Genomic DNA, 574,944 nt, shown 5'->3' with positions numbered 1-574,944 from the left:
AACCCTACATGCACCACAAAGGGTCTCCATGCCAACCCAGAAGGCCACAATGAAGGAAGGAAGGAAGGAGGAGTGGATCCATACACAGTCACAGATCAATTGGTGAATTTAATCGGTATTGTAACAAACCCGTGGTCATACAAGCCTGCCAAGCTGTTGCCGTACTACAACGAAGGACAATTGGAAACCTTATGGAGAGAGCAGGGATCGAGCTCACATTGTCCTGTTCAAAAGTACCGGTTCCTAATCTTTTAATCGAAAGGAAAATGATTGAGGAGTCTAAACACTCTTTGATAATGAGTGAAGAACTTCAGCTTCTATACAGTAGAGGGCATCGGTCCATGCTCACTAGCCACTTCATTATAACGTATGGAGAATACAACTGTATATCGCTAACAACTGTCTCCTTAGATCATGCAGCCAGATGTGCTCAACTAAAATGTTAGTTCAAGAAACCTGCCACTCTAGCTACCCCTAAAAATATACTCTGTATATGTCGGGAGGGGGAGGTAGAACCGGCCCCTTGAGGAAGACCTTATACCAGCACTGTTGCAAAGCTGAACAAAGAACAGGAGTTACAACTAGATCATTACAGCCTCTACAAAACATTGACAAGTTCTTTTTCCCACCCCCACTTTCTATCCTCTAGGCAGTGCCTCACTCAGGGAAAAAGATCAAGAAAAAAAACATAACAGGCAACATACAACTTTGCTCCACTGAGGAAGTCTTTTTAAGCATTTCATTCTTTTTTTTCAAATCAGGAAAAAAATGTAAAGTGAAAACAAAGATTTTCTGTTTTATTCAAACCTCCTGGGTAGTGACAGGAGAAATCATCTTTGCTCTTGCTCTTAATAAATCTCTGTAAAGGCAGCAGCTCCAGAAGCTTCCAATCTACCCAAAATCTTTCATCTGGAATTAGGGAATCCAGGCAAAATGCCTCAACTGTGCGCCGCCTCCAAACTACCAGGCTGGAGAGATGAAATGGGAAAACTTTGTCCTTTCACTGGGCTAGATTCTCAGTCAGCTGGGCAGGACCTGGTTTTGGGGGATACTGTACTGGAGCCTACGGTGACTGGCTCATTCTGGGGCCCATTTTGGTAGGCCCTCGCCGTATTCAGTGCAGCCTTTGATCTGCTCCAAATTACACTGGCTGGCTAAGAGCCCCAGAGGCCATTGTATGAACTGAGAAGACCTAGATGGCAGTAGTGTTCCAGGCATGCCCACTACAGCAAATGAGCCTGTTTGGAGTATCAGGGGTGCTGGTTATCCTGGCACCATGCTTACTAGGGAATCTGCCACACCAGATTATCCCTAGTGATGCAGATCTAGTACCTCCCCTGGACCTTTGAACAGACAGCTCAGCACAAAAGGGCTCGACCAGAAGGAAGAGGTCAAGAAGTTCTCAACTCTTGTGGCCACATCAGAGTATAGCCAACTAGGGGTATCCCTATTGAGCCTGCAAGCGCAAGCCTGCCACCCTGGGTCAATGGACTCAAGTCAGAATAGGGCTCTGAAGCCCACCGCTCCCTGCCCCTTCCATCAAACGGACTGGCAAAGAGGTTTGGGCTTCTACAGTCCACCAGCAGCACCATCTCCCCTTATGAATGGCTTTTCTGATTTCCTCATGTTCTCCCAAGGCCTGCACATCAGGGCACCTGGGCTCTGGAATTGGAAAAGGATAATTAAAGGCTTTCAAAGCTCAGGAAAGCCTGCTTCCAACTACCCTCATTTGCAAACAGCTTCCATTACACTTCTCTCATACCTTTTTCTTTCGTCCTGTAGGAATCTGGGGCAAAGTCCTGACAGTGCAGGCAAAAGACAGGCAGAAGAATGAGCAGCTGCTGTATATACATGTCACACAGAAGTTCACTAACTCACCCCAGGCTTGTCCTGCAGTGTTGAGAGAAACCCATGCCCCAGCTTTCTAGTGCCTCTGCCTCCACATATAATTTTACTAATCCCGTGCCTACCAGTCATACACCTCATCCTGGGCAAAGCACTTCACTTATGGCCAACATACAACCTGCTCTTCCACTCTTGGGTTGCACCGGGCTCTTCTGTATTCTACCTCCTTCCCAAAGAGAAGGAACTCCCTGCCAATGGGTGTCACTCCTGATCGGTGAAACCCACCTCTGCTATTTCATCTTAGGCCTTCTCCCACACAGCTCTGCTAATTTTAGCACCTCAATCCTGGTGTGCAGCCTCCCATGAATGGAAACAGCCAGCTGTAGCTATAACAACACCGAGTGACTGTGCACCATTTTGTAGACCTTGAAGATCAAGAGCAAAGCTCATCTTATTTCACAGTGCCTGACCTCCTTGGCCTCTAAGAGCATTTTGCAGGGATTAAGGCAGAAAGAATTCCACCATCAGAATTTCCTTGTCCTTTTACTTTGCAGTTGGAGTGTTATTGAATAGGACATGACTTGGGATGGGTACATGAGCTTTTTCAGAGGACATTAACTGTACCACCACACATTCTGTTTTCCTTGCTCATGTGTGCTCAGGCTTTCCCTTTCACAGTTTGGCCCCTTTCCTCACCGGCAGGATGCCCGTAGCTGGCAAGCCCAGGGATCCCAGCAGATCCATAAATAATTCAACAGCTTGCTGAGCTCAGTGATCAATCATGTTTATGATTCTGAAACATTCCGCAGAAGTAGGCAAAGCTAGGAGCTCTGAGAGTAACAGGAATAAGGCAGGAGAAATCAAAGAGGATACGATAAAGGAAAGCACCGGAGATGCCAATTGCAAGAGGGCCAAACGGTAACAAAGCATTTTCATTTAATTTGCAACTAAATAAAATTTTCCAATTTCCTCCATTTCCAGATGAGAGTATTTTAGAGGCCCTAAACGGCCATCTGAACAATTCCACCAAGAGCAACTCTATTACATACAGCCAGAAGCGTATGCCTTAAAAAACCACATAGGAGAAAAGTGTACATTTTTGGACTATTTACACCTATTTACTTCCCAACTCTAGGAGCAAAGTACACCACAGAGACAAAATCCACCTTCCCCTGTGGCTGCTATTACCTGTCCAATATGCAAATACCAATTTTCACTCAAGCTGTTATTGACGTTTATTGGCCTTCGAGGGTCTGTTTGGTGTATGTCATTATTTCAACAACCACACTTGAAAACCAGAAGTCAGGCTCTTCCTCCCCTTCTCTGGGTGTGTCTGTGCAAAATTAAATCCTATTTGCTTGCACAGATATTGCCAAATCTTTCTGGCAGTAAGAATTTGACAACAGCCTGGGCTCCAGCCAAGTTGCTGAAGTCCTGTTTTCTTTTCAATGTTCCCTTTCCATGCCTCTCATGTTGGATGTACTAGCGAAACAGCTCAAAAAGACCCTAATATTACAAAAGGGCCTTTGACGAAATTCCAGATTTCATCAATCACTGATGTAACAAAGAGGGTTACAATAAGCATTGCTGATCACACTGGATGTACATATCCTTCTCTTCAGGTAGGTAGGCATCCTTCAGTCTGCATAGACTATGGATCGCGCCCTTTAAAGTTTCAATTGAGGACTTCATTTACAGCGTCTATTGTGACTATGAAGACCCACACGAGAATGACAGTCCTTGCTGCATCCCTTGCAGATGTAGTGGGTGTCTGGCAAGTCCTTATTGTGCTTTTTGTGCACTCGCTTCTCCTCTGCTAGCTGTCTGATCCTCATCTCGCCCTTCTGAAGGCCCTTGTGTAACCCCTGCCTCCATCTGCTGTGGTCATCTGCTAGTTCTTCCCAGTTGTCGAGCTCGACGTCTACCTCTCTGAGGTCTCTCTTGCAGACATCTTTGTAGCACAACTGGGGGCGTCCGGGAGGTCTTTTGCCAGAGGCTAGCTCACCATACAGGATATCTTTTGGAATCCTTCCATCATTCATCCTGTGGACGTGGCCAAGCCAACGGAGTCAACACTGCCTGAGGAGGGTGTGCATGGTTGGGATTCCAGCTTGCTCGAGGACGGCGGTGTTGGTCACTCTGTCCTTCCATGATATTCCAAGGATGCGCCTGAGGCAGCGCAAGTGGGAGACATTCAGCCTCTTTTCCTGGCAGGCATACAGGGTTCAAGTCTCGCTGCCATAAAGGAGGGTGCACATTCAGCAGAAATGGGAACAAACCAAATGCCCACCTGGTTCCTCATACCTTGGGAAACCTGGAGATCTGGACAGGAAGCTCATGGACAAACATTCTCTTCACAATGGGCCAAGCCAACGTTTAAGATGCCTTATCTCCAAACACGAGGATGGGAGTCAACAAACCCCAGGATGCATTCCAAGAGTGACATGCAAACTGATTTTCATCGGTACGCAAGGCGGGAGCTTAGCCTGCCCCTCCTCTCTCAAGCAGCTGGAAGTTTGCTCAAACCCAGGCCACCCATGGATTAACAAAAGACCAGCTAATGCTACCAACCACCACCTCAATGGTAAAGCTCTGCATGTATATCGATTTATTAATGAAGCAGTTGTAAGTTGAACTATTAGTGACTTTAAATAGTATCAGTGGCATTTGCACCATACATAGAGCTTGAAAGGTCAAATTTTGGCAGTCTACCTTGGAAAGGTTGCTGACCCCTTGCACTAGTTAATGTCACATCTGGATCAGAACTTGGCAGATCAGTCTCACCTCCACGCCACATGCGACCTTTCTGGACATTGAGTAATGGACTTAAAAGTAGCCATTCTTCCATAAAAGAATTTTACCTCAAGATTACAGAGGGAGACATCTGAACTGGAATTCATTTACTAGTTTAACATATTTGACCTTGGCCTGAATAGAGATCTTCACTGGCTTACGCATTACAAGGGCGATTTCCCCACCTTTGATATTCACAGGAATGGGACACATGCAACTTAATTTGCTTCATTTAACTGGTCCTACTAGGGGCAGGCAACTTCCTCATCCTTCACTTCCTGCTATATAAAACCTGGATTCTGTTTTTCTACTCCATTTTCATCTGAAGTGGGCTTTACCCTCAAATGCTCATGACCTAATAAATTTGCTAGTCTCTAAGGTGCCACAGGACCACTTATTTATGAAGCTACCAACAAACATGGCTACCGTCTGAGACGTACAACCTTTTGTGACATTCCCCACCATGGCAGATTAGGGCATATGTATAAAATGTCTATTAGGACAAAAACCCAAAGTGGTACAGAAACTAGAGAGGAAAGAGACCTCATTTTCTCCAATCTCCCCCCAGGGCAGGAATGTTTACTACATTACAGAATTAAGTGCAGTGCTAAATGACTCCAGTGCTTCCTTTGCAAAGCTGTAGGGCCATCAATGTTTCTGGTGGTGAATGTGGCATCTAATTACCTAACAAAGATTTTAATTGCCTACGTATCCAGAGCAAACCCAAGGTTTGCATTTAACCTCCACTCTGAAGACCTGAGAAAATTATCAGCACTCTTAGTTTGCCCTCATTGTTCCACATGCCAAGCAGGCTACAGTGGGAGATAAGAGAGGTCTGAATGTATTGAGAAGGACTTGGAATGCTTAGAATACCTTATGTAAAATCCCACCCATCTGAAGCAAATAATCCTGTTAAAAAATAAAAACTGCAAGTAAGAATGCAGCTGTTAACTGAGAAGAGGATCTTATTTTATTTTAAACAAAAAGAAAGCTGAGAGGAGCAGAATCAAACAGGGTGGGCTGGGGTGGTGGTGAGTTATTGGCCCAAAAAGAAAGATATTAAAATAGATTTAAAAAGAAACATTTCAAAATACTGAATTACCAGAGCTGTCAGCCAGGCATTTTTGTTTCATTTATCTTGATGAAGCTTAAAACTTTCACATTTAAAAAACATTTAAAGTGATTAGTAGGTGCATTTTGAGAAGGGTCCATAAATACGACACCACAAGAAGAATAGTAACTGAATACCTAAATCTAAAGCACCAGCTATTTAGTCTTGTGTCTCTCCTATGCTTCCAAGGAGCTGATCTGAATGTAAGCAGATGTGGCATTTGTTGCTTAGGTATCCATTGTGAACAGCAAGAAGTCCTGTGGCACCTTATAGACTAACAGAGATTTTGAAGCATAAGCTTTCATGGGCAAAGACCCACTTCATCAGATGCATGAGTGGGGGGGGGTGGCGGTGGTTCCAGGGGGGTGTTTAAAGAGTGGGGTCCCAGAAAAAGGGAGGGCCGGAGCTGACAAGGTCTATTCAGCAAGGTGGAAACAGCCCATTATCAGTAGTATGTATCAAAAAAGGAAAAAACAAGTCAGATCAGACAGGGGGATATGACCCATTGTCAGAGTCTAATGGGAAGGTATTAACAGCCAGGGCAGAGAAGCTGCTTTTGTAAGGGGAGAGCCACTCCAAGTCTCTGTTTAATCCTTGGTTGATGGAGTCAAATTTGCAAATAAGTTGCAGCTCAGAGATTTCTTTCTCCATTTGACTTTTGAAATTTCTTTTTGAAATTTCCCCAGTAGACTCTGATAATGGGTCATATGCCACTGTCTGATCTGACTTGTTTTTTCCTCTTTTGATACATATTACTGATAATGGGCCATTTCCACCTTGCTGAATAGACCTTGTCAGTTCTGGTCCTCCCTTTTACTGGGACCCCACTCTTTAAATAATCCTCTGGAACATGCCCCCACACACACACACTCTCATGCATCTGATGAAGCGGGTCTTTGCCCATAAAAGCTTATGCTCCAACATCTCTGTTATTCTATAAGATGCCACAGGACTTCTTGTTCTTGAAGATACAGGCTAACATGGCAACTTCTCTGATAGGTATACATTGTGCCACTCTTACAAACTCAGGCGTCAGAACTAATGGTCCATTCTAGGGGAGTTCTGGCTTCAGGGACAGCATTACCTGGAATTCTCTCATCTAAGAACAAAGCGTGCTTTGCTTTGCCTAACCCTCACACACACACACACACCAGACTGAAGCTAACCACCATCACACACAATGGACGTTTGACTGCTGATCTCAATGGAAGCAGGAGCAGGCCCCAAATAGTCACCTTCACGCTGGACTGGTGACAATCCAAAAAAAACTAGCAAACACTCTTCATTTCATGGAGATCAACATCATCATCCTCGACAACCATGGGCTCAGCACCCATTGGTGTCTGTTGCCTCCCTCGCTATTTCCTTCCATCTTTCCCTATCCAGCGCAGAATGGCTTAGTTTCAGTAGCGTAGCTCTGCACCAATCTACTATATCACTACCCATGCTCGGTGGGGCTCTGCCTCTCCTATTCAAACCATCCATTATGCCAGCTACCAGGGCTTTGACATTTCACTTGTCATTCATTCAGCAGATATGCCCCCATAGCTGTATCTTCCATTGTATAGCCTTCTGCAGCAGGTTCTCTTTCGGCTGTATCTGCCTATATAATTCCCCATTGGTGACCTTCTGCCTCCAACCTATTCTCAGGATCTTTCTATAACAACTCCTCTCAAATGCCAATATCCTTCTCTTTGAATCGTTCATTAACACCCATGTCTCACATCCACACAACTTGCAGCTGAATACACACGTTTTTCGAGATGCACAGCTTCAATCCTAAATTAATTTGCTTTGCTTTTCCAGATCTTAGCTTCCCAGAAATGATCAAGCCCTACACAGGGCAATGGTGCTCTCTCTCCATTACCTGGTGGACAAGGGACCACATTTCAAGAAAACAGCATCACTGCTGGCACTGGCGGTGACAGTAGAAGACAGTGGCTGAATTCCCATTTTATTCTCAAGATTTGTCTTTCTCACACAGGGGTGAGGCACATTGGCAGAACCAGAGAGTAGAAACCACCTTATTTTACAATGCTAGCCATGGGCCTTTAGGCCAGCCATGGGACTGATCCAAATCAATCCTTTAAGGAGACTTCCCATTAACTTCAATGGGCTTTGGATTGTGTCTATCTGCATAACTCCCAGAGCCCAGTATTTGGAGAAGACCCTTTTGAATGGTCTTCAGTGGTGTTCCCTGAAAGCTGAGTGCTCGGGCGGCCACCCAGAAGAGGTTCAGATGGCACCCAGCTGACGAGCAGAGCACTCAAAGCCATCCACAGTGGGCAGCGTATGTTTCTATTGGAGGTGCACATCTGCACATTCCTGAGCACACGTAACAAAATTTACTCCACCCATGGATGGAAAAATTTAGAGGGAACCCCGGTGTTCAGTAACAAAACTTCAGCCCAATTAATTTACAGCCTCCTGTGTTACTCTACAAAAGCAGCAAAATGAGAACTGCCTTATGCTGCTGCTCTGCAATAAAACAACAACATTTGAATGCCTGGGGGCTGGCAGAACATCTTATTGAAACCTGTATGGATAGTCACTTCCCAAGTCAAAATTCATCCAAGGAAATTCCATTCTGGGGCTGCCATGATGTTATAAAGCAGTGCTCCACCACCGGTGTAAAGCTGTGCTTAGTGTACCTCACAGCAGCATGCTGGGAGTACCATCCATCGCTCTGCACCCACTCTCCACCTCTTCGTGGGAGAAGCGTGGGGTGATGGCAGTTCTGGTGGGTCACCAGCATTGAGTCAGAGTGAAAGGGAAGGACTGGGGGTGCCTGGTTCTGGAGATGGGGAGGGGGGTTGGGTTAGAGTGTGGGGGCTGGGGGGCTGCCTAGCTCTGTGGGAGGAGAGGAGATTGGATTATACATATTGGGTGTGCTGTGAAATTATAACCAGTGTTGTTGTGTGCCATGAGGTGACAGGTTGCTGAGCACTGTTATAGAGAAACACAAGAGCAAAAGTCTACTTACAGGGCTGGAGTCTCAACCTACATGGCTTTATAGGGCATGTTTCGGAGCACTGAATGTTACCACATCCTGTCGGACACGCTTTAAGAAAAGGTTTGCATGCAGGCTCCCTATTGCCTTCTAGGGCTGTAACCCCCAACACCTTCAAATCATCACAGCAGCATCCAATTGGGTGCAAAGCTGAGCTAAGAGGAAAGCTCACCAGGGAATTACAAAACCAAAACTAGCAGGATTTTCCTGACTGTGGAGTAGGTCAAGGTTACCAGCTGTGGGTGTCACAAAAGCCCACAGCTGCAATTTCAAGGCCATCATTTTTCAGCTGATGGGGAAATCTTGATACACTTGGGTAGGGTGGCTTTGCAGGGGCAAAAGAGTTTCTCTCCCATTTTCTATCAGCACCAGGGAAGTCCATCTGGCTGTGGAGCAGCAGAGAGGCTCCATGTAATAAGTTACATATTTTATATATGGATGTTTTGGATTAGAGCTTGACAAACCTGAAAAGTTTCAGAAAGCACAAGGATTTAGGTTGCATGGCTGAAGTGTTGAGACCAACCCTATGCTTGCTCTGCCTGCAGCTATGTGCCTGCAATGAACAGATGACCTGATCCAAAGCCTGGGGAGCTCATGGGAGTCCTTCTACTGATATCAATGGGCTCTGGATCAGGCTTGTAATGCATTGCTGTTCTGTATACTGCTAGTACTGACATGGGGTTGTCAGGCTGCCAGGACTCTCAGCAAACAAAGCAAAGGTTTAAGAAGTGCAAATATAAACCCTCAATCCAAGTTTTTTAATATTAAATAGAAATTTTACAAAGCTGTGTCTACACTTGCATTCCTCTTTTGAAAGAGGCATGCAAATGAAGGAAATTGAAAATGCAAATGAGGCACTGATTTACATATCCGGTGCCTTATTTGCATAATCTCTTTTCGAAAGAGCTTCTTTCGAAAGAAAAAAAGCAGTGTAGACAGGGCTCTTTCAAAAACAAACCCCATCTTTGGAAGAATCCTTCTTCCTGAAACAAAATAGGAAGAAGGGTTCTTCCGAAGATGGGGTTTATTTTTGAAAGAGCCCCATCTTTACTGCTTTTTTTCTTTCTTTTAAAAGAAGCTCGTTTGAAAAGAGATTATGCAAATGAGGCACCAGATATGTAAATCAGTGCCTCATTTGCATTTTTATTTCCTTTATTTGAATGCCTCTTTCAAAAGAGGAATGCAAGTATAGACACAGCTCAAAGGAAAATCAAGGGACAAAATTAAGCCACTCATCTTCCTAACTAGCCTCTATGCCCCTTCCCTTCTCACAAGCTCTCCCTATACCACAGCCTCTAGCCAACTGAGTAATTTGTGTTTTATACCCTTAAGAGGCTTCCCATCATGCCCCAGTCTTAAAGTGGCAGTCCTCCTCCATCTATTTTCCTCTGAAAAGGAGTGGGCAAAACAGAAGCACACTGGCTAATGTTGGGATGTGCAAAGAAAAGAAAATAATAGTTACATCAATACGGTTGGAGAGAGATCATAAAGTGACAGCTCCCCTGTCACACTGCCATTTTACGTGTCAAAGAACTTGACTTTCCCTGCAGAAGCAGCAGCCATATTTTGTCAGCCTTATTTCAACCTGTTCCAGAAGAAAGAAACTGTGTTTGCTCACGCTCTCTTTCTCTGAGACTCTACATTTGTTCTTCTTTGTTTTCCCCTCATCTAATATAAATGCACACTAGATTCTAATTCTTTGCTCTTCGTATACAATCTCAGCTTCTACGTGTGTCACTCCAACCTGTAAATGAACATACAGTTAGAAATCCAGCAATCTTGACCTGTGGGTGTGGCAGGTGCTTTTGCAATCAGGGTTAGCAACGCAAAAGCCATGGGATTTTGCTTGCGCCGTGCAGTCCTAGACAGCTCCCTTATTTCAGCACCCGTACATCTCCCAGATGCCTCAGACCCCCCGCCTAGCTCACTCCTTTACTGTCAGCACTGATGGTAGTTAGGAGCCACAAGTCTATTATTGACGCATAACATGATATATCAAGGAAAGCAACACAGGCCCATACTGGGAGTTGGTGCCAAGCTAATTTGTAATAAAAGGACCTTTCGCTTTCTCATGTGGCTAAAGCCAGCTGCAAGCCTCTGAGCAAGGAGCTGTTTCTACAGTGCATTTTTCCCTGGTCCCTGCTGCAGGATAGATGGGCTTTTAGAGGGGTGTCTCTACCTCAAACATACAGACATTTTGTGCCAAAGTAGAAAAATGGCACTTTTTCCTGTATTTCAAAGTAGAAAAACAATCTGTTAACACTCAGTACTGGGAGCAGAATTCTTCAAAGTGTAGGTATAGAGAGAGCATGTTTATGGAGGAGCTATATTAAGAACTTGGCTGTAGTGAGCTTCCATCCAGAACAAGTATTATTGCTCTTGGGATAGAAAGCTAATAATTAATCCAAAAGAAAAGAAGAAAACTCAATGGAACTGAGTTTTGGAGACAGTGAAATCCAAATTTTACTTGGACACCGGAGAGCACATGCTCCATTTCAGCCCTCATGGCAGGGAATATGCCAGAAATTTGTAGAGCAGGAAGGAGCACCGCATACAGCTTGAGCAGAGTTGGGTCAGTCTGTAAAGGTAATAAGGGTAGGACTGTTCCCCACCTGGAAAAGTAGGTAGCTATGTCAATGCAGGAGGCTGATACTCACCCGGAGTCACCATGGACCCTGCCACTGATGAAGCCATTCAAAATGCACCCACCCAGATGGAGTCATGAATGCAGGAGTCAGCAACATGCAGCTGGTCTGCTGTTCATTTTGCATATCTCACCCATTGCCCCAGTCTTTGAAACACTGACCCTGTAGACCGTGACTCCTCACAAGCCCAAGATTCATTTCTGACTGTTCTCAACCAGTTTTAGAAATACTGTGACTAAAATAATACTCAGTGATCATTGAAGACACACACAAAAAATGTGAAAAATATAGAATGCCTTGGGATTCTGGACACTCCCCGGCTTCCGTCAACAAAACCCTCTAGTACAGCCATAGCTTTACAGGGATCCCACAATGGTGGCAACAGGGCAGTAAGCACGTTTTATGGCTCTCTTACTTTTATGTATAGTTGGTTCCCAGCTTTTCCTTGAATAATCAATCTCTTCTACCCTTTTTTCTCTTTTCACCTCTCTGTTAAGGTTAATACGTCACTGACTCCTTGTAATTAGCAGATAGGCAGAAACAGATAGTTACTCCTCTTTACCCAATTGAAAAAGATCTGCAATATCCTTGTCAGGCACTCAAGTCCTCTGGTCAGAGTTTTTGCAGCTAAAAAAAGGAAATGACTCTAATTTCTGTGATGGTCTTGCCATGAACAGATTCTGCCCACCATGAATGTACTGCTACAGTTAACCAAACTATTAGTATTTTCCGAGTATTCCTCTGAAAAGCTATACAACACTTCCATGTAACTTGACATTTTGTCAGAGTGATTGACAGCATTGATACAAAAGGCGCAACTGAGCCTCAGGAGTTTTTGATACATGTATACATGAAAGAATAAGAAGATCCCAGTGTATCTTCGCAGACACGGGGACAATTCAGAGCTGCCATTCATTCTTGCCCAGGGCTTCTTCCTCCATTAAGCTCAGCCATGTCATATCCTTGCTTATGATGTCCCACCATCCAGTCAGCGGTCCGTCTCTGGGTCAAGCTGCACTACTCGCATTGGCACACTGCTTTGTACTGGCATACCAGGTGTCTGGTTTTTGACTGTACTACCGTGGTGAAGAGGAACCCTGGTGGCTCCCATCAGCTTCAGTCAAGTCCAGTTGGTGGCACATGGGAGCTAGGGCAGGCTCCCTACCTATCCCAGCTCTGCTTGGCTCCCAGAAGCTGCATGTATCCTCTCTGTCTCCTAAGCCTGGGGGTACCAAGGGAGGCTCCATGTGCGCTGGGAGCACACGGAGCCCAAGCAAGAGCCCCGCCTGCATCCCAGATCCCTCATCCCCTGTCCTACACCAGAGCTTGCACCACCATTTGGTGCCCTCCCCTCTCACCTCACCAACCCCTACCCTCTGCCCCATCCCAGAGCCTCCTCCCACACTCCAAACACCTCATTTCTCACCCCCGCCTTTGAACTCACTCCCCCACCACAGCCACAGTCTGTACCCCTACCCTCTGCCCCAGCCTGCAGCTTCCCCCATACTCTGAACCCCTCAGCCCTGCAACTCCTTAAACAGTCTTAATATCCAGGGCGGGAATATGCCGAAAAGTAATGGTGAGTCCATGGTCCTTTGACTTCCACCACTCGGCTTCATTTTCCACCAATTCCTAAAGCAGCACAGGAATCTGCATGCATAACTTTTACACCTGCAATTATCTCATCTGACACTTCGTCTGAAGTTACTACTTTCCGTACAACTTCCCTCCAAACCAAATCCAATATCTTTGAAAAATTGATAAAGACAGCCGACCTCTTTAATCCCCATTCTTGTTCCCCACTCAGCTCCCATCAACTAACAGTGCATGAATAGCCAATCAGTGCCACGCCACTGTGGTCTGAAGCTGCACTGTTCCTTTTAGTGATGGTGCATTACTCTAATAAACTCAGCAATGTGAAGCTGAAACGGGCCTTTTACAACAACACTTTTTCTTCCTCCAGTCTCTCAAAATCATTTCCTGTAACGTTCTATAACAAAGTGCCTGGATTTGTCTCCAGTATGGCAAGGCCTACATGTACAGTAAACCCTTGATTTAACACACCCCAATATAACGGACTTCAGAAATAACAGACGCTGCCTGACAGCCCCGATCCCTTCCCCAGATAAATACCGGAGACTCACCAGAGCCACCACCGGAGCTGGAGGATGCTGGAATGGCTGGGGCTGCCAGGGCTGGAGCGGCCACAGCAGCAGCTGGGGCCACCGGGGCCAAAGGAGCTGGGAGGGCTGCAGCAGGGTGCAGATTCTCTCCTTCCTCAGCCCCATGTACGTGGAGCATGTCAGCACCCAACCGCTGCCTGTAATGGCGCTGAGCAGCAGCCATGGTGTTGGAAGCCACTGCCTGCTGGCAGGCTGGGGGCGGACACGCTTTACTTTCGCTTGGGCAGCTCAGAGCCAGGGGCTGGAGGAACCACAGTGCTGAAAGCTGCAGGAGGTGGAAGAAGCCAGGCCAGCATTCAGCTCCTCTCCTGGAAATTGGTATGGGAGATGGAGGTGTGAGGGGAAGAATGGGGCAGTAGGGGGACAGGAGTGAGTGATGGGCGGGGAAGGTCAGTGCATCATCATACAGTAGAACCATTTGGATATAATGGACTTCTGGCATTGACAGGCACCCCTTCCCCCCAGGAGTCCATTCAGTCGAGGGTTTACTCTAATAGGATGTGGCATTTCAGTGACAAACAAGTACTCCAGGTCAAATTCGCACATTCTGCAAAAGTGATCACTATCGGCCTCAGTTGACAGTGAGTCAGCTACAGAGACCCATAATCTGAGTCAGCCTGGGAAGAAAGACAGGTCCAGGCGAAGTATAGATGTGAAGTTACTCAACCTTTGAGGAATTTCAGGTAAGCATTTCAGACCTACCTGCATTTCTGCTAACACCTGAGTCAAAACCTAAGATCTGGAAGACTAGAACTCTGGTGAGGTTTCAGTCCAGATTGGAATCCAAAATTTTTAGCTTGGGCCCAAGTCTACACCCAAAAGTATTTCCTGGGGACATTTTAGAGACATATTGAAAGCTACTACAGGTTAAATCTCTCTAGCCCAGCACCTTCTGGTCCGGCAACATCCATGGTCCGGCATGATTTTAATTAGCAGGGTGTCCAACCAGCATGGGTGTGGCCAAGTTTCCTGCAGGCCCATAAAGTTGGTTTACAGCTACCAGCCCTGGCTCTCCATGTTCTGTGTTGCTATTTAGTTGTAATTTACGCCTAAATGTCTTCTAGTAGCCCGGTAAGAAGGAGAAGCTTGGTAATGCTGCTAGACAATATTGGCCTCCAGAGGATGCTGGATTAGAGAGGTTCAATCTGTACTGTTATTTGTTACTAATATTATGGTAACACCCAAGGGGCCCAATTACAACCCCTAAATCATGGTTTCCCAAACTGGGAGGCGTGAAGAAACTCCAGGGGGGGGGGGCGCAAGGCAACCCAGTCCCCTCATCATTCACCCAACCCCAAGAAAGAGCCAGCCTTTGCTTCCAGGTCTCTGCCCCTGCCATTTTATGTGGGTGACCCGGCACAGCCGCTATAAAAAGCAGGCAGCCAGCAAAGAGCCATGTGAAGCTGGCTGCCTTCTGGAAAGGTGAGTGAGTGTGGGTTGGGTGAAGAGAAGGAAGGGGTTAGATGGGGGGCTAGGGATGCCTGACTTGGGCGAGGGGGATGGGGATGGGGTAAGAGCAGGGAGCTAGGGGTGCCTGGTTTTGTGAGAGGGGAGGGGTTCAGGTGGGGGGCTTGTGGGGCTCAAGTGACTAGCCCTGACAACTCAAGTGGCTGGCCCCGGCAGCACATAGCTTGGGCATCTTGGGCTGGTGGGTGGGTAGCTGGCCTGGCAGCATGCGGCTCAGGCTGGTGGGTAGGTGGCTGGCCCCAGCAGCATGGGGCTCAGACGGCTTGGGCTGGCAGGCGGGCGGCTGGCCCCAGCAACGTGGGGCCTAGGTGGTTGGCCCCGGCAGTGTGGGACTTGGGCCGCTCAGGATGGTGGGGGGTGGCTGGCCCTGCCAGCATGGGGCTTGGACAGGTGGCTGGGGCATCTGGCCCTCAGCTGGGGTAGGCAGCTGGTGGGCAAGTGGCTGGCCCGAGCAGTGCGGGGCTCAGGTGGGTGGGTCTGGCAGGGCAGGTCTTGGGCTGGCCGGTGGCTGGCATGGGCAGTTCTGGCAGCTGGCACAGGACTTGCAATTGTCCAGCTGAGGCTGTACCAGGCCTCCGCAGGGGGCCAAGAAAAAACTATTTGTGCTTATTTTTAATACTAAATAACATTTTTATATCAAGTTTTAGTGTTTATTTTAAATTATGTATTGAATTTTTTGTTAAAAGTGGGGGTTGGATGATGGCAAAGAAGAGGTGCGGGGGAGGGTGTGAAGGTTTCTCAAAAATCTAAAGGAGGGCGTGATGTCGGAGAGTTTAGGAACCACTGCCCTAAATGGTTCCAGCCCTGAAAACGCTAAGGTCTAAGAAAACATGTGAGACACTAAAGATAGCGAAGAGAGGGAAAATATGACAGAAGATACAATTTTTATGCACATATGAATGCCTCTTGGGCGGTCACAAAGGAGCCTGCCTGCTAGCAAAGCTGCTCAAATGAATGTATCTGTTCACCATAAGGCTTTACCTGCATTAATTCAACTACTGTACTGCATGATCCGCGAGCCCAGAACCTGTCCGCTTATGATAAAAATCTAATCTTAACACACCAAGAAGACTTACTGCATTGCAGATCCTCAGCAGGTAGCCACTCTGCAGACTATTGCGCCCTGAGCCAAGTGTCAGCTTATCAGATATTTGGAGAACAAGCTCCTGACTGTTGACTGAAGAACTCCCCAGAAGAGGAAGAGCAGACCAGGACTGGGACAGCACAGTGGGAACAATAAAAGCTGCCACAAGCCTTGCAGCCTGTTATTTAGCACTTCGGTTCCTCTCGAAGCCAGCAGCGGTGTAAAACCAGAGCCAGAAGTTAAGCACATAAGGAAAAAGTCTGTTTAAATCTCCTAAATGGAATGCTTTCGCGTACCTGCCAAGTATCAATGGAAACTCGTACAAGCAACTGAAAAGCCCTTGAGTAGCGCTTCTGATTGCAGCTGTGTCTAATTTCCTAGCTGTGCCCATTCACACGGATTCAGCACCACTAGCAGCAATCAATGATCAGAGGCACAGACTGTCCCCTGATGAGGACTATTGTAGGAGGGGCTTGGCTTCATCCCCAGCACCTGCTGGTCACATTTTGTTGTTAGATTATGCCTCCGTAGTGCACTTACCAGTATCTGCACTTTAAAACTTGTCCTAGAATATTTATTTACAGGACAACAATTATGAAATGAGACTTTATAGTTAGGGATGCAAATACAGCTTGAAATGCTGTCTGCCTCACTCTTCAGGAAACCCACCCAGTGCATAGGCATTAAATAATACACTAGAAGGATAATTCGAGATGGAAGAAATTGTACAGTGTTCTATCTGTGCACTTCTCCTCTGTAAATTCAACATCCCCTCCCTTTTATCCCCCACCCTTGCATTATGTTAATGCTATGCTAAGCAAGTGACATTTAATTAGGGCAAACAAATGATTGCTCTAGCTATCTGTCAAGTCATTACTGTTGCTCGGTTAGCACAGTGCACTTTTAAACCAAATCATCATAGAGTTGAATCCCACTCCAGCACAAGAGTATGGAAAATGTTACAAACTTCTTGTGTGCGCTCTATGTGATTTGTCAGGAGATGCTATTTCATAATCTGAGAAAAAAAGGAGAGGAGGGGAGTTACCTGGATAAGGATTTCTTACTAAAAACAAAAAGACCTCCAAAAGATATACATTAATTGTGATTATGTCTGTCCTGCAGATCCTTTGTTATACTCTGTACGAAGCCCCAAGCTGTGTTACGTATATCTCCTGAATGCACACTGCTTGCTGCTATCCTGACCTAATTTTAACACACTACAATGTGTGGTACCAGCTCAAACCTCAAACAGAAACTGAATGGTAGGGAACAGAAAGTTACATAGAACAAGCTTTCAAGAACATCAAAAGTATTAATTATCCTCCCCCAAAAAGGTAATATCCCCTACAGATCCTAATCTCTGAGACTTCAGAGTCAAAGGGGTATCTTGTCAAAAACAACCCAGCATACCAGGCAAAAACAACAAGAAGTCCTGTGGCACCTTATAGATGGACAGACTTTTTGGAGCATAAGCATAAGATGCATCTGATGAAGTGCGTCTTTGCCCATGAAAGCTTATGCTCCAACAATCTGTTCATGTGTAAAGTGCCACAGGACTTCTCCTTGTTATTGCAGATACGGACTAACACAGCCACCCCTCTGATACTAAACAAAGAGTTCCATATGCTGAACCTATTTTCCCAGGGGTAGAAAAGTTGAATGGAGGCCTAGGAGAGTGATAAAAAGAAGTCAGTGGGAGCTGTGCCTGAGTAAGGATTTCAGGAGTTGTCCTGCATTGCTGTACTGATTTGAAATATGGGAAGAACAGTTGCTTTTGTGAATGCCTGGCAGTTCCCCTTTAAATCAGATATCTCTGCAAACCAGACACAGCTGAAAGGTATGAGTTTAATCAGAGCTGACAGTCTAATGAGTCAAGTACATATTTCAACACCCAATAAAAAAAAAAAATCTTGGCAAAGTTCTAACAGGCCAAGTGAGAAGAGACAATTTCGGATTGTTTATTTTTCAGTAGTTGCAAATTAGATTAAGCAGAATCAGTCAAAGTGAAAATTAGGGACGAAGGTGTGTTTAGAAAAAAGATCCTGAAGGGCCCACAGACTTACATTATTTTATTCCTGAGGCTTGTTGATAGGGAAGAAATATTCCAGTAATCCTTACAGCATGCTCTATAATTAAATCAGGGAAGTATGGGCACTTGTTTAAAGTGTAATTAAAGCAACATACAAGAACATAATCTTCCTTTTCCTGAACCCTAGGGGCATTAATTAGTGTATTAGAAAACAGCAAACGCTAAAGCGGTAGTTCCCAACCTGGTGTCCTCAGATCCCTGGGAGTCTGAGGGGATATTGCACGGGAAATGTGAAAGAAAAAACAAGATGAGTAAAAATGATCATAGAAAATAAATTGCAAAGTTACAATCAACTATGTTTAAATTAAACATCTTGCAGTAATGTTATTAAGCGCTGCCTCAAAATCTATGTTGTGGTTTCCTTTTTCGTTTAACAAAGTGTACATAGTGGCTAGAATTGGCTTTGATGGGGGTCTGCGAACAGTTTGGGGAGGTGATTGGGAGTCTGCTCTAGTGAAAAGGTTGGGAACCACTGCTCTAAATCGCTGGAGGTATACAAGAAAACTGACAGGAGGAAAACTGCAGGCTCTTTAATCAGTTGTCACGGACAGCCAGAAAGGTTTTACTACCAAACCACAGACAAACAGCAGCAATAACAAATGTTTGCTGTGCACTGCATTTCTAAGGCAACATCTGCTAACAGACCAGAACGAACAAGGTCCTCACGTAATTTTAGAAAGAGCCCTGCCTCAGCAGACGTAGACCTGAGCAATCAGATAGCCACGCTGGCTCAAGTTACATGGGCATTACACTTTTCCAAAGTAGCTGGAAATCCATATTTACAGAATTCTTGTAAGTTCCACAATCTGCTTTCCCATGAGATGACAATCAGCATCAAGGTATGGATGAGTGGTTTCCCAGCTTCTGTGAGCATCTGCCTTCCCAGCACAGCAGGGCTTCTCTGCATGCATATACACTCATTACATCACATGCCATGGCTGTACCTGCTGTGAATTGCTGCCTACGTGACCGTGGGGATGTAAACAGACTTTGAGAGCACAGCTTGGAAACACAGGGAAAAGGGAGCTCTGGGAAAGTTGGTGTGGTCCGTTGGGTGGCATATTTGAGCAGGACCTGGGAAACTTAGTTTAGGGATGTGAAAATGATTAACAGGTTAATCCAGGATGGGCAATAATTTTGGTACTGGTCACAGGCCGCCTCTGGAAGGGGCAGGGCCTTGAGCAGAAGGGGTGGGGCTGGGTGCTGCAGAGAGAGACAAAGGGAGCGTGTGAGTGTGAAAGAGAAACACTTGGAGAGAGACAGACTGTGTGACACGGAGTGTGTGCTGCCATGTGTGACTGTGTGTATATGTGGCACACACTGGGTGTGTGTGACAGAGTGTGCGCACTGGTTGCTGCTGGGTAAGTTTATTAGGGAAGTTGTCTTCTGTCTCTGTAAGGGAAATCCACCCTGCTCTGTTATCTCACCCATGCCCTGCTCTGCACTCCTGAGTGAGTCACTTACCAACCATGCTTCAGACTAGAGCAGTTCCTCTGTGTGTCTCCCTCTCCCTGATCCCTGCTCTGCAAAGATGAGGTGCAGGGGCAGGGGAATATCCCGATTTCAGCACTACCCTCTCCTCCTCTGCACAGCTGGCAGGAGAATCCAGGAACAGCTGGGCTGCAGACGGAACAAGGTGACGGGATAGTCAGCTGAAAACATGCAACTGGCTGTAAGTATGCATGCACCGCTAATCAGCAGGGGCAGGAAGCGGGGCAGAGAGAAATGCTTGGTGGACCCAATCTGGCCCTCTGGGTCTGATTTTCCCCACCCCTGGGTTAAATGCTGGTGCTTAACTGGTTAAATTGGGGTCTGCTGCCCAGCCACAATCATGAGGACCTGCTGGGGCTATGAGGTCCTGCCACTGGTACTGTCCCAGCTGTGAGGTCCACCTATGGCCGTGAGGCCCCGCCACCGGTTCTGACCCAGTTGTGAGGTCTTGCCACAGCCATGGGTCCTGCTGCCTTGTCTGCTGGGACTGCTCTGGTCCAACACAGCTGGCTACCATTGGAGTTAACCGGCAAGGGCCAGTTAACTGATCAGCAATCAAGCCTCAAGCTTACTGGCATGCTTACTGGTGAACCATATAACTCCCTAACCTGGTTCTATTTCCTGCTCCACCACAGGCTTCCTATGTGCCTTTGGGCAAGTCACAGCCAAATTTTTAAAGACAGTTAAGTGCTTATAGTACCAAGAGGTCCCTAATGGGATTTTTCAAGGCACCGAGGAGCCTACCTCCCATTGAAATCAGTTGGTAAGAGACCCTTAGGCTCTTCTGAAAAATGTGGTTTGTATCCTCTGCACACCTCAGTCCCCTGTTGTGCCCCCCCGTGAGAAAAAATATATGGCAGATGCTGAGGCATCAGATACAGTTCCCTCTTTCACCCAGGGTCCGAATTTTTGTGTAGACCAGGGTCAACAACCTTGAGGCAGAGGGCCGAAATCTGGCCTTTTGACCTCTGTGTACAGTCCAAGTGCCGATGATACTTTTAAAAATTCACTAATAGTCCTACTCACAACATTTGCATTCATAAATCAATGAAAAGGCAGAGCTTTACCATTGAGATGGTGGTTGGTAGAAGTAACTGGGCTTTCCTTTATCCACAGGCAGCTTGGCTTTGAGCAAGTTCCCGGCTGCACAGGGGAAGAGGGGTGGGGTTGAGCTCCCACCTCTTGTGCCATTGAAAATCAGCTCACCTGCCACTCTTGGCACCTGTGCCAGGGTTGGCTGATGCGTGGTGTAGGCTGTGGACTCTTCACTATGGGGATTGTCTCCCATTTTGCATACAGGGCACCACTTGACCATAAGCCGGAGAGAGGCATGCTCCAATACTCAGAGCTCCTAATATGAGTACTTGGGAGAGGTCTTCCATTGCCTGGTCAGGGAGACAGAGCTGTCTCCATCCATAGGACAAACTAGGTGGCCACCCTAGGCCCTGTGCTTTTGGGGGCCTTGTGGAAGCTACCCCAATTGTCCTATGGATGGAAGGGTGGGGAGTTACCTGGGGCTGAGGGCTCTCCATTTCCCAGCAGAGAGAAGTGGGACACAGTGCATTTCCAGCTCCTGCCACCTGTGTATTGGAGGGGTGGGGAGCACAGCATGAAGCCCCATAAACTGATGGTAGCATTGCTTGAGAGAGGGGAAGGGTGGGAGCAGAGCAGGGGTGGGGCTGGGCCTGCATTGGGGGCTGTTGTCCTTGGCTCCACACCCAGGGCACTGGGAAAAGAGGGGTTGCCCCAAGTCCGCCCTGCAATGTCTAACAGCACTCTGTTCTAAGGGTGCACACACACCTCATAGACCTGGAAAGGACCTTGGGAGGTCATCAAGTCTAGTCCCCTGCCCTCACAGCAGGCGCTAGCACCATCCCTGAGAGGCCCTTTTTTCAAATCTAACTTGTCCTAGGCAAGCCCCTTCAAGGATTGAGCTCACAATCCTGGGTTGATAAGGCCAATGCTCTCACCACTGAGCTACCCCTCTCCCACCACTGAAGGTGAGGTCTTTGTCCTCACAATTTCTGAGAGACCCACCCCTGCCAAGGTGAGGCCTGATTCCATAGCAGGAGCCTCTGTCAGGTGCCTGCCTGGCCCACCTCAGACCTGTAGGTCTGTTGTCATGGGGCCTCCTTGGCAGCTACTGCAGGGTTATCACAAGGAGAGACAAGTTCTTGCCAGGTGTGAGACATGTAAGATCCCCTGAGGGTTTCCTCACTTCACTGTCTATGGAGTCCAATCACTTTCTAGCTACCCCTCAGTTTGTTTAGCTTCCGACACCAGACTAATCTCATTTAAGATTGAGAGGCATTTGGCTAATGCTGTACAGCACTACAATAGGAGATGACATTTAAGAATCACAGATGAACCCTTCACCATGTCAAGACACCTGCCAGTCGTGAGCAGAGACTGTCTCAGACATATTAGTGCTCACAGCCTGCTGTGATGTAATCACTGCCTTACAATTGTTTGCAGAAACCCCACCACCTAAACAGCTGCCCACAACCAAAAGAAACTGATACTATTTGTGCCTCACAGCATGGCAAAGAACCACAGTCAGCTGCCCCGAGTGGTCATGAGGTTAAAAACAGCAGCAACAGTTTTCTAACAATATTCAAACAATTGTGTGGAGGGGAACGTATGCCTACTATGTGTTATCCCACGGCCAAGATGTTTGGGCAAAAGGTGCTGCAGAAGGGGGAAGCTATGTTATTATTAATCATTTGGAGAGCAGGGAGGAGCCTAGATTTAACTTGCAAGGCAATACCTCCCTGGAAGGAGACAGAAATGCGACACTGCTGCCCAGGTGGCTTGTGTAAATCTGTAGCGAACCCGAAAACAGTCAGCATTTATCCTTTCCAAGAAACATGTGACCTAACATTGGTTTACTTCCTTTTCTACTCATCCTTTGCAAAGTTAAAAGTGAAAAAGCAGGATTCAGCAGACTGGCAATGGACGAGATTCAAACATTCATAGAGCTTCAGGCAGATGGGACCACTAGATCATCCAGATACCACAGGCCTTACAATTTCAGCCAGTTGTCCCTGCATTGAACACAGTAAGGGCAAGAGGAAAGATTGCGCAGTTGCTAGGACACTATCTGACAGCATAGTAGATTCCAGGTTCAATCCCTGCTCTAACTCAGGCTTCCTGTGAGACCTTGGACAAGTCATGTAGCCTTCCTGGGTATATCTATGCTGAGATAAACCCCCCCAGCAGTGAATCACCAAGCCTGGCTCCAGCTCGGACAGCTTAGGTAGGGTGACCACCAGTCTCCCATTGCTCAGTGCAGCCCCAAAAGGCAGACTTCAAGCCCTGGTCCCAGGCTGAAAGATTCAAGGTTACCATTTGTCCCTGGGGCACTGCTCTCTGTCCGCTTCCAGCCTTAACCAGAGGTGTAGGACCCACCCCTTTCTTTAGCAGTTTGTTCCAGTGGTCACTCACCCCGCACAGCTTACAGTGTGCTTAACTTCTAATTTATTTCCCTGACTTCAGTTTCCAGATATTGGTTCTTGTTCTGACTTTCTCCACTAGCTAAAGAACCCTTTAGCATGTGCTATGTTCTCCCCTGGAGGGTCCTTAGATGCTGTAATCAAGTGTGTATGTAATGGGGCACATATAAGGAAGTAAACACTTCTCTGACGACAGAACATCAGGACCTTTGCGCAGGTGCTTCCTGCACTTTAGCTGTACACCTCAGGGTGCTGTAGACAGTGGAAGCAGATGGAAGAAGACCTAAAAGGTTTCCTGGCTCTGGGCTGCATTTCATACAAGTTCACAAAAAGCATTAGGAGAAACACCCTCCAAAAAACAAATGCAGAGTGTTCTTCTGCCTCGAGGCCAAAAGTAAGAGTCATATATTTAAAATGGATCCATGATCACAAATTCCCCTCAGAGAAGTGAAGAACTGGAGAGTTGTTATGTCAATCATCTGAGACAGGTCTGATATACAGTCGTGTTCATTTCCAAGTACTATGGGAGTTTGGCCAACAGGAACATGCTGTCCATAAGCAGTTCTGATGTTTTCCATACCACAGACCAACGTTATAACACACGGTTTTTATATCCTCCTCCCCTTGTTTCTGGGTCCCTGCCCCACCATCTCTTTTCGCCATTTAGAAAAGAAGGATGGTTGTAATCCACGTATTGAGAACCCCTGGGCCATATTATTGACTAAGGCTGTTTTTGAAACCACAATCAACATTGGGCTGCTAACACTGTACAAAAGGCAGACATTGAGAGTTATAGCTTCAGTGCTGGGCCACATTTATGTCACAGGGAATTGGAAAGATTGGCCATGAGTGTTCCTTGTTGCTGTATTCTGTGAAATAACTGATAGCGCTTTTTAGGTATTGTCAGTTGGGTGAAATGAACACTTCCAAGTTGTCTGAGGCTGACATCATCTAGTCTTCAACAACAATATGTGCTTTGCATTTACACCTCTCTGTACTTGTCTTCTTAACATTCTTCTGAGGAAGATAAATGTTATCTTCTAACCGCAGATGGGAAATCTATGTTACCGAGCAGCGAAGTAACCTGACCAGTGCTATACAGACCCCAGATCTGATTCTGAATACTCCCAGCTGCATGACTGTCCTTCCTCTCTTCCAATGAAAGCTGATTAACAGCAAAACTTGCAAACAGAAGAGTTTGGAAGCAGATAGCAGCTTTGGCTTTTTTATGGTATGACTCAATTGCAGCTGGTATCATTCAGAGGCAAGCATGATTGAGGGTTGCTTTATTTATTGCCCGATTCGGGTCTTACCAAATTCATAGTCCCTTTTGGTCAATACCATGGTCATACCATTTTTAAAATGGTATATTTTGTGATTACAGGTATTTAAATCCTTTTAGGGGGTCCTGACCCAAAAACGAGGTGTGTGAGGGCCACAAGGTTATTGGGGGAGGGGTGGATTTGCGGTATTGCGATCCTTCCTTCTGCGCAGCTGCTGCTAGCAGGACTGCTGTCAGAGCCGGGAAGCTGAACAGGGGGTGGTTGCTGACCAGGAATCTAGTTCTGAAGGCAGAGCTGCCTCCAGCAGCAGTGCAGAAGGAAAGATGGTATGGCGTGGTATTGCCAGCCTGAATTCTGCACAGCTGCCTGTAGAATTGGGCCCTCAGTGAGCTGCTCCCATGCTCTACTTCCCCTTGACCCCAGCACACCATGGTATATACAAGTAAGGGCGACAAGGGTACAGTATTACCAACCTGTGACAAGGCTCCTCCTCTGCCTTGGCCAGTTTTGCACTTTCAGGCTGACTGCTCACCTCGTACGCTCACCGCATCCCTCAGTTTAGGCACTTCCCTTGGGAACAAGCTTGCCATACGGTTAGCCACCAGGATAGGGAAAGAAGAGGGGGAACAAACCCCAGAGTCTCTGCTGCCCCTCCAAGTCGTTCAGGGACAGGTCAGATTCCTTCTCCAACCTACTCCTTCCCCTATACGTGTCTCATGGTCCAGTGCAACTCTTTCCCATGGCATAATGGGAATTTGAGGGGGGAACCCAGGCCTGCCCTCCGCTCTGGGTTCCAGCCCACAGACTCTGTAATAGCAGCTGTCTGTAATGTCTCCAGAGGCATTGTGGGGCAGCAACAATTCCTGGGGCCACTTTCCCACAGCCCTCCCCAGAACCTTGCTTACTGAAGGCTCTTCCTCCCGGTACCTGCTATTGCTCATTCCTCCCAGACCTTCCACAGCACCTTCTCTCCCCAGCTCTTTGCATGCAGGGAGCTAACAGAAGGGGAGCCCTTTCTAACCAGTACTATCCAGTTCTTCATTGGCTCCAGATGTCCTGATTAGCCTAATCTCGTTTGATTTTGGAAACCTCCACACTGACTCCAGGTATCTTAATTGGTCTGTCTGCCCTAATTAATTCTGGAAAGTTCCTGGTTTTAGCCCTTGTTAGTTCACCCTGGTGACAACAGGCACCCTTGTCGCACTCCTGAGAGCATGCTGAAGGATTTGGAGTGCAGCAAGGGTGCCTATTGTCACCTTTCCTGTTCTTCATTACAATGGACTGGATTATAAGCAGGACAACAGATGACCATCAACAGGGCATTCAGTGGACACTTTTCAAACAGCTGGAGGACATTGGTTTTGTTGACAATGTCGCCCTCCTTTCACACCAACATGAATGCACGGAAGAAAAGGTTGAAACACTTGACAAAACTACCTCAATGACTGGACTGAGCATCAACACGGGAAAGAGCAAGACAATGAGGATCAACTAGTCCAACAACAACACCATCACAGTGGGAAGAGATGACCTGGAAGATGTGGAGCAGTTCACCTATTTGGGAAGTATTATGGGCAGAGATGGAGGAACAGACAAGGATATCAATGCCAGAATAGAGAAAACAACAGCTGAATTCAAGACTCTTCATCCCCTATGGAGATGACAAATAATATCTGTGAAGATGAAACTGCAGATCTTCAACACAAATGTGATGAGAGTGCTCTTGTATGGATGCAAGACCTGGTGTACTAAAAAGTCTTCAAATCACAAGCTACAGACATTCATAACCAGATGCCTGAGGTACATCCTTCATATCAAATGGTAAGACTTGGTCACAAATGAGGAGCTTTGGAACAGAGCCAGCCAAGAACCACTTGACATTCAAGTCAAGAGAAGAAAGTGGGGAAAACTAGACCACACTCTCAGAAAACCATCATCTAGCGTAGTCTATCAAGCTCTCCAATGGACCCTGCAAGGAAAATGCAAAAGAGAAAGAACTTGGACAACATGGAGAAGGTCTACCGAGACTGAAGGACAACAACTGGGGTACTCCTGGACCCAGCTAGAAATTTTGTCCTGAGACAGAGTGTAACGGAGAAAACTTCTAGATGGTATATGCTCCACCCAAAGTACAAGGGTTTTCAAAGGAGAAGAATGTTACCCTGGGAATAAGAATCTATTTAATCTGGGGCTAATATGCTTCCTTTCTACCACTCTCTTGTAGCCCCTGGCCCAACCCTGTCAGAGCCTGTTACTTCTGCGCTGCTGCTGGCAGGGAACTGCCTTCAGAGCTGGAAACCCAGCCAACATTACATCCACGGCTCTACAGTTGCCCAGCTCTGAAGGCCAAGCAGAAGTAAAGATGGCAACACTGTGACCCTGCTAAAATAACCTTGTGATCCCCCTGCAATTCCCTTTGGGTCAAGACCCTCAGTATGAGAAAAGCTGGTTCCCCCATGAAATCTGTACTGCATAGAGTAAAAGCACTCAAAAGGCCAGATTTCACAGGTCCATAATGAATTCTGCATGGCTGTAAATTTGGTGGGCTGTGTGCATTATTTAAGCAATTCTAAAAGACTACAGGATGGCTAAAGGTTTGGACAGCCATATTTTCATTGTAGAGCTTGAAATAAAAATAACACAAAAAATACTAAACACCACACAAACCCCTAATGCACTTCACCTCCCTCTTTGGCCACCTATTCTTACAGAGCTATAATTATTGTCATTTGGATATTCCACAAACTTTTGCCCAAGCTGAGCCACATATGAGCCAACACGCCTCATAACCTAACTCTGCTGAGCACAGCATTTCAAAGTCAGTCTACAGCTGCACTTATGAAACTTGCATTTATTAAACTTGGTCCTCGCTTATTCCCTGAAGCAACTGCAGACCCATAGGACAAACAGGAACTAGGCTATTTGGTTGTCTTTCTTTTTTTTAAGATCATTTTATAGGTTGGGTTTTGGCCTCAATGCAGAACATGGGATCCGTGGACTCTGTTTATGCTCACAAGTACAGGTGTATTACATTAAGAGAAGGCTAGACCACTTCAAAGGATTTTGGGCTGCAGTCCATTTATGCTTCAGATCAACAATTCTTTTCATTTTTAATAACATTGTCATCTTACCTATGTAAAATATGTATTAAAATTAAAACCCATCAAGTGTGGATCTGTCACTATAGGTTAAGTAAACATTATTTCAATTCACAGCTTTTCATACAGCGAGTGTTCAAACCATTAGCATTCTTCAACCAAACATTTTTTTTTATTTAAAAAAATCTATGGCGGGATAATACAAGTCATGTTTGGAATATGTAACTAGGCCATGCAATCAAAGCTCCCCTGTTCCAAAGGAACCAAATATATTAGACTGCACTTTATATTGCAAGAAAAATATGGAAAGGTAGTTTAGACAAAACATTGAACCTGTTGAAAAAGCTTTTGAAGTTGGAAGACAAAATGCTTCCTAGTTTTGGACATCTGCCGATATGGTGCCAAAAAAGCAAAGCAGCAAAAAGCCAAGAGGTGCTCTTCTGGCCATTTTGTCACCTGGCTTCTTGAAATAAACTGGTCACATTTGGTAACAAGAGACACAACCACCTGTTATGCTCCTACAATTATGCAAGTGCAAAGTAGAGGCTGTTGTTGAAAAGCTGGGCCTTTACATTGCAGGACCCACTGGCAACAGAACAGTGGAGGCCGAGGGGCCAGTGCCCCTCCCTATGTTTTAACGAAGAACTACAAGCACAGAATTCATGTCCCTCTTGGGCTATGTCTACACGTGAACGCTACATCAAAATAGCTTATTTCGATGTAGTGACGGCTATTTCGATGAGTAACGTCTACACATCCTCCAGGGCTGGCAACATCGATGTTCAACTTCGACGTTGCGCAGCACCACATTGAAATAGGAGCTGCGAGGGAACGTCTACACGCCAAAGTAGCACACATCGAAATAAGGGTGCCAGGCACAGCTGCAGACAGGGTCACAGGGCGGACTCAACAGCAAGCCACTCCCTTAAAGGGCCCCTCCCAGACACAGTTGCACTAAACAACACAAGATCCACAGAGCCGACAACTGGTTGCAGACCCTGTGCCTGCAGCATAGATCCCCAGCCGCTGCAGCACCAGCCAGAAGCCCTGGGCTAAGGGCTGCTGCCCACGGTGACCATAGAGCCCCGCAGGGGCTCGAGAGAGAGCATCTCTCAACCCCTCAGCTGATGGCCGCCATGGCGGACCCCGCTATTTCGAAGTTGCGGGACGCGCAATGACTACACGGTCCCTACTTCGATGTTGAACGTCGAAGTAGGGCGCTATTCCTACCCCCTCATGGGGTTAGCGACTTCGACGTCTCGCTGCCTAACGTCGAACTTAACTTCGAAATAGCGCCCGACGCGTGTAGCCGTGACGGGCGCTATTTCGAAGTTAGTGCCACTACTTCGAAGCAGCGTGCACGTGTAGACACGGCTTTGGATATTTTTCCCTGCACTTCAGTAACATCTTTTGCCCACCAGGGGCTGCTGTGTTGCCAGAAGAGAGGGCATCAGGCTCATGGTGGGAGCCGCCAGCCCCAGAGGGGGAGGGAGCACTTTGTCCTTGGCCTGCTCTCTTCTACAAAGATTCTGGTGCCCTCAGCAGGAGCCCAACTTCTCAGTGTTGTATGGGATCTAGGGCCTGATCCAAATCCAATTCAGGTCAATGGAAAGACTCCCATTGGCCAGGTTGGGCGCTAGAGTGGATCCTGTGGATCACTTATCTGCATATTTATGTTGGCTTCAAAAAGGTGTGAAGAAGTGTTCCTATGACGTAGCTGCCTTATGATGTGGTCACCTGTGTTATTTGCACCTTAACTGCCTCTCCTGAGACTTTATGAAATGCCATAAAACTAATTGTCCCTCTTAGATATGTACTGTGACAATGCTATGTGGCAAGGGTGTCAGAAAGATTGTCTGAATAAATACTCTGTGGGAAACACACATTCTCTCAAGAATCTCCCTGCCTATCCAGAGGAGAAACATTTTTTCCTAGTTATCATCTGTGATGGATTTGTGAACTGGTTTCCTGCTGCCAAGACCAGCCATAAATTATCCAACAGAACAAAGTTAGCTTCAGGAAATACTTCACCACTGAAAAGGTCAAATCTATGAACAGGTTAGCAGCAAGGCAGGTGCCAGAGGAAGTCACACATGGGTAAGTGCCCGCACTTATGTCTGTGACCAGGAAATGCGAACACCACAACAATGTACGATGGTCGAGCACACAGGCCTGGTCTCATCTCACATAGTGCTGCTGGTGATTTCTTCTCAAACAATCTCAGCTTTCCTCCACCTAAATGTACATAGCCACCAACATCCCATGACGTAGCAGTGTCTGGTATCTGTCACCATGACGTGTAACTCACACCTGTTTACGTCACCTCTGAATTTGGCACAAGGGAAGTTAAGGAATGGGCAAGACAACAAGAACCACAGACAGACATGCATGTTGGCAAATTCCTTCCAGCCCTGCAGGAGAGGAAAGCTTTGAAATGAAACAAAATACAGCAAACTTCTGCAGAAGGTACTAAAAGCCCCATTCTCTTCCTTGCCATCACTCACCACGTTGTGTTTTCTATAGAAACAAAGGCTGTCTCTCAAAGGGAAGCATTTGCACGCTCACACAAAGAAACCCAGGATTTAGTTTCACATTAATTAGGGTTGCCGCCCAACATGGACTCACCAGGTTTTCACTGCTGTTTGGATAACCACACATTCTAGAGAAGCTGGGGGTAGACTGGAGTGCCTTTTTCAAATGCCTGTTCCCCATGTTGGTGCTTATAAGCTGTGATTGTCACCCCTTCACGTGCTCTTTGGTAAGCTAAACAGATCAGGCTCTTTAAGTCTCTCTGTAAGGCAGGTTTTCTAAACCTTTAACCATCCTGGTGACTCTTCTCCGAGTCCTCTCCAATCAATCAACTCCTTGAGCTGTGACTGCCAAACCTGAATACAAAATTCTAGCAGTGGTTTCACCAGTGCCAAAGGAAGAAGTAAAATAACCTCTCTACTCAAGCATGTCCTGTTCCTGCATCCAAGGACCACATTAGCCCTTTTGACTAATGTTCAGCTGACTATTCACCATGACCTTTCTATTCCCCACTCTGCCACACACGTGCTGTGATGACCTTGGGTAAACTGTTTCTCTAGGTCCCAGCTACCCCCATCTTTAAAATGTAAATTGCAAGGCCATATTTAACTTGGGATAGTGCGGAGTCTATGATATTAAGCTTCTGCCATAATTTTGACAGTGAGAGCCCTGCTATATGTGGGCTTATAATGGGAGCCTCCAATACCTTGGATGTGAGAGTGGGAGCCCCCCTCTGTCAGCCTTTGGCAGATGCTTTCAGTCACCCACCCACATGCCCCAACCCGCTGTCAGCCACAGGTGGCTGGCAGTGGGAGACCAAACTCAGAGCCTCAGGTGGCCGAGTGCAGAAAATTGTAGAAAATTAATAATCAATGTTATTACCACAAATAATAAAGTCCATTATTACTTTTCTATAATTCACCAGGGCTTGTTCTCAACTCATCCACATTTCTTGACAATCATCCCACAATTTAAGTAGGGCCTTAGAGAGTGCTTAATTTGTCACAAAAGAGATGCTGGAGCCCAAACAAACTTTTTCAAACATTCCGCTAGAGAATGGAGAAAAGAGTGCCCAGCACCCCATGGGTGAAAGAATGCCTGGGGGGCAGCTAGCTCTGCCCCACTTCACCTTCAGCCAATGCCAGGCCTGGAAGGGAGAGAAAAGGAAGGAGACTGGCTCAGTTTGGGGTTGACTATCCACGAGGCAGGAGCTTGGTTCAGCTGTGAACATAAACCAGATACTGCCTGCACATCAGCCATGGGAGCAAGAAAGCCCCAACACCATCTGGGTGAAAATGGGGGGAACCTATTGAGAAACCCCAACTAAGGAGAATCAGGACTCCTGTAACCACACCCCAAACTTAAGAACTTGGGACAGGGTGTGACTCAGAACTCCTGGGACAGGGTGTGACTCAGAACTCCCGGGCCAGGACCACAGGGGGAAAAGGAAGCCAACCTACCCACTTTCCACTCACTCAGCAATCTAACCACTAAGTTATGCAGCCTCCAGAGACCCAGCCATACATTCATAACTGAAGCAGCAAGCCCAGAGGTGAGAGGGCTATGAATCATGAAGGCTAGAGGTGCTGGGCCCTGACACAAATTAAGCACTGTCCTTAACAATAAAAGATCTGTTGATGAAAAATATTATATGCATGCAAAATATTATTATTACTAGTCTGCTGAGCTCTAATCTTGGCCAAAGGAAATGCCAGTATTACCCTGTGGAGGATTGCGGGTGGAACTGTATTGTCTATTCGACGTGTATTTTTGTCTGTAACCATAATCCATCATCGTTAATGCTGTACGCCCAGTCCCAGCAACTCCTAAAGTCCGGATGCAGCTGGCTCCTTGACACAGATCCCTTACTCTCCACACAAGGTTTTTGAGAACTTGGCAATCTCCTGGATCAGCTCAGTGCACTAGCTTGCCTGTCTCTTAGAGGAGTTCATTTGTCCAGAAGGGAAGTTGTTCAGATATCAAATTACACAGCATATCAAAGACAAAATCATATTGGCCATCAAGCTTCATTATTGTGATACTAATCAGGGGAAGAATGGAAGTCTCCAAGATGGGTGGTTGCCATGAAATGGCTAAGGAGGGGAAGGTACCCTCTTAGCAAGCAGAAGGAAGTAGCACCACTAGAGTTGGGAGAAGCATTAGGTGCAAGCAATTTATTCCTATCTAACTCTTTTTTTTTTCTTTTTGTGACTTACCCCCATAAACAGGCTTGGATTCTGGCTAATTTATCCATGACTCATGATTTTCCCATACCTTTATGCAAAAAATTCTCAGCCAATAAGTTCTTCACACACAGTTCACTTCAGCTACATCACTATTTTCTATTCAGGGCGCATGATTGGCCACCTCAGACACACACTGTTGTTTTTGTTCTCTGATTAGATGGCAAATGTAAGAAAATTGTGCATGTGTTTCTTTAACATATTGCAAAATCCTGCATTCACATACCAATATCTTAACTGGCATGTACCAGTTCACAAAACTCTTGAAATATATGTGAGCAGAAAGGGGAAAATGTTGGATGAACTGAACAGCTCCTCCAAATTGAAACGACCACCTTCAGCAGCAAGGCTATAGCGTTCCCCAGCCTCTAAACCTCACACACCCGTCAAGCCAATTTTTCCTAGGAAGTGGCTGCATAGCACAACAGGGCAACTTACTTTTTCTTTTCATAAGTGCATCATCATAGGTAGTTTGATTCAAATGGCAGCAGAAACCTCCTGAGAACCTAAAAGAAACAGCACATACAATGAGGTTTGGTTTAACAAACAAGAAGGGCTTAAATATAGAGAAGGGCATGATCCAAATCCCCAGGATCATCCAAAACTCAGGTATATTTGAAGTCTTGGTATGGACCTGAATTTTGCATCTTGGACCTATTTCCAGACAGACATCCCTTGTTATGGCTTTTATTATGGATGGGTGATGGTCAAAGGAATAGGAACGTTTGGGTTGGATAAGTACCCCGAAGTGTGAATACTTCTCCAAACTAGCTATGAATCCAGCTCTGCAAGGTGTTTCCTGTGTGGCTTTAGGTATGCTCCACAACAATGGAGTTTCATAGCATCTGGAAATACCCTGGACCTTGCAGAATTGGGTCTTAAAACATTCTGATGTGCAAAGTTGGGCTGGATCAGGCATAAGAGTTTCCAGTACGCTCTTATGAGAAACTTCAGAATTTCCAGTTCTGGATGAAACTTATAAGTGTGGAAGGACACAGGAAAAGGACAATGGGGGAATAAGTTTTCATTTTGTTTTGCAAAATAAATATCCAGACTTTGATTAAATTTCATCAGGAGCCCATCTGTTCAGTCACAACCATCATCTGTCCCAAAAAGTGCAACAACTTCCTTTCTGTCTTTCTAGGACTTCCTTCTCACTATCTGTGTGCCTCAGATGGAAATTTTTGTTGCATTGTGCTGGGCTTTGTAAGCGTAGGATAAAAATAACGATTTTAAGGAAAGCCAAACACTGCAATCTCCTCTTTCACTAGCTATCTAATTAATTCCCAGTCACTCTAGCCTTTAAAGACAACTCTTTGTGTTCACTGCACTCAGGGAAGAAAGTAGCTCTAAAACAGGCATTTGAGAATGCTATATTTTTTAAAATGTTGTCTTACACAAGCGCACTGAAATTTGGGTCCTGAGGTGAGCAAATGCATGCACAAAAACATATGCCCAGTTGTGGATCCACCTAATAAGAGGAGATAATTAATGAACTGTCATGTGTCCATGGAATTGTCACAAGCATGCAGAACTGGAGAGTGGTTCTAACTGAAGTCACACAAAAATCATTGTGTGAGAGGACTTCTGGTGATTCCACTGAGTTGGGGTAAATGTAAGTTTACCCACTTCTCATTTGGGGAATATGTAGGCTACTTTTCCCATTTCTATTTTTATGATGACACCACTAGTTCCACATGCCCAACATGAACCAAAAATAAAAAGGTTTGCAGTACATCAGGTCATAACATACCAGAGACTTAAATTGTGATACCAACAAACTCTTTGAGGAGGTACAGGGGGCTGATTTCTGGACCCTGGCCACTACTTGTACACACGAGCTTTGACGGAAACTAACACTTGTGTGCACAGATGATGCCACAGTTGGGTACAAAGCCCACTTGTCCAAATGAGGTTTGCGTGTGCGAAATCTACAAGTGATAGTTCACCAAAGTGCACGCACAGAAAAAACACTGGGGGTACATGAGACAAGGCAGGACTGAAGGGTCCCCTTCTCAACTCAGCCCCTTGGCAGAAGCTTGGTGAGAGGCTGGAAGCAAGTAATTGAATCTGCCTAAAAACATCACTGTACAGTACAATACAACTTCAGCATCTTTCTGGGCAAATGTAGCCACACAAGACACGCTGGAAAGCCAGACAATATAGCTACAGTGCTCAGCATGGCCATCTGAGGGACAGAGAAAGTGAGAGGTGCAAAGCGGAGAGAACAGATTGGCTTTTAGCTGGGCTGGGAAGCCACAGAGAGAGCTGAAGAGACAGTGAGATATGGAGGAGCCGTTCCAGATGGCAGGAGCCGCAGACAGATGGTGTGAATAGAAAGAGAGGGCCACAGGGCAAGTGGAGGGGACAGAGGGAGACAACTTAAGTCTAAGGCATTCACAAATGGAGAGGCATTGAATGCTGTAGCAGAGATGGGAAGGGAAACTCGCTGTTTGAGAATGGTGGGGGTGGGACAGCACATTACAACCACAGAGCCAATTTTCTGCAGATAACAAGCAGTCCTGTGACACTTTAGAGACTAACATTGCAGTCAAGGTATAGAGACTTAGACTGGAAACCCCTGAGGACAAGGACTGTGTAAAGTACAGAGCCTTGATCACAGCCTTGGAGTGCTCCTGTGACTCAATAATGAAATTACAGTAATAAATACCAAGCCAGCTGATGCTAAAGGGGAACTGAGATGAACTTGCTGTACACTGCACACCTCCATTCTGACTATGCAGTACTAGAAGACGAGAACTCATCCTCCCTGGTCATCTAGGCTGTGCTTTCACCCAGGGCTCTACATGGCCCATTCTTGCGTGACTGATATTTAGATAACCCCTGTGCCCTGGACCAACTTGCTGAGTGGGTTTAGTTGTGGCCCACCAACTGCCTGGAGAGGCAGATGCACACAGCTTCCTATGTCCCAGTACACAACGCATACACAAATGCCAGCAACAGGCACAATGCGTGCGTTGGCACAAATGCTAACAACATGTCAGCTGCTATACTCTGGGTGTCTCTCTCAACTCATGACTGGGTAGCCCTGAGGCTGAACACGAGTCACTCTCCCCAGGTCGGAGGGTCCAGTGTTCCCTTTAAGGGGAGCATGCGGGCAGCTACCCAGGAGAGGTGCAGGTGCCTCCCAGCTGATTAGCAGAGCATCCACAGCCAGCAGTGTGTGTTTCTACGGGTGGTGCACGTGCCTTGGTACAAATAACAAAATTTATTCCACCCAGAGATGGAAAACAAATAGAGGGCGCACTGGCAGGGAGGGGTCCTACTGGAAAGGCTGTCATTTATCCTCAGTTGAAGCCAACTTGGCAAGAGTCTCTGGCTGCATACTGTCCGTTTCTCCCTCCTGGCCAGGTTATGAACAATAAGCTCAAACACACAAAAGCAAGATACAAACCCGTCTGGGGGGCTCCTGGTCAGCACAAGGCCCCAGCATCTCTTGCAGGCCTACAACTTACCTGCCCTTCTGCAAAGTACTCAGATTAAATAGGCATAGTTACCCCCTCTTAACTTCCCAACTGGGATCACCTCCTCGTGCTCTCTTGCCGCTGGACTGGTAATTAGCCCATAAAATCCCAGGCAATGGCTTGATCCGACAGGCACACCTCCTAAGGGCACAGGGGAGTGGCTACATCATGAGGCACCAAGATGGCCTCTACAGCCCATCTTAATGCAGTAGTTAGGGGTACTAGTCTGTGGCTCGGGAAACCCAAGTTCAGTTCCTGGCTGTGGCACAGAACCATGTGTGACCTTGAGCAAATCACTCAGTTGTCCCGAGCCTCAGTTTCCCCATCTGTAAAACAGGGACAGTAGCACTTTCATACTGATGGTGGGGATACGTGTAAGGTGTTCAGGTACTTCACTGATGGGGTCAGGCAGATAACAGTGCACACTCTGTCAAACATTAAGTGTGATGATTAATAAACTGCCTACTCTTCCTTTATGTTCATATTGTTGCATAGCTGGGACTAACAGCTAAATCTCCTTGATCCGACTTCTGTGTGAGAGCCACGCTATCCAAATGCATCAGAGCAGTGCTTTGTCTTTACTAAATACCACCTCCCATTTGCCCCAGCTGTTAGCAAAATGGAAAATCCAGCCCAAGCACAGACCAACAAGTCCCCCAGACCGCTGTCAATTGTATCTGCTCTCTTTCGAGATGGGTTATATTTAAAAGCCAAGCTGCTTGCTCCATTCTGTTTACTGCAGGGAGATGGAATTACATGTTGTGTCTGGAGCTGCTAGGACTTTTGGACCGCATGCCCAGGGAATGCTCAGAGACAAACTTGCATGATGGATGGCGTTTTAATGAAATGTAAGTTGGACACCGTCTAGTTACAAGGCCATTTACTTGCTATTTTTATTTTCCTCTGATTTCTCAAGCACTGGGTATTCTGATTACCTAACCACACAACAACCTACCAACATCATGAAGCTTTCATTGCACACCTTCTTCCCGGCGCCATGAGAGGATGTCTGAGCCACGAGCTTTCAAGTCCAGCTCTACGTGTAAGGCTGGGATCCATCCGGAAGGAACAGCCGTCGCAAACTAGCCCCATCTGCTCAAAGGGAACTCATTTGAACTCTGCAAAGTACTTTCTCTTGTAAATAAGAAATCACATGGAGTCCCCCAAAAAACCCTTGACACTGACTTAATGTGCAATGAATTGCAAAGTTCAAAGCAGCACATTCCAACCATAGCCAGCTAATGCCTGATCCCATGCCACATAGAGAACCCCGAGGGACCACCTATGGCCCACAGGCTGCAGGTTGCCCACCACTGATCTATATGTACATTAATCACATCAACTTGCTCAACACTCACCTTGATGAGGAAGACAGAAAAACTAAAGACAATTTGCTCCCTCTTCAGAAACAAAAGCAAAAGGACTCAGGATGCTGGAGGATAAACTTGGGTGAATCTGAATCCATCCAGCAGAGGGCACTAGTTCTAAATACTTACTAGTCAAGGCAACCGATCAAGTAAACCAACACCTAAGCAGTAAGCCAAGAAAGAGGGGGAGGGATAGCTCAAAAGTCTGAGCATTGGCTTGCTAAACCCAGGGTTGTGAGCTCAATCCTTGAGGGGGCCATTTAGGGATCTGGGACAAATAAGGGGAAAAAAAGGGTGGGGAGGGTGCTTAGTCCTGCCAAGAGGGTAGGGGACTGAACCTGCTGCCCTCCTGTGGTCCCTTCCAGCTCCATGAGATGCGTATCTCCATATATATATATATATACATATGCACGTTAATCACATCAACTTGCTCAACACTCACCTTGATGAGGAAGACATTAAAACTAAAGACAATTTGCTCCCTCTTCAGAAACAAAAGCAAAAGGACTCAGGATGCTGGAGGATAGACTTGGGTGAGTCTGAATCTATCCAGCAGAAGGTACTAGTTCTAAATACTTACTAGTCAAGGCACTACAAATATTATTGAATCGATATCTGCTTTACCAGCCTGCCTTGTTGTACTGCATAACAGGAGAAATTTTATAAATAGAGGTCAGGTGGCTTTTTCGGAGAGATTCCCACTAGATACTTATGGCACGCCTGGCGCCACACTGTTTTGGTTTCTGAAGGGTTTTTTAATGGCTGTCAGGCTTGACCACACAATCTTTCCACCATCTGCGAAAACAGCAAGATCTCCAAGAAAAAAACAGTGGAATGAAACTCCTGCAAATTAGAATCCCAATAATCAGGCACCTAACCTCTTTTTGACTGGAGAATTTTTTCCAGCAGCATTTCCATGGCCTAGTCCAAGAACAAAAGCAAATGGACAGAGAAATCTATTACATATGGAACTAAATCAATTAATTCACATCTCGTAAACTTTGAGCAAAGGACTACCACTGCATGACAATGGTTATTGAGAGAAGAAACAGAGACATGCTGTAAACAATAACATTGGAGTTCAAACACCCCATTATTAACGTCATGCAACACTAACCAACAAGCAAATGCCAAGAGTTCATTCCATAGGAGGCAGGACTGGAAATGCACTAATCCAGGGAATATTTTTTGTGAAAATACATTTGCAAAAACTAGATTAGTCTGCAGAAAATTGCAATATAAAAGCCCAACAAACAGGAGCTGTATCTAGCATGCAGAATCATGCAAAGGTGAGAGAGCTGTGTGACGCATCACAGATTCCATTAGGTAGCTGGCTTTGGTAATCTAATAGGAGGCAAGACTGCCTTTGACTGACACTAGCACAAAATCCTGAGAGAGGAAGCTGTGTTTGTTGTTATGGGTTGTCCAAACTCTAACCTGAAGAAGAAATTTATTGGTGGTGTTTAATCAAGAGGCGGTGTATTTGTTTCTTCTGAGAAGATCACACAGGAGTGGTTTTTCTATTGTCTATGGTAAAAGCAAAAGGTACGTGCATGCCTCACCAACAACAATGAAAGCTGTTCTAGTCGGAGAACATCAGAATGTTTGCATTCTTTCTCCACAGATCATTAGGTGGGAAACGGGTTCTTTGTATTAATCTGTTCTGACTACTTAGAGGATGTACAGATGTCATAGAATGTGGCACGGCACTGGACCCTGCAGCCCATTCGCAATCAGATGTGGCTCTCATTCAGCAGGGAGAAAAGGAGGTTTATTAGTCATCAGGGACACAGCATAGAACAGATTTACCAGCACAGAAACTAAGCAGTGAGCACAGTCTGTTTTGGGGACGGAGGCCCAGAGGGGGGCCCTGAACTGGGGCCCTGACCCTCCTTCTTCTCTTGAGTCCAGTGCAGGTGATCATGTTTCCTTCTAGTGGTTCCTCCCAACACCCATATTTTCACAGCTGAAAAAATTTACCTCAAGTGAGGAAGCCCACTGGTGTCAGGTAGTGTGGTCGGATGAGGGGTGTCCCAAATAAAAAACAGGAGCAGGTAAAACACAGGGTACATTAAACCCTCGAGTTACACAGGGGTTGTGTTTCTGCAACCCCCACGTTACTCGAATTTTCATGCAAGTCAAGGGGAGACTGGAGCCAGGCTACAGGAGGTCTGTTTCTTGGCTCCTAGAGTGATGGGGAGCCAGGAACCAAGGGGCAGCCTGGTTCCTGTCTCCCTGCCACTTGCGGGACCCAGGAAACAGAGCAGCTGGTCAGTTTCCTGGGTCCCATAAGTGGTGGGGGGCTAGGAATCAGGCAGCAGCCTGGCTCCTGGCCCCCCTCTGCTTGCAGAGAGGGCAAACTGAGCAGCGCAGCAGCCTTGTCCAGTTTACTGTCTCCAGCCAGTGGAGGGGAGCCTGGAACCAGGAGCTTTGCAAGCGGAGGGGAGCCAGGCAGCCACCTGGTTCCCAGCTCCCTGCCACTCTGAGGACCAGGAAACTGCTCCTGTCAGGGGCAGCACTCGTGTTAACCTGAGACACATGCAACTTGGTCATGTGCAACTTAAGGGTTTACTGTACAGTGTCTGTGGGGAGAACCAGGTTTTCAATATAAATGTTTCACAAAGATTCACACCTAGAGTCAGGTTAGTGATGACTGGAGAGTAGGAGTGAAGGGTTTCACCCATGAAAAGTATTGATGAAAACGCAAATAAAAATCCCTGTTTTTTTTTTCAGCTCAAAACCAAAAAATGTGATTCAGAAGTGCGAGGGTGATGCCTCACAGGATGGCAGGCTCTGGGCTCTAGGTGGTCAGACCATAACACATTAACGCAAGGTGAGATGGTAGATACTGATGCAGATACACCCCCTCTCGGGGGTGTCCTCTTGTTTGAAAGTTCAAATATGGTAACCCTAGACCTAGTGGCTGGAGTGCTGGGGACAGCCACAGCAGAGTGACCACGGGGGGTGCTGCCACAGCAGGAAACTGGCCAGCTGGGTCAGGGGCTTGCACTCTATCTGGCCACGAGACTGGGTAAGTGGCCCCACTACCCCACCGCTTCCCCCCACCCCCTGACCCTGGCCACAAATCTAGAATGGGACTGGGGAAGAAGGAGGAATAAAGTCCCATCAGACAAGGGGGATGGAACAAATAACCCTGTCAGACCTGGGGCCTGGGTGTGAGGGGAGGAGAAAAGGCCCCGTTGGATGGGGTAGGGGAAAAAAGACCCCTGCCAGAGGAGAGAGAGAGGAAACGCTCACTGGATCGGGGTAAAGCCAAAGCCCGCACCCCCGAACACCTCCAGGCCACCCAATACACCTGCACCCCAGCTGGCCTGCACAGCTCCCAGATCTGGACTGGGAAGTGCCGGCAGGGCCAGCCTACGCAGCCCCATTCCCCACCTCTGGCCTCCCCGACCCTGACCTGGCGTGGTCCCCCAGGACAAGCCAGCAGGCAAGATGCACAGACAAGCTGGTGGGTAGGGTGTGTGGCCACCTCCAGCCTTTGGAAGGAGGGAGAAGTCAGAGGACGGAGTGCACAGCTCCCCTTTCCCTGCCTGAGAGACAAGCTGGTAGGTGGGATGCGTGGTCCTGCCACCCTGGGGAGAAGCTGACAGCCACCACCATCCTCTGCCCTGAGTTCCCCTTTCTTCCAGTTCCCTGTCATGATTCCTGCACCACCACCCACTGCAATGCCTCTCTCACTATTTCCTTCCATAAGTCTTCTAGTAAACCATAAATATCTGCAGATTTGCAGGGCTGTAGATACAAAATTTGTAGCCCCATCCACATCCACAAACATGAGTCGCAGATTTCCACACCCAGATCCCACAAATATAAATCTGTAGATTTTGAGGACTTCTTAGTATAAATTTTCCCTGAGCTTGCAGGTGGCTCAGATTTAGGACTATACTGAGTTCAGAGACATTAGGATGGAGCTCTGAAGTCCACTTCTGGATCTGAACTTCTTTAAAGTCCAGAGCTTTGAGCCTGGCCTATCTTTAATATTTAATAATCTACCTACCTAAATACCACTTGTGGGGCTGTTATAAGCAGGAGCTAAATTCTGGCTTACATGGATGTCTCTGCATTGCTTTCAATGGATTCCATCTTGATTACCCGGGGGAGATCAAAATTGTGCCAGTGCAGTAGGTGAGTTATGCTGTGTGCTTTTTGCCATGATTTCAGCGGACACAGTAACATCTGCATGCTCCGGACTAGGAAAATCTACCACTGTCCTTCCCATCCATACATTATTCCTGCCAGCAAAGCTTCAACTGCCTATCAAGCTCTTATTTTGTTTCGCGAAGAAATGCACATAGCTGCTCCTTTCCTCTCCCAATAGTCTCTTTTTCTCCTCCTCCCCTCTGGCAGCCATTTGCAGCGCATCTGTGCATGTTGTGTGAAGCATACGAGTGATGTGTTTTTATAGCTGGGAACTGGCAGGCAGTGCCTGGTACCTGCTGTGTGCTGGCTCTCTATTAGTTGTAGCTCTTTATGGGTTTAACCAAAACTTTCAGGACTCTAATCATTTCATGCTCTCAAGAAGGTTTTGCTGTCAATGAGGATATCACAGAAGCTAGGCAACTGGCAAAGGGGTGGGGAGAAACCATAAATCCACAACTAAATACATGTTAATCAGCATTAAAATGAGCCGAGACCGAACAGCTCTCATGAGTTGTGCAGCAGGGATATCTTTCTACGGGTGAGAACATGCATCCTCTGACTGAATAGGTAAGTAAATGACACCAGGGGAAAACTTGTCAGCAGTGTCGCAGGCCTTATCTCCACATACAACACGTCAGTGACAGCAGCCTCAGACAGTTCTTGGCCTCAGTCAACTCTTGTTGACTGTCTACACAGTTTTACTGCACTTTAGTGGAGACACCAGGAAGCCAATGGGAGAGTTTCTCCCATGGGTGTCATTCAGCAGGGCTGGAAAGGAGGCCCAGGCCCCCATCCCCAGAAGAGGCGGGGCCAAGGGTGAAAGGGGCGGGGCTTAGGGCACTCAGCCCTAGGGCCCTCCCACACTCCCTCAGAGCCACGCGTGCAGTGGTGGCCCAGCACTGCTGCAGCATTTCAAACGGGTCCGGTGCTCTGGCCGCCATCACTGCTACTTCAGCAATGGCAGTGGCCAGAATGCCAGGTCCCTTTGAAATGCTGGACCCTGGAGCAATTGCCGCTCCCCCATCAACTCCGCCCCCCCCACTGCACCTGCGGACCTGGTGTCATTAATCGGTCTCCCCACAGAGCCGCAGCTAGGTCAATGAGGGAAGCTCTATGTCCCTCTGGGGTGTGGGTTCTTCACATGCAGGAGCGACACCATTACACCGATATAGAGCTGCACTGCACACCAGGCCTAAGCAGCCTCTGAAAATGGGCCTTAAGCTCTTCAGCACTGAACAATGCAGCCAGGCACGTACTGGGATCTCCCGGTGTCTTGGCACCTAACGCCCAGTGATCTCAATGAGAGTAGGCACCTGGTGGGATTTTGGCTGTTCAATGTATGGAAAAATGTGTCCTAAATGCTGAAGTCGCTGATGAAAATGGAGCCTAAGTGCTTTTGAAAACATCCCCCTTGCCCTTTGAAAAGGGTTGTCTCCGAGAAGTACTGAGTCTTCCTTACACAGATTTCTGCAAACACTACTCAACCCCAGCTGCATGCGCCTTCTGCTGCTTTGTTTTTACCCCTCCTTTTACCAAAGAGAAAAATTAACTGCAAAAGGAATTTAACTTGCAGGGGGCACCCAGTATCATGCAACGCATATAGGTGTCTTTTCGGTGTCTTTCCTGCAGCGGCATCACAAGACCAACACCAAGAGTAAAATCTCTGAAATGTGTTAATAAGATGTAAATAAATAAATTGAATAATATGAAAAATCTTGGGTCTGAGTATCTTTATTCTAAGCAACTCTGAAAGGGAGAGAAAACTACACGGCCTCATGGAAGCTTCCAATACTCCCAGGGCCAGTTTTAAAAACGACTGCAAACTAGACTCGGTTTCTTTTTGCTTTACTCACCCCCTACATCCAGGTAAGGGACAATCCAGAGACTGTGGCTCCTTCCAGGTCTCACTCTGGTCTGCATAAAGGTGACCTTTAGATGTAATAATCCCCTGTCCCCATCTTGCCTAAAGACAACAATGGGTTGCCACCACGGCTGACAGCTCCCAGCCTGCCCTGCTTTCCTACAGCTCAGGGAAAGAGCAACTATACAAGAACTATGAAGAGCCACTCTGATCCCTCACTATTCAAAGGGGAAGCGTAGTTGGTTATCTAGTTTTGTCTCAATAACCCAGGCATGGATTCACTCAGGGCTCTGGATAAGCAGCAGGTCTGGGACTTGCTTTGACTCTGTGGAAACTGGCACAGAATCAGTTGTTCCCTCAGATTTGGGGCTAAAATAATAAGACTCCAATGGCCTGAACAGTCTTTGACAGCCACTGAAATGCACAGTCCTTTTCCCATTCCCTCAGCATCCTGCTTATCAAGGAACTGGCTGCGTGAATTTTTCAGCAGTAGGAAAATACACATAATCTGTTTGTTAGCATAACTGAAGCCACAGTTATGAACAGGCCTGTAGTCCTGCCATATTCAGTGGTAGCAGATGTATTGAAAACAAACTAATAATCCCACAGAACTGTTACATCTAGTTTATCCTTGAAGCATCTGTTATCTTTTAATGAAACCTCTTGGCAAACGCACACAGTGATTACTCCACTTACTTTTCTCTTTTTTGATCATGGAATTAGTAATGCTAATGACCACATTTCAGAGCCAGTGCCAGCTTTTGACTAACAAACACGCTGCAGGCCAAACTTTCCCTCTCAGAAACACTTGGTAGAACCCCAAGGACTTCAAGGGGGGGTTGTATTGGAGTAACTCAGAGGGGAATATTGCCCAGCTAATACATAACCGTTTACAAGCTGCTCACATGCTCCTGCTGAGGAGAATTCGGATGCAAATGCAACCCTAAGACCCGGCTAATGTATATGTGGTTTTTTTCACGGGATTCCTAGACTGAGTTCTCTGGGTTAATAGTCTCCTGTATCTTCTAAAGTGGGGATTGTTGCATAACCAAGGGAAGACGCGTTGTCCCTGCATTGCCGGCTGCAAAGGGATTTCACCGCACTCCCATGCAGCTAGGGAGACTTGCCAATATTTCCCCTCTCTTTGACCCCCAGACAATGGCGTTGACAGACTTGCCAGACCCCTGGGCAAGGTGGCGTGAGGGGCTCAGGCTGAAGGGTCAGAGCTGTGCCTAGCTTTCCCCAGGCAGCCACGGCACTGACTGTACCACAGGGTGTGGGGCTCCAGCAGCAATTTAAAAGGCCTGGAGCTCAGACTGAAATAGCAGCAGCATCAGTGGGGAGTCTCAGGCCCTTTGAATTGCTGGACACCAGGGCAGTTGTCCTTCTTTGTGCCCCCAACCCCACCCCATCAGTGGTCCTGTCTCTAGACTCTTCCAGACCTCATTCCCCTCCTCTGTTCCCCAGCAAGCAAGAGAAGACCTTCATGTCAATGCTGTTGCTCAGCTGGCTGTTGAGTGCCGGGAGGTGTCAGCTTAGAAAGGGCCTGAGCATCTGACCATTGTGGAGTTTGATGCGTGAACCTCCCTAGACAATACCACTCCTCTGGCTGAGGCTCAGCACAATTGCCGAAGAACAGGGCAAATGTCCCCCAACTGCGCCACCCAGTATTTGCTGAAATAAACTGACCTTGACTTCAGGCAGCAGTGCAGGTTACTGGACAGAGTGAGGTGACCTGGAGTCTAGTCCCAGCTGTGCCACTGACCACCTCCCTATGTCCACAGGAGGAGGATAAAAAAAAAAAGGGAGGGCAGCTTTCTCCCTGCCAGGGGGGTGAAGAGTGAGCCCAATTTGCATTCGGCCTATGCAATGGCAACTCAGTTCTCATCCCATTAGGCTGGAGGTTTGTAGCATGAGCCTGCCCAACCCTCCAACTCTCTCCCCAGCTCCTCCTGTACCGTGGTGCTGGGACCAGGGCATGGAGAGCAAGTCCAGACAGCAGCGGGTTGGATCTGACCAGGAGCGCAGGCCTAGCCTGAGTTCCCCACTCCAGGCTCCTGGCTGTCATCACTAGCAGAAGTCTGAAGGAGTCAAATGCAGCATCAAGTGGCACACATCAGGGCTTTGCTGAGCTGGGCATCGGTACCAGGGTGGCTGGCAGCCACTGAGCTGCAAGGTAGATAGATTTGGGGGGCTGAGCTCCAACTGGCCCTCACCACTCACTTTTGTTCCTCTGTTTTTCCTCCCATCCTTTATCTGTCTTGACTATTTAACCCAGGAATTCCTAACCTATGAGTTGTGACCCAAACATGAGTCGCTATTAGATTTTTTTAAGGGTCACTGACTGGGTGGTTCTGAGCCTCATGCGGCTCTTTAAGGTGCCATTTGCAGCTCTCACCACTGCAGCCGCTCACTTCTCCAGCTCCCAGACCCTGCCCTGCCACACTCAAATGGAACTCAATTTAATTGATTTAACAGCTGGCAGGGCAGGGAACTGCCCACACTGCAGGGGGGTGAAGGTAGTAGGAGGGCTGAGGGAGCTGCACAGAGGAGGCAGTGGTGGCCTAGCGAAGGAGCAGTGGGGGGTGGTTTGGAGCTGAGAGGGGGTTAAGTCTGGGGGTGAGGAGTGTTTTTCCCAGGGTCCTCCCCCACTCCCTGGTTTTGAATTACCTTGCATCACAAAGTCTTACTGAATTGTCAAAATGGGGCCCTATCTTGAAACAGCTGGGAGCCACTGATTAACCTACAAGCACTTCAAGGCATGGACTACATCTTTCTATATGCTTGTGTTTTGCCAAACACAACACACAACATCTTTGGTCCCCTAGGCACGACTTAAGATTAAGAACTGTCATATGCCTGTATAGTAGCCAGCACAATGGGGCCCAATGTGTTTGTGGTCATTAAGTGCTATTGCAAGCTATGTATTAGTAATATAGTGCACTGATGCTGACTGTCTGAGAATGAGTTTCCCAGCAGGAATGTTTATGGAAACAATAAATTGTAAAAGAATATTAGATAACAGAGAAAGGAACAAGTTCAAACTCATCAATGTGAATGTTCACACTGAAAACCAAACTAAACAGATATGTTCCAGCCAAAAAACAAGCAGAGGCCGTAGCGGGTGATGTTAGATGTCCCATCAGCACCAACCAATGCCACTCTAATTCTCATTAATCACAACAATGGGCTCACAAGCTATCAACAGACTGATAATTATTCACAATTATCCTAACCACTCACAGGCAATTCATAACCAGAATGAGGCTAAATTCATCATAAAAATGACTTACGGTGGATTAGCTGCTTAGTTCGAATTTGCCTGGGAAGCATGTTAGGAGTTTGCCTTGATTGCACAGAAAATTAATTAACTTACATGAAAATGGTAATAGTATGGGGCAAATGCAAGTAGCATAGCAGTCAGCCAAAATGCTGCTCAAGTTAGGCCCCTCATCGGGCCAGATTACCTGAGTGTAGATAGGGAGATTCTCTTCCTATTCGAACATCACTCAGAATTGTCCCTTGCAAGAAGCAAATAATACTTTTGATCTGGCCTACAGGGCCCAAAGTGGCCACGGCCTGCTTTCAGCCCTTCTAGCCACTGGAGGACCAATTTTCACTCATTCTGCTGGTAGATAATCGTGAAAGGCCTCCCTATACAATCTCTGGAGGTCTGAGCTTTCACAAGGACACCATTATATGTCAGGCTGTACCAAGGCAGCAAGGCCTCTGACAGGGGCCCTGGTATATCCAATCACATAGTCTCTCTACTACAGTTTGACTGGGAAGATTCAAAACTACATGACCTTCAAAGAAGCTGAAAGCTGGAGAATCCAAAATGGATAACAGGACATTTTTTGCACACAGCTTGTAAACAGCCTGTAGAACTTACTATCAAAAGATATCATCAGGGCCAAGGGTGCAGTGAGATTCAAAATGGATTAGAAATGTCTAGGGATAACAACATTATCAAGAGTTATGATAGTAAATACTACCAAAAAGAGCCTGGGATGGGATATAAACTCTCATCCTTCAGGACTCAGGCCAGTCTTTACCAATGCAGTGGTTAGGAACGACTCATCCCTGAGGATAGGTTATCCTGTAAGTACCTACTGCAGAGTTTGTTCCATTGGCTTCCAAAGCACTCTGTACTGCCTGTTACTGGCAACAGATTATTGGACTAAATTGGATGATAGCAAAGGAGTAAGGATCAAGGGCATGAGAGTCATACCCAGAGGTCTCCACTTGGTTGTCCTTGTAGTTCAGGAAGGTTGTGAATTTGAAGTTCCTCAAATACATTTTAACATTAAAAAGAAAGAAAAAAAATTCAAAGTGTAATGGCAATGCCAAGATGGGCGAGAATTTCCACTCATTTGTTTCAATGGAATGACAGCTGCTAAACCCATTTGTACTCACCAGAGAGGTGGTAATGCTATTAAAAAAACAACCCACAAAGCCAAAAATACAGACAACTCAGCTTTCCTCTGATGACCTAGGCAATCTCCCTCGCCTCCCTTAAACCATGTACTCCATTCCAGCTGTCTAATGCCAACCCAAAGGGAGAAGCGCACTGGAACAGCTGTGCCAGAGGCATTAAAGGTAGGCAGAAAGTCAACTGAACATACAGCTGGAATTAAGCCAGGTCACAAGAGTGAGCATCTGGCTTCACTTCATGTTCTCCACTGATGGCATCCAGAAGGATTCTTGTACCAACGCTTTCATCTCAGGACCCTCTTTGCAGATACCTGTTCATATCTGTTGCATTTTATTTGTGTTGCATAGTCTGTGTTAGTCTGCAATTAAACAGGAGTTCTTCTCTTACTACTGTGCCCATTGCTGATTGTATCTTTTTTATATCAGACCCTGGAGTGAGAAAGATGCTGCAATGCTCAACATTTTTGACCAAAAAAAGACAGTTACCTGTTCTTTGACAGGTGTTGCACATGTCGATTCCAAGTTGGGTGTGTGCTGGCACATTGCCCGACCCTGCATTGCCCGACCATTGCATTGCCCGACCCTCCACCCACCCCACTCATTTCTTTCTTGCTGGCTATTCCAACAGTGGGGAAGGAAGGAGGGTTTTGGAATGGACATGAGCAACACATTTCAAAGAACACCAGTAACAGAATACGTAAGTGTCTTTTCTTCTTCAAGTGTCCATTCCAAGTTGGGTGAATACAAGCCAATGCCTAGGAGGTGGGGTCAGAGCCCCGAACAGACTGCAGAACCGCCCTCCCCACTGCAGAGTCTTCCCGTGCGTGCTGCTTCAAAGTGTAATGTGCTGTAAATGTATGAATTGAGGACCAGGTAGCCACCCTACAGATGTCCTGGTTAGGCACCTGCACCAAATACGTCACAGACAATGCCCGCGTATTCATGGAGTATGCTGTCACCGGCAGGAAAGGAACCCCCATGAACTTGTAACACTCCTTGATTCACATCACTATCCAGAAGGAAATCCATTGGGAGGAGACCAGAAGGGCCTTCGTCCTATCAGCAACTGCCACAAAGAGTTGCTGCATTCTTCTAAAGGGCCTAGTCCTAGCCATGTAGAAGGCCACCATCCTTCTAACATCCAAGGTATGTAAACATTGCTCCCTTGTGGAGGCATGGGGCTTTGGGTAAAATACCAGTAGGGAAATGTCTTGGTTAACATGAAATGCAGAGACCACCTTAGGTGAAAACACAGGGTGAGGTCTCAGCCTAACGTTATCCGTGTGAAATACTGTGTACAAGCGGTCCACCGAAAGTGCCCTCAACTCAGATACCCTCCTGGCTGAGATGATTGCCACCAAAAACACTGTTTTGTAACTCAGAAACAGCAGGGAGCAGGTAGCCAGGGTTTGGCCCCTGAGGCTTGGGCCCCTGTTTTGTGGCCTTGAGGTTGCTGGCCTGAATGGTGCCTGCCAGTCCCTGTTCCCCCTTCTACTGCCATCCCTTTGCGGCTGCAGGGGTTAAAATGTCTGCATTGGTTGGCAGGTGTGTGCAGGCCCAAGGAGCAGTGGGCGGCCCTAGAGTCTTTCAGACTATGCAGTCATTATCTGTGTTATCTGAAAATAGGGTAAGGCCATCAAAGGGGAGTCCTGGATCGTTTGCTAATCTATCGTTGAATAGACCTTCCTCCCATAGAGGTTCAAGCATTTAGCTTCTCTATTTTTCGGCCAGGGATCCTGGAACCCTGGTTCCAGTGTCCACTACCAGGGAGTCGGGTGCGGGGTGCATGAACAAATGCTCATTGCCCTGGGATGGGACAAAGCACTGTCTCTCATTCCTACGGGCCATGGGAACGGCGGAAGCAGTGGTCTGCCGAACCGTTCTAGCAGTCGTGGCAATTGTTGTGATTATGGGCAGAGCCACCCTGGTGAGGCCTGCAGAGGACAAAATGTCCGTGACAGGGTCCATTTCATCCCAGACTTCCTCCGCTTGCACCCCCAAGTTTTGGGCCACTCTCCTAAGGAGCTATTGAAATGCCCTGCCATCCTCCAGTACAGGTGAGGCTGATGAGCCCACCATCACCTCATCCAGAGAGGAAAAAGATGATAGCCCTTGTGCCTCCATTGGGAGGGGAAGGGCAGTAGTGACCTTCTCAGGCACTTGGCCCCACCATGGAAATTATGGGCAACCCAGAGGGCACTGTAGAAAGAACAGGCATAGCCACAAGCTGGCCAGAAAACCCTGCAACAGGTGGCACAAACGGCACCATTACCCCTCCCTGCACTTGATTAGATGCCAGTTCCCGGGCTGGTGCCTGTCCCCATCGGCACCGGAGGTACAATTACAGATGGCTCTGGCACCGAAGGGGTCTAGTCCCACTGCAATGGTGCCAATGACGGTGCCAAAGTCGATGCATGTGGCTCCATGATGACCGCCGCTTCCTGTCTTTGTTTTGGTGGCAGGGCACCCAGTGACGCCGACAGTGCTGAGAGTGGGATCAGCAGGACCCCCGGCACCATTACAGGCACTCCAACAGCATGGCCCTGCACCTCCTGAAATGCCCACGGGGTTGAGAAGGGCCACTGTTGAGTCTCCTGTGAAGCCGGCAGCCAACCCATATCATCCGAGCAACGACTATGGTGCCTGCGATGACTATGATGTGCCCTTCTCAAGCTCCTGCTCCGACTGGAGCTCGAGTAGAAGGAGTCCAACTCCGACGCCCATTCAGAGGCAGATGACCACAACGGAGCCATTGGAGTTGATGTCAATGTGTGCACCGGGGGTGGTGCTGGCGCTGGAGCATGAAGCACAAAGCACCTGAAACTGGCCCACAGTCCGCTGGGTTGGCACCAGAGCGTTCAGCACCCGATACGGTGTCAGTGCCGGCGCTGATATGAGCGCAGAGGTTGGTGTCGGTGTCACATCCATGAGCCCCGATCGCTCCATTTCAGCACTACGGTACCTGTCCTCCATAGATGGAGGAGGACCCGGCACTGTCATATGAAGCAGTCCTTGTGCCGCTCGAAACGCCTCCGGCGTTGAGGGCAAGTCCAACACCTGCGGGCTCCCGCTCTGCACCGGCTTCAATGTATGTACCTCCCGTCCTTTGACTGTGCATGCCGGAGTCCTGGACTTGAGGCCAACTCACTTGGACTTCAGCGAGCGATGCCTCTCGTGCCTCCTCTTCTTCGGCACCAGAGATTGACTCCTATGGCTCCAAGAAGGCGACAGTGCCTGCATCTGCTCTCGGTGCCGAAAGTCCTTAGGCGGCATCATGGTGGACGGCACCAGTGCACTTTGCACTGAGGAGGCTCCACTCTGTGCTTCTGCTGGAACTCTTGAGGCTTAAGAGCCACCTCCATTAGAAGGACTTTAAGGCATTGGGCCCTATCTTGCAAAGTTCTGGGCTTAAAGGCCTTACAAACTGAACAGCGATCACATACGTGTCCGTCCCCCAAGCAAATCAAACAGGCTGAATGGGGTCACTTTTGGGTATACGTTTGCTGCATTTTAAGGTCTTGAAGCCTTGGGAGCCAGGGTATTCCCCAGCACCAAGGTGCTGATGAGGATGGAAAGCCTGGCCTCAGCTATTAGTTAAGACACTAGCTATCAAATACTAAAACTACGTTCACTTCTTCAAGAACTATTTACACAACAATAGGCTACTAGCTAATGATTTGAACAGAGAAAGCAAGAGCTCCAACAACTGGCAGTGCGGCGAGAAGAAACTGAGCAGGGGTAGAGGTTGGGCGGTGCATATATTGGTCACCATATCGGCGCCACTCCACAGGAACCGCTACTGGGTAGGGTAAAAAGCTTACAGTGACTGGACGTGTGCCAGTGCACACCCACCTTGGAATGGACATAAGCAATCACTCGAAGAAGAACTGAAAGCTCTCTGCTGATGGGATTCCCACCCACTGCGCTGTGTTGAAATGCTATTTTTAAGGAATTTGGGGCCAGTGCTAGACATCAGGACCGAGACCCCTGGGATCACAGTCCTGCATTTGTTCATTCAACACCTACTATGTGAGGTTAAGGTTGGCTAGTCCAGCTTCCCCGACATGTTGCTTTGCGAGCACTTCTCTGAGAAACAGGAGCCACTGAGATTCTATGGTTAGTTCAGTCCTTGGCCTCTAATCCACAGGTGATAAAGGGAGACAGTGTATCTTCCATAATCTTGGCAAGTGCCTCATTCTTTTGCACAGAGATCCCACTGTATAAATGACTGGACTGAAAGCCTACATCTTCGTGATCACATTATGTTACTCTTTACCCCTTGTGAAGGTATCTGAGTCTCTGCAAAACTTTGACACAGAGCAAATTCAGAGGAAGTCCTTAGGAAAGAGCATCTTCAACATGTGTTATCTGGTTCATAGCACTTTGCCTGCCTCCAAACATTTCTGAACAAAATGGCCAAGCAAAAGTTTTACTAAAGTAAAGGAAACATCATTTTAATGATGGGTGGCTGGGTGGTACAGGCCAATCCTCCAAGAACAATCGCAGGGGAGCGTCTAATCTTCCAAGTACATCATTACAGTGTAAGGACAAATGGAGACAAGTTCTGTCTTGGAAGCTGGAAGACACGAGAAGTTTTGGAGGCTCTGTGTGAGGCTGATGATTTGATCGCACTAATGCTACTTCTTAGACATCATCCCACCAGACCAGAGACATGTACATAAGTTTGCAGGAAGCACACACTGCTCTTCACATTCTGCTATGCTCTTGTGATAGGTCCAGAATTTAGGATCTTCACACATGACTGAATTTGTCTTGCTACCCATTACCGAAGTTTGACCTTCTTTCACTAAACAAGGAGGTAACCTCCCCTGACCATGCACACGTGTATGCGAGTCTCTGTGAACAGTGCAAGCCTCCATTACACATTAGAGCTTTTCCTTTCCCAGGTACGTTTCTAGCATAAAGCTATATGCTAGCACTCACTGCCCCCCCTCGCCCCACACCCATATGTGAACCACTTGTCCAACTCTCCCTTTCGCTGGCATCAGGATGAACGTGTAACTCCCACTCTTTTATTTTCCTTCTTGGGAAACATTCAGCTATCAGTAAGTTTCAATCTAAAGCAATGAAGTCATGTTCATGGAGCTGTCGGGGGACTGACTCAGAGAGTGTTAGTGACTCATCCATGTGAGAGAAACTTGCAGATCTCCAAACAATCATTTCGGGAGGAAGCCATTAGGAAGGGCTGTTTTGCTAGAGAATTTTCACTTTCAAAAATCTGAGACAAAGTAGCCCAGCTAGATTGAGAATCCCGGATAATTTAGTACTACAGAGACAGTGTAGGTGCTGCATATGTTTAACCCACACACCTAGAGGTGTGGTTCACTGTCCCATGTAGGCCACTTACACAGAGAAGAATGGGTCTCCTCTACAGCATTCACTGACAGCCAGCTGACTTTTAGCTCAAACTGTAGAGCAGGGGTCAGCAAACCCCAGCCCGGGTGCCAAGCGTGGCACACGAGCCGATTTTCATCAGGATGCAAGGCGGGAGCTCAGCCCCGCCTCTCCTCCCCTATGTAGCCTGGGGCTTGCTCAAAGCCAGACTGCCTGTGGGTTAACAAAAGGCCAGCTGATGCCACCAACCCCCATCTAAGCAGGTAAAGCTCTGCATCTTCATTTGTTTATTAACGCAGCTGTTGTAAGTAGGACTGTTCGTGACTTGAAAAGTATCACTGAAACTTTGGCCAGGCATAGCGGTCAAAAGGTCAAATTTCAGCAGGCCTCCTGAGAAAGGCTGCTGTACAGGCTCCTGCAGTAAGCTCCAGAAGTCCCAGGTTCAAGTCAGCCTGTCGGTTACATAGATGCGTATATACCTAGTTATATCTCTATCTGTACACACGCACACCACCCTGCCAACATGTCTCTGGAGGCAAAGCTTAAAGATAGATCCATGAAGATGCTAGTTCTGGGACGAATGAAGAGGGGGCTTGTCTCTCTCTCTCTCCCCCATGGATGTGCTTCTGTCATGGGAAGAAGCCGAAGTTATTATAAAGCCCAGCATAAGAGGAAGCTTTCCAAACCATCCCTTTGGCAGCCTTATGCAGGTCAGGCTCCCAGTGCAGGATGGTTTTGGCCAGCAACTTATTTGTGGAAATAAAGTTTTTCTTTAAAAAAACGCTGGCTAATGGGGGACCATCCAGAACTTGGTGAGTCTTTTTGTTAGCCAGGAGCACATCCAAAGTTTAAAAACAAACTATGGATTGCACAAGACTCAGTAGAAAAGTTTTATCTGACACCGAATCTTCTGCGCACATTGCTGTGGCCGCAAATCAGCATCAGGGAGAGAACGCGCTCCTCACAAAAAGCAGTGAATCAGTGACCCATAGGCGCACCACACCTTTAGCAAAACAGGCTAATCTCTCTCCAATCAGTTCCAAAAAACATGTTAATCTGCTCTCATGCTCTGGAACAAATTTGATCCAGTGTAAATCACTGGGCTGACAATACAAATGAGGCAAAAGAGCAACCACATGTTTTGCTATGGAGTCATTCTTGTCTTTTTTTATCTATTTGTTCAATTGTTTGATGCCAGTTCCAGAGCCTGCGAGTTCCAGGCTTTGCCATGAAGCTCCTCGCCAGCTCTGGAATGCTACCCGCTTGCTGATAATTAATGCGATTTTATTTCATACCACCGAAAAACCATCTAACGCAGATTTTTTTTTATGGAACAATAAAACAATTTTCCTTAATCATTCACAAAAACTGTGCCTGTATATCCATTAGACATCATAGATTGGTTAAAAAAAAAAAAAAAAGGCCATTATTTTGCCAACTGTAAAAATGGTGTCACTGCTGCCTATCAGACACATAAAGTAAATAAATCACTCAAGAGGCATTCCATTTGGATTTCAACACCAGTTAAAGGTGTGAAATAGAGAAAAGAAACAGCAGTTTGTGTTTTTGGAGTGACTTTACTGTCACGCTTTTCACAGCCATAGGCCTGAGCTTCAAAATTTATGTTTTGCTCTGAGTTAGAGAGGTTTCAAATAACAGGCTTTGGTGCAAGCCAAGCTATAGCTCTTAGAAAATGACATTGGGCCTGACTCTGCGGCCATACAGAGCGGGGAAAAAAATCCTCCCATTCACATTAGTGGGAACAGGCTCGGTCTGTGCAGGCCTGATTCAACATTAGTTGAAGTCTTGCTGATGTCAATGGTCTTTGGAGGAAACATCACATTTATAAAGGTATTTCAGTGGCTATCTCCCACTGAGTTATATGTTTGGCTGTTTTGGAAAATACCATTGAACACCTGGCTGCTCCTTCAGGTCCCTTTGCAAATCTGGTCCTAGGGGCACATAGGCTATTAGGGCTCTGTCTTGCGGAGAGCTCTGCCTTTTATTCTCATTACTGATGCACAGGCTGCCAGTGAAATCAAAGGGACTCTGTGAAATGGGTAGCCAGGAGCAGGAACATACCATTACCCATCTACTTGCAAACACCAGAGGGGTGAAAAGTCTCAGATTCAGATTCTAAAACTTGAGTTTCCTACAAGCAGCTTGAGTGTTCAATATTGAATCAGAAGGCCCTGTGTAAATTGCACATGAATTATTGATTTTCTGTACACTGTTCAGCAGCTGCCACGTTCCATTCCAGAAGCAGCCACATTTCAGAGGCCAGGGAAACAATATCTATATATTATGAAAGAAAAGAAGGAAGCACTCGCATCCTGATCCAGAAATCACTGAAACCACTGATGTATTTCTCATTTGCACCACTCCTTTGCAGCACATTGACCTTAGAGGTGGAGCTGTTGTAGAAGACAGGGACAAGGCAGCAGAATAATAATACCACCACCTGGCTGTTATACAGGGATTTTCCTCAACCATTTTCAAAACCCTTTGGAAAGCAGGACAGTATCATTGTCCCCATTTTACAGACAGGGCAACTGAGGCACAGGGGGCTGATGTGAGCTGTCCTAGTTCACTCAGCACACCAGTGACAGAGACTGGAATAGAAACCAAATCACTAATCAGGTGCTCTGTTCACTGGACCCCATTGCCACAAGGCACTAAGCACAGCAAAAGAGGATCCAAGAGAGAAAGGAAGAGAATCCAAGAAGATGTTAGATAAAGTCCTATGAAAGGGTAAACATTTCAGACAGACTGCTACGGAGGTCCAAGCAGTCCAGCTGGCTATAGCATAGGACTTAATTATTTGTACTATTCACAAGATGCGATATCTGTTTAGTGGGAAATGAAGTGTCATTGCATTTTGAAGTTCATTTTTCTATGGTAATGCAGTGTGAGTGTGTTGGGATGCAGGGGGGGGTAGTTGTGTTATTTAGGAATTTGTTTGTGGTTAAGGACACTGAACTTGTTAAAGATGCTCCCATCAGAACTACCAGCAGCTACATCAAAAAACTTTTCAATAAAGCTGTTGGCCAGGGAGAACAAACAATCAGCCAGCCCCTTCCCCAGGCTTGCTCCTGAGACTGGGAAAACATTCTAGCAGCGAGCAGTGCCCTCCCTCAGCATGCAGTGCAGAGCACTGTCGACAGGAGATGCTTTTAGGAGGGAGGATTTCCCCGCCCAAGTCATCTAAAAACACCAGGGTTAGATAGCAATTTCCAGCGGCCTTCAAAAGTACTAAAGGGCTAAATCACTGAATCCCATACATGGGAAAGCAGCTGCGAAGGCAATTGGCCTTGCTAGGTGAATGATAGCAAAGAAGATTTAGTCCCAGAATTTGCACCGAGAGTGGGTCAATTTCTCTCATTATTGCCATATGTTTTATTTGTGCTTTAGATATCTATAATTACTTATTGTTATTAATAGGCCAGCTCCAGCTCCCCATAAAGGCCGATGACAGTATGACCCCATTTATGTCAATGGAGGGAGGATCAGAATGATTATTTGCGCTACACCATTCAGCTGACCCCTTCAGATGGATCGTCACCTTGTCATGGTTGGGGGACTTGTGTGTCTCCATGGCCCGGAGAGCTATGCTGGCTGGAGCTTTATGCTCCTAGTAGGGTCTCCCTTGTCAGACAGGTCAATGGGTAGAGACCAGACAAAGAGTGATCCAACCTCTCCTCGAGCATAAGGGGTTGGTGTAGGGCTAACAACCCTGCCCGTAAAAAGAAAACTGTTACAGAAACATCCACAAGGAAAACCTTAACTTGTCATGTTTGGGGAAGAGCAGGAAATCCAGACGGAATGATTATGAAGCGGGGCAGCTAAAGCCGAGAGGAGGCTGCATCGCAGATGACCCTTCTCTCACCCAGAACTACAACTCAGATTGGAACATGGAATGTTAGAACAATGTATGAGGCTGGCAAGACAGCACAAATAGCAGCAGAAATGCGACAATACAAGCTGGCAGTTTTGGGGCTGTGCAAAACAAGATGGATACAATCAGGACAACTGCGTCTAGCAGCTGGCGAAACCCTTATTTATTCAGGGTATGAGGAGGATGATGCGCCACACATGGAAGGAGTAGGTATGCTGTTGTCCAAGAATGCAATTGGATCCCTAATTGAGTGGACAGCAGTGTCAGCATGGATCATTACAGCCAGGTTTTACACCAAGATAAACAAGATTCTGATTATACGGTGCTATGCCCCCACAAATGATCTGATGAAAATATTAGAACACGGTTCTATGAGACTCTCCAAAGCATTATTAACAAGAAAGGTAAGAAAGATATATTGATTTTGATGGGTGACTTCAATACCAGAATTGGAAGTGACAACACAGGAAAGGAGCAGTACATGGGTGCAGAAGGATTAGGAAAAGCCAATGAGAACAGCAACCTCTTCAGTGACTTCTGCGTATTTAACGGATTGGTGATTGGTGGGAGTATCTTTCCACACAAAAGAATCCATAAAGCAACATGGGTTTCACCAGACGGAAAATCAAATTGACCATATCTGTATCAGCAGCACCTTCAGACGTTCTATGCAAGATGTACGCGCAAGAAGAGGGGCAGATGTGGGATCCAACCACCACCTTGTCTTAGCAGAGTTCAGGCTGAAACTGAAAAAGCACCACATGCAAGTAAACAGGCCAGGGCTGAGATATAACACAGAACTCCTGAGAGATCAGATAACAAAATCACAATTCCAGTTAGAGCTGTTAAACAGATATACAGTCCTTAGAGATCTAAGATCAGAAGATGTAGCAGTAGAGCAAGTATGGGAAAGCTCTAAATCAGCATGGAAAGAAGCTTGTGAGAAAATCCTGGGCAAAAGAGCAAGACAACACGAAGAATGGATATCACCAGAGACTCTAAGGAAGATAAAGGATAGAAAAGACAAGAAGGCAGTTGTCAACAGCAGCAAGACCAGAGCTATCAAGGCAGAAGCGCTGCGATTGTATGCAGAAGCGAACAAGGAAGTGAAGAAAAGTGTACAGAGGGATAAAAAGAACTTCGTGGAAGCACTAGCGCAACAAGCCGAGCAAGCCGTAGGCCAGAAGAATCTAAAAGAACTGTATAATATCACAAGGAACTTAGCAGGTGCAAGATGGACAGTATATCATCCCATGAAAGACAAGGATGGGAGAGTCTTGTCAAATGTAGCCAAACAACTTACTCAATGGAAAGAACATTTCAAGGATCTCTTAAACTGTCCAGCACCAGTAGATCCACCAGACTTACCCTCAGCTCCAATACCACTACCAATAAATACAGACAGACCAACTAAGGAGGAGATAAGGAAGGCCATTTCTCTGCTAAAAAGTGGAAAAGCTCCAAGGCCAGACTGCATCCCCTCAGAAGCAGTGAAGGTGGACCCTGAAACCTCCACAGACATGCTGTACGAACTCTTTGGCAGAATATGGGACACCGAGGAAATACCATGAGACTGGAAACATGGACACATAATTAAAATACCCAAGAAAAGAAGTTTGAATGAATGCAGAAACTGGAGAGGTATCACTCTGCTGTCCATTCCTGGGAAAGTCTTTATCAGGAGCCTGTTGGAGAGAAAGAAAGCAGAGACTGACAGGCTGTTGAGGGATGAACAAGCTGGTTTTCGGAGTGAGAGATCATGTGTAGACCAGATAAGGACCTTGAGGATCATCACAGAACAGTCATTGGAATGGAACTCCCTGCTGTGTATAACTTTCATAGACGTTGAACAGGCCTTTGATAGTGTAGACAGAAATATACTGTGGAGACTGTTGCAGTACCATGGCATTCCCCAGAAGATCATTAATCTCATTCGAGCCAATTACGAACCCTCCACTTGCCAGGTTGTACATAATGGCACTCTGACAGAATCTTTCACTGTCGGAACAGGTATGAGACAGGGATGTCTACTCTCACCATTCCTTTTCCTTATAGTTTGGATTGGATTATGCTTAAAACAACAAGCGGACACCAGACAGGTATTCAGTGGACCTTCTCTCGTCAATTAGAGGATATCGATTTTGCTGATGACATTGCTCTCCTGGCACATTGGCATGAGCATATGGACAGCAAAGTTGCAGCACTGGATAGCGCTGCCTCAAAGGCAGGCCTGAAAATCAGTAGATGTAAAACTAGAACTATGAGGGTCAACCACACTAAACAAGACAACATCACTTTAGGGGGAGAGACCCTCGAAGACGTCGAACAATTTACTTATCTACTTAGTGTTGTGAATAAAGCTGGTGGTACTGACCCCAGCACAAAGTTTCGTGGCGACACCCAAGATCGAAACATTGGCACCAGCTTGACCTCATCTTCACCAAACGCAGCTGTTTTGGTAATGTCAGGGTGACACGTAGCTACCACAGCGCAGACTGTGACACTGACCATTTGCTTGTGTGTAGCAAGGTGCACATCCAGCCGCGAAGATTCTTTCGCTGCAAAAAGGAAGGGAGGCCGCGCATTGACACTGGCAAGACTCGTGACCCTTCAAAAGTATGCGAGTTTGTCCAAGCACTTGAAGAGGCCTTGCCCCGCCTGGACGACACTGATATCAGCAAGACATGGGAACAACTACGGGATGCTATCTATAATACTGCGATAGCTACCTTTGGGAAGAAGACAGTCAAGTCTGCTGATTGGTTTGAAGCCCACACTGAAGTGCTGACGCCCCTGATTGAGAAGAAGAGACAGGCACTGGCTGCATACAGGTCCTCTCCCAGTGAGGTGAACCTGCAGGTGCTCCGGTCTGCTCGGAGTCAGGTGCAGCAGGTTGCTCAGTGGTGTACCAACGATTACTGGCTCCAACTCTGCTCCAAGATTCAGCAGGCCGCGGACACTGGTAACATGTGAGGAATATACGATGGGATCAAGCAGGCCATCGGTCCATCACAAAGAAAGACTGCCCCACTTAAGTCAGCCGCAGGCGAGGTCTTGAAGGACAGAACCAAGCAGATGGAACGCTGGGTGGAACAGTACTCACAGTTGTACGCCAGAGAGACCGTAGTTACAGAGAGAGCCCTGAATGCCATCGAGCCTCTGCCCACCATGACTGAACTCGATGCTGAGCACACCTTGGAGGAACTCAGTGACACGCTAAAAGCACTCTCTTCCGGAAAAGCCCCAGGGAAAGATGGTATTCCCTCAGAAATCCTCAAATGCGCCAATGGTACCCTAGTTTCAGAGCTGCATGGAATACTTTGCCAATGCTGGAGAGAAGGCAGCATACCGCAAGATACGAGGGATGCTAACATCGTTACTGTCTACAAGAACAGTGGTGACAAAAGCGATTGTAACAACTATCGCGGCATCTCCCTTCTCAGTACCATGGGGAAGCTATTTGCACATGTTGTTCTGAAGAGGCTCAATGTTCTTGCAGAGAGAGTCTACCCTGAGTCTCAGTGTGGGTTCAGAGCCGAACAGTCCACCATAGACGTGGTTTTCTCTGTTAGGCAACTACAAGAAAAGTGCAGGGAGCAGAACAAACCTCTGTATATTGCCTTCATCGACCTGACCAAGGCATTTGACCTCGTCAGCAGAAAAGGTCTGCTCGTGATTCTGGCTAAGATCAGCTGTCCCCCAACTCTGCTCAGCATTATTAGGGCCTTCCATGAAGGCATGAAGGGGACCGTCGTATACGAGGGATCCACATCCGAACCATTTGAGATACTCAGCAGAGTGAAGCAGGGGTGTGTGCTGGCTCCAACACTGTTCAGCATCTTCTTTGCAGTTTTGCTCAAATATGCCTTCGGAAATGCTACAGAGGGCATCTCTCTTCGCACGAGAACGGACGGCAACCTCTTCAAACTGTTGAGGCTTAGAGCGAAGACCAGGGTGCTTACGAAGTGTCTAAGGGAGTTCCTTTTTGCTGACGATGCAGCTATTGCTGCTCACACTCAGCAGGAACTGCAGTCACTCATAACTCGCTTTGTGGGTGCATGTATGGAATTTGGCCTCAAAATCAGCTTAAAGAAGACCCAGGTGTTGGGCCAAAATGTGGGTAACGAGCCATTTATCAATGTGCTAGACTACGAACTGGAAGTCGTCCATGAGTTCGTGTACCTAGGCTCGACGATCTCGGACAATTTGTCACTTGATAGCGAGACCAACAAGCACATTGGAAAAGCCACCACAACATTCTGCAGGCTGATGAAGAGAGTATGGGCTAACAATAAGCTACTGTACACACCAAGGTGCAGGTCTACACAGCCTGTGTTTTGAGCACACTGCTGTGCGCCAGTGAAACATGGACTTTGTGCTCAGAACAAGAGCAGCAGCTCAACACATTCCACATGCGCTGCCTTAGGCGCATACTCGGTATCTCACGGCAGGACAAGGTCCCCAATAGCGCAGTGCTTGAGAGGGCAGGCACCGCCTCCATGTTCACCCTTCTCAAACAGAGGCATATGTGCTGGCTGGGCCATGTCTCACGCATGACGGATGGCCGAATACCGAAGCACCTCCTCTTCAGCGAACTGGTGTCTGGAAGGAGGCTGAAAGGGCAACCTAAATTGCGCTACAAGGACACGTGCAAGCGTGACCTCAGCGCTCTCTCTACCAGTGCGAACACCTGACATTCGCTCGCCTCAGACAGGCATGCCTGGAAACAGGGAGTGAAGGAAGCTCTTGTTATGTATGAAACTACCTTGGTGAAGGAAGCGGAAGACAGGAGAGCCCTCAGGAAGATCTGTGCCCATGATACCAGAGCGACATCTGCCTAGTGCTGCTCACGGTGCGGAAAGGACTGCCACTCCTGGATTGGATTGCACAGCCACAGAAGATGCTGCTCGAATCAGTCCAACTGGGGCGCAAACCCATGATCCCTCGGGATCGAAGGATGCCCACTACTGACCTAGACATCAAATCTAGGATTGGCAAAGCCACAGCAGCATTTCAAACTCTGTGGCCAGTATGGAGATCACACAACATCTGTGTTGAAACAAAGCTGAGAATCTTCAATTCAAATGTAAAGTCCATCCTGCTGTACGCCTGTGAATCCTGGCGCACCACGAAGTCCTCAACACACAAACTGCAGACGTTTTTGAATAGGTGCCTGAGGTACATATTACAAATAAGATGGCAAGACAAAGTCACGAATGAACAACTGTGGACACAAACAGGCCAAGAGCCAGTGCGGATCCAAATAAAAAGGAGAAAATGGGGATGGCTGGGACATACTTTGAGGAAACCCCCATCCACCATTGTTCGACATGCCCTAAAATGGAATCCTCAGGGGAAACGCAGCCGAGGAAGACCCCGAATAACATGGAGGAGATCTACAGTCACGGAAGCACAAGAACTGGGATATTCATGGGGCCAGACTGAAGCCATTGCCCAAGATAGAACCAGGTGGAGGAGCCTTGTGGATGACCTATGGCCCACTTGGGGTTCACAGATTTAAAAAAAAAATGCAGCTGGTAGAGAAGACATGTTTCTTTCTGCTATGATATTACAGGTCCCGAATACAGATCTACCTGATTGGTCAGATGCAACTTATCACTGCAGTCCCACTCATCTACATGCACTGATTAGGTCTCAACGGGAATACTACGTCCAGTTTTAGACTCCATATTTCAGGAAAGATGTGGAGAAATTGGAGAAGGGGCCAGAGAAGAGCAACAAAAACAATCCAACAATCAAAGCTCTAGGAAACGTGACCTATGAGGGAAGATTGAAAGAGTTGGGTTTGTTTAGTCTAGAAAAGAGAAGGTGGGAAGGGGACATGACAACAGTTTTCAACTACCTAAAAGGTTATAACAAGAAGGAGGGATTAAAAACATTCCCCTTAACTTCTGAGGATAGGACAAGAAGTAATGGTTTTAAACAGCAGCAAGGAAAGTTTAGGTTGGACATTAGGGAAAAATTCCTGACAGGGAAGTGAAGCACTGGAATAAATTGCCTAGGGAGGTTGTGGAATCTCCATCACCGGAGATTTTGAAGAGCAGGTTAGACACATACCTCTCAGGGCTGGTCTAGATGGTGTTTGGCCATGGGTGCAGGGGACTGGTCTGGATGACCTCTCCAGGTTCCTTCCAGTTCTATGATTCTCTGATGCTTGTAATCTCAGAACTCCTTTCTTTTCATCAAGCTCAGGGAGTCAAGGGAGGGTTACATGTTTATAAAAGTGAGTCCAGAGAAGCCTGCCTCAAATGACAACCCAGGAGGTGAACAAAAACCAGTTCACAGAATTATTTGCCCAGGAAAGGGAGAACACCGTTGTGTGTGCTCTCTTCTCTGGAGCTCACTGAATTCCCCAAGCAGTGGGTTTGACCTCAAAGGCTTGTGGATTCTTTGGTGTTGCTCTAGTAAGACTACCCTCTTTTTTCAATGAAGCAATGCGTCGGAGGGAGAATACCAACCAAGGCTTCCGGGAACAGCCACATGTCAGAGTGCCTTATTTTCAAAAGACAAACAAACCTCAATTATTTTCCCAGATTACAAAAATGTAGCTCTCCAGGCCTCAGTGAGCCTGTACCAAAAACCTTCAGAGCCACATGTTTGTACTCATTAGCTGAACCAATATTAATTAATAACAACAAGGAACATGCCATATTCCCCCTCCCTCCAGTAGAAAGCTCCTATAAATAGTGATAGATCTTGCTCTGGGACCAGATCATCAACAAATTCTGGTTCTGCAAAACTAAGCACAAGGCAAGAAGTGAATGGATGTCAGAATCAAATACAGCACCCCATTCTCCAGTTCCCAGATGAATAGCTGTCATCCTTCAGTGGCCTAGCAGATCTTAACTCAATCAGAGTTGTTTTTTAAAGCTGCAAGAGGCACAAAACATGAAGGGATTTATAGAGCAAAACCAGCAGCTTAAACCCAGAGATGAAATGAAAGTCAGGGCTGTCCATGGAGCACGTATACAATACACCCCATAAATAATCCTGTTGAATAAATGGGCAGCTCCATTGTGCACTTGCTGAAATTTCTCAGAGACTTTATTTTCCGGTAAGTGAGGTTGAGGGGGAGGGAATTTCTATTTAGATTCTTTATCGGCAACAACCATTGTGGTATCCAAAAGGTTTCCTGATACCTGAACTGGTGGCCAGATTCTGGTCAGACACAAATAAAGGTCCCAGGTCAACGGGGGAGGGAGACAGAGGCCAGGCCTCTCCATCTCACAGAAAAGATGATTTGTAATTCTGACATTTTTTCTCCTTGGAGGAAATCCTCATTTGCCTCTTAGTCTATCCAGGCCCTACTCTCACCCCCCAAAATGGGTAGAATCAACTGCTGATCTTCCAAGCCTTCTGTGCATAGGAAGACTGGGCCAAGCACAGAACCCCAGCTCAAATCAATGGGAGTTTTGAGTGTCAACAAAAGGTGCCTCAAAAGCCGTGCAGAAATAGGACCATGGAGCACCTTCATGAGTCAAAATGGAATGTACAGCTCTTGGACTCCTTTCCACCAGAACTACCAGGCCACCACAAAAATGGAGAATGACTTAAAAATCAGTAAAAAAAGAAGAGCAAAACAGCCACGCCAGGCTCCCATTCAGTTCATTCATCCAGGCAGGCCAGCCTAGTGGAGTGGGGCAGAGGTGAGCAATTTAAAAGGTCCTGGGGCCCCAGCCGCTGCCATGCTAACTCTGCCTGTTCTGGGGAAAGGTCTCTTGAGTCAAAGACGCTTTTGCTATGCCCCATGTAAGCCCCAGGGTGGGTTTACTGGGCCCCGGAACCTGCATATAGCCTAGCAAAAGTGATTTTGAAACAAGTCACTTCTGCAACTGTTCTCCATCAGGCAGGTTGAGTCCGGGAAAGGGAGGGGAGGTACAGTGCAGCTACCACAGGCCTCCTCCAAGCAGATGGAGGACAAGTCTGGGCTAGCTCAGGGCTTTTACGGCATCGGGGAGGGCAGTGCTTGGGGCTTTGCCAGGTGACGGACGGGGCCAGGGGCCCCTTGATCTGTCCTGGGGCCCAGAATTGCTGTCAGTGGGCCTGTATCCAGGCATGCTCACAGTGGTCAATTAACAACACTTCACCACCAGTGCAGAAGGATATGCTCCCCATTAACTGGCTCATGGGCTGGAAATCAACAAGCCATCCCAAGCTGCTTGCATTACTGAGGCATTACTTAGGCTATATCTACACTAAGCAAAGTCAGTCAACTACAGATATGAAATTCTACCTATGGCAATTGTGTAGCTAGAATCAATGTATCTGCACTCAGTTAGCTTGGCCATCCTTATCTAGAGAAGGTCGATGGAAGAGTTTCTCCCATCAACCACCCTTACTCCTCACATCTCGCCTGAGAGGTTGATTTTTCACGTTTCTACCAAACCCTGGAAGACTGACCCTGAACACTGTTCACTGATCAACATGAGGATGGGAAAAAGTCTCGGAAGCTCAAGTTAAGAAGGGATACTTTCCCATAGTGCTGGAGAGAGAACCATTCTGCCATGCTTCTCCAAAAAAGCTCACAAGGAAGTCTCCAACCTACAGGGAAGTCTAAAGCCCCACTAACAATGTGTCACATTCTTTCCCAAGCAGAGGGCTGCCATCAGCTCAGCTGAACCACAGGCAACTGAAAGAAGAAGAGAATCTGCCATCCAGATGCAAGTGGTGATGGACATTTCTTAAAACACCAGGAGCCAAGCTGAAAAATTAGGGTCCGACCCAAACTTTCCCTGCTTTCGCAAGTGCTCAGAGTTGTGGTTTGAGCTCTGACTCACTGCTACGTCTTACTCACTGCTTTGTTACTTTCTTTGGGTTATATGGCTGCACCTTCCAATGCTGCCTAGGAGGTTTGGGTGCAGCTGAAAAATATCCCATTGCCTTGTGATATGAACCTGAGCCGGTAGGGCTGGCTAGTCACTGGCAGACAGAACAAAATACCACAGGGAAGGGTGTTGCTGGGATCTTCACCACTGGGAGAAAACCACCAGAAAGCTTTGTCATCCTTCTGTCCATTACAAGCATTATGCTGGTTGTTTGCCTAAGTGCCTGGCACTGGACCAGCGTTCTGCAGTGTAATACAGGCACAGAATGTCAGATGCTTCAAAGGTTGTTTCCTCTGAGTTGCACTAATGTGGCTTTCCAACCACGGTGTGCGGGAGGGAATTTTGCAAGAATCCCACATTAAATAATCTGTGTCACATGAAAAAACTGGGCTGCCCAACAGGAATTTTGTGCCTCACTCTGGGCTTTAAAGGCACACTCTTCTCATTGCCAAAGCATCTTTTGCAGGCTTCTTGACAATGGGGATTATGAAAAAAATAAAGCTACCAGGGTATTTCTAAGTAGATTTGCAAGAACAGACTCCCAATGGAAGCTCAGAAGTTACTCTCCATGTACCTGTGTGGTTAATGTCTTTCCTGTACTATCACCAAACTTTCCCATCTTTTTCAGAGAGATGGTCATGCTAGATGTGAAATCCAAATCCAAAGCCATTCCTTAAGTCTATAACAGATACCTTGGTGCACACATTCCAGAAACAGTAGTTTTTTAACATCTAGGCTTGAATACTGCAGTGCTATATCCACTCAGACTAAACACGCAAAGATCTCTAGTGTAAGATGAAGAACAATGCCATTGTTAAGGCACCAGACTGGCATTCAGGAGATCTGGACTCCACTTCAAGCCCTAGTCCAGTCTATATGTGTGACTTCTGTCTCTCTGTGTCTGCCCATTATTTGCACGCACAAACAGCAGGTGCACTCAGACCATTTAAGCTCACACAAAGTCTCAGGTACCCAATGATCCATGCACAATATCTTGGGGTACGTCGACACAGCACAAAGTCATGAGGTACCTTATAGGCTAACAGATATTTTGGAGCATAAACTTTCATGGGCAAAGACCTGCTTCGTCTTTGCCCACGAAAGCTAATGCATCGAAGTATCTGTTAATCTATAAGGTGCCACAGGACTTCTCATTGTTTTTACACAGCACAGTTATTTTGAAATAACAGCAGTTATTTCACAATAACTATCCTAGCATCTCTCTTAGTGGGTGTCTTATTTCGAAATCGTTAAACCTCACTGCATGAGGAATAGCGCCTATTACGAAATAAGCCATAATGCATCCAATGGCTCTGTTTCTAAATAGGCATTATCTGTTTAGATGATGTGTTTCAAAATAGCTAGGTGCTCTTTTGAAATGCATTTTTGTGCATAGCAGTATTATTTCAAAATAAGCTATTATGGAATAGCTCTTCGGGAATAGCTTATTTCGGAATAAGGCTGATGTGTAGACATACCCTTGAAAATACAAATGTAGAGGCCCAACTTGCCAGTTGGTCTCACCTATCACCACTGACCAAACCAGAATTTAGGCTCTCCAAATCCACTTCAAGTTTGCTGACATTCCAATTCTCTGGGCCTGAGCTACGCCTCTCGGGACATTCCATAAATCCCAGACTAAATTTACAGACAAAAGAAAGGGTGACCATTTGAATAAGCGCTGTGCAATCATCCAGACCGACAGGTTGTTGTCCAATTCAAACAATCTCTGAATGCTCACCCATTGCTGCCCTTTATGCCTCTCCTTAGTAATAAGCAAACTGAACAGTATGAAACCATTGGGCTCATAGGGAGTTCATTTTGCTCATCTTGCCAAAGGTTTCAGAAGTTAAGTTGTAAATGGCTGGATTACACCTGCAAAATACATAACGGAATTACTAACAAGCTTGTGCTATTCCATTCCAACATACCACATGTCTGCTTGAGGACTGTTTGATGAGCCTGAGATGACTGTTACAAGGGAGTCATGCTGGCAACATAATATCACCGAAAATCTATTTTGGATATACTTCAGTTTAATTGTCAGCTGGAAAAAGGAAAAGGAGACCATCACAGCATATGTGGTTGTAAAGAGAGACATGCACGTCTACGGTTTGTTTTAGGTTTGGGCGAGACAGAGTAAATAAAGTAAAAATCATCCATTTTGCTCAGCAAAGCAGATGGAAAGATCAAATAGAGGGAAATATTTCAGAGCAAGAAGAAGCCAAATTGTATGTGCAGGGCTAGGACCTCACATCTTTTGCCCTGAGATATTGCCAAAGCACTTCCTGAGCTATGTATACATATATATCCATGTTTGTATCTATATCTATATAGATATATCTATGGAACATATGGCTCACAACCTCTTTGCTCACAGCTGTCAACCACAAGTGTACATTTTGTGCATCAGCTTTGTCTATCATCCTCCTTTCCCGTGTCAAAGACCTTCACTAGCTGTATGCAGATCAACTCGCCATAAGAATGACCAGACTGGATCAGACCAAGGTCCATATAGCCCAGTATCCTGTCTCTGAGAGTGGCCAATGCCAGGTGTCCCAGAGGGAATGAATCGGACAGGTAATCATTAAGTGATCCATCTCCTGTTTTCCCATTCCCAGCCTCTGACAAACCCAAGGCTAGGGACCCCATCCCTGCCCATCCAGACTGATAGCCACCGGTGGACTTACCCTCCATGAACTTAATTTACCTAGATCTTTTCTGAAGCCTGTTATAATCTGGAACTTCACAACATCCTCTGTCAAGGTTGACACACAAGGTTGACTGTGTGTTGTGTGAAGAAGTACTTCCTTTTGTTTGTTTTAAGCTTTCTACCTCTGAATTGCACCTGGTAGCCCCTAGTTCTAATGTTATGGGAAGGGGTAAATAACTCTTCTTTATTCAATTTTCCATAGTGGTCATGATTCTATAGACGTCTATCACATCTGACCTTAGTCATCTCTCTTCCAAGCTGAACAGTCCCAGTCTTATTGAGCTTTCTTCATATGGCAGCTATTCCATATGTCTAACTATTTTTGTTACCATAAAATGCAGCAGCTGCATCCCAACATTCAAAAATACCACTAAAGGGACAGTATGAGTGAAAGGGAATAAGGATATCCCAGACAAACTGAAATTTTGTATATATGGAATGTAATCACTTAATATAACATCTGGTCACTAGGCCACATGTACACCTCAGTTACACCAGGATGAACCCAAGCAACTCCACTGATGTCACAGCTAATCCAAATCAACACCAGCATAACGGAGACCAGAATTTGGCACACTAGCACCAACACTCCTGCTTCATGACTAGTAGCAGGGGACATTTAAGAAGATATAGAGCACCTTGTCTTACATCTCACCCAAAAAAAGGTTGTCCAAAAGAGATGTGCTGACATAATAGTTCATCAATAACAATTAGCACTTTGGAATCCCCTGCTGGTGGCAATCTTCTTAACTCCAGCTGCCAAGCTCCTCCCAGCTTCAGAAATTAGAAAAAAGCTCACCCTGGCGCCTCTCCTCTACAAAAGCCAGACCAAGCTATGAAGCTACAACATTAAAGAGTTTGTGTGATTATTATTATTAAATTTAATTATTTATATTATTAAATGCGAAATTGTCCTTTCTAAAATATAACAAAACTAAAAAGCAGTCCTGTAGCACTTTAAAGATTAACAAAATAATTTAAAGCTTTTTGTGGGGCAAACCCACTTCTTCAGATCTTGAGATAGTTTGCCTGTCTTTAAAGTGCTACAGGACTGCTTTTTTGTTTTGTTAGGATACCGACTATCACGGCCACCTCTCTGTTACTTTCTAAAATATGAAGCTAATATGAAAGGGAGATGGAAAGCAGTTTAGGATCCCAGGGCAACCCCCTCCCAACACTGACAAATGACAGTCCCAGAATTAAGCCACCCAGTTTAGGTAAAATTGGACAAATAACATGAATTTCACAGTGCATTCCACAACTTACATGACACATTTCATTTGCGCTTCCAACACCAGAACATTGTATACAGTAAAACAAAGCAGTTTGCCCTATAATTTGTCCTCTTATGCAAAATATATAACAATAATAATAACAAATCCAGGGATCAAGGAACTTTGCAGGTTTAAGCATTGATCAGGTAGCGCACAGGCCCCTGTGCAGCACCGAGCTGCCCCAATGTCTTTAAAATGAACATTAAGGGCTCAAAGTGCTTCCTAGCAGCTTTCTGTGAAGAGGTAAATTTCACCCCATGGGAATACAGTCATCTTTCATCAGACAGCGAAGGCTACAATTGCTGCAAAGTTTCCCCATCTGAGTCATGCCTCTGCATGTAATAACATTGCACTCATTTGTAAACATTGGGCTTAACCGCGTAGAGGAATGGTGCACCGGGGATAAATGGACAGGAAAAAGGAAGCGCCGTATACCCTTCCTACAGAATTTCAATACTAGGAAATCCAGTGAGAAGGAACCACAGCGAGCTGTGAAATCCAGAAGTAGTTGAAAGAAATTTCAAACCTGTTTGCATTTTGGTGTTCAAAACAGTGATTTTTAAATTTTTATTTATATTTTTCGCAGGGAAGAAGAGATCATTTGTTGTTGAAATTTTCCAGAAATGAGAAAACAAACTTTTTCAGTTGGTCTCAGTTTGTAATTTTTTCCCCTAAGTTTCTCATTGAAAAAATTGGAAACTTTTGAAATATTTCACAAATCCTCCCTCCCCCACTTCCCCAAGCCCGGCCACCCCTTCCTCTGGTAAAGAGGAATCCGCTCACTGGAGAAATGACTGCAGCATTTTCTGCAAGAAATCCACCCAGTGTTGAGATGAGCAGATTCTATCTCTGAAGTAATAATACCTGGCTCTCAGATGGTGGTTTTCATCACGTCTGACTGTCTCCTTAGAAAAGCATATACAGGTTGAACTTCTCTACTCCAGCACTCTCTCATCCATCAACATCAATAATCCAGCATGGTTTTAGTTAGCTGGATGACCGCTTATCATGAGTGTGGCCAAGTTCCCTGTGGTCCCCTAGAAGCCACCAGTCCTGGCTCTCAGTGTTCCGTGGTGTTATTTAGCTGTAATTTGTTCCTAAATGTCTTAGAGCCCCGTAAGCAGTAGAAGTGCTGGTAATGCTGCTAGACAATATTGACCTCCCATGGTCCAGCAAATTCTCTCATTCAGCTCCTCGCAGGTCTCAAGGGCACTGAACTAGAGAGGTTCAGCCTGTAACTGGCTCAGAATGGAAGCTTGCTACTTGTGCTACAAACAGATTTCTAGGAGAGAGGCTTGGCCTACACTAGTGAGTTGCAGATATACAATTCTACCTATGACAATTGCGTAGCTAGAATAAACTTATCTGCAATCGACTTACCTGGCCTTCTACACAGCCGGAGGTCCACATGAGAAACTCTCCCATTGATCTCCCTTACTCCTTGTGATATCCAGCAATTCAGGAGAAAACTGTTGACCCCAGATTGCTCGATTTCATGCGTTTCTACCAGGCCCATGAAATTGACCTAAAGGGCTCTATCTTCCCAGTAGTGTATCACCATCATCAATAACTGCGGGCTCAGCGCCCGTTGGTGTCTGATGCCTCTCTCACTATTTCCTTCCATCTTTCCCTGTCTAGTGTGGAGTGGCTTAGTTTTCGTAAACCAGCTCCGCACCAATCTATTATATCATCTACCCATTCTCTGTGGGGTCTGCCTCTCCTTTTTGAACTGCCCATTATGCCAAACACCAGGGTCTTGATTTTCCCTTTGTTGTTCATTCTGCAAATATGCCCAAATAGTTGTAGCTTCCATTTTATAACCTTCTGCAGCAGGTTCTCTTTCAGCTGTATCTTCCTATATAATGCCTCATTTTTGTGACCTTCTGCACCCATCCTATTCTCAGAATCTTTCTATAACAACTTCTTTCAAATGCCAATTCTTCTTTTTGAATCTTTCATTATCACCCATATCGCACATCCATGCAACATGCTGCTGAATACACACATTTTCAAGACACTCAGCTTCATTCCTGAGCTAATTGCTTTGCTTTTCCAGATCTTATCCAACACTTTCACACTCACCGTGCTTTTGCTATTCTAGTCACTATTTCCTTCTTACAGTCTAAATTATACATTATGTTGCTCCCAAGATACGTGAACTTCTCTACATTTTCTAGTTCAATACCACCTACACAGATCTTCCTTCCTATTTCCTTATCTCCAAATACCATTGTTTTTGTTTTAGCGATGTTCATAATCAGTCCATACCACCTCCCTTCTTCGTTTAGCACCTGCACCGTTTCACTAGCTTCTCCTCATCTTCCTCAAAGATAACTATATCATCCGTGAACCTCAAGTTGTTAATTCTTTTCCCATGCACAGATATCCTTTCTACCTCTTCCGTGATCTTGTCCATCACTTTCTCCAGATGTGCAATGAAGATACTTGATGATATTGGATCTCCTTGTCTTGTACCTCTACTTGTTTTAAACCAACTTCCCAACTCCCCACGTTCTCATCGCTGCCTCGTCATTATCATTGATTTCCTTCAACAATCATATCAGTCTGCTATCCACTCCGTATGACTCCAACACCGCCCAAGTCACTTTCTGGTCTATACTGTCAAATGCCTTTTGAAAATCGACTAAGCAAGTGTATACGTTCTTGTTCTTTCATCGAGCTTTCGCCGCTATCAGTCTTAGTGCCAATATCTGCTGCACGGTACTTCTATCTTTTCTGAACCACGCTTACTCATCTGCTATATGTTCTTCTATCTGCAATCTTAGTCACTCTGTCAGTATCTTCATCAGCACCTTGCCTAGATGATTCTCTAGGGCAATCATTCTGTATTTCTTGCACTCCAATGTACTTCCTTTCTTGTGTATTGTCACTAGCACAGATCTTGTCCATTCCTTAGGTGCCTTCCCTTCTTTCCTTGCCAGACACACCCTAAGTGAGTGACTGTTTACCTGCCCATCCCTGAGATCAAGGCTTATGTGCTTCTGGCAACTGCCATGATAGCACAGGAAGCAACTAAAACAGCACAAGAAGCTGGGTTCCTGCTGCTGTTTAGGTGCTCAGGAAATTGTACTCATTTTGATATCTCTTTGAGGAGGAAAAATGACAACAACATGCTTTACAACAGAGCTGCTAAAACCAAGGAATATCCATCCAGTGGGAAATTCTGAGCTTTCAATATTTGGTTTCATCCCAGCTGTTTTGATCAGAGGGACTGAGTAGTGATTATAGCAGGTTAAAAATACAGGAACTGTCCCGCTGCACGAACGTATTTGAGCCCTGAGCTTGCATTACGATGAATTCAGCATGCTTACGCCTGCACAGCGCTCCAGAGAATTCGGCAGGATTCCACCAGCAGCTTTTGAAGGGGACACTCAACCTTTGACCTTGTACAAAGCTGGGTTGTTTCCCTGGTCCCTTGGCATCTACATGAGTCTTTGTCCAGAATCAGGTAGGCAAGCGTGCGCATATGCATGTGTGTGTGCACTTTCCAACCAAAAGCATGAAATGATCCAAATCTTTCAAACTATAGCCCTGGATTGCCCCATGCAATGTAGCGTAATATTTATTCTGTTAGGTTGAAATTTACACCTGTGCAGAGGGTCAGCCAACAGCATAGATGCTATTTCAGAGCCCTTTAAGCTCATAGCATGGGAATTTAGTGGTGTATATGCCTCAGGCTGGTTCTTTGCACTGCAGTGAATTCCAGTCTTAATGATGTAGGGTCTGATACTCAGCTGATATGTGCACATGCTGCTGCCTCCTGCTGGAGAGAATCATAACTGCTTAACAACGTCATCGAGCCTACACATCTGCACAATAATTTCATCACTTAGAACTAGTACTTGAAATCATAAGAGCAAAGACATCAAAGTGACTCATGTTGAGGCTGGTTTGAGCCAGCTTCTCTGCTTAACTGAGGCAATTTGACCCTGACATTCCAGCCAATGAGTCAAAGCATATTCAAGCTGGGTTTAGTTACCCTGTGGTTACTTTGCATTGCAAAGTTCCATGACTCTAACTTGTACAAAGCAGCAAAACTCAGCAGGGCTCTGGTGCCTGAGTCCAGAGAGTGGGATGGAAACACAAAAGGTTTCCATGACTCAAGCCAGCACAGAGTAGTCTGGGGTTTTGTCCTTCTGTGTGTTTTTATTTTTTTTCATTCCCCCAAACAAATTTTTAAAAATGTACAACTTGCCCAATGACAAAACTATTAACCACCTGACGTTCTGGATTTGCCAGAACATCCTAAAGAGTTTAACAGCTCTGTATAGTTTTCCTTTTTTGGCTAATTATTATTATTCATCTCGAATGAATGCCACTCATATGTGAAGGGCCACTGCATATGCCCTTGAGTGGAACTGAGGTCCCAATGAAACACAGTTTATATAATGTGAGATTCTGAGAAAAACCCCACCAGATGCCTGACCAGGACTTTGGGGTGACAGAAGAAGCACTTGCTGCCCTCTTTCATATTAGGACAGACTTCTGGGAGCTGGAAGTTGTGGGAACGGATGCTCTAGTAGCATAGACGCATCGGGTGTCTTGAACCACAATCAGATGTGTGCATTGTTTCAGGGCTTAGGTGGGACTTAAGTGTTGAACAAGATTGGTGCTGGGTCTCTCTGCACAGGTGAGCAGTACGCTGGATGAATAGTAACTGAATCACAAAAGGAGAAAGTCATTTACTGTAAAGGGGCAAATCCAAGAACCAAGGTGAGAATCAGATTCGCTCTTGGTGGGCCCGATGGAAAGGTGCACAAAGGTGAATTTCACCCTGTACGCTTGTCTAAACATGGACACTCAGCCAAGCTAAAGCAAATCAATTAAGGGAGTCAAGTCAATGCACATACAATAAATTACATTGAAAACCCCATGTTAATTCTCTTTTGCATTAAGTGAACTAACACCGCTTGACACCTGTATGAGACAATCCACATGGGGGCTTATATATCCTGTGTGCATTGACTTCACCTTCCTGATTGTCTCCATGTAGACGTGGCCCTAAAGCACTGATTCTAGAAGCTCTCAGTAACTCCACATACTTTATACAGCAGTGCAGGTTCTCCCTAAATCAGTGGATTGAAAACATTTTCAAGTGCACACAGCTTTCCTGCCAAAGAGGATAGGAATTGTCAGACAGGTGCCCTTCCCAGGTCTTCCAGGAGTTAATAAAGACATAAGTAAGAATACAAGTGCAGATCAAACTTCTTCATCAGCCTTGGCAGCTTCTAGGGATCCTCATTCAGGATGACTCAGCTCACACTCTGGAGCCTCTCTCTTTCCATTCACTCTTCCCTTATATCTACATGGGTGAAGAGTCCTTTCTCTTGGTAGGTCAGGAGTTACCACATATTCATTTCCCAGCAGGCTCATTGGCAACTCAGAGAACAGGTGGCTTCAGGCAAGTGCTGCCAGTCTGTTATAGCAGTTTAAGATAGAAGAGCTCGTCACAAAAAAGGGGAGGGGTTAGAAAAGTTACCGTGACAAATTACCAACATTTTTAGTAAAGGGTTTTCACCAAAATGCTGAAATGTGAAAACTTTTGAACGGTTCTAGTTGGCAGGCACACCTTTCTATTAGGAAGGTAAATATGAACCTAATCCAGGCCAGAGCTTTTCCAAGGCGGGAGAGTCACTGAGAGGTCTTCATGCTTACTCATCACCATACGGTGTTTGTCTGACTCACTGCAAACTCAGCTAAGTTCTTCTGAGCTACCACCAGCAGACAGACAAACTCACTGTGGGAAAAAAACAAATAGTTTTAAAACATGTGACCTTCGCAGTATTGCCAGCCTACAAACTGGCTGAAGTGGACTCTCAGTTTGCTATGTACACCCTCGTCTTCACTAGCGACACTGCATAGGGTACCTGTAACTAAGCACCACAATGGAAAAGAGGCTGCTCAGATACTCTGGGCGTGTGCAGCTGTGGGCTGCTGTGAAAGGAGGAGGTAGCTGAGAAAGTGTAATGGGATCTGCTGCAGGGGATCTAATAAACACGGCAGGGTACAGAAGCATGGGAAGCACACGCAGAGAGCTGGATAGCAGATATGCCCTAGAGGTATGTCTACTCCACTCACCCTACTGCACACACTGCTTTGCGTACCTGCGTTGGGGTAGAGGCACGCCGTACATGCACTCTACATCCTACCACAGGCGTCAGGCCTGCCAAGAGGTGGGGCAATAGGGCAGTTGCCCCAGGGCCCAGTAATTCAAAGGGACCCAGAGCTCCAGCTGTGGCCACTACTATGGTAACAGTGGTGGTGGCTGGATCGCCAGACCCTTTAAAATTGCTGCTGCAGAGCACCTTGCAGGATGGGGGCAGGCGCCAGGCTCTGAGCAGCAGCCCTGCTTCTTCTGCCCTCAGCCGTGCCCCTTCTGGGAGCATACAGCCAGCTCCCACGCCACCTGCCTGCTTGCCCAGGGGCCCCCAGAGGCTGCTGGCTCCGCTGACAGCATATAGGCACAGCCTAAGAGACATTCACCACTTCAGACCAGCATGGTGCTACCTTAATGGGCGTGAGTGCCTGAAAAACTTGGCCTGCCTGAGGTACTTATCTGGGCCGCATCCCCAGAGTATCTGAGCACCTCACAGCCTTGAAGGTATGTGATTCTCCCCACACCTCCCCTCCCGCCCCCTGTGCCTCTGTGAGGTAGAACAGTGCTATTAATCTCACTGTACAGAGGACAAACAGAAAGGCTACAAGTATGTCCACACACCACTGACACACCACGTCTGGCCCAGGCTGGCTGACTTAGCCTCACAGGGCTCTAGCTGCAGGGCTGTTTCAGGGCTGTGTAGAAGTCTTGGCTCAGGTTGGCACCTCAGTTCTAGGACCACGCATGATAGAGTGGTCCCAGAGCTTGGGCTGCATTGAGACAGAGTCAGCTGGCAGGAACCACTCACAGATAGCTTGTTGCACAGAAGATACAGCCCCAGGTCAAGCAGGAAATCTGTGAGGGAACAGGGAAATGAGCCCAAGCCTCCTCCCTGTCCTCTGCATCATCCTTTGAATTCCTGCCTGATCTAACAGTCAGGTGATGCCGAGCCCTGTGTTGCAATGGCTGAAAAATAAACTAAAACAGATTCACATTTTTTTACCAAAGTTTCCCAATTTGCCCACAATTAAGTCCACATTTTGTGGGCCAAGGTACTGCAGAGGTGTACTGGAGGAGGAAATCTTCACTGTCGTTTTTTGCTTGCTACAGTAATATTATCACGTGTTCTAAGGTACCCATTTTTGTACAATCTGGGAAATAGTGTACAGTGTATAGAGCAAGGCATTGGTAGTAATTAATGTATGGGGGGAGGTCCAGTCACCCCACATGAATGCATTAAGACTGCCATTCACAGTAGCAAAATAAGCATGTTGTGAGAGAATTCTGCCTTCTGGTCACATTTTAAATCCCTCTCTTGGCTTTTAAAACTAGTCATCTGCGGTTGCTTCCTGAGATCATTTCTATAAAGGCACAAAATGTCTTTAAAAGCAAGATCGTTCCCACACAACACTCAGAGTCCCAAACCACATATCCCAGGACATTATGCAACGAAAACAATCCCTGGGTGCCATTCTTCTGGGTGAGTAGCGCTGTTCGTGAACCATCATTATAGGGAAGGCCATAACCCTGTTTTCACTATGCAAACCTCTGTATATAAACACGTTGTAAATAGGGGCACTAATTCGAAAACAATTGTCACCAAAGGGCCAGTCCTCAAGAGGAGCCTAACCCTGATGTCTAAATTTAAACCTCTAGTTTTGCTCGCACACTTATTTTTACAAACTACCATGTGCACATTGTTGGCGGTGCGTACATGGTCTCTTCTGCAGGCACAAATGATTCTGCGCTCGGTACTGTGACTGGAACTAAAGTCCTGATTCTGCAAATACTCAGGCATGCAATTAACCTTTTATAAATGCATAATCCCAGGGCATTCAACAAGATTGTGCACGTGTGTAAAGTCTTTTAGGTGAGTAATGGGAAACCTAAATACTTTGCTAGATGAGAACCATTCTCAGCAATTTACCTTCAGATCATAGACTCAGACATCATAGCATCCTAGGTCTGGAAGGGACTGTAGGAGATCATCTAGTCTAGCCCCTGTCTGAAGCAAGTCTACCCTAACCATCTCAAGCGGACAGAAGGCTATTGGCTAGTTTGCAAGATACTGAAAGGACTCGGGTCTCTACTTCAGGAAGTGAATTCAGAGAGGACAGGTTTGACTGAGTTCAGAGAAAAAAGAAATGGGTAACTTTGTGGTTTGATCTGTCTGAGAAACACTGCCAGAAGTTGGCCTTTCTCATTTGACTGAACAATAAAGATACTTATTTAAATGTGACTTTGGAATAAGGAGGGAGCAGATGCAGATTTCTCAAAAATAAGCCTCACTGGTGGCATTTCAAAACTTCAAAACACATGCACGTTTCCATTTCTCAGCAAGGGTGAGGAGAACAAAGGCCCTTTGATTCCTTCCAACAAACAATGACGACACAACCTCTAGGCAAGACTCCAGCTCAAAAGAGAGAAAAAACATTAAGACCCTCCTCCCCCCGACTCCACCACCAAAAATCCAGAAAACTGCCAAAACTTTCCTGCCTCCCTCTTGCTCTCCTTTCCCCTTGGAAAAAGCCTTGCAGATCCTGTTGGCTCAAATGGACAAGGCTTTGACCTGAGCCAGCACCCTCACTCCATGTTCTCAGAGACAGGGGGATGTTCTGTATATGAGGCAAGGGAGAAAAGCTGCAGGTTGCTTGATGTCTCCACCCTGCCCTCCACTGCCCCTACGGAAGACACAGCTCCAGTTGTTTGTTGCGGTGTGCATGCAAGAGTCAGGGCAAAAGTCGCACAGCTGCTGGGAGAGAGGGGGAGAGGACAAGGTACGAGGACATACGCAGGGGCTAAGGAAACCTCTCTATGTCAGAAATACATGGAAGATCATTACCCTCCTCCCCATTGGTCCTTATAGTTCCATGTTCCTTCCCACTGCCTCTGGAAAACGAGACTCACCATGAGCTGGAGTGAGAAGCTGCTCATGTTTTGCTTCCTGAGGCTCCCATCCACAGGTCTCTCCTGACAAGACAGGACTGTGGCTCATGCTCTTAATGTTAAATGTGCATACGGTGCCCAGACCAGAAATTATTCACTACTCTTTATCCCATTGGCTATATTTTTTCAAACTGTAAAGGGCGCTCCTCACTTCTAGGACAAGGCCCGTGCACAGACCAAAAGCAAGATATGGTGCAAAGCTGATGTAGAGTCTAACAAACAGTTGCTGGGGTATGTAAAACCCATCTCTCCTTTTCTCCATGCACACCTTCAACGACAGAGGAGCTTTGCTCTTACGCTTAGTTAAAAATACAGCCTTTAGGATACAATGCAGGAGCAGATTCATTAAGGCTCCTGCAGTGACTTTTGGGTGCATTCCTGGATCTCCTACTAATTAATTGTCACATACTAGATTAGTCAATGAATCCTGATCTTAAATAGTGAGTGGATTGAGTATATTCAGATCGTGTTTAGACTTAGTTCAGTTCTATGATCCCATCAAGTTCTTCATTTACTGTAGGTTCATAGCTTTAAGGCCACAAGGGACTATTAGGACCTTCTAGCGTGACCTCCTGTGTAACACACACCGGTGAAAGCTCACCCAGGAATTTGTGCACCAAGCTCATTCCTGCTATTGAACTATGGCATCTCTGAATCGACCTGCCAGAGTGTTGGACAACAACTTCTCTTTGTTCTGTTTTCCTGCCAACTCTGTGAAGCAGCCTCGTTCCGTTTCTGCTTTGTGGGAGGAGAAAATCCAAACACAGAGATGTTGCTGAAGGGAACCAACGAAATCTGCGGCTCAGCAAATCTCCTGCTGCCCAGTCCTGTGCCTGTGTTAACTGCTCACAGGCAGACTCAAATTTGGGACTTATGGAGCTTAGTACATGAGCCCTTGGCACATGAGCCGATCTTCGTCAGCATGGGAGGCAGGAGCTCAGCCAGCCCCACCTCCCCCATACAGCTGGGAGCTTGCTCAAAGCCAAGCCACCTGTGGGTTAATGAAAGACCAGATAACGCTAGCAACCACCACCTAAGCAATAAAGCTCTGCATCTTTATTTATTCATGCAGCTGTTGTAAGGAGGACTATTAGTGACTTTAAAAAGTATCACTGGCACTCGGACTGTACTTACAGGTCAAAAGGTAGAATTTCAGCACTTTGCCTCAGCAAGGTTGCTGACCCCTGCTGTACAGTATAAGCTAAATGCTGTACAGGAGACTCGTTCTTTCTTTCTGTAACTGGTCTAGGTGCTACTACATGGGACAGTGACCCACGCTTAAGTGTGTGGATTACATGTGCCCTCTGGTGTATCTTTCCAGCAGATATGGAGGGAGGGAAGGAAGGAACAAGGAAGAAGCAGTTGAACAGAGCTTACTGCTCCTCTTCTGAGTCCTAATCCACCCAGGGAGCTCAGAGTGTGACTTTTCTACTATGTTCCAGTGCTCTAGAGGCCTGATCAGAAAAGGTCCTGGCCGAGCATCTTTCAGTCCAGCCATACATAGTAAACTCTTTCATATCTGTCATTCCATCATCTAGAACTTTCAAATAACTGGCATTGTAACCCCAAGTAAATTTTAGTTAGGTTTTCCATAAGCACAGTATAGTGAAAGTAAATACAAATAAATCCTACAAATACAGTAGACGTTTACAGCATACAATACTATTGTTGCTGGTACATAAAGTACTCTGCCTACATTTTTGTTCATTTCTTAATATCTAATCTTATTTTTCTTTAGTGTTATGCATTGTTAGGTGTATCTCTCTCTTATCCAGAATATGTGAATATCCGGTAACCTCACGGTCCCAGGGCTGCTGGATATGAAGAGTTTACTGTACATGCATTTCATTAAAGCCAAACTAAAAGATGCCAAAGCATAAGAAAGTTGCCACCAGCAATGGGTCTTGAGAAAAACAGCTCTACTTCACTTCCTTCTGAAATACCAGAAGCAGTCATTAAAAACAAGAGTTATGCAAGGCAGCAAGAGACTCTAAGTGCTATTCCCATGCCATACGATAGGATACAACACCCAGTTTTCCAAAGTAATTCAGAGTCAGAGGGGTAGCCGTTTTAGTGTGTACCCACAAAACAATGAGAAGTCCTGTGGCACCTTAGAAACTAACAGATTTATTGGAGCATAAGCTTTTGTGAGCAAAGACCCACTTCGTCAGATGCATCAACGTGATCCGGTTTCTCTTCTCTGCACTGACGTCTCGAAGACAGGCAAAGTCGGGAGACAAACTGTGGCAAATGCAGCCTCCATAGGAAAAGTGCAGATTTGAGAAAACAACCAAAAAAGAGAGAGAAGTTGTATGTTTTTATGGGTCAGAAGATTGGAAACCAACAGCAGTTTCAATACAAAGGCATGTGCTTGCTTCATCAGTCATGAAACTAGATGACCCCGTCAGGTTCCATCCCATCCTACATTTCTATGATTAATAGAACACTAAAACTGGAAGGGACCTCAACAGCTCATCAAGTCCAGTCCCCTGCCCTCATGGCAGGATCAAGCTCCATCTGTATCAACCCAGTTAAATATTTATCCAACCCGCTCTTAAAATCTCCAATGATGGAGATTCTACAACCCCCTAAGCAAAGTATTCTAGTACTTAACCACCCTGAAAATAAGGAAATTTTCCTCATATCCAGCTTAAACTTCCCTTTCTGCATTTAAGCCCATTGCTTCTTGTCATTTAATTAGATATTCTGAAGGTCTCTAATGTATTTTTTGATAGTCTGATTGTATCTATTTCTATCTGTGTGTGTGTGAAACTTTTTTCCTTAAGGTGTATGGTGAAATGTGCAGGACTTTGATACAAGTTCTGTAAGAACCAAAGCAACATTCCAGCCTTTACCACAGCCATTGTCATGATAGCTGGCAGACTTACTACCAGCAGAGGCAAGAGGCATTTCACAACATAAGGGAATGGAATAGCCAGCCTTTAAATAGCTCAGTTAGGAATTTCACATGGAGAGCACATTACTGACAGGAAATACTGTTAGAACATAGTCAAGATTCTTTGGGCTCACACCCAGCTTTGCTTCCACCTAACTGAACACTCACCAATGTGTAACTTACACATTCCCTGTGAATCTGGCCCTGCATGGTTATCATTCAGGTATTTTGGAAACAACAGAAATACGTTACCATTTTTCAGCATGCATGCCCTTGTTTATACCTTCGGAAACTCCTGTTTGACAAAGCAAATCAAGTCTGCACTTAGTCCTCATGTGAGCTCTTATTTGATTGGAACAGAGATTTGATGGAACTCATGCCCAGCTTGTGATGGCTTTGGTGTATGCAAAATATAAATAGATATATAGCAATTCCTCCCTCCAAACCTAAATGGGGAACTATTAAAAATTTCTTCAATGCAGTAACCACAGTACAAAAATTGTCATCTGCAAAGACCAAGCGTTCATCCCAGGAAGGAGAGAGGGTGGGTACCACCTTTCTGAAGACTGGGCTCAGGGCAGAAAGAGAAGCTCTGATGGCAGGGTGAAATTAGAACAGGTTAGACAACAGGAAATGTATTTTAAAGAATTTCAAGTGAATTATTTTCTGTTTTTTGCTAAATTTCCAGATCCTATCCAGCTAAAATGGACACAGTCACCTGTAAAAACAAAGACTGTGCAATGTTTCACTACTAATCAATCAGCAACTGAAGGAAAGCTAAGGTTACCCTGCCAAAGGGACCTGCCTCATCTCATATAATAAAGCACAGCGGTTTCAGTGTATGCACATCTGCCCTCCACTGAGATCCTAGTTACACAGCTATTTCATAGGCCCTATACTGCCACCTGCACGCCTCTTAACTTGGGTCCCATGAGGCACAGCAACAGCGAAGAATTCCCATATGACTATTGTTTTATAATGATGAAGCATTTTGGTCTTCAGTAGTATCTTTCATCCAAGCACTTTACAAGTTACTAATCCCAATAATACTCAAGGGAAGTGGACTGAATATTACTCATCTGTTGATCCCCATTTCACACGTGATACAGAGATTAAGCAGCTTGCCCAAGGTCACACAGGAAATCAGTGGCAAAGCAGGAAATAAATTCTGAAGTCTGGCTCTCACTCTTTAGCTCTGTTCACTGTACTTTTCTCCTTCCTTTGTTCTTGAGTCTTCTGCCCACAAATAAAAAAACCACCACCAAATAGCCGGAATATCACCTTGACTTCCTCCGGGTGCTTTGTTATGCTGTTCTCAGCCTATTAACATTCTGTTATTATCAGTGAGACATTTGGAAATACCTGATCTTTTCAATTGCCCATGAGAAGGACTGGACGTTTCTAAAATAACTAGCACACAGATGGTTAAAACAGCTGAACCATCAGCCGGCCTTTTCCCTACCAAATCAGCTCAAGTTTAAGTGATAGCATGATCACAGTAAATAACAGGGCATCAGAAACTGTATTAGGATTCTCTTTGACCCACCAAATCCCTCAGCTGCAGATTCATTGGCCCCGGTGCAGACCAAAGCATTTGAGGAAAGCTTAGTGAAAAGGTTAGCTTTTCTTTCAAATATAGCTGGGTTTCTTTCCAGGCTGTTTTCGTAACTGAGCTTAGCATCTGTCTGCCCCAGCCCAAGAACTTTCAAGTAATGAAATTTATGCAACAGAGAATTCTATTTTTTTTAAGGGCTGTTCATTAAGCGGTGCAACTCCATTAACTTCAGACCCTGATTTAAACCAGCTTAGCATCTGACACGAAAGCAGGCAACAACTGAATTCTCAGGGCACATGCCTATTTGCTCTGAAAAGGTGTGCAGGATGGGAAGATGATTCATGGTGGATGATGCCTTCACACCTAGGTCACTGGCTTAAGTTTAGCCCATGGCAGTAATGAGCAAGCCTTGTACCCAGCATCTCGTGGTTATTCAGTTGAATGACCTGAGCCCTGGCTGAGTCTTAGCAGTCAGCTACCAAGTGCACATCAAAGAAACTACAGTCACATTGGCCTGCTGGTGGGCCAGTTTTGGCATAGCAGCCAAGCTCTGGACCAACCCTAGAGGCTGCACTCTTCTTTCATCCAGCAGATAAGGTCGTTTCCAGTCGAGACAGATGCACAAAGCTGAAGTGGCATAGGGGAAGCCTGTGGTGCTGCATGCAAATATAAAAATATTTCTATCCCTGAGGCTATCATCCGTACTTCACCTCTCACCAGCACTCCTATTCCTTTCACTTTACAGTGATCTTGTTTTTGTTTTGCAAACCAGACACAGCACATACCCCTCTTATTAGACCTTTCCCACCACTAGTGTACCCTGCAACTGTGCACTTGCTCTCAAGAGAGATTCAGAGGCTGCCCAGCTGATTAGTAGAGAGCCCACAGCTAGAATTTTTGTTTCTACTGGCGGGGCACATTCGTACATGCCTCAGTGCACATAAAATATATATTCCACACGTGGATGGAAAAGATTAGAAGGAGCATTGCTCAGTGCCTTAATCAGAGGCATGATGACTTTACCAGGCTCTGTGATATGGGCAGAAAAGTCCAGCAGTGAAAAGTTACAGGACCACACACTGACTTTCAATTCTGAGTCTGACAGCCCGAACAGAGTCACACATAGACGACAAACCCAGGCACTAACTGGCCTTCCACACAAGCACTTTTCACACTCGCTATCTCTAAAGCATTGAGCTGATTTTATAATTACATTTAATACCACATCCCCTTTTAACAGAACTTTTCTTGTATACAAACACTAAGGAGAGGGCTGGCATACACACAAACAACACTTAAAACCCGTTCCCTTGAAGAACACCAGCCAAAGTAAATTTAAATGCATCCCTGGGAGTGACAAATGACCATGATTTAAATTACGTGCCGATTGACAACCTCATATACTGAATACCGAATAAACGACAGTTATCTGACCTGTAACTGGTGTTCTTCGAGATGTGCTGCTCATGTCCATTCCAAGTTGGGTGCACACGGGTGCAGCCCAGTTGCCAGAAGCTTTTTGCCCTAGCCAGTAGCCGTAGGGTCAGTGCAACGCCCTCTAGAGCGGTGCCGATATGGCAACCAATATAGTCACCGCCCGACCCCTCCCCCACTGAGTTCCAGGGGTCACCGCACTGACCCTATGGCTACTGGCTAGGGTAAAAAAGCTTCCAATGACTGGGCTTGTGCCAGCGCACACCCAACTTGGAATGCACATGAGCAATTACTCGAAGAAGAGTAGTGTATTTTTTGTAATGCAAGATTTCTATTAATACTCATAGAGTCAAGTTCATGAGCTCTTATTTTGGTTTCTATGATTTGATATCGATAAAAAGGGACAATTGTTGAAGAAAATATCATCTACCATATGTGTTAGATGCAAGATGATAATGGGACATGTTTAAACATGAAGGAAAGTTTTTTTTAATTCTGATTACCTGCAAAAATTAGCTTCAACATCCATTTGTAACAAGTATGCCCAGAAGTGGAAAAAATAAAGATGCATGAACAACCATAAAGATTTCAAATGACATTTAGGAAGAGGCAACTGTTGGCTTAAGCAGATAACACAACGAAAACAGCAGAGAAATTTGAAAAAATGCTCCTTCTCCCGTAGCTTACTGCATCTTTTACAGAAAAAGCATTGTTTGCCAAGGTAAAAAATTACTAATATCTCAGAAACCACAGGGGATACATTCAAAGTCAAAAGCTTTTTCAGAAGAGTCTACAACTGTCTCCTCAGTTACAAAACAAGCCCAATATTAGCCAGTGGGAACATTAACAAAAATGCACTCTAATTCTATGGTGTGGAAGCAAAGACGTCAAACAGTCAGATGTAAATTTGGCTTACCCTGAGGGTTGCTGCACCCTGAATCATTGCAGTCATTGGCCTCTAGGCCAAATGGGGCAAGGCAGAAAAGATAACCGCCTGAGTTGTATTATCTCTTCTGAGGAATTTCCAGAAGATCAGAGGTGTTCTGCTTCCAGCTTTGTACCTGAACCATCCACATGTGCCCCTCTCCCATCCAGTTTCTGGTCCCTGCCCTACACAGATCCTGGATAAGACTATGAGAAGGTGGAGGGAATTTATCCCAGCCAACAGGAACGATCCAGGGGCGTGTGCACCATTCAAGCTAAAAACATCAGCTACTTTTGTTAACCCACAAATTAATGCATGTGACATGTCCCCATCTGTACAAAATCCACAGAGGATATGAGTCTCTTACAGGCTCCAGCTATGTTATCTGGCTGTTTAGCTCAAGTGGTAACAACTCATGCAGCTTGTTCTGCAAGAGCTCCTGTTCAATCCAGAGCACCAGGTAACATGGCGGCCATGACACTTTCATGGTGCCATTTTGTGTTGGGCTGTGTATTGTGTCCTTTATCAAATAAATCAAGACGAAGTACCCAGCGCTGTCATGCTGAGGATTTTGCCACAGGTGATGATTCTCAAACTTGTTACTGTAATGTGAAATGGCTAAAAGTCATAAAATGTCACATCTTCACCTCAGCTTTTATTGTATTAACACTACTTCTGCGGAAATAAATATGTCTCAGGCATTCCGCAGAAGCAGAGTCGGTCCTGTTCAAACATGTAGATCAAAGGTTTATTGTTCTATATCTAAATTATTCACATCTGGGCTATGCTGTTATTCTTCAGCAATGCTTGGGAATTCAGGGCAAAATATTATTTGGAGGAAAGGGGCAATAGAGAAGCACTCTGCTTGATTCCCTTCAAGAAGCTTTTCTTTTTCTTTAATTGCGTAGAATTACAAATCCTATTCAGAGACAGCTTGTTAAGATGAGCAAGTACTGGCCCCCCACCTTATAAATCTTTATCACCAGCATTTCAACTGATGAGGAGCATTTTTGCGGGTAGAAAAATCATTAACTTTTATACTCGTAAACTTCTGTCTGTCTGAGAGAGTCAGGAAATTAGGCGATACAGTGAAAGAAGCACTCTCTGGATAGCATAATCCAACCTGGAAGGTTTGAGAAACATCAAAGAAAGCCTATGCTCACAAGGTTTGCAAGAGAGGCCAAATCTGCAAAATGTGGATCCAAGCTTTCCTTAGATGCAGGAAAGTTCAGCCTCAGGTTACTTGGTCTTGCCCATTTCTAGTATCTAATATTTATATGCTGAATGTGTCTGGATCAGAGCTGGGAAACCTACAGCACACAGATTATTCACTTTTGTGTGGCCTCCAACTAATTCTTCAGTAGGTCAGTGTCTCCCCAACCCAAAAAAGGTTCCCCACTCCAGTCTAGAGCCCCACTGCTCAAGATGTTTGTACAGAGCAATTAAGAGACTCATTATTAGTGATGGAGACAGGATGTGGGTGTCCAGCCTCCTAGTATGCTGCTCTTATCATTGGGTCATTCTTTTTCTCCACTACTTTTTTATGCTACTCCCTAACTTTTAATTCCCTCCATTCAATTATTATGCTACTACACTTAGGACAGGCAAACAGAGGCAGAGGGACAACTAGATATTTAATATATATATCTATTATATAGAACCTTGTGTTTATATATCATTAACATGAATTTTTCAATGTTCCCCATTCTGGGAAAATAATTGATTTTTTCTCATTACTTTCTCATTAGACGAATATCTGTTTTCCAACTAGCTCTAGTTATCAGTCCTTTTGGAGACACTAATAACTAATTGTGCTGGTAGGTCACAGCAAATAATGTTGTCAATGATGAATCATGCAATTCATTCCACCTTGTAATAATCATGCACTTTAAGTTTTTTAGAGCAAGGTCGTGACTCAAAGAGATATCACAGCAAAGGAGCTATGAGCAAAGGACACAGCTGAGTTAGAAAAAAAAAATAGATGGAAAAGAAAGAAATAATAGAGCCAACTCCTCTGTCACTTACCAATAAGTCTGAACCCTTTGTTCACCCAAACACAGCAATGATTTTACTGGAACAGAAAAAGAAAGGACAAGAGTTACTTATATAAATTAACATGAGAGTCCTCCACTGTAGCTCTCAATTTCCTACTCTTCAGCGGAGGTTGACATGGTGTCATCAAACGTGTGCCACCCCCTTCTAACATCACGCAGGAAAAAGCAAAGATCATAGAATCATAGGACTGGAAGAGACATCAGGAGGTCATTTAGTCTAATCCCCTGCTCAAAGCAGGACCAATCCTAACTAAATCATCCCAGTCAGGGCTTTCTCAAGCTGGGACTTAAAGACCCCTAGGGAAAGAGATTCTACCACCTCCCCAGATCACTCATTCCAGAGCTTCACCACTCTCCTAATAAAATAGGTTTTTCCTCCTAATTTCCAACCAAACCTCCCACACTGCAACTTGAGACCATTGCTCCTTGTTCCGTCACCTGTCACCACTGAGAACTGCCCTTCTCCATCCTCTTTGGAATCCCACTTCAGGTGGCTATCTGCTATCAAACCACTCACCCCACCCCACTCCCCCACCCTCTGCTCTTCCGTAGATTAAATAAAGCCCAAATCCCTCGGCCTCTCCTAAATCATGTGCTCCAGCCCCTTAATCATTTTCATCACTCTCCTCTGGACACTCGCCAGTGCATCAGATGGGACCAAGCTATGAAATTAAAATAATGATTGTAATAACACTGGGAATTGAAATAGCTCTATGTATATTTAGAGCACAGTACAGCCACTGGCTAGTCAATCCTCAGGATAGCCCTGTGAGGTAGCTAAGTAAGCATTGCACCGTTGTCCCATTTTACAGGCAAACTAAAGAGGGGGTGTGAACTGAAGCAACAGAGGGCAGAACTCTGGATTAGAACAAAACCCCCTGCTTCTGAATCCCGTGGCCCATGCCTCTACAGGGAGATCCTGACCACTCCAAACTTTGGAAGGCTTTTGGTTTAGCCCACAATAAAGCTAGCAGAGTGTCCAAGTGTTGTCAAAGCGTTTCTAAGTCTAAGGACGGGTGCCTTGTGCCCAGCATCACAGGAGGAGATGGTGATCCACAAGAAGTAAAAGAAGATAGAACACAGGCAGAAGAGGCAGAATTAGATCTTCCTGCCAGGTCCCCAGCCAGGGATTTTTTCCCCTCAGTCATAAATCTGTAGTCAAAGCGTAACCAAAAGGGTCCTGTACACTCAGCCAGACACACTGTGCCCTGCAACAACCGCACTTATGGGATTCTATACGAAATTGGGACAAAAGGTCATCTGGATCAATCTTGGGAATTACACACAGAGCATTTGGCTGCAGCGATTTGGACCCATAAGAAGCTACTTGTTTTGGGTGGTCAGAGGATGGATTTCTTTTTTCCTCCATCTTCTGGTTAAGCAGTTCTGACCAAGTTAGGAAGCTTGCGCTGGTTACTGCAGCTTTCAAAGGCTACCCTCGTACAGCGTACCTTGCTAGCATTCAATTCTCTGAGGCACATGCCATATATTGTTGGCAACTACCCTGAACATTCTCAAGTTCCCGGGACCACCAAATTTAATTATCATCATGCGATCTGCATGAGATGAATGTAACTACTTAAAAGAAAGTGTTACTGGCCTTTTGATGACACACCTTTTTTTTTCTGAGAAGAATTATGCAATAAAGCTTAACTATTATGAGATCACAGTGGCAGAAATAGAATCCAGAAGACCTCAGTTTGGCCATGCCCTGCTGTAGCCATTACAGATATTTGGCATGTATATTGTACTTCATATCTTTAAAGCACTTTATCAACTATGTGATCCTTGCAACGCTCTGGCACCATGTTACCCTCATTTTACAACTGAAGAACAGCACACAGCAGTATTAAGTGACTTGCTCCAAAGACACAGAGCATGAGTGTAACCACTGGAATTAGAACTTTGATATGGCTTGTCCTAGGCCCCCACCCCCAGCCCACACAGTCTTCCATCTGTGATCTACTGCAGAAAGTATTTGTTTTTCCAGGCTTAGAGAACTGGCAATGGGGTCTGGAGCCAATCACCAGCTCAAATCCAAGCCGAAGTGGTAGGAACCAAAAGCTGTTACCATCAGACTAAAGTCTGGTGGGTTATGTGCTGTGAATTGTGGAGAGGGTCTTCATCAGATTTCCTGTGGATTGGTGCCCACGCTGCTAAAACCAGTGCCATAAGTTGGCACCCTTGCTGGAATTCTCAGCAGAGAGACTGAGGGCTGTCTCTAAGCTAGGGGGTCACGTAGATGCATTGGAAGGTGGGGATAGGCTCCAGAGTGACCTAGACAAATTGGAGGATTGGGCCAAAAGAAATCTGATGAGGTTCAACAAGGACAAGTGCAGAATCCTGCACTTGGGGTGGAAGAATCCCAAGTGCTGTTACAGGCTGGGGATTGACTGGCCAAGTAGCAGTGCAGCAGAAAAGGACCTGGGGATTACAGTGGATGAGAGGCTGGATATGAGTCAACAGTGTGCCCTTGTAACCAAGAAGGTTAATGGCATATTGGAGAAGTATTTCCAGGAGATCTCGAGAAGTTGTTATTCCCTGCTACTCAGCTCTGGTGAGGCCTCATCTGGAGTACTGTGTCCAGTTCTGACCACCCCCCGCCCCAGTATAGAAAGGATGTGGATGCATTGGAGAGGGTTCAGTGGAGGGCAGCGAAAATGGTTAGGGGTCTGGAGCGCATAACCTATAAGACATTTGGACTTACTTAGTTTGCCAAAGAGAAGACTGAGAGGTGATTTGATAGCAGTCTTCAACTTTCTGAAACGGGTCTCTAAAGAGGATGGAGAGAGACTTTTCTCAATGGTGACAGATGACAGAACAAGGAGCAAAGGTCTGAAGTTAGAGAGATGAAGGTGTAGGTTGGATATTAGGAAAAACTAGTTCACCAGGAGGGTGGTGAAGGACTGGAATGTGTTGCCCAGAGAGGTGGTGGTATCTCTATCCCTAGAGGTTTTTAAGTCCCATCTTGACGTAGTCATGGCTGGGATGATTTAGATGGGGTTGATCCTGCTTTAGGCAGGGAGCTGGACTGGATGACCTCCTGAGGTCCCTTCCAGCCCTAGAATTCTATGATTCTATATCCTGCCAGAGGGACTCCAAGACCCTCCAGTTGAATCAGTTTGACAAGAGGCAGCCTGTGTGAGAGACCATGGGCACCAGCCTGGTGGAGGAACACAAGGCTCGAAGCTGTAATGCCAAGGCCTTTTCACTATTGTTACACTCCCTGCAAAAAGTGGATATCAACAAAAAAATAAGCCAGCATTCCAATCTAATTCAGTTGACACTTTAATTTTGGGCACATCTGGAACCAGGACTATGGGGAACAAAACAGCTGACAATGAAAACAGCTGGATGAGGATATTAAGAAAAAAAAGTCTGAATTCCATGCTGCAGCTCTTTGTCCTTTATTCATTAGGTTTGTTAAATACATAGAATGCAATTCGAAACAAAAGTGTTGTCTATTACTGTTCAGAGACCAAACATCTCTAGCCTTATCTAAAGCAGATTGTGCCAAATGAAAATGGATGCTTTTTCCCTGGAGAGCTTTGAGGATATAAGCATAACAGAACCAGAGACAGTTCATCTCCGTGTTGGCTCTTTTCACAATTAAATCCGTGTGCACATTTGTGCTGAAGATCTCGTTTGAAATTCAAGTAAATAGCTGCAAACCTCAAAACAGTAGAAACCACACTGCCTCCCAAAAATATGTGACAGCAATGCACAGGGATCCAATTGACAGGGGATAAGGAGGGAATGCAGTTTGTTTAAGAAACCTCTTCATTTTTCCCATTGATAATCTTGCTCCATTGGGGGGAAGAAAAACTTTCCCCTAGATCCAGGTAGAGGGGAAACACAATGAAGTCGTGATGTGAATGATGAAGGGTCTAAAAACCACACAGTAACAGAGACAGGAAAGTAGTAAGAGACAGCTTTTATTTTCTGCTGACTCTTCTTTCTGTAACCGCCATGATCCAAGGTGGTGTCAATGCTATTAACAAGGCTAACCAGGGAAGATACTTCAATTTCAGGGCTGCATGCAGTCTTTTCCTAACTTCCCACAATGCACAGTTATGATCTGTGGAACTCACTGCCCCAACATGTCACTAAGACCAAGAGTTTAGCACAATTTGCAAAAGAACTAGGCTTGTATAGGGATGGTAATGATACCCAGGGTTGCAATAAAATGGGTTTAAAAACGTGAGTTTTTGAAGAAACTGAAAACATACATCTACTAGGAGAGAAGAAAATTTTAATCATTAGGGTGCTAGCCCTTCTTCCTGCTCCACAGACTCCCTCTGTCTTGGGTAAGACCCTTCATTGTTTTGTGCCTCGGTTTGCCCACCTATAACTGCCCGGCCTTTCAGGTGTGCTCTGAAGTCTAACACATATTGTGAGTTGCTCAGCTCCAGTGAGGAAGGTTGCATATATACTTTAAAGAGATCTCTGCCTAACAAGAGGCCAGGACAAAAATCAAAACTTTCCCAGGGAAGGCTGGTGAGATGGATTCTGCTTAGGCCAGAACTGCTGGCAGTTCAAGGATATTTCTCCATCTCCTGAAGAACCTGGCATGGGACTAATAGTCTGATCCACTCTGAGATATAGGAGTTGCCTTCACATGGGGTGAGCTAACTGCCGGTGGATTTGTGGCCTTGCAATATCCTATACCAAGGGTTTATCTACATTGGGACATTGGAGAAAGTAAACTTATATTAACTAAAGCAAGAAGTTAAAACAGATTATTTCAGCCACGTTCAACACCTGACTGGATGCATGCTCTTATTGAGAACTGAATCAGGTTTCATTTGATTGAGTTTAATTCACTTCCTAATTAAATTAAGAGAAATCAAAGGAAGGCCCCTTTTAATTCTGAATAAATCTTTCCACAAAGGTGTTAAATGAACTTTAACAATCCACATTCAAAGTTAATTCAGGCTAATCTTCTGAGTGTGGCTGTGTAGACAAAGCCCTTCCACATGGTATTTGCAAAAGATGAATTGCAGGTTCCCAACCTCTGAGCTGTTCCTGACACCCCGGAATACTACTCTGTGCATTAAGGACATAATTTAAGATTCTTGATCTGTTTTGCCTTTCTCTCTTTCCCCCAGCTGGGCCACACTATGCCCCTTTCTCTGGATCTTTAACTCAAAAAACAAGCCCCTGCCCTGAATGAACACCAGTGATGGCCAGTTTGCATTTCCTATCGTAATCATCTAGGAAGGATCTTGACATCAGCAGCTCCAATCATGCTGATGTCCAGGAGGCCACACTGAGTTACCCCAGGAGAATTTAGCCCTGCTTATGCCATTCTACCTCACACCAGCAGCTGGACAAGTATCTTTCTGAACCAGTTCAAATCCTCACCTCAAAGCCAGGAGCAGGCCTGATCACAGGGAGTGTGGGGGCAACTGTTTTGTGCCCTGGCAGTTCAAAAGGGCTCAGGGTTCCCAGCCCTTGTTGCCACTACAGCCAGAGCCCAAGGCCCTTTAAATGGCTGCCGGAGCCCTGCTCAGCATGCTGAGGGCAGCACTAAGGAATTTCTGGAGGAGGCACGGCATGTTCTAGGCAGTGCCAAGCACCATTTGGGAGAGGGTAGCCCATGCCATGCCCCTTGACCCCCACCCTTTCTGGGGTCACAGAGCCACTGGCACCAGCCTCCACCCAAGCCGGCTTGGGTGGCAGCCCAGCAAATCTGTCTGCCCCAGTGGCCTGGAGCAATTTATTTCCCTCGTCTCACAAATTAGCTGAACATTTTATAATGATTAAAAGATGTTAATAAATAGTGTCACAATGTAAACTCGTGCTAGGTGCTGTACAAACACACAACAAAAAGCCACTCCCTCAACTTGCTTGTCTGTTGTGCTCCTGGGCTAGAGGGATCGATTAAAAAGAAGCAAAGAATCAGTTTGCTTACAAGAAAGTTGCAGAGAAAGACCGCAAAGAGTCACGACTTCTCGTTTCACTCTCCCGTATGCGGCTCTACCAATGCAACACGCTGGGTTCTAGTCCCGCTTGTGCGCCAGCAGCAAAATTGTCACCACAGGTCCAAGTGCAGGCATGATGTCAGGTCGGATTGCAGGGACTGTCCAAAGCAGGAAGACACAGATGGATTTTCTGATCCCCAAGGGAGATTTTAGTCTTGACAGTTAGAAAAATGTATATTTTTCACTGGCAAATGGAGTGTGTTTAAGTGGGAAATAACTGAGGCCAAAGCTCTGACCACAGTGCATAGCTCCAGCAGTCACAATGTGTGCCGAAAAGTTCCTCGTGGGCTGAAGGGCGGGAAAAAGGAAACCTTCCCCCTCCCATGCTGTTATTCCAGCGTCTAGGCTGGGTTAGCTTCCCAACACTCGCATGCCCTGTACTCGGGGGCGGAATGACTGGTGAAGCTACAAGGGAGAGAACCTACAAGAGTGCAGGGTAGGGCACCTTGCACGGGAGGAACCCCCACCACACAGCTGGGATGTGAAGAAGATACAGAGGCGTGCACCCCACTGTAGGTTCCACGAAGCCTTCCCGAGACTCGCAACTGACCTGCACAAGTTCTGCTAAATGAAGGCCCTTCACAGCCAGGGTATACATAATCCCCTATGGCCCAGGACAAGAGGGCAGGTAATTTGGGGCCAACCCACTCTTGCATTTAATGCACGTAATAATTGTCCCAGTAATGCATGTCCTCAGGACATGACAACTCTGCCATGACAGACAGAAGAGCTGCCTTTCCATCTGGTAAACCGTATTCTGAACAGGGCAGACCCTAAACGCCCTCAGCGAATGAATCTTTTCTTTTGGAGGCTCTCTTTCTAGGAGACAGTATTTCATCATCAAAGGGTTTTCCCATCGTGCTTGGAACATGACTAGAATGAGCAATCTCCTTTGGGAACTTCTCTCCCTCCTGCCCTTCAATCCTTGGCTACAGGTGACTACATAAGCCATGGAAAAAACCCCATGCGAAGTCGTTTTACAGTCACTCACAAAGGAATTATGGCCTTTGGTGTAAGGGGAGCTTTGTGCCATGGGAGAACTACAGCCATACGCGACTACGGATGCCATGGCAGGACTCTGCGAGGGCCTGTATTTCCCATAGGAGAACTATGTCCTTGACCATACAGGACTATATATGCCATGGGAGGAACCCACAAAGCTGTTTTATTGTCACTCACAAAAGAGTTCTGGCCTCTAATGTAAGGGGAGCTTTTACAAAAGTGAAAATATTAGTCAAAAGTCCATGGGAATTGGCTGCTTAATTCCAGTTGGTGCATTTGAAAATCTCCCCTTTTGTCATTAGGTTTTAGTGGAGTTAGCTTGGCAAACATCACCATTTATGTTTCCTGGTGGGCAAGAAACCCCAAGCAGCCCAAATCAAGTATAAATCCAGCCTTACCTCCACACATGCTCTTTGGAAGATGCATGCTTCAGAACCATAACTACTCCTTCAGGGCCCTTCCCCACCCAAACAGCTTCTGCCCAGAAGAAAAATAGCTCCCCAGGCCTTTCAGAAACGAGGAAGTGGGGCAAAGAACTGCGAGGAACAAAATATTTAATATCATTAGTAAACTCACAAAGAAACTTTAGACCCAACTTTGGGTGAACTCACTCTTGCATTTAATAGCAGCAGGGCCAAAGGCCACCATAGGTCAAGTTGTGGGGGTCCCAGCTCCATGACCCCGGAAGGGGTGGAGCCTCATTGGAAGGGGCAGGGCCAAAAGAGCACAGCACTCCTCCCACCCCCAGAAGATGGAACAATGCTCCTGCAGTCTTTCAGAGGGGATCCTGGCCACTGCCATTACTCCTGTGGCACCAGCAGTGGCCAGGAGCTGCAGCCCCTTTGAAAGGCTGTCCCCCTATGCAGTCGCCGCCTTTGCCACCCTTGTTGGCGGGCCTGCTGAACAGCAGTGCACACAACAGTGACGCACTGCAATTCCTCCATGTGGGTGCTGTGGGCATGAAGTGAAATGCTCCTGCTTTGTAGCTGCATAATCCTATTCGTACAGGACTCCATTAATGTGAAGCAGGAGCCTTTCAGTTTTCAGGTGCTGTGGCCACCTGGGCAGCTTCCAGCTCAGCACATGGGTGCACTTTGCTATTCCCACTCCCAAAGTCTGAATCGCAAGGGAGTGCAGATGTAGCATGTGGCTGACTCTGCTCACCAGCAATACTCACTTTGTCTCATAGCCAAGTGAGATAGCCCTGGGCTTGCTGCCTTGTCAGTCCTGCTCTTCATTCTTCTGTCTTGGTTACAGAGCTCAGCAATGTGCAATGAGCGACTTCCTGAGGAGACCCGCATCATACTCCATGTTTGCCCATAGAATCATAAACTACAGAACTGGAAGGGACCTCAAGAGGTCATCAGTCCCAGACCCCTGCACTCACAGAAGGACCAAGCACCATCTGTATCATCCCTCTAAGATATTTGTCTAACCCATTCTTAAATATCTCCAATGATGGAGATTCTACAGCCATTCTAAGCAATGAATTCCACTGCTAAACCACCCTGAGAGTTAAGAAAGTTTTACTGATGTCCAACCTAAACCTCCCTTGCTGCAATTTAAGCCCATTGCTTGTTGTCCTATCATCAGAGGTCAAGGAGAATAATTTTTCTCCCTCCTCCTTGTGACACCCTGTTAGAGGCTTTAAAGTTGCTACCATGGCCCCCTCAGCCTTCTATTTTCCAAACTAAACAAACCCAATTCCTTTAATCTTCTCTCAAGGTCTCTGTCCCATTATCTAAATCATTGATAAACACTGAACAGAATTGGCCCCAAAACTGACCCCTGTGGAACCCCAGTTGTTATTCCCTTCCAGCCTGACTGTGAACTATTGATAACTAATCTCTATGAAAGATTATCCAACCAGTTATGCGCCCCGCTGATAGTAGCCCCATCTAGGTTACATTTTCCTAGTTTACGTTTGCCTCAGAGCCATAACTCCTTTATGAGTGACTGTAAAACAGCTTTGTGTGGGGTTCCCCCCAGCATACATAGTCCTCTGTAGCCAAGGTTGAAGTGGCAGGAGTGAGAATGGTTCCCAAAGCAGACTGCTTATTCTACTCATGTTCACAGCATCATGGGCAGACCACGTGGGCAAAAGAGCTGCTCCCTTGGGGCAGCTCAGTGTGATCAGCCATGGCAGCATGCTGCCACCATACCTGGCAAACCTAGCCGTAGTTTGGGGGCTCTGCTAATTAGTTAAGTCCACTCTAGGGCCTGATCACGCTCGGGCAGACCCAGCAAGACACCCAACAGCTGGTGGCTTTGCCCATGCTCTGAGCGTCCTTGTCATAGTTGTTCGCTGCTCTAGGCAAACTGCTGGGACTGAAAGCATCAAAGGCAGGTCTGATGTGGTCTGATGAAAAAATGCTGGAAATCAATGAGCCCCTTCTGTGGAAATACAGACCTTTATGGGCAAACAGGGTAGCAGCTTATTGCTTTTAATTTACATTCACAGCTTCCTGTACCTTTGCATGCATAAGTGGTCTGAAAATTTCCCTAAGCCATTTATTTACACCACTTTCTATTTCACTTAAAACAGCTGAGCGCCTCGAAGGATATTTATTTTGATGCTTCTCAAGACGGAGACCCCCGTCTGGTGTCAGGAATATTTGGGTCTAGAAATTACAGCTATTAAACAGGCATGATTTGAGACTAGATGTAAAGGAAGAAAGATGAACCCTTCTCTATGGCGGCATCAGTTGTAGGGCACTGAAGCCAAGAGCAAGGAAAGGTAGGCAAGGCCTGTAAACTACAAGAGTTTGTTACAAGATAAACCTCCTTACTCTATTGCTCATTGGCTGTGTGACACTAACCAGTCACATCACCCTCCTGTGCCTCCATTTCTAAACCACATATTAAGAATGACTATACTGGATGAGATTAATGGTCCATCTACCCCAGCATCCTGTCTTCCAACAGCGGCCAGTGCCAGGTGCCTCAGAGAGAATGAAGAGAAAAGGTAACCATCAAGTGATCCAGCCCTATCGCCCATTCCTAGCGCCTGGCGAACAGAGGCTAGGGACACCTGGAGCGTGGGGTTGCATCGCTGAACATCTAGTCTATTTACATTTGAATCTCTTTGGGCAGGGACTCTTGCACTATGTGTGCACAGCACCTAATGCAATGGGTCTTTAATCTCAGTCAAGCCCTGTAGGTGCAACCACAACTAATAATAATAGACAGTAAAAGAGCCTTCAAAGTAAGTTTTTGCGTTGGTACTTTGCAGGAACTTACTCTTCGCTCTGGTATGTACCTTGTGCATCACTGAAATGTTCCCCTTACCGTCGCAGAATGGTTTGCTGTAACTGCTTTGGGATGGATCAAAGACATTTTCCCTCTGAAGCCTCTCACATTCACACACAATGTTCTTTTTGTCTGAAGTATTTAATGCTTCTTTACAAGAGAACTCACCCACATGCAAAGTCTGAAGAAAGCTGGATATGCATTTATAAGAAGCAAGTCAAAACCAAAACCCATTATTCAGATCTCTTCTTCATAACAACTTCTCCTTTCCCTCCACCCCACTCTAGACCCATAGGTAATGAGTCAAATGAAACTCAGAGCTAAGGGTCCCTGGTTTATCCAAACCTACCGCTCATTTCAGCCATCTCCATATTATGTGAGATTCATACGTAAATACCCTGTATTCGCACCCAACAACCCACTGAAATCTTCTTTGTACAAAACAAGCCTCACAAGGTATCATTTGAGAACTAAGAACTCACTGGTGGCAAAACACAAATCGCAACATTATATGCAAAGTTAAGAACATCAGTGAAATTACAACTGAAGTATATTTCCCTGACAAGTCTGGGGAGAGAAGTAAACTTACTTCTCAAAGGCAAACTGTCACCCCTAGCTAGCGTCACCCAAGCTGACTGGCAAGCATTTGTGAAGAGGCCATTCTTTGGATGCAAAGGGAAGCAGGAGCAGCTTGATTTGTACTTTAACGAACAGCTTCTTTCACCATGACACTGCATGCTTCTGTCCTCACTACCAAAAGGAACTTTCTCTGGCAGTTCACAGTCTGAGGATTGGGACCCCAGAGTGGGTGGTAACCCTGTTTTCGTGGGGTTGCTCAAGCTGGAGTTAGACTTGTAGGGTTTGGCGCAGAAGCCAAAAACTGAGCCCCATTACCTGGGGCCAAAGCCCAATGGCTTTACCCCACGTTGGCAGGGCTCGGGGTTTGGCTTCAGCGCTGGGTGGCAGAACTCAGGCAGGATAAGGCTTCAGGTCCCCTCTTTGGGTCCTGTGATAAAATTTATTGTCAGAAAGGGGTTGTGATGCAACAAAGTTTGAGACTCCCTTGTCTAGGGGGACTATAAAAGTGAGGGGGTAAAACACACCTGGCAATCTCTCGCCCTCTTTCACTTAAGACAAAGGATCTAGTGTTTGAATTTTGAGTTGGGTTCTGGCCTGAGAATCTGGTCAGTTTGTTCAGTTTAGTAACTAAAAAGCATTTTATCTATTTCTTTTGTAACCATTTCTAACTTTAATGCCTTGTAGTTGTACTCACGTAAAACTGCTCACTTGGTGGCGAAATAAGCTTATTTTATTCTTTAATCTAAACTAAACCAGTGTTGTATATAAACTGAATTGTTTGGCAACTCAAATTAAAGCAGCAAACTTTTGTATATTGGCCACTTAACAGGGGCAGCAGACCTGTACTTTATTGTCTGACTTGTGGAAAGTCCTGGGAAGCCAGAGAGTAGCTTGTGTTTGCTGACAGGCTGCTAGGCTCAGAATTTCTGGATCAGAGTGGTAGCTAACTGAAGACCCCATGGTGTGATCTACACGCTGTTAGCAAGAGGCCCAGGTTGGGAGCTATGGCAGCAAAGGATGCAGGATAGATGGGAACACAACCTCTCCCTGATCTGGAGTGCACCCTGGAATATGTTAAGCATAATTTCCATTTTCATATTTTAGCTCCTTTTCTACCAAATTAGTCTCATTTTAAGTACCAGTGCCAACTTATTTGCTCTATTTCCTGCAGCATTCCAACAGTATAGCAGCACTTCTGTATTGCAGCACTATTCAGCTAATCTGTCTCTCACAGTGACAAAAGATGGAGATCCATCAACTTTTTTCTGAAGAAGTGGGTCTGTCCCACGAAAGCTCACCACCTAATGAATTATTTTGTTAGTCTTTAAAGTGCTACATGGCTGCTTTTTGTTTTGCCTTTCACAGTGTTCTTAGCCTGAGCTTGGAGTATAGAAGTGTAGGCTCACTTCCCCATCTATTAACTAGTCAGACATTTTTTCCTTCTCCATGATGAGTTCAGCAATCAACTCTCCTTTCTTTTTGATGCTTATTCAAAATGCAAAAACCAAGGCTGTATTTTCCAAGTTGGGCAACCACACATGTAAATTCAAGAATATCTATCAGGGGCACAAACACCCAAAGTACACACACGTCCACACATCAGATATGTATGTGAATATGCCAGCTGGGTGTCAGACTAGATGTACCTCATACACAAAAGCCTGCAACCTGTTCATATATTTCCCTATACAGCCACACCCAACACTGAAAGCGTAACCCTTATGTTTTCTCTACTGGAGGGACGCAGTAATGCATGGAAACTTAACTCTCTTCAAAACATCCTACCATGTTTCTATTTAGTTCTCTTGTGGGCAGCTGTATTAACACCAACCTCTTCCTCATCTCCTTGTCTTAATCTTTAGCTCGCTTTTCTCATTTTAAATTTCTAAATTCTGCATTTAGAAAATCCCCATTGTATGCCAGAGTCCTTTCCCCAGACATCAGTATTTAGTCATGTCCTGCTTCAAATCACAAAACATTATGGACCAGTCGGTAGGGTCAATTACAGGTTGAACCTCTCTGATCTGGCACCCTCTGCCCCGATTGGTGCTGGATGAGAGAATGTGCTGGACCATGGGAGGTCATTGTGTCTAACAGCATTACCAACACTTCCACTGCTTACTGGGCTCTTGGAAGATGTTTAAGGCTAAATTACAGCTAAACAACAGCACAGAACACTGAAAGCCAAGACTAGTGGCTAGAAACAAACTTTTGGGGAGCACAGAAAGCATGGTCACACCCATAATAAGTGGTCATCCAACTAACTAATATCATGCCGGACTACAGATGTGGACAGAGAACAGAGTTCCAGATGAGAGAAGTTCAACTTGTACTTTACATGTCTTCAAAATGCATGGACTCCTTTGGAATTTCCCTTGCTTTCTTTCTTGCAATCTTAAAAAGGAGAGAGAGAGAGAGAGAGAGAGAAAGGAGTGGAAGTCAGGAAGAGGGAGACTGTCTCCAAATTCCTAGCTTCCAGGTGCAGCTGGCCCCTCCCCTACATCCTTCCCAGCTAACTGAGATTCCCCCGGACATCAGTGAAATCCCTAATACAAGCAGAAATAATCAGGTGGTCATGAGACACGGAATTTCTGTCAGGAAATTTCTCCAGTGCGGTTTGAGTTTATGTATTATGACATTATTTTTGTCTTTCACCCATTTATTTTCTTAAAAATAATCTGTTCCCATCAAATTCTTGTGGCAAAAAAAGTTTCCAGTAAAGGTCCAGCATGTAATTCAGGTAATGGGATAGCTTATCTGGTTGCAGTCGGACACCTCACTTAGAAAGGCCTAATAACATAAAAATGATATATTTTAAGTTCTCCTCTCCCAACAATACCTTCTAATGTACTCAACTTATTTTAACAGTATCAATAAAAGAACTGGCAGACACCAAGGTTTCTTTTGGAAGGGGGAGGCATTATGCTCTCCAGCTCCTTAGGCACTCAGAGTTTTGATTGCCAGCCCCTAAAATGGGACTCCAACTTACTTTAATAAGCAAAATATTCCATTTTCCATGTATTGTTGCACTTCAGAAAGGGTCCAGTTCTTGAAAGTGACAATGAAAAGCTGCAGATTTCTCAGAGCAAAATGTGAAACTCATTGAAATTGTATTACATGGGGCCATGGTGATTTGGACAAGAGGCAAGGCCTGTCTGGGTTCCTCCAGGATAGTAGAAATAGCTCCACTTATTCTCCAGGTTTGCGATCCTCTCCACACACACCCCAGTCCTGCTCCTTGGAGACTGGGTTACACCTAATAGAATCATAGAATCCTAGGGCTGAAAGGGACCTTGAGAGCTCTTCTAGTCCAGTCTCCTGCAGGCAAGACGGGACTGGACTAAATATTATCTTACTATAATTTAAGTCTGTTTTCCTACACTCAGAGGTTAATGAGAACATGCCCCCGCCTCCCAAAACAGCCTTTTAAGTACTTGAAAATTTATCATGTCCTTCCTCAGTCTTCTGTTCTCCAAATTAAACCAACCCCATGTCTCCAATCTCCTCTCATTGGTAATCTTTTCCAGCTCTTTGATCATTTTTGTTGCTCTTCTCTGAACGTTCTTCAATTTGTCCATATCTTTCCTGAAGTAGGTCATCTCACTCAGTCCCCTGCACTGAGGAAGGACTACACATTGCCTAGGTCAACCCTGACAGGCATTTATCTAACTTGTTTTTAAAAATCTCCAGCAATGGACATTCTACAACATCCCTAGATAATTTGTTTGGTGCCTAACTTCCCCAGCCATCAGGAAACTTCTCAGAATGTCAGACCTAAGCCTCCATTCCTGTAGATTAAGTTTCTCCATAATAAAAACCAAGAGAGACAAGCCCACACCCCATCCATCTATGCTCGAAACACCCCTGAAACTTTGGAACTCAAAACTTTGTGCCCCAACCTCATCATACTATGAAAGGAAAGGTGAAAATCAGGCTGAAAAAAACCCACCTTCAATAGTGTTTTCCATGTTTCTATGAATATACCTTTCTCCGCTTGTTTATAATCCATGGCTACCTGAAACAAAAGCGTGTTCCTTTACCAAGAAGCTCCCCAGCATTCCTGTGCAGGTTGGTGTGTTACTGTAGGATACCTCATGAGTGCTGGGATGATGGCACAAAGTGTTTCCAAGGAGGAAAAGCAAAAGCAAAGCCTTTGCCAGAATAATAGGAAACACAATGGTTCTAGATACTAGTCTGAGAGTGTTTGGGATATCAGCTGTGAGATCATCCATTTGCCCTCACACATGGCCACTGATGCACCAGAGAAACTTACTATTACCGTCAAATAGTAGAGTAGCAGTTGTTGTCTCCCTAGTAATCTACTAAACTGTTTTGTAGCTTCCAACAACTTCATTGCACATGAGGGCGGCTGATCGGTTTGAGGGGGCTGCTCGAGAGTCGGCTTCCTCCCTGCACTGTTCTGCAATATTTCTCTGGCACAATCCTCTTCCCGCGTGCCATTATTTCCAGTCATGTTTTGGAGCTCACCTCATCCCTTCGTGTGGATCCCCAGGCACCTGCTTCCATATGACAGTGCTTTCCCTTGCCAAGAAACACTGAGCAACATTGACCTCTCCGTTCTGGCATCGCTGTTTCTCATGGAACAAGCTCCCACTTTTATATCCAACTAGGAAAGCTGAAGTTGTTTTTGTTGTAAGTTTGATACAGCTGCATGAGTAAAAGTCATAGATGGAGCAGCTACAGAGTAATCATCATGGTCACTTACTCCCCAGGATGATGATCGTAACCAGACCAGATGAAAAGCGCTTGTAGAGCTGGAGCAACGAAAGTGAGGGTTTCCCCACCCTTTCAGATTTTCCCTTCCCTCGGCCTTAATCTAATAAAAATGCCTGTTTCAATATGAAGCCAGAAAACTGCAGCAGGGATGTCATTTCCCTGCAACAAGCAAGCAATCCTCTTGTCCTTCCTGTGGTTTTATAGATTCCAATCCACAGTTTATTGCAGTCAATGGAAAGACTCCCTTTGGGTTTGAGCTGGGCTCTCAGCACATCAATACTGCTGCAGACAGAACCAACGATGCACAGTGCACCTTACAACTAGGGTAAACTGGTTCATTTTGGCATGTTGGAGGCCCCTAATGCAGCACGGGGCAACCTAGGCTAGTGAGTGGGTTGCAGGAGCGGCCCTCTGTCATCTTAGTGGGCCACAAGACTGTCATAACCAAGACAGTCTCCATAGTCTGGGTGGTTTTGCTCACTGAGCTTGCATACCTAGAATGTGCAGGGTGTGCCTCTAGAACCATAGCAGCGCTTGGATTGGCTGCAAAGGGCATGCCTGGCTCTCACAGTCAATGTTGTGTACAATCAGCATGCACCTCACTTCAAGTGCCCTTGTTCTACTCGCATGTGACTTCAGAGATACTGGAGGAAAAAAAACTATGTGGACAGAAGCCAGCTGAATCTGGCAACTAGAGGCTTGGGCAACAGAAAGCAAAACAACTCATGGGCTACACATAGAACCCTGATGGGCTGTATGTGGTCCATCAGCCACAGGTTGCTCACCATTGGCCTGATACTTAGACTGTAAACTCCTTGGAGCAAGGAAGTATAGCTTCATTAGGTGTGTCTTCACCACCTGGTCTGTCACCAGAGTCCCTTGTTACAAGCACATTACATCCTGCACTGGAATTGAAATCAGGATTGTGGAATGGACACAAGACAATCACCTGGACTTAAGCAGCTGCAAACCCTTGCAGCTTCTCAGAACAAGATGCAGATTAAAGCTGTGCAAAGTTAAAAACTAAAGCTGTGCGGACGGATGTTCTGTCTCACAAGGCATTTCAAGATTTCAAAATCTGGCTTTTCCCCCAAATCAGAATGAAAAGAAAAATCAAAATTCTATGTGAAGGAAAATTCTGAAAAAAAAATTGTATTGGGTCATCGAAAACATTTTGCTTCAATTTATGCAGTTTTATTTCATATTGGCTTATCATGTACAATAGACTACATTCAAATTTTCAACACAGTCATTTCAACACAAAAAGATGAAAACATCTTATTACTCAGGAAATGATGACAACCTGACAAATGAGGATTATGCCTTGAGGTAGGAAAAAGCAGAAATGCCAAAGAAACAAAGACCTTGAGTGAAATTCAGCCCTGATTTATATCCAGTAATTCCCTATTGCCTTCTGTGGGGGCTGTATATTACGCAAGTTAGGGCAAAATAAGACACAATTTGTGAAAATATCCTTTGTAACGAGGCATGAGGAAGAGAATTCCGGAGGACATTATGTGCAGGATTGCACCGAAATGTCTGATATTTTTCCCCAGGAAGCTTCCAGGTGCTTTTTACACCTCTCCTCTGCTTTACAGATCTCATTCAGGGACCTCCCATATAGAGTCACCACGAAATTGTCATTTCTACAGTCAGCAGTACTGGAAAAGCAGCCTTAGCGGTGAATGGGTGCTCTGTCACAGCTGCAGCTTCAACGAGCTGGAACATGGTAGAGTCAGGGCTGGCCATGACGGAATAGGCTTAGCAGTGAATGGGTGCTCTGTCACAGCTGCAGCTTCAACGAGCTGGAACATGGTAGAGTCAGGGCTGGCCATGACGGAATAGGCTCCCAAGGGAGTTTGTGGAATGCCCATCACTGGAGTTTTTTTTAAGAACAGGTTGGACAAATACCTGTCAGGGTGGTCTAGGTTTACAAGGTCCTGCTTCAGGGTGGGAGGCTGGACTTGATGACTTCTGAAGGTCCTCTCCAGCTCCACATTTCCACAAGTCTAGGACTATAAAGTGTAGCGAGGAGGCAAGTTTGCAGGACACTCCCATGCGTCAGCTGCATTGGGAGGCAAAAGGATGAATGTCGCAGACAGAACGAGGGCAGACTCAAAGAGCTACCCTGCTTGAAGTGTGCCTTCGCTTTGGTCAGACCTCATTATGGTTCACTTTGATCACTCCAGACACTTGGGATCATAAACAGAGTTAGGAGGCAACATCTTCCCCGATATCAGGAGAATTCTAAGAATCAGACTCCTCTTGGCCAACTGAAATAGAACTCACTTCAGGCATGAGAGTGGGATGCAGGAAGCGAACCCAAATCTTCTGCCATGGATATCTTGTGTGACCCTGGGCCAGCCAGTCATTTAATCTGTCTGTTCAACGGGAATTATAGCTCCTCCCCCAGCCCTTTGTTTGACTTGTCTATTTAGACTATAAACCCTGTGTCTTGCTACATACACAGTAAAAATATAATGACCATACTGGGTCAGATCATTGGTCCACCTTGCCCTGTATGCAGTCCTCTAACTTTAGCCAATGCCAGGTGCCCTAGAGGGAATAAAAAGAATTGACAATTATTGTCTGATCCATCCCATCATCCATTCCCAGCTTCTGGCTGTCACAGGTTAGGGACACCCAAAGCATAGGGTTGCATCGCCGACTGTTGTTATGTGAAGAAGTACTTCTTTATCCTTATTTTAAACCTGCTGCCTAGCACAACAGAGCCATGATCTTGCTATGAGTCTCTGGCTGCTGTGCTAATGTGAATAATAAGTCAAAACTTATCAGCTAAATCAGATACCTAATATATATAACCCACTTCCCGGTAACAGCAATCAGCTCCCTCGGCTAAGCATCCTGTGATGGTTTTAGTTCTGACCCATCTATCACGGACCTGCAAAATACCAGACACTGAAAAGGAAAAGCAAGCAGGGTCAAGTATACACCCATTAATTCTTCATAATGTTGAACAATAGAATTGCTATGCTTTTATGAAGTTGCTTTCAGTATGAGATTCTCCTATTTGCTCATTCTCAGACAAGCTTAAGCAATAAGCCACTGATGGAAATGACTGGAAATGACAGTGCCAATGTTACTGGGAGGTAAGCCCAGAATAGATGGATGGCTTTTTCAAAGTTAAACCACATGGGCATGCAGCTAGCTATTTGGCCACACGTCTTTTATTATTTATTCACAGGCTGCCTCACAGTTTGTATAACCACCAGTCACATACCAGCACAAAAGCTGTTGTTGAGGGAAAAACTGTGACAGCAGTTGAAGAATCTCATGCACTTTCCTGATATACTATGAAAACCGGGATCAGATGATGGATGGATGGATGGATGGATGGATGGCTATCGAAGACTTGGCTTACATCTATCTTTATCTGTCAGTGATATAGTTTGTCCATGGACCTTGACACCTACCTTTGCATGGACAGGATATTCACGAAGAGATGGAGAAGGTACACAAACAAGTAATTCAACGAAGGGTCCTGTGGCACCTTATAGACTAACAGAAAAGTTTAGAGCATGAGCTTTCGTGAGTTAACTCACTTCTTCAGATGCTGCATCTGAAGAAGTGAGTTAACTCACGAAAGCTCATGCTCTAAACTTTTCTGTTAGTCTATAAGGTGCCACAGGACCCTTCGTTGCTCTACAGATCCAGACTAACACGGCTACCCCTCTGATACTTGAAAACAAGTAATTGTGATTCTGAGACCTATCTGCTTGTGTACCTAGCTCATATGCTCTAAAATATACATGCAGCAGGTGCACGTATGGGTCCACACTGGCTGTAATTCTCCTGAGGTTTAGGAAAAAACATAGTTAATGATACACATGCACACTTTAACATGACTATGGACTACATGAAGATCCAATAAAGTGATCCCACGTTTGTGGAGTACAATGCCTGATATACAGAAAGAGTCCAAACTAGCTGAGTCTGGAAACCCCTCACGAGAGATGCATGACACTGTAGATAGGTGAATTACTTGCATCCTCCCCACCCTACTGAACGTTTGTGTAAAGGCCAGTCTCAATCAGGGCCTTAAAAATCTGCCTCGCTAAATATTTTTCAAGCAGGAACCCTGGCAAAAATCAGAATTATTTGAAGAACACCTTCCTTTCCCTCTCCTCGCTGCCATCTTCCAATAACAAGTGCCAAGGGAATAAAAGCATGTGTATGCTTCAATACAGTCTCTAGCCTGGAAAGGTCTCTTTTGTTCATGTACCATACATACATAGCGGAGACAGTCCAAGGTGGCCAACATCAGAGCTGAGGCAGGCCGAAGCTAAGGCTCAATGTTCTGGGGTTAGAAGTTCAACCCAAGTTCACCCTACATTGCATCCAAATAAGACCTCAAAACCCTGCCCTTTCTGTCTGGGAGGAGAACTGAATGGGCAAGTTCAGATCCAGGGAGCCAAAAATACAGGGATTATGGGACCAAGATGTAGCCCTTCCTCTGATCCTGTTTGTCATGACCAGATGATGTCAGAAGGGCTGTTCCATAGTGCAAAATCCCTTCCTCCTAAGATTTTTAACTCCCAGCTCCAAATCTGCCCTGGCATTTTTGGTTCCAGACCAGGCCCCAAACCAGGAGGGGTTGGTTTTCCAAAACTGACTTAGCTATTGCCCAGTATGGCAGAAATCTTGTGTGATTTCATACCAAACCAAACCAAACTGTAGCACTGGTTCCTAACCTAGATACCAAATTGCAGCCTGACTAACATGCTTGCACTTGAAAGAGACTCGAACCCCAGTTATAAAATGCCTGAATATTAATTTGAAGTAGAAACAGTAGAGTGTTGCAATTCAGAGCATAACAGTGGAAATAAAAATAAATGTTCAATATAACTTTTGTTCCATTATTGGTTACAGAGAGCATTTTGGAGCCTCCTAAATTAGTATCACGCATCTAAAGAGCGCAATGGACAAGATCAAAGAAAAAGCAGAGGGAATATCTGTGCACTGGATGAGAATTAACAACTTGAGGTTTGTGGCTGATACCGTTATCATTGAGGAAGATGAGGAGAAGCTAGCAAAAACAATGCAAGTGCTAAACAAGGAAGGGAAGCGTTATGGACTGATTATGAACATCAATAAAACAAAAACAATGGTATTTGGAGATAAGAAAATAGGAAGGAAGATCAGTGTAGATGGGATTGAACTAGAGAATGTGGAGAAGTTCACATATCTGGGGAGCAACATAACATATGATCTAGACTGTAAGAAGCAAATAGCAACTAGAACAATGAAAACAAGAACGAGTTTGAAGGTGATGAATAAGATCTGGAGAAGCAAAGCGATTAGCTTAAGAATGAAGCCGAGTGTCTTAAAAATATGTGTATTCAGCAGCATCTTGTACAGATGTGAGACATGGGTGATAACGGAAGATTCAAAGAGAAGAATATTGGCATTCTAGGGGAGTTGCTACAGAAAGATCCTGAGAATAGGATGGATGCAGAAAGTCACCAACAGGGAATTATATAGGAAGATACAGCCGTAAGAGAACCTACTGCAGAAGGCTATACAATGGAAGTTACACCTATTCAGGCATATTTGCAGAATGAACAATGAACAAAAAATGAAGACCCTGGTATTCGGCATAATGGATAGTTTGAATAGGAGAGGCAGACCCCACAGAGAATGGGTAGATGATATAGTAGATTGTTGCAGAGCTAGTCTACAGAAACTAAGCCACTCTGCACTGGACAGGAAAAGACAGAAGGAAATAGCGAGGGAGGCATCAGGCAAAAATGGGCGCTGAGTCCATGGTTGTTGATGATGATGACGAAATTAGTATTTCTTTTCTGTAAATTACAAGCAATTAATTACCAATTCAGGGCAATTTGTTCCATGATCTCTGCTTGTCTTTCCCTTAAAATAACAGAGATGCCCAGCTTCTGACATTGTTTCTCCCAAGATTGTCCTGGCCCTGAGTAAGTTTTTATCTTCTTCACTGACAAGTTGGCAAATTGCTGGATTTAAAAAAGAAAAAGAAAACTAGGCTAAAGCCAAGCATTGCAACAAAGATAAAAGGGGGAGAAATAATATTGTTTAAAATTTAAAAGCAGACAACTGATAATTCTCTAGTTTGTGTTGTATGAGATAACAAAGTAGATCATTGTAATGGTTCTTTCTGGGCTTCAAATCTGTGAACAGAGCAATGGTCCATACACTGGTATCATGTTTTGGTGAAAGGGCAGCACACAATCCTTCATCAGAACATGTAACTTTCCCCAGAACTTCCATAGGTCTGTAGTTCTGTATCTCAAGAGGGGCTTTTATCTCTCAGCTCAGCTGAAGCAGTTTATGTGCTGAAGCAGAAGGCAGCTAGTCCTCATAATTAGAGCTAGGTAATGGCAATTCTCATTCACGGAGGATTTTAGGGTTTGGGGCACCAGCTGAGAACAGAAACAAAAACCATCAAAATTCTCTATAAAAGTCAAGTCTCGGAGGGGTAGCAATGTTAGTCTGTACCTACAAAAACAACAAGGAATCCCATGGCAGCTTAAAGACTAACAAGACATAAGCTTTTGTGGGTAAAACCCACTTCATCAGATGCATTGGAGTGGAAATACAGAGGCAGGAATTATGTATATATGTATTAGTATATCAAAAGAACTGAGATGCTTATGCTGTGTAGGACCAATGTTAACAAGGCTAATTCAGTCAGAGTGGATGTGGATCACTCCCAGCAGCTGATGGGGAGGTATGAATACTAAGAGAAGGGAAATTGCCTTTGTAGTGAGATAACCATTCCAAACCCTTAGTCAGTCTTAATTTAATTGGGTAGAATTTGCAAATGAGTCTCAGCTCTGATGTTACTCATCATACTCCAGTTATAAAGGGTTTTTTAGAATTAAATTAAAAATCATTTATTTTACCATTGCAATTAATTTAAAACATTTTTGATCATTATTATTCATCTTTTCTTTATTCACAGACACCAAGGATCTGCAGACCCCAGGTTGGGAACCACTGTGCATTAATTGGTTTTCCTGCTCCTAAGTGAAAGAGTGTTCTGAAAACACATGTGATTATCATACAAACATCACCTTGGTGGAGAGAGCTACCTTCCAAGCTTGATTTTGAAATTCTTGCAAGGGCTACCCATTGAGTTGACCAGCAAAGGTGCTTATGCTGTGACCTCTTGTCTGAACTCTTTCTTATCCCCATGTACATTTATGAAAGCAAACAGCCAGCCACCAGAGCAGCTGCTTCCTGAAGGTGGGCTTTTCCTGTCCTCTCCCCTCCCCACTTGCTGGGAGCTGGAAAGCACCCTGGTGTCTATCACCAAATGGAGTGACATCTTGTGTTGTGGGGTTGGAATCTTCTTGGTGTTAATCATAGAATCCTAGGGTTAGAAGAGACCCTCAGGAGGTCATCAAGTCCAAACCCCTGCTCAAAGCAGGACCAATCCCAACTAAACAGAATATAACAGACAGCAGAAGAAAGGTAATGGTCTGAAGTTACAGAAGGAGAGGAGTAAGTTGGATATTAGGAAAAACTACTTCACCAGGAAGGTGGTGAAGCAGTGGAATGTGTTGCCTAGATAAGGGTGGAATCTCCTCCCCTAGAGGTTTTAAGTCTCAGCTTGACATAGTCATGGCTGGGATGACTCAGTTGGAGTTGATCCTGCTTGGGGCAGGGAGCTGGACTCAATGACCTCTTGAGGTCCCTTCCAGCACTGTGATTCTATGATTCTAAACCATCCCAGCCAGGGCTTTGTCAATCTGGGAATGTCCAACCTAGACTTCACCCACTGCAACTTGAGACCATTGCTCCTCATTCCTCCATCCCACACCACTGAAAATAGCCTCTCTCTATCGTCTTTGTAATCCCCCTTCAGGAAGCTGAAGGCTGCTATCAAATCACCCCTCACTCTTCTCTTCTGCAAACTAAATAAGCGTAAATCCTTCAGCCTCTCCTTCTATGTCAATAAAATAAAGCCAGCCTTGGACAAAGGGGCTTGGACTGAGTGGGCAGCTTAGACTTTATTTCACCTTCATTAGCTGGTATGTCTGCCCACCAGTTCACATTGCTAAAAAACAGTGTGCGTAAGACTCATAGTGCCAAGTAATACCCTTTGGTTTGATCTGTTTTGAGCCCTGTCCCCCTATATTTTGGGGTTAGGGTTTTCAAAGGAGCCAGGCACCCACATTGCACTGGGGCATTTTCTCTCTTCAGCTCCTTTTCTAGGCTTCCTGTTGAGGTCAGGGTTCCCAAATCCTGTAATAAGCTAATCTGGTGCCTCATCTAAATGTCACTGTCTCATGCAGCCACAGGAAAGCTCTCAGAATCCAGACAGTCAACTGATGTGCTACTGAATTAGAAGGCAATGGAACAAAGGGGGAAAGCATGACCACAGGAGATTTAGGAGCCTGATCTCAGGCATCTAGGTTTGAATATTTTGATGTCACAGTACGGGCCAGATTATGGCCTGATCCATAAGCCTGTGTGCTGAGCATAGGGGTAATGGCATATAGGCATGGCCTGAAGCATGGGTAGCAGCAAGGAGGGGAGAGCAGCTTCCCAGAGAGTGCTTTATTCCCCTCACCCCCATAAATGGAGTCTTCCATCCCCCTCCTCCAACACTAGAGGATGGTATAGTGAAAGCACAAAATCTGTCCCCTGCTTCCAGTGGGAGAGAGAACCAGGAGGCAAGCTGTGACTGAGGGTTTCAATCAACTTCCCAGACTGCTTCTGCAATCACGCAGCTGCATGGCCACTAGACAGCATTTGTGGCAAAACTACCACCCACCTCTACGAATCATACTCAAATTGCCATTGGTCGGCTTTTCTCTAAACCCAGGGTAATCATTATAGGGAGGACAGAGGTGTTATTTAAACGTGCAACCTGAATCCCTGTATTCTTCACTATTCAGCTATGCAGTTCTCAGTTCCCAGTTCTTGCAAATTGTCCACATTTGGCCTCTGACTGAAAGTAATTTCTCAAACTGGAATTTAGCCAGGGCATTGCTAACTGCCTTGAGGCAGCAAGGGCAGATGGTGGCAGGCAGCTCCGCTGCCATCCAATGTTGGAAGATAAACTCCAACCAAGAGCTCAGGCCTTGGCAAGCACACGGAGGGAGAAGAACTGATTTTCAGCTCTTCTGAAGTTTTGCATTTCCTCCTCCATTAACCTCTGGAATACGGATTGGGAAGCAGAATGGGGAAAGTTAACTACAAGCAGACAAAATGTGCTGGAGAATAACATGAGAGAAAGAAGTTGTGATAGCTGAGAAATGAGTGTTCGGTAGAGAGCAGCAAAGCAGTGCCACATCCTGCTCCCACTGATCTGCAGGGCCATCATTCACATCAATCAAAAAACCTCTTCCTACATCTGTTTGGTTTTATATTTTTCTTCCCAGAGATACTCCTGCAGGGAAGGACAGCTAGTGGGGTTTGGTATTACCAGACTGGATCAGAGCAGACAGCCATGTACCTCAGCAACCTCTCTCGCATCTGGGACAGTAGCCAGCTGCTTCAGAGGAAAATCCAAGAAATTATCTCTAGTCTAGACAAAACTTATTCCTAACACCCATCAGTTAGAAAAGATGGTCCAGTAATTCCAGCACGAGTCCATGACTTCTGCTGAAGTCCTTGCACCGACTCAGATATACTATGTGATTCCAGGCAAGACATTAAGCTTCTCAGCTTCAGTCCCCAGGCTGTAAAACAGGGGTAATAGTTCACTACCTCACAGGATCATGGATATTCTCATTATTCCTCTAAAGGGCTAATTGATCATTTAGGCTTGCTGAAAGATACCTTGTGGCAATGAGTTCCACAGATTAATTGCACATTGTATGAAAAACCACTGTCCTATATCAATTTTGAATTTGCCAGTTGTCAGCATCATTCAAAGTCCCCTTGTTCTTATATTAGAGAGCTGCTAGTCTCCCTCTCCCATCTTTCCTGTCAAGACCCTTCATTGTTTTCATGCTTTAATAATTCCTCCCCCTCTTCCCCTCCATCTCTTTTCCTGAGTTTTCCTACATCTATAACTACTTTCATCTCCCATTTTACATTATTGTATTCCAGATGAGGTGAACGCAGCTGGACATGATATTCCAGCAGAATATGTACCTTTGACTATATTATAGCATTCTAATGCTGTCCTCATTAGTCTTTGTTCTGTTCCAAATGAATCCTAACATTGCTGTTCACTTCATTTTTCTCCATAACCATTCTTCCGTTGAGCTGAGCTCTTCTCTGAGCAGTCTAGAAAACATATCCAGGTCTTGCTCCTGAGCTGACACAGCAAATTCAGAAGACAGAAAAGTGTAGGAGCACATTCAATTATTTCCTCCAAGGTGGGCTTACTTAGCATTTGTCATTGCTGAATTCCAGCCATTATGAGCTTCTATCTGCTTCTTCCCAAAAGCTGAGCAATACCAATCTCCCCTGTGCGTTCCACTTCTAAGAACATGTCTACAGTGGAAAATGAGACATCTTTGAAATGTGATGCCAATCAAAGCTACCTGCTTCCTTCGTACACGGTAGAGCATAGTCTGGCTTAGTCACTGCTGGAGACAAAACCAACCCATGTTAGACACCTCATGCAGAAAGCAAGTTCTGTTGGGTAAAGAAAAAATGGATGAAGGCAAGTATTGCAGTGACGTGGCATTCAGTGAGTGTATAAAACACAAACAGCAAATGCTATAGGCAGGTGATCTTGCTAGCCATGTGAGTGGGGAACATCCTTTGCAATCAATGGACATTCCACACGTGGAGTCTATGTGAGCAGACTTCTAGATGTACCCCTTGAACCACCATTTTCTTTGATGCACCAGAATTTACACAAGCAATAAATTTCATGGACGAACGTTTTTGTTCTAGGCAAACATGGATTCACATCTCTTTTTAAATTTCCATTCACACATAATCAAGGACATTTACCCATGTCTGAGAGAAAGGGCTGGGCTCCGTCACAGTTTATGGTTTGCTAGCTTACCCGCATGATCTCTTCCACTCTTATTGATATAGGACTCATGGCGAGTCATGATGCCTGAGAACGGAGATCTTAAACTGGTGGTTCATCTTTTGCTGCTGTAGGGGCTGCAGTCTACAGCATCAGTATAGGACCACTGATATGCCAGAGGAATGATGCATCTCAGCAGTCCTGCATTCAAATAAAACTGTATGTCTAAGTGATGCTTAGTGTAAATGTGTCCAACCTACATTAAATCCTTCCTTCCTTGCTTCTTTAAAGGCAGTGAGAGAAAGTGAGAGAGTCGCCATGGACGAAAGCAGTTCTTGGAAGGACATACACATTCCCCGGCAGAAAGTCAATAATTACCTTGGAACACAAGTACTTTGTGTGTCAGGATTTCAGCATGTCATTCACTGCTAATAAACAGACCTCCCAAAGCTCCCACTGAAGGATATGTCAGCTCCAAGCGAGGATATTACTTTCCACCCCTCCACTGGGCAACTCACAAATCAAAGTAGAAATACCGAGTCTCTTGCAGTTGAGAAAGGTGGGTAGCCCAAGATCCTCATGGAGAAACCAACCACCTTCCCTGGCTCAATCTTTGTTTGGTTTGAAATTCAGTCTGCACTTAATGCAGTTTTATCCCAACACCCTTCCCACGCCACGTCTCCACAGACAGCATCTAACTGCAGTTCTTTCTCACAAGCCCACCAGTGCTGGCATAAGAATCATTTTCTACCACCTCACAAGGCTGTCCTCTCTCTCTCTCTCTCTGCCAAATCCAGTGGTTCCCAACGTTTTCACTACTGTGGACCCCCATTTGCCCCTGCAAAACCATTAGCAGACCCCCATCAAAGCCAATTCTATTTCCTATTATTATTTTTATTTATCTTTTTTTTTCCCAATGGACCCCCTGCAATACTCTCACAGAGCAATGCAAATGTAGACATAGCCTGTGTGTATGGATGCACTATTTTGAAATAGCTGGGTGCTACTTCAAAATGCATTCTTGTGTGTAGCTGTGTTGTTTTGAAATAAGCTATTTCAGAATATCCATTCTGGAATGGATTATTTTGAAATAATGCTGCTGCATAGACATAGCCTATGTGATAGTGATCTCAAGGGAGACACTCAAATTAACTAGCATTAGTCAGTAACAGCTGATACTATACCAAGACACACTTTACCCACCAAAAACCTAAAAAGCCTGAAAATAAGAAGTTAAGAGGAAAAACTTTTGCATTTCTTTTCACCTTTATACTGCCTCTGATGCTGTTGACTGCATACTCCAACACACCATGAGGCTTTCAATTCCACCACGAGCAGCTGCTTGAAAGCCATTCCTAAGTGCAGGTTCAGCAAATTCACACTCTAATGTAAAACCTTAACAGCGACCTCAGCCTCGTTAAAGCTGAACCGTTTGCCAAAAACAGACAGTGAGACGCTCAGATTTGTGACTCTGTTGACATGAAAGTATACGAGGTCACTGCTAAGAATTTCAATCCCAGATGGAAACAGCACTAGAATACTTCTGGAAATAGTTGCTGACAGGCAGGTGTTCCTCTCAGATGAGTGTGGAAAGGACTGGCATTCTCTGGCTAAATTGTTTTCATGTTTGGTTAGTATTACAAGCATTCTTGCACTCTGCTGGGAGGAAAATGTTGTATGTCTTTTACCTGTCGAACAGAGAAGAACAAATGCATTGTTCTCTAATAACATACATATCCAGAAAGTGGGGAAAATCCAGGAAGAAACTAACTGAAAAAAACCTTGGAAAAATTATTAATGGAATTTCTGTAATTTCATAACAGCTTCAACATTTACTTGGGCTACCACAAAGCCCAATTATGATGCTATTGAAAAAAGAGACAAATAATTTATTATAAATTGTACACAAACGCTTGTCTTAAGTTCTGGAGCAAAAGCTGAGCTGACTGCGTGCATATGCAATTATGTTTATAAGAAACAGCTCCTCTCCAGCATATGTTTGATGTGGCCAGTGGATCAGAAAGTGTTTGTAACTGTTTGTAATTTTATTTTATTCTTTTCAACATTTTTTTAGGGAATGCAACTAAAATGGAAGCACAAACCTGCTATCTATTTACACTGCACAGTATGTTCAAGATTAGAAGCACCGTATTAAATTAAACTAGTTCTTTCCTCTTAACCAGAGCAGGGCACATAAATATCGCCAATTACACTTTAAGATAAACAGAATAGACTTGAGTGGTTGCAGATCCTCTTCTGAAGCAGACTAAATTCATCCCTGATACAATTCCACTGGCAAATCTTGCCCATTGTTTACCAAGATAACATGTACACTGGGAGGGGCTGCAAGTGCCTTGGAGGATATTATTAACATTCAAAACGATCAAGGCAAAGTAGAAAAATGATCTAAAGTAAATAGGATGAAAATCAATATGGACAAATGTAAAATACCTCACTTAGGAAGGACCAATCAGTTGCACGCTGTAAGTGGGATGACTACCCTACTTTGGAGGATGAGGGGTGAAAAGAAGCGGGAAAGAGCCTGCACAAACCTAGCCAATAAGGGATAGGCTTGTGAGGAGCCAATCAGGAGGCAGTTCGCTGGGACAGCCCAAATATAAGGTGCTGCTCAGCAGAGCACAAAAGGAGAAGCGCCTTGGGCAGAGCAGTGCTGGGCAGGCTCAGGGGAGCAGAGAGAGAAGCTCAGCCTGATACCTGCCAGGCTGTGGATCCTGCAACAAAGGGCTGAGAAAGTGCAAGGGTTACAGGAAGTGGCCCAGGGAATATGAGCAGTCCAGGGGAGTGAAGGACGGTAGAACATGGCTGCCACTAGAGGGTCCCTGACTCAAGACCCAAGTAGTGGGCAGACCTGGGTCGCTCCCTTCGTCCTTGCACTGCACCTTGCCACAACAGAGCAGGGCCGATAGAGATGGTGGCTTGCCCCTGAGGTGAGAGGCTAGACTTTGGGCTGCAGTTGACCACTGAGGCAGGTTTGAACCAAAGCACTGCTGAAACCCCCTCCCCAACCTCCGCCCCAAGGAAGAGGGGAGAACAGAGCAGAGGACACTGCCAGAAAGCAGAGTCCTGAAGAGGATACAGCCCAGAGACCAATGTGGCTTCAGTTACAGACGGGGGAGACAGAGAACAGACAATGGGTGAGACATGGACCAGAAAGTGTCTCATGCAACTGACTGAGCTAATTCCCAGACTAACCAGCAGGAGGCACCGCAGCAGTGAGTTACCCCACCACACAACATGGGAAATGAATGCCTTGGAAGGAGGACTGCCGAAAGGGATCAGCTGGTCAGAATGGACCACAAGCTGAACATGAGCCAACAGTGTAACTCTGAGGGGCAGGGGAAGCAAACATCATTCTTGTTGTATTATCGGGAGTGTTGTAAGCAAGACACAGGAAGTAACTCTTCCTTGCTGATAATGCCTCGGCCGGAGTCATGTGTCCAGTTCTAGGGATCACGTTTCAGGAAAGATGTGGACAACTTGGAGTAGGTCTAGAAAAGTGCAACAAAAAGGATTAAAGGCAGTTAGTCAGGAAACAAGAAGACAAAAGGGGGGACATGATAACAGTTTTCAGATATATAAAAGGTTGTTAATAGGAGGAAGGAGAAAAAAACCTGTTCTTGTTAACCTCTGAGGACAGGACAAAAAGCAATGGCTTTAAATTGCACCAAAGGCAGTTTAAGTTGGACATTAGGAAAAACTTAACGGCCTCTCAGGGTGGGGAAGCACTGGTATAAATTGCCTCAGGAGGTTGTGGAATCTCCTTCACTGGAAATTTTTAAGAACCATTGGGACAAAGATATGCCAGGGATAGTCTAGATAATACATAGTCCTGCCATGAATGCAGCTGACTGGACTAGATGACAGCTCCAGATCCCTAACAGGCCTACAATTCTATGATCCACAGCCTGTAACATTACCCTTGCTGTAAGACGACTGGCATAAGAACGGGTATGAAATCTTATCCGTCAGGGCAGAAACCGATTACTGGCAGTATCAGGGAGGATTATTTTCCTGTCAGGTCCAACACTGACCAGTTAATTAAGTGCACTTTGGAGGAGGAGGAGGTCATTTTCCTCTATAGCCCAAGGTAATGGCAATTGCCAAAAGAAAAATAATGGATTTCTGACCTTGAGCAGACCATCATGACAACTATCTCGGCCAACCTCCCATGTAACCCAGGCCAGATCATTTCTTCCCATAATTCCTGCATCCAGCTCTTGGTCTTGTGGTTGAGGCTGAGTGGTGGAGGGTTGTGCTGCAGTTTAAAAATATCAGTTGTGATTAAATATGCCAAGTGATGGCAACACCACTGCATTGCTTGGTAATGTGTCCCAATGGTTAATTACCCTCCCTGTAGAAAATCCACATTTTAGTAGTAGCCAGAATGTATTTCAGCTTCCATTTCTTGTATTTTATGATGCTTTTGTTTGCTCAATTTTTTTTCTCCACATACATAGATGGTAAAGGCATCTCGATAAGCTGAAAAGACTGAGCTTCCTGTTTCTCGATGGTCTGATCTGTCAAAGCAAATCCTCTGTATTTCCTCAGTAAAAATCAGTGTCCTGGGCCCCAGTTTTATGCCTTTAGGAAGGGATTTGCTGAATCCGGGCCTGAGGGAATGATGTGACGTAAATCACAGAGAATAGGCAAAGCTCTTTAAAATGAGTTAGTGAAGAACTCCAAGAGGGCACAGATCAGTTTCACAGCCTGGCTCTCCTGGGAGGCATTATAGAGAATTACATCCTCCCAGAACTTAAGTAATGAGGCTATCTGGTTATTATTAAGGATTATGGATCACTGTACTATATATTGCATCATCTGAGGCATCCCACTGCCTTGCAAGATCACCACAAAGTATCTATGCTACCAAACCTCCACATCTGAGTCCACTCTTTCTGCACTCTTTTTTGTAAAGGCCATCTCCTTGGACCAATTCATAACTTGGTTCTGTCAGACAGGACCCAGACAGGTTTCACTTATTTATGAAATGCAGGAGGGGGCAGGTTTCACTCCCGACACATCAAAGGTCAAATGAAATTGAACATGTCTGATGTTTTTTAAAAAGAGGAGGAACAAGAAATATAAGATGACAGATTTGGGGAATGAGAATGGAGTGGGAGGGATGGAGGAGAGAGAAAGAGATGAACGTCACTCCTGGCCAGCTAGAACGTGCTGCACACTAGTAGTGAGTCAGCTTGCACAAGGGTGACGTGAAATGCCTCCAGTGGTTTCATTCCAGTTCTTGGCTCGTATGCAGCATCCTTATCACCAAAGCCACCCATTCCACAACAGACTGGGATCGCAGGCTCAAGAGCTAGTTCTGAGTTGTCAGAGCCCAGTGGTTATCCACTAGAATGAACCAAGAAAGGAGGGAGAAAGATATCTGCTCCCAAACAAGAGAGGCACAACTAAGTGTTTGAATTCGAAGAAATTAACCGTGGGGTGGGAGACACCCGAGAAGCTCTATTTTAATCAAGCAGAAGTGCCTGGTTTTGATTTCACAGATGTTAGAAATGTATGTGCACAGTCTGGAATTAAACTGGTCTAATCTAAACCGTACATACAACCCACCATTTGGACTGCCTCTGCAATCCTCTGATTCAATTCACAGCTCATTTTCCCAGTTAAAGTTCAACGAGCTTCAAATAAACCTAAGGGGGGAAAGGATTTTGTTAGGGTCTAATGTAATTTACTATTAAATAAGTCCTCACGTGAACTGCAATAAAATTCAATTTATCATAATTTGTCAAGTGTAATTTTTCTCTTAGTAATTAAAATGGTATTGCAGTGAAGCATCGTTAGCCTGCGTGTGCGCTCATTTGCTAAAATCTGATTATAGTAACATGGCATTGCCTTTACTGCACTTAAGTGTAAAAACTATATCCTACAAATATTAAGTGTCTTCATTTAATCCACAAGACACAGGAAACCCAGGGAAATGAGCACCCATCTAACAGCCACTGCCACACGTGGGCAAAATCAACATTAAAAGGGACAGGCCCAACACGTCTGCTTCACTTTAAATTCACGGCTTATTATAGCCACTGCTTTTCGAGCTCCTCTAGTTAATACATCTTTGCTTTTGTACATGCTTCCGCACCAGATATTCACAGATGCTCAGAAGGGCTAAGTTTTGCACACTAGTTTGTTATGTGGTTAGGATGTTACCCTGAAACACAGGAGAGGGAGAGACTCAATTCCTTGCTCTGTAACAGATTTCTTGCCTAAAGTTGGGCAAGTTACTCTCTCTTTAGCTCACCTTCCCTTTGTACAGTGGGGTTGTTGTGAGGTACTCAGATATATTACTGGACTCAGTACCAGATTCCTTAGTATTTGCCCTATTTTATATTCAGAGGCTTATTGGGTTGTTTTTGCTAAGTGGAGAAATTTTTCATGAGTCTGATACTTCCTTGGTGCAAGCCTGTGTATTTACAAAGAATGAAAACAACCTTGGTCCCCTGAGCACAGTAGGAACGAACAGCAGCAAGCAATTCCCTTGCTCAGAATAGCTAACCAGATTTTCCAACCAGCACTCTGCCCAAAAGAATTTCCTCTCAGGGCCATGCTAGCTGAACTTCTATGGCTTTCACCTCACTTTTCTGGCTGATTTCTGCTTCTGACACACAGGTGCAATCTTATAAATGCCCCAGTCTCTGTATTTGCAAACTGTTCTCGGGAAAATCCATCTTATTCTCCTTGAGTTAGTTCTTCCTCAGCCTTCCATATAGTCAATAATTTGGGTGGTGACTTCCATTGTTTCTGCTATCTTAGTCCATAAAGGAGCTTATCTGCTTCTTTTACTTAGCCAGAATGAAGGGTAGCTATCATGCTATTAGCACTGTGAAATCTGTGACAGTCAATAGATCAAAGACATGCAATAGCAGCTTCCAACACCTTCCACCATAAGCTACAGCAGGAGCCCTGGTTTGTCCCAATACCTCTATTCTGGGTAAAATGGGAATAAATGAAGAGCATGCAGTCACTTGCAGTTGATGGCCCCAGTTCTGCAATGAGATCATTATAGCCAGACCTTTGCTCCCACAGAGTTCCGCTGAGGTTCAGTGGGACTCAGCACAAGTACAGTTTCACCCGTGTGAACCCGAGGTTCACAGTGAAGCTAGATACAATTCCAGTTAATTTACACCTTTCTTTGGCTGAACTTAACACATTCTCTTTGGACATTGATCTCAGCACCTGGAGTAAACTCAAAGGAAACCCAACCCCTTACTGTAATCCCTCATCCAAAGGTGTCACCCTTCCCAAAATATCAGACTGCACCAACCTCTGCAAAATGCCTAAGTCAATGTTTATTTTACTTAACATACATTCTTCCAATGCATAGAAGCTTAAATAAATCCAGCCAGATATACGTGGCCTTAATGCATTCCAAAAAACATTCCAAAAGAATCCTCTCTACGCCTTTCATAGCAGCAGATCTTGGATGGGGTCAGCAAAACAAGACTATTCTTGTGGCAGGTATCTGAGTCCTACTCCTGGAATAATTACTTCCAACTATGTTCACAAAGGAAAGCCCACCCAGTAGACTATATCTTCACAGCATTGCACAACAATCTAACGCTGATGGATAGATGTTGCACTGGGACATAACCCAAGCACACCCAACTCTGACTGTGTTTGCCCAAAATGAATTGATGTGTATGAACTTCCATTACATTACCATCCAAAGTCCACTATGATATTGGTAATCCAGGCGTGTTGGCTGTGACATGTCCCTCGATAACCCACTAGGGGTTTTGCACTCCTTGGTGGATATTTACTGGCTGCCTCAGAAGCTCATGGTGGCCCTTCCACTGATCTGGGTCTTTCCAGAGTCAAGGGTCTCTGTCTGCTAAGCCATTCTTATCATAGGCAAGTCCCAGGAGGGGGATGCAAGACCCCTTCAGAAGGGGAAGGATGGGGAGAGCCCAGGCCATCCCACTAGTCTGGGGTTCAGCCCAGGGACCCTGCATGGGAGGCAGCTGATGGGGCTTTTCCCCTGCCCCAAACACAGCAGCCTTTCCCTGAGCCAATTCTCCAAACTCTTCCCTCTAGCATCTTCCCCACTGTACCTGACTGAGCCTCTTCTCGTTTCCAAAACCTCAGTCCTCCAGCCTCTCTTCCTGATCCACTCCTCTTGCCCCTCCCTCCTTCTGCCTGGTGGGGGGAAACCTTATATAGCAGGCCTTAACTGGCAGAAGGTGTCTGGTTAGTCTTTTTGCTGCAAACTGATTGTTAACGAGGCCCAGCTGCCTGCCTTGGCTGCTGGGCCACACTCTGTGAGCCTACGTGGGGAACAAAAAGGCACTGACCCAGCTGCCAGTATACTTGCCTTCCGCCAGGCTCTTGTAATGTACTATCTGTGGTCTGCAACATGACATTTTTTTAAAAATAAAGATAGATAGCACTTTATTCCAAGCAGAGCTACAAAGCTCAACGTTCCTCCTAGTCTATCTGTTAATTTATAGCCAGTGATGGAGCTACCAAAGCCAAGTTTGGGTCACAAAAGCTTCCAGAAATCTGCTCTTCACTAGTTATACAATCAACAAATGTGTATGGGAGCTGATCTTCACTGGACTCCTGGAATAAGTTATTGCATATCTTCACATACAAGCGTGCTGAAAATGCCACATATCAGAAGCTGATTGGTTACTTTTCCAAAGCTTCTCCTAATTATATTTCTTCAAACCAGCACACAGTGGAATATTTCTGATGTTTCATACTGATTGGGAAGATCATCCAAGTTATTTAGCACAAGATATCAAGAGGAAATGACAGACACATGTGCATAGGTTGTTTGCTTGGGTTATTTTGCTTAAGAAAAATGGCTCAGTCTTTGCTGTGTGAATATAAACTAATGGATCAACAGCCATTTCAGTGCCTGGGAAATCTGAGAAGATATTGGTCTGGTTTGGGTCTGGGTACACAGTAATTGAATGCCTGGGGCTGGCCTGAGCCAACTGACTTGGGCTTCTGGGGTTTTGGCTGAAGGGCAGTTTAGTTGTGGGATAGACATTCAGGCGCAAGCTGGAGCCCAAATTCCAGGGCCCCTCTCCCTTGTGGTGACCCAGAGCCCATGCTCTAGCCTGAGCCCAGTAACCCCTAATCCTGAGCCCTTGTCTACACTAATTCCTCCCCTTGCCCATGATTTACCACACAAAATATCTGCGACATAAATTCATTCATTCCATTTATTAAACCCTTGTACTCCGGGTGGAGCATAGGTTATAAATAAGGTAGCTGAAGTCAACATATTAAGCGTGGTATCTTCCACGCAGTACAGTTAGCAGGGGCTGCTCTCCCATTGATTCCGGCTACTCTTCTTATCCTGGTGGTGTACTGGAGTCGATGGGAGAGTGCTTGGAGATCATTTTGTCATATCGATCAGTGCCATGTTCATCCACTGCATAGAGGAGACCAGGCCTCAGTCAGCTGACTCAGGCCAGCCTGAGGTTTTTAATTGCAGTGGAGACATACCCTTCACTGCAGACCCATTGGTGCAGTACATGAGCAATTTGCAAGTAGAGGCATTCTTCCGTGGATTCTCTTGCTAGGGGAGAAAAGTTATCCCCAATTTACTGAAGGGGACCAGGGGGACAAACAGATTAAATGATTTGTCCAGGGCCGCACAGGGAACCTATGACTAACCTAGGAATTCAACCAAGATCTCCTGATTACCTGACAACTCAAATTCTACCTAACTTCACTGAGATCAGTAGTAACTAGATTTATCCTGGGATAACTGATGCCAATCTTGGCACTGATTACTAATCCAGTGCATTATCACAAGGCCCTCCTTATTCCATGGTATATTTAAACACTGTATTATTTTCTATTGCTGCAAAGCAACCCATGTTTACAAGAAGTCAACAATATAAAATGTACAATATCGTTTCTATTGTGGATCAATAGCCGACGCTAATTTCAGACCACCTCCTCCTTCTGCACCTTTTCTTTCACTGTAAGCAACATGAGATACACCTTCCTAACAGCTTGTTGCCATGGAAACTAGGATGTGCCATTCTGACCCCAACATTAAGTGGCCAGATATAGGAAGAGATGTAAAACTTTTATTAAACGTGGTCTTTGGTGGTCTAAAGATAACACGTCAAACATAGTCAACTAACAACCATCAAAAAGAAAGGAAATTTTTAAAAAAATTCAGCGTTTTTTTCCGCACATTCACTGTATTTGGGCTTCTCTCCACTTGCTATGTTAAAATGTTGATGACGGAGGCAATTTACAGACACTGCCAGCAAACCTGATGCTAATGAAGATGAGTGGCATTATATATATGGATACAGAAATACTGAGATTTCAAATGAGAGAGTCACCAGAAACTGTACATGTGGATAGATGAGACTCCAAAGGGTTAATATAACTTGAGGTAGATAAAAGGGGATTTTCCTAATCAAATTTACTGTTCCTCTAGTCCACTGTTCTGAAAAGTACGTTCATCCTGTCTAAAAGATACCCATTGCTATCCTCACACAAGGCATTTATCCTGAGCCAGGCAGTACAGCTGCCCATGTTTTGCCAGACAGAATCTGTTTACATTTCACCATTGGGCCACAGATTTATTTAGTACGTGAAAGAATCTAAAGTGATTAGGCTTTATTAAACACTGGGGGGAAAAAAGCTTCAGTAAGCATGTGGTTGTAGTAACAGGTCTGACTTATTTACGAAGACAGTTGCTGACTTCCCAAAACCGCTTCTTACTACACGAAGAGGTCTATTATCTCTAATTGTCATCCCTTGTCTGGACAGCAGAGGGCAGTGTGCAGTAGCAGAGGGAATATACACAAATTAACCATGCACTGCAAGGGGGAATTCTTGTGCTCATCCCCAATAACTAGACCTTCTCCGGATAACTAATTGTGTTGCTGTATTAATCAGAGCTTCCAACAAATGCAGCATTTTCATATCTTAAACTATTCTCCACTCCAGTGATCACAATTTCCATTCTGATTTCCATTTGCAAAGTCAGGCCATTTATTGCAACACAATTATCAATATCATCATTTAATATAAGTTTTCATTTTTATAAAATCATTTAAGATTACTGCTTTGCAGCTGACTTGCATGTAGAGAGAACATGAATTCTGCATTACAATCAATTATTTTGCTACAGGAGTCAGCAGTGCAGAAGCCAGTGGTTATACAAGTGGTGCCTAGAATTTCAAAAGGTTCAAAGATTTGATTCTAGCTGGATTAGAAACCTAAAGTTTGAATACCTATTTAGCTCTTACCCAAACTATTCCAAGCCTCTCTGGTCAAATTCTGCAGTGGTACGAATCAGGGATTTTGGAATGATACCTGGGATAAATTTGTAAATTTGTCAGAAAACAAGTGTCAGTAGTACATAGCACACTTTGGCCTCATTTAACATCCAGAGGATGTGAAAAATTGGTGCTGGAGGGGAGGGAGGAGGTTCTGAGAAGCAAAACAATTGATAGCAAAGTGCTACGTAAAGCAGGAGCACGCATGGAGAAAATACATACAAGGCCAGACTATAATTTGAGGCACAGGTTGAACATCTCTAGCCCGGCACCCTTGGGACCTGACCAGTGCCAAACGAGAGAATTTGCTAGACAAGAGATCGATATTGTCTAGCAGCATTGTCGACACTTCCACTGCTGGCTGGGCTCTTAGGAGACACTTAGGGCTAAATTACAGCGAAATAACACAGCACAGAACACTGAGAGCCAGGACTGGTGGCTGGAAACAAACTTTAAGGGACCTTGGGAAACTTGGCCACACCCATGGTAACTGGACATCTAGCTAACTAAAATCATGCCTGACCATAGATGTTGTCAGGCCAGAGAATGCTGTATTAGAAAGGTTCAACTGGTACAACATCTTAAATTCTACTTAACTTCCCTGAGTTCAGTAGTAACTTTTGATTTATGCTGGCATAAATGATGCCAGCTTTGAGTCCCAAAAGGCACATCCCCCTCTGGGCTGCTTTACCTGTAGCATGTGCTTTGCTCCTCACTTTAGCTCATAACGAATCAGAAAGTTTTTCTTTAAGCCTGTGAAGTCCCAATTTCTGGCTCCTGTGGGTCTCTAGCACTAACTGTTGACAGCACCTACCCACCTTACACCGCCCTCGATTTTTGTGGTGGGGAAGCAGAACCATAAAGCAAAGCTGGGATATGTAAGAAAAAGAGAAAACAATTCCCCACTCCTTTACTTTAATGGAAGTTTCCACACAAAAACATACAGCGACCGTGGTTGTTACACACACAAACTAGTGGCTCTGTCCAAGTTATTCATGGCAGCCCATTACTCACCCAAGCTGCCCACTTTCACATCTGTCACTCGTATAGGGTGTGTCTACACGTGCACAGTATTTCGAAAAGATCGGCCCCTCTTTGGAAAGAACGAAGGGAGCGTCTACACGTACCATCCACATTTTGATTTGAAATCAAAGGAACGCAGCTGAGACATCGAAAGCTGGACCCCGATCCCGAATGGGAAGAGCGCCACCCATCGAAAAACAACACCAAAAGAAGGCACGTGTCGACGCGCCAGGGCCCACTCTTTTGAAAGAGGAGTCCTCCACAACAGCGCCCAGCCCGAGTGCGGAGACACTCTGCCCTGCCAAGCGGAACTCTATGACTCGTGCGTCTGGCCGCTCTTAAAGCCTCACGGACCCAGAAACCCCGTGGCAGGAAGCTGAGAGTGGGCAAGCTGCGCAAGCATGAGCTCCAGGCAGCATGACCTCTCAGCTGCCCCCGACAACAACTATAGGTACATGGCCAGCGCCCGGCAGTCTCCCGAGCCCCAGGGCCCCCCCTCAGAGCCCCCACAGGGCTCCCAGGGGTCCGTCTCTGAAAAAAAGGAAAGGGGCCCCTCCTGGATGGACCGTGAACTCAGAGATCTCCTGGGCCTCTGGAGGGAAGAGGAGGTCCTCTGGGAGATGGAGGTAAAGCAGAGGAACACCACTGCCTTTGCCCGCCTCGCCTGGGGGCTGACCAGCCAAGGCGACCTGGAGCAGACCCCGGAGCAAGTCCAGAGCAAAGTTAAGGAGCTCTGGCAGGGCTATGCCCGGGTCCGGGATGAGACCGGGGGCTCAGGGGCAGGCCCCTCCACCTGCCCCTACTATAGGGAGCTCTACAGCATCCTGGGGCCCCAGGACAGATCCCCGCCAAAAGTGGTCCTGGACAGCTCGGCAGACCAGCCCAAGCCGGAGGAGCTGTAGGAGCCGAGACCAGCCAGTCCAAGCCAGGGGGCAGACACCAGCCGGGACTGGTCCAGCGAGGAGGGTGACCTCATAATTGACGTCCCCTTGCGGTTGTCCAGCTGTGCCACAGGGAGCCGGGTGTCCCCAGAGATAGTTGAGGTCCCCCCCCAGTAAGTGCACAGCGGGGCCAGCACCCCAGCAGGCAGGGCGGGGGTGGCACCCATGCCAGTGGACTGGGCACAGGCCTGGAAGCCCAGGGCCATACACCCCAGCTGGCCACAGCCCCGAACACGCCCTCTGCACCTGCCAGCGCCACCCAGCACCCAGACCCATGGACAGCTCCCGGCACCCAGTTGCCCAGTGGGATGCCTGTGGGCCAGCCCACACCCAGGGGGGAAGCCCACGTGCACTTGACACCACAGGGATGCCATGCCCACCACGGCCAGGCCCCGGGGGAGTCGGAGGAGGCGGGGCCTCAGGGGGACAGGATCCCAGGGGAAGGAGGATGAGGTCCTGCTCAGAGACTGACATGCCATCCATCACCCCTTGCAGGTGAGCAAGCGAGGGCCCACATAGCCCATCAGTGTCACTGGTCCCCAAGAGCCCCCCAGAGGCATTGGACAGGGGCTGGACACCTTCAGCAGCAGCGTCACGCTGGGTGCGCAGCAGCAGGTCGCAGCGGCTCACGGTGGATGACCCCCACCAACCTCTGCCAGGCAGAACTTATGGAGCACCGCCTCCAGCTGGAGGAGTTCGACCTGGAGTGGTGGAGGGAGGCCTGGGACTGGCTCATGTCCCGCCTAGACGCCATGCACGGGACTTTGCAGGAGCACATGAGCAATGTGGCCCGGCTCCTGGCCCTCCACACCCCGACTGCTGCCCAACCCCCTGAAGCCCCTGCAGGGCCCCCCCCAGAAAGGGCCCCTCCAAGGCCTCCTGCCCATCCCAACCCCCCACAGAGTCCTCCACCCCACCCCACACCGATGCCCCCTCTGCTGTCCCACCACGCCTGTACCTTCCAGTGTTCCCTGCCCCGTCCCAGCCCCACCAGGGCACCCACTCCCGGGGGGAAGAGGATCTCGAGGCCGGCATGGCTGTCAGCCCACAACCCCCTTGCGCGAGTGACCCTCCCAAGTCTGTCCCCCTCCCCACTTCCCTCCAAGTTCAGGCCCCATGCCCCCCTCTCCCAGTTCTAGCCCCCTCCCAACTCCCCTCCAAGTTCAGGCCCCCCAACCCTGCAACATACAGGGGTGTCCCCCCACGCACATTGTACATAGTTGGACTTTTATACCATGTTTTTTTACAATTTATTGTTGGTAAAGGTTTACATTGTGCACCAATGCCCGTGTCCCATGGTCCCGTGCAGGGGGAGGCATGGGCGCAGTGGTGGTGGCAGTGCATGTGGTGGTGGGGAGGATGTATGGGGGGACAGTAAGGGGTGGGCGTCGAGGTGCTCAGTGTGGCCCCGGGGCGAGACTTACACAGAGGGCCTCCCAGATCCAGACACCGTCGCGGTTTGCCTGGTGGCTGGTGACAGCAGCTGGCTGCTCGAACCTCATGGTGGCCTTAGCTGCCCACCCCTGGATGTAGGCATCTCTCTTGGCCTCCACCATGTTGTGGAGGACGCAGCAGGTGCCCACCACTTGTGGGACATTGCGCATCCTCACCTCGAGGCGGGCAAGAAGGTACCGCCACTGCCCTTTGAGGTGCCCGAAGGCCCACTCGACCACGTGCTGGACCTGGTTGAGGTGGGTGTTGAAGACCTCCCTGCTGGGGTTGAGGTGGCCAGTATCGGGCCACATCAGCCACGGCAGGAGGGGGTATGCCGCATCCGCAACTATGCATAGCGGCATGGTGGTGTCCCCAACTGGCATTTCCCGCTGGGGGATGAAGGTGCCGGCCTCCATACGCCAGCACAGGCTGGAATTGAGGAAGACCCTGGCGTCGTGGTTTCGCCCCGACCAGCCCACATAGATGTCCGTGAACCGGCCTTTGTGGTACACCAGGGCCTGGAGGACCACCGAGTGGTAGCCCTTCCAGCTGACATAGCGGCTGGCGCTGTGTGGTGGGGTGCGGATGGGGATGTGTGTCCCATCCAGAGCACCAAAGCAGTTTGGGAACCCCAACGAGGAGAAACCCTTGACGATGGCGTCCAGGTCCCCTACGCAGATGACCCGGTGCAGGAGCGTGGTGTTCAGGGCACAGACAACCTGCAGGGAGGGAGGTCATGCGCTCTCATGAGGGTGTGGCAGGGTGTTCCCAGCCGGCGACCCTCTCCCGCCCCCCTCAGCCAGCGACCCCCAAGGGGTCCTTGTGTCCATGGACCCCCTTCCCCCTTCCCGTGGTGGGAGCATGCCCCAGGCCAGGCTTACCTCCATGAGCACCACTCCGACAGTGGCCTTGCCCATCCCGAACTGGTGGCCCACTGAGCGGTAGGAGTCCAGGGTGGCCAGTTTCCACACCACAACTGCAACTCGCTTCTCGAGGGGGAGCGCAGGCTGCATGGTGGTGTCCTGATGCCTCAGTGCAGGTGCCAGCCAGTGACATGGCTCCTGGAAGGTGTCCCGGCTCATGCGAAAGTTCTGGAGCCAGGTGACATCATCCCATTGCCCCAGAACTAGTCGCTCGCACCAGTCCGTGCTGCTGGGGTGGCTCCACAGGCGCCAGGGTACAAGGGGATGGGGTGCAGGCTGGTCGCGCTCCGTGTCCTCAGGGGGGCTGTTCCGTCTCCCAAGGAGGAGGGAGGCGGCTGCAGCGACCGTGCAGACAACGTGGGCGACAGTGCCCGGGATGTCTGCATCCAGTGCGAGAAGCAGGGTGCCGTCGGCCATGGTGCTGCTGCACTGGGGTCCTGTGTTGCTCCTGGCACCTCAACAGGCCTCCGCTAGTGCAGGGCTGGGGAGGTGAAGGGGGGCCCTTGAAGGCAGAGGCTGGCTGCTGGCCGTGGAAGGGCTTGGCGGCCATGCGACCCCGTCCGCGGCAACTCCACCGCCCTTCTTTTGAAAGAGCGCTCGTCCTCATGTGGACGCTCTCTTTCGAAATAATGGGCCAGGGTCTTCAAAAGAGTGGGTTGGAACTGCGATCCGCCTTTACCGTGTGGTCGTGTTCTTTCGAAAGACGGCATATCGATTTCTGACTTTCCATTCTGCTCTTTCGATGGTGGGCTCCGGTGTAGACGCAGCCACAGCGATCAAAGTTTGAACAGCTACGAGTCCCACCCCCCCAGTGTTTGCTAGCTGCCTCCAAACGTGTACACTTTCTACAAGTCTGTCTGGTGAGTAATTAGAAGAATATTCCAAAATGACCATAAGAGCACTTTCAATGGAAATCCTCTTGTGAATATTTATTCACACAAGTTTATGGGAAAGCAAAAGCACAGCATATATATTCCTGCCAATGCAATCTCATTCATCTGAATAAGCAAAGAAAAGGGAGTCACAAATACCAGGAAAGTGGATCAACAGTTTCTCTATGGGACAATATTCACAAAGTGTGACATTGACTCCTGCAAATGACTGGCTCAGTGCTTGTGCCCCACATGTGCCCCACATTAACGCGATGGATAGCTCTTATGCTGGCCCTCTGAGAAGGGGCGAATTTTACCCAGGTGGTTTTTTTCTTGTGGCTGTGCTCTTGCAGCTCTACTTATGTTTATGCTAATGGAGTTATAAATAATGTGACATAATAAATAACACCAGGAAGAGACACATGAAAATGATCACATAGATAGGTGAAGTATTTCAGTATGCCTCAATTGTGTAGCCAGAATTTCATATACCTCCCAGGGTGTCTGGGTCACTTGAGAATGTGATACAGCCCTCACTTGAACTCGATGAAAGGGGCCTGAGGACTGAGATGACAAGAACTGACAGCGTTTCAAATACGTTAGCAATGTAGGATTTCTCAAGATATGCATCTTCCACATATTCGATGTATGATAAGAAACATCTGGGAAGCCTGTGGGGCTCTGTACAAGTGCAAGATACTATCCCTGCACAGAAGCTTGCAAGAAGTGGACCAAAATTAGCAGACAGGGACAAAGGGCATTATATGGCCCTATAACAGGACATGCCCCATGGTAATTGCATAGCTAGAATCAACCTATCTGTGCTTGGCTTACCTGGTCATCCCTACGAACAGAGTCCTTGGGAGAGTTTCTCCCATCTCATGAGGAGTACAGGGGTCAACTGTGACCCCTGAAAGGTCGATTTCGTGGGTCCTAGCAGATCCCCTTAGCGGGTCGATCTTCCAGGCTAGTGTAGACGGAGCGTTAGACCACATGCAGATAGAAAGAATGAGCCTCCTCTACAGACGTAGCTAATGGCTTTTGCTTCAAACTGTAGAGGTTCCCGCACTAAGCTCCAGAGTTGCCAGGTTTGAGTTTGCCTGTGTGTGGTTAAATTAGCACAGAACCCCAAGGTTGGGTCTGGGTCCTGCCTCCAAGTACTACAAGAAAGTACTTGCATTTGAGATTTTATTTCTTCCTGCAAAGGCTCAGACAGACAAACCATGAGTGGTTAGTCTCTCAACAACTGAATAACAAAACGACACTGAGCTGATGGCATTGGCCACCCTGCTCCAAGCCTGCAGCCACAATATACAGACAAGGATAGAGAAAGCCTGCAGTATTACTGTTCACTTGGTCCCATTGGGAACAACCCCAGCCAATGACAATGATAAATTGGAACAAACTGTTTAGTAATAAAAAGTTTCTGCCTGACGACCACAAATAGGGTTGGGAGACATGTCTCTTGAGTGCACCAACATAGTTTGCAAAACAACTGAATTCCTGCAATTGGCAGCTAGGAAGGCAGATATATTGGGCACTGTCTTGCAAAGAAAGTATTGGGATAAAACCCAAGTTGCTCCCCGCACTGCTCATGCACACCATAAACACAACCTCCACTGAAGTCAACAGGAACCCTTCCATTGGTGGTTTGGCCACAGGACCAAGTTCGAGGTCAAGAGTATTGTTGCTGAATGTTAATGCAAACACACTGGGTAAGTGAAAGCAGAATCAGAGCTGGTATTTTATCATAAATAAAAGGGAAAAAATAATACCTGGTTCAGGACTCCTGGAAAGGACTTTCTTCTAGATGGAATTGGTGCATAGACTCAATAGGCCACCTAAGACAGGAAAACAAAACATAAGCGTGGGGGGAGAAATAAGCCTGTGTCAATATCTTCCTCCTCTTTAAACCTTCACCTTAGCCTAGAATCATCCTCCTCCTGCTGTTCCTCACACTCTCATAGGAAGACAGGGATTGAGGGGCAGCTCTTGTGTCACCAACAGTGGAGAGGAGCAGGTGTGTCCTGTCTTGGCAGAAGAGCACGTTTTGTGCTGGTTTTATCCTTTTACACATCACCACTCCCCCTCCAGCATTCTCTAATTGAAAGCTCTTGCTTGCTCTATGATGAGCACTCCATCCCAAGCATTAGCAGTGGACTGGCATCCATTTACTTTGCAGACCTTGTTGCGCACATGAGCTCCTTTGAGCTGACACCAGGAAGAAATGGTCTTCTGATATTACCAAGTGATAACAAGGACCCTAAGACACACAGATGTGCTGAAGACAGCAAGCACCTTTGGGTGAGGCAGTGATTCTCACCCACTATTCAAAACACATTGACAGGTTTTCTTAAAAATCAACTAATTGGTTTCATATTGTATAAATCAAAAAACAAAAACTTGTTTTACAACAATGTGAAATACTCAGAGTTCTCCCCCAAAAAGTACATTTTAAAAATGCATTTATTAAAGTAAGCCACCTATTTTGCATAAAATCCAGAATTTTCTAAAAATGTTGTTAAAGTATCGAACTTTTTAATATAAATAAGAGGCTGATTCAGGTGCATATTTATTTACATCTGATGCTCTAGCTATTTATACATATAATAGAGTGCTTCTTCTCAAGCACTTTTCCGCATGCCTCTCCTCCTACGTACTGCCGAGACAAGAAGTGAAAGAAACATTAGCGAGGCTGTTTCCATTTTATTTTTAATCTGGCCAACACCAGAAACAATCCTGACCATTGCAAGAGGAGTTTAAACAAACATCCAGAACTTCAGGGATTTGACTCTCATTTACAGTACGGCCCACTTACGTATTCCAAATGTAGAAGTGGGCGTAACTAATTTTCTGCCTTTTTACCTGTGTAGCCACAGAAGTATAAGAAAGGGTCTTTAGTGGACCTGAGAATGAAAATCTGGATTCTTAACCCAAATGAAAGTCTCGCATTTTACATGTTCTCCCATTACCATTTTTGAATATTGACAGAGAGATAGCCATGTTAGTCTGTATTCTATCAAAACCAAAAAGCAGTCCAGTAACGCTTTATAAAGACTAAAAAAATAATTTATTAGGTGATGAGCTTTCGTGGGACAGACCCACTTCTCCAAAGCTTATCACCTAATAAATTATTTTGTTAATCTTTAAAAGTGTCACTTGACTGCTTTTTCAGTGCTATTGTCGGCAGCTCATTTCTCTCTGATGGTCCTTAATCCCCAAGGAAAGGCCCTGCCTCTGTCATGGTGGCTGCCTGATTTTACCAACGTTTAGCAAGCCCAGTGTGGCCAGGTCATGATTTGATCACAGGTCTCACAATATTCAATCAGTGCCTGGAGGCAAGTGAATAAAGGAAAATCTCAACTTCATGAAAATAAAAAAGGAGGTTTTGCGGCAGGGTCAGTGTCATTCCTGAGCCCCACACCTTGTTCGGTCCCCAGTCCCACAGTACAGGACCCGCTTGCCCTCGCTGGGGTTCAGGCCTTGGTCCCTCGGCCTGAAGAGCAGCAGGTAAGAGGCCCTTGGTCCGACAGGGCTGAGCCTTGGGGTTACCAGGGCAGGGAGATCAAACATTCCCTGTAGGAGCCCCTCACCACCCCTGCTGTCTCTGGTAGTCTTGGTATTCTCCTTTGCCACTCTCTGTCTCCTCACTTCTCTTCAGCCTCCTCTTTCTCTTTCTCCTGCCCCCCACTGCAGGAAGACTTTTTTTAAAAGGCCCATGACAGCCTTAAGTAGAATCAGCTGGCTCTTCATTGATTTACAGACACCTCTGCAGGCAGCTCCCACTCCGCCTGTGATGACACCTGATTAACCAGGGCTGTTTCTGCTTTTTAGAGCTGCCTCTGGCCTGACCCTGTCACAGTTTCCAAACCTCATGGTTACAGAGAAAAGCCTACAAACATGTGCTCAATGCACTTCCACAAGTTCAGAAGCCAGAAGGAAATTTTTTAAAATAACAAGAAAAAAAGCATAACATAATTTTAACAAAATCTCATGATTTTTACAAGGCTAGGTTGGCAACAGTGAAAACTCCTTCGACTCAAATTGCCAAGGGAATCCCAAACTGGTCTGCATGACACCCGCACTCTGGGAGTCCTGCGAAAAATAAGATGTCAGGTTTTGTGAAAAGTCTGGAAGAGGACATGACTTCCCCGCTCATAACAACCATTGGAGAGATTTATTTGTCAGCGTATCTATGGAAAGGAAAGACTATTGCACAATAAACATGAAACCTCCTCTTAATATATGGCAAATGTTTTTGAAATTGTACAAAGAATGCTTAAAGATAAATATTTATGAAGTCTGATGAACTGCAGTACTGTGTTAATGAAATCAAGACTTAAGAAATGTGCTTGAACTGTCCTTTATACAAGATGAGTAAGATGTCATGTACATTTACTATTCAAAGAGGCAATTTATATAAAGTTCTGATGGCAGAGATTGTGCATGGTGGTGAATCACATACAGAAATATAGAGCTTTGAGCAACTCTTTGTTGTGGGGGGAAATGTTAACAAAAATCATGTTGACTATTTCAGTTCTATTTTCCCAGTGCTAAGAGCATCACATGTACTGTAATAGGGAGCATTCTTGTTAACAGTACACATGAGCAGGTGGCACCTGGACTTAAGTGAACAAGGGGTTAACCTGAGCTCAGTTTCCCTTCCCCATCTGCCCAAGGACAGGAATATTCATCAACTGCTGAAGACTCAGATAGGGAGGGGATACAACGGCTATGTCTATACTTGTACTTGAGCCACAAAACTTGTATCATTCATAGAACCATAAAACACTAGAACTGGAAGGGACCTCGAGAGGTCATCAAATCCAGTCCCTGCCCTCATCTCAGGACCCACGTGCCTTCTAGACCATCCCTGATAGATGTCTATGTAACCTGCTCCTAAGTATCTCCAGTGATGGAGATTCCACAACTTTCCTAGGCAATTTATTCCGATGTTTAACCACCCTGACAATTAGGAACTTATTCTTAATGCCCACCTAAAGCTCCCTTGCTGCAGTGTCTTCTCCTCAGAGATCAAAGAGAACAATTTTTCTCCCTCCTGCTTGTAACACTTGTTAACTACTCTCATGTCCTGTCTCAGTCTTCTCTTTGCTAAACTAAACAAGCCCAATTCTTTCAGTCTTTCCTCGCAGCTCATGTTTTCTAGACCTTTAATCTTTCTTGTTGCTCTTCTCTGGACCTTCTCCAATTTCTCCACAACTTTCCTAAAATGTGGCTCTCAGAACTGGACACAATACTCCAACTGAGGCCTAAGAAGCAGGGAGTAGAACAGAAGAATTACTTATGTCTTGCTCACTAAACTCCTGTTAACGTATCCCAGAACCACATTTGCTTTTTTTTTTTTGCAATAGATGGATGCATGGATGCTGAAACACACTCCCTCCAGCCCACCCCAAGGAATGCTGTGTGAATGCTGCTTTGTTCCTGGCAGCATTCTTTTGTCAACAAAGCGAAACCCCCTCAGAAATGGTGGAAGTATTTTGTCCGCAAAAGTGCCGTCAAACAGCGTTCACGTGCATTAACTTTTAGCGACCAACAGCTGGAGAACACTGGGCTGGAGAAGTTCCATTACTCATCCTCTCAAGAACCTCCCTCCTGATTGCCTGTGTTTGGCTTCTTTTGGCTCATCCAACAGCTTGCAATGACAATGACAGTATCCAACTCAAGGATGGAGAGGCCAGAAACACTGGGACACTTAATTCCTTAACGTTCCAAGAAAAGCAGATTCACAGATGGAAGGTGCTGTAAGTGCAAAACAGCATCAAGTCCAATTTCCAAGCAGTCATTCTGGTAGATTTCCGGGCCAGGATTCTTCCCTAGACACCATGAGAGTCCCACCCAGTAAAAGATATTCCAGAAATTCAATATAAACCGGCTTTGCATTAAATTCTACTCCCCAAGTACAAATAAAACAGATAGGAAGCGGCTGTCGAGGACTGTTATGATCTTATTGTAAAACACCTGCACTTCAAAAGAGGCTAAACAGAAAACTGCTCATCCCAAGAAAACACTTGTATTGTGACACATAGACCTGCATCTGCAGTGTCTTTAAGAACTGTCCGATACTCTGGGTCATGTGTACATTACTAGACAGCCCAACCATTCTTAAAATGGCTGATAAGCTCCACATTGTGGACTGCATAATCCCTGGAAATGACCAACGGGTAAGGTAAAAGAGCATATGACAGCAAATTTGAACACAACGGCTTTTGGGGCCGATGGTGGAACCTTGATAGACGGCACATCTTCTACATCTGTTTTGCTAGCAGATAGGACCAGTGTCCCCTGCAAGCTGAGTGCTTGGGCGGCCATCCAGGAGAGATTCAGGCTCCACCCATCTGATTAGCAGAGTGGCCACAGTTGGCAGCATTGGTGGTAAACATCTGCACATGCCTTAGCGCACATAAAATTTATCCCACCCATAGATGTAAACAAAAATTAGACGGAACACTGATTAAGACCTCACTAAAAACCAAGTTCCACCCAAGCAACTTAAGCAAACTGTAGGTCAACAGCCCCTTACAGGAGCAGACATATTTTTCGGTGGTGCTTCCAAAGGAGTTTTTTGCCCAATGTGGTGTTTTATACAGGAACTGGCAGCCGCTGCCCTTTACAACCCAATACTTCTTTGAAAGTGAAAGAGACCCAAAAAAATCATGCTCCAAAAGGTCTTTGAGAGTATGTGAGGGGGGAAATAAAGCTGGCTTCACCCTTAGCTGAAAGAAACATCGGGGTATGCTCCCCATGATAATGGGTGTGAAAGTGCTTTTAAAAGGAGGTAAGCAGCATGACAGCTGTTTTATTTACAGGAGAAAATGAGGCAGAGGGGATTGACATGACTGGCATAAGCTTACAAAAGAGGTCAGTGGCCAGAGCCAAGAACAGCACCCAAATTTCTGTCCTCTCAGAACCATGCTCTCTACCCGCTCAACCACTCTGCTTCTTCAGCCACCCTCCTAAGCTGGAATGATTCAGAGAGCTACAATAAAATACTATTGTTAAAGGGTCAGCAGCGGTAAAGTCCTGTGGTCTAACATTAAAATGGGGCATCCTGTGTGGGACAGGAGGCTGGCTTCTTTTCCCAGACAGCTGACTTTTGCTGTGACTAGAACTGGATACAACTTTGGGGGAAGGGGTATAGGAAATGCAGTTTTGTCCAGGCTCAAAACGTTGGACACAGACTTGTTCTGACCACAGTTTTGGAGGGAAGGTCTCAGGAGTCCTGACCTGGCTTGGCAGCCGTGTCCAGACAGAGACCCACATGAATGTATCTTGTAATGTAGATGAAGCTTATTTTTGACAGACACACACAGAAACAGATTCCTGAAGGAGACTTTCTAGGGACTCCGAAGAAAGCCAGCTGTAGAGGGGATGAATGACGGTCTTCTGGTTAAGTCCCTACTCTGGGACTCAAGAGATTGGGTTCACATTCCATCTCTGATATAGTTTTTCTGTAGTCCCCTGGGCAAGTCACTTCATCACTCCATGTCTCAGTTTCCCCATCTGTAAAAATGGAGATATTCTGACTACATGTCTCGTTTCTATCTTGTCGATTTACACTGTAGGCTGTTTGGAGCAGGCACTGTCAAAGCAATGGGAGAAATGTGCTCCTTGCCACTGTTGTGAACAGTGGGGAGCAGGAGGGTGCTGAGCAGTATTCAGAACTGGCTGGAGAGATGCATACCAAAGAACCTGACTGAGCCCAGGTGTAAATGGGTGGAATTCTGGGGCCCTGAGGAATTGAGCCTCCTTACACCAAGAGACAACTTGTTCCATTAGAGTTTAAAACAAAACAGAATCATCTAGGGAGGAACTGAAATCCAACCTAGTTTTGATCACCCCTACATTTTGCAGAACTTTGGATCCCAGTTGAAACACCGTAGCTTTGAACCACTTCTACTGTCACCTAAAAGAGGAATCCATCCATGTCGTCAACTGCAAGCAAATGCCCAAGCAATTGGCTCCTTCTCCGTAGTATCTCTCCCCCTTCCACCACAGTTTGGACATTTCTCCTGTACAAGTGAATACATTTCAGTATCCTCCGGACAGGCCTCATTGCAGGGGTACCACACAGGTGGAGCTGGGCTCTGGAATGTGACCCTTCTGTGCGCTTTCCCGCATGAACCCATGTCTGCTAAATATCCCACATGAAGCCCATCTGCTCAAATACTCCCTTCACAATGACAGTGATGACAAGCAATTGCCTTTGCCTTGTCTTCTTCCACAGACTACAACGTTGTTCTTCTTGATTTGCATTCCAGTGATGCCAGCAAGCCAAACTGAGGCCGGAGCTCCATCGTACTAGGATGGAGGTGGGCAATAATGTTTAATGAGGGGGCCACTCCAACAGTTTGGTAAGTGGCCAAGGGTTGCACTCTTCCATGAGCTTAATTGAAAAAGTGTGTATTCAGCAGCACGTTGTACGCATGTGAGACATGGGTGATAATGAAAGATTTGAAAACGATAACATTGGCTTTCAAAAGGAGTTGTTACAGAAGGATTCTGAGAATAGGATGGATGCAGAAGGTCACCAGTGAGGAATTATATAGAAAGATACAGCTGAAAGAGAACCTGCTGCAGAAGGTTATAAAAAGGAAACTACAACTATCCGGGCATATTTGCAGAATGAACGACGAATGAAAATCAAGACCTTAGTATTCGGTATAATGGATGGTTCAAACAGGAGAAGCAGACCCACAGAGAATGGATAGATGATATAGCAGATTGGTGAGGAGCTAGTCTATAGAAACTAAGCCACTCTGCACTGGACAGGGAAAGATGGAAAGAAATAGTGAGAGAGGCATCAGACACCAATGGGTGCTGAGCCCATGGTTGATGATGATGATGATGATGATGAGATTAATAGAGGAAATGAAAGGTCTGGGATGGAGGTTGGGTGCAGAAAGTAGCTTGGGGTAAAGGACTGGGGTGCAGGATGGAGTGTGGGATCTGGGAGGGGATTTGGGTGAAGGAGGGGGTTGTGACCTAGAGCAGGAGACTGGGGTGCAGGAGGAGGAACAGGGACTTGGAGGGGGTTGTAGCTTGGAACAGGGTGCAATCAGGGATAGGGAATGGGGTGGCAAGGTGTAGAAGGGGGTTGTAACCTGGATGAGAGGTGCAGGAAGGGTTGCAGGCAGGTTGGATTGCATGGAGCACGGGTACAGGAGGGGAGTGCAGAAGGTTGCAGGAGCGACTGGGGTGCCAGAGGCAGGCTCTGGTCTGGAGGTGCTTACCTGGGCATCTCCCATCCAGCACTCCAGCGGGTACCTTAGTCAGGCTCCTTGCCTTCCACACCCCACATGAGCTCAGAGCAGCTGCAGGGGCAATGTGTGTGCTCTAAAGTGAATGCTGGGAGTCCAGGAAAGGGGTACTCCACACGCTGCCCATCCTGCAAACAAGCTCCTATTGGCCAGAAACCAGCCAATGGGGGCCGATGGGGGAGGCAGCACGAAATGCCTCTTCCTCCATGCTCCTGGACTCTCATTGTTCACAGACACATACACGGCTGTGCAGCTGGCTGAGTGCTGAGCAGGAGTAGGGCAGGTAAGGAGCCAGCAGAGGCTTCCATGGGGCAGATCTGATGACTTGGTGGGCCATAGCTGGCTCACGGGCTATATTTAGCCCAGTCCTGTGTTCCTCAACATTTTGTTCTGGCAACCACCTTTGGACTTAAAAAAACCCTGCAACTCCCCCCCCGCCGCCCCACCAGCCACCCAAGCCCAAGCTCTGCCATCTAGGGGTGAAGCTCATCCCATGACACCTTCCCCAGGTTGTGAAACATTGCATGGTACTGCGTCTGATGTTCTTGGCATGCCAGAATTGTTAACAATAACATGTCAAATGCTGCTGTTTCACACACTCCTCCCTGTCATGGGTTTCTAAGGGCCAAAGATGCAGTTGTACATTAAAAGAGAAAAGTTTTGTTCCAATTTAGGGCAGGGATTTGTTGTCATTTAACTGGATCTCCATAAACCCTTACTGTCAATGGAAAGTCCAGGTTAGGAAGGGAAATCAAGGCCAGGTTTATACAGGAGATCCCACAACACTAGCACTAGACACACCAGGAGAGTTGGTTGGGAATTTTTTGACTAATCCTTTTTCAGTGAATGCCAATGCATCAAAACCAAACCTGTTTGTGAAAGAGAGTCAGGCTCCACTGATTTCCCAACTCAGAAAACTTGGGGGAAAAGTTTTGAAATCATCAAAATGAAGATGTTTGAAGTGAAAAATTCCAATTTTTCCTGTTCAAAAGGAGTTTTGTTCAAAATTTAAGCTATTTAGACTGACACAAAGACTTTAAAAAAAGGTCAGCAGCATAATGAACCCATCGAAATTATCTCAGCAAAATATTTTAATTGACTTGAAATGGAAATAAACTGGTTTTTCAGCGTGCAAAGAGTTTTGAGGTTTTGACATTTCATCCCAATTGGAGACAGGAAAAATGTCAAAACTTGCAAATGTATTTACAAGACAAGAGAACCTTCTCCTTCCTAGTCTGCTGTGCAAGCACTCTTCTCCTTAAAGAAGCGTTAGCAGGGATTAGGGCTCAGACTCGTTCTTTGATGACAGTCCTCAGCTGCAAAGGTCATGGCAGCACAACTTTCCCTTGCCGGTTAGCATCACCTCGACAGAGTAGCCATGTCAAATGGACTGGAGATGTGGCCAGCTGGGGTTTCACTTAAGCACATCCCAGCTGCAGCCTCTGCCAGTGACTCTCTCTCTGAGCCCTTGTAAGAAATAAAAGCTGCTTTCTCCCATGCAAAGCCACAGACATTCCCAGGCAGGTGCATTCCATCTGTGCCTGGTTATCCTCCCAATATTCCAGGAAGCCTGGGGTTGGGTGGGAGGGAAGACCTATTTCTACCAATGGGAATCCAAGAAGCGGTGTCACCCCTTTCTCTAAAAAAGATCCAATTGTCATAGTAGTAGCAGTAGTAGGCATCCTTCAGTCTGCATAGACTATGGATCGCGCCCTTTAAAGTTTCAATTGAGGACTTCATTTACAGCGTCTATTGTGACTATGAAGACCCACATGAGAGTGACAGTCCTTGCTGCATCTCTTGCAGATGTAGTGGGTGTCTGGCAAGTCCTTATTGTGCTTTCTGTGCGCTCGCTTCTCCTCTGCTAGCTGTCTGATCTTCATCTCACCCTTCTGAAGGCCCTTGTGTAACCCCTGCCTCCATCTGCTGCGGTCATCTGCTAGTTCTTCCCAGTTGTCCAGCTCGATGTCTACCTCTCCGAGGTCTCTCTTGCAGACATCTTTGTAGCACAACTGAGGGCGTCCAGGAGGTCTTTTTCCAGAGGCTAGCTCACCATACAGGATGTCTTTTGGAATCCTTCCATCATTCATCCTGTGGACGTGGCCAAGCCAGCGGAGCCGACGCTGCCTGAGGAGGGTGTGCATGGTTGGGATTCCAGCTTGCTCGAGGACGGCAGTGTTGGTCACTCTGTCCTTCCATGATATTCCAAGGATGCGCCTGAGGCAGCGCAAGTGGAAGACGTTCAGCCTCTTTTCCTGGCGGACATACAGGGTCCAAGTCTCGCTGCCATAAAGGAGGGTGCTGAGGATGCAGGCTCTGTAGACTTGCATTTTGGTGTGAGTGTACAGCTTGTTGTTATTCCACACTCTCTTGCTGAGTCTGGACAGAGTTGTGGCTGCTTTTCCAATCCTCCTGTTTAGCTCAGTGTCCAATGACAGGGTGTCAGTGATGGTGGACCCGAGGTAAATGAACTCGTGGACGACCGCTAACGTATAGTTGTCAATGCTGATTCAGCAACATCCTGACCGGGTATGTTTGTCTTCTTTAGGCTGATGGTAAGCCCAAAGTCCTTGCACGCTTTGGAGAACTGATCCAGTAGTTTTTGAATCTGGTCTTCTGTGTGAGACACTACAGCAGCATCGTCTGCGAACAGCATGTCTCTGATGAGGACTTCTCGCACCTTAGACTTAGCTTTCAGCCTTGCAAGGTTAAACAGTTTCCCATCAGATCTTGTGTGCAGCAAGATGCCCTCTGTTGAAGATCCAAAGGCATGCTTCAGGAGGAGTGCGAAGAAGATCCCGAACAATGTCGGAGCAAGCACGCATCCTTGTTTGACGCCACTCCTGATTCTGAAAGCATCCGATAATGCGCCGTCATATTGGATGGTTCTTCTCATGTCTTCGTGGAATGACTGGATCATCTTGAGTAACTGTGGAGGACAGCCTACCTTGTGGAGCAGTTTGAACAGACCATCCCTGCTGACCAAGTCAAAGGCCTTGGTCAGGTCGATGAAGGCTATGTAGAGTGGCTTTCTCTGCTCCCTGCACTTTTCCTGCAGCTGCCTTAGAAAGAAGACCATGTCAACGGTAGACCTCTCTGTGTGGAATCCGCACTGCGATTCGGGGTACACCCTCTCAGCAATCTTCTGGAGTCTGCCAAGGATGACACGAGCAAACAGTTTACCAGTGACACTTAGGAGGGAGATTCCACGGTAGTTGTTGCAGTCGCTTCTGTCTCCTTTGTTCTTATACAACGTTACAATGTTAGCGTCGCGCATATCCTGTGGAACCTCACCCTCTTTCCGGCACAGGCACAGTAGCTCATGTAGGGGTTCCAGGAGTGTGTCTGCGGCACATTTGATTACCCCTGGTGGTATACCATCCTGACCAGGGGCCTTTCCTGCTGCAATGCTGTCGATGGCTCTCTTCAGTTCATCCACAGTCTGTTCTTGATCCAGTTCGTCCATTACTGGTAGGAGCTCGACGGCATCGAGGGCTGCATCAACCACAATGTTCTCGCGTGAGTACAGCTCGGAGTAGTGCTCAACCCAGCGCTCCATCTGTTTGGCTTTGTCAGCAATGACTTCACCAGATTTGGATTTCAGAGGTGTTATCTTGTTCTGGGTGGGTCCTAATGCCTTCTTCATACCCTCGTACATTCCTCTGAGATTACCAAAGTCGGCACAGGTCTGGATGCTGCTGCATAGCTGGAGCCAGTGGTTGTTGGCACAGCACCTGGCTGTCTGCTGTACTGTTCTTCTGGCCTCTCTAAGTGCTTCCTGGGTACTCTGGCTCGGTGAGCGTTTGTACTCCAGGAGTGCAGCGCGCTTCTTTTCAATGACTGGAATCATCTCATCAGAGTTAGCTTCAAACCAGTCATTCGTGTTTCTAGCTCTTCTTCCAAACACCGATAAGGCCATGTTGTAAACTGTATCCCTCAGATGTTGCCATTTGGATGTCGCATCGGCACCCCCACGGCCACTGCGCAGATTTTCCTGGAGGGTCTCTCTGAACTTTTCAGCTTTCTCCGAGTTTGCCGTCTTTCTGGCGTCAATGCGGGGCCTTCCAGCAGGTTTACAGCGGTACAGCTTCTTGGGTCTCAGCTTGAGCTTGGAGCAAACTAGCGGGTGATCTGTATCACAGTTAGCACTGTGATAGCTGCGTGTCAGAAGGACGTTTTTGAGGTTATTACGCCTAGTGATGACCACGTCTAGTTGATGCCAGTGCTTCGAGCATGGGTGTCTCCACGACACTCTGTGCTGTGGCTTCGTTTGGAAGAAGGTGTTTGTGATGCACAGATTGTGGTACGAGCACAGTTCAAGGAGACGCTGTCCATTGTCATTCATTTTTCCCACATCGAAGTGTCCTAAGCAGGAAGGCCATGAGGCCCAATCAGCTCCAACTCTTGCATTGAAGTCACCCAAGATGTACAGTTGTTCACGAGCAGGTATTTGCGCTACAGCAGCACTAAGCACATCATAGAACTTGTCTTTTACTTCTGGTGTGGCGTACAGGGTTGGAGCATAAGCGCTGATCAGGTGGACAGGACCAGCGCAAGTTTGAAGCGTGATCCGAAGAAGTCTTTCTGATCCGCCCATGACTAAATCAACCATTTGTACAAGGGTGTTTCTGACAGCAAAGCCAACACCATGCTCTCTGGGTTCTTCTTGGGCTTTACCCTGCCAGAAAAAGGTGTAGTCCTTTTCCTTTAGAGATCCCGAATCTGCGAGTCGCGTCTCTTGCAGTGCAGCGATATCAACTCTGAGGCTCTTCAGTTCCTCGTTGATGACAGCAGTCTTGCGGGTGTCACTGATAGCCTGAAGATCTTCAGTCAAGCCGGTCAGCATGGTCCGCACATTCCAGCAAGCAAGCTTAAATTGTTGATGTTTCTCATTTCTTGTTGATTTTCTTATTGGTTTGCCTGGTGCCCAAATTTCAGTCACTTGTCAGGTTCAGGAACCTTAAGCCTCACGCACCCAGCGAGGCAGGTGAACTGTGGCGGGACAGTACCCTATTGGCTGGGGGCTGCCCAGCTTGAGGCGGGCGGTGACTGTCCAGTGAGATGCGAGGATCTCTCCCACCATCGAAGGCAACCCCTGGCGCTCGTTCTCTACGCCAATCGAGCAAGAGCTTATAATCGGTATCTGTTGCCTCCCGTGTTGATGCAACGCTGTTCAGCGATGCCGGAGTACCTCTCCGGGCGCGAGCCTGGGCACTTATTATGGAGACTCTGGGCTGCCCAGACACCAGTGTCCCCCTCTCGGCTTTACTGATATAGTCCAAAGGAGAGGATAACCTCCACGTCTGGTACCAGCTCAGCTGCAGGAGTTGCCAGGACAGTGCCAGAAGTTGACACCGAACCGCCTTCGGACTCCACTCCGGATTTTCTGTCAGGGTTTACTCCCTTAGCCTCTCTCCTTCCCAGGATAACCCACAAGGCAGTGGGGTGTGGAGAATGTGATTAAGGATCCAACTACTTCATGCCTCCCTGTTACCATGAGTCACCATAGCTCTCTGCAGAGCAATGGCCTCATATCCCCAGGACCCTCCTCCCCACCTTTAACTGCCCCTCCCCCCAGCTACCATCACCATAGGACCCTCCCCAACCCACTACCCCCATCTGCTCCCATGTCCGCCCTCCTCACCGCACTGGCCCCTCTCCCCTCAGCTGCTCTCAGCGCCCCCAGGTCCACCTTCCCCCATCGCTCTTCAGGCTCTTCTCTTCAGAGACTCCTTTTCCTGGTTGTGCTGCCTTGCAGGGCACAGGTGGAATACCATACCTGAAAAGGACAAACATGGGGCTCCTCCCTCGGCGAACTCCCAGAGGCAAACTCCCTTCCCTGTTAGCTGCTCACCCCTTGTTCACTGGGAGCTCCCTTCTTATAGGGAGAGCTCCCAGCTGGTCAGGCCTGGCTCAAAGCCTTGCCTCCAGTCTAATCAGCCCTCGAAGGCTCACTCGGCAGGGAACTCCCCCAATTCACACCTTGCAAACTGCTCTTCTCTGCACAGCACAAGCTCAGGTACCTAGGCAGCTGATCAAGCTGCAGACAGACAGACATTCACCCACCAGTTCACCACACAGCCCCCCAAATCCCACACTCACCCAAGCTCCTCTAGGACACTTTGCCCAGAGGCAAACTCCCTTCCCTGTTAGCTGCTGCCCCCTGTTTTGCAAAATGTTAGTATGGGAAATATTTTTAAGATGTATGTAAAACACAAAATATTATGCTCCAAAACGACTGGAGATGAAGCAATCTCTTGGCGATGAAGGCAACAAAAGCAGATGGGGTCTCTGATATTTTACTCAAGAGTGAGATCAGTCAAAATCTTTCAACCCAGCCCCGCCCTGGGTTTATGGTCGAGGCCAGGAGCAGACCTGAGCTTTTTCAAAGACAAGAAAATTCTCCAGAAAAGATTCTGAATGGGGGCAGATCTGAAGTCAAACAAACACTTTTGATTATGAAAGCAGCCAAAAAGCTTGAGAGAAAGAAAGGGCACAAGATGTTATCCGTCATGGGGTAGATCCTCAGCTAATGGGACTGTCTCATGAAAAGCAGTGCCCAGTTTCTGGATTGGACAAGCACTGTGTGGCTTTACTATAGGAAAAGTAACTTGTTAATAAACCAAGAAAGTAACTCGTTAAAGGACATAGACCATGGATTGAGTTTTATGTTCACTGACCTGTAATCTTCTTTTCCCCTAACCATTTTACTGGCTTTTTATTTGAATCTTCATCTCAAGCTTCGTTAAACTTCAATTTGTTTTCCCTGTATGTTTGCCCAGCCGCTTTGTGTTGAACTGAAGTGAGGTAGACTCACTGTTTGCAGAGGGGCAGCAGACCAGGGCATGTTATGGGTGTACAGAAGACAAGACAGTGGGTACCCTAACGTAGCAAGATGGGGTGCCCTAACTGCTGATCTACACAAGCAAAGAGCAGAGCACGCAGAGTTGGTGATGGAGAATGTGTGCTGCCTTCTGCTGATGGCTGAGAATCTTTTCCAACAGGCATAGACCAGAGGCCATCAGGCTCCTAGGAGGTGGGAGCAATTCCTTCAAGACACCTCAGTTACACCTGAAAACTGTTACAAGAGGGCTGGTATAGGGAACACCATCTGCCACTCCTAAGAAGTGGACCTCTGAAAGCAGCCCTGTAGTGTCCAAAGCCAAGGTGCCTCTGCCCAGCTGAGTGGCCTTTGAAATCACAGACACAAACAAATCCCAGACATGGATATGTGGAGCTGGATTAACTCTTCTGGGGACCTGGGCAAGTGCATTTTGTGGGGCCCCCTAGGCTCTTGGGTGGGGCCAAAGTATGTTATTCAGTGTGGCAGGGGATTGCTGGGGAATGGGGTGGCAGTGCAGGGTCAGGGCAAGAGGCAGGGTGCAAGAGGGGGCAGGTGACTGCGGCACTTACCTGGCGCAGCCCCAGAGAGGAATACATGGCCCTGCACTGGCAGGCATGGCCTCATGCCACTCCCACTGGCCATAATTTCTAGCCAGTTGGAGTGACGGGCGTGGAGCCTGCAATCAAGCACCACTGATGGTGACACACATGGCTCCAGCTAGGGGATGGGGGCAGAGAGAAGAGGGTAAATTGTTAGGGTTGGTCCTGCTTTGGGCAGGGGCTGCACTCAGTGACCTCCTGAGGTCTCTTCCATCCCTAGGATTCTATGAGAAATGGCCTTGCACAGAGCTGCTCCCCCATCCCCCGGCCAGGCATCTCAGAACCCCAGGGAAAGGGCCTCCCTTTAGCCAGGGGCTGTAGCCCCTAAACCTTTTCATAATCAGCCATGTAGATATGGTGAAATTTTTACCACCACAACAAACCTATAGCCCATCTTAGGGTGCAATCACGGGATTCTCCCATTGTCAGACTGGGCTCTGGGTTGCAGCCCCTTGCAATTAACCGCAATTTCCTCCACAGGTCTGACTTATCTTTGGCACTGGCAGGTCTGTTCTCTCCATGAGCAGTGACAGAGGTAACCAAGCACCTCCTTACAGCAAATGGTATTGATTTAGAACAGAAGAAGTTCTTAAAACCAGCAAATACATCTGGACTCGCCTGGCAGCTCCATCAAACACCCTCTTTTATGTTTTAAAGGCATAAAAGAAGACACTGAATTGACAAAACATTGTTATTTTTCACACACCTGCACCAACTTTGTTTCCTACAGTTTTCCCCTTCCTGGTTCTCTTGGCACCACAGGATGACAACAAAAAGAAATCAACCCAGCAGGACCAACGAGTGCTCACCTATTACAATATATCTGAAGCTCCTAGACAAGAACTCCACGCAAGAGCCCAGCAGAGATCTGTGCCTATTTGAAAGCAGCCCATTAAGCAGTTAAATCCAATTTCCTGTGTTTTGCAGGGACTTTTATTTTTTCCCTTTTGCATCAATTTTATATCCACATTTTTGTTTTTATTGTACATTTCACTCGGCCTCCCCCGCCTCGTGTTATTCCAGAGATCGTAATCTCCCACATTAGCTAATTATCTCAAAAGTCAAATAAAGAGCATTGTTAGGCTTCACTGCTGCATGTGAAGGGTGCATCGCTTCAAATTAATAACATGGAATTCACAAGCTAGTAAAACTTAAAATGACCTGGTCTTACAGCAAACACTAATCCACTTTTCTTTTCTCGTTGCTAGCATGGCAAATGAGTAGTGAACACAGAGACATTAACGTATCAGATGTTCCATTTCAATTCTCATCTCTGACGAAAACACAAAGACTTCTTTCTTTAAAAAAGGTCTTCTTGGAGCTGGGTTTTTACTGAATTGTTAACACGACCTAAACTGTGCACAAATGCTCAATCTTTGTAGAAAGTTCTGTACCTTCTGCAGCAGAAAAACCTTTGCTGCAAGTACCAGAGAAAGGGAGAGGTTTTTTAATTAAAATCCCATTTCAGCAGAATTGTGTCTTCCAGCTGCCAAGTCCATGAAAGTGACATTCACATCCTTCTAGGTCACCATTGAGATGGCACTGCTCGATATTTACAGAAAGCGTATGCTAATCCATTGCAACTGGAACTTAATCTTATCAAATTCCGTCTTTGCATTTCTTTCGTGCTCTCTAACAAACGCCACGTCTCCCTCCAGCTGAACGAGTGCAAGTCGTTTCAACCATGGGCATGCTGCAGATGCAGCCCAGAAATTCTTCTGGTGGAAAGTCTCGCCAGTAACTGCATTCTACAGAGACTCTCCTTTCATGGCAAGACAGATTTTCTCCTGTACATTATGGGTTCAAGTTCTGGAAATCCAGCATTTTGGAACAAACACACTGCACTGGGATAAGTCTGTTCCTGTAGCCGTCCCAAACCTGAACATATAGGCTCAGACATTCTACACCAGCTCTCACCAACTTCTCTTGTTTCTTTTTAATAATCCTTTGCCCTTCTACCCTGCCCTCCATATTCTCTAAGTACTTTTGAATTTAATGATTTAGGCTTCTCAATACCAAGCAGGTACTTATGATTATGCCCACCTTGGGTACATCTACACTAGCTGGCTACTTCGAAGTAGCCGGCACAACGTCGAAATAGCATGCGTCGTGTCTACACGCGCCGTGTGCTATTTCGATGTTGAAATTGACGTTAGGCAGCGAGACGTCGAAATCGCTATTCCTATCTGAAGATGGGAATAGCACCCTACTTCAACGCTGAACGTTGAAGTAGGGTATGTGCAGACAATCCATGTCCCACTACTTCGAAATAGCGGGGTCCTCCATGGCGACCATCAGCTGAGGGGTTGAGTGACTCTCTGTCCAGCCCCTGTGGGGCTCTATGGTCACTGTGTGCAGCAACCTTTAGCCCAGGGCTTCTGGCTGCTGCAGCTGGGGGTCCATGCTGCGTGCACAGGGTCTGCAACCGATTGTCGGCTCTGTGGATCTCGTGCTGTGCAGGCCAGGTGTGTCTGGGAGGGGCCCTTTAAGGGAGCGGCTTGGGGCTTTGCTGGCCCCTTATTTCACCGGGGAGCACTTGTGTGTGTGGACGCTCTGCATTTCCTTCCGGGGCGGCTCCTTTCGACGTTCTCTGTCGTTACTTCGATGTTGAACGTCGATGGCACCAGCCCTGGAGGACGTGTAGACGATAAGCGTCGAAGTAGCCTATTTCAATGTTCTTATGTCGAAATAGGCTACTTCAATGTAGTGTGCTAGTGTGGACGTAGCCCTTGTGTGTGTCAAAACTACAGATCAGAAACAATTTACTTTCCTCTTCCTGCCCTTGCTCTTAGTACCCAGCCCTGAGACCACCCTTCCTCCCTAGTCACCGGAATAATTTTTCCTCAAAAATGGCAGGTTTCTCTCGAGAGTCAGAGTTTAAGGCCAAATCATCTAGTCTGACTTCCTGTCTACTGCCAGACACCACCTGTACCCAACACCTGCACACTAAGCCCCATGATGGAAACAAGACTAAAGTAAAGGAAATGGCGCCTTGAAGGGAACATTGTCTGAAGGAAATATGGGTCCTCCAGTGGTAATGTTGGTATAGGCTTAGCAGAATATTGATATAAGAAAAGCCATGCTGGGTCCATCTAGCCCAGTATCCTCAACAGTGGCCAAAGCCAGGTGGTTCTTCAGAAATGAAAAGAAGAGGCAATCATCGAGTGATCCATTCAGTAAGGCTGACAGCCACTGCATAACCTGGGACAAGGAGAGAGGCAGCCAAATGTCCCCACAAGAGGCGGGGCCAAGGGTGGAAGGGGTGGGGTCTGGGGCAGTCAGCCCCGAGAACTGCCCCATTTCAGGGCTGGCTCTCCTGCCCCGAGCTGCGCAGGGTGGCAGAGTTGAGGCGCTGTAGCATTTCCTAGGGACCCAGGACAACTGCCCCCCTCTTGCCTCCCCCTCGCTGGCAGGCCTGGATCCATTTCCTGTCGGCCATTTACGCCTTCTGGCAAACAGAGGTTACAGACACCACAACACATTGTAAGAGGCCCGAGCTTTCTGATACTTAGACAAACTTAAGAAAAAGGGAACTTTGGACGTGATACCATAGACAGCCTGAAAGCGTGCACGGTCCGGGGAGAGCTTTGCCGCGGTCTGCTCTGAAAAAATCAATTGCTTCCACTTCTGCCTGAGAGCAGTGACTGTTCTCCTGCTGCTAGACTCCCCAGTACAAAACTGAGGCACAATCAGCTGCAGTGATTTGTCGAAGATCACACACCAATTCATTAGCCAAACCTTCTAGATCTGATGGATCAGCCTGTCTCCCAACCTGTGTTCCCTATAAGCTGAGCCCTTGGCCAGCCATGCAGGAGAGATTCTGATACCCTCCAGCTGACTACCAGAGCACCCACTGCTGGCAGCCTGGGTTTCCACTGGTGGTGAACGTCCCCATATGCCTGGCTGAACATAACAAAACGTATTCTGCACATGGATGGAAAAAATTAGAGGAAACATTGCGCCCAACCACAAGAGGGAATGTGGAAACAGGAGTGGGTGACTCAACCAAGTTTCACACATGTGACATAGATCATGTGTTTTGTTTGATACACCCCACATCAACCACAATCTTCACTAGTTGCAATAGTGGTTGTGGGGGTATTTTCATTTTGTTTTACTCCTATATAAAGCAGACCTTCTCCAGGATGACAGTGAACATGCAGAAGGTAAGAGTGGTACATAGCAGAGCCATTACATAATTATGTAAGTTAGGAAAGCTGTTGTCCTAATTCAGATTTACCGGGATACAAAAAGAGGAAAACAAAAGGAGGATAATATACACATCTGGCAATGATAAAACTTTGAGGCTCACTAAGTCCACTTGCCAACTTTTGAAAGCTAGAGAGGGGAACAAGTGGAGAGAAAAATATAGACACACCTTTAAACCGCATCAAAACACGTAAGACTGAGAGAATCCCTTTCAGGGACACAGTGGAAAAACAGTAACTGTCTTGCTAATAAAGTCGAAAATATTCCTCTGAAATAGAGTCACAATTGTCTGCTTGTGTTAGGAGTCCACGACCCCATGGCCAAAAGATTGGCACCAAGTAGTGCTTTCGGACAGCAGCGAATGGAGAAATTGGAGATGTTTAGCAAACCAATTTGGATGCAACCCATTAGAACCAGGGCCGCTTCCAGCAAGATAACATTCCTTAAACAAACAGAAGATTTAAAACCACATGCACACACCAGTAAACTGCAGATCACTTAGCTAAATATCAGACAGAGGTGTGGTTCAACAGTACGGGTGGGAGCCAGAGTCTGTAGACATCAAACTCTACTCTCAGAAGAACTTCAATAAATCCATGGCTCTCTCGCAATAGCTCATCCACAGGGCAGGTCCGTAAAATAAATACTCTCACAATCCTTAATAATATGTTGGGGTAAGAGGACTTTTTTTTTTTTTATTGCCGATGTAGAGAGCCAATGTTCCTGTGTGAGCTGTTAAACAACCATCGTGCTACACACTGCAGGGGGCTGCTGCGTTCACTGCAAATTTTGGGGTCTAAAAGCTGGGCTATGTTGTTGGGATCACATGCCGCATCCCATGCTGCAGGTCGACGTCAGAAATGCCAGGCCACGAACTAGATGGTAAATTTGCTAATTTGAGCTCGGAGTTAGCCCTCCGGTGGCCTGGGGGCACAACGGCAGACATCGCAGAAGGCCCAGCCAGCCCAGGAGAGAGGAAGTGCCCTGCTCCAGCTGTCTCATACTTACACGTGCCAGTGAGTTATTAAATAAAACACAAAGTCACAATTTCAGATAGCTTCGGCGGCAATACTATGTGACTCATACAGAAACCCTTCCCTCTGGCGCAGCAGGCGGCCCAACTCCTAAAGGCATTCCCGCAACCACCAAGAGGAGACAGCCAGGCACTGCTGCCTCACCTCCGTTCCTCTCTTGTGCTTTCACTGACAGCAACAGATTCCCTCGCTGACCAGCTCCCACAAGGCAATGTACCTACAGCGCTCAGAGCTAAGACAGCAATAGCACTGGGTATGCGTGGAAAGAGGAAAGGTTTAATCCTCCACCACAGAGATATTCTCCATTCTATGGCTTAGACTTACTCCTTCCATTACTGCAGACCGACTTTTCTTTAAAAGCCTTAGGGAATGGTTTTCAGAGGTTCTAAACACCCACAACTTCCCCTGGGACAGACTCCCATCCCTGCCCAGCCTCTGTACTCTGTTCTAGCAGCATATGGAGACCAAGCTGGTGCCGCAGGAGCCTGGAGAGAGTTTCCCTTGGCGTGGGCATTGCGTGGGTGTGGAGTACATGCTGTTACTGAGGTTCCAGGCTGCAACAGAGCCCCCACGCACCCCTTCAGAGGCTGCTGCAAACTGACCAATTTATGCCACAGATTGCGCTGGCTCCTGGAGCAGGCGAGAATCCAGACAGCACAAAACCACATCTAGCCCTCTTCCTGTGGGTGTGCCCTTCAAAAATCAGGACCTTATCATTCAAAGGTAAGTGACAGATCAGTCAGGAAAAAGAATGACTTCATCGTAATATCTGGACTGAACAGCAATATATCCATAATCTGCAGTTAATCTGGAGGTGGGGGCAAAGAGTTAAGAAAATAATATTTTCCCCTCCACCTCCCCCCCACAAAATCTTAAAATTCAAACTTATGGTGCTGTGGGGGAGATCCCTGCCTGCACAGAGCAAAGATGAGTTGAATCAAAAGTTGCTTTATGTGACACAACATTTATTCTGTTAGTTGCAAGTTTTGCATTCCAAGGCACTGTACCAAACAGGGCCTGCTACGGAGTGGAGATGTAATGAATAGTGCATGAAACCTCATGGATAAGCCCAACAGCATCTTTATGAAGAAAGGTATTATGTTGTTGCTGTGCTACAGATTAAAGAGACAACTGGAGCCTCAGATCTGAATGTCAAGGAGGCAAGGATTCAGTCTCTCTGGAGGAACTTGCGAATGGTTTTGGTTCTAAGACACTTTAAGTATGGGCTACAGGCTATCAAATGCATCCAGAAATCTCCAGAGATAAACTGAGCCCTCTAGATTTCCATCATTCAAGTTGGTAGAGAAGGGAGATGCTCATTTAAGAGCATAAGAACGGCCCTACTAGGTCGGACGAGTGGTCCATCTAGCCCCGTATCCCGCCTTGTGAATGCCAGGTGCCCCAGAGGGAATAAACAGAACAGGTAATCAGTCATTAAGTGATCCACCCCGACCCCCTTTCCCAAATTCTGGCAAAAGTCTCACAAAAACTGCTGCATGAACTGAGCCTGTCATCACCCAACTGCTACTTTGGACGCACATTCTGACCAAACACACCTCCAATCAAGTCAATGGAGAGATGGGTTAGCCTGTATGTCCATAGTTAAGAACAATCCCTGCTGTCAAACTATATTATGTACCTTCTGAGTTGATCTTCCCTTGATCTTTACTGTTAAGGTTACGGGGTGTGAGAGCAGCATCTTTATTTTGTACATAACCACCAGCTTATCACGCATTTCTCTCTCAGAAGAGTGTGATTCTCAGGTTTGCGATGTTACTGTATACGCCACCAAACACTGACCACATCACCCATGATACACCATTCACAAGGACTGTATCCCCTCCCTTCACCAATGTGGGCGACCATGGCCAGGCCTGCCGACAAGGAGGATGCAGGGACAAATGCCCAGGGCCTGGTGTTTTAAATAGACCCAGAGCTCCTTGGCTGCTGTCACAGCAGTGGCAGCAGCAAGGAGCTCCAGGCCCCTTTGAAGCGCTGTGGGAGTGTCATTCTACTGCTCCATGCAGCTTCTGAGGGCTGGGGGAGGAACACAGAGCCATACTCTGGTCACGCCCCTTCCACCTGATGCTCCGCCCCTTCTGAGGGCATGGAGCCTGCCCCCTCACACCTTGCCCCCTGGTCTCCGGTGGCTGTCCACCCAGTGAGCCCGGCCACAACACAGAACAGGAAAAGTCCCAACACCAAGTCCCATAAAAACACAGTAGTGGCATTTCTGAATTGAAGTATTTCCCGTTTTGACTTTTTTTGCTGATAAATCAAACAAGCCCTAAGAAAGAGAAGGGTCTCTTACGGATCCCCACATATTCAATAGGGTACAGCTGTAGGACTGCCATATGACTCCTGTTTTTCCTCTATACGTAGATGGACCCCTTTCATCCTCTCCCAGGGAAGGTCATATTAGTAGCTTGTAAAATTAACCAGACTCATTCCACGGCGGGAATGCAGCCTTCAATTACAAAACTGCTTACTGCCATTTCTCCACCAGTTGTTACTTCACGTATCCACGCTGAATGTCGACTGCAGATGTGCAGAGGTGCCTCCCTCTGCCTTGCTCTGCTTTCTGGGCAACATGCAGCTTAATCTCCTATCAGCTGTAAAACCCTTTACGCTCAGCAGCTGTTAAGAATGTTTGTGCTGCAGCTGAACCATGTTCCTTCTCTGCCAAACCATGGAAGTGTGTGGTGGGGGGCAACGTTTCTCCCAGGCTTCCTGGGTTTCTTAGGCTCCATTAAGAACCAAAAAAATGACATCCTTGATGCTCTGGTCCATCCAGGCTTTGATCATCAACACTGTAACCAAGTCCCCTGAGGCTGACGTAGTGCAGAACAGGGATGTGGAGCTTAGACATACTTTATGACTTGTGTCCAATCTTGGCCTATCTTAACCTTGCCCCAAACACAAGTCAATTCCGACGTGTTTGTGGCACGCTTTAAAGTCATTCATACAAGCGTGGTGGACTCGATATCAGAACCAGCTCCCCCTAAAGTCATATCAACTTCATCAAGGGGATTATATTGTCTTGCTAACAAGGAGGGAGCCACCTTAGTGACTACATTTGAAGTGAACTTCTTAGCCAACCGGGAGGACCTATCAGAGGAGACTGGACAGGTTGGTTTTTAATGCCTTCTAAGACCCTGAGAAGGATGCCAGTAATTGCCCTCACACGTAACACATCTACAAGGAGTCTCGTCTTAAATCTCTATTGCAACAGAGCTCATCTAGTTATCACGTCTGTTATGCCAAGCTCCTTGGACTCTGAAAATGTCCATCAATGATTTGGGCCTGTCCAGGGTGCAGAATCTACAACCCCGCCCAGGAGACAAACGTTTTAAAATGCAGAAGATGACAGGTCTTCTTCGACCCGACAAGCACAGCTCAGCTTACGACGTGCAAGTGCTACAGGGAAACCTTTCACAGTACATTAACAGCGTCAAGCCAGCCTTTGGAGGAGTAACAAAGAAACGTGGCTGCCAAGACTCCGACTTCCCAAGCAAAAAGTGGTCAAGTGGAAACCAGCTGTAACACCCCTGAAAAGGCTCACAATGACTGCTGGAGGGCTCCATGGAAACTGGATAGGGCTATTCTGGTATTCTCAGGATACATATTTTTTTCCAAGAGTAAAGCCCATTTTCATGGGGGCAATAAATCAGTTATACTAAAAGTAATTCCCAGCCCAAATCTCTGTCCAACCGTAAACTTTCGAAACATAAAGAAACATGGATTTTTAATATACACACACACACACAGAGTTCTCTCACTACCTCGCTCACACACACAGTCTAACATGGCTACCTCTCTGAAACAACATAGTTCAGGGTTTCATTCTAACAGACACTTTCTAACGCAGTGATTTTTGAGTGCTGCAAGATAATTAATGCATCGCATGTCTGTTACCTCATTCCAAAAGGCAAACGGAGCTGCCTGTCTCTCTCGCCTTTGGAGTGGGAATCCTTCGTGTTGCATTTTATTTTAGAGCCTCTCCCTCTCCTGAAGGAATTTGTTGGAGGTTTCATTGAGACATTTAGATGCTGATCGTCCAGCCCTGCACATTGGTCACTTGACTTTGCTGCTGGGCCCCACCCGTACTCCCCTCTTGCAGTACAGGAGGGGGCCGGAGGATGGGGCTGTGGTCATAGCCCATGCTGAGAAGGCCCTTGCATCAGTGTGGGACTGTTACATAAGCCTGCCCCCCGAGCCCCTACCGTGGCACAGGGCTGGGGCCAGAGCCCTACTGTGACAGCCCCTGCTGCACAGGCCCCTACTGTGGGGCTAGGGCCAGAACCCTGGGTGGTGCAGGCCCAGGGTCAGAGGCCCCACAGAGCCCACACTGCAGAACCAGAGCTGAAACCCCTGCCACAGAGCCCTGCAGAACCTGTCAGGTTGATTTGTTTTCTCCTCCTCCCCTGTGGGCTTGGGTGAGAGTGGGGGTTATGACCAGAAGGGAGAGGGCAGGAGCAAGCGTGGGGTGGGTGTGTGGGGTCAGGGGTGCAGGAACAGGCTAAGGATGGTTGGTCTGGGTGGGAGGGAGGGTGTCGGAATGGGCTGGGGTTTGGGCATTTAGGTGGGAGGTGAGGTGCAGCAGTGGGTGTGGGGTTTGGGAGTGGGATGGAGGTGAGAAGTATGGGTGGGGTGCAGGGTGCAGGAACAGGCTAAGCGTGGGGGTCTGGGCAGGAGGAGGGTGAGGGAGAGAGGGTCTGGGCAGAAGGAGATGTAGGAGCTGGGTGGTCTGGTCAGGAGCAGGCTGGGTAAAGGGAGTGGAGAGCTTATCTCCCTACAATGCTATCGCTGCCCCCTCCTCCAGCCGGCAGTGGCCCCTGCCTGAGGCCATCTGCTGCTCTGCACTCCTGGCCAGCGGGGCTCTCTGCCCATTGCCAGCAGGGCCCTTGCCCAAGACCAGCAGCAGGTCTGTTGAGAAGGCCCTTCCCAGGGCCACCAGCAGCTCCACTTCCAGCCTGTGGGGTTGCCTGCAAGACCAGCTGAAACGACAGATGCTGCTGGACCAGAAAATAAGGAATAAGAAACTCTCAATCCAGCACATTTTTAGATACTTAAAAAAAATCCAGCTGGACGGAGATTTAAAGACCAGAACAGTGAATCTCTGCATCTTCATTGATTTATTAATGAAGCTGTTCAGAGGAGGGCAGCGAAAATGAGTAGGGGTCTAGAGCACATGACCTATCAGGAGAGGCTAAGGGATTTGGGCTTATTTAGTTTGCAGAAGAGAAGAGTGAGGGGTGATTTGATAGCAGCCTTCAACTTCCTGAAGGGGGGCTCTAAAGAGGATGAAGAGACACAGTTCTCAGTGATGTCAGATGGCAGAACAAGGAGCAATGGTCTGAAGTTGCAGAGGGAGAGGTGTAGGTTGTATATTAGGAAAAACTACTTCACCAGGAGGGTGGTGAAGCACTGGAATGCGTTACCAAGACAGGTGGTGAAATCTCCATCCCTAGAGATTTTTAAATCCCAGCTTGACTAAATCCTGGCTGGGATGATTTAGTTGGGGCTGATCCTGCTTGAAGCCGGGGGTTGGACTCAATGACCTCCTGAGGTCCCTTCCAGCCCTCGAATTCTGTGTTTCTAAGAAGTAAGACTATTAGTGACTTTAAAAAGTATCACCAGCACTCAGACCTTACACAGAGGTGAAGAGGTCAAACTTCAGCACTCTGCCTTGGAAAGGCTGCTGACCCCTGGTCTACATGTAGTATGGGCTCAGACTCAGCCCAGACTCCCCTTCCATTGCCCATGACATAGGGACAAAAAGCTCTTAGCCTTAAGCAAAGTGGTGCAAATGTGTTCAAATACAGCAGCAGCCATGTGCAGGGACAGATTCAGATCTAGTCTGGAGGCTAAGGGTGCAGCTCCTGAAGCCCCTGTGTTCCAGGCCAGCCCTTGCTGGTGGGGAGGGAGGCAGCTCCCCGTGCTGATGTTCCTCTCCCCTGCCTGTCCCCACACTGCCCTTGCATGGAGGCTGCGCCCCAGAGCTCCCATTGGCCAGGAATCACAGCCAATGCGAACTGCAGGGGGCAGAGCCTACAGGCGAGTGTTGTGCGGCATGGGCCATATGGAGCCACCTGTTCCCTCCACAACCAAACAGGACCTGCCCTAGGTATGTGCCTTGCCCCCAACCCCTTGCCCCAGCCTTCAGCCCACTCCCGCACCTTAAGTCCCACCCAGGCCCCAAATTCCCACCCCAACCTTCTGTCCTGAGTCCCCTCCCACACTCCACGCCGCCTAGCATCAGCCTGGAACCCCCTTCTGCTCCCAAAATACTTCATCCCCAGCATCACCCCCAAGAGCCTGAAGAGCTTTAAGAACCTACAGACTAGAGCCCCGTTCTTAATCTGTCCCTGCACCCGCCTCCCTCACCGACCCTCCTGCCCACTAAACCCCTCATTTTGACCCCACCCCAGACCCTAGGGGTCCTGCACAAAATATAATACCCCGAGCCAAATGTAGATCAGAGAGGAAGAGAGCAGAGGAAGTTGTAATGGTCTCAGGCTTCACCAGGGCCAGCCAACCCCATCCAGAACCCAACCAGGTGGGCACACGTTTGCTAAGAATCATTTTCTGTCTAGGTTTGCAAGTTAGCAATAAAACCCACAAAGCAAAAATTCTGATTAGCAGCAAAAGCCACAAAACCACCCAGATTTGCTGTTCAATCTCTACCGCTTGAAGGTGGATGAGAAGAGCGTGCTTGCGGAAGACACAGTGCTGTAAAATACAAACGATAGGGGTCTTAGAAATGAGGTTGATGTAATAGATAGCTAGGAGTGGGTGTTAATCACCTTTTATGATCCACAGGTACAGTGCACCTCAATACCTCAATGAGAGGAACAGTAAGTTCTTGGAGACGATCAATGGTACGCAATTATGTGCCTACAGTATGGAGGATGGGCAGCAGTGATTTTCCTACAGCCTCCTGGGATAATAGAATGGACCATTCACCTGCCACCTGCGTGGAGTTTGTTTTTTTTTTTTTTTCTTTAAAGCAGTGAAAGGAAATTTTGAAATGCACAAAGGAAAAAGAGGCAAACTGGCGAGTTTCTCTCCTGGAATGTATCAGAGAGGTAGCCGAGTTGTCTGTAACTTCAAAAACGACAAGAAGTCCTGTGGCACCTTATAGACTAACATATATTTTGGAACATAATGGTTTCGTTGGCCAAGACCTGCTTCATCAGATGCCTGAGTGGGGGGTTCCATTTAAGCCCTCCTCTGGAACCCCCCACTCATGCATCTGACGAAGTGGGTCTTTGTCCACAAAAGCTTATGCTCCAAAATATCTGTTAGTCTATAAGGTGCTACAGGACTCCTTGTTGTTTCTCCTAGAAAGGTCAGTCTGCAGGGGTGTGTATTTGAACCCCACCTCCCAAATAAGCAAGGGCCAGAATTATGGTTCCAGCATCCCCTTCTGCAGCCACTGGTAGATGGCTTCCTTCAGCTTCCTCCAGGTGAAATCCACCCCTGCGCAGAGGGCCAGTTCAGGACCTACACTCCAATTCAGTCCCAGTTAAGTCACCAAAATGAGGCTTAATGGTAGACAGCTCTCTGCATAGAATGAATCGCATCCTCTGTTAATTGCAGTCATCTTTGCTTTCCTCAGATTTAGAATGGATTGTGGAAAGTCTCCAGCCATAAAGAGCAAAAGAACCTGGGTCAAGATCTTGAAAAGGGATTTAGGACCTGAACTCCTACTGAAGTCTCTCCTCTTGCTTCTCCCTGGTAGGAGAAAATTGAGGCTAGATTAGCAGTGTCACCCAACCACAGTCTACCTTTTTTTTCCCCGATTGAGTTCATTGTAGGCATTAACTTCCTTTTTCAAGCCAGCAGAAGTTATTGTGTTCCTTTCACCAACTAATTCTGACCTCGTTTATACTGGTGTAAACGAGGAAGAACTCTACAGAAGTCAAACGAAGTTTTAAATGACTATAGAACCATGGCACAATGAGATCCTAGCCTCCAAACACCTTTGCCATGAAATGTTCCATCCTTTTTCCCATTATGGCCCCTAAGCTGGCAGCTAAGATGCTTGGAAACCAACTTATCTTCTGGGAAACCTCCTAGAAATAGCTTTTGAAGTCAACTCGTGCCATTTACCTGCCCAATAGGAAATCGGTGGGTATCTTTAAAAGCAACAGGCCCAGCTCAATGGGGAAGAATGATTCCAACACAAGAAATACACGGCAACGCATGTATCTCTGGTGCTCAAGTGTCAGTCGCAAGAGAAATGGCTCACTGACTTGTGAACGGCTTTGACAATAGAACCAGTGCAACTGCCCAACAGAGAATAACAGCAGTGGAAGAATTCTGTTCTTCCCATCTTTGAAAAACGAAGCAAAGATGACTCTCGTCCCGCTTCAAAGCAGGCAGTGCAAGAGTCAGTTGTGTTTCTACATGATCAGGCTGATTGGCTCCAACACTTCATGCCAAAGTGTAAAAATCTAAGTAGGGCTGATTTAAGGCAGAGTTCCCTGTGCAAGGTATGAGGTGAAATTGAGCCCAGTGCTCATAACAACAAGTAGTGCTATTTTTTGTGCTGGTACTTGCAAGTACTACCTCAGCAGCCCCAGTTGTGGGATTGGCTGGGAGAGGCAGTGGGACAGCCAGCTGAGTACCAACTCTTTTTTGTAAAAAAATGGGGAAAAAAAGACACTGAAAATAACTAAAGTTGAAATTCATCCCTGGGTATGGGGCCACCACCAGGTCCACACATTAGCTAAACACCTTTTCAGCCCAGTTTTGAGGATGCCAGTGGTGTCATTTCTTTGCAAGGCTCAACTTCACCCTACCTGAGGTGCAGTTGATGCAAGAAGCTCATGCAGGACCTCTGCACTGAAAATTAATTGCACCCATAGAACTGACACTTGTGAGCTGGAGAAACTTATCTCTGGCCCTGAGCTGACTTCTCTGCGAGGAAGGAGGAAAGACATCTGAAACAGTTCAGCCCATGATTGTGAAGTGTTTCATATTTGCCCACACCAGGTCCATAATTGGCTGCAAGTAGCACGATACAGGCCAGTTCTCTTACACTTTGGATGGAGGATACATGGGCCCAGTAAGAATAAGCCAGGGCACTACAGGTCACACTGCTCCTTTCTTATCACAGGCTTAGTGCTATTTTTATAGTCGAAAAGCACAAACCATGGCACAAGACGTCACAGGCATGGCCATAAATGAATTCACCACCGTGAACAAAAAGCCTATCCAAAAAGAGTATGAAATACCGCCCTGCTCTGAAAGAGAGGGAGAAGCTGGTAAAAAAGTACTACCTCTGCTCTGTCCACTCCATGCTCCCAACCAGAACAGATATTGGGAACAGACATAAAACAAATGCACCATTACTTATGGCTCTTGAGCTCAGTTCAAAGCCTGTACCTGAGGTGGGCTGGATTTGTATGCATGGCAAATAGCTGTCAGCTTGCTGCTAAGCAGCCAAGGGAACAGTGATGGGAGGGGAGGGTGGTATAAATTCAAATAAAACTCAATACCCAGAGAAAAGAAAAAGTCAAATGGCACCACTCCACCGTATTTCACTTCACTTTGGCCACCACATGAGCCAGTCTTTAAAGGGAAGGAACCAAACGCTAGTGTCGTCGGATTTTTGTTAAGCTACATTTTACAGTTGGAAACAGAAAGGCCTTAGCTCTTTGGCAGCCAGATGCTAACGCTGCCATATTACCAAATGCTGATTCACTGGGCTTTTAGTTGTCATGGAGGCCCTGGCAGACTGAGGACGACAGCAAGAAAATGGAACAAATGAAGGAGAAAAGAGTCTTTGTGATCGAAGAACACAATTCGGTCAGGAGAAATGTCAGATTTTGGTGTTTGGCTCAGCAGGTTTCACATCTGTCCTTGAACAATGAGAGACAGCAAAATACCTTTGGAATAAGAAAAATAATAAGAAATGTGATATATAAATACTGTTGGTGGAGGGCAGTAGAATATCTTGTGCTATCTCACTCACGGAGACAAGAGATTCATTAATCATGTTGCACAATTTTACGCACAATGTCTTATCTCTGTATTGTTCTCCGGTCTCTCTTTACAGGGCATCTGAGAGAAAGAGCACCACCCATGAAACACGCTTTAATATTTACTGCTGTTGTTTCTTTCACAAAGTTTGCACAAGGGACTCACTTTGCCCAACATGCAGCCACCTTTAGAGTGAGCTGTGTCAGCCAATATAACGCATCCAGTGTGCTACACAACAAATTAAGTCAGGGGAGTGCAAAGTGGGGGGCGAGCCCTGCAGAGGGGGCATGAAATTTCATAAGAGGGGGTGCCAGATGATCAGCTGCTATATCTCAGGCTCATCTCTCTCATTAAAAATGTTGAACTACGTTGTTGTTCTTATGTATGTGCATTCACATTGACACACCGATTCATGAAGTTTTTATATTCTACAGACTTATTTTCTTTCACCTGCCAAAAGGTTTTTTTATATATATATATATATATATATATATGCACATAACCAAAATTTCTGTCAGTCTAGATTACATTACACAGTTGGGGATGAGGGGGCTGCTAATTGCAGAGATGAAAAGTGGGGCCCGACTTAAAAAAGTTTGCTCACCCCTGAACTAAGGTAGGAAAAGAAGGCATCTACAACAACCAGCAACACCATGTGGAATTTCTACAGGCAGAATATAATGACCCGAGTAGGACTTAAGACAGAACACTAGAACTGAAGATCCTTTTTTGTGGGGGAAAAAAATAGTTACAGGATTGCAAGTGACCACAGCTGTTTAGCGCCACACACCATGCGTGAAAGAGATTGTTTATTTTTCTGGTTTGGATCAGCAGTACAGCAGACTTCCTAATAATCAATTATTGTTTTCCTTTATATTTTTACAGAGCCTTCTGCCATGGATTTCTCTGCTCTGATAGGGTAAATATGGGGATGTGTTTATTCCTAGAAAGGGAAAATGAAATATGTACAAATGAAGGACTGGATAAGCCCAAGGAGAGGGGCAAATAAGCCCCAACTTGCTATTTCAGAGCAAACCGCCAGGAGTGCTGCTGGGTCGGTATCGACTCTGGTCCAAGGAAGAGGTCAGCTGTAATAGGTGAACAGGCCCTTAATCCATACCAACTGACAGCAAATGGGGACATGGAGCCTTTGGCATTGTTCTGATGCAAGGGCTTTATTTGTAGTACACCAAACAGCTGATTATGCTGTAATCAATTTCCCTGCCAAATATTAATACAAGCTGATTTAACACCACGTGGGAATTATTGCATGCCGAAGGCCTTAACCCTGTGCTTCAGCCAAAGATCAGCTGCATGGCTCTTGGCAGACTCTAGGGAGGTCAGCCTGCTGTTGACTGTATGGGAAGGTGTGCTGGAATTACTGCTGAGTAATGTTAAGAGGGGAATTCAGTAAGCTCCAACCAGGAGGTAAGAATGGGTCTGTTAGGGTCTGGGACAGAAGTGCAGGGGGAAACTCTAGCAACAGCCACACAATGAAAATGAATCCAAAGCAAAAGCTGGAGCAGCACTGGAGAACCAAGGCTAGTGAGTTACCCACTTGATTGGCGCTCCATCTCAGTGGCCTGCAAGACTGAAACCAGGGGTGTTCTTTAACCATGACCAGCGGGCACCTCACGCACGCCCTTGCTTTAAATGCATGTCCCTTTCTATCTCACCGGAGAATGCTCAAGGCTCCCCGCTGCTCCAGACCCTTCCCCCACGCCCTCAAATCCCCACCCAACCTCTTCTCTTCACTGCCTCCTCCCCAGAGCACACTCCAGCCATTCTCCATGAATCTGCTCATTCGTGCCTCTTCCCCATTCCTCCCCATCTCGCCCAGAGCTTGAACCCTGCGAATCAGCTGATTCACAGCACTCTAGAAGTGCTGGCAGGGAAGAAAAGCAGAAGGGAAGAGCAGGTCATCCAGTGTGCAAAGGGGGAGAGGTACAAGGGCCACACGCGGAAGCCTGAGGGTCCCCAGATTGCCCACCACTGAGCTAGACAATAATGTAACCATGGTTGGCACATATACCTTGGAGAGCAGCCAGTTGCACAGGTTATTTGTACTACACTGCACATCATAAAGGCCCCAAGTGAGAGCAAGGTCCCATCATGCAAAGCACTGCCCAAGAGACAGTCCATACTCTGGAGAGCTGAGAATCTAAACAGACAGAGCTAAGCAAGGGTGGGAAGGGGAAGGAAAAAAATGGGGAGGTAGCTTGGGCAAGATCACACAGACAGTCATTGGCCGGTTCAATGCCATAACCACAAGGAGCAGAAGTCAAGACCATCGGCTTCAAACCCAGGCTGAGCGAAAGGAGCAGCTCCACCCCCCTGGGGCTACGTCCACACTAGACGTAGAAGCTGACCACCCATATGCAATTTTAGCTATGTCGAATGCGTAGCTAAAATCGATTTATCCACGGTCAACTTCTGTGTCTGTCTACACAACAGAAGGTCGAATTTCCTTCCACCTTCCTTATTCCTCTCCTCCTGCAAGGAGCCCGGGGTCGACATTGACCCCTGGGAGCACGCGCAAAATGACTCTGAAGAGAAGTGTGGAATGGATTGGACTAGGTCTTGACACACGGTTGGTATTCATGTCAGCAGGAGGCAGTGGTGACATGCATACCAACCAAGCCTATGCTACCCACCAGAGCAATAATTAAAACGGGTTCATCGGAAGTGTCAAGTCAGAGCTTGTGAATGCCATTCGGCAACACTTTTCTCATCTGCTGTGGTCAGAGAGGGTGGTAGGGTATATTTCAATAGTGCAGAATGGGGACTTGCTGGAAAAGGAAAGATCAATGTTCCTGAAGGCATAGCCTTCAAGGCTCTGCCTCTGATGAGTTACAAGCCCATGGCTGCCCCTCTCTCCACTTCCTAGCCTGTGCACAAACTTACTCAATGATTTATTTGCATCCAGCATGAAAACAAATGGAGGGTTTCCATCTTCATGCCCCAAGATGGATTGATATTTAAGCTTATCAAAGGCAGCGGCAGATCTGGAGGTGATTAGGCCAAGTTTTTTCTTCACACATTCTGCAGTGGAGCTTACAGCTCATCGCAGAACTTGTTAATGTGGGGTGAAGGTCAGCAGATAAAGGAAGCAAACTGCAAGTCATGGCTTTCAGAACACAGTGGTGCTGCAAGTGAAAGGGAACCAGATTCTCTTTTTTAGGCCTCCGAAATTGCTACCTTGGCCAATGTGATAAATTTAGCAATGTTACAAAACATCTATACATGTGTAAAACAACACACCTTGGCTTTTTTCTTTGTCCTTTTGAAGTGCAGCCCTTTCTGTCTGTCATGGCAGCAGCACGGGGACTCCACTTAATCAGATCTAAACAAAAAGCAGTCAAGTAGCACTTTAAAGACTAGCAAAATAGCTTATAAGGTGAGCTGTCGTGGAACAGACCCACTTCTTCAGACCAAGAAGTCCCAATCAGGGGAGGTGGGAGGAGGAGGAGGAGGTGGACAAGGTAGAGAAATGGAGGTGATTGAGGGGCGGTCAGGTGAGAGGAGACAGACGAGAGAAAACCATGGTGACAAAAGACAGCAATGGGGAGAGGGAATAGCTCAATGGTAGAGTGCCTGGGCTCAGAATCTGAAGCCCTGGCTGGGGCAAAGCGGGTAAGGGACTGACCAGCCAGCCCAGACTGGCAGAGGTGAGTGCAGCCTGACCCCTCCAGCCGAAGGGAGAGGCGTGGGACCCTGGCCAGAGCTAGGGATATCCTGCCACGCAGCAGATACCTAATAAAATAATAAGGGTGGATGTTACACCCTTGCCTGAAGTGTATTGCTGGGCGAAGACACAAGATCGGATGGACTGCACAAGTTTGGAAAGGTTCTGTGTCTCCTGCAGAACACAGGCAAGGAAAAGATGATAGCAGGTGTCTGCGTGGAAAAGTAGGAGCAGCACCGGTCCAGAGAGCTGTCAGTGGCACACTCTTTGCCAGTAAAATGGCATCCCCGGAAACATCCCTCTTTTGCTGTATTACTGTCCAATCTCTTTGAAAAAGCACCGTCCGGTTCTGCCTGCCTGTTCCGTGGGCCATCGCCTTCCAAATGGTCTGATCGGCTAGGCTGGAAATGTAAGCAGGGACTCTCCCTCCCCTCAAAGGCTGTCAGCTATGAACCACCATCCACCTGATTTCTACAGCCACGCTCAGAACCTTTGCACTGGAGTAAATGCCGGCCAATAGGGGAGTCAGGCCCAGGGAGCTTAACTGACACAGATCCAGAGGGGAAGGAGAAAGCCGAACAGCTCACTGGTTTCATTCTTTGCACCCTCCCATCCAACATCTGCTTCGTTGTTTGGCCTGTTTACAGGACGTGACAGGAAAGGGATGATGATGAGCTGCGAACAAACCACTGGGACCGGGACTATTCTTGGATGTCATGTTGAAATTAAAATATAACAATGCCACTGATCTCCCCCCGCCCCTTGCAATTGTAGCTCCATGGAACAGATTATCTTCCCTACCCCTCCCCACACACAGACCCTCTCTTTGCACCTCCATCCTGGCAGAGGAGGCAGCTCCACCCGCCTGTGGTGGTCTGTGTGAGGCGTGCTACATTCCTCAGCCTGCAACGCCCAAGTAAGTACATGTATAATCAGCCCCATATGTACAGTGCGTAGTGTCGGAGGGCCTCCCAATCTGCCAGGCTGCAGTGTTCATCGCCAACGCCTCGACTCCGGCGGGTGTGATGATAACACACGCACAGAGCTCTCAAAGGGTTGTTTATCCGTCTGTCTTTGCCAGGGTGTTAACAGCAACAGCCGCGAGCTACAGGCACAAAAGAACAAACCAAAGGGCCACTGTCGTTAGTTGTGAAGCAGAAAAGTTCTGGGTGGGGAAAGAGCAGGTCGGCAGCCATCCTCCGAGCCCAATTTGTGGTGCAGAGTCTGGCTCAGAAACAAAGAGGCAGCTTGCACTTCCCTTACCACCTTACGGACCAGCCCTCAGCTATGTTGCCAATGGGTCTTACAGAAGCTGGAACACAAGGGCACCCTGATCAGACCTGCTCCAACTCATGAACCTCCTGCCAACAGCCTTCTCCATCAAGCACGCCACTAGGGTTATCTCACACGCATAGCCCCTTTGCACGAGGTAGCTGGTGTGAAGACATCGCAGGACTTTAAGGAATTGAGCCTGCTTCAGACAAGTGGTCAGGTCACATCATTAAGCTTTTGTCCCTCTGCCACCTATGCAAAAGGTGATGAGTTATGGGGCGGCTCTACCACTACGGGGTTGAGACACAGCTGCAGGAGTGGGCAAGCTCCAGGAAGCCCAGCTGCCAGGTGGGGGCTCCAGGAACTAGCGTCTACCTGGGAGAGGTCTTGAGGTTGCAAAACTTCAGTCAACGTGTGGGTTTGCAAAAAGAGAGCAAACTCGGCCACAGTTCTGATCCAGGCTCCTCTTTACCCAGCACTCAGGAAGGGTTGGCGAAAGGACTCCTGTTCAGGGGAGTCTGTGTCCAATGACCATGGAAATTCCACACCATTTCCAGGAGAGCCAGAACTTGGAGGGAAGGAAAAGCTCTGCTGTATGCTGAGGGGGAAAATGGACATCTTCAGTGCATAGCCAAGATGCTTGGCCATTATTATTCCCTAAGTGCAGCCAGGAGATATGGTGCTGGTCACAGACATAATGAAATAGTATGTCTCTGTCCCTGATCATTTACAATCTAAAGGCTCCATGGATAGTGAACAAGAAGCCAGAGAGCTTCCTCCAACAACTGATTTTCTCAGTTTCCTGCTGAGTCAGCCTGTGGCTGACTCCTCTCTGCTAGGGCCTGCATGGGTGGTAAGCAGATGAGGAGGGGCCAACGGTAAGAAAACAAAGGAGATAGTCACGACTCCAAAGCCTCCTTGTCCAACACCTCCAGGGAACCGGGCCTGCAACAAAGGAGAGTGAACAAGGCGGCTTCTCCAATCAAAATGCTTCTCCCGCCTGCATGTCCCTTGCAGCAACCAGAGTTTCTTTGCGCATTGCCCATTGCAGAGAAGCTCTGACCGCCAATGTCCAAAGCTTAGCTGCAATGAACAACAATGGAGGCAACAGAAGGTGGGGAGGGATTGGAGTACTGGAGGACAAAAGCTCCTGAGATACCCTCGTTGTAACGCAATCTGCTAGTGCATTCTTGGAGATGAAATGAGCACGATTCCAAACTGGAAGTCAGGCCTGAGAACCTAACAGCAAGAACAAATCGCAAGGAGAGACCGGAAGAGGAGTAAGTTTGCAAGCACACAAGGTCTTTGTGCAGTCAGGATAACTCTGGGTCATCTCTTTTAGGGCACAGAAGGGGCTTATTTCTGCAGGCTCCATCCCCTTTTGAATTCAAATCTGAGGTTAGTGTGGGACCACAAGGCAAAATAGCCCAAGAGATATCCTCAGCATTGTCAGGCTGGCAGGAGACCTGATGTCTCCTGAGAAAGTTTGTGCTCATGAGCTTTCTGAGTGGATGTCCCCTTTAAAAAATCTAAGTGAAGGGAGCTCTGGGTGAGGCACTTTTCCCTGCATACAACCCTGGGACCTGCATCCCAACACTGAACCTAATACTCCCGCATCCGGGGAAATTGAATCTCTATCCAAACTCCAGCCCATCTCCACTTCTGGAGCGGGAGGGAGGGAGGGAGAGGGGAAGCCGCTCAGGATGAATGAAAACTGCAGCCTCCAAAGCCGTATGTTCCTTGGCCAGTTTGCTGAGGCTTTCAACAAAGATGCCAAATAGTGCTCGTAGTTCCGGTGGGGTTTTGTGAAAGGGATGCTTGGCCTGCACATAGTAGGCTGAGGCCAGCATGCTGATCTCACAAAAACCCGCAAATAGACTTCTCCAGGAACTCATGTGATTTATACACACTACCCAGCCCCACATTATATAGCAAGGTGGCCAAACTTACCCTCCAAGCTGCATGCAACAATCTTCAGAAGTTCATGCCTGCCAAGGCTTGGGGCTTCACCCCCACTTCTACTGAAGCTCTGAGACTCTACATCCCCCACATCTGTGCTGGGCAGAAACCACTACTGCACCATCCTGTTGCAGTCGAGGTCCTGAGCTCCCAGCACTGCCTGGTAGTTGGCAAATGGGGACCACTGCAGCCTACACAAGCTGCACTTTCATGGTAAAAGACCCGCTTGCGGCACATGAGCCGCAATTTAGACACAATTGAGCCTGGTCTGTAGACACAAACAGCAGCTTGTCTATCAGCCAGCTCCATCTTTTTTGCCATGACCAAACTGGGAACGGATGTGATGCAGCGATCTAGAGGTGAAGAGTTTCACATCCAATTCCTCAGAGCCCTGTGGTCTCCCTTTATTTGTTGTTCGCTGTGTTTAGTCTGCACATAGTTGGCAATCCCTGGGCATGGGAGACAGCCCTACTTCCCTACCGACAGCCCCCTCTCCTTCTGCAGAGCACTTGGAAGGGATGATAGTTTGCTGTTCTTATCTTACATTTCTGTTGGTTTAAAAAAATGCTTTGCAGATAACAGCACATTTCTTTCAGGGACAACAGCTAGCTCAGTCTGCACGCAGTGAATGATTAAGGGAGAAAGAAAGGCAGACAGGCCTTTCAGCAGGGCCCTCCAATCCACACTGAGCAAGTTTCTGATGCTGCAAAATTGACCTCGGCAGACACAGGTATGCAAATCTCTCCATTTGGCCAGCTGTCCACCCTCCAAGGGGCTCTGGGTTATGGCTCTGTTGTCAACATTTTTTTGGTTCACATGCAGATTGGACTTCGGTCCAAAGACCAGCTGTTATTAAGAATGCTCATGGGCAGCGCTTTGGGTCTGTGGTTTGTAAAGCACTTTACAAACAAAGGGCAGTAGCATTATCCCCATTTTACAGATGGGCAAACTGAGGCACTAAGAATGGTGTGACTTGCCCTTAATCAGAACCAAGACCAGATGAGAACCCAGGTTTCCTGATCCACACTCCCACTGGGCCATACTGACCCAAAGAAGCACAGATTCAATATGGCATCTTCCCCCTACACATACAGACATATGCCTTTTACACAACCTTGGGCCATCTACTCCTGCCCCTGTCATCTCAGCCAGTGGAAAGTACCTCTTAAGGCTCTACCACCCCCCAGATACCCATTGTAATAAGAGATTGAACCAAAGAGCTCTAGGACTGGAAGAGGCCGCAAGGGGCAGCTCGTCTAATCTATGCCAAGATGCAGGATTTGTTTTGTCTAAACCATCCCAGACAGATGGCTATCCAGCCTCCTTTTGAAAGCTTCCAGGGAAGACACTTTCACCCCCTTCCCAAGCGTCTGTTCCACTGGCCTTCTGTTCTTATACTTCAGAAGTTTCTTCCCTGAGGTTTATTCCCAATCTGCTGTTTTGACATTTGAACCCATTGCCTTTAAACAGAGCCCATCAGAGCTTCCAGGCTTTGTTTGCCAAAATGCTTAATTCTCCCTTGACAATTCTCCCTAGCTTAGCCACAGCAAGTGCTCAGCCTGGTCTGTGCCCCAGGAGTGATCAGACATCCAGGCAGAGACCAGGTACAGGGTAAAACACAGGGCACTCTGGTCCACCAAGCATGAAAGAATGTCCGAGAGACACACTGGAGGATGTTGCCCTGTTAGTAGAAAGCCAAGCCTGGAAAGTTTTTAAAGCATGTTTTTCCCCACGAGGGAAATATGCTGGTGAAAAAAGCCAGATGAGCAGTCCAGGAAACTTCCAGTCCCAAGGAACAGGGACAGCACCAGTCTGAGCTACACCACTGGTCCCATCTGCAAACACTGGCAATCAATAGCGAGTTAGCATGCATAGCCCTGCTCCATCAATGTGCCCCAGCATTTGGCTGGGGCAAACATTCCGACAAGAGAGAACACAGCTCTCTGCCAGTGGCAGTTTATCCTGAGCTACTCCGTTGGGTCACTCCTTGCCAGCCAGAGGGACTATTTGAGTGATTACCTGTCACTGGGGAACTGGACTGAGACTCTCTATTCAGGCCTTTCCAACGTGTCCGTTGCTAGCTGTTGTCCCTGAAAGAAATGTGCTGTTATCTGTAACACATCCATTGCCAGTGGCACGTCCATATAAAGACAGTTCTGCCAGGGTATTTTGGCTGTAGTTTTCCAAGGAGCTTAAGAGAAAGGGGCACACAACTCCCATTGAAAGGCTGTGGGAGTTGGGCACCTAACTCATTTGGCTGCCAGTGAACATCAGAGCCTTTGTTACTCAGGGACAGTCACATGAAAGCGAAATCTTAGCATAAGAGTTTAACCACAGGGGCTGCCTAATTAAAGCTCTGCTGGAAAGCCCCTTCTGCTGTGGAAGTATCATGTGCTTTACAGACACTGATTAGCTCCCCCAATCTCACTTTTCATTTGGGGAAAGTGAGGTGCAGGAAATTTAGGTCCTCAGGTGGCTTCTAACTGGGGTGCAGTGTCTTCAGTTTTTGAGGCACCCAACTTTAGAAACTAGCACCTGATTTCAAGAGCTCTTATGCATTCAGCCTCTTGAAGGACAGAGCGTGGGCAAAGCCACTCCTGACTGTTTGGGGAGGCTTAGCCAGCACTGGCCTGCAATACCCTGATTGCATTCTTATAGGAAATTCACTAATTGTCACCTACAATTGCACAAGCCTTCCTGGAACAGCGAGCTGCCAGCTTCAGTGAGCGGCCAGGAAGTTTCCACCCTGGGAAGGAATAAGGGATGGTAGCAGGCTACGCTTCGGGGCCGTGGTTCTCACCATTTCCAGACTACTGTGCCCTTGAGGAGTCTGAGTTCAGAGAGGGAGCTGTGCTAGCCTGTATCATCACAAAACAAAAAAAGCAGCCCTGTCGCTTTGTTTGGTGAGGCGGCCGAGTTGTCTGGCGCCCCTCAATTTTCACCTCTCTTTGCACAGTGCTAGCTTGCAAAAGCCAACTGAAAACGACAAACCCCACGGCACACGAGTACAGAAACCTTGGTCACTTTGCCACTCATCGCATAAAACGACCGGACTATGAATATCACACTTACTTTTCAGTGTAGCGGAGAGAAAGCAACATCAACAAGGCACTGGTCATAAGAAACGTGCATTGACTTCGCTAGCTTCTGTTGCTGGTTGGACAACTTGGCCAAGCTCTGGATGAGCCTCGGGACTCCCCTCCTCACCAAAGACCTCCGAGTACCCGCTAGCTGAGATCCAAGCTCCATGGGAATCCTGCACTCTTCTATTGAGTCAGCCCAGGTGCAAACACCCTGCACTCAGGAACAGGGTAACGAGTGCTGAATCCTGTTGCCAGCTGGCCCCCATTAGCTCCAACTAGAACAGAGAAGGGGTGGAAACAGCTCTATGGGCCAGAGTTGGCCCTGGTGGGAAATAGTCTCCAGGGGTTTAAGGAAGACGTTGAGTTTCCTCTGTGTTGATAGTGCACTGGAGCATGGCGAGGGATAAGAGTCCATGCCCTCCCTCCCGCAGTTTTTACTGTCTGTAAGGACAAGTGATGGGGAGTGGGAGCAGAGAGAAGCAGGGCAGCACAAGGACAGGGGTTGCTGGCACAGCACAGAGGGGCAGGGCCACAATTCGGGCAGCGCCCTCCCCTCCACAGCTTTACTCCTATTTTGATGACTGTTTTGATGACCTGGGCACAAAGTTTGGCTCCGGTGGGCACGGAGTAGGGAGTGAGTGTTTACATGGCTACTGAAGTCACACCAGTCTCTGTGGCTTGGGGCAAAAAGCCACACCCCTGTATAGCAGCTCATTGCCCAGCACCTGTATGCTAGAGCTGTGACCCCGTCTGAGACACGGAGGGTTTGCCAAGCAGCCCAGCTGTCAGAGGCCAGTGCTGAACAGGGCAAGTGTGGTCACACCAAAGCTACAGAGGGTGACTGTCTGTTACCTCTGGAATGGGTTGCCTCTGAGTATGCCGCCCAAAGGTAGAAAGGGAACGCACTTCATCCACCCCAGATTCACGTGAGTTACGGTCAGCAGCCCCAGAATTCTGCTCCAAGAGGTTCCTGGCAGAATCTTGATCAGCTCTCTCTGGGTTTGGGTTCTAAACCTTGGAGTCAGTGAATGAAACTGGGCAGAGCTCTCGGTCAGTTGTTTTGCTGGATGCTTTATCTGCTAGGGCATAGTTTCCCAAACTGCGGGGCATGAGGAAATTCCAGTGGGGGTGCGAGGAAACCCAGCCCCTCCCAGTTATTCCCCCCACCCAAAGAAAAAGGCAGCCCTTGCTTCAGGCTCTCAGCCCCTGCCGTTTCACGCGGGCGGTGCGGCGCAGCAGCTATAAAAGCAGGCAGCTGGCAAAGGGCCATGTGGAGCTAGCTGCCTCCTGCAAAGGTGAGTGAGTGTGGGTTGCGGGGGGAGGAGGATGGAGTTAGATGAGGGGCTGGCAGTGCCTGGCTTTGGGGAAGGGGAGGGGCTCATGCAGGCAGCTCACAGGTGGCTGGGGTGGCTGGCCCGTGGCAAAAAATGGGCGGGGGCATGAGGATTTCTCACAAATCAAAACGGGGGCATGATGCCGAAAAGTTTGGGAACTGCCGTGCTAGGGCAATGCACGTAACAGCAGACTGCACACCCTCCAGGACCAGCCCTGGAACATCAGCTTGTGCAGAATGAGGGTGAGGCTAGGGACATATCCCCTAATCTGCCTCACCTACTTGGAGATATAACACAGGTGACACTATCATGCCTCCTATGCTTGGCCCGACTGGAGCATAACTGGTAAGACTGTCATTCCCCCTCGGGCTGGTGAGAAAACAGGCTTCCCGCTCCCTCTTGAGCATTGCTGCACATGCATATAGCCCACTGATCACGTCTGTTGCAGGACTGTTCTGTTCTCTGCAGCCCAACCCAGCCCTTGGCAGCAGCAGGATCCATGCAGATGCTGCTTCCAGGCTCAGACATCTGCTCAGGACACTCAGCTCTGCAGATTGTGCAAAGCTGGCAATCCAGATGGCCTCCTGCCTTTTCCCATTTGCCTGCTGGGACAAATTAGAAATGGGACTGGAGCGGTAACGAGCTTAGTGCCAAAAGTCTGCGGGAGAGAGACAGCGGCTGGGCACTCGAGGGCGACATGCTTCATGCAAAGCCTGTCACCAGAAAAAAAAAATACCAAGGACTTTATCTGTTCTGGACTAAACGTTTACCAGCTTCTTTAATGGGATCCTACTGTGCAACTGCAATTTACAAAGTGCAACTTCACACCCTGGAGGAACGTCATTGAGAGAGAGAGAGAGAGAGATGGCAACTCTTTGTCCACCTAGATGCCGTTAAAGGGCTCCTTTACATTATTCATGGCATCTTACAGCTGAGCGAAGCGACTTTCCTATGTAGAAGTGTATGGTACCAGCTCTGTGCTTTTCATGATAGCACAACTTGGCAGCTAAAGGGCTAATTATTAAGGTCTCTTTCCCCTGGGCCAACTAAGAGCAAAGCTGCATTTCTCCTGATAGGGGAGTCTGGGAAACAGACAATGTGGAAGAGTCTCAACTGGTAGCCTGCACCTGCAGTATGTGCTAATCTCAGGATAAGTGAATGAATCTGGCTGCATCTGCAGAATGGGGAAGGAATGCAGAGCTAACTAGTTTTACTTGCTAGAGGGTGACTCATGCTGTCTCTATGACTCAGAGGCACACAGGTAAATAGGCACTTACTTCCCCTTCTTTTTGAGTGGCAACTAGAGGCCCATATATCTTTTAGGTTCTAGCCTTAGCTCCTTGCAATCTTCCTTCTAAGCGGTGGCCTGCTTTCCTGGAGCATGGATTAAAAACTGTAGGTTTCTAGGAACTCAAAGAAGACAAGAGGGTACTTTTGAGTTTCTGGTTATGGGGAGCAGCTTAATTCAATGCACGGAGGCTCTGGTACAAGCCACACCTCTGAATTTTACTAATTACGTCTGCACTACATGGGCATTGGCGGAGCATGCACCAGCTCCATGTTAGACCCCTAAGGCTCAGTCTCTTTGGTAATCATCAAGCCTGGGCCAGCAATCTAAAGGCAATCTCCTCAGGCCAGGACAAACTCAGTGGCCCAGGTTGAGATCTGAGCCATGCTCATTAGAGACAAGTGGCGAGATGCAGTCTTTGCCCAGAGAGCTGTAGTTCAAATTGATACAACATAATGAACACAGAGAAGCACTGTTCTTCCCATTTTACAGATGGCACAGAAATACTGAGGGCCTGATCCAAAGCCAGAGGTAGTCAGTGGAGAAGCTCCCTTTGAGTTGAATAGGCTTTGGACCAGGCAAACAGTCAGAGTTTGAGAAGGTATTTAGATAAGGAGATCCAACTGATTTTGTGACCCTGACACATCTGGACTCCAGCCACTGGCCCATGATCACCCAGGGAGTCCATGGCACAGACCACAAAACTCTTTCCTCACCAACATACACAGGGGCAGCCTGCAGGAACTGAGTTTGTTTTGCCAACTGAATCCATATGCCAGGTGCTCTATGACATCCGTGAACAACAAGAAGTCTTGTGGCACCTTATAGACTAACAGATATTTTGGAGCATGAGCTTTCGTGGGCAAAGACCCACTTCATCAGATGCATGAGTGGGGCGGGGTGGTTTCAGAGGGGTATTTAAAGAGTGAGGTCCCAGTAAAAGGGAGGGCCCCCACTCTTTAAATACCCCTCTGAAGCCACCCCTCCTCCCACTCACGCATCTGACAAAGCGGGTCTTTGCCCACGAAAGCTTATGCTCCAAAACGTCTGTTAGTCTATAAGGTGCCACAAGACTTCTTGCTGTTCTCGAAGCTACAGACTAACACGGCCACCTCTCTGATACTTGTGACATCCGTGTCTCCCAAGCAAACCTTACGGACACCTCCACTCACTCTGTCCGCTCTAGAAAGCTAACAAAGGTTAAGTTCAGCTGTGACTTTAAAGTGCAATATGAGTTCCTGAATCATTGTATGTGTGGACACACTTATTCAGGAACAAGAGATCCTTCATCCTGTTTAGTTTAATCCATTTTCCAAATTACTCTTGTTCTGGACTAAGGCTGCTAGTGAGGGAGATATTCAGGAAGAACTCTGAGAGGACAAGCCCTTAGCAGATAACTCCTCAGAGAGCAGTGGGTCAAAGGGAACCTTGGTTGGGCCCAGGTGTGTGGGTTTCACTGTGCCACTTGCTTCCCTCAATGAGACTGTGGGGTTCCCATTTAAGCCTGTGGGTGAGTGATGTCGCGTGCAGGGCAGGGGCATCAGTTTAAGAACATCAATTTAAAAGAAAAAAGCTTTTGTTCTGCTCACAAGCTTGGACAGGCAGAAGGAGGTTAATATAAAAAAGAGAGTGAATTGAAAAAGAGGGAGAGCATTTGCTCGCTTGCCAGTTGTTGCTTAAATCCAGATCATTCTGTAAGGCAAGGGGGAAAAAAACCAGAGCCCAGCACTTAGTTCTGCACTTACCTCTCCATTTGCATTTCCAAAGATTGCTCATTTTCATGCTACTCTTTTGAGCACCCAAAGAATGTGAGATCCATGTGTGCTCAGTTCAAGCCAGGACTGGCTGCAATTCACAAGCCCCGGTCACTGGGGATCACTCACTTGTGTCCTTCCCCGCCAGCCATTCAGACCAACTGGGGCATGCCTTTAGCCAGGCAGAAATGTGCTGGCTTCCTCCATCTCTTCCAACTGATTGTTATTAATGATTTTCAATCTGATGCTAAGGAGGTGAGGCCATTGGTCCTGTTGGTAACAGCTGTCTCTGATTAACCATGCATTTAGAGGTTATTTTCATTTCAATCCCACAACCAGTGAATATCTCCCTTTGGAAGGTGCTGACACCATTGTGTCAACTGAAACAAAAAGTTCGTATGTAGAAATTAACTCATCCTCATCTGTTCCGTGTATCCACAAGAAAACCTCTCCCATGAGGGAGAAAGCTGGTTAAGCTTTGGAAATACCAATAAGGGGGAGGCAGCTGCAAGCAGGACAAATGGCTGCCCAACAAAGAGATGCCCAACCACGTTCTGGCATCAGCCACCTGGTGGGAACCCAGGGCAACTCCCACATCTAGCCCTCTGCTCTTTTTTAAAGAGGAGGGTGAATGTGGTTCACCCGGAGAGGACTATAACTTAAGGAACTGAGGGCATTGTCCCCAGCTCGGTGAAGGGAAAGCAGGCAGGCAGGCCATAACACACAGCTCTCTCCAGGCATCATCTGCACCCACATCAGGGGTTTTCTACCAGTGCGGCTGCAGTGGGGATTGGAATTCCAGTGTGGCCAAGGCCCATATGCTGACCCGGAATGGCTTCAGCACACCAGTCGTGGCCCAGAAGCTCTCACAGTTATCCAGTCCCCACTGCCGGGCCGCGTATGCAGCTCAGCAAATGCACTAAATAGCACCTACTGCTGTTCCGGCCTTGGGCATGACAGTACCTGTCAGTCTAATCCATAGCGTTCCAGTCCCTGCACAAAGCACCCGCAGGGCGCTATAATGCCAGCCTCCCTGTCACCTCGATCGTGGGACACATCGGACTTCACCTGTCATGCCAAAGGGTGGCTTGTCCTGCAGCTCAACCCCCTCAAGGGCTCGGGCCACTGGTCTCATCTCCATGCATGGCTGAGGCCAGCATTTAAACCTAGGCTTCAAGAAAGGACGGGCAGCATGTTAGCCCCTACCACAGCCTTCCCTGAGCAAAGGAGATATTCAAAAGCAAATTCACCAATGCAGAAAACCACACAGATCTAACCAGCCATCTGAGACGACTTAAAGCCATTGCTCATTGCTCAAGGGGACTTGTTAAGACCTGCAGGTAATGACCCTAGGAGCAGTAGCTGATCTCCGCACATTGCCTGCAACACAGCTTCAGACATGTCCCTCAGACAGCCTTGTGGATAGAGCTAGGGTCCCCAGATCTCCTTCTGCCACCACCAGGGAGAAGCTCCAGGCCGCAAGCCTCAGCAGAGATAAATCATATGCAAGCAATCACGGCCTGCCCAGAGCTGTAGTTTGACTGGCTGCTGATAAAGTTCCGGTGATGCCTTTCTGCGCCTCTATTTAAATCACAGAGAGAATGCCATCGACCGCATGCCCTGTTCCCCGGTAAGGACTGGCTGGGGTTTCTGTGCAACATTGCCCCCTGCTGTACAGAACCAGAACTGCATGCCCATGCGCCAGAGACACCCAACTACTGGGATTCTGGCGTGGAGCTCAATATTCCTGTTTACGCCATTCCACTTTGTATGGAGGGGAAAAAAAACAACAACATTTTTTAGGCCGGGGGTGGGCACGAGAAAGACGCTATAGCCCAGTAGTTAGAGCACTCGCCCAGGAGATCAGAGTTCAAGCTAATCCCTGAATCATGCTAATGGGGGACTCGGACCACATCTCTAGCATTCCCGGTGAATGGCCTAGCGCCTGGACTTTTGGATATAAAGGCGATGCAATACATCATCTCGTTTCTTCTTAAATCCTGCGAAGAATCAGTGCCCTCAGTTCATTGGATTCAATAGATTCCAAATCCAGAAAGGATCATTGTGATCATCTCATCTGACCTAGAGAACACAAGCCAGGGAACTGCCCCACAATCATTCCCAGGGCAGATTGCTCAGAAAAATATCCAGTTTTTTATCTGAAAATTGCCAGGGATGAGGTGAATCCAGCACAGTCCATGGTAAATCTTTCCACTGGTTAATTATTATCAGCGTGAAAAATGTGCACTTTATTTCTACTCTCAATTTGCCTGGCACTTCCTGGCATTATTAAATAAGCGTTCCCCATATAGATACTGACAGAGAATAATCAAGTCACTCTCTTTGTTAAGCTAAATAGTGGGGATCTTTGAGTCATGTTTTCCAGTTAACCAGGAGTGGCAGGTAATAACTGCCTTCCTGAAAACACAGAGTGGTTTTTTACCCACTCACTGCACTGCAGCCAGCTGAAAAGGCTTGGGGCTCTGGCTGTGGTGTGGCTGCCCTGGGGCTGGAGCTGGAGACAGGAACAGGGCTGCAGCTGCTGCTGGGGACAGGGCTATGTGGCCACCCAGATGCTGCTGGGGACAGGGCTGACCAGCTGCTGCTGGGACTGAGGCTGCCTGGCTATTCTTTGGCCATGGCTGTGGGACAGGGAGATGCTAAGTCTGCCTGTCACTGGAGCGGGAGGGATGCCTTATGTGGGCATGACCAGGGCCGGTGGCCCCAGTGGAGGCTGGGCTCTGGTGGATATGGATGGGGCAGGGCTGTGGCTTGCTTCCCCCAAGCCCAGCCTTCACCCGCTGCCCATGTAATCAAGCAGTCTCATGACTCTTCTCCGAAACCTCTCCAATTTATCCGTTTCCTTCTTGAGCTAGTGGCATCAGACCCGGACACAGCATTCAAGTTGCTGTTATACCAGCGACAAATACAGAGGTCAAACACTGTCATTACTCCTCATAATTCCTGTTGATGAATCCCTGGGTTGCATTGGCTCTTTTGGCCACAGTATTGCACTGAGGGCACTTGTGCCACTGATTATCCACCAGGACAATCACATAATTTTCTGAGTCACTGTTTCCTGCAATAGAATTCCCCACCTTCTAGGCATGGCCTACATTCGTTATTCCTTGAGGTACACATTTACACTGAGCCATATTAAAATGCATATTTTTGCTCGTGCCCAGTTTACAAAGTGATTTAGATCATTCTGAATGAAGGATCTGTCCTCAATTTTTACGTCATCCCCAGACTTCTGGAGTGATGATTTTATGTTCTCTTCCAGGACACTGATACAATGTTCTTGGCAAAGAACCAATGTCTGCATAATTTCACTAAAAACACTCCCCTTTAAGTAGGATGTCCCCATTTATAGTTACATTTTGAGGCCAGCTAGCCAGTTTTTAATCCATTTAGTGTATGCCACATGAATTTTATTTTATTTTACTTTTTCAATCAAAATGTTATGTTGCGTCTATTCAAATGTCTTATAGGAATGTAAGTGTATTATGTTGACACTATTACTTTTAATTTTTCATTTTTTTTAAAAAATCAAGTTAGTTTGGCAGGATGTGTTTTCTATAAGCTTTACTGATTTGCATTAATTACATTACTCTCCTTTAATTCTTTATCGACTGAGACCCACATCAGCAGCACTATTATCCTACCTGAGATGTTTGACTGACGGGTTTATAATTGCCTGGACCATCCCAGATACCCTTTTTTAAATTAGCACAACAGTAGCTTTTGTCCAGTTTTCTGGAACTCACTCAGTGCTCCAAAACTTATTGAAAAGTAACGTTATTGGTCCAGCAAGCTCTTCAGCCAGCTCTTTTAAAATTCTTGAAGTGAGTTATCTGTACCTCTGACTTAAGTAGCTTCTGTTCAACATCCTCCTGAGAAACTAGTGGAATGAAAAGAGTGTAACCATCACCATCTGATGGGAGCAGATCATCTCTTTTTCCCCAGTACAGAAACATTTATGGAATACTTGTGTCTTTTCCACATTTTTTGTTGCTAATGCAACCATTTCTATCCAGAATGAATCAATAGCATTTCTAAGATTTTCTTTTTCTTCCATATACAAGTCTTTATTTTCCTTAACTCCACTTGCCACAGATTTTTTCCTTTGTTCCTTAGCTTCCCCTATCAATTTTCTACATTTCCTAATATCTGATTTATATTCATTACAATCAACTTCATCTTTGAGGGGTGGGGTTTAAGCTGCACTCTCTCCTTGGCATTTCCAACTAGCTAGCTCCCTGCTCAGTGTGCTGGCTTCTATTAATATTTTTAGATGCCTAACTTTCCCTGTGCATTACAGAGGGACCCAACGCACCTAACTCAGGGCTGTACATTCTGATAGGCAGCAGAGACAGAGATACACACAGGTCTTTTAAAACACAATAAATTCATCCACCATGACAAAACATCATAAAGCTCTTCTTCCCTTCAGGACATAGCTGTGCTGATATTAAATCCCTGCTGTTTTTCTGAAAGTTACCAAGGTGCCCGCATTATTAATTCTAAAAGTGAATGTTCATGACTTTTATTCTTCTGCATAGTACAGGTTAGTAAAGCCATGCAAAGCATTTAAAAGCCCATTTTAATTTTCATGCCTTCTTATGAATGAATGCCTATAAAAAGTTAAAACAAGAAAGAGTGGGTTCTCTGTTGGCAAGCAGCCAGGTGAGCCAATGGGAAGAGAGAGGGATCTTTTGAATTGAAACAGTTTCCTGCTGAGAGGTTTTTTATTTTCAGTTGTCTAGAGAAGAGAGACACAAAGATGTTTAAGCCTGAGCAGGACTTAAGGAATTCAATAACTCTCCAGGCCACAAGGAGATTTGGGCATACAGATATGTAAGTAGAAAGGAAAAGTTTAGTCAGACGGGATCAGGTTATTGTTTATTTTTGAATTTTGGCTGCTGTACCCCCTGTACACAGTAACTTTTAAACTGAATCCCAGGGGAGTAATTCTCTGAGCTTTAACCTACTTTTTTTTTTTTTTTTTTTAGTAACAGAGAGGGAGCCGTGCTAGTCTACATACTATCAAAACAAAAAAAGCAGTCAAGTAGCACTTTAAAGACTAACAAAATAATTTATTAGGTGAGCTTTCATGGGACAGACCCACTTGGTTCTCTGTGCCTTAAATATTGAGTCTGCTCTGCTACGGCTGTGGTCTGAAGAAGTGGGTCTGTCCCATGAAAGCTCACCTAATAAATTATTTTGTTAGTCTTTAAAGTGCTACTTGACTGGCTATTTTTTAAGTTGCTCTGTAACACCTGGCAACTAAGCATGTTTTATCATGTAACTCTTTTGTTTGTTAATAAATCACCTTGTTTTGTTTAAAGGCAATGGTTTGATTCCTGTGTCCTAGAGAAAGGCCTGTGTATATGCATGCCTAAGAATGAAAGGTCAGCTATCAGATTGTAGCTTAATTTCTTCTTCTTTGTTTTCAAGCTGTCTCCCAAGGGAGGGTTAAGAGCTTGGGGTTACCCCACAGGAAGACATCCAAAGGGTGCATCTACACTAGGAATTAACTTCGAAGTTAACTTCAAAGTTAGGCACTACTTCAAAATAGCTAGCAGAGTGTCTACACGCAACTTCCCTTACTTCAAAGTTAACTTCGAAGCAGGGAGTCCAACATGAAAGTCCTTACTCCATCCCCAGGAATGGAGCAGTGCCCTACTTCTAAGTTCAACTTCAAAGTAGGGTGTGTGTAGATGCTCCACTTCAAAGTTGCTTACTTCAAAGTGCAACTTCAAAGTTATTTTTGTAGCGTAGACACAGCCACAGTGTTTCTTCCTGGGTTCTAAAAAGGGGTTTTCTCACTGGGATGGTGGCAGCTACCTCCTAGGGTCAGGGAATCTGTGGCCTTGGGATATTTTTAAGCAGAAGCCTATAGAAGCAAGGTATTTATAGTGTCTCTCGTAGGCCCCCACCTACAGCACTCGAAGTGTCAGAGTGGGGATCAGCCTTGACACTTCTGCTTCTTTTTTTACTTTGAATAGTAACAGAGAGAGAAATTATTTCATTAGTCTTTAAAGTGCTACTGGACTGCCCCTTTGTTTTGATAGTTTGGCACCGCCCTGCTAGCTACCTAGTACAAACAAGTCATTCGCACTTTCCACATCTATTTCACTTTCTTGTCCTAACACCCTGAGGGCAGACACCGCTACAGCACTTTAGCAGAGATGCTACTACAAGCTTCTCTCGTCAGCGTCATTAATTAACCACCCTGAGAGGCAGTCCTCATACCCCTGAGTGAGGTTATTATATCGATGTAATTGTTTGCCATAAACCTGACCAGAGCAGGGCCATTGAGAAGGCACTGCGGCAGATTGCATTGCTTAATCTTTCATTTACATTCGTTAAGTTTAATTGCTATTTTTCTATTTGCATTCCCTTTTAGACAGTGTTTTAATCACTGTGGCCTAAAATGATTTGCCAGCATCCCTTGAAAGAAAAGTTGAATTGTGCAAAGAAACTCAACAAATAAATTTGGACCCATTCAAACATAAAAGTCATAAAGAACAGTCTTTAGAGGAAGTTTAATTACCAGCATCCCAGTGATAGAAGCCCTGGTATCACAGAATCCCACAGAATCACAGGGCTGGAAGGGACCTCAGGAGGTCATCTAGTCCAGCCCCCTGCTTCAGGCAGGATCAACCCCCACTAAGTCATCCCAGCCAGGACATTGGCCAGCTGGGACTTAAAAACCACAAGGGATGGAGAATCCACCACCTCTCTAGGCAACGCATTCCAATGCTTCACCACCCACCTGGTGAAGTAGTTTTTCCTAATATCCAACCTACACTTCTCCTTCTTTACCGTCAGGCCAGTACTCCTTGTTCTGCCATTTGACACCACTGAGAACAGTTTTGAACCCTCCTGTTCAGAGCTCCCCTTCAGGAAGTTGAAGGCTGCTATTAAATCACTTCTAAGGCTTCTCTTCTGTAAACTAAACAAGCCCAAATCCCTCAGCCTCTCCTCATAGGTCTTGTGCTCCAGACTCTTAATCATTTTTGCTGCCCTTCACTGAACCTGCTCCAGCAAATCCACATCCTTTTTATACTGGGGGGGGCCCAAAACTGGACACAATATTCCAGATGTGGCCTCACCAGTGCCAAATAAAGAGGAATAACTACTTCTCTAGATCTGCTCAAAATGCTCCTCCTAATGCACCCGAGTATGCCGTTAGCCTTCTTGGCTACAAGGGCACACTGTTTACTCATATCCAGCCTTTCATCCACCACAACCCCTAGGTCCCTTTCCATCGCACTGCTGCTGAGCCTAGCTTTGCTAGGAGGAGTCACAGCTATCCTTTGCAACTACAACTGCATTTTTATTTCAGTCAGAGCTTATTTAAGGTGAAGCCAACTGATCTAGCTGTTCCCAGGTAGAGTACGTCTTTAATTATGCATCTGTAAGAAATCTTTTTTTTTTCCAAGTTGCTTCTCTTCCATCTGGTGCTGGATAGTTTTTCTGATAGCTGAAAAAACTGAAACAGGATGGGAACATTCCTCCAACAGCCATGTTCATTAAAGATGTCAGGCGACTGGTGTGAAAGTTGGGATGCAGATTATGCTCGTTTCCAAAAAAAAGTGATCTCACAGGACTTCGAGAAAGGGCGGGTAAAAAAGAAAACTCGTTTCAAAATACCGTCAGCCACAAGGGCATCTCCAACTTATACCTGTTCGTACCCCAGGCTGGAATCGCGAGTGGAAGTGGCTGCAGAGCCCTGGGCTGCTGGTAGGACTCCAAGCAGCAGTGGAACCTCCAGGGTTGGCTGCCTGGTCTCCAGAGCTCATGGGCTATGCAGCCCCTTGGATCCTGTGGGGGCTACCCTAGAGGCCTGGAGCCAGTGGCAGGTTGGCAGTCAGGCCACCGAGAGGTCGGGTGCCAAACGTGGGCATGCAGCAGCACCCACCTGCAACACAAACACCCCTACTTCCAATGCCTCTGATGAGCTATGGGTGATTTGGGGGTTCCCCCGCATCTTCCTTTCCCCCTCCTGCACTTTTCAGGAGCAAGCTAGGGTGAAAGGGAAAAACACCAAAAAAGCAAAAAAGAAAACCTCCCCCAGAACTTCAGGAGAGAGATGGTTTGACAAGCCCAGGATTTTAAAAACCAAAAAAGTCTGCTGTTTTCAAAGCTGCAGAGTGAAAGTTAAATCTGCAAACATTTGCATTTTTCAAACTGCTCTGATTAGATGTGGACTTGCCTGGATCCAGTGTAGCAACACACACAAGGGAGGCAGTGACTATAAAAAGCCTTTTTGCTCCCTGAGACCTTGTGAACTTGGGTGTAATTTGTGCCTGGGCAAATACCTGCTGTGTCTTCCTTGGCCCCAGTCCTGCAAGGTGGGAAGTTTCTCTTGGGAGCTTCTGCACAGCCACAAATTCATTAAAGCTCTAGTTTCCTTTCCCCCTCCCCCCAGCCCACATCTTTACTGCTTGCAGTTTTATCTTTAGTGCCACATATGTTGAGAAGCCTTCACTTCCTTTGTCCCCACAACCAGTGATTGTGCACAAAAGTTTTCTGCAACAGAAATGTTTCTAGGCAGCCTACTCAGCCAGCTGTCTCACTAGTTAATGCCCACCAGCACTAAAGCAGTGCATAGCTATGAATGAGGCATACAGAGTTTAACAGGGATCTATAAAAACTTGGTTGGGTTCCATAGCAATGTTTCTCAAACTTTCTTTTTTATAAAGTACCCCTTTTTTTAAAAAAGTGGTAAGTCACCCCAGACTTCTCTCACGTACCCCTAAGGGTACGCGTACCACTGGTTGAGAAACATGGTCCTAAGGTAATCTGAGGGCTCAAACCAAGTGCCACTCAACCTTTCCAGATTACTGTACCCTTTGCAGGAGTCAGATTGGTTTTGCACACCACCAAGTTACTCCTCATTTAAAAACTACTTACAAAAACACGCAAAACTATCACAGAAGACTACTGCTGAACACTTGCCGACTTTCCACCATCGTATTATCAAATACATGAATTGGAATAGAAATATTGTACTTACATTTCAACGTAAGGCGAATGAAGCAGTAGAAACAAGTCACTGTCTGAATGAACTTTTAGACTGTACTGACTTTACCAGTGTTTTTTATGTAGCCTGTTGTAAAACTAGGCAAACATCTAGATGAGTTGATGTACCCCTGGGAAGACCTTGGTGTACCCCCAAGGGTACTCATGCCACTGCTTGAGAAACGTTGTTCTATACAAATCAATAGAGGATGAGACCTCCACTGGGACTGTCCTACAGAACTAGACGGCAAGGATTCTCTATTAGATTCTATAAATGACAAGCAGTCCCGTAGCACCTTAAAGACTAACAAATTTATCAGGTCACGAGCTTCCGTGGCTAAAATACAAGAGGAAGTGGATTTCTATTTCTGTTAAATTATGGTATTTCCCCACTGGTCGTTCTCAGGGTGAAGAGCTCCAAGGCCAAACACTGCTCACGCACATAAACAAGAGAGGAGTGCAGAATACAAGAGTTTCCCACGCACGCAATCTAACACATGCGTATTCCATGCTATATACAGAGAGAGGGTGTGTTTTGGACTGAACATTGTATTGGATCTTTGAAGGGAAGATGCAAATTTTGTTCTCCAGTACATAGATCTAAGTAGCCTCGAGGTATATCTGTGCATGATGGCTGGATTAAACGCCTGCAGAGAATCCTCGATGAAAAACAGAAAGTTGCATCAGTATTTGTTAGTTCCTGAATTGCCTTTAAACATTTAATGGCCCGAGATGCAGGAACTTTGTCATTCAAAACACCCATGACACTGGGTAAATTGTTCCAATGGTTAGTTACCCCCATTAAAATTTGACATCTTATTTTCAGTTGAATTTGTCAAACTTCAACTGCCATCCACTGGATTGTGTTAGATCTTCTGATAGACTGATGAGCCCATCATCCAATCCTGGCTCCCCTGCATAGAGACTTATAGATTAAATCAAGTCACCCTTTAATCTTCTCTTTGTTAAGCTTAATAGATGGAGCTCTTAACTCTACGGTTTGCGTTTTTATGACCCGTCTCTGAACCCTCCCTAACTTATCAACATCCTCCTTGAGTTGGGGGGCACCACAACTGGACACGGGTTTCCAGCTGCTGTCAGACAAGTCCCAAATAAAACAGCATCTCTGCTCCTTTGCAAAATCTCCGTTTACGAGTTCCAGGGTCACATTAGCACAGAGCAGTTAGTGCTGGAACAACTTTCATAGAGTGCTGAAGGTGGCAACCATGTATTCAGGTGGCACTAAGAGTAAGGGGGCGGCGTGGTCCGGGCAGCACTGAGGACTGGCTGCTTGGCCCCACCCCTTCTGCCCCAGGCCATTCCAGGAGCATGAAGCTGCCCCCACCACCACCTGTCCCAGGGCCCAGCAAGTCTCTCGGCTCTAAACCGGCAAGTGATAAAACTGGAAGATACAGTCACACTCAAATAACAAGAAGTCTTGTGGAGAATGATGGAGTTATTTACTTGTTCCCATAATATAAGAACTACAGGACACCAAATGAAATTAATGGGTAGCAGGTTCAAAACTAATAAAATAAAGTTTTTCTTCACACAGCGCACAGTCAACCTGTGGAACTCCTTACCAGAAGATGCTGTGAAGGCCAGGACTGTAACAGAGTTTAATAAAGAGCTCGATAAATATTTGGAGGTTAGGTCCATAGACGGCTATTAGCAAGGGGTAAGGTACGGTGCCTAACCTTTTGTCGAAGGCGGGAGATGGATGGCAGGAGACAAATCACTTGACCATTGTCTTCGGTTCACCTCCTACGGGGCACCTGGCACTGGCTACTGTCAGCAGACAGGATACTGGGCTAGATGGACCTTTGGTCTGACCCAGTATGGCCGTTCTTATGTTCTTACCTTATAGACGAACAGATATTTTGGAGCATAAGCTTTCATGGGCAAAGACCCACTTCATCAGATGCATCTGTTCATCTATAAGGTGCCACAAGACTTCTGGTTGTTCTCGAAGCTACAGACTAACACAATGACCTCTCTGATACTTGTCACGTTCAAATACTTACTGGGGCTTTAACAGGTATCTGAGGAATGGCAGGGGAGCTAGGGTAAGGCCCTTGCCAATCACAGCTTGTGAAAACCAGACAAGATACATAGCCCTGGATTAGAGCCACAACCAACATCTGCTTTGGGCTAAAATATGCCAAACTTCCAAGTGGAACTTGTCCATCCATCACTTTATAGCAGGACCCCCAACAGCCCCTGTTCTTCATCATCATCATCAATAACTGTGGGCTCAGCGCCCGTTGGTGTCTGATTGCCTGTCTCAGGTCAGAAATGCTGCCCAAACAGTCTCTTGCATGGTGTTCTGTTACTCCAGGGGCTCATGCAGAGCTGTGTGGCTATATCTGCAATTCAGCTGCAAACACCTCCAACAAACAAGGCCTTGGGGAAGAATTCCCATCCATTCTTACTTTATCCGGAGCACTTTGAGAGTGGCAATATTCACCGAAAGAGACCTGTGCCACCCAGGCAGAGCTTCGAGCTTCTTTGGCGCCGTGGGCATGTCTGCACTGGAAAGTCTCATGCTTCCCCTGCCTTCCCCAGACACCCCTGTGCAGAGTAGCCATTCCCACTTGGGCTGGGAAACTCAGCAAGCGGTGTGACTCTTGATACTTCCACAGGAGAAACATCTACCTTGATATTTTCAGTGTGAGAGCACAAACCTGCATCTGGAAGCCTGGGTTCCGAGACCTGCTGTCACAGGTGATTTTTTTGGGCAGCGTAGATCTATGTTAAGAGACAGCTGGCTCAGCAGGCAAATACGTAACAAGCCAGATGGGAGGACAAGCGTCCATCACCATCTCCTTGAAAGGAAAGTTTTCAAGATTCAGCCTTTCCTGGTGACCTGCCTTAATGCCAACACTGAACGAACATGAATTTGAATACAGATCCATAACTCCTTCAACAGTGCCTGTACATATATCTCACCATGATGAGAATGACCAGTGGGCTCCTGGATCTTGGTAAAGACCTCACCTGTTACCCTTTGGGGAGCTGCTCTGCAGGTATCTGACCATGGGCATCCCTGGGAAGCCCCCCGTGTCTTCCACCTGATGGCACCTTGGGGGTCCTGGCCACCCATGAACACAGCCCTCATCAGATCAGAGCACAATCCAGGATTCCTCAGGTGGGCATTCTCCACACCTGGTGCAGTGAGCTTGTGTAGAGAATAAATTCAGTTCATATCCCCCAGTCCTACCAGTCTCCCCACCCTTAGTTGCTCCTTAGCACATGTAAGGGTCGTCATTAGAAACTACAGGCCCTCTTGGCTATGGAGAGTGCATTCTCTACCCAGCATGCCTCACAGTTGGCTTCCATAACGCCCAAGCATCCCCCGCACACACCATGAGTCCCAGCAGCCATCGCTGCTGGAACCAGGAAAGGCAGATGGTCCTGCTGAGACAAGAGGCCCCGCAAGCAAGATTATCATGGCACAGCTCCCTTTGGCTTGGCCAGAGATCAACTCACCTAGCAGAACTCACTGCCAGCTGAACACAAGTCTGGGGGGTGCAGTGAGTCTGAGGAGCAGGTGGAGACTTCTGCTAATTGGCTAAATCTACTTCAGGGTCTGGCTGTCACCTGGCAGGCAAAGCCCAAGTGCCCAAGAATTGGCGAATGATGATTTCTGCCCAGAGCATCCCAGGGGCTCAAGCTGAGGTGGGCTCTTGGAGAAGACACTGCATGAACAACTAGAGGTTTCTTGTCCCTCTGGAAGGCTTAGAAGCAGCTGTGTTCAGACACACCCAGCAGAGTGATAGTGTAACCTACTGGTGAGTGTGTCTTACACACGCACCTCCCCTGCCCTACCCAGAGGATGTGACTCTCTTACAGCCCTCAGCTACAAAGCCAGCTTCTCTAGCCCAAGCCGTAGCAGAACTGTTTCTTTCAGTGATGGCCCCTCCCTCTCCTTGACTACTCCCTAGTATGTCAGCCAAGATGGCAGATGTCTCATTGGCAGCAAAGAGAAACCAGCTTTGGTCCATCCATCACAGCTCCCTTGAATCTAAACTTTTTGGAGGCCACCTCCTTCTGAAACAGGCCCTGGTGACGGAGGATTTATGCAAAATAACTTGAGTGGTTCCAATTTGGATGAATAATTGTGCTGTTTGTTCCTAGGTCTTCTCTCCACTGCCTCCCAACACCAGCCTGTATTTCACTTACTGCAGAATGCCTGAGCCACCATCAGAGAGCTTCTCTGTAGAGAGACCCTTGCTGCCAGCAGCAGTAATCAAATTTGACCTCTACGCAATGCGGCTTCAGCTTCCTGTCTGAATATTGTCGTCAGCTTGTCTAGCTCCTCCATGCACACACAATCAGATCAAGCTCAAAATCTTGTCCCTGGCTAATGGCCTTTCCAAAATTTCAAGTTGGGAACAGAACCAGTGAGTGCAGGAATTTTCAGAAGCATTCACTATCTGGAGGTTTGAAGGTGGGAGAAGACGACACATGAGAACAAGAATATAATATCTAGCTCTTATAGGCTATGTCTACACGGCAAGTGCTACTTCGGGATACAAAGGTGTCAGGAATGAATGCCTATAGAGGACTCTCGGGGGGGCCATTAGGTAAGCATAGCGCAAATTGCATCAATTACTTCGAAAAAAATCTCACTGTTTAGATGTAGCCATAAATGTTTTCCAGTGGAGATCTCAAAGTAGTTTACAGAGGTAAGAATCATTGTCTCCATTTTACACATGGGTAAAGTGAGGCACGAAGCAGTGGTGTGACTTACCCAAAGTCACCCAGACGGCCAACGGAAGACCCCGGAATAGAAGCCCATGTCTTCTATGTCTCACTCACTGCACTTGTCCATTTAGGTAAGTTCATTCAGTAATTAGTTTACATAAAAACTCGTGACACTGGGAAATACCTGCCAAGAATATAATGGATTTCAAGCAGTATAACTAGGGACCATGGGGTGAAGATGGAACTGAGAATCTCAGCTGACTAAGTTCCTGAAACTGAGCTCAAGTAGTCTGTGATGTGGTAAGACCCACTCCCAGGGACATTTAAAATTAATCCACTCAAACCCCCTATCACTATGTACTGCAGGGAACAAACCCGCACTATGAGATAGACTAGAGGGGACCTAACCGGGCTTCTCCCCTTGTACTTATGCTGATGATGCTAGAGATAGGAAGGGATTGCGATTAAGGCACCAGACTGGGTCTCAGGAGACTTAGGTTCAGTTCCTGGCCTGCCAGACTCCCTAGCACAGGCGTTGGCAACCAAAACAGCAAGAAGAGCCTTTTTTGAAATTCGCTAAAAAAAATCAGCAATTCACAAACCGCAATGCATGTGACTCTGAGACAGTCATTAATAAATAACCTCAAACTGGACTTTTTCTAGCCCCTGTTTTAAGAACAGCGCACACACAATGGTCTGTAACACGCTACATATTTACTCCAGCACGTGCACAATGTTTTTACATAGCCTGTTTCCTCACACTTTGTGCATGTGTTTATACCAGTTTTCCTGACTTTCACTCCCAAACCTTCTCTCTCTCTGGAAGACACTAAGGGGAGTTATCCAACATTTTGAGGTCACATCTCATTTGTTATTTAGATATGAATTGTTCATTTTTGGGCTTTTTGATGTTCACCATTTATCAAAAATAATAAGAACTTTTTCTTTTTTTTCTTTTTTACTTTGCAGTTATAGCATCGGGAACTACAAAGTCCTTAAAGAGTCGCATGCAGCTCCACGGATTCCAGCTCCCTGCCCTGGTGTAAATCACCTAATTGCTCCATGCCTCAGTGCCCCCATCTGTAAAATGGGGGTAATATTCCCTTTATCTTGTCTAGGTTAAATTATAACTTATTCACAATAGGCACTATCTCCCACTCTCTCTTCGCAGGACCTATACCAGTGGTTCCAGCTCTCAGTCAGGAGTCTCTGAGTGGGACTATTATACAAGCAATAAATACAAAGAAACATTTAATTATTGCTCCCCCATCTCTAATTTATCCCTCCCTGTGACTCAGACTCTCTGAACGCACAGCACCAGGGAGAACAAAGTGTCAGTGAGTCACTGCTTTAGTCACTGCAAGCACTGCTACCGGGAACAGCTCAGCCAGGACAAGGTCTTACGCGTCTCCAATCATTTAAAAAAAAAAAAAACAGCTGAATTTATAGCATCAAAGGAGTGGGTGGGAAGGAACCATCACAGGCTGGAACTATGTGATAAATGGAACCAAGACCATTCAAGAGGCTGGTCTATAGCAAAACTCCATCAAGCCAGCAGAATTCTATGGGGTCTGCCCTTGTTGTTTCCATTACAGAGTAGGGGTCAATAAAGTCCCAGTTTTACTTTGGAAGGGACTGTGGGAAGTGGTAGCCGAGCAATGGGTGCTCCTGAAACACAGAGACAGGAGCTCGGGCTAGCGCTGGACTGATCGCCACACAACAGCACAAAATGACACTGAGGCTTTTTCCCTTCCCAAACAGACTTTATCGCAGCAAGGTCTACTAGGTTAAAAAAACACACCTGGGTACTAATAACCAGGCTGTCCGGGACTGGATTTATTGGCCATATCCTACAGGAAGGTGCTGCACACTGAGGGAACAATGTCATCAGAGTCAGAGGGCTTTAGCTGACTCAGTAGAAGACCACACAATGCAATTCTCTCCCTCTTAACCAGCCCAGATGCTGCTGGAGGCATCTTCCAGAGCCAGATGGAAAGGCAGATTTGTTTCCTTAATTATATGCTTGTGTTTATCACCCTGTACTGGGACCTCTGGCCCTCTCCATGGAAGTTTTCTTGGGGCTGGCCTCTATACCAGCCTGTAACCACAAATCACCAGCCTCCCCTACCACAATTCCAGCCCAACTCCCCTGTCACACTGAGGAGGTACCTTCTGGCCTTTTCCCCCTATAGATCACCCCTGAAGGGAGCAGGCTGCAGCCTGAAGGGGTGACCCTTCGCTGAAACCAGGACAACAACCAGGAGATGACAATTCTGCTCTTTTTAGCAGACATCTGAACTGGGCCTGGTGCAGAGGTGTCTCATAAGCCTATGTCAAAGCTTATGCCAGCAACATCTCACTAGCCAGCAGATTCCTCAGCTACACTGAGAAGTTCCACATATGTAACTAAGGTAGGTCTGAGCTTCCACCCTAATGTTGCAGGGAACCTGACCCTCTCTGACCCTGGCTCAGTACAGGAAGGTGCAATACCCCTTCTCCTGATGTTGCTCAGATGAAAGGACCAGGGCTTCCTGCCACCTGAAGATTTTCCCTGGGTCAGAGAGACGAGTATGGTTGCACCAGAGGGCTCCTGGGAAGATTCATTATAGAGGGGAAATCCATAGAGGAGAGCAGGCCAGATTGGGAAGATATTTGTTGTTCAGTATCTTTATGAATGACCTGGATGAGGGACTGGATTGCACCCTCAGCAAGTTTGCGGGTGACACAAAACTAGGGGGAGAGGCAGATACGTTGGAGGGTAGAGAGAGAATCCAGAGTGACCTGGATAAATTGGAGGACTGGGCCAAAAGAAATCTGATGCAGTTCAACAAGGAAAAGTGTAGAGTCCTGCACCTGGAATGGAAGAATCCTAAGCATTTTTATAGGCTGGGGACCGACAGGCTCAGCAGCAGTACGAAAGAAAGGGACCTAGGGGTTATGGTGGATGAAAGGCTGGATATGAGCAAACAGTTTGCCCTTGTAGCCAAGAAGGCTAACAGCATACTGGGGTGCATTAGGAGGAGCATTTCAAGCAGATCTAGAGAAGTAGTTAGTCCTCTTTATTCGGCACTGGTGAGGCCACATCTGGAATATTAGCCGCGTCTACATGTGCCGGCTACTTCGAAGTAGCCGCGCCAACTTCGAAATAGCGCCCACCACGTCTACACGTGGTGAGCGCTATTTCAAAGTTGAAATCGACATAAGGCAGCGAGACGTTGAAGTCGCTATCCCCATCAGGAGATGGGAATAGCGCCCTACTTCAATGTTGAACATCGAAGTAGGGCACGTGTAGCCGATCCGCGTCCCGCAACATCAAAATAGCGGGGTCCGCCATGGCGGCCATCAGCTGAGGGGTTGAGAGACGCTCTTTCCAGCCCCTGAGCTCTATGGTCACCGCGTGCAGCGGCCCCTTAAAGCTCCCTGCCCCCTGCGTTCCTGTGCAGGAAGCTGAGAGCGCGTGCAGGTGGCAGCACTGACACGCGGCCTGCCTGCACGCCTCCCTGCAGCCCCAAGCCACCACCCCCGCTGCGATGGCCACCCGCCAGCCCCCCAAGCGCCCCCAGGGCACCCCCCCAAGGGGAGCCAGGGCTCCCAGCCAGCCAGCCAGCCAGCCTGGGAAGAGGCAGCAGGGCCTCTCCTGGACGGAGGCTGAGATCCGGGACCTGCTGGGGCTCTGGGGCAAGGAGGAGGTGCTCCAGGTAATGGGGAGCAAGAGGCGGAACGCGGATGCGTTCGCTCGGCTGGCTGAGGGCCTGGCTGCCCAGGGTCACCCTGCCCTCACACCTGACCACGTCAGGAGTAAGGTTAAGGAGCTGCGGCAGGGTTACGCCCGGGCCCGGGATGCGGCCAGCTGATCTGGGGCCGCCCCCGCCACTTGCCCCTTTTACAGGGACCTCAGGTCCATCCTGGGCCCCCGGCACACCTCCTCCCCCCCGGCCACTCTTGACACCTCGGCCAACGAGCCCCAGCAGGCCCCGGAGATGGAGTCCACCCCGGAGGCAAGCCCTGCACCCCAGGGGCCCACGCAGGAGCCCACCCCTGGGATGCTGGAGGAGGAGGAGGAGGAGGAGGAGGGGGAATCCTCCTCCAGCAATGGGGGGCTGCGGATCGCCATCCCATCCCAGAGCTCCAGCAGGGTGTCCGCCCAGAGGGTGTCCCCCGACTGTGGGAGCAGACCGTCAGGTATGTACCCCCCTGGTGCACACCCCCGGGGTTAAGGGGCGGGGACAAGAGACATGACCAGGGCCTTCCACATGCCCAGATGACCATGGCCCTAAGGACAACAGTGGCATGTCCCTCAGAAGAGTGCATCAGCCCCTGCCCCCTCAGCAGGGCAGTGCCATGCCCCATCCCTGGGGATGGGGGGAGCGGAACCTAAGGTCCCCCGGGGGGGAGGGGGTGGAACACCCATCAGCAGCAGCAGCATCTCCCAGGGACGGGGATGGGGAACCAGCAGCAGAGGGGTGGAGGGACAAGGGCCACGGACCAGGGCCCACACTGTCTCCACTCTTCTTCCCCCCTGTGTTCTGCAGCTGCACCATCAGAGGGCCCAGAGAGCGCCGGCGAGGTGTCCGTGGTCCCAGAGAGCCCACCGGGGCCATCGCAGCAGGCCAGCCCCTCGGCGGAGCACCGACCAGCCCCAGGATGGGGCCGACGGCAGAGCCACCACCAAAGGACGGCCACGGACCCCCAGCTGCTCGCGACCCTCCGGCGTCAGCTGGAGGTGTTGGAGCAGCGCCTGCGGGTGGAGGAGCAGTGGCTGGAGCTACAAGAGCGAGCGCTGGCCTGGCGCCAGGAGGCTTGGGGGGCCTTCATGCGCACATTCGAGCGCATAGCGGACTACCTGGCCCCCCAAGCCGCGCCACCCGCTGCTCCACCTGTCGCTCCGACCGCCATCCCACCGCCGTCCGCCACACTGGGGCCTGCCGCCGAGGGGGGCCTGGGGCCTGCAGACACCCGCCGACTGTACCTGTTCGCCCGGCCCCCACCCAGCCTCGGCCACGGCTCCAGCCGAGGCGAGGGTCAAACCCTCCAACCCCGGGCACCAGACAGTAGGGGTGCAGGGCCAAGGACGTGGCCCGCCCTCCCACTTTGTACATATCCCCCATTATATTTGTATATAGTTTGTGTTGGACCCCTGTTCTGTTCTGGTACCTGCCCCCCCATGTAAATAGTTCCCCCCTTTTGTTCTATATATATATATATATTGTATAATAAGAGATTTCACTGTTTGGTTTCAAACAACAGGTCCATTTATTTGCAAGAAAAGTCGGGGGGGTGTGCTCTTGGGTGCTCTGGGGTGTGGGCGTGGGGGCAGGGAGTGTTGTGGAGGATTGGGGGGGGGTGCAGTGGGTGGCCTGCCAGTGTTCACCCCAGGGCCTGGTCAAAATGGGCCCGCAAGGCCTCCCGGACCCGGATCCCCTCGGGGTCCACCTGGCGACTGGGGGCAGTGGGTGGCTGCATGTCAGCCCTGCCAGCCTCCACAGCCCAGCCCTGGAAGAATGCCTCCCCCTTGCTCTCCACCAGGTTGTGGAGTGCACTGCACGTGCCCACAGCCTGGGGGATGTTGGTGGGGCCTGCATCCAGGTGGGTGAGAAGACACCTCCAGTGCCCTTTGAGGTGGCCAAAAGTGCGTTCCACCACGTGGCGCGCATGGTTCAACCGCATGTTGAACTGCTCCTGGCTGGCTGTGAGATGGCCTGTGTAAGGGTGCATGAGCCAGGGCTGGAGGGGGTACGCCGCATCTGCAACGATGCAGAGGGGCATGGTGGTGTCCCCCACAGGTATCTCCCACTGGAGGATGTAGGTCCCCGCCTCCAGCCGGCGGCACAGGTCCAAATTTCTGAACACCCGGGCATCGTGGGTGCTGCCAGGCCAGCCAACATAAATGTCCAGGAAGTGGCCCCGGCTGTCCACCAAGGCCTGGAGGACTACCGAATGGTAGCCCTTCCTGTTGAGGAAGCGTCCTCCGCTGTGCTCCGGGGCACGGATGGGGATATGGGTCCCATCCAGAGCCCCAAAGCAATTTGGGAAGACCAGGCTGGCAAACCCCGTGATGGCAGCACCCGGGTCCCCAAGCCACATGAGCCTGTGCAGCAGCAAGGCATTGATTGCGCGGACGACCTGCAGGGGAAGGACACGAGAGAGTACCAGTGAGGGGTGTGCAGGGTGTGTCTGGCCCTCCACCCCAGGGCTCCCACCTCCCAGGGCTCCCCCAGAGCTCCCCCCCCCGGGTCCTCTTACCTCCATGAGGACAGCCCCGACGGTGGCCTTGCCCACGCCAAACTGCTGCCCTACGGATCGGTAGCTGTCTGGAGTGGCCAGCTTCCAGACAGCGATGCCGACCCATTTCTCGACCATGAGGGCACGTCGCATGGAGGTATCCTGGTGCCGTAAGACAGGGGTCAGCCACTGGCAGAGCTCCAGGAATGTCTGCCGGCTCATACGGAAATTCTGGAGCCAGCGGTCGTCATCCCACTCGCCAAGCACCAACCGCTCCCACCAGTCTGTGCTCGTGGGGTAGCTCCACAGCTGCTGGCGTGTGCGGCGGTGGGGGGTCAGAGGGCAGCAAGGTCTGGGGCTGCTTCCTCCTCCCCTGGGGGCAGCTCCTCTTCTGCAAATAAAAGGTGGTCAGCTGCCTCCTGCATAGCACTGAGCAGGGCAAGCACGGCTCCTGCAGGGGCGGCTGTGTGGACCTCTGGATGCTGCTGCTGCTGCTGCTGCTGGGGGTCCATACTGCTTCGACAGGTGTGCGTGCCTGTGGCTCTGCAGACCGCGTGCTGTGCAGGCTGAGTGTGTCTGGGAGGGGCCCTTTAAGGGAGCGGCTAGCTGTTGCCCCAGAAGTGCCAGTCCGCCCTGTGACCCTGTCTGCAGCTGCTCCTGGCACCCTTATTTCGATGTGGGCCGCTTTGGCATGTAGACGCTCCCCTGCAGTGCTTACTTCGATGTGGTGCTGCCCAACGTCTACGTTGAACGTTGACGGCACCAGCCCTGGAGGACGTGTAGATGTTATTCATCGAAATAGCCTATTTTGATTTCGCTACATCGAAATAAGCTATTTCTATGTAGCATCCCCATGTAGATATAGCTATTGTGTCCAGTTTTGGGCCCCCCAATATGAAAAGGATGTGGATGTGCTGGAGCAGGTTCAGCGGAGGGCAAAAAAATGATTAGGGGGCTGGAGCACAAGACCTATGAGGAGAGGCTGAGGGATTTGGGCTTGTTTAGTTTACAGAAGAGAAGACTTAAGGGTGATTTAACAGCAGCCTTCAACTTCCTGAAGGGGAACTCTGAACAGGAGGTTTCAAAACTGTTCTCAGTGGTGTCAGATGGCAGAACAAGGAGTAATGGCCTGACGGTAAAGAAGGAGAAGTGTAGGTTAGATATTAGGAAAAACTACTTCACCAGGAGGGTGGTGAACATTGAAATGAGCTGCTTAGAGAGATGGTAGATTCTCCATCCCTCAAGGTTTTTAAGTCCCCGATTGACAAGGCCCTGGCTGGGATGACTTAATGGGGGTTGATCCTGTTTGAAGCAGGGGGCTGGACCAGACGACCTCCTGAGGTCCCTTCCAGCCCTATGATTCTTTGATTTGGGTTGAAGTTGATCCCCACATACACTGGTGATACAGGAGTGTGGGAGACTTCATTGACAAGGGAGCAGTAGCTTGCTGCTGTAGGAAGGAAGAGGTCTGGGGGCAGGTTAAACCTAGGCCCCAAACCAGCTCAAGATTTCCACAGTCTGGGCTAAACATTGGTTTCATTCATGAGTGCAGAGCCCAGGCTCATTCAGCTGGCGTTTTCAGATTCCATAAGCTCTATCCTTAGGTATAAGAAATTGCTGCTTCACATCAGGAACGAGCCTAGATCCATACACCTGCAGCTGACACAGGAGCCAAGACCAATCAGTGCAGGAACAGGACAAGAGGGATGATGATTTTGAGTTGGAAACGGGCAGAAAATCCCCTTCTGTCACCTGAGTTGTATCATGGGAGACTCAACAGAGTCCTTCCCTTCCCCTCCCACATTGTGCATAATCCTGTTGTGACCCTTTCCCCCGTCCATCTTTCCATTTGGCCATCTGTCCTTTCCTACAGCGAGGACCTGACTGAATGAAACTCAGGTTTGTAAACCCACCTCCAAGCATGTGGCTTTTTGACATCTGGATCATCAGGACACACTGCTGAAATTAATGCTTTTCAAGGAGGTTTGAGAGACACACACACAGAGAAACAGAGAAATTTATACTAGGAAAATGTGACAGGCTACTTAGTTTGTTTCCCAGTTTAATAATGGAAAACAGGCATTTCACAAACACACACACATAACTCAGCATGAAACCATTTCTGAACTGAAGCATAGTGACCATAAGCCATTCTATAAAGACTAGTATTAATCATAATGAAATAAGTGCCTGTCCCGAACATCATCCAACTAAGGGAGAGAACATCCTGCTGAGAATCTAGTTTGAATCATCCCCCTCCTGTCCTTCCACACATTTTATTCTGCCTGTATCAACAAAACCCCTATGGATCATTGAGACAAATGGACTGACCACAAATCCGCCTCAGTGATCACCGACGCTATCGTACATTATATATGCAGCACAGCAAAATTTACTGCTCATGCCAGATTTGCGGCAGACGCTTCGGAGCCTTAAAGTGATAGCTTCGGCAGAGACTAATCCTAACACATGGATTACCTGATGCTATGCTACTCATGGCACTGAAGCAGGAAGGTACCCAGAGCAAATCCAACTGCCTGCAGCGAGGAGTAAATTCTTTATGGAAGAAGTGCCCTTACATTTGCAGATGGCAGATCACAGACAGATTTGCATTCCTGTTAAATGAATGTGCTTCTCAGTTCTTGGCACTCCCTTTGGAGTTTTGAATTTACGACAGGAAACAATATAGATTATATACTTTGTCTTCCTTCCACATCAGAGTTTAGTTCTCGAGAGTATTTGCAAGCACATCTGAAACTTGCAGTAAGCTAAAGAGTTTCTATTTGATCTGGTACCAGAAAAGCTTGAATTTAAAGCTACCTCAATTTCTGAACTCCACACAGCACCAGTTCAAAGTATTCAAACCATATGCAAGCGGTTTTGACATGAAGTTCTTCTATACTTACCCTGGAGGAAGTGGTGGCATGATTGATATATGTCCTGCACTATATTAAATGTGGCTGTGGAGTTATTTATGTGCTTTTCCTGACTTCTTTTGACACAGGAGTTGATTGCAGTGTTGTAAGACTACATCTGCATCTTTGAATCTTTCCTTCTCAGCTGGAAAGTCTCAAGTTCCAAGCTGGGATTCCCTCTCCACCCCCTTCCCACTCACTTAACCCTCCTTCTGCTGGCAGCATCAAGTGAACACCCAAAGGAAATTCTTGGGTACAGAGACTGCAAGGAGAGGCGTTAGGAAGGCTGAATTTTAGGGGGAAAGAAGATCAGAGATGCACCCCCTTTGCTAACTCCGGGCTTCAAAAAACTTTTAAAGCCTGAATTTTTAGGGATTTTTGGTCATTGAGAATCAAAGATGTCAAGGAATGTTTTTTAATAGCTTGCTTCTACCTTGAGTCTTATTTACAACTAATCTGTACCAACCTCCCCTCCTATCCTATACCACCACAAACAAGCAACTGTGACCTGGAACTTACCACGCTCCTGTTTACACAGATGGTGAAATTCACTCCTGTCCCATACAGCCCTAATACATTCAGAAATACACAGCCCCCAATCTGATGCTTCGTGGGATGGCATGGGATAAATGCTGCTGCCACCAGCCTGCCAGCATTGGGCTTCGCAGCCAAAGGATCTCTTAGTGACAGACCCACAGCCCAGCCCTGGCCCCTTCTGCAGCAGCCTGGGAAGAGCTGGGGAGAAGTTGACCCTTCTGGAGCGTACAATGTGCACAGAGGCCCTCTCTGCAGTCCCACTGGAGGGACTAGTGCATACCCAGCATATCCAGGTGTCTGCTGCTCTTACAGGAAGCACCTGGACGTTAGAGCGTCCACCCTAGACACGTAACCTTTCAGCCTCCCCACAGAGACGTGTTGCAAGTCGCCCCTGCGAACGCTCCCTGCCGTTTCCCAGGACAGGTTTGGAATCAAGGCAATGGATGTAATGGGCCATGCAGACTGAACCGCACCCTGAGCCAGTGGTGGATGGGAAGCATTAGCAGCGAGTCAGCTGGAGAAGTTTGCCCTGCTGCTGCCCAGGTGATCACCTGAGCGGGGACAGATGCCTCCTCCAAGGGCCTCCATAAGCCACTCTCAAAAGCCGCCCGATGTGCTGGAGGGACGACTGACCTGAGCCTTTGGGGATGGATCCACAGCCACGAGCCGGGGAGGCTTTGGGGGGTGAGCGCTGCCACACCACAGAACTGGAGGGCCTAGGAAGAAAAGCCTGGTTTCATCTGCAGGGCAGGAGGTTGAGAGGCTCTGAATACTTGTGGCAGGACTGGGCCTGGGCTCATGGCTGGCCACTGCTGCACCCTCTGGTTGGGTGCACAGGAGGAAGGATTATTTGGCTGGTCCCCTTTCAGGCAGGGAGCTGTCGGCAGCAGTGGTATCCAGTCCCCTTGCCCTCTCTGGCAGGCAGCATCTCTCACACAGTTCTTGGCCCCTGTTAGGCCTCTCTCTCTAGACAGCTAGAAGTCTGCCATCTGTCCCAGCCAGATGTCCAGTGAGCAGGACTCCCCGACACCTAGGGCAGGTGCAGCAAGGGGATGTCTGCAGACCTCATCTCAGTGCTCCTCCTAGCCTAGCAAGGCGTAAGAGGGGGAAAGGCATAGGGGTGCTCTGAGCCTGGATGGTGAGGACAGGCCATTTGGAAAAGTACAAGCCATGGGGAGTATCGACCAGCCAGGGCTTGCTTAGGCAGGAATACAGGGGAGGCTGCAGATTGCCTCCTCCTTCCTACAATTTGCACCTTTCCACTTTGGAATTACCAAAACTTGCACAGAAAGAGCTCTGGGCCATCTCCCAGGCAATGCAAGAAGGGTTTCCATAGACAAGTGCCATCCCAGGGAGGCCACTCGTGGGCTGAAATGGCCCTGCAAGTATCTTGCCTCTACTTCCCTCCAAGCTCCCAGAAATAATTTACTCCCAGCAAAGTTCCTTTAAAGCGATTATTCCCCCTCTCTCAAAACCGGTTTCATTAAGCCTCATCCATCTCCCAAAGAAGCCCCCATTCCCATCCCAAAGTTCAAGGTTTCACTACCCCTCCTGTTAGGGGCTGAGCCCTTGTAAGGACCAACTCCATGGGTGCTCAGGGGCTGGAATACCCATTAAAGAAATAGTTGATAGTTGGCTGGCAGCCCCACCAATCTACTCCTTCCACCTCCGGTGCCTCCACCTACCAGGTCTCAGCTGGTCAGCAGCATGCAGGAGGTGCTGGGCGGTGGGGAGAAGTGGGAGCTGAAAGAGATGCGGGAGAGGCAGGGAGGAAGTGGGGTGAGGGATGGGAGGAGGTGGGATGGGGGGGCAGTGGCTGAGTGTGGGCAGGTGGGGGTGGGGTAGGGGCTTATTGGGAGGGTGGATTGAGGGCAGGACTTAGAGGAGCACTCTCAGGGTCTGAGTAAATCGGTGCCTTTGTTCCCTGCCTATGCTTCACTCCTTAAGCAGAGAGATTTGCACAGCCCTCCTTCTAGGAACTGGGGCTTCAAGTTCTGGCCTCCCTGGCCTATAATTCACTCTTCTGCTTCACAGGGTCACGCGGCTCTGTGGCCTGGGACTGTAGTCTAGTTGCTTTCCTCCCCCAGCCTGGCTCATTCTCTCTGACTGGGCTTGGAGCCTTCTTCTGAGTAACCCGGCCCCCTCGACCCTGCCCAGGTGGGTTTAATTACCCCAGATCCCTGTCTTGGCCAGCTGGGGGAGAGGGGAGCCCTGCCCTACCCACTCTCCCAGGTCCCTGGGCTCAGGCCCTTAAAGGAACAGTGGTCTGGGGTTTCTAGCACCTGTGTACTCCCTGATTCAGACTAGTCCCTGGAACGCACTTCCTTTCTCCAAACGACTGATTCAAGGCTTTGCTCTGCTTTCCCCGGACATGTGGAAGAGAGTAACTACCTCCTCTGGCCTTAAAGAGCCAATCCCCTGTTACAAATCCCTACAGGACATGAGCTCATGCTTGCTCAGCTGGAGCTGCATAACCCAACCAATGAGGCGCCAGTCCCATCTCCTAAATGAGGGGAAAGAGTCCTGCGAAAGCTACTCAAGCTGAACGACCTGAGTTGCACACACGTTCATGCCCTAATCCCTGCAGGGGAGCTGAGCATTGCTAGGGCTAGTCATAGACTGAGAGCTGAAAGCCAGAAAATACCATTAGATCATCTTGCCCAGCCTCATGTACAGCACAGGCCATTACGTTTCACCCCATGACCCTGTATCAAGCCCAATACTCAGTGTTGGGCTAAAGCACAATTTATGTCTGGCTCTCACAGATCCCCAGAAAGGCATCCAGTCTTGGCTCGTGAGAGATGGAGAACCCACCCAGCCACCCACCCGCTCTGCCCTCAGCAGGCCTGACAAGCGGCTGACATTCCCTGTTTAATCTGAAATTGATTTTAGCGTCCAGACATCGTCTGTCATTCTGCCCTTCTTGGCTAGATGGAAGAGCCCCTCAGCATTAGTATTATCTCCCCATGAAGGAGATACGCTAAACAAGTGGCCCCACTTGATCGCGATACCTTGCACAGAAAGGTGCTGTCCGAGGTGCTCCCCTGTGGCCTGAGTGGTCCTGCTGGCACCTCGCCTCAATTCCCTTCTGAAGTTAAAAATACAAAGCAAAATCTTCATTTTACACCCTGAACCATTACAATACTATTGCCTCCCTCTCAGAGTCTAATTTATTCAGCTCTCCCACAAAAACTCCCCAGCTAGATCCAGAGTACTACTCCTTGGGGCCTGGCCATTTCCAGGCCTGGGATCTCTCCCCTCAGATGCACAGCCCTTCTTCCTGGGCACATGTCCAGGATGATCTTTCCTCTCAGCAACCTCCTGGCAGCTCCCTGACTCAGCTTGGAGCTTCCTTCTGAGTCGCCCACCCAGGCAATTAATTAGTCTCTTGAGCTTCCCCAGCTGGGTCTAATAACCACCAACACTTGTCTGGGCTGGCTGGGAGAGGTGGGACTCTCGTCGCAGCCACTCTATGGACTTCTGCTAACAGATCCTTAAAAGACCCAAGCAGGGTTCCCTCTAATGTTTTGCATCCATGGGCAAAATAAAATTTGTTATGCGCACCAAAGCATATGCGGAGGTGCACCACCAAGAGAAGCACATGCTGCCGGCTTTGGATGCTCTGATAATCAGCTGGGCAGCACCTCAATTTCTCCTGGGTGGCTGCCCTAGTGGTCAGCTTATGAGGAACATTGGACCCAAATACTAACTGCTCACTGGGACCAATCTCCATCTCAATGACTCCTTTATTTGCATCCCTGGACATGGAACAGGGTAACTGGCCTCCCACATTGTCTTCTATGGCCTTAAAGGATAGTACTGCTATTCACACTGATTAGCGCAAGAAAGATTTAAAGAGGCTCAGGGCCAAATGCTTCCAGATTCTGGGGCAACAGATTCCAGAAGAAACTGGGCTAGTTGGGGGCATATCAATATAGCGTATAGCGCAAAGAACTCTCCTATTTGTAAGGTGTTGCTCACACTCACTGGACTGAATCGCTGCTGGAAGAGAGGGAGAAGCTTGAATACTCAGAGCCAAATCGGAACAAGAATAGGGTGGCTAGAATAGACATTTGCGTATTCAGGGTGACAGTATTGAGAAATAAAATTCACAGAATCACAGGGCTGGAAGAGACCTCAGGAGGTCATCTAGTCCAGCCCCCTGCTTCAAGCAGAATCAACCCCCATGAAGTCATCCCAGCCAGGACCTTGTCCAGCCAGGACTTAATTGCTGTAAAATAACAGCAGGTTTTGCAAGCCAGACACTCATGACCACGAGAGCAGGTCATTTCAAAATCATTAGGGTGAGCAGGGGAGACAGAACCAGTTGTTCTGCACCAGCACCATCCAGGCTCTCTGATTACGACTGCTGTGTATCACTGTTACGAGAGCGACCCTCACCTCGGAGGAGAAACACAGTTGAGTAGATGGGGAAGCGTAAGGCTAAATGGGGGCTGTGCGGGGAAGAAAATCTTTTATTGAGATCGTGATTTTGGTTGCTATCTAAGAACCTAGATTATGAGATAAGCTGTCTCTCTGTGCAAGGCTCTTTACAATTTAGCAGTCAGTAAGGATGCTTGGAAGGTTTAATTTTGCTAACATAAGCGGCTCAGGAGAAATCAGAACTGTTCTATTAATAATTAAGGCGGCACACTCTTTCCAGCTGTGACATTTCTCCTGGCTGTTACCTAAGCCAGGCAGCAAGAGAAAGCACTCTCCAGGCCCACACTAAGGTGTACAGCTGGTTTTGCTGTTAAAAGCTGTTTGGCACCCAGCAGCCCAGGGGTTATAATTTACTTTGTTAAAATTTAAGGAAGCTGATCTGTCTTATCCGATAGAATCAATGCAGCGACAACACTTCTGTCTTTTCATTGGATCCAAAAAGAAATATTATAGAGAAAGGCCAGGGAAATACCCAGCCAATAGGGGGTGGCGGGGCAGAATTTTTCAGCTAGAAATTGAATGTTAAGAGCTAAGGGGACAGGAATGGCTGTGCTGAATTCAGGCAGCAAAGACATCCAGGCAGCTTACGTGTATGTTCAAATTCATATTTCGCCCATACACCGGGCTGATGCTGGCCAGCTCCCAATTTCTTCTCGCTTCTTCTGGAAGCCTGCAGTAAAATTTTATATAGAGTTCACAATTTAAAATGAGATTATTTTTAGATTTAAATTAAAGAAAGATTTTTCTTCTTCCCCTTTGGAACTTGCAAATGGGAAAAACGTCTCTCTGATTTCCAATCACTTGCTCCAATTCCAGGTTCTATGTGCTGATGCATAGGGTAATCTGGGAAGCAAAAGCCAATGAATGCTAAATACAAATGGGACCCGCAGAAGAAGGTTGGCTTTAAAAATGGGGAGACTGGATAAGCAGTGATTTTGTTTTCAAAATTAAATACCATAGACATTCTTACTGACAAAGTGAAGGTCTCCCCTTAGTTAGCTGACACAATGGATAATAGTGCAGAGATGCCAGGTTTAGCTCACAATTTCCTGGCTTTTGTTGATTTGTTTCACAAACAGATTATTTAATGATTTCTGTTTTGTTTAAAAACGGGATGAAAAATTTGAAAGAAAATATTCCACCGAAGGCTATTTAGTGGATAGCCACTCAGGCCCACTCAGTCTACTCAAGAGTTTGTTATAACCCTTCAAAACATGCATTGTTTACCTGAAAACTAGACGAGGTTCTGTTTTTTTCCAGTGTACTGGATAGCTGTAGTTTCTGTAACAATAAGCAAAAACTGAGTATGTTTTATTTATTTAAACTTTTACGTATTTAAGCTCAAAAGCAATTTTGTTTAAACAATATTGGAGAATCATTTTCCTTTGCCAGTTTCTTTTAAGCATTTTTTCTTTTTCATAGAAAACACATATGAGAAAATTTTCACAACTGGAATCCATCTTATTCAAAAAAAAAAAACCAAAGGAGAGGTAATATTTGTTCTTGATTAAGGTTTCTCATGTAAATCTGCAGCTGAGAGCAATTTTTTTTGTCCATTTCCAGCCAACTATATCTTGCTGAAGAAGAAAACATTATCAAAAATCCCAGGGTACTTTTTGAAAGAATAGGGGTGTTAACCCCAGTGTTCTGGCCAAATTGTAAATGGGTAATTACATTCCAACCACTTAAATTTTCCCTGTATTTTCAATTTATTGCATGATTCTTTACTCAGTACTTAAGTATTACATATTATTGTTGTTCATTGTTAATTAGTTGTGTTTAACTGTGTTTAGTTGCACAATCGGGTACTTTAGCTTGAACCAACACAATAAAAAAAAAAAGCACCTCAATTTTACCCAAACCCCAGAGTTTCCAAATGACTTCCATATTCCCAATCTCATTCAAATAAATGAAGTACAACTGTAGACTGCTGGTCTAAATGCAGCAAAGTTTGTAAAGTATTTTAGGATCCATTTCCACTAAAGGAGTGATTTAAATATAAAATAATGAAATAGTTGCTTCTTGCAGCCTAAATTTTTAGTATTTATATATTTAAAAATGCAAGAGACACATAGATTATCAAAGAAATAATTGTCTACCATCAGATCTTGCAGTGATACTTTCAGTGCTATAGTTGTCACATTGTACTTCCTAATATGAAGCTCACAAGAAGCTCTGTGAAGCGGATAGTGACCAATGCAGCAAACATGATGCAGAGAGATGCATTTCAGGTTCTCCTTGGTTGAAAGAGGCAATCACCAGGGGTTTGGTAAGCATTCCATATATTAAAGGGTTTCTAACAGGTTTAATAGGTCTAAAACCAAGCCTAAGGGACAAATTCCACTGTCATTTGGGTTACAGCAGATGCAGCGACCAATTATCTATTCTATCACTGCTACTTCTGAAGCAAAAAGCGGCACAGGGATAAACCAAAAAAGGGAGTTTTTTAGGAAGTTTAAATTTGACCTCCAGTCCAAAAACTTTAATATACTCATGGCTCAATGCCTGCAGTACGGACAGCACTGAACTATTATTGATTTTAAGGGGTGTGAAAGGTGACAGGTCTTCAGAGGTATTCCAGTCCCTTAGCAAATGCAATCTCAGGATGTGGAGACTGATGTTACTTCAGCCCCAGGATTCCTAAAACTTATATTCTAAAGCATTTTGTGACGTTTCCATTTTCTCTACAGTACTTACACAGTGACACATGACAGAATACCAGAGGATGATTCTCTGCTCTTATCTCTGAGCTTAAGTCCTAAATCAATTTGTAGGAACTTTCAACTAGTGCACCATTACAACCAACAGCACCAATCAAAGCTTGACTTGCCGTAGGAAGTTTAAATGCAGCTGCTTCACCTTGCCTGTTACTTCGGCTTCTGTTGCACATCGTATGGGCTCTCAGACTTTGCAAAGTCCACCACAGACTTTGCAATTGATTTCATTTTACAGACAAGGTGTTCAGATGCTATGGTTATGGGCAGCAGTTAAAAACCCTAAAACAGAACGAAATCAAGGACCTGACGAAGTCAAGAGGAGTTTTCTTGTTGATTTCAATGCTGCCAGGATTGCACCCTGTGGAATCTATTAGGAATCTTGTGGCACCTTAAAGACTAACAAGTTTATTCGGGAATAAGCTTCCATGACTGCAGCTCACTTTGAGGGAGGCATGAAGTTAAAGCTTCAGTTGGCAGGGATTTATACATGCATACAGAGATGGGAGTATTACATCAGTGCTAATGAGGCTAACACAAGCAGGGTGAATGAGGCTTACTTCCAACAGTGATAAGAAGGTGAGAATACCTGGAAGACAAAGTTACTTATTGTAATGAGCTAGCCATTCCCAGTCCCTAGTCGGACCCATTCGGATGATGTCAAATTTGCACGTCACCTTGTGGAACATGATCTGTTGCTTGAACAGTCCCTGTACCAGATGACTGAAGGGACAGGTAATGAAATTCCAATTTTATAAAAAAACAAAGCCCAGAGGTGATCCTGGCAATTCCATACAGATAAGCCTAACTTCAGTCTCAGGCTATTTGGTTAAAACCATAGTAAAGAACAGAATTATCAGATACATAGATGAAACTAATATGCTGGGGAAAAGTCAACATTGCTTTTAGACTTCTCTAAAGATGTCAACAAGCACATGGCCAAGGCTGAATCAGTTGGTATAAAGTACTTAGACTTTCCAAACAACATTGACAAGACCCCACACCAAAGACTCTCAAGCAAAACCACCACCGATGGAAAATGCACATTAGGAATAAACTAACCATTTTCACAATGGAAAGAGGTAAATAGTAAGGTCCCCTAAGAATCTGTATTAGCTCCTCTACTGTTCAATATGTTCATAAATGATTTGCAAAGGGGGTAAACAGTGAAGTGGCAAAGTTTGTAGAAGATGTATTCCTCAACATAATTAGGTCCAAAGCAGACTGTAAAGAGTTATAAAGGGATCTCATAAAACTGAGTATCAAAATGCAAATGAAATTCAGTACTGATTAGTGTGAATATAAGTACCCATAATTATACATATGAATTAGCTGTTACCACTCAAAGAGATCTTGGAGTGACACTGAATATAGTTCTCAGAAAATATTTGCACAATGTGCAGTGGCAATCAAAAAAGCAACAGAATGTTAGGAGCCATTAGAAAAGGGATAAATAAGACAGGAAATATCATACTACTACTATATAAATCAATTGCATGCCCACACCTTGACTACTGTATGCAGTTCTGGTTACCCTTCAGAAAAAAGGACAAATCCATCAACATCAATGGATATTACTCACATAAGTAAGATTAAGCACATGTATAAATTCTTTATTGAAATATCTTAGAACTCTTTATTAGTTAATGGATAGACATCTTGTAACTTAGCTGAAATTTGAATCAGGGTTTTAACGCTAGATGATCTCAAAGCATTGTTGTAGATACATCACCAACCTTATGCTGGGAATTTTAGATGTGTGAATAGGACTAGTGAAATCCTGTCCCCTTCAATGTCAATGGAAAGAACCCCATTGACTTGAAATGATACATCACCTAAGGTCTCTGCCTTAAAAAGTTTAAAGTCCAAATATTATATTATTAAATAATAAAACAATATTAAGGCATTATTTATCAGAGGTCATAAGGTGAGTTCCCGACCCAGGTAGGTCCAGAACTCCAGCTTCTTCTGGTCTTACTGTTATAAACATTCTCCCTTTCTGAATAGTTGCAGTTACTTGTTATCACATCTCCAACACAAGGAGTATGGTGAAAAATCCAATTTGAAAAAAAAGCAGGCTGTTAAAGATATTTTATTACGAGGAAACAGGCCATTTTCTTATTACAAAGGCAGAGTTTGAAAATAACAAGACAGCTCTATTCCCAGCTAGCCTACTTAAAATGTCAAATCCCCACCACTGTGGACACAATGGCTACGTCTACACGAGCCCCAAAGTTCGAAATGGCCACGCAAATGGCCATTTTGAAGTTTACTAATGAAGCGCTGAAATGCATATTCAGTGCTTCATTAGCATTCGGGCGGCTGCAGCACTTCGAAATTGACGCACCTCACCGCTGTGTAGCTCGTCCCAACGGGGCTCCTTTTCGAAAGGATCCCACCTACTTCAAAGTCCTCTTATTCCCATGAGCTCATGAGCTCATGGGAATAAGGGGACTTCGAAGTAGGTGGGGTCCTTTCGAAAAGGAGCCCCATTGGGACGAGCCACGTGGTGGCAAGGCACGTCAATTTCGAAGTGCCACGGCCGCCCACATGTTAATAAAGTGCTGAATATGCATTTCAGCGCTTCATTAGTAAACTTCGAAATGGCCATTTGCGTGGCCATTTCGAAGTTTGGGGCTAGTGTAGACACGGTCAATGAAACAAAGTTAACTTGGCCACATGTGGAGCCAGACAAACTGTCAGGCCTCACAGAGTTTATGGTCACTTTGGCCCCAATCTTGCAATGAGCACTACATGGGCAGACCCCTGTAGTGGGACAGAGTCCCACTACCATTCTCCATAGATGTAGAGGGTTTACTTTAAAAAGAAAAAAAAAGCGGGGTGGGGAGGGACTCAGTTCTGAATTGAGGCCTGTGTCCTTGCAGGACTCATATTATTGTATATAGTGAGGCCCATCCTGAACTAGTTGCTTTCTTGACATACAGTAGGCAATAACCTTCACTCAAAGAACTCCTAATCTACAGACAGGCTAGGGGAAGAGTTACAAGCAATAGAAGTGTTTGATTCAACACTGTTGCTATTGTCCTTTGAAGTACAATTACTTATTTCATACTATTATACTGCCTGCAATGTGTGGGGTGCCAGCCAAATCCAGAGAAAGATGTAGTCCCTCTCTTGGACTGCACAGTCGCAGTATCTGAATACATGAAAGAACTTTCTTGTTCTTTTCCTATTTATTTTAAGCAATTTGCACTCACCCTGATCAGTATCATTATTTTATGCACAGAACACACAGAGCTATTATCACTTGCATCCTCTCCAGCCAAGAGTGCACAGTGCTCAGATGGCTAATGGAAATCATGCGACACCAGGCTTTTGCCTCCACCTTGTTCTCTAGCTGCAGAATGCACAGAGAACACAACTCACAGCCAGGGTTCCCTCTGTTTTTTGTCATCTATGGGTGAAATAAATTTTGTTATGTGTACCCAGGCCTGTGTAGATGTGCACCAATGGAAATGCATGCTGCTGGAGTGGGCAGCTATGGACACTCTGCTAATCAGCTCGGTGGCACCTGAATCTCCTGTGAGCGGCCGCCCAAGCTCTCAGTTTACACGGAACACTGCTCACAGCTCCACCAAACAGAGTGAAAGGGAGAATTCTGTGACTTCAATGCATGTGTACTGTGTTTACACAATGCAGCATATGCACATGGTGTTTTCCTCAGGGCTACGTCTACACTAGCATTCCTCTTTCAAAAGAGGCTTGCAAATGAAGGAACTCAAAAAGGCCAATGAGGCACAGATTTACATACCTGGCACCTCATTTGCATATTCTTTTTTTCAAAAGAGCTTGTTCCAAAAGAAGAAAAGCAGTGTTCACGTAGCTCTTTTGAAAGTAAACCCCATCTTCGAAAGAAACCTTCTTCCTAAAAAATAGGAAGAAGGGTTCTTTCGAAGATGGAGTTTACTTTCGAAAGAGCCGTGTCCAAACTGCTTTTCTTCTTTCGAAAGAATATGCAAATGAGGTGTCAGATGTGTAAATCTATGTTTCATTTGCATTTTTGAGTCCTTTCATTTGCATGCCTCTTTTGAAAGAGGAATGCCAGTGTAGACGTAGCCCAAGTCTCAAAGCAAGGAAAGGCAGTACATACTTCCTGATGGAGAGCATGAAGGCTTTATCTCCAACAGGAATACGGTATGGGAGATTTTGTCTTCAATATCCAAATAGCTTTGTCTTCACCTTCCCAGACTTGTTTGCTGTCACTTCCAAATAATGTTTTCTTATTCAACAGCCACTCAAACATGCAGGAATCATGGTACTTTTAGTCTTCCCTTTGGAAGCAAAGTTGTTTCAACATCACCTAGTTTGGGAAGCACTAAAAATGAAACCGGCAAGGAGCCATATTCTTTAACCTGTTGTAAATGTAGTTTTGACAAGCTCTTGCTCATAATTTGTGTTGTACTTGTGCTTCAGCAAATATCCTAATGAAAAGTGGGAACTTATAGTAAACTTAATACTTACCAGGGACAATATTTGCACGAAATCTTGGGAGTTGAGGCCTACAGCTCAGGAGGGATGTTTTCCTAAGTTAAATGAAATAGAATTTGTGGCGATTTCTCATTCAGTAACATTCTCATAAGTATATAGCATACTGTCTCTCAATAAGAAGTTAGTTTATTCAGTTAAAGAAAAACTGTATATTTTTGATTGTCTGAAACACACAAGCAGGTCTGTTCTCTAAGCCAATAATGTTCCTGCAAAGAATACTTCTTTCCCTTAAATTAGATCACTAAATAAACACATCTGAGGTGAAATTGGGGTTGTGCTGAAATCAGTGGCAAAACTCCTATTCATTTCAACTGAGCCAGTATTTCACTCCTGGAGTGGTGGGGCAGGTGGACAGGTGGCCTTTGAAGTAATTCTTGACCTCCTCGACTTAAAGCTTTTAGCAAAATAAGTCCGGAGTCCCATGTGAATTGTGATATTCGTAGCAATGATGATAAAACATTGTTGAATGTAAAACAACCCAGGGTGGTGGTGGACAGTCATTTACAGAAAAAGATCAGTCAAGATCACTAATCTGTCAAAAGTAGATGCAATTACGGAACTACTGAATTACAAATCTTACAAAATGATAATCTTTAAAGGGCAGTATTCAACTGTCTCAACAGAGATAAAGTAATTGGAAAAATAACTAGATGAGCACCTTTTTAGAAAGAAAGCCTCATATCTCATATAGCATATGTGGCCTCAGCAGAATATTATCCTAAGTAGAAAACATCTACCAGGAATTATGTGGTCAATGACAAGAGCAAAAATGAACAGAATAAGACTGGGGTTTCAAAGAGGACTGACTAAAGGACAAACTCCATTTTACTTAATCCCAGCCTAAGTAAATGACAACAAATCATCCAACCAGGTCTAATCCACACCCATTTATGCCTCACTGTTTACCAAGAGTACAGCTGATGTGCAATTCTGTCAAAACAAAGTAAGCGGTCCTGTAGCACCTTAAAGACTTACAATTTTATTTATTAGGTAATGAGATTTTGTGGGAAAGACCGACTTCTTCAGATTCTGGAGCAGAACTGTGCAAGGTGCTACAGGACTGCTTGCTTTTTTTGTGAAGATACAGACTAACTTGGCTACCCCTCTGAGACTATTTACAATGTTGTCAATTCTCCACAGGGATGGCAGCAGGGGTTGGGAGTTGCTCCAGGCATAAAAATTCTGAGCAGCCTTTATAAAGTTTGGTTGGAAACAGCTTTATAAATGTAGCATATGAGATGCAAGATGCAGACTTTGAAGCTCAGAAAGGTTCACACTGGAAAAAAACAGTTTTGTTTTGTTTTTTTCCCTCCTGATGGACCATCACTCCAAATCCACAGGCAGTGATTAGGTTAACAGTATCATCATGTCTATTTTGTGGGGCCACAGTAACACTATATTTTATCCTCCCTGTAGACTTCACTTAGACTCAACTCTGAATTTAGTAATATAGCTCTACAAATAGAAGATATCTATAAATATTTCATAGGCATAGTGTTATAAAAATAATCAAAGTAAAATGTGTTCTCCTGTAAGGATATACAAAGAGGGGGATGGGGAAGAGGGAACTGCACTGTTCATAAATACACATTTATTTGTTTCTTTAGAAATGCATAATTACAGCATTTATAACATTTTTCTTTAGAAAAGTAGTTAAGCAACAATACAAATAAAATGGTTAGTCTTTTGCAAATACAATTTTTCATTACACTGAACAGAAATCACCAGGAAAAGGCTAATACTTGCAGTATGAGGGCTTTTCTTTTTTAAACTTTTTTCTTTTTTGTTTTTGTTATAAACACCATAGCAAATAAAAAAAGCCATTTAAACAATGAAAAATATTTCAGCTCTTGATTTTCTATATGTGATAAAGCCTGTACTGCAAAGCAGCAATGTATGTTGACAGAAGAGCTACGGACTTACAGTGGTATGATTCACAAAAAAAATAATGGGATGGAACAGTAATTCAGTTTTAACATTGTGATTGATGATTAGGCGCTTTTCTTCTCATGGAGGGAATATTTTTCCTTCAGTACCTAAGGGATGACCCTGTATATCTAGAGCATCAGCTCCTCAGCTGGTGTAAAGTGATGTCATTCCACTGAAGTTAGAGCTAAACTGATTTACACCAGGTGAAGATCTAGCCATGTGTCTAAAAACAAACAAAACAAAGTTGTGATATTTACAGGAGATGTATACGAAAATGTCTGTTAGTCTGATAGTTGCATTCTTTCTCTTTTTGTTGTACATGGGCAGCAACCTTTAGCTTCTGTGTGTGGTCACTGGTGTCTGGATCTATGAAACTTCCACAATTACTGCTTTACTGGATCTGGATTGCTCCATGCTCTATCTGCATTTCTGGCTGAATAGTTGATTGAAGGGAATCCGTGCTCTACAAAAAGACAAACATTAATTCATATTTTATTTCATATGAACTTCTCAACTTCTAAAGAAGATTTGAAAAGCAAGTCACTCAAAACCTTTAATCCCTGCCCCACTGACTTGCTGTGTGGCTTTCATCCCTACCACCTAAAGGAAAGGGATAATGTCACTTGCCTGGCTCATGGGCCTTTTGGGAAGACAGCTGAGTATCTGTTTGTATAGCATTTTGAAAAAGCTAATAAAAATTGCGAAGTGTTATTAAAACACAGTATCTTTTCTGATGCTAAACATTTTATTACCTTCCTTTCGGCCACATATAAATCTCTACTTGCATTACCAGATCTTCCTAATGTGTCCAAAACTGAAGTAGCTCAATTTTTCTATGGGCAGAGAATATACAAGAACCATTAGTGCCAACCTATGTTATGAGTTTTGCTAAAATGCTAGCTAAAATAATTAAAGCACTTTGAAAGCTGCTCAGAAAGTGAATTGTATATTCCATTTTTTTTAAAACAAATCTGGAAAGGAAGACAGTCAGGGGTACCTAAACCACAGCAAAGTAAAAAGCAGTAGCTTATCTATACACAACTCCCCAGCAAAGTTTAAGCAGTACATACTACCTCTCCCCGCACCCACCTCTGCCTTCAGAGTGGCTGCAGGAATACTTATATAAAGGCGCTTTATACTCCTATGGGAAAGGAAACATACTACTCTGTTACAGATCACCTTTATGCTGGTGTAACTCCAGCCATACTAAAGATTGTACCAGTTCAGCTATTTCAGTCAAACAAACGAACAAACAAACAATCAATCCCCTAACCAAAATAGTTACACCAAGCCAAAACAGGTATGCAGCTGCAGCTGAAATTGAAATGTGAGTTATGTATGTTTCAGGGTAGTGGCATTCCACCTTTTCTGTGTACAATGCCCTTTTGTGTGTTCTTCCTGGGGTTCTCAGACAACACAAGACAGGCAGGCTTAAGTCTAATTCACACCTAATAAACAAAGTCAAATAAGAATTAAAGTACTGTAAATAATCCCAGTACTTTCTGGGAAATTAACTTTTTCTCTCTAAAATTCTTCACAACGAAGGCCAAGAATTCTCAGTCCCTACAGAAAGGAAATAGACCTGTATAAAAAGGATTAAATGAAAAACAAACCAAAAACCTAAACAACTGATTTACTCTGAAAATGGGGGATGCGGGGGGAGAAGCATCTGCATTAAGAATGTGAATTTTTCACATATTAGTCCAGTCAAGTGAGGCTTCTAAGGGTACACCTCATGTGTAGAGCCTCAGAGATTTGTGACAGAGATTTTTCACGAAACAAAGTGAACGTAGACTGTCATACAACCTGTACCTTTGAGTCAGTTGAGGCTCTAGGAACAGGACTGGTACAAGACCAATACAGTAGCAACACCGCCATTACAGGAGAAGGTACTTTCTGACACCTGATTCACTGGCCTCTTTCTTCTAATAAGGAAAAACTAGAGTCAACACTTGGCATGAAGGTCTAATGATTTTCCTACACAAACGCTTTGCTAGTAGTGACTTATTCAAATAAGAATATTCTGAGGCTCAACTTTTCAAAGCCTCCTTCGTAAACTAAGGTTTCACTGTGAAATTAATTTTTACATAAGAACATAAGAATGGCCATACTGGGTCAGACCAAAGGTCCATCGAGCCCAGCATCCCATCTGCCAACAGTGGCCAATGCCAGGTGCCCCAGAGAAGGAGAACAGAAGACAATGATCAAGTGATTTATCTCCTGCCATCCATCTCCTGCCCTTGTTATGAAGGCTAGGGCACCATACTTTATCCCTGGCTAATAGCCATTTATGGACCTAACCTGCAAAAATTTATCAAGCTCTTTTTTAAACCCTAATAGAGTCCTGGCCTTCACAGCCTCCTCGGGCAAGGAGTTCCACAGGTTGACTGTGCGCTGTGTGAAGAAAAATTTCCTTTTATTAGTTTTGAACCTACTACCCATCAATTTCATTTGGTGTCCCCTAGTTCTTGTATTATGGGAAAAGGTAAATAATTTTTCTATATTCACTTTCTCCACACCATTCATGATTTTATATACCTCTATCATATCGCCCCTCAATCGCCTTTTTTCCAAACTGAAAAGTCCCAGTCTCTCTAGCCTCTCCCCATATGGGACCCTTTCCAAGCCCCTAATCATCTTAGTCGCCCTTTTCTGAACCTTTTCTAATGCCAATATATCTTTTTTGAGGTGAGGAGACCACATCTGCACGCAGTACTCGAGATGTGGGCGTACCATAGTTTTATATAGGGGAAGTATGATATCTTTTGTCTTATTATCGATCCCTTTTTTAATAATTCCTAACATCCTATTTGCCTTACTAACTGCTGCTGCACACTGCGTGGATGTCTTCAGAGAACTATCCACTATAACTCCAAGATCCCTTTCCTGATCTGTCGTAGCTAAATTTGACCCCATCATGTAGTACGTGTAATTTGGGTTATTTTTTCCAACATGCATTACCTTACACTTACCCATGCATGCAACATGCATTACCTTACACTTACTAATTTTTGTTTGCTTTTGTGTGTTCTGTTGCCAATAAGTGCATGTAGCTACATTTTTTCTCCTGTAGAATTCTATGAGTTAATTTGATGGCTTATTTACTTGTCCTATATAACCATGCCAATAAGGAGAACAATGCTAACAGCTTGGCAAAAGCTAAGCTTTAAAGCAAACCACCTAAATATCTAAGCAAACAAAAGTATAACACAAGCACTGACTATATATCCAAGGTTCAGGCTATTAGGTCAGAAGCATAAGACTGTTTGAAGTCCCCGCAAGCAAGCTTGCATTGTGTGGGTCCCCCTCATCGTAACCAAAATTTGATCCCCAATCATGAGATTTCAGTGGAAAAATATATACTATTTCCAAATTTTGTTCTTGCAAATTAATGTCAAGAATAATTAGGTTTTCTATAAATAAAGAATTCAATCAGAGCATGAAAGTATGTAAACGACTTCTAGACCCTGAATAGGAGCCAGATCTCAAACCAGCCTTTGGACATGCAGTTGCAGTTTTGTACCTGCTACACACTGCTGACATATTAGTAGATAGATATCTACCTGATTTCGGAGTACAAATGATCAGACTTCTAATTGTTAACACTTGTACCTGAAGTTAATTTCTGAGTACAAAACTGTGCTTGAATAAACTGAAATTAATATTGAACATCAGAACATTTGTCTCTTTTTTGGGTCAGTTAAAAGAAATGATTAATTTCAAAGGAGCCTCATTTCTGCCTCTAACTTTGCATGTGCAGCCTGGCATCCCTGAATAATAAGGCTGAGTTTGGAGGGCACGAGCATGAGAAAATCAGAGGCTTATTTTTCAGAGCTGAAGTAGGCATTCACCCATGAAGTTATGAACTTGGAATTTGTACTGGATTTTGTCCCTGGGGGAACAATGAGCTCCACTTTTGAGATGCTGTTACACAGCTACAGATTCACAATGTTTGAGACCAGCAAAGTATCGCTACATAGAACTTTCTGGAAAAACAAATAACAGCATGCTGCTGAGTTACTGAGCTAAGATGTGCATTTCCTATTTTTCCTTTATTCTATCAGTTCAATTCCAGTGATGTAGGACTACTGCAACATTTCAGCCAAACTGGTTATTTGTTTACGAGTTCATACATTTCACTCCTTCATGTTTAGTCTGTGCAAACTCGGAAATATTTACCGTGAACTTATTTTTATCCTTTTCTGCATTTCTTTTCATACCGCTCTTGTTCCACATTCCTTTCAGTTGATCTACAACTCGATATAAATCTCTGTGGTTAGCCACAATGTTAAAACTGAACACAGTGCAAAGTGTCTCTGAAAGAAAGTCACTCCTTTTGTGGTTGCCAGCTGTGTGAGAGACAGAGTTCCTATGTTTACTGCTGGACTTGACAACCAACTACCTGTCAGATCTAATAGCTAAGAGGGGTGATACTGTCACAAAAAAACAGGCTCCCTAACAAATTCACTGGGAAGTGATTTATGGGAATACTCTTGGGCCCAGTGTGGGAATGGTAGTTTACTATGAAAAGAACACCTCTGAATTATGCATGTTGCAGCAGTATATTATTAGCTGGACACAGCCAGAAGTGTGCATGGGTCTTCAAATGTTTAAAATAAACAAACATGGCAAGATCTCCTTTCTGAGAAGCTTCTTGTCTGTGATATTTGTGACAGATACTGCAATCCTATGCAGTATCTTTGGGGACCGTTGTTTTACATTTATGAATGGTTTATGTATGACTGGATTCTACTCCATGAGGGAGGGTTACCACAGCTCCTCAGGGAACTAAAAATAGTAGGAAGTTACTCAGATGAGTTGCTAAGGGCACATCTACAGTTAAAATGCTGAGTTGATGAACCTGTGCCTGCCACTGCTGTGCTTTAATGAAGATGCTAATTAAGCCACACTCCCTGAGAGGCAATAGCTTTGTTGGCAGGAGATGCTCTCCTGCAGACATAGCACTGTCTACAAGAAGGGTTAGCTCAGTATAATTACGTTGCTCAGCGGTATGGATTTTTCACACGCCAGAGCGATATGCGTGATGGCCCACCTACTTTATGAAAATTGGCTTATGAATTATAAGTATGCATAACTTGAAGATACTTTGGACAAAATACCTCAGGTAATCTGACAATTTTAATGTTACAATTTGAGGGATCTGAATATTATAGTTTGACATACATATCATTCTTCTATGGAAGTTAAAAATATGAAATATATGTCTGTATGTAGTTTTAAATATGCTAATGAGGGCCAGTGCTAGTGCCCCTGGGACTTTAATGACCATGTGATTAACTTAATGACTTGTAAACAACCTTGGTTGTGCTGTAAGGCTAGAAGGTATTTGGTGCTAGAAAGACACATGACCATACCACCTGGTACTGCAAGCCATTTTTATCCAGTGTTTTCCCATAGCAAGGAGGATTGGAAAACAAAGGTTTCCTGCCCTACAGAAAAGTCTGTTTAAGGAATGGGAGTCTATCAGGTCTTCGTCTTCAGCCTGTTTTGGAATTTGCCTGAAATGCCCGAAGAAGAAACAATGAACTATGAAAGGGTGTTGACCCGCAACAAAAAGAGAACAGCTCAAGTCTGAAGATTTTACTTGACATGAGAACAGCTCTTTAAGGTACGAATTTATATGAAACACATCTCTTAGGGCAGTCAGAATTTGCCATGCATTTTCTTTTCATTTCAAGTCAATACCTTAACTTTGATCTGTCTGTTTTCACTTACAACCATGTAAATCCTATTGTTTATGCTTAATAAAAATGTTTATTAATGATCAAGCCTAGTGGAAACAGTTATTACCTGGGAGGGGGGCCACCATGGTGCATATCTCCCTCTCATTGACAATGGTGGCTTCCTGATGAGCCCTCTCTGTGCAAAACTCTTGCACAGAAAGAGATGGATTTATATGGGGTTTGATCCCCTTTGAGGGTAGATTTTCTGATTGCTGTGTCCTAGACCTGAAGTAAATTAGTGTCTGCATTCCTCTGCTGGGGGATGGTAACCCCAACTCTGTGCCTTGGCTGGGGAAGACCAGAGAATATGGCCCAGCAGGACAGGGTGATGGGGAGATCCAGAGAGCAAGAAGGCAGTTATCAGTTGTACGATCAGCACATTGCAGAACACCACAAAGGGGTCTTCTGTGACAGCACCATGTCACAAACACGGTTATGCTCATATAGGTCTATTAAGAACAGTAAGCCTTGCCTATTACATGTCCCTACTCAAAACTCATGTAAAAGTCAGGGCATTTAAAACCCCTTTGTTTCTGACACTTAAAGCTGCTCAGCAACCTCTACTTCCCTTCACTCCATTTGAAGTCCAGGTTGCCTGCACCACTCATGAGGCCTTCTAAAAATCAGGACTTTGGCTTGTAAACTGAAACTGTTTTTTTCAAATATTAGTCTAAAACATGCAAGTCAAACTGGCATCCTTCCATGCATGTACAAAATATTGGAGCACATCATAACACACAAAATGCAACATCTTCTTTTCCCAAGAACGGATAAACCTCCCTCCTCACCCCCACAGCCAGTGTCTGCAGTCAGGATAAACACCCCCACATAACGGAGGTTTACAATAAAAATAGTGGCAAAAGCCAACTTTCGAGCCAGCGAGTGGCATTGCTATCATAACACCCTACAGGATATAGGTGGCAGCTTAGTTTGCAATCCTTCTGGGCACCCTTGACTTGTTTTGGGGATAGAGTCAACTACCTTGAAAAAATTGGTGCTGTTTGAGACTGGACTCATTTTGTTGCCATTAAGATCAGTCACTTCTTCAAGTGGATAAGACATTATTAGGCACGTACTCTTGGTCACTGACTGTCAGGTTGCAGGCAGATGGCATGAGACCACTGCAGAATTCAATCACCCCCTGTATCTCTGAGGAAAACAAGAGTTTTCTAGAGCCAGCTACATGAACATTTATATTGGCATGAAGCATAATGCCTCCATTTTAAAAGTGTTTGCTTACAATTGCCAACAGTGCAGCTGATGTGAATCATTCAGGCAATGCATTAAAATGATGATCAAAAAGATAGGACTCAAGAACTTCAGACTGAAAGAAGCGTTCCTATGACTTTAGGCAAACATCTTCTTGTCCTATCACCCTGGTGCAGGAAAATAAAGACGACTAAAATGACCATACACGTGGAGCAATCCAGCAAGTACTCAGAAGTAGGAATAAGGCCAAGAACAGTCCAAAGCTGCTAATAAATGGAGGCACTCATCATAAGAGACATTTTTAGAGTTGAAAAATTACATATTATAAACCTAAGGGAATGGAATATTTGCAGACAGACATATAGTTATTCTGACAGGCATTTACATGTTTTTGAGTACTTTCAAATGGGAAAAAATGCATACTTGATTAGTAGCAGCATGGTCCGTCACTGGTGCCAGCTGGACATATTGGACCTGGATATCACTCCCTTGCAGTGGGGATCCGTCTACACCCCCAGAGGCAGGATCTGCAGAGGCAACAGCTATCAACTGAGCACCCTGTAGCACCTGCAGACAAACCAATAGAGAAAGCGTCCTGTAAATAACCATAGTTATGAAGGCATTGTGAAACATCTGGAACTACAAAATAGATGGGCAACAAAAAGAACCCCACCAAAAACTCTCTCTCAATAATGGTTAAGTTTAACTGCCAGGATTTCCAAGAGAATGTGGTATTTATACTGAATGGCAGTTATGCCAGAAGCACTTTGCTGTATTTTATAAAATCTGGAATCCTTCAATTCTTTAGTGAAAGAGTTAGCAGCAAACATACCTGGAAACATTTAGCTCTGTTATGATTTTATAATACAAAACAGCTCTGTATTCAAAAAGTACCAGCTCTAGTGATGGACCAAAACCATCCTCAGGGATTATGCTAAATACTCCAGGTTTCATTTTTCAAATTAAAACAAAACTACTTTTGATTAACACAAACAGAATGAGGCTGTTCTTCGACTTGGTAATAAAATGCAGCACTTACTAACTACCGAACCTATTTTCTTGTAATGAGTGCGCCCAATTCACACTAGTTTAGTGGGAATGAGACCAACATTCTGGGGACAGAAACAAAATGGAGCATTAAGGTACAACATCGTGCTATGCTGTGACCCTAATCCACAGCCCAGTCAAGTCAATGGGAGCCTGTTCATTAATTCCAGTGGTCATTGGATCAGGGTGTAGCAGCAGGGGCCCTTCCTGAATCCCAATAAGCACAGAGCTGGGGATTTTTCTGCTACATTCTGTGATTCATAAAAACCTCTGGCTTGATTAGTTATTGTAAATGTGCCTTAGAGCCCTAGAAATGGGGTAGGAGAGGGGTCTTGCAGAGGTGACTGGCTCTTGTTACCAGACAAGGTGTCTGATGTCATTAACTCGCAAGGTAGACATCACTGCTAATGTCACTGGCTATATTTGCACAAGAGTTGCCATTTTTACATTCTTAAAATCACTTTGCAAAAGGTATTTAGGGAAGTGCTTACAGCTAAATACATTTTCAAAAATATTTTAAAGCTAGTTTTCCACTGCTGAATGTAATAAATACAGTGGCTCCCAACGATGGTCCGCAGGCCGCTTGCTGCCTAATCAACACAAAGATGTGGCCCATGTGACCTCTTCAAGTCCATACAGATAGCAGACATCTTGCATGAATGCAGCCCCATAACACAGAGAATTGCATCTGCAGCCTACAACAGGTTGAGAATCACTGATGTAATACCTTATTGGGGCCAGTGGTCACAAATAATAAAGGGATTATAAAATTCTACTTGTGGCTACTGAGGCCTTGAATACATTGGCCTAATTATGTGCTAATGTCAATGAGGTAGAACATTCTTACAAAGTAACTGTCTCTTGCTGCTACACAAATAAGGAGACAAAGCCAAGATATTCATTCTCACAGCCAAGACATTAATCTTTTGACACTGTATTGTTGCAGTGCGTTCCCACTGTATAATAAATGTGTAGATTTAATAATTATTTCTAATTAATACTTGTGCTTGATGAATCTTTCTAGATCTGCTTGCTGACTGCTTAAGGTTAGATTCATTGTTAGCTTTGAGGAATCAGAAACCATCTTGCACTCTGAGGAATAGTTTAAATTATACTTTATGATAAATCTCTTTTCATAGTTGTTTATTTTATTGCACTGATGAAGCAAAGGAGACATACGAGATCAGAATACAAGTTAGGCATATCTAACCAGCATAATTTCCCAAGTAACTTCATTTAATCCCACTGTAACTGTAGAAAAAATTAGCTTCCATATGCTGTAATTCTTACAACAAACTTTACAAAACACATTCATCATCAGATTTAAACCAAAAGAATTAACAAGAGGAAGTAACACAGATTATATAAGATTTGATTTCTTAGTTGTGTCCAAATGGGTGGCCACAAAGAAGTGGGGAAACCAGAAATTCCCTGAGAAGCAAAAGAGATAAAACAACAGAGATCTCAAGAACTATTTCTAGCATTGCCCAGGGATCATGGGTGGTGCTGAGATGCAGTTGAGAAAAGGAGGCCACACTACAAAAGACTGCTTGATTTTGTTTTTAAAGGAATATGTTAATTTCTCTGTTTCCTGTTCCTGTCATACATTTTGTAACCATGCTATATGCTGTATTGGAAACACTTCACAGTCTGAATATGAGCATATTTACCTGCCAAGAGCAACAGTTCTTGACAAATTCTGACACTGTACATATTATTGCTGACTGCAAAACCCCTGAATAATTATGGGTGAATGGACTGCTACAGCCCTTTTACATTATATTGATCTTATAATTATTTTACATGAAAACTTTTAAGTTTAGAACAGTACCAGGTTGTATGTTCTACAGTATAGCACTCCCTCTAGCAAACTTTAGAAGTACTTATTTTGAAGGCGTACAGTTTGGACAAAGGCTGGGGGAGGTAATATATTTTATTGGACCAAGTTCTAAAAGATATTTCCTCACCCACCTTGTATCTCGAATATCCTAGGACTAGGACCGTACTTCCTTCTGCTGAATGCTGGACAACTGGTAAAATTACTCATAGTCAAACAAGTTTAATGTCAATCACAACTATGCAGTACAAACATTCAAATTAACATGAAGTTGACTGAGTCCTTGTTAAAAAGAAATACTGTGTATCTGGTGGCTGGGGAGAGGAGACACACACACACACTCCAGTATACCCCTCTCTCTCGTGAGGATGGGGGTGGCCTACAAACTTGACCCAACCCGCCCTCCCATTCCACTGCTCTCCATCCTCCATGCCCAGCTGGAACCTCAGGACACACCACAGTCTCTCTTGGTGATTAGCTCCTCATCTTTTCAAGGCAATATGCAGGGTGGGTGTGCAGGGTACAGGCACACCCTTCCCAGATCTCTCTGAGAGCTAACACCAGCAGCAGCTTTCAGCACTGTCCAGGAGGCAAGGGCTTCCAGCCACAGCGGGGCGGTAGTGTGGGGGTAGGAACGACTTGACCCGCGTCTTTCCACAGCTCAGCTCTTCTGCCTTCCTCAGTTCCCTCACCCCCATCCCGGTGGCTAGAAGCAGGTTGTCCTTTTCCTGCCTCTAGAAAGTCAGCTAACAGCTCCAAGCAGCTGCTGGTCACTAACATAAGTCACCCACCTCCTATCCCCTGGCTACAGGATGGGCAGGAAGGGGTTAAGCCCTAAGGGTGCACTGTGCACCAGGGCCCAGCGAACCTGACTTCAGAGGCTTCAGCAAACCAGACCAGAGAGGTGACTCAGCAGAGAAGGATGCCCAGGGGACAGAGCCGCCCCACACTTCCTGGAGGCAGGACCTAGCACAGGCGTTGGCAACCAAAAGAACAAGAAGAGCTTTCTCTTTTTTTTCTTTTTTTTAATTTGGTAAATAACTCAAGAACCATAATGCGTTTGACTACAAGACAGTCCTTCATAAATAATGTCACACCAGGCTTTTTGTAACACCTACTTTAACAACAGGACACACACATATCCTGCAAAAGGAGGAGTCATACAACGGTTCGAGATCACATATCATTTGCTATTTAGATATGAATTGTTCATTGTTCAGCTTTTAGGCATTCACCAAAATAATCAGGAGAAGGTTGTTTGTTTTTTTTCCTACTTTGGAATCATAGCATTGGGAGCCACAAAGAAGTCCTTAAACAGCCACATCAGGCTCTGGAGCTGCAGGTTGCAGACCCCGACGTAGCGTGAGGGGCAACATGTGACAAGGATGCTCAGTACCCCTGCCCTTGGGGCTGCTGTGGAGCCTGCATGGTCAGGGCATGACCAGGTTGGAAACAGCCTCCTCCCGACTCCACAGCTTAGCTGAGGGGCAGAGATGCTTTCCTGGCCCAGCATTGTGTAGGGATTTGGCACATACAGGGCTTGGCTCTTCCTGGTCAGCAGCTGGGCCAGAGGGTTTTGAGCTTTGCATGGTGGCCAGCCCAGCCAGAGACAAAAGGGAGAGGGAAGGGTCTGCTGGCTAGGCTGTTGGCCGGAGCCCTCAGCCCATCAGGTGCTGGTTATTTGCACAGTGCTGGGCCAGGGATGTGTCCCTCTTGTGGGAGGGGAATATGGAGGAGTAGCAAAGCTCAGGGAGTGAAAGAGCACATCAAGAAATGGATCATGAGAGAGGCAGCATGTAAAGGGCTGATGGTTGGGCAGCAGAGGAGACATTTAACTGGCCACCACCTGCCCAAACTCATCAGCCATCACAGCAAGCAGCCAACGCTGGCTGAAAATGGGGCAGAGGATGATGGGGGGCCTGCTGGCCTGTGTGCCAGCAGATGGAAGGGGAGAGACAGAAAATACAGGATAATTTGTCACTTTTTGGGAAAAAGTAGGGACAACTGCAGGTGGGCTTAAATATGGGGCTGTCCCTTTAAAAACAGGACATCTGGTCATGCAACCTAGGACCAACATGGTTATCAGAACACTGCATCCATCTGATTGGCTAACAAAGGTTCCACTCACTGTAACAAATGCATGAACTTGTACCTTCCCATTGCAAAATAAACAAGAAGCATTTACACCAGAAAAGTTTTTCCTATACTAAGATTAAACCAGGTTTCCAATTAGTTACTATGAGAGCTTTTTAAACTTTGTATAGAAATAAAGATGCAACACTGAAATCTATATCAGTCCCTAAAATAATGGCTTTTAAAATGTCACGTTGTACAGGTCAGCGTAAGAAATTGTTAAAATTAAAAAATATACACACTTTCTCCCCTCTTTAAGCACTACATTTGGTTAATGTCTTCATGAATTCAGAAGTAAAGGAAAATCACTCATATAAATCCTTTGTTTTTTTGTTATAAAACCTCACAGACAGAACAATAAAATAGCAGTGTTCTAAAACATCTGAATAAACAGCTTTAATGGCTAACCACCACCATTTCCGAAGATAAGTCAGCTCACAATTTTTCCCTTGAGTCAGTCTCTGTTGTGTAGAGGCTATGATGCTATTGTGATAAAGATGGCAATTTCCTGCAATATCCTTGAAAGACCTTATTTTATTAAGTTTATGTATTATTGTGGCCAGGATTATAAATAACTTATTTGGGTTAAACACACACACTCTCTTTTACCCCCTCCTCCCCCTCCCCCACTTTTTACCACCCCTGGAAAACTGCTTATTCCCAGTTTAGGGCATTTTTTATTTTAAAAACCATTTCACTTCATGCACACTATATTGCACTTTGTTTTAGTTACATAATCAAAACTTGGTTATATGAGACAGTAGACTCAGAGACTAATTAAGGATTGTACAAATAAGTAAATCTACACTTGGCATAATACTAATCTATACATTGGTGTGTGTGCATATACGTGTGTGTGTATATATATATATATAGTTGCTCTGTATTCTCAGGGAATGTATGTATGTCATAACTCATATTTCAGTTTTCAATCTGTATACACACACACACACACACACACACACACACACACACACACACACACACACACTTTAGAGTGTGTCTGCTATGTTTGTTCCAAGAACTCCTCTTAAACAGTAAGAGCTATGACCACAAAATTTGGTATGCAACTCCCTCTTATTCTAAACTCAGGAGTCGGCAACGAAAATAGCAAGAAGAGTGATGCAGTGAGGGATATGTGTGTTTATGGCATACGCACACGTATCCCCCGCTATATCACAGAAGGGCAATACGCATTTTAAGAAAGAAAAAAATTAAACGTGAAGTAAAATTGGCATAATTAAACTAATTCCATAATTCAGTAATCACCAGGGATTTGGGTTTTTACAGATCCTAAGTATTCTTTTAGCCAGGCTCCAGGTTGATGGTTATTATGAAAATACTTTTGTAAGTCTACAACATTTCATGAAACCACTTGGTGTAAAGTCTTGTCCAGGTAGACTGAACCAATGTGATACACATGCATATGTAACCAAAGTGTTAGAACATAAGAACATAAGAATGGCCATACTGGGTCAGACCAAAGGTCCATCAAGCCCAGCATCCCATCTGCCGACGGTGGCCAATGCCAGGTGCCCCAGAGAAGGAGAACAGAAGACAAGTGATTTATCTCCTGCCATCCATCTCCTGCCCTTGTTATGAAGGCTAGGGCACCATACTTTATCCCTGGCTAATAGCCATTTATGGACCTGACCTGCAAAAATTTATCAAGCTCTTTTTTAAACCCTAATAGAGTCCTGGCCTTCACAGCCTCCTCGGGCAAGGAGTTCCACAGGTTGACTGTGCGCTGTGTGAAGAAAAATTTCCTTTTATTAGTTTTGAACCTACTACCCATCAATTTCATTTGGTGTCCCCTAGTTCTTGTATTATGGGAAAAGGTAAATAATTTTTCTATATTCACTTTCTCCACACCATTCATGATTTTATATACCTCTATCATATCGCCCCTCAATCGCCTCTTTTCCAAACTGAAAAGTCCCAGTCTCTCTAGCCTCTCCCCATATGGGACCCTTTCCAAGCCCCTAATCATCTTAGTCGCCCTTTTCTGAACCTTTTCTAATGCCAATATATCTTTTTTGAGGTGAGGAGACCACATCTGCACGCAGTACTCGAGATGTGGGCGTACCATAGTTTTATATAGGGGAAGTATGATATCTTTTGTCTTATTATCGATCCCTTTTTTAATAATTCCTAACATCCTATTTGCCTTACTAACTGCCGCTGCACACTGCGTGGATGTCTTCAGAGAACTATCCACTATAACTCCAAGATCCCTTTCCTGATCTGTCGTAGCTAAATTTGACCCCATCATGTAGTACGTGTAATTTGGGTTATTTTTTCCAACATGCATTACCTTACACTTACCCACATTAAATTTCATTTGCCATTTTGCTGCCCAATCACTCAGTTTGCTGAGATCTTTTTGTAGTTCTTCACAATCCCTTTTGCTTTTGACTGTCCTGAACAACTTGGTGTCATCTGCAAACTTTGCCACCTCACTGCTTACCTCATTTTCTAGATCATTGATGAACAAGTTGAACAGGATCGGTCCCAGGACTGAGCCCTGGGGAACACCACTAGTTACCCCCCTCCATTGTGAAAATTTACCATTTATTCCAACCCTTTGTTTTCTGTCTTTTAACCAATTCCCGATCCATGAAAGGACCTTTCCTCCTATCCCATGACCACCTAATTTACATAAAAGCCTTTGGTGTGGGACCGTGTCAAAGGCTTTCTGGAAATCTAGGTATATTATGTCCACTGGGTGCCCCTTGTCCGCATGTTTATTAACCCCTTCAAAGAATTCTAATAGATTAGACAGACACGACTTCCCTCTGCAGAAACCATGCTGACTTTTGCCCAACAATTCATGCTCTTCTATGTGCCTTGCAATTTTACTCTTTACTAGTGTTTCTACTAATTTACCTGGTACTGATGTTAAACTTATCGGCCTATAATTGCCAGGATCTCCTCTAGAGCCTTTTTTAAATATTGGTGTTATATTGGCCGTCTTCCAGTCATTTGGTACCAAAGTGGATTTAAAGGATAGGTTACAAACCACTGTTAATAACTCCGCAATTTCACATTTGAGTTCTTTCAGAACCCTTGGGTGAATGCCATCTGGTCCTGGAGACTTGTTACTATTCAGCTTATCAATTAATTCCAAAACCTCCTCTAATGTCACTTCAATCTGAGTGAGTTCCTCAGATTTGTCGCCTAAAAAGGCTGGCTCAGATTTAGGAACCTCTGTAACATCTTCAGCCGTGAAGACTGAAGCAAAGAAATCATTTAATCGCTCCGCAATGGCACTGTCTTCCTTGATCGCTCCTTTTATATCTTTATCATCCAAGGGCCCCACTGCTTTTTTAGCAGGCTTCCTGCTTCTAATGTATTTAAAAAACATTTTACTATTGTTTTTTGAATTTTTGGCTAGCTGTTCCTCAAACTCTTTTTTGGCTTTTCTTACTACATTATGACAGTTAATTTGGGAGTGTTTATGTTCCTTTCTATTTTCCTCACTAGGATTTGACTTCCACTTTTTAAAAGCTGCCCTTTTCTCTCTCACTGCCTTTTTAACATGGCTGTTTAGCCATGGTGGTTCTTTGTTAGGTCTCTTACTGTGTTTTTTTATTTGGGGTATACATTTAAGTTGGGCCTCTAGTATGGTGTCTTTAAACAGTTTCCATGCAGCTTCCAGGGATTTTAGTTTAATTACTCTACCTTTTAGTTTCTGTTTAACTAGCTTCCTCATTTTAGTGTAATTCCCCTTTTTGAAATTAAATGCCGGAGTGTTTGACTGCTGCGGTGTTCTTCCCAACACAGGAATATTAAAAGTTATTATATTGTGGTCACTATTTCCAAGCGGTCCAGTAACAGTTACCTCTTGGACCAGATCCTGCGTTCCAGTCAAGACTAGATCGAGAATCGACTCTCCCCTTGTGGGTTCCTGTACTAGCTGCTCCAAGAAGCAGTCATTTAAGGTATCAAGAAATTTAATCTCTGAATCCCGTCCTGAGGTGACATGCACCCAATCAATATGGGGATAATTGAAATCTCCTATTATTACTGTGTTTTTTATTTTGATAGCCTCTCTAATCTCCCTCATCATTTCAGCATCACTATCACTGTCCTGGTTAGGTGGTCGGTAATATATTCCTAATGCCATATTCATATTAGAGGAATGAATTGTTATCCATAATGATTCTATGGAACATTTTGATTCCTTTAGGATTTTTACTTCATTTGATTCTATATTATCCTTCACATATAGTACCACTCCGCCACCCGCACGACCTGTTCTGTCTTTCCGATATAATTTATATCCCGGTATGATAGTGTCCCACTGATTGTCCTCATTCCACCATGTTTCTGAGATGCCTATTATGTCAACTTCCTCCTTTGATATGAGGTACTCCAGTTCACCCATCTTATTAGACAGACTCCTAGCATTAGTGTAAAAGCATGTTAGAAAACTACCACTATTTATATGTCCGCCTTTCACAGACGTGGTGGATTTTTTTATGCACGATTGTTTCACATCTGATCTTGCCCATATATTATTTCCCACGTTCCCTATCTGACTAACTTCTAGGGAATCCCTGTCTATGGAGCCTCGTGTAAGAGAAGTCTCCGTCCGATCCAGGTGCTCCCCCGCACCAATCGGCTTTCCCCCACCTCTTAGTTTAAAAACTGCTCTATGTCCTTTTTAATGTTTAATGCCAGCAGTCTGGATCCACCTTGATTTAGGTGGAGCCCATCCTTCCTGTATAGGCTCCCCCTACCCCAAAAGTGTCCCCAGTTCCTAATAAATCTAAACCCCTCTTCCCTACACCATCGTCTCATCCACGCATTGAGACTCTGAAGTTCTGCCTGTCTATCTGGCCCTGCGCGTGGAACTGGAAGCATTTCAGAGAATGCCACCAAAGATGTTCTGGATTTCAGTCTCTTTCCTAGTAACCTAAATTTGGCCTCCAGAACATCTCTTCTACCCTTCCCTATGTCATTGGTACCAACATGTACCACGACGACCGGCTCCTCCCCAGCACTGCCCATAAGTCTGTCTAGATGCCTCGAGAGATCCGCAACCTTCGCACCAGGCAGGCAAGTCACCATACGGTTCTCCCGGTCATCACAAACCCAACTATCTATATTTCTAATGATCGAATCCCCCACTACTAAAACCTGCTTCTTCCTAACAGCTGGCGCTCCCTCCCCTGGAGAAGTATCCTCGGCACGAGAGGATACAACATCACCCTCTGGAAGGAGGGTCACAACTACGGGATGGTTTCCCTCTGCTCCCCTTGACTGCTCTCCTTCCCTGAGCCTTTCGTCCTCCGTAACAGCCTCAGGACTGTCAGATTGGAGGTGGGACAGCCCTACTATGTCCCGGAAAGTCTCATCCACAAACACCTCTGCCTTCCTTAGCTCCTCCAGTTCAGCCACCCTGGCCTCCAAAGCACGCACTCGGTCTCTGAGGGCCAGGAGCTCCTTGCATCGAGCGCACACATACGCCACCCACCCACAGGGTAGGTAGTCATACATACTGCACTCGACACAATAAACAGGATAGCCCCCACTCTGCTGCTGGGCTTCTGCCTCCATTTCCTACTCTAGTTATATATGAGGGTTAATTAAATGTTTCAGATAGAGGTTGTTATAAAGGATTTAGTTTAAGGGCAACAGAAGTCACTGGCTCCCTCCAAGCTCCCCCTCTAAACTCCCCTCTCCAAACTCCCTCCTGTTAGCACGCACCCTGTTTGCCAGCACCCGGTCGCAAAGCTCCCTGGTCGCTTACTAGCAGGGTTTAAGTGCTCGGCCTCCCTGATAGCTCCTCCCTCTGCCTACAGCTCAGCCAATCAGCACACGGTGTTTCAATTCAAACCTAATCAGCTTCCAACTGCCTGCCTGCCTGCCTGAGCACACGGCCTTTCAGACAAACAAACAAACACTCAGCTCAGCACTCCAAACAAACAAACTCCAAACTCCAAACAAACACACAAGCCCAAAACCTCCAAATATAAGCAGCCACTTACCCCAAGGTGCTTTAGTTTGCTCCTTCCTTCTCCTCCTCCAGGAGAGCCTCTCCAAACTCCCTCCTGTTAGCACGCACCCTGTTTGCCAGCACCCGGTCGCAAAGCTCCCTGGTCGCTTACTAGCAGGGTTTAAGTGCTCGGCCTCCCTGATAGCTCCTCCCTCTGCCTACAGCTCAGCCAATCAGCACACGGTGTTTCAATTCAAACCTAATCAGTGTTGTAATATAGTTACAAATTGTTTGTCAGGTGGCTTTTAAGAATACAAGCATACCATTTATTTGTTAATGTTTTAACTTCTCTTGTCAATATAACATAGTACTTTCCAATCTTCTTATTGTTTTCAATATCACAAGCTGATACAGAAACCACCTGTGTTTTTCCTGTTTTTCCATACAGTTAACTATTAGTGGGTAATTGTGCTTATTACTTCAGCCATTTTATATCCATATAATTGCTTATATATGTAATTCACTCTGTACTTACACCCTCAAAACTATCTGTAACTGCATCTAACAGTTCACCTATGACCTGCTTTTGTTGGGTGCTTTGTATTCTGGCTTTAGGTAGCTGATCATTACTCGAAAAATTGTACGCTCAATAACAGAAAAAGGAATTTTACCATTATAATGTGCAATTTTTAAATCTATCTTTTGTTTCTGTTCTATAGAAGCTGAACCTCTCTAATCCGGATCTCTCTTATCCACCAATATCTGTAATCCAGCATTATTTTAGTTAGACAGATGACCACTTATCACTGGTGTGGTCAAGTTTCCCATGGTCCCATAAAGTTTGTTTACCGCCACCAATCCTGGCTCTCAGTATTCTGTGATGTTATCTAGCTCTAATTTACATATAAATGTCTTTTAAGAATGCTGCTAGACAATATTGACCACCTGTGGTTTGGCAAATTCTCTTGTTCAGCACTGGTTCAGCACTGAGGGCACTAGATTAGAGAGGTTAAACCTATAGTTGTTTTTGTTATACAGATATCTATTTGTGGTTGAAAACTGCATGATAATTCCTCCTTTTTGACTTTGGCTGACCCAAATCTTACTTTGTGTGTGTGTGTATTTGGCAATGGCAATGCAATATTATCAGTACCTTCAGTCTCAGACTCTGCATTTTGCAATACTTGCATAGTTTTAGCCAAAGTCAATGATGCTTGTCTTCCTTTATTCTTCCCACTGTACTTTGAAAAAAAAAATTTCCTCACATGGTCTGCCTTTCTATTCACTTTTTCTTTGCAATTTCTGCATCTAACTCTCTTTTCCATCTTCACAAACTTTCTCACAATAGCTGTGAATTAGGGCGAGTGATATTCTAGCTTTGCTCTTGTTGAAATATTAAGACTTGAGTCACTGTGCTCCCTGTGCTCAGCTGCACTTCAGCCAACTACATCCAGAGACAGAGCACTGGACTGGATAGTTAGCTTGGCAGTCCGCCTCAAAGAGAAAGGGAAACATTTGGATCTGAAAATTCCCCTACTCCTTTTGCATGAAATATTGATTGATAAGAAAAGGGGAATTCCCAGATTCAGCAGTTTCAATTTCTGTTTGAGGTAGTCAACTCAATAGCATACAGCTTTAGATTACAGCAAGAAGTCTTGTGGCACCTTATAGACTAACATATTTTGGAGCGTAAGCTTTTGTGGGCAAAGACCCGCTTCATCAGATGCATGAGTGTGTGTGTGGGGGGGGGTTCATAGGGGTATTTAAAGAGTGGGGTCCCAGTAAGAGGGAGGGCCAGAGCTAACAAGGTCTATTCAGAAGGTGGAAATGGCCCAGTATCAACAGCACGTATCAAAAGAGGAAACAAACAAGTCAGATCAGACAGGGGGATGTGAACCTTTGTCAGAGTCTAATGGGGAGATATTAGCACCCAGAGCAGAGAAACTGCCTTTGTAAGCTGCGAGCCACTCCCAGTCACTGTTTAATCCATGGTTAATGGAGTCAAATTTGCAAATAAATTGCAGCTCAGAGATTTCTCTCTCCATTTGATTTTTGAAATTTTTTTGTTTCAGGACTGCCACCCTTAAATCTGCTACTGAGTGTCCAGGGAGATTGCAGTGTTCCCCCACAGGCTTCTGTACATTACCGTTCCTGATGTCTGATTTATGTCCATTTATTCTTTTACATAGAGACTGCCCAGTTTGGCCAATGTAAATTGCAGTGGGGCATTGCTGGCACATATTATATTAGTGGAGATGCAGGTAAAGGAGCCCCGGATGGCATAATTGGTGTTACGTCCTGTGATGTTGTCACTGGTGTAGATATGTGAACAGAGTTGGCAGCGAGGACCGTTGCAAGGGCTGGTTGCAGGCCTAGAGTCACTGGTTTGTGATTTGTAGTGGCTGGTGAGGATCTGTTTAAGGTTGGCAGGCTGTCTATAGGCGAGGACAGGCCTGCCTCCCAAGGTCTGTGAGAGTGAAAGATCTTTGTTCAGGATGGGTTGAAGATAACTGATGATACGCTAGAGAGGCCTTAGGTGGGGGCTGTATTTGATGGTCAGTGGTGTTCTCTTGTTTTCCTTGAGAGGCCTGTCTTGAAGCAGGTGGCTTCTGCGTACCTGTTTGGCTCTATCAATCTCTTTCCTCACTTCCTTAGGTGGGAATTGTAGTTTGAGGAAAGCTTGGTAAAGGTCTTGTAGATGTTTGTCTCTGTCTGATGGATCAAAGCAAATACAGTTGTACCTTAGCGCCCGGCTGTAAACAATGGATTGCGCAGCATGCCCTGGATGGAAGCTGGAGGCGTGTAGATAAGCATAGCAGTCTGTGGGTTTTCGGTATAGGGTGGTATTTATGTGACCGTCGCTTATCTGCACAGTAGTGTCCAGGAAGTGTATTTCTTGTGTGGACTTGTCCAGGCTAAGGTTGATGGTGGGGTGGAAACTGTTGAAATCATGGTGGAACTCTTCAAGAGCCTCCTTCCCATGGGTCTAGATGATGAGGTTCTTTTGTTGTTTAATTCCCTTTAATTAAAGGGATTATATGACTGCAAAACTATTATCAGAAAATATGAACTTTGATTCTGGAAAGAATAACTGTGCACAATGTGTTTAACTGGTAATAAACTGAACTATATTATTGCAATAACTATGACAACAGGTAAATTGCACAGTGCAAAAAAAACCCCACGGTCAACAATGTAATATGCTAAAAGGGAAATAAAATAATTTCTGCTATACATTGTTCAAGTTATTAGTAATGTGTACAATAGGAGAGGTCTTATCCCATAAATAGATCTACCATCCCTACTGCCATATTGATGAAAATATTAAATGTATTCTTCATCTTACAAAGTTATCAGAACTTTGCAGAGTTTAAGAAAATCTCATCTGAAGTTAAGATATACTGTAGTCTCACTCTAAATACTTTAACTTTTAAAAATGCATTTTAAAATGGTAATAGGAAATCTTGGCACATTTCAAACATCTTAGGAATGTAATTATACAAAATGAAATTTCACTAGAACACTTGGCTTTACACCTCTAGTTTTGCAAAAAGCAAGATAGTTTCTACATGGTATGTTACAGAATGGGACACAGAGGTTTTTACAAAAGTTTGTCCACTGAAGTGCTCTTCAGCCACTGATGTACTGTTTGGGCACTGCCTATCATGCTGACCAATCTTCTCTCATTGTTTCCATTTATTTTCCCATTTAATTATCTCTAATCTATCGATTCACTCTTGTACTGTACATAGATTGTGAGCACAAAATGAACTCATATTAGCTAGAGACATAAGGGTAACAAGAAACTATTCTACAAATGTATTAGAAGCAAGAGGAAGACCAAGGACAGAATAGGACTGTTAACTTAATGAAGATGAAAAAACAATAACAGAAAAATGTAGAATTGGCAGAGGTGCTAAATGACTTCTATGTTTTGGTTTTCACTAAGCATTTTAATAACAATTGGACTCCAGGCCTATTGAATGCTGGTGAAAATGTGATAGGTTCACAAGTTAAAGTAGGAAAAGAACAAGTTAATGATTACTTAGCCAACTTAGATATCTTCAGCTCACCAAGTTCTGATTAAATGCATCCCAGAATACTCAAGAAACTGACTGAGGAGATATCTGAGCCATTAGCTATTATTTTTGAAACATCATGAAAAACAAGAGAGATTCCAGAAGGCTAGAAAAGGGCAAATATAGTGCCCATCTATAAAAAGAAAAATGAGGACAACCCAGGAAGCTACAGACCAGGCAGCTTAACTTCTGTACCAGGAAGGATAATGGAGCAAATAGCAAAGGAACTACCAAAAGTGGTCTAACTGAAGCACCCATTGGACAAATGGGAGAGTAAAGTTAAAAACAAGAAACAAAAATCCTAAACCTAAATTAAACCAGATGACTGAGCTTCAAAGCATGAAGGGGGAAGTTTGTACAGACTTCAAAGTTTACAGATTATGTTCTACATAAAATAAAATAATTTTGTAATTTCTATTCAAACTACTGCTCACCTTCTGAGATTATAACATAAATGGATGAGAGTGGAGATGGAATATTACTGACTTGACTCATTCTTGTTATTGAAAAAGGACTGGAAAATAAAACCTAGAGAATTGAAGGCCTAGTGGTGCAGTATATTATTTTCTATTTGTTGTGCTAAAAAAGGATGCGTCCAAATTCAGTCAGAGCTCAGCACACTTGATCCCACTCTCCATGACTTCACACCTTCTCTGTATCAAATGACAAGAGGACTTACCAAAGAAAACAAAAGCATCTCTCAACTAACGACTGTATTCCTATGAATGCAAATAACCAGAGAAGTTCAGGCTTTCTACTTGCTTGCAATATCCTAGTAAAGAGCCTGATCCATGGTGAACCAAAATCAACAGGAATCTTTCCAAACTTTTGAATTAGCCCAATAGAACATATTTAATCCAAGGTACTCAAAGGTGGGTACTACTATCCCTATTGTACATGTGACGAAACCAAGGTCTAGAACGGGTTACTAACTTAATGATGTTCACATGAACAGCCAGTGACAGAGATAAGAATAAAATTCCATCTTGTTCTCTGAACAATAAATCACGCCCCCCACTAATAAGAACAAGTAACGTAGCCAGAGGTCAGTAAATGATCTTGATGCCTGGACACTTCAGACAGATTGATTTGTACTTCTGTGTGTTTGCAGATTTCATGGCAATTTTTTGATCAACTACAAAAAAAGTAAAATTATCAAACCAAAGTTGTAAATGCTTAAAAAGAAAGACAAAAGGCTCAAGACATTATATCATACAACACTAGAAAGCGAGGACTTGTGTGAAAACCTTAGCAAATGGTAACAATACAGTCTTTGTTTTACTGTCCACAGGATATCTGGACTACCAGTTCAGTTCTATAATTCTTACCTTCCACTGACCTTAAGAACAAAAGAGCTGTACTGAAAAACTAAAGAATCTGTCCTAATAATGAACTTACTTTCGCAATTCCAGTGGGCTATTTCTCTGACATCCTTTCTCACTGGTTCAAACCAGTGATCTGAAGGAGGAAGTCTGCCCGACAAAAGGTCATCACCCAATAAATTATTTTGTCAGTCTTTAAAGTGCTACATGACTGCTTTTTTTTGTTTTGTTTTGATTCAAAGCAGATAACAGAAGACAGCTATACTAAAGAAAACAGAAACTTCACTTCCAACAGAACTGATTATTTTAGACACTAAATACATGCAGAACAAGAAACTCAATTATACTCTTACTTTACTTCAGACACAAGAGCATGGAAATACCCGACGCAGAGTGTGGATTATATTAACAGAAGGCACAGTGAAAGTTCAATTAAATATCTGAGGAAGAGTAAACTCACAAAACAGTGACATAAATCAAGTAGATTTTTTTTCAAATAATTTTGGGTAGGATTATAAAAAGAGTAAGTACATTATTTGGTCATCTCATTGCCTGGTGTTCAAAGTATTGCACATCTAAGAGCGCTACAATGTTCTTGGCCTTGAGAGTGACATGGACTTAAGTTCTTTGTGGAACTGGAGTGCATTACTTAGATGCCAGGACTACAGAGTTATTTTTATTAAGACAACAAGTGATGAGAAACTAGGAACAACTGTTTGTTGCATTCCTCACAATGTATTACCTTGAAGCCAGTATGCTTCTCCCACCTCACCCAACAGAAAAGCGACGGGGATAATTTATAGCAAAGGACACTAAATAACCTGGATATGTCAAATACTTAAAAAGAAACAAAAATATTGCATCAGGATTATAAAATCTTGTCAAACACAGAATATGCTGGCAAATCAGCATCTACAAATTTTTAAATAACAAGGCATGTTCACTATTTTCTAGACATTAGTAGGCTCTTAACTAATACATTGTATCTATATAAATTTTATAATAAACCTGACACCAATATATATATCAATATTTTGGGGGCTTCCTACCCACCAATACATTCCATCAATATTTTAGGAGCATCCAACATAACTTAACATTTTTTCAAGTCTTTATTTCTTCCTGGAACTAATCTGAGCAGAGTTCTTTGCAAGAGTATTTTTGAATATTTGCTTGAATCTCACTCTCTCGCTCTCTTTCTCTCTCGCTCTCTCTCTCACACACACTTTTTTTTTTAACAAGTTATACTTTTGGCCTTCTTGGAATCCCCTGACAATGAGTTCCAGAGGTTGACTGTACACTTTTTGTGAGGTATTAACTCTGTGAACCTCAGAAAAAAAGTTTTAACTTCATCTTAAACAGTCTATAATCTCTGCATCAAGTCGATAATTTCTGTCTGAGTTAAAGTATAACTTTTAGAAAGATATTCAATCTCAATGTAAAGACTTCAACTGATGGAGAATCTACCATGTCCCTCTGCAAGATGCTCCAATGATTAATTACCCTCATTTTAAAAAAAGTGTTTTATTTTGGTCAAGTCTCTGCTTAACTATCTCTTGATGTCATCAAAAATATTAAGTTTACCTGACGAGACCTAATCCATAAAACCCTGTTCACAGATATTATTCTCATCATCCTTTAATTTTTCTTTTTTTTTTTTAACTAATCACCTGTTCACTGTTTTCTCTGTTCACACAGATTTATTTAATAAATGTATAAAATGCATCCGTGGTACTGTTCTAAATGCATGCACAACATCTAAAAGCAATACACACTGACCAAAGTCAGCACAAGACTCTGCCACAAAATAACCTCACTGTTCCCCATCAGTAAGAGATGGGATAGACCATGTGCCCTGGAGACAGAAGAATTAGGCTCTGAGGCATCAGTGGCACGGAAATTAATTCCAAAGTAAAGGGACTTTTGATGGGAATGTCCTATCAGTAGCCTCAGACATTCAAACCTAGGGACTGGTAGCAAAAACACCCCTCCAGACCAACACAATTGTTGTGGCTTTGCATAGTAAGAAAAGTGTTTACTCAGAAAGCCAGGTCCCATGCCACTTAGGGTATAATAAAAAAAAGTTTGTATGGGTTCAAACACTTTAACCTGGAACCCTCTCATCCAGCAAACTCAGTAATCCAGCATGCTTTTAGTTAGCCAGATGATCACTTATCATGGGTGTGGCCAAATTTCCTGGGGTGCCATAAAGTTTGTTTACAGCCACCAGTCCTGGTTCTAAGCGTTCTGTGCTGTTATTTAGTTGTAATTTACCCCAAATGTCTTCTAAGAGCCCAGAAAGCAGTGGAAGTTCTGCTAACGTGCCAGAAAATATTGACCTCCTGTCATCTGGAAAATTCTCTCGTCTGGTACCAGTCCTCGAGGGTGCCAGATGAGAGAGGTTCAACTTGTATTTTACGAAAAAGCAGTAGGTACTTCTTAACATGCAACATTCTCAGGATCTGATGAGATAAGGGATAGCCCACATTTAATGCTACTGAACCTCACAGGAAAACTGAACTGACAAATTCATTACATCATTTCATAATAGCAGTAGAGGAACACTAAAAATCTTTTTCCTAACCCTTTGGTTATGTCTACACTACAAGCATCTGTCGACAGAAGTTACTGTCAACAGGGTAATCTCGACAGAACTTCTCAACAGATTGCTTCTACACACAACTTGCTCTGTTGACAAAGAACTGCCAGACTGCCGTGTCCTCTGCTGCCAGAAAGCGGAATGGCAGCTCTGCAAAGAGGGCTCCCAGGCAACCGGAAGCCCTCCCTGTTGACAGAAATGTCTACACTGCAGTTTTGTCGACAGTACTCTGTCCAGAGATTGTCATGCCTCAAATTTTTGAGGGATAATACTGTTGAGGAAAATGCAGAGTACTGTCAAGACTTTGATTGACAGAATGCTTTAAGTGTCAAAACAAAAAGCAGTCAAGTAGCACTTTAAAGACTAGCAAAATAGTTTATTAGGTGAGCTTTCGTGGGACAGACCCACTTCTTCAGACTTCTTCAGAAGTGGGTCTGTCCCACGAAAGCTCACCTAATAAACTATTTTGCTAGTCTTTAAAGTGCTACTTGACTGCTTTTTGTTTTGATAGTGTATAGACTAGCACGGCTTCCTCTCTGTTACTGCTTTAAGTGTGTGGGCACACCCAGAGGTATGTTGACAGAAGGTCTCTCCTGTCTGTCAACAAAACTCTGTAGCATAGACCCAGACTTTGTGAATTAATTTTAATTGGTATCTCACTTTAAACAAGCCCAGATTTTGGAAAACAGCAATTTTTATCAAACTATGTTACAAAAACTGTATACTGTGCAACAAAACAGCACTCCAAAAGAAAATACAGATTTGATTTATTAGTGTTTCTGCCTTTAAAGTATTAATATGTCTAAACTAGAGTATAAAATTTCATCCATTTTCACATTTGCCTTTGTACAAACTTTACAGTATTTTATTGCTGTTATTTTTCTATTGTAATAGTAGTGTTGCTCTGAAAAACAAGAAGATGTTCTTGAAACTAGTTCAAATAAGAGAAAAACAATTCATTTAAAAATACTATGAAACGTGTGGTACAAGAACCTAAATGTAGTAAAATAGAAATCACATAGATAAATTTCTCTCTATCATGTTAGCTCTATCACACACATTGTAGATTGATCTATCTAATCTGTCAATCAATCAATTCATCTATTTTCCTGATAGTAATTAACTAAAACAATATTACGTGACCTGTTAGTTCTGCATGCTCCCCTGGAAAATGCACACTATTCTTAACCTCCCCACTTCTTCAAACAATAGACTACAAACGTGGAAAGGAATTGTACTTTGAAAAACACAAAAATACAAAAAACTTCTATTTTGTTTTCAGTGCATAAGATAACAACCCATAACTTTATAATAAAAGCAGTCTTCTAAAGTTTTCAAGAAAGCTACACAACTTTTCTGGATAAGACGCAGAGAATAACAGCCAACTAAAACAACAAATATTTGTGGGAAGCAGGATAATTGGATTTTGCCCAGAAAAGTTAAATTACACTATTACACTAAATAACAAACACTTCCTGAGACCTTTGAGTAACATTTTCAATTGTCTACACACCATTTTCTAAATTTGTGCATGACAATTTTGCATACTCTGTGCACAGTTATATTAAGAATTACACCTTTGCATGGCACACATGGCAGGTGCTATTTGTAGCAACAATTTCAGTGGCTGTATTTGAAAACCTGCCCCTTAACGCTACTAAAAGCTAGGACATCAAATTTATGTGCAACCAAAGAGAAGCGAATATAGCAACATAGTGACTGTTCTGTCAAACTCTACTGGTCACAGCCAACAGAGGTTCTAAGAATTATATACTATGGAAATTTTGTCTATGTTAACTTATATACAACATATGGCATTGCTAAGTACTGTGTAAGTATTTAAAAATTACAGTATTTAAAAGTACTTTAAATTTTAATTTATTTATTTAAAAGTCTTTAAAAATTACTAGACAACCACCCCAAATTATGAGATTTTAAAAATACAGGAAATATTTCTTTGATTTCCACTTTTTAAACATGTAGCATACCCTGGGGACTTGTTTTTCTCTGAAACTATGGGGGCTACGAATTTACAGAGAGAGAGTCTCATAACATCACATGACTCCACAAGACTGGAGTTTTAAAAACAAAAATAACTTGTGTTGCAAAAGTCTTGATAAAATGGGTTGGCAAGCCTGAAAGATAGCTGAAGATAGTAAGTATCCCATTACAATTTCCAGTATTAAAACTAGTTCCAACAATTAGCACCCTGAAATGACCAGAAGAGACTGTACAAAACAGCCAAGAAGTATAATTACCAACACTCAGTTAAAATCAGTGGGCCAAATCCACACTGGCTGATTTGGGCTGCTCGGTCAGCACAAAGTAGCTCTCCAAACCATCTGAAGATTCTCGTTGCATTACCATGGTACCCTCTGTCCTCCCCTCCCCACAAGTCTACAATACCGGCACTTGTCTAAGGAAAAGAGGCTCAACCCTATGCCCCACTAATCCCTAGATACCATTGCCCTTGATCAGCTGACATAAATTAGACTAGGGTCTGTTCTAAATAGTACTAAGGGCCTGAACCAGAGGAGATCAGTTGGATTTGAGGATCTGGCCCAATCTCCCAAATAAGTAAATATATATGGGACAGAGTACTTAATAAAGGACTTTTTAAAGCCCACAGTCAAATGCAGGCCACTTGTATGTTACGTATAAACTAAAACAAATGCATAAAAACTCAAGGTGTGGCCGCCAAGTACATTTTAGTGCCTATTTTCACTATAGCAATGGAAAAGACAAATGTACTGTAGCAGTACTGGCTTGAGAGCTCTAAGCAGACAAATACCTCCTAAGAGATTTGCATGCTATGGAGGAACCAAGGTAATCAGCATAGTGAAAATGTATTCTATAAACTATTATCTTGTCTGAAAATAATTCAAAGTTAGCTGGAATAAAGTAATAGTCTATAGCAAGCTTTATATCATTCAAGCTAAATACAGAGATTTGCAAGTAATCTTGTTAATGAGTAATTCACATCTGTGTCAAATGTACTTCTTTATTATTATTCAGAGGCTGCTAGATAACTGTAGACAGGCAGCTCCAGATTCACAAGCAAATTATACAACAGGTGAAATCTGCCAAACAAATGCTTCCCAATGTGCTTGGGCCTCGACCCAACTCCCATCAGTTAAAAGAGTATTTTTCATTGACAGAAATGGGGTTAGACCCAACCTGTACACTTAATAGTACAGCAGACACGATGCAGTACACAAGACAAAACACCCAGCTTTCAAATCATATTATAAAGATGGCACAGACTCAAAGAACTTATTCTAATCAATTAGTGATTAGGTGAGGTTGTAATTTTAGTATGTTATTTTGTCACAATAGGAAGTTACCTCATCTTGACTCATTCTCTGCAATTAATTAAAGAAGCTATTTTGAGGTCAAAGGTTTGTGACCAAATAATATTTGTGCATCTGACTCACCACAAATGCTTAGTTTACCTTGTTTTTATTGTCCGTTGCTGATATGCTAGTGGGAGAGTGGACTTTTCTCATTAGCCAGCCTCAGTGAGGGAAATATCTCACAGAAACATTTACGCCATGTTAAATAGTCTCAAAGAGATAGCCGTGCTAGTCTGTGATGCCACAAAAAACAAGCAGTCCTGCAACACCTTACAGACTAACCGATTTGTTGTGATGCACTGGACATTTCTCCAATGAAACTGCTAGTGAAAGTAGTAATAGTTTGCATTTATAAGGCCTGACCAAAGCCTTGGAAAGACTATCACTGACTTCAGTGGGTACTAGATTGGGCCTCTACAGCATTGGAGAATGTGCATTACAAACATCAGTAAAACAGAACATAAGAACGGCCATACAGGGTCAGACCAAAGGTCCATCCAGCCCCGCATGCTGTCTGCCGACAGTGGCCAATGCCAGGAGCCACAGAGGGAGTGGACCAAACAGGTAATGATCAAGCGATTTCTCCTGCCATCTGTCCCCAGCCTCTGATAAACAGAGGCTAGGGACTTCATTCCTTAGCCATCCTGGCTAATGGCCATTAATGGACCTAACCTCCATGAATTTATCTAGCTCTTTTTTAAACCGTGTCATAGTCCTAACCTTCACAGCCTCCTCTGGCAAGGAGTTCCACTGACTGTGTGCTGTGTGAAGAACTTTTATTTGTTTTAAACCTGATGCCCATTAATTTCATTTGGTGTCCTCTAGTTCTGATATTAAGGGAACAAGTAAATAATTCTTCCTTGTTCACTTTCTCCACATCACTCATAATTTTATATACCTCTATCATATCCTCCCTTAGTCTCCTCTATTCTAAGATGAAAAGTCTTAGTCTCTTTAATCTCTCTTCACATGGGGCCCGTTCCAAACCCCCTAGTCATTGCAGTTGCTCTTTTCTGAACCTTTTCTAATGTCAATATATCTTGTTTTGGGATGAGACCACACCTGTATGCAGTATTCAACATGTGGGCGTACCATGGTTTTATGTGAGGGCAATAAGATGGTCTCCATCTTATTCTCTATCACTTTTTTAATGATTCCTAACATCTTGTTTGCTTTTTTGACTGCCACTGCACACTGTGTAGACACTTTCAGAGAACTATCCACCATGACTCCAAGGTCTCTTTTCTGGTTAGTTTTAGCTAAATTAATCCTCATCATACTTTATGTATAGTTGGAGTTATTTTTTTCAATGTGCATTACTTTACGCTTATCCACATTAAATTTCATTTGCCATTTTATTGTCCAATCACTGTTTTGGGAGATCTTTTTGAAGTTCTTCACAGTCTGCTTTGGTCTCAACTAACTTGAGCAGTTTAATATTGTCTGCAAACTTTGCCACCTCACAGATTACCCCTTTCTCCAGATCACTTATGAATAAATTGTATACGACTGGTCCTAGGACTGAACCTTGGGGAACACCACTAGGGCTCAAAAACACCTCTGAGAGGTTGGGAGCTATAATTAGCCTCCTATTTCACAGGTGAGGCAATTTACACACAGAAAATAATCTGCTCAACATCTGTGATGAGTGCAGATTCCCAGTTCATATACTATGCTTCCTCCTGAGATCATATTCAACCTGAATCAATGGCAATAGTTCATCTAAAGTGTTATGCTCTCTTGGTTATCGGAGGCACACGTGTTGTAGCAATTGAAAAGATGAGAAAATTGCCACAAGGAAGAAAGGTAACTGATTCAAATTAGTTTAAAAAAAAGGTGATCTAGAATTTTGCACACAAATGCATTTCAGCAAAAGTGTCCATAAAAATTCCAGAAATTCTATACCCAAGCATTCCCATCCAATGCCTTCTTCTAGGTTCTGTTCACATCTTTGTAAATCTTCTATAAGTTTAGTCTAAACGGTAAGGGCAGTTTACCCAAATCTATACACTTAACTGCAACTTTTATGATAAGGGGCCTGGACTTGAAGGATTTACTTATGGGTGTAAACCTAGTAAAATCAATGGAACAACCCACATGAATAAGGGCTTCAGAAGCAGACAATATATATGGTTCTACAATAACTCCCTACTTTGCAAAGTACTATAGAAGGGTTTTGCTTACATGTTTTCCCACACATTAGTATTCTGGAGTTTTAATCAAATTAACAATTTATTATTCTTAAGAGATGGGTATTTCAGAGGAAAATAGTTCCACCTCACAGAAATCTGACTGGGATGCTGTTGCTGAACATAAAACCAGGAGGAACGAGCCATAAAAGGGTGACCCAGACACTCTCCCCAGCACAGATAGAAGTTATTCAGTGAGTCACTACAATGTCTGACTGGTGGGAAATATTTTGTTGTGACATAATGTAGCCAAGAGGGAGATGATTACTCAGTAGTCCAAGGTCATGGATCTTCCCCTTTACATTTGTATATGGCAAAGTAAATAGGGTACTAAAATGTCAAGTTGCTGGTCTCATCCTCCAATCACCAAATTCCTGATGGGATTAGTTATACTGAAAAATAAAATTCAAAATCCAAGCAGAAGGACTTTCCTTTCAGAAAAACATGAAATGTGGACATTTGCGAAAACCTTCAGACAATGTTAATGGGAAACAATATTCTATCCCTTTAGAAGTAACTTCTTAACAGTAGAATTCTGGCTCCCTTAATTCTAATGAGAGGCTAAGGTGGATGCAGCTTATACCTTTTAAATAAAGCACAAAAAAATGTAATGAGTATACTGTTTGAAACTAGCATGCCTTCTTCACCAAACATCTACCAGTATCCCATAAATATAATATTTGGCTTTTTAAAATCAAGCAGTCCATCAGTCTACACTCAAAACTGTGATTTAATTTTGATTCCAGAATGAAAGAGCACAAAAAATGTGTTTTTTAAAAAGTAAACACTGCAAATGTTTAATTTACATCATAACTGGCAGCTTCTAAAAAACTACAAGCAAAATAACATCCAAAATTTTGGCTTTTGTTGTCAGGGTAACAAAACATTATTTTTACAGCACACTGCAGGCTCATAATAAGTTGGGAGAACTGTGGAGAAAACTACATGCAAGGGTGGCATAAACCTCCTGTATTCAGAAGCACAGGACAGCCATTGTACTTTGTTTTCTGATAAGTTCAAAGAAAGAGAAAATAAATACACTGACTCCGGTATTTTAAATAAGAAATTAAGTACTCAGCACAATTTATATTTTAAACAAAAACAAATTCATTTGATGGCTTCTTCACAAAAAGAATGGAAAAGATACAGTACCTCTGCAAAAATTTAACTCCAATAGAACTCTCAGTACCAAGAGATCTTATGTAATGTATGAGGAAGTCATAAGACCTTGGCAGTTAGAAGAACAATTACAATAGTTTAGTGTTTCTAAAAACAACCCAAGTTATCTTAATTAGAGTTGTTGGAAAGGTAGCCAATTCCCTGTATACCAATCATACATGCTTTGCAGCGATGGGTGAAGAAAGTGAAGTTATTCCACATTGCCCAGAAATCAAGCTTTTTGGTCCAATTTAGCTTTTCGGTCCACATAAATAAGACGACTGAATAGGAGGATATGGGGTTTTTATTTCTTCCCAGTGGGATCCTGCCTCTAGATGGAGGTTGTTCCCCAGTCTCATGGCTGACAATCAAGCTGATAGACCCATCCACAAGTTTAAATGGAAAAGTACAACTTGTTTGTTTTTGTAGTTTTCTTTTCAAGCACAAGAGACAGTTGCATATAATCCAACATGTTGTCCACTGATGAAGCAGATTTCAGAGTAGTGGACCTGAATTTTATAAACTATTTCCAATGTTGCTACTCATTACATTGAATAATTCAGATTACCCTTTTTTGAATTAAAATGGCATTATGGGTAGCTGACTACCAAGAAAGCCAAGCCTAACAAAATAACATCCTAAAATATAGTTCTGAGATTCCTGAGGCAAGGTTCTCTACCCTCTGAACGTAAAAGAGCAGGAACCCATGTAACCATCCAGGGAAACGTGTTATGGTTAAATGATTTCTACCCAACACATGATGATGGTCTTAGTAAAATGGATTTAAGGGTGACCAAAACTCACTTCATCTTAGTTTATACAAAAACAGGAGGACCTTAAATTCTTGGACCTTCAAAGAACACAAAAAGGTGAAAACAAATGTAAGTTTGTGAAAGCAGAAAAGCTGCAGTTCTGAGTCTATCAGAGAAAAAGGGAAAGAAAAATCTAAGTTCCTACGTACAGGGTAGCAGAGTTTAATCTACAAATAAAACTTACCAGAACTTATCAAACCACTTAGAAAGGAAACTTCAATGACGTGTCTATACCTATCACGCAGTCAACCTTCTGGGGTTCGATTTACCATGCCAAGTAGGGCCATGCTAAATTGAACCATCAGGATGCTGCCATCAATCCCTGTACTCTTCACAGTTGCAAGGAATAACGAGGGAGAGTTTCTCCTGTCGATCTACCTCTGGGGAGATGGCAGCAAAAATGGATTTAAGAAGCATCAATTCCAGCTATGCAATTCTCAGAGTGGTGGGTGAGTCTGTTTTCAATATTTATAGGACAAAACAAAGGTTCCATAGAACACACACATGTATATACTTAACTCTAGTTCTAATCTTGATTACGGCCCTCTAAGTAAAAATTGTGCTCATAAATCCTATGTAATCCAATTTAACGTCTGTATTTATACTAATTGATGGGTCCTAAATTATCTGTAACTACCCAAGACTAAGACAAAGACAAAGACATCACTGAGCTCCATGAAAATGTACTCAATTTGCAAAGATGGTTAAAAAAAAAACAAATTATGTTGCAAATACATACATTTTATGTACATACGTGTATAGAAAATTTACATTTAAATGGTCAGATTTTTAAATGAAATACTGTATGCATTTCACTACAATAAAATTAAAATTTTAAAATTCAGATCAAAAATAATTCTAATACAGCAATTTTAAATTAGTTCATTTTGAAACACTGATTTTTTTAAAATTGGTAGTTCCCACTTGTATCAATGGTAATTTCTAAAGAATTTTTTTTTTCCACATCCTTGTCCCTGAGGGATTTAATGGTGCCTTTAGACTAGTATGAATTACTGCTCTCTGATTATTAGACTCTCTGAACTCCATTCATATTTCACTGAGCAGAGATGGAATACACGAACACATTGCTCTTCAGGTGGAACCTTACTGTTTCCATTCAATTTCTCTGTCAGGGGAGAATCTTGCTCAGTGATTTTATTTCACATCTGCTTTCCCTTTAGACATGGTAATAGTGCGGCAAATGTTTATTATGCCCTAAAGAAGCCTGTAAACTGATGTTTCTTTCACACTAGTCCTTGTGATGATGCATCTACAGAGTAATAAAATGAGAATGAACCTTGATAGACTGTCAAGTTGTTTAACTATGTCAAGTTCTAAATATTACAGTTACACAGATGATATTTAGCCATTTAGGAAAAAAGAAAGGCTTGGTTATTGAATGGATTTTTGTTTATTTTTAATCAAGTTTCCTTGACATTGAGCCAATAATCTGACACAAAAGAATCATAAAGATGATTAAAAATCTGTGTTGAGATTCAATTATATTTCACAATGAGAAAACACATGAAATCCTTGCTTGCATGGGGCTTTCACACGTGTTTGCTGGCTTGCCTGCAATATTAGCACATAGAATGAAATTCTAAACTCTGAAATACATGGTAAGTTATTTGCAACACTACTGATAACTGAAATCTAGTGGTACATAAGGTTTAAGTACAAAAGAGCAGAAATAAATGGTTTATTTACTTTTTTCCTGTAGCACATCTTAGAAAACTGCTTCAATTCATAAAAATGTATTTAGAAAACACACACACAATTTAAAATTCTTCTCCCTCTTTATCAGTAGAAGACCATTATCCCATGTAGTTGAGCATTGGTTCTCACGTGTTCATCAGGGACATACTCACTCCCCAAGCATATGATGCATTTTGAATGGGGCTGAAAGGTTTTGCAAAGCCTTCTTACTCAGAGCTGCCAATTTCTCATTTACCTTTTGCATTTATTTTCCTCTGCAGTGGAAGTCAAATGATGGCTACTCTGCAGCCTATCAATAAGAAATGTCCATCAGTTACATCTATCAATAATGTGATCTGCTCAGCTCCTCTCTTTTTTGCTGTTGATCTGAGAGCTTCATTTAAGTGGGGCTTCATGCCACTCCTGGCCTGCGGCTGAACTTAAAACACTGTGTCCCATAGAGCAAGATATTTTGCTACCAGCTGAGCCATTGGGCCAGCCAAAGTTCTTTTCCGTCTGAAGCAAAATCTAGATAGCATTTGCATGCATGTTAAACTTTTTGATCATCATTTGGACTTCAAAATAACAACAACAAAAACCCTCCCTTTCGAACAAAACTCAATTTGTGTCAGAGAAAAAGAGAGTAATATGGAGTGTGAATTTGAAGCAGACTTCTATGAAAACTCTGGATCTGAAACTATTGTTTTGTTAGAGTACACATCTGGTTTTCCCCAACATACTGCCAGTTCTGTAACTCAGCTTAATACCCCGCTGGGATAATGTAAAACTAGTGTATAACCTAAAATAAATGCAATAAGCACTTTTTTTGGTTCAGCATACTTTTTATGTATTAAGCTGAACCTGACCAGGATTTTACCCAAAAAAGAGAATGGTCATATCAATGAGAAGGAATTTCTTAAAAAACACCTCACATTGAAACAGTACCGTGTGCATGTGTGTGGCCACACAGAGACCAGAACTGAAATTCACAAGAATAGCATAAACAGCCTGCTTTTAAAATGTTTGATTTGTTTTACTATTACAATCAAAAACACAAGCTTTTTTTATAACACAGATTTTTAAAGAGAGATTTTCTCATGACTGAAAAAAGTGTGTTGTAGTAATGCTGCCCAGGCAGTTACATAACCTTTTGCCCTGCCTGCCTGCAACCTTTGGCTTTTTCCACTCAGACTGTGGAAGAACAAACATCTGTTTAAATTTTAATTTTTAGAAATCTAAGCCTACTGAAGCATATGCAGAGAAACTGTATATGAAATAGCAGGTATTAAATTAAAAAAACTGAATCTATAAGCTTATCTCTCATAGACACACAATCTTACATTTGAGTGGTGTAAGTGCGTGATTAACAACATAAAGAACTCAAATGAGAAAAGCAGAAACCTGATAATGTAATCTGTAAATGTAACATATGTCTATATATCGAAAGTATCCCAGGGCCAAATTCAGAGGTCATATATAATGTGGGATGAGGTAAACCTAAGGAAGACTAAACTGATGCAAATTACCCTTCCTTCCTCAATGTGTAAATAACTGCAACTTAAATGTGACAAATGCTCACCCTCATAGTAACTTACAGTTTACTCTTTACTCCTCTGTATTTGACCCTGTATGGCTGGCTGTTCCTACAGATTTGTACATAGGCTTAAAATAGATTCAACATTTTGGAAATAAAAACATTTGGACTTGATAAAAATCTGATCCTGACACAAATTACAGCATTTATGGACCAGATTTGCAGCTCTCACATATTTTCTTGGGAATGTAAAATGTCAAGATGCTATTAATATAAAGATTCCATATAGCATGTGGTAACAGAAAGGATTTTTCCTTTGTATATAAGACAGAACATGCTACACTGTGTTGAAAACCACAACAGCATTTTGGGTTTAATCCATCAATATGACGGTGCACATTCTGCCACTTTTATATACCTTAGGTACCATGCTCTGTCCATAAGCTACTCCACTGAAATCATTTGGCCTATTGAGGATTGAATTATTACTCATTGGCTATGTCTACACTTACCAAAAACTTCAAAATGGCCATGCTAATGGCCAAATCGAAGAATACTAATGAGGGGCTGAAATGAATATCAGCTAATAGGGATAAGGGGATTTCCACGTTGGCAGGGTTCTTTCGAAAAGGACCCCCCATGTAGACAAGCCACTGGTGAGTGAACGGTGGCACTCTAATGAGGTGCTGAATATTCATTTTGGCACCTCATTAGTATTTTCCAATTTGGCCATTAGCATGGCCATTTCAAAGTTTTTTTTGTAAGTGTAGACACAGCCATTATGAAAAAAAAGTTTGCAGTGTAATGTGATTTTGACTCATCTTCCATTCTTTCTTTCCAAAAAAGGACATAATTACTAGGATCACATATTATCCCTATGTACCAAGGTCTTCCTGAAGAAAATTAATTGGTTGATTCTTGTTGTAATTGTGACAACAATCAAAATGCTAGCCTGAAAAGAACTAGTGCAAAGAATTCCGCATGAGTTGGGAATCACTCCCCCAACTCCAAGTGCTCACATACCTTTAGACCATTTCTTCTACCGAATGTTCATTTCTTTAAAGGAAATGGCTACCTTTGCAACTTCCTGAGCACTACTATGTAGGGTTTCCCTTCCTGAATGTGCAGACAGCCGGAAAGGACTTTCTAAATGGCAGCAGTGGAGGGAGGAGGGGGGCTAGGCTCCATGCACCCGAAGAGGCAGGACCAAGGGTAGCCAGCCCCCAGCATCGCCCAAACTGCAGCGCTACCCACTCATCTCCCCCAGTCACAGCAGCACGAAGCTGGAGCAGTGCTGCGGCGGCTATTCAGAGGGGCCCAGGAGCAACTGCCCCTACCCCTCTCCCCATTAGCAGGTCTGCTAAATTACAAATCTCATTCCCTGTCTGAGTGTGTGGAGTCTGCCAAATATAGGGAAACAGGTGTTGCTGTGTAATGTGCAATGTCAGAGAAAAAATTTGAGGCTCATGGGAGGGTTCAGTCACTAAGCAGTGCAAATGTTTGCTTCTCAGGGCCTTCCTATCAGGGGACAGGCCATAATCAGAGATGGCAAATTCATCTTGGAGATGTTTATGTTAACCTTTACTTGTCACTTTTCAACATATTTTCAAAGCCACCAGTGAAACTTCAGAACACAATGATCTCCCATTCCCAAAACCTTACATGCATTTTGAATGCACAAGTGAAAATAATTGTGATTAGAGACATGCTAGATTTGCCCTGGATTTGAGCTAGGTCTTTTGCCAAATAGTGTATATTAGAAAATATTACCATGTTCTGAAATGTCAAGAGGCAACCTAACTCTTTATCAAGGGGAAAAGTTAGTCTGAAGTGATGTTTGCAAGGCAAATACTACGAGATGACCCTTTGATGACCCTTGATATTTCTGTACTGGGTTCAAAATTTGCCACATTGCTAATTCCACTGCTGTAAAAGTATATTGTCATTTTGTTCACATAATTGAACTGACCTACTCTGACATTTACTGTGTTCTTTGCGGGGGCCCACGCAGGCCAGTTCTAAACTCATTACAAGCTTTATTTACAAAGAATCCTTTTGACTGTAGGGCCAAGTTCCATAGAGATGGACGCACTTCCTTGAACCATTACAAATCAGAGGGGTTTCACTATGTCAAAAATGACTATAGGATCTGACATTTATCAAAATTAATTTCTAAGCTATCAAGGCATTGTATAAGGAAACAAAAGAATGGTGACATGACACAGCTCCCACAGGAGTTTTCAGAATGTCTACTGAGTAACAGATGAACACATAAAACAAATAAGAGACATGTTTTCCCTCTACCAGCACCAGTCCATGTAGTTTACAAAGGATGCCTATGTATGCCCACATCTGGACCTTTGTTCCTTCAATGAGCAGAGCTATGTTTCAAAATGCTTATTAACTTTGTTACTGATAGACAGGTAAAAGGCAGTTGTCCCCAAGGAGGACTAAGTTCAAGGCAAAGATTAAATTTCAAAAACAAGTAAATTTTCAGGTGTTCGCTTGACTGAAATTTCTTAACTGATGAGGAGAAAACAATTTTCATATGCTTGGACATCTCAGGCTACTAAGTGGAATTCTATTAAAGTAACTTGTAATGCACATTGAAGTACAAGTTACGAATACAACTTCAGTAACTACATGAATCTGAAAATATGCCCATATACATGACAGGGGGTCTCTCTCATACATATGCAAGCAGTCATGTGCATACTTAGCTTTGGCAAAGAATACCATCCAAGACTCTATGTCTAATAAAAAGGCGGAGGTGATCCATCACAGACTTGAAAACGTACATGTAAGTGGGAAAAATGAAAGAAAATCCAAGAATATTTAATCAACACCTGTCTGTACAATACAAGCATGGTTGGCTCACAAAGTCTACCATATGAATACTTTGGATGAATGTCTGAAAATTGTAATACTGCATCTACATTACAGGAAAAACTGTGGTAGATCTGTAACCACGAAAGGAAATTCAAACAGAACTCCTCCTGCCAAGCAATGATGCTATTGCAGCTAAGCAATACACACTGTAGACAATTTTATTACTGTACATAAAGATAAGTTTAGTGTACAATGGATTCAATTTATTTTATGGTAAATATTTGAGACTTAATGGGAATGACATTGATGAAATACTAGACTGTGAGACAGTTTAAGAGCCATTTGAATTGCAAAATGTATCTTCTCTGCCAGCTCTAGTAAAACTATATAATCAAAAGGACAAATGTGAATTATCAATATTTTGTTAATTGAGAAAATTTTAAAGATACCTAGAGTTGCACTTGATACATTTAGTTCCCTAACTGAAAATTGCTGATGTGACTATAATAACTGATGCACAGAAGTAACAAAACCTTTTTTCTATCGCAACACTGAGTTTGGACAGCTTGATCAACACCTTGCTGCACAAGCATTGTTGGCTCACAACTATACAAATTCTTTGGATAAACATATAAAAATTGTAATACTGCCTCTACGTTATAGGAAAAGCAAAGAACATTTCCCTCAAATATAAGCTTATTAAATGAAGAGAGGAGTATTTGGGTCCATGTCTGAAAATTGTTTTTTGTTTATTTGTAGGTTGAGAACTGCAAAACTTTCCATCCAAAGAAAACAAGACAATTACTCTGACCTTCCAAATCAAAGGGTGAGAGAATAATCAGTCTGTGTATTAAGGATGCAAATCAAGCTGTTGAATTATGTGTGACTGAAGAGACAATCATGAGTTTGACAGACCTCAGCTTTCTCACACTAACCCATGCACTAAAAGTTTTGGCTCAGGTCATCCTATTGCTGTGACTTCATAGTGTTGAAACACCATCTGATTTTAGCCTTCAAGGTGGTATTGTCAAGAGTGGAAGAGGAACCTTTAATGTCACAGATCCAGTGTATCAAGTCTTCAGTCACCCCTTTGTATGTGCATGCACATCTGTATGCCCCACTCCAGTATCTGAGCTTTAAATACAAAGTAATTAATGAATAGTAACAGAGAAGGAGCTGCGCTAGTCTATACACTATCAAAACAATTACAACATGCAAGAGATACATTTCCTGGACACTACAGTACTAATCAAGGATGGCCTGATCAATACCATACTGTACCAAAAACCAACTGATCGCTATACTTACCTACACCCTTCTAGCTTCCATCCTGCACACATTACTAGATCCATTGTTTACAGTCAAGCTCTTAGATACAATCACATTTGCTCTGATCCAACTAACAGAGACCAAAAACTACAAGATCTTTACCAAATATTCATAAACCTGAATTACCCACCAGGAGAAGTAAAAAAACAAATCAACAGGGCCAGACGAATACCCAGAGACCAGCTACTCCAAAATCGGCCCAGAAAAGCCAAGAACAGAACACCACTGATCATCACCTACAGCCCCCAATTCAGACCACTGCCACGAATTATTAAAGATCTACAACCTATCCTTAATCAGGATGCCACACTCCAGAAGGCCCTGGGTGACATGCCTGTTCTCTCCTACAGACAACCTCCCAACCTTATGAGGATCCTCTCTAACAGCCACAGTCTATACCCCAGGAATACCAGTCCTGGAACCTTTCCTTGCAACAAAGCCTGCTGCCAGCTTTGTCCCCATATCTTCTCTGGAAATACCATCACTGGACCTAACCAGGTTACTCTCAGAATCACAGGCACTTTCTCATGCTCCTCTACCAACATCATACTTGTCATCATGTGCCAACAATGCCCAGATGCTTTGTATATTGGACAGACTTCTAACCCCCTTAGACAAAGGGTTAATGGGCACAAAATAGACATCAAAACACTCCAGATCCACAAACCAGTTAGTTAACATTTTAATGGAATGAGGCATTCTATTAATGACCTAAAGGTATGTGTGTTACTGAAAAAAAACTTTCGCACCACTATTCAAAGAGAAGTAGCTGAGCAGGCTTTTATATTCAAATTCAGCACATTAACGCGTGGTTTGAACCGGGATGTGAACTTTCTGAGTCACTACAGGGGCTCCTCTGCATACTTGGCTTAATCTAATTCTTGACCTCCCTCCCCAACCCCTCCACTCTCTTGATTTGCTCACCTTGATCATTTTTTTTTCTGATCTGTCCTCCTTGATTACTGTTTTTGGTTCTCTGTGCCTTAAATATTGAGTCTGTTCTGGTATGGCTGTGGTTTGAAGAAGGGGGTCTGTCCCACGAAAGCTCACCTAATAAATTATTTTGCTAGTCTTTAAAGTGCTACTTGACTGCTTTTTGTTTTGAAAGTAATTAATGGTGTAACTTCACTGACTGAAGTAGAATTACATTGGGATGGTTAGATTTTACTCCTCGTGTTGTAAATTGCTCTCCTGATAATTTTGCCCATTACTAGCCTCTTCCAAAGATAGGGTTACCAGTAGCACTAACCCAGATTCCTGGCTGGTAACTCATCTACAAAATCCTAGAGTCCCAATTTTAGAAACTACTGTCTCTTTGTTCTTTCTGGTTATGTGCTTGTGAGCTGGTATATGATTATAACTGATAAGAATCTAGATCTGTAAAGAATTTCTAGAGCAAAATCTTTTTTTTCTTTCAGTACACTGTTTGCTTACAATGGACAGAATGAAATGGTCATGAGATTACCATCACCTACCACTCTACACTTGTGGCTAGCAGATTATCCCATGAAGTAAAATGGGACTGCTGCAATTCTCATTCAACAGAGGTATCATGCAAGATTACGATGGAGAAGAATTACAAAATGAAAAACGTGTAGGTTGTCGAATGCATTATAATTGCATCTTAGGCTGTTTAACTGTAACAATGTCATTACACGCAATGAATATCTAATACTGGAGAAGCCAAAACAGCTTAATAGCCATGGCCTGAGTAATGGAATTTAAAAAAGAAGTGAACAAGAAGATGGTTTCATTTTATTTTTCATTAGATAAATCCCATCATAGACCACCAAAATACAAAGGCAGTAAATGAACCTTAATAAAATGGTAATCTGCAATACTTTTCAGGCCTTTTATTTGCTCATTTGTAATGAAGTGAACTGCTTCAGAAAGGCTTTAATTGTTCAATGGGTTATAGAGTCTGTTGGTAACAATATTTAAGAGACTCATGCATGAATTGGTCAGTTTGAAGAATTCTGCTTTTCGTTTCTTTGTTCACACTTTTGTGTTACAGATTTTTCATTTTTATAAAAACAGAGTTTAAATGGGTCTTTTTCAAGATATGTTGCTCATGTCCATTTCATATTGTGTATGTGTGCTTGCCACAGGTACCAGTGCTGGAAGTGTTTTCCCTCAGCAGCATCTGCAGAGCAGCAGCTCTGGTGACCCATGGAGCGGTGCCTTCATGGCACGATATATGGGGTGCCAGGCACTACCCCATCCTCAGTTCCTTCTTGCTGTAAACTCTGGCAGTGATGAGGGTGGGTTGTGCAATAGACATGAGCAACATATCTTGAAAAACACTGGTTATGGAACAGGTTACTGTCTTTTCATCTTTGAGTGCTTGCTGATGTCCATTCCACAGTAGGTGACTCCAAGCAATACCCATGCAAGTGGATAGGAGTTCAAGGCCATGCAGACTGCATCACAGCTCTGACAAAACCAGCATCACCTTTACCTTTGTCAATGATGGCTTAGTGAGACGTAAACATGTGGACTGAAGACCACGTTGTGGCTCTATAGATGCCCTGGATCAGTACATGGGCCAGGAAAACCGCTGAGGAAGCTTGAGCTTTGGTCAAATGGGCTCTGACAATCAGCAGCAGTGGGACCTTTAGCAGCTAATAGCAGGTCCGTATGCCTGAGATGATCCAGTTGGAGATTATCTGCAATGACATAAAAAGGCTGTTCTTCCTTTCCACCATGGTAATAAAGAGCTGTGTGACTTGTGGAAGGGCTTGGTATGGTCCAAGCAGAACACCAATGCCCCCCTGACATCTAGGGTATGCAAATTTCCATGGTGTTATGGGGCTTAGCACAGAACACATGCAGGAATATGGCTGGGTTTACATGAAAAAAGAATATCACCCTGGCAGTGTTCTAGCAGAGCACCCACAGCTGGGGAGGCAGGGAGTTCCTTTGCATTTATGCACATTCACACATACTTTGGTGTACGTTAAAAAAAATCCACATGTGTGGAAAAGATTAGTGGGAACATTGCACCTTGTGGAAAAATGCAGGAATGGGATGCAGCTGAACTTTGTCCTTTTAAAGAATACATATATGGTGGTTTCAACATGAGGGCCTTCATTTCTGACACCTGTCTTGCCAACGTCACCCATCACCAGGATAGCGACCCTCCAGGGAAAGGAGAGAGAGCAGGAGACCAGAGGTTCGAAGGGTAGGCCTGTGAGCCTGGAGTGAACCAGCTTGAGGTCCCACTATGAGACAGGATCCTGAGCTTCTGGGAAGAACCTCCCAAGGCTTCCGAGAAACTTAATTGTTATGTTATGAGAAAAGACTGTCCGGCCCTGGATCAGCTGGTGGGAGGTGGAGATGGCTGCAAGGTGCACCTTCATGAGGTACAGTAAGCAAAAAGACTGCACAGGAAAGTTGTGCTGCCTTTGAGGTGCCTGGCACCAGTTTGGCAGATGGAGAAGAACTGTTGAATGGGATGCCATTCAAGATGTTTTTGGCTATGGTCCACTATTGCAATGACATAAGGACAGGCAGAGGAATGGTAATGACCTTACCCAGGTGATCCTTGGACTGGAACTACATCGAAGCCAACCAGTGCTGGATTGGTCGCATGCAGGACCTGGCATGGTACACTACATACATTCATGCTGACATGTGTCTCAGCAAGCACAGATAGATTCAAGCTGTTGTCAAGGGAGATGTGTGATGATGCTCAGTAGAGCCTCAAACCTGTCCAATGTCACAAAAGCTCTTGCAGGGACAGAGTCCAGTACTGCTCTGACAAATTCTACCCTCTGTGCAAGGATTAGAATGGTCTTCTCAGCATTCACAAGGAGTCCCAGAAACCTGCATGTGATCAGAAGTTCATCAATATCCCATTGAACCTTGGTTCCAGAGTAGCCCTTGACAAGCCAGTATTCAAGTTCTGGGTAGGTCTGCACCCCTTGCGACTCAGGTAAGCAGTGACCACTGCCATGCATTTGGTGAATACCCTCCGCACTGTCTCCAGGCCGAAAAGGAGGATGACAAACTGATAATATCCAAGCCCCAATGAACAGGAACAACCTGTGTCACAGCAAGATCACTATAAGAAAATAGGCATCCTTCAAGTCAAGGCTTGCATATCAGACTCCCAGATCCATGGAGGGAACACTGGAGGTTCAGGAGACCATGCAGAACTTCAACTTCTACAGCGAGCAGTGGAGGGTTTATGGGTCCAAAATGGACTGCAACCCTCCTTCTGGGATCAGGAAGTAGCCAGAATAATATTCCTTGTTCCAGTGCTCGAGTGGAACTCTTTCCACAGTTCCCACCTACAGCAGCCCTTCTACTTTGTGAGAAAGGTGCGAGAAGATTTTCATGATGGGGTCCCTGAAGAGTGATGGGGAAGTGGGTGGGTAGAAACAAGCTGTAGGGTGAATCCCTGCACCACAGTCTGGAGAACCCACTTGTCCAAGGTGATGTGGGTCTAGACAGGGAAGAACTGAGAAAGTAGTTGGAAAAAACTGAGGAGGATAGATCCTGGGAACAGTCTGGTAGGCTGCCCTTGGGCATACCCTCAAAAAAGGCACTTGATTCCCTGTTTAGAGGGTTGAGCTTGGATGGAAGGATGAGTAGGTTGCTATAAGCTGTGCTTGGACCACTTGTTCTGCTTAGATGGAAATCCTGTTGAGGTTAGCTCCCCCATCCTTGAAACTACCATGGTTTAAACTATTTACAGGTTGGGGCAGGCACACAGAATCCCAGGGTGTTTAGGGTCAAGCGGGAGTCATTTAAACCATGGAGCTTACTGTCTATTTGCTCTGCCACCACAGTCTGTGCATCAAAAGGAAGGTCTTGCATTTCCTGCTGAGCCGAGGATAGACCAAACGGTAGCAGTCAGGATGCCCTGTGCATAAAAATGGCTAAATCCATCATGCATGCCAACAAGTCAGCTGCATGCAAAGCCACCTGGAGTGTTGCATGGCCGCTGATGAACCTTCCTCCAACGCCCCAGAACTCAGTCCTAGAGCACTTACAGAGTGACCTCTCAAATTTACCCATGACCTTTCACATATTGTAGTTCACGTGTCAGAGATTTAAAAATATTATAGCAAATATCTGTCAAGATTACATATGAGGACAAGGCCTCAACAAAATATTTTTTAGAGAAAGAGATGACTGAACTTGTTTACAACGATTGTTCAAAGACAAGAGTCAGAAAAAAGGTCAAATCACATTTTCTTGTTTAAAAAAAAAAGAGGAGGTTTTAAAGTATAAATATGATCTTACTGTAGCTTCACGTATTACTGGCCTGAACAATTACTCATATGGAATTGCCAGTAGGTACTCTTGATGATTATGAAAGGTAGATCATTATTATCTCTATGGATTAGGAAAAATAAAAAGCAAAATACTTTGGGAGAGGGGCTGATGAAATATCTGCCCAAGCTACTTCCTCCAGCTAAAAATTGATGATAGATACTAAGGAGGAACTTACTCTGTTCTGCCTCGATCTAGCAAATATAGGAATTTGGACAGACTCGATCCAGCCCCTTTTGGACCCAAAGCACAAACGCCAGGTGGCCTTGCACTCTTCTCCCAGGCCAAAATAACATTTTATCTCATCTATAGCTAAACCAACACTGTTAAGTACTTTTACAGACTTTGTAATTTATGGCCCTGAGTACACAGCAGTTTTGTGTTCATAACCTTCTTCCATTAGCATGTAAGTTAATTATGTGATGAAGAATAAAGGGAAAAAATAAGATATGATATTCCAAAGTTTCCTTTGATAATTTCTAAATCAGAACATTTTGAAAGCAAGTATTTATTTTATCTGAAAACAAATGGCACTCAAAGTTAATTTTTTCTGCCTCGTATTCCAGCTGTAGGCAACTACTGGAAAAACAGAACCTTTCTGCAGTCAACTAACGAGAGACAAATATTTCTAGTTCAATTATGAAGATTAGAAACCAATATCAAAAGACACAAATGGCTAGCTTTGAGGTAATACTTGCTGACTTTTGGTTAACATTACCGAAATAAAGCAAAGAAACGGGATAAGTAACCGGATACTAAAAACAAGAGATATAAACACAGGCACTGGCTTTTGCTTTTACTGGTAGGTACTCCTCTCCAGTCCCTCCCCACCACTTGACTGGCAGACATAGCTTTGGGCAAAAGAGACCAAACCGGGGCAGGGCTTCAGGGTGGAGCAGGGTCAGTCTCAGCACCAGGGCCCAGAAAAGTTGACTAAGCGCACACGGTTTTTTTCAGTGGGAGCCTGAGCACTGGAGCACTCAGGGAGTCAGCCTTCTGATATAGAGCAACTGAGGACAATCTGGCACGTAACATACTGAATGTATGTGAGTATGATATATTTCATCAAAGCTCTTCTGTTTCTCATAAAACTCTGCTGACAAAAACAGTTTGAGACACCATGAGGCTATTACAATCCTGCGTATAAAATTATATTAAAATAACGTTATTTACATTGCAAGGTTAAGCATTTGAGAGTTGCAAGCATCAGATTAACTGTAGCTTGTATAACTTTATCTTTGTCCGTTGTGTGTTCACTTCATGGAGCAGGGCTCCTGCAGCAAAACTGTATGTGATCGTGTAATTAAACAATGTATTATAATGCATAAACACAAGAAAGCAAAACTGATTGCCCAGGCAACCACAAATCTGACATTTCCCAAGTTTCCAGAGCTTGAATTTGAATAATGTTCTTTTAATGTAAGTCTTTTATTTGCCATTTCCTTGTTAAGAATAAAGGTAAAACAGATTCTGTTATGTGCAACTGTAACACCACCCCTTTCTGGTTGTTCCAAGGTATTCCCAATAGAGTGGCTGTGAATGCTTTGCAGCAATGTTGTTATTTTGGCATAACTACCAACATTTTCCTGCGATATGCAAATGAGAGAAAGGAAATGGATAATTTTAACACTTTAAATTTTAACAAAAGTTGAACAGAATCCCTGAGACAAAGAAAAGTTTCTATGTCCCCCTTAGTCCCAGAGGGCACATTACACATATTTCATTTCTGTATTCAGAACCCTGAGCGGAGATGCAAAGGACTACATGAGAATTTTCACATAATAATTGGGAAAGTTAAAACTTTTAAACGGATGGAGAAAAAGAAAGAAAAGAATGTGGCTATAGGCATCAGTACTGCAGAATTTATTCAGCTGCAGAGAAAGCAGAAAATATGGGAAAAATCTTTTTAAGGAGTGCTGACTGGGAATTTTCAAATAAGATTTGTATTGATTTAATTAAGTAGAACAACTACAATGTAAGATTTCCAACAAAAAAAAGCAAAGGAATGCACTGCATTGGATTTATATATATCACAAAGTAGCGTATAGTAACCTGAACATTAGTCTCAAACAAACACTAGTGAGCAGATAATTGAAAAAAAATATTAAACAAAGTAATGAGCATCTGTAGCTAGAGCATAAGATTTCAAGTCCTAATCTGGTGTCAGCTAAAGTCAATAGCAATATTTCCACTGACTTTGATGAGAACAGAAATGAGCCCTATCCTGAACTAACAAGGAATGTTACAAGAGAGGGAAGTGAATGAAGTAATAACTGATAGTCACATAACTGAACTAAGGAACGTGACCAGTTTAGCTGAAAACACAGTTCAGTTAAAAGAAAAATGTAACTTCAGGCTTTGGAGTTTGTGCTGCTGTAGGTAAAGTAATTGGTATCCTGTTTCACAGATGTAGTATCAGGTTACACAATCAGAAAGCCTTTACTGAATATTTAATTCATACCTTCTTCCACCCTCACCAGCCGTGAGTAAACCAGTTCATTCAGTAGCTTAACACAGTACAAGCTGAATCTCTCTCATCAGGCACCCTTGGGACCTGGCTGGTGCTGGATGAGAGAATTTGCCAGACAACAGGAGGTCAATATTACCAACAGCAGTATTACCAACACTTCCACTGCTTACTGGGTTCTTAGAAGACATTTATATGTAAATTACAGCTAAGCAACATCACAGAACACTGACAGCCAGGACTGGGGGCTGGAAACAAACTTTACGGGACCATGGGAAACTCAGCCACACCCATGATAAGTGGTCATCTTGCTAACTAAAATCGTGCCAAATTACAGTTTGCCAGATGAGAGAAGTCCAGATTAGAGAGGTTCAACCTGTACTGGAAAAGTGTTTTTTACCCACAAAAGCTTATGCCCAAATAAATCAGCTTGTCTTTACAGTGTCCCAAGGCTCCTCGTTGTTGCAGACGCTACTCAATGTGAATATGGGTGCAGAACTGGCCCTTAGAAAGGTCAGTCATTACAGTCCTGCAAATCTGCAGATGTCCACTTGATATCTGCAGGTCATTTTGCAAACTGGATACAAATTTTGTATTGCTCAGGGCTCTATTAATTGTTTCCTTCCCTGTAAGACCTCCTGTTTTGTATCTCTCCATTAGTCTGTCATGCTTTTATGCAAATATAAACATACACACAGTGATGTGGATCTCTCTCCAGAAGGTGTCTATAAAAAACTCTCTGTTTTCAGATGGACAGTCCCATATTCGTGCTAAGTTCCTAAAGACACTATCTCAAATATTTTTGTACAGATGAATCAATTATCATTTTAAATACAAATGCTAAAGCCTTACACAGCAGTCATCCAGTTTGTTTGATCTTTGAGTTTGTCAGCAACAATTTAAATTAAAATAGTTGTAGGCTCTATTGGATTCAGGCATATAAGAACTACCAGTCTTCACAAAACACAACGAATCTCACATTTGCCCTTCTTTACTAGTAATTCTTCCAAGTCTATGAAAGAGTGCCAGATATCACAATAATTGCTCACAGAGTTTCTTTTTGTAATAAAACTGTCACAACAGGAGACCATCTTGAAGATTATTTTAATCAATGCCCAGACAAAACACTTTTTCTCATATGTTGTTATACGTCCTGTTTTTATCAGAATACCCAGTACTTTCCTGTCCATTGTCTGTAGCTATCTAATTTCATTCTGGTTCCCTCTCAGAATTCCCTAGAAAAGACTTATTGTATTAATAGCACTTTTGTAATATTAGCCCCTTGGTCCATTTTACACTTTCAATCTTAGAGGACAGCCAGTCCTGGCTACAGCTGTATTAGTACTGCATTCTACCTCCATCCAAACAGGTCTCTCTGGGTTTTCCCCTGCCTACAGGAGACAACTGTTCCTGAAATGTAGAAACTAGCACCAAAAATGCAGCTATCATTGGAGGGAGAAAATGTACCATCCATCCTATGAAAAATGGACTGTACGTTGCTTTTGAGAATACATTGAAGAGAACAAATCCCATATCAACAATCAACATATTGACTATTTGCCTAATATGTGTCTTCCGTCTCCAATATCTATGAACCTATGAACAAATGGAGGGGCTGAGAATTCCTGTGAGATTATAGAGGTGTTCAGATCCAGGACGTCTTTTCTCAGAGAAAGATATTGCTACGGAATGCTGCCATTCTCTCATCTGTATCACTCTGTTCAGGTAGATGCCGGATTAACTCCATATTATTTTTTCTTAAATGCTTGGACTGAAAAAATTCTCTCTTTTGTGTTCTGCTAATGGATTTGCTACAGGCCCTGAACAATATGTTCACCCAAGTGCAGTTAAATCATTTGATAGTTAACCATAATGACTACTGTATCTGTCTAGGCCAGTTTCCCCCCTCTCTCCCACAAGACCTTGGAGGTTAATTAGCATGACAGTCTTAATGATACCTACTCAGTTCATAATGACTACTGAGTTTGGCATTGTACCATATAGTCAGTAAACCATAAATAAGCAATCCAATGCTCTACAAATCCGAGAGAAAAGTACACAAATATCTACATGTAGGTCAAATGCTGTAATATAACATTAAACACCAGGCTCTTGAGCCATTTATTAATTTATTAGTATCAAAAGGGTAATATATCCTTTCAATTGCAAAGCAAAGAGAAAAGCCAAGAGCGCTTAAATGCAAATACTAATATAAGATATAAGCACATTTCACAAACTCTGCTCACGTTTTCCATTTATCAGATTACAAACCCTTTTGAAATATTGCCAAAACAAACCTAAAAACCTCATGCTACCTAAAAGCTTCATGTAGTGAATATTTTAGCATATCCGTAAAGCCATGTCTACACATTTTTCAACTGTCTCAGGAACTACTCAAAACTAATTAGTAATTAGGGTCATTAAATTTTCAGGTTTTCCTTTTCCCCAAGAAAGCTAAAAGACTTCCTAGCTGAGTATTATTTTCCAGGAATATCTTGGACTCTGTGTATAGTTTGGAACACTTTTGCAAGAATCAATGAGGAATTACGATACCAAAAAAATCAAAAGAAAAATGGGCATCACTAAAAATAGAGCATGGTGCACATAAATCAGAACAAACTGCTAAGATTTCAATGTAGCAGGCCACTGAAAATTCCTGTAACTAATTTTTATAACAAGTCAGATGGAAAAAAACACAAGAGAGGCTATGTACTGCTGAAACCGGCAACTACTCTTACAGCTGTGCTTTACTGTTAAAGGTCATTACGTTTAGAGAGAGATGTAATCTAGTGGTCTGTGCACAGAACTAACAGCCAAGAAATTCTCTTTTATAATTCTCTCATTGTGACTTGGGGCAAAACTGCCGAACCTTCCTGCCTCAGCCTCAAAATCCAAAAATTAGAGGTGACCTGCACCTACCCCACAGAGATGTTGTAAGGGGTAATTAATATTTGTAAAGTACTAAGATTACAATTTTGTAATTTGAAGGGATAAGATATAAAAGTGGAAAATGAACACAAAAATGCATATTTCTTATTCAGAAACAACATAAGCCATGCAAAGCGCAATAACCAGCAGAGATCAATTGTTGAAAGTGGATATTTGTCTAATGCATTCTGTACTGGGCCTCTTTTGGCCACATTTCCCTTTGCCAGATCTGCACTTGATGTGCTGTTGTTTTTCTGACTTTAATAGGATGCTTCTTGGAACTAGTTACTACCAAACCCATTTCACTTATGGCTTAAATGATATTTTCCACTAATTCTGGTATGGAAGGGTTTCCCATAAGGGATTAATTCCCTGTGCTACCTAGGCTCTCCAAGATTTCTGTTTTTGCTCTGGCATACAATGCAGGAACATTTTTGCATGAAAGGACCATTTTTATTAGAAGAGAAGTGACAGAGTGTGCTTGTCTGTTGCATTACAAGTATTCTCCCTGTAGCCCATAAAGCTAGCTTAGCCTTTTATTTCACTTAGCAGTAAAACAAGGAACCTACAACCCTTCTAGCATGTGCAATATTATCTTAAGCAGGTTAGTGCAAGTTAGGTTAAGTTAGGTTCCCATGAACATTTCCACTTCTGATACCTTTTCACGCATGGATTTTCAAAGCAATCATTTCACGGGAATGAGTCCAACAGTTATTAGATGATGAAGTTGGTGTTCCTTGTGTTAATTAATTTCATGGAACACAGGGTTGAAGTTGAAGATGCCAGTGCTATTGTTGGTTTTCTGACTGTGAATTGTTTGAAAATATACATTGAGAGGTCTTCCTGTAAAAATGTCCTAGCTTTCTGCTAGATTTCAATAATAGAAGAGAAACACCTTCATTTTGCAGGTATTTTCACACACACAAGTTTTAAAGAAAATGTATTATTTTTTCAGATCAAAAGATATGGTCTTAAAACAGACGTACAAGTGTACACATCAATAGCCAAATAGGAAAGTACTGTAAAAAGAGTTAAGAAAAGGCTACGTCCCTATCTGAATTCCAGAGATGGGTGTGCATGCATGCCATTCTGCAGAGCTGAAACTATTTGTAGTAGTGTCCATTGACATGTATGTGAGTCATGTTTCAGCTGTGTGATTTGCCTGTGACTTGATGATGATGTAAGCATTGATGCTGCACCAGGTCCCCCTTACCAGCAAGTGATGGGGTCCACAGCAAAGGGAATGGTGGGCAAGTATTGGAATCCAAACAGGGACCACACATCTCTAAGAACCTCAAATTATTTTAAGTGATGGATTCCAGACATGAGAGAGTAATGAGCAGTGGTTAGCCAGGACATGAGTGCAAGGATTTACAAGAAGTCACTGTCTGTAGGTCTTTGTCCTTATTGGAAGACTGTAAAGGAAGGATCACCCATCCAGCTTGCAAAGTCATGTCAGTAAAATGGCCACGAAAAAGGTCCCCGTCTGGGAGCACTATGCAAGAAAGCAGGCCATGAGGGGTTTAAAGAGAAGATTTGTGAGGGCACAGAGAATGAGATTCAAGTCTCAAGTGCAGGTAGGTTTACACGCTGACTGGAAGGCTGAGTTGGCCATGAAGAATGAGGCCAGTGGTTGGGTGAGTGAAGGATCATCCACTGAGAGGAGAAAGGTACTGAGGACTAACAGGTGGCCATGGATGGAGGAGTGAGCAAGGTTCAACAACCAAAGGTGATGAATGGAGATGGAGTCCAGCAGGTAGCACGTGGCAGTGCACTCGGGCAATGAAGCATCACCATTTAGTTTTGTAGCAGGCTCCAGAAGACAGCTACATGCTGTGAATCAGGATGCTGGGTATGCGGACGGGCATGCCGTCTACACACCAGCCCCATCCAGTTACCAAGCTGTGAAATGGCATGGGCCAGGGTTAGGGTGCCTGAGGCAGCCATATGCCTGCGTCAAGAGATCTGGGAAGAGAGGAAGATGGACTGGGGTGCAAGCAGAGAGATGGAGATCAGTGAACCCATACTGGCAATCCCACCACAACTTGTGCAAGACTTGAAGGAGCAGGGCAGCTGGTGTTGAGGGTCTTGACTGCAGGAGCATGCAGGGGAGAAAGGAGAGAGCTCAGAAAACACTCTGACTCCAAGGATGAGTCTGGCAGAGGTGGTGTGACTGGTGCGAGGCATGGTGGGGCAAGATGTTGCTCTGAGAGGAAGAGGAAAGGTTTGTCAGCCAGAGATAAAAGTCTCAAGGTGTCTGGGAATTGGAGTGCTGAAGGGAATAAGCATATGGTCATAGGCAGCAGCAGAGATAACCCAACATTCACAGAATCAAGCAAGAGAGGTGAAGGCAATGGGTGAAGACTCTGGACCTGCAGCGAGGGCTGGAAGCGATGCTCGAAGCTTGCCACGTTGCCTTGACTTATGCTCCATGCTGAGTTTCTTAAGAGCCAGGCAGCTGAGTTGGCATGTGACTTCACAGCTGACTTGATATGGCTCAGGGAGGCAATGCTGTGTTTAGGAGGGTCCCCTCTCTGGGATCAGCCCTTATGCCCAGGGCTGTGCTTCTCACATGCCTGCTGCTTCTGTGGTCACACCAGGAGGTTAGACATCAGCTCATCGGAGGGAATTGGGGAAGAGCAGTCATTGGAGATTACGAGTGCTGTTCCAGCACATCTGCCAATCCTGGGTCCAATTGTGCACATAGACATTGCCATATCTGTCAGATACTTGTGGAGGTGAAGTTTTCTGGCTTCCCAAGTCTGAGGTGGAAGATGGAGCAGCACTTGAAAACATGGGCTTCACCAAGGCAATCGTGGTGCTCATTGCTCACAGAGAAGGAACAGGAGCACAGAACAGAGCTCCTGTACCAGCTTGCTGGAGCATATTCCCTGAAATAGCAGGGTGAGAGGATACCCAAGAGAGGAAGAAGTCTAATGGAAAGAATCCTAATTAACAATTAGGTAACTATATGCAACTAGAAAATATATAGAGAACCAGGAAAGGACAAAGATCTTTTAGGAAGCTAAGATCACCAACGAACAGGTGTTCTGTCTCTGACCATACAGAGATAAGAGAGAACTGGAGTGTCAGTGCCCTGCTCAATCTCCTACTGTCACAGGCACACCACAGAGTCAACACATATTTTGGCTCTGGTATGTCGGGTCCATGTGCACCTATCTCCAGTATCCGTATATGGACCATCACTCCAAAAGTAACAAAAAGTTCGTCTTGTCACTTTCTACCTCTGATCAATTAATATCCCTGTGATTAGCACATAACCCTTGTTTACCTAATGAACTCAACAAAAGGTATAAAATAATTCCTATAGTACATCCTTTAGAAAAACATCTTGTCTTAATTGAAAAACTGTCCATGATGGATTATCCAGTCCAACCCTTGGTGAGTTGTTTCAATGATTAATTGCTCTCGCTGTTAAAACTGTGCATCTTATTTACAGTCCGAATTTGTCTAACTTCAATTTCCGGCCATTGGATCATGTTACACCATTCTCCTCTAGATTGAAGAGCCAATTATTAAGCATTTGTTTCTCCATGTGGATAAGTACAGACTGCAAAAAATTTACCCTTAAGCCTCCTCTTTGTCAGGATAAATAAAATGAGCTCCTTGAGTCTTTTGCTGCAAGGCATGTTTTCTTATCTTTTTATCAATCTCATAACTCTTCTCAGAATTGTCTCCAATTTTTCAACACCCTTCTTAAACTGTGGGGACTCCTCTTCTGTTTGATTTAGCTCTAGTATATTTAGTTTATATCTTCAAGCAAATCAATATATTCATTGTAGCAGGATGAGAAACAGAGCAAGAAATACGCTCTGTAAAGTTGGTGCTCTTGTATTTGCATCTAAGACCACAATTACCCGTTCTAACAATCTAACCACCATATGGGATATAAAATTAATTTAAATAAATCAGACATTTTAGGCATTAACAAATAGGCCCCAAAAGGCCTTTGCTCAAATTGGGATTCAACTATAATGCTCTTACCTGAAATGCTGAGGTTCAGTTTGAAATAGAATTTGTATATGTGTTCACCCTTTGCAGTATTATAGGCTCAAATTATAGATTTGACACCTTCAGAGCTCCCACAAAAATGGCTGAGACACAAGTTTGGTCAAAGTTGGCAAAAAGTTTCTGTTTTCGTACATTTTTATATGTAGATGCAGTCCCATGGAGCAATCCTGTAGTTCAAATCAGCAGCAAAACTTTGATGTGGAGGGACTGAATGGTGAAAGGAATTAGAACAGTCACAACTAAGTAAAAATTACCAATTTTGTAAACCACTTATAGATCTTCAACAATGATTCGGCTTGCCCTGCTCCAGGGCCTTTTGTTATGAATATATTTGGACTGGAGTTGCAGGACCTCCAGAACTTTTATTATTTTGAGGTGTGGTTTGGAGGGGTTACTTCTGGGATTTACTCAGATAATGGTATCTTTTTACAATTTTATGGCCCAAAAAAAACTCTGCCAAAGATTGATAAATTGAGAGGTGTTTGGAACAGAGATTTGGATACTCAGAACTCTCCAACTCAATGAAAAACAGTTGTATCCAATATTCAAAAAGCAAGTAGCGACTCAGCACTACGGCTTATTCACCAAAATGCACTTTTTTAAATAAATTGGTCCCTATGTAGGCTAATGGCAATTGGCTTCATAAATGCTGACCATTGCAGAAAGTCTGACTCCTCTGGTGCCATTTTAGCTCCCATGTTTTGCGTGTGCCCCTGCATCAAGAATTTCTACTATGGGTCAAAGTACCAATTACATATTGATGTCAAATTGGAGCCCTCCCCCTTAAGTTTTGTTCTTGGTGTTCTATTATTAACATTCTTGGGACAACACTTGGGACAGCTACAGCCTCCAACACAAGCCCATCCAGCACATTATCAACAATCTACAACCTATACTGGACCATGATGCTACAATCTCATTGGCCCTGGGTGAGAGGCCTGTGCTTCCTTACAGAAAACCACCTATCCACCTCAGGAAAATTCTAACTAGCAACCAGACACCATACCACAGAAATACTAATACTGGAACTTTTGCCTGCAACAAACCCCATTACCAACACTGTTCACATATTTACACTGGAGTCAGCATCACCAGACCTAACCACAACAGTTACATGATCAGGGGCTCATATTCCTGTACGTCCACTAATGTTATATATGCCATCATGTGCCAGCAAGACCTCTCTGCTATGTATATTGGACAGACTGGATAATCACTTCACCAAAGAATTAATGGACACAAATCAGACACCAGGAATCTGAATGCACATAAAGGCGTGAGTGAGCATTTCACTGCAGCAGACCATATCATTAAAGACCTGAAAATCTGCATCCTAAAACAAAGAAACTTCAAAGGGACTTTAACACCAGCTTCCAAAGGGAGACATCTGAACTGGAGTTTATTCTCAAGTTCAACCCGTTACACCTCCGTCTCAATAGAGATAGCAATTACCTTACTCATTACAAGGACAGTTTTCCCATCCTTGATATTCGTAGTGATCTCAGGCACGTCGCTTTACTTGATAGACGCTTGCAGTACATAATTTCCTTCCCATTCTTTACCCCTTTTCGCCCCCCTTCTGTCGTATGTAACTGATTTGTCAGTTTTCATTTCATTTTATTCTATCTTTCTGTTAAAATCTCCTTGTGCCAGTTTACTTTCATCTGAATTTCCAGATCTGAAGAAGCGGGTCTGCCCCACGAAAGCTCATCACCGAATAAATTATTTTATTAGTCTTTAAAGTGCTATATGACTGCCTTTTTGTTTTGTGAAGATACAGACACACACACACACACACCTACCTCTCTGTGACTAAAAAAATTAGGACATTCATTCCAACTATACATAATAATGTTAGTATTCTTAATATTATACTGAAATTACTTAAACTTTGTCTGCTAAGATATAACAGCTGCAGTTGGGAACCCAGCAATGATACTATACGAGGTTGTATTTTTCAGAAAAAAGAAATATATAATAGACTTAAAAGAAACTAAAAATTCTAGGAAGCAGATTGCATGCTAACACTTTTAACAGGTACAGCACAAGAAATTAATCTCTTTACCATATGTCACTATATACATTTAAAAATAAAAGAATATTATAGGAAGTTGATTTAATTAAACTATTATTTCCGTATATGCAGTATGAACTTGATACACTTCTGCAAGAAGAAAAATTTAAGATGAGCCTCCCAAGGTATCTAGTGAGAAAGTTTTTTCACTTCTAGTCCTCCCAAACTCAGTGATCTGTGAAATCCAAAACTAGTACTTAAACCTTTAAGGAATATACTCAAAACAGAAATCTGTCATCTCATTTTGTAAAAGATCTGTTTTACATTAGGATTAGGAAATCTCTCTCTTTGTCTAAATCCTTTAAGTAGACTATATCAGTCAGTCAAAACACTAGAAAGTTAGATAATATTTTTATTTGACTCATGCATTTCATTTAGTCAAAAAAAAAAAATCGACAGGGCCAGATGAATACCCAGAAACCAGCTACTTCAAGATAGGCCCAAAAAAAAAAAAAAACCACAACAGGACACCACTGGTCATTACCTACAGCCCCCAACTCAAGCGACTGCAATGCACCATTAAAGACTTACAACCTATCCTTAATCAGCATGCCACACTCCAGAAGGCCCTAGGTGACAGGCCTGTTCTCTCCTACAGACAACCTCCCAACCTTATGAGGATTCTCACCAGCAACCACAGGCTATACCACAATAATACCAGTCCTGGAACTTTTCCTTGCAACAAACCCCACTGCCAACTTTGTCCACATATCTGCTCTGGAGATACCATTACTGGACCTAACCAGGTTACTCACAGAATCACGGGCACATTCTCATGTTCCTCAACTGCCATCATATGCCAACAATGCCCACATACTATGTATATAGCAGAGACGGTAAACACTCTTCAACAAAAAATAAATGGACACAAAACAGACATCAGAAAACTCTTAATTCACAAGCCTTTCAGCCAGCACTTTAATGGAGTGGACCATTCTGTTAATGACCTGAAAGTCTGTGTTTTACTGAAAAGGAACTTGAAGGACTGCCTGCAGAGAGAAAGTGTGGAACTCTCTTTTATATTCAAATTCAACACATTAACACGTGCTTTGAACTGGGACGCCAATTACCTGGCCCATTTTAAGGACTCTTTTACATACTTTGTTTCATCTGACTCTTGACTTCCCTACCTCCTCCCACCCCTCTGCTCTTCTGATTTGCCCACCTTGATTACACTTTTTCTGATTTGTCTACCTTGATAATTTTTGGTTCTCTGTGCCTTAAATATTGAGTCTGTTCTGGTATGGCTATGCTCTGAAGAAGTGGGTCTGTCCCATGAAAGCTCACCACCTAATAAATTATTTTGTTAGTCTTTAAAGTATCACTGGACTGCCTCTTTGTTTTGATAGAATATAGACTAACATGGCTATCTCTCTGTTACTATACAGCAAAACCCGATTTCTAATCTGTATGAGTCTGAGACCTTTTAGGCACTTGGTAAAGGAGCATTTTTTTCAGAGCAACAAATGAAGCAGGTCACCGATGACTATGTCACCCAAGCAAGGTAGTATATAGTGAATTACAAAATTAAAGCACAAACAATTCTGTTATGTATTCACAATTAGTGTAAAATATGCTGTTTTACTCAGTCTTGATCCTTAATAAGAAATCTAAACCAATAAATTCTACACAATCACTACCATTAATAAATTTAGAGGAGATTTCCTCTTTTACTTTTGGAGTAGGAACAGTAGAATACTAATCCAATGACTGAGTAATTGATTGCTAGTGAGCATAATAAAACTGTTCTAGGTGGCATAATTTTAATCATTCTACATACTAAATATCAGTAATATATTCCAAGGAGAAGTGATTCGAATAACATGTTCCACACAGTAAACCTAAAAAAATTGTAGCAGATTAGAGTAATTCCATTTATGGTGACATTTCGGTTTTCACATCTGGTCACAGAATAAGAAAGAGCATCTCTGAGAACATTTTTCCAACAACAAACTGGTAAAAGCAGATTGCATTCATTTAATTTCTACAACTGTCAGCCATGTTCTTCTGGTCCAAAAAACTAGCTTCCAAATTTTACAAGAAAAACAGGCTATAAATGAAATACAGATTTGATTCAAATAAAGTGTCAGGAGTCTTTTGAATTGAAGCTAATTGCATGAGTTTATTATCATCCTGTTGTACAGAAAGTTGTTTTTCTTGATTCATGAGAGTTAAACTATATTTCTTAAAGTGTCTATAGTGCACTAGACAGGAGACTGTGACCCCACAAATATATCTGGTCCGGTAGTGCGGGCACAGAACTAGAAATCAGACATACTGGGGCAGCTGAACCCCATAATCCCAATCTGGGTGTCTGAGTTCAAATAACTTTGTTTCTCTATGTCACCAGCTGCTTTCCTTGGCACTTACATCAAGGAGAATTTTGCAGTCAACAAGATTATTTCTAAAAGTGAACAATCATTTTGACATTAAACCAACAAGCTCTGACTGAAGTGTTGGCTGGTTTATTGAAGTCTAAATCATAAAGAGCTAAGGAAGGACAAAAACATTCTTAAAATATTTATAACTTATGTTCTATTTATTGCTACAAAAATATGGAAAGTTATACTAAGTCATCAAGTTTAGTATATTATATGTGAAAGGCCATTTTTAATATTCTGGCAACAGATAAACAGAAGAGAATCTAAACAAATCCTTCAAATCTAATAAATCCTAATCCAAGGCAAACACCATTATGATTGTAGAAAGCTCCTGGAGGGCTTTTGTTGGGCACACTAATTGTTTTCTATAGTAAAAGGAACTTCTGCTGATAGCACAGCGGTATTTAAAAGAGTGCGGCAGGTTATTTATTTTACATACTCTAATAATGGCTTCTTGTTCCCACATGCAGTGACTCCTAAAAATATATCATACAACTGGCTGTTTACACTGCAAAAATATTGTCACAGTGTTTCTGTTGTAATTCAGACCTCCAAAAACACTATTAACAGAGAAAATAACGATGGGGTTTCTCTGGCCCCCCAGCTGCTACCAAGACCTACAGAGCTGAGGGACTTAGTGGGTTTCTTTCTGTATTGGCAATTACATTTAGCTGAGAGACTACCAACTGTGGCTAAGTCAGTGGAAATGAACCATATGTAGAAACTGGAAAATTAAGATGAGCCCACCATATAATTTTCATTTTTGAACTACCCTGGGGTTTGAATGCAGTGACTGAAGAGAAGTAAAAACAGGGGCATTTTTACTACCTGGTCCTTACCATCTCAAACAGTGCTAGATCTTGCCCTAACTTTACAGAAGGATTTGTACCAGTGCACCTCGTTATGAATGGAGGAGATAAGTGCCTCCAGAGAAGCACCATGCTGTTTGTTGAAATGCCTTTTTAATGTTGCCGTGTGGTAGTGTGATCGCCCCACATTGGCACATAAGGGATTGAAAAAGCCCTGGGAAATGAGAGCCAATCACACGTGGACTTGAGGTAGCCAATAAGGGTACGTGAGGTAGCCAATAAGGGCCTGGCTGGGCCCTATAAGAAGAGCTTCTGGAGAGGAAGAGCTCACTATTGCTCTGGAGGGAGAGGGACCTAACTGCCTGCTAAAAGGAATAATTTGGACAGAGCAGTACTGCGGAAAAGCAGTAATTAATTAACTGGGGGGGAGGGGACTACGGGAGCTCAGTCCTGAATAAACGTGAGACTGAGGCCACTTGAAAGGGCCTAGGGAGAAAGGGCTGCAGCGGACCAACCAAGGTAGGGAAAAGGCAGCAGGTCGAACCCTCCTGCCCTTGGCAATGACAAAGTGGCCAGTTCAGACTGCAGTTTGCCCCGATGGAAGGGGCTAGATGATGAACAGCAATGTGTTACTGAGACAAGTGATGGCTTAGGGATTAGAGGTTTCCCCAGAAGAGGAGGACCCTCATAGTGTGGGCAACATTGCAGAGCAGTATCATGAGGGAAGGGTTCCATGCTCTGGAGGAATGCAGGTCCTGATGAGTGCTGGGGGACATAAGAATGGCCATTACTGAGTCAGACCAAAGGTCCATCTAGCCCAGCATCCTGTCTGACAACAGTAGCCAGTGGCAGATGCTCCAGAGGGGTGGACCGAAGACAATGATCAAGTGACTCGTCTCCTGCCATCCATCTCCAGCCTCTGACAAACAGTGGCCAGGGACACCATCCTTACCCTCTGGCTACTAGCCTTTCATGGACCTAACCTCCATGAATTTATCTAGCTCTTCTTTGAACTCTCTTATAGGCCTGGTCTTCACAGCCTCTTCTGGCAAGGAGTTCCACAAGTTGACTGTGCACTGCACGAAAAAGAACTTTCTTTTATTAGTTTTAAACCTGGTGCACATTAATTTAATTTGGTGTCCTCTAGTTCTTATATCACAGGAACAAGTAAATAACTTTTCTTTATTCACCCTCTCCACACCGCTCATGATTTTATATACCTCTATCATATCCCCCCTCAATCTCCTCTTTCCTAAACTGGAAAGTCCCAGGCTTTTTAACTTCTCATATAGCACTTGGTTCAAACCCCTAATCATTTTAGTTGCCCTTTTCTGAACCTTTTCTAATGCCAAAATATCTTTTTTGAGGTGAGGAGACCACATCTGTACGCAGTATTCAAGATGTGGGCATACCATAATTTGAAAGAGGGCAGTAAAATATTCCTTGTCTTATTTTCTATCCTTTTTAAAATAATTCCTAACATCCTATTTGCTTTTTTGACTGCCTCTGCACACTGTGTGGATGTTTTCAGAAAACTATCCACAATAACTCCAAGATTTCTTTCCTGATTAGTTGTAGCTAAATTAGGCCCCATCATATTGAATCTATACTTGGGGTTATTTTTTCCAATGTGCATTACTTTACACCTATCTGAATTAAATTTCATTTGCCATTTTATTGCCCAATCACTGTTTTTGGAGATCGTTTCAAAGTTCTTCACAGTCTGCTTTGGTTTTAACTAACTTGAGCGGTTTAGTATTGTCCACAAACTTTATCACCTCACTACTTACCCTTTTCTCTAGATCATTTATGAATAAGTTTAATAGGATTGGTCCTAAGGACTGACCCTTGGGAACACCACTCGTAACCTTTCTCTGTACAGAAAATTTGCCATTTATTCCTACCCTTTGTTTGCTGTCTTTGAACCAGTTCTCATGAAAGGATCTCCCCTCTTATCCTATGACAACCTAATTTACACAAGAACCTTTGGTGAAGGACTTTGTCAAAGGCTTTCTGGAAATCTAAGTACACTATGTCTACTGGATCTCCCTTGTCTGCATGTTTGTTAACCCCTTCAAAGAACACGAACAGACTAAAACAAAAAAGCAGTAAAGTCGCACTTTAAAGACTAACAAAATAATTTATTAGGTAATGAGCTTTCGTGGGACAGACCCACTTCTTCAGACCACAGCCAGACCAGAAGAGACTCAATATTTAAGGCATAGAGAACCAAAAACAGTAATCAAGATTGATTTGTCAACCTTAATTACTATTTTTGGTTCTCTATGCCTTAAATATTGAGTCTGTTCTGGTATGGCTAAGGTACGAAGAAGTGGGTCTGTCCCACGAAAGCTCACCTAATAAATTATTTTGTTAGTCTTTAAAGTGCTACTTACTGCTTTTTTGTTTTAACAGTATATAGACTAGCATGGCTTTCTCTCTGTTACTATCTAAAGACTAGTAAAACATGATTTCCCTTTACAGAAACCATGTTGACTTTTAGCTAACAAATTATGTTCTTCTACTTGTCTCACAATTTTATTCTTTACTATTGTTTCAACTAATTTGCCTGGTACTGACATTAGACTTACCGGTCTGTAATTGCACAGGTCGCCTCTGGAGCCCTTTTCTAAAAATTGGTGTTATGTTGGCCAACTTCCAGTCCTTGGGTATAGAAGCTGATTTAAAGGATAGGTTACAAATCACAGTTAATAATTCTGCAATTTCACATTTGAGTTCTTTCAGAACCCTTGGGTGAATGCCATCCAGTACCAGTGATTTGCTACTGTTAATTTTTAATATTTGTTTGCAAACCTCCTCTAATGACACTTCAATCCAGGACAACTCGTCAGATTCATCACCCACAAAGGATGGTGCATCTCCCTAACATCTGCAGCTGTGAAGACTAAAGCAAATAAATCATTTAGTCTCTCCGCAATGGCTTTATCATTCTTGATTGCTCCTTTTGTATCTTGATCGTCTAGGGGCCCCACTGGTTGTTTAGCAGGCTTCCTATTTCTAATGTACTTAAAAAGCATTTTGCTATTACTTTTTGAGTTTTTGACTAGCCGTTCCTCAAAATCTTTTTTGGCTTTTCATCTTACATTTTTACCCTTAATTTGGCAGGGTTTATGTTCCTTCTTATTTACCTCACTAGGACTGTACTTTCACTTTTTAAAAGATGCTTTTTTTTAATCTCTAATTGCTTCTTTTACATGGTTGTTAAAAAGCAGGTGAGACACTGCCAAGAGAGGGCTTTCTGAGGCTGGACTGACTTAATTTCCAAAGTGACCACCAGGAAGCATTGCAGCAGAGTCACAAACTGCTACCTGCAGAGTTGTTGCTATTTATAATTGCCTAAGTGCTTCACTATGTGGTGGCCTTTGGTCTGCTTGCAGTGTTTCCCCCCGAAAATGAATTGTTTCAGAAGAAGCTGGACATAAATACAGTATCATGTAACAAATGTTTTAAAATGAAAAAGCCACCAAAGTGATCTAAGCACTGAGTATAGACCCGCTTCTACATCCATAGATTTCCCACCCCAGCTTATGGCATCAACTCATATCGCCTTGTTAAATCTCCAAAGCCACACCCAATGCTTACTGAAGACATCCTGAAGACTGGAAAGACACTCAATGAGCTTTGGATCAGACCCTTGGTCTACGTCTTCCATCAGTGACTCCAAACCAGCCACCACTGTGGCTGGCTCCCTTCTCTCCTACAGACAATTCCTACCTGGAATACCTTCCCTTACCCATGCAGCCTCACACAGATCCTTCTTACCCCATCTTAAGACTCACTTCTTTTGATTATCCTTTCAGCACAAACTTCCACTCCTGCTCTATGCACTCTCCACCTCATCTACCCAATCTCAAACCCTCAAGTTATTATCTACTGGTACAGATTCATTTTGTAGCTTTCAGGGATAGATGTTTCCTAGCTAAGGCACATATATCAGTTAAAGAACTAATACAATAAGCGTACAAGCCTGAAGTCCCGTAAGACAACTTAGTTAGCTGAACTAATCAACACATATGGCCCCAAAAGCCTTAGACCTAGTTAACCAGGGTTGTCTCAGAGGGGTAGCTGTGTTAGTCTGTAGCTTCACAAAACAAAGCAAGCAGTCCTATAGCACCTTAAAGACTGACCTTTTTTTTTTTTATTAAGTAATGAGCTTTGGTGAGTAAGACCCACTTTATTAAATTATCAGTCTTTAAGGTGCTACAAGATTGCTTGCTAAGTTAACCATGAGTAATCTTAGATCATAAGCTATCACAGAACAGAATGGTATAATAACAAAACTTCTGACAGGTAACCAAAACATAATAGTTTATACCAGTTTGGGATATTCTAAAATTAGTTATATCAGCAGATTTTCTAATCACAAGAAAGCCATACATAGTGATTAATAGACAAATATGCTCATGAACACAAGGTAAAAGGATTAGTAAATTATGGGTACGGGAGAAAAGCACTCCCAAAAGTAATAGGGTGAAGAGATACAAATAAGGAAAAGGGGACAGAACCCTCAAACTGAATAAGCATTAGACATAGTGTCGTCAGTATAAAACATTAGAAAGATGTATCCCAGCCTGTGTGCCTTGGGACTTGGTGCAATTAGGATCATTGATGGTGATGATCACAAGGAAATGTTGAAGAGGCGGAAGAGAATGACTAACACTTCAAGTTGTTCTGCAAGGGGACAGTGTAAGTATATGAATTCTCAGATGCTCATTCTGTATTATCTCTATCTACCTTGTTGGGTTAGAGGGCTCTAACTTTGCTAACTGTATTAATAAAACTATTATACATATAGAAGGTTTCTTCTAAATATGAGTGTCACAAGCATTCATGTCAGGGTTTCCAATGGAACAGTAATTCTAAAAAAAGGGGGCGTGATTCTGGGATAAAAGCCTATCAAACCTCAGAATGTTAACTGAGAATTCTTAAGTGATCAATATAATACGCAAACCATAGCTCAGGCAACAATTTCCAGGGTGCCCTGCATTCAGGTTTCTTTGGCCTTTGTAAACCTAGATTCAGAGTATCCATTGCTCTGCCCTTATCTTTCTCATCCCTCCACTCAGGCTGTGCATGATGTTAAAATATTTTCCAGCTTAAAATGCCTAAAACAATTTAGGCCAAGATTTCAAAAAGAAGAGCCTAAAAAAATAGGCTCCAAAACATATGTGGTCTCCTAAATAAATCATCTTGTTTCGAAAAGTGCTGAGGATCAACAGGTTTTAGTAAGTACGGGTGTATGCTGAGCACTTTTTTTTTTTTTTTTTTTTAATCAAGCTTATTTATTTTGGAGCCAAAATATGGATTTAGGAGCTTAACTTTAGGTTTCTGTTTTTGAAAATTTTAACCTAAGAACCAAGTATACTAAGCTTTAATATCCAGCAACCCCGGGACCAGGAGGTTCCTGGATATCCAAATATGCTGGGTAAGAGAACGGCATACCTAACAATGCATAACACTAAAGAAAAATAAGATTAAGATATTACGAAAATCAAAAATGTATGCAGAGTACTTTATTTGCCAACAACAGTAATATTGGATACTGTAAACGTATACAATATTTTCTGTATTTATTTGTATTTACTTTCCCAATACTGTACTTATAGAAAACATAACTAAAATGTACTTATAGTTAAAATGCCAGTTATTTGAGAGTTCTGGATAATAGAATGCCAGATATGAAAGAGTTCACTGTAGTTCAAACTGACCTAAAAACCATATGCTGTTTAAAATGGCATGACATGATCTAAAACTCATGTATTACTTTAACTCTCAATAAATATTCCAACCCCACACAAATTGAAAGGAAATCCAGGAGGTTGGAGGGCTGATGGAAGCACTTATAAAGGACTTTAAACTGCAATGTGAACATAAATATATACTAGTATGAAATTGTATACTTAGTCAGCAGAATTATTTGATGCTACTTTAACTTTTGACTACAGGCTTCCAGTTTACTAATGATGTCAAAAGGCACAAATAGGCCTTGCCCAATTTACACCTTTTTGTCTATGGAAATTAGAAATTCTTTTTTCCTCTAAAACAACCAGTAAATTAAATGCAGAAAATCTATGTTAAGTCAGGAAATGATAAACTTAATTAACAATAGCAAAGCAAATGAGGCATAATATTTTCCTTCAGTCCTTCTCTCACTCAGATGTGTCAAGACATTGATAAAGCATCATGAGACTTATTTATCATGTGTTAAACACTTCAAAATTTAGATAAGAAGCCAAATAACACAGTGATGAAATTCCAGAAATATTATGGAATCGCCCAAGGGGGCTTAACTTTTTTTCATTTTTATATGTCTGGCATTAAAAATCAGTTCTGTAATTCAATAATGACAAGTTGTGTAATACAATAAAATATAAAAAAAAATCCTCTCTTTCCCCAGTTTTTTTTCCTATCTGTCTGTTTATTTAACAGCTTGGGAAATACAGTTGAAGCACAGACACAGTCATTAAAGAAAAATTCTAGGTCAGCCAATGGTAATTAATGCCAATAGTCATCTAAAAATAAAGAAGGATTTGTCAGTGGAGTATAATTTTTAGGCCCTGGTAAGTAATAAATAAATAAATAAATGTTTTGTTAAAAAAAGGAAAAAAGAAACTCTTGAAAGAAGTAGGATGAATTGATTTAAAAAATGAAAGCTCTCACAGCTGTTCTCAAAGGCAGGATTATAATAATTTAGCTTTCCTTTACTAAAAATGTGCCATATGTTAGTAATACTAATCGTAAATATATTACTTTACATATTCAAAACACTGCAGAACACCAGAGAAAGGCAACTTATCTTCAATTTTGTAGACCTTTTGTTCTGTTTCTTAAGGTACTCAAGATTATACTTTGTTGGAAATTTTCCAATGTAACATTTCTGTTGAAAAATGCCACTTTCTTGTAAGTTAACTATTACATAAGAACATGTGAATTTTGACAAACCAATTCCAAGTTCCCAGCCCCACTGAAATTGGCTGGGTGGGCTGCCCAGAAACCCAGAAGCCCTCTCTACTTCAGGTAAATCAGACCAGAATGTTTGAAAACTTTTTTTACTTTTTCTCAAAACATTTTTAAATGTCAGTTCCACAAGAAATTTGCATTTCAACATAAACAGTGAGAAGTCCAGTGGCACCGAACAGACTAACATTTTTTGGAGTATAAGCTTTTGTGAGCAAAGACCCAATCTGTCAGATGCATGCATGAAGTGAATTTTTGCCCACAAAAGCTTATGCTCCAAAAAATCTGCTAGTCTATAAGGTGCCACAGGATTTCTCATTGTTTTTATAGCTACAGACTAATGCGGCTACTCTTCTGATGCATTTCAATATGTTGCTCCAAATCAGAATGATCTTTTCAGAAATGCGTAACTTCACATAGGGCAGAAATTTCAGCTCTTGTTCATCTCTACTCAGAATGAAATGCTTTGTGAAGTTCTACAGAGGATATGTAGTCTATTTTGTGGTTCTACAAGTATTAGAATTCCAAAAGTTTCTCATGTTTCTCAAGCTACTCATGCATTCATGTTTGGAGAAAACATTCAAACACAGAACTAATAAAGGAAGAACTGGTCTTACACATTTTTCTCACAGTGTTGGGTCTTAGATTCCTACTAAAGTTGTTCCAAGAAAGAAATGATTCACACTCTAACTTCAAACACACACTCCAACTTCAAACACTGAGAAATCTATGGGGGTCTTCCACCCTCACAATGACTGTTCCAATGGGCTTACAAGCGATGGGAATTAAAAGCCACAGTAACAAGAACATGAATCCAATACTTCGCACCATCACTATGAGAAAATGTCAGATGCTTGTGACCACAACTTGTTGTTTATTCTGTTGTGAAATACTGTATGTTATGATGTCTTAAACAAGCTTAATGAATAAAATCTGCTAGAGAGGTAATCTATTGGAAAAGATTGTTGTGAGTGGCAGGTATAAGATTTAGGAAGACCATTTCCTATAAAGAGGCAATCAAAGATAAACACTCATAAGAGAGATACAAGACATGGGTTGTCCGAAGTCACTTTAACAGCTGTCTGAGAACTTGAATTCTATGTGTACAAACAATGGAAACAAAGAATTTTCACTTAAAGAATCATCCCCTTTATGGATACTTTCACAAAGGATAACAGCAGATAAAAATGGCAGGAACCCAGAGATAATCGTTGTCTTGTGGGCAATGGGACACACAGAGAAGTTTCATCCAAGGGCAACTTGGCAAGATAACGTGGCTTGTTCTATGCACCTGGAAAAATTATGTCATGCAAATTAAAAGATCTGTTCAAAAGGAAAATTAAGAGTGCTAATACAGTCTTGCCTTGTTTGGCAGTCAGTATTTACATCTTCCTGGATATAAAACAATCATAAATATTAATTTTAATTACTTCTTTCTGATGTTATACTTAGGTTTTTAACATAATCTTTATGGATGGTACAGTATAATAAAAATGTGTTTTTTCTCATGCAAGAATATGTTATAGGTTGGTTAATTTGAGAGGGTAGAATCCTGATATGTCATATCCTCAGAAACAACACAGATTTTTAGTCCTCATTTTGTTGCCAACGAAAAAGAAGTCTAAGTGTACGGTACAAAACTGGTTCGTTGTTAAAAGAATGCAGACTAAAGCAATGAGAAAAATGGTCAGAAACATGCAATTAAATCAAGATGACATAAGTACTGACTCAATGAAACAAACAGGAAATGAAAACAGAAAAACTTGACACTACATTGTATCTTTACTATGATCTGCAGGCCACTCAAATGTCACAATTTTTGCATGAAATTATGATGTGGAACCATATTATGGTGTTGTACCAGCACTTCTGTTCCTGGACACACTGAGATAACAGAGAAAAAGCTGGCTCTGGTAGGGAAATCACAAAGATTTGAGGAGTGTAACGCAATCTGATAATTAAATCACATTAAATTTAACAGAGACAAAAATAATATCACAGTGTCTACACACGAAACTGAAGAATGAAAACTTTTCAGACTTCTTTGAATTCTGACATGAGTCTACTGTTAGAAAAGGAAAAAATTACATGGTAAGGTTATTAGCTTACAAAGCTTCTTGTTCGCTGAAACAAAATACTTTTGCTCACCAGAAGATGTTAGTTACATCACCTTTTTCTGAGAAACTGTAGCAAACTAGTGCCTTGAAAATGTCCCTTTAGCTTGTACACTATTCATAGCATCTGTAGTTCTAAGTAAATGATTTTTAGGTTATTTGCATTTTGCAACCACTTCATTTCCTAAAGCACCACTGTACCCCAGTAGTACTGACCAAAAACTTCCTGAGACACATTTGGATCGTGTTTCTCTCACTCCTTCTCTTTTGGTTTAAGCGATTATATTTATTGAGCTCTCCAAAAAAAAGACAAATATCTTCCTTACAATTCTGTTAGCACAAACACTTTTCACTTCAAATAAGATGTTTACAGGCTGACAGTGCTGGTTATCTAATATAACTGTTTATTAGAGAGATACCATAACTACACTGCGGTTTATCAGCACTCAGAAGTTCATAGCTCCAGGGCAATGCACTGAAACTTGGTACTCTTCATAGCTGTTACAACCCAACAAGTAAATAATGTGTTGTGAAAGTGACCTACTCAAAGGAATGTATTAAAATTCCACAAAATATTAATATATAGCTAATGCTCCTTAGTAGTCAGACTACACCGGCCATTGAGCAGCATATTAGGAATTCACAACTCTCTTCCTCTCTCAATTACATCCCAGCATTACTAATACTGCACTTAGGTCCTGATCCTGCCCACCCTTATCTATTTGCTTAGCTTTATTACCATGGACCTCCTTATGATAGTAAAGTTAAGCATATGCATGCTTGTAGTATCAGGGACTTATGGATCATGTTGCTGAGTCTTTCTCCCCGTGAGCTCGCAGGAGCAACTATGCAGGTAATGTTGCATCAGCCATAAAAGTCACATTCTTATATGATGTCATATAATCATAGCCAAAGAGGGGGCATCTCTGACTTATTTTTACACTGTACAATGTTGTAAATTTTCTTTTAAAATATTATTTCTATAACTGGTAAAACATTGTGAAAAAATTAGATAAACCACGTCAACCTTTCTCTATGTCTAGCATACAAAAAACACCAGTTTTGGTCAAAATTTTTGGGCTTTGAGACATGGAAAAACCTGAGGATTTAGATTTTTTAGGTCTCTTCCCCCACCATTACCCTATTGAACTGAGAAAATTTGAAGATTTGCCTGGAATTTGCAAGTAATGGTGTTGGGGACAACATGAAGAGAAAATCAAGGCAAGTCAAAATTTGGTTAACTCAAAGTTGGTTGTCTCCCTTCACACAGGGATTCAAGACTAGCGGCTTATCTCTCTGCCCAAACATGCTGGAACAGGGTGCATGAAATAGTAACAACCCAAATACTTGGTTTCTATCTTCAGCATCCCCCCACTATAGAAACTGTTCCAGCAGTACTGGTGTTGCCCTGGACTTTGGACTACAGAGGTGTGAATAGCACATGCAACAAAGTGCTACACTGCTACAGGTGGGCACTGTGGGGATAAGCAAAAAGATTAGTAGGTAATTAGCACTGTCCTCTCTAAACAGCGCTATGTTAACACAAATTGGGAACCTTTTAGTTCACGCCCATAGTGTTCATATGAGGATGTTACAGAGCAGCACATTTCTGCATATTGCTGTTTGACCCTACAGTCTGAACTGTGGAACAGTGTATATGTCGTCTAAGTTTGTATTCTATAGACGTTTTGTTTTTTTGAGGGGCAGGAAAAATGGCTGACAAAGGAAAACTGAAAAAATAAAAAAAACACAATTTGCTATAGTATGGTTATGACTCTACAACACTTCAGCATTTAGTGGACCAGGGGTTAGTAGTTTTAAAACTGCATTAAAACAGAATGTCCCTACATCGTATAAGGCTACTATAAGGTGGGTGCAAAAGTGGCTGGATAACCATACTCAGAGAGTAGTTATTAATTGCTCTCAATCCTGCTAGAAAGGTATAACAAGTGGGGTTCCACAGGGGGTCTGTTTTGGGACCAGTTCTCTTCAATATCTTCATCAACGCTTTAGACATTGGCATAGAGAGTACGCTTATTAATTTTGCAGATGATACCAAGCTGTGGGGGGCTGCAACTGCTTTGGAGGATATGGTCAAAATTCAAAATGATCTGGACAAATTGGAGAAATGGTTTGAGGTAAACAGGATGAAGTTTAATAAAGACAAATGCAAAGTGCTCCACTTAAGAACAAACAGTTTCACACATACAGAATGGGAAGCGACTGCCTAGGAAGCAGTGTGCCAGAAAGGGATCTAGAGGTCATAGTGGACCACAAGCTAAATATGAGTCAACAGTGTGATGCTGTTGCAAAAAAGGCAATCATGATTCTGGGATGCATTAACAGGTGTGTTGTGAGCAAGACACGAGATGTCATTCTTCCACTCTACTCTGCCCTGGTTAGGCCTCAGTTGAAGTATTGTGTCCAGTGCTGGGGACCACATTTCAAGGAAGATGTGGAGAAATTGGAACGGGTCCAGAAAAGAGCAACAAGAATGATCAAAGGACTAGAGAACATGACCTATGAAGAAAGGCTGAATGAATTGGGCTTGTTTAGTTTGGAAAAAAGGAAGATGGAGGGGGGACATGACAGTGGCTTTCAGGAATCTAAAAGGGTGCCGTAAGGAGGAGGGAGAAAACTCTTGGCCTCTGAGGACAGAACAAGAAGCAATGGGCTTAAACTGCAGCAAGGGAGGTGTAGGTTGGACATTAGGAAAAAGTTCCTAACTGTCAGGGTGGTAAAACACTGGAATAAATTGCCTAGGGAGGTTGTGGAATCTCCATCTCTGGAGATATTTCAGAACAGGTTAGATAAGTGTCTGTCAGGGATGGTCTAGACAGTACGCGGTCCTGCCATGAGGGCAGTGAGCTGGACTCGATGACCTCTCAAGGTCCCTTCCTATAAGATATAGGGATCCCAACATTCTATGATTCTATGATAACTTCAGAATACGTTTGCTTCCAAACATTGCACAGAAACCATCATCTACCAAAGCTAACAGAATGTTTGCTTTAAAAAGGATAACTAATACATAATTGCAAACTGAAATTGCTCCAAGAAATTAGAAACCTATTAAATGTGTTAATGCTACTACTACAGGTTTGACATCCCTGGTCTGGCACCCTTGAGACCTGAGAGATCAATGCTCCCCTGCTAGCTGCTCTCCAGCCCTGCCCATGTCTTCCCAACCATGGCTGCCCACTCCACAGCCCACTTCCCAGCATGTTCCACCTGCTTTCTGGCTGTAGCTTCGTGACTGAGGACTGCTCGCTTTCTGACTCAGCTGCTTCAAGCCTGGCTGGGGGGCTCAGCTGTCGGTCTCCCAGCTGGGCCCACACTTCCAGCCACCAGGGTTCTCTGGTCTGGCAATGTCCATCTGGACCATGGACATTGCCGGGCCAGAGAGTCCAGGATTTCAGAAGTTCAACCTGTAGTAACAATATTAACAGGATGCAGTATAGTTCATCATTTGCTCAGCTTTTTTTTGCAGAATTATACGGATTCTTCCTCCTGTGAATTCATTAGATTTGATATAGCTTTTCCTAACAGCTCTCTGGAAAAACAAAGCTTTGCTGGATTGGTGTGGAGCAAAAGAACAAATTGCCATTACTCCACTTTGCAGCATTCAACCATCGCTACTAGTGGCACTAAGCTCCTGGACATGCTAAGTTACTTTATAAACATCTCATCACAGCACAGAGATTTAATATGTAATTCTGAATTTATTTACTGTGGTTCTATGCAGGTGCAACTCCACTATCTTCTGTTGAGTTACTTTCAGTTTACATTATGATCAATGAGATAAGAGTGAGGTCCTTTAAAGGCCAATGACAAATTATTATAAATGAAGATTATTATTTGGCAACATTATCAAGACATTTGACTTTTCTGCCATAATAATGGAGAAAACAGGCTCTGTGACACACAGAAGATGCTTATCCATGTAAGTATCGTCTATAAGTAGCGTAAGGATGTTGAAGACGGTCATGACCAGGACACAAGCTGTCTGACCTTGTCGTCAATACAGGAGTCAGGAGGTAAGAGGTACGCGGTCACATTTGAAGAGCAGGATATAGGAATCTACGGTAAGTCAGAGAACAGACAGAGGCAGGTATCAAAAGGCAAGTTGGCTTAGGTTACCAGGAGATCAAAGTCTGATACAAGCCATGGGGTAGACCAAGATGCAGGTGTCAGAAGCAGACCAGGCCAGTATTATCAGGAGGCCAGAGTCAGGCAGCAAGTAAGGCAGGGGAGACCATCCTAAACAATAATAACCCAGTTACACAGATGATTTCTTGTTACTCTGCTTGGTTTATGTAGAAACAGGATACCAATAAGGACCCCCTAGAATTTTGCCAAATGCCAGAGTTGGAGTCTTCTGCTAGTTGAACTTTTAGTTTGGGTGACTAACATATCACTGGAAAGCTGGCTGGAATCACCACCTCCTAAGAACACTGTGATATAGGGTTAAAGACCTACAACCTCAACACAGACCTTGCTATGTGTGATAGATTGGGAGTTGCCTGTAGTAATCTAGGAACTCTGTATGTTTGTTGGAGTTTACTGCATACATATCCTGGGTTAGTTCAATTGGCACGAGGAAAAGAAACTACCCAGGAAGACAGACAATTTCTCCTCCACAAACACCCGGGACTGTTAATTGTGACATGTAACCCCAGCTCCTGCCAGGCAGGCTTTTCCCATGACTGAATCATCACCACCAACCCATGAAAGCTGGGATCAAAGAACTAAGCATTATTTATAGACACACACACTCCCTACAACAGACATGTTTAATGAGTCAAGGAAATAGACTGACTACCTCAGACTTCCCAGTGGTTGGGGTGTCGCTAGGAAGACAACCTGCCATGGTCCCCAGGTGCCACATAAAAAGACTCCTGGTAATACAGGTGTGTATGCAAAGCTTTTATTGTTTTAAAACATTGTTCTCTTGTTATGCTGTGTGTAACAAATGTTACAACCCATGCAGTATTTTTGGGCACAATATTATTAAGTTTATGCATGTGTTATGCATCACTGTAGGCCAAAGATTGTACATAACTCCAGCCAGTAAGGGTTAGGCACAGCTCCAGAAACCAAAAAACAGAGGTGTGTGATTATTATAGTTTCTGAGCTTGTACAAAGATCAACTGAAGTACCAGCTCATTAGGTATATCGCATATACAGTACAACCTTATGGCTGAATTTTCCAGAGACTAAGCCCATTTCCACACTACTGCGGTCGACTGACCCACTTACAGTCGATTTTCCAGGGTTTTGTTTCACGCATGCATGACACAATGCTTTCTGGGGTCAACGTCAACTCTAGAACTCTTTGAGAGCAGCAACGATTAAGGAAGGTTGACAGGAAAAATTTTGAGGAGTAAAGGGACTTCGAAGTAGCCCGGGCACTTCGAAGCACCCATGGGTTAGCCATTGCTACACGTAAGCCGGCACTTTGAAGTTTAACACTTTGAAGTTGCCATGGGGGAGAATTAGCTTAATGAAGTGCTGCATATGCACCACAGCACTTCATTAATAATGTCCCAACACCCTACTTACCATGCTCCCTTCAAAGTTGGGAGCTAATGTAGACACAGCCTGAGAGAGTGTATTCAGTAAGACACCTGGCAAGTGTCAAAGATAACAGCTAGCCCCAAGCCATGATTACCCATTCTTATATACTTAAAAGCAATTGATTAAGACATAAAAACAGCAGTTTATGCTATTTTATTTTGTCCTTCAGTGATACTTATTCTCATATAATTTCTCCCACCAAAGGGAAAAATAGTTTTTGCTTTGAGTACCTGAACAAGAGAACAGTGCTGATAAACTTACCTAATAAGGGCTCTTACACAGCTAGACTATTTTGAAAACCTGCATTAACATCCCCTCCAGCCTTCTAGGCTACTCTAAATCTGCATAATTTTATCTGCCTATTTACTGTTTGATCACACAAAATGTGGACTGTCCTCAACCAACACTTACTCTAGTGGAGGTAAAAGAAGTTCAATATCCCTAAAGCAATTGATCAGAACCTCTCAGATTTGTGACTTTAAACTGCAAAACTTCATGGAGCAGGGAATCACATATCCCTTTGCATTTTGCCCCTTTAATCATATTCTGTCCTTAAAATGGGGCAACAGTCTAAACAGCGGTTTCAATTCACAATGCATGTCTTCCTGATGAGGACTGAGGGTGACATTTTCAAACAAACTTCAGTGTCGAACTGACTGCCTCCACCCCACACTCAAATGGCAAAACTCCAACTGACATCACTAGAAGCACAGTTACAGCAACATTAGTGCTTTTCAAAATCCCATCCCTACCGTTCAAGTGTTAATCAGGCTGTAGTGCTTAGAGGATTCTGCGGAAGACCAGGGCTTCACTGCTAACTGCTGTACAAACAAGTAATAAAATTACAGTCCCTGTGCTAGAGAGCTTAAATGGGTGAATGAGACATAGGTGCATCGGGCAACCTAGGCTAGTGAGTGGGATACATGAGTAATCCTTTATTTCAGCGGGTCGCAAATTTGTTGTAACCAAGATGTTCTCTCTGGATAGGATTGTTTTTCTAATTGCATTTGTGTAACTAGAACTTGCAGGGTATGCTGACTGAGCCATAGCAGCACTTTGATTAGATGAAAAGGGAAGTGTATGGCTCTCACAGTCAGTGTTTTTGCAATTAGCACCTTACTCACATGCCCTTGCTCTACATGTATGTAACATTAGAAATATATGAGAAGTCCGGTGTCACCTTATAGACTAACAGATGTTTTAGAGCATTATAAAAGAAAAATAATAGCTTTTATGGACAAAGACCCCCTTTGTCAGATGCATGTAGTGCAGATTCCAGAAGCAGCTCTAAATATACAGGCTCATGAAAAGGAGGAAGTATCAACCAAGCGGAAGGCCAGAGTTGACAAGGTCAATTCAGTCAGGGAGGATATGGCCCAATTCCAGCAGCCGATGTGGAGGTGTGAACACCAAGGACTTGTCTACACTACCTCCCTACTTCGAAGGGAGGATGGTAATTAGGGTGTTGGGAGTTTATAAATGAAGTGCAGCGGTGCATATGCAGCACTTCATTAAGCAAATTCCTCCCCGTGGCAACTCCGAAGTTTCAAACTTCAAAGTGCCAGCTCACATGCAGCCACGGCTCACCCACTGATACTTCAAAGTGCCTGGGGTACGTCAAAGTCCCTTTATTCTTCAAAATTTTGATTTTCCTGGGGCTCTAAGTATGTGGAGTCCATAGACAAAACTGGGATTCAAAAACCCTACTCTCTTGCTCAAATCCACCCTTTATTTCAACAACTCATCCATTCCCATGACATCAACATTTCTTCTTCCAGTACTAGGACTTCTGCTCAGTCACATGTAGGGCACCTCACAAGACTTTGCACTGTGGCTGTCAGTACACGAGATTATGAGTCAAAGCTGCAATTTACAGGTAACTGGTCTTGATAGTTGAACGGAGGACAGAAGGGAAGATGGGGTGGGCAAAAATTCCACAGCTGAAGAAGCAGAGTTTTGGAACTTTTGGACTCATTGCTATTATCTTCAGACATGGTGCCTTAACCAGCCACCTACGAAGCCTATGCTTACAGTTTTCCCTGATTATCAAACACTATAGCATACATATTTGCAAACATATTAAGTCTAGAAACTGCAAACGCAATATAATACTTAGACAGGATCCTCACTACACACTGAGGTAATATAAAACACATGGATTATGAGGCAAAATGTGACTGCTGAGATCAATGACAATAATCCAATGGAAAGTTATTGTGTCAATTTTACATGAGCCTTATTCATTTTACTTTAGAGGACTGTCTACTGGTTCAATCTTTCTGACTTCATTTTGTGCTATATATGTCTGAAATGTCACTGATTTTTCTAGGTCGATTCCCCTTCCCATCCCTAGGGCATTTCATCTGTTCACACTTACAGCATACAGAGAGCAATGTTTTCATATCCCTGAGCTATACCATTCTTCCCCTGCTTTAATAAAAGTGAAATGTTATATTGCCTTATTCCTAACAAAAACATGCAGTTCCAGAGTTTAAAACACTTACTGGCTGATGTTCTTCTCACTTAACTAGTGATATTTACTGGCTGGTAGCAGTAAAATTTTACCAAGGTCTGAATCTATTGCACTACACCAAAAACTGTAGTGCCTTCAACATTTTTACCTGGCAACCTACTGAGTTAACCTATTCTTGGCAAACGACACTGCAGTACCAACTCAGTGAGAGATGCAAAGACAATGGACCCTTTGTTTAATACTTTGGAATTGCAGTATCTCTTTTTACTAGAGCCCTATATCAAAACAGCTAATTGAAACATCAGACCAAGAGGATAAATAATTTAATTACATTGGTTTCCTTCTGCCCTGGAGAATGTGCTCTTTTAACACAAATATTTAGCAATGTTTCAGAAGCACAGAATGAGATGTTTCAGGGAAAAAACAGAGGTAAATAAAGTGATTTATAAAACTTGTACTCTTTTGAGCTGAGCTCAGGTAGCAAAGAAAAAAGAATCCTTGTAAGTGAAATTGATGTGCTTCATAACATAAAAGCTAAGAATGGTTAACTTCTGACCAAGAACTGATCATCTACTAATAGTCCCTGGACGATGGAGAAATTAAAACAAGTTTAAATTAAAATGCTTCTGCCCATTTCACACTGAGAATTTAGAACATAGAATACTAATTCATTCTTTTAAAAAATGGCTTTGAGTTGGAGCAATACAGTCACTTATTTTCTAAGTACTCTCTAAAGAAAAGTGAGACCAAGTTTGAACATCTAATTCAAATATCATCTGAGGTCAGAAATGAGGACATTTTACGTAGCTTCTGTGGGATTTCAGTGTCTAAAATAGCACACCTGCCAGTCCTGGAATGTCAGCACCTGCCTGAGATAGTTCTAAACAAAGCATCAAAAGGCCCCATGCAAACTGTATGGCTTTTTCTTTCTCTCTACAATAAAGATAAACACAAAGACTACGGCTGTACTAGTGAGTTTTGCTAACAAAACCACAGTTTCATCAACAAAACTGGTGGAACATCCACACATAAAACATGTTTTGTCAATAATATGTTGCGAAAAGTCGGCACTGCTGTCGACAACCTTATGCCTCTACCAAATGAGGAACAGCTTCTTTTGCCAACAGGGTCAGCATCCAGGACAATGGGCAGCCCTGTCTGCTGTGCTTCAGGATGTCTGTCTTTTTGAGACAGCAGCTGGGCAGTCTGGCTGCTATGTCGACAGAGCAGAGCACTCTTCCAATTGGCTTTAGTGTGTGGCCGCACTGTGTTGACAGAAGTTTTGTCAGGAAAGATCTTCCAACAGTGACTTCTCCCAACAGATCACTGACGTGTAGCCAATATGTCCAGGGTGGACCTTATTTCCCTAATTAGCACATGTTGACTCAACTGAATTAAAATATTATAAGTAATTTGGCCTGAAAAAATAGAAGCGATAAAAAGAATTGGATGAACAATAGACATAGAAAGTCAATCAATTAATATCAGAGAGGTAGCCATGTTAGTCTGTATCTTCAAAAGCGAAAAATCCTGTGGTACCTTATAGACTAACAGATATTTTGGAGCATAAGCTTTCATGGGCAAAGACCCGCTTCAAAGATGCCTGATGAAGATCCTCAAAGATGCCTGATGAAACAGGTCTTTGCCCACGAAACCTATGCTCCAAAATATCTGTTAGTCTATAAGGTGCCCCAGGACTTCTTGTTGTTAATCAATTAATAGTAACTTACTATATCTTAAAACTCATTTGGCATAGGATTGAAACCTCAGTGCAACGAGCCTCGTACTTTACTAAAAGATAAGCATGTTCTTCATTTGCAGAATATAACATTATATTTTAATTAAAAGGCATATTTCCTGTATCATATATAATCTAAACCCCAAGAAAACAATTGTCTTAAGGGAGGTGGAGACAAAAAGAAATGCATTTCAGTTTTAGCACACTTAAATGAGTTGCAGAAGATTTCTGGTTTTGATATGAAGACATCTGGCTGAAATGTCACAAAATTCCCACTGCACACGACACAGTCAGACCTGATGGTTGACCAGAGGCGGATTTGATTTTCATCGGTCAGGAAAATTTAATGTTGTGCTTAATATAGACTATGTGAAAAGGTAAGTATTCTTTCAATGCCTTACCTCTGCATGTACATTTTGGTTGGCTGACATCATTTTCACACACACTCTCAGATACAGACACTTAGTGCTTTCCCCCACGACAAAACAACTATATTCTCTAAAAGAAAGAGCCAAGGCCTGATCATGATTATTCGGCACCAAATGAGTGGCTGGTAATCACCCAAGTGTACCTGCACTGTGATGTATTCTGCTTCCACTATGTGCCTTGCCATCCCAATTTAACTCCCTTAGCATTGTTTTTGGACTGGGGGTTATCATATAAGAATGCAATCTTTCAACAAAGGCATGGAACCAAAATGATTTAAAACTAGCAAAGATTTGGAACATATTAGTGGGGCAGTGTTTGCCTAAGGGCAACACTGAAGCATAAAGATATAGTCACATCAGATAACGAGAAAATCATAAATGAAGAGCATTTCAAAACACATAGAAAAGAAATTATTTCTTTAGATTACCACAGAAGGATATCTTTGAGATTGTGGCTATTCTCAAGCAAGGGATTTTTATTACCAAAACCCTGTAACAAGAGACAGCCTAGGCATACAGGTCTTCTTTGAAAGTAAAGAAGTTATTTTGCCTGCACTTAAAAGATTATCTTTTTTTACCTCATCTGTCCTCCTTAAGTTTACAGCAATATTAAAACAAGATTTAGGTGAATAAAGGATATACTCCAAGTAGGGAACATCATCTTTGACATAGTGTAACTATTCCTGGCTGCATGAACATAATTTTAATGGAACAACGTATCATCTTAGGGAAAGTCAAAAGGGTGATAAAAACGTTATCCTTTTCCAGAAGATTCACCACAACCACAAGAGACAACTTTATGGAGTCTGTCACTCAGGATGTGCACCAAAATGAAGTACCTGAAGAACATTAGCAGCAAATCACCTTTATAAAATCTGTCCACTTCCCAGGCCATTTCACTAAGAGAAACAAATAATTAGCAATAAGTATTTCCTAATATGCTTTTTGTTACTTGATTGTGTGTCTCTTGTGCATTTTATATCTCACTGTTTTTTCTTAAAGGTTTGGATCAGTATGCCAAACAAACAGGTTTGTGGAGTGAAAAGGTAATATAGCATGTTTTAGGCCAGTAATAAGATTAACTGAGAGAAGTTGGAATGGAGTACAAAAATAGTCATGTGACAATGTCTAAAAATGTATATATTATTCTAGACTGTATATGAATGAAGCCAACTATCCCCTTAAATTTACCATTTGCTACAAAAACAAATCCTTACCTACATGACTCTTATATGAAGCACAATTTGTGGCCAAATTCAAAATCCTTATTACTTTGAAACTATTTTCTTTAAAATATGGATAACTACCAAGACAACTGCAAAATTATATTATAGTTACAGATTTTGCTTCATATGCCAACTTCAAGATTTTCTTCTTGTTTTGCCTTCAGTGGCACTACCCACGTAAACAAAGGAATTGCAGGGTTGGGTCACAAATTAGAAAAAGACACAAAAAATAAACTTCAAGACAAGAGAGTGAGCAGCAGTTGATGTATATTGATTGCTGATAATTGGAAAAAGAAAAGAAAAATTGCTCAGCATGTAGATTTCAAAGGAAGGATCTGAACCAGAGACAGAATATTTGTTGTTTGAGAACAGTGCAAATTTTCCAACTTCTGACTAGTACCTGGAAAACCTGAATAAGCATTTGCAATTTTCTGGATTTAAGTTACTTTAATGACAATTTTTTTAAATGTTTGCTCAAGGCACAAATTTCAAGACATCTTAAGATACTTCCATTCATGTTTGTAATATCTAGACGGTAGTTATTTCTAACTAATAAATACTAAGTATCTCATCCTGAGAAGTGCAGGGCATAAAAACCGCATTGATTTTTGTCACAGACCAGTAGACATATCTGGCAAACAGCTCATCACAATTCCACAGAGGGAGAAAAACATAGCTGGCACAAACAGCTGACATTGGCCCTGATCCTGCTATATAATGCATTACCCTTGACCCCTGTGCCTATGCAAAATACCATTGAATTTAATAGGGAGTTGCAGGGGGGCAAGTATGCATTAACTTATGATTTCAAAGCCCAGAGGTAACGGCCACTGTGAGGGGTCGTGAAAAGGCTTGCTGAGAGGGAGGGGCCATTATTATTGTTTTCTGTTGTAACATATCAACATTGCATGGGAAAGACTAAGTATCACAACTATAACTGATTGTAAACTTTTCAGGCTCTTGATCTTAAATTGTAAACAGTTTGGTCATGAATTTGTACACTACATAGCCCTGATTCATGGTAGAGACCCCTAAGTGCTGGACAGACAGATGGATGGATGGATGATGGACAGACAGACAGCAATAGCTGGCCCCATTCCAGAGTTAAGGCCTTAATTTTAATATTCAACAGCCCCTGGCAAATTATAATCCAATAATGACTGATGACACACAAAAATGCTGGGAGTTTTTCCAAGAGGCTCTACTGATTAAAATCACTTGCCTTCTTCTGGGTGTGCACATGTGTGTGTAAACACGTGTGAGAGAGAGTGATAAAAAGAGAATTCACAGCACTATCTCAGTACCTTGCAAGACCAGGCCCCTAATTCTCTAAGACAGTCTTATTTAAACATTTGCAGTCAAACAAAATTGGCTTTATACACCCTAGAGCACTGTTAGGCTCATCTCTAGAATGTCATCCTACCCTAAGCAAGACAAATATACAGTATATATGCCTACTGTATGGCTAAAATAGCGTCTTTAAATATCTGCTGAACTGTAAAATACTATAGAAAAGATTAAGCAACATATATAGTCCCTGATCCAAAGCACAGAAACATCTTTAAACTAAATCCTAAGCATACAACAAACATTTATTCATCATAGTTTATCTCAAAAAATGATACAAGTAATTTATCTGAGCACTGTTTTTCCCCGTCCATGTTTTTTCTTTTTCCTTCCCAAATATGTACAACTGGAATCATGTATCTAATATCATTAGAAATTACAAGTATACAATACTGCTTGCAAACTTTATCTTATTAAAGAAGATGTTTACAACCTTTTTTTTTTTTAATTTGTAAACCTCTAAAAATTTTTCACATGAAAGTATGGACACCTTCAGAAATAACAGACGTAGTTTGTGAGCCCCTAAAGGTCCAGAGGCGGAAAATTACAGTATTAAGTATGAAAACTTCATACATTTATTCGATTGAATGACACAGGCACAAGTGTATATGTTAATGAGAAAAGTCGTGATTACAGCCATTGCCATCACATAGCTCTGCCCGGATAAAATAAAATCACTTAAATGGCTGTTCTATTAATGCCAGCTCAACCACCATTCTTCTGTTCCATCATAATCCAGGGACCTTTCTCAGCAGTGACTTAAAGAAATTAAACAAAGCTTACCTCTAATTCAGCTAAGCTCCCCACACGTTCCATGGTCGGTTAAGCATTCAGGGTTAATATAGTAATTATCAAGAAAGCGCATCACAGAAGGAAATCATTACAAGAATAATCTGATTACATGGTGGCAACTTGTCAGATAGCTTTAAATACCCACAGAATGCTTTTGCCCTCCCCACTCAGATGTATTTTGTTCTCTCTGTTAACTCTGGATGCACTGCTCCTCTGGTTCACATTACTTTTACTAGTAAGAAATTCTCTGTGGTAGTTTCACAGGAGTCCATATGTCTGCCTATGGTAAGGACTTGTACGGCTCATATGAGAGAAACAATAAAAATGAATTAAGGTAAGACTATATTAAAAGATAGGTGAGCTTTGCATTTATTTTTGAACAGCAGAGAGCCTGGTGGTGCTTGTCTTGTAGAAGCAAGTTCCATAGTCTAAGTTTTGCTCCTGTGAACATTCTGTCTCTTACATGGAGACAAAGACAATCTGCCAGTAGTTAGGTCCAATTTCTTGCATGGCTTTGGCTATCTGGGCAGATACTTTGAACTGACGTCTACTGTCAATGGAGAACCAGTGCAAAAAATACACTAGAGTGATATATTCACAACTACCTAGGCTGCTAAGAAGAGGGCTTGCTGTATTTCGTACCACTTGGACCTTCAAAGTTACATGGCTTTACTCTTAGATACAAGTTGTAATTATCAAGTGTGGAGATCATAAAATATACAGACTGTAGTAAAATCTGAGTCTGACAGGATGGAGAGTAATCTTTTGGCCAAAGAGAGACAGCGGTGGTTATTTTTGCAGCCTGCCATGGTTATGCAGGCACCCAGTCAAACAGAAGTCCAGGGTATGCCAAGTCCATGGACAAAAAAGTGAGAAAATCATCTTGATAAAGGTGGGTGCCATAAGGAGGCAAACTCTTTTAAGCTCTTCCTTCTTCCTAATACCATGATCTTTGCCTTCCTTGAGATTTAGCTTTAGCCAGCCGATTACAGCTGGCATCCAAAAAGATAGGAAATGGCATTGCCTATGTTTGAAGTAAAGAAAAATGAGTTGTATGTTATCTACATATTGCCAGCACATTGTCCTACATTATCTCACAAACTCTCCCAATTGTTTTAGCCAGAAGCTGAATAACAGAGGCAGAAGGCTGAGTTTTGTGGGACATACAGGGGAGGACTCTGCAAGTAGAAAAACAGTCATTCACAATGACTCCATAGTTCGGATCAGAAGAAAGACCTGAGTCATGTCAAGGTGCTCCCATCTACTCTTGCAGTTTTTTAGAGGAGGAGCAGGAAAGAGTCAGAATGAAGATCAATAAACCTGATTGCCACCAGTGCTTCCATGGCTACAACTTAGAGTAGTGGGACAAATTACTGAAAGCAGGAAATTATGTTGCTTGCCTGACTCTAAGCATGAGGCTTATCATAACCTACTAGATGTGAGAACAACAAAAAGTCTTGTGGCACCTTATAGACGAACAGTATGTGGTATAATGAAGCAGGAGCCCTTTAACTCCTGCATAGTAGTGTATTCCAGGGAAACTAAAGAGAAAAAAGAAGAGAAGGATAATGCAGCTAAAAGAGAAACGGTGAACAGAAAAAAAAATCTACAATATGCATTAAGTGTTTGTGATGGGGTTCAGGGATCCCCAAGTTCTGCACCCTGTCTGCAGGCAGGAGTGATGTTCACTCAGCAGGAGAAAAGTGGGTTTATTAGCCGACAGGGCACAGCGTCTTACACAAGAGTCAGTACAACAATCAGAGACAGCCAGTCCAATCCACGTTGGGGAGAGGAAGCCCCAAGGGGCCCCCCCAGAGTTGGGGCCTTGCCCCCTCCTTTGTCTGTCTGTCTCTCTCTCCCAGCCCAGACTAACTGCTTTCCAACTCCCAGTTCCAATTCAAACCCCTCAGGCTCCACCTCCTCCTTTGTCTGCAGTCCAGAGGTGTCACCTGGTGCCTAGGTTACCCTCACAGGCGCTCCACACCCTCTGAGAGACACACATGTATACACACGTATCCCCCACTACATCGCATCTCTCCCCCATTGCAGACCGAACTCAGTGGGGTCACTCAGCCAGTGACCTGGGAAAGTTCGGGGCCCTCCCCACATGATAGGGCATCGGCTGTACCCTCAGTGCTCCCCTTGATGTGTACCACCTCCATGTTGTAATCCTGCAGGGGGAGGCTCCATGTAAGGAGTTTGGTATTGGCCCCTTACATGTAATGCAGCCAGGCAAGTCCCGCTGATTCCCTTGGATTGGTTGGTCTCCCCGCTTCAGTCTCTGGTCCACCAGCCACATTCTCAAGTTGGGCAGGCAGAGCCCATACAGCAGCTGCAGCACCAGCAAATGTTTGGAATTCAGTAACAGTCCAGTAAAGGAAGGTACAAATGCTTTCCACCCTTGCCATTTAGCCATACCACCAAAATGGTTGTGCCTCAGTTTCCCCTTCCATGCCACACAATAGGTTTGGAATGTTCCTTCTCATGTGAGAGGCTGCAAGACTGATTAGAGAACAGCGACAATTCAGAATTACAAACTCCTTTAACATACAGTTCATGCTTATACATCAAAGTTATCATGTTACATGGCTCTTTCCAAACATTCAGTATATGGTACAATTCTACAGCTTTTGGTAGCAGCACCTATTGGTTACAGCAGTCAATGTGAGTAACAAGAGCAAACCCGTTGCAATTGTACATTTGGATTGTTCTTTGGTATACCACAACCTTTGTGTAATATCCTTGAGAATCTGGCATTTTGGGGCTAAATGGCTGAGGCCTTTCCTTTGCAAAGCCAAGTTCTAATCTTCCCCTTGCCCTGTGGGATGGAAATCTGACCTGTCTGGGTGTGACCTCCCTTCTAACAAGAGCTAAGCCATTGATGATCCTCAGGGAGACGGCCCTCTCCGAGCCAGTCTGGAAATGTGCATACCAAGCTGCTGCTCTGTTGCTTTCTGAAAGTTGATTTGTGAGTCCCACACGCAGAATCCACATGATGGAATCCCTGTTTATCCCTTACTGGACCACCAGGCCCACAGCTCCTTTGTCCTTCCACCTCCAACTTCTGCCTCCCCATGGAATCAGAAGTGGAGTCCATTATGAAAATATAAGTGTTTCCACCATCTGGAGATGGGGAATTGCTGGGGCTCTCCTGCATCCCACAGATAGATTGACTGTGCAGCTGTTTCACTTGGTTATCACAGGGCTGCTCACATTCCCTGATAATTTTCACTTTACTTGGACCAACTTCGAATTCCTGAGAAACTTTTACACTGCCTGCTTTGGACCCTTCCAGACCACAGCCAGTGGTTTCACACTCAGGCAGGTCCTGACGATCAGGAACTGAAACAATCTTCTCCACAGGCAAAGGGCTGGCTCTGGCTCTTACAAACAAGTACCTTCCTGTTCACTCTCCTGTACCTCACTTCTGTTTTCCACAGCCCCCAAGACTGCTCAGGAAAAGTTTCAGGGAAATTCTCTTCCTCAAGAGCTCCCCCAAATAACTCACCCTTGTCTGGCTCCACAGGGGCACAGCTCCCTTGAGCCACAACCAACTCCTGGGTTTCACCTACATCCGGGATCACTTCTGGCCCATCAGGCAGATTCCCACATAATCACCCTCCAGGTAGACAGCTAGTACCACTAGACAAAAGGTCAGGATCACTTCCCTCCCTTCTGCTACCAGCATCTTTAACTCCATTGCCAGTCTGCTCTTCCTGTATCCTGGCTAGAGGATGATTTTGGTCAGACAGAGTCCTCTCGCTCCCTCCCAGTAACACCTCAGCATCAGGCAAAGAACAAGTACCAGAATCGTCTGGTCTCTGGGATTCCCTGATGATACTAACTGGATCAGACCGAGTTAAAGCATCATCCTCCCTGAGAGACAAAGAGGTAGGCCCACTTCCTATTTGGGCTTCAGCTGCATTCAGATCCAACTCTGGGATCTTGGCCCCATCTTGAGGCCCCATAGGCTCAGACAAAGGATTCACTTCCCTAGAAGCAGAAGCACCCTTTCCTGCACCAAGGACCAGCATCCTTATCAGGGATACCACTACCCATCCCAGACCCATTCCCTCTGCTCCAGCCCCCATGGCTAGATTCAGAGTCACACCTGGAATGCTCTTTCCTAGTGGTTCTCTCTCCAGCCACCCCAGGCTGGGGAATCCTCCTCAGACAATGGACTAGTTTCCTTGTTGGCACGTTTTTCAAATGCAGGCTCTGCTCTCTCCCCAGGCATGCTGCTGCTGTTGAACACAGACAGACAATCGGAAACACTCTCTCCTTTGTCCCAGCCCCCCAAGCTGGTCTTCACACACGCCCAGAAGGTGAGGCAGCTTCTCTCACAGACAACTTGCCATTCCTAGTGGACAAGCTGCTTTCCTGCACAGACACACAGGCAACCTTCCTCGGCCCAGGCCTGGAAAACTCTTCGCAGATCTGTCTTGGCCACTAGTAGACGATGGGTTGGAATTGCTCCTTCCCTCCTTAAGCTGTGGCAGGCCACTCGGTTCAGAGCTCCACACAGTCCAGGGTTTCCTGCCCCAATCTGGGCTCACCCCTGCAGGAGTTTCCTTAACCCTCAGCTCTGTCATTGTACATCCATGCTGCCTTGTCCAGCTCCTTTAATCTCGATTCAGTTTCCAGGTGCTGTCACTTCACAGCAGAGTTGCTGAGTGTGCTCTCAGGCTGATGCCCTCGGCACCCCACGATTCCTGAAAGAATCCCTTCAGTGTGCCAGACTCCTTGCGGGTCACAAGCTCCCCAGGGTTAGGCCGTAGGCCCCTCTGCTCTCTGGGACTCACTCCAACAGACTCCCAGATGAACCCCTTCTTCAACGTGATGCCCGCTCTGAAGGACCATGAGCACACTCTCTTGGGAAGAACTCATTCAGCATGTCAGCCTCCTCGCAGGTCATTTGTCGCTGGGGGTTGGGCTGTCAGCCCCTCCGCCTTCTGGGACCGACTTCAACAGATTCCCAGGAGTAACCCCTCCTCGGCTGTAACACCCCCTCTTGAGGACCACGACTGCAGTTGCTCGGGTTTAGCCACAGGCCCCTACACCTTGGGGAACTGCACCTCACTGCCCGTCAGCACACCTGGGTCTTGCTGGTCCCCCTTCTTCCTCTTGGGCCCCTGTCACTTACTGCTGGATGCTCCATCCTTGGAGTGCAGTACATCCCACTCCTGACACCAGTGTGATGGGGTTCAGGGGTCCCCCAGACTCTGCACCCTGTCTGCAGGCAGGAGTGACTCTCACTCAGCAGGAGAACAGCAGGTTTCGTAGCTGACAGGGCACAGCATCTTACACAAGAGTCAGTACAGCAATCAGAGACAGCCAGTCCAATCCACGTTGGGGAGAGGAGGCCCCAAGGGGCCCCCCAGAGCTGGGGCCTTGCCCCGTCCTTTGTCTCTCTCTCTCCCAGCCCAGGACTAACTGCTTTCCAACTCCCAGTTCCAATTCAAACCCCTCAGGCTCCACCTCCTCCTTTGTCTGCAGACCAAAGGTGTCACCTGGTTGGCTAGTATCAGAGGGGTAGCCGTGTTAGTCTGGATCTGTAGCAGCAACGAAGGGTCCTGTGGCACCTTATAGACTAACAGAAAAGTTTAGAGCATGAGCTTTCGTGAGTTAACTCACTTCTTCAGATGCTGGTCCTGGAAATCTGCAAGGCCAGGTATAAATAGGCCAGAGCAAGGCTGGGGATAACGAGGTTAGCCTGCCTAACTGAGCTAACCTCGTTATCCCCAGCCTTGCTCTGGCCTATTTATACCTGGCCTTGCAGATTTCCAGGACCAGCATCTGAAGAAGTGAGTTAACTCACAAAAGCTCATGCTCTAAACTTTTCTGTTAGTCTATAAGGTGCCACAGGACCCTTCGTTGCTGGTTGGCTAGCAAAACAAAATGCAGTCAAGCAGCACTTTAAAGACTAGCAAAATAGTTTATTAGGTGAGCTTTCACGGGACAGACCCACTTCTTCAGACCATAGCCAGACCAGAACAGACTCAATATTTAAGGCACAGAGAAGCAAAAACAGTAAGCAAGGAGAACAAATCAGAAAAAGATAATCAAGGTGAGCAAATCAGAGAGTGGAGGGGTCGGGGGGGGAAGATCAAGAATGAGATTGAGCCAAGTATGCAGACGAGCCCCTATAGTGACTCAGAAAGTTCCCATCACGATTTAAACCATGTGTTAACGTGCCAAATTTGAATATAAAAGCCAGCTCGGCTGTTTCCCTTTCCAGAATGGGGCGATAATTCTTCTTCAGTAACACACATACCTTTAGGTCATTGACAGAATGCCCCATTCCATTAAAATGTTGGCTAACTGGTTTGTGGATCTGGAGTGTTTTGATGTCTGTTTTGTGCCCATTGACCCTTCGTCTAAGGGAGTTAGAAGTCTGTCCAATATACAAAGCATCTGGGCATTGTTGGCACACGATGGCATATATGATGTTAGTAGACGAGCATGAGAAAGTGCCTGTGATTCTGTGAGTAAAACCTGGTTACGTCCAGTGATGGTATTTCCAGAGAAGATATGTGGACAAAGCTGGCAGCGGGCTTTGTTGCAGGGAAAGGTTCCAGGACTGGTATTCCTGGGGTATAGACTGTGGCTGTTAGTGAGGCTAGGTTACCCTCAGCAGGAGCTCCACACCCTCTATGAGACACACACGTGTATACACTATCAAAACAGCTTCCTCTCTGTTATTATTCAACGTGTATACACGCATATCCCCCACTAAACCACAGTGTTCTCCTCTGTAACGTTCTTATGAGCACTGATAGATTTCTTTTTTAAAAAAGAATGATAATTGTCTCAATGCTGGGCTCCAAAACATGCCCGATAAACTTTAAAACATTCATAAGCAGTAAAAATAATGACTAAAATTATTAGGTACAGTCCAGTTAATGGGATGGCACTCTTACCAACATTAAAAATTCAAAGACTTTGTCCTTACTGAAATGAAAAAGGGGGGAAAAAATCCTTTCACGTAACAACATTTAAAGTGCAGGTCTGGCAGGAATTTCAGGAAGTTTTGCATACTTTAAGTGACTTAGGTGAAAAACAAGTAACATATTTTACAGATCACCAGACTCCAAACAGCGAAACTAGGAACAGAAGTAATGGTCCGAGAATGATGTCTCTTCCAAGAAACCCAGATTTGTGATAACCACTGGCAAAGTTGGCCCGTCTACCAACTCATCTATGACATTTACTATACACAATTAGTATTGAGGTATAATTAGAGCGGAAACATTTTTATGTAATCTCGTTATTAATGCACATCAGAAGAGTCTCTCAAAGATACCTTGGAGTCAGGAGAATTGTGTAACTGCATTACACATGGTTTGGTGAGGTCTTTGTACACAACCACTGAAGTATCCAGTTGTATCCAGACAATAGTAATACAAAAGCTTAACTGAAGCACAGTAAAATATGATGCTCTGAAGTCACTGAGGTGCTTTTGAAAATCACACTAGTAGCGTACTGAATCAACCAGTCTGATACCTATTGAAATAAACTGTGTAGCTGATCTGTAAGTGAATAACATCCTGTACCTTCTAGTCAATATCAGAAGCATTTGCAAAGATAAGTAAATGAGCTATGCTCACTACCTTCATTTCCGAAGAACAAAGCAGATCTGCAAGAACTCTGCATATTCAATTCTCAAAGAATTGCCATTTATAAATAGTTGTATTTTTTTCCAAACCCAGACTAACTTCTTCTGATTTCCAGCTCGACAACACTGCGTTTTTCATTTTGTTGTTTTTGTTCTGACAATCCTGTTTGTTTCTCTATGTAGATTATTTAAAGCAGATGTGCTGAAACAGGAAAACAGCTTTTTCAGAACTCTACTACACAGCTGGCACGGAAGTAGAGGGCTATGCGCAATGCATACACACACCCTTCTCTGTCGGTGTCATATGCAGAAAAAACACACTATGAACGTCTTTAGTCGCCTGGTATGACAGTTCACAAGGGAATATCAGAGCAATGCTATGCCGGCAATTCAAAATTCTATCCCTCTTTCTCAACCTTTTGCTTAAAAAAAAACAAAAAAAAACCATGCATCTGACCATGATCTTAACAGCACTGCCCTCTGCTGCTCAGAACTGAGGGGTTGAGGAACAGCAGAATGTTGCTGTGGAAGACTTAAAGTAGGGATTTCCGCACAAACTCCTAGTAGACCGATTTCCAGTGTCTGAAACAAAACTACTTTTAACATACGTTCTTCAGCTGTTCAAGACACTGCATGATTTAAAATGTTTACACAGGCTTTATTAATATATGAATTAGCAGGATCTACTCTACAGTATCAAAATAAACCATTAAAAGGAGTATTCAGAGACAAGAATTAAAACAGTTTATTGTAATTAATTTTGCTATGAAATAACACATACACCACTCAAGTTTACTTACTACTAGCTACCAGGACAATAAGGTGCTGCTACAAACACAATGCAACTGTTATGGTTTGTGCTGCAATATACTATACATAATCCACATAAATCAGGCTTTTTGCCTGATCATGATTTTTCACAGTCCTGAAGAAAAATCTAACTGGTGAAATAGTCCTGATAGAATAGCTTTTAAAAAAAAAATTATTTACGGGTCTAGTATGTTTTACAGATAGGAAAAGGTTATTTCCAATATTTTTACCGGTTATATTCAATTTTTCTCAACCCCAAAATTCAGCTAAAATAGAACGAAAATCGATATCAATTCTACTGTTATCAAAATTGTTCCTGGAGTTCCACGTTAAATTGCATCTTAAGGCAATAACAATCATTTATGTGGTGCCATTACTTCATGCTTGAGAGATACCTGGGTAATGTGAGCTGAGGGAAAAAGAAACACAGAAAGTAGACTTTAACAGGCCTGATTTAAAATCTTCCCACATACAGATGGATTTCTAAAAAAAATTTCATTTATAAACAAGCATATTTGCCTTTTGGTTTCAGTTAATCTGAAATAAATGGGCACTGGAGTATACTATGCATACACTGGCAGACAATTAGGTATCTTTTAATCATTTGGAGCTCCTTCTTCTCTTCCTCTTCCACGCCCCTAACAAAAGATATATTGATTGTCCCCTTCACATCATACCATAACAAACAGATACCATGGACGTTCCAGGTGTTGTCAGATGGCCAGGACTCTCTAGATGTCATTTTAATATATGATCATGTGTAGCATTGCACACGGGGACACTATATGCAATGTGTATTAAGAGATAGTCCAGCCTGGACACTGGATACATATCCATTCTGGGGACATTAAGACCCCATGACACATGGCCAGAAAAGGTTAAGCATGTTAAAGGATAAAGGACACACAGTCAACTTCTAGAGACATGTTAGAAAAGAATATAAATGGTAATTAGGACCATTTCACATTAAACAGGCAAAAAATTTGAAATGCAACCCTGTACTGTTAGAGAATTAGAGATGTTACTAACTGTATGGGTTTACACATATCTTATTAGATGTCAACCATGTAAACAGACACTTATATCAAAAGCCTGTTGCTCATCTGAGACTGTATGATCAAGAGCCGGGGGGGGCAATTATTTTTGATGGGGGGAGTCACTCAAAGGCTTTTGTAAGTGGTAAAGGAATGCATTTTTCTATGGGGACTTTGATGAAGAATAGGTGCAGAAGGGAGCTCAGGCTTGGGGCTGGGATGCAGGAGGGGATTTGAGATCTGGGAGGGAGTTTGGGTGAAGGAGGAAGTTGTGACCTGAGGCAGGAGATTTGGGTGCAGGGTCTAAGAGGGGTATGAGTGCAGGAGAGGATTTCTGTCCTGAGGAAGGGATGTAGGAGTGAATGCAGGGTCTGGGCAGGAGTTGGGGTTTGGTACCAGAAGCAGGTTCTGGCCAGGAGGCACACACCTAAGCAGTTCCTGGACAAGCAGCACTCTCAGGCTGGCCTGCCAGCCCACTGGCTCTTCCATGCAGTTCTCTGGGCGGGGGAGGGGGTGGGTTTCCCACTGCTCCCATCCTCAGCAAAATCTATCAGCTCCTATTGGCTGGTTTTGCATGCTGTCCCCCGCCCCCAGAAATATCGGTTGGGAACCAGCCAATGGGAGCCAAGATATTTTACTGGGAGTGGGAGCCATGCAGCACTATTTCTTAGCTCCCATTGGCCAGTTTTCAGCTACTCAGAGCTGAGAGATTTTCCTGGGGCAGTATCAGAAGCTCTGGGCCCCTCCACAGCCATAGTGGCCTGTTGAGGGATGCATTAAAAGGCTTGGGGGGCTGGATCCAGCCCACAGGCTGTATCTCACCCATCCCAGTCAAGAGGCTGCTAGAAAACTGTATAAAATCCTTTTGGGACTTCATCAAAGGTGTACTTAAGCTTCCTCAGGGGAAGTTTGAGTCACAAGAATGAGATCCTAGTGCTAAGCTGGAATGCCCTGAACACAAACATTGGACTATAACCTGTAACTACTGCTGAAATAACTCTTTGGAACTACAGAGCTGATTATCTCTGCTATGAATCTCAATCTCAAGAATTGATCGTATATCTTTACATGTACTTATCTTTTAACCAATGCTCTTTTTTAAACATAAAATTAATTTAATTAACAAGAATTGGCTCTGAGTGTGTATTTGGATAAGATCTGAAATATTCATTCAACTAGGAGGTAACGTGTCTAATCCTTTGATAGAACTTTCTTATATCACGAAAAAGATCTTCAGCAATCTTCATCATATTTGACGTAGATTTCTGGGTGAGGCCTACAGTCGGGTTATTTTATGGCAGTGGTGTCCAAAACACTAGTCACATGAGGCTACTTGACCAGATGAGTGTGGCTACTTGGCTTGAACAATAAATATGTTTTCAGAATAACATGGCTAGTTCGCTATAGCAATAGTCAGAAGCAGTTGGACACTGTAGCTTTAAGAGAACTGTGTTGTTGGTTTCTGGATAACCAGTAAGATATTATGGAAATTATTTTGTGCTGGTTTGCTAAATCTAAGGTGACACTAACTGACTAACTCCAGTGTGGCTCCCTGGGACCTCATTCATAAACCCAAACTTCACAGTTCAGCATCACATATATAGAGAGAGCATATTCTTGTTGAACTTCCCCTCCAGGCCCTGCAGAAGGAAGACCTGCCCTACACCTCTGAATTCCATTCACATTCTATCACCTTCTCCACTCTACCAACTACACCTCCTCCTCTCTAAGATCAGCTCTCTGCCTTCTTCAGTGCTGTCCCTTATGCTTGGGATGCTCTTCTAAAAACCTGTTTGCTGATCCATCTCTCTTGCCAGAGTTAACAACCCTCTAATATCACTGTTGTCATAAGGCCTATGCAATGTGATTAAGGTGGGCAAAACAGCAGAGAAGGAGAAAAAAAACACTGCTACCACTACAATGAATATTAATGTATATACATGCCTCACTGAATTGACTATCTTTGTATTCTCAATGTCACTAGCATCCTTTCTTTCCTTTCTCTTTATGAGCCTCATTTGGCATGGTATTTTGATTTGAGATTATAACTTCCTCCAAGTAGGACCCATGCCTGTACTTTTTTCTGTGAGGTACCTAGCACTTTTTGGCTACGTCTACACTAGCCCCAAACTTTGAAATGGCCATTCAAATAGCCGTTTCAAAGTTTACTAATGAAGCGCTGAAATACATATTCAGTGCCTCATTAGCATGCGGGTGGCCGCAGCACTTCGAAATTGATGCAGCTCGCCGCCACGTGGCTCATCCCAACAGCGCTCCTTTTCGAAAGGACCCTGCCTACTTCGAAGTCCCCTATTCCTATGAGCAGATGGGAATAAGGGGACTTCGAAGTCGGCAGGCTCCTTTCGAAAAGGAGCCCCGTCGGGATGAGCCGCGTGGCGGCGAGCCACGTCAATTTTGAAGCGCCACAGCCGCCCGCATGCTAATGAAGCGCTGAATATGCATTTCAGCGCTTCATTAGTAAACTTCGAAATGGCCATTTGCATGGCCATTTCGAAGTTTGGGGCTAGGGTAGACATGGCCTTTGGGTAGTAGAAAAATACTATATTTATATATGTAGTACAATATGCAATGTATATATTATATACACAGAATAGATTACATAGCCAACTACTGCAAAGCAAATGTACAGTAGATAGTTTTCTCTTCACCAAACCTGCCACAAGATTCAACAGTTTATTTTGGATTCTCCTAATTCCTCCAGATGCGACTAACATGCATAAATCTGCTCAGTGGGACTAAATTCAAGCAACATTTTGATTTCTAAAAACAGCCCTGTCTTTTTGTTTGTTAGATTAAAAATTACTTGCTGAAAACCTTTATGCTGGTGTAATTTTGGGTAACTGATAAGGCAGAGGGATGTGCAAAGAAAGACATATAGCAAGTGAAATAAAGGGGAGCTGAAATGCTGATAGTGTTATACTTCTGCCTACCTCTACACATAAGACCAGGGTTTCTTAACACCACAGACATATCTTCACATATGTTTTATAGAATGTATGTAAAATCACACCCTGAAGCTTAGCAAAAGGAAGAAGGGGATGCACTGAAGGGTGCAGGTTAAGAAAGAAAGAGACAAGAAGGAAACTTCTAGTAATCCACAATCACTGCCAAATGCAAAAAATCCTCCCATTGGTCTGGGGACTTAACTAATAGCTTAATACAAAGTGTAATTATTTTTGCAGTTTGGTATTTTTATTAAACATCCACTGAAATATGAAACTTTGAGCTAATAGAATACATGTGTAGGTAGAGAGTTCTTTCTGGCATGATTTCTTTGGTTCCATGGACAGTCATGCCAGAAAAGCAAAATCTAAATTCAACACAACTACCAGAACAGAAACTTCAATGGGAAAAAAACAATAACAACTTTAAAAAAAAAAACAGCTGGGAAGGTTATGCAAAAAGAGCTAGTATTGCCAACGTCTGCAAGGTTTGAAATATAGCTATCAGTTTGGAAACGTTTCACAGATATAACTTGGTGGTAGATTTAAGCTACGTTTTATTTCAGTTTTTGGAGCTAACACAGTCCTATTCTTTGTACCCTGGACTACTTGCTGTAAAAGCCATTGCCTGAAGATCACGGTGACAATTTAGATGAGGAAAGATGCAGTGCACAATCTTACCTGAACTGTGGGAAGCTTACTGAGGGTTGGCCTGTATCTCTGTGCTAATAAAGTGTACATTAATAGGTGGAACCTGGAAGCCTGGGATTACTCATCAACTGGGATTACTGGCAGCAAAAAGTAAACTTTAATAAAAGTTTGGTTTGCTCATAATATTCAGTACCTGCTTGAAAGCCCTCAAAGTGACAAATTATTCACTTCCCTCAACAGTGATGTCCTTCATTTCCTCTGGTAAGGTGTTTTAAAACTCATAAATACAGCAGGAAATAGTATGAGAAACACTCCAGCATTAGAGACCACACATTACCAATCCTCCAATTTCCTATTGGGCTGTACTGTATACATTCAGCCTTCAGATAATATACTAATTTTGGGGAAAGGACGAGGAAAGAGCAGGTACTGCCATTACACAGCACAGTGTAGCTCTATGGTGCCACATAGGTACCTTGCACAGAGCAGCCATTCTTCCTTCCTGGCACAATAAATTTCCAATCCAATCCAAACAATAAAGCAATGATAATCTGCACAAATTCAGGGGCAGATAAATTTCATTAAAAATTGAACTATCACTCCAGCCAGTCACACTTTTAATATTGCTGGAAAACAGGAAGCAGCAAGTAGCATTTCCAAGAGTGCAAAAGTTAGTGAATACTGGTGCTGAAGGGAAGGTATTTGCTTTGATATGCAGTAAACTCTTTCATATCTGGCAGCCCAAGGACCATTGCTGCATATTCAAGTACTCTGGATAATAGAGAGGTATGCCTAGCAATACATAACACTAAAGAAAAACTAGATTAGCTATTAAGAAACAAACAAAAATGTATGCAGAGTACTTTATTTACCAATAGTAGTATTGCACACTGTAAACTTACACTGTATTTATTTGTATTTATTTTCATTATACTGTTCTTACGCAAAACGTAACTAAAATTTACTTATGGTTAAAATGACACTTATTTCAGAGTTCCAGATGACAGAATGCTGGATACGATAGCATTTACCATACATGCAAGCTATCTTATGAAAAAAATCCCTGGTTATTCACATGGTGTAGCAGTTAATTCTGTGAATTCAAACACAAGCGTCAGCAAAGAAAACAATAAGAGACTTATACAATCTGTTTTAGAGGTAGGATGACCATACCTGCCTATCCCAAATATGGGACAGGGAGAGAACAGCTCCTCCCCACCCACCAAGGTGCTGGGGGCCAGGAAGCGGGTGGCAGCCACCGGTACTCCTCCCAGCTTCCCTGAGCCTTGCGGAGCCTGGAAGGAGGTTGCAGATGTTGGTGCTCCTTCCAGCTCCCCCAAGGCGTGAGGAGCCAGGAATTGGGTGGCAGCCACATAGGTGGGCTACTGGCTCCCTACACATCAGGGAGCTGTGAGCCAGGTGGCAGCCATGCCAGTCCAGGTCTCTGCTCCCCCACGGGGAGCCAGGTGGCAGCCACATGGGTCCAGCTCCCAGCTCCTGCAAGCAGCAGTGAGCCAGGCACAGCCGTGTGGGTCCAGCTCCAAGCTCCCACAAGCTGCCAGAAGCAAGGCGCAGCCATGCGGGTCCAGCTCCCAAGCCGCAGGGGGCCAGGAACCAGGCAGCAGCCCCTCCCCCTGCAAATACCGGGCAATTATCCCCATTTTGAAAATAAATCAGGATGCCTTCCTGGCCCCAGAAATACAGGGCTGTCCCACCAGAAATGAGATGGACAGTCTCCCGATTTAGAGGGGTAGCCGTGTTAATCTGTGTTCGCAAAAAGCAACAAGAAGTCCTGTGCACCTTATAGACTAACAGATTTATCAGCACATTAGCTTTCATGGGCAAAGACACACTTTGTCTGATGCATGTCACCCATGTTATTATTTGTTTTGCATTCTGTAACGCGGAGTTTGAAAAATAAGGTCAATGGTGTCTGCAGTACTATCATCTGTGGTTCACAACTAAAGCTAACAAGAAATTTGGGGGGCATGGGGGAATGTATACAGAAGTTTTCCAACCAACTGTAGCCGCAATCACTTTCACAGGGCCATGATTGTTTCTATCAACACAGAGTGATATTCAACACCAGTAACTGTGATAAATCCCCTTGAATACATGAAATATTGATAAAAACTAATTCACAACATTTACTTTCTGTGAGTATGCAGTACAGCAACACAATGTATATGCTACTCTAACAGGCTCACTTAACTATCACAGCATAGTCACCACCTGCAAACTATGATTCTCTTTTTGCTTGTAAACTGAAATTGTTTCAATAATAAAAAATATGTTAATTAGTATGCATTGGGTCTACTCACAGATGCAGAGATTCAAAACATTAACTATAGCATAAATTACACACACTATGGTATGCAAAAACATTTGAAGAAAAGAGCATTCACTAGGTTTGTAACATCAGAAAACTGCAAATAATTTGCATACCTTGTTAGTACCACAGAGAAATAAAACATCCAGGGTTAAATATGCACTATTTCTTCCAATAAGAGATTACTTGGCATTTTGTTACGAAAAAAATGGTAAGGGGAGGGGGAGATATAGGAAGTATCAGAAAGGCCAGAAAGAATGCTCCAACACGACTTCCCTATTATCCTGTTTCAGTGACCTTACAATAGCACCGCAATGAGACACTTCAGATTAAAATCCACACAACTGATTTTCTAAAGTGCTGGTGGGGAGTTGTTTTTGTTTTTTGTTTCTGGATTTGTTTGGTTTTTTTTATAACTGGTTAGATTATTTCTCCTTGCAAGTGGCCAGGAATAGCAAAGAACAAGAGTTCCAATAGTTCCCCAGAGGTTCAGAGTCCCATTGGCTACTGTCTTGCCAAAGTACAAGCCCATATCATAGATCTTAACACAGCATGTTAATATTCACCATGAACAAAAAACAGTTGTTTTATTCATGTGGCCTGGACAGAAAGCTTCCCTTACAGAGTAATTTTTACTTTGGGTATTTTAACCTACCATAACTTGGTAAAGGAAGTCCTGTGATCCAATGTTAGCAATTTCACTTCCACCTGATATGGAAATTATGTTAATTCAAACAACCTCACAGAGTCCTTGCTGCAGCTGGGGACTCATTTTCATCCTGCCCCACACATGTGCAAGTGCCTAATAAAGCCATCTTACCAAAAGAACACAACCATATGTGAAAGGTCTCTCTCTTTCTCTCTCTCATTTTCTCTCTCTCGTTCTCCATTCGTACAAGCAAAAGTATCTGCTTAAACCTTAGCAACAAATGCTCTTATGTCTGCAAAGCTTTTCATCCACATCTGGCCACACTGACAGTCAATGATAAAAGCATGAAAAGAAACATCCTGTGCACAAGATAATCAGTCTAGTTTAGCACAACAATGAAGAAGCCAAAGACAAGAAATTATAAAACATATGGATGAAGTATATTATTCAATGATGAGATAATGATGGTCAAATAGCAAATGGTTTCATTGTAAGAAGACAAAATATTAACTGGAGGCGTAATATCTTCTGTTTAAGCCATAATATTTAAAGAGAAGACAGCATAAATTTTGTCATTAAAACACCTTTCTATAATATGAAATCAATACATATGTAATGTTTAATTATGAAGACTGAACTGCAATGCCACCTAAAACTCAACTGAGAAGGATCAGTTCCTACCTGTCCATCTTGACCAACATGAACCTGATGTATCTGTAGATTACCCTGTAAAATAAAAATAAGAAACAAAATTCACAAATTAGAAATAAAGTTGGCCTTCTCAAAAAGATGTGTATTCAAAACTGCCTATTGATCCCCATCTCATTATTTAACAACTTATAAAAGTACTACTTGAGTGATTTTTTCCCCCAACAACAACAAAAAAAAATCGGGGTTGCGGTATATCATAAAATGATTAAGTAACAGTCTGTGTATATGGCTTTTATGGAGATAGATTCACTTCTCATATTCCCTCACTTTTAAAAAACTGCAAACATGCATAATTCAAAACATTTCTCATTCTAAAATTGCTATAATAATTTTTTTAAATCTCTGGCTGACATGGTATGTGCCATTCCTAATGGATGCAAAGTCTGTTATTGTAAAGCTGTCATTAATGCTAACAGCCATTTCTTTCACTTTATTAAACAACTCCAAATGTGAAAGAAGAGTTCTTATTATAGAACTTACCAAGACACATATTACAAAAGATTCTGAATGCTGTAAACTATTTGCAAAAGATCTTTAACTATAAAAACTGAAAAAGGAGGGAACTCCATTATAGAAAGAAGCCCAGGTTTAAGTATAAAAATGTTTTTAAAAACATGCTTAAGTAAAATGAAAAAAAAAGCAACAAAAAAAAACCAACCCCAAAATACATTAAGCACATGAAGTAAAATGGCAAACATCAATAGTCTTTCCTACTATAATGTTTTTCTTGTTTTAAAAACAACATTTAAAATCTGAATTTAATACTAAATATGTTAAGGCATTAATTTATTATAAGATCTTAAAATATGTTATTTTAATATAAAATAAATATGCTGAATCCATGTGCCTCTGTCAAAACTGAATTAAAGACTGATTTTCCATATAAAGAATGAATCAGGAAGAAAATGATTAACTTCTGAGGCCAGGCTATATGAACATGGCACAATCAGTCAGCCTAAGTAACTGAGGTGACTATCTTGTTTGGAAGAGAACTTAAGCTCCAGTCACTTTCACTGAGGCATATTTGAAAAATTTCCCAGGCTGACCTGAAATAATCCATTTAATATAATGATAATAATTAAATCCTCTGTTTAGTAAATTATTTACAAATAAAGTGAAACGTTTTCATACAAAAGGCTATTTTGTTTAATAAAAGTAAATTTTGTTTTGCTTTTTTAACTAAATTTCAGTTACCTTCCCTATGCAGCATGACACACGTCATGGCAAAAAGTTAATCACACAATAAATATGTAATATATATTAAGCTCTTTCATATCCGGCATTCTATCATTCAGAACTCTCAAATAACCACCATTTTAACCATAAGTACATTTTAATTATGTTTTCCATAAGCACAGCATAGTGAAAGTAAATACAAATACAGCAAATACAGTATAAGCTTACAGTGTACTATTGTAGCTAAATAAAGTACACTGCACACATTTTTGTTTGTTTCTTAATATCTAATCTTTTCTTTAGTGTTATGCATTGCCAGGTTGAGGATGGATATGAAAGATTTTACTGTATCAGGCACCATTGTTCAATATTTTAAAATGTATAATTTACAGAACTCTGAAAACACTAAGCTGTATAATTGCCTAAATAAACATATATAGTTATAATGTATGTTCCCGGGTAGCAAAACATGTAACAAATCTAGTGGAATGGCTGTATTTAGTTGCATATCAACCAATGAGAACACATTGTTCTTTAGAAAACAACTGAGGTGTAAATGGAAAAGTTGATTAACATCAATTATTTAAATAAAGATTTTCCACTTGGGGATTTAAATCTCCTTGATTTAAATCAATCCATTTGGACTAGCAGCAATTCTACGTTCTTTCAAAGGAGTGTACATGGGAATAAAATATAATCCAGATGTTTTCAAACCACAGGGTTAAAATTTAGGCATGTTCCTGGAGTCTATATATTCAGACAACTCCCACTGAGGCAATGGAGTTTAGGCTCTGTGTGCATCCTCATGGCCTTTCTAGACATTTTAAATATCCACCACACCAGAGGTGGGTTCAGAGCCACAGAATTTAAAAATTCAATCTAGTTTTCTTTACCCTATCCAGCCCTCGAAAGGAAAATTCTTTTCACTAAAATTCACTCCTGTTTATCGTAACAATTTTAATCTCAGAATGCGAGGAACCAGAACACGCCCTTCGCTGAAGGTTGCCAAGTCCATTCTAAAATGTATGGGACAGACTGGCTCTGATGGGAGTTTTGCTTCATAATAGTATTAAGGTTGGGTCCATAATTCTTTTCTTTTTGCTGCACTATTTGCATGCCGGGGGTTGCTAGCACTGTAACTGAGCCATGTAGTCGCTTCCAGGCTTTTTGCAATTGCTTCATTCTCTAAATACTTTCACAAACAAGAATCTCCAAAATCCTTAGAATATAGCTCTGAAACTCCCACAGTGAAAGACATCATTAGGTATTTTGAACATATTCTGTATGCTGCATTACTAAGATGCTTTACTGCTGAACTGCTGCCCTTGCTGTGTACAATGGTTGTATTAGCTATAATACACTTTGCCTCCCATGAAGCCCTTTAAAAAGTACATCAGCTATAAGCCACAGTTTACTAATACAAAACACATATGCATTCCTTGGATGGCCAAGCAAAACCATAGCCAGAGAAGGAGCATGCTACATTTGCTGAGATGGAAACATATTCCAAAGTCACTCTACGGCATGCATTCAGTTCCACTTTCACTGGCTTTTTCAGCTTATTACAGCTTCACTGAGCACATGTCTTAAGAAATGTAGAACTAGTCTCAGCCCACTACCTATTCCAAGACATATGGCATTTTGGCTCACCTCACTGTCCTGTGTGATTTGGACCTGCTCCCCTTGTGGCACTTGGGCTATGTGGAGGTGACCCTGTGGGATCCACAACAAAAGAAAACAACAAGAAGCATCAGAAGAAAATCAAAACTAGAGGAACAAACTCTTATCTCAGATTTGTTATAGTTTTATATATTTGGGAATGCAGAGAAATGATTCGCTGAAACTCAAAAATGTATAAAAATTGCTTTTAAAATTAAGTATGTCACATTTCTCCAATCTTTGGTAAGAAGTTCAAATGGAGCAAAACACCTTCCAGGTAAAACATTTATCTGTCCAATGACAGAAGACACAAGTGGGAATAAAAATTGCATTTCTAGAGTGGCTTTTCCCCTCATAGCAGTTTGCAATTTTAAATGATCCACAAACCATGGGCCAAACCTGCAAATGATGCAGAGAGACTGCAGGATCAGGGCCTTGGAGATATTAGTAAAATGTAAGGATCACTTTTGCCACACATAAAATGCAGCAACAGCTGAGCTGAATGCAAAAAGGGGGTGTACAGTAGGAAGGCTTTTACAACTGCTGAGGATCTGGCCTTAAAGTGTATTTTTTAAGATGATACTTTATATTACTGATCCTTAACAACCACTCTATTCGATAAAAATTTGGGAAGGAAAGTGAAAGAATTCCTGGTGTATCCTGACAGGCCTAAAGTAGCTTTTGTGACTGTAATTTACCTGCTGATAAATTAGATTCTAAATAACCTACTTTGGGGTTTATAAGGCTTTGTTTTCATTTTAATATGCCTGTATGAAACTGAGATTAAAGATATCCATTTGGAATACAGTCAAAGGCCTTTCTTATTTTATAACACAAGAACAATTACATGTGAATTTCAAAGAAACACAGATCCCTCTATTTCAAACAGTTTCATTTCCTTTGAAAGGAAACTGTCTATTTATAGGGAGAAAAAACATACTGAAAGGATCAAACTGACAATAGAGACTGTATATAAAATTAGAGCATAGATTCAACCCATGTTGAGATAAGAATCATTTTCCTTCTCAACAAAAAGCTTTCAGTGGCTCCCAGGGTAGAGCGCTGAAAATTAAAAAGGTGTGATTATGCTACATTTATAGTTTTTGTAACATTTTTTTCAAAATAAAGAAAAAAGTTGACTTAGTTCACCTTGGTACCATACATCACTTGAAGAAAAACCTGCGGGTACATAGTTAACCATCAAGGCCAATGATTTTAATATGGCCACCTACACAATTCAAGCACAAAAAAGAGGAATCACTATTTTTAGCCCTATCCCCCAAACAAAATTTACAATGGCATTTACAATTCCCACACATCTAGTCCAATACCAACACTGTTGACTTTTGCTTTTGCATTTTCTGTGTAAATACTTGTTTGTGTCTGAATGTGCAAACATTGACTGTGCTGAAATCTGAAGGCCATCAGCCATTCATATACATTGTGTGGGGCACGTAACCACAAATACATTATGCCCTGCTAATGACCCAAAGCCTGGTCTACACAAATGATTTTCTAGAGAACAAGTATAATGTTGTTTCCAGCTGGTGCAGTCCTGGGTCTCTCTCCAGAACCTACTCTCCACAGAATCTACAGATTTATAGCAGCAGTGTTTAGATATTGACTGGAGATGTGATAGGTTTCCCAGACTCCAGGTTAGAATTAAACTATGGTTCCATAGATGAAAATTTATTTTTATTTTGTATGTCCTAATCAGTTACATTGGTTGCTATGTATTTTTTTTACCTATTTTACAATGGAAATTTGCATTTCTAGAGTGCTCTTCATTCAAGGACCTCAAACATGACTTACCATCATTTATTAAATCTCACAAAACACTTGGGAGGTAAACAAGAATGAAACAGATACTGTACAAAGGAATTCCCAAGATCACATAGCAAGTCAATGGCAGAACAGGGAGTGGATCCCAACAGCCATGACTCCCAATTCTTTTAAAGAATACTACTTCTCAGATGGAGATTTCTCTCTTTAAGATCTTACAGCAGGCAAGGGTTCATACAACTGCATTTGAAAGGTTCTTTGTAGCTCTGCCAAATTTCAGAGGTTTACTCATTTGGCCTATAGACTCCAATAGGAAACGTAGCATATCGAACTGCAAAGAAAGCAATTAGCCTGTGACATTTTGGTGTTTGGGGCAAGGGTCCTTTTCACAGGATTTTCCATCCATTCTTCGTGAAGTTTTAAGGAAAGTTGTGAAAATGCATAATTACATCAAGCCAATTGTGTGCTGCTCTACAAGTAGGACATAGCCTCACAGAAAACCAATTCATATTTTGATTTATCCTGCACTACTTCAAATGGCTTCGGCCAGCACTGTCAGATCTTCGGGTTGCTAACTCATGTTACTTTATGGCAAGTGTCACATGTGTTTTCTCAAAGCCAAGCCCATAGCTCCTGGATTCCTTCTCTCTCACATGCCCAGTCACATCTTCCCTTACTGCTCTTAACCTCTCTCTTTCTTCTGTCTTATTATCCTTTAAATCTGAAACATCTTAAAAGCCCACATACTTGAATTCATTTTCCTCTCAAACTACCACCCTTTTTTCCTCTCAGAGAATATCAATGCCATTAATTTAAAAAGCACAATGGCGTGAGTTATTATAGGACTGTCAAACTTAACTTTAAAATTTCCTGGCTTTTGTGGATTTGGGTCAAAATGTTAAGTTTATTAATAAGTTTTTTATAATTAACGTCAATATTTACAGCTTGTGCTTATATACATACATTTAAATGAGCACACATGTAAAAGATACAGCTAACAGATGTTCAAAAAGGTTTTGAATGTAGTTTACAATTAAAAGGAAGACACATGAATCATACGTAGATGGATTACTATTTGGAGGGTGGGATTTTTTAAAACATGATTAAGGAGCCCAGAGGCGATGGGGGTGGGAGAGGGAGTTTTAAACTAATCATCTTTTTGGAACAAAGAGTTGAATATGAGCTGTGTGGCACATAAAATGTTCAACGTTCTGGACTTTTTAAACTGGAAGAGATTATGAAGAATGAGTACATACTACTTGGACTTGGCCATCTTCTCCTATTTGGTGGATTTGAACTTGCTGAGCATTAGCCAGTGCGTAGTGGAGAGCTTGTGGCTGGTTTTGCTGGATTTCATTAGATGCTGACACTGCACTCTGAGTACCCTCTGGAAAAAAAAGAAAAGACAAATTCCAACCTTATGTCATTTGCGCTCTCCATGCCTATTGCTATGCAACAAATGACACCAAACAAAGGGTATGCACATGCAGATTGATTATGTTAGCCTTATAATTTGCCTGCAGTTTCATTACTAGCCTATGGGTCCAGTATAATAAAGACATTTGTTAGAGCTTACTCTCTGAAACAAGACAAATTTTTACAGGTATTGGTTTTAATAAATGCAAGTTACCCTGTTACAGGAAACTCAAGACGGTAGTGTCATGAAGGTGAGTAAACTAGCAAAACTTTAATTTTTCCTCAGCACTTCTAATCCTCAGTTCCCAAACTACTAATTCAACATGTGCCACCACATCACCCCTTCTCTGAGACTGCAGAACAACTTTCTATAATACATCTATCAAATCACGTTGTTTCTTTGGATTGCCTGGTTGGAGTTATTGAAGATTATAACATAACTGCAATGCATTCAGGATTGCAACACGGAGGACAAAACTACTCCATTTCTATGAGTAGGCAAGGCAATAATTAGTTACCAGCTCTTGTGCTTTTACTGCAAATTTTGTACATTTTTTCTCAACTTCCCTATTTCTGAGAATCAGGATTTCATGAGAATGTCAAGTTCCATTAAAAATAAGATTCTACCCCTCATGGTTACAGAACAAAGCATACCTTTAAACTTAAAAACTAGAAGACAAATAAAAACATTTAAAATGTGTTATATTTTTAAAATACTATGATTTTTTTTAACTAATCTCAGGGGTGGGGGTTTTAACCTAATTAAATTTTGTAACATTGGGGTTTAGCAATACTGAAATACAGGGACAGGAATCCTGCTCTGAAAGAAGAGAATGGAAGAGAGTGGCAGAGCATGGGGACAAGGGGTTTGTGTGCACCCACAAACAGACAAAACTAGTCAAAGCTCAAGTATGCCTGTTTTTTGTAGCACAGATGGCTATGGTCAGATCACTTGCTATTTGGAAGAAGCTTAAAATACCCAACAAGGATGATTAAAATTCAGCACCAGTTCTGAATTCCCTTTCTTTTATGTGGGAATACTTGGAGGGCATTTTTGAAGTTTAACTACAACACATTATGGACTTGGACATCTGGTCTTTTGTGTACTTTTACTGTACACTATACAGACATCACTGGGGAGCCCAGTAGATCTGAAACTAGAAATCCCAGCCCAAAAGGGATTGTGGGGCTGGGAGATGCAAGGTTTTTGTGGTGGGGTCATGACCACCATTATCTCTGCACTGCCTTCAGCGCTGAGTGGCTGGAAAGCAGCAGCTGCTGGCCAGACTTCCTGCCTTGAAGGAAATGCTTGGCCAGCAGCAGCACAGAAGTAATCGTGGCAATCTCATACCATGCCACAACACTTATTTTTGTGCTAATACCTTCAGAGCTGGACAGCTGGGCAGTGGCAGCTGCTGGCCAATGGCTCAGTTCTGATGATAGCAGTGCACAAGTAAGGGTAGAAATTCTGTGCTGTGCTATCCTCACTTCCGCACTGATGCTGCTGGTGGCACTACCTTCAGAGCTGGACTTTCCAGCCAGCAGCTTCCACCCTCTGGACACCCAGCTGTGAAGGTAGCAATAAGGTCAGCAATACTGTGGTTCCATACCTGCCAAATACCTTTTGGGTCAGGACCCTGACTGTTAAAATACTCTGAAATTATATATTTAAATATATGATATCATGAAATGTATTATTTTAAAAATTCGAAGGATGTCAAAGTGACCAAAACAGACCGTGAATTTGCTGGGGACCTACTCATGTATACACACAGCACTGTCAACCACAAAAGATTTGTGTAATCATCTCAAAATGGATTTGAAAAAAACTTAAATGCATTTTATTTTCTAGATAATCTGTAACCATTTTCTCTCTGTTATTTCAGTAAGTCATATTTTCATTTAGGAAACTCTCAGAAACATGGATTTTGGTCCTTATTCTCCCCTCCACCCAGCCACTAATGGCTTCTTCACTACACGGTAACATAATAGGGTGCCTTGCAACACACAGCAGCATTCCATAATGAGACACTATGAATCTACATTAGCACAGGAAACCATAGTGGAAATATGAAAGACATGAAAAGTTACTGCGCTTCTACAGTAGACAACTATGTTATATTAACAACTTAACATTTTATTAATCGTTTAAATAAACACTAGATGAGCCTCAAGATGACGAATGATCTACATATTTTCATTTTCAAGGACACAGTTGGAAGTAAGTTACTGAAACGAAAAACAAAGGAACCCTGTTCTACACTGGTAAATTTCCACTTTAATCTTTTTGAGATTTATTCTAGAAACACTAAATGAGCTGTAGTGCTCTCAGTCCAGCTAGGCGGGAAAGACAGGAGACACTGGTGGTAGTTTAATTAGGCCCCAACTTTCGTAACAACTCTCTGGTATTACCCAGCAAACAAAAGTATATAGTGCAGGTGATTCATCATCTTTTCAATATAGAACAGAGAATGCCAACCCTCCCTTTTCCCATCCAGGTCCTCAGCCCACCTGCTCTTTGGACCTTACCATCCTTGAATGAGGGTTATGCTGGTCTATGAAAAGTGGTTAGTGGAATTTGTTCACTGCCACGCCAATTATAGGAACATTGAAGCTTTCTGTTTCTGTTCCTTTACTAAACCCCACTTTAAATTCTTTACTGAGCCATTTACCAGATCACTGCATCCCTTCACTGAGGAGTACCTGCACTGGGCATCCATCCCAAATAAAAAAAGGTTGTCTCTCCCTTGTCTGGCCGGGTTGGGACCTGACCAATTTCAACCAAGAGAGTTGGCTGGACCAGGGAACGTTCCCTACCACTGGCCCCCAACCACTGGCCCCCAAGCTGCCAATCCCCATCCCCATCCCCTCCCCCACCGGGCTGTTCCTCTACCAACTAATGGACTGGGGCTTTGCCCTGTGGCTGCTGTCAACCTACCACTCATGCTGCCATGTTTCCCCCCATCCCCATTCAGGCCACCAAGAGAAGCTGGCTCCAGTCTGCACTGGGGATGCATCTCCAGCCTCCCTCGTGCAGCTGTCTCCGGCCAAGCAGGGTTGCCAGGGGAAGCTGGCTCTGGACGCAAGGGTTGCCGGGGGAAGATGGCCCCAGTCACAGGGGCCTGCTGGGGGAAGCTGGCTCCAACTCAACAGAGGGGACGCAACTCAAGCCCTGCACGGATACCCCTGGAGGAAGGTGGACCCAGCCCTATGGGGCTGCTGGGGGACGCCAGCCCCAGCCCTGCATGGTTGCCCCCCACCACTACAGGATTGCTGGTGGGATGCAGGCTCTGCTGCAGCCCCCATCACAGGACTGCTAGAGAATATGGGCTGTACCTTCCTGCCTGGCAGTCTCTGGTCCAGTGACATTCCTCATCTGCCGGACCAGAGTGTGACAGTTTTAGGAGTTCCGACATGTATAATGAGCTGCAAAATCATAGCCTAATTCTCATGCTTTGCTTACCCTCAACTAAGCTACAAAAATCACTCCATGCCTCTCTTCCCATTAAATGCCAAAGAAGAATAAAGGCAATTTAAAGTGGATGTGAAATTACATTTACATTGGTTTCAGGAAGATCCCTTATATCGCCAGAGCATTGTAAGTAAGTGTCATCCCTGCAACACTTAATGTGAGGTGAAATCCTTGGTGATTACTTTTACAAGAGCCTGCCTTATTGTAGTCTACTAATATTTTAGCTGCAATGCTCTGGAAAAATAGCTTGACTTACTATCTCTTTTCACACATGCAGTTTTATGAACAGACTAGGGTAAGACAACAAATTTGTTCTTTTGTACCTGAGTCTGGAAACAGAAAACAAATTTTATATCCCTAAGATAGAACCTATTTATTTGATGGAAAGTCTACCCAAATAAGTAGCTTTAAATTACTTTTATATTTAATTAACAGGCTGTCAAGAGATGTATGAATAAAGCAGTAAGGTAAAGCTACCAAAAGGAGAAAAATAACTAATACATAATTGTTATACACTGTGCTCTTTTTAAACTGTGGTTCTGTTCCTAATATTGATCCAGGTCAGTGTGCCATATGACTGATTATTATACAAATTTACAGTGCTTAAAAATAATTCCTCACAATTTTAACAAAGATTTGTGGGTATGTGATTTCTACATCTTGTAATACTTCACAGGGAGAGAGGATCAAATATTTTACCTGGGCCTAAAGGATCCACAACAAAAAAAAAAATAAAATCTCCCTATAACTTTTTCTAAGGGCCACAGACTTTGTACTTGATGTCATTGATCAGGGCCGACATTTGATTTACTCTAAGGTCCATTATCAGATATACCTGTTCAGAGTAAATGGGTTCAGTTATATTCAGGTGAAATTAATTAGAAAAATGATTATCTCAGGAAAAAAACATGCTTTTTTTAACCTTTTATTCTCTGTGCACCATGAATTTTCATTTTGTTTCCATGCAATTGATTTTCCACCATTTTTGTTTTATTAAGCATCAGTTTGTTCCCACTTACAAGGCTATTAGATTTTTAGGATGCCAATTCTATTTTTCACTTTGCTGCATAAGGGCCACCGCTAGTACATTCAGCTGTGACTTCTTGTTTCCAACATGTTTTTCAAACTCCACTGCACAACTCAAAAGCTGGTCATTCCTAACAAGCAAACTCACAGTCCCATATAGGCTCATTTCTTCCCCATTCAGGAAATGTTAGACTCAAAATGGAACTAAATGATGAGGTATGTAAATATGTTTCACCTCTAACTTTACTCATTTTTTTTAAAAGTGTATTTCCTAAGCTTGGAACTTACAATTATACCAGCGCAATACAATATTCCAGAGGAAAAGCTTAAACCTCCATTATAAATATGTTCTTATTTCCCAACAAGTAATGGCCTGTTACTCAAGAGTCCCCATGAGTCAGCAAGGTCTGCAGCCCATTAAAGAAATTCATCAGTAACTAAATAAAAACAAAGAGGCCTGTATTTCTTGTAGTGAACCTGTCACATCAGATGTTAAAAACTATTTTTACACCAGCATGTTTAAAGAGAGGCTGGTAAACACTGCATATGCCCAATTCAGTAAGAAGGGGGAAGAATGGATACAAATGCATTCAGAACTGCACATCCCGCAAGAAGCAAACTGGCTTATAAATAGACTTCATTCTTTGGCTTCATTGCAATGGCCCCAGTTAGTAACAAAAAAGGAAGAAAGGAAGAGAGAACTCAGCAGCGTCTGAAAACAAAACATCCTTTATGTATAATTGTTTTTTTCCCCCTCTAAAGTTCTGACCAGGCAAAAGTAATATTTATCCATTTTTAAACATTTTCCGTAAGAAAACAAACACAAACATGAATAGCACACAGCTTGAATGGAGGCTATGTCAACAGTTATAAATCACTATAATGTAAGCTATCTGGTCTCACATTTACAACTTTAATATAACAGAGAATCCCTGGCTCTTAGAAACTGTAGAGCTGACCTCTCATGTTGAAATTTTTTAGTGTTTTTTAGTATGGAGGATCTGCATGGACATCATCTGAACAACTGAGTTAATGCTGCTGTGCTGAAGGTAACGCAGAATTTTTCACAGCATTTTTCTTTTCTGGTGAATAAGATGCAATAGTAGCACAGTAATCTTTTGAGCAAAAGATGCTACTTTAAACTTTTCACAAATGGAGGATTCTTTCAGAGTGCAACTAACAAATGGGAGGCATTTCTTGGGTGAGCTGAACACTTTGCTCAAAAGAAACAGAAAAACACATAATAAACAAAGAAATGTATCCTTCTCTAAAAGGGCACAAGTACTGGATATATCACCTTACATCACCCGCTACTAAACAATTTATAGACATAAAAGTGGGCCCGATTTGATTCTCCCCCTCTCCTTCAAAAATTACTTTTTTAAAAAGTATATCTGCTTAACCTATTCTGGCAACCATGTATATGGCTCTTGTCAGGAAAAAAACAAGAATCAAAAACATGCACACTGAGGACAAAAAGCCTGTCTTGCAAAAAAGCAGGACAGACCATTGGCAATTAATACCTTAAGCACAACAAAGGGTGACATTTTCAGACTAAAGTGCCAAATGAAATATGGGAATATAACTTCACCCTGAGCCCAAACCATCTACTCCAATTACTTTACACAGCCCATAAATCCTGCAGCTGCCATAAACTTGCACAGCCAATTAAACACAGACCCATCTAATGAATATCTGGGGGAGGAGGAAAATAGCAGCGAAAAGGCATAAGTTCATTTTTTTCTACCAGCTTCATACTTAGCCTAGAGATCAGCTACTTTTGAACTTTTACCATTTCAGTATCACAATGCTGTAGCTACTCGCGCAAAGTTCCCATTGACACTGCCTGAAATAAGAAATGTATTACCCATCTCATGGGGCCAGGGGTCAGCCCAGTCAACTTCTAATTGTGATGTAGTGAAAAGACAAGAGAATTTCGCTATTTTTAAGATAGATGATATAAACAGAGGTGGAAAAAGTACCCAGAAAGTTACTTGAGTAAAAGAGCAGCTGCTTTCACTTCTGGGTACTTGCATACAATTAAGATGTGGCGCGCATGTATACGCGCACGTGTACTTCTACTCAAGTAGTTTTCCAAAGAGATACCACTGACTTGTGCTTAAGTACACACATCCCCCTATTTTTTTTTTTTTAAACACAGCTGTACTTTTACTCAAGTAACTGTTTGGGTACTTTTTCCACCTCTGGATATAAATGTAGTCATCTATTAATTTGTGAACACTACAAAGCAAAGGAAGACTTTAGCTTAAACATTGCACTTATAAAGCTCAACACGCCAAACGATAGTCACACAAGCTTCCAAGAATGGAAATCAAGTGTGTGCAGCCTCCAAAAATGTGCATGTATCCAGATAATTTTGACTAGGAAGCATTTGACAATTCAATTCTCATAATGGGCTACTCCACAAAAAGGAACCCAGGCTACAGTCAGATAGGTTTTAGGAAATCACATTTCAAACTTCACATTTCAAAACTTCAAACTTCTCCACACCCCCAACAGTTCAATCTTCATGGCTACTCTAGTTCTTAGCCAATCTGCTGGGACTGCCAACGAGAAGGGTAACAGTGGAGAGTTTTGTACCTGTGTGCCGGGAACTAGACTCCGTTCATTTCAAATCATTAGATGTTGTATCCCATTGCTAATCCTCTGAGCCATGCATCCACTTCCCCTACAATTATGCCCTGATGTGTTCTCATTATAATCCATATCTCCCTCCTCAGTGTGCCATTCAGAAGCATTACCCACATCCAGATGGACAGTTGCAGTTCAACATATCCACCACACACTTCCAGCAAAAAGAATACAGTTCAGCCTTTTAACACAATTATATATTAAGTTCTCTTCCACGTGGCTGGTTGTTATAAAATACAATTTAATGAGAGCCTGCATTTTCAACAAAAGCTATTAAATAACAGTGTTCTTCAAAGAAATGTCAGGACTAATAGAACATAACTGCTTTAAATGATGGAGAGATGTGTCAGATAGGTATCATTCCCAAACAGAAAAGTTTAAACTACTGCTTTGTATGAGCCCAGTTTTGAACAACCAGGTAAGCAAACACCTTACAGAAGGAAATTTCATTTTTTTACAGCACCTTAAAAAAGTACTAATAAGCATCCACTGACTAAAACTCACACTGGGATTTATAATTGAAAGCTGCTCAGAGATTCATCAGTCCTCACAGATATGTGATTAAAAACATCACTGTATGTTAATTAATGGTATGCAATTCGGCTCTATATTTCATCCTTTTTCTCATTAATGCCTTTCACTCACTGTTTTCAGATAAAGATTGAGGTTCATCAGTAAGTTCAGGAGGGAAAAAATTAACCAAAAACTCCGGAAGACAGCTACTATAGAGATTATAGCATCCCTTGCTCCACACACCTCTCCAAGCCCTCACAAATATTTTCATGCTTCTAAATGATGTTTTTATAACAGCTGGGCTGCAACATAGTCAAGCTGACACTGTGAATCCACTTTACATATCAGTTGGTAGAAATAATATGAAAGAAAATACATTTCAAAAGACTACAATAATCATTGAGCCCCCACTAACACTTACCAAGGGGGTACTAAGAAGAATTAACTATCTGGAAGGCAATGAGTTTAAACAGAGCTACAAACCAATGGGTATCATGTCACCTAGAAGCTGGTGGCAGGATTAATTAATCAAAACAGCAGAAATGTAGCACTTTAAAGACTAACAAAATGATTTATTTGGTGATGAGCTTTTGTGGGACAGACCCACTTAATCAGACCTATTAATGGGTCAATTAATGTATCCACTCTCCATTATCTGCCAGGCTATCTTACAAGCTTAGAAAGTGTACTTCAGTGTGTCCCTCATTATTTGACAAAAGTTACATTGCTGTCTGTCCTAGATTATTATATTAATTTGTCATGTAGTTTATTTCCTCCAGGACACCAGCTTGGTTACACACAGCTCCAGACAGACTTGCATTAGAGCGCTGCTACTGTGCACCCAGTTCGCCCTTTTCTCCTCTGAATAAAATACGCAGTGTTTTACTAGATGGCTACTCTCACAGAGAAAAAGAAGCAGCTAAAGCAGGCAGTGTACATGCTGTGCTCTGGCATGATCACTCTGAAATGGAGATGTGTTATGTTTCTGTGGCATTTTGGGAACTGAAGTGGTGGATTTTAAAATAAAATAAATATTCAGACCTTGCAAAATATTTCTTCACAGATAACAAGTTTTGTTTTGAGATGTTTCAGCTTTTAAAGCTACAGGGCCAGATTTTGGCTCAGCCTAATGTAGCTCCACAAAGGAGTACGGGGTTATAAGTTTCCTCTTCTTTACTATACAGTGTGCTCAGATGTTTGCTCCAGGTACAAGGAGACAGACAAACTGAGTGGGCCTTCTAGTCCCCTCCCACTCATGCAAACAGGTGAATGGAAAAGGAATGGAGGAGAGGTATGGACTGGGTGGAGCCAAAGCAGACTGGAAGCTTACAGGGAGCAACGGGGGACTCAAAGTTCTGTCTTAGAGCAGGACAGCTGCCTTAGGACAGCAAAGTTACACAAAAACCCATACGTAGGGATGGAACAAAAGGCTCAGTCTACCCCCTAATAAACTGATAGTGCCTTTTACGCTTGTTACATTTTCCAAACTCATGGAGCCCAACTTTGAAGTCATTACTCCATTCCTGGGAGTGGAGTAACGCCCTACTTCGAAGTTTAACTTCAAAGGAGGGTTCATGTAGACGCTCAACTTCAAAGTTGCTTACTTCAAAGTTGTACTTCGAAGTAAGCAACTTGGAAGGTATTTTTGTAGTGTAGACACAAACTAAGTGATCCATCCCATCACCTACGCCCAGCTTCTGGCAAAGAGAGGCTAGGGTCACCACCCCTGCCCATCCTAGATAATAGCCATTGATGGATCTATCCTCCATGAATTTATTTAGTTCTTTTATGAATCCTGGGCCTTCACAACATCTTCAGGTTAAGAATTCCTCAGGTTGACCAATCAGATCTACAGAAAAATGTGTTGAGCTTCAAAATAGTCAAGAATTTTAAATAAGTGATTGAACTACAAAAAGATGTCAAAAATACGTAAAATTCTAAAACTAATTTTCAACTTTTTGTGGTAGAATTGAGACCCAAATCAATCACTAACACATGCCTTGTATTTTGCAATGAACTAAAGTAGTGATAATCTCAGGTAAAGACTAGCTGTTTTTAAAACAAACGTTATTAGGTGCTATAGGACAGCTTGTCCCTTTATTCACTAAGATCATGACATTCAGTTCTCCCTTTCCAGAAAGCCACTGGCTATAACACTTCTTATACAGACGTCTTGCTAGTTTCCATCAACAACAACAACAGACATTAGCTGGCCGGACTTAAAATGTTAAAATATCTGGAACCGTATGAACAGCTAACCTTGATGGATGAAATTCTGCAACATTCCAGTCCACATCAAGAAAAATGGGGCTGGAACATTATTTTTATTTATTGGCTTTGTTATGCATTGGATTGAAACTGCTGTCCTGCCGTATGAACTAAGATATTACCAAGTTTGTAGGGACAGGAAGATTAGCTGTATTTTAGAGCTGAATGGGCTCTATAAAATGAACAGTTACTAAAAGCTGGTCACTGAAAATAAACAAAGCCATCATACATACCTAGAATCTTGCCATCTGCATGTATTCATGGAAATGGATTTGTGATGGGAAGATAAAGGTATCATGGGTTCTAAACACACTTTAGAGGAAAAATGTAGGCAGAAGTAACATCCATACTACTGTACAATGTTTTCTGCTGTAGAATAATTTCACTATTAAATATCATAATAATACCATTTTATGTATTATTTTACTATATTGTATGCCTCACTCTCCCTAAAACTGTTCAACCAAGCTACCTCTCACTTTCATTTACATTCCTCCTAAAAGCTCTGGTTTGCCATAAAGCCAAGGGGACAGCTATACAGTTCCTGAAATCAAATCAGCCCACAGGCAAGCCCACAGAGAGAGAGCACTATTATAGTCCTCAAGTACAATGATTATGTTAACCAGGCCAAGTGACAACTGTCTGACCTCTCCTAGAATATGAAAATCAAAGATGGTCTCACGCCACAAATTTACCTAATAATTTAAGGATCTCATCAACTCTTCCCTCAAGCAACTCCAAGAAACACTCTACAGACTTCCAAAGAACATCTATGTGCTTTCAAAGATCCCAAACAAGGGACCTCAGGCTGACCCACAACAGCTGGCCACAGTACTCTTGCTGAAGGAGTATCATGACTCATAGAGCTCATCCTCAAACCACTCACTACACAAAGGGCCAGCTTCCTCCAGGGCACAGTCAACTTCCTCCACAAATTCTGTAATGTTAAAAACCCTCCTCAGAACATCCTCACAGCTTTGGAGTCACTTCCCAATATAATAATGTCCCTCAAAATTACAGCATAGCTGCTTGATTCAAATATTTACAAGACAACTTTGAAACAGAGTGTGTTTCCCAGACACGAAAAACCATTCCGCGTAAGCGCAAATGCTTGGAATAAAAGTTGGTCCAATAAGATACATTATGAAGCATTAAAGAAACAGACAGACTAATTTAAAGAACCTATGTAGATATGACCAGATCTTATCAATTAACTGTGAGATATGACTGTAAACTTTGCCTTCCTCTCTCACCCCACTTTCCTGGTCTGTTTATGACTCTCTCTTGTCATATCCTGTCAAGCATAGGTGCTTATTTGACAGGCTAAAAGTGTGCACTGAAAATAATAATTAATATTATCAGTTACTGTGCAAAAGATTATAGCTCCTGTTCCTAAACAGTGAGCAAGACCAAATGTAATTCTCCATAAAAGACTAAGCTATAAGGCCGCACACTATTAAAATGTTTTGATGACATTATAGTGAACAGTGAAGAAAACAGAGGCTTAGTCTCTACTAAGGAGTTAAGTCAACTGCACATACACAATTCTAGTTATGGCAATTACATAGCTAGAATCAACTTGTCTGCAATCGACTTGCCTGGCCATCTACACAGGGAGGTTGATGGGAAAAATTCTCCCATCGACCTCTCACTCCTCGCGATAGTGAGGAGTACAGGGGTCGACTGCAGACCCCAGATAGTTCGATTTTGCATGCCTGTACCAGGTGTGTGAAATCAAACTCCAGAAGATGGACCCTGCGTGAGTCGATTTTCCCGCTCATGCAGACATAACCTGAATGGTTTTTGATGGGAGACTAATGCTGAGACATACAAATCATAGTCTTCCTCAACTGTGTGAAGCAGATACCATATTCTACCCAAAAGGTAAGGTGATATTTAATTAAAATACACATTACATACCTATTTATGTAGAATACCTAACATTATCTACAATTTACTTAAATCAATCAAAAGCATCTACACTAATCTAATCATTATTGCCATTCTTGCCCAATTGCAACATTCATTGGCCATCCCAGAACAATATTCTAAACCAAACGCCTATCTCAGCAGGCACACCTTAGTATAATGTGAATGCAGTAATATATCAACTTCAGCAAACAAGCAGAGGAGAGTTCCCTAGGTAAGGGAAGAACTCATATTGAGCAGACCCAGCAATCTCTCTCATAGGCCGTTTCTACACAGGCCACTTCCTTCAGAAGTGGTATGCTAATACACGGAGCGAAAGATGCTAATGAGGCATGGATGCAAATTCCCCGTGCCTCATTAGCATAACATCACGTGATTTGGAGTCTGGAAGACTGTTCTTCCAGATTCCAAAACACTGTGTAGAAGCACGGCCCCGGAGGGGCTTCCGGAAGAAAGTCCTCCTTCCAGAGGCCGCTTCTTCCCAAAAATTTTTGGGAAGAAGGGGCCTCCGAAAGAAGGACTTCCTTCTGGAAGCCCCCTAGGGCCAAAGGAAGTGGCCTGTGTAGAAACGGCCACAGTGTTATATCCTAAGATCTGACTACAGGAACACTCAACGTTACTGTAACAGTCCTGAAAAACAATAGGGAAAGAGAGAGTTTCTCAAGTAGCCAGATTTCAGACTATTTGAGGATCACCTTAAATTGCTCCCTGAAGCAAATGCTACCATAAAAAGTTGTCTAGGTTCATATGTAACATTTTAAAAAGCCATATTTGTCAGCTATATTGTCATAACTATGAAATACAGACCTTAGATTACTTCAGAGCTGTAAAATATGACTTATTTTCCCTACTAGCTGGCAGTGGGACTTTTGCCACATCCATTATACAGCATATGTAATAAGTAACAGATGCCTGTGAATTATGGGCTGTAATTCAATCGAGGGGTTCCAAGGATGTTAAACCACAAAAGCAAGGCCTAAGTGGTTCATGTGTTTACCTGAATACAGAGATGGAATTACAACTTTCATCCAAAAGTTGTCTGTCTTCCTCCATCCTAAAATTGCATAAAGCAGTTTTAAAAACTAATCTTTAGCTTGTTGAATAGTAACAGAGAGGTAGCTGTGTTAATCTGTATCCAACAAAACAAAACATCAAAAATGTAGCACTCTAAAGGCTAACAAAATGATTTATTCAGTGATGAGCTTTCATGGGACAGACCCACGTCATCAGATCAATCTCATTTCCAATAAAGACCGACATTTATAAGTACTGAAGACCAAAAAAAAAATTGCAATTAATACTGACAAATACATAGGAGGGGGATGAGGGATGGGGGGATGTTAATTGTCCTGCCTGAGATAATTACGAGCATCAACGGAAAGGAAGCAATCCTTGTAATGTGTGAGGTAATTGATGTCTCTGTTCATACCACTTGCTAATGTGTTGAATTTGACCCCAGAAGATCAGTAACAGAACACCACTTGTCATCACCTATAGCCCCCAACTCAAATCCCTGCAACGCATCATTAAAAACCTACAACCTATTCTTGATCATGATGCTACACTCCAGAAGGCCCCAGGTGATAACCTCTCTGTACCTCAAATACTGAGTCTCTTCTGGTATGGCTATGGTCTGAAGAAGTGGGTCTGTCCCACAAAAGCTCACCAAATAAATTATTTTGTTAGTCTTTAAAGTGCTACTTGACTGCTTTTTTGTTTTGATAGTATATAGACTAGCACTACTTTCTCTCTGTTACTCCTAACCTAGGAACGATTCTCACAGGCTACACCAAAGTAAGACTAATATTGGAACTCTCCCTTGCAACAAAACCCGCTGCCAACTTTGTCCATGTATTTATTCTGGAGATACCATCACTGGACACAACCACATTAGTTATAAGATCAAAGGTACATCCTCATGCACTTCCAGCAACATTATATATGCCATTATGTGTCAACTATGCCCTACCACTATGTACATTGAAAAGACTGGCCAAAACCTTCGCCAAAGAATAAATGGACACAGAGCAGACATCAAGAAACTTAATACACATAAGCTGGTCAGTGAACACTTCAATGGAGTGGGCCACTCTGTTAAAGACCTGAGAATGTGTGTCCTGGAGCATAAAGAGTTTAAAAACAGATTAAAGTGAGAAATTTGTGAGTTGGAATTCATATTCAAATTTGACACATTAATACGTGGTACGACAGAGACATCAATTACATCATATATTACCAGGACTGCATCCCTTCCTTTGATGCTTGTAATTATCAGGACAATTAACATTCCCCAACCCTCATCCCCCTCGTATGTATTTGATTTGTCAGTTTTTATTGCAATTTTTTTTTTTTGCTCCTCTGTACTTATAATGTCAGTCCGTATTGGAAATAAGATTGATCTGATGAAGTGGGTCTGTCCCACGAAAGCTCATCACCAAATAAATCATTTTGTTAGTCTTTAAAGTGCTACATTGCTGCTGTTTTGTAATCTTTAGCCTGTTCATTTTCCCTACACTTTCAGCCTGTTGCTTATCCCTTTCTCCCTGCTCTCTTTCTGTATCTCCCACTGTTTTCAAATCACTGCTGGGGAAGCTTCAGATGAAATACCATGGTTCCCACCTGTTCTCTAAATGCCACACATTTTTTTTTCTGAGCAGCAGCAAAGCCCAACTAGAATTTGATGCTTTTTAACACTTTGGTTCACATAATTGCTTGATGTGAAAGTGCCTGGTAGATTCATGTGTTTACTCTGAATGCTCCCAGGAAATGGGACCAATCATGCTCCAAGGAAAATGTTAAAGACACAGAAACGATGCCCATGGAATGGTTCATCCAAAATTATCAAAGCTGGAGGTTACCATTACAGTCTGTATCCCATCACAAGCAAAGAGAAGCTTATTGCCCCTAAAGCTAAATGTGCAGGCATGTCAACAGCACTTTATCACATTCAGGACAAAAAGATATCTTTAAAGACTGTAACAGAGAGAGTGAGTGAGCAGTGTTTTGTTTAGATAAAGACTGCTTCTTGTTAATATAGTGGCCTTCAAAGGACAAACTGCTGTGAGCTCGCATCTCTGGGCTTTATATCTCACTCTTGATCCTTTTTTCAACCAGCAGGTTCAATGATAAATAACTTTTCATAATGAATGCCAACACCCATCAGTACATATATGTTAATCTGGCTATAAAGTCCACATTTATGACATTTTGTATAAAGAAAACAGATTACAAAGAGAGCTTCAAAAAAAACCATCAATAAAAATATCTTATGGCAATCATTATGCTGATTATTTGTTTTAAGCTGAGAATTCTGGAAATTATTTCCAGTTTCAGTATATAAAACTTTCCACTGAAAGCATATTTTAACATTCTTTGCATAAGATATAGCGGTTAGTGTTAACATGCAACCAAAATCTTCATGGAGGCAAATAAACTTACTTCCTCTCCTTTGGGCTCAGCTCCAAAATACTGCTTTGAATATATGATGAACAAACATCCCACAATACTGCTTTTAATATAAGCACGAGCCAAAAATGCCCCATGAGACTATTTCCTTGGTCAACATTTTTCATTTTATTATTTTCATTCCTATATCTATGTAGAAACAGAAGTTCCTATTAGATTTTTTAGGGTGGCTGGTGAATATTTTGGGAATAAAATTATGTATGTCTGAATAAACTGAATGAATATACTGTGAAAAAGACTTTTGAACAAGATTCATGTTTTCTTTCATTCTTGTGAATGTGAATAACAGATAAACATGCAGCCCCTTTACTGAAAAAGCTTAACAGCCTGGTTATCACATAGTGGGCTGTACTACCTAATGGCATGAACATGCACATAAATTTTTACTATACAAGTACTTTGTATTTTAAAACACAAAAATTTTTGCTTGGGATTGGGGAAGAGGCAGTTAAGCTTGAATATTACTGCAGAAAGGAATTGAGATGTACATATATCATCCATTGAAACCACTGTGTTTCTTACATACTGAAACTGGTTACAATTCTCATTTCAAAACAAGAACTTATATATTGATTGATTGGTGGATGGCTTGCCTTCCTCCATCTCAGACAGAAATACACACACACACACACACACACACACACACACACACCCAACATTAAATCTCATTTGCAAGAAAAGTTGTGACAAATCACAGACTTTTCCCAAAATGATATGAAATGTTATTTCTTCCTCAGTTTATAGTCAAGTATATATTGTGCCTTATTAGATACATAAAGGTACTGCAATTTCTAGCATCTACATGCGAGACTGTTGTAAATGTAAATTGACAGGAACTAATTTTATTTTCAAATATTTTGAAAAACAAATCAAATTTGTATGGTAAATGTCCATTTCTCCCGTTTTTCTTTTACCTGAGCCACTATAGGATGAAGAGGAAGGCGTTCGCCTGGAAAAGCTTTTCACTGCAAGACTCTGGCCTCGTTGTTTTCGCCGCCAAGCCGTCCGGCATTTGGAATCTATGCTCTGCTTGATCCGGTACCAGTCAGACTCTGTAATTCCAAATTTATAGAACAGGTGACCTACAAAGAGAAGGAAAAACACGAAAGGATAAGACACATTATAAATCCATATTCTGTGTAAAATGCACTTACCTAAGGAGGACTGCAAAGACTGTCATACATTCAAGGAGATGAAGGTGTTGGTAGAAAATAGTGTTTGTTGATAAGTGCCCAAAGTCACCTCAGGGAACATGAGATGCTCTATGACAGAGACTATCAAAACTGCAGTTGTATATATGCAATTTCCCAGTTTACATGGGAAATAGAGGAAATGGCACCATCAAGTCTCAGATGCATGCAACAGGGCCAACAGCTACCGTAGGCCACAGGGCAAGGTGGCAAGGGGGCCCAGATCTGTGCTCTAGAAGGGGTGGGGACCAAGGGCAGAAGAGGCAGAGCCTAGAGTAGCCACAGCGCTGCACCCAACACAGAGTGGGGGAGAGAGAAAGAGAGAGCGCATGTGCACACTCAGTGGAGCAGTACTTCAAAAGAGCCTGAAGCTTCGGCTGCCACTGCTGCCAAAATAGTAGCCGTAGTAGCAGCCAGAGCTCCTGCCCCTTTGAAACAGTGGGGCCAAGTGCAACTGCCCCCTTTGTTCCCCTCCCCACTCCACCCCCGGTTGGCAGGCCTGGATGCATGCTACTGCAAATTTGATAGATGAGTTTTTTGTTGGCCAAATGTGGACAAAGCTATGTTTAAAATTCCCCTGCAGCCACAATTTGTAGAAAACTAGTGGTACCTAAAGGCCAGTAATAATTCTTCAACAGGGTTGATATATATGCTTTTTTCTTTTTCTGCCCCCCCCTTTTTTCTTCCCCCAAATAAAGCCTTCTGGAGCATGTCTGCTGATGCTTCAGAACCAACTAACTAATTGCAAACTGACAAAAGTGACCTTTTGAAGGTATCAAGTCAGGTCAGCTATCGAGTGCCATCAAGTCAGGTCATTCTAAGGATGTTCTTCAACACATTCCTATTACAGCCATTTCAATAGATTATTTTGGTTTCCTCATTCACTATGTGAAAATAAAAAAAGCTTGTGAGTTAAACTGCATGAAGATTTTCCAGTGAAGCTCATTGGTTTGGTTACCCTGCAAACTACCTCCAGGTTCACAATCTTTGCAGTAAACATAGGCCTAGTTTCAAAAGAAACAGAAGCAGCAAGCACCAAACATAGAGTTGTGTTACAACCGTAACAGAAATGGTGTCAGCTTCCAAGAAAGTATGGTTAAAAATAATGGGAAAGAAATGCATAAGGTATTATCAGCATTTTCACGAGTTCCCAGTACTGTGCTGCCAACTCTCAGGATTTTATTACAAGTCTTGCAATATTTGGTGTTTTTCTTAAAGTCCCAGTTGCCTGAAGTCATCTGATTATATGGTAATCTCAGCCTTCATTAAAAAAAAAAGAGTTTCTAGCCCTCAGTTGAAGAGAAAAGCTTGAAAGAATAAATGCTAAAATTTTAAAAACCATAATGCAAATATGTATAAATTCTTTTAAATGTCATGATTTTGAGGGTCTGGGTCATGACTGAACTTTTGGGTTTGGCAAAATTGCAATTAAATCCCATCCAACTATCTTAATGATGAGTCACATTGCAAAACACAATTAAATAATTAGTCCAATTTCTTGATAGAAAATTGAGTTGGATGCTTCTCAACTAGACCACTCAATATGCCCAGCAACACAGTTTCCAATTTATCTCAGCTGACTATAAGGTTACCCTAAACTCCATTCAAAATTATTAACCTGATCCATTCAACGTATGAAGCCTCAACATGTCAAGTTGTTCACAATCCTTCAGCATACTCTCAGGAGTGGAACAAGGGTGCCTATTGTCACCTCTCCTGTTCTTGCCCACAGTGAACTGGATTATGAGCAGGACAACAGATGACCATCAACAGGGCATTCAGTGGACACTTTTCAAACAGCTAAAGGACATTGATTTTGCTGACAATGTCGCCCTCCTTTCACACTGACATGAAAGCATGGAAGAAAAGCTCACAACACTAAATAAAACTACTGCAATGACTCCACTCAGCATTAACAAGGGAAAGACCAAGACAATGAGGACCAACCAGTCCTACAACAACACCGTCAAACTGGGAGGGAATGTCCTGGAAGATATGAAGCAGTTCACCTACTTGGGGAGTATTATGGGCACAGATGGAGGAACAGACAAGGATATCAGTGTCAGGATAAGGAAAGCAACAGCTCTTTGTCCAATGTGAAGTTCACAAATAATATCTGTGAAGACAAAACTGCAGATCTTCAGGACAAAGGTGAAGAGTATGCTCTTACATGGATGCAAGACCTGACTTACTAAAATGTCTTCAAATCATAAGCTACAGACATTCATAAAGAGATGGCTGAGGTGCATCCTTCACATCAAATGGCAAGACTTTATCACAAATGAAGAGCTTTGGAACTGAGCAGGACAAGAACCACTTGATGTTCAAATCAAGAGAAGAAAGTGGGGATGACTAGGCCACTCTCTCAGAAAACCATCATCCAGCATCATCCATCAAGCTGTCACATGGAACCTGCAAGGAAAACGCAAAAGAGTAAGACCTCGAACAACACGGAGAGGATCTACTGAGACTGAAGGACAACAACTGGGGTATTCCTGTAGTCAGCTAGAAGTTTTGTCTCGAGACAGAGTGAAGTGGAGGAGACTTGTAGATGACCTAAGCCCCACTCAGAGTACAAGGGTTTAAGTCAAGTCACATAAAAGATGCCACAGAATTTGCTGTATTGAGGAAAAATAAGGAAAGGAGACCACTCTGTGTTACAGATAATGGATACATTTCGATACACCAGTCTTATAATAGGTAGCAATACTGAAACACTGAAAGCAGAGGACACCTGTTTAGAGTGAAAGAGCTGAAAGATTCAGGCCTGCTAATGCAGGGAGAGGGAGAACAGTGTTGAAGTACCAGGCATGACCTCACCTGGGGACAAGGAGACCTACAAGATGGGGACTTTCATAGCCTCCAGTTCCCCACAGGGAGAATCCAGAGTCACCCAACTCTCCAAAACCTCTAGTTCAGGTGCCAGAGTTGGTGCTGGACCAAACATTTGCACTGGTACCCCACACACCATGATGGGGGGACTTCCGTGCCAGGCCTTTCACCCCTAAAGGGAACCTCAGTGCTGCACTCTGTGTCGCACAAGTGGGTGCATACTCTGAGTCCACTGCAGAATGGTATCTGTGAGGGGTGGATGACATCAGGGCTTGTGGTACTGACACCCCCGATATGGTCCTATAAGGGGGTAGCTGGGGTTGGTGATAGTCCCACAGAACCAGCAGTTGCTGCTGATGCTGCCAGGATGGCATCAGTGCTGACATGTCCTGAGGTCTGCAGTACCAGGAATGACGCAAGAATGGGAACAGTGCCAGCTCCACCTCAGTGTCAAGGGCCCAAGACCAACAAGCATTTGGGGGGGAAAAAAATCTAAATCTAGGCAAGAGTTTCTTATTAACTCTTTGAGGGAAAACCCTGGATTGGAATACAAGTGTGTTTCTTAATTCTAATTTGTGATGCATTTGTATAAAAGTTAAAAAAAATGACAAATGAAAAAAGATTCAACATATTTTTGAAAGGAGATGGTTTCTTCTTTACCAAGTTTGCACTGGTCAGAAAAAAATGTTTTGGAAGACTTTATAGATGGCTGACAACAGCCATGCAATGAACGTTAGAAGAAAGAATCTGTTCACAGGCTGCATGTAAAAGAAACATACTTTCAAATTCTGCAGACACTTGATGTGCATTAGATTGAGAAAAGGTGACAGTCTTTTTTTCAGAGTACATACATACCAAGAATAGCCCTCTTGTTTCTTTCAAAGTCAGAAATAATTCAGCAGAGGAAGCAACTCACAACAAGTAGCAAGTAATAAAGAAAGGAACATAGTTAAGAACAATATAGAAAGATATTACAATTATAATATGAAAAGAAAAAATGCAATAATTCTTCCCCAAAACACAAAACTTGATGCCAACATGCTAGCTTCTTAGTCATAAAATTAGAAAGATTCCAGAAACTGGTTGCCTTTTCGTCTTATTTGTAAATACTGCCAATTAAGAATCCTGCCCATACTCTACGAATATAGGATATTTTCAAAAATTAAAGATAAGAATGTTTATATTTTTATTATATTGAGGCATCTAGTAGAGTTCCATCTTTACTGCCCACTGAGCCTAATTATAATAATATTTCTTTATTTTAATATATAATAAATACCCCATGACCACTACCTGGTTGCATTTTCATAAATTTAAATAAATATATGTTTTAATCTATAAAAGTCAAACGTTCTTTTTTTTCTTTACAATTCCAACATGATTTTCAAACTTCTGGGAGAAAAAATAGCTTGTCAAACTAGAATTTTAAAAGGTGCACTTTTTTCATTATTTTTAAACATAAAATTGACAGAAGTGGATGAAAACCTAAGTCTGACATTTTAAGCTTTGAATTACTGCATGCACAGAAGAGTGAAGTGGGCTGATTATCTGGGATTTTGGCTGACAAAAATCTATTATCTTTTAACAAAAGGTATAATAAATGTGCAGTCATTTCTACTAAATAAATAACTGGGCCACTGTTAGGGTTAGCAAGCAAAGTAATTAATAACCTGGGACCCAACGTCACAGGGGGTCCAGGGAAGCTAAATTACATCATATCTACAGAATCACTGTGGGTAAATGCCATGTGTGTATTACAATAATTTAGTTTTTAAAGTGGAAATAAATCACACTGAAGCAAAGGTTTTCAAACTGTGCGGCGCCTCTGTGGGATGCAGAGCAACATTTGGATTGGTGAGCAGTGACACCAGCTGAGTTGGGCTTCATCCGCAGCCCATGGACTTGGGCTTTGTTCTTGGTCTACAGGCCCATCCTTTTGTTCTGCCCTGAGCCCCATCAAGTATACCACTGCCACTGATAATAAGGAGTGACAACCCAATTCCGAGTATACTTGTACAGTAACCACCTTCAGAGTTGGTTTCATGCCTTTAGATTTCAGTACTTCCAAGCCTAAGTGTGGCCATGCACTGACCATACAAAAATAATTTTAGAAGAGCCACTGTTTGAGATTTCTTTTTGTAAATTCCAGCCTTCATAGCCACAATACTGAGGCCAATGTATTTCTCTTAAATAACCCTGAAATGTTCAAGTCTGGGGAGGAAGGAGAGAGTAAAAATGTGCACATTCATGAGAAACCTGAAGCTCTGCTATATTTTGCCAGGTGCCAAAACTGCCTAACTCCGGCGATGTTTCCAATAACATGTGCTTTGGAAATATCAGTTATAGCATCAGGTGATCATGTCCAAGTATAGTGCTCTCATTCCTTAGTGAACACACCTCCAAAAAAGAAAGGAAGGGGGAAAGATCAGTATTTTTAAAAGGGAGAAAATGACTCAGCTGAGTAAAAATTCTTGTTTTTCATGATCCCTTTTTAACAACCATCACACTCAGGTCCATCAAACAAAGGGGCCCACTTAGGCTGTGTCTACACTTGCATTCCTCTTTCGAAAGAGGAATGCAAATGAGGAAAATCAAAAATGCAAATGATGCACTGATTTACATATCATGCTTCATTTGCATCATCTCTTTTAGGAAGAGATTCTTTTGAAAGAAAAAAAAAGCAGTGCAGATGGGGCTCTTTTGGACATAAACCCCATCTTCAAAAGAACCTTTCTTCCTATTTTGTTTCAGGAGGAAGGGTTCTTTCCAAGATGGGGTTTATTTTCAAAAGAGCCCCATCTACACTGCTTTTTTTCTTTCCAAAGAATCTCTCCCAAAAAGAGAGTATGCAAATGAAGCACAAGATACGTAAATCAGTGCCTCATTTGCATTTTCAATTTTCCTCATTTGCATTCTGCTTTTGAAAGAGAAGTGCAAGTGTAGACACGGCCTTACTGTTCAAAGACTATTACAGGGTGCAATGCATGTGCACTATAATAAAAACTGTAGACAGGCCTATTTAAAAACACAGCCTCAGAAAGCGTGTAAAATCCTAGGCTACCAACTGGCTATAGATAGGTTTATGCATCCTTTTATGGTTGACACCAAAAACAGTAAATCATGCATCTGAAATTCAATATTTAAATGCTCCCATCAGAGACATGACTTTTAAGTTTTTACCTGGAAGTTACCAACTCTAAAAGGTAATATTTGAAGAAGAACATTGTCTCTGAGCAGCAAAGAATGTGCAAAGAGAATGTGCAAAGAACCTGTGCAGGAGAATGTTTTAAGTGGAAAAGCCATTGCACAGGGGCAGTTCCACTCTCCCAGCCTCAGAAGCCTGGTTCCAGTGGCATGAAATGTCGTCACGGCTGGGACTTCTTAGGCTGCAGTGGATGGCCATGCTGTCTTTGATGCCTTGTCATGCCCTTCACTCTCCACAGAGAGTTGCAGAACCGCCTTCCTCGTCATTGGATCTTGCTGCTGCTGTCATCCACCCAGTCTGCCGGGGTGACTTTGCATGCTGGGACAAGCAATTCCCTATCTCACTGCAGGTTTCAGACCTGCCGGCTACCCTTATCTGGTTTAGCCCACCTGTCAAAGCGGTTTACCAGGATGTGGCCCACTGCATGCTGCAGCTTCTTGGAGCCACAGGTGAGAGCTGGGTGCCAGGGGGACCAAAGGTGCACAAACTGCCCCGAAAAGACATGACAAGTCCCCACACCAGAGGTGCTGCCCTTCCCTGGACACCCCATACACCCCCTGTGTGCAGCAGAGGCAATTTAAAAGGAAACACTCAGATGGCAGAGCAATGCTTCCTCAGACCAGGCCCCTCAGCTATGCCAATGGACAGCACAATAACTCTGTCCTCATGTCACTTCATGGCAAAATGCAGAATCCATCACTTTGCACAATTCTACCCACAATAAATATTGCAGTGTGGTCCAGGAATCATTTCCCTTGAGAAAAGCAAGAGAAATCAACCAACATTAAAAGAAAACCAAACGGCCACACAACTAGCACTTAGGCCCCAATTCAGCAAAGCACCACAAATGAAAGCCACTGGACTCAAATGCTGGAGCCCATTACCTGCTGGACAAATGGTGGATTAGCCACTGGGCCCATGGAAACTTTGCACCGGGGCCCCAGCCAATTTGGGAGGCCCTGGAAAAATGGGTCAAAATGCTCTGCCTGCATGTGGTGTCCAGGCATGGGGGCTTGCCCCACTCCCTCCGTCCATACAGCACTCCTGCCAGACAGCAGAGAAGGGGCATGAGGGCTTGTTCCTGCTCACTGGTAGGTGTGCTGGGCAGGCCAGGAGAGCTCCCATGCTCCAACCCACCTCTCTGGCAGAGCACCAAGGTAGGGGAAGTCCCTGCATCCCAACCCCATTTCCCTGGCAGGAGTGCTAAAAGGCAGTGGTACTGTAGGCAGAAGGAATGGGGAGGGGACCCCATTTGCTTTGGCCCAGGACTCCACAACCAGCTAATTTGCCACTTCATTGGACTCTTTCACAGACTCAAATTACCTCATTAAAAAAGTCAGCATCTGCATTTTTTAAAAAAATGCTAACATAAAACAAAGGCAAACTACCTAATATTCCCAATGAGTTGGAATATTTTTTTAATTTTTAAAGGAATCCAGGTTTCATTAATAACATAGGTTATACTTTTTAAAATATATTTAAATTTACAGAGAAATTAAAAGACACATCTCCCCAAGACTTGTGGCTCCCCAAGCAAAAGTTACTAGAACAAAAATAAAATTAAATAGCAGTTCACTCCCCCTATAGCCCACAGAGCTCAACATCCTATAAAACACAAAAATCCCCTTCTCATCCTTTTGTAGTACCCTGCCCAAACAGGCTCTGATGTCCATCTTGCAGCTCCAAGAATTCATGGCACATAATGGAATTTGCCTCTAAATGGACAAAAGATTCACATTTCATTTCCTTTTGTCAAATACATATTTTACCAGGATTCAAGCATACTAATACAGCATGCAATTCATATTCCCATATCTAAAAAAATTATAAATTGATCAAACGATATTAGACAAAAATCACTTTTACTGACTAGCGTGGAAACATTTTCAAGGTAGATAAAAATGATCTTCAAAATGTGTTCAGCTACAAAGTGGTTTTTAACAGTGTTAAGAATCACAAGAAATTTCAACTGTTCTTCCCTTAACCTTTCCCAAATATGGGCTACGTCGATACTAGCCAAAAACTTCGAAATGGCCATTTAGAAGTTTACTAATGAAGCGCTGAAATACATATTCAGCACCTCATTAGCACACGGGAGGCTGCGGAACTTCGAAATTGACACGGCTCGCTGCCGCGCGGCTCATCCAGACAAGGCTCCTTTTCGAAAGGACCCCGGCTACTTTGAAGTCCCCTTATTCAGATGGGAATAAGGGGACTTCGAAGTTGCCGGGGTCCTTTCAAAAAGGAGCCCTGTGTGGACAAGCCGCGCGGCAGCGAGCCGTGTCAATTTCGAAGTGCTGCGGCCACCCACATGCTAATGAGGCGCTGAATATGTATTTCAGCACTTCATTAGCAAACTTCTAAATGGCCGTTTGCATGGCCATTTCGAAGTTTTTGGCTAGTGTAGACACGGCCATGGTGTTAAAACAGTAAGCAAACAAAAAATATATATATTATTGCCTTACTGATTAACATTAACTCTGTTGAAAAAACATTTTCTTTTTTCAAGAAGGTCACACCCCAAAGAACTGTAATAACATTTGCCTTTTTGAACTGCAGGTATGAAGATTACAGCATCCATTTATGATGAGGATGAAAAAGGTCTTATTTTTTGCATTGGATCTTTAAGAAGGAACAGATCCCCAGTGTTCCTCAAACATAATTTTGTTTTGTCTTGGACCAAATCTAAATAACTGATGGATTTACACCTCTGTGGGGCAAATCATAGTTTAAAATTAAAGCTTGGTGTTTCAGTAATAGGAATCACCAATAATGGAAATGACAGTGTTTTCTTGGCGAAAATAAATATTTCTCATTCTGAGAAAGCTGTTGCCAACATCCATGCTCCATACAGCTTTTGATTTCCATGTCTTGAAAGATAAACCAACAAGACGGTTACGTTTATGCTGGAAAAGGCTGCACAGTTTAGTCTGACATCACAACCTGCATCAGAGCACATGGAAAAATAAAGGTCTTGTCACTTAACTATATTTTATATTCTTACACACACAAAATTTAAAATCATTTCTGAGACATCCAGTTACATAAGCCCTTTTCACAGGGTCTCAGAATTCCATCTGGATGGCAAAAGCCACTATATATACAGCCAAGCAAAACTAACATATGACTCAACAATGAAAATTTCTCCCCTTCCGAAGGAGCTTGTGGGTTTGGAAATAACTGGCATGACAGAAATCTGAACAGTGCATGAATTTATTTACATTTTATCAGCAGTGGCACTATCATCTTTAGGCATTTCCACTGTGCACTGTTTAACTCTTTCAAGAAAAAAGGAAAAGAAAGAAAAAAATGGAACAGGTAGGTTTCCAAGCTCGACAGAAATAGTTATGCAGCTTTCTGGAATTCAGTTTATGAGTTTCATGAAATCATAAATTTTCTTGCACAGAACAATATGCATTTACCAGATGAGATGTACATTAATTCTTGCACAACCAAACTATCCGTATTCAATGACTGGACGGCTTTTCCTCTTACTGTGACCACAGAGATTAAATGTTTTCATAGAGGCTTTCTATCTCCTAACCCTGTTATAAAAGTACTGTTCTATCACTTACAAGGCCTTTGATAGTTAAGGAAGGATTTCTCATGCACAATCCATTCAGGCAGCTTTAAGCTATTTTGCTTATTCAGGGCCTGCGCTTGATAAAGTGAGCAAACTCCAGCTTTCATGAAGTCAATGAGGCTTGAGAGTGCTAGGCATCTCTCAAAATCAGACCCTAAAGCAACACTATCACTCCATTGGTCTTCGAACTGTCCTGTATTCTAAATAAAGGAAGGCAGTCATTACTTTAGAAAGGTTCCACAAACATAAGAATTAACCCAAAGAAAGTAGAGATTAGAACAATTGGGATACAAACACATTTCCATTCTACCTGTAATTACATAGCTTTGGATAGATCCATAAAGAATCTCTGTGGATCCAACACATTACGGCTACGTCTACACGTGAAGCCTACATCGAAGGAGCTTATTTCAATGTAGCGACATCGAAATAGGCTATTTCGATGAATAATGTCTACACGTCCTCCAGGGCTGGCAACGTCGACGTTCAACATCGATGTTGCGCAGCACCACATCGAAATAGGTGCTGCGAGTGAACGTCTACACGCCAAGTAGCACACATCGAAATAAGGGTGCCAGGCACAGCTGCAGACAGGGTCACAGGGTGGACTCAACAGCAAGCTGCTCCCTTAAAGGGCCCCTGCCAGACACACTTGCACTAAACAACACAAGATCCACAGAGCCGACAACTGGTTGCAGACCCTGTGCATGCAGCATGGATCCCCAGCTGCAGCAGCAGTAGCCAGAAGCCCTGGGCTAAGGGCTGCTGAACACGGTGACCATAGAGCCCTGCAGGGGCTGGAGAGAGAGCGTCTCTCAACCCCTCAGCTGATGGCCGCCATGGCGGACCCCGCTATTTCGATGTTGCGGGACGCGGATCAGCTACACGTGCCCTACTTCGATGTTCAACTTCGAAGTAGGGCGCTATTCCCATCCCCTCATGGGGTTAGCAGCTTCGACGTCTCGCCGCCTAACGTCAATGTTAACATTGAAATAGCGCCCAACACGTGTAGCCGTGACGGGCGCTATTTCGAAGTTAGTGCCGCTACTTCGAAGTAGCGTGCACGTGTAGACACAGCTTACATGTTATTAATTAGAAATGGCAGCTATGCAGTGGGCAAAGAATAGTGAAGGATGAGGTTGCACACTAGGGCTTAAAGGAAAATACAAGAGCTTCCTGGATTTTGTTTTGTTTTTTTTTTTTAAATGAACATTCTCCTCCACCTCTTCATCTCAGCTATCCAGTTGCAGCACCAATTCTCATGTTTAAAGACATCAGCATTTCCTAAACATCCCCCATGCCGTAAACTGATCCGGTACATGCCTGACTGATGTGGTAAATCTTGGGGAGGGGGGAGGATTACACCTGAATTATCTTTAGGTTCACACCCAGTTTGAAGCCTTTTAAAACACGATCAGCCTCCCAGGAGAAGGGGTGGAGGATCTCTATGGCTTGAGATATTTAAAACTAGTCTGATCAAAGAACTGGAGCCAGAACAGATGGCATGGAGCAATTCTGCACTGGCTGAAAACAAAGGGGGTATATGACCTAATACAGTAGAGGTCTTTTCCATGTTTAGCTTCCACGAATCTGTGAATGGATGGCTCCTTGATAGCATATTATGCATACTCGTGCTAAAATATCATGTCCATGATTGGCTGGCTAAAAAAGTTTTGCTCAGATTTGGAAAATTAAATTCACGAATAATATAATGCAAAAGGACAGGGAAAGGGAGAGAGGTAAGGAGAGGAAAAAACATTGCCAATAATTTATTTCTCAAAATTGCTGCCTTAATTTCAGTTTATTAAACAGTAACTGCCCATGAAAAGTAAATGTAATTCACATAAGTACCCAGAAAACAGAAAAATAATAATATATTAGATAAAATCTATAAGTAGGTATCAGCACTGGTGCCATTTACTAGGATTGTGGTGCGGAAATAAGCTTGATCAACTCTCATATCATCCTCTTGCCTCTCCAAAAAGGGTTATTACTTCACTTCATGTGGCAGCATTTAAGTGATTTACAAAGGAGGAGCCATTTGAAACTAAATCCATACTTCTGAAGCTCTTTCCATAGAACAGAAAGTGTCTGTTAAAAGCACCATTGTTGCATCAGCTTCTGTTCCCTAGGACACTAAAAAAATAATGGTTTTTATCAGGGGGACAAGGAACAACAGAAAGATATACTTTTCGTTATCTTTAAATATCTGTAGAATGACTCTATGCTGACCAGCACTCTGCCCCATTTGAGGAGCCCAACATTGCCTCCACCTCCTTTTTTCTTTAAAGTCTTCTTTTTTAGTAAATATCACTGGTAACTGGGCATCCACAAAACATGAGCCAGAGTGAACCATCATTCAAGTGCTGAAAGGCTATCAAAAGGAGCTGGTTCACTACCAAAGGAGATTACAGCGGTGGCTGGGGCATTCCCCTGGAATTTAGGAAACCTGATCTGCCAGACTTCCTGTCTAACCTTAATTTCTCGGCCTCAGTTCCCCAACTGTAAAATGGAGGTAACTGTACTGCCCTACTTAAAGCAAAACCGAACACAGCCAAAAAGACTGTGGCATCTGACAAAAACAAATATTTGAAAGGAGGCATTCTGAATTAATGGTGTGCCTTCAAACAACCATAATTCAAACCTCGCCCTAAAAGTGCTTCCCACTGCCTTAAAATCAGCTCACCAGTGCACACAAAATCTACAGCTGGGAACAAGCAGACTGCGATTCTCAGTGAATCAGGCACAGAGGGAGAGACACAAAATACACTTTTATTACTACTCTTTGTACAGCACCTTTAAGAGCAAAGCACAATGGGAAATTAATAGTTGTAATATTAGATTACAAATATTTGAAGGCGACTCACATCAGTGGGAGACTTACAGGTCATCCTGAGATATCACACCTGGATCAATATCAGTTCTTAGCTGAACTTGTTTCATTATAGTCTTGAGAAACTGAATTCAAAAGGCTACTCTAGAACCCAGGAATAGTGCATCCTTTCCTTCTCCACTCCCTTTAGTCAAGCTTCATTCTGTTGGTAAACTGACTGTAATTAAGCACCATGTCCAAACCTGGTTTGACCCTGTATATATGTCCAAATACTATATACAATAGAACCACAGAACTACAAATACCTTGGGAATGGAGGCTGTTCATTACACTGAAGTGCTTGTAAATGTACAAAACATTGCTTTAATATAGCTGTGAAACATTACTATGCAGAAGCAAAATGCTGCTTTTAACCACCTTAATTTCAATGAAACAAGCACAGAAACAGTTTCCTTACCTTGTGAAATCTTGTTTTAAAACTGTCCCTTTTTGGGGCAGTATACATTTAATACAGTAATGTATTGTATTTCTTTCCTTTGGGAAGGTTCGAGGAATTCTGCTGCTGTTGAATTGCATACTTCCAGTTCCAAACGAGGGGTGTGGTTGATGGGTCAGTTTGAAACTCTGGAGTTTGTAACTCTGAAATTCTACTATAATGCAAGGTATCAGAGGGTTATGGAATGATCACTCATTGTCACATTGACATGCCAAAATTTACCCTAACTAATGGAGCCTACATATAAAAACTGAGTTTGAACAGTATTCAGTCTTTCCACTGGACTGTTGTTTTAACCGAGACTTTTTTATTATTCTCCCTAAAACTCCAGATATGTACTTAAGTGTGAAATATGGACCCACTCTCTAATTTTCCAGTGATCTTGGAATTCAGGATCCAATAAAATTGGTGTGATGGATGTTTTTTAAAACATGATTGGCAGGCCTTCTATAGTGGGCTCCCTAGACTATTATCCTACTCCAGTTGAAATACTCTCCCTCTTTGAAAAGCAAGATTTTTAGTTTGTCTCAAATATACATAACCTAACCCTACACAGCTCATCTGGTATGTAAAATACAGATTGCTCAACAAGTCATTTAAGCTTTCTAATGAGGATTTTATTAGACCAAGATACTAAACAAAACGAGAATGGTTTGAGTTTCTGGCTCTCCCAAAGGAATCCAAGTGTTGCATGAACAGCTGCAAGTATTGGGTCCAAAAAGACTTGCTGTTATATTTGTTTTATCTGGTCCAATTGTTTTTAAACTGTGTTTCTGGTTATATTCCCTCACAGACTGGTACAACAAACAGAATCAATGTCAAGACATTTCCGGAATCATGGAAAGGAAAATATGACAAAAAATAGAGGCGAGGGCTGAGGGCAAACGACACAAAAAAAAAAGAAACATAAAAGGATGAAAGAGCAAAGAGAATAAATAGTTGGGGGTCTTCTTCATTTCTGTTATTTCATAAATTAACTTTGATAGCCCTTTGTTAAACAGTTATCATAATGGCAACTAGTAGCAATAAACTAGAAAGCAGTCAGATGGGCATAGCGGTAGATGTGCTTATGGTCTGTGGATGCAGAGTTTCGTATTTCTCTTCCTCTGCTACTGAATGTTCAGTATCTATTGCAGGTGAAATTGGCCTATAGAACATTTGTGAGTTCACCTATATTGAGACTAAAATTCTCAGAAAGAGGGAGGCTGAAGCTGACACAACAGTAATTTGAGTGATCCTGTGTACTTAGATGACTGTGTATTGACCAGTCACGGTGCTAACATTTCAACAGCAGCCTCCTGGTCATAAATCTGGATAGTCAAGATCATACGCACAGCTTATAATAAAGAAATTTGGTGGAGGTAATCTATGTAGGCAGCTGTAAGTCAAGAGATCTCCACAGTTGCTTCAGCCCATTGTGCTCTCCTCTGCAGGGTTTTTGTCCATTGATCTTTCTAGTTCTTTGGCTACAGCTCAGCTTTTGTCAAATGCAGTTGGCACACAATTTACTTGCAGGTCTTTTCCACACCTGCATGGCCCAGCAGGCAGGGCCAAGATACATTTTTATATTTATGAGCTGCTCAGACCAGCACAATATGTAAAATATATCTGGTTATATAAAAGAATGTCCACACACATACACCAATCAGGCCAGCACAAGTTATGCCATCAGGTATGAATCAAATGTACTTCCTTATATACAGATTTGGGAGATTTGCCTCTCCAGCATGAGATGAAAAGTTATGCTAATGAGTTGCATAAAGGAGTAGGGTGCTTAATTCTACTGAAGATGTTCACACTAGTTCTCCTGGAACAGGCAAACTTATAATTCATTTTCATATCAGGCACTAGGTTTATATCTTGTTCAGCTTAGATCTACTTCTACCATCATTAGGACTATGATTTAACGAGAGTACTCAACATAACATGAAAAATGTGGAAGCTTGTTTTCCTACATATATTTTGATAGTGCCATATAATATGTTTTCAATTTTAGTGGTAACTCTACACTATTTTATACATCTTTACACATATGTATTCAGGGTGATAAAATGTTAACTCTGGAACAGAAATCAGCAACTGTTTGTGCTCTGATAAGTTGTGGGGAGGATTCAGCAGAATGGTACTAAGATTTCTGCAAAATCGCACAAACAGTTTTAATCTACATAACCTTTTTTGAGTTCCTTCTGAAAGGATACAGACAGTAAATATGAAAAATGATCAATGCCAACATTGGAACAACATTCCCACATTCATATTGCTCATAATTTTTCATATTTAGTGTCTACGTCCTTTCAGAAAGAACTTGAAAAAGCTTGTGGTAGATTTTTGCTTAAACTTTCTACATTCATAAATTTTCCAGAAAGTTACAAGCTAGGAGAAAGAGGATTTTATAATAGAATTGCTTCCCCGCTATCGTGTTTGCTGATGTGAAAATTATTACAAACTTGCAAAACCTGAAGTCTTTTTCACATTCAGAAAGAAACTAAACATTTAACAGCTTATCTATAGTGTTAGATAATTTAAAATACCTGTGAAATACTGAAAGTGACTTATAAAGGCCCTATAGGTTGAACCTTTCTCATCCGGCACCCTCAGTACCAGACTGGTGCCGGACGAGAGAATTTGCCAAACGACAGGAGGTCAATATTTTCTAGCATATTGCCAATACTTCCACGGCTTACTGGGCTCTTAAAAGACATTTAGGGGGTAAATTACAGCTAAAAAACAGCACAGAACACTGAGGGCAAGGACTGGTGGTTGGAAACAAACTTTATGGAAGCACAGGAAACTTGGCCACACCCATGATAAGTGGTCATTTGGCTATCTAAAATTATGGAGTTTGCCGGAGATCCTGATTACAGAGGTTCAACCTGTATTGTTATTCCACTAGGTTCATCACCAACAAAATTTCCCTCTTTTAATAGTGTTTTCTAAGATCACAAGCAAAGCCATATAGCAGTCTACTATTTTATTGCATTTCTAACTTCTTATAGTATAAGTTCTTTTTTAAAAATTCCAAACCCAAAAGCATGTTAGCAGATGTTGTTGTGAAACTCTCTTATAAGCTAAATCTACCTTTTAAGTTACAACAAAAAAAGAGTTCTAACTGCTAGCATTCGTAGATCAGGTTTCACCAGAAAAACCCTTATATTTTTGGTAGGGCTGAAGTAATGAGCTACTTAAAGCCATATAGTATATTTAAATTGTTCTGGTTACTTGCCCAAAGGTCTTTCTCCACTAACATTGGCATCCCACAAGCACTTTTTTGAAAATATATACCTCCATAGATAAATTCTGCCTCTCTCTTGTGGCAGAACTTACGCAATATAGCAAGAATTTTTAATAAACATACATCCCTTCATTTGGAAAAAGTGGCTTCTGCATGCTATACTTTTCAAAATATTCTCTATTAAATACAGATTTGGTTGCCTATTTCTTCCCCAGAAAAAGAAAGTGAGGAAAATCTTTCCACTGACAAACTAGGTGATGAAATTTAAACCCAAACGATCTCCATAATGAACTGAATTTGCTACATATGAATGGCATATGCTGGCCTGATGCTATTAGATTTTCATATAAGTTTAAAATAAACACAGCAGAATTTTGCTGCACAAAGCAGCTGCTTGCAAACTGTATACTAAGGATACCAATATGACTCAGTTCTCATCCTAGTGCTATACTTCAAGGGGAAGGGTTGAGCTGATGCAACACCACACATCAGCTGTAAAAGACAGCTTATCTACAGACTGGTGAGGACAAGAGAATATGGCAGAGCAGAATTTTTCATTTCTTTCAGGGCATCACTGATAAACTGTTGGAATGAAATTCTAGCCACACTGAAGTGAATTGGAGTTTTACCATTGTTTTCAATGGGGAAACAGTGTTTCGTGCTGGGTGTTTGAGTCATTACAGATGTGCAGTCACTCACAAGCTCACTTACATTACAGACATTTAATAAACAAGCTACCAAAAGGGAATTTCTTTTTCGCTCACTTATTACCAGTGATGATATGCAAGTTTGCAGCATGAAATCACTACAGCTGAGCCATTCACATAAATTTTGGAGTCTTTTTTTGGATAAGGTATTTTGGTCCCATCATTCCTATTCAATGCAGTAGTAATTTATTAATCCTTGGCTAGTTATCTTAAGCCCCACTAGCCATGCAATCACTTTCAGATACTCTAAACATACCATATGTGGGTATTCTTGTAACAGGTTATATTTAGGAAGTGTGTTTTTCTTTTGATACATGGTGATTTGTTCTAGAACAAAGGCACTGCGTTCATCTAAACCAGGGGTCTCAAACTCACACCTGTGGGCCATCTACAGCCCAACCTGTTTTACAGTCTGGCCCACGTGCAGCTGCCTACAGGAGTCCCTATGGCCTGGAGGAGAGGGGTTCCTATACCCCTCCCTGAAGCCAAGCTCCTGCTCTACCCCCATCCTCACTCTGCCTTCCCCTGCTACACCCTCCCCACTTCTCTTAAGCCCCCTCACTGAGGGACACGGCCTTGCGAATTACTGGGGGGGGAGGCCAAGCATGGGGCAGACTCCCCTATACTCACTGAGGCAGCTGGAGCCACAGAGAAGTGGAGCAGCCAGGCTGGCATGGGAAATGATGGCAGAGCAGAGGCTGCTGCAACACTCCACTTGCCCACAATTCCCACCATCACAGTGAGTGTGATGGGGACCTCACCCTTGCTGCCAGCGCCAGCCTGCCCAGGACCTCCTGAACTAAGTCGATTATGGGGGATCATCCCATCTGTAGGACAAGTTGGGCCAACCACCAGTGGGCCTCCCAAAGCAAGGAACCTGTGTTGGCCACCCCAAACCATCCTATGGATGGGATAGCTCTGAACATACCTCCCCTAGGCCATAGGGCCATGCTATCAGTGGCACAGAGCCATCAGCCAAAAGCCTCTCTAGCCCCACTGCACTGCCAGTAGGGGTGGTGGAGGGTAAGTTTCACAAGGGCAGCAGGAGTGGAACCAATGGACCTCTGTTTTAGACGCTGTAAGTACCCCTAATGTCAGTCAATCAGGGCTACTTTTATAAATAAACCTCCCTTTTATATTATATCAGCTTAAGGGACATAATTCAATATGATCACACACATTCATTAAGGGACCTCATGTTCAACAGCCTGTTTTGAATATACAAATCTGGTAAATGCACATACAACAGAACTTGGGGGTGCAATAATTCAATTTGTGCATATAAACATAGGAGGTTGCATGTGCACTTTTTGCAAGCACACTGCATTATTCGTTTTATTAATTTTTCAAACAAAACCTATTTAGCCTTATAAAAAACTTGTGAAAATAATGGCGTTACAGGCAATAACTTAGAAAAGTATAATTCATATTGCATAAGCATCTGAAGAGGTCTCCAAAATTTGCAAAAGCAAAATCATTGGTCGGTCCTATTAGCCCTTACAGAGCCACAAATGCATTTTATACATGATCAAACAACACTAAGAAAGCATTTGCAGGCTTCTGTTTTCCAAAAAAGGCCACACTGCACCAAGTTCAACAATATAGCCTTCGGCCCCACCACCACCGCAGTAGTCTGGTGACATCACCATGAATAAAATGAAACTATTAAATGCATGCTTCCCAAAATCAGCCCTGCCTAAAGAAGGAACTGTGCTATCAGGCTCATTCACAATCACCTTCCGCAGATTTTTTCTATGTAACACTGTCATTATTTCAGCAACCACAATGGTTGACATTTCTTAACTTGGAATGTGCTGCACTTGGTATGCTCTGTACCTGTGAACTAGTATGAACTCAGACTGGTTTACTAAACCAAAAAGAAAGCATGAGAAATTTCTAGGAAACACCCACTGCACAGTAATTTAAATTGGTCCTTTAGGATCCTCCCATAAATAGAAGCTAAGAAAACATCTGTCTGGTGGCAATAGCATCAAAAAACATACCCAGCCCTTACAGAATGTAATTTAATTTGCTCATTTGGGACATCTGATCATAATTCCACAGTTACTTCTAATGTTTTCATGACTTAAAAAGCAAATCCAAAGTTTGAATATTCACCAAGACTATTCCTCATGAATGTCTTTCGACTCAGCCTAAACTGGGCTACAAGAAACTCAGAGAAAATTGTCATGATGTAACAAACATCTTTAAAAACTGTTATTTTCTATGACTCTAGCTCCTATCGTTATGCTTCAAACCACAGTAAATGGGAAGAAGCATTGTAATTTGCATGTGGTGTTTTGCAAGGACTGATCCAACCTGCTGCATACGCTACAGCAGCATATAATCTATACCACAGATGGGGAAAACACAGCCCACCTAACTTTATAATCCAGCTCGTGGCCAGCTCCTATAGGGAGAGGAGAGTGTCAGGTGCTGCTCCCACACCCAGCAAAATTTCCCTCAGCTCCTACTGGCTGGTTTCTCTATTTTGCTTAGGGTAGAGACAGCACATGAAATCAGCCAATGGGAGCTGAGAGATTTAGCTGGGGGCAGGGGCAGTGCAGCACAATTTCCCAGCTCTCACTGGCTGGTTTCCAGCCAATAGAACCTGAGAGATTTTTTTTTTGGGAGCTGGAGAAACACACAAAACTACTACCATCCCCCATCCCAGTGTAGAGACACAGAACAGACAGTGGCCTGGGACTACTGGCAGGCACAGTAGCCTGCCTGAAACTGCTGCTGACCAGGAACTGCTTAACTAAACACATCCTGGCCAGAGCCTGCCTCTGGCACCCCACTCCAACTTCCTTGCAGCCTCTTCACCCACTCTAAACCCCTCTCCCAGGGCAGAATCCTTTCCCAGACCCTACTCCCCAACTCCCTGTGAAAGGTCACCACCCACTCCTTCACCCAAACGCCTTCTCAGACCCCACATGTCCTCCTGCTCAATATAAATGGAAGGTCTCAGCCCAGCTCTTTGGAAGAAGACTGATGCTCAAGCATGTATTACACAATGCAGAAGCAATTGCAAACATTGTCTATGATCTACTATGATCTACTATGTCACCTACATAGGTCCAAAGAGTGAGGCTGGAAGAAGCACGTAGGCAAAGCACTGTGTGCAACAATTCATGCCAATGGAAATACACCTGAAGGGATGCCTGAACTCATTTTGAACACAATGTAAGGTGCAGTTTTTGCCCAGGCCTTACACCAACAGCAAGTTCTGGTATCTACTGTGACTTCCCTTGCTAGCTAAGTTTCGCTAGGATTAGATAGTTTGGTACGATAGAGAAGGCATCAGAGCAAAGTATTTGGAAAATAGTGTCATGTGTTAAATGAAAACCTTGCAAAGTTGCTCAGTGTTAAACGGGGAAGGGATGAGCATCAATATCTGTTACAAACAATAACTCAATAAGTAACATAATGAAGTTACTTTTTGAGTAGAACCATGCTTCAATGCATAGATATTAGCAAAATGAAATTAGACCATGACTAGTTATAATGTGCTGTAGTTCTCTACAATCTCTCTCTGCCACATAAAAATATGTTATTTAAAAGTTAAAGGAACACACCAAAATAATTGTCAAGAAACAGGAATTGGTCAGATTGAAGCATGACCTGCCCGACCATTTTTGTAGACTTAGGATATTGTCCCATAATGTCACCAGAGGAAACAAAAAGTCATCACTAGGCTGGCTAATTGTCTTTCACAGATTGTAATTCCTACAGTGTCTCAAAATGAAACCACAAAAAACAGGGAAGGCGGAACAGATAACGAAATATCTGAGCAACAAGCAGGTAGAAGTAACTAGCTACACTGACAACAGCATGTAGGTGCCACAGCAAGGGAAATTATTCATACAGATAATAGACTGAGTTAGAGACATAGATGGCACCAGACTAACCAGGACGGGCCCACTCTTATTTCAGTAAAAGGCCATCAGCATTATATCTCATGTGTGGTGTCCAGAGGACAATTTAATTCCTACAGGTATTTACTGGGGCGGGGGGCACAGACTAGAAAGGGACTGGAAAGGCAGGATAGGGGCAAGAGACGAATACAAATGCCTGAGCAGTAATGCGTATGAAGATTTTAGAAAAGTTTTATCTAAAGATTTAGTTCTGCTTGTCTCTTTTGCACTCAACCTGTCAGACAAAGCAACTGGAAACATCTCTCTACAGGACCAGAAACTTCAGTGTTATACTCACAGCGAATACCATAAATCATGAGAGGATCAAGCTGCTTCTTCCCATGCTTTCCTTGCCCTGAAAGGTTAGAGATGGCCTGAATTTCCCGGTGGAAGAGGTAATCTAGTAACGTCAGCGCCATCTTCTCAGCTGTGCGGCAATTGGTGCTTATGTGCAGCATGTCAGCTGGGGTGATGGGACAACGGACTCTCATCTCTGGATTGTTTTCATCTCCAAGCCATGTCCCATTGGGGTAATCCTCTAAAAACAGAGAATGAGGAAATTCTAAGTGATGGCACAGGCTGCAACAGTCATATTTAAAATGTATAAATATCATCAGCTCTTCCTATTTTCTTTATGGTCTCCATTAACCTCTTTCAAAGTTTATAGCAACTGGCTGGCTCACAAGATTTGTAATGGATAAAGAGCCTTTATCCAACCCACATCAGCAGTGACCAAAAGTGGTTATCATTACCAGATGTTCTGTGGCCTGCAAAAAACAAAATTAGCAATCGGTCTTAGTCCAGATGTCCAACTGACAAGTAAAATTTAAGAGCTTCTGAAAAGACACCAATGAGCAAAATAAAATCTTCTCCCCTTCAATTGTATCCATTCAGGCCCCTCAAGATAAGGATCAGGGCATATTTGTGGGGCAAGGAAGCTGATATCTTAAGGTGAGTCACTTTTCTAGCAAGGCTTGTCCCTCCAACCTCATGAATCTGAATCACAGTTTTCCCTTTAAACAATGCAATAAGATGAGCTTAAGCAAGGCTGACAACTTGAGAAAATAAATAATTAGTGACGAGGGGTAATTTCCTTGATTAATTACTTAAGGGGTTTACCAACGGCACTCACTCAACCATAGCTGAAGATCCCAAATTACATTTTTTTGTTTTGTTTTGTTTCAGACTTACTGAACAGTAGTCTGCATTATTTCCTAAACACGTCATTTACCAAAGGACCAGCCTCAGCATGGAGAATGAATCACCATTCATCTCTCAAGTGTCTCCTTCCTCCTGGTCTACAGTGAGGTCATTAGCAGAATACGTATTCATTATGCTGCCTGCTAGCAGTATACCTGGCCTATCTCGCATCCAACAGGATCATGAATTTTGCTCTTGTTCTGGCCTCTCACAGTTTGGAAAATAAGTACTCATTTGAAGCTAAGGGAAGCACTGAATTCTTAATGGAAATTAAATTTTGTTGGCAATGCCTGAAGTCACTGGATTCAAGCCACTAATCAGCAATTGGGACCAAAGTTCAGCGTAGACACCAGAATCACACCTGCAGTAGGGGATACAGCTGCAAGGAAATGTACGGTCCCTTTGGATGAGATGCTAAGTCAGGCTAAGTTTGCTTGTTCCAGTTAAAATTAAATTTCCTCTAACAATCTTGACAATATAAGGGGAATAACCCACTGGTCAAGCCTAACATTTCAATGACTGACTGACACAGGCTGTTTGGATTTAATTTCAATGTTCGCACAGCTTCATGAGGTAAAATGCATAAAGGCTGCTGATTTGGGATTCATGCCATTCATTTCTGCTGTGCTGGCATTGTATTGCTTTTTTACATATCTTCAAACAATGTATACATATGAAACGGATCTTTTAACTATATGGTTTATTTTTAAAGGCATGTATGTAGTGAAATATTATAGTACCTGTAATGTCACAAGCACCTGTTTTTCATAATCAACTTATTCACATGATAACCATGAAGAAGTTCAGACGAATGAGCACTTTTAAAGGTGAATAGGTTTATGTGACCCCTGAAAATGCATGGTCTTTTTTTACAGCTATTGGATTATGTTAAATAGTCTGTGTTCTGTTAGATTATATGCCAGAAGCAAGCAATAAATCTAACATGGAAAGAAACTCACAGTCTAAAGAATGCTTTTGAGACAAGATCTCTGGCACCGACTGATATAGCAAGTATCAGATCCAAGTGTATTGCAATGAATAGTAATGACATGAAGTAAATGTTAAATTGTACAGTATTGATACAGAAATATCAGATGGCCGTATACCTGTAAATAAAGGAAAATATTTACCTCCACATAAAAGCAATTAATGTTTTACCAAACTATTTCCAGAGAATCAAAATGTAAAGCATAATGTACAGTTGTATTTTTATTTAGACAAAACCTATTTTCACAAATGGATTTGCATGTTTCTTATATTTCTACCACTGGTCTAGAAAAATGAAGCCCCCGGATTGTTTTTGATCCCATATTCTTTTATACTCAAACTGCAGTGCATTACTCACTCTCTGCAATGTGCAATATGACATCTGTGTATTATGACAATAAATGCAATTGGTCACATGCATTCAAACAATTTATATTCAAACATTCCTATCATCTAATAATGTTAGAAAAAGATATCCTACCACTAAAGATCAAATTCAACACAGCAGGCAAAGCAGAGCAATGACTGTATGGCTATGTCCATTTTCCAATACATATCATATGCTTTTATTTTCAATATAATCCAGCAAATTTGAGTGAACTACTCTATAATCTGCTATCAGAACTGTACTGCCTGATTTCAGTTTAGCGCAAATGAATAAAAATCTAATTCATGACATTCATAAAGCAACTTTCATCTGCACCCATGCTAATGAATGATCTCAACATATATGAACCAAAGACTTCCCATTAATAGAATAATCACAGTTTATTCATAATACTGAATATAGAAGTTACGGCTTTTCCTATGTGTAACTCTACTTTTAGTGCTTACAGTTTGGATGAGAACACAGCACTTTACTGCACTGACTATAGCACAATCCCTGGAAAAAGCTCTCAGCTCTTGCATTCACGCTGTAGTTTAAGAATACTATTATAGATTCTTCCTTTGCCTCTGTATTCCATAGCAGAACTGACTGGCAAAAATGAAATTCACCAAACAAAAAATGCTTTGTGTGGAACCTTCAAGGGCCCTTTTACATTTCTACTCAGTGTTTACAGCAATTGTTTGATTCACTCCAAACGAAATCATCTTGAATGCGTCTGGCTATAGCATTTCTCTCTCAGAGTGCTGCCATTGAAACAAAAAACTTTCTGCCAGACTGATAGACATCTGCAAATGGTACCAAAGTACTTCCAGTGATGAGAGATCAATATGTTAATACAGCCTGGTATTTCTGCAAAGAAATTAAATTGACAGTATAATTGGTTTTCCTTTATTCAACCCCCAATACTGAATAGGGAAATTGCAGCTCAAAATATACAGCAACTTAAGTATCTTTTGCTTTTAAGAAGAGAAATTATCCAGAAGCTTTTTTCCTGACTACAATGCACTTGCAGTACACAGACACAGAAAACATACAAATATGTTATGCTATCTTTAATCTGACAAAATGAGAAAAACTGAAAAACCCAGAAAAGAATTATTTCAAAGCCTAAGTGTTTTCAAATTTGGCTACAACTTACTCAAAGTGTGACTGAATTTAAATTCCACAACTACGTCAAAATATCAAGAAAAAATAAACATTTTCTGTAATCTAGGATAATGGATAATACCCCTTATAATATTCTGAATAACAATACAAATTCCAAAATTATATCAATCACCAACACTTCCTCTGTGGTTTGGGCACAGTTTTTTAATAATAAGAGAACTGCAACTGTGTCACTCGTGTGTTAAATTTTTAATTGAACTGTTTAAGTTCCTTTTGCTTAACGGGTCACTTGTTTTTCTGTCTTCTCTTAAAAGAACAGCTATATTGTTTCCTTATTTTAAAAAAATATAGAAAACATTACTTTTATAACTGTGATGCCTGCATGTACAATTCTATTTCAGATGCACAAAGCATATTGTGAAAAATCTGCTACAATACTGTAGATATTTTTACATTCATTTTAGTATTTCATGGCCTTATATGTTTAATACAAGTGTACAAAAATTCACACATGGTACTGTAATCTTTAACATTACAAAATACACTGACTAGACACTTAAAAAGGTCTGCCAACCATTCAAATGCAGGATACACATATGAGTCTGCAGTTTAGGCTACATGTACAAACCTATTCACATAATATTGCCATGCTAAGCCCCAATCCTGAAAACATTTGAATTCACAGTTAATTTTAAATTAACTTCCACTTTAATCATGTTATTCACATGCTTTAAATTAAGCACATGTGTAAGTCTTTGCAGAATCAAGGGAATAATTAGTTAGCATTTGTGTTTTCCTTTCCTTCAATGATATGAATGGAGAATCTGTCTTCTCCCCACCCCATGTAATGAGTCATACAGAACTCATCTGATGGGAGGGCAGCTGTATGAAGGCTATACAGATACTAATTTAGATATTATTATTTTACAGATGTGTATTATTTTATACAGTATCATAGATGTAATAGGCACTTCACCCAGACAAAATAAAACAATATCCAAGCACCAAGGTCTTTACACTACATTTTGATTATTTTTATTTATTTCATCTGCCAAGATCTGATATGTAAGTGTTTGAGAAGCACATAAGAGTAAAGATTAATGGAGGAAGAAGTAGAGAGTGACAGAGTTTTCAGAGATGATGAGAAGTCAGGGAGGTTGCTAGCCATAGGGGAGTTGGGTGCCTGATCCAGTCACCGGGAAGAAAAGAGGGGATGGAAGACTCAAAAAAACAATGAAAGCAAGTGACGTTGGAATGCAGAGGGTTCCGTGGAGAATGATTCTGGCATACAAATACCTATGGGGTATGCAGTTTAGATTAAAGGTCGGATTTTCTGTTGCCAACACTGACTGCACTCTAACTGCAGAAACTACACATGCAAGCAACCAATCATTATCTCATATGTATATTGTAGTAGCAAGGGGTCCCACCATGTCTAGCACTTACAGATACATAAAGCCATGGACTCTACCTGTAAGGGCTCACCATTTTAAAAGATGAAAGACATATAAGAGATGTAGGAACAGGGACACAGTCAAGTATACAGATGTATTTTTAAAAATAATTATATATTTACAAAAACATTATCAACTCTTCTCATCTTCCCCTCAAGCGAGCGGTCCTTAATTGCCTAATTTCTTGTATGCATGGCAGCAAAGACGGCTCTTGAAGAGGAAATTAAGGAAGGGCCTTACAGACGTGTACAAGAAGAGCGTTCCACACAGAAAGGGCTGAAGTGAGAGAAGCTGGAGTGAGAAAGTAAGAAAAGGGTGGGCAAAACTGACAACACTGAAGTTATGTCTACACAAGCCCCCTCATTTCAGAGGGGGCATGTTAATGAGGGATTCTGGAAGATTCTAATGAGGTGCTTCCATGAATAGGCAGCACCTCATTAGCATAATGGCAGCTGCGCGTGATTCAAAAGTACCACTTTCAAAACACACACCGCCTGAGTAGTCAGGCCTTTCTAAAGGACCCCCTGATTTCAAAAGCCCCTTCTTCCCACTTTCAAATCATATGGGGCCACCATTATGCTAATGAGATGCTGCATATTCATGGTAGCGCCTCATTAGCATCTTCCAAAATCCCTCATTAACACACCCCCTCCAAAAGGAGGGCCTAGTGTAGACACAGCCTGATGGAGCAAAATAGAGAAAGGAGTTACATGCATATTGGTCACTGATTATCGGCAAAAGCAGTTACTATACATATGCACGCAGTTAGACATGTACTTTTAGGTTTCAATCCTTGCTCAGATCCTAAATTTCTTCTCCAAAACATTTGGGTGAGGAGTAGGGATATTCAGATCCGGACTTTCAGGTTCATCTTTTCTTTCAAACACATGCTGTTTATTCTGGCTTGCTCTCTTCATTAGGTCAGCAGCTCACTTCATGACAGCTAATCAAAACTTCTACCTCTGCACTGTTCTTTCAAGAGCACGCATTTTCTTTTAGCCTCAACTTACCACACATAAAAGCAGTTTGCTTTTCAATGTTATTTTCAAATCCTTCTTAGACACATTATGTTAATTTCTTTCATCTCACAACACAGTTCACCACTCACTGTGGCCAGAGATTTAGCAACTCCAATAGCTGCCACCAGACTTGGCACAAGGTGGGAAGATGGCCCAGCAACGTAGCCAGGAACAGGCAGGGCCAAAAGCAGTCAGCTCTCTGCACCACCTGAACCAGAGTGCTGGTTCCTTCCCCCACCCCGTTTCCACTCCCCAACACACACACACACACACACACACACTCCTTCAAAGCTGTGCACAGCCAGAGCAGCACTGCCACAGCATTTCAAAGGGGCCTGTAGCGCCAATCATCACCATTGCCAAAGTAGCAGTGGTAGCAGCCAGAGCATCAGCTCCCTTTGAAACACCAGGACCACGGGCAACTTCTCCTCCCCCCACTCACCATCAGTGGGAAGCACAGACTGTACTGGCATCAACAAGCATGCATGGCGCGTTTGTGTGAGAGGGAGGTTGAGTGAAGGCGGTGTTGCATAAATGTGTGTTGCTGTGGAAACAGAGTGGGAGACAAACTTTTAATAAAAAGAAAACTGCATCAAGAAAACAAAAGCAGACAAGTTTTGCTGCCATTTCAGCCTCTGTAGAATACTTTCTGAGGTGTATGTGTATTTTTCTCACACAGGGAAAAGGGTTGACCCTTAACTGTTACTCACTTCATTCCTTTGGGATACATTCCCTTAACTAGCTTGATATATGAGCATTAGCAATAAGACTAGAAGCAAAATTAGGCTCTGCTCTCTCACTAGGTGCCGTCAATCATCCCTTTAAAACAAAGAAAAATAAAGTGAAACACCTGCCCATGTAAATATTTGAAGAATTAATTTGTTCCATTATTCAGAATAGCTTTATTTATTTTACTAACAAAGTTGGGTGCAATTCTAGCTCTCATGCCAGAGGAAAATGCCTGGTAGCTGCAGTACAAAGGCACAAAGCAGAATTAATCTTCTGAAAATAAACCATTTCCAACTCTCCAAAAACAAAGTCTGGTCTCCAGAGAAATTAAATAATATTTTGGCAGATTTGCAAGAGGTACAAACTTTTCTTAGAAAATAAACTTCCGGCAATTAAGTTGACTGCTTTGCCACTGCACAAGTTCAAAGTGGCAGTGATTAACTGAAAGACTTTAGAGTGCAGACTTTATTAACATCCAATCCTACACATTTAGAATCAGACGTGTGAGCACCACAGACTGAAAACAAGCACCGAGTTAATATCCAGTACTAATGATACAACAGGAATCTTACGAAAAAGAACCCAGTAGAACTAGTTCTAAATGTATGCTCTCCAAAAGAGATTTAAGCAAAAAAGTGAGAGTTCAGACAAAGAGAGACACACAAATACATAAAATATGCTTATTAATGGAAGAACATTGACTACAGCTGTCAGGTGTCTCCTGTATTCTTTTGGAAAATATGTATTTAATTTCCACATGGACATTAGCCAGCAAGGACAGTTAGATGAGACCTATGTTTGAAGCCTGATTTGAAGGATGGCTCAAAAAATCGGATTACATGAAGTAAATGTGTACTTCAATGAATCCATAGTCTTCTGGCTGGAAGATGAGTGCCCTACCAAACACACAACTCCAAATATATAAACATTTATTTTTTCCACCACTGAACACATATTTGGGATGTCACATACACTAAAGGGAAAAAAGCATGCACATTTGTATCAAAGCACTGGCATAAGCTCAAACTCAGCAAGGTACTGAAGTGCATGCCTAACTTTAAGCACAAAGTCAGCATGGTTACTCACATGTTTAAAATAAGGCACATTTCAGTACCTTGCTGAATTAGGTATAAAAAAAAGGGAGACACACTTTGTGGGTCATGATGAGGCAGGGAATTTAAACATGATTTGAACAGCCGTCTCTTCAAATTTTTGATTTGTAAACCTAGATAATGTTAAAAATGAATCTGTGAATTTAGATATACTCAGAAAATGGCTGAATGTCATGCTTAGACAATCTAAACTGATTAGGAGCACTTGCAAGCCTCTCTCTTTTATTTTATCCAGCTTTACGCTTATTGACTTGGATCTTATTAATATTGGGGTCATTTTAACAACTGGAAAGACTCCTGAGAAACATTACTCCCATTTGTCTGTTTCTCTGTAATCGGAAAAATAAATAAAAATCTTGTCAAAACAAGAAGGAATTTAGCAGAAACATTTGGCTAGGTTAGTTTCTTTAGTTTTATTTGGCTTTCATATGCCACTGAGGAGTTCAATAAAGACTGTTCTCACAAGAGCTATGTTCAGTAATCCTAATGCCCATTGTGGTTTAACTGTGCTTGTGCTTAATGTGAAAGATAAACATTTTGAGGTGAGGCTATGAAGGTTAAGTGGTGCAATGCTGTAGTAAACCAGCCTTTCATACTGTAATACAAAGATTTAGTAGTGATATTACAAGTGAAAAGAATTTGAAGGTCTCTCATAAGTTTCCAGTAGGCATTGCTAAAGTCACAATATCAGCACAGATTTTGCTGTGACCGTCAGTCACTGCTCAGAAGGAGCTTTAACACTAGAAACCCAGCGTTGTTGCATGCAGGACTTAAAAACTGGGAATTTAATTGGTGAAATGAAAAAGATCCTGAAGATTGATATCAGCCTAAACCTCCAGCCTACCCATTTAGATAAGATATTGGTATCCAGACCTGAAGATGACAAATTCTGAACATCTGTGGCCAGTAACATTATAGGGATAATTGCTGCAGAGGCACTTTTGTGATAAAGCACTTACATTTGAATGGAACATTTTGCACTTTGCTGAACAAATCTGCATGGATCGGTTTCCAGTCTTCCTTCAAAAAAATATAATATTCAACCTGGTTGCAAGACAGCTCTGAGACCCAATAACCAAGCTGTGCAGAGAAAGCTGACATAATACCAGCCCTACGCTATACCTGACGTCATCAATACCTAATTGCTACTAACCCTAAACCCATAAAATTTGCATCAGTAACAGGTGTTCAAAAATATTTCAAGTAAATCTAGATCTCAAAACACAAAAAATAAAGCTTCACATCCCACATCCCCTTGGCTTTACTTAGAAAGCACCTCAAAGTATAATAATAATTTCCTTAAAGTGTAATGAATATTGCTGAAGCCTAAAGCAACTCGTTTTGCAGTTTTACTTTACCAACTTCAAGTGGAGTCTTTTGGAATTTAAAAATTCACCTTCAGGTATTTATGAGATTCTAAAAGCAGCCACAATATGTTTCTTCATGGTAATTTGAAGTCTCCACTTCATCTTAGACATTTAAAAAAAAAAAACTGCTTTTAAGCCAGCATGACTGAACGGACTAAAAGATGGAGCATCTTGTGGTATGAATGGAACAGGTCATGTTTTCTCCTTCCTCCTACCCTAGCAAAGGAATAGTAATGAAGAGATCTAAGAGAATGGCATGATGCAATATCCTACTAATTTTAAGAATACATTCACCATGCAGAGGATATCAGCAGCTCTACTTTTTATGTTTATGACTAGTAACCTACATATTTCCAAAGACACCATGGAGTATGTAAATATAATTTAGCTATATATTATTATAAAAGGAGAGGTGTCCAGCCCACCCTGGCTGGGTCCCTGGGGCTACAGCTGCTGGTAGAGCTCTGTGCCACAGTCGGCTTCCAGCTCCAGGGCTGCTGGGGTTCCCCCAGCCCTGGCCCATTCCTCTTGGCTGGAGCAGCCAGTAGGCTCCGCTCCCCGGCTAGCTGCCAGCCACTGGGCTGCTGGGGTACACAGGGCTGCAGCTGCCAATGGGGCTTCACAGCTCCTGGGGTTGCCCCAGCCCCAGCCCCAGCCAGATCCCCAGGGCTGGAACTTCCAGGCTTCTCCCAGCCTGGTCCCCATGGCAGGAGCTGCCAGTGGGGCTCCGCGTCCCAGATGGCTGCCAGCCTGTGGGCTGCCAGTATTCCCCCAGCCCTGGCCAGGTCCCTGGGGCTGGAGATGCTGGTGGAGCTATGCAACCCTGCCAGCTCCTGGAGTGTTCAGGTTCCCATGTTCCCCGAGCTGCCAGCAGAGCTCTGCGCCCCAGACAGCTATTGGCCCCAAGGCTGCGAGGATTCCCCCAGACCCAACTGAGTCCCTGGGGCTGAAGCTTCTGGTGGGGCTCCGCACCCCAACCAGCTTCTAGTCCAGGATGGGTCCCCAGGGCTGGGGCTGCTGGCAAGCACCCAGTTTGGTAACCACCACAAAAGGGCGGGAGCTGCTAGTGTATAATAATATTTAAAACTTAAGTAGTACTTTATACCTTGAAAGTGCTGCACTAATATTAACCATTAGTCTTTCCATAAATCCAGAGGTTATGAGGATAACAATATGATTGTGACAATTTTTAAATCTTTTATTCTGTGGCTTGTTTACACAATATTAAGAGATTTACATGAACAATCACTACAAAGCAACAGGTTAAATTTTGAATACTGTGTTTGAAAACACCATGATTACTATAAACTTCCTAACTGAACTATGGATTGCCATCCTGCAATACATATCACTGTTTATTAAGAACTCATTTTATGGGGAGACACACTTGATAAAAGTTAACAAGCTGGGTAACTACTCAATAAACCAAAATGCAGAATTCAGATTACTGCAGTTTAGTGAGAACACTTTACAACTGTCAAAGGATTAAAGATAAATGAGTTTTATTGAGCAAATGTTTACAACCAATGAAGAGCCAAATTGCATAGTGTAAGAAATAGAACACAAGTCATCTATGGCGCAGAGGTGGGTTACGGCAGTAACAAGCACTGAACTTCGTTAACAATTATACACCATAACCTGCCTTGCTGCAGATATGTAAGGTAGGAAGAACACATTTGAGCCAATAAGTAATCCTTGGGAAAATAATAATTCCGTAGAATTAGGTAGAAATTACTATCTCCACTCTACCATTAGGATGAAGAGAGGTGCAGAAAGGTCTGGCTAGTCCACAGCGAAGGCAGGACTATAATCTGGAATTCTGACTCCATAGCTGCAACTACACTAGCCCATTTTTTCTTAAGGTCAGGCCCCAATTCGAAGTAGCGTGCGGCACGTCTGCACATGCCATGTGCTCTTTCGAAGATGAAATCGACGTTAGGTGCTGCAGGAATCGAAACCACTCTTCCAAACAGAAAATAGGAAGAAGCCAATATTTCGTCATCTTTTTTCGAAAAAGGATATGTGTAGATGCTCCATGTCCCGCTTTTTCAAAAGAGCGGGGTCCACCAGGGCAGAAATCAGCTGTTAGGTGGAGACGTGCTGCCCAGCCCCTGAAGGGCTCTATGGTCTGTGCGTGCAGCAGCTCTTAAAACCGCACACACCGGGAAACCCCCTTGCAGGAAGCTGAGAACAAGAAGGCACCAGCTATCACATGTGGTGCCCCTGCAGACCTCAGTGTGACCCTGAACAGCCCCCAGAGAGTGATGGCCACCAGCCAGGCACACAACAAGCCCCAGGGTCCCCCCTTTGAGTGCACCCAGGGCTCCCACGAGTCCAGCCAGGGAGGGAAAAAAGCACACCCCATCCTGGAGCAAGCATGGACTGCAGGATCTACTGTGGCTCTGGCAGGAGGAGGAGGTGCTCTGGGTCATGGACAGCAAGTGCCAGAACACAGCTGCCTTTGCCTGTCTGGCCGAGGGCCTGACAACATAGGGTCACCCTGCCTGCACTCCTGACCAGGTCAGGAGTAAGGTGAAGGAGCTGCAGCAGGGTTACGCCCAGGCTCAGGACTCGTTCAGCCAGTCAGGGGCCATCCCTGACTCCTGCCCCTATTACATGTAACTCAGGAGCATCCTGAGCCCCTGGAACACCTCCTCCCCGATGGCCCTCATGGACACTGTGGCTGAGGAGCCCCAGCTGGGACCGGAGCAGGAGCTGGGACCAGCGGCCAGCCCCACACCACCAACGCCGGAGACAGCCAGCCTCGGTCAGGGACTGCTCCAGCAAGGAGGGGGAGCAGGTCATAGACCTCCTTTCCTGCACCTCCAGCCAGGCATCGGTCAGACAGCCATCCCCTGACCTTGGCGGTGGACCCTCAGGTACATACCCAACAGGGCACACACCCCAGATCATGAGGAGGGGGCACCATATATGACTGGAAGCCCCCACACCTCCAGCAGACCCCGAGGAGGGCGCACCGCAGCCGGGTGTCCTGGTGCCTCAGAGCCAGGGACAACCACTGGCAGAGCTCCAGGAAGGTCTGCTGCCACATCCGGAAATTCCAGAGCCACTCCTCATTGTCCCACTCCCCCATGACCAGTTACTCGCACCACTTGGAGCCGGTGGGGTAGCTCCAGACCCAGCGGAGCACCCAGACCGGGCAGCCTGGAGGACCCCATGGTCTAGGGCATCCCCTTCTGCCCCTGGAGGGAGGCCCTTCCTCGAGCTGCAGGGAGGCCACCAGTGCTGCGGCCCGCAGGGTGTCCACTCCACTGGTGGCAGCCAGCAAGGTGTCAAGCTGCTGCTGCTCCCTGTCTGTTCCAGCATGCATTGTGTCTGCAGGGCTTGTGGCAGCTCCGCGGGCCTCATGCTGTGCAGGCCGAAGGTGTCAGGGAGAGGCTTTTTAAAGGAACGGCTTCCTGTGGCCCCGGAAGGGCTTGGCTGCCCCACGACCCCACCCGCAGCATTTCCTGGCCCTTTCTTTCAAAAGGGTGGTCTAGGGTAGACGTAGCTCACGTCTCCTACTCTAACTAGCATACGGAACTGCAATCTTTATTTTAGAAGGAAAGGTAATGCTTCACTAACTTTGCCCTATTATTTGCAGCTATTAATCTCAGAGATAGTACATCATATAGCTAATAAAAATCTAGTGAAAATTCTACGGTTCCGATCCTACAAAGACTGATGAGTGCTTAATTTTACATAAGTAGTCTGACTGAATTCAGTCATGATGCACATGATTTAAATAAAATGTATTTATGTTTTTACAAGATCATGGTCTGAGATGGCAGATGAAAAAGGATGATTTTGGACCATTAGGATAGTTAAGGTCTTCTACATCAAAAGCGGCTCTGCGGACATATATGTGAAACAACACTGAAGTGAAGAACTGTTTCAAAAAAAAAAATCCACTAAACAGAAAGCACTATAGCACTGTAATGGGGGAAATAAAGAAATTGGTAGTTATTCTGGAAAAGTCCCTAGTGCTTCCAGCTGCACATGCAGACATAGCAAAGCAGCAAACAGGAAATAGGAGTGTACATTTCCAGAATGAATTGTGAACCAAAATAAGTTGTTATAGGTTTCTAACAGAATAATTTGGAAAGGCTTCCCTCCGTCAAAAACAGAGAAAATTTAGCAGCAGATCTGCAATGGAAAGTTCAACATTTTCATATGAGTTATAGCTACAATATTGAACAAAAGATGTCACCAGTGCAAATGTGGACTTCAATGTTAATGATTATATCTGTTATTCCTGCCTTACAAGTGGACCTTTGCTAATACTAGCTACCCCCAACTGTGCAGTATTCTATTAAACATGCTTTATGCCATATAGTATTTTAAAAAGAGACAAACAGTCCTTCTCTGCATTATATTCACGATGATTTGATTAAGTTATACCTCATCCAGACACTATCATATACAAAAACCATCTCCAAAGCTGCACCAACCAAAATGCCAATTGCCTGCTCTGGCACAATCTTGTGGTCCTGTGGATGGCTTAGTTACTATTTATCCCACATACAATACACACAGATGTGCATTTCTGTGTGACATTGGTTCCATTATCTACTGCAATGCTGGCTGTTATCCTGTTGGACTTTGGCAAGAAAAATGAATTTCTTGTGATTTAATTGTTTTTTTTTTCATCATGTTATGAAGAGGATTTATGAACTGACAACCTCTTCAAAACTAACAAGGAAAAAAAAACCAAGGAAAATCATTTCAACACTAGTAAACTGGCAACACAAATAGTTTTGGAAAAACACTTTCACCCAAAGGGCTCTAGACACATGGAGAAAATTACCAAAAAGGACCACTGAAAGAAGCACCACCATGCTTAGAGACAATAAGATTCATTTGTCAGTACACTTTAAAGCAGAATGTAGAAAACAAATAAGGAAAAAGAATGACAGACCTCAATCACCTTTTCCTAATTTTAGACTTTATGCTTTCCAACGATCTATCAAAGCTTTGCATTAGAAGGAGCAAGAACACTAAAAAACATAAAATAGGATAAAATCCGTTGTCAAACTAGGTGCTTCTAGGAAAATAAATCTCTAATCTATTTTTACTATTAAACCCTATTTATTATATTTAATAATCTGTATATAGCTGTGTTCCAAATGCATGGTGATATGTTAAGATGCTTTCCTAGCTATTCTTCAGCAATTATTCATCTTAAAGTGACATACTTGCAAAGTTGGAAGCACACAATTGCATTTTTTTAAATCACGTCTTTACTAACTATAGTTCTTCACATTCATTCATTCATTCTTGTGGTATGAAGGACAGGAGAAGCTGTACAGGAAACAAGTGTTATTTTTTCTAATTAAAAAAAAAAACCTATCGGTGGGCCTGACCATAGCCCACTGTAGTCAAGTTGGTAGACTCCTTTCAGCTCTTGATCAGGTCCAATGTCAGAAACCTAAGGCTCACAAAATAACCCTACAATAACAAAAATATGCACACAGAAGAGAGTTGTTATGACTTTTTGAGATCATTTTCAAATTAATAAAGTGTTAGGTTTGAAAAATTAAAGATATTTTCAGCAAATAACTTCTAAATCTCTCTAAGTACTGTAGTTCTACCACTTGTGGCTCTAATTCAACAAGATGCTTAACCAGATGTTCCTTACTTTAAGAATATAAATAGGTCTAAGTTCAATAGTACTACTCAAATGCTGAAAGTCAGTTTGTCAGCTCTCATGATTTTAATGTGTGTCTTCCTATATTTGATATTTCCTTGAAAGTCCCAGCTTTTACAATTGTGTAATCATCTTAGAATCAAGGCTTGAATTTTAAAAAAGAAATTTTCTAGTCCTTATGGTTGCAGAAGAAACACGACCCAAGTGCCAACTAAAATCTTAAATACCTGAAGGCAAATAAAATTTATTCATTTATTTAAATCTAATTATTTTAGGGCGCCTCACTCATGAATTTTGAATGCCTCAAATTACCAATGTTGAGTTAGGCATGCACTTAAGTACCTTTCAGAACCCAGGAATGGCATGGCAGATTACATATAAAAACCCCACATTAACAATAGCAGAATCTGCATTTTTGATCTGATTTAAACAATGCTGAAAATTTACCACACCAGTTCTCATGTATGTGACTGTTTTTGAAAGGATACCATGTTCCTGCAGTGACTAAAAGCAGTTTTAGTGTCTATTAAATATCAAAACTTGTATCTAAGCAACCTCACCTGAAAAGGGGAGATTTACAACTTTGTTTTTAGGGTGCTGTTTGCAATTGCTAGAAAATCCTTTGATTTGTTGGAAGCAAGTTAGCTGCCAAAACTGAACACGTTTAAAGAAGCCTAAAGATAGCACGAAGCCAAAAATGTTATATATGCATTCCAAATCCTCAGTCCTCTTAAACCATCTAAAATGGAAGTTCAGTATGTAAAAGGAGTTTCAAGTAAAAAATACATTAAAACCCAGAGTATAATTGTCTAATGTTGTTTTCTTAGCAGTTTTGTTTCATTGCTGAAGCAAATTTTTAGAAATGTATAAACATTATGTGCATCCACATGCCAACTGTGTGCGCAGCCACCACAGGCGAGAATGCACATAACCATAGCTACAGAATTGCCCAATTGCACGTGCACGTAATCATTGTAACTTCATATTCAAATTCGCCAGGTTTTTTGCACACAAGTATTTCTAAAAATCAAATCCTTGATGCACGAATCCTTCTGTAAGAATTGTTATGTTATTTTTTAAAAAATCATCAGAATTGGCCTAAATTCAGTATGTCACTTTTTTCCACCACAATTATTTTTTACAAAGCAGCAAGTAGTATTCTCACTGTTTGCTATTAAGATTTTAAATCACCATAGTGACTAAGTCAGGAGTATTTTTGCTTCACCACAATGTAAATTCTGTAAATTTCTGTAATGGGTTTTGTCAGTGTTACTCTACCAAAATAAATCAGAATTTTCTCCAGATAGCGTCATTTTTGGAGTTGCTCTGCAATAATTTATGTGTACTATAAGTTCATATGATTACTGAGAAGTATTGGTATAATATATTTGTTTAATTTAATAGGGGACTATTGAAAAAACACAATCAAGAAAGGACAGACTAGCTCAAGATAAGTCACTCTCTGCAAACCCTTGAAGATTTTTGAGACAATACAAAGAGAGGACCAGATTAAAAGATCTCCCCCAGTTTAAAAAGAAACACGCTCCCCCAACAAAAGGGGTGGTAGTTTGAGGAAACTATGCTGAGACCTAAGATATTGATGTGGGTGTCAAAAGAAATCATGCCTGTCTAGGTTATCATCCTGGGATGGTAAGACTTCAGGGCCATGTCTACACTAGCCCCAAACTTCGAAATGGCCATTTCGAAGTTTACTAATGAAGCGCTGAAATACATATTCAGCGCCTCATTAGCATGCGGGCGGCTGCAGCACTTCAAAATTGACACAGCTCGCCGCCACATGGCTCATCCCGACGGGGCTCCTTTTTGAAAGGACCCCGCCTACTTCAAAGTCCCCTTATTCCTATCTGCTCATAGGAATAAGGGGACTTTGAAGTAGGCGGGGTCCTTTCAAAAAGGAGCCCCGTCGGGATGAGCCGCATTAATTTTGAAGTGCCGCAGCCACCCGCATGCTAATGAGGCGCTGAATATGTATCTCAGCACTTCATTAGTAAACTTCGAAATGGCCATTTGCATGGCCATTTCGAAGTTTGGAGCTAGTGTAGACATAGCCCAGATACAGTAAATCTCTGTGTATACATGCAGCAAAATTGAACTCTGGAAGACCAGTCATGGCACAGTGATCTTTCTGTAATTTTAGACATACCCTGGTTGACCAGAGCAGGGCACTTTCCTTTGCTTGGCAAATTTCCTCATTTGGGACAAGTCAGGACCTATTAGTGCAAGATGAGGGAGGTGCAACCTGTATTTAATTAACTGAACAATTGTACCTTCACACTATTTTTTTCTCTGAATATGAAAAGGAGGTTTATCCACATATGTTAACACTTCTAGTTTTCCTTTTATGTTTCTAACAGAGTAAATATTGATTCATGTGTGCTGTTTACAATCAAGTGTATCACTATAATGTAAATAAAAACAGTCAAGGATCTAATGTTTTTGATGGTATCCATTTCTGTAATTAACATCACACTCCAAGCTGAAAAAGAACAGTATTTTGATGAAGTTCACTGCTGGACAGAGGCCCCTCCTGAAGCCTTTCCAAGTCCACATCTAGCTACACCGACTCAGAATACACTCCAGCTAAACCTAAAATATATGACTACTGGTCAGTTTCCTGGCTCCCCCGAGTTACGTGCAATTCGACATATGCAGGGCTGCGCAAGAATGCAACCTCTGTGTAATCTGGAGGTCTACTGTATTCAGAATTTATATGAAAATACAGCTGTAAAAACAGGCTGAAAAGTCTGTAGATGATACAAATATACATGATAGTTAAGTCCAAAGTAGACTGTGAAAAATCATAAAGGGATCTCACAAAAGTGGGTGACCTGACAACAAAATGATAGATGAAATTACAAATGCAAAGTAATGCATATTAGAAAACATAATCCTAAAGCAAAATGATGGGCTCTAAATTAGCTGTTACCACTCATGAGAAAGGTTTTGGCATCATTGCGACAGTTCTCTGGAAACATCCCTTCAATCTGCACCACCAGTCAAAAAAGCTAAAAGAATGTTAGGAATCAACAGGAAAGGGATAGACAATAAGATAGTACATACCAGTGCTTTTTTTTGTTTAAAAAAAAAAAAAAAAGGAGCCAGTAGTCAGCCAGCTCCCTTCCTGTCCCCTCCCACACTCCCGCCAATCCCACCGCTGGGGTGCCGAGGTGCCAGTACTGAGTACAGGCAAGTGCAGGCAAAAAATTTTATTTTTATATTATATTATATATACATACACACACACACACACACACACACACTAGTATAGACCATAATCCCATTGTATAAATCCATGGTATGCACACACCTTGAATACTGCATGCAGTTCTGGTAACCCCACCTCAAAATGTGTATCAGAAATGGAAAAGATAAAGAGAAGAGCAATAAATACGAGTAAGGTAGGGAATAGCTTCCATATGAGGAAAGCTTGAAAAAAACTGCCTTTGCTTTTATTAAAATGGCTCCGAACAATTTTTCTTGACTTTTTCAGTTTACCAAAAATTCTGAAAAACTTCAATTTTGGTTCAACCCAAACCATTTTTTTCTGATTATTCAGAACTGTTAGCAAACTTAAGATGAAACAAAACCAAAACCATTCACACAGCTCTAGTCAAGGCAGACAAGCTGAGAAAGAATAAGTGTAACTTATACCTTGCTTTGGTGCCCTTTCCAGGAGATAGTCTAGATGAAAGACACTTCCCTTTATCCATCCCAACAGCCTCCCAAAACATAACACACACACCACCCCAGGACTAACAGAAGCTAAAAGGCTGGGCTTGGGTTAATGCACCATCTACCCAAAAAAAAATAACTAGTGCAGGAATTCATAAGCATAATAACGAGGCCTTAGACAGCAGTTGGTGGGGCTCTCTGACCCATCCTCAGAAGATGAATGGAGGCAGCATAAAGAGGGTGCCAGAATCTTAAATGAGAATTTTCAGAACAATTTTTGTTTTTACAAACTTTAACTAAAAGTACTTCTCAGACAAAAAAGCTGCACCAGTCAAGTGAAGGTTTGGAATATGCTGTCCACCAAAATAACATTAAGAAAATGTTAACGTGACAATAATATTGGACCATTAAACAAAAGAGAACAAAGACATATATATCACCAATGTAAACTTTAAATTAATCCTGATCATAAAATCTTTCCCCCAGTAAGTTGTTTTAAAAAGAAAAAAGGAAAAAAAGAAAAAAAAAACCCACCTTTAAAAAGCTCCACTGTCATGGTATAACTCATAAGAAATTTTTTTAAATAAGCTTTTGTATTGAAGAAAAATTTCTATCTATTCAGAGAATGACTATTATCAAAAGGACTTCTGAAGCAGATGGGAACAGAATGCACATGGAAACATTGTGGTGACTCATCAGATCTCTAAATGCCACTTTACAGGGGAAAAATGGATTTGTATGAACATTTAATGCTACATTTCACAAACACTCAACCTATCACCTTGTCATTCTTAAGAAAATACTTCACAGCAGATGGACACTCGATTGATGTGCTTCCACAACAAAATAAAAATGTCATATTTATGGCCTGGAGAAGTAGAAATGCATATTACAAAAGACTACCACAGTTCATTTTTCTCATCATAACCATAAAGTAAATCGAAACAGTCACAGAAAGCCAACAGTTTAGCTGATTTCAGTCCAATATTTTACCCCAAATGTTACCTTATCATTCTGAGCACATATTCAACAATGAAACGATAACAACAAACTCTGTTACGGACCTACAGACAGTTTGGCATCTTTCAGTCTATGGGCAGCATTTCAACAGCACCTCAGTGTTTCAGGTGCCTTAATTCCTTTTTTCAAATGTGACTTTAGGCATTCAGAGCCTTATTTCCATTAACTGGCAATGAAAAGTAAGCCCTTAAGTGCCCAACTCCATTTTGAAACTTAGCTTTAGGCTAAAGTCACTTCAGCATTTCTGAAGTTTCGACCTACATTACCTTGAGCAACTTAAACTTATTTTAAACAAAGTGGGACTTTCATTAAAATATATGTACCGTTTTACCGGCACATGAGAAATAAGGAAATCCCCCACAGAAAAAAATTATATTTCAGTTCACCTCTCAGCTCTATATCAACAGTACAGATATTACTTCATCAAACATTATTAAACATTTTTTTTCTTTTATAAAAGGCTGTAAATTAAGCTAGATGCAAACAAAAACCTTTAGTTTAATTCACTTGACACAGAGCTCCCCCTGGAGTGTAAAACCATATACTAAAAGATTTAACTTCAGAGTGCATTATAAAAGACTGGCAGCTTTCAATCACATGTTTTTAGTATTCCACTGGAGATTTTGCTATGATCTGGGGCATTTATTCCAATGGAGTAATTGCTGATAGTATTTATTTTATCTTCCTATCAATACATGTAATCCATGCTTTTAAATGTGCATAAATTTGGTTTCTTGTTTTTACTGGTACAATAGGGCTAGTAGGTTATACATATCCCTTAGAACTGGCAGGAACCTCAAGAGGTCATCAAGCTCAGTCCCCCACACTTACAGCAAGACCTATTACCAACCCTGACAGATTTTCTTTTTTAATTTAACCTGCCCCAGGCCCTTGAAAGGCACCCTCATGGACTGAGCTCAACTCTAGGTTTACCAGACCAGTGCACTAACCACTGAGCCATCCCTCCCCCCAGTTAGTTAAACTGTACTAAATCCTTGTGTGGATACGCTCATTAGGAATTCAAGTGACCTTAAATCACTATATCTTAATGTGCTTTGGAAGTGATTAATTAAATATTGGTGGGAGGAATTATATTCTATTCAGATAACCCATGTCAGCTAAATAAAAATAGTAGTCTTCCCAGTTTCTGATAACAAATATTTTCTGTTAATTCAGTCAGCTAATTGGGGATTTTTTATTCAAAACAAAAATAAAGACAATAGAAGAAACAGGCACAAGTGAAAAATATATCGTAAAAAGAACACATGGATGATAAATTTTAAAAAGTAGATACTGTACCTTCAATAAGTCCTGATAATTTTGAATCATTAGCACATATATTCCACAAGTCTAATCTTATGAAATTATTGTGCGCATCTTTAAAAATCACAATGTGACAGCATTATGTGTTTTGGTTGACGCACTATATATGTGTTAGTTGAAGAACCTCTTTGCTTTTCCAGTTAAACTGAAAGGAAATTTTGGATTATCCAAGTTCCTCATTGCTCCTAGGCATAAGTGATATGCATCATATCTCACCTTTCCTCCTCAATCCAGCAATAATTCTTTTGACCTCTACTGTAATTTTAAAGTGCTTGCACACAAAAGCCTGGAGGCATACTGAATGAATATGTCCTCGTGATAAGACTGCTTTCTTCTTCATCTTAAAGCATCTATCACTTTAAACTGTCTGAATAAAAAGTTTGTAGCTGTACTGCCACTCATTCAATGGCAAAGACTCAACAAAGCACTTGAAAATACACATTTGTTTCACCAGCATGTTACTGAACCAACACACACGACTTTCAGTCTAGCAGTGATACCATTACAACCAGAGGAATTGGCCATCAATGCCAAGTAAATTACTGGACAGCTCTAAGTATCAATGAGGTTGTTCAACTTTTGTTACATATGTATGCATTTGATGTTCATGAAAGCAAAAAGAATAATGGCACTGGATAGCAAAAACAGTTTCTGTGCAGCTTCCACACACAACGCAAGATGTGAGCTTGATGCCTGATCAGCACTACCATGGTTGCTATTCCATCCAAAGACCTTTCAATATAAGACTGCCAGTGATTCCAATCCCAATGGTGGATTTTCTGATGTGCACTAAGGTGAGCACAAACTTGTTTTCGTTTAGGACTCAAATGAAGGCTTGACTCTAGAACTCCAGAAACAGAAGGCCCAAAGCAAAGCCCCATTTTTAAGCTGATTTCCCACCCATTGTTTCCAGCTTGCATCAACCTTACCTAATCCACCATCCTCAGATACATGTCCTTTTCCTACTGTTCACAGAACCAATCCTCAAATACCACACTTCTCAGATCTCTCAAGAGATAAATTCAGGCTCCAACTAAGACGTATATACTTTACAAGACACATTCTTTATTAAGCCTACACTCAGTACAACAATAGGCAAATCTTTGCTGACAGTCTTATTAATATCTGAGGGGTAAAAATATGCGTTCAGTATAAAGAATGTTGTTTCTTAGTGGACTGATTAAGGATGCACCTGCTATTTTCTATGCCAAAAATATGGGATTAATGTAAGAACATGAGAGACTAATGGTTATTATATAAAATAAGCCTTTCAGACTGTTTAACACAGACTCACACTGGGAATTTCTTGACCGATGCTGTTCTCCAAAAAACACATGTTGTTGAGGTTTATCTTCAATACAGCATGATTACTTCATGTGCACCAGTTTTATTACTAAAGTCCCATTTGTATTTCACTACATTAAGATGTCAGTATTTCCACTACAAGCCTCATTTTGGGAGGAGCGGAGGCGGTGTTAATTGCCCATTTGGGGGTGAAATCTGACATATAAAAATTAAAAAAGTGTGTCATTTTCAGATGCTGTTTGTTCATATATATCACAACTACATTTTTAAAAGTGAAATTCTGCAGGCAATCGTTTGAATTTATGATGTGGATAAATACCTTAGGTTTTTATGCGATTTTTTTAAGAAATAAAGAATATTGTTTACTACACAAACAATACTATTTTTAATAACCAAAAATAGAAACACGCCACAAGTTCCCATAATTTGGATCTTTTTGAATCTGGAGGTTTGATTCAGGGCATTCTAGTAATAATTGGATTTTTCTGATCTAGAACACAAACTGCATTGCTAAGACTAAGACAGACAATCAGATAGAGAAAAATAGCCTTGTAAACAGCAAATACTTAAATATATGTTTATCCAGCATTATGAACCTGATTCTTCAAGGTGCTAAATTTCCTCATCTCTGAGGAGGGGTTCAGCACCTTATAGTGTCAGGACCATAGCACTGAGTTTCTAGATATAGTGACTCGAAGTAATATCCAGATTAGTTTATAAAATATCACAAGCTACAAGGAGACAAAGTAACATCCTCCAGATAGGACTGGTGTGATATATCTTGAAACCCAGTTGTAGCCAAACTACACTGAACATGGTTTATTTTTGCCTCAGTGAATAGAAAAACCATGTTACAAACATACTGGGAAATCATGTTTTTAGATTAGTAATCTACAAGAGCTAAAAAATGGGTCTTCCCCATGGTTATAATATGGCTTGCTATATACACTGACAAGTAATATGAATGTTGTTATATGGATGCTGTTCCTGCAAAGGCATCTAAAATGAGCAATGGAAGACCTTTATATCTGTGCTGGTCCATAAGGGTCAGTCAACCTGGATTCCTTTCCAGGATTAGGAGTATACTTTGATAGAAACCAGAACATTTCACAAACCTATTTTTAAACATGTTTAACTTCGTAAAGTAGACAGGACTAGATCATTTGTGTTAGTATATAGGCTTACTTGTTTTGTGCCATTTTGGTGCCTCAAGAAATACTACAAATTTTTATGACCTTTCAGAATTCTCTAAACAACGGTAGCCATTCAAAAATTACTTTTTACAGCAGATAATAACAAACTGCAATTTTTGTGTTTATCAGTAAAGAAGATGAATCTACAAGGTAGACCTATCATTCTGAAGAATGTTTCTTATTTAATAATTTAATTTCTGTGACAGATTGTAAACTTATTGCCTTGGTACTCTCTACAGCCGTGTAAAGTTTCTCTAATCTTTGAGTGAAGGAAGAGTAATGGGAGAAATTGCTAAATGGTTTCTCAAAACATTCATATATCTCAAAGAAATTTTTAATAGATGATTCTACGAAAGTAAATCAGATGTGACATATTAATGGATTAGCTGTTTCTTCTACATTTATATATACAATAATCGCATAAAAGGCCAACATCTGTCTCTGTGCAGATTTGTGCCAAACAAGCATGTCAAAGAGGGCAGATTACTCCTAACCTTTGCAACAAACAACTGATCTAAGGCTGTATGAAAATTTAACAAATAAACCATTTGGTCTGTATCATACTGATAAACATTGCGTAGTTCCTAACATTTTTTTTTAACCATTCCACAGGAGCAGAGGATTAAGAGATTGATTTTTGGAAGGTGCCAAGCAGCATCAGCCTACACTGAAAACAGACTCCCTTGCAGGAATAAATTTAAATCCATCCTAAAACCCTGAGTACTAGTCAAATCAGCACAAGCTCAATAAAACATGACAATCCTGAAATTTAAATTCAGAGGGTCTCTCTTCCCTGAAAGTGCTTTTTAGTGGTATCTGACAAGAATTTAGGAGAGTGTTACTAAATATTTTTGCTGTTCTAAGTATCTAAACATATGCATTACAATATCACAAACTGTCTTTTCTGGCCAGACTGCACATGTCAAAATTTTCATCTCAGAAACTAATTTCAAAATGTTATATTCCACTGTCTTTGTTTTGCAGCTATTGTGTTGTGTAGAGGTTTTACAAAACTATGAAACTGCTGACAGGACTATTCTATAAACAATCATGTTTATAGGAATTTCCTGTTAAAAACTATTTACAGCTGCCAGATTAACTTTTACTTTCAGAAGAAGTCAACATCAGTGGAATGACAAAATAAGTTACAGGAGGCAATGAACAGGTACATTTGGATGCTTCCCAGAGAATGCAGTTATTTCCTTAGTTCTCTGTTTCAACTTTGAGGTAGGACTGAAGTATTTGATAATCATTTTGAAAATCTTTAAATTTGAGACTATTAATATTAATAACTGTTAAATCAAGGGCTGTGTTCTGGGGCATACCTATCTGCTCTTATGCCTAGAAAAGTGAAAATCAAGTTAAAGGAAAATGAATTATTTAGGTTTGTCAAACAGTCTTATCTGATACTTACTGTACAATAGGCCACATCAACAACTGTTTCATAGTTCTTTAAGGATTGCCCTTAAAATTTGATAACATACCTTCAGAATTCAGTGTAATAAGAGTAACATTGTTCCCAATATTTTGACTCCCTAACTGGCCACTGTTGGAAACTGAGTCACTGGCCTCAGATCCACTCTCTCCATCTTCGTTGTGGCTGTCATCATGCCCTGGAACTTTCACCACAATGGTGTTCTGTCTACGACCAGGAACAGCACTGAGAAATAAAAGAATTCACACTTTGGAAAAGCACGATTCTACACTCCAATGATGTAATATACTGCTACTAGCTGGTTAAAAAAGATTAACTTTGATTTCTTACTAATTATGAGAGGCTTCTTGTAAAAGCTAGTCTGTCATCAGGTGTTGCACAGCAAATAATGAAATACATACTCTATCTCTGTAAATTAACTTTAACATAAAATGCCAAAATGTTGGACATTGACAAAAATTAATACACAAGAAGCTATGCAAGAGTTGTGTTTGTTCTGCAGTAGGTGTCAAATAGCGATCTGTGAGGCTTACCGGTATGCTTTACTGGTTAACCAGTTAAACAGCCTTGGCCGGTTAACTCCGCCGGCAGCCAGCTATAGCAAGCTGCAGCAGTCCCAATCATGGTGGGACCAGCAAGCCAGGTAGTGAGACCCCATGACCCCGGCTAGGCCAGGCAGTAAGCCCTGGGTCAAAGCGTTTAACTCATTACACTCATCCCTCATTTAACAAGTACTTGATTTACGAGTACTTGCTAAAACAAGGGAGACACATACATGCCAATGTTCACTAGATGAGTGAACTTCCCCCGCTAATACAAGCCAGCCACTGGCAGGGGCTGGAAGACCAGCAGCCCCGCGACTGGCTCCGCTACAGCCACTGGGTTCCCGGTGAGGGGCGGAGAGACCAGCAGTCCCGCAACTGGCTCCTCTCCAGCCACTGGGTCCCCGGCAGGGGGCGGAGAGACCAGCAGCCCTGCAGCTGGCTTCGCTCCAGCCATGGGGTCCCTGAGGGGGGTGGTTAGTCTGGCAGCCCTGCGGGGTCCCCGGTGGGGGAAAGGGGCAGTGAGTCCCTCAATCCCCTAACTGCCTCCACTCCCACCCTTGGATCCCCGGCGGGGGCGGAGAGACCGGCAGCCCTGTGGCTGGCTGCTCTCCAGCTGCGGGGTTGCCGGCAGGGGCAAGGGGACGAAGCTTGGCAGCCCCCCGGGGTCACCAGTGGGGGGATGGAGCGGAGTGACTGGCCCCCCTGCGGCTAGCTCCGCTCCAGCAGCAGGATTTCCACAGGGGGCGGGGGAGTCCGGCAGCCCCATGGCTGACTCCACTCAAGCCACTGGGTCCCTGGCACAGAGTGGGAGGGTGCGGTGAGAGTGGCAGGCCCGCGGCTGGCTCTACTGCAGCCACAGAGTCCCTGGCCAGGGTACAGGAAGACTCGCAGCCCTGCGGCTGGAGTGGAGCCGGCTGCGGGGTCCCTGGCTGGGGCGCGGGAAAACCCACAGCTGGAGTGGAGCTGGCCACGGGAAGACCTGCAGCCCTGAGGCTGGAGCAGAGCCGGCTGTGCGGTCCCTGGCCGGGGCATAGGAAGACCCGCAGCTGGAACTGAGCTGGCCACGGGGTCCCTGGCTGGGGCGTGGGGAGACCCGCAGCTCTGCCGCTGGAGCTGAGCCAGCCGTGGGGTCCCTGACCAGGGAGACCTGCAGCCCACCAGCCCACAGCTCCGCACACAACCTCCCCCCAGCTCACTCCCAAAACCCACCCCATCCTGTTCAGTTCCAAACCCTCTTCCCCCCGCCCCCACCGCAGGTACCTCTCGTGCAGCCAGAAGGAACAAACCGCCACCTCTTCCACCCAAGCTGCCCACTCTCCTTCCTGCTCATGTTTCCAGCCTCTAACCCCCTCCCAACCCCAGGTTCACTTAGTTTTCAAAAGCAGCACCACCTGCTGCCCCTCTGAGCACTTGGAACCAATCAGAGTACTTTACAAGTATTTTAATAGGACTTTAGTGTCCCTCTTATGAGTTTTCATCTACGAGCAAAAAGTTAGGAACCAATTGTGCTCGTATAGTGAGGGATGAGTGTAATTGCCGTGATTTAACTGGTTAACTATTTTAACATCCCTAGCATCAAAATGTAACTCCTGGTAGGACATTAAATACAAATAAAGGTGTTTGTCTCTGGTTAAGATGTAAGACAATCTATACAAAAATGAACTGCCTAATTTGCCTTGTCCAATATTAGCTCTTCAGTTAAATGCAATAAATATCCATGTATTGATTCACTAATATATTAAATGCATTATAAGATTAAAACCTTCTTTCGTGTCAATATTTGTTTACAAGTAAGTAGTGCATGGCCTCCTTTACAGCTTTTATCTAATGTTCATTTTTCAGAAGGTACGTTGCTGTTTAAGTCTATCTGAAAACTTTAATTAATGAAATAGCTACAAGCAATCTGTAAAATAATGATTATAAAGAAACTTCTTTACATAACTGTTAAGTAAGCATGGCTTGTTACATCAAATATTTTTCTACATAGAGCCTTTGTTTTCAGTTAACTAGTTCAAATCCAGCCATGACTAGAACAAAGCAAGATGGATGGACGCTGACTGTCCTATAGTGAATATGTTGACAGGTCTCAATACAATTCAAAGTGAGCAAATGTCCACATCACAAAATCCGTCAAAAAGGACCTCCTTCTACAGAAGCTCAGCATGGATGCCAGAGATTTGGAGGGTCAATGAGACTGAACTAACCCATTCACCTCAAAGATGCTCCCACCATATCAAGGATGAAGCACTGTGCTGTACCTGTTCTGCTGATAGAGGACTTTGCTATGCAGGACAGTCAATCTGGCCTTTTCTACTACTCTGTGGATATTTTTTCCTGCTCATTTGCCTAGGATGTTCTTATTTTGCACATGGGATTACAGTAGACAGACCTCTAATAGCCTTCCTGTTAGAAATAGTGAACTGTAGGGGAAGGATTGCAATTGTCACTACTAACTTGCTAAGGATATTTTCCAGAGAATCCGCCGTTCTGCCCAGTGGCTCTTCCTGACCAACCATCTTGGCTACTATTGAATTCTGCCGATCATTGTTCAATATCACTGTAGTCTGTGGGACAACACTACAAGACAAAAACAGAGGAAAAAAAGAATGTAAAGACCTTTTAATACACTAAGCCAGTCTATTTTAATGAATTCTGACATTAAAACTGATATGCTCTTTCGGTGCTGGGTTTTTCTCCCCCAAAATTACTGTGTATCAAATGATACAGCTTGTAATCCATTATATTTGACATCCATACCATTTCAAGGGGACTGGCTGCTTTATTGGAATTAACACCAGTCTGCATCCCCTTTCCAGGACGATTTGATACATTCTTTTATCAACATACTGAGAAGAAAGTCTATAAATAAAAGTTCCTAAGTGTCTTCAAATTTCTGCTTTGAATAATTACTACAAGAGTGAAGATTTTGTCAGGTAAACTGGCCATAGTACAATAAAAAACAACATTTTAACTGACTTTTTCCCCCAAAGGAAAAAGGAAAAGCATTTTAAGGACATGGGGCAGAAGAGAGAAAAAGTTATTCTCATGCTTTCACAAAAGGTTACAAAAGTATGAGATAATCTTGGTGTGCAAAACTAAATAGTTTTCATTATACTCAATGGTATAGTTAAAATAGACATACATATTCCTCTTGTGGGGTGACAGAAGACGACTAGCTAGTTTCTCATGACTGTATATACTTTTTTCTATTGTTTTTATTGGTCAACATCTGAACATATAGCTGATTCATTCATTTTTCTTTTGTCTCACATACACTAGAATCACACAAATGAAATAATGTGAGCAATCTGGTAACGGCCATATTCCTTCTATTTCAACTATATCATACTGTATGCTTATTTGTGTAATTGTATGTCTCCATGTGAATGTGATATCACACTTTTCATGACTGGCCAACAGAGACAATAAGACACATACTACAAGAACTAACAATAAATGTGTGGAGTTGTTCTCTCTCTCCTGATGGAAATCTGTGTTTTGTGAGCTTTAAAAACAAGAGCACTCTAACACCACGGCCAAGGGATGTCTGTAATATATGTATAATTGTATCTGTTGCCCTCAACAAATGGGATTCATTATAGATTGACAACCATCTGTTGGATCTGAAGCCCTGTGAACTTCACATATTGTGTAGGGGGGTTAATCGATCCATGAAGAAGTACAGAATGTACTGGGCCTTTTACATGCCAATTCCAAACATTTAAAATGAGTCAGATTTCAAAAGATCACAAGACTGGCATAAAATCATGAGATTGTTTTAAATAATGCATTTGAAGTTCTTTTTATTTGCGTTCTGTGTTTATAATGTAAACCATTTCTGCATGACTATGTAATTAGAATATTTTATCTAACAAAAGCTCACGTTCTCATGTAATCTCTTGATTCCAGCGGCTGCAGTGTTCAGAAAGCATTGAATATCATGAGACTCTCAATAAAACCATGAGAGTTATTAACAACTGGAACCTGCCCTGCTATAAACACACCTTCCCATTAATTCTCAACTCTGTTCCCGTCTCCTCCCAGCTTTTATATGCCATACGTGGTTATATTTTGAAGCTTTTAGGCACAGTTTGAGACTTCCAAACATTTTACTTTTCTTTTAAACATTGTTCTTTTTATTATCACTTCCCCCATTTTCAGTAAATGTTGAATGCATGCTTCAAAGTGTCATTTACCAAGGCTTAATTGTTAATGGGTACATTGGATGAATAATTACAGCTACAGAGATAAATGCAGGAAAGTTCAGCTTCTATTTATAAAGTCCTTGGGCTTTCTTCCCTCCGCCCCACATTCTTAGAACTGATATAAGGTAGGGGAAGACTATTTTTAAATAACTAATTCATTTTAAAGTGTTTTAAAGTGTGTCACGTGGTGTTTAGTTAATACAAGCCAATTTAAAAATAAATGGAGATGAATCCCCCTGAAATAAGCAATTAACATTGAATTTAAGAGCCACACAGCATATTTGCTCCTGGTACTTGGGTAAATTTCGCTTTACCAATACACTGCAGTTTGTTTGCCCCACCTCTTTTGTAATAGCACCACACGAAGGTCACAGTTGCTTTATTTGATGTTTATAAAAGGACATCAAATTCATCACCAGTAAATGCCAACGAAATCAGTGGCTCTGAGGAGGTATCATGGTGAATCAGATTTTAAGCCACTATATTCCTATGGCCAGTAAACACACTTTTGTTAAGAGTTTATCCTGGGCTGATGTTTTCAAGTCTAAGCAAGTTCCTATTTGGAAAGTAAAACAGTTTATGATTTAGGCCACTTTGCTAATCTGCAACAACAATAACTTTAAGAGACAACAGTTACACACAAATGCCTCAATCCTGCAAGTTCTTCTACAGGGAAGGCCCCCTTCAATGGATTTCAGTGGAATACCATGCAACGTTACAGAGGAAAAAAATTTAATAGATCAGTTTGCAAAATCAAGCTCTTCACAAATATTCCTCCATATGCCATGTTTTTCAATAAAAGCAAATCACAGCTATATCACAACATTTGAGACAGCTATAGACAGAAGTTTTCTCCAAGAGGATTCAATTCTGCGCTTACAAGAAAAAAAATGCAAAATCTAGAAGAGAACAAGACATTCAATGCAAGGTTTTCAAGGAGAACATGTCTGCACAATATCTACAAAACTACCAACGAGCTCTGCAGCAGGTCATAAGACTGAAAACAATGCGGGGTTTTCTTAGTCTGGAGAAGAGAAGACTGATGAGGAACATGATAACCTTTTATGTACTGTAAAACAGTTATTACAAGGAGGAGGGAGAAATACTGTTTTATTCAACCTCTTAGGACAGGATAAGAAGCAATTAGTATAAACTGCAGCAAAGACAACTTAGGTTTGATATTAGGGAAAAGTTCCTACCTGTACAGGTAGTTAAGCACAGGAATAAATTGCCTAGGTAAGTTCTGGAATCTCTGTCACTAGAGCTTTTCAAAACCAGGTCAAATACCTGTCAGAAATTATCTATAGAATATGTGTTCCTCCTGTCTTGGGTTCAGAGAACAGAACTAGAAGACCACTTGAGTGCCCTTCCAAGCTTGCAACTCTATGATTGTATGAAAACTGTAGGGTCAGCTAGTCACAGGAGAGCTGGAAGAGGAAAATATAACGTATTATATGGTTCTTTGCAATTTTTTCTCTGTCTCTCATCTTTAGGTAGGCCTATTAAAAGTATTCCTCTTCCATAATTAAGAAGGAAGCAGAATAAACGAACATATTCACCCAAGAAAATGTCAGAGCTTCTCAGAAGCTGCACTAATAATAATAATAATGTGACAGTAGATTTCTGTGTTAATGTAGTAAGATTAGTTAGCAATCGAAAGAACAAGATAAATCTTCCCATCAGTTCTGCCACTGAGGAGAGATTATGGAGTTGAAGGAGTATGGAAAGAAAATACTCAGGTCTATTTTTTGGCCTCTGAATGCAATGAAACTCTCTTTCAAATATCTGCAATGTTTACAGATTTTTAAAAGAAAATGTACTAGGTCAATAGTTAATGACACCTTCGAACAAAATGTTATTTTATAGGTAACAAACATGAAAGATAATGATTTTCAAGTAGTCATGCTTTGGTCTTTGAATTTTTTTTTAAAAATATCAAAAGAATCTTGTACACTTTGCAAAGGAAAGTTCCTGTCAAAGGTAATTTTAACACGGAAAATGCGTGACTCAAATCCATCACTCTTAGCTGTTGTTTTTCTTCTTTCAAACATACAGAATGCAGACAACAAGAGAGATTTTGGCACCCCCATAATCAACGTCTCCCCTCTTTCCCAGATGAGTTTTCTATTTAGAAGAGAAAAATAAAACTGTAAGAACTGACATTTCACCTCCCATAAAGTACAAGATCAAGACCGTCTCCAGATGGATGGAAATGAGTTACGGAAAAACTGAGACAAGAACATTTCAGACAAGCAGTTTCTCCTCTTGCATTCTTATACCCATTTATGTAGACTGATGAAGTATTTACAGCAAAACTCCAGTTGGTACAGAAAGTAGAATGGGTGGAGAGGGACTTATAAGGCCTCATGTTTTGACAGACTCTTTTGGCGTACTCTGCATGTACAATCCCACATATGCATGCATAAGTCAGAGAACTGAACCCACTATTAGCCAAATAAGTAACGTACAAGAAAACATTTTAAAAACGTAACTGTTTCTTTATCCACACATTTTTCTTTTCCCTGATATTCATGTGCATCTTTAGGAAGAGCATCTGTTCTTACAGTCCTTTTTACTTCTGATCAGCAAGATACTGGGGGCAAGGTAGAGAGGGAGGAGTTATTGTCATCAATATTGCTTTCATTCAAAAAGCCTTCCAGTCTAGGCTGATCTTTTGGAAAAGAATTGTATACAGAATCATAGAACTGGAAGGAACCTTGAGAACTCATCTAGTCCAGTCCCCAACATACATGGCCAGACCAAGCATCATCTAAATCCATCCCTGACAGTTGTTTCTACAGCCAGCTCTTAATCTCCAATAATGGAAATTCCACAATCTCCCTAAAAAACTTATTCCAGCGCTTAACCATTCTGACAATTAGTAAGCTTTTTCTAATGGCCAACCTAAACCTGCCTAGCTGCAATTTAAGTCCTTTGCTTCTTGTCTCATCATCAGAGGTTAAGGAAAATAAATTTTCTTCCTCCTTCTTGTAACAACATTTTAGATACTTGAAAATTGTTATGTCCACTCTCAGTCTGCTCTTTTCCAGATTAAATGAACCCAATTATTTCCATCTTCTTATGGATAATGTTTGCTAGACCTTCAAGCATTTTTATGGCTCTTCTCTGGACCTTGGCCACTTTGTCCACATCTTTCCTGAACGTGGCACCCAGGAGTGGACATAATACTCGAGTGGAGATGTAATTAGCACAGAGAAGAGCAGAAGAATTACTTTTCATTTCTGACAACATTCCTGCTAATACATAACAGAATTATGTTTGCTTTTGTTGTAACAGCATTACACAGGTGACTCACATTTAGTATGTGCTTCACTATGACACATAGATCCCTTTCCACTATAGTCCTTCTGAGGTAGTTTTGCATGTGTACAGCTGATTATTCCTTCCTAGGTGCAATATTCTGCATTTTCCCTTATTGAATTTCATCCTATGTACCTCAGACCATTTCTCCAGTTTGCATCATTTTGCATTACTACCCTGTCCTCTCCAAAGCTCTTGCAACCCCTCCCAGCTTGCAAAATTTGTAAGTGTATTCTCTATTTCATTATCTAAATCTCCATATCAAAATACTGAACAAAACCAGACCAAGAACTGATTCCTGCAGAACCCCATTCATTATGCCTTTCCAGCATGACTATGACATTAAATAAACATTCCTGGAGAGTAGTTATCAATTACGCACTCACCTCTTTGTTAAAGAGGTCATGTGTGGCTGTTATCGAACGTCTTACTAATGTCTAGATATACCACGTCTACCACTTTCACGCTACCAACATGACTTGTTACCCAGTCAAAGAAAGCCATCAGACTGACACAATCTGTCCTTGAAATATTCATGCTATTATTTATCATCTTATTATCTTCCAAATCTTTGTAAATTGACTCTTTGATTATGTATTCCATTATCTATCCCAATACAGAAGTTAATTCCCTGGTTTTGTAAATCTGCCCAAGATCAAGGATAATTCTGGGGACCAGGCAGCTGAAACAAAACAGTGATCTAACTGTAGTTGAGAAGTGTTTCTGTACATCTTAAACTAGCACAAATGATAAAATGTGAAAATCAAACATAAAAATTGATCTAAAACGTTTTTCAGTTCAGAGTTGTGCTGTACCCAAGTAGAAAGAATTATAAAGATCCACCACATCTGGAGCACGAATACATGAGAATGTGAGACAGAGGGGGCTGACCAGAAAGGTAGATAATCAAATGTAATCCAGGATCCACTGGAGAAAAAATCAACATCAAATTTTGCAAACATGTCTCAGAAGTGTTCCTCTGACAAACAAGAAGGCCTTACTAACTAGGCCAATAACTTGTTCACACTGAATCCAAGAGAAACTAAGATCCCACTGTTCTGGGTGGCACGGGTATAGGGTATGACAGGATACTAAACTACTCTGAGAACTACAGACTTTGTTTTGTTTAACAACTTCAAAAAAGACTAACTTAAAATAGTCCTTCCTTAAAGTCCAAGAGCACTGTCAAATATGTGATCATCTTCCCAAGCATGACTGTGATACTATAGCTTATCTTTGGATTTTCATCCATTCCTTTATTAGTTTCCACTGTATTTCCCCGACTTGGAATAGCACAAACAAATACATGCTAAATTCCTCCAAGAAATAGCTGCAATTCTTAAGAATAAGCTTTTCAAGAACAAGACAGTTTTAAATGTTTTCCCATATTATTCTTGTAGCACATTCTGGAAACTTGAAGATCTATTTTTTTGCACTGATGACAGTCCTTTTCCATTTTACAAACACTGGTTTAGTCCTCCATTTTGCAAATAGACCTAAAATGAACATGATGGGTTTTGCTGAGCACAGATCAGAGACCCAAACATTCAATCCTTTCCCATGCACTTACAGCAATAAGATGATGTGTGATTAAGAACTGTTCACATGAGGATTGAACAATCGTCCCCTTTAAAAAGATGATTTTCATGCAAAAATCCCATTGATTTTAAAGGAAGTTTGAGAGCTGTCCCGTAGCACCTTAAAGACTAACAATGTTATTTATTAGGTAATGAGCTTAGTTCGGCTCCAAAATCTGAAGTGGATCTTTCCCACAGACGCTCATTACCTAATAAATAATATTGCTAGTCTTTAAGGTGCTACCGGACTGCTTTCTTTCTTTTGCAAACATACAGACTAACACAGTTACCTCTCTGGGAGCTGTATTTGTTAGTTCACTGACGCTACAGATGCCAGTATAGCAAAGCACATAAGCATGAGTATAATGTTAATTATACCTACTTTAGTTAATAGTTTTTTTATATTATAAATAGTTTAATTACTTTTTTCCTTAGGAATCTGGTTGTAATGCTTTCTGCAGACTATATACCTTACATTCTTTTACCTTATTTCTGAATTACAACTGCACTTTAATTCTGTTTTCTTGCTGCAATGCTTTGCAAATCCATTTAAACTAAACTCTCTCAACTTTTAAATTTTCCATATCATTGGAATACAAAACAACTTGAAAACAAAGAGAAATACTTGTCCAGAAATGCAGTTCTTGAACTCCTTGAACTAGGAAAATCCAAAGCCAAAAGGCATTCCAGTTGGCAAGCGGAGATACAAACTAGAAGAATAAATCCTATTAATCAAAATCTAACCCACCCTGTTGACAGATTTTACTTCATTAGGGGACAAACACCACCTCATATTATCCATCCACGCCTACCATAATAAAACGAGTTTTCATATCCCCACCTAGTGGTAGAAAAGTAGCACTTTAAAGACCTCATAAAGGCACCTAATAAACTATTTTGCTAGTCTTTAAAGTACTACTTGACTGCTTTTTGTTTTGACAGTGTATAGACTAGCACGGTTTCCTCTCTGTTACTAGTGGTAGAATTGTGTCATACCCTTTTTGTTTTCTGTTTAGCAGCCTTAAGCAAAAGCTGCAAACACTGCTCTTTTATTAATGTAAGATGACAGACACTTATCTACAGGATATGCTGGAGAAGAGTCTTTGAACAGTAACTCCATTTTAAAAGGTAATCCTGTCGCCCCTTCCCGTGCCAATAAGAGAAAATCTTCCTATTCACATGTCACTTGAGATCTTATGACAATGGTTAGCACTATATTTAGCCTTAAAACCTAAGTTCTTTACAGAAAAACACAAAGCTATAATGCTAATTTTAAATGAATGGCCAGAATTATAAACCAATTATCTAGTCAACCACACTCAGTCTAGGCATGTGTCAATTAAATCAAACTCATCACTATCTTGACAAGCAGTACAGAGACCCAATTACAGAGCAACAGAACTGATTGACTCAAATTGTTCAATTTTATATGCTGGGCAATATAAACTATAAACTGGACATTTTGAGGAATGGGGAATGGAAAGAGATCTTTGTAGCAAGTCCATTGCAAAAACCAAGATTTCATTTAGATCTAAAATAAAGTAATATATTACTTCAGTCTTACAGTATGAATACTGTCTGTTTTAGAGTTTAAAGAAAAGGGCATTTGGTGAACTACAATTGCTAGGCTGATCTATTTCACTGCATGCTTGCAAGCCATTCGTTTTTTAGCGTAATTAATCCTAGGCAGCAGTTAAGATGCTAACAAAAAATAAACAAATAAAAAAAGCTGTATCTTGTGTTGAATTTTTTCAGGGAAAATGTTTAAAAAGATATATAAACATGATTTTTATTGCAGGTCTACATATTTAATTAGTAAACCTATGAACTACCTCTCCTGCCTGAACTCACTCCAATCCTGCAACTTTCTGTCTCAGATTGCATTTAAATGATATAAAGTGTCACACAACAGCAAACTAAAGGAACTTCCTTAAGTTCTCTAATAATCTTATGGGAGCTATTGAAATTTTGATTGCATTTAAGTCAAAAGAGATTGCTGATGACTAAAAAATGATGAAGGCAGAGGCACAGACCCAGTCACATTTCAGGACCAGGTGAGCGAGATTGCACTATCAATAAATCTGAATGATGTCAGACAAGACACAGGACACCAAAACAATATGCATTATCCTACAAGCATGATATTTATTATATTACTGTGCTACTGTTTTTTAGCTATTTGAAGTCTCCATACAGTTAAACACAGTTCTGTATACAGCCTGAGAATATCTCTTTCCATTCCACTAATTTTGAAAAAATAAAGAATGAATTCACATTAACAGTAGTATGAAAACACAGTCCGGGCTTCACAGATAAGATAGAAAAACAAATTTTTAAACTGTAGTCACTAAGCATTAAGAAAACATTTTAAGTCTCTTTTATTAAGCTATAATGATTGCAAGCTGTATTTGTACTTATTTACTGTCTTTAAGTGCCTTTTAAATAAAACTCCGTCATTTTATAGAAAAATCTATAACATTATGCTTCAAAAGACTTCCTCTTATATGTCAGGTTTTCTGTGACTTCTTTATCTGCTCCTTCATACTAAGAGTTCTGAAGGCTGATCTTTTTTGTTTCTTAAGACTCCACCTGTTCATGCAGCTTCTTTGCTACCCAAGATTATAATCTTTTAGAGTAACATCAAATCCATCTCCATTGCAGTAAACTGGTGTGTAATAACATTTCATGATATCAGGTGGGTGTTAACCGGAACAGAGCAGCTCTGCAAACAAGACTCCAGCTTTTATACGATGCACTTACTAAAAACATAATATGTAGGAGAAAGTCATTTTTGGTATATTTTAGTTTTCCTGAGGTGTCAGCAAATCTTCAAGAAAAACAAACCAAAAGAGTTGGAAAAGTTCCATCCTAACGTATCAATTTTCCTATGCTTAATAAAGACAGAAATCAGATTCATATTCTGAATGCAAAAACTTTCTACTCTAAAAATCAAATAATGGAGGGAGGACCATGATTTATTGCCGATCTGCTTGAAACTTCTGCTTCATTTCTCTAATGAAAATTTTAAAAACTTGGAAACTATACATTAGCATTAAAGAAACAAAAGGAGGAAAGCATGAGTTATCCCATGAAATCAACATGTTAAGATCACCAGAGAAAACAACAGAAAGCTGAACTTCAAGCTGCCAATTTTTACATAAGTGAGACTCCTGGCTCTGTAAAACATTGGATGCATGGCCAGAATATATCACTTAATCTTATAAATAAGCCTTGTATAGGTAGTATGACATTCCAAATCATAATCTAGGATGTCCTGAATGCTTAGGTATGAATTCCACTGCTTTACTACAACTGCTAGACCTCATCACAAGGAGACTTAGGGGGAAAAAAAAAAAAGTAGGCTGGCCCACCTCTCTAATAGCACAAAGCTGAACACCACTATCCTGCCCCCAGACCATCCCTTACCTGGTGCCCCACTCCTTCTCAAAGGTCCTTAGCCCTACTTGGTGCATTCCCCTCCCTCTGTTGCTCGCTCTTCCCCACTCTCTCTCTCCTTCAGCCGGCTGGGGCAAGAGGTTGGGGTATTGGAAGGGGATGAGGCAGGAGCATAGCCACAGAACATAGGGTTACCAGGACCATAGCCCCCTAGCGGACATCCCGCTGCAGCCCCAGATCTATTCCAGCCCTAGCAGTTGCCCCACACTGCCTGTCTGCCTGCCATTCCTGCTGGGGGAGCAGGGCTGGGATGCAGGGGCTGGCCCTGCTCCACCCTGCCAGGGAGTCAGGGCAGTGGGATGCGAACCCCAGCTGTTGGAGAGAGGCACTTGTCCCAGAGCTGGGTGCTGCCTGAGGAAACATAGCAAGAGCATCCATCACCCCTTGAAAGGCTGGCGGGAGGGGAGGGAGGGAGGCAACCACAATGCCTCCTGCCCCCTTCATCTTAACCTGCCCACCAAAAGTCAGGGCCCACCCAAGTTGCTCATCCTGGCTACATCACTGGAGTGAGGGCTCTGACTGAGTGTTGGCTCTTGGGTGACGCTAGGAATAAGAGATTGGGGGGTAGGAGGGGACTCAGCTGGGCTGCAGGGTCCCAGCGGCCCTTACCACAGCTCCCAAGAAGAGGCCACCAGGTCCCTGTGACCCTTGGCACAGGAAGGCAACATGTACTGTCCTTGCAACCACAGGCCCCACCCCAGTAACTTTCATTGGTCACTGTTACCAGCCAATAGGAACTATGGAGTTAGCACTCAAGGAATGGGCAGTGCACAGAGCCTCTCTGCACTTAGCAGCCACAGGGACATGACAGCCATTTCCAGGAGCCATGCAGAGCCAGGGTAGATAGGGAACCTGCCTTAGGTTTGGTCTATACTAGGCAGGTAAGTCAACTGCAGATATGCATTTCTAGCTACCGCAGCTGCATAGCTAGAATCAACTTATCGGCAATAGACTTAGCTGTCTGTCTTCACAGAGGGAAGTTGATGGGAGAAACTTGTGATATCAAGAAGTACGGGAGTCAACTGCTGACCCCAGATAGTTCAATTTCACGCATCTCTACCAGGTGCAAAATCGAACTCCAAAATATTGACTTTGACATTGTCGATCTTCCAGGTAGTCTAGTCATATCCTTAGTTTCAAGCTCGTGCTATGCTGCAAACTGGACTTGAAATGAGCTACTAATATCCCTTATTGACTTGGCGATCCCACTGAAAAATGGATGCCCAGCAGCTGTATGTCCAAGTCACCCTGATTCTTATTACAAGATGGCCAAGACACACTTGAAAGTGACATACTTTACAGAACAAATTTACATAACAAACATTTTAAAAATAGCAAAATATCACAAAGCAATCAAACTGATGTGTGAACTTATACATTCTACTATGTAGAGTTTTATAACAAATGAAGCTCAATTATGGCAAATCTGTGTTCCATTAATACAAGCAGCTGATCGTCAAATAAAACACAAAAAACATTCACAGTTGCTTGGGGGGGATTATCACAACCTTTCAGTACTTCCTGAAAAAAGTCTGCATTGCTGGCACACAAATAAGATACTGTTGTGAAGCATAACACCATCTGGCTGACATGCCTCTGTTATCTGCACACAATGGTTTTATTACAATGGTAGAACTGGTATTAGTGTAATGGCAGGAGGGGAAAGGAGTTGACATATCTTTTTCAGGTGTAGAATCTGAAAATCTGTATCTGAAATACCAACTCGATTTGGCAGCTCTCCACTGCCATCTATGTTTCAAGGAGGAAGAGGGGAAGAACATAAAGGGAGAGTATTACAATAGAACAGTCAATAGAGGTTTTTAATTAGAAATAATCAACAAGTGGAACCAATTTCTATAAGACAAAAGAGAAGTAATTTACTGATATAACTGATCACAGTGAAACTGAGCCAGAACCAGGTCTGGACCCAGTCCAAGTGTCTCTGATGTTTAGCTGACAGCTCTTCACCTATTCTCCAGCAGCTTTGTGAAAGCAGAAATGATCTGTAAGTTAAATACATGTCCTTCGAGAATACACTCCTATTTTTCTTTTTTGGTTACATGGCCCCAAAATTGAACGCAATTTCAGGGAAATTCAATGTTTCCCTGACAAAACTGAAGATATTCATAACAATTTATTACTTTTGCCAAAATCTTTAAACAACAAGGAGTCCTGTCAAACCTTAAAAATCTATGGGATTTATTTGGGCATAAATTTTCTGTTAATCTTTAAAGTGTGCCAGGACTCCACATTGTCTTTGCATCTACAAACTAACACAACTATCTCTCTGAAACTTTTGTAAGTTCATGTACTATATCACCCACATTTCAATAAAATACTTGAGGGAATGCTGCTGTTTGCTAAATATCTTTAATTAAAATCAAAGGACAAAAGTGATTGCGCAAAATAGAAAAAAACAAACTGAACACTATAAATACACACAAACACAACTGCAGGCATGTAAGACCTTCGAAAGAGAATACAGCAACAGATCGAACACTATGCCCATTACAGAATTACAATTGTATAATTAGAAAAAGCTACTGAAGGATAATGCTTACAGGGTATTCATTAATAGGTTCCTGACCAGGTCACATACTTGTGTATAAACCTTTTGAAGGTATGTTTTGGGCATAATGGCCATTAAAGGGAATGGTTTTAGATTACATTCAGGACACTGAATTCCTTTCTAAAAATGTGTTTAACAAAAATGTATATATACAAATAGTTTGAATAATAAGAAAAGAAGTCCTGTAACAACAGATAAAGAGTAGGTATATAGATACTTGAAATGTTATAATATGCAATGTTTCAGCACATACCATAAAATTCAACAATCTTGTTATACACAGCCCAGTTATTAAGGGAATTAGCTATGGCTGACAATTGTTTCTTAAGATCATATACAATTATGAAGGTACCTATTTCAATTACGACAATCATGGATTTCCCACAAATATCACGCGCTAATAAAGTAACAGTGGCCAATTTTTTTAATAGGTGCTTAAAGTTAGAATCCAAAATTCCCATTTAAATACCTAAATAACAGCCTGTTTTCGGAAGTACTGGACACTTACCAACTCCTAAACAAGTCACCTGAGCTGTGTATGACCAACATACCACCTAGTAGTAGATTAAAGTGGAAGCTAGAAAAATTCAAACTAGAAATAAAGATACATTTGAACCACTGAAACAGTTTACCAAAGAATAGCCATCATTTAAAGTCTTTAAATCAAGACTAGATTTTTTTTAAAAAATAAATTTTAATTTTGTTTTAACCACAAGTTATTGGGCTCAATGTAGGAATTACTGAACCAAATTCTATGGCTTGTATTATGTAGTCAGAATAATCACGTGATCATAATGGTTCCTTCTGACTGTAAAATATCAGAATCCATTTTTAAAAGATATTAGTATTAGGTCCAGTCTGATTCAGCAGCTTCATTAATGAACTATGACAGGGTGTAAACAGCATATTAATGAAATAATATTACTAAATGGAGGTTAGCTGCAAACACCCCACAGGACAGAAATGGAAAATTAAGTATGTACCTTTGGTGGAGGGGAAGTATAACCTTAAACACATATGTACTTATAAAGTAGTAATGCTGAATGGGAACCAGATATGACAGTGGTCAGAAAATTAGATATTTGAAGTTCAACATGGTAGCGAAAAAGGACAATGCTGATTTTTTTAACTTGTATATACATGAGCCTCAAAATATGAAGCATGGAGATAATAGCTTTTTCCAGTTGCACCTGGAACACTGTGTTTATTTCTGACTACCACAGGTCAGAAATATATTCAGAAATTAGTCAGAGTTCAGAGGAGAGTAATGAAAAAGACCAGAGGATGGAAAATTTGACTTATAAAAGCAAAATTGTTGTTGTATGTTGACTGCAAATTGATCAGGGAGGAAGAGGACTATGAAAATACTCTATAAATATTACAAAGATGTAAACAAGGACAGACATTAGTTATTTAGGTCAAATTATTTATGGGCGCTATCTAGGAAAAACTGACTGATATTATGAATGGGGAAAAATTAGGCCCCTCATTATACAAAGCCCTACAACAGTTAAATTTACTAGACTGGACAAATCCACTAAGTGAAGGGGTGGACTAACAATGCTTGAGACATTTGAAACTATACTGGATAACGCACAAGTAAATGTACTGTAAGTCAAGCATGTAGCTGCATGTGAAACGGAGCGTACGATTTAATAGGTATTTTTTGTCCCTAACCTCTCTGATTCTACCTGAGAAATAAAAACACTAGATATTATTCAACTGACAATGTTAGGGAACAGGCATGTACAATTAAACAATTCTGTTAAATTTGTAGTAGATTAAAATAAACTTAGAAGTGATTAGAATGATATGGCCTAAAGAATCAATGAACATATTAACTAAAAATGTTAAAACAAAGAAAAGAAAAGCATTTGATGAAACTTTTTGAATCAGTCTGGTTTAAATCAAAATGAAATGTGGAAATACTTACAAACTGTCCATGGACCTAGATATGTTTAGTCTCAGTCTAACCAGAAGTAACGTCACAAAACTGGCATAGCATTTGCCTTCAAGATGAATTAATTCTTAATTCTAACCAACGTACCAAGTTCCTGACAGGTATGCATAAAGCTGCAGAGTCTGCTACTACTGGGAAGATGGATTTGCGATAGTGCTAAAAAAGTACATTCTTATATTGATGACTGGCCTGCTCTTTTCTTACCATCGCACTTTATTGCACGTCTGTGTAGCACCAAGAGGAGAACCCGCCACCATGGGGACTTGGATGGGGCTATGCTGTTTGTTCATGACAAGGTCCAATTTCTCTTCCAATGATTTGCAGGTAGCCTCTAGTGCCAGCAGCTTTGCCTCAATGCTATCCAGTCGTAGACATATTGTCTGATTAATGGAATATAAGAATGACTGAGGAGGAGAGAAGGCAAAAAAAGCCATTTTTAGAGACTTATAAATGTACCTTCAGGAACATACACATAGCAAGAGTCACCTAAATATGACTGACCAACAATTTAAGGGATACTATCCTCCTAGTAATTAAATTCCACCCTCCTTAATATTGATGAACTGCACCAGCATTACCACCATTTACAGACTTCCTTTAATTCTTCATTAAGAAGCCAACAGCATCCAACCTGAAAAATTCTGTACCAAATCATCTCATTAATGTGATTTCACCTGCCACAACAAAGATGACAATGATAGGCCAAAACATCTCACTGTTTCATGCATAAGGAAAAATATATAATATGCTTCAATACACTAATAGATATAGCCCCAAAAAGACCAAGTTAGCTTCTCACAAAAGTGTAGAATGCATTTCAATACAGTGAGCCCCAAAATACATGGCTCAAGTTGCGTGTAATTCGCTTTAAAGTGAGTTAAGCAGAACCTGAAGCTGCTCTGTGGCTGTCAGCCTGCCTTCCCCCAACCACACAGCTGTCAGCCTGATAGCCAAGCGGCTGGGGGAAGGCAGGGAGAAGCAGCCAGGAAACTGAGCAGCTGTTCTGTTCCTCCAGTCCTGCAAGAGACAGGGAGCTGGGAATGAAGCAGCAGCCTGGTTTCCAGCTCCCCACCCCAACTTGCACAAAAACTTGTGTTAGGCAGGGTTGCAGGAATGCAACCCCTGTGTAACTTGGGGTTTTACTATACATTCAAAGAAATACCATAACCTAAAAGGCAACAAATGTGTCTCACTTTCATTCTCTATCAAACAGCTCACCTGGACATATGCAAGAAATAGGATCTATTTCCCTAGGAAAAATATATCCATTTTTGAAAGACAAATTTCTTGCAAGATTTTTCCAGAGGAAATTACACACCTAATGGTGTTAACACATATTTCTTAAACTTATTTAAGAAACAGCCAGCATGCCACCTAGTGGCCTCCATCTAAAAAAATGGTTATCACCTTTGTAACCGCTGTTCTTTGAGATGTGTTAATCCATAGCATCTCGTTTGCATGTGCTGAGTGCATAGTTATTGGAAGACTTTCCCTAGCAGTACCCATCAGGTTGGGTATGGTGCACCCTGTGGTGATGTCTTCCCTATGCCACTGCGGACCTGATGCCCGCTCAGTTCTTGCTGGAATAGTCCAACAGAGAAGAGGCAGGAGGGTCTGGAATGGACATGAGCCACATACCTCAAAGAGCATAAAGGCAAGTGATCATTTTTGTTTCAAGTGCTTGCTCCTGTGCATTACAGAATGTGACTTATCCATAGTTTGTGCAGCAGAGGGATCGGACCTCAGCTCACTACTAACTGCAGAGCAGCTTTGCCAAATGCTGCATTATCCCTTGCTTGCTGGATGAGGGTGAAGCACACTGTAAAGATATGCACAGCAGACCATGTCATCACCCTGCAGATGTCCAGAATAGCAACCTGCACCAGAAAGGCCTCTGAAAATGCCTGTGCCCTGGTGGAGTGTTCGGTAATAGGCAGAGCCTGCACCTTAGCCAAGTCATGGCAAAACACAATATATGTTGTGATTCAGAATGAGAGGCATTGCAACAAGATCATGAGGCTCTTCATGCAGTCCGCAAAGGCAACAAAAAGTTAAAGAGACTTGCAGAATGGTTTAGTGCACTCTGTATAGAAAGCAAAGGCACGTCTTAGGTATAGAGCAGGGATTCCCAGCTTATGGGTCAGGACCCAAACAAGGGTTGCCAGCAGCTTGGAGCTACATGTGACTCTTAAAGAAGCCATTTGCAGCTCCTCAGTTCTTCCACATCCAGCAGCTCTATCAATAGAGAAGCAATTACACATTGCAAAGACAGCTTCTCCAACTTTGATATTCATAGCCATCCCAGGCAAGTCAGTTAACAGACTCTTGCAGAAAGTAATTTTCGCCCCTGCTCCACACTTCCCCCCTTTTGCTCCCCTTCTGTTCTATGTAGCCAATTTGTCAGTTTTCATTTTTTTGTTTGTATTTCCCTCCAGCCCCTGAGTATGATTCCCCCTGCCCTTCAGTATTACTCCCCGCAGCCCCTCCAGCCTCTGAATGTGGGATTTAAGCTGGAGGGGTTGGAAAGGAGTGGTTTGGGGATAAGGGTTTTTCCCCCACCACAACTCAGTTCAACTATAATAACAATTAAGTATAATAAACATGTATTATTAATGTAGTTACCATTTTTCTATGAAATAACTATTATAAATATATAAACATGAGGGGGCGCAAATTTATATTCTTGCCTCAGGCACAAAATTAGCTAGTTATGGCACTGCCCCTCCCTCAGTTTTGAATTGCCTTGGGTCACCAAGTCTTCATGAATTGTCAAAATGGCTCCTTGTCTGGAAAAAGTTGGGAGCCACTTGTCTAGAGAGTGCAATGCCCTGTCCCTATTGGATGCATGGGATGCTGGAAAGAAAACAGGGAGAAAAAAAATGTCCTGGTTGATGTGGAAGGGCACAGTCTGCCAGACCACCCTGCTGGTGGTTTGGATCAATTTGATGACAGGCAAAGACACTTGAGCCAGATCCTGAAGCAAAAGAACATCCACAATTGGATCAGCCTCCTTGACTACCTCCTCCACCAGGAGATTGAGACCCTGAGCAGTCTTTCTAAGGAGGTCCTGATGGGTCCTCGTTCCCCACAGAGGGAAGGAAATTGAGATTCTCACAACTGTTTCATTAAGGGAGGATGAGGCCACCTGAGGAACAAGATCTTCCTGGCCTTTGGGGCCCCTACTAACATGCCTACACATGCTGGGGCTGGGTGTTTGTGGCAAGGCCACTGAGGATATACGACTTCTACAGTCCACCAGATGCTCCTTGAAGGGAAGATTCAGAACTACCGTAAAGAGAGGTGCCTGAGTTAACAGTGCCACTGAGGCAGCCCTGGAAGGAGAGCCCTGGACCTGGTGATAGGCTCATAGGGTCCAAAAGGGCCATTTTACAGGTGCCTGCCATTGCAGAAACCAGGACTGTATCGATGCCGCTGGTGCCTCTCCAAGATGTACTCTGATGGCAATCATGGAGGGGTCATCCCCAATGGTGATGGTGACCAGTAGCAGGGAGAGCAATCGTGGGCACTCACAGATGCAGGTTTCCCATGGTGCCAGAGGCATCAAGAAGGAACGTGATGCTGGAGCCAGTGGTGGAAGCACATGGAGCACTGCGAGTAGTGTTGCTGAAGTAGACCCAGTGGCCAGAAAGATTGCTTGGGGTGCTAAAGCAGACACCCAGGAGACATCTTCAGCATGGGAGCAGGAGACAGCACCAGTGATAGTGCCACAGAAGCCAAAATCATGGGAGTGTGGTAAGGCACCTTTGCTGTCATCTCATTAAGGTCTTTTGCAGACTTAAATGTGTCTGATGTGGAGGGAAGATCAAAATCCTTCTCCACGATCACCATTATCAGCAGCTTAACTACCATTGGACTCAACAGATCCACCACTGGTCGCAGAGTAAATAGTGCCAGGCCCAAAGAAGTAGAAGTAGTGATGTAAAATCCCACTTAATTGATTAACTGGTAGTTTTAAATGGTGGCTGGGGTGGCTGCTACAGCTCAGCCAGGCTGCAACAGCCCCTTTACCCTAGACATGGTCTGCTCCATCCAGGCTGGAGTGCCTGCGCCCGCAGCACACAGTTGAGCTGCTCTAGGCCCTACTAGAGTGTCACTACCCATGAAGCTTCTGAAGGTGGGGGGTGCTTCAGTGTGGCCAGAGAAGCCCCCCCATCCATGGCAGCCCAGGAGTGCCAGGGAGATCAGGTCAGCAAGGTCATATATGTAGCATCGGGAAGATGATGATGTTCTGGGTGGGGCTACAACCGACCCAATGGGTACTGCTAGGGAAATATCTTCAAATGCCCATGCACACAATGCGCACGCACATGTGCTGGAATGCACAGGGAGCAAGAACTCAAAGAAGAATTAAATATACAGAGTAAGCCAAGCTCACAGAAAACATTAAGCAGTACACAACTGTTTGATAATGCAGCAGACCAGCTTGCATTCTTAATTTGGGAAGATTTGTCGGATTGTCACAGCTTCTAGGGTAATCTGAAAGCAGTAAGACGGTATATGCCAATCTGTGTAACAGCAGAATATTACCAATATGTGTGTTGGTGCTCATGATGGAAACATTACCAATACACACTACTAAAAAGAAACGTGGGAGAGGTGGAGAAGGCCTATGTGCACCGGAAAATCAAGTCAAATGTGGCTGGACTGATTATGGAAAACTATAATTTTAAAAGAATTGTTAAAAGGTAACAGCTGATTTGGCTGTGGAATCTAATGAGGTAATTAGCAATCATTCAGGGTTTAATTCATAGGGGTATTTGTGCTAACTACCAATAAACACCGGAGCTCACCAATTTCTTCCAACAGAAAACTGAGAAAATCTGATGAGACTCCACCCCTCCTCAGAGCTTGCTTTCTCTTTCCCTCCTACATTCTCTCATACTTTTCTCCTGTCAGAGAGGCAAAAGGCTCTCATCTTCTCTCCTCCTCTGCTCCCAGTGACCTTATCCATCCCACTTCCTGATCTTCTTCATGTCTACTCTCATCCTCTCCCTTATTCTTCTTGTTGATCTCTACCTCTCCTCTGGCTCTTCCCCACACAAACAAGCATTATTCTGTCTCTCTCATCATAAAAACTCTCACTCATGTCCCAGCTTGTCTTTCCAGTTGTCACTTATCACCTGTCAACCCTCAGATCACTCAATTTGCTATTTATGATTACTTTCTGAAGTTCCTCTCCATTCTAGAGCCTCTCCAATTTTACTTCCATTCCTTCCATGTCACTGAAACTTTCCTCATCAAAGTCTCTGAAGACATACTCTCATCCCTTGCTATATGAGCACAATTGGATCCCAGTTGTCTGCTCATAGGCGAAAACTCGTAAGAGGGACACTAAATTCCTATTAAAGTCTCTAATTGGTTCCTAAGGGCTCCTAACTCAGGGAAGGAGTGGCAGCAGGTGGCACTGCTTTTGAAGGGTAAGTTAACTTTGGGCTGGGGAGGGTTAAAGGCTGGGGGCAGTTTGGGGCTGTGAGTGGGAGGGAGGATTAAATTCTGGTGGGGGGGGGTTCAGGCTGCAGGGGGGGTACAGGCAGTAGGGGGTCTGGCTGCTGCGGTTTGGGGCTGCAGGGCCGGCGGGGTGTCAGGCTGTGGGGCCGAGGGTCCAGCAGAGGGGTCTGGCTGTGGGGCCAGTTAGGCTGCCATGGTACAGGACCGAGAGGCCAGCAGGGGGGTCTGTCCATGGGGCCAGTTATCCTACCGCTGCTATGGTGCAGAGCCACAGGGCTGGCAGGGGAGTCTGTCTGCGGGGCCGGGTATGCTGCCATGGTACGGGGCTGAGAGAGCGGCAGGGAGGTCTGTCTGCAGGGCCAGTTACACTGCCACGGTATGAAGCCAGCGGGGTCAGTTCACTCATTAAGTGAACTAGGGGAGGTATGTGTGTCCCTCGTTTAAGTGAGTATTCGTAAATAAAGTACTCGTTTAACAAGGGATGAGTATATTCCTAATTCAAGCTCAAAATCAGTGCAGTATTTCATCTTCATCTCCTTGACCTGTCAAAGCTGCTTTCAACACTGTCAACCATGCACATCTTCTTAAAATCTTGTCCTCACTTGACCTCTGGGACTGCCTGCTCCTGGTTCTCTTCCTACCTTTAATCACTTCTGCACTGTGTCTTCATCTCCCTCTACAGTATTCCTGGGGGAATCACAGAACTCTGAACTTATCCCCTTCTTGTTTCCCTCTGCACCTCATCTCTAGGTGATCTCATCTGCACAAAATAAATTCAACTCACATTTCTCTGCTGATGACTCACTGATCTAGGTCTCTACTCTTGACCTGTCTCCTTCTGTCCAAACTAGAATCTCAGTCCCTCTCTCTCTTATCGCCATAAAGATATCTAGCCATCTGCTCTAATTCAACATAACTAAAATAGGGTTTTTCCTCCCCAAAACACCTAGCTCCTTCCCACTACCTCCTTTCTCAACCACTACAGACATCACCACCTAGTTTGTAAGCCCTTAAGGGAGGAACTTTTTATTTTTCCCATGTTTGTACACTGCTTATACAGCAGGGTCCTGATCCAGAACTATGGCCTAACACCACTATAGTAGTATAAATAAAAATTAAAATAGCAATTCTAAAATATTTGCAGAAAGGGCAACAATCCCACCCAGTGCACATTTAAATACACAGTATATAGTCTCTGCTTTTAATGTCCTTCCTCCCCTGCAAAAGAAAGCAATTGCATGTATCTGATCTTCTGAACAACAGAAAACTATATTTCTACAACCTTAATAGAGGGATCCTGGCAGTTAATTTCTATCCGTTGCCGTTTCAGAACAGGCTCTACGTCTTCATCTGTCACCTCGTGATTCTCCAATACAACTGCAAATAAAAGTAAGTACTGTCACACTACAATTCTGGGAGCAAATAAATTATGAAGACATTGAAGTAGGTAAGTGAAAGGAACCAGCTGCACAGAAAAAACCAACTCTAGCATGGTTTGCAGAACAGTAATTTCCTTATTTATGTGAAAACGTAACAACAACGGGTAAGCACTCTATTTGCCACTTCATAAGAAAAGCACTGAACACTGAATCTTTCAATTTTTTGATCCATTATATGCTCTCAGATTTCTTTCTGAAACAATGTCAGTGCTATGTATTAACGTACATTACCTGGACTATTGAAAATATCCAGCACTGTACGTATATGGCAGGGATTTCTGGCCTACGGGTTGCAACCCAAACATGGGTTTGGATAATAAGATTTAGTAAGGGTCTCTGGCTGGGTGGCTCCGAGCCGCATGTGGCTCTTAAAGGAGCCATCTGCAGCTCCGCCGCCACTCACCCCTGCCCTGCCTTGCCACAGTGAAATGAAACTCAATTTAAATGGCTTAACGGCCAAAGAGATCCAGCCATTAAACCAATTAAATTGAGTCTCATTTCAGCATGGCAGGACAGGGAACTGCCCATGCTGCAGGTGGAGGAAGGGAATCAAGGCTTGGGGGAGCTGCACAGAGGAGCTGGCAGCAGTGGCCCAGCAAAGGAGCAGCAGGGAGCAGCAGCAGCAGCACATGGAACTCATGTGAGGTAGGTGAGGGGCTGTGGGGGCTGACAGGGGTTTAAACTTGGGGAAGGGGAAAGCTGAGAGTCACCCAGGACTCCACATCCCAGCCAGCTCCCAACCAGGGGGCTGTGGGATCCTCCCTGTCCCTCCAGTCAGGGATCCCATGGCTGGCACTGCCGGCCAGGGATCTGCACCCCAGCCACCTCCCAGCTTCAGGGCTGCCAGGGTACCACCCAGCTTTTGGAAATCTTATATGGGGCAGGCAGCCCTGGCTGGGGATCCCACAAGTGCGGCTGCCTGTCCCACATAAGTTTTCCAAAAATCTGGCAACCCTAGCTGAAAGGGGTTTAAGCCTGGGTGCGAGGGGGACGTTTTTCCCAGAAGACAACACCCCAACCCCCACCAGTTTTGAATTGCCTTGGGTCACAAATTCTTCCTGGATTGTCAAAATGAGTCCCTGTCTCAAAAAGGTTGGGAACTGCTGATGTATGGTATGTCCACATACAACTTTAGTATGACATGTTGAATATTAGCTTCTTACATATCTATGTAGATTGTCTAGAAAAAATAAGGGTGAGTTTCTCTCAATGGCCGGGTCTACACGTGCACGCTACTTCGAAGTAGCGGTGCCAACTTCGAAATAGCACCCGTCACGGCTACACGTGTTGGGCGCTATTTCGAAGTTGAAATCGACGTTAGGCGGCGAGACATCGAAGTCGCTAACCCCACGAGGGGATGGGAATAGCGCCCTACTTCGAAGTTGAACGTCGAAGTAGGGCACGTGTAGACGATCCGCGTCCCGCAACATCGAAATAGCGGGGTCCGCCATGGTGGCCATCAGCTGAGGGGTTGAGAGATGCTCTCTGTCCAGCCCCTGCAGGGCTCTATGGTCACCGTGTACAGCAGCCCTTAGCCCAGGGCTTCTGGCTGCTGCTGCTGCAGCTGGGGATCCATGCTGCATGCACAGGGTCTGCAACCAGTTGTCGGCTCTGTGGATCTTGTGTTGTTTAGTGCAACTGTGTCTGGGAGGGGCCCTTTAAGGGAGCGGCTTGCTGTTGAGTCCGCCCTGTGACCCTGTCTGCAGCTGTTCCTGGCACCCTTATTTCGATGTGTGCTACTTTGGCGTGTAGACGTTCCCTCGCAGCGCCTATTTCGATGTGGTGCTGCCCAACGTCGAAGTTGAACGTCGACGTTGCCAGCCCTGGAGGACGTGTAGACGTTATTAATCGAAATAGACTATTTCGATGTCGCTACATCTAAATAAGCTATTTCGATGTAGCGTGCATGTGTAGACGTAGCCAATGTGGAGAAACTACTGCAATACTGGTAATATTTTTGAATGAGGAAAATCATCTCAATAGGATAAGAAATTATGAAATAATTCTAATGGCGTATTCATTAAGACCAACACTGAAATGCTGAGCGCAGCATGTCATTATACAGTAAAAGCCCAGTTATCCCACACCCGGATAACTGGTACATTTGGTTAACTGGCATGCTGCAGGGCCATTTACCCAGCCAGCAGCAACTGCCATGGGTCCGGCTGCTGGCCACACCTCAAATAATAGGCACGTTTTATTATCTGGCATCCCCAGTTCCCTGAGAATACCCAATAATAAAACTTTTACTGTATATTTTGATTTTAGTAAGGCTTGAGACAGTCCCACATGATATCCTCATAAGCAAACTACAGAAGTGTGTTCTAGATTAAATTGACTGAAAGACCAAATTCCAAAAGCAGTTATCAATGGTTTGCCATCAAACTGGGTAAACATATCTGGGGGAGACCACAAGAACCTGTCCTGCTCAAGCACTACACAATATTTTCATTAATGATTTGGATAATGGAAAGGAGAGTATGTTTATAAAAGTTGGATGACACCAAATTGGGAGGGATTACCAGCATTTTAGAGGACAGGATGAAAATTCAAAATGACTTTGGCAGATTGGAGAACTGATTTGAATTCAAGAAGATAAAATTTAATAAGACAAGAGCAAAGGACACTACGCTTGGGAAGGAAAAAAATCAAAATGGGGAGTAACTGTCTTGATATTAATACATTTTAGAGTGGTCTGGTGGTTGTAGTTTAACATACACTGAAGTTACAAAAAAGGCTGATATTCTGGGATACATTAACATAAGTGTCACGTTTAAGACACTGGAAATAACTGTTTCTCCTCAACTCAGCAAATGTGAAATCTTAGAGTACTGTGTCCACTGAGTGCTACAGTTTCGCTATGTCTACACTAGCACTCTCCTTTCCAAAGGGGGATGCTAGTGGGACACTTCAGGATATGCTAATGAGACGTAGCGATGAATATGCAGGCACTGCATATTCATCGCTGCGTCTCATTAGCATATCCCAAAGTTTCTCATTAGCATATCCCAAAGTTTCTCATTAGCATATCCCAAAATTTCTCATTAGCATCCCCCTTTGGAAAGGCGGGTGCTAGTGTAGACAGCGTCTTTAAGAAAAATGTGGATAAACTGGAGAAAGCCCAGAAAAGAGGAAAAATGTCAAAATGTTTAGAAAACTTGACCTATAGAGAAAGGTTAAAAATACTGGGCATGTTTTAGTCTTGAGAAAAGAAGATTGTTATCCAGGTCCCTCTCAATCTTTAAACATGATACAAACCATTATAAAGAGTATGCTGATCAACTGTTTTCTATGTCCAGTGAAGATAAAACAAGAAATAATGGGTTTATTGTGCAGCAAAGGAGATTAAACAAGATACTCGGAAAAACTTTTTAAGGATAGACAAACATCTGTTCGGGATGGTCTGGGCAAGTGTGTCTCAAGCTTTTTTATATGTAACCCAGTACCTACAATTTTTAGAGAGACAACTTTTTCTACCTTTGCAACACATTTGTTTAAACCAGTTAATCGTAACAAGTTCATTGTTAGAATTTGCCCACAGGCAATAAACTTGCCATCATACTTATGAATGCACAAAAAGGATAAATAAAAAATATTAGATTAACATAAAATAAGTCCAATATTTTTAATTCATAAAATGTTTAAGAAACACTGAGTTAAAGTACCCTCTGGACTAGCACTACGTACCCCTGGATGAGAACCACTGGTCTAGATATGGCTGATTTTCTCTCAGTGGAGGATTCTTTTGTGATCCTTCCCAACAGAATAATTCTATTATTTCTGTGGGATCTGTAGTCTACTTTTGAGAAATAAATTTTAAACCTTCTTAAGATCTATAGTCAACTGTGAATTCCCTCAAGTTGCTGATGTAAAGCCACATTTATGCAAAATAACTTCAAGAATGTTTCAGATCCTTTACATATATGCAGTATTTTATAGCAAATGAACTCCAAAACTATAAGATAACCAGTAGTTCATAAGTTACGTTTGTATACATCTCTCACCTTTATTTTTAAACTTTATCAAAGAAGTGGTGTACCAATATGTTTTTGTGATTACTCTGTTTCTAGATTTTCTGGAATCTGTGATAACCTCACTGCAGTGCCCGTTGGGAGTTGCCCGAGTTTAAGCATTCCCTGCCCCACATTAGAAACGCCCCTCAACACCTAACTTCTTTCCAGACCCATACCCCAAATCCCTGGCCCAAGTCGAAACACCCTCCAGTACCCTAGCTGCCTCCCAGCCTCTGCAACTACCCAAATTCCAGCTCCCTGCCCCCAGCCCAGAGCCCCTTCCTGCACCCAAAACCACTCATCTTCAACCCCACCCCAGAGTCCACCCTCCATCTAGAACCCTCATCCCCTCCTTTACCTCAACTTCTTGCCCCAGCCCCAAACTCCTCATGCACCTTAATCCCTCATTTCGGTCCCCATCCTGTGCCTCCATGCCCCCGCAGGGTAAAGCCAAGAGCAACAGCTCACCCCACTGCAGAAGGTGGAGCCCTGAGCCACTGCACCACCTCATGGGGCTCTATGTGGCCTGCAATTGATTTTTTAATATGGGTCGGTGGCCTGTGATAGAAAATGGTTCCCCAGCTCTGACACAGACCCACTATCTCCAGTGGAGCCATATATAAACTGAGACCAATGACTAATACCTAATACTGACATTTTCGTTTACTGAACAAACTCTCACTAATCAGAAGTCACAATAATGCTTTTTGGAGATGATTTCAGTCTGCTATCAGTTTGGTACAATGCAAAGAATTTCATCATGTAAAGAAAGAAATATTAAATACCAAGTACACAACTATCGTTTATAATTGTTGGATAGCAATTTAATTTGGAGGAAAGCCTGAGAAAGGTGTGCAACAAGGAAAAAAATTATTCTAGGCAATATTTAACCCTAATTTTTTGTGCAAAGCTACTTCTGTACAAAGAAGAGAGAGAGTGTGGGTGAGAGGATATATTACTCTATTTTTAGGATTATATGCAAAAATGTTAAAAAAGAAAAACTGGTCTACTATTAGCAAAATGTAAGCCATGTTGATAAAGTTACTGGAACATATACTAGCAACACATAAAGCAAGCAGTCCTGTAGCTCCTTAGAGACTAACAAATTTATTAGGTCATGAGCTTTTGTGAATAAGAACCTATTCTTCAAATTAAACAGGCCTGCTCCTTATTTGTGAAGCTACAGAGTAACGTTGCCACCCCCAAAGACTCTAATATTAGCAAATTCATTTTTAAAGGCAGAAGATGAATTCTCTGAGAAATTTTTGTGCCACCTTGCATTTGCAGAAAAAGTCCAATAATTATTTTTATCCCCTCTTTAGGAAGTAACATTTCACTGCTTTTCCTTGTGTCACTGCTACCCCCTACTGTACCTGGATGAACTGGGTTCAAGTCTTCCACTGCAATCTGAACCACATCTGCCAAATCCTGTTCTGACATCATTCAGAATCAGGCAACAAAATTCGCTCAAATACCACGGAAGGCCCCAAACTCACACTCTTAAGAAGTCTGCCACTTCATGCAACCCTGAAAAACAGCAGCAAAAAAGAATGTTAACAGAGTAAATTCTTTGTGTTCTTTAAAAAGGGGCTGTGATTTAGAAGATTGATTGTGAGAATCAGAGACTTTCACCATTAGCTTACTGGCTCAAATCCAGATTGGCTTGGTTCTGGCCACTTAAATCAACGTTCAGTGATCTTGGAAAATAAGTAAGACAAATGTTGGCCAAGTTCCTAGACGACTGGTGTCCACATCATAGAAACTACTATATGAACTACAATTAATTGCCACTTTGTTTAGCAGCTTCTCCAGAGAACCAACACACAAACACACCTATCACTTTTGAGTTGGTCTGATCTCAACCTGTGAGGAAGACATGCACTATTCCTGTATATGTGTTATGAATAAAGACACTCACTTGACTCCCCAGTTGGGCACTTCAGTGCCATTTACCAGCATTAAATACACAATGTTTGTGTTTTCTTTTAAATGTAATTTGTTTAATATTCAATCATTTAAAAAACGGTATCAATGCTTCCATATGCATGTACAGAAAGAAATAAAACATGACACTTTGGCCAATTAACTAAGGGAATAACATTCCTAAATGGTAGCATCTTTACATTTTCTATTTTAAAATGGGTAAAATTATTTAATATTTATATTGCAATACTATCTAAAGATCCAAACCACGATTGCTCTCCCACAGTACAAACATATGTGACATTCCTGTGAGAGCTGTTAAAATTTTGGTTAACATACATAGCAAGATTAGGGACTTTCTGTTGTTAATTAAAACAAAATTTGAATAAAAAGTTTTAATTTTTTCCCTCCTTGGTTCCAACCTCTGTCTCATGTTTCTACAGCTCAGCTCTGATGAAGCTTAATTCTCTTTCCACAGCATGGTCTTGATTCTAGAGCCATGCATTTCTCTGCCCTGCTCCTGCAGAATTCTCCGTCAAAGGACTTTAGTTATCATATTAGAGAAAATCTTCAGTTTCTAAAGTTGAATGAAAATCATAGGAACAATCCACATCTGTATTTCCCCCACAGTTACAGAAGGATGGAAAGTGTGTGCCAGGAGACCAAGTTGTTTAATCTCTGGAGCAAAGAATACTCGCAGGATAATTTGAGGCATACCAATGGAAACGGTAATTTATCCCTTAACCTTGACAGTGAATCAAATCCAACTGTGCATAAATATTTTCCTCTTTCTTTCTTCCACTTCAACACCCAAAAGCAATTAAACCAGGCAGGTGGAGTGCTATTTTGAAAAAATATAATAGAGAGTTACGAAAGACTTCTGTGATTGGCCTCTGCAGCAGCCACTCTTTAGAAGTCTATCTTTTGAATGAGGACACCACACCGTATCACAGTTGTTTATTCAAAATAACGTTGCTGCCAGTGTTGACTCATTTGAAATTCTGACCATGATGAAAACTGTTAGGATTGCATAGACTAGGGCAAGGTGCCCAAGAAACTTGGCAATAGGTTAGTGCATGTGGTTGCCATTTTGGCAAGTTAAATTTGTCATTTCTCAGAAGTCCTGGGAACAGGCCAGTCTTAACACAATAAAACAGCTGTGCTAAAATACTATTTCATAATGTCACTAACTACAAGTACTATTCATGGATGCATCTTTCAACCTACAAATTAGAAGACAGAAACTCTGTCAAATCTTGATTTTAAAAAGATTTTAAACTGTTTTAAAAGTTTTTTATTTAAAAAAAATTATTTACAACATTAGACTGCAGTTATTCTTCACGTTTCATTTTAGCCTTGCCCAGCTGCGCTGTTCTACTTAAGAATACAATTTAGGCCAACATACATGCAGACATTTTTCCCTTCCAAAATCCATTTGTTATAACAAACCTAATTAAAATTAGTTAAGCCCTCCCTTAGCACAAGTGAAAAAGAATTTCCCATTTTAACCACCTTTCTCCAATTACAGTCGTGTGTGTCATATTCTGGTCAAATACTGGCATACATTTTTAAAAAATCCAGGCAAAAGCTCCCAGTTTATCTTACCTTGGACATGTCTTTTAGCAGTAAATGAATACAAAGGGTTAAAACAGCCAAGATACATTAATTAATAAAATGACAGATATATGGTAATGCTTCTTCATAATATTATTAATTTTCATTTTTTAAACATTTTCAATAAATCAGACACTTCATATAGGCAACCGGACAAGATCAGGATGAAACATAGTATTTTACAAAAAAGAATCTGCCATTTCTGCATTCTTACCAGACACAGCACAACACAATGCATGTTCACTTTCACCATCTGAATCAGATTCTTAAACCTAGGACTGAGTGCAGTAGCTATCTTCAGAAATCTCATTGCCTTGTGCTACTTTGGACCATTGTCAAGAAGAACCTGTGATCCATGGATGCATGTTCTCTGGAATGGCAGTTGAAGCAGGAAGAGACATATGAATCCTTAAGTACATCTGGCATGAAGTAGGACTGAGTGGACTTCTAGGCTCTAAAGTTTTACACTTTTTTATTTTTGAATGTTATTTCTGTATGTAAGTCTACATTTGTAAGTTCAACATTCATGACAAAGAGATTGCACTATAGTACTTGTAATCGGGGAATAGAAAAAATACTATTTCTTTTGTTTAACAAAAATATTTCTAATAAAAAATAAATATACGTGAGCACTGTACACTTTTCATTGTGTGGTAATTTAAATCTGAAAATGTAGAAAACATCCAAACTATCTAAATAAAAAGTATTCTATTATTGTTTAACAGCATGATTAATCACGAGATTAATATTTAATCACTTGATAGCCTTACTAAGTTATCAGTGAACAGAAATTTTCTACACAATTTTCCTCGAAAAGCATTTACTAACTTTTCCAAAGAAAACATTTTCAATTGCATTTATTTTTAAATGTTGTTTTCCCAACATTTCTTTGGACTCATTGAATTGAAAAATCAGCCTTCACAAACTGCAAATGTCATAAACATTCCTTAATATCCTAATCTGTGGCATTTTTAGAAATGTTAAAAAATACATAAAGAGAGAAGTGATTCCCCTTATTCAGAACAAATTTTGAGCTACACAAAGAACAGTGAACAGAAGGTTAAAGCCAGATTAGCTGATCCAATAGTTCCTTTTGGCCTTAAAAATCTACAAACTACTCAGATGTACCAGCTACCTATTTCCCATCACCAGCTGTCCTCCATTTATCATCTGGTAAGCCAAGAAAATAGCAGAGAATTAAGGTCAATAACAGGATGGTGAAAGATGACTACAGTGGCATGAGGATAAGTGGGGCTCTGGAGAGGTGTGGTTTAGCAGAAACTTGCAAGTGGCTTAGAATTTTGTGACTGTATGGGGCCTGGAGCAGGGGAAGGAAACGTACTGGCTCTTCCCCAATACACGGGCACGTAGAAGAGTCCCAACAGTACTATTGCTTAATTGGGTTGAGGGTGTCAAAACAATGACAACCAAAATGAGAAGACTTACCATCATGATGAGAAAAGTGCCTGAGCAGGCCTGTAAGGAGTAGCATAACAGCCAAGCCCAGAAGGATATACTACCCATATCCAACCATCTTCTCTACATTTTGCCAAAGAATTCATGTGTGACATCTGCCAAAAAGCTAAGAACTAGGAAACAACTTTAGAACTACGTGGCACGTAAGAAATTATGTCCTAAACCTGTTGGGAGTGAAACCTATCACCTCAGAAGAGTGAGTCTAAGCACTGATCCAATCATCATAAGGATATTGAACATCCACAGAGATAGCCTATGTTTACCATCTGGATTAGATGCACGTTGGAGGTTTATAAAAACAAACCAACCCCAGAACAGTTCTGGGAGGAAGCCACAACAATAGCTTGTGGCTATATAAAAGGAGAAGAAATGGCCCAAATGGTTGTCCATTACACAGGAATAACATTACACATGGGGGGAGTTTTCTCATGAACAGTGGGCCACAGCTCCTGGGGTGAGCACTGCAAGAATCAGGGCATGAGAAATACATTATCAGGCAGGAAAGTAACAAAAGTATTGGTTAAATACTGTGTTATGCTTTTCTTGTAACTATACCTTTATGTTTCCATACCCTTAAACTTTATTTGAATCTTGGTCTCAAGCTCTGTTAAATGACTTTCTATTTGTCTGTCTTTGTCTTACCAAGAAAAGAGCAAAACTCAGATGAACCCAATCAACTAAGGTACACTATTTCCACAAGTAAGCAGATTGGTGTCCTCTGAGAGGAGCCTGGTATTTAAGTGCAACAAAGTAAAGCATGTAAATTGCTAACCTGTGGAGTGAAAGAGCCCAGAGCAGAGCACATGTGCAGTCAAAAGCCACTTGCTGAAGAGAGTTTCCTCCGGTGGGCACACTCAGGGCTCCCTCCTGCTGTAAGTAGGTGATAATGAATTATCCCCATTTATTGTGGCAACACAAAAAAAAAGTGTTACAGACCAGAGCCTCACTCACCTGTTTCTTGTCCCATCCTCCTCTGAGGTATTTTCTTATACTTTCTATCACAGTCCAACATTCTCATGTTTCCTCTATAGCTTCTCTCAACACCCACATTCTAGCTCCATTCCCCCACTCACAATCCAGATCTTTCATGATTCATAATGTCACATCCCTGCTCCCCACCAGGCTTCCTACTCTTCTACCACATTCAGCTTTTAAACACTGACACATATCAGTATTGATTCTTTCCAGAGGCCAAGATAGATTGTGATCAGTTTTGATTTCCTCTAGAATTTGTACCTGGACTTTGCCAGCCATGCAAAGAAAAAAGAAAAGAAAAAAGAAAAGAGAACGGACGGGGGCAGGTATTTCTCCCACAATATATCTGCTTCAAACAAACAAAACAGTACACATGCCAAAAAAGCAGTCCTGTAGCACTTTAACATGATTTATTAGGTGACGAGGTTTCGGGGGACAGACACACTTCTTCAGATCTGGAAAAAACTGATAAATGAAAACTGAGATGAAGAGAATATAATAGAAAGATAGGGAAAAAAATGAAATAAAAACTGACAGATCAGCTTCATAGGACAGAAGCTGGGGGGAAGAGAAGGAAGAAAATTACTCAGTGCAAGTGTCTATTAAGTTAAGTGGGCTGCCTGAGATCACTACAAATATCAAAAGATAGGGAAGCTGTCTTTGTAATGTGTAAGATAATTGATATGGTTGTTGAGACCAAGGTGTAAAGTATCAAATTTGAGAATTAATTCCAATATAGATGTCTCCCTTTGCAATCTGGTGTTAAAGTGTCTTTGTTTTAGAATGCAGGCTTTCAGGTCTTGAACACTATGGCCTGCTCAATTGACATTTTCACTGAGAGATTTATGTGTATTCCGATTCCTAATGTCTGAGTTGTGTTCATTCATTCTTTGGCAAAATGAATGTCCAGTTTGTCCAATATACATCGCAGAGAGGCATTGCTGGCACATGATGGCATGTATTACATTGACGGCAGTACGGGAATATGAACCCCTGATCATGTAACTGACTTGATTAGGTCCAGTGATGCCGTCTCCAGTGTTAATACATGGACAGAGTTGGTAACCGGATTTGTTGCAGGGAAAAGTTCCAGGATTAGTATTTCTGTGGTATGGCATGGTTGCTAGTGAGAATTTTCCTGAGGTTAGGTGGGTTTCTGTAGGAAAGGACAGGTCTCTCACCCAGGGCTTGTGAAAGTGTAGCATATTCCAGTATAGGTTGCCGACTGTTGATAATGCGTTGGAGGGGTTTGAGTTGGGACTCCAGGTGATGACAACTGATGTTCTGTTTTTAACCTTGGGCCTGTCTAGATGTAGCTGGTTTCTGGGTATTCATCTGGCTCTGTCAACCTGTTTTTTTTTTTTACTTCTCACAGTGGGTAATTAAGTTTTACAAATGCCTGGTAGAGACCTTGAAGTTTTTGGTCTCTGTCAGTAGAATTAGAGCAGATGCGGTTCTATTTAAGTGCTTTAACTATACAGGATGGATTGTGTGATGTATCCTGGATGGAAGCTGGAGGCATGTAGGTAAGAGTAGTCTTACGGTCCGTACCCAGTACTGTCTCTGTGACAGTACATGAGTACTTTGCAACTGTATATTACTACTAATTAGCAGAACTTCCTGACCTAATGATCACTTTATAAATTACAGGTGCTATTACATTAACCTCACCCATCTGTACTTGTAGTAGCACTTGGAACACCACAAATGAGTCAGTGAATTGATTAAACTTTGCCTTCATGTATACCAAGAAAAGAAACTTTCCAAAATTTGGGAAAGTGTTCCTAGATTCTGAGAGAGAAATAACAGACTACATTATATTCTGATGACAAATTCTTTTAAATTCTCTGAAGATTAATATAGCTTCATTTACCAAAATTTCAGAAAATAATTTCACTTCAACTCAGTTACAAGTTTAATTTAGAGACTGAACTGTGTTTACTATCCTGTAGTCTTTGAAAAATCAAAAGGCAGAGAAGGATGTTAAACAGTACATGGTGGTGTTGTGACAAAGTTAAGTGATTCAGGACCTGACTGTCTTCTGACATACAGTAATACCCCAAACTGTTATCTTGTCAGATCTCATAGGCAAAAACTGACAGCCCTTGCTATGGGAGACTTCTAGTCAAAAATAGAGGGTAGTGCAGCAAACAGTGCTCAGAAATGTGTGCATCGGAGCTTCTCCTCTTGATCCTATATACCTTTTATTCCTTGTCAACCATCCCACCTCTAACCTGAGCATTCACTTCTTCCTAATGTTAATCTTCTCACCTACCAATCACTGTAAAACATACAATGTATGGCAATGTAAACTTTTAATTTTGTTTTAATTTTTCCTGGTAGGTTTGAGCAAAATCCAGTCACACATTTTTAGACTAGTGAAGTAGAAAGAAACATCTCCGGACAGTGCTGTGGTGCAAGTTCTCAAATGCAGGTCCATTCCTCTGTGTGCTTCCATTCAGTCTTCCTGCTGTTGCTTTTCTAATCATTACCTGATGGTCCACAGACAAATGTATTATGACCCCTGTTTACAGACTTCCATGAGCTTGTGATTGCTGGGATGGTTGTCAATGATTTAAAATTATGTATGATGTAAGTGTTAAAGTAAGCTGAGAGATGAGGTACATAGAATAATGGTTGCTTGAGCACAACTGTACATTTTACTTAGTTAATTCTAGAACAATAACCATTACACATAAGATTAAAGTAAGGCTTCCCTGAACCAAGTGAAAAGAGTTACAACGATTTCTTTTAGTTCAGACTTTGTCTCAGTTTCTCACCTTATGTTAGGACTGCTTGGATGTATTCCACCTGGGTCTAAATTTTAAGACCATTCGGAAATCACAGTGTAGAATGGGGCTATCACTCATCAATATTTCATGTGGGTCACATTGCATTTTATCTGAACTTTAAGACAGTGATAATATTGATCTGTGCACTTTCTATAGCGCTTGAGTCTGAGGTCCATTTCTTTCTTCCATTAAAACTCTGGAAGTTGTAATTAACTGTGGTGCTAAAGATTATTGCCCCTTGTTTAAATGAGAAAAAAGTTGTAGGATGCTGTCCATGGCAGTTTCTCCATTCTGAAGACTCCTCGGCACCTCCACCCCCAATCTCATTGGCGTTGGCCTAACCCATTCTGTATATTGTAACCTTGATTCACATTGCAAAATCAGTCTGTTATTCTGGGATGTGGGGCTTTTAAATAGGGTTGAGAGTGGGTGAAAAAGATGTCAATCATAGCACAGAGATGTTTTTCCATCTAAGGGGTTTGGAATAATGTAAAAATGACCATATAGTCTCAGACCAAAGCTGTCTTCTGATGGTGGCCAATGCCAGGTGCCCCAGAGGAAATGAACAGGGAATGAAGTGATCCATCTCCCATTGCTTCTTGAGGGCCCTTACCAACTCTTATGTTCTGTACAGAACCAAGTATGGTTAACAATTGATACTAATGAAGCCAATATTTGAAGTATTTTTACTTTCCAGGTGCCAATACTTCATTTCTTTTTCAACTTAATGGACTATTTAAGATTTTGGGACAAGGGGAAAAGGAGGGGAGGGAAGAGGGGATGGTTGATGGCAAACATAAACAACAATTTAGGGGCTTTCTTGACATTTATGCCTATACAGCTGATATTCTCATGTGAAACTGACTACAAAGAACAGGACATTTCTGGACGACAGTAGGTCAATATTTCCTAGCATATTACCACTTCCATGACTTACTGGGCTCTTAGTAGACATTTAGGTGTAAATTACTGCTAAATGACAGCATAAAACACTGAGAGCAAGGGCTGGTGGCTATAAAGAAACTTTATGGGACCACCGGAAATTTGACCACAGGATAAGTGGTCATCCAGCTAACTAACATCATGCTAGATTACAGAGTTTGCTGGACAAGAGAGTTCCAGATTAGAGAAGTTCCACCCGTACCATGAAAATGGCAGCTGACATAGCTGTTTATAAATTGCAGGGAGTGCAGCTTTGAAGGTGTAGTAGTGCAAATATTTTTCACAATGGCTAGCAGATATCAAGTAAATATTTCAAATCTTGGTTTGAAAAAGTAATGACAACATTACATTGAAGGCATAGGCCCTACTCCTGCAAAACAAACATATGTTTAAATTTACATATATAAACTACCCTTTTGAACTGACTGGGTTTACACAGAGGCATCAAATCATAGGTAAGAAGAGACCTCAGGAGGTCATCAAGTTCAACCCCCTGCTGAAAGCAGGGCCAAGCCTAACATTAAGTGCGCACATAAATGTTTGCAGACGCAGTCTGAAACAGTTGGCTTCTGGATCATATTAAATAAATGTGATGCGCATCTTCACAATTGCTCATCCCCTTTGGCAAGTTGCTGTTATGTACACAATATTTGCCTAAGATAGGGCTGGGCAGAAGAGCAGCAGTTCACCTGGGTTAGTCCCTGGCGTGCCTCTATAGACACAGGCAACTGCAGCTCCCATTGGCCACAGATTGCTGTTCCCTGCTAGGAAAGCTGCAGGAAGTGGCGCAAACCAGGACACTGCTCCCCTATTGGCCAGGAATACCAATCTACAGCCAACAGTTGTAGTCACCCGTACCTGCAGAGGTGCAGGTAAATACAGCAGCGGTGGCCCACCAGGAGCTAATCCGGAGGAAAAGGATCCAGTCCGTGAACCAGTAATCGCCCACCCCATTCTAAGAGTATATCTACGCTACCAGAGCTACAACTGCAGCTGTATCCAAGTAATCCAAATGCTAGCTTCTGCTACAGAAGGGGTTTTTCCATCATTATAATTAATCCCCTCCCAAAAAAGGCAGCAGCTAAATAACAAGGACAGTTAAGTTCTAAGGGCCTGTGGTGCGGGGTAAAGGAATAGTCCTGTTCTGGGGCCTGACTCCAGCAAAGTTCAGGACTAGATCTCTCCCCCACCTCTTCCTGCTGCAACAGTGCATCCCCCAGTCCACCTGTCACCCTGGGGCAACTTAAAGTAGCTGCGGGGGTGGGTCCCCCACTGCCAGCAGCAGAAAAAAGCTAGAGTAGCTTCCTCCCTGTTTACTCCACATGGCTGATAGCACGTCTCTATGGCCCATGGAATGGGGGAAATGTCTCCACGCACTGCCCCTGTCCCAAGGACCCTTATAGTCAATGGGAGCTGTGGGAATGGTGCCCGTGGGCAGTAGCACACAGAGACCCCCCACCCTGCCCCCACCTAGGAACTCCTGACTTGGGGTGGGGGGAGTGCCCAAGGTAAATGCTACATACTCCCATCTCCTCTCTCCTTGGACTCTCTGCCAGAGCCTGAACCTCTACTGCCTTTCCTCAGCCCTCCCAAACTCCCTTCTGCCACCTACTCATCCCTGCCATTTTGAGCACCCAGACTCCATCCCAGAGCCTGCACCCACGACCCCCTCCCACATGCACATTCCCTCTAAGAGCCTGACCCCTCATCTCTTCCTGCACCCAAATTCCCTCCCAGAGCCAATATCCCTCCCTGGGAGTTCTGGTCACCACTAAAATTTCTGCAAACCTCACACCCCTGCTAGGTAGATAGATTTATTCTTCCATCAACCTAGCAATGTCTGCTCTGGGCCGTGGATCAGCTTAACTGTCTCTTCTCAGGTACTTCAGTTGTTCACATTCCTGAGCAATTTGGCTAGGTCAACCTAATTTTTGGGTGCTGATCAGGCATTCAAAGAAGTCTACACCAGAAGGTTAGGTCAACCTACCTGGGACACTCAGGGATGTGAAAAAATCCATATCTTTGAAAGGTTTAGTTAAGCCAGAGTAAGCCGTTTCTATAGAAAACCTACCTCTCGACAACGATAGCTATCATGCCATGGAGAGGTGGATTTTCTACAAGAAAGGAGAACCCCCGCCTTTCAGTGTACAAATATCTACAGTACAAAGCTTCAGCTGTGGATCTGCAGTATTTCTAAGGTAGACCAAGAGATAGGTATGTGCAGAACAGCATTAGCCTAAAGCTGTGTCTATATATATGGACACTAATGCATTGCACCTGTAGCACAGTAGCACAGGAACTTGCTACCATGACACAATGGCCTTTCCTATCACAGTAGTTAATCCACCCTCTGAGAGACAGTTGCGGGGGGGGGGGGGGGGGTCAAAAGAATTCATCCATCAACATAGCAGTGTTTACACCACAGCATAGGTCAACTTGACTTTTTCCCTCATGGGTGTGAATTTTTCACAGCCCAGAGTGGCATAGCTAGATCCACCTAAGCTTTAGCTTTAAACCACACCTCAGTTAGTCCAAGATTATGCATTCATTGAGGTGCCATAGCCAGTACCCAATACCTAATTACCCTGGCTTTTAATTAACTTCAGGCATAGATTTCACTTGTGATCTATAGCGAATCAGGACTGGTCTAAACTACAACTTACATTGTCATAACTACATCTCTCAGGGGCCTGAAAAATCCAGAGCCTGAGTTTGCACACTTAAAATCCTTCAGCTGCACCGCTGTCTGTGCTGCTGTAGCAATTCAATGTAGATGCTCTCCTATCACTACAGAGAGTTTCTCCCATTGCTGTAGTCAATCCATCTCCTCAGGAGGAAGTAGCTAGGATGATGGCAGAATTCTTCTAGACCTAGCATGGACTACATAGGGAGTTAGGCTAGCATCATCTCTCAGAAACGTGGATTTTTCACGTCTCTGATGATGTAACTATGCTAATGTAAGTTTTCAATACTGACCAGCCCTAAAAAGCTGGATCTCTGCACATTACTTATCGCTCTTCCTGGACTTATTAGTATGTACAGAATGTGATCTGTGATATGTATTGCTTCCGTACAAGGTAGAGAATCTTTCCTAATTTTCAGGAAACTGGTCTAGACAAATATCAGAGCTGTAATCGTATTAGTCATGTGCACCTTATGGGGGCAAAGACCCACTTTGTCAGCTGCATTGGAATGCAGCTGATGAAGCCAGTCTTTGCCCACAAAAGCTTATGCTCCAAAAATGCTAGTCTATAAGGTATCACAGGACTTCTGGCACGTTTTTTTTTGTTTTTTGGGGTTTTTTTGTCTAGACAAAGATATTAATCCAGATGGACACCTCCTGGACCAATTTCAGTATATTTTGTCTTCCATTTAATGAACACTGAACAATATTTTCTGTGTGAAGGCACATCCTGGGCTACAACTTTGGTTGCCATTACGAGTTCACATGTAGACTATGAAAAATAAAAGATGTTAAAGTAGGCTACAGATCAGCAATATTACTTTGGTGATGTTTTAGAAAAGTAGGTGGTGGCATATACCACCTGGGGAGTGGGGGGTAGATTCACCATACTTGAAGTTTTGACCCAGTGAAGTAATCACATATGCAAAAAAAAAAAAAAGGTTCATGAGAAAAGAAACAATCTAATACTTTAAAAACAAGTGCTATTTAATTCATCTGCTAATCAGAAATGTGTTTGTGAATGACGATCCAACAATAACCTGACTGCAAGAGTCAGCCTGGGCAAATTTTAATTCAGTGACCTAAGCTCTTTAAACTACCTCTATAAACTAAATAACACAAAGAAACTGCTAGCATGGTACAGAAGATAGTCAGTCACCTCTTCAGAATAACGACATGTATGTAGTGATGTTGGCAGAACAGGTGCAAGCTCATGCCAAAGGCCCCAGGTAGTACTGAATATTGACAAGTGCACAGCTGAAAAGTGATACTGACTCAGCTGTGTGTTAGTATTGTTAAAATAGACAGAGTTAAAAAAGTGAGTCCAGTGTTAAAATTTTATGAAATGCGTGTAGGATCTTATTTTATCTGTATAACCATGTTATATGGTAACATTTAAATCTTTGCTCTGTAACCATAAAAATATTTGCTAAGACTAAATTCCCACCATCAGTGGAGAAGCATTACCAAGTGTGAAATGCTAACTAACCACGAGATGTCATATTCTCATCACCAACAAAAGGCCTACAGCTGCAGCATCTAATACGTGTACCACTCGCCACATGTGGCAAACAGGACACTGCAGTGTGGCGAATCCAGCTCTGGAGCCACATGCAGCTCCTGAAGCTTTTAAATGTGGCTCCTCAGAGCCACACACATGGAGTGCCGTCCACCTGCTCCACATACATGCCCCACCATTTGGTTGGACAAGCAAATGGCTGCACCACCTCCTGTAGCTCCGGTGTGGGCCCCTGTGCAGTGAGTTGTCAGCATTCAGTTAGGGCTGGGGGTGCCTGTCTCTGGGGGGAGGAGGAGGGCATTGTTAAAGTGTGGGGGGGAGCCACTGGGGGTGCCTGGCTCTGGGGATAGGGGGGCATTTATTTAAAGCAGTTGGGCAGGGGGCTGTGATGAATACAGAAGGACAAGTGTGGTGATCCTACAGAGGTTCTAGACAATTCATTATAGAACTTTAGTGGGAAAAAAATACTTGGATTGCTGCCCTCTGCCCTTCCAAGATTTAGCCCCATCACAGCCTGAATGCTGGGGGAAGGACATAAAAATCCTTGTCAATGAGGAATTGTTATTAATATGCTGCTTAGAATTCAGAGTGGGCAAAATTTCGAAGCATAAGCGAGGAACGCCCAAGCTGCTTGGTTTGGCTTAGTTCTAAAGGACATACAGAGCTTGAGTCTTACATCAGCAACTCTAACACTTTTGCACCTCATAGACTAACAGATATTTTGGAGCATAAGCTTTCACAGGTAAAGACCCGCTTCACCCACAAATATCTCTTAGTCTATAAAGGTGCCACAGGACTTCTTGCTCTTCTCGAAGATACAGACTAACACGGCTACCTCTCTGATATATAACACTTTGGAATCTAAGACTGTATCTGATTTGTGCTGGTAAATAACTCATTTTTCTTAGTTAATAAATTTTCAGTTATTATTATAGAACTAACAACAGACATTGTCTTTGGCTTGAGATCTGAAGCACAACTGATGTGGGTAAGTGTTAAGTCCTTTGGAACTAGAAGAAATTGTTTTGATTTTTGGTGTAAGGGATCATCTATCACAAGAGCAGGTGTCCAAGTGGCAAGAGTTTCTTTGGGCACTCTGATGTCGGTGGCTCCACATTAAGGATATTACAGTGCTTCAGACGTTCACATTTGTTACTGTACTTAATGAGTAAAATCTAATTACAGAACTTATAAAGAATAGGGAGATTTATGTCCTGTTCCTTGACAGTCCATCTTGAGGCTGGCACTCATGTTTATGAGCTGCTTTAGACAGCTTATACAGTACAAATCTATACCAAACTGAAGTACATGCTTTGAGGTTTACACTTCTGGATATTTTTAAATCCATTTTTGAGGAATGCAGAGAAATGCCAGATAGCGTGGGAGGCAATATTTCTTCTACTTACTAACATGTTTTCATTGAAGTCAATGAAAATCAGTTTCTATGTTCAGCGAAGGATTAATCTCCATTTCACACAGACACCACAGTTGAAACATAGTGGTCATAAGTTGTCTCAGCAGAAGGGAATCAAAAGCAATAGTGTCTTACTTATTACTATGAATACATTGTATGAATTCAAATACTATTTTGGACTGCTTTCATGAAAGGTTGGTTTCATACATTCCTGACAAAATGATGACTCATTTTAAAATATTTTAAAAACATTTTTTGGCTGAGATAATAAGTGGGAACAAGAGAGAAAGTGAGAGGACATTAATATAGTCACGCCCAAATTCTGCACTGTTATTATGCCTTACTTCTTGTAAACCAGAATATATATGGCAAAGAGGATTTGCCTGTCCATAATACCATTTTAGCTGGATGAGAGGATATACCTAATGAAACTCTGTTTAACCTAGTTTGATTCACAGTGTATATAAATAAATTATACAACAAAAGCAGTGGTGAATTTAAATTATTTTTAAAATATTTTACATGACTCTCAGTGGCTCTCAGAGCACTTTAAAAATACTAAGTTTCAAAACACAATCACCATATGAGGTAATTAGGGAACGCTAAATGATCATCTACCCAACAACGAAAGCCAGCCGTAAGCAGGGTCGAATGTAATAGCTGTTCATCAATACTATGCAGAATGAAGTAACTAAAAGAAAACTGGAAAGAAGAGCTGCCTTGTGGGTAGAGGAGACCAGAGTGAAAGTCCAGACCTAGATTCTTGGCTCTGCCACTGGATTGTTATGTGACACTACACAAATCACTTCCCATATACATGCCTCAGTTTCTCAATCTGTAAAATGGAAATGATAATTTGTGCATGGATGAAAATTACTTCAGGAGTTCAGGCATGATTATTAAACTTGCAGAATGAATTAGGTGGAAAAACAGTTCTCAGAGGTAACTTAGCCAGAACACCCAGACTAGCTTTCTTACTCTTGTGAAAAGGATCATGTCATCTTTAATGGTAAGGGATTACAAACTTTACCTCAAATTTCACTGCAAAGCCAATAACGCAAAAAAAACTTTCAAAGTTCTGTGGTAGCAGATTGAAATTAACAAGGTTGGTGAGTTTTACCCACACTAAAACAAGAAGTATTGTGGCACCTTAAGAGAATAAAATTTATTAGGTCAGGAGTTTTTATGGATAAAACCCACTTCATCAGATGAACATGAAGGGGGTGATAAGGTAGGTTCGACCCACAAAAGCTCATGACTTAATAGATTTGTTGGTCGCTAAGGCACCACAGAACTGCTTGTTATTTGTGAAGCTACTGACTAACACAGCTACCCCTCTCAGACTATTTATCTACACTTAAGACAGCTAGGAAAAAAAAAAGTAGTAGTAAAATCCTCTTCCAGGCCCACAGTACAGCCAAGACAGGATGAACCCTCAAATATCAAAATGGAGTGGGGAAAAAAAGGTTCAATCCTGCTTCCAGCAGAAGTGTATGTGTATTCCATGTATGAAAATTAGATGATTGCCAACAGGATCCAGGAACAGCACCATTTCCACAGAGGGTAGGTTAGTTGAAACTAGGTTTCTCACAAATTCAGTGTTTCTGTATCTTTTTTGTGTGCGCCCCCAATTCCTTCTTCATATCACCCTTCAACTATTGCCTCTTCTAGTAGACTTTTTTGACACCTGATGTAGATTGCGAAAAGTCACATAATTAGGTTGATCATCCGTCCCATTTTTGGCGAGATGGACCCATATTTGAGATGCCAAAAAGGCGTCCCAACTTATTTTAGAAAAGGGACTAACTGTCCCATGTTTTCTGCCTGCAGCTGTGTCTACCCCAGCCCTGCTGCTGAGATTCAGGGAACGGGTGGTGGGGTGTTGGAGAGAAGCACTGGGGCTGCCCTGTCCCTGGAGCTTTCTTGGGGCTCAGGGAAAGCAGGGGGAAGGCGCCACAGCTGCCCCGTCCTTGCTGTTTCCTTGGGGCTCCCGAGAGTGCTGGAGGCTGCTGTGGCTTAGTGAGGGAAGTTGGCTGCTGCCTCCTTCCCAGCTCCCTGGTGCTTGGAGGAGCCACTCTGGCCCCCATATCCCCCTGTCCCGTATTTGGGATAGGGAGATATGGTCGCCGTACACAGAACGCATGACTCCTGCAACCTCCCCAACAGACATGCAGTCTTACTTATGAATCACTGAGCACAGGGGGGGAAAAAAGAAAGCACACCTCTGATAACATTAAGAGACACTTTTCCAAGCAAGAGGCAGTGGTAGTTTGCAGGCAGCCAGACAGACACAGGAACTTGCTGATCTGGGGAAGTTAAACCTGCTTTCAGCATCAAAGGACAGTAGAACTTTAGACAAAAATAATGTATAGGCTGCCTGTTCTAAAATCCTATTCTCTCCTCTAATGCTTTGTCCCTATTGCTAAACAACCAATACACAACCTACATATCACCTTAGGTATTTTATGACATATCTTTGTTGCCATCTCTTGTTTTGGATATTTTGAACAAAACATTCCTATTTTATTTTGTGCTAGATTGGAATGTATTTGTATTAGTGTCTAAAAAGATGTTTTAGAGAATCCACCAAGTTCTTCATTATCTTCAAACATAATTCAGATTTCCACTACGTATGTGCTTCACTTTCAATACAAAAATAAGGATGTTGACACAAAATCTTCGTATTTTAGCATTTACAATATACAGCTTCATAAGCATAGTAACAGGTTGAATCAAATACACTAGGAAACTAAACAGACAGTATTTTTGTTTGGTTCATATGAACACAATTCCAGGTTTAATCATCTTCTTTTATGGGAACCCACAAAAGCAAGTTGTGGTGGGAAATATCAGAATTAGCCTCAGTTCAAAAGGCTCCATAGCCTACCCCCAAACATGGCAATGACATGGAAATTTCAGGGTCATGCACCTCATCATCAGCTCTTACTCTAGGACAGCTTTGCTCTAATACAGCCACATTACAAAGAAGCATCCCATATATTCCACCCCTTTCTAGAACATGAACTCTGGCTCTACAGAACCGTATACAGAGGAAGGGAAGGATAGAGTCACAGTATAAAGCTTATACTATTTCCAAAGAGAAGGGTGTAGATGAATGAAATTCTTGGGGAATGATTTGGACCAAAGGCTCTTACCATCTGGCCTTAGAAATCTACAGTTAACACCAACTGTTATAAATGTTGCAAGAGAAAAATCTACCTTGGCTCACAGATCAATTAATATTGCTTATTAGTACCTGGAAATGGATTTTTATCTACAGCTGATGAAAAGCAAATATCTGTTACAAAACAGTACAGCTGGTTCTACATTAGCAAGTTTATTCAGAAAAGCAGGCCTTTTTTTTTTTTTAAAAAAAAAGAACACGTGGAGCATCTACACACAAAATGTGCTCTTTCGATCTGAAATGGAAAGGATGTGACTCTTCTCCCAGAAGCCATCTTCCACTCCTGGCACAGGAAGAGCACCCTTTCCCGAAAGATTCCTTCAGAAAAAAGCATGGTGACGCCCCGAGGGCCTTTTTTTCCAAAAGAGCAGTCTTCATGGCACAAGTTTTCAATCCCTGACCCATTCTTTTGAAAAAGAGGGAGTGCTGTGTGGCTGTTCTTTATCAAACGAGCAAATCAATCTTTCGATCCACTTTTTTGTGCGTGAACACATGCTTTCAAAGGAAGTTTTTTCAGGAGATCTCTTCCAGAAAATCTTCTTTTGAAAGATTGCTGTAGCGTAAACATAGGTTATATGTTGTTTTAATAGTTCTACAGTTTAAGTTCTGGTTTTAAAAAAAGGTACTTTTAATATTTTAAAGGAAATTTAATGGGAAAAAAGTATATCAAAATTGCCTCTGATATTTTTGTGATTTTTTAAAACTCCCCCACAAAACTAAAGTTTTCAGTTTTTACATCAGAAAACAAAAAAACCTGATTTATTCAAAAGTATGTTTACAAAATTGAGTTCTACTCAATATCACTTGTGAAAATTTTTAAGCAGTTATGAAAACCATTCAAAGAAAGTTCTGTTCTCTACCTCTCCATCTGTTTAGTGGCCTTATTAAATTCAACTCTCCTCTTTCACTCCCAGCTTGCAACAGCGGCCAGAAATGCCTTTGTTAATCTTTGGTGGATCAAAAGCTTAAGCTTTTTACCTTGCAGATATGGACACCACGAAGGTTATATACATACCCTTGTTTCTTCTTGGATGGAGCATTATACCAATACCTTCCTGAGCTAAATACAAAGACCATTTGTAGATTTTTAGCTAGCATAGGAAACAGCTTCAGCAAGGTGAATTCAGCAGCAGCTTTCAGTTAACTTACAGATAAAATTAGAAGCAACACTCTCAAAGCTCTATGTACAGAGACTATGGCATAGCTACTTCAAAGGTCAGCATCCCTCTGACCCACTAGACTTATCCAGCTGTTTTATAAGGATAATGGTAAAGGGAGCATTAGGCATTGTTTTTGATGAAAGACCTTAGCCACCACCCAGAAATAAGAGCCGTAAATGAATCTGGCTTCCTTCAGGAACTTTATAAGATGCAATATTTAATTCAGGCTTTTAACTGCCAGAGTACTGCAAACTTTCAGTTTATATGCTAAGTTTTCCTTTCTGAATTGTAAAGCTGCACTGTGATGCTGTCATGGAGGTTTCTGCCTGGTGAAATGTTGTTCATGTCAGGCAAAGAGCAGACACTAACTATGAGGACAGATGCTATTACTTATACTAGTACTAACACCACTTCAAGTTGCTTTATTTGATTCATAAAAGTAGCCTTTAATAAAAATGAATTTTTCTTACAAATCTGTAGACTTCAGATTTGGAGACTTACATCTGGCCAACTGGTGAGCAAAATATTTGTGTAATATGTCTTATTCTTGTAAGATTCATCTCAATCAGTATGTTTCACAACCAGAAAGAATGTGACTTTATATTTTCTTTTAAGCACATATTATTAAACTGCAGTATTAAAATAGTCTTCTGACATAGCACTTTGTATTAAAATATTTATTTTTTTTTTCTAATCTTTCAGTCTGGCTAATTTCAAAAATTTTGTAGCGAACCTGTATACATACTGTAAAACAAGTCAGTTAACTTCCATTTATTGAGGCCATTGGGTGTATGGGGTGTCCAGGGAAGGGCAGCACCTCTGGTGTGGGAACTTGTCGTGTCTCTTCGGGGGTAGTTTGTGCACCTTTGGTCCCCACCTGGCACCCAGCTCTCACCTGTGGCTCCAAGAAGCTGTAACATGCAGCAGCCACACCCTGACAAACCACTTCTACAGGCGGGCTAAACCAGGTGAGGGTAGCCGACAGGTCTGAAACCTGCGGTGAGACAAGGAATTGCCTATCCCAGCATGCAAAGTCAGCCCCAGCAGATTGGACGGATGAGATCAACAGCAAGATCCAGCACAGGAAAGGCAGGCCAGAAAATAAAGACAGAATCCACAGAGTAGAACTTGCCATCACGACTTCACTTCTGCACCAGCTTCCTGACCTACCAACTTGCAGCAGTAAGCGTCTGATGAAGCTCCTCTTCCCCCTCAACACCTCGTGCCACATTACAGTTATCAGCACTTATGCCCCCACACTGACTAGCAGCGACAAAGCAAAAGAAAGTTTCTATGAGGACCTTGACCGTCTTGTGAAAGCAACTCCTCCTAGTAACAAGCTTCTCCTGTTGGGTGACTTCAATGCCAGGGTTGGCAAGGACCGTAAGACCTGGAAAGGGGTGCTGGGGCATCATGGTGTTCGTAACATGAATGACAATGGCCGCCTTCTGCCAAGCTTGTGTGCAGAAAACAACCCGACGATTACCAACACACTCTTCAGGTAAGTCGATAAATACAAGACCACATGGATGCACCCGAGATCAAAACAGCAACATCTGATTGACTAGGTCATCAGTCACAGGCGGGACATTCAAGATGTTAACATCACTGGGGCCATGTGGGGAGCTGAGTGCTGGACTGATCATAGACTTGTCAAATCAGTCCTTATGCTGCACATCACACCGCTGCACCACAAGAAACTCAAGGTTGTCAGACCCTCCTTCAACATCGGGAAGCTCCAACATACTGGTCATTGTGAGGAATTTGCAGCCTGCCTTGACAAACTGCTGATGTCCCATGGACTTCTGACTGGAGACCCAAAACAAAAATGGGACCAGTTCAAAACCCTGGTGACAGAGTCAGCCACATCAACACTAGGACTGAAAAAGAGAGTTCACCAAGACTGGCTTGATGAAAATGACAAAGCCATCACGAAGATCTTAGAGGAAAAACAGAACGCATTTCTGCTATGACAAAACGATCAGTCCTCAATCTCCAAATGTGATCATTTCAAACACCTTCACAGCCAGGCACAAACAGCACTTCGCAAAATGCAAGATGAGTGGTGGGAGAGTAAACCTGATGAAGTCCAATACTACGCTGACACCAAGAACTCCAAGATGTTCTTCAGTGCTAACAAAGCTATATATGGACCTTCAAAGCCAAGCACTACACCTCTCCTGTCTGCAGATGGCATGACCCTTCTGAGGAAGAACAGCATCAATAGGTGTAGAGAGCACTTCAGCAACCTTCCCAATAGACCCTCCATTGTTGACCCTGTGGCCTTAGACCAGACCCCTCAGAAACCCACAACAGACAGTCTTGACCTGCCCCCTACAATGGATGAGGTCAAAAAGGCAATCAGCCAGACCACCTCTCACAAAGCCCCTGGGATGGACAGTATCCCTGCTGAAATTTTCAAAGCGGCAGGACCAGTGTCACTTGAAGTATTTCACAACATCTTGATCAGCATCTGGGAAGATGCAGACATGACCAAAAAGACTTTAAGCATGCCACAATTATCTCGCTCTTCAACAACAAGGGCAACAAAGCTGACTGTGGAAATTACCAAGGCATCTCCCTTCTCTGTACTGCTGGAAAGATCTTGGCTCGAGTCATCCTCAACCGTCTGATCACCAGCATCTCAGAAGAGAACCTACTAGAGGCACAGTGTGGTTTTCACCCAGGCCGCAGCACCACTGACATGATTTTTGCTGTTTGTCAGGTCCAGGAAAAGTGCACAGAGCAGAACTTGGATCTGTACACTGTCTTTATAGACCTGACCATGGCATTTGACACCATCAACAGAGAAGCTCTGTGGCTCATCCTGTCAAAACTTGGCTGCCCGAGAAGATTCATTAACCTCATACACCTGTTCCACGATGACATGACTGGCTTTGTTCTTTCAAATGGCAAGTCCTCAGCTCCATTTGAGATATCCAATGGTGTGAAACAATGGTGCGAAACAATGGTGCATGCTAGCCCCAGTGTTATTCAATCTCTTTTTCATGTGCATCCTCAACCACACAGTTAGGGACCTGGACCATGGAGTCTATAAAAAATACAGATGATGGGTCACTTTTCCACTTTCATTGTCTGAATGCTAAAAGCAAGACACTTGAGAGGCTCATCCTTGAAGCCCTTTTGGCTGATGACTGTGCACTTATGACACACACGGAATCTGATCTCCAGCTCATTGTCAACAAGTTTGCTGATGCCACTCACCTCTTTGGTTTGACCATCAACCTAGGACAGACCGAGGTACTGTTTCAACCTGCTCCAGGATATGCTGTTCTCCCCGCTTCAGTCTTCATTGAAGGAACAGAGTTAAAAACAATAGAGGAGTTTGAAGCACCTTGGCAGCGTGACAGCCGATGATGGCTCCCTTGACAAAGAAATCAAAGACAGAATCTGCCAGGTGGGCACTAGGACGTCTGAGAGCGCAAGTGTTGCATCAGCACAATATCCGACAGTCCATTTAACTGAAAGTGTACAAGGCTGTAGTCCTGACCAGTCTCCTGTATGGCTGTGAAACCTGGACCCTGTACAGAAAACATATAAAACTAGGGGAGCACTTCCAGAAATGCAGCCTGAGCTCAATACTGTACATTCGATGGCAGGACAGAGTTATGAACCTGGAAGTCCTGGACAGAGCAGGAACCATGAGCATCAAAGCCATGATTCTGAAAGCCCTGCTTCGCTGGACAGGGCACGTCATATGAATGGAGTAGTCAAGATCCCTAAGCAACCCCTCTATGGTGAACTCTCCCAGGGCAAAAGGAATCAAGATAGGCCTCACAAGAGATATAAAGACTGCGTGAAGACAACACTGCTCATGCTGGTTTAAAACCAGATCAGCTAGAGCAGCACGCAAAAGACCAAACAGGCTGGCATGCTCTCGTACGACACACGTATGACAACTTTGAAGGGCAATGACACATACGCCTCATTGATCCTCATGAGAGGAAGCAAGCAACAGCAGCACCCGCACCAACAGAGCCAGGACAATGCCCTTACCCCCTACTGTGAACGCCCATGCCGTTCAAAGCTTGGACTCCTCAGCCACATGCATGGCCACAACCGATGAGCCTGTGTGAACGCAAGACGTCATCATCAGACACGACAGACTATCTACAATTGAGGCCATTCCTTATTCTCAAAAATAACTGTTTTAAGATGTTTACTTCCTGCAAACTAACGTTAGACTTCTACAAAAAGAAGTAGTTTCACTGTGTATCTAGGTATCAAGCAGAAGGAAATTGAGATAACTTTCATTGTGAGCTTTAAGATAGAGTGAGAATACTAATATAGTTCAAATTCTTGTTGAGTATATGTATTCAATTCAAAATAATTAAATTGAAGATCAATCAATAACCACAAAAAAATACACTGACTGCAGATGTTCTTCCCCACATTCTAACTTTCACTTCATGTTCCTAGACTTCGTAAGTCATTTCAAAAACAGCTCCAGCTTTTAAACCTATGAAAGTTTCTGTATATTCAAAAATTACTCACTGATCCTTTAGAAGTGCAAACAGAGAGTTTATGTAACAGATCCAGACCCAGATATTACTATTTCTACAAATCCACCCTCTGGACAGAAAAGTATTTAATTTTTAATTTTAAAATAATTAAGATCTAATTTACAGTAAGAGAAGAAGAGGAAATTAAGTTCAAATTTCCAAGTGATCCTTAGATGACTGTTATGCAGAAAGGCATTACACAGAAGATTGTGTCCAGTGGGACAATTTTTTCCAACACATTCTTACTCAGAGGTCCAAATACAAATGTACTCAAAATAAGGACATTTTTGATTAGTGCTTTAATATATATTCTGCAGTATAACAACATAGTACGTTTTCAGAGATAACTAACGAAATCTTCAATTCGGGTGAAACAGGCCTGCAGTTGATTTCAAATAAATTTCCTTTTTCACACAAATTAAAAAAATGAAAATATGGAATCTTTATTATGTAAAGTAATTAAATTAAAAATTATAACTTAAGTACCAACATCCAGGCAAAAAGAAATTCATGTCCCAGAGGAAAAGACTTTATTGGAAATGAGTTTAATGTGTATAGTGCAAATGCTTTAAATAAAACACACGTAGCAGGAATATACAGAAACCTACCAGTGACAATTACTGCATTGGCTGGCCTGGTAGATTCACTGCACACACAAAAAAAATATTCTGCAGACCTTTGCAATAGAATTCTTTTTGTATGTGCTTCTGTATGCAGACAAGTTCCCATCTCCAGTGAATGTTAAAAACAAATGACTATTATGGGAAGTATCCTTATACAGTATACAGTACACATTTCTTACATGAACCACAGAAATTCTAACTTAAGGAATACCTCAGGAAAAATATTAAAGCTTGAAATTACTAATAAAAAGATGAGAATGCACTTGTTCTGTGATTCCATCTCATTCTTCCTCCATCTGAACATGAAATAACGTGTAGAAAGAACCTAAAATATCCCTATGTAAATCATGGCAAATTTGGTTAATGTGGATCAAAGCTGCACAGCACTCACTGTAGAATCCTGATCTTAATCAGGACAACCTTGAATAGCCTTTTAGGCTATGAAGAGCCACATTTCTAACATTTAAGGCCTTTCCTTAGCTAATCTATGGAAAACATTAAAAAAAAATCTTATGCACCATAGAAAAGTCCTATTTTTGTCAAGGAAACATAAGCACTGGACTACTTCAAACAAATTATTTAGCAGAACATGCACTGGTTGAATTCTGATCAGATATAGTATCAGACAGCAGAATTAATGTCCGTTGGGTTAATGTGATACTATTAGGCATTTACATAACTAGTGTTTTCAACAGCCTTGCCCTTTTAGGCTGTTTGGACCCTCTTGATGAATTAAACTTCATAGGATCATAAAAATGTTAAGAACATTAAGTTCCCATAAATTAGATACTGGGACAAATCAACTCTTCCCAAAAAGCACACAAGAGTTTTGGAAACAGGGAGGATGCTCACATCTATGAAAACTGGATTCAAACTTTTAATTGTTCTAACAATTTATCAAGTTCTTCCACCTGATTTAGGTTGACATACAGTCTGATGTACTTACTGAAGTCTATTCCAATGTTTCAGGATAAATTAAAAATTTTAATTGTTAGATTTTATACAACATTCATTTAACATGTATTATTTTAGTCAAAGAACAACTACACTTCATCTTAGCCCTAAAAAGGCCAAGAAGAGTAACAATCAAGTTCTAGTGTTTTAGACTTGAAACTACTTTTAAGTACCACTATTTTCCCTGAATATTTTGATGGTTTTACAGCCACTTTCAAGGATCTCTCTCCCTGTATGTTGCGTGAAAGAACTTCAAAAAAGAAACTATGATTAAACTGAAATTAACTAGGCAGAAAGGAAGATTAAACAAAGTTAACTGGTGAAGTAACATAAAAAAATGCTCTAAGCTTTCCTTTTAGTAATAAGAATTATCAGTAAAAATGGCAGGCATTTTTTTTCCCAAAAAGATGTTTTTCATGTGCCTAATTTAAATTTAAATAAGTGCTTCTCTTAAAAAGAACAAACAAAACTCTTCTCTTGGGAATACTAAAAATAAACGACTATGTAAATTATATAGCCCCTCCCCAACAGAAATTTACTATATTTGGTTATAAGTTTAGTACATTTCACCATATAAGGAGGAAAAAAATAGCTTAAAAATACTAATATTCTAAAAACAAGTGAAAGAAAACATCTGATGGCTAAGTGCACACTGGTTCAGAAAAAAATATGAACTTAAATGAACAGTGACGGAGGTGGAGGGGAAATCATTTACCACTTCCACATAACTGCATGAAAAAAAGAGAAGCTCAACTACTTCGCTTTTGCAATCAGGTGTCTGTATGCATAAGCCCAAACCCCTTTTCATTACAGAAGTCCACAAGTGACACATGGCGTGCAAAAAGGAGGCAAACACCCCTTCGATTTTTATTTACAATCCATTAAAAGTAGAAAATGCCCTGGAAAAATAGGCGTCCCTTCCAAAAAAAAAAAAAAAAAACCCTCACTCACAATGCGACACTGGGGTAGTGGAACTACATCTGCCTCGCATCAGCCCACTTGGTAAGAACACCACAACCTCAGGGGAGGTAACAGTGCCCCCCCCCCGCATACTACGCGTGCACCCAACGGGCATGGGGAGGGGGGCTGAGCCCCACCCCGATAATAGGGATACGGTGGGACAGCACGGGGGGGGCAGTTAGCAGCCCCTCCCCCAGAGTGCGGCGAGGGGCCTAGCGCCGCTGGGTGGGGGTGTCAATGCAGAGACACCCCCTCGCCAGACCCGCACAGGAGGTGTGGGGGGACGATCACCCTCCCGCGGAGACCACCACAGTGTCGAGGGCAGCAGCCCCATTGGGGGAGGGGGAGACTCGCCAGAGCCCGCAGACAGGAGGGGCGGGGGCAAAGCGCCCCCCGCTCGGCCCCTCCCTGAGCCTCTCGCTCGCGGCCCTGTTGCTTGGCCGACGCTGTGAGGAGCGGGCCAGCCGTGCTGAGCCGCGGCCCTCAGGCCCCAGAGACGCCGGCCCCAGCCAGCCGACCTCGGGGAGCCGCGGTTACCGTGTGTGGTGACGAATTCTCGTGGTGTTTGTGGAGCGGCTGCGATAATGGCGTCCTTCCTCGCGAGAGATCTCCGCGGCCGAAGTGCGCAGGCGCTGCGCCGCCGCGCCGATCCCGCTCCTTTCCCCCCTGCCCTGCCCGAGAGGCTTGCGCAGCCGCTCAGAAAAGTACCCTCACAACCACCCTTAACCGCCGCACGGCCACTAGTGACTACAACTCCCAGAAGCCAACGCGCGCGGCCTCGAGGCCCCCGCCCCCGCGGGGTAGGCTGGGAAGTGTAGTACCAGCCCGTGTTACCATCCCTAGTGGGAGTTGTAGTCCATGGTGCCTTGGATCCCGCAGCTCCATGTCATGCCAATAAGGTGCTGCCTTTGGTAAGATAACTACACCCTCTCATCTCATAGAAGGATGAATTTTGAGAGGGTCCATTAAACCTCATCACCGTAACCAGGGCCATCATGTTCAGATGTCATGACATGATGTCATCGTGCAGCATTATGATGTTTTCACACACTGTTACCACCTTGTGGAGTGCTCTGGCGCTGAGTTGTGGTGTAAGGGTGGGGTGATCTTTTTTGTGACACTGAGTCATGTGGAAGCTTTTTTATCTAGCTGTTGCTGGAAGCTGGGACTGTACCCATATTTCTGTTCTTGATCTGGTATTACAGTGATTTTGCAAAAACCCAGTGTTGTGTCATGTTTTTAAATCCCTGCAAATTTGTCAAGTCAAGGAGCTTCAGCAAAGGATCTTGGTGTGACTGAGCTGCAATATCTTCGTAGGAAGGTATAATTCTTCAGGCCTGCTCCCATGTACAGTCAGAGCCATCCCTACCCATATGCAGAATACCCAGTGGTGTAGAACATCCAACTATTTGGAGCACCACTGGGTCTTAATGTCCACCCATCAGCCTCTTGCTATCCCTGTTCTGTGGCTTTGCTTCCTCTGGAGAGGATCTTGTTAAATTAAAAGTGAAAAAACCTGCCAGAATAATTAGAGAACACTGAACCTGTGAAAGAGCCATCAAAGTGGTACTGAAGCCATTAAACAGGCATTTGCCAACCCCAGGTACATACTGTCTGTTTATGAATTGACTGTTAGTCTACAGGACCTTAATTTAAATTTTGTTTTAAAAATATTTTATTAGTGTGCTGCTGACAATCACTAAAATCGCATCTCTAAAAAATCATCACACACACATGCAAAACTGCCATTGGGCGTATGGGCACTAGTTTAATAGAACTGTGTAGAGTCCCATAAATCCAAAGGACAGCCCTGTACATAGTTGTGCATTCTGCACGTTAGAGACAGCAACAGGCAAGAAAAATTGTGGGATGTATCTTTGGGGGTAAAGGGAAGGAGCAAGTAATTGGAGACTCTTCAAGTGCTGGTTCCATGAGCAGGGATAATGATCATAATATGGAGATACACATCTCATTGAGCTGGAAGGGACCTTGGGAGGTCCTTGAGTCCAGTCCCCTGTGTTCTTAGCAAGATCAAGTACCCTCCCTTTTTTTTTTTTTAAATCTAGTGGCCCTAGATGGTCCCCTCAAGTATTGAGCTCAAAACCCTGGGTTTAGTAGACTAATGCTCAAACCACTGAGCTATCCCTCCCCACCGACAGCTAGGGCCATGCTGAGCCAAGTTGCAACATTTGCTGCCCCAAAAGCAGCATTGCAACTACTCAGATGTCATTGGCACAGATCCTGGCATGACAGGTAGTGTTCCCTCTAACAATAAATAAATAAATTTTGTTATCTGCACCAAGACGTGCAGATGTGCATCACTATAGGAACACATGCTGCTGGCTGTGGGCACTCTGATAATCAGCGGGTGGCACCTGAATCTCTTCTGGCATCTGCCCAAGTGCTCAGTTTACAGGTAATATGGATGATAGGCCTAGTGGTATGCAGAGGCAACAAACTGATAAAATTGTGCCCTTGAAGAGAGGTACTTAGGAGTAAACCAGCAGTTGTGAGTTTGATCCTTGCTGGGGCTGCAAATATATTTCATAATAATGACTTTCAGGGGTGATGTAGGGTTAGGTCCTGCTGTGAGTGGACTGGACTCAATGACCTCTTGAGGTCCCTTCCAGTTCTATGACTCTATTGCAGGGCTGATGTTATGATCTGAATTTAGTGAACATCTTCTTCAAAGTAATTGTATAGCACATAAAGATATCTAATGCAAAACATTTGTGCATGGGATGAACCTTGAAGCTCACAGACAGATTCTGAAGTATATGTATTTGTGCAACAATCTAACACACATTCCTTTTCGTTGTTTTTCTCCTCCCTTGGAACATCAGTTCCCCTCGTTTTGCACAGCTACTGAATCCCAGATCCATACAAGTGACAGTACTTTACCCCAATATACATCTTACTACCCATTTATACCACCATTTACGTCATTGTTGAATTTGACTCCAAAGCTACCAAATGAGTTACAATAGCTTATTCCATTTGGCTGACTGTGTAGCTCTGTTTTCACATTGGGTCTGCAAGAACTATCTAGTAGCGGAGGGGTAGCCATGTTAGTCTGGATCTGTAACAGCAACGAAGGGTCCTGTGGCACCTTATAGACTAACAGAAAAGTTTTGAGCATGAGCTTTCGTGAGCACAGACTTACTGATCTGATGAAGTGATCTGTGCTCACGAAAGCTCATGCTCAAAACTTTTCTGTAAGAAATATCTAGGACCTCTTATTGTTGAAAACAACATGTAACCACTAGGTGGTAGTACAACAGAATATGAAAGTATATTGACTGCAGTTAACTGGGGAGCTTTATTTTAGATTTTTACAATAATCAGTGCCAATTTGCCTTTTCTTATAAAAGCTTTTATTGAGACCATGATATGGCCATCTTCATCTCATTCTTGCAACCTCAGCCTCACCATATCTCCATGTCCTTCTCTAGCCATGCAACCAGAAAGGGATCCCGGAATGGGTATGGGAAGGAGTGGTGGTAGATAGTGGAGGACTCCCACTTCCTTCATGCAAGCAGGGGGAAATCACCTGCCTCTTCTGTGTTTAGCTCTTCGGGATCTGATCTGGCTCTCAGTTTTGAAGTTGGGTCAAATTCCCACAGACTTCAACATGAATGAAAAATGAGTGAGAATTTCAGGATAATAACGGTATTCTTTATATAGCTACAAATGCATCCCACCCATAGGTGCTTTATTATTCCCACTCAGATAAGAATCCCTGATTTCTTATTTGAACTCAAAAGGCCAACTGTGGCTGACTTTTTGCATTATATATATGCTAACTTTTATCTAACATGTTATTAAAATTATTTTCTCACAGAAGTCATCTTTTTTTATTTCCCCCCTTGTTTTAGCTTTGATTTGAGAAGAATTCCTGAGGAACTTGCTACTCTCACATCTCCTGCATGGACCTCCATGTTTGCCACCACTTGATAGCTCATTCATCAGTTTTCCCTTTCTTGCTCTTAGAAAAATCAGAAGGCCTAGCATACCATCAGAGGTAAAAATTTAACTTTCTATGCACACAGTTTTGCAACTGTACCAGCACCAGGAGAACAAAGGTTGCCAAAGAGACAGTGATATTCTTCTAGGTCATTTGTTTAAACAAGTAACAAGCATTCACAATTTGAACTCAGTTCATATTTGCAAAAGAAAACAGGAGGAAAAAAGAAGAAGCGAGCTGAGAATAGGAGCACATGCAGAACATTAGATACAGTATCTCTTTAGGGATATTTTCTTTTACAGTGCATAAAATCTGTGATCAAGTAATTTGCAGTAAGGATCGCAGATGACATCTGCATATGATCTACATTTGGAGATTTTTGTTTGTGTTAACTTTACTAAATTTCCAGATAATAAACTGTACACTCTGGAAGAAGCACACACATTGCCTTAGGCACATTGTGCTGTAGCAGTGTATAGAACTGACATACAATGCATGTTAAAAGGAAAGGTGTCCAATCAATGTCACAAAAAACATAATATGAATTTCTGAAATGGAACACTGTAATGACATCATCTTGTGGCTGCTAATGAGACATGTAAGCCTTGTCTGTTATTTCACATTGGTTTATTCTGAAAGGTCCATGCCATTGAAATCTTAGATTCCCACAGTCATTTCTAGCCATGCTCCTGCATGCTAATCATCAGAGTGCAAGTGTAGATACTGCATGACCTGTGTGGACCCTGTCAGTCCTCCAGTAGCTGTCCCACAATCCCCCACTCCCTGTGACACCAACCTACCTGATCACTATTTAAAAGTCAACTGCCCAGGGGCTCACAGGGAATGGAGGCCATCACTCTCCACCTTTAACACATCCCATATATTTTTGAAACATCTTTTCATGACTGTTGAAATAGTAACAGAGAGAAAGCCGAGCTAGTCTATATACTATCAAAACAAAAAAGTAGTCAAGTATTAAAATGCCGACTAACAGGTGTGTGGATCAGGCATTTTAGTCAGCATTTTAATGGACTGGGCCATTCTGTTAATGACTTAAGAGTTTGTGTGTTACTGAAGAGAAATTTTCACAACACCCTTCAAAGAGAGGCTGCTGAACTCTTTCATATTCAAATTCGACACATTAACATGTGGTTTGAACCGAGATTGGAATTTTCTGGGTCACTATAGGGGCTCATTTGCATGCTTGGCTTAATCTAATTCTTGACTCCCCCCAGCCCTTCCTCCCCTCTACTCTCTGATTTGCTCACCTTAATAATTTTTTTCTGATTTGTCCACCTTGATTACTGGTTTTGGTTCTCTGTGCCTTAAATATTGAGTCTCTTCTGGTATGGCTATGGTCTGAAGAAGTAGGTCTATCCCACGAAAGCACACCTAATAAATTATTTTGTTAGTCTTTAAAGTGCTACTTGACTGCTTTTTTGTTTTTCCTGACTGCTTACCTTCATGAGCACAGTTAGCAGCTCTCCTTGTGTGCAGCTACCCATGTTGTATGAAACTGCTCAGCTGGCTTCAGACTAGACATATTCCTGCCTGGAACAGACAGGGAGAATTGGGTTTCCTAGGCAGGTGAGCAAAAGCGCTGTGCAAGCACAGCTATGGACCAGTTGTAGAAACTTTGGCAGCTATGACAGATTGCACAGGGGATGCAGGCAAAGAGGTATAACACAAAGCAATAGCACTGACGTGTGAAAGTAAAGGAACCCCAAGTCGATTTCCCACTGACCAGTAGCTGTCTGGAATTGCTAATTTCTACAGAGCAATTGCCACACGCTTCTCAACTGTAAAAGCAGGTCTCATTCTGGTATCGTTGCGCTTCAGGGCAGGAGATAACAGTTCACAAAGTTCTTTGAAAATGGCCTTATGCATGTGGAAGTTTTGCAGCCACTGCAGATCATTCCATGACTGCAAAATAATGCAATCCCATCAGTCTGAGCCGGTTTTGCAGTTCCAGAACCTGTGCTCCATGGTGAACAGTGCTTCTAGTGCTGCCCAAACTCCACAGTTCTTCTCTCCAGATCTTCACATCCATCTGTGCCCATGGCAGCAACGAGCTCATATTGTATGGGCAGTACATTCAGAAGGTACTGCAATGCAGTGTGGGAACTGAGCACAAAACACTGCGCCAAACGTTGAAGCATATTGGGATCCATGTTAGTGTTTGTAATGGTGGCTGGTAGTCAATATAAAAACCAGGTGAAAATGCCATTTGTTTTCAGCAGGAAGCAGGAAGTGAGGGAAATGCATTCTGGGAAGATGGCATCAGAAACCCAGAAACACTTGTGGTGACTTTTTATCCCACAAGACACCAGCACAAAATCCCAAAATGCAACGGGTCTGCAGGAACTGTGGGGAGGTGCCCACAATTCTCTGCTTCCACAGTTGGACTTCAGCTACCTTGTGGGGACACACTAAATCAACTATGTGAGCAGGTGTGGTCACTCAACTTCGACTTTATAAAATCTAGTGTTAAAAAGTCGACTTTACCAAATTCGACTTTATTGCCAAGTGCAGACACACCCTATGTGTCACTGTTCAGGGCAACTACACCTGTATTTCCGCTCACTGGTCTACCAAGAACACTCACTCTCAGACTTCTGGCTCACCTGAATATCACCACTATTGGAAGGAGAAACATATCAGCCTCCCTTCTGACCAGTTCATCTCCAGCCTGAGCAGGTTCCCTGACATCACTGTGTTTATTTCCTGCAGAGACAAGCTGGCCAAGCAAGCCTGCTGCTTTCTCTACAGAGAGAGTTAACAGTATGATTGTCCAGTTACAGTTACCAGACAACTCCTTCTGTGCAAGCCTATGTTATTCTTAGGGTAAAAGCATGACCAAAAACATATTAATCTGACCTGCATATTACTCTGAATCTGCAAACATGCTAACTACCTTATCAGATATCACCCCAACATGAACTCTGAGAGGATCTATCTTTCAACACCCCACCCTAGGGACTTCCTTGTGGGCTTAAGTACACTTCAACTCAGAATAGATACAGTCTTACAGACCCAGGCCTCACTAGGCCCAGGTCTCCCTAAATCAACTTCTACAGCCCTTCCCTCAGGACTGGAGCCCTCTGTGGACCATACATCCCATCCATTTCCTTAATCAGGAAGAAGTCCTTCGGCCTTTGTAAAACCAGGCTACTTATTCATCAGTCCTTTCTCTTTGTCTGTTGGTCCTTGGAGAATCCAGTTTAAACTTATATAGGCACACTTCTCCAGAGGGTGACATTCAAAGGGGCTAATAACCTGAGGCCTTGCATTGACATCCCTCTCCTCTTAGAGGAGTAACATACAATTCCACACTGGCACATACACAATTCCATTTTTAATGCAATGGATCTTAAAGGTATTAAACCTAGTTCAGTCAGGTGTAATTTAGCTTAGTAATGTTTATTTCAATTCCATAAAGTTTGCATAGGACATTGCAGCAAACTATCTGTCAGTCACTCAATGTCCCTCAGCAAACTGTCCTCCAAGAAATTGTTGTGTCCTCCATTGTTGTGATAATTTCTGTGGGTCTGGAAAGACAAAAGAATCCAGCCTCCTGGATTTGCAGTGTTCATGCAATTACTACAGTGCTCTGGAAGCTCCATACTTATGTCAGAGGTGGGGGACACCAAAAATATGCTGCAAGTGCTTCGAGAATTTTTTTTAAAGGGCATGACATTTATGGAATTTGAGTGGCATTATGGGATGGAGAAAGTTCAGAAATGCCTGGCTAAGTCATTTCTATTCTACAACATATTATGAAAAGTTCCCAAAGGATATTGCACCAGATGATGGCTTGTGTCACACTGGAATACTTGACTATGGTGCACCTCTCTTTACAACAACATGAGCACTCCTGGTGCGTGTGAGCAATACTAAAGCAAGCAACCAAGTATGCACACACAAGAGCAATGTATAAGCTTTGACAGTTGTGCACCACCACAACTTGCATTGACCAAAGTGTGGAATGTAGACGTGGTCTTATCCTAACCAACATTCAGGTTTCATAGGCCTTAAACATGCACATGCTTAACTTTGTTCCCATGAGCAGCCCCTTTGATTACAGGACTGAAAACGTATCACCATAAAAGAAAGGGACAAAACCAGAAAGACTTCTACCAAGTGACATAAGAGATGCTGAGATGTTCTTTGACTACATTAAGAGAAAAAGAAAGAGGAAGAAAGTGTTGGTGTTCCACTTAGCAAGGAAGGAGACTGTGGTGGGATGTACAAATCCCACATTGGGTCTGTGGGAATTAAAGGACAGAATTGGGCAGAGATAGCCTTGTCCTGCCAGCACTACAGAGCACGCTTCAACTGGAAGAAGGACTGCAAAGGGAGCAACTGACCTCAGAAGAGCGGAGAAGGGCAGATCTACCCTGAAGGCTCCTGACAAGTGCTGGAGTAGCTTCCCAGAGCAAGTAAGACTGTATACTGAGCCTCCTTAGGCCTACTGGTATGATTGTCTTTTCCTTTTTCCTTACATTGGGAAAAGGCTGTGGGAGAAAAGCATCATTCCAGATTGTATTGACAGCACTGTCCTATGCAGGACATAGGAGTTAATTGTCCTGCTCTACTCAGCATTGGTGAGGCCTCAGCTGGAGTGAGAACTTTGTCCAATTCTGGAAGCCACTATTTATGTAAGATATGGGTAAATTGGAGAGGCTCCATGGGTGAGCAACAAAAAATGATAAAAAGTTAAGAGAACCCTACCTGTAAGGAAGGGTTAAAAAAGCTGTGCATGTTTAGTCTTGAGAAAAGACTGAGGGGGGCCCTGATAAGTCTCCAGATATGTTAAAGGGTTATTATGCAGAGGGCAGGGATCAGTTGTTCTTAGGTCCACTGAAGGCAGGACAAAAACTAATGGGTTTTATCCACAGCAGAAAATTAGGTTAGATATTAGGAAAAACTTTTTAACTGCAAGAGTACTTTAACTCTGGAATAGGCTCCAATGGAGCTTGTGAAGTGTCCATCACTGGAGTCTTATAAGTACAGATTGGATAAACCCTCACCAGCGGTAATCTAGTTTACTTGGTCCCATCCCAGTGAAAGGGATTGGACTTGACTGTTCAAGGTCCCTTCCAGCCCAACACTTCTATGATTCTAATCTCTAAAATTACCCAGCAAGTCTAAGCAGCCATTGCTTGGTTTCTTCTGATCACTGTTTTAAGTGTCTATTTAATTTACTTTAACTGTCTTTCTAACAGTAAAATACTGTGCCCTTCAAATGACTGCTCACACTTAAATTATTCCCTCAAGTGCTGAGCCTGACACAACCATGTCTTAAGCAGGCCCACCAAGAGGGGTGGGGAGAGCAAAGGAGGCAACTGCCCAAGGGTCTGGCGATTCAATGGGACCTGGGGGTTCTAGCTGCAGCCACTACTACTGCAGCAGCAGGTGGAGCCTAGGCCATTTAACTCACCTCCAGATCCCCGCGCGATGCACTCTGGGTAGCTCTGAGAGTTGCCTGTGGGAGGCTAGCCCCCAGCCCATGGAGCTGGCCCTCATCTCCACCTTTTCCAGGAGCCCACTGAGTCTGTCAGCTGCCTCTCTGCCCACTCCTCGCCTCTCCCCTCAGTCTTGAGCATGAAGGAAGCACAGGGGAATCAGCTCCCATGTTCATGAGGGCACTGCTAACATATGCAGCTAGTCTATTCTGCATAGGCTTTTATATCACTGTGGAGTCTGAGGAGCTTCCAGTGATGCATTGAGCAACGTGACCAACAGTTGTCATGTGTTGTTTGTTCTTTCATCCTGTTGCCAGAAGGGAAAGAATCACATGCAGTGATGTGCCTTGTGTGGACATGGTTTAATTTGCTTTTAGATATAGACGTGACAGAAGGCAACATTTAAGAGTGGCATTTGGAGCAGAAGGTAGCAAGTATTGTGATGGTCACTTCCTGAGAAGATCCATTCCAGTCTGTGACAGGCCCTGGAGCAAGTTCTGTCTCTTTCACAGATCAGCTGTACTGTTATTATGGAAAATTTTACTATGGTAGAGGACAGGAGCGATCTTAATCCCAGATCTTTAGATGTCTTCTACATGTACTGGGTCCAGGCCGTGGAGCACCTGGGAGATAAGAATTGAGACCCTGAGCTTGGCTCAGAATTCTATGGGAAGTTTGTGTAGGGAGCGAAGGATGTGAGTCATGAGATTACGTTTACCGGGCAGTGGTGGTGAGGCCAAAGAAGCGAATGCTAAGCATTTGGGGTACATGTGGTCTCCACCAACTTTTAACCTGCTTACACACAAGGAAACTGGTGTGCTGAAGGCTTGAGATGTCAGTGCAGAAAACTAAGGGGATGCCTATGCTGCCCCACAGTTTGGACTGTAGGTTGTGAACAGCAATGTGCACCAAAGTGCAGCCTGTGATTCCCTCGCATGGGTGCTGCAGCCTGAACTAAAAGGTGCCTAGTTCACGTTAACATCATTTCCTTTCGAACAGGACTACATCGATCTGAATTAGAAGTAGCGTCCGCATGGGCAAGTTACAATGCAGCACTTTGGGACACACTTCTGTTCACTCCCTTACCCCGCCACAGTCTGAACTCTGAGTCAATGCAGACATAGCCTAAGCATCACAGTTGTCCTCTCCTGTGCCAGCATCTAGCGTCCACTCCTGCTTGTTTGGAGTGCAACATCTTTGTGCTCATAACTGCTTACCAAACAGGATCAAGGGCTGGGAGGAACACACGTGAACGATAAAGCATGTATAATGCTTTGCCAGCTTTGTCTGGGAAAGACGAAGACTCAAGATTACTTTAATAGGACTAATTGAGTAGGATTACTTTAATAGAACTAATGCCTTGGGTAAAAATTATGGTAGATCTGGGATCACACTGGACAAGAAAGCTCCACCCATGAGAAGCACCTGAATGAGATGTGGGTGGCCTACAGTAGACTGAGCAAATATTCTGACTGTAATTGTCAGTGCTTCTTATTAGTTTCAGTGGACTTCTCCATCTGGACTCCCCTCAGTGGTGCATGCATTGGCTCTGCTAGGTTCGTCGGTTTGACTCCTTGAATGGGGAAAAAAGTGTTGGTACCTGTACCCCACATATCTTCTGAGTGTGGCATACGGCCCCTTGTATTGGCACTGAGGCCACTTACAGAGAGAATGATGAGTCTGCTCTAAAACTTTCGCTAACAGGCATCTGGCTTTTAGCTCATGTGGTATAGGGGTCTGCTGGCTTTAGAGCACGTCCCCAATATCATCTGCTCATGACATGGAAATGAGACATTACTCAGATTAAACTGTACACATCTGTGACCCACCCTTTCTTCTCTTTCCACGTAATGAAATAATCTTTGATGTTGGCTTTCCAGTTATTATCACTGGGCATCTGAGTTAATACCTCATTGAGATATATGGGGCAGTCATCCCTTTCAGAGCTATTGTTCCAGGCTCTCAGCAGACTCGTCATCTTTATCTGCTTTACACATGTATAAATGACTCAGCTACATCTTTCAGGGGTGTGAAAAATCCACACCCTAAGTGACAGAGTTAAGCCGAACTAACCTCTGTTGTAGAGAACACAAGGTTGGCAGAAGAATTCTGCTCTCAGCCAAGCTACCACCTCTCAGACCTCCATCAGTATGACTGCATTGCTGAGGCACTGTTCATATCTCTGAGTGATGTAGTTACACCGACCTAATTCCTGGTGTAGACAGCACTATGTCAACAGGAAAGCTTCTCCTATCAGCATAGGTACCACTTCGCAGGTAGCTCTCCTGTCAGCACGGAAGCATCTTCACTAAAAAGCTACGTCTACACGTGAAGCCTACATCGAAGTAGCTTATTTCGATGTAGCAACATCGAAATAGGCTATTTCAATGAATAACGTCTACACGTCCTCCAGGGCTGGCAACGTCGACGTTCAACAGCGACGTTGCGCAGCACCACATCGAAATAGGCGGTGCGAGGGAATGTCTACATGCCAAAGTAGCACACATCGAAATAAGGGTGCCAGGCACAGCTGCAGACAGGGTCACAGGGCGGACTCAACAGCAAGCTGCTCCCTTAAAGGGCCCCTCCCAGACACACTTGCACTAAACAACACAAGATCCACAGAGCCGACAACTGGTTGCAGACCCTGTGCATGCAGCATGGATCCCCAGCTGCAGCAGCAGTAGCCAGAAGCCCTGGGCTAAGGGCTGCTGCACATGGTGACCATAGAGCCCCGCAGGGGCTGGAGAGAGCGTCTCTCAACCCCTCAGCTGATGGCCACCATGGCGGACCCCACTATTTCGATGTTGCGGGACGCGGATTGTCTACACGTGCCCTACTTCGACGTTCAGCTTCGAAGTAGGGCGCTATTCCCATCCCCTCATGGGGTTAGCGGCTTCGACGTCTCGCCGCCTAACGTCGATGTTAACATTGAAATAGCGCCCAACACGTGTAGCCGTGACGGGCGCTATTTCGAAGTTAGTGCCGCTACTTCGAAGTAGCGTGCACGTGTAGACACTGCTAAAGAGTGCAGCTGCATATGAAGACAAGTTCTCAGAGTGGTGGATTAACTATACCAATGGGAGAACCTGTCCCATCACTAAATAGTATCTACACTGAAGCAACACATCAACATAGCTGCAGTTCTCCATCTAAGCTGCTGTAGGGTTTCAAGTGTAGATAGCCCCGCCATTCATATTGTTGAGATTTTCTTTGCAACCATAACCACTTGGATTTTCTTTTCTAAATGAAAGCTGAGCTTGTGAGAAAAGGCTTCAGAAAAGTGTTGAGGGTCTGTGGGTGGGCACCAGTTGTTTCCAAGTCCTGGTACCTCAAGAATATTCGTAACATTTTTTCCTCTCTCAGCCCAAAACGAAGTGGGAGAATTCCAAACTAGTAGCTTAGATCAGAATCCCAATTTGGACCTTAAGTATCGAAGGGGTAGCCGTGTTAGTCTGGATCTGTAACAGCAACGAAGGGTCCTGTGGTACCTTATAGACTAACAGAAAAGTTTTGAGCATGAGCTTTCGTGAGCACAGACTCACTTCATCAGATGTGAAATCTGGGCCTTATTTTCCTATGACTGATATCAAGAGTTTGGAGCTGGCTGGGGCTTACGTAATGGCGGTACCGTGGTGTATGTTGAAAGAAAGCAAATATTTAAGTAATTGCATCAGCTTTTCCATGTCACAATCTGAAAAGTACATTCAGCAAGAGTGAAATGGACAGTGACGACAACAAATGAATGGATTTTCGCTTTCTATGAAGAGAGGGTATGTCTCTTTCATGCACAGTTCCGGGATAGCAGGCATTCGTAAGTGAGCATGCTTGAAGGCCTGACCTTGCAGTCCTTTTGCCTGTCTGCACTTGGTTTACAGGCTGGCAGTCAAGATAGTGAATCTCACAAAATCTTATGCCCAAGCCTGTCAACAAGAGGCACAATGGTCCCCAGGCCTGGTCTTCCAAAGGGACCTGAAGCACCAGCCACCGTCACTGCTCTGGGCCCCTTTGAAATGCCCCAACCGTCCTATGGATGGGATGTTCCCCCATACTCAGGTTAGCCTGCAGGATTTGGGGTGGGCTGAGGCTGGCAGCAGGGGTCAGGCCCCTCTACCGTCAGTGCAGTACCAGGAGCCACAGGGAAGTGGAGCTATGCAGTAGCCTCTGGGTTCTCTGACGTATTGGCTAGGTGCTATTGTAGGGAAAAGTAATACATTAGATGAAGACTTATGTTGGAATTTATTTGATGCTTTATTTTCACATACAGGCAAGTTTGGGGGCAGCACAGTGTGATATAACTCAGAGACTATCGTCTCCTGCATAGGCCCTCTTCATCTTTCCTCTGGGTGGATTCTATGGTACAGCAACACAGGGAGGATTGAGCACCTGAGCAAGATCCAAAAGAAAAAAAAAAAAGAAAGAAAATCCAACATGTATTTAACCTCACAATTTAATCATCTTACACTTGCTGCCAATTCAAAAGTTATTCTATTTTAGTCAGAGGAACTTACCTCAGAAAATACCCTTTCCTCTTTAAACATAGTTACAAATAGATTCTTCCTGAAACTCTCTTTATGACGCGCACATAATTGTGCAAATTCTGTAAGCACTAATTAGAGTGCTAAGAAAAGTGACGTCAGGCCTGTAGGGGATCTATTTCTAATACACACCAAGTTTCACAACCTCCAGGCCTGGTTGCTAGATTATAATGTTATGAATAGCCGTAAGAGAGTGAAACATGGCCTAATGTTGCATGTCTGGCCTGAATGAAACCTGCTCTTCAAGCAGCTACTTGTCTCAGTAGCACCACAGAGATTCAGAAGCCAAGTGCAATGGCACTATATTGAGCCTTGTGAGGGGTAAGGGATTTGCCTATAGCCATGTTATTGAAACTATTTGCCTAGAACTATGAGGGTCAACCACACTAAATAAGACAACATCACTTTAGGGGGAGAGACCCTCAAAGATGTCGAACAATTTACTTATCTAGGTAGTTTTGTGAATAAAGATGGTGGTACTGACCTAGACATCAAATCCAGGAATGGCGAAGCCACAGGAGCATTTCAAACTCTGTGGCCAGTATGGAGATCACACAACATCTCTGTCGAAACAAAGCTGAGAATCTTCAATTCAAATGTAAAGTCCATCCTGCTGTATGCCTGTGAATCCTGGCGCACCACGAAGTCCTCAACACACAAACTGCAGACACTTTTGAATAGATGCCTGAGGTACATATTACAAATAAGATGGCAAGACGAAGTCATGAATGAACATCTATGGACACGAACAGGCCAAGAGCCAGGGGTTTCCAAATAAAAAGGAGGAAATGGGGATGGCTGGAACATACTTTGAGGAAACCCCCATCCAGCATTGTTCGACATGCCCTAAAATGGAATCCTCAGGGGAAACGCAGCCGAGGAAGACCCCGAATAACATGGAGGAGATCTACAGTCATGGAAGCACAAGAACTGGGATATTCACGGGGCCAGACTGAAGCCATTGCCCAAGATAGAACCAGGTGGAGGAGCCTTGTGGATGACCTATGCCCCACTTGAGGTTCACGGGTTTAACTTAAATTTAACATGTCATAGGAAGCTATAGAGTTCTTAGGAACATACGTGAAATAATAACAAATGGGAAATAGCATTTTTCTGCTTTTATTGCTAAAATATACAGGACTGGAAAAACCCGAAATCTGTCCCAAATGAACACATTACTGCCTTGTTGATGTAGTGGTTGAAAAAAAGAGTTGTGAAAGGGTCAGTGAGAGAGATTTCCTTTGATTCTGGGAAAGTTCTTCCTTGTCCCTAAATACTACCAAACTGCTCCTCCCCTGGGATGTCATCTCAGATCATTCTGACAAGCCAATTCTTAGACTTTGAAATGCATCAGTTTGCACTGCATGGCATGATTATTAAAATGTTTTCTCCATCTTTTCTTCTGCAAGGACTCTATATCCCCATGTCCCAGTTGCCATCTGTAAATTGAGCAGCTTAAGTAAAGAGCAATTCCCATAGCTGATTGTCACAAAAGCCAATTTAAGAGCAACTTAACATCACAAAAGTGACAGAACATGATGGGATTTTTAAGCAAATGTAATACTTATGAATACTTTTTCTTCCCTGTGACAAGAATGATTTCTCCACGTCAGCAGTGTTTGCAGAGCTAGACAAAAAAGGCATGGAAAGCACATGCAGAATAATCATCAGCTAGTCCCCCTCCTCCCCAAACATACACCTCCCAAATTACAGCCAATGAAGATGCCAAGCCAGGGGGCTGTTGAAATTTAACTGTTTGTTTGAGGTGGTTGTTTCTCTTCCCCTTAAAGGAAGGTATGTACCATGCCTTCAGAATGGCTTATAAAAAGGATTGGAGGTGCCTTGGTTATCTTAAGGCTGCACTTGCATCGCTTTTAATCTCTGCTTTGTGTCAGCTGGCTGCCAACCTCTTAAAAGCTGCTTTGGTATGGCTCTGATGAACACCATGAAGGTAACCAGTATGGCATATTTATGCAAGCAGCTGAAAACTATCTGGGGGCAGCGACCAGTGCCTGCAAGACTCTGCAGTATAGCCACCTGCACTCTTGTGAACAGGAATGCTGCACGTGAGTATTTTTCATTATCATTAAAATAGCACCCTGAACACCTGTATGAGTCACCAACAGCAAGTGCTATCAAAGAGAGACACGGACAATAAGAATAATATGCTTTGCTCTTACTCTTTTTCACATTCGTGAGCAGACCAACGAAGGAAACTTGAGACTTTGAAGAGACTGGAGAAAAAAAGGCAAATTTCCTAAGTAAATAGAATGAGAGAAACTGGAGATGGAAAAGCCTTGTGTTATGTGGACTATTTCTCTCACTGGTGCTGGTGTGAGATTAAAATCTCATTCTTTGATATTTGTACAGTGTGAGCCAGTGGCCTTGATTCTAAATTGTAACCATGCATGAGGCACAAATGAAGTGTTTTTTTCCACCTGAAGTTCTGACTGATTTCTATGAAAGCTATGCTTGTAAATGTAATTGAAACCACATTTTGAGCCTGATCCAAAATCCATCAAAGTCAACGGAAAGATTCCCCCTGACTTGAAACAGTTCTGGATCAGGCTTCTACAAATTAAACACTGAAACAACTAACTTCAGAAAACAGGGTTTGATAGACATATAGGCTGTCAAGTTCCCAAATGAGCTGTATAGAGGATCCACATGAAATTCCTTAATGAAATAGAAAATATTGGGTGATACAAAGGGTTCAGAGATGTACAATATTATTAACATATCTACAAATATGATTTGTGGTTGAGCTACTCATGAGGTTGGCATGTCTAATTAAGTGTATGGAGATCAAGCCACAGGGCAGTAACAATAAATAGGATTCTACATATAGAAAGTGTGTTTCAGCCAGAATACTTTTATCATTTCGTAAATGTGTTAGTTTTTGCTGAGTTTTCTCAAGAAGATGGTCATGTCTCTATCTGAATACAGAGAAAAGTGATACCTCCTTCCACTGAAGAATCAAACTCTCTTTTTATATGCACCCATGTGATGACCAAACAGCTTTATTCTATTTAGCTGTGGGCGGGGGGGGGGGAGGGGGAACAAGAATGCAGCTATTTAATAGTTCCTCATTCATAAATGCATTTTGGCACTTGATACCATGAAATCAATAATCTGCCTTTGATTTCTATGAGTCAGCTATTGTGAGATTAGTCTCCAAATACAGTGATTCATTATTGTATGGTATACGTCTTCCAGCGCATGGAATCCTTGTTTAACATTCAAGATTCTCTGTCAGTTGGCAGTTCTATGGTAATTCACAACTTAACTTTAAAATGATATAAATTACATTTGCAATGTTAGTCTACTGAATTTGAATTAATTTTAGCCAATTCCTTCTTCTGTCCTCCCAAGGAAAGAAATGTAAAGTTGGTTTATTGTGTTCTGGAAACTTCAGTGAATAAAGCTGCACTAAATCCTCTTAGAACAACAAAATAAGACATTTAACAAGTGACTTAACTTGTAACTGTAGGTCTTTTGCCCTCATTTAAAATATCCTTTATTTTTCAATCAGGGGGAAAAGGCATACTTTCTCCAAAACCAAATTTAGCATTGGATCTTGTTAATGTTGAAACAGATCCACAAGAAACATCTAGTAATGTATTTCTAGTGTGCATTTTGAATCAGTCAGATGACAGTATTTTTCCCTTTTCTGCCCTTTTTAGATGTTTTCTCAACACAAGAGGACAGTCTGTTTAAAAAATTTTTACATGTTTCCTTGCCAGTTTCATTTGCATTACAGGCATGTTCAGGAAGCCTGATTTATTCCGTTAATATTTTTTTAAAAGATCGAGGCAGTATTTGTTTGAAGAAGCATGAGGCTGTGCTTGTTTTAAAATCAGCAAGGTCAGTCCTTATCAATTAGCTCTTCAGCAGGAGCAGCAGGCTTGCACAATTTTTGGTAGTGTCCACAATGGGTCCAAATGCAGCCCTACTCCCCCAGGACGTGCCTAAGGCTCTGGGCTGGGGCAGAGAGTTGTGGTGAAGGAGGAGGCTTGGGGTTTAGGCTGTATGCTGGGGCAGGGGGCTGAGGTGTGGGAGGGAGTGCGGTTATGGGGCTGGGCCAAGGAGCTAAGCTGAGGGTGAGGAGTTTGGCATGCAGCAGACAGGCTGACCAGGGCAGGGGGGACCAGAAAGGAAGACTCCCCCAAGCCTTCTCCCCACTAGTGGTAGTGAGCCAAGAGAGGACCCACCCCTCCATCTCCCCCAACATGACACTCACGCAAGCCCCTCCCCCCATCTCATTTCTCAGGAGGTCCACCCAGGATAAGCTCCCCCCATAATATATAGTTGCCTGCTGAAGGGTCTGCCATGCACCTCCTCCCCTCCATAGGTACAGCAGCTGCTCCAGCCGGTCCCCAGGGTCATGCCTTTGTAGCTGGGCATAGCAGTCACTGGCAAAAGAGCACAGCATCAAGCTTTTGCTACCGAGGACAGGCAGGGATATTCAGAGGGGGCATGTGGGGGCAGCAGGCAAGGCCAGGGAACTCTCAGATAGGGTGACCATACTTCCCCAGCCACATACGGGGCACAGAGGAATGATGCCATCCTGGCCAAAATGGGACGAATGGTCACCCTACGTGGGAGTCAGGCAGTGGCTGCCCTGTGGGGGATGCCGCCTTGCAGGGGGAATTGTGGGGGGGAACTGCAGCTCACAGCTGCCCCATGACTTGGGGCACCAGGAACTAGGCTGCTGCTCTGCCAGCAAATCTTCTGGCTCCCCTCAGCAGGGGGAAGTCAGGCGGCAGCTGCACCACCACGCAGCTCCAGCTCTCAGTTCTCCTACAGCCGGGGAAGTCAGGCGGCTAACAAAAAAGTGGAATATGGGGCAATCAGTCCCTTTGGCAAAATAAATTGGGACACTAGAATGATGCCTGAAGTACGGGGCTCTCCCACCCAAAACAGGGCAGATGGTCACCCTCCACTCAGGAGAGGTGCACAGAGGTGGCAGGCAAATATTACTGGAGCTGGGCCCCCCAGGCCCAGAAAATTCCTGGAGCCTGGGCCCCACAGCCCACACAATTTGCCACCACTGCTCTTCAAAGAGTGTAAGTGAATTCATTTACTGCATGTTGCATGTTCCAAAGAATGTGTATGTGTGTATATGTGAGAGCGGGGGATGGAGAGAGTTGAGAATTAGTTTCCCTAAACCAATCTAAACATAGAGTCCATTATCTGTCGTCATATATGGTAAACCCAGGCCAACCCCATTGACACGTGTGGGGTCTCATGGATGTAACTCTGTGTAGATTTGGTTCCCAATTGAGACTAAGAGAGCAGTATCCTTCAAGCAAAGAGACCACCTGGGCTCTAGAAGCCGAATCCCCCACTTCTTCCTCACACAGGAACCTGCATAGCAAAAGCCAGGTTAGCTAGCTGATCTGAGCGATCTTGAATCCAGTTAGCACAAGTAACATAGTAGTGAAGACAGTGCGGTGTGAGCTTCAGCACAGGAAGTACAAGCCTGACTCTGTACTTTGCTTGCTGGCCTGCTGTGAGCCTGTGCTACTCTGTGTACCTGTCATATTATCTCCTCTACTAGCTGGATACAAGCTAGCCTGAGCACAGTGCTAATTCAGGTATACTGCCATTTGCTGTGTAGACATAGCCAAAGATACAAATAACTCTGGCTGGCTTTGCCAATAGCCCAAGGGAGAGAATCAGATCCCAGGAGCAATGCCTGATTCTGTCGACTGAAGGTTGAAACTACCAAAGTCATGGAGGCTCCTGACCCATCTAGTTCAGCGTCCTATTTCTGATTGGTCAGTTCCTGAAACTAAAGAGAATCGTGAATTTCCCAACACCCCTTCTCTCAATCCAAATAGCGATGTGTGCCTTGTATGCAGGTGGGACAAGTTCTCCCACCCCCTACAGCAAGTGATCAGCTGACATCTGGACACTCTGAAACATGAGACTGGATTATAGATAGGGCCCTACCAAATTCACAGTCCATTTTGATCAATTTCACAGGCACAGAATTTTTTGAAATAATACATTTCACTATCTCAGCTATTTAAATCTGAAATTTCAGGGGTGGTAATTATAGAGATCCTAACCCAAAAAGTTTTTGTGATGGGGGGGTGGCAAGGTTATTTTACTGGGGTTGTGGTAGTACTACCCTTACTTCCACACTGCTGCTTGTGGTGGTGTTGTGTTCAAAGTTGGGCAGCTTGGCGAGTAGCAGCTGCCAGCAGGAAGCCCAGCTCTGAAGGCGGCAGCACAGAAGAAAGGATGACATGGTGTGGTACTGCTATGCTTATTTCTGTGCTGCTGCCAGGGAGGCACTGCCTTCAGACACCGGGCACCTGACCAGCAGCAGCTGCTCTCTGGCTGCCCAGCTCTGAAGGCAGCAAAGAAGCAAGGTTCGCAACACTGTGATCCCTTCCAAAAAATAACCTTGCAACCCTCTCTGTGACACCCTTTTATATCAGGTCTGCTCATTTGAGAAATACTGGTTTCAGTCCATGAAATCTGTGTAGTACAGGTTACAAACACACAAAGGGAGATTTCACAGGGTGAAGGGAGACCAGACTTAATGGTTCATGTTGAGTTTTTCATGGCCATGAATTGGTAGGGCCTTAATTATAGACCCACATCTGTCTTTTAAGATAAGTGATTCAGTTTGTGAGGTATGTGCAAGTTACCTTTTTAAAAAGAATAAAATATCAGTTCTGTTAAGGCTTCTTGAATCATTGCAGACAAAACATTAACAGGCTTTTGATTTCATCTGGGTAAGACAAATAACACAAGATGTTCACACTAGTCACTGCTTCAGGTGAAGAATGCATGCACCTTGGCCTGTAAGTAAAAGCTCCTGAGTTGATCTCAGCTGTCATACTAGTGCTCAGGGAGTAATGTGATCTCCGAGGTCTGTCACTGCCGATTATGGAGCAAACACTGAATGCGTATTCATATCAACCTACTCAGCTAAATGAATTGCATCCTGCCAATAGTGCACCTCAAGAATATTTCTCAAGGTCGTGCCCTGCTGTAGCCCACCTTAGGTCTGACAAAGGTGTGGCTGATTATGTCAAGGTACACTCAGCAAATAGAGGCCATCACTCTCCTTGAAATACCTTGCCCTGGTTGTCATCAGTGGTGAGGACAGATCCCCAACAGAGAGGGAGCAGCTGACGGTGACAGTGTGTTCTCCAGAAAGGCCCCAGGGGTCTGGAATGTTTTCTCACCCCAGTCCAAAACAGGCTAGAAGTAATCACTTTCAGGGCACACTACAGGTCTTCATCTGGGCTTTAAAGAGGTGTGAGCAATGGATGGGGTGGAAGGCAATGTTTGAGTAGGTGCTGCAGCTGGAGGAGACCTTACAGCAAATAAAAAAAAACTTACTGCACTGAATTTTCTTTTTGTAAATGGCAAGGCACCCAGCACCTGTGAATAACTGCTTTTTATTTCATCTCAACATACATTTATAAATAAACTTATTTACTGGTCAACTATGAGGACATGTTGAATGACCTATGATAGTGCTAATCAATGACATTTCCCAAGATTTGAGGCTGTTTGGTAAGGAGTGGATACTGCTGCATGCACAGTTTCAGTAACCGTGTAGCTGCAATAAAGATTCAGCACATTTTAGCCTTCCCCTGCCCCATGGAAGACTTCCCGTGCTTTTATCTGAGCTGAGCTTTAGCCATCAGGTTCTGCACACTTTGGAAGCAAAGAAAAGCTCAGCCTTTTGCAGTCTGCTGCTGTTTTCCTGACAAGCTTAGAGAACTCTGTCAGCTACATACAGTTTAATAAAAATAATGGCAATAGCCTGTTTACATCAATAAACTGGCCTGCAACATAATCCAAAACTCACAACTCAACAGAACTTTCAACACCTTATCATGATGGAACATGCCAGGTCATCAATGCTAACACCCAGTTAATCTGGACATTTATTGTGTGAACCATAAAAAGAAAGCAATCCATTCTGGACTGCTGTGTTAACGTTAAATCCAAGTGGTTGCAGCCGAACTGCAATTTCTTAAGGTTTCTATGTTTCTTTATTTTGTTTTAGTTAGATATTTATTTGTGTATTTTCCTATTTGGAAGGTGTTGCCATGGAAAAGCACACCAGCTCAGCATAGGGAAAAAATTTTTCTCGCTGGGTGTGGTCCTCAAAACATTTAGCTTCCCAAATGTTTGGCTTCCTGTTCTCACTGTCTTGCTTCAGAGTTGGTTATACCATGTCCTAAGGATTCCCCATAGAACAAAAGCAATATTCTTCCACATATCTTTTTAACGGAGAAAGTTGATCACCCATAAAGCTTAGCGCCAATTGGAATTATCATTTTACCACTCTCACTCTATTGAAATATTGAAAAATAAAATAAGAATTTTGATTACAAGAAAGAACAAGTCTCTTAAGGAAAGTATAGGCAATTAAAAGCAATTTTGTCCCTGCAAAAAAACAGATTCTGGTATATCTTTGAAAGGATGTCAGGCCCAATCCTAATCAAGCTAGAGCAGTATAAATCTAGAGTAAACCCAGTGATTTAAGGATTTACACTGTTGTATTTGTTATTAATATAGTAGATTGTGGCGGAGCTAGTCTACAGAAACTAAGCCATTCCACATTTAACAGAGAAAGATGGAAAGAAATAGTGAGGGAGGCATCAAACACCAATGGGCGCTGAGCCCATGGCTGTTGATGATGATGATGATGATTTGTTATTAGAACCTAGCTGTCTAATCTGTGAAATCTGTATAAATTATAAGAACCATCAGGTGGCGTGCATGGCTCTGGACAATTCAGACTTTAACATAAATAAATGACAAGTGTTTCCAACTCTTCTGCTTTCAATATGTGCACCTAGAACCAATCAGATCTCACCAATGAGTGATTCCTGAGCTGCCTACTGCCCAGTAGAGGGGTGTGGGTGGGGATGCAGACATAGCTGCTGGTCTCAGTGCTACTAACAGGCATATTTTATTATCTGGAATCCCTGGTTCCCCAGAGATTCCAGATAATAAAGCTTTTACTTGAATCACAGAGGATTATTACTCTACTCATAAATGGATAAGTAGATAAGAATGGCCACAGTGGGTCAGACCAATGGTTCCTCTAGCCCATTATCCTTCTTTCAGTAGTAGCTGAAGAGGGAATAAAAAGAATGGTGCAGTTAAGAAATTGTCCATTCCTATTGTCCAGTCCCAGCTTCTGGCAATCAGACATTTAGGGACCCCAGAGTACGGCGCTGCACCTCTGACCATCTTGGCTAATAGCAATTAATGCACCTGTCCTCCATGAACCCAGTGATTTAAGGAACGTATCTAATTCTTTTTTACGTCCAGTTATACATTTGGCCATCACAACATCCCCTGGCAGCAAGTTCCACAGGTGAACTGTGTGATGTATGAAAAAGTACTACTTTAGCATGTTTAAAACATGGCTCTTAATTTCACAGAATGACCCTGATTCTTGTGTTATGTGATGAGGCTTCCTTATTTACCCTCTCCACGCCATTCATAGTTTATAGACCTCTCTCTGATCCCCCCATCATCTCTCTTCTCAGTTGAGCAGTTCCAGTCCTTTGACTCTCCAGTCACTGAGTCAATCTGTTAAATTTAGTGTCCCTATTTAGTTACATTGGAATAAAGCTTCTAAGGTGATTTGACAAATAAAGGTTGAACCTCTCTAGTCCAGCACTCTCTCATCTGGCAACATCTGTACCCAGCATGATTTTACTTAGCTGGCTATCCACTTATCACCAGTGCGGCCAAGTTTCCCATGGCCCATAAAGTTTGCTTACAGCTACCAGTCCTGGCTTTCAGTATTCTGTGCTGTTATTTAGCTCTACTTTACCCCTGAATATCTTCCAAGAGCGCAGTATGCAGAGAACATTAAAAACAGCCATACTGGGTCAGATCAAAGGGCCATCTATCCCAATATCCTGTCGTCTGACAGTGGCCAATTCCAGATGCCCCAGAAGGAGTGAACAGAACAGGTAATCTTCACGTGATCCATCCTGTCACCCCTTCCAAGCCTCTGATAAAAGAGGCTAGGGACACTCTTTCTACCCATCCTGGCTAATAACAATTGATGGACCTAACCTGTAAGAATTTATCTAGTTCTTTTTTGAATCCTATTAAAATCCTGGTCTTCACAAAATCCTCTGGCAAGGAGTTCCACAGGCCTACTGTGAGCAGCATGAAGAAAACTTCCTTGTGTTAGTTTTAAATCTGCTATCCATTAATTTCATTTGGTCACCCCTAGTTTTTATGGTATGGGAACAAATAAATGACTTTTCCTAGTTTACTTTTTCTGCACCTGTCATGATTTTATAGACTTCTATCATATCCTCCCTTAGTCTCCTCTTTTTTAAGCTGAAAAATCCCAGTCTTTTTACTCTTTCTTCATATGGCACCCATTGTAAAACCCCTTATCATTTTGTTGCCCTTTTCTGGGCATTTTCAAATGCCCATACATCTTTTTTGAGATGAGACGACCACGTCTGTACGCAGTATTCAAGAGGTGAGCATACCATGGATTTATATAGAGGCAATAAGATATTTTGTCTTATTTTCTACCCTTTTTTTAATGTTTCCTAACATTCTGTTTAATTTTTTGAGTGGAAGTGCTGGTAGGACTGCTACACAATATTGACCTCCCACAGTTCAGCAAATTCTCTCTTTTGGCAGCAGTTAGGTCCAAAAGGTGCTGGACTAGAGAGGGTCAACTTGTAATTAAAGCAATGTTGGGCCAGTTTCTAATCTGTTGCACTGATATCATCAGTCTCTTCAAGTAGATAGAATTGTCAGGACACCGCTGAAGACAGCTTCTAAAGCCTATATACCATCCTTAGACACAACAGGAAATACACATCCAAGGTATTCACTCTTTTGAGCAGTTTGTATTCCAATGTAGGACACAACAATTTAAAAAATTGTAAATTTTGTTATTCTGTACTCTTTGTGCCATATCAGTGCACATAGTCCCCAAAAAGGGTCATTGGGACCCACTGTAGTAGGTGTGTATACACACTTTAAAACAACAGTCACACCCTGGAGGCCTTTTTAAAAATGCAGTACAGCAGGTACCAGTTTGGCAAGTTTGATATGTCGTATACCTTTCCAGAAAGATTGATTTGCCTTTTTTCTGAACCTAGAAACTAAATCTGGTGCACAATGTTGCCACCTGCTTTAGTTCTGAGTGGTGAGAGGCAATTCATTTCTAGAATATCATACCTGAACATGAGCTATTTCCACTTGTGAGTGCAGTTCAAGATGGCAGGAGCTAGTCACATACCAGCATTAGCCTGTGACCAGGTTACTTGAGAAACTACCTCTGCCTTTTATATTCTTTAATTTTTGTAACTGTCTGCTGAAGCATTTCTGGAGTTGGTTCATGATACAACACTCTCCAGGTCCAACAACAGGGCAGTCTCTGCAGAAGACTCAAGGATCAACCCTGCAAAAAGCCAACCACTGTGACTGAGCAAAGTGTTTAACCATACATAACTCCACATGGAAATAAAAAAAACATGGCTGGCCCAAGTCAACTGACATACAAACAGCTACTTCAGGCCCCTGAGATGAAAATCTGCAATGTAGACAGGGTTGGGCTGGAGCCTAACCTCTGAAACGTCAGTAGGATTATTCATTTATTTCCAGTGAAGCATGTGTGTTGCTGCATCAGGACCAGAGTTCTCCACACTTGAAAAATCAAGCTCCTTTGCAGGCTCAGGCTTGCTTCTTCTGAGAACTTGCCAGGGTTTGGTGGCCTTCAGGATACACTGTGAAAGGCACATATATTTAGGCAGGCTTTAAAGTGTATTTTTAGATGGCTGTAATATGCCATAAATACAGATGCCAAAAATGCCATAAATACAGATATTTTATGTTCTACAAGAGCAAGTATTGTACTCCACAGTATGAATAGGTATGTTACAGTATTAATATGGGAGGCAAGTGGTAGTGAATCTCGGAAGCAGAGAGTAAGGAAGCTTTACAATAGAGAATGCATTACAAAGGTTAGAGTCACACAACAGGGAAAAGTGAGGGAAAGGGCAATATTGCATCATTTAACAGGTAAGAAGAAAAACCTGTGTTCCCCAGGTGGGAGTCTTAAAAGAGCTGACCGCATAGGCTCTGTCTACACTATCCCCTTCCTTTCAGAAGAGGCATAGTAATGAGTGAGTTGAGAAGCTGCTAATGAGGTGCCTCATTAGCATAATAGTGGCCAGACGCAATTTGAAAGTACCGCTTTTGAATTGCAGGCCACCCGTGTAGACAGGGGCCTTCTGAAAGGACACCCCCCCAGATGTCAAAAGCCCCTTCTTCCTATTAGGTCTACATGGACAATGCACAATTTGAGAGCAGCACTTTTGAATCATGTGTGGCCAACATTATGCTAAAGAGGCACTGCGTATTCACGGCAGCGCCTCATTAGCATCTTCCCAACTATCTCATTACCTGCCCCTTCCAAAAGCTGTAAAAGTAGCCATAGAGGCAGTTCCAATACTGCTCTACCATAGTTAAGAATGCAACTAGTACAGGTTTGTCCACATCAAAATCTACTTGGATTTAACAGATGCATTTGAGCCAGTGCTTAAAAGTTTCAGTGAAGGGGTAGCAGAACACAAACACCATTCAGCATAGGTGAACCCCAGTCAGATCCGGCCCTTTGAGAGCAACCCGCTTTTAGTTCTTAAAAAAACTCCACACGGGGTTTTGGACGTATCCATTTTTCCCCATCACGTGCCAGAAAATCACGGGTCTTTGCCCACGAAAGCTCATGCTTCACAATACCTGTCGGCCTATACGGTGTCACAGGACTTCTTGTTGCTTTTCAAGATACAGACTAACAGGGCTACCTCTCTGATAGAAGATCTCGGTGTTCAGTGGTCTGAGCACTGGCCTGCTAAACCCAGGCTTGGGAGCTCAATCCTCAAGGTGGTCATTTAGGGGTTGGGGTAAACAGATGTCAGGGATGGTGCCTGGTCCTGCTAGGAGGGCAGGAGACTAGACTAGATGACCTCCTGAGGTCCCTTCCAGTCCCAGGAGATGTCTGCACCTACCACAAACACGCGTCTCAGACTCATCCTCAGAACTCAGCCGTTTGAGGACCAGAGCCCGCACAAGGCAAACCAGGCCGTAAGCAGGAGGAGGCCGTTTCTCTGAGGGCTAAGTCAGTTCGGCTTCGTGCCTGGTTCGCTACCGCTGCCGGGAGCACAGGCTCAAGGACTGGGCCGCCGTATGTTTGTGGCCCTCTCCCCTCGCCTGCTCTCCCGTGACGCAGCCCCGCGGAGCGACCCAGGAGCCAGGTTCCGCCCGCTTCCCAGTGCAACGGACTCTGCCGTGGGTAAAACGGAGCCGTGAAGCGAAAGGGGCCGGTCTGACTGGCAGGCGGGGAGCCCAAGGCCAGGGCGGCCCAGGCCCGGCTCTGCCAGCCCCGGCCCGCGCCCCCGGCGGCAGGAGAGGGCGGGGCCGGGCCGGTGCGGCTGAGGCGAAGGCCGGGCGCGGCCTTGAGGAGGCCCCGGCGGCGCCTGGCGTTGGCGCCGAGCGGAGATGCCGCTGCAGCTGCTGCGAAGGGCCCTGGCGGCCTCGGCCCTGCGTCTCCGCTCCGCCTGCGCCCAGCCTCGGGGAGCCAGAGCCTGCAGCCTGGCCGCCTGCTCCTCCTACCGCCTGCGCGAAGCCCGTGAGTCCGATCGCCCCTCCTCGGGGTGCCCGTAGCCGGAACAGTCCCCCGGGAACCTCCCTGGCACCTCACCCCACACCCCCTTGCCTCAGCCGCTGCCCGCCTGGGGAGCGCACCGCCCTGCTCCAGGGCAGCCCCTGCATGTCCTCCTCCCCGGGCGTCCCGCTCCCCGTTCTTGGGCGCCTAGCACAGCGAGCCCAGCTCTGCACCAGCTACCCCCCACTTTCCTTCCAGTGCGTCTCTCGCTCCCCCTGGGCTGAGGCTCAGTCCCTTCTGGAAAACTTCCTTCTGGGTCAGAAGAGGCCTGGTTTCATTCCTAAAAGCTCCTGGTTCTCTGCCTAAGTGCCGTTTTCCATTCCTCTCTTGCGCTGCTCGTCTTTTAAACGCTGGAGGTGTTTATTCTTATGTTGGCTTCTCTTGTTTACGCAAGATTGGCTCTCAAACTTGTTGCAAGAGTCTTGGGGGAAAGCCATGTTATTCTGTAACTTCAGAAACAACAAACACTCCTGTGGCACCTTTGGGACTAACAGATTTATGAGGTTGTGAGCTTTGGGTTTTACCCATGAAAGCTCATGATCCAATATATTTGTTAGTATCTAATGTGCCGTAGGACTGGTGGTTGTGGTGCTTGCAAGAGGCTGCTTCTAAAGGGTGGAAAATGCAAAACCATAAATTCCATGTTAATAAACAATTTTAATGTGTGCCCACAGCTCAGTGCAATACTATGAATAATTGTATCTTAAGGGTTAATGTGGATGCCTTGTGATTGGCTTGGCACAAGAGATAATTGATAACAGAAGGAATAATCTTCAGCTGTACCATCTCCTAATTTCAGTGTCCTTCCAAGCAGGAAGTATGGATTACTGCATCCCTTCTTACTATCTCATACAATGCAAAAGTTTCTTCAGTATCACCATATTTTTCTCTCTGCTTAAATTTAAATGCACACTTCCACATGCACTTTTTTTTGATAGCCTGCCTGTTCTTCAGAATTGCTATAAAAGTGGCTGAGAGTTTACAGCAGCTTGGTATTTACGCTTTCCTGATTACAGTGTCCAGAAAAAGTGTTAACAATAGGGGGGAAAAAAAGGTATGTATTTCTTCTAGACCTGATGTTCTGATTAGCTGTTGGCTGGGATATAAGTGAGCCACAGGGCTGCAAGCTTCTTCCGGAGCATTGACGTTCAGCAGGCTCAGGATTTTGTTGAGCGACTGGCCAGAAAACAATTTAGTCAACTGTCTTGTGAATAGTCTCTAAGGATGTAACCTTTCCATTGTTTTTTATGTCAATGAGGATGGTAAACTTGCACAAATTCTTTTAATAAAGTATCTGTGAACATTTTATTTCCAAGGTTTTCATGGCTAATTTTCAGACCAGTTGGTAGGTGACCAGAAGTTTGTGGACCTCCAGTAGTCCTCCAGGCATGAGCGCTGCTGTCATTTAGCACCCGTCTTCCCAGATGCAGACAGATTTTGTCAACTTACTCATTCTCCTCTCCTTACGTGAGCTGAATTTGATTCTCTGGAACTTGAGTAATTGCATAGGTCCCTGTCTTGCAAGTTAGTCTGCCTGCGGAATTAGTGGGGTTCCTGGCAGGCACAAAGATCTGCCTTTTCATTCCACCTTGCAAGATCAGAGAGACTACTGCAGTGAGTGCTTTCGAAGTACTTAATAGGGATCCATTACCAGTCATTAAACTGAGAAGGATGATGGTGGGGGGAGGAGTCCCCGGTTTTATGGAGCACTCCGAAGACAATCGACCTGCTGCTTCTGGAACTGGGCTGATATCAGTTAGTAGTACTGGTATTTAAGTAGGCTAGGCAGAATTCAATTTTATTCTATTTGTGATGATTTTATCAATTTTAAGAGTTTTTTTTTTTTTAAGCTTTATTTTTACAGTTATGAGAGTTGGAGTTAGGGCACTGCCTGCTGTGGGGCGGCTGGGGGCTCACTGGGGAGCAGTGGAGCATCCTAAAACACTGAGGCACAAGGTTTGAGGGAGGTTTTGGTATCCTGGCCTGGCAGAGCAGGGATCCTTGGCCCAGGTGGTAAGGAGGAGAATGACAGTCTGTGGCTGAGGGCCAAGTCAACCTGCTGACAAACAGTTCTTACACAGATTTGGCTCCCCCTGGTGGATTCTGAGAACAGACCTTCTCAGGGCTCCCTACATGGCCACAGGCCTGACATGAACAGAGGCCATCACAAGCAAGGTGGCCTTCCCTGTTCCTGGGGAGGACTACTATGACTTCTTGCTGTTCCAGCAGAGGAATCAATGTTCCACCAGCCCAGGACCACAGCCTTTCCCTCGCCTTGTGCCTGCATGGTTAGGGAGTCACCAGCTCCACTCCCTTGCTGTCCCCATAGCAGGGAGCTCATCCTTCATGCAGTCCTGACTGGGGTCTCTGCTCTATTAGGGCAGGACAAGTGCAATCTATTCTACACCTTGTTCTTGCAAGGAACAGGTATTACTAGCCCTGAGGCAGCACAAGGAGCCTTATATAGCTCTCCTTTTACAGACCTGCTCACTCACTCCAGTAACAGCATGGATTAGACGGTTCCAGGCAGGATTGATTGATACTGATTTCTTTTGTTGCTGATTTCAGTGGGTTTACTGCAATCCATGTTTTACTAATAATTATACATTAAAACTGAAGCCTTCTGTGCCTATACAAGCAAAGATAAAGTGCCATGATGCAATTCTTTGTAAGTTAAGTAGCAGAACAGAATTATTTAAATTTTATATTTGAGGCAAAACCAATCCCTAGTGACTGAGAGAAAACAACATTGCTTTGATTTAGCTTTATTATTGTAACAGACACAGCTTAGAAGCAAGTTACTACACTTCAGTGGGTAAATCTGAGTCATACAAGTCGAATGTTCTGTTTCTTTGTTTTCTTATAGATCAGCTGATGTGAATCTAGTGAGGCACTTTCTGTTGCCAAAAAGATCTAACATATTCTGTATAATACATTAGAGACTGATTCTAGGTTCTGCTTCTAGTGCATCCACTTTGGCAGAGTGAGCTTTCAATTCCTGGAGGCACTCGACAGTCTCCAATCAACATCCAATGGAGAGACAGTGTTTATGACCCTGACCTGAAACCCCTGAAAATCCACTATGACCCAACCACATGTCTCTATATGTGGAACAATGGATATTCATTCCTAGTTGAATTTGATGATTCCACAGATAAATCAGGTGAGTGCAACAAGATTGAGTTGATGTGTTGTTTCTGTCTGCAGCTGCAAAAATCCTGTCCATGTCATACTGTAAGATCTCTCTCTCTCGGTAAGAATCAGAAAACAAAGTCTGAAAAAGAAACTTAAAAAATATAACCCTTTTCTATAGAAGTTGCCTTTTTTCCCCCTCTTTTTACAAAACAGCTTCTCTATGAGGGTTCTGCTATAATCAGTATTGTAATGCATTAGTTCTTCACAAGCTCTAAAGCAGCCCAGTACCCTAAACCCTCAAAATGCATGCAACCAAGTTGTGCGTGTCTCAGGTTAATGTGACTGTCACCCCTGACTGGACCAGGAAACTTCTCCTGTCAGGGCCAGCAGCCTGACTGTTGCCACCCCTGACAGGAGCAGTTTCCTGGTCCCCAGAGTGGCAGAGAGCTGGCAACCAGACAGCAGCCTGGCTCCCGGCTCCCCTCTGCCTGCAGAGCCAGGACTAGCCCTGGTCAGTTTCCTGGCTCCAAGGAGTGGAGGGGAGCTGAGAGCCAGGCTGCCCCTGGTTCCCTACTTCCCTCCACTGGCTAGAGCCAGGAAATTGACCAAAGCTGCTGCCCTGGTCAGTTTCCTGTTTCCCTCAAGTGGTATGGAGCCAGGAAACTGACCAGTGCTGGTGGGTTGGTCAGTTTCCCAGCTTCTGCAAGCCCAGGAGAGCTGGGAATCAAACTGCAGCCTGGTTCCTGTCTCCCCTCAACTTGCATGAAAATTTGAGTTACACAGAGTGCTTAACTTGAGGACTTGCTGTGCATTGTGCAAACCTTCTATGCTTAGAGCACAAGCCTAAATATCCTGCCTTTGATTTTTATCTCACTGTCTTTTAGGTAGTGCTTCCATGTATGTACTTCATTTAATTATAATTCTGGAATATGGTCTTCTGTTCGAACTATTTAATATGAGTAAACTCTTGGGGACAATAAAATAATGCTGATGGGGCAATATGGTATGCAAATACATGTGATCTGGTTGCTTTAAAAAACCTCCAAGCTCTAACATTACATTGTAGCTACATACTTTACCTCTGCGAGGTACGTTTTTTTAGATTGGACAGTGTACTAAAGGTTTTTCACCCTTGATCCTCTTAAAATCTTATTGACTGAAGCATATTAGTGCAGTTTTCTGTTATGGTTAGGTGAGAGTAGACTATTTAATAACATTTGTTTTAAGTAGTACCAGTTGGCCACAGATAATGGAGGGCATTTGATTTACTCTAGTTATTCAAATTGGGAAAAATAATACTTACATGTTGGGTGATTTCAGACTTTCCTGATTAGAATTGTAATAGTCTGGGAGGAGTGTTCATACAGTGCAGGAAAGGACTGACTCTTTCACAGGAGGAAAATGCTCAAACAACATTCCTAGCTTAGGAGTTTCACAGTTTCAGTACTTCTGTCAGAAAAATTCTAAGGAAGGTGTCCAAGGGCTATATTCATAAACATCTTATTTCTATAATACCTACATTTTTTTGGCTGATGCCTGTAGAGGGAGTGAGGTAACAATCTTATGAAAAAGATCTGTTATTGTAGCTTCTTCATAGAATGGTGGATGGCCCACATTAACAAGACAAGGAAGATGAACAAGCCTCAAATTTGCTCATAAGCAAGTAACATTTGTCCAGACCGTATAATGAAAAACTATTTTGCTGTATTGGGATCCAGACAGTGGAGTGGGTATTGTCCATGTTTTCATTTATTGCAAGCGGAGAAACAGATCTCCTGATGGAGAAAAATGTGTGAATTCTATTTATCCAATCAGTCTGAGCTATCATTTCCCCTCAAAATTTAGAATACATCTACACTACAGGGAAGATCAACCCTGCCGCCATCAATCTTCCAAGTTTCAGTTAGTACTCCTAGGCCATAGCTACACTTAGGAAAAACTTCAAAAGGACCATGCTAATGGTCAAATCGAAGAATATTAATGAGGCGCTGAAATGAATATTCAGCGCCCCATTAGCATGCTGCTGGCCGCAGCACTTCAAAAGTGCCGTGTTTCGCTCATGTGCAGCTCGCCTACACGATAGGAATTAGGGGATTTCGAAGTCTGCAAGGCCCTTTCAAAAAGGGACCCATGTAGCCGAGCTGCGCACAATTGATTCGTGGCTAGCAGCATGCTAATGAGGCGCCTCCATTAGTATCCTTCTATTGGGCCATTAGTATAGCCCTTCTGAAACTTTGGCCAGGTGTGGAGACAGCCCTAGCGGGGATGTGCCAAATCAAATTTACAGAGTGCTGTTGTTGACCAGTGTACTCCAGCCCCCCATTAGGAGTAAGGGAAGTCAATGGGCGTGCAGGCTGCTGTGGACTTCCCTTAGTGGAGATGTCACAGAAGCTCAAATTATGGTATGTTGACTTTAGCAATGTAATTAACACAGCTGAAATTGTGTATCTTAATTCAACCTTCCCCTCAAGTGTAAACCTGCTCTCACTGTCAAGTACCTGCTTCCCCTCCTTATTTTCTTGAACATTTGTGCATTGCACTTCTCTTGCTGTTAGGAGAGATGGACACTGCATGTCATTTGAGGATTATCCCTGCCTTTTTTTTGTCTTTGAAAATGGCAGATCCTAAATTAAAGTCACTCCCAGACTGACTGTGTATATTAAAACATCTCCTATTGGCCATATTGCAGAGTCTTTCATGAAACTACTTCGTGTGTAAACCTCATTTGCTACATATTCTTTACACCATTTTTGCAATCCCCGTCTCTTTCCAAGTTACTCCTTGAAGTTATAATAACCCATGTTGCTGATTATTTTACTGTTTTAACATTGCTATATATTAATTCCTCATTCCAGATCTATATCAAACAAGAAAATCTCATGGTAGCACCTTCATGGTTTTACAGTGTAGTGTCTAATTGTACTAGTGTAGTGATTAGTAGAGCAGCCTAGGAAAATTGCGTTGTTTTAAACCAGCACAAGTTCAATAGCCATTCTCTTGTACTTAGTGCATGAAAACTTTAATCCTATTCTTCTTTTGCAGATTTTTCTTTTATATGCCTTTCAATTTTCTATACACCTAACTTGTCCCTCTCTTCCCCCCACACTTTGCCTTTCACTCTTATTCCTGTCTTTAGTTTTCTCTTTTTTTGTCTTCTCTTCCTCCCAGCTTCTGTCATTCAACAGCAATAAAGAGATGAAAGTAACATGAATAAGAATGCAACAGAGTTGCAAAATAAGATTAAAACTGTTGAAGAAAAGTACAGAATGATGCAAAGAGAAGGGTATATCCATAAACTGAAATGCTGAATTCATGAGCTGAGACAAATACATGGCTCTTGCAAAAGAGACTTGCGCTGCCATTGTGTGCTATAGACAAGCAGACCAGGAGAATGAAGAAAAACCAGAGGGGGGGGCGGGAAAAAAGGATGTGTGGAAGGTATGTAACATGCTGGTTATTTATATGCAGCACTGCCATCTGCTGGATGGAAGTGAACTTGTTATATTACTAAGTTTAAAAATAGCTCTGTGTTTGCTTAAAAGTTCTCATCAGCAGACGCTGGGCTAATAAAAGGTATTATGTCGCCCACCTTGTGACTGCTGCTGCTTTTTATTATTATTGTCTTTTTTTCAGAAGGAATCTGTTTAAAGAGTGGTGATGTAAAACCAAATAGCATTGTGGTCGGGCATGAAAAATCAAAGTGTCTGACTGGACAGGGATTGTAAATCCCTTTTTGGTATCTTTTTCTGTTATGTCCATCATAATAATCTGATTCTGCAAATAGATATGCTAGTAAGTAACTTTATTCGCATGAGCAAATCATATGAGTCTAAGTAGTTAATGATGCACGTGTACAAATAGGATCAGGCATAGAGGTCAAAGGAGTGGAGTCTTAATTCCATGCCCCCTAGTGCTCTCATTATACTTGCTTTGCTTTACTGTCTGCTTTGAACTTCTCTAAAAACTTAGGACTTAATATGTTTTAAGACCAGTGCTCAATATTTCATTGATGCAAAGAAATTGAGGGAATTAGCTATGGGGTGTTAGATTAAATGTCAGATTGTACAGTTTAGTGGTATGCTGCTCCTTTAACAGATTTTTTGGAATTTTACAGTGTGAATGAAAGTTTGAGGAGAATGCTTCTAAAAAGACATAACTGCATCTGCTGTTTTCAAGTATCTTTTCTTTCACCAGGAGGTGAAGAAGTCATAATCTCTGTTATAATACCAGGGTTTTATTACTGTAGGGTCTCATTCTGCTACCATTGAAGTGCATGACAAAATTCCCATTGGTACTATTGGTTTCCATACTTGAGGATCAGGAATATAGGATTTTGAGGGCTCAATGTCACCAGAAAAATTCCAGTTCAAGGTGTCATTGATCATGTGATAGATGGATAGCATGCTTTGTCTCTGAATCCTGGTGATATAAATGTCCTGTGACAATCCGGTGATCCATTCTGATGCACCTGTTCAGAGAAGGTGTTGTGTTATAGCCATCGTAACTCTCCCCGACAAATCCTGTTTGAACTTGTAAAGATTCATTCCCTTTCAGGGAGTCGGGTGAGGAAGCTTTGTTTACAATATGAAGTGAAAGGTTATAAATTAACTTTAGCTTGAATTCCACTTTGGGTTAATTAAAGTGGTACATTTGCCCCCCCAGAGATTTTGTTTAGATGCTTTAGTGAATTGAACTGTAAAACTAGCTAAGGGGAAAACCTCATTGAAGTAGATGCTGTATCTTAGCTTTGTGATTTGAGGCAGTTCCAAATAAATTATCAGCTATTAGTACCTTTATGTTTTCTTTTTTTTTTTTTAGTAATTATGGGAGGACCCTTGGAAAACCATTACAGGCTAAAGCAATTCCACTTCCACTGGGGAGCTGTAAATGAATGGGGTTCAGAGCACACAGTTGACAGGAAAATCTACCCAGCAGAGGTATGGGGAGGAATGCTGAACAGAACTGTTATCTGATATTTGCACTACCAGGATGCTAGAGCTCTGTGAATCCAGTCCTAAAACTGGCTAGAAAGCTAGCACAGATCTGTGTATGATGTACAGAACTGCTGCTTACCAGTAATGGTCAGTCCTAATTGGCAGCATAGTTGAGCCATGATCCCGTTAATAAAGCCAAGAGCTGCCATACATTCCAGAAAAGCAAACATTCCTAAAATTGATTGATTGGCTGCTTGCATGACAATACAAGCCTCCAATGTATCTTGTAGCCTCCAATGTATCTTTACCCATTTATTTAAGCAGTTCTATAGCTTATCTTCTATTTATTTAAATTCTTAACTTTTACATTTGGCTGTTTTAAAACAATGTGAGTGATGCTTAGATGATTTAATTTTTTACTTGTGATTTGTGTCCATCTCCAGTTGGCTGGAAATTCAGATTCAACTAAAAATTCACAAAACCAGTGTTTTGATCTTTTATTAAATAAAACTATCTTAAAGCTGCTGGATATACAAGAAAAAGTTTTTCAAAATGCACTTTGCTTTTAAAACTGATATTAAACAATGGAAGTATTATCTGTAGTGGTGCTTCCTATAATGAGGGAAATCGTCCATTTGATTTTTTTTAAAAGCACAAAGGTGAGTTAGGTACCTAATGCAGCTAACTCCCTTCTGCACCTTGAATAATACTCTTGTAATGTCACCCCCAAGCCAAATAAGTCTGTCTTCTATGAAATGCACAGTATGGGGATGAGGCTAGCGCGCTCGCTCGCTCGCTCTCTCTCTCTCTCTCTCTCTCTTTTTAACCAGCTAAACAAACATTAGTTTCAACTCTGTGTGTGTGCATATATGTGTATATAAAATATATATGTTGTTACCCATTATGTAGCTTTTGATTTTTAAGGTGGCTATTGTACATCTAAAATCGTCAAGGGTCAAATGTAGGACAAAGACCAAGAGAAACTGTATTTGTTTTTGTTCTATTTGTCTGTCTTCTGTATGTGTGTGAAATTGTCATTCATTTTGTATTTCAGCTGCATTTAGTACACTGGAATCCTGTCACGTCCACAAGCTTTGAAGAAGCTATCATGGAAGATAATGGTTTGGTTGTCATAGGTGTATTTTTGACGGTAAATTGTTACTTCATCCATAGTGATGCATTTCAAATATAGCTCTTAAAATCAAAACAGATTAAATCTTGTGCTGAGTATTAATGTAATGTGTTCTTGATGACTTACACGTTTTATATCTGTGTAATGCAGCTGGGAGCACATCACGCAGGACTACAGAACTTAGTGGATGTGTTACCAGCAGTTAGACACAAGGTAATAGTTTTAAATGGAATGTTTAAATAGTTCACTACATGCACTGTCCTCATTGTTAGTGAGATTATCAGTGTGTAGAATATTTTGATAGTATCAAGGTACTAATAAACTTTTTATAGCCGTTGTGTGTGGGTTGAGGACTGGACTGAGGTATGGTGTACAGAAACAATAGGAAAAGTTTTTGGAATCAGTTACAGAAAATCACTAACCTTCCAGGTGTACTTTGTATGAACACTTTTCAATCTGCTTGAGTCAAGAAACATAAAATGCATCCACATGGAGATTGCATCTCTCCATAGGAGTATGACACATGTTTAGGACTTCTGATACATAGCCAACCTACTAAATATTTTCAGGTGGTAATTGAGAACCAGTTTTTTCAGAGAATCGCTAAGTCCTGTAAAGACAATCAGAGGTGGTTATCTGTGATATATTTTCAGCCATTTGTTTTTTGTTTTTTTTTATTGTATAAATCTGTTAAAGCCAATAGTCAGGATTTCTTATATGAGCATGGCTCTGAAGTCTCTGCAGCTCCTACTTTCACAGTCAGGAAGCAGATATTAAGGGTAACTTTTTTTTTTTTTGTTTAAATAAATTAATTGGGTGTGTTTCCAGTGAATTCTTGCATGCATAAATTCTTGACTTTATGCTGTTTGAGCATTTTATCAGTGACCTGGAGGAGAACCTAAAATTATCACTGAAAGTTTGCAGATGCTACCAAAACTGAGGAATACTAAATGAGGAAGAGGGCAGCTCACTACTCAGAATTATTTGAATCACTGGGTAAACTGGTACAAGCAAATAGTTTACTTTTTAATACGGGTAACTGTGAATGCATAGATCTAGAAACATATCATGGGCCAGTGGCTTGCAATCTGTATCTGGAAGATCCACATGGCCCATCATAGTAAGCCACCATGGGGTCATGAGACAGTTCAAATAAAAGGCTTTTTTATCTTTTTCAAAGCACAAATCCATTATTGTGCCTAAAAATCAACTGAGAATCTTGTATAAGTCAGCCAGTGATAGAACCTGCCTCAACTTGCCACCACGCTTCCTGTTCCCTCTTTGTAGTCCTTTTCCAGCTATTCCTGTCCAGACTTGAATTTTCTCAGTCCCCCACAACCACCATTTATTACATGTCCGGGAAGAAAGCCCAGGTTTCTGCTTCTACCAGTTCCCCCTGGCTTGTGGGGTAATAGGCTGAATCTGAAGCCTCTTATTTACTACCTACCTTTACTTCACAAAGCAGTCTTTAGTGATATTTCCAAAGGATGTCAGTTTTAATATTTTTACAGTTTCAGCATTAATATTGACAGAATTTAATATATCAATTGTATTTATTCCTATCACCATTTAGATTTTCAAATATATTCTCCAGATTTTTTTCCAGAGGTTAACCTATTTAATACATGACTTTTCTTGATTTCAAGAATGCACTTGTTGAGTTTGAAGTGTTTGACCCTTCCTGTCTGATTCCATCATGCCCGGATTATTGGACCTATGATGGATCTCTGACCACTCCACCACTTACAGAATCTGTCACCTGGATTATTAAAAAGACACCAATAGAAGTTGATCAAAATCAGGTATCATCATGTTAATGGTTTGCTTTTTAATGTAGATAATTTATTGCCTTTTGTGATAGATGAGAAATAAATACTCCCTGAAATAAGAAGCTATTTAGCAGTAAGGTGGAGGACATACAGCTTGCCCACTGTCCAAGATCTGTTTAGTCTAGTAACCTATGGCAAATGGATACCAGCATCAGATGCTTCAGAATAAGGTGTTAAGAATCCTACAGTAACAGATCAGTACCCAAATAGGTCGTCTCCTGATCTCTAATAAAAAGAAGTTGGCTTAGGCATGATATTTTATAGCCCTTCCAAACAAATTTGGTAAGCATTAACTATAACCAATGTGGCAGACCCCTACCTGGAGGCTGCAGGAACCTTCTGGAAGGAAGGTATATCGGATGGTGGGCTAATGCCTTTTTATTTCCAGAGTAAGCCCAAGTAGGACAGGCAGCTGGGGACTCATTAGGAGTCAGCACTCATTGGTCAGCTGAGGCCCTGCGCTCCCTATAAAAGGCTCCCCATCTGGTAGTGGGGGTCGGGGGTTGGAAGGCGCACCGGAGGAGCGGAGCAGAGCGGAGCGAGCGAGCGAGTGAGTGAGAAGGTACCATGGGGAAGCAGTGGGTGAAGTGGCCCAGGGTGAGGTTGCTACTTTGGGGCAGGGGTGAAGGCCCTGTCAGTTGTCTCTCTTCCTTGTACGGACCCTGGGCCAGAGTCCAGTGTAGAGGGCGGGTCTGGACTCCACCCACCCTTCCCCAGAGGGATTACTCCACTGTAGCAGACACAGGCCTGCAAGGGGGCTGGCTTTATCCTCCCCATTCTGGACTTGCCTGTGATGAGGATGGCTCGCTAAGCGGAGACTCCTGCCTCGGGAAAGGCCTGGGCAGATAAGGGGTCTCCGTGAGTCTCTGAGGCACAACCGAGAAACCACCCGGAAGCGCAGGGATTCACAGGGGCTGACAAGGGACTTTGCCACACCAAGAATACAATTTACTCATGCTATGCTGGGAGGTGGGAGCCACAGAGGATGAGCTGCTGCTCAGGTTGCTGCTGGGCAAAAGCCACAGGGGACCAACGTTCTCCGACTGCAGCCAAGACTACTGTTTAGGTGGTCCGCATGGCCAGCTGCATCGGCCACTGCATCAAGGTTGCTGCCCCAATGACTAGTGTAAATGGCTGCAGGGCTACGTGAGCAGCTGGCTGCAGAGTTGCCCCTGCAGTAGCAGGTGTGGGTGTCCCCAGGGCCACCTGAGCTGTTGGACCCCAACACCAGCTGCTTGAGTGGCCCTGGCGTCAGCCACACTGACCACTGCAGAAATCATGGAGGCTGCAGGAAGTCAAGGAATAAGTGACTTCCACAACCTCTATGACAAACACAAAGCCCTAACGATAAGTGATATTTTTTGAATGGCCAGAGAACTGTCCAATCCTCTTTTGGATTCCTGCTAAATTCTTGGTCATGCTGTCTTCCTGTGGCAGAGAGGGCTGCCTATACATATTAATACTTCTGGAATCCATATGCTTGTGTTTATAAACTTCCAGAATCTTCTAGGGAGACCCACCCTTGCATCTCTTCTGTTGTGCAAGATTCCAAGGATATTATCAAAGGGTGTGGGGAGCCCCTAAGTGCATTTTAACTCCTTCTGACTGCTGAAGGTGTAGAGAGCACGAAGTTTAGCAAGCACCTTTTTTAATGCCCTTTGGGGGGATAGATTTGTTCATAGTTGGTCAGAGTTGGTGTGGGGGGGGGCAGGCAGTGAAGGAAGGGTGTCCATAAGTGAACTATTTAGAACCCACCTCAGCCAGGAACTTGTCAGTTTTAGGTTGGTATTTCTATTTAAGGCTCTAACATTCAGCCAGCTTTTGTTTCTGTTTTATTCCCGGCTTCTGTTAGTTTTAGTGCCTCATGTTGCCAGCTTAATACTGCTCTTTGGCGTGAAGTAGAGGAAGAGATATTCCAAAGGCACACAGATTAGGAGCAGCAAGAGGCAATTACAATTACAGTGTTTGCTGGTACTATTCAGTATTCTCCACTCATCCAACGAAATGTGTGCATCAAGAGTGGACAAATTATTACGGCATCAAAGTGTTTGTTTCAGATCTAGGTAAAATGTGCCATTTTAAATGACACATAAGCCATTCCTCACTTCAGGAGGCACTGAAGACAAATTCATTCTTTTTCACCAAGTTATTGAGGCTTTTTCAACGACATGTGGCAAGACGGTCAATTCCCAATAAAAACTCTGTGGGAAGTTACTGTCCAACAATTAAATTCAGAAACTTCAAGTTGCCAAGAATAGGCATATGGGGCATATGGTTTATTTTAAAGAAAGGAGATGCAAGAGTTTTGGAGTGGTGTGCAAGGAAGACTGAGGTGTAATACAACAAAAGAAATTTTAATTAGAGGTGTAGTGTGTTCCCTTTGCTATTCAAACTCTTCTATTATGTCTTTTCCGTATCCCTCCCTCCAGAATCCTATCTGTTATGACAGAGAACAGATTATTGTAATTCACTTTTGGGCTTTAAAGAAACTGTGCTACAAACCTCATCTGCTGGACATCTGGTTTTTGAGGGCGAGCAGCAGCATGTGACTTACTATTTCCTGTGTATAAACACGTGTATGTCTGAATTAGGAGAAGAGAAGTTGCAGACAGGACATAATCTAAGAATGCTGAAATGCAGAAATATTTATGTAAAGTTTATACATATGTAAGTCATGAACACTCACGATTTGGCACTGTCTCAAGACTGACAAGAAATTGAAGGTCAGTAAAGACGTAGATAATTGGCAGTTCATGTATTATGGTGATATAATTGAGAACATCATCTTTACCAACATATGGTGAAGATATACTGAAAGTCTATGCCAATATCTCTCAGTACTTCAGTTAGGAGGAGTTCTGATACTTTCCAAATGTGAATGGTCCTGTTCTCCTTTTATTCTGATAGCTCTTCTGACAGCTGTCACTCCTATTCATTGTTTGTTATTCCCAGCTTGAGGAGTTCCGGATGCTGCTCTTTACTTCAGATGGGGAAGAAGAAAAGAGGATGGTAGACAACTTCCGCCCACTCCAGCCATTAATGAATCGGACTGTCCGTTCATCCTTCCAAAACCACCACCTACTGAACATTGAAACAAGACCCAGCGAACATGTCCACCAACATAGCCCATAGGATAGCCTAAAAAGGGACAAGTCTCAGAGGGTTAGCCGTGTTAGTCTGTATCTGCAAAATGACAGGGAGTCCTGTGGCACCTTAAAGACCAGAAGATTTATTTATGCAATAAAAATGCCACAGGAGTCCTTGTTGGATTTTTTTTTTAAAAAGAGACAGCACATTTCACAATATGTAAAAGTTACAAATAGACGGTTTATTTTTAAAATTTCCATATGCAGTGTGTGTATGCCCTGTAGAATATCAGAATCAGTCATTTTAAATGGGTTTTGGGTTTATTGTTTGGCATTTGACCTTCACTGGGTCACCGTTCCTGTAGGCGCACCTACTTATTTTTACCAACCTTCCAAAACAAGTAACAATAACTCAGAACATGTATTGGGATTACACTGAGAATTTAAAACAAAATAAGGGAGTGAGGTTTCACCACTCCATACCATGTCATGGTTAGTTTATATCTTGTGAAACACTTTTGCTTTAAGGCTTCTTTTCAGACTAATAACCTCAAAAGAGCAACACTAACAGTCAGGAGCCACAAAAAGGAGTTGCTGAAAGATAACAGATCATTTTCCTCTGTAGGATTACTTTTGGGGAAGGAGCTGAACAGTTTTCTTTAGGCCAAAAAAAAAATGCTTTGCAAAACTTAAACAGTTTTTTGAGGAATGCAGTGCTTATTGTAAAGCAAGGCCCAGATGGCCTCTTCTTATCTACCTCTGCTAGCCATATTTTTCTCTATATTTAACATGTTTTCACTGACTGTATCTTTTGTTTAACAATGTCCATCATATGGGTGAAATTTGGGTACAAATGACTAATGCCACTTTATTGATGGAATCTGTCATTTGGACCTTAAAATGTGATCTGGAGTAGATCTGTCATTTTGGGAAACAAATGCAAACTCTTGAATTAGCCAGCAAATGGGAAGGGCTCCAGTAAGTAAGGTTGCTCAGTGTGAGTGATATCAGTATATTAGCCCTTCAGAGCAAAAATGTTGAGCCTTGTGACAGATTTTCAAGTTGGCATATTTGCCCAGCTTAATTCAGTACCTTGTTGTCTCTGCTTTCTTTATTGATCCTACCTCTTGCTGATTTGCCTTCTTGCCTTGAGAATCAGATTTCCCCATCTACCTTGAAGCGTGGCTTTATTCTGAAATGGAAGTGTATGTAAATAGCTCTTCTTGCTCACTAGGTCTGCTCTTCTGTGTGTATTCACGTCCGATCTGCACAGTTAAGCATTACAAATAGGTTTTCCTAAATGTTAGCCATTTAGCGCCCCCACGGCTAGTTGGGGTTAAGCTGGATTCCATTTCTTCTTGTGCCTCATCAAGAGGAAGGTTTGGTAACTTGTAACTGAAACCGGGGGATGGGCCAGATGTCTCTGAGGGCATATCTAAATACCATGCGGCTGAAAGGTAGGAATGTTAACGATACCCTAAGCGTAACCGGTAAGCCTCATCTGTTTAGCCAGTAAGAACTGGAGCAGCCCTCTGCCTGCTGCAGGCAGTATTGCCCCAGCCCCGTGGGGCACCAGGGATGGGGAGGTGCTCCAGTCTGGCTGGAGCAGCCCCTGTCTGACGCAGGGAGCTCTGGGGCTGGAGCAGCCTCCCCAGCCACCCCCCCAAACCATTTATTATTTAACTGGGTAACTCCTTATAATGGGATTTTACATCCCTACTGAAAGGAGTAACAGATGCCACAATTTGGTCTGTGGAACTGATTTATTATTGTGACTATGCATGGGAATGAAAGATCCAAGCTGTGTCCACCTTACAAAAATAACTTCGAAGTTGCTTACTTCGAACTGAGCAACCTCAAAGTAGAGCGTCTACACGCACTCTACTTGGATGTTAAACTTTGAAGTAGGGCACTACTCCATTCCCGGAAATGGAGTAAGGACTTTGAAGTTGGGCTTCAAAGTAAGGGAAAAAAAGGTGTGTAGACTCTCTGCTGGCTACTTCGATGTAGCGCCTGACTTCAAAGTTAGTTCCTTAATGTAGATACACCCCCCGGGTGACTCTTGTAGCTGAAATGAAGTTAGCTGGACTCGCAGTTAGGAAAAATGAGGCATTGTGGGTTGAGAGAATCTTTCAGTGGACAAACTTTGGTTGGTGAGAAACAAGCTTTCAAGCTATACAGAGCTGCACATTAGGTCTGGGAAAGGTACTGGAGTGCAATTGAAACCTTGTTTCTTTAACAAAAAGAAGTTGGTCCAGTAAGATATTAACTCACCGACCTTATGTCTCTTGTCCTACAACCAACACAGTACAACAGCATTGCAACCAAGCACTAGGAAGAGCATCCTTTGCTCTTTCAATTGAGCATACTTGACCTAAACTCATTAAAAATTAGCATGAAGTTCAGTAACGCCATTCTTATAACTACTTTTCAGCCTATGAAGATGGCAGTAACTTTGAATCAGTCATTTAAAGGTATCTTCTGTACCTTCAGATCACTCTCACTGTTACAGTAAGGGAGTGAGCCTCAAACAGAAGAAATGGCTAGCTACAGTATTCTGTAATCTTTATGCTGCTTTTATGTTTAAAGGCTGCTGTTTGACTAGGATCTTCTAAATAAATCTTAAACGTAACTTAAATATTCACATAACTATAGTGGTGAAAAGTGATTGTAAAATGTCTACTTCTGCTAAAATAGCTGAGTGTTTCTTTAAAACAAGTAGGAACCCTACAGTCACCTCTGTAAATTACTTTTGCGGGCTACTTACTGTTTTATATGCTTTTTAATTTTTTTAAAAATCCCTGATATTGGGATGAATTTTTCTGATTTTATATAATTTCATGTCCAGGACATAAGCATTTTAACTTCCTTAATGAGTTATCTGCAAGTTTGTGTTCTCTTTAAATTTGCATGTTTACAACACCCCCAAAGAGCACAACATATTTCATATCACATCTATAACAATGAAAGCTGTATCAACCAGCAAACATGCTTGTTACACATAATAAGCTATAGTCACAATGTACATTTCACTTAGCTATTCTGTGTTCTGATGGGGGTAAAATATCTGGAAGCAGAATTCAGTGTTTTATTTTCTTAGCAAAGTAAGTTTTACAGGGATTTTTCTGTTACAGTTTCACCACTGCTTATGTCTGCCTCTGTTTACATATTCATATGGTTTTGTATGTCAGTGTCAAAAAAGAATACATATTTAAACTACAGGGTAAATTGTCACATGTTCACATAGCAGAAGCTTGACTTTTTTTGTTTTGTTTTTGTTTTTTACATGCATGGTGATTATATTAGCCTTGCAAAATTTGTATTCGCTAAAGGAGAGTTGTTATTTTAGCAGTAGCAAGTGGGATGTCAGCCTTTCCCCTTGTTCCTCCAGCATCATGGTTAAAAAGCAAATGATTTGATTTGCTAGATTACAGAGTTTAGTTACAGTTCATGATGACTTCACAAGGTTGTACTAAGTCTGACAGATGCCCATGTAGTTATCTTTAAGTCTTAATTTACTTTATATGGCACAGTATAAAAGGGTGTGAATATACAGTACTGTTCTGACTTGTATGATGACCCTTTTTTAATTTAATACAGCTGTAATTAAAAGTGTCCACATTTTTTGGAAATTTAGAGCTTATACTTTTGGGAACTGGAGAAAGAGAGTGGATTTGTATGGCATTAATTTACTGACCGGTAAAGATGACCTTGAAGTTGAAGATGTTGAGTTTGGGAAGGCCTGTCTGCTCTTATTGTCAGACTCTTGCGCAGTAACAAGGTAAACTCAGCACAGGGAGTGTTTTTATGTTTCAATATCACTCTAAAAACCTAGTTGTTAGGTGGTTTCATAACTTTAGAAATGCAACAAAACATTTCCTGCATTCCAGGATTTCTCAGACCAGTATTTTGATGTGTGGTTGACACATCTTATACTTGAGCTGAGTTGTGTTTTGACCTCAAGTTTGAAGAGATTCCTTCTTGCCTCTAAATAATACCTGTGTGAGAGATTAGCTTGATCTCTCAAAAAGTCTGCTTGCTACTGGAACACTAGAATTTCATTATTCATGTTAAGGGGGACTCTTTTTCCTCCTGCTAATCTTAGGTGTTGGTGATGTACCTAACGTTGTGGTGTTTTTCCATATTTGCCTTCACTTTTAGCCTGATGTTCCTCATTGTCTACACTTTATTTCCTTAGCAGTTATTGCACTGTATTTTTAACATGTATGACTGTATTCTATGCTCTTATCTATTGAGTTGTCTGGTAACATGGTCTGTTTCATTTTTATTGTGTTAGGATAAATGCATTTATTCTTACTTACCTGATACAAAGAACTTATTAGCTGCTGTATCTTTTAGAAAATGTTAAATGAATGTGTGTATACATACGCAATAAAAAATACAAGAGACTGTATTTGTGTAAGGTGGTTTTATTTTTTATTTTATTTTATTTTTTAGTTCTGCAAAGCTAAAGTTTTTTTTTCCTCCAAGAAAATAATCCAATTGCTCCCAAACAATGAACTGGTTCATCAAGTGTAGAGCACAAGCAGACATCAAATGCTCTGATCTGTGAAAGACTCTACCCAACTGTGTTGTAATTGGAATTATGAAACAATGAACCTGGCTCTGTAGCAGCAGTACTGACTGAAAAATATCTTGTGGTTCATAGTCTTCTTGAACTGTGTGAAACTAGGACTATATGTATTGAATATCCATTCACTCAACAGTTTCATTAGATGCTTAAAGTTAGGCATGACTTAACAAAATTGTCAGTGAAGTTCCTTTTATTTTTTTGTTAACACACTTAAATTTTGAGCTACATGAATAATACTTGATTGTCATATTATGTTTTGCAGTTCTTCATATGCAGTAGTCTTGTAGATATCAGTCACAGGATATTAAAAAGACATGGTCAGTGGTGAGGTGGTGTCTTTTATTGGACCAACTTCTGTTAGTGAGGGTTATGTGTATGCGACACCAGGGATCGATCTGTGTCAGGGATGAACGCCTGTAAAGGGTTAAACCCAGAGAAAGTGGGTTCTCTCTTGGCAAGCAGCTAGATGAGCCAATGGGGGGAGGGGGGAAGAGAGAGAGAGATCTTCTGAATTGATGCAGTTACCTGCTGAGGTTTTTCTCTTACATGGCTAGAGGGGCAAGACATAGATGTTTAAGCCTGAGCAGGGCTTAAGGAATTCAGTACATATCCAGACCACAAGGAGATTTGGCCATTCAGATATGTAAGTAGAAAGGAAATGTTTAGTCAAATGTGATCGGGTTATTTTTGGGTGTGGTGCCTCATTAGCATTTCTGAAAGGAAGGGGCTAGTGTAGATGTGGCCCAGATTACAAAGGGAGACATCTGAAACGGAATTTATTCTTAAATTTGACACTTTGCGATTTAGTCTTAATAGAGCTAGCAATTACCTTACACATTACAAAGACAGCTTCTCCATCTTTGATATTGGTCATGATCTAAGGCAAGTCACTTAAATAGGCATTTGCAGTAAATAACTTCTCTCCCCTTCTGCCCTACCCTTTGCACCACCCCCAGATGATTTGTTAGTTTTCTTTTTTTTTCCCCCGTCTGTTTTATATATTCATTGTGCCAGCTCACTTTCAGCACTGTTTCCAGATCTGAAGAAGTGGGTCTGCCCTATGAAAGCTCATCACCTAATAAGTTATTTTGTTAGTCTTTAAAGTGCTACAGGCCTGCTTTTTTTTTTTTTTTTATATTATGAAGATAGAGCAACACAGCTACCTCTCTGTGAACAACAGCCGTGCTATTATGAATGCATTATAAATATTAATGTACCTACAATCTATATATTAGTCAAATACCTTGGTATTTTTATATACATAATTTCATATTTAATATTTTAGAAGGAAAAACATTGCTAGCATTCTGCCCCGCCCTGACCACCTATTTACAGAAGACAGTCTGAGAAATGCTGTGGTATGCTGCTGCTAGTAAGGTCTCCCGTGATCCACAGAGGACCATGATTGTATAGAAATGGAATAAACAGAACAAGTTTTGGATGAACAAGGTGTTCTCAGGATCCACTCTGAAAATACCAAAAAGCTTTGAGGCAAATGGCATAAAGGACAAACATTGTCACTGGTGCAAGTGAACTGGACGTGAAATTTGGGGAAAAGTTCTGCTCCATAACTCCACGAGATTGGAGTTTACAGTCTAAACTGATGGTAAAATAAATTGTGGCAAGTGGTCTTGTTTGTGTAGCTGTGTGACTCCATTTGTATGCTGCTCCCAAATGTGCCACCTGACTTATTTACTACAGTTATTCTGCATCCTATCAGCTAGTTGCTGGTGGAGTATGTTATTCTAGTTCTATCTATTACAGCAGTTCAGTTCATACACAAACTCCGATCACTATCAATACTGTGCTCGGAGCAAGAAGCTGGCATACAAATGCTTGATGTGTTTCAATTCTAAACTTGGATCTTATGTTTTAATTTTCAATTTGGATTTCTAAACTAGCATTTACACAGTTAATGGTGTGTATTCACAATAAGCACATTACTATATGTGGTGTTTCCAGGGAATGCCCAGGTTGGGAGGTACCACAGTACCACTTGCCATTATGAAGAAGTCTCATCTGTGCTTGCCAGAAGTCACCTCTTGAAATCCACTTACCAAAGGCAACACAAGTTCTCCTCTATGCTTCTCAGGCACCTCTGTTGCTCTGCATATTCACAATTGGTGCATCCCAACCCTTGAGCCCTGCAAGAATCTCCCTGGCATGTGCAGCAGGTAATGTAGTCAAAGGAAGGCATTGCCTTCCCAAAACAGCCTATGTTTCCCAGCTGCCTGGGCAAGGCAGGGGCTCCCAGGCAAAGGCAGTGAGCAGTTAGGGCTAGGGCCTGGGGCATGGTTGTCTGGCCACCTAGGCAGGGCCAGGGCTGCCCCGAGGGCTGGGGCCACCGTGTGCTTGTTCAGCTACTCTGGGAGGAGGGGGCTGGGCCCTGGCCACAGGGACTAAGGGATCAGGGGCTGCGCTTGTCTCTGTGGAGTGGGGGTGATGGAAGGGGTGGGATGGGACTTGCCTTCACCCACCACCCATGCTGCTGGGGTGTTCCAGCGCTTGTCCCACCAATCACGCTCAGGATCTGTGGCTTCTACGGAAACAGTCCACCTCGACTTACCAGGTCTACTGTAGATCACTGCTCTGTTTTAACATATGGCACTTAAGTATGTTTATGCTGAAATCAAGAATAGGTTTATTTAACAAAACTTGGAAGATTAAAGCAATAGCTGGTAGAAATATGGAAAACAAATGGTTGCATATAAAATCATGACATTTTGTAGAGCTTAGAGTTAACAAGATATTTTTGTAACTTGCTCACCCTAAGTCCTTTCACCGTGTTAAAGCAATATTGTCTGTAGGCTTCTTGTCATAAGACAGCCATGCTGTTGGCTTACCTCCTCGGTGAAGGATCCATGATGTTACTTGATACTCTTAGAGACGCCTTAATAAACCATTGTCCTTAGTCATAAGCAGGACAATTCCCTGCTGATTGTTTCTTCTTGTGTTTGATCTTATTGGTTTTGTTTGTTTGAATTACTTGATCTGTGGGGCTGACAAACTGGGCAAGGTGCAGGGTAGCTGGCTGTGTGCCCCTGAAAGGGGTGGATCCTCAGGAGGAAGGAGCGAGGCAGGGGGGCTAGCTTACCCCAGGTAGCCTCAGCGCTGCTTGGAGCACAGTGCTCCTCCCCCAGGCTGCGCTCAGTGCCCTACCTGGAGAGTTCCAGGCAGCTTTGGAAACAATTAAAAGGGCCCAGCACTCCAACCACTTCTACAGAAATGGTAGCAGCTGGAGCCCCAGACCCTTTTGAATTGCCAGGCTTAGGGACAGTTTCTCCCTTTGCCCTTCCCCCCTCATCAATGGGCCTGCACTTGATAAGTATCAGGTTCTGTATGCAAATGAACATGCATTGTGAGGTGGACAATACGGGTATGATCAGACAGGAAGATAAAAAGCCTGTTTCACTTGCCTGAATGGAGCATGTTCAGCACTGATACATAACTTCTTAAATACTATTCATCCATACATATCACAATGATGATGATGACCAGTGAACTAGTCACTTTCTCTTGCTAGAGACCTCATATACCTCCCTTTGAATTATTATGCATGTATCTGGCTTACAGGGTCCTCGTAGAACTCTGTTGCCCTCTGCCAGCTGTTGGGTCCCAGAACCACACAGCCTGTCTAAACTTTCACAAGAAATACTTTGTATTCAAAACCTAGCCTTCTGGAAAGAAACAGATCTATTTTTTCCAATGCCTGCACAAGCTGATTAATTTAAAGGCATGTGGGTCAATTAAGGTTTTGTTTTACAAACTTAACATTAGTATGAATATTTCCACTTAATTGTTCAGAACAGTCAATTTTTATGTTTAAAGAAATGGTGTTTCTGTAGTATTTGCAATCTGATTTTTTTCAGCATCCTTCCATATGAGAACTAAAAAGTGAAAATGTTATAATGGTGATATACACTAAAATTGTCTATAAACAAAACTGAAAATAGTGAGTTTAATTTCACTATTCCAGGATAATCAAGTGCAAAAGTAAACAACAAACTGTGAAAAGTAAACTTGATTTTCAAGCTTTGCTTAATAATCTAAGAAAATGCATTGAGCCAGATTTTTTAACATTTGCAAAGATTTTCAAAAGTACCTTTTAAGTGCTGCATTTTTTGAGTACCCACCTTGAAAGAACCTGATTTTTAGAAAGTGCTGAGCATCCTTTCACTGGAAGTTAAACCTGTTTAAAATTTTGCAGGTTGCTCGTTGAAAAATAGGGCACCCAAAATCAAGTCAGCTTTGGAAATTTTTGTCTTTCTTTTCAAAATAATTTGGTGTAATAGTTTTCTATACAGACAAGTTCAGTCTGATGCTTTGCACCTACAATTCCTGTATTTTCATCACAAGCTGTTACACCTAAATGATTCCAGAAATCTGGCAGGTGCAATGGTAATTTCTTTGTAACTTTTTTTCTAAATGTGCATATTCAGAGATGTGGATAAATGCTTGTTTTAATAATTTAAGCTTTTAAAAACAATTGTATTTCGAAGACCACTAGATGGCGTATTCTGATAATACAACACTTTGGCCGCGTCTACACTACAGCCGCCTTTCAAAAAGACGGCTTTGGAAACAGAACACACAGACAAACAGAGACCGAAGGTGCGATCCACTCTTTTGAAAGTCCTGGAGGTTGGCCTCCCCAGTGTTCTGACAGTGGTTGGGGCCTGCTGTGCCCTGCACAACCTTGTGGAGGCAAAGCACGAGCCATTCGTGCACGGGTGGGCCGTTGAGGCGAGGTGCAGGTATGAGCACCCCCTGCTGCCCCATGCCGCCAGGCCCAGCAGGACCGGGTGCAGGTACGGGAGGCCCTGCGCCAGGCCTTTGAGTGGGAACTGCAGTAACCACCCCACCCCCCTGTATGCACACCCCACCCCCATGCACACCCCACCACTCCCACACATGCACAGGGGACCCAGATGGAACCATGAAATAAACACTTTACTTAACCAATACTACTATTTTGCTGCCTATGTACAGGGAGGGGTATCACAGAAAGGGGGGGTGGGGGGAACTATACACAGAGGCATTGCAGCCCCAGGCGGTCACCCTCCAGGCCCTGGGAGGGCCGAGGGTAAGGGCGGAAGGCCCTATTCGTTTATGGGAGTTGAGGGACAGGAACCCCATCACCTATGTCCGCCCCTTCTCCCCGCCCCGGGTCCAGGTGGTCTGTTGTGGCTGGGCTGGGACAGGTGGCACAGGGGAGGTAGGGGCACTGCTGAGGAGGGGCCCCTGAAGGCTCCCTGGGGTCGGCATGGGAGGTAGGGGGGAATGGCCTCACCTTGGCCAGCCCTGGCCATCAACATATGGGCCAGCTGCATCGGGGCAGGTGGGTTGGGACAAGGGCAAAGAGGTCAGGCTCGTGGGGAGGGGTTCGCTGCAGGGGGTGGGGAGGGAGACCAGGGGCGCAGGAGATGTCAGGGGTGGGGAGGCTAACCAGGGGACTGGGGAGGTGGTTGAGGTCGGGGTGGGGAGGCTGATCGGGGAGTGATTGAGGTCGGGAGTGGCGAGGCTGACCGGGGGACTGGGGAGGTGTGGGGGCAGCTGGATGACAGGGGGATGAGGGATGGGGAGGTGGGGGGGAGGGGCTTGCAATGGAGCAGCAGCAGGGTCTAGGTCAGGGCGTCCATGTTTGCCACAACCTGATCCCAGGCCTGCTGCTCCATGGCAAGCCACTCCCACAGCACGCCCTTAAGGTCCTGCAAAGCTGCAGTATGGGCAGTGTTCCCCGCCTCCTCATCGCCACCCTGGTGACACTGACGGATGGCCCAGCGGCAACCCTGCACGGTCCCTGCTCAGGATGCAGGCCGCTGCCCCTCACCCTCTGTGGTGGGGCTGGTCCATCCACCGGCTGCAGGAGCTGTGGAGACAGAAGGGGACGGGGGAATGGGCCATTAGTCCCGGGTGCAGGTCCCTGTGTCCTGGCCCCCTCCCCAGCGTACATGTCCCTGGGTGCCCCACAGGGGTACTGGGAACATGCCCCCCCCACGCTGTTCCCCACTCCCTCCAAGTCTGGCAGCCCCTGATGCTGTCCCATCTATGTGGTGCTGAGTGCCGCGCCTCATCCCCCTGAGAGCCAGGGGAACATAGCTGTCCAGGGTCCACATGCTCCTGGACTGGTGGCTGTTTGGGATGCCTGCGGCCACCCCGGCTGGGACCTGACACTCCCTCCCTGGGCACTAGGGAGGCTGGTGTGCACGCCACCTACCTAACGGTCCCTCCGGGAAGGCAGGCAAGGCAGTCAGACAGGACCTGGCTGGACAGCCTGGATGGGCGGTCGATGACAAGGGCCCCCTCGCTTGAGCCCTTGTCATCGCTGGTGGGGTCGAGTGGCCATGCTGTCCGCGGTCACCTGGTGCTGGCTAACGTCCATGGGTGCTCCTCACCCTCGGTCGCCGTCTCTGGCTCAGAGTCACCGACTGATGCGTCGAGGAAGATGGTGGGGGTCCAGCCTCCTTCGGCCCCAGGAGGCGGAGGAGTTCTTTGTAGTAGGGGCAGCTTGTGGAGGCTGCCCCCAACTGCCCAGCTGCGTCCCGGGCCCTGCAATACCCCTGCTGCAGTTCTTTTACCTTTGACCAGACCTGGTCCGGTGTGCAGGTGAGGTGGCCGCAGCCGAGCAAGCCCTTTGCCAGCCGCTGGAAGGCGACCACATTGCGGCGATGGACCCCCGTTTGTTGGAGGACCTCGTCATCCTCCCAGAGGGAGAAGAGGTCCTGGATCCCGGCCTCTGTCCAGGAGGGGGCTCACTGCTTCAGGGTCTGGCCCACCTCCTGGGACAACTCCCCACTGTCTTTGGAGGGCCCCTGGGGTCGGTGGGAGTCTGAGTGGCTGGCCATGGGTCCAGGTGGTGTGGGGGACTGGCTGGCCGTTGCGGTGGCTGGCAAGCTGGAGAGCAGCATGGTCTCACTGCTGGCTGCACGCTCTCAGCTTCCTGCCTGAGGGTTTCTGGGAGCCTGCGTCCTCTTAAGTGCGGCTGGACACTAGAACCATAGAGCTCCATCTGTGCTGTGAGTGGCGCTGCCACCTGCCAGCTGATCACCGCCATGGAGGACTCCCTCTTTCGAATGAGCGGGCCGTGGAGTGTCTTCACTTGCTCTCTTTCGAAATTACCTTTCGAAGGAGGGCGCTCTTCCCATCTGTTAGCCGGTGACTGGGTAATGTACTGTGAGGTATTCCCCGGGGTCCTAAACAACCCAGTTTTTTTCTATTAGAGCAAGGAGCTCCTAGCACTCTCACCTGCGGCCAGGCTGTGGTAACCAAACGGTTAAAGTTCTTTTTGTTGTGTCGGCTGTGTTGTAGTGACAAAAGGGTAACAGCAGTCAGGCTTAGATCTTAACTGGTTGCAAGTTTATTAAGCTACAGTTATAAGCATGCAGTTACAAAGGCTATTGTCTACTTCTTATATGCTAGCAAAGTACAGGTGTTAACAAGTTATGTAACAATCCAATACAAAGATATCTGTTACCATCTAACACAATGATATCTTGATACAACAACATCTAGTTACAGAGCTCTAATTCTTTAGCTGTGCACAAAAAGAAAGGAGACCTAGCATGGGTGTAATCTTACCCTCTCTGCGTCTCTCGATACCAGCGTAGCCAAGCCGGATCGGTCACTCAATTCCGCGGAAAGACGAATACGAGGTTGGGCGTCCCCAGCTGCGGACCTCAGGAGGCAATCACCTGACCCGACCAGCAGGTAGTTGGTGGAGATGCACTCAAAGTTAGAGTTCTGCTGGGCCCACCTTTTATACCCCCTTAGGTTACATATTCTCTTCTTATCTAGGGTGTCAGATCACACTGGTCTGTCTTTTGTGACGCCAGGTTGTTACAAGGGCATTTCTTACTTAATTTGCACTTGTAAGACAGGAGGTAAGCAATTTGAGAGTACAGGACATTCTTTTTGTGTGGGCGGAGATTTCCCCTTCTGGGATGGCTGTGTGGTCATCAAATTCATCAACGCCAGCTGGGGTGATTTCTTGAGGGTCCCCCCCCTCTCTTGTTGACAGTTTGGCCTGTTAGCCTTTTATCTGTACTTTCTGTTTCTCAGGGTCACGATGAGCTAGCACATCTGGGCCTCAATGAGGGGCATCAAAGACTGTGCTGTCAGCAGCCGTTTCCGTGCCCTGTGTGCTTCTCAGTGGGGAGGAGGGGCAGCGAGCAAGCTGGCTTGTAAGGGGGAGACTTTGTCTGGCTACACCATCCCAGGAACGGAGGACCGACTTCGAAAGAACGCGGGAGTTCTTTCGAAAGGGCACAGGGTGTGTGTGGACGCTCTGCGGGGTCTTTCAAAACAGCTCGGTCTTCCCATTCTAGTCTCGAATGTACTTGCTAGTGTAGACACAGCCTTTGGCTGTATCTACAAGAGCTGCTTCCTTTCGAAAGCGCCATGTTAATGAGCAAGTTCAAAAGATGCTAATGAGGTGCTGCTATGAATATGCAGTGCCTCATTAGCATAATGGCACCCACAGCGACTCAAAAGTGCCACTTTTGAATCATGCGCCACCTGTGGAGACGGGGGCCTTTCAAAAGGACCCCCCAGTCTTCAAAAGCCCCTTCTTCCTAACACATACAGGCAGAATGTGATTTGAATGCCGCACGTTTGAGTGGCCATGGATGTCATTATGCTAATGAGGCACTGCATATTCATGGTACACCTCATTAGCATCTTTCAAACTTTCAAAAGGAAGAGGCTTGTGTACACACAGCTTTTACTTCTTGTTCCCAGTGGAAACACATGCTCTAAGAAAATGACTGGGGAAATCATACCACAATTGGAGGATGAGAGCGTTTGTGCAGGTACGTAAAGTGATACATGTGAGTTGTCTCTATAACAGAGTTACTCGCCTGGGAAGGTGTTAGGAGAGTCTGATGTTTGAAGTTGGAAACTTTATTTAAGAATGAAGGTTAAATAACCTCTCCAGGAAGATACAGACTTCTAACTGTAGCTAAACTTATAGGCATGCTCCTTGACACTAACGCTAATACATAACAGATCTGTAATGACACTCATGGGCAGAAGGACTTTCCAGTGGTTAGGGTAGTTGAGACAAAAATTCAATTCCATGCTCTACCAAAGACGTCTTTTGTGGCCTCTGGCAAGCATGCTTTGTAGACAGCTCTTTGATATTGAGGATGGATTTTGGGTTCTCCTTCAGTTTCACAGCTGGAGCACCAACCTAAGCCACAACTTCAAACAGCTATTTTTAAAGTGCTAGGGGCAAGCTCCACCAAAATCACATCTGTCCATCGAGCCTGTGGGCACCCTAGAGCTCTGTCCCTCTTTCAGAGATGTAGTAAAGACAAATCTGCTAAAGGTGGTGAGTTGCTCACACGGTATGGTGATGGAGACAAGTAAAATAGTATAAGTTGAACCTCTCTAGCTGGGAATTCTCATCTGGCAACAGCCGTAATCCAGCATGATTTTAGTTGGCTGGACTTATCATGGGTGTGTTAATGTTTCCCACGGTCCCATTAAGTTTGTTTATGGTCACCAGTCCTAGCTCTCAATGTTCTGTGCTGTTTAGCTGTAATTTGCCCCTAAATGTCTTCTAAGAGCCCAGTAAGCAGCGGAAGTGTTGGTAATGTGCCAGATAATATTGCCCTCCCGTGGTTTGGCAAAGTCTGTATTGGTATTGGTCAGGTCCCAAGAGTGCCACACTAGAAAGGCTCAACCTGTATGTCCAGAGTGGGCCTAGTGAGTAATGTTTACATATGCTTAAGTAGCAGCAGGATTGATTCTTGGGAAACAGGTCAGAGGCACTAGCTTAAACTAATAGGGGAAAGGGAATGGATGTCGTAGTCATGGACTTTACAGCTGGCCAAGATGCAAGAATGGGGCAAGGCCTATCATTTTATAAGTATGTTCTATAGAAAGGACAAGAACCGGCACATAGTCACAGTGGGTTAGCTGTGTTTGTCTGTAGCTTCACAAAACAAAACAAGCAGTCCTGTAAGACATCAAAGGCTAACAATTTTATTAGATAAAAATAAGAAGTCCTGCGGCACCATAGAGACTAGTAAAATTTTTGGAGCATAAGCTTTCATGGACAAAGACCCACTTTGTGCATGCATCTGACAAACATCCCCTGGCCAGAAGAGTGAAAGCCCCATTTCACTGCCTATTGAAAGGCAAGCTTTATGAAAAAGGATGAGCAGTTCTGCAGCACCTATAAAGACTAACAAATTTATTAGGTCATGAGCTTTCCTGGGTAAGACCCACTTCCTCAGGTGAAGGGAGCAGACAGATAGAATCCAGGATTTTTGAAGCATAAGCTTTCGTGGGCAAAGACCCACTTTGTCAGATGCACGCATGAAATGGGTCTTTGCCCACGAAAGCTTATGCTCCAATAATTCTACCCGTCCATAAGGTGCCCCAGGACTTGTTTTTGTGGATACGGACTAACAGTGCTAGTCCTCGGATATTTATTTGGTAATGAGTTTTCGTGGGTAAGATCCACTTGAGGCACGGATACCTCTAGAACCAGATGGTGAGAGAACCTGGCATCGGTTCTGGTAGGGTGGATTTTCCTTTCCATTTATTCCTAAGGCTTTTCTTGATGGACTTCTTCCTGTCTTAAACGTGGGCTTGTAAAACCCAAAGAGGCCTTAAGCTCTCTCTGTGTGTGCGTGTGAGAGAGAGCGCGAGGGAGAGAGAGCTGAACTGCGCAGTACATTGCTTCTTGGGCGGTGGCCATCAGCACCATAAAAACGTTGCACTGGGATTACTGAACCCGCTCGTCTGCCGCGGGGCAAAAGGGGCCACGGACTTTGCTGCAGGGCGGGCCCTGTTCACGCTGCGCCTCTGTTATCTGCTCCGGCAGCCGTGCCGTGATGCTGCGGGACGGGGCCGGCTGGGCACCGCACCGCCGCAGGGCCAGGGCCGCACCCGCACGACCACTCGCCGCGCCCCCGGCACCCCGCGGCAGGGAAACGCACGTGTCCCTGAAAGCAGGTGGCCGCCCAGTCCCCAGGCGCCGGCCCGCCCCCTTCTCCCCGCCCCCTGGCGGGCCGGGCGCGGCGTTTCCTCCCGGCTTATAAGAGCGACAGAAAAGGGCGCCGACCGCGTGGCGGCTGCGGATCCCCGGCCAGAGCGGCGCGTCGCAGCGCACATCGCCTCCCCGAGCCGGGCTCCAGCATCCTCCCGGCCCGGCCCAGCCATGTCGGCCGGCGGCGGGGTGAAGAAGCGCAGCTCGGCCGCCTCGGCGCAGGAGGAGGAGCGGCAGGCTATGGAGAAGATGCTGGAGCCGGCGGGGCCCGGCGGCCGGGCGCAGGAGAACGGCTGCGCCGGGCCGCTGCCGGCGGGCGGAGGCGACGAGAGCGTGGCGCTGAAGCGCTCCATCACCCTGCTCAACGGAGTGGCCATCATCATCGGCACCATCATCGGCTCGGGCATCTTCGTCACCCCCACCGGCGTGCTGAAGGAGGCCGGCTCGCCGGGGCTCTCGCTGGTGGTGTGGGCCGTGTGCGGGCTCTTCTCCATCGTGGGCGCCCTGTGCTACGCCGAGCTGGGCACCACCATCAGCAAGTCCGGCGGCGACTACGCCTACATGCTGGAGGTGTACGGCTCCCTGCCCGCCTTCCTCAAGCTCTGGATCGAGCTGCTCATCATCCGGCCCTCCTCGCAGTACATCGTGGCCCTGGTCTTCGCCACCTACCTTCTCAAGCCCCTCTTCCCCACCTGCCCGGTGCCCGAGCAAGGGGCCAAGCTGGTGGCCTGCCTCTGCGTCCGTGAGTATCCCCAGCGCGCCCCCTGGACAGCCTTCCCTCCTGTTCTGCTGCCCGCTGGCTCCTCTGTCTGGCCCCGCTCTTGTTAGTCGCCCATGTGGCTTCCTCAGGCTTCACTGGGTCTTCTGTGACTTCGCGTTTTCCCCTGGAGGTGGCACTCACTCCCAGTTCCCACTTGCCCTGGCTTGTCCTTTGCCCCCCCGCGGCCACTGCTCTGTGTGTTCTGATTCACTTAAGGAGACCGACCCCCTCCCTGAATGTGGTTTGAGCAGAAAGGTTTGGTCACCACGTGTAACAGAGAAAAGGAGCCCGTTGGGGTTGTAATTTTAACCCGGCAGGCCCATGGCATATCTCTTCCTGGCATAATTTCCAGAAATGGCATTGGAGCACAGCATGTAACAGGTGCAGTGCATATCCTGGCTTTGTCTTGCAGGGGAAAGTTGCTATAATCTAGCAGTGTTGGGAGGATAAAATACATTCATTATGGCAAGGACTGTGATGCCCTAGGTGAGGGAGTGATACATGCTCGAGGAGAGGTGTCATTTGGGGGCAGCTGAAGCAGTGCTGAAAGTGGTTTTGCTGCAGAAGTTGGCAAGTATAAGCTATTTGCAGCATCATTTCTGAAAGCATAAACTGCCCCGTGGCACCCAGTAGACTACCTTCAGCTACACCTGAATTGTCACAGGATGCTTTTTCTTTTGGTATGTCAGGCACGTCGGGGGTAAGGGTAGTGTCCCACACAACCCTGCTAAATCTAAGGTTACAGCCATCCACATCAGCAGCCAGAAATTTGTCTACCACTGAATGCAGACATTTTCTCCTCTGCCCCTTGCCCCGCGCCCCCACTGCTATCTGGAAGCTTGTGGTTTTGCCAAAATCTAGAAACAGTTCCCTTTGCTCCATTAAATGGACATTTACCCCAACTTCCATATGCCTAAATCTTTGACCATTTTCCTTCTGGTGCCAGTTAATCCAAGTTTGGTCTGGTAGTATGCTGTTAGATCCTTATCTGAGAGAGAAATATTGAGGTTTATTTTGGTGTAGCTTTTTTTTCCATGTGGGTTTTTTGTGGTCTAGTACTAGTACCTAACTCTTACACATTGCTTTTCATCCCTAGCTCTCCATGCACTTTACAAAGAAAGGGGAGTGACTGACTTTACAACTGGGTTACCCATATGCATTTTTTAAGGTTGTGGAGAGGATGCTAGTTGTTTGGAGTGTCTCAAAGGACCACAATTATACTAGACTCCTGCACCATTTGAGGATTGCTGGCCATTGAAAAGTGCAGCATTTGGGCATTATGGGAGGGGACAGTCTCTGAATTCATTCATGCACAAGCTGCCTTATTGCTTAACAAACACTCTGCAAAACTAGTTACACTGGAAATGGCATGCCAGGTGGATTGTGCAGATCAGTTTTTCACATTCTGTATAAGATCTGAAATTTCTCAACTGGTGGCTAAATTGCTAAGAGTGTCAGGATTAGTGGAAACCATGGCCACAAGCCCCTCTGTGTAATTTTGTAATAAACTAGAAGTTACGAGAATGAAGATGTTGTTCTGGGCAATGTGGATAGAAGTATCACTTCACAGACAATGAGATGCCTCAGTTATGCAACAAGCAATTTGATTTCTTCATGGCTGTATCAAGCATCTTTTGTAATATGTTTTATTGGTGCATGTGATGCAACTGAGGGCCTGTGGATATGGAGTGTTCAAATTATTTGCTTGCCACAAAATGCCCATTTTTAGAGCAAGATATAATACAGATGTCTTGATTTCATGTGGTGAATCCTGGCAGTGGAGACCGCATCGGACAGTTGAGTGCTGAATGTGTACGGGTTTTTATTTGGAAGGGGGATTATAATTTTTCTTTTGTTAGTTTATTTTTAGGAAGCTTTTATGTAGGTGTCCCCAAAACTAAATTTTTTTTCGAGGGTTTTTTCTTTGTATGTGCTGTAATGAGTTATTTCTTTGTAAAGTGTGCTAGGGAACCTTGAGCGCACACTAGTGAAGTTTGCGTGGCCAATTAACGCGCAACATGTTGGCATGCTTTAGACCGGCAATGAGAAACCTAAGCTAGTGAGGGGGTTGTGCAAGTGGCCATCCTTCATTTCAGTGGGCTGCAAGATTCTTATAACCAAGACCATGAATTTGAGGGCTGTGCCAACTGAACTGTAGCCGCACTTTTGACTGGATGCAGAGGGAGCTCATGGCTCTCACAGTCAGCATGTGCCGTCAGCAGGCGCCTTGCTTCATTTGTCTTTGCATGTCACTTTAGCAAAACCAGTAAGAAAAAAAAAACGTGCAGACGGAAACCATCGGAATCTGGCAACCCTGTGTGTGGGCAATGGTAAATAAAATGTCTCGCAGGCCACATATAGAACCCCCAATGGGCCACCTATGGCCCACCAGCTGCAAGTTACCCACCACTGCTTTCGATTCATGGATGCCAAGGTGAGAAGGGAGAGCTGCAGTCTTCTTGACTGACCTGCGGTATAACAAACAAAGTGAGTCTTTGCTCACAAAAGCTTATGCTCCAAAATATCTGTTAGCCTATAAGGTGCTATAGGACTTCTTCTTGTTCCCCAGAATAATATCTCTAGCAGATCCTTTAGAAATCACAGCCCCATAGGCCACATTATAGCTCTGTGTAGACTAGCCCTTAGGTGCTACTAGCCATAATCAGCCTTTTACTGGTGTTTATTGAGTAAACACTGGTTTGGTTTGATATTTTTAAGTGTGAGGTTGTTTGCTGTTTAAAATCTAAAAGCTGACGCCATAATCCCATGCTGCTTGATTTCTCATCTTCAAAGCCCTGTACATTAATTAGACCTTCCAGCACCCCATGAGCTAAGGTGACTATCCCCATTTTACATCTTAGGAAACAGAGGCAGCAAGTGGGGGGGGCGTGAAGTGACTTGCCCAAGGCTACAACCTGTGTCCGCTTACAGAGCAGGCTCACCTGACTCCCAGTCCTCTAGCCTAGAGGTTCTCAATCAACTTTCCCTCTGATGTTTTTCCATCCACTTGTAGAATAAAATATATATGCACTGAGGCGTGTGAGGATGTTCACTACCAGAAGAAACACCTGCTGTGGTCACTCTGCTTATCAGCAGGGAGGCAAGTGAATTTGTCTTGGGTGGCTGCCCAAGTGCTCAGCTTATAGGGAACACTGGTCTCAAGCTTTCCAGATTGCTGCACCCCTTTCAGGAGTCTGATATGTCGTGCATACCCTAACTTCAAGAGTATCAGCACATTACTGCTGAAAAATTGCTGGCTTTTTAATGTTTACCACATAATTATAAAATCAGTTGGAATTAGGGATGTTAAAGCTTAACGAGTTAACTGGTAAGCCTCACCCGAAACAGATGAGACTTTCTGGTTATGGTGGGGACTGGGGCAGCCCCTGCCCGCCATGCTTAGGGGGCTGCTCCAGCCCTGTGGGGTCTGCCATGGCTGCGTGGGACCATTCCAGTTCAGCCAGAGCAGCTCTTGTCCATGGCGGGCCCAAGAGCACTATGGGCAGGGATGCTTAAGCCTAGCCAGAGCCATCCTCATTTGCAGCTGCTGCCCCAATCAATTAACATATTAAACTTGATGTTTAACTGGTTAAGTAACTAAGCGAGATTCTACATCCCTAACTGGAAAGTAACTATTTCACTTACATTTCACTGTCTAGTATCTAGAGCAATACAAACAAGTCAAGTCATCGTGAAATTTTAGCTTGTACTAATTTCGTTCATGTTTCTTTGTAGTCTGTTGTAGAAATAGACAAATACCCAGGTGAAGTATGTGCCTCTTGGGCAGTATAGGTGGAAATATCACCTCATGGACTCCCTGGGAGACCTCTGCGTACCCCTGGTTGAGACAAACTGTTCTATCCTGGTTTGTTTCTCTGATTGTTTCTCTGGAGCAGAGTTCAGTCTTCTGCATATGCCTGGCACGAAATGCCACAAGAAAGAATTTGCTAATTCTGTTGGTCTGCGTCATTTCTATGCGTTGCCTTTTTAAGCTTTATTTTCCCCATAGGGTACTGCTCTGTTAACACTTTGGGTTAAATCCTTGCATATGTGTTCTTTCCTTTGAAAGATTATTTTGTCATCCAACACATCGAGTATGGAACTTTTCTCTCCTCCTGGCTTTTGCACCTTCGATTTCTGGAAGTGTTTGGTAGCTGTCAAGGTTCCAAAACCCATTCATATAGCAGAAGGTGTCTTTAATAATTTTGGTTTAAGGAATTAACAACTGAGAGCTACTGTGTGATTTGCTAATAAGCCAGTTTGTTAAATGTTTGTACTCACAGTTTCAGGTTGCGTTGAGATTTTTCAAAAGTTTAGGATATGAGGAATTTGCTCCTTGAAAATATATGTTGGAGATGTTAACAAATACCTCAAAGAGGAGGCTGTCTTGGGAAGTAAAATAGGAATCCAGGTGCTTGTTCTGAAGAGCTAGTGCCTTGCTGTAGAGTTAAAACCTTCACAGGCTCCAGAAACTTTAAACTCATTTTTCGTAAAAAAAAAAAAAAAAAAAAAAAAAAATATCTTAGAGGGGTAGTGTGTAACTTTAAAGAGAATGAGCAGTCCTATGGCACTTTAGAGATGGACAGATTTATTACATCTTGAACTTTAATTCATCATCTGATAAATTCATGGTTTGACAAAATGGGTTTTACCCGTGAAGGCTCATGACCTAATAAATTGGTTAGCCTCTTAAGTTGCCACAGAACTGCTCATCATATTTCATAAAGTTCACCTTTCAACAGACAGTGAAATGGGGCTTTCACTCTTCTGTCCAGGGAACGTTGATGTACTGGGTCTGAACCTCCAGAATCTCCCCACTTGGATTGTTAGTGGTGTTGAATTCGGAGGTGAGCAAAAATATTCTTGAAGGGAGAGATGATTCAAGAAAAATTTAAATTTGGGGTTGGATATGTCACTATCAAGACAGTAAAAAAACTGTGCAAAATAGTCACTTTACATTTACATATAACTTCACTCTAAACAGAGGTTTTCTACAACCTCACACGCAGTAAGAAATCGTGAATTCCATGGATTATCCTTCATGTTTATGACAATATATAAATAAAAGTAAATAACAGTTCTGTAGAGTCAAATTCCATCATTGTAAAACTGGTTAAATTATTCATCCCAAGTTTTGGTCATTCTTCTGTTCATAACTTATTTGCAAACCAACTTAGTGCTGCTTATTTGAAGAATTTACCAGTTAAATTGGAAGAAAAAATTTCAGCATCAGGGTTGTGGAGCTATTGATCCTGTTAACAATTTATCATATGTGATTGATCACTTAACCATCTGTTGTTTCTTTTCCCTGATTGGATAACTGTATCTCCTAAAACAGGAATACTAGTAATATCAACAAGCAGCCAAAGCACGTCTGCTATAAACTTCTGGACAAAAAGGGGCTAAAATTCACAAAGCTTTCTCCTAAAAACACATCAGTTATTTGAATTCTCACAAATAACAAATCTGATTTCAGATAAATCAAATTCACCTCAGATTCCTTTGTTACTATAATTGCAGGAGCATCATATATGTATGTTTAATTCTGTCCTTACAGGGCATTATAAAGGTTATATTTTGTACACTTTTTTTATTTTGACAACTGTCTTGAAATGTTAGTTTATCAGATTCTATATACTGAAAATTCCTGTTTATTCCAATCAGCTGTCACTTATCACACATCTTTTGGGTTTTTTTTAATATCCTTTAAAATATATTTTCAAAAAATCACAGGAGTGCAACATTAACACATCTAGCACACAATGCAGAAGTACACAGACAATTTCCACAAAATAATGTTTGCACTTAATAGCCGTGTCTACACGTGCACGCTATTTCGAAGTAGCGGCGCCAACTTCGAAATAGCGCCCGTCACGGCTACATGTGTTGGGCGCCATTTCGAAGTTGAAATCGACGTTAGGCGGCGAGATGTCGAAGTCGCTAACCCCATGAGGGGATGGGAATAGCGCCCTACTTCGACGTTGAACATCGAAGTAGGGAACGTGTAGACGATCCACGTCCCGCAACATCGAAATAGCGGGGTCCTCCATGGCGGCCATCAGCTGGGGGGGTTGAGAGACGCTCTCTCTCCAGCCGTTGCGGGGCTCTATGGTCACCGTGTGCAGCAGCCCGTAGGCCAGGGCTTCTGGCTGCTGCTGCTGCAGCTGGGGATCCATGCTGCATGCACAGGGTCTGCAACTAGTTGTCGGCTCTGTGTATCTTGCACTGTTTAGTGAAAGTGTGTCTGGGAGGGGCCCTTTAAGGGAGCAACTTGCTGTTGAGTCTGCCCTGTGACCCTGTCTGCAGCTGTGCCTGGCACCCTTATTTCGATGTGTGCTACTTTGGCGTGTAGACGTTCCCTCGCAGGGCCTATTTCGATGTGGTGCTGCACAACGTTGATGTTGAACATCGACGTTGCCAGCCCTGGAGGACGTGTAGACGTTATTCATCGAAATAGCCTATTTTGATGTCGCCACATCGAAATAGGCTACTTAGATGTAGGGTTCATGTGTAGACATAGCCAATGTCTTTAAGTGCAGAGAGGTCTTCTGTTGCAGATAATGTAGAACTAAGTGGAATAGCCCAAGAGACAGAAGAATATAATGATGTCAGTTTTGGAGTTTTCACTAAAACACAGGCCTTGAGAGCAATTTTGAAATATGAATAGAAAGGAAATGTTAGTCAGAGGTGATCAGGTTATTTTTTTTATTTTGGGGTTGGTGTGGGACTCCTTAGGCTGGCCGACATATCCCCCTGTACACTATCAAAACAAAAAGGCAGTCCAATAGTACTTCAAAGACTAACAAAATAAAGAGAGGCTGCTGAACTCTCTTTTATATTCAAATTCGACACATTAGCATGTGGTTTGAACTGGGATGTGAATTTTCAGGGTCATTATAGGGGCTCTTTTGCATACTTGGCTTAATCTAATTCTTGTCCCCACCCCCTCTCCTCTACTCTTTGATTTGCTCACCTTGATAATTTTTTTTCTGGTTTGTCAACTTTGATTACTATTTTTGGTTCTCTATGCCTTCAATATTGAGTCTGTTCTGGTATGGCTCTGGTCTGAAGAAGTGGGTCTGTTCCACTAAAGCTCACCTAATAAATTATTTGGTTAGTCTTTAAAGTGCTACATTACTGATTTTTGTTTTGATAATATATAGACTAGCACAGCTTTCTCTCTGTTACTAACAAAATCATTTGTTTGATGGTGAGCTTTCGTGGGACATATCCACTTCTTCAGACCATGCTCTGGTATGGCTGTGGTCTGAAGAAGTGGGTCTGTCCCGTGAAAGCTTACCACTTAATAAATTATTTTGTTAGTCTTTAAAGTGCTTCTGGACTGCCTTTTTGTTTTGATAGAATATAGACTAACACTCCTATCTCTCTGTTACTATTCCCCCTGTACACTGTAACTTTTAAACTGAATCCCAGGGAAGTAATGCTCTGTGCTTTAATCTACCTTTTTAGTTGCTCTCTAGCACTTGGCAACTAAGTATACTTAACAAGTATGTCTTCTTTGTTGTGTTAATAAAAGCACCTTTTTTAAGGTGATGATTTGATTTCTGTGTCTCAGAGGAGGTTCTTTGCATGTGGATGCCTAAGACTGAAAGGTCGGATATCAGAGATTGCAGTTTGTTTTTCTCTTTGTTTTCAAGCTCCCACCTAAGGGAGGGTTAGGGTTATCCCACAGCAAGATCATAGAATCACAGAACACTAGGACTGGAAGGGACCTCGAGAGGCCATCGAGTCCAGCCCCCTGCCCCAATGGCAGGACCAAGTACTGTCTAAACCAAGATGCCCCATGCATGTCTTCCTGGGTTCTAAAAAGGGGTTTTCTCACTTAGGTGGTGGCAACTACCTCCCAAGGCCAGGGAATTAGTGACTTTGGGAAGCTTTTAAGCCGAAAGAAGCCTGTAGAGGCAAGAAATTTTTAAGATCTCTGGTGGGCCTCCCCCACCTCCTGCATTTGGAGTACTTGAGAGGGGAACAGCCTTGACACAAACTAAGCAGTGTGATTCAGCCTAAAAGCTGTTTACAATTTTTCATAAAGTCTGTGACGCTGAATTTGCTACTCGTTGCTAGAGTGCGTCTGCCTTCCCAAGGATTTCTGCTGAAGTTGGAGACTGCGCGAGAAGTAGCCTCCTGTTGGAGGTAACGGTGGTTTTGTATCCATGGAAATAAAACTGATGCTTCGAAGGCGGGGCGGGGTTAAAACAGGGGAAAGCGTTCCGTATAGAGAAAACTTTATGAAATCCTGAGGCTTCTAATTTTGTTTAATTATTGTTGGTGTTCTCTCAAACCTCTTTCTTTCATCCTGACTTCACCTCGTTGAATTTCAAAACCCAGCCAAAATTCCTGCCCTTAATGGACACATTGATACAGATCACAGGCATAGGAGTGATACTTTTTTCTTTGCATCCAAGCCACTGTCTTGAATTCTTTACGGCAATAATGAAAATACAGGTTGAACCCCTCTCTCTGGCATTCTTGAGACCTGAGCAGTGGTGGACAAGAAAATTTACTGGGCCACAGGGGATAAATGTTGTTTAGCATATTACCAACACTTTCACTGCTTCCTGGGCTCTGAGAAGACATTTAGGAGTGAATTACAGCTAAATAACAGCGCAGAGCACTGAAAGCTAGGACTGGTGGCTGTAAATAAATTTTATGGGACCATTTTGAGAGGGGTCACCATGTTACTCTGTATCTGCAAGAACAGTGAGAAGTCCTGTGGCACCTTATAGACTAACAGATATTTTGGAGCTAAGCTTTTGTGGGCAAAGACCCACTCTGTCTGATGAACTGGGTCTTTGCGTACAAAATCTTAGGCTCCAGAATATCTGTTAATCTGTAAGGTCTCCCAGGACTTCTTGTTGTTTTTATGGGACCATGGGACGCTTGGCCATACCCATGATAAGTGGTCATCCAGCTAACTAAAATCAGACTGGATTACAGATGTTGCTGAATGGGACTGTTCCTGATTAGAGAGGTTCAACCTGTACTGTGGAATAAGTGAAAATTGTGTGCCAGATGAAACGTAATTTTTGGCCCCTCATATGTTTTACGGATGCCCTTGATGTATGTTGAGGATCAGGAAGCTAATCCTCCTACAGCAGAGACAAAACTCTATTTACAATGCTAAATTGTATTATCTACCACTTGCAAGGTGAAAAAAATTGTTTTTTAAAGTTTAACTGAAATCAGTGCTTGTTTTTCAAGTTAAATGAATGGAGGATTTTTTTTTCACCCTGTATGGGTCAGCTTTAAGGATGGCCACCTTTTACTCACCTGTTGCCACCCATTGGAAAAAACAAACATGATTCTCTAAAAGAGAGGTGGGCAATAATTTTTGCTGGTGAGGGGAACACTCCATGAATTTTGAAAACCTGTCAGTGTCCACCCCTTTCTTATTAATGAATGACTCATAATCATCAGAATCATAGAATCACTGAACGCTAGAATCAGAAGGAACCTCAAATCCAGTCCCCTGCCCTCCTGGCAGGACCTAGCACTGTCTAGACCATCCCTGATAGATGTCTATCTGACGTGCTCTTAAATACCACAAGTGATGGAGATCCCACAATCTCTGTGGGTAATTTATTCCAGTGCTTAACCATGCTGACAGTTAGGAAGTTTTTCTAATGTCCAACCTAAACCTCCCTTGCTGCAGTTTAAGCCCATTGCCTCTTGTCTTATCCTCAGAGGCCAAGGAGAACAATTTTTTCCCTCCTCTTTCAGATAACTCGAAAATCACTATCATGTCCCGTCTAAGTCTTCTCTTTTCTAAACTGAACAAGCGCAGTTCTGTCAATCTTCCCTCATGGCTCATGTTTTCTAGACCTTTAATCATCTTGTTGCCCTTCTCTGGATCTTCTCCAATTTCTCCACATCTTTCTTGAAATGTGGTGCCCAGAACTGGACACAGTACTCCAATTGAGGCCTAGTGGGTGCTGAGTAGAGCAGAAGAAGGACTTCCCATGTCTTGATCTCAACACTGTTGTTAACGCATCCCAGAATCATGCTTGCTTTTTTTGCAACAGCATCACACTCTTGACTCATAATTAACTAAATCCCTTTCTGCGGTACTCCTTCCCAGACAGTCGCTTCCCATTCTGTATGTGTGAAACTGATTGTTCCTAAGTGGAGTACTTTGCATTTGTCCTTATTAAACTTCATCCTGTTTACCTCAGACCATTTCTCTGGTTTGTTCAGATCATTTTGAATTCTGACCCTATCCTCTAAAGCAGTTGTAACCCGTACCAGCTTGGTATCATCTGCAAACTTAATTAGCATATTTTCTATGATCATAGGTAAATCGTTGATGAAGATATTGAATAGAACCAGTCCCAAAACAGACCCCTGTGGAACCTCACTTGTTATGCCCTTCCAGCATGACTGTGAACCATTAATAACTACTCTCTGAGAACAGTTATCCAGATAGTTATGCAGCCACCTTCCGGTAGCCCCATCTAAGATGTATTTGCCTAGTTTATTGATAAGAATGTCATGCGAGACCGTATCAAATGCCTTACTAAAGTCTATGTGTACCACATCCTCTTCTTCTCCCTATCCACAAGACTTGTTATCCTCTCAAAGAAAGCTATCAGATTGGTCTGGCATGATTTGTTCTTCACTAATCCATGCTGGCTGTTACCTATTATCTTATTTTCTTCCAAATGTTTGCAGATGAATTCCTTAATTACTCCATTATCTTTCCTGGGACAGAAGTTAAAATGACTGGTCTGTGGTTTCCTGGGTTGTTCTTTTTTCCCTTTTATGGATGTGCACTATGTTTGTCCTTTTTCAGCCTTCAGGAATCTCCTGACTTCCAGGGCTTTTCAGAGATGATAGCTAAAGGTTCTGATATCTCCACTATCAGCTTCTTGAGAATTCTAGGATGCATTTCATCAGGCCCTGGTGATTTGCAGACATCTAATTTTTCCAAGTAATTTTTAACTTGTACTTTTTTTAATTTTATCCTCTAAACCTACCTGCTTCCCACTAGCATTCACCATGTTAGGCATTTCTGCATCAGACTTCTTGGTGAAGACCGAAACAAAGAAGTCATTAAGCACCTCTGCCATTTCCAAGTTTCCTCATATTGTTTCGCCCTCCTCACTGAGCAGTGGACCTACCTTGTCCTTGGTCTTATTGCAGGGGCTGGCAAGATCTGGCCACATACTATTTATATCCCACTGCCAGGGTTTGCGGAGGGGGCTGGGATCTGCCAGCTTTTTAAATAGCCACAGGAACCCCAGGTAGTGGCCCGGCAGCGCAGTAGTGGCAGAGTCTGAAAGCCGTAATCCTGGAGCCCTAAATCGGTGTTATTTAAATGGTTCCCAGTGCCCACAGCTATTGTGCTCCCTGGTTGTTGCCTGGTGTTCCTGTGGCTATTTAACAAGCCTGCAGCTCCCAGCTTCCAGTGGTACCCTGGCAGCAGGGTATAAACGCTATGCAGGCCAGATGTAACCCCCTGGGCTGGATCCAAGTGTTAGGTGGGCCAGGTCTGGCCTGTGGGCCATATCTTGCCCACCTTATTCTAAGCCAGGCGTCAGCAACCTTTCCAAGGTGGAGTGCTGAAATTTGACCTTTTGACCTCCTATGTACAGTGCAAGTGTCAGTGATACTTTTTAAAGTCACTAATAGTCTGACTTAACAACAGCTTCATTAGTAAATAAATGAAGATGCAGAGCTTTACTGTTTAGGTAGCAGTTGGCAGCATTAGCTGTTGTTTTGTTAAATCACAGACCGCTTGGCTTCGAGCAAGCTTCTGTTTGCATGGGGGTGGAGGATGTGTGACTGAGCTCCTGCCTTGCGTGCTGGTGAAAATTAGCTTGCGTGCCCCCCTTGGTATCTGTGCCAGTGGGTTGCTGACTCCTGCTCTGAACAGTGAGTCAACAGGGTAAATCCCTCATTGGCAACAGCTGCTCTGATCCTTTTACAAGGCTCAGTCTAGTATTATGCTTCTTTGATCATGTTTCCCTTTGTTCTGTTCCTAGATATTATGTCAATAAAGACATTTGTAAGTGCCTCCAAGATCAAACCTTCAATCCTGCAGACTTTCAATCGCACTTTTTTCTGTTCGGCGGCACCCACACCAGACTGCTGCAGTACGAGTACTTGCTGTGCTGTTTTTTCCAGCTCAGGAGATGCTGGGGATATTTTCGTTTCTTATTTTCACTGAATTATGAAATTAGTGAGATGCTGACAAATGACCAGCAGACCTTTCCAGTTACGCAGGGCATGTGCCTTTGTTTAATACCTTCTTGAATAACGAGTGAGCACTTGCAGCATGTGGGTGGGAAACCAGCTGTTGAAGTTACTCTGTTCTCGGTTTTAGGACCCATCTCTTGTCAGTGCTGTTGTGTGGTGTGTATTTAAATATGAAGGTGGGACCTCTTTCTAATATCTGAGCAGACGTAATGAACACTGAAGGCTTCTTAACTGCTACAGATTTGCAGCTCCAGGAGTATTTGAAGAGTCAGGTAATCACCCTTCAGTGTAATGTAGAAGCTGTTTTGGGTTGAGGAGGCTTGAAGTGCAGCTTGTAAAATCAAGGATGCCTGTGCCTCTGGCGATTGTGATATTTAGCTGCTGGTGAGGATTCTGCCTTGGAAGGCTGATTCATACTACCCACAAAGTATGGATTCATGAGAAACCACCAGTGACTGTTGTTGTGGGATTATTCTTCCATTCTGGAAAGGTAAGGGTGATGCTCTGGAGCGTTCCAATCACCACGGCATCACATTGCTTCCCATTCCAAGTAAACTGTTTGTGGTGGCTCTTCTCGAGTATGTAAAGCCCGCCATAAGGAATCTATACCACCTGCAGCAAGCTGGATTTCTGCTCTGCCAGTCAGCCAAAGGGCAGATTTTTATACTGAGATAAATTACTGGAAAAAGCCAAAGAATTTCAGCACAAGTCCAGTCCCCTGCCCTCGTGGCAGGATCAAGTACTGTCTAGACCATGCTTTAAACATCAGTATATTTAGCAAGGAAGAAAAATGCTGAAGAACAAGCAAGGATCCATTTCCAATACTTGTGGATTATCTCTGAACTGAAGTTTCTGAATGTGGCTGTTTCCAGTGTACTCTTGGTATTGGTCAATAATTTCCATTAGTTAACACCTGTTTGAATCTCCAGGGATTTAGTTGTGTTTAAACTCATGCCTGTTGAGACTCTGCTTACATAGAAGCCAGGTCTGTGCCATACAGGGAGGGGATAAAAAACAGGACAGATTCTTCTTATTTACAGTTAATGGAGGGGGCAAGAAAAATCCAACTGCATGAAGGCCACTTCACAGTTGCCTGTAGATAGAATCACCGTTCGTTTCCATTTTGCTAATCTGGGATTTCTTACCACAAGCACCCGCGACTCCCTGGCTGTAGCGCATGCAGAACTGACTGGGTGAAAGAGTAGATTTGTTAAATGACGACACTTTCTTGACCTCCAACTAAACTCTCCACTGAGCAACAGAATGCTCGCCAAGAAATTACTCCAACTGAGGACTTTTCTTGTGCCTGTGTTGGCGGGACCTGGGTTTGATTTGGAGAGCAGGTTTCCCAGTGTGTTTACATCTCTGTCTAGCAGTTTTGCCTCACTCTAGCTTTCCCTTCCATGCCCGCAATTCCAAATTGGCTGGGTTTCCCCTGTGAATTTAAAGTGCTAGTGTCTGGACAGCAACACAAGCAGCACTCAGCATTTTACCAGGGAGCAGGCTTTTCCCTTTTCCTCTTGCCCTCGTTAGCTGGCTCCAGGGATTCATTCGTCCCATCCAACCTCATACCTCTCTGGGCAAGATTTAGCTTTGCTGCAGGCAGACCTCCTTATCTGGTGAAGCAAGAGTCTTTGTTCCTGGTCAAGAAAGTACAGTGTCTCTGTCTCTCCAAGTTGTGTGAGTTCTGGTCAAAGGTTCCTGTGTACCTGCCCTGGAGACTGAATTACTCTGTCTAGAGAAGAATTAAGAGGACAATTGTCGCCATCTTTATTACATAAGAATGGCTGTACTGGGTTGGACCAATGATTCGTCTTGTCCAGTATCTTCTCCTCTGACAGTTGCTAGTCCAGGTGCTCAGAGAGCGGACAGAATGGAGTAATTATCCAGTGATCCCTCAGCTGTCATATGGGCCAGTTGGTCTAGTCGAAGATGTTAACTCACCCGCTTGGTTTCTCCAGTCCCAGTGTCTGACAGCCAGAGTTTTAGGGACAGTCAGACCACAGGTTGCATCCCTGAATATGTTAGCTAATAACTTTTCATGCAGCTGTGCTCCAAGAAATCATCTAGCTCTTTAATGAACCCATGCAAACATTTGGGTTTCCTGACATCCTTTGGCAACAAGTTCTACAGGCTGACCGTGCGTTGTGGGGAGAAGTGCTTCTGTTTGTTTGTTATAAACCTGTTACCTATTAATTTAACTCAGTGACACCTGGCTCTTGTGTTTATATGAAGGGGTAAATGTTTCTGTGTTCGTTTTCTACATGTACTACGTGGCCTCTGTCATCTCCGTTCTCAGTAGAACAGACTGAATCTGTTCCATACTCCTAATCATTTTTCTTACCCTTCTCTTAACTTTTCTCGTTCTAATATGGCATTTTTAAGATGAGGTGACCGGAATTGCACGAGGTGTGTGTTTACCATTGATTTTGGTCACAGTATTATGATATTTTCTGTTTTATCAATACCTTTCCAGTGGTTAGCTTTTGTGGCTACCGACGCACATTTAAACAGATGTTTTCAGAGAGCTGTCCTCAATGACTCTGATTTTTCTTGAACGCTAACAGCTAATTTAAAACCCTGTGAAAGATTTGAAAGATGATGTCATTTATAACTCCCAGGAATTCAGCCAGCCAAAGTTGGTAACTCCAGGCTGGCATGAACCCTGCTGAGAACACTAGGTTGCCCTACATTCAGTGGGTGACTGTGACTGAGCATTGCACGCTCTGTGCTTAGCAAAGTACTCCCCTTGCTTGCTCCGAATGGAGTGGAGTAACTGTGTAGCATCTGTTTTCCTCATGACTTAAAACATGGTATTTCCAGGCTGTGTTCTCTCTTGGAAGCGTCAGAGCCCATTTCATATCTGGTCCATGCCCTGTTGTCCTCTTCCTCTTTCATCTCCTGGTTGTTGTTGTTGTTGAACTCAGCTCGTCTTATTAAGAAGGAAATTTTGGAACAGGGGTGGATGCATCAGCTCTTCCAGTAAAGCAGCTTTGGCTTCAATCAGCAATTCAGTAACAGCAGGAGGAGCAGCCTACGCTGGAGGATGGGGCTGTTTATAAACAGGTTGGAACCACTCCGGGAACAATTTTGGCAAAGCCACCTGCTCAGAATGACCCCGCATGGCTTTGCAATTAATGCTCAGCACTTAAAGCACATTTCGGATATGAATCCGCACAACACCTATACTGTATATGGTGCAGTGGTTCCCAACCTTTTCAGTCACACGGCACGCTTCAATGAGACGAACAATTCCACAGAATTGGTTGCGCATAAATATCACATTTAATTACATTCACTACGGTTACAGCATGAAAGAGGTTTGCAACATACCAGTGTATACAGCAAGCTAAACAAGGGTCAAAAGATCATAGAAAAATAAGTTTTTTAAATAAATCGCAAAGTTACGACGAATCATTATTTTAAAATTAAATATCTTCCAATAATGTTATTAATCGCTGTCTGAAAATCTACATTGTGGTTTCTTTTTTATTTACTGAAGTGTACTTAGAGGCTAGAATTGGCTTTGATGGGGTCCACAAGCAGTCTGCAGGAATCCTTGGGGTCTGCAAATGGGTTGCGGGGGTGATTGGGGTTCCATACTAGTCAAGAGGTTGGGAACCACTGAGTTATACTATTTACATCCTGGAGATTTTATTCACATTTAACAGAGCTTTGATTTCCTGAAATGAAAGGTGCATATTAGTGTCCTAAACATCATACACACATATATTTAGAAAACTCCTTTCTGTGCACTGCACATGGTCAAATCAGATTCCCTGCCACAGGAACTGAGCTAATGTAACAACCAAAGAAGGCTTTTTGGTTTGTTGCTTGCTTGTTTTTGGTTTTGTTTTGTTTTTTAAATTCCTGTGTGGTTGTCCTAACTGCTCTAGATTTGTGGTCTTTGGCCCACATTCTTTAGTTTAGTTTAGTTTAGCCTTTAGTTCTTGGAAATCTACTATGAATTTTCTTGGGTGTCACTCTTCCATTCCCATTGTGCAGCTGCTATGGGTGTAGCTCACGGTGTTTCTGATGCACTTGTCCTCATTTGCCTGCAAGCCAGGGTAAGTAATAGTGTTTGCTTTGGGCAGAGCCACAACCCTGCAGGTTGAAGAGACGGATTCTCTGCTCTACAGACAGCTTCTGTATGCAAGGGCTTTCCTGTTCTGACTGAGCGTTGTCGTACTCTTTAGGCCCGTTTTTGAAGGGATTTTTATTCATGCTGCTATCAGCTGGTGATCCTGTTATATTCAAAAGTGTCTGGTTTTTTTGTTTTTTGGTTTTTTTTTAATTTAAAGGAATTCATTCATGAAAGCTAGTTCCCGATGGAGTCAGCTGTAAGTGCTTGAGGGCCCCATCTCTGCGGTATCACACACATGAATGAATTTGTCCTCAGTCTCTCATGTGAGGTAAGAAAGCATCATCCCCATTGTACAGCTGGCTAACTGAGGCACGGATGACATGACTTGCCCAACCCACAGTCCTGACTCCCAGTCTAGTGCCTTAGGCACACAGTCATGCTGTCCATCCTTGAAATCCTTTGGCTCTCGGGTGTTCTGCCTTTTGCCCACCAGTTTCTTATCGCATCTGCTGCCCTTAATGTTGCTTGAGGGAACAGGTCGGGAAGATCGTGTGAAGTGGTGCATGGGTCCTTGAGGGCAGACCCTCTCCTGTGGGGGGCGATTTCACAATAAAACGTTTTCAAGTTTGCTTTGTCTCCTTTTATGAGATCATTGCAGCTTGTTCTGTTAAGCTCTTGAAGAAGGACATGACGAGTCCATCCCTCGAAATTCTCCTTAGAATGACTGGCTCTGCTGTGCAGCTATTCAGGTTAAAGCAGAGGCCAGGTAGGACTCTAACAAAGAAGGGGCAACTACCCTTCCTTTTGGTTCAGATAGGATGATTAGCTCAACGCTTGCTGAGTGGGAACTAAAAGGAATGGAAATTTCCCCAGATAACTGTCTGCCACTCAAACCTGGCTTTATATTTATAGTGTCTCAGATCAAAGGAATAAACCTGTAGGCATTAAAGAATCCTGTCCCTTTCCACCAATGGGCTCTTAAGATATTGAACATCGAGTGTCCTGAAGACACACTGAAACTTTCCCAGCTACTGTTCTATCTACTAGTATGTCTACAGTGCAGAAGGGCGTTGAGTCTCTGAGCCCAGGTCAATCAACTTGTGTCTTTTGCTGTGGGGCTAGAAATATCGTAGTAGATTTTTCCACTTGGGCTGGAACCTGGGTCCTGAAACCTGGCAAAGAGGCAGGGTGCATGTAGGATCATCTTCATTGCTGTGTTTAGCATTAGCCCCTAAGCTCAAGTCAGCTGAGGAGTCTCAAAGACTCTCTGCCTGGGATGTGGAGTTTTTTTGGTATTCTAGAGATGCCCTTGGGTCTGTACAGTGTCTGTCCCTCTAGTAGAGGAGACAATGTTAGTGCTTTGAATAGCACTTCTGACACTGAGAGTGCTTTCTACACATTAACTTTGCAGCATGCCTCCATGACTGGCAAATATTATTCCTGTTTCACAGATGGGGAAGCTGAGGCACAAAGCAGTCATGACTTGCTCCCGCCCACAAAATGCATGAGCCAGGGCAAAACATAGGATTCCCCAGTCCTGTGTGCTGATCCAAGTAATTTCTCTATGAATGCCCAACATACCCAACATGGTGCTAAAGATGAATTTTAAAAAAGGGGAGAGTACAAATGATTCCACCAAGGCTTTTTAGGCAACCCCGTGTAGTGTCTGTAGCACTATGGTTTGGAGTGCAACCAGAGAATGCAACGGGGCCAGGAGGAGACCCCAGCGTACCATGCACGCTGATGGAAATGTCACAAAGGAAATGGATGTGAATTCTCTAAGACCTGTCTACACTAGGGGAGACAGTGTCTTCTTAAAAGCATTAAATCAGCAGTGTCCAATAGGAATTCAAAGACCGCCACACTTGTGGTTGTCGTCTTTCCACATTCGCCACATTATGCAAAATTTCATAGAGCCAGGCAATCCTAGCCCCTCTCCTCCAGGCTCTAAATATATGCCCTCCCCCAGAGCCAGGCACCCCCCACCAAATAAATGCCTTTCTCCTTCCCCAGAGCCAGGCACTTCCAGACCACCTCCTCTAAATAAATGCCCTGCCCCCACCCCACCCCCTTCTGCCCGCAGCTCGCTGGATCTGCCGCTGGGCCACCACGCGCTTCTCCCACCAAGCAGAGGGGAGTTTGCGTGAAGTGAGCAGACGTCACTCCCCGCATGTGGCTCTCAACAGGAGCCACATTTAAAGGCTCAGAGAGCCACATGCAGCTCAAGAGCCGTGGGTTGGCCGCCCCCATACTCGCTACAACACAGTGTCCTATTTGGCACATGTGGTGAGTGGTGAACGTATTGGACACCCCTCTGTTAGCTCATGGTTTTCAAATCCTCAGCTAAAGATGGCTGTTTGTATTTTAACACATTTGCTCACTCAGGTGAATGCTCATTTCTCCCTGGAATTTGCTTCCAGGCTGTGCTAAAAGTTGGAAGCTACTGTGTGTTAATGTCACTTGTTCTCCTGATGTACCCCCAGGTTGCCTCACCTGCACAGACAGGGAGCTAGGCTACAAAATAGCTAACCTGACACTGCCCCTTCTCAGAAAATAGTGTGGTGCAGATTGTGTGTGTTCACTGGTTGCACCATGATAGGTGCTTTATCTCTTGGCCATGCTCCTGCTGAGCTTTGATAATGCTGCTTTTCCCATTGAATAACCTCAAAGTCAGGCCAGTAGCTAGTGTTTTAAGGAGTCATGGTGATAGGCCCTATCTCCCTTGAAAAAGACGTAGCAAAAGAGCCCTGTTATTTGGGTTTTAATTGCTGTGGCGGGGGAGGGCTTCTCATCTTGTTACAGCGCATTCAATTCCCAGTCCTGGGCTCTCTCCTCTACCTTAAAGGCGGTCAGCTGAAGTGCAGCCCTTGTAGGATGAAGCGGAGAATGACATCTGCTCTCAGAGGAGCCACTTGGGAAGACTTGGGGTCTTGCAAGGGATGTTCCATCTAGACCAGAGCAGCTGTGGGTCAGGATGTAGTATTTGTTTCATAAACCCCCAATATTCAAACTCATGAGTCTGCAGCACCCAAAACCAGCAGATTGTCTTAAAAATTGTACTACACACACACATTGGGTTCTACTAAAGTGGCTTCTAACTTTTGAGACTTTGGGTCTCAAACTTGCTTGGTTTTTGTCTTCAGCCATGAGGGATTTTTTTGTTTTTTGATGAAAGCTGAAATTCTCACATATTCACATGACTCCAGAAACAGGAGCTTTAAAAGGAGCCCCTCTAATTGTCATGAGAGTTACAACACCAAGATTTTGTTTTAGTGCCCGTTGTCTATCGTGGATTCTGGGGCCAGGAGAGATCATTGTGGCCATCTGCTCTGACCTCCTGTGTAGCACAGGCAGGAGACCTCCCCAGAATAATTCCTAAATGAGATCTTTTAAGAACCCACACAGTCTAAAAATGACTAGTAATCTACCATGAGCCTGGCTAGAAAGTTAACGTGGTACTGGCTGTGGTCTGCTCAGCTTTCAAGCTCCTGCCAAGCATCTGTTGCATTCTTTGGTGAGGCAGAGTTTAAGCACTAGAACTTTCATTCCTGGTAAGTGTTCCTGCCCATGCTGTGTGCTGCATTGAGTTCTTCCCCCTGTCTGAATTGAATGATGCAATCATTGTCCCCTCTTGCTGAGCTGGGCTGGGCTGGGCTGGGCTGTGAGTCACCAAGAAATACACTCACTGTAATGATTCATTCAAGCATTAAGAGCAACGATATTTGTCAGATCCACACATGATGGGATTGGGGGGGTGCCTTCCCTTCACTTTTAGCTGCACAGGAAACCTTCGTCAGTTACTGGATGGGCCTGGGCATGCGTAGCTACATTCACGCAGCTCCACAAGCGACAGTCTCCCCTCCAGAAGGATGGTAGTCATTGTAACTCCCTGAACACGCCTTTCACAGGGTGTATCTTCTGAACGTGACGTTCGCAGGAAGAGTAAAGCAACAGCTTTATCAGATTGTTAGCCCCCATGACGTGCAAATCAGGAACTCATAAATTCAACATTTAAAAGCAAAAGAATAACTGTATGTGTATTTCCCTCCCTCATTCACCTCACTTCAGCTATCAGCTTTCTCTCCCTTTATTGTCATAGAGTGCAGCTGTGAGGCTCTATTAATCGCTGGAGATCTTGGCTGTAAGTCCATAGGAGGGAAGAAAAATACTACTAGCTGGCTTGTAGAATATCAATTGGTACAGTCTGGAGTTTCACTAGTATGATTCTGCTGGTTTGGGGTACATTAGTCTGGAAGTTCAGGTTTTTGGCTTGTTCAGATGCTGAGTAGCATGTCCGACCGCACAGTCTGTCAGTTCCTGTCCTAATGCTTTGTGTGATCTCAGCAGTTTCTGCGTGCCTAGACTTTCTGCACAGCTCTGCTTGGAACGGTGACTTCAAACAAGCAGAGGAGAAAAATCAGCCTTTAACATTCAGGCTGGACGTCCCTGGGTGACTGAGTTATTCAAGATTCCGTCTCCTTTGTCCCCTCCCTACACGAAAGGAAGTGAGCACTCCCCCCTCCCTCGTATTTTGAAAATAGAAAACCCCTTCCCTTGCACGCAAACATTGCACCTGTGCTATGCCTGCTGTAACCAGGGATATGAATAGAAGGTTCAGCAAGGCTGTTCACAGCACAGTGCAGCAGTTTGGAGAAGAGATTATCCTTTCTTACCATCTACAGTGTGGATATTAGCACACGGGGGCCCAGATCCCTTCCGGGGTGTGTAGGCACTACCTCGCCACAGTGATAAAGCAGTTCAGCTGCTGGTAATGCTGGATTGAACTTTGCCTCACTGTGCCCTGTGGACTCCAGCTCCTGGGGATTCGCCTGCCCAGGCTGCATGCAGGGAGCTGAGAGGGCTTACTGAGGAGCTAGTTGGGAGGTGGACGGAATACCTACTTAAGAGAATAATGCCTTTTTCTAAAAAAAATTCCGTGGGAAGTACCAACTTGCTTGGAGGATTTCCCACCTGAAAATCAACACTCCCCACCTCTGAAATGGAACCTGCAGCTGCACCCAATCCGTGGGGAGGTGGAAGGAGAAGAGCTGATTGTGAAGACGTCGAGGGGGGATATGTCTACGCTACCCTGGAAGATCGACCTCCTCAAGGTCGATCTTCCAAGGTTTGACTTCTAGTATGGACGCGCAAAATTGACCTCCCAAGGGTTGTGGTCAACCCCTGCAGGCCTCGCAAGACATGAGGAGAAAGGGAGATCAATGGGAGAAACTCTCCCATCAGCCTTCCCCCATATAGACAGAAAAGTTACATCGGTTTTAGCTGTGCAATTGGTGTAGCTAGAACTGTGTCTCTGGGGTCGACGTTCTTAGTCTAGGGTAGATGTAACCTTGCAGGGATAGGACCATCTGAGCCCTGTAAGCCGTCCCAGCCACTTGGGGAAGGCTGGGCATGTGGTCTTTGCGTGTTGCCTGGATTCCATCCGAACAAAGCAGAGAAAGATCAAAATGTGACCGTCTCAGCCCTGACTGTGGATAATAGAATATAATAGTTCTCCATGATGGCATGAGAGCACAGCTTTCCGCTGTCACACTCTCTCTATAGAGGCATGTCCCCCAGTGACTCCTTCCAGGTCAATCAGCTGGCATATTTGGTAACCTGTTATTTCTCTCCTCCTTTCCACCAATGAGTTCAGTCCAGGGCAGGACTGTCACATGTTGCTCACACCCACTCCTGTTTGTGTTCTCCTTTTTTCTGCCTGAGAAGCTGGTGTGCATGTGAAGCTGTAGCCAGTTCTTGATCTCTCCTGCCTCCCCCGCCTACGAGCCTCCAAAATCACACCTGTCCAGCCCACAGCGCCATCGGCTTAACTGGGAACTGAATGCATGAGCTGTATACTGCAGTGCTTGGGGAAATGTTACTTTGTTGGGCTCTGGCTGAGGATCCTATGAGCGTGGGTTGTGCTGGCTGTCATTTGAGAGGGGCTGGGGCTGCTTTGTGTTTTGCAGGCAGATGCCTGTTGCAGAAAGTAAATGCATGACAGCCCTGCATTGGAATGTACAGTAGCCTGGGGTTTAGTCTGACCCATCCTGGAACAAATGCCGCCCCCCAAGGCTGACTTTTCCCTGTGATGTCTTGTTAGAAAACTCAGTCTGGCTTCTGAAGACTAAAAATATACAGTGCGACCCCCATGGGAGAGGAGCAGAACTAGCCCCTGTGCCAAATCGTGGCTCAAGAAAAATGTCAGCAAGATCATTTTCCCCCACAGACAACTCAGTGGCTGCCTAGATTCAGGCCTGGGCCCTGGTGGGGAAGCTGGGTACAACTGGAGCCAAGCTTTGGAGCAAGCATTGGGTGCCTGCATTGGAGAGAGGCAATGTACTAAGATTTGGGTTCACACAGAGGAGAGTTCTGTAGAACAGACTAGAGGTTGCTGCCCACTGAAGTTCGCCTGGTGCTATTTGCCCATCTCCTTTGCTGGGCAAAGAGCCTGACCACAGGATGAAAACTGTTCTGATGATTGAGGGTGGGTCTCCACATGTTAATGAGGGCGATGGGAGATTACTAATGAAGTGCTGCGGTGAATACGCAGCACTTCATTAGGCTAATTCTCCCTCGCGGCAACTCTGAAGTGTCAAACTTGGAGGTGCTGGCATGCGTGGTGGTGGCGGCAGCTATAGGGCAGCAGCAGAAGTAGCAGCAGCTCTGATGACTTGCTGGCATTGAATTAGAGTGGGGGGTGGGGTGGAGCTGGGGGTGCCTGGCTGTGGAGAAGAGGTGGGGGATTGGATTCGAGCTGGGGAACTGGAGGCGCCTGGCTGTGGAGGTCGGGGATTGGGTTAGAGCGGGGAGCTGGGGGTGCCCGGCTCTGGAGGAGAGGGAGAGGATTGGGTTATATGTATTGGGTGTGCCATTAAATTATAATGGCTACGTCTACACTAGCACACTACATTGAAGTAGCCTATTTTGAAGTAAGGACATCGAAATAGGCTACTTCGACACGTATCGTCTACACGTCCTCCAGGGTTGGTGCCATCGACGTTCAACGTCAAAGTAGCGACGGGGAACATCAAAAGGAGCCGCCCCGGAAGGAAATGTGGAGCGTCCACACACACAAGCGCTCCCCATCAAAATAAGGGCCAGCAGCGCCCCAAGCCACTCCCTTAAAGGGCCCCTCCCAGACACACTTGCCCTGCACAGCACAAGATCCACAGAGCTGACAACCAGTTGCAGACCCTGTGCATGCAGCATGGACCCCCAGCTGCAGCAACAGCAGCCAGAAGCCCTGGGCTAAGGACTGCTGCACGTGGTGACCATAGAGCCCTGCAGGGGCTGGACAGAGCGTCTCTCAACCCCTCAGCTGATGGCCACCATGGAGGACCCCGCTATTCGAAGTAGCGGGATGTGGATCACCTACACATGCCCAACTTCGACATCTCACCGCCTAACGTCAATTTCAATGTCGAAATAGCACACGGCACGTGTAAAGGCGACGCGTGCTGTTTCAACATTATGCCAGCTGCTTCGAAATAGCAGGCTAGTGTAGACATACCCAATGAGTGCTAAAGTGTGCTACGAGTTGATAAAGGTTGCTGAGCACACATCTAGTGGACTGTGTTCTGGTGTGGAAAAGGGGAGGCCTGTTTTCTATTTTCAGCTCTGCCGCTGACCCTCACTGAGACTTTCACAAGTTGCTTTTCCTTTCTCTCCCACTCTGTATTTGAGACTTCAAACACCTCCGGGGAAGGACTGTATCTTCCCATGGGTTTTGTACTGTCTAACACAAGGTGTCCTCAGTTTCAGTCATGTGCTGTTGTAATACAGGTAATAGACCAGCACTGGAAATAGCTCCTGGAGCTTCTGTTTCTATGGTGACTGTATGTAATCTGGCTTGACTAGAGCAGCAGCAGGTTTGGTTTAGGAGGTATTGAAGTCATGTACATTAAGTAGTTGCAGTTATTACTATTATTATTAATAACAATATAATATTAAGGAGGCACTTAAGAGGGGCATGTCCCTTGCTCTGTAGAGTTGTAATCACCTTTAAGGCAAGAAATAGGGCTGAGGAGGGATTCGGCCCAAGATGATTGTATCTTAAATATTTTTTAGTTCCGAACTTGTGTTAGCTAAAACAAGGTAAACCTTTGACTATATAGAATGATATACCCCGGGCATATTCAGACCCAGCACCATTTAAGTGTTCCCAGGGGTTAGAGATCTGTGACTTTGTGGATGTTGAGGGAATATACTAAAATAATGTAGGGACACTACTTAATATAATGTACTGTAATAATAATATAGAACTTTTCTACGAAGTCTTTAGAAAGCAGAGTCCTAAGAAGGCTGCAGTTGTGAGCATATTTCTTTTTCTTTCTGTCTGTCTGTGTTCTAGTTGCAATGGAAATTGATTTGTGTCTCCTTATCTCTTTCTTTTTAGTGTTACTCACTGCAGTGAACTGTTACAGCGTGAAAGCTGCCACCCGCGTCCAGGATGTGTTTGCAGCTGCAAAACTGCTGGCTCTTGCTTTGATCATCGTCCTTGGTTTCATGCAGCTGGGAAAGGGTGAGTATCTGTCCTATTTTGCTGAGGAAGAACATGGGGGTAGGTGGTTAGAGAGGGGACCGGAAATTCAGATTCCAGGGATCTCATAGCCTTGCCACTTTTTTCTTGTGTGACCTTAGTGGGATGGCGCATCAATAGATGTGATCAGTAATGCACACAACTCTTTTTTGAGCCAGGTAATTACATACTATGGTGCAACCTTATCTGAGTTGCTTCCACCATCTTTAAAAACAACATACAGGCTCCAAGCTAGTGCAAACACAAAGCAGTGGTACCTTCGCACCTGAAATTTTAAATGATAAGGATAAATTATTTCCTCCTCTCCATCATTCTCAGTATGACTGAATGAGTTTTCTTGCCAAAAAATTAATAGCGGAACTTCTTATGTTCTTGCTTTGAGCAAGATAAGGGGTTGACTCTGCCAGTTGCAGAACAAAATGTTGGTCATGAAGTCATCTTATCTCAACACCACTCATCATGATGACTCAATTCAGCCTTTTTGTGATGCTAAAAATAAATTCAGCTCTCTACACATGTGCACACACACAAATGTTCCTGTATACTCATGTCATCAAGTGTCACCCAACAGTCTTACGGGGTTCTAGTAGTCCGAAGTCAACAAGGGCTGGTGTCTCCCCCCTCCCTCCGCCCCCGGTGCCCTTGGACGGACAGTCTTGTCTTGTGGCTGGGTCAGAAAGAAGGCCCCGAATCAGCTTAATCTTGTTTGTTGTCTGTTGGCCTCTGGAAAATCCCGTCTGAACCAGTATAGACAACGCTTCTGTGGGGATGGTATCTCTCTGAGGGTGCGTGCAACCAGAGTGATTTGCCTTCATGGCCTTCCACTGTGCTTAATTCTTGACAGTGGCGGTGGTAACCCTCTACTCTTCCCCGACTCTCCGCTTCTGTCTGTAGCAGTGGTGGCCAGCCCGCGGTTCTTGAGCCCCATGCACCCCTTTCAGCAATTAAATGCCACTCCTGCTTGGAGCCACGTGTTGGGAGTGCCGTTTGCCGCTCTGCACACGTGCCCCAGTGCTTGGTGGGAGAAGCGCGTGGTGGTCGTGGTGGCAGCAGCTCCAGTGAGTCACTGGCATTGAGTTAGAGTGGGAAGGGTCTGGGCTCTAGAGGAAGAGGAGCAGGATTGGGTTAAAGCAGAGGGGCTGGGGATGCCTGGCGCTGGGAAGGGAGGAGGCCATTGAGCCATATATTATATATTTATATTTATATATCTATAGGTATATATATAGATAGGTCTATAATATGTGTCTATGGATACATAACAATAAATATATAATACATGGCTCTTTACACACTCTCCATAGCTATTTTGGCTCTTGGTCTCTGACTGGTTGTCCACCCTGGTCTATAGAATCCCTGGCCCACAATGCTGCATTAAACACTTCTACACCTAATGCAATCTGGTCCCCAAAGATAGCACATCGGGTGGCAATAGCTGTCCAGGCGGTGGCCTGAGCACACCTCTCTTCTAGCAGCCAGCACGTACTGTTTCCTACAGGGTCATGTTCCTTCATCAAAAACTAATTAATGCCCTTTTCTTGGTTTGCTGTTGGCATTTGGTCACAAATGGCACATTACAGCAGCTAATGGGACCTGCAGGCTTTGTGCTGAGACCTAAGCTTCACCAGCTGCCTGTTGACAATCCATGGACAGTCTGTGTATTCAGCACCACTAAGGAATGCAGGACCATGCTGACTCCTGCTGCTCTTTCCAAACACATACGGACAATTGTAGGTGATCGACTTGTGCCCTCTGTTGACTGCTGAAAGCAAACCGGAGGGCAAGTAGCAGAGCCACAATGCAGAGGGAGCCGGGATGACTGTGAGGCTGCTTCTACACTTTCACTCTCCCGTGGGCATTGTAATGAGGCAATTCGCAGCAGGCTAATGAGGCGCTAACATGTGTATTCGGTCCCTCATTAGGATAATGGCGACTGTGCAGATTTCAAAGTGCAGGCTTCGAATTGCAGATTGACAGGGTCGATGGGGCAGCTTCGAAATAAGCACTCCGCTTCGACATTCCCTTACTCCCATAAAACTAGATCAGGGCAAGGGAATGTCGAAGTGGGGGTGCTTATTTCGAAGCTGCCGCCATCTACGCTGTCAGTCTGCACTTCGAAATTCACGCAGCCGCCATTATGCTACTGAGGCGCTTAGTAGGCACGTTAGCACCTCATTAGCCTGCTTCGAATTGCCTCATTTCCTTGGCACCTCTGTCGGGAGAGTGAGAGCATAGAAGCAGCCTAAGAGCCGTGCAGGGCTCCTCCTAAAGGGGCTGAGCATGTTGCTGCTGCCACACACTCAGGCCATGAGGCAAGGAGCAAAGAGCCAGGCATCCAATCCCAATGGCAATACAAAGAGCTATTGTCAAGCCAGTGCCCAGCTTTTCATTTCTGGTGCTTGCATATAGTTTGCCAGCTTCCTGGAGAATCTGAAATCAAGAGGATTTTTTTTTTAGGAGGGGGCAGCTGGGGGGCACAGCAAGTATATAGCATGTGTGTAGGGCTCAAATCAGCTCATTGATGCAGGACATCTGGTCTGTCACTTTTAGAGTACCAGAGTGAAACCAGCCAAAACCTGCAGGGATGGAGAATTGCTATGCAATGTTGCTCATGTGTCTTTTCTGTCACTTTTGAGTGGGTTCCCATCCATTTCCACGCAGTGTTTGCGTCGGCAAAAACACACCCATAATTGTCATGATCCTTTTCAGCACTGTCTGTTCCCTTTTCTGTGCCTCATATGGAGCATCTGCCGCGGAGTAGGCCATAAGGCCAGTCCTCTTTCATCCTCCATAACCCTCCCCAAGACCCTCTTCTATTGTGAAATTGACCAACTAATAAGAAATAGGTGGGCGCCCTTGGGAGTAGTTAATACTGGTTTTAAAAATGCTCGCGCTGTATTTTAACTCCCTTGCCCACATGCCCCCTTTTGTACGGTGCTGGGGCGCTCAGATGATGAGCTCATCCCGACTGGGACTGCGTTTTCCTGCATGCATGGACAGTACCTATCACACAGTAGTAAGAGCAGTCATACCACTTACTGTCAGTCTTTGCAGGGAAGCCCAGGATTAAATGGGGCACATAATATCGCATCACTCCAGGGATGGCTTTTCCAGGACTGAGGGTTGAGGTACGTTGGCTGGGTAGTCGGAGGGGAGTGGAATAACTTGTGCTGCTGCTAATTGCTGAATTATCGGAAACTTTCAGTCTCCAGTGCTATCAGCTGACCCTGGCATTCAGCTCGCTCTCTTGCTCTCTCTCTCTCTCTTTCTCTTAATTGGTTTATTTTTTAAAAGTCAACTTTTAAAAGAAATACAAGGTTTCTGTTCTGGAAAAACAAGGGAAGGATTCTGCTTATTTTTCTTAGTTTCCTTGTACAATCACTCTGTGAATTTACGACTTTCTCAGAGGTAGGGAAGTGCTTTGCCTCACATTTGATTGCTGAACAAACCCTCATAAAAAGCGTTTCCATCAGAAAGGAGAAAAGTGGATAAAAATTTTTAAATCTGAGTTTTATGAAAAAAACCAAAAGCCCTTATATTGGGAAAAGATACAAGCACTTTTTTTTGTTCAGTGTCGATAGATAACATATTTATAGCTGGTCCCTCCTAGCTTTGTCTTTACAAATTCACTCTCCGCCCCCCACTCCTCCAGCATTTAATTCCTGTCTGACCTTTGGGAGACACTGCTGTCTCTGCAGAATTCCTTGCTTCCTTGCTTTTTCAGAGGATTTTATTCCCTTTCCAACTCAGTGCCTACAGCTTTCGTAGAACATTGTTCAAGGCTTTGTTGCAAAATATACTTCCCTACCCTTCCCTGCCTTGCTGAACTTTATCACGTTTAGGAGAAGAAGATAAAAATGCAAACCACCCCTCCTCTGTTTTCTTGATCCAGGACAGTGGAATGTGGTAATTAACCTGGGCCACATTGTTTTTTTTAAATTTTATGTTTAATAACCACTGAACATTTTGGGAGCACCTTTATTCCGCACAAACCTCATTCTCGTGTCTTTTTTGGACTCCTAATTCCATAAGTGTAAAATCCACATTAACTCTACGGACTCAAAGGCATAACCAAGGGAAGAATTTAGCCCTGTGCATGCAGCAGTCATCCTGCTTCTTTCTCCCTTATCAGCTCTCTGCTCTGTCTTTTACAATCTTGCTTGATAACCTCCCATCTTCCTTGTCTCTGTGCCTCTTCATTTTTCTTTCCAGCATCAGTGTTTACTTGCGTCAGCAAGCAACATTTCTGCCAACATACAGGGTTTTATGTCACAGCCTCTTCAGCAACTTCCTTTTTTCTACCCTTTCCCGCCCTTTAACAGACCCACTAGGTACCCATGAGCAGTGCAGCAGGACAGGGTGTGCAGCTCATGGGTTGTCTGGATTATAATCACTCACTTTGTTTGTTCTTTCATGAAAACAGAGGTTTGCTACCATGCGAGTATATTGAGCACCATTTATTTGTGTAAATGCATTTTGGGATGTCATTTGCCTGGAAGACGTTAAATGGGAATTTCCAGTTTTTGGTGGGTTGATCTTCCCATGCTTTGCAAAATCCCAAATATAGTAGCATCTGTTGCATGGGCTCTTGCATTTATAAGGGACTTCCCAGGCCACTTTGGTGGGGAAGGCACTGCCCGCTGAACAGCACTAGCTGAAGTACATGGCCATTTCAGAGAGAAAGTGAATAATAATGGAGAAAGAATAAATAAAACAATAAACTCTTAACAGCAGAGACCTTTGTCTTCCTTTGTGTTTATACAGTACTCAGTACAGTCGGGGCACTGCTCAGGATTGGAACAGCACCACTTTGGCTGTTACCACTATATCAACTTTACTATGTGTTTTAGAAATGTGCACCTGTCTGTCCATCCATTCATCTGTCCATGAGTCCATTTGTTCAAGAACTCCTCCTAAACAGTAAGAGCTAAGACCACCAAATTTGGTAGATAGCTTTCTCTTATCATAACGTACATCAAGATCAAGGTTTGCTTTTGCCAGGACAACGGGAAGTGCCTGGAATCTGATTGTTTCTCATTAAATGTTTCTCATTATAACAGGTACAGTTGTGCTCTGCAATAACCACAAGGAGGCAGCAACCACAGGGGACAGTTACACTACAGTGTGACCCGGGGGTGAGAGGTAGACACACCTATAATTGAGTGGCTGGCTGGACTCTGCATGTTGCAGTCCACAGATAAGTGCACCATCCACCACTGCAAATCCTCAGACCAAGCCACTCCCTGCAGTCCCAGAGCCAGACCTAGGAGAAGGGGTGAGTCACGCAGCTCAGCCCCCACCACTGCAGCTCCCCCACAGTGACCATCTCCAGCAGCACTGCTGGCAGGACAGTGCAGCCCTGGTCCTCCAGGGAGTAGCCATGGGCTGGGGCTCCGGCTGTCATGTTCTCTCACACAGGAGCTACCAGCCAGGCAGCACAGCCCCAGCTGGCCTCGTGGCTCCCCTGCCCTGAGTCCCCATACATGAGCTCCCTGCCCCAGGCCAAGCTTTGGCCCCAGGCAGTGGCAGTAGTTGATACTAAAGCTATCCAGCTGACACTCCTGGTGGGATTTGGGCAAGGGAATTTCATTACTGACGTGGTATTTAGGTTGAGCTACATATGCCAGGTTTAAACCAACCAGCAGTCCCGTGGCACCTTACAGACTAATATTTATGGGAGTGTAAGCTTTCATGGGCAAAGATCCGCTTTGTCAGATGCATCTGGTGATGCATAATGGGTAATCTGTTAGTCTATAAGGTGCCACAGGACTTCTCATTGCTTTTGCAGATACGGACTAACATGGCTCCCCATGTGAAACATGACAGGTTTCAGGGAGCTATGTTGCGTGTCTGCCTGAAGCAGATAACTCTCACAGTCATTCCATCCTTGCAAGCTGGCTTGTGCTGCTTGCTTAGTTTGGTTTTTTCCTAAACAAAATGCAAGGTTGAGTTATCTCCCTAGTCTAATACATACTTTCACCCAGCCTCACAATGGAAAAGGCAAGCGCTCTGTGTCACCGATCACCTTCTGGATTCACTTATTCCTCTCAGGTGCCCTTTTTTATCCTTCATTCATATTTCAGTTTCCACTTCCACTTCCCCAAAGCTAGCACTTCTGCTTGCGTCTCACTAGAGATCTCTCAGCCCGATACAGCCAGGGGACTTTTTCTTCTTTCTCCAGTAACAGAAATGCACTAACAATCGCCACCTGGTTACTGGATTCCTCACAGGTTAATATCAGTAGGCCTTGTGTGTACAAGGTCAGCTCTTCAAAATGGGTAATTTTTCTCAAAGCCTGTGAACCTCTGAGTAGGTGGGTGACAATAATTCCCAGTTCCATGGGAAATATGTTTTTCTTCTGTGTACCCTTGTTTTCTCTTAGACCAATCACTGTACCCTTTGGACAAAAGGAACTCTTAGGGCTCCCAGCTCTGTGAAGCTGATCCTTGTCTGGCGATTATTGTTGTAGCAAAATGCATATCAAGTTTGAAATATTTTTTGCAGCATTAGCTGCCTTATGGTCTGGGAGGTAAAAAGGTTGGTCTGTTCCCATGGCATTCCATTTTGTGTCTGAATGGAATTAATTAACTTTATTATATTATTATTTTCCCTACCACCGTTTTACATTCACATGATCAGTAAACAGTGGAAACTAACAATATTATAGTCTCTTATTCAAATGTGGAAACTCTGGAGGCGTTATAGCCAGTCTGTCTTCAATTTCCCCCCTCAGTCCTTGGCTCTGTCTTTTCTCTCTCTTTTGAAGTGTGTTTATTGCTTTAAAAACAGCAGAAAAAATTTATCACTGAGAAAATGTGACTGTTACCCTGGTGGAAAATAGCATTTTCTTATGAGCTTTCTGTTTACCTCTCTAATACCGGTCCAGAAGGAGAACAGAAGTTGACTGCTACACTTGGAGCCTGGTTTACACTTGAAAGTTGTACCAGTCTAATTATTATGGGAGAGAAGGGGGTGAGGCGTTGTGGTTTTGCTTTGCTTTTAAAACTTGAATAGTTATACTAGCAAAAGTGTTACTGTGGATGCACTTGTGTGAATAAAGGTTCAAACTCCCTCACCTAGCACTCTGTTGTTTGGCAACATGCCTCATCAGGCAGGACAATGGATGTTGCTGGACTAGAGAGCAGTTGCAGGATCCCAGCTGGGAGGACCCCAGCAGCCCTGCAACTAGGAGCTGGCTGGGGCACGGAGCCTTGCCAGCAGCCCCAGCTGCGGGGACCCCTGCCTGTCTGGGAAACCCTGGAGGCTGCATGGATGGAAGCTGGCTAGGGTCTAGAGCCCCGCCAGCAACCCCAGCTGCGGGGTCTCCTGCCATATGGGGGGAAGCCCAGCAGTCCTGTGGGGAACCCTGCAGGATTGGGGCTACCCCCTTCAGCCAGCCTGGCTTCCCCTCATCCAGCACATCCCCTCATCCGGCACCACTCAGATCCCAAGAGTGCCAACGAGGAAGATACAACTTGTACAAGAGCATCTTATACCAATATAGTTATTCTGCTTCCTACATGAACAAGTCATAACTGCATCCACATTGGGGGTATGTGTACAGTTAGGGGAAGATTGACCCACTGGCAGTCGATCTTGCGGTCAATTTAGTGTGCCTAGTGGGGACGCACTAAATTGAACCTTCAGTGCCCCACCGTTGATCCCGGTACTCCTGAGAGCTGCAAGAAGTGAGGGACCCTCCCATTGACTTCCTGCTGTGTAGAGAGCAACAAAATCAGTTTTAGAATGTTGACTCCAGCTATGTAATTCTCAAAGCTGTTTGCATATCTAAACTCAGTTTTACCTCCTAGTGTAGACCTGGCCTGGGAGAAGGTTGTACCAGTATAAACTATAGACGTATAGTTAAAGAATTTCCTGCTATGGACATGACCCTTGCTTTTCCCTCCGCTGCTGCCCTGGGACTATCTTTGTTTTCTCTTCTAGTGATATGCTAGTGTTTACTTAGTACCTTCTGTCCAAGCATGTCTAAAATGGCAGCGAAGGGGCAATGCGCTCTAGCAATTAGAACAGGTGACTAGGAGTCTGAACGCCTGGAGCTAGATTCTGCAGCTAGATTTGTTTGGCTGAAAGACTGCCTAGTCATCATTGAGGCCTAGGGGTCTGCCCATATGTAACAAGTTGCAGCAGCTGGCTCTTGGGTCATATTCCTGGGTCTACCTCTGATTTTGTTACGGTTTCAGTAAAATGTGTACATGGACGATGAGTATTTTGGAGGAGAATTAAAGGGAGAAATGAAATGAATCAGGGTGCTCTTCCCTTCATGCCAACTTGCTGAGCTTGGGTTTGGAGAGGGCCTGATGGAACCATTTAGTTGTCAGGGGAAGTGAGCCACATACATCGTATCGTGCTATTCCCGTTGCGGTTCTGCAGGTGTTGCATTTGAGCTCATTGAATCCGACTGCACGGATTTGTTTGAAGAAAACGTATTGTACACGTTGAACCTCTCTAGTCCAGCACCCTCATGACCTGAGCGGTGCCAAAGAGAGAATTTGCTGGACCACAGGAGGTCGGTTTTATCGAGCAGCATTACCAACACTTCCACTGCTCGTTGAGAAATGCTTAGGGTGACCGTATCTCCCTGTCCCAAAGACAGGACAGGAAGATATGCGCGGGAAGGGTGTCTCCTCCCAACTCCACCAAGCCCCGGGGAGCTGGGAAGGAGACAGCAGCCACTGGTGCTTCCTGGGAGCCCTGGGAAAGCGGCAGCTGCCTGCTCTCCCCACGAGCCCTGGGGAAGCCACAGCTGCCAGTGCTTCCTGAGTCCCAGGGAAGCTGCCGCTGCCGGCCCTGCCCCAGAGCCCTGGGGAAGCAGTAGGGACGTGTTAGCTGCCCATGCTCCCCGCAAGGCTCAGGGAAGCGAATCCTGCCAGCATCCGTGCCTGTGCAGCTGCGAGCGGAAAAGGTCAGCGGGGGGATGGCCCAAATACAGGACAGTTAGTCCCTTGGTAAAAATGTCGGGATGCCTTTTTGGCATCCCAACTAGGTGACCGTCCCGCCCAATACAAGAACGATGGTCACCCTTGAGATGCTACAGAACTGCTTGTGTTTTATGGGCTCTTAGACATTTAGGGGTATATTACAACTAAATAACAGCACAGAACACTGAGAGCCAGGGCTGGTCGCTTTTATGGGAACACAGGAAACTTGGCCAGCCCCATAAACGGTCATCTGGCTAAATAAAATCATGCCATATTGTGGATATTGCCAGATGAGAGTGCTGGACTAGAGAGGCTCAATCTATAGCATCATTGAAATCGTTTTAAAGCTGGTGCCTTTAATTTGTGGCATCACACAAGAATACATTGATATATTTAGGTGTGGGAAGCATGAAGTGGACAATCTAAAGTCAAAAACCAGATTTTAATTTTTTTTCTAAACGTCTTAATTATTAAAAGTGAACAGTCTTATTAATTAATACTTATAATTAATAATTATAATAATTAAAATGATTGATTAGTTATTATCAATTATGAAAACTGAAAATCCTGACTTACTATTTGCTGTTGATGCTGGATGATTTAAAAACCTTAAATTAATCAGTGTCAATGAACATGGGTAAGTTCAATTTCTGGTTCTTAATGCTGCAATAGCTGGGTTACAGAAGCTTCTGTAGAAGGCCCAAATCCAAACCAAACACTTGTTCTCACCAGCGTTATGGGAGTAGTTAAATACGTATTTTTGTTAAGCGACAACCTCTTAAAAATTCTCGACTTCTGGATTTAAATGATTTGCCTGTGGGTTTCGAAGTGACTGCCTTAAATCCACTGTGACAGTAACAGTCACATTTATGGTTCTTTACTCCACTGCATTCTCAGAGGCCTAACAGAGAGAACTGTAAGTGCTGAATGCAGGGTGAGTTAAGGACAGACTAGGAAAACTGAGATTCAGATGTTTGCCATGGAGGGTTTAGAGTAGCTCTCAAACCTCATTCTTTCCTTAATTATACGCAAGCCATATAATCCCATACTGTTGAGTTCCCCTCTCACCTCCTCCCTCCCTGCAACTCATGGACTGGTCCTTTGTTCAGGGTAAAACAAGTCTTTAAAAGAATGATTATGCCTGGCAAACTTCCTACTTTACGTGACATTGTATTTAAATAAAAGCTAGGAACCGAAGAATCAAACCCGCAGAGACTTAGTGGAGCAGAATAGACCCCTAAAAGCTTGGTAGAAATCTTATCTGCTGACTGTGCTTGCAATGCAACATCTTGGCTTCGAGTATGTATCTTTATTTTTAATTAAATCTCTTTCCCTTTTGCTAGAAAGTTCTCTTTTGATCTGCCTCCTTCAGTGAGGTTCATTTTGCTAATTCCATGGCAGGAGAAAAAGAAAATAGCCTTGTTTGTGACAAATCCCCTGATTAGAACAGATCTGAGGGAGGGAAGTTTACTCTTTTTTACTCGACCGGTAAGAATGGCCATTGAATACACAGAAAAAGCATGTCGGGAGAAATCTGTAATGAGAGCCAGGGACAGAGTGAAGAAACTCTTGTTAACAGCAAAAGATTGCTTGGGTTGCAGAGGTCTGGTTTATTCAGGAGTCCCATGAAAGAGAAGCTAGGAAGTATCCCACTGGATTGACAGGGAAATTTTCAGTGCTTGGCCAATAATTAACGAAATCTCAGGTCTGAAGGATCATAAACTGCAGATGGATACTGATAATTACATAGGGCCACAGATGGAACAAGTGTTTTCATTGTCCATGTCCCCTGCACTTCATACCCAGAGTTAATTATGTGTCACCATTCAGAGAGCAGCAGGCAGTTGGCATAGTTACAACAGTCAGTTGATTTTCTTCTGTCTGCTGGCTGGCTCAGGGCACCGGTAATGGGGTATAGAGCGTGGACCTGAAGCTCACTTACTCAGATCCAGCGGTGGCAAACCCATGACTGTTTGAAAGGAGTTTGGGGCTCAGAATGCAAAGGAATCATTTTAAAAAGGGATAGAGAACATCTTATTGTCTCTGTATAAATGCGTGTTATGCCCACATCTTGAATATTGTGTACGGAGGTGGTCACCTCAGCTCCAAAAAGCTACCTCGGCATTGGTAACGGTTCAGAAAAGGACATCGAAAACAATTAGCTGTTTGGAACAGGTGCCATATGGAGAAAGATTAAAAAGACTGGGACTTTTCATCTTAGAAAAAAGGAGATAAGGGGGTTGTGACAGAGGTCTATAAAATCATGACAGGTTTAAAACGAACAAAAGGAACTTTTTCTTCATACAGTGCCTGGTCAGCCTGTGGAACTTCTTGCCAGAGGAAGTTGTGAAGACCAACACAGTAATGGTTCAAAAAAGAACTGGATAAATTCGTGGAGGTTACGTCCATCAATTGATTTTAGCCAGGCTGGGTAGGAATGGGGTCAGTAGCCTCTGTTTGTCAGAGGATGGAAAGGGAAGACAAGGGAGGGATGACTTCACAGTTCCCTGTTCTCTTCACTTCCCCAGGGGCATCCGGCATTGGCCTCTGTTGGAAGACAGGACGCTGTGCTAGATGGACCTGTCGTCTGACCCAGTGTGGCTGTTCTTATGAAGACCTAGCAGCCAGCTGACTCAGATAGCAATATCTATGGCCACATCTCCCTCCCTCTTTCCCCCACTTGTTGATCTTTGGCAGAGAAGCCAAGAGCCATGGAGACCAAACTCATGTTTTGAATTTGTCCTGGCAGGTCAGGACTGAGGCACGTATGGGAATGGGGTTAACAAAACCGTGCCCTGTTGTTGCCCTGTTTTTCTTGGGGTGTGGGTGTGAGAAGAGCAGCTGTTTCCCTGGCTGTTAGTCCGTCATCTTGTACCATCTCTGGGGGTCTGGGCATAACAGCTGTTACGAGATTGGCTTCAGCACTCCTCTTTTTCATCACGTGTGTTTTGAAAAGTGGGTGAAGGCAGCAAACGGGAGAGTGAATGAGACATTTTTGACAGCTCTAAATCCTACCGGGCTGGCCGCATCTTGAAGACTTGATTCAACCATTCACACTGGAGGGTGAATAATGCAATTACGCAGGTGTGTTTTATGAGCCTGTTGCCCTCTAACCACCGGTTTAATCTCCAAGCAAAGATGAATGCTGTTTCTGAGGCCAGGTGGGCATAGCTGCTGTAGACACGTCAGTCGCCTGAGGCCAGGAGGGCGTGACAAGTTAACATGTTGCACGGTTGCGTGCTCTTTTGTGAAAGGAGGAATAATTAGATTTTACGCAGCCAATTTGTTCTTGCCAGCGGCTGCAGTAAAGCTCTCGATGACCAAGGCTGGGATTGGTGATGCCTAGACTTGACACACATGCGGTTGCCTGTGCATAAAAATAGAAGGGCAGCTGCAGTGGTTTTTCTTCCTGACCTAGGGATGGTACGTTCAAACGCCCAGAGGCATGTGTGGTGGCTGTAGTTAGCGTTGGTGTGTTTGGAAGTCTGTCCCGCAGGGTGGGTGTAGGCAGTGACTCAACATTTTAATGTTGCATGCAGAGAGGGCCCACAGGCACTGTAGTACACCCCCCATCCATCTCCACTGCCCAGGGGTCACACCATGTTGCAGCCTTAAATGGGCAAAACACTTGTGCTTGTGGCTCGACACTTGTGCAGAGTGAGTGTCTGTCTGTCTATATTAGAGAAGCTGAGTGGTGCTCATTTGCAGGTACCCAAAAGGCATCACCTTCTCCCGGCTGCACCTGTGGGTGCTTATGTGTTCGGATTCACCAATTCACTGCACACTGGCCAGGGGGAAATTACATTTGGCCACTGCTCACCTCGGCCAAATTCAAAACCACAAATCAGATTCAAGGTTCTGTTTTAAAAGTACATCCGTTATTTCTCTGGCTCCAAACAGCAGCAGTAAGAGGTTACACCACTATTGGTAGCCTTTTGTGTGTTTTAAGCTGTACTTTCCCCATAGCTTCTTAGTGAAATGAGCCTATGATCAAAGGCTGTGGCCTCTGATGATTGCAACCCTGGAAACTGAGTGCAAACAATAGACAGGTGGGTGTGCCATCCGGAAAGCTTGTTGTCTTTGTTGCAAAGCAAGTCCCTGTTCAGGAGCTTAGTTTGAGGGCTTTTCCCGCCCTCCTCTACAGCCCCAGCTTTCTGTGGGTGTAGATGAAATCTGCTGGGCTCAGTAAAATAAGCACTTGAGAAATAGCTGGAAATACAGTGGACTGTTTGGAGTTTGCATCTTGCTACTGGCCTGCCCTAATGGAAAGGGGAGGCAGTTATTTGTGAAGTGCCTAGCCGCATCTAAGATAAAAATTGCATTAAGTCGATACAGTCCTTAAATCCCTGAACCTTATCTTTGCTTTCTCTGAGTCCCTCTGTGACGGAGAGATAGCTCAAAAGCAATGGCCTTTTAAACTCCAGGTGGTGGGTTCAGCCCTTGTGAGGGGGGCCCTTTAAAGGGTCTGACACAAATTAGATTTCAAAAAAAGTTGTTAGGGATGGTAATAGGTAGTGCAGTGGACTGGACTCAATGACCTCTCAAGGTCTCTCGTCCAGCTCTATGAGGTGTGATATGTATATCATATTAGGGGTACAAAATTGGTATCTGCATCTGAAAAAATGCTCTGTGGATAGTTACATCAGATAACTGTGGCTATAAATCAAATAGCCCCAGATTTGCAGTACCTGTATCTGCAAACGTGATCCGTGGCTACCTGGGATATAAAGTGGATATTCAGCGATTTGCAGGGTTCTACCTGTGACACACACCTCAGCCTGCAAGGTCCCATCAGTGTGAAGCCAACCGTTCTGCACTTTCAACAGCAGCTTCCACACTGGTGCATACTAAAGCTGCAAAATATCAAGGGCTGGTGCACAAGGGAAGAGGGTGATGCGGCTTCTGTGGTAGCAGCAAAATGCTGAGGAGACCAAGAATGGTGTGTACACAATGGTGGTCCATGGAAGATCCTTGGACTTTGCGGCTTTTGATAACCTATCAGGAAGAATGTTTTCTGAGGCTGAGCGTCCAGATCCGGCAGCTCCCCCCCACCCCAGGTGAGGGTTTGATGCAGCTGTTAGACAGGCGGATGGTAGGCGGCCTTTGCCCCTTCTAGTTTAGGAGCCTACGGAACAGAGCGGGAGAGGCCAGGGTGTTCTTTCCTCCCCTGGATCCCTCTGAGAGCCTGGGGCTGCATAATGATGGTAATGGTGCACTTAGAAGGGAAGGAATTTGGCAACCAGACAGCCCTTTGGGCCACCAAGCCTTGGATTATTATTTTTCATAGGGAGAGTTAGCTAAAGCCCATAAAGTGCCATTAATACCAATAATCATAATAGCACTTTGTGAGCATTAGCTAACTCACCTCTCCAGTGTTCTGGGGAGGGAAGCATTACTGTAGTTTACAGACAGGGAGCTCAAACCCAGACACGTGCTCTGACTTGCCCCAGGCCCTGCTGATCAGTAGCCAGCGCTACGAAGGGAACCTGGGACTCCTGGCTCCCAGGCAGAGCCTCTCAAGCTCTGTTGCCCCACGGGTGAAGAGAGGAGGGCGCTTCACCTGCAGCGGTTATACAAACAGCAGGCCAGGCTGGACGTATGGCCCAGAGCACTAGGAATAAGCCGGTGGTAGAAAGGAGAAGGTGGCAACATCTGAGTAAGTCCCATCCAAACCGCTGCCTCGGAGGAAAGGGCAGTACAGAATGGGCTTCCCCCTAATAAGCTCTCTGATACTTCATCCTGTCCTGGTTTAAAGGATGCAGTTGATGTGGCAGTGGGGAAAGCCCTAACTCTCATCACTGGGAAACCCCCCTCCCACAGCCTCCGGTTCCCTTTGCTCATGTTCATTACTGAGTTAGATCCACGTGGAACACCCTACATAGTGCCCCTTCTCTCTTTGATGTAGATGGCGGCGTTTCCCTCTTGTGGCCGTTAAGCCCAGCTACCCTTGTTTAATTACAATTAATTGCCTAACCTCACTAGAGGAGCCTGCATTATTCCATCTCGAACGGACGTGACCCAAGACTTAATGAATACTTTGAAAGAAAGGGTCTGAACACGTAGCACATGGCATGGAAAGATTCCTTCTGCACCAAGGCCCTGGGTAACAGAGAGGCTACAGGTACAATTACTGGCGCCTCGGTGCCTGGTAGGAACAGCAGATGGGGTTTGTGTTGGAACTTGTTACTTCAGTGTGGTTAATTTGCGAGTAGGATGTAATTGTACAACCCGTTTATACCAGGCTGCAGGGTAAAGTGAGTTTGTTGCTTAATGCTGCGAGGTGAGGCCAGTGCTCGTAGCCGACTGCATTTAGAGTAGGGGGTATAAACAGAGCACACCTTGGACTGCAACCAGTGTTATACACCTGTGTGGTAACGTCCTGCTCCAGGGGAGTATTGGATGCCATTGAGCATGTGCAGGCCTGGGAGTCTGAGGAACAAACAGGTGCGCAGCAGTTTTACCTGTGAGTCCTGCGGTAAGAGGCTGGGGGATGCTTTGCCTGTCTGTGTCAGAGTTCCCTGAATCTTCTGCTTACATGCAGGGAATGCTTTTCACCTGGGTGCAGAGAGGGGTGAGTGATCTCAGACAGGCTCATCAGAGAGACTGCCGAGGTTTGGCCCCTGGTGGACAAATAACTTGCAGACCCTTCTGGACTGAAAGCTGGGGTGTGATCTTCTTTGTCCCACATGGTGTAAGGCCCTGGCTGCTGTGTGTGTACAAATATGGCTTATGGGCGCAGTTAAGGGTGTCCTTGGCATGTACTGCTGCTGCCTGACCTCAGGAGACAGAGCTTTGTTCTCTGTTGCCTCCAGGACACAATGGACTTTGTCATTAAATCATGCAAGGCATATCAGAACAGCCCACAGAATCGAGCCCTCCACCCCAGGTCGACAAACTTGGGCTGTGCTACCAAACTAGACGTAGCCATGGAGGAGATGCTTTAATGTGACTCTGCTTTGAGCTTGGATGCTGAAGTCCACCTCGCTCCCTTGGCTTCAGAGCCTGAGCGCCAAACCAGGTCACAACAGGCTTGTCTGGCCCCTGACGAGGTTGAAGGGCCAGTACTGTGCTCCCACGAGGGGTGGGGCCTTGTGGAAGGGGCAGGCCTAGGAGTAGCCAGCCCTCAGAGTCGCCCAGAGTGCGCAGCATAGGTCTCCAATAGCAATTTAAAGGGCTCATGGCTGTGCAACAGCAGTCAGAACCTGGGGCCTTTTTGAATCACTGGGTCCCAAAGCAATTGCTCCCGTTTTTCCGCTCCCCTCCATGGTGAGCCTATGCACAGCTGTGTTCTGACTCTATCCCCGCTCACAAGCAGTGTGCTGATGCAAAGGCATGTGGTGGATACACGCTATGGCACATGCAAGGAACGTGTGTGTAGTATGATGTGTGTCTGATGTCCTGTCCATTCACATACATACCCCGCATCACACACACAGGGAGCCCAAAGAATGACCAAAAGTTAGGCTTTATGTTCCCTGTTGTGCTTAAACATGGCTTCTGTAGCATGGGCTCTGCAGCTCATTTCAGTTCTGTTTGATCATGTGCCCTGAAGGGACATCCAGTCTCTTGACACCAAGCCAAGGTATCTGTAAAGCACGGCATGGCACCAAATCTAGATTAGAACTAACCAAAATTTCCTTTGCACGGAGGCTAACAAGTCCCCAGGTTTGCAGCTGGGGGATATTTCCTGCACTGGCAAGCACGGATTTTTGGAGGCTGGGCTCCAAGCCACCGGCTTGAGAGTTGCAGCTCTGCTTGACCTTGATAATAGACTGTTATTGCTTTGAGGGTTGACAGCAGTGTTCTGTCCGTGGGTGGAATAAATTTTATTATGTGTGCCAAGGCATGTGCGGATGTACACCACCAATAGAAACACATACTGCCCACTGTGGGTGCTGTGGGCGCTCTGCTAATCAGCTGAGTGGCACCCGAATCTCTCCTGGGTGGCTGCCCAAGTGCTCAACTTACAGGGAACATTGGTCAGCGGGTTCATGTGCCATGATCTGGCTGAGATTTGGTTTCTGTCATGTGTAGAGATCTCTTTGTTCTGCCAGTGTGCAACCCTGCAAGCAAACACACTCCTTGCAAAAGGAAGAGTTTACTTGGGTGGTGGCAGTTCTGATTTTTGCAGGCATCCGGTACAGAGCTGTTTGGCTCTAGCATCTTTAGCTGAACCTGTGACACCTTATAAACTAACAGATACTTTGGATAGTAACAGAGAGACAGCTGTGCTAGTCTATATACTGTCAAAACAAAAAAGCAGTCCAGTAGCACTTTAAAGACTAACAAAATAATTTAGTAGGTGATGAGCTTTCATGGGACAGACCCACTTCTTCAGATCATAGTCATACCAGAACAGACTCAATATTTAAAGCACAGAGAACCAAAAATAGTAATCAAGGTTGACAAATCAGAAAAATATTATCAAGGTGAGCAAATCAGAGAGCAGAGGGGCAGAAGGCGGGGCGGGGGGAGAGTCAAGAATTAGATAAAGCAAAGTATGCAAAAGAGCCCCTATAATGAGCTAGAAAAGTCCCATCCTGGTTCAAACCATGTGTTAATGTGTCAAATTTGAATTTAAAAGAGAGTTCAGCAGCCTCTTTTTCCAAACTGCTGTGAAAATTCCTCTTCAGTAAAACGCAGACTTTCAGGTCATTAATAGAATGGGCCACTCCATTAAAGTGCTGGCTGATGGGTTTGTGAATCAGGAGTGTTTTTATGTCTGTTTTATGCCCATTAATTCTTTGTCTAAGATGCAACAAGTGGGTCTTTGCCCACAAAAGCTTATGCTCCGAAATATCTGTTAGTCTGTAAGGTGCCACAGGACTTCTTGTTGTTTTTGAAGGTACAGAATAACTCGGCTACCTCTCTGATCCTCAGCTGAATCTGACTCCTTCCTCTGATTCAAAGGAACAGTCATGGTAAGGGCAGTGTGCCTGAAACGTGCCTGTCAAAACATGGGCCTCAGCAGGAGCAGTTTTGGATGGCACAGGCCATCCTGTGGGAATAGAGGGAGCCCACTTGCTGCAGGCGGTAGGAACTGTTAATGGCTTAGCTGCTTTAAACAAACCCATAAGGCTACATCAACGCTACCATGGAAGATCAGCCCGCTCAGGGTCAATCTTCCAGGGTTCAGTTGGGCACATCTAGTTTGGACGCGTGAAATCAAGCTCGCAGGGGCTGTAATCAACCCCTATACTCCTCGTGAGACATGAGGAGTAAGGGAGGACTTTCTCCTGTATAGACAGACAAGCTAGCCAAGTGCAGACATGTCACTTTTAGCTACACAGGTGGCTTAGCTAGAATTGCGTATCTGCGGTTGACTTCCTTAGTCTAGTATAGACATAGCCTGAAGGCGAAGGAGCAGTGCTACAGAAAGGGAAGGAGGGACCATGTGGGATGAAAGGCCTCGGCTCGGGTGGAGATGAGTATGAAGTGTAATTCTCCCATCAAAACAGGTGATTGAGGTGGCTGACTCCCACCGGCTCCTACTTGGAGCATGCCCCAGTCAGCTCATTCGGACCCATCATATTGCCAGGAAGAGTTGCCCTTTCTCATTGATAGAAATTGCTACTGGATGATTGTTGCTGTCTCGGTGTTGCCAGGCTTTCTTTTGTGTGTTCCTTTGCTTTCCTGCCTGGGTAAACGTGCTGCTGCTGAAAGCCCTGTCGTGCAAGGGAGCTGAAATTTTGCAGCGCAAGGGAAAAAAGGAGCCTTGGCTTTTAATATCCTCTCCGATATGAATCTGTGGAATGCGGACTGCCCAAGGGAGAAGGGCTAACCCCCCAGCGCTGCTGATTGCCATGTGATAACAGCCGTCCGTGCGATGAGGGCAGATCTCAGCTGTAAGAGGAATCACATGGGAGGCAAGTCCTGCTGGTCAGATGCCAACATGCCTCACCAAATCCTGTGCTGCTCCCCTGTCTTCCTCCCTCACAAAGGAGGGTGCTTGTTTTGCTGCAGGAGACCTGACTTCCCCCACCCCAGGCCTGGATTTAGGCTCGTGATCAAACAGCACAAAACAAAACAACTGCAGGGAGATTTAAAGCAAAACAAATAAACCGCACAACTGTGCTGGGAAGGTTTTCAATAAATTTACAATCATCCTCTTTTTATGGCTTTTAAATTCAGTAGCGGATGAACAACAGGAACTTTTGATGTTTAGCTGCTAAGGTAGCAGACTTCCTTTCCCACGGTTTCAAAGAGGCTATCGCAACCTGCTGCTTGATTGGGTCACCTGTGGAATGAGAGGAAATCCTGGGTTTTTATCAAAAAACAGTAGGACGATATCATAGCAAAGTCTTTTAAACATCTTTCAGGTAGAAGGATCCCAAAGCGTTTTGCAAGCTGCATAATGCAGGAATCGTTCCAACCACTGCTGAAATGCAGCTAGCGTTGGGTTGGAAAGAGCAGCTGTTTGAGTACCCCACAATGCTGCACTATCGTCTAGGACAGGGAATAAAAGAGGATTTGAGCTGAAAGAGCTGGGGAGTTTTAGGGAGGTGGGATAGAATTGTTCCAGTTGGAAATTACCCAGTGGCCTCAAATCCCACACCTGTTATTGGCACATAAAATATAGGCTACCGCTTAAGCCAGCCTAATTTACAGTGCTCAGGGGTGTGAAAAAGAGGCACGCCGAGCGATGCAAGTTACAGCAACCTAAGCGCTTTCCACGTGGGCACTGCATTGGTGGGAGATTCACTTCCATCCGCACAAAGCATTTTCACCAGACGTGCCACAGTAGTGCTTGAAATGTCGACCCAAGTCCGAGCAATGGAGAGTCCATCAGAAGCAGCGCGTGGGATTTGGTGTGGGGGATTAGACGCTCTGAGGTGCCCTTAGGAAAGCTGGCTGCTTTCACGGGGCTTTCGTCTCCTGGTTTCCACTTGCTAACTTGCATCAAAAGAAGCTAAAAATACATTTGCTTCCCCTCATGTTACTCTCCTGTGTAAGCAATCGTTGCCGCTGTCAGAATGGGAAGTTCTGCAGTGGTGGATTGAAGGGGACGTGTCTCAGAGGCGTTATCTGTTAGCATGAGCCACGCTGTGGGAAAGTTTGGGAGCTCTTCCTGTAGTTAGTCAATTTAATTTATCGTAGTTGTACTGCAATGGAATCACACGACATGAAACTAGAGTAAGTGAAATGAGCCTAATACAAATCAGTCTGTACACCTGCGGTAACACAAACGCAGCCTGCTTTGCATCAACAAAACAAATGCCCTATTATCAGATTTTGTCCCAGAGTTTTTCCCTGCCCATCTCTTGTCTGTTTCACCCTGTGAAGGTCTCTGGGATTCAGCCTTTGTCTGCTTTTCACATCTTGATATTTTGTCCGGTTGTGTTTTTTTTTTTTTTTTGTTGTCCCTCTGTAGGTGATGTGTCAAACCTGAGTCCTGAACACTCCTTCAAAGGCACAAAAGTTGAAGTGGGAAACATCGTTCTGGCTTTGTACAGTGGTCTCTTTGCCTACGGAGGCTGGTAAGGTGCTGGCATATCTCTCTTTGCAGTGACGGTGCCATTTTGGTCCTTGTCTTCTGCTCTTTCTAAGAGTTGGCAGAAAGGATGTGGCCCAGAACTACAAGGCTACGTCTGCTCAGCAGCAGTTGTTTTTGCTCAATCCTTATGGCCCCTCCCCAGTGCATATGTGCCAGTTCAAGCAAGTTGAGTCAGTTGCAGCCTTTAGAACAGGAAGCAAGAATTGTGGTAACCTGGTAAAATGTTCCAGTTTTAGGGTAAGTGAACACCAGGGAAGAAGCCAAGAGACATCCGATAAGGTAGGGTTGTCTCTTTGGGGCCAGAAGTGTCGGAGACAGAAAACAATTTGAAGAGTCAGGGAACAATTAGGCGCAGTAATGTAAGAAGGCAATTCCAGCCAGCCAGAGTAGCATGGGTCAAAGGATTCATCCCATGCTCTGAGTCAGACAGCTCCAGCATTCCTTTTGAGTAGGAGCACAGGCTGTACTGAATGGAGGTAAGATGCCTTACATGGGCCGTTGGTTCATAAGAACTGGATTTTGGTAAGCCGGTGTCATAAGAGCACAGGTCAAAGGAGAGGATGTGACCAGCGGCTGTCGCAACTGGTACATCAGTTTGCCAGTTGGCAACTCTGGGACAAAGCTGACAGAGCAGGGGTGGCCAGCCTGCCACTCTGATCAACCAGTGCAGCTCCAGCTCAGAGCCACATGCCCAGACTGCTCACAGCCACTCTGCGCACATGCCCCAGCATCTGGAGGGAGAAGCATGTGGCCGTGAGTCCCAGGCATTAGGTTAGAGCAGGATGCTGGGGATGCCTGGATCTGGGAGGTGGGGAGGTGGATTGGGTTAGAACTGGGCACTGGGGGTGCTTGGTGAGGGGGAGGGCATTGAGCCATGTATTACATATTTATTGTTATCTATCTATCTAATATATAGATAGCTAGGTAAAAATAAATACATATATAGTATGTGGCTCTTTGCAGTCTATCCACGTCTGTTTTGGCTCTAACCAGTTGGCCACCCCGTCCTAAAGGTCTCTTTATTGATCCCTTTGCATTCTCACAGAAATGTGAGTCTGTTTACTTGGCAGATTTTGGCTCTTAACTGTCAATACAAGAGCATCACTAGCTGCCTGTAGGTGTTGGATGCAGGGATCCATCTTGTTCCAAACAGATTGGCTGCACTGCACACTGGGCCCTGCGGGGAACACCTTTGTGTCTGGTGCCGTAGATCTGATGCACATGTTGACCATCCTCGGTTTTGCAGCGCATGCTCCGGTTTGTGTGCCTCTAGTGAGGCGTGCGTATGCATATTGGATCCTTTGCCCTACTTCATTGATCTCCACGAGCCTTTTCTTTTCAATTGCAGGAATTACTTGAATTTGGTCACTGAGGAGATGATAAACCCCTACAGGTATGTGTGCCACATGGCAACTTCGGGTCTAGAAAGGCAAACTCAGCAGCAGTTTGCCCTCTGAATGCCACTGCCATCCGTTAGCGTAAAGCTACCCTTTGTGGGTCGCCAAATATTGCCACTGGCCATCCCAAGGAATGAAAACGAGGTCTCAGTTTGGAGAGGAGCAAAACCTCTGCTGAGGGCAACACATGTATCTAATGAAACTGTTTTTGGAAAGTAAATGATGGGGTTTCCTGCAGAGGGAGGGAAAAGAAAATCTTAGCCTAAGAGAAATTCTTGTTCAGTCAACTTCCCTCCCTGGTCTCCTTTGAAAGTCCCATTTCCTCAGCATGGCTCAACAGCCTGTCCTTTCCAGTTGTGGGTATGAGGAGGTTTTCTTTGCATTTGTTGAGTTATGGCAATGCCATAATCATCATATCTATTGCATATTTTTGCCAAAATCCATGGGGCTTCCCAGAAAGTGGTTTTATTGTTTGCCATGCACACTTCACCTGTCTGTGGTTTTTCCTCTCAAGGCATGGGCCTTTCTGTCTGTCAGTTTTCTATGTCAGGGTTAAATGAGGGATCTGGTAACTTGGGAGTGATCTTGCCAGAGCAGAATATCTCTGGCAAATCCTGGTGCCTCCAAGGGAGGTGTAAAACTTCCGTGATTACCATTGGCATCACTGGATATAGCTATACAGCAAAGTTATTCTGGAATAATTTATTCCAGAGTTATTATTCCAAAATAAAATAATCCAGAATAAGGCATATACACGACAGAGAAGCCCCAGAATAAGAGAACCTTATTCCAAAATAGTGTGTCTATACACAAAGTCTATTTCGAAATAGAGCCATTGGACGCACTATGTCTTATGTCGAAATAGCCTCTATTCCCTGTCTACACAGACTATTTTGAAATAAGGCAACCGCTATTTCAAAATTATTTTGCATCGTGTAGACTCTAGCAAACTTACTTCAAAGTAGCAGTTGTTAATTCAAAATGACTTTGCTGTGTAGACCTACCCACTGGCTGCACCTTAGGCCAAGTCCTGACCCCTATAGCTATTAGTTCATGCTCCAAAGCATGAGACTGGATTACCCTTTCCATGACATGTGTAATTACTTATGCTTTTGTGAATTGTAATTGTCCACCCTTTTTCCGAATGCAGCCAGTCTGTTTGGCTCCGTGACCTCCAACAGCTTTGAGCTCCACAGACAGATTGTCTGCTGCATTAAGAAGAGTTTCCTTTTGAAATCAGTGTGCATGAACTCAGTGAGCCTATCAGGAAGGGAAAACTGCCCTCACAGCCAGCTTCTCTTTGAAGATATGCTTAGGTTGCGGCTGAGCATCGTTCCCAGGGCAGCAGGGGGTCCAGCCAGCTCTCTGATAACTTTCATCTTCGATCTTGCCCTTCCTGTCTCCTTTGTAGACAGCCACCAGTACAATTGATTATGTGCTGGCCAGTAAACAGCTGTGCACTTTCTAAGGGTGTGTCTACACTGGCAAGGTACTGTGCTGTAACTTTTGCACTCAGGGTGTGAAAAGAAATACCACCCCCCCCACGAGTGCAGCAAGTTACAGTGCTGTAAGCCGCCCGTGTAAACTGGCTCCTGGCGCTGTTATCAGCTCCTCTGGTGGAGGTGGTTTGCTGGAGCACTGGGAGAGCTCTCTCCTGACGCCAGTGCCTTGATCACACTGCCGTGGCTTTGCTTTAACCCTAGAAATTTGACACGTCTAATACTGATATTTGCAAGAGGCCCCTGTGAGCTCTTTGCATGAAAGGCTCTGCATTGAGTCCAAGCAGCGTTTGCTCAGCCAACCAGAGTCCATTCACAAACTATCCCTTGCCCACAAGTCTGTCTCCCTTTGGCTCGCAGCCACGGTGCTGAGCTGCAGGGGCAACTGGTGTGGGAATTCCAGGAGGGGCCTCAGCCATGTGCCCCTGGCCTGACCCCTCTTTCCCATGCTCCACCCACTCCCATCCATGCCCCACCCCTTCCAGCCCTTGGCCCACTCTCTTCCCACCCCTGCTCCATTCCCCGCCTTCCTGCAGTGGTGTGGGCTGAGAGCCATGTGAACGTCCTAGCTGGCACTGCTGATGGGCCGCACCACTCCAGGAAATGGAGGGAGCCTGCCCCCATACTCAGTGGAAGCAGCACAATGCTGATGGTGAGTGCAGGGCAGGGGCCAGTGCGGGAGGGTGGAGCATATAACTTACAGTCCACTCCACACGCATGGCCTTTGCTGGATTGCTTTTATTTTTGGAATTTTCTCCCCAGCTTCTCCCAGGAGAGTGGAGTCCAGGTGGTAAGCTGGACCTGCTGCAAGACCATAGAAAGGCAGAAAGGACTAGACAGTCTGTAAGCCAGTGCAGAACATATTCCAAAAGGCTGGTCCCTGCAGCAGCATCATTTCTGCCTAGAACAGTGTCTCTTGAATTTTGTCTCCTACTGAACCACAGCCCCTTCTCCCCCAGATCCGAATATGTTATTTATTTTCCTTTGCTTCCCAGAAACCTGCCTCTAGCCATCATCATTTCACTGCCCATAGTCACCTTAGTTTACGTGTTGACGAATCTGGCTTACTTCACTACTCTGTCAACAGACCAAATGCTGTCGTCTGAAGCCGTCGCTGTGGTAAGATGAGTCATGTCCAAAAAGTTCTTGATTTGTTTTTCTACGCTGCCTGAATCTGTCATGCAATCTCTAGCAGAATTTCCCATTTCACTCAACATTGACCTGGGCTGCTTGCAAGAAGCTGGTGTTTACTTAGGTGTCCCCCTTCTGACACAGAGCTGATTTAAGCAGAGCGATAAGTAAGGGAGCGCAGGAAATTATTCATGAATAGCCATAGCTGTTACTGTCCTTGTAAGCACATAATTGGGGACCAGAGTGTGGCATATAGGAAATGGCCACTCCCATCGCTGTTGAACCAGGATAATTTCAGCCGTATCAGTTCATTTGATCGGTGCTTAAATGCTTAAGCAAATAAGTGTTGTTCTAATAGTTCAAAAGAAAGCAGAGACAGTAATCCAGCTCCCTGGCCCTACTGAGAGTGTGCAGCTTTGGGCAAGCTTGGAAGCTAGGCAGGACTGGGCCTGGCACCCTCCAACCCTGTATAAATTGGTGTTGGCAATTCAGTAGGCAGCAAACTCCCTTCTGAGTAACATTGAATCCACGCACCAGCACTTTGCTCTCTGGTGCTCTGCTGCTAGACGTGCTGGTTGCATTACTCCAGTTTTATTCTGAAGTGACTCCAGGGAAATGGCAGAATAGCACTGGGGTGAAACTGGAGCAAGACCGTGATGAATCAGACTGAGCTGAAACCTGGAAACTTATTAAAGAGCACATGATGCTTCCTGCCAAAATAGGGCTGTGTGCTTCAGGGTCCCAGACGCAGTCATATGTATGCTATTGGCCTTTGGCATATCTGAACCCTCCTGCCATTGCAGTTGGATCCCATATTTTCCCAAACTTCCTGTCCTAAACCATTATGTGGTATTGCTGGTGCTGTTCTAATGGATGTGGCCTTCTGCCCCAGAGGTGGCTGCACGTCAGGGTAGTGCCCACCATTTGTTGTGTGCAGTTCCATAAATTGCTTTGGGTATGTGAAAATGGCAGTATGAAAAATCTTCAGTAATCTGTGTTATAGCGCTCTTGAACTTGTCTGGACAGTTTTGATAAAAGTCCGCTTAGGCAAGATGCTAACCGGATGTTGCTTCCTGCTAGGACTTTGGGAATTATCACCTGGGCATGATGTCTTGGATCATACCCATCTTCGTTGGTTTATCGTGTTTTGGGTCTGTTAATGGATCTCTCTTCACTTCTTCTCGGTACGTGTTTTGCTCAGTCCTGCAGACCCCATTTACAGAGACTGGGGCTAACCTCCTCACTGAGAGCTGTCAGCACAAGACAGTCAGGGTCTGAGGGTGCCGGACGAGAGAATTTGTGAGACCAAGGGAGGTCAATGTTGTCAAGCATATTACCAACACTTACACTGCTTTCTGGGCTCTTAGAAGACATTTAGGGGTAAATTACAACTAAATAACAGCACAGAACACTGAGAGCCAGGACTGGTGGCCGTATGCAAACTTCATGTGGCCGCGGGAAACTTGGCCACGCCCATGATAAGTGGGGTCATCCAGCTAACTAAAATCATGCCGGATTACAGATGTTGCCACATGAGAGCATTCCAGATCAGAGAGGTTCAACCTGTAGTGTGCAAATATCCACCTACAACAGGTTGGGCTTAGGTTGTCCTCTCCGCCTGGCTCACTCCAAAATGGTCCCAGGTCTGTCATGTGGTTGTGCCTTGTGTCATACTAGCTGTGTCTACACGTGCACGCTACTTCGAAGTAGCGGCACTAACTTCGAAATAGCGCCCGTCGCGGCTACACGCGTCGGGCGCTATTTCGAAGTTAACTTCGACGTTAGGCGGCGAGACGTCGAAGTCGCTAACCTCATGAGGGGATCGGAATAGCGCCCTACTTCGACGTTCAACGTCGAAGTAGGGACCGTGTAGACGATCCGCGTCCCGCAACGTCGAAATTGCTGGGTCCTCCATGGCGGCCATCAGCTGGGGGGTTGAGAGATGCTCTCTCTCCAGCCCCTGCGGGGCTCTATGGTCACCGTGGGCAGCAGCCCTTAGCCCAGGGCTTCTGGCTGCTGCTGCGGCAGCTGGGGATCCATGCTGCAGGCACAGGGTCTGCAACCAGTTGTAGGCTCTGTGTATCTTGTGTTGTTTAGTGCAACTGTGTCTGGGAGGGGCCCTTTAAGGGAGCGGCTTGCTGTTGAGTCCGCCCTGTGACCCTGTCTGCAGCTGTTCCTGGCACCCTTATTTCGATGTGTGCTACTTTGGCGTGTAGATGTACCCTCGCAGCGCCTATTTCGATGTGGTGCCGCGCAACGTCGAAGTTGAACATCGACGTTGCCAGCCCTGGAGGACGTGTAGACGTTATTCATCGAAATAGCCTATTTTGATGTTGCTACATCGAAATAAGCTATTTCGATGTTGGCTTCACGTGTAGACATAGCCACTGACTGCAAATCTGGCCTGTGTGAACGACTCCCAGGCTCCTGTGCCAAACGAAGTGACTGTTCTCTTGCCCTCAGGCTGTTCTTTGTGGGATCCCGGGAGGGTCACCTGCCTTCTGTCTTGTCCATGATTCACCCCAGGCTGCTCACGCCGGTGCCCTCTCTTATCTTCACAGTAAGTATCCTGGTGGCTTTCAGATTACGGGGGGGTGCACAGGAGGTGGGACACAATTGACCAAGAAGGTGGTGCCAGCTGGGGTCCATGAATGCCTGCTTCTCCTGGGGCTTTAGGAAATGACTATGGGATACTCCACTGAATCCAACTAAGCAAACTCTGTCGTTTCAGGAGAAGGTGAACGTCCTCCTTCTCCTCCTGCCCATCCCTAGAGTGTCTGCCAGCGTGCCACAGGGAGTAGCCCTCCCAGGCCCCTCCTGTCTTGCTCAGATCAATCAGATATATAGCATGTGGATGCCCGAGTGAGACAGCCACACTCACTACGCTTAGGGCCGAAATGACAGGTGACCTAAGTAAAGCTCTTTGCCGTTTCTTAGCACGGACATCTGTCAGCTGTGCCTTAAGTTCTAGGGACGTGGGGGAGGGGAGAGGTCCAGACCACCACCAGCTCCAGGAAGACAGAAACTCAGAGTGATTCCTGTAAGAAAATGTGTGTTGCGTTGAATCTCCCCGGGCTTCTCTACATTGTCCGGAGGTCCCTGTCGTGTGCAGTGCCCCCACGGCTATAGAACAGCAGCCACACTTCCTGTCTGTGTGGGCAAGGAGAACAGATCTCCACACGTCAGAATAAAACTCATGGGGAGGAAGCGTGGCTGGGTGAAAGAGGAAATGAAAGGCAGGCAGGCAGCCACCTTGTCACAGATTCGGTTAGGTGAGAAGACATCCCTGCTGAACCCTCCTGTCCATGTTTCACGCATACTTGTAAGACTGACTGCACTTCAGATTCTGTCTGCAGTAGGAATAGCTGGGGGAGGGATGGGCAATGTCAGGATTGGGAGGCCTGCAGAGCCACCTCTCCCTGCCCCACGACCGAGCACATGCCAAGGCAAAAAGAGAGCAGCAGGTGCTGTGGGGGCAGTGGTGCAGCTGTGGCAGGGATCAAGGACTGCAAAAGCAGAGAGTCCTGCTGGTCGTGACCGAAATGCATCGGAGGAGCTGCCTGGCAGGCTCTCAGGCCAGGAGTAGCAGGAAATGGCACCTGTCAGAACGGAAGTGCCTTCAGCCGAGCTGCGTGAAGAAATCTTCCATAGCACCGTCTTCCTCAGGGGATCAGTTCTGTCTGGCTCTTTCAGACTCTCAATTCTGTGCGCACGAAGAGAGTTCAACTCCTTCTCATCCTCTAAATAACCCCATTTTTTTTTTTTTTTTTTTTCCTTTCTGTGCTTATACGCCCTCATCATAGTATACCCCTGGCTCGCAAGTTTCATGATGGAGTTGTTCTGCGTGGGGATCACACTCAGCTAAATTAGTCAAAATTCAGCCACCACCTCTGAGTGTGCCTGGAATGCTGTCACTCAGCTTGATGGTGGAGAATGGCCTTTACACGTCTTTAGTAGTGTATGGTGTTCTCATCTGCCTGCCCCATTGCTCATGGCTTCTCTTTCTGGCTGCAGTGCGTCATGACCCTGCTCTATGCCTTCTCCAACGACATCTTCTCCGTCATCAACTTCTTCAGCTTCTTCAACTGGCTGTGCGTGGCTCTGGCCATTATCGGCATGATGTGGCTTCGTTACAAGAAGCCGGAGCTGGAAAGGCCCATCAAGGTGAGGAGAGTGGTGGTGACAGAGGCGGGTAGCCCTGTAGACATGGGCGTTTCCCCTGCATGCTCTGGGTTCTGTGAGACTAGTGGGAAGGTGGCGGGATTGGAGGCTTTATGGAGGCATTTCTGGGAGAGGGACAGTTTTTTATGTTAGAAACATAGGGTTGGAAGAGACCTCAGGAGGTCATTGAGTCCAACCCCCTGCTCAAAGCAGGACTAATCCCAGCTAAATCATGCAAGTCAGGGCTTTGTCAATCCAGGAGTTATAAGCCTCTAGGGATGGGGATTCTACTACCTCTCTGGGTAATGCATTCCAGTGCTTCACCACCCTTCTAATGAAATAGTTTTTCCTAATAATCCAACCTAGACCTCCCCCACTGCAACTTGAGACCATTGGTCCTCATTCTGTTATGTGTCACCACTAAGAACAGCCTCTCTCCATCTTCTTTGTAATCCCCTTTCAGGTCATTGAAGGCAGGTATCAAATCCCCCTTCACTCCACTCCACTCTTCTGTAGAGTAAAAAAGCTTAAATCCCTCAGCCTCTCCTCGTAAGTAATGTGCTCCAGTCCATTTTGGCTGCACTCTGCTAGACTCTCTCCAATGTGCCCACTTCCTTTTTGTAATGGGGGCCTCACAACTGGACACAGTATTCCAGATGGGACATCACTAGTGCCATATAAAGGGGAATAATCGCTTCCCTAGATCTGCTAGCAATACTTGTTTTAAGATTTGACTCCCATGTATAGAAATTCCCTCCTCAACAGCTAGAAAACCTTTCCCGGCAGGAGTGGACAATGCAGTTAATTTACTGCGTGGAGGTTCAACCTTAAAACAAGCACCGCTGGATGTAAACAAAGAACAGCTGGTGTGCAGTTCGTGGCTGGTGTCAGACTGGTTCGTGGTAAGCTAGAATCCTCATTGCACAAAACTCTCCCAGCTGGCGCTCTTTGGTAGATTGGTACAGAGGCCTGGGGCTAAGACAAAGGGATCTTGGAAGGTCCCTTCCTGTTGGGCATCTTGATGGGGCAGCGCACAGAAGAGTTCTCAATGCTAAACCTGAGCTGGGGATTATTAGTAAAGGACATCAGCCCATGTGACTCTCAATCAAATGCTTTGTACCAGTGTGAAATTGACGTACAAATATTTGTTTAAAAAAAAAAAACGTGAGGAACAGACTCTGACTTGGTTTGTCCTCGGCTGCCCTGGCAGGACAATGGGCCAAGGTCATATCAAGCACTGGAGTTAGTCAGCCCTTGTTAAAAGCAAGTGCTGCTGGCATCTTTCAAGCACACGCAAATCCCCAATGAGCCACAGAGGGCCAAAAAGCCACAAACATTACAGACCTTCCCTGAGCAATGGTCCCAAGACGGCTCTTAGCAAGAGGCTTCCCTTCTAAAAGCTGAGGTCTGCTCCAGGCTTCCCTCCAATTTTTTTTTCCATCCATGAATCATAGAATCACAGAACACTACAACTGGAAGGGACCTCGAGAGGTCATCAAGTCCAGCCTTCGCCCTCACGGCAGGACTAAGCACCATCTAGACCATCCCTGATAGGTGTCTATCTAACCTGCTCTTAAATATCTCCAGTGATGGAGATTCCACAACCTCCTAGGCAATTTATTCCAGTGTTTGACCACCCTGGCAGTTAGGAAGTTTTTCCTAATGTCTAACCTAAACCTCCTTTCCTGCAGTTTAAGCCCGTTGCTCCTTGTCCTATCCTCAGAGGCAAAGGAGAACAATTTTTCTCCCTCCTCCTTTGTTAACCCACCTGCGTCTTCTCTCGTCTAGACTAAATAAGCCCAGTTCTTTCAGTCTTCCCTCATAGCTCATGTTCTCTAGACCACACATGGGTGGGATAAATTTTGTTATGTGTACCCAGGCATAGGGGGATATGCACCACCAATAGGAAGCGTTCAGCTTACAGGGAACACTGGTCTGCTCCTTTATTTTAAGAGGACTGCAGTGCTCTGAGGCAGAAACCAAAATTGCTCCAGCTCACTTGAATCATACTGCTGTATTTAGGACTTCTGAGATTCCGTACGGGGGGTCAGCAACCTTTCCAAGGTGGAGTGCTGAAATTTGACATTTTGATCTCTATGTACAGTCCGAGTGCTGGTGGTATTTTGTAAAGTCACTAATAGTCCAGCTTCATTAATAAATAAATGAAGAAAAAGAGCTTCACCGTTTCGGTGATGGTTGGTAGCATTAGCTGGTCTTTTGTTAATCCACAGGCAGCCTGGCATTGAGCAAGGTCCCAGCTTCATAGAGGAGGACGGGCAGGGCTGAGCTGTCGCCTTGTATACCAATGAAGATCGGCTTGTGTGCCGCTCTTGGCACCCATGCTGGGAGCTGTCGACCCCTGCTGTACAGTCTTGGACTGAGTGTGGGACCGGGAGCCAAGAACTCCTTGGTTCCAGTTCTGGGAACGTCAAGGATTTGTCGTGTGGCCTTAGGCAAGTCACTTTGCTCCTCCTTGCTGGAGCAGAGAAATTTCACACCAGCAGCAAATAGGTTAGAGCACCTGTGAGTTCCCCCAGCTCCTCCCCGTCGTTGTTTCTGCAGCCGGTGCCAGGACTGGAGGGGACAGAAAAGGGGAGAAGCTTGGCTCGGTTCAGCAGGGCTGACTGGCGACTGCCTTGCTTTGTGCAGTACATGTCGGAGGGCTGGGGAAGCAGCACTGTGACCAGCCAGAGAGTGGGGAGCACCTGGGGCTGCATAAACCGTACTCGTTGCCTGGAATGACACTGTGAGACGAGCCCCCTCCACACTTAAATCTGCCCCCGCCCAGAGGGGTTGGAGGTTGAGCGGGTTGTCACTAACCATCTGGGGACGGGTGCTAGTCCAGATGAGTCGCTAGACGGTTGGGACAATGGGGCCACACCTCAAATTGAAGGAACATTGGTAGGAATTAGCCAGGGCAGCGGACTTAAACTAGGGGTCAGCAGCCCCTGGCAAGTGTTGCAGGAGTGGCCCCGAGCCAGTTGTCATCGGCATGTCAGGAGTGAGCTCAGCCCTGATCCTACTCTCTCATGCAGCCGGGAGCTTGCTCAAAGCCAGGCCGCCTGTGGATGAACAAAAGTCCAGCTAATGCCACTGGCCACCGCCTCAACAGTAAAGCTCTGCATCTTCATTGATTTGTTAATGAAGCTGTTGTAAGAAGGACTATTAGTGACTTTACAAAGTATCACCGGCACTTGGACTCTACCTAGAGGTCAAAAGGTCAAATTTTTGCCCTCTGCCTCAGAAAAATTGCTGACCCATGACTTAGACTCTCTGGGGCAGGTGTTTCCTCCACACAGAGCCCTAGGCTGGGACCCGATGGAGAGGACGGTCCCAGATCCCTCTGTCATACCCCACCTGGGCTGAGACTCAGATGTGAGTGGAGTCTCAAAAGTTTCTCATCTAAGGTTAGCAACCAGGCATCTCTGCCAGGCAGAAAGGGGCCAGAGGTCAGGTATGCTAACCACTGGGCCACCAAGTTCTCTGTTTTTGTCTCCTGAAAAGGGAGGGTGAGACCTGATTGACTGAAGAGTGTCATCTTCCCCAGGGAAGCTAAAAACCCACAATCTCTCATTCACAGCTCTGAGCAGTCATATGCGTCGTCTTCCCAGGGACTGTCTCAGAATCCAAACACTTCCCCTACCAGGTCGAAACCTGGCACGCACATTGCAAGGTGACAGACTTCAGCTATGAGTAACTAGCCTCTGTTTCCTATCCTCCTTGGCTAACGTCCAGATGCTTTCTTGTGTCCCATGTCCAGGTTAACCTCTTGCTGCCCGTCTTCTTCATCCTGGCCTGCTTGTTCCTGATCGTGGTCTCCTTCTGGATGACGCCAGTGGAATGTGCTATTGGCTTTGGTATCATCCTCAGTGGGATCCCTGTTTACTTGTTTGGGGTTTGGTGGAAAAACAAACCCAAGTGGCTTCTCCAAAGCATCTGTAAGTTCTAGCCCCAGCCAGTAGCCTTGGCAGGGCACACCTCTGGCTCTGTAGATAACGTTTCACTTCTTACTGAGTGTGCTGAGGCAGGTAGCATTGGCTGTAATTCTTGTTGCAAACACCTAGAATGGCGTTTCTGTAAAACAATCCATCTGCTCATCAGTTGGCCGCCTTGTCAGCCACACCACCAGAATGATCCCCCACTGGTTGTAAGGGCAAATCGCGGACCAAATAGGTGACACCACCCGCCACCCAGTAGGGAAATGACGTGTTGGGACATAAATTCCTAGTGAGCTGCCAGAGCTGCCTTTCTCATGCCGGCTGAAGAGCTGCAGCCTCGTGACTTTATTAGCAGAGGAAACTATCTGTGCACATGGGGGCTAATTCTAACAAAAGTGAGATCACAGTTAGCCCCCAACGTGTTGTATATGGAGACCTGTCATGGCACAGAGAGTGCTCTTCCTGCTGCCTGTGTAACAGCACAGCCCCGGAAGGGACAATATCCCGGCAGATTCATTGGGGAGCTTTATGTAATATAGGCGTGTCACAGTTGTCAGTCTGTTACACCACAGTGAATGGTAAGAGGCAGAAAGCTCTCTGCCTGCTGCTTCCTGAGCTCTCTGTCTGAACAACTGATTCAAGAAAGTCAAGCTGTGTTGTCTACGTCAGTGGCTCCCAGTCTTCTCAGTAACGCGGCTCACTTCAGTGAGACAATTCCACGGCACGCCCACTTTTTTCAGCTGAATCGATTGCTGATAAACATTGCGTTTCCGTACATTTACTGGAGTTACAGTCTGACTGGAGAGGTTTGCAACACAATAGTGCATGCAACAAGCTAAACAAGGATCAAATGAATTCATGTTTCAGATCCACCCCAGACTACACCACCTTCGACAGTGAGCACAGACCCATTTCCAAAATCTGCTCAATGCCGTGCTAGGGATCTTGAGTAAATGAATAACCACTGAAAGCAGCTCCCCTCCCTGCCAGCCCATGAAAGCCAGGATGCGGTATTTAAACCACCTCCCAGCTCCAACAGGCTCCCTCCCTCCCCCTTGCCACAGGAGGGAGTGGGGGTAGGATCCCTCCCAGTTCATTCAGGCTGCCTCCGAGTGCAAACAGGGTCCTGTAGGGGTGGCATTTCCCCTGACAGTGGCTCTGCAAAGAACCACTGCAGGGGGAGGAGGTGAGGAGAACTGACAAGATATCATGACACACTTAGACAGTTCTCACAGCACACTGGGCCATGACACACTGGTTAAAAACCACTGCTCTGAGTAACTAAACTCCACCATTTTTCTGTGACTCTAATACAACTGGCTGACCTAGAAAAGCAGACAAGCAGACGTGCTAAATCTTATCTGTGTGTTTTTAATGAACAAGGAAAGCGTTTTTAACAGAGCGCCTGACTTTTTTTTATTCTGTCAGGCTTAGCTCTTGGTAAAGCTATTTCCACAGCAACTGAGTTGCAAATGAGCGTTAATTTTGTTCCAGCAGGGCTGGCTTTTAAGCCGAGAACAGAGAAAAAAAATCCAGGAATCTGATAAGTGTCTGATTAGGTGAACATGAATCTCATGCGCACATATATATTAATATAGTGTAGATAATCTGATCATTAATTGTATCTGTCATGATTGTCTCATGCGCAGAGATCACTTAGGCTGTGTTTACATTACAAAAATAACTTCGAAGTTGCTTATTTCAAAATACAACTTAGAAGTTGAGCATCTACACACACCCTGCTTCAAAGTTAAACTTCGAAGTAGGGCACGACTCCATTCCCAGGACTGGAGTAAGGACTTCGAAGTTAACTTCAAAGTAACAGAAAATGTGTGTAGACTCTACTTCGAACTTAGTTTCTAGCGTAAACATACCCTTACTGTAATACTGAGGGCACAGAACCATTTGAAACACACTTTAAAAAGAGGCAATTTAGGATTTTAAAAATCTCACACTGTATTATCCCACTTATAAGTTTATAACTGAAATATTTCCTGGTTGCATTTCCTCCCCTCACTTGTTTGACATGGTGTATGCATTCCCCTGTTTTACTGATGCCAAGTTGTGGGTATGCTACACATTCTGATTTGCTCTTGGGCTGGTTGCTTGTGGAAGTACACCATTGCTATGTTTTTAAGGAAAATGCATGCACATACAAGATCAGAAATTCAGAATCATGGAATCAAAAAGGCTGTTTCAGAGAATGTGCCTGCACCATGATATGACTGTACGGTAGTATTTGGACAGACTCCTTTGGAAAAAACAAAAAAAAGTGGGATGGCTGCTAAGTCGGGCCATTTGAGGGAGCAGATCATGAAACAAGCTACCAGCTCACCCGGCGGAAGTGAGTAAATCTTGTATTTTGATGCTTCTAACTCACTCTTGTTTCTTCCATTCAGTTTCTGTGACAGTCGTGTGCCAGAAGCTGATGGAAGTGGTTCCCCAAGAGTCTTAAGGAGGACAAGCAAAGATGGTCAGCTCGGGAAAACGCACAATATTATTGTAAAACAACACGAAAGAAAATGTTTCTGGTCCCTTGTAAATAGAGATCCCAGAAACACCCTGGCAGAGCTGCCACATTTTTGAGATCCCATCACCTGGTGTCTGCCGCTTTCCTCTCCCCAGCCCCATCACCGCCAACAAGCCAAGCAGCTGAGCAACACCTTGAAGAAGAGTTCTGGGGGTACGAATTTAGTCTGGGAAGATGAGTTTCTACTGATAACCTCAAGAGGCACCAGCACATCTGGTTACAAGGAAACTGATCAAGCACTCCCTGTGTGTGTGTATGTTTGATTGATAACTGGACTTCAGTTCTTTTTGTGCTTATTTGTTGTCTTGTCTTAATTTAAGGTTAGCGTTTAGTTTCTCCGTCACAGAGGTTGCATCTGAATTGGCTAAAGGAAACAGGAATTCCAATGCAGTCAATATTACATATGTGCCTGTGCAAGGGATTGGAATTCCACACTGCCACCAGGCTACAAAAAAGCCCTCCAAGTTGTTCTGTTTCAAAGGCAGCAAACCCAGCCAACTACTGAGTGAGATGCGTGGAAGGCTAAACACTCTTGGGCACAAGTAGATAAAACAAATGGACTGAGATAGACATGATGCTGATATTAAACAAGGACTTGCACTGATTTCAGCTGGATCCTGGACCCTCCTTTGCTGCTCCACATATTTTTTTTATTATTTTTGGTGATACTACAACTGTAATTCATTGGAGAGATAGAGATATATTTTGGAGGCAGGGTGTCCTCCTATGTCAGGGACTCCAAATGTTTCTGCTTTTTACTGACTTAAAATAAATCTTAGAAAAGTCTTACAGAGGTCTGCAAAGCAAAGATCATTCAAGAGGCATTGGTTGATAATTGGCATACGCACACAAAAATATATTTTACTGAATGCTTTGGAGTCTTCCAGTGAGGTGCCCTGATGTTGATACACAAAAGCTCAGAGAGATGCAGAATTGGCATTTCTAAGAGTATGGAGCATGTATGAGTATTTTATTTTCATTCCGCTGCTGAAAAGAGCAATGTCATGTTCAGTTGCCTGTTTTCTGCTGTTCAGTCTTCACCCCCTCTTGATTATCAGGCCAGTATCCCCAGCTGCTTTCCTAGTTTCACTGCTGCCATCATTATCCTTAAGTACCCAGAGGCATGTCGCCTGCTCCTGCAAATTAGGACTGAGGGGTACAGGTGTGGGTCCAAAGGGCAGGGTTTCATGGGAACTTTAAGCTGCTTTCTGAAAAAATTAGCAAAAGGCCAGGTTGTGGAATGGCTGTAATCTGCATTACCCTGAAGACTGGTGCAACTCAAGCGCAGGCAGTGCCATTCCAACAAGTGGCACTGTCCATCAGCATTCAGCTTGATTGACGTTTGCCCTTAAGGTCATACGGAGAATGTTTGGAATGGAAAGTGTCTTTTAGAAAGATATTGAGAGGGTAGGGGACTGCATAAGTGTGAGCGGAGAGAAACATGAGTGTCCCCAAATCGGAGAGCTTCAAGGCTCCTTTTGCGACCCATCTACCATCAGTTTGATGTTCTGTTTCTCTCACTGCTCCCAGAAGCAGTGCACTTGAAACGTGCTCCTTTCCATAAAACTGCAGCACCAGATTCTGCCTAGCTGGCATCAGACATTTTGGGTGGCCCCAGACCAGAGCATGGCACAGGAAGGTGATCAGGATCTGCAGTTTTATGGACCATGTTAATGTCTCTTTGTTTTCTGGGTGACTAAAGGGAACCGACTTTCCTTTTCCAACTTGACTATAGATGCTTATGCAAACATACAGAGTGCTGTAGCCTGCTATGTTTCTGTGTAATCTGGATCTTTCTCATAAGGACTGTATTGCTTCCTTACCTAAAAAATCTGTCTCTTCAGCCGTATGGAGAGCCCCTAATAGTGTAACAAATTGTCCTGAACTCATCTGTGTGAAAGATGATATTCTCATTTAAAAGCAAATGCCTGTTTTCCTGAGAGCTATGTCTACGCTCGGCAAAGTAGACTGCAGATAAGCAATTTTCACTACAGCAGTTGCGTAGCGAGAATCGACATATCTGAATTCAGCTTACCTGGCCATCCTTACTGAAGAAGGTCGACGGGAGAGTTTCTCCCGTCAACCTCCCATACTCTTCGCATCTTGCAAGGAGAACAGGGGTCAGCCGCATCCTCTGAGAGGTCAATTTTGCGTGAACCTACCAGTCACACAAAATCAAACCCCGGAAGATCAACTCCAAGTGGGTGGATCTTCCGGGCTAGTGTGGACACAGCCTAGGCAAGCTGTGTGGGTTTCTTCCCAGAGTCTCCTTTATGCTTTTGCCTGGCCACTCCTCCTTTAGAAGTGGGTAATTGAACTTGTGCCCTGCAGTACTGTTTTTTTTGTAAAGCAAGATGTTTTTAATTTGTAACCCTATAGAGTTAGTGCCTTAGTACACTGCCTCTGTCAAGCATCCTGTCTGCTTTGTTCTGCATTTTTTTTTCAGCGTGGAAGATTTCTGGGACAGGAGGCAATAAAGATATGAAAGTTTTTAGTTGATGCACGGTCTTTTTATGAAGCTGTTTTGCCAGGAGGCTAGGTAGCTTATTGCGGTTCCAGACAGCTGCATCTCCTAACACCATCCATGAAAAATAATCAGTGATTGTCATTAAAGCAACAAGTTATATAAGCATCACCATTGCTGCCATTAAGGCTATGTCTACACAGCAGCAATAGTCCTGAAGAGGTATTCCAGAATAGCTTATTTTGAAATAGCATCGCTATACACAAAATGCATTGAGGTAGAGTGTCTACACAAAACAGAGCCTATTTTGAAATGGAACCATTGGATATATATGGCTTATTTCAAAATAGGGTCTATTCCCTGTCTACACAGGCCCTATTTCGAGATAGGCGCTATTCCTCATGCAGAGAGGTTTACCAATTTCAAAATAAGGTCTCTGCTATTTTGAAATTATTTTGAAATAGCAATTATGTTGTGTAGATGCTCATGTAGTTATTTTGAAATAGCATCCGCTGTGTAGCCATACCCTATAAAAAAGAAAAATCTTAGTCTTAGAAGGTATGAATGGCAGAGTGGATAGCTTGTGTCCTGGAAAACATCTGGCTGCTAAGTCACCTTTTCCAATCTAACCTGGGTCAGAACGATGCAGCCAATAGCGGTTGAGGGGAACTATGCAATTAGTTGGTAGGTCTCAGACTCATTCCTTGGGAACAGGTGTCTGTGTGAAGAATTCACAGGCCATGCAATTTGAGTTCCTCTTTTCCTCCTCCAGGTCAAGGTTGAGGTGCTTTGGCAGGATAGCAAAGGAACAATTTTCACTGACACCACTTGTGCAGTCAGTACCTCTTCTACAGACAGAGCGCCTCAATCAATGATACCTTTCTCTAGTGCTATATTTCTTCTCTGTTAGGGTTTAGTGTTTTTAGGGCCAGCCACATGGTGTTAGGGTTGAATTTCTTGACCTGGCTCTAGCCCCCTTGGCTGGCAGGGACTTTAAGTGCCACGTAGCCAACTGCAGAGTTATCTAGGGTCAGGTTAGAGAGGGTGTTTTAGCCCCTCACCCACTCCAAGCTGAAGTAAAGTAGTAGCTGTGCCGAAGTCACACAACGTTCATATCTAGCACCAAACCTCTTCTGAATTTTGGGATTGTTTGGGCCCATCTCTAAACTAGTTTCAGGAGTGAAGAATAGATGGAAATGGATTTCTTCTTATTTAACTTTTTATGATCTAGAAAGTGTGTGGCCCAGCCGAGAAGGCAGGGGACTGGACTTGATGACCTCTTGAGGTCTCTTCTAGTGTTCTATGATTCTCTGACTCCTTGTTAAACAAGCATTTTCACACTGGGGAGCTTCTTATTTTATGAACTCATCTTAATTAAAATCTCCACCTACTTGCTTCTCTTCAATAACTTTCCTTCACTGCAGCCACGAGCTGTGAAGACCTTTTTCCTGTGCCAATCTGTTTGCTCCTGTGGTGAAATCACAATGCTCCATTGTGACATCACCATTGTTTATAGGTCAATAACTATATCATAAAAGCAGAAGTGCTGTGTCACCACAGGGGATGAAGGATTGGCCAAGGTTGAAGTCTTCTCAGTCTGAGTTTTCCCAGTGTGCAAGTTCATCTTTCAGGGACCAGCTGGATTGTAACAGAAGGGAATCCCAAGTAGTCTGCTTCAGCCTGAGGACGGCGGCCTAGATGTATGTATTTCTGGGGGTCGGGGAGGGAATGGGTAAAGGGGTAAAACCAAATGAATTTTGTTTGAGGAGAAAAACAAAGCTTGAAAGCAGTTTTGGCAAAGAGGAGAAATTGCTGTTACGATTATAAATTTTGTCAGCAGAATCTACATCCCTATGCTAAGGGGCATAACCAGCTGTGAGGTACCTGCTTGGAGGCTGGACTTGGTAAGCTAAAGTTTGGTGGGGGAGGAGAGAGTACATGATGAAAAGCCCTCTTATGCCCAAAGTAGGGTGAAATGAGTCAGCTGACAGCTGGCACAAGGAGCTGAGGGTGGGTTTGGAGAGACTATTGGCATGTAAAGTCATCTAGACTAGACAGGGCTTTGCCTGATATCACTCATCCTTTGCATTGTTCTGGGTGACCCCAAAGCAAGAGATTAACCTCCTTGCATGCACACACATAAATGAAATCACAGTCAAAGCATCCTTGTTACTTGTAAGATACTAATAACTATTGATGTTGCTGCTTAATAAATGTCCCCTGTGATGTATTTTATAAACAAATGTTATAGCACAGTGTTGTACAGTTGTGATCCCAACATCCACAGCTTACTGTCATGTTAATAGAACAGAGTGTATGGGACCATGGCTGTAGAATACTATGATATACATATATATTTTATAAGTGGTTGCTGTGAATTAAGTAGCTCCCTTGGTGATGTGCTAACACTCCATCAGTTACAAATATTAGGACACAACTCGTGTTAGGATTAGTTACAGGGAAATAATAATCACTGAATGTTTATGGCAACCTTCCCCTATTGATACCTAGAGGGAAAGGAAAAGCTGTCCATAATTCAGTGGGCATGTTTCCCAATGCCTTCCTTTTTCTCCCTTCCTCTAACGCAGGGGTCTGCATGCTGCAAATCTGGAGCCACATGTGGCTGTTTAAGGACTTTGTGACTCCTGACACCATAATTGCAAAGTTAAAAAAACCCACATTATTTTCAATAAAGTGTGAACGTCTAAAAGCCCAACAATGAACACCTCAAATCTAAATAGCAAACAAGATGTGATCTCGAAATGTGGGCTAACTCCCCCTTTAATGTGTGCACTGCATTGTGGGATATGATATTTTATCTGTGTTTTGCTCTTAATAAAGTCTTGATTTTGGAAAGGAAAAGCAAGCTTTCAGCATTCCTGCTGTGAAGGGCAACACACATTTTAAGAAAGAAAACTGAAATTAAACATGACGTAAAATTGGCACAATTAAAGTGGGTTCAGGAGTGAAAGTCAGGAAGACAGTGGTACAAACACACATGTAATGTGTGAGGAAATAGAATATTTAAAAAGTTTTTGCATATCCTGCGGTAAACATGTATCGCATTACAAATCATTGTGTGCACACTGTTCTTAAAACGGGTTACAAAAAGTATAGTTTGATATTATTTATTAAGAACCATCTCGTATTCACATGCATTGCAGCTCTTGAATTATAGAGTTTTTACCAAATTTGAAAAAAAATGGCCCTTCTTGCTATTTTGGTTACAGACCCCCACTCTAACCCATAAACTTCCACCCTAATTGAAATAGAACTGTGTCCCTTCAACATCAGTCCAGGGTACTACCCATCTCCACTACGGGGGACCTTGCCAACTGAGGTTTATTGCCATAGTGTCAGAAGTTTAACTTTGATTTCGGTGTAAATTCTGGAGGGCAGGTGAAATAAAGCAGACTGTTATTTTGTACATATATATTTTAAGTTATCTGCCCTACTTGTTAAACTTTCTGCAATATTTGCACCATTTTCCCTCCTGAACATCATTTTATGGTAAGCAGGGTTTTATTTTTAGTAGTGCCCCACCGTACATATCTTGTGGCTGTCCAACAAATTCTAAAGACCATCCCATTTGATTGAAACCTGCATTAAATTGCTTTGTGGTACTTCCCTCCTTTAGTCACTGCTGACAGCTGAGGTGGGTGTATAACTGAAATTCCTCCGCGTCTTCCTTGGAGTCAGTCTGTTTCTAGTGCTGCCTTGTATCCACTGAAAGTCTGGAGAGATGGGAGCAGACTGGTTAGTGAAAGCTTCTACCAATTCATAAATAACTCGGTCATTGGCAGTGACTGACAGGAAGAAGGTGCCTGATTTGAAGATGTTGCTGGAAAGCATATTTAGGTTTGTCTGAATGTGTCAGGGTCGTTACCAATTTGTTGGTGTCTCTGGGATGTCTTTTGCCTTTTGTCGGTGTAGACCCATTGAAACCGTAAACAGATGTTACAATATTCTGTGGTGATATTTCCAGGCGCTACCATTTACAAAACTCTGGAGCGCCGCTACTAAGGGGCACTGTAGCATTTTCAGAAAAGGGTTGCACAACTCCCCTTTCAGTGATATCAAAGGGAAGGCTGAAAGAACATTAAGATGTTGTTTTAATTTAAAATGTACAAAATAATGAAACAAGGTTCCTTAGAGTTTGAGTCCTCTCTTAGTGCCGAAATGAGGCAGACCAGTAATGAGATGGCTTTAATTTCCTCCAGGACCTTTGCTGATGCTCATTCCCTGAGCTCTCTGACATTTTTACACATCAGCAGGACGCTCTGGAGTCAATTACCGCCTTGTATTCACTCTGGGAGCCCATATAGTAGCTGCTTTATCCAGCTGCAGGAAGTGGCATCGTTTCAACACTCCTTCGGGTGAAACTCCCAGGGAAGTTATCCCTCTTCCTGGGCCGCTGAGTTTTTCATGGAAGGGGGTGCCCAGCTGTGGCCAGAATGCATGTGTTCACTTGACTTGCATGGGAATTTTGCCTGTGCGAGAACAGTAGCAAGTGGGTTGGTGTGGCCTGATCATGAAAGATGCTCAGCTCTCAGATTTACTGGGAGTCAGAGGTGCTCAGCCTCACCTTGGCTTAGTCCACAGCAGGAAAGGACGGTTCCTCCTCCAGTCGTTGTGTTTCATACAAAAAAAATATGTTTTGAAAATACTGAATTAATTTTAAAAGGCTGATAGAGACTTTATAGCTGAATGATTCCCTCTGTGTGGCCTTGACCCCAGCACAGAGGGTCCGCGCAACGTCCCATGTGCCATATTTAGTCCCATATTGATGAGCCAAGTGATGCAGATGGCTTTGGGTCTGATGCACTGTGGTGAATTCCATACACAGGGAGAGCTTTCCCCTGGTAAGTTCAGAAGGATAGTGCGAAAGCTGGGTCCTATTCATGTCCTCATACTAGGAAGTTTTAAGTGGTGTCTAGGTCTCGCGCTGGCCCTCAGAACAAAAACAGGGTGAATTTTACATCTAGTGTAGCACCTGGCTTTTCGGAAATGTCTTTCTTTTAAAGCTTATGCAGGCTTGTTGTTTTAATTTTCCTAACAAACATAAAAGGAAATCTAGCTCTATGTTAGGATTTTGTTACACGTGGCTGCTTTAAAAAATTACTAATGTTATGGTTGCTCTAGATTTTGGGTTCATTTTAATGGGTAAATATATTTAGTCAACATTTCTACAATAAGTGCTGCTTATTTGCAATGTTTTTGTTCCTGTCAACGTGGATATTCCAAGATTGATCTAGGTGCTGCTCCATCAGTCATTAGTAATTTAATCAGATTGCCTTGTAAAAAAGAGATGTCTAATGCAATGTATTATTTTTCTCTAGCATTTCTTGATTCTTTTATTGTTTAACAAGTCTGTTATATTAGGATGCTTTGTTTTTTATTCGATCAAAGAAATATGAATTATAGCTGTTGTTGCTGGTCTTTGCCTTGAAAACTTTTATTTTGGAAAAAATCGCCTGCTTTGTCTTTTTTTAAAAAAAAAAATCAGGAATCTAATGCCATCATCCTTCCTCAGACATGTCAAACTCAAAGCCTAGTGAGGGCCACACAGATGCAAACTGATAGCTTTCAGGGCCACCAAAGAAAATGTACTACTATTTTGGAAAGTTGTAATTATTATTATAGATTATGTTTTTGGTATATCACTGAATTGCATTCCCAAAAGGTTCCTTTTTCACATAGATGCTGGTATAGTAATATAATGTAGCAAAGAAAATTTGCACTTCCAAATCAGCATCATTCAGGGAATCTGAAAGCCCCTCACAAACACAAGGCTTTTTTTCTTATAACTCCCTTGTCAGCTATGTATTATGAGCCCCATTTTATAGACGGGAAAAGGAAGGCAGAGAGGAGCGGCATGGCCTTGGCTAAGTCATTGAAGTCTGTGCTGAAGCTGGGGAAAGAACCCAGATGCCATATCTCCTGAGTCTTAAACTATGTGACTTGTTGGTGTCCATGTGTTCTGATAGATAGTGGAAGCTAGAGTTGTCAATGAGAGGGAGCAATCTGAAAGAAGAAATGCTGAAAGAGATGTAGACTGACTGAGGCTACTTCTACACATGCCACCTCCTGTCGGAGGTGCAATGGTAACGAGGCAATTCGAAGCAGGCTAATGAGATGCTAACATGCATATTCAGCGCCTCAGTAGCATAATGGCAGCCATGTGAATTCCAAAGTGCAGACTTCAAATTGCAGATTGACAGTGTAGATGGGGGCAGCTTTGAAATAAGCATTTCACTTTGACATTCCTTTATTCCAACGGGAGGTGGCATGTGTAGAAACAGCCTGAGGCACTCTCATGTATAAAAGTAACCCACCCTGCAAAAAGCCCTCTGCTTGCTTCAGCAGCATAAACAGAAGGATGGGGTTTTCCATTTAGGAGGATGTTGGCAGAAACATTTCTGCAAGCTGGAGGGAAGTTCAGAGAAGAGCAATACAAAAGAGTTAAATTTGCTTGATGGTAGATATATGAGGTGAAACAAAAGGTGTCAAATATACATAGTTTGGCTAAGAGACAAGAGCATCTCATGCTGCAAATACTTAAAAGGGTGCATGAACCCAGGGAGAGGAATTTGTTAGGATGGGACTGGGGAGTATAACACACTGTAGACAGAATAAATAAAGGGGTAATTTAGGCTGAATGAGTTAGCAGATGATGCAATAGAGGGATGATGAAATAAACTGAACAGGCAACGGAGGCAGGCAGGTGTTCAGATGGTGAGCTACACCATGCTATGCAGTTGTCCCCTCAGAGGAAAGGATGGAATCTCCACTTACAGCTAAATCAGCTGAAATTCTAAAAGTGAGTTATGATGTACGGTGTGCAGGACACAAAGCTGGTTCCTACCTTGAGGCCCTTGGCAATGCAGTTCCAGTCAGTATGCATTCCCCATCCAGTTGTTCCTGGTTCTGGTGGAGAATGGCTTGCAGGGCTCCAGCCATGTGTGCTGTCAGCTTTTCATTGTGGAATCTTCAACAAAGGCATCTTTTCAACCCCATGTTCATTAGGTGTTACAACCAAACAGGCAAAACTAAACCAACTTCAGTTTTAGACAGACCCACAAAACTGCTTCCCAAATTTGTGCAGCTTTCACTCTTGTGATTGTGTAACTTTGCTAGGTCCCTCTCCTTTTTGTTATGTTCCAGGCTACACTAGACCTGACCTTCTGATTGGCTAGGAAGGAATGACCATAAACCTTCCATGCCTTTTTCTGCATCATAAGGAAACTTGCAGGGTGACCAGCCATCCCGTTTTTACCAGGACAGCCTCTTATTTAAGCTGGCTCACAGGTGTCTTGAAATTTTTAAGCAAATGATCAAATTGTCCCATATTTTGCTAGGCTCCTGTTCCCTGGCATCTGGTGTCCCAGAGCAGCAGCCTCCACTGCCAAGTTCCTCCTCTGTGGGGTGGCTGCTCTGTTCCCTGACACCCCTGTGCCTTCGGCAAGCAACTCCTCCCACTGCAGGGGAGCTTCTCCATGAGACCGCTGCCCCATTCCCTGGCGCCTCACAGTGGCAGCCCCTGCTGCCAGCAAGCTCTGCCATGGGGCAGCTGCCTTGTTCCCCAGCATCCTGCAGCTCGGGGAGGCAGCTCCTGCTGCAAGGAAGATCCTCTGGGGAGTGGCTGTCCTGTTCCCTGGCACAGCACCCCCTGCTGCTAGGGTCCTGCTAGGGTCCCCTGCCGCAGAGCAGCTGCTGCATTCCCTGCACACACACACGCCTGCCAGGAGGCTACAGAGCCCTTATTTTCTGCACTGCCCCCCGCCACACCAGGATGTTGTGGAGTCCCCATCTTTTGCACTCATCGTGAGGCTGTGGAGCCCGCTTCCCTCGTGCTGCACAATGGGGCAGCAGCCCCCATTGCCAAGGAGCCCTAATATGGGACAGCAGAGCCCCCCATCCTCAGAGGCTGGTGTCTGGTATTTGGCAGAGGGCAATGTGGTCACCCTTTATAAAGGCAGGACCCAGTTTACTTTTCCTTTCACAAGGCACCTTTGACTTCTCCATTAGTAACGGTCGGTCTTAGGCAAGCATTGCCGAATGGGCGTGCTGGCTCTGAGAGTAGATCTCACAGCCCTACTGGGAATAATCCCCCTCACGACTTAAGCCAAAGTGGCCTCTTTCACATGGAGACATTCCATAACAGAATAATTAAATGGGAGGTGTGGGCTGGGGAAGACAAGCTTTCTTTGGGTACGTCCTTAAGGCAAAATAACTCTGTATTAGCATCTCTTATGCATACATAGCAATTTTCAGCATAACAACGCAAGGGGCGTCTTGTATTTAATTTACAGTTAAATCTCTTTATATGCCATCCCATAGAAATGAATCTAATAAGAACCTGCTGTTGCAAGACAGACCATTATGTGAAAACAGGGCCAGTTGTTAATTTCCATACTCCCCATGTTATTGGGTGGGGGTGGGGGTGCTAAAATGTAAGAAAGTGTCTGGAAAGTAGGGGCATTTTTCAATTATAAGAGTAATAGGTAGGTGTGGTGGTTGTTAGTCCACAAGCCTGGGCCTCACCAGAGCTCGGTTCTGCTGCTGGACAAGAATTTCCCATATGTAAATTGATATCCACCTCACTTGGGTCTTTGCTCACGAAAGTTTATGCTCCAAAATATCTGTTAGTCTATAAGGTTCCACAGGACTTCTTGTTGTTTTTGAAGATACAGACTAACTCGGCTACCTCTCTGATACCCCTCACTTGCGTAATAGCAGTGCCATTCATTAACTGTCTTACCATAGTACCTCAGTTTTCTATTCATGCACCAGAACCTCAGTCAACTCAGTGTTGTACAAACAAAGAACAAAATCACCATCCCTGCTTGAAGGAATGTGCAGTCTAACATCTTTCAGACGAGCAGATAGAAAAACTATTTAAGAGTTAGATATTGTTGTTAATGTTAGATGTTGTTAAGTTTCCTCCAACTTTCACATCTCATGTTACCAGCTGAAATCCGCAATAACTGCAGAGTCTGGTTTCAGTAAGCATCTTAACTCTTACATAAAACAAAACAAAACAAAACGAACAGTCCACTAGCACTTTAAAGACTAACAATATTATTAGGTAGTGAGCTTTCATGGGTCAGAGCCATCTGATAAAATGGGTCTTACCCTTGAATGCTCATTACTTGATAAATAAAGTGTTAGTCTTCAAAGTGCTACAGGACTGCTTGTTTTTTTGTGAAACTACAGACTAACCCACCTATCCCTCTGAAATTCTTACACAGAGATTGTGAGACCAAGAATGTGAGAAAAACTGGGGGCTGAATCTCCCTCTTCCCCTAATTTAAGTGCCTTTTTAGCTCTATCCCTCCTTAATGGACTGCCTTGAAAGGAACCTTCTGCCCAAATGAAATGAGTTTTGCCCGTGTGTAGTCCCTGAAAGTCAAATGTGATTCACATTTTGCCCTGGGGGGCTACAAGAACTTGTGTTCACTTAGTGCCTTGCTCAACTATGCATTGCAGGCAAATTCTTCCTGGATTTGGATCACTGGTGGAAATCCCACTTAATACCATCTAGTACCATTGCTGTCTTTTTGTGATTATTGCGCCCTGCAGATACTTGAATGGTTGTGCAGCTCGTCAGAAACCTGCAGGTAAGCCTTAGCATTAGAACGCTGCAGGGATGAAGGAGGGTGCATAAGTAACTAGGATATATTAAAAATATGCCAGAAGGGGATTTGTGAATGAATTCCAAAGAAAAAACCCCAACTTCTGTTTTGCATCAAGAGCTCTTTTGCAGTGTAACCCCTTTAAACAAATTGCCTGCCTCTGTTTTGAAGCTTTAATTTATGTAGCCATAAACCATGGCAATTACACAGGAGCCTAGCTCTCTCCTTGCTGGGGTAACCTTCTTACCTGACTCATAAATTTACATTTGTTTGTTTGGTCTCCTAATCCCCACAGACTATAGCTGAGATTTTTCAAAATGCCAAAGGGCACAAATTCCATTACAAATCACTGGTACAAGATGCTTTTAATCTATGTAGGGCCACATTTTTAATGGTATTTCAATGCCTAGAGTAGGAGGATTTTAAAAGGCACTCAAGCACGTTAGGTATCTCTCACCATCTTTGAGCACTTCAATACTTCTGTAAAACCCACCTTATGTGTGTGGCTCTAACACAGTGGGGTTTGGTCAGGGTGAGCCCTCTAAAGGCTACTACAACTCAGGCGAGTAATAATGAACCTTCATCATCCTAAAATCCAAGGATCTGTTAATCATGTTAATCATCTCCTGGCTTGGGGCTAGATACTGTCTGGTAAATCCCTGGCATCAGGAAAATGTCCCCTACGGTTCCCAGCAGTTGTGGTGTGTCTCCATGGCAGCAGGTGGGCAGCTCATTCAGCCCTCCCTGTGGCAGGTTTTTTTTTTAAGGAAAATTCCAGCCTTTTGTTTCATACTTCTGTCTGATTAACAATGACTCACCCACCAGCTCAATAAATCCCAGCTGTGTTCCAGGCCTTTGCTTGCATCTGGGGGACTTTCCCCGTTAGCTCTATTTCCCTGTCTGAAGCATCTTCCTGTAGCTAATGGCCTTGCAGGGTTCAGCAGAGAGGGAGGCACAACAGAGGCAAGGAAATGTCTGTTTCCTGATCTGCTTCCCCTGACTGAGGCCTTCTCTGGGCACAGAATGCCATTTCCTCCCTCCTCTGCTAAGTGTGGGAAAGGTTGTCTCAGGTAAGGAGCCAGGGAGGAGGGGAGAAATTGGCATCTTCTCAGCAGCTTGGTCTGGTAAGGAGTCAACTCAGCCACCATTCCCCAGCAGGGAAGAGGTAGAGTAGCACTGAAAAAATTAGCTTCATCAGGAAGTGGCTTTCTGTCCCTCATCCCCATAAGGTGAGTGACACCAGGAGGGCAACAATCCAGAGGTCATATGATGTCTAAGTCCCTAGAGATATCATCAGCATCCAGGCTCCAGACAGCAGAGTTCAGCCTTCTCCATGTCCTGTCCAGCCCTCAGGGGAGGGCCTGGGCCCTGCCAAGATAGAGCTGAGTCTCAAGGGGGCACTTTCTCCTGCTGCCACCTCGCAAACAGGTTTCCTCAAGGTTGCTCTCTCATACCCTAAGGCTAGCCTGGAACCTCCAGGCAGGGTGCAGGGAAGCGGTGCTTCGGTTCATGCGGTAGAGCTGTGGTACCTCCCCTCTTCGACAAGCCAGTCTCTGAGGTTCAGGGTTTGTTGTAGTTCATGCCCAAATCCCAGAGGGCTCCTTGAGAGATGTGGAGTGAGAGAGGAGACGTTAAGCCCATATAACTATGTATCCCTCCTCTTGTGCCCTGGGAAGATGTGAGAGGAAAGGAAATTTCCAGGCATACCTGTACCATGGGCTATTGTCCTCAGCTGCTGCTACAGATCCCTGGTCTCCTGCATATGGACTACCATGCCCAGGTGCTGCCGCAGATTGTCATGCCCTTCGGACCAAGATGGGCCCACCAACACTTACTGTTCCTTAGCTCTTAAGAGACAAAAGTGAGAGAAGGGACAAATGTGGAGTCCCCAGTCAGGAGTAAAGGCCCATTAAATACACCAAAAACATATTACTGAACAGTTAAAGTCCATTCTGCATGATCCTTAGAGGCTATGTGGGCGGGGCATAACCCACATCAATACCAGCCATGCGGTGTGTTCCCTTCCCATGGAAAGGGAGGGTAGTTAAGCCATTAGCCTGGGGCTTGGGAGGCCAGGGTTTGATTTTATGCTCTGCCTCAGACTTCCTATGTGACCTATCTTGTGTCTCTGTGATCCCTAACTGTGAAAATGGAGCTACTAGTAAATCCCTCTGTAATATGACAGGGTGTCTGGGCACAGCTAGGGAAAGCAACCTAGCGTAACTTCGCTTACAACCGAGCTACTTACAGCCCCAGGCTGGGATTTTCTTCTCACTAATGCATATCCAACCAGCCACAAAAGTACCTCTGGCCAGCCAGAATCCACACAAGCAAACCCACAGACTGCCCAGCTGCTCTACCAGCCCAGACCAGCAACCCCCAAAGTCAGGTGAGAGGTTATTAAACCTATTTAACCAACTCTACACAGATTCTTCTGGGCCCCAAAGGGTGCAGCCACAGTCCCCAGTCAATATATACTTGGCTCTTACCCAACCCAGCATGCTTACCAATCCTTCAGACATATATCTAAAGGTTTATTAATAAAAAAACAAAGAACAGAGTTAGAGAGAAAAATGTTTAAAGTGATACTTTACCTACATCAATTACAGCTATTGATGCAGGCCAGCGATGTTATATGCTGATGCTTGAAAGTCTCTGAAAGTCCATTTTAGGTTACTTGTTTTAGTTACTGGAGAATTGTTGATCTGGCCAACTGCAGTCAGCCTGCTAGCGCACAAATCCATGGAATGGGGATAACAGACCTCTTTCCCCAATATGGGTGCTGCTAGGTCCACCTGGTTCTCCCCTGTGTCCAGGGACAAAGCTCCTTCTTCTTCCCATCAGGTTCTTGAGTCACCTGATCCAGGTCAAAATCACCTGATCCAGGTGAACCTCTCTGGCAAAATGCCATTAGTCACTGGTTTTGCCAGCACACCCCAGTTATTTACATGGCAGGTGGAATCTATGTCCAGATATCTGATTTCAGTTCCTTTGCTCAGCTCAGGTCACCTGACCAGAAGGCTGCGTTCCATTGACAAGTCTCGCCTTTCTGGGATGTGGATTCGACTGTCTCAGCATTGGGTTTCCATCCCATTGTTCAGCCCAATGTTCTGGCTGGGGCTGAGTTAGCGCTAAAACACTTTCTAATATGGCTACATAGCTAAAACCTATAACTTTACCTACTGACGTGATACAGGCATGTAAGTAGCATACATAAATTCAGAACATCCTCAGCTTTCATTAGACATCTTACATGCCCCCCCAGCACAATATTTGGGGCCAATAGCTACCTTGGATACAGAAAATGGCTTCCATATCCAATATGGAAATCTAGTCATGTGACACCCTCTCTCACTGTGTTGTGAGGACAAATCTATTGATAGTTAGGTATTTGGTTGTGGTAGTCAGACAGATACCTAGGCCATGTAAAGATGTTTATGGCTCTGCAGTTGTCCCCAATGTACATACATCACATTGAGCTGGAAAGGATGTTGGGAGATCATCAAGCCCAGTTGTCTGCTCTCTTAGCAGGACCAAGCACCACCCCAGACACCTAAACAGCCTCCTCAAGGATTGAGCTCACAACCCTGGGTTTAGCAGGCCAACAGGCAAACCACTGAGCTACCCGTGCCCCCATTAAGTGATGTTTAATGGGTCCCACTGCCAATGGCCATGGACCTGCAGCTGCCAACTCTGTCTCCAGCTCTAGCCCCTGCTGCTAGGTTCTGGCTCTGGCTCCAGTCCCAGCCCCACTGCCACTAGCTCCAACCTTTGCCCCTGCTGCTGCTGGCTCTGGATGTCAGCCCCATGGAATGTAATAGATGTTTTTAGCAGGCCAGGCTTTGAGGTTCAATGCTCTTTTATGAGGGCATTTAGAGTATAAGGAAAAGAAATTTGTGTAGAGGCCTCTTCTACTTACCAATGAAACTTAATCAAATAGTTTATCTGCTGCCCTGGCGGAACGGTAACAGGTCCTTCCTCAGAGGCTGTGTTGCTTATGCTCCCATCCCAGAATGGGACTAGCAAGAGCTTATAAATCAGACATGAGCATTTTAGGCATTCAGGAGACTTGTTGCTGTGATGAGAAACATGAGCGTGTTGGTGTATACTAGGCTCGCCGTCCAACGAAGCTGCAAACAAAGACGTCAGTTTGCTAGCAAACATTTCCTTTGGAGGACTGAGCATGCCTCAGCCAGTTGCTGCACCAATGGGGAAGCCATTGCTAGTTTTGAGTGACTTAATCCCCTTAATGTACTGAGTGGTAGAAAATAAGCAAAACAGGGACAGGCATGCAAGTACTTGAGCTAAAGGCTGCTGCAGGCCCTTTGCTTTTATTAAACAAATGTTGGCAAAGGAAGTGCTTATGTACAAGAGGAGACATTGTCAGCCAGGGATAGAAAACAGTGTGCAGCTTATACAGGCAAGAGTTTGAGTCCAATAAGAAAATCAAGCTGCATTAGTATATCTACAGGGGTTTGTCTTAAAATCCTCCTGCCTGGGCAAGGTCGATCACACATGAAGATGGGAAAGAAATACCTGAGTTAGAAGGGGGAAGGAAGTTCTAACTCTGTGGCCTGCCTTGTTCATTATTATCCCACTGAGATTAGCCACAAAGGTACTAGCTGGAAGTACACATGCATTTGTGAAGCATGGGTAAATTTGTCCCATAGAAACTGGTCAGATCAGTGATCCCAAGAGAACATGAGTGCAGACACAAAGCTCCAGAAAATCAGGAGCACTGCAAATTTCTTTTGGCATGGTAGCCAACAAGGCTTAGTCCTGGGGCTTGGGACTGTGCTCAGGCCTCATCGGCCCAGGCCCAGGCCCTGATGAAGCGGGTCTTTGCCCCTATAAGCTCATGTTCCAATAAATCTGTTAGTCTGTAAGGTGCCACAGGACTTCTCGTGGTACTTGCTGTTAAGTTTCACAACCTCTCCGGGAAGTATGTCAGTGTTATTAGGCCAACTTACAGCTGGGGAAACAAAGACATTTAGGGTCCAATCCACTTCCTGCTGTTCATGGGTGGTGGGTAAGGTAGGGTATTGCCTTCCCAAATCTGCCTACACCTCCAGCCACCCAGGAGTGCAGAGGCCATGGTGCTGCTGCCTTGCTCTCTGGGGAGGGTGGGGTCACTAGGAGGGCAGTAAACTGGAGTAGAGGCTGGGCTTGGCTCCACGGGGCTGGGGCGTTGTGGAAGGGGCAGGATCTCAGGCAGATGGGTCGGGGCTGGGACTGGTCTTCCCCAGCTGTGTCCTCACCCACCGCCCCGATGCTTTAATCAACAGAAAGACACATTGAGTATACGGGGCACAGGATCAGGCCTGCATTTTCAAAAGTGGCTACCTATTGTAGCTATTCAGTGTTTGAATGCTGAGCACTCAAACTTCCCCGCTGACTTCAAATGTGTCATAGTTGATCTTTGACCCCGACACACACTTCCAATGAGAAAGCAACACAAGAAGGCATCTAGTGATGCAGAACTCATGAGTAATCCTGTTGCAGCTGCACTAACTAAAATAACACAACGAGGAGTCCTGTGGCATCTTAAAGACTATCAAATTTATTTGGGTGTAAACTTTGGTGGGCAAAAAGCCGACTTTGTCAGATGTATGAAGTGGAAATTACAGAAGTAGTCATAAATATACTAGCACGTGACACATGCCATTATGTGTCTGTAATGGTCCTCTGCTGTGTATTTTGGCCAGACCAGACAGTCTCTAGTCCATGCAAAAGAATAAATTGGACACATATCAGATCTCAAGAATGGTAACATAAAAAAAAACCAATAGGAGAGCACTTCAATCTCCGTGGGCACTCAGTAACAGATTGAAAAGTGGCCACCCTTCAACAAGAAAACCTTCCAAAACAGAGTTCAAAGAGAAACTGGAGCTGCAATTCATTTGCAAACTTGAATAGGGACTGGAAATGGCTGGTCTACCCCAAAAGCAATTTGCTCTCTCATGGTGTTCACACCTCCACCTCAACTGGTGAGAGTGGGCCACATCCATGCCAACCAAATTGGCCTCATTAACACCGGCCCTCCACTTTATAACTCCTATCTTTTCTTGTGCTAGTGTATTTATGCCTACCTCTGTAATTTCCACTCCATGCATCTAACGATGTGGTTTTTTGCCCGCGAAAACTTATGCCCAAATAAATGTTAGTCTTTAAGGTGCCACAAGACTCTTCATTGTTTTTGCAGATACAGACTAACATGGTAAAATATACTTGTGTTACCCCTCCTGGATCAAGGCAGTTAGCCAGAAGGTGTAGTTGAGCAGGTTGTTTCAGCTAGGACAAGAAATTGATGTTAGGTGTCACTTTGATTCAATTGTTTATTTAAACCAAATGTCTGACATCCTTTTTCCCTGATTGTAGCAGGAATCAAACAGCTCTCAGGCGCTCACAATTCCAAGCCAGCACTCAGCCCTAAGACACTTCCTTGTTAGATTTTTTTCCTTGGGGGCCTCATGCTTAGCGTGCATCCTGGACATTCTGCTGCTTCTCTGCTGTTTTTTCTGCCTGTCTGGCTAGAGCCAGAGCACAGTGGAAGATCAACCTGGTGAGGGTTGATCTTCTGGGGTCTCATTTCATGCACGTGTGAAATGACACGCCCAGGGGTCGACGTCAACCCTGGTGCTCCTCGTGAAAGGAGAGGAATAAGGAAGGTTGACGGGAGAAAAGCTCCCCTCGGCCTTCCTCTGTGTGGACAGACATGGAAGTCAACCACGGATAAATTGATTTTAGCTATGCAATTGGCTAGATCAGAGGATCATAATTGCAAATGGTTCCAAGGTCACTACTAGTGTGGCTATGGTTGATAGTGAACTCAATTTTTAGCATTGATTGGCTACTTGAGTTGGAGACTAAAGAACCTGAACTCTTTTCTTCCCTCTGGGCGTAGGCTTTCCATTTTAGAATTAACAGAGGGTTGTGCTGCCTGTTCATATGCTGTATGTGTTCTGTGGATAAATGGGGGACTGC

At 43.8% G+C, this 574,944-nt stretch overlaps 3 protein-coding genes and 1 long non-coding RNA gene across 12 annotated transcripts; 2 read left to right on the top strand and 2 right to left on the bottom strand.

The window, feature by feature from the left end:
- Positions 1 to 87,634: 87,634 nt before the first annotated feature.
- Positions 87,635 to 205,484, bottom strand: LOC142020757 (uncharacterized). Its single transcript, XR_012647492.1, has 3 exons — positions 205,400 to 205,484; positions 132,401 to 132,466; positions 87,635 to 87,662 (listed from the first exon to the last, which is right to left on the bottom strand). It is a non-coding gene; the product is annotated as an uncharacterized LOC142020757 (long non-coding RNA).
- A 7,934-nt stretch (positions 205,485 to 213,418) lies between these two features.
- BANP (BTG3 associated nuclear protein) lies at positions 213,419 to 438,423 on the bottom strand. 6 transcript variants are annotated; one of them, XM_075008501.1, is made up of 14 exons: positions 438,345 to 438,393; positions 416,851 to 416,948; positions 412,439 to 412,592; positions 406,896 to 406,990; positions 400,349 to 400,548; positions 385,511 to 385,633; positions 382,561 to 382,736; positions 357,831 to 358,070; positions 336,452 to 336,619; positions 320,053 to 320,183; positions 317,006 to 317,068; positions 314,150 to 314,194; positions 221,340 to 221,483; positions 213,419 to 214,426 (listed from the first exon to the last, which is right to left on the bottom strand). In XM_075008501.1, exons 3-14 carry the CDS (start codon positions 412,506 to 412,508, stop codon positions 214,355 to 214,357), a joined length of 1,527 nt encoding a protein of 508 aa, XP_074864602.1. In that variant the 5' UTR covers positions 412,509 to 412,592; positions 416,851 to 416,948; positions 438,345 to 438,393; the 3' UTR covers positions 213,419 to 214,354. The 6 variants fall into 6 exon arrangements, with proteins under 6 accessions (XP_074864602.1, XP_074864603.1, XP_074864600.1 ...); XM_075008502.1 differs by lacking the exon at positions 416,851 to 416,948 and having other exon boundaries at positions 412,562 to 412,592; positions 438,345 to 438,423; XM_075008499.1 differs by lacking the exon at positions 416,851 to 416,948 and having other exon boundaries at positions 438,345 to 438,411.
- A 15,073-nt stretch (positions 438,424 to 453,496) lies between these two features.
- On the top strand, positions 453,497 to 483,996 carry CA5A (carbonic anhydrase 5A). Of its 4 annotated transcripts, none has more exons than XM_075009259.1 (7): positions 453,497 to 453,840; positions 468,436 to 468,633; positions 473,424 to 473,542; positions 474,594 to 474,689; positions 474,822 to 474,884; positions 476,318 to 476,473; positions 479,453 to 483,996. In XM_075009259.1, the coding sequence occupies exons 1-7, from the start codon at positions 453,702 to 453,704 to the stop codon at positions 479,630 to 479,632; spliced, it is 951 nt and encodes a 316-aa protein (XP_074865360.1). In that variant the 5' UTR covers positions 453,497 to 453,701; the 3' UTR covers positions 479,633 to 483,996. The 4 variants fall into 4 exon arrangements, with proteins under 4 accessions (XP_074865360.1, XP_074865358.1, XP_074865357.1 ...); XM_075009257.1 differs by lacking the exons at positions 453,497 to 453,840; positions 479,453 to 483,996 and adding exons at positions 463,665 to 465,434; positions 478,930 to 479,445; XM_075009256.1 differs by lacking the exon at positions 453,497 to 453,840 and adding an exon at positions 464,561 to 465,434.
- An 11,181-nt stretch (positions 483,997 to 495,177) lies between these two features.
- Positions 495,178 to 558,333, top strand: SLC7A5 (solute carrier family 7 member 5). The gene is made up of 10 exons (XM_075008298.1): positions 495,178 to 495,918; positions 520,632 to 520,757; positions 541,083 to 541,188; positions 542,554 to 542,598; positions 545,097 to 545,220; positions 546,313 to 546,416; positions 547,696 to 547,792; positions 549,247 to 549,396; positions 553,154 to 553,331; positions 555,731 to 558,333. Exons 1-10 carry the CDS (start codon positions 495,348 to 495,350, stop codon positions 555,784 to 555,786), a joined length of 1,557 nt encoding a protein of 518 aa, XP_074864399.1. The 5' UTR covers positions 495,178 to 495,347; the 3' UTR covers positions 555,787 to 558,333.
- Positions 558,334 to 574,944: the final 16,611 nt, after the last annotated feature.

Source organism: Carettochelys insculpta, chromosome 14 (assembly GCF_033958435.1).
Source record: "Carettochelys insculpta isolate YL-2023 chromosome 14, ASM3395843v1, whole genome shotgun sequence".
Classification (NCBI taxonomy): domain Eukaryota; kingdom Metazoa; phylum Chordata; order Testudines; family Carettochelyidae; genus Carettochelys; species Carettochelys insculpta.
The sequence above is the reverse complement of the archived record's forward strand: the minus strand, read 5'-3'. Positions and strand labels throughout refer to the sequence as shown.

Coding starts and splice junctions, on each gene's coding strand:
- SLC7A5 (XM_075008298.1), top strand. CDS start 495,348: ATGTCGGCCGGCGGCGGGGTGAAGAAGCGCAGCTCGGCCGCCTCGGCG. Junction 495,919..520,631: donor GGTGGCCTGCCTCTGCGTCC/GTGAGTATCCCC, acceptor CTTTCTTTTTAG/TGTTACTCACTGCAGTGAAC. Junction 553,332..555,730: donor GTGGCTTCTCCAAAGCATCT/GTAAGTTCTAGC, acceptor TCTTCCATTCAG/TTTCTGTGACAGTCGTGTGC.
- BANP (XM_075008499.1), bottom strand. CDS start 412,508: ATGATGTCAGAACAGGATTTGGCAGATGTGGTTCAGATTGCAGTGGAA. Junction 358,071..382,560: donor TATTACACTGAATTCTGAAG/GTATGTTATCAA, acceptor CTCTGTTTTTAG/AGGATTACCCCAATGGGACA. Junction 214,427..221,339: donor ACCATGCTGCTACTAATCAA/GTATGCATTTTT, acceptor GTCTTTTTGTAG/AGCACGGATTCCCTTCAATC.
- CA5A (XM_075009259.1), top strand. CDS start 453,702: ATGGCTCTGATGAACACCATGAAGGTAACCAGTATGGCATATTTATGC. Junction 453,841..468,435: donor TGTGAACAGGAATGCTGCAC/GTGAGTATTTTT, acceptor TTCTGCTTCTAG/TGCATCCACTTTGGCAGAGT. Junction 474,885..476,317: donor TACCAGCAGTTAGACACAAG/GTAATAGTTTTA, acceptor CTTGATTTCAAG/AATGCACTTGTTGAGTTTGA.